A 576,716-nucleotide genomic window follows, 5' to 3' on the forward strand; every position below is an offset into this window, starting at 1 on the left:
TCCAGTGAAAACAATTGTCTTCAGAAGTCAATAAAGCCCTCCTGTGTGTAGCTACATACCAACAACGCAGTTCTGTCAAGACCACACAGGGTTTTCTTTTAGGGAACATTAGTTAATAAAAGGATTGACGATCAAGGATCACAGCAGACATCTCAGGGATGCAGTTGTGGAAAAACATAATCAAAATTGTAAAACATAGATTTGGAAGTATGATGCTGTGGGGATCATTTCCTAAATACCGGGCAGTTCTGTAATTAAAAGCGGTTAGAGACCGCAAAGTCCTGGAGACTGGGATGTTCGTGTGTTAGGATGGTACAGTCAAGGTACAGACCTAAGTATAATAGAGTTTCTGTGGAAAAGCTTTAAAACTGATGTTCTCTGCCAAAGGTCTTGAACATGAGCTATTTGCAAAGAGGAATGGGTAAAAATTTTCAGTCTCTACACGACCAGCGATAGTGATGTCATTTCCCCAAAAGACGAAGTGTTAACTCAAGGCCAAGACACCCCGTTTGCATCCAACTCTTCAAGCTCCGATCCAGTTTTTACCTCACATATGAACTCCACCGAAACAGCCCCTCTACGGACGACTGGACTTGCGAAATCAAGTATTCATGCAAGAGTACTAGAAATCCCACCAGCATAAACACAAGGCAGTCTGGCATTAAACTCAGAGCTGCTCAAACAAGCTCAGACAACACTGTTTTACGTTCTTATTCTTTTTTCTGTGCTTCTTAGGTAAGTACACTAGTTTTTTATGCGAGTAACGTGTTTTACTTTGCCACCATGTCTCACTTGCTGTCTCACTCATTAAATTTTCCATTAAATTACTGCACAGTTCCAACCACAGTGGACTCCAGGTCTGTCGCGGTCGGACAGTCGGAGATGAAGTTGCGGGGAATCGCTAGCAGTAGGCGAGAGAAGCCCTTAACTTTATCGTGTTTAAATGTTCGGAAACCGAATCAGACCTGATATGTCTTAGCACTTCAAAGTGGCTGAATACAAAGGTGCATCGCACTTTTTTAAAAAAGTTTTTGGGACACATTTTCAAAAACAGGTTTTATACAATATCCCCATCACTTCTCTTGTCCACCATTTTGTGTTGGTTTATCATGCACAATTTCCAAAAATTACATTGAAATTAGTGATTGAAACGTGTCAAAATGTGAAAAGCGGTATTGGTATTTCTGCACAGCAGTCCCACTATTGCAGAATAGTGGCATTCTGAACGACAATAGTGCAATCCCACTACACTATAGTGTGGACTTGAGTGCTCTGGCAGCAGTGATTCATTCATTTCCAGGTCATGTGTAGTATTCTCCCACCAAACTCTTTCCTTTAAAACATAATTGCCCAAAGCTAATTAATGTGTTTTATTAGGATTCATGCAAAACAGATGTACTTTGGCAAATACGTTATCTTTCAATGTAGCTCTTGTAGCGCTTGCAGTATGCACACACAGTGAGGGGCTAATGGACAGCTATTGTCAGTAAAACAAAGGCGAGCAGGGGCTCTTCATGCGGTGTCACATCTGCTGAGAGAAAGGGCCGCCAACCCCTCTATTCATAATTAATAAAAGTAGATTTCTTCTGGGTGCAGACACAGGGAATGTAATTACTTTCTATTGCCCACAAGTTGTCATTTCCTACAGTGCCATCAGGAAAACAAGACTCATTAAAACGTGCACTCAGGAAGGGGGGAAAAAAAGTAATAAAGGTGCAAGACACACACACACACTCACACACACTGCAAATCTCTTTGGGCAAGGACAGAGCAACAGTGGAGGTCCTTCACTTCATCTTTACATGAGTCAAATAGATGATGCATTACACAGCTCTGAGGGGCTTATTCACTGTGGCTATAAGTCAGCTATGAAGACATGTTAATGGAATTGATGAAATGAAACAACTTCCTGGATATCTAAGAGGTTTCACATATGAACCAAAAAAAAAAATACATCTCTTCTGAGATCCTTTTACTACAGAATTCTGTGACATTGACTTTGCCTTTTCTGAACCATAAATCATATGAAAATTGTTACAACTCATCGTATTAGCGTGCTCTCTGATGTGTTTCACTGCCTCGCTCCAACGTGTTCGAAATTAATTCACATCAAGAGGAAAGATTTGACTGAAGTAAAGCTGACAAGGCAGAACATTTAACTTAGTAGCAAAAGTACAGATGGATTCATTAGTCGGCCTAATGTGTGCGCTCATTATTAAGTCCATGTTTTGTCCTAAACTTGGTAATAACTGGGCTTCTTATTCCATCAGCGCCCTCTGGTGGAAAAAGGCTACAACTTGCAGTACCCAGGTCAAACAGACAGTGTCACCCTCAGGCCACGTTGAGGCTGAACATGATCTGATGGGAATCTTGGAACAGGAGTCAGAGCAAGCTCCTTCAGAATAAGAAACTACCGCAGGCTCTTTAAAAGCAATGAGCGGGGGGGAAAAAAATAGTTTGTTTCTGGAGAACATCAAGAGATGAACTGAGCCTGCAGAGAGATTTAACAAATTAGTAAGTTACAGATATTTCTGGTTTTGATTTGGCACTAAAAACCTTCTCACATTATAGTTACTTGCTTTTATTCATTTGAAAGTACACTCCTTTGATATTAATTAATGAATCAATATAAAAGCATAAAATGTATTTATGCTTTTAGATTGTAAAAGAAAAAATATTTCTAAGTAGTTATACAGGAGTCATACATAAACAGTAAACTAATATGGGATATTCTTAGATGTTTCAGATAAAAATAGTATTAACCCTCTGGGGTCCAGGTACATATGGTCGTTTTTGACCAATTTTGATTTTACCTTAATAGAAACCATTATATTATACATAATATTGCTTTAAGTGGTATAATGTTTTTCATCACAATCAGAACTTTATGAATTTACACTTAGTTTTTCCTTATGGACATACTGTGGCTGCATTTTGGCCCTTGAGTCACAGAAACACAAAATCAGATTAGGAAAAATGTTAATTTTCTCACTGTGAAAATGCCAAATATTCACAAAAAATGGTTTTTATAGTTTAGAATTACAATATATACTGTAAATTTCTTAAACCGATGTAAAAATATTGCAAACAACACAGTTTTACAACATTATTAGCATGAAAATGAAGGCAATTCCTCATTCGTTTGTATGCAATTTTTGAAAGAAAAACAAAAAACATCATAGGTCCAAACAAGATGACAAAAAAATTGTAATTGTTTGTAGGAACAAGGTAAAAAAGGTATTTTAGAGTAGACTATAGGAAAAACCTTGGCTCACGGAGTTAGCCGTGGCTGTAAGCTGTTTACTACTAGCTGCTGGGGGAGTGGCTCTGCCTCACCCCGTAGTGATCGACTCCTTGCAGCTGCGCAGAGCCGCCATTGCCCTGCTGGGGTCTCTGAGTAGCTGCCTCTCAGACTGCCAGGATCTCATCGTGCTCTCAGTCTCTGATACTCTTTGTCAGTTGCTAATAAGAATGATCGATCCGCCATCGTCATCATGACAATCCTCACTGCGCCCAGACTGCGGCTGCGGGTTTCCCCTCTTCGTCTTCCGGCTCAAAACAGAGACCAGCTGCCTGCTGCGCGTTCATTCCTCACATAATCCTTTATATACAGAACAGAAACCACTAAGCTAAAAACAAATTACGAAGTGGATGCCACCGATCGCCCCGATATCCAAACTTCGCATCAATTTCGCAAACTCACTGCCTTTGCCGCTGCTCCGTTCGCGCCGCTACTCCGTTTCCGCTTCTCCTTCACCGTAACTTGAGCAACTTTACTTCGTTTCTTAGCAACAAAATACAGCCCATAATTATTTGTTGAAGATGTGAGATTTCCAATAACAAAGGGATCTAATGTTGCGTTTCGTTTTTTGCGTTTGAAGCTCATTTCCTGTCACATTCCCAGAAAAGCCGGTTTTAACGTTTCTCTGACATTCGGGAAAATATGGTTTACTTATTTTAGCACAACTCCGGTTTTACTTGGCCTATTAACACAATTTAAAAAACTGGTGTGTAATTTAAAATGTGCCCTTTAAGCACAAGTTGAAAGTGAGACTGGGGGAGGCGGAGTCTTGCTGCTACATCACCCCAAACCAGACATGTAAAAAAGATGTAAGATTTTGGTATAAAATATATCGTCACATGTATTTTGATATAAGGGTATTTTGAAGAATAGTATAAAAGAATGAAAATTTTAAAAAGTGTAAACTTTTTTTTCCCACTCCTTTTGTGACTACATATTTTATTGTGGCTACCAAAATTGTTCTGTGTTGGTGTCATGGAAATGTACATTTTTCAAGTCTTTCAGACACTGTCCAAATATGGAAGCTAAAATGACTCATTCTTATGTTTCAAAACCTTTTTAATGTATTTATATGTGTTCTTGTTTGTTTTTTGGGTTATTTTTTTTCCCAGACAAGGGAAGACAATCTGAGTAATCTTTGACAAATATAAATTCTGACAGTCACACAGAAACAATAGTTGTAAATAATCAAACGCCTCATTGTTTAATAACGAGAAACTTCCTCAAAAGCCGCTACTGACTCAAATTCAGCTAAACATGGCAAAACTAAACAGACATTTTAGTCTGTTTAGTTTAGTCTCAAGGCGAAATAGTCTTCAAGTGGAAGACAATCAAACTACTCATCCAGTTCTGGCCATCCGAGCAAGTTTATCCTTAAAGCAAACTGCAAGATGCTACTACAAGTCTACAGAAACACTAAAATGTCACATACAGCAGGCCCTTGACAGACTTCCATGGAGGGTGTGCAAGGAGAAAACATTTGTTCTCTATATTAAAAAAAAAACAAAACACAAAGTCCAGACTTTATGTTTCTCTGTTCTCTCTGAAGTTTTTTCAGAGAGAACAGAGACAAAGACCATGACTACTAGAATAATGTTCTTTGGATAGATTCTACCATCTAAAATTGAATTATTTGAGTATGAGAACACGGAACTTGTTTGACATCGATAATGTGCAGCGTTCCTGGTGAAGAACGACATACTGTCATGGTTTGGAGATGCTTGGCAGTTTTTGACCAAAACCTTATTAGTAAAAGGACAGGAAGTTAGGAAATTGGAGGGAAAAAGATGGACGGACGGATGAATGCCAACTAGTTGCGTCAAATTGTAATTTTTGCTACGACTCGTCCACGTTAGTTTTAGTTTTTTTATATTAAAAGCAACTGAATTGGAGGCACTGAGTCTTTCCGTGGAGATCAGATTGAATGTAACCATCCCAATGTGGACGTACTCTTAATCAAAGCATGCCTGAACGTATGGTGAGCTCTACTGGCCTACGCATGGCAGGGCAGTTGCTCCACACAGTCACTCCCATTCCCCCCCTGGATGCCATTGTGAATGTGTGCAGTGAGCTGGCTCATTGGGCCCTCACGATGAATAGCCTGCACCCATTCACTCAGCGCACAGAAGCTCATTAGAACTCTATAGACGCACAATTGTGAGCCTCACATTAGAAACTTCCTCCTGTGGGACACAGACACCACACACAAAGTGCCAGTTTGCTGCTATGCTAAGAGCATTGTCCGCCTGATTCATAGAACCTGGCCCTCCATTCACAATATTAAGTTCGAGTGGTGGAATATCAATTGCGTGTGCAATGGCCCGGTATCTTTTTAAGAGCTTTTCTGGGGTTGAAAAAGAGAGAGAAAAGGGACGTTAGCCGGTCTGCAGAGTGCTAGCTTTCAACAGATCCATTGTGAGCTGCTTGAATGCAGGGACCCCTGTTTTTTTTTTTTCCCCCTCCATTCTGGACGAGAGGTGGGCATCAAATAAATTCACATGAACTTGCTTCAGGGTGTTTCTAAAGCCGACTGTTTGGGAATAGCCTAATTATACCTCCCCTGTTCTGGAGAGTTTTATTGGAATCTGGTTAATTACACAGTGGTGATGGTTAATAATGATACGCTCTCAGCTTTGCCTTTTAGCAAAAGGCAAGGAGTTCTATGAGCTGAAATCTAACTAAAATGTTAGGTAGGATGGAGAAGCATGCACGTTAAACATTGACAATGAATACTAGGACGACTGACATCTGTACAACATTCAGAATTTTACTGTGAAACGTGACAGGGAGGATTGTCAGGGTAGCTGTTGCCAGTTTGCTCGCAAAGTAAAAAGTTGAATCCGAGGACGAAGCCTTAAAAATATCTTCACTGGCAGGTTTTCTTTTCCTCTTTTCTCCTCATATGACCAAATGACTCATCGCTCACACAAAAGGCTTATGGAGGGCCATCACAGCCGCCGCTCTATTTGTGGAACATGTTAACACACACACACACACCCACACACACACACACATTCTCCACACAAAAGTGGATGGAGCATGGAGTCTCCTAACACTCACGGTGTAAGGAGGCACAGAGCGCCGTGGTTTCTCCACCAGTCTGAGGAATAAAAACCTCAAATTTGATTACAAGCAACCTTTGGCTCCCCGGCCATTATACAATAGGCCGAGCTGTCTGGGCCAATTTCCATGCTCAGCATGAGGCATCTACACGCGTGGACTGGATCTATCACACACCCGCCTCCAGACACACATCCACACACACACACACGCACACACACCAAGGATCATTAGTTGCAGTGTGAAAGGTTGCACAAGCCTCTCACTGGATGTGTTTATTGCAAAACCTGACAAACCTGTGTGTGTGCGTGTGTCTGTGTGTGTATGTGCGTTCTGAAATAACCAATTTATTTTCAAGTTGCAGTGCATTTAAAGGTTAAAGCTACTAGCCAGCCATGTCCATAAAATCAAACTCACTTTGGATATAGTTACCCAAACTATACTATGTTTTTGTGACTCATTTAATAAAAAAAATAAAGTATAAACACAGAAAAAAGGCTTCCATCACAAAAGGCAAATTATCTGAATTTTTGGTACATTTCTATGTCTTTCCTACTCATTTGCATGCGTTAATTAAAGCACCTCCCTGACATGTATTTACTTATTTATTTATTTTGCTGCAGGACCATGTTAGACCTGTATATGAGACGACACCACGGAAGCACGGATCGCCCGGAAAATTTGGCAACAATAAAACACAACAAAGTGGTTTGTGAAGAGGATCAGGGCAAACTTTCAATAAAAGAAAATCCTCAGCAACAGTTTCAAGACAGGTTCTTAAACTTTTCTTCAGAAACACTGCCTCAACCTGCTAGATCAGCTGAAAGTTACAACCAGGCAGACACACTTGTAAAGAGGCGAGTTCTGTCAGCTACCACCATGGTACCTACCTACACATGCAACACAACCTGCACATCCTGACACCTGGAGCCTCAAATTCATGTATCTAAAACTAAGGCCTAAAACTATCTTCATTTCATTCTTAAAAAGTACGTTGGCCTTAAAAACGTTAATCACAGGTCTTAAATTTTGCCGAGACTATTATATCTTTTCTCATGGGACTTTTTCTGTCAGTCAAAAGTTTGAGTCACATGCAGACATCTTCACTGTGTGAGTCAAGGTGGTTGTGGCTACTGGGAACCAGTTGCTAATATACCCTTACTAGCTAGCTTCTTAGCAAGATTAAAGCTAGCTAGCTTTTTTTCTGTCCTCCATGGGTACGTGAAGTTTATTGCCAGTTGGATGGAAGTTTTCCGTCTTAGCCATTGGTTCACTTTTGGTGCCAACTCATCTCTTGTACATTTCTACTGCAATACAGGCCTGAAACTACATTCATAATGGTTTTTAAAAGTCTTAAATTTGAGTTGGTGAAATACTCCAACAATGAATGGAAAATATTTCTTAAAAATCCAATCGCTTTGCAAATAACATGATGATATTTAAGGTACAAGGATAGCATAACATTTACTCAATTAACAAGTGGTGAATACAGCGGTGATACACTAAGCAGGTGGAAACATTGAATAAACATTAACATAAGCACAAGTTCAAGTTCTGTAGATGATTACATTCATCATCAGTGTTGATGGATATTCAACACTGATGATGTTGAATATCCATCAACACAGCATTCACAAGTACAACAATCTAAATGTATCAAAAGTTCACCATAATCGTTACTAATAGCTAAACAGCGCTAGGGTTTCCTGGGAAGTCATCAACAAAAATACTCACAAAAACATCTTTTGAATTTTGAGGAATCCTGCACTGGAAATTAACAGTGAGTCCAAAAAGTTTCCACACCTCAAACCCCTGTTGATTGTCTTGTGTTTGGCAAGCGCAATAATGAGAGCACACCAAATCAACATGTGGGATCTATATTATCCATTTAGAGAAATAAGTATCCATCTATCCACCTTTTCATCCATTGTCTACACCATGGACAATTCACTGATTGAATACAAATAAGGTTCAGCTATCACTGTGGATTTTTTTCTAACTTTTGCTCATTTGCATCCTTCACAGAAGACCACAGTTTCAAGAAAGATAAAAAGTCAAAATTGGACTGAAACATAAAGGTAAAAATCAGGAGAAGGGTACAAAAAAACCCAATGCATTGTATATAAATCATACCGCAGAGAAGGCAAATCATTGATAACTTGAGAAAACATGGGACAACAGGGACATTCGAAAGAAAAAAAAAACGAACGTTTTGCCAAAATTTATTTCAGATTTGAAACTAGGAAGCGAGGCTGACAGGATCACTAATGAAGCTGTGGGAATTTCTACCATGCACTGGTTGTGTCCTACATGTGACAATATTCTCCTGTGTTTTCTATATGTCTAGAATATTCATAAGACTTGATTCATCCAAAGAAAACATGAAAGCATGACCAGTTCAAAATACCAGACAATTTTGAAGAAACATTTTAATTTAGGCTAAAAAGCTAAACACAGGGAGGAACTTTTCAGCGTCTGAGTGGCTTAATGAGAAGAATGTCAATGTCTGTCTTCAGATTTCAGACTGACTCTATGTGATACATTAATAAGCAGGTATGTTTTTATTGTCAGTAGGCATTTGTTATTGAAAGAAATAAACTACTGGTTATTTTCCTGTGAAAGGGAAAAACTAAACAGAAGCCTAAACTGAAAACAAAAATCTATAATCAGAAAATAAAATAAAATTTCACAGATATGCTTATATCTTAAATAGCAACTCAAACATACACATTGAAAAAATTAAATTCCTAAACCAAATGCTGTGACTGAGAAAAAACTAACAATCACAGAATTTGTCAGGCTTTATATAATCACAAACATTTCACCCATTTCAGATACATTTCTCAACCAAAAAAAGCCCCACAAAGCAAAGTGTCTGAAATTACGTTGAAAAAGGACACAAAGTGCATTTCCAATGAACTGCTGAGAAGCTTCAGGCACAATGGAGCTCTGAGGGAGGCTGGAGAATAGAGAAAACTATTTACTACTGCATAGGACTGTTTGGTTCATGTTAAACTTCGGCCAGCACCTCATTGTCTCCGGTGTCTATCATTTAATAGGCTATTTGACATAATGAATGAGGCAGACCCACCTTCTGCCACTCCAGAAAGGCCCCAGCCTTATCTGAATTGAGAAACACATTAGAGCCTCTCAGCCAATCACGTCACAGCCCTGAAGCAAAGTACAGGCCCGAAAGAAGAAGACCAGAGAACTTTTGTCTTCCTCAGAGTTTAATGAAGTTGGCCCGGGTCACCCAGGAAAGGATTAAAATGGAATCTAGAGTCACCGAACTGTGACTGCTGAAGAGGGAACTGGAGTGAAGGATGGTCTTGGTTCAGAGCTGCAGCAGAAGGAATATGGCTGCAAATTTACCAGGGTTCGGAAGCTCCGGAAAGAGCTTTCTGATCGACAATCTTTTGAAATCACAAAGTCCTCCTGTCCATCCGGAGGGAACAGCATGTGGACACCTCAGACAAGTTGCATGTGAACGCCCCAGGAGACCCTGGGGCCAGGAGCGTGGAGCCCATCACAGCCTGAGTCCTCCACAGGGAAAAATCAATGGCTGTCCACTTCTATCTTGCTCAGGTATTATTATTTCTGACTGATTTAAGCAACATATGTTTGGTTCAAGTCTTTTTACATAAAGATTTTTTTTTTTGAAAAATCATTGTTGGCGAAAGGTGTGCAATCATTATCTATTCTAAATATTACTTTTAGAAATAGGGAATGTTGGACAACTCAAATATTTGCATTTAAACTAATTTCCAAAAGAGACGGATGAATAGTGGTGCATTAGAAACAGCCACGACTCTGAGTTGGACCTGAACAGCCACACTGGCTCAAGAGTTTTTCTGAACTGCTAATAAGAATGGCAGCATATCGATGTACTCACAAATATAATTAATATTCTACTTAAAAAAAAGGACAAACAAAAAAAAAGCACGTTCTGATCCATGTTGGGTGAGACGTTAATTCACGACAGACTGAATGGCAAAGAAAAACTAATCTGTGGTTTAATTTTTCATCATTTAAAACCACAGATTAATTTCAGGCAACAAATCCTTCATATAAATGTGTGCCTTTGCCTAGTTTCATATTAGTTTGCTGTTCAAAACGATAGCATGAAGATGTCAGGGCATGGTTGGTTTTCATGTATGTGATGGCACCTGCAAACACAGAACTCTTACGGTTATTGCTAGTTCTGGTAAAGATGTGTGAAAATCCTTAAAAAGTCTTCTATTGCAGTGGAATAACTTGACAGTGAATGTTTTATTGAAAAAAGAAAATTATTTGAGCACATTTGTTTGTGGGGGTAAAAAATAATCCCATCTTAAAAATAATTGTTGTTGCCAACATTGCAGGTTTTTTTGTTTTTTCTTTTACAAACTTTTACTCTTAGCTGATTGGAATGACAAAGAACCAATGTTTTCTTTATGCAAAAAATAAAAGAAAACCGACCTTTTACATTCTAGCAATCCTTTGGAGGAACACTTTACAAAAAGGAGAACATAAGGAACCAATAATAATGATTAAGTTTGACGAATGACTTTCAGGAAGCCACTCTTTGCCACAACTTTGCTGAAGACTTTTTAAAATGAAACTAATTTGATATTTGGTGCCACAAAACGAGACCGTAAACGTCCTTTCCTGTGTTTTTCCATCCAGAAATAATCCATCCATCCTTTATCTTACATGCTAATCCCCAGTGGGGTAGCGAGGGGTGCTGGTGCGTATCTCCAGCGGTAAACGGGTGAGAGGCGGGTTACACCCCGGACAGGTCGCCAGTCCATCGCAGTCCAGAAATAATATATTATTAAAAATTGTAAAACTCAACCTATAGATTAAGTTTTGCTAGTGTTTAGGTTTATATAATGTTCAAATGTTATGTACCATTATTATGCTTTCATCGTCACAATTTAACAATTCAAAGCTTCATTTTGGCTGCAGTAGCATGACAATCAGGGTATCACCGTTCTCTGCAGGCAATACTCCTGTCTCCACAAATTTCTTTCATTTTCGTAGTTTGTCCTTAACTGATCTCAAACCTTGTGATTTTGTTAAGGCAAAATACCACTGTTCTACACATTTTGGTTGTTTTTCAAATGTGAAAAAATGAAAGATTAAAGGGACTGATTTTTTTTTTTTTTTTTTTTAGCTTACTTTTGGTCATTTAGTTGTCTGGACAGCAATGCCCTAAACTTTTTGTAAAATTTTAGAGCACTTCCTTTGGGGTAATTAAAACAAACTTGCTTTATTTCAGCGATATTGTTCAGTGTTTTTCAATTAAATAAGATTAGAACATTGAAGGTGGGTTATGACCTTATAACAATTTCAGTTATTTAAAAATAAATTTATCCGTTAAAATCGGAATTGGCAGGTCAGGTTTTTCAAAGATGATCAGCAAGAATTTGTGCAACCCTATAATCAGTTTATATATGGGCCGCATTGAAACAAAACTAAATTCATTTTTATAAATAAAGAGGAGTACAGATGCCTTCAATAAATATAACTATTGGACTCCTTGAAATGATGTTGCTGTTTTGTGTGCAAACTGAGAATCAGTTTAGATTTTCTTTACCGCATCTTCGTCATTGTGTGCAGCATCCAGATAAACTCCTTTTAAAACTTTTTAAATCCTGCTAAGACTGAATGAGGGATAGTTTAGACTAAGCTCTTAAGCTTTTCTTGCAGCTTAAGAAGATCAACAGACATCTACCTTAGCTAGTTGAATGCTAATGAAAAGCTGTTTAAAGAGTGATGTGAGGAAAAATGGTTACTTTGTCACATTATGTTCATACCAAAAGCAAACATGCCTAGGATGGCCTTTATGTCTTAAGATATAAAAATAAGACATAATCTTGAATTTTTTTTTTGGTGGGTTTTCTTTTTCATTTTTGGAGGGATGAGGGATTTTTTTTATTTATTTGAACATAATATTTTACATAATTTGTAAAATATTCAGGAAAGGTAAACGTTTATGCCATTGTCTATGATGTAGCAGCATCACATTAATGTGATAATTAATTAATGTCCAACATCCACATTAACCCCTTATTAAGAGCTAAAGCAGTTGGTCTTTCTCAATTCTCAGTTTCTTTCTAAGTACAACTATTTTAGATTTGTAAGATTGAAATAATTCAAACACAAGAAATGTGTGTCTACTGACATTTAACACAACAAAACTTTTAAAAACTTAAATAGATCACACATCGCATATGGCTCATGATTGCATCTATCTTCGCAGATGTACTGAGCAGCGTTTTCCTGCAGAGCCCGCCGTATCTGCTGGCATGCTGCGGTGGGTCCAGCCCCGCTCCCGTCTTCTCCAGTGAGTTTTCTATGCCTCAGCTGCTCTCTAAACATTAAGCAGTGAGGTCTTCCATACTTTCCACAGCTAATTACTGATGCAATGCCAGAGAGCTAATTCTCTGTTCATCTCTGCACCGCTCTATTCATAAGCATTCACGGCTATTTGGAACGGATTTGAGAGGGTGGGGTTTAAGAGTCCCAAAGGGTCAGTGTTTTGTAGATACAAATACACTTGTTTACCACTGCATACATACAGAAATAGTGAACATATTGTCTCTGTATATCCTCCTGAGACCCAGAAAAAAAAAAGTTTTTGAATTTTTTTTTTTTTTCACTACATGACTCTTTGGAGTGAAAAAACATCACTACAATTGAAAAAGTTTCAAAACATGTTTTTATTTGTTTATTACAGTATGTCCTTTGGAGAGGACATCGGGACTCTCTTGTGGCAAATATGAACACATTTTGAGGCCCAGGATGTCCTCTCTAAGGACCAACAGGATTTAACACAGTGGCATGTATGGTTTCAGAGTTATGAACAAAAAAACCTATGTCCTCCACAGAGGACAAAAATGTATTGCTGGGTCTCAGGAGGATATTTAGACAATAATGTGACAGAAATTCTTTTTGCTAGATAAGACATACAATGTCTTTTTTTTTTTTTACTTCTAATGAGACTTCACCTTTAGGATCAATTAAATTTGATAGGTACAAGTACAAATCAAATGTTGCCATTTCCTCTAGGTAGAAAATGCAATTTTGTGCTTCAGCTGCTACTATCCCGTGCCTCCCATAAATTGAAACAGATCTGATTAAGTCAAACGCTCGTCCTCTTTAGGCATTGTTCCTCGGCAATTGGAAGTTATTAGTTGCAGCGATTCATGATGGCTGTCAGGTGTTGTGGAGAAAAGCACAAATCAGGGAGCCTTCATCCCACAAGTCGCTGGAGTCTTCTTAGTAGGGTGACACTTTCCCACAGTGCCCGGCAACAAAACAATGCCAATGGCGGCCGTGACCAATCTGCACTTTCACTCCACCATCCACACGCGACCTCACTGCAATTTTTCACTGCCGCAATGAACTCCGCTGAGCGTGAAGAAAAAACTCGGCCATTCCTCTGCAGGAGAGGGCCGGACGAGGAACATCCCCCGCCCATTGTATGGCTAAAGAGCTTGACTCGCAGACCCCCCCTGTTTTCTCCTGTCCTTCAATGCTCATTCCGGCCCATTGGAGACCACTTGACTGGGCCATAAAGCACTCAATGAAAGTGACTTTTATAGACTTATTCGAGCTCATCTTCACATACAAACTGGCTTCGAACCTACGAGAGAAAAGATTTAGTGTTGGGCCACTGAGCCATCGAGTAATGGCATTTCCATTGTACGGATGCATTGTTGGTGTCCCACAGGGCTCAATGGTTAGCCCACTAGAAAAGACACACATTACCCAGGAATGACCCTGTAATCAGCCATTTAAGTAAAAGCTATTGAGGTCCAATTGAGAAGTGAGAAGCATATCCAAATGCGTTTTGTGCTCCCTGGAGGTGGTCTATGTGCAGATTTGTCGTACAGATTAAAAAGGCAATGCTGAATGTATCAGATAAATTGTTTCACTTGACTTTTGTTGTGCGTGAACCTGTGAGTGAGGCACTGTGGGACTGGTTCTTACAGGTCAACAAATCTCTTTTTTTCTTTGTAGAAGCAATGCTCTACTCAGTTTACTCAACCCAAGTTTGTTAAAGCGGACAGTCAGAAAGAGGGGAGTCAAAATGAATGATGGCAAAAACCGTTTTTAACTTGGTTTAAAGACAAAGGGACAACAAGGCTGGCATGAATTTGTATTGAGCCCCCTTTGCTCTCATAACTAAAAATAAAAACCAGAACAACCAAAATCCTTTAGAAGTAATCTAATTGATAAGTAGTATTCACTTATCAATCAATGATAAATAGCAGTATGTAATTTCAATTTGGTATCAATATACAGCCTGTCTTTCATACAAAACAATAGTTAAAAACCAAGGCTTCAAACTGGTGAGGGATAAATTTGTTGATAAAGAGTTATTAAACAATATAATGAGCTTTCAATATCTCATGAAGTCCAGTCCAGTTAATTATCCAGTGAAAGACTATGAGTAAACTGTAAACCTAACCAAGACCAGTATCCACATACTGTACTGGTCCATCCACCAGTATGTTTTGGTGGATAGTATGTGGTCTATCCACATACTGGTGGATAGACCACATACTATCCACCAAAACATACTGGTCAAGCAAGGAGAATATTAATGTTAATCAGAGCCACAGTTTAGTTAGAGAATCTGTTGATAGTACAAATATTAGTTGTCCACTATGAATATGGACTTTACAGATTGCTGGCAAGATTGTTACATTTTTAAAGAGCATGACGGGAAGCCCTGTTTCCAATTTACCATAAGCCATGTTGGGGGCCAGAAAATATGAAAAAGAAGGTGCTCTGATGAGGGCAAAATGTAACTTTTCAAAGACCAAAATTAAAAATTCTTTGTGTGGAAAACATGACCATAAACCCCCTCTTCATGATGAAACATGGTGGTGGCAAAATCATACTGTGGGATTGCTTGTCTTAATAGGGTACAGGCTAGAGTTAATAGGATGACTGTCAGAGATACGAACAGAAAAAAATCTTATCATAAAACCTTTTAGAGTTTCACCCATTCACCCACAACATAAGGCATGAGCTAACCTGGAATGGTCAAAGCATATTCATGTGTGAGAAAGGCCTAGTCAAAGACCAGACCAGAATCCAGTTAAGAATCTGAGGTAAAATGTGAAAATTGATGTTTACTGAGTTCGTGCTATTTCGTAGGCAGGAATTACAATATAATGCTTCAGTTCGTCTTGCTCAGTCACTAAACTTTCCGTTGAAACAAATTGAAGTGTGTGGTGAGACAGGATGGAAAAGTTCAAAAGGCAGAAATGCTATTGCAAGTTTCAAACAACATACATCTATTAATTTTCAGAAGGAGGAAATGTTCAAATGTGGTCGTCGAATTCAAACCCTAAATCCCGCAGAGGGATCCTCAGGAGGGCTGTTTTCTCCGAAGAACAAAGAAAGGAACTGGAGAAAACTTTTCGGAGGCAAAAGTACATCAGCAAAATGGACAGGAACAAACTGGCAGCTGATCTTAGCCTGAAGGAATCACAGGTAATAGAGTTGAGGTAATCTGGGTTTTTTATTCTACAATACCAAAAAAGGCAAGAGTTAAAGGAGAATATGACATGGAACCTTATCTTCTTCTAGCTTGGGGTTACTTAATTAATAACCCCATCATAAGGCAAACTGAAATGTTTTCCGCTTTCTCACTCCCTTAGGTGAAGATCTGGTTCCAGAACCGTCGTATGAAATGGAGAAACCACAAGGAGAAAGAGGTTCATAGCATTCGCTCACCGATGGATGAGCTATTGGCCAGAAGTCGTCCTCAAGACGAAGTCCAAACGTCCCACAACCATGCTGACATGAAAACAGACAGCTCAGCGCCACAGAAGAGCACCAGAGACGCATGAATGAGCTGATACTGAGAAAGTGACTTTCTCATGTCTGCAACATTCTCTACAAGGACTTGAATACTGACGGTACACACAAAGTTGTACAGGCTAACACTGAAAATGCATCTAGAGGTCAAATGAGCTACATACTGTATATAATTACATAAAATTGTGAAAATCCATTCTAGAAACATTCTTCTAATTCTTTTTTTTAAGCCAGTTACATGTAGATAATATGTTCCTCAATGTCTTGAATGGATGGATAAGTTGTAAATTAAATGTTTTATTAAATCGTCACATTGTAAATAACATGATATACTTTTCTACTATACCATATAATTAGGGACTAATGTTAACTGTAGTATACAGGTATTGGTGAGTCCTCCACCTCGCTTACAATGTTAGTATTTTCCTCAAAAACTACCTGTATTTTATCATAAAATATTATGAATGCATGGAAAAATTTGGTGTAAATTGCTGTTTAAGTGTGCGCTGTGTTTTATAAAAGACACAAAATGTATATTCACAAGTGTATATTCATATTCACAAGAGCCTAATGTATCAATTATGATACAAAAATAATAATACGTGAGAAAACTAAGGGAATGTTTGAAAAAATGCTTAAGTAAAAAGCTTACAAAACAGTTTAATATTTAAAAATCAGGACATTTCTTCCATCAGGGTTCAAATAATTCATAAATCACCCATGTTATTGTTATTAAAATTTGTTGTATTGTTTGCAGTAATGCTGCTGGCACTACCACCCCCAACATTTGAATTTAAGTAGATGATTTAGGCTAATAACGTGAAGTGCAAACTAATTAAAAATAAATGAATAAACATACAGATATATTGTGAGATTTGCTATTTTAACTTCAGCTAATATTTAGACTATGAAGGGCAATTAAGTGGATGTTTTCTAAGAGAATAAAGGAAAAGATTCCCAACTCTTAAAGCTGAAGTATGTAACTTGTATTAAAAAAAAAAACAGTTTTTAAATGTTTGCTAAAATTATCATTATGTCATCACAGTAGAAGACAGATAAACTGAAAAAAATTCAAGTTCTTCTGACTTGTCCCAGTGCTCCTTTTATCAAGACGGAGCACTTTCATGCAAATGTCTTCTTTCTATATGTAAAGCCATAAACTTATGCTTAAACATTTAACATGAGCATTTTGGCTTAGGTGTGCTTGTATCTAGTGCTATTATCCCCAATGTGTGGCACTGTTGCACCGACAGACTAACTGCTCCTCTGCAGAGAGAAAAATCCAAAGGCGTCTCAGCCCCGTCTGGAAAACAGTCGACTCCAACATGGGTGATTGATGATGAAGGAATTTCTGACAAAGCTGTTTATGTGGTGATGGATGATACTATGTCCAGCCTGACAAAATGCTCAAATTCAGAATGCAAATGCCATAAATTACTTTAGGTTGCTTTAAAACTTAATTTTTTTTAAGACTTAATCTTTCAAAGAGGTTTGGAGTGGAACTTTCCCCACCTATGCTACTGCTAAAACATCAATCTCCCCAAATCCATAATTATACTTAGGAAGCATACCTTTGGTCATGTTTCTTTAGTTGGAAAGGCAAAAAAGGTGAGAACAGTGCTCTTCAAATGAAAACACACACACACACATATGTAGGTGCGCGCGTGTGTGTGTGCACACTAATAAAAAAAAAAGTTGAAATAGGAATTGTAAAATGTTTGATAGACTCTTAAAGTGACAAACGTTTCCCTCGAATGCAGGCAGATTTTATCCTCAGTGCCGTCTGCCGTTTATACTAACCGTACAGTACAGTTTTGGGCTAATTACTGCTCTGTCGTTCTTTCAGCAAATGTCCTTTTTTTTTAGAGTCTGTACACTCCTGTTAAGATACTAAATTAGTTGACGATTATTTCAATAATCAATTAATCGTTTCAGCCCAACTTTCTACCACTTGTTTGATAAACAAAACAATCTGACTTCTGTCTTTTTTTCATTTTTACCACTCTTCCACAAACGCCAGGTTTGTTGTGAGCACAACTAAAACCCACCTGTCCTGTCAGACTCGCCTACCTGAGCTGTGGTTTCTGCAGCTCCTGAGGCTTCAGCGTTATCACGCACCTTTTTGGCTGCTTTAACGCTCTCCTTGCTCGTCAGTTAAGATGGATGGGCTGGTCTTGGAAGTTTGCAGCGCTATCTCATGACTACAATTTTCAGATGATGGATTGAACAGTGTTCTGTGAGATCTGCAAAGCCTGGGATATTATTTTAAAACCTCACCAAAAGTCATTCTGCTGTATGGCACTCCTGACAAATTCTGGGAGTATGAATGCTTCATGCTCCGTTCCCGACCTGCTGCACAGCCTGGATATTAGTGCTGTTTTCAACTACTTCTACGAAGAGAAACTTGTCATACTACATAATTTAAATTTGAAATCACAGAGATTTATTATATTTAATCTTAGATTTAACAATCTAGAGTGTACAAATTGTTGTTTATGTTGTATATGGCTATTACAAAAAAAATACAAGTAGAATGGAAGACAACATATGCCTTTGTGACTAAGAGTGGTTACAAAGGCATCCAACAACACACTGTTATTGGCAGTGTGTTGATCTCACTGCCAATAACAAACGTCACCATATTTCAGTATTAAAAACTACCATAAAAGTAAATATCTTTATAAAGTAAATGTTACTTTGGAAAAAAGCTGACAAAAATCTTAAAACTGCTAAGAGTGAATCAGTAAATAATGAGAATAGACTTCTTCAACCTTATTTTGAAATGAAAACATCACACATTTGAGACAATTGGTGCGTAACGGGGAGCTTAATCTACTCAAAAATCAATCTGTTTTCATTGTTGAGTTAAATTATCATCCCATTTTGAACTGTGCAACATAAAACTGAATAGGTCTTCTTTAAAAATATATTTTTTAAAAAGGCACTGAGCAGAGTCCTTGTTCAATAATGCCAGATAGACCCACTCAGTCTTGTAGAGAAAATGAAGCAAATTGAGATGCAAAATGGGTGATTTATCTTCTCATTAGTGCCACACTGGACAGAATGTCCTCTGCTAGCAGTCATGACTCATCCACAACAGATGGATATTTTCTTCAGTCACTTTTGTGACAAATGAGAAGTTTAAATGCGTTTTGAATTTACAAACTACAGTTGGAACAAACCACAACAGGCCTGTGGTTTGTTCCAACTGTGCCACCTTGTGGTTATAAAGTATATAGAGTGAAAATGTTGTCATTTTTACATAAACCCATCATAGGCATTAATGTCAGATTCATCTTAGAGCTTTTAATAATCTCCAATACCAATGTCTTAGACCATACTTTCCATGGAGAAGAAAAAAATTAATCTAGAAATTACACTGCTGTTGCTCTAAATATTTGCATTATTTTAAATCATTACATTTCATAACATGAGGACTTAGAAATTTTGTATGAGAATAATCTTTCATGATGTGACTTGTTTACAATTAGCAATTGTAAACAAGTTGTGTTAATGACTGGTTTACAGTTGGAGCCTTTAGAATTTGTGAGCAGAACCCTGTCCCCAATATTTTATATTTTAACAAATCCATGAATTTATATAGCAATACTTTGACGTTCCCTTTCATATAGTCAATATGCGGTTTCCAGGATTATATCATTAAAATCCTAGAAGCCAGAAAAAAAACTTTTTGCACAAAAAGTGATTTTTAGAAGCTTTTACAATAGCAAACTAAATTACTCTCATCTGCAAATATATATTTAATTATATCTGTAGTAACACTGGAAATGTTATTTGTATAATGCAAGAAATAATTCTGGACCAATCACCCCTCCTTGTGGTACACCAAAGTAAGCCACAATAAATCATAACCTCTAAACCTCTTTACTTTGCACACTCTCTATGTACATTGCAAGTAACTGTCTAGCCATAAAAATACTATACTTGTTTGTTTTTTTTTGCAGTGAATTTTTTGTGTTTAGAATTATAAATGTTAAAAATGACATTCATGCTGATGAGTGTATGCAAACTTATGACCAGAACAGTATTTGCTGACGCTCACAAACCGTTTAAAATATTACGCATCATGCAAGATATAAAATATTTTACTTGTCATGTTTGCACAAAACACAAAAAATGTGATAAATACATCAATATCCTCCAAGAAAATAAAATATATGAATTTACACTTAATACTATTTACAGGTCTTAGTGCATAATATTATAGCATACTGATAGAAAAAGCTGAAATGTAACAAATTAGTAAAGAGAGTAATGCAGTTTGACCTGGATCTAGCAGTAATGTGAAAGAAAAGTCTCATGACTTTCTCCACCTGTCCTGAAGTGATCACACGTTTCCAATTTGATCTTCAGCTCCTGACTTTCCATGCACTTCAACATCTGTGATGTTTCCATTTGCGAGTGGCCAGTGCGATGCCTGCATCTTTTTTGTGCCAGGGGAAGAGACGAACGAGAGCGATGTTGCCGTCAGGCTGCACGGAACCGGTCAGCACGTAGAGCTGTGAGCGGCCCGGACGAACCAGGGCGCTGGCGCAGCTCAGGTTGATGAGGAGCCAATCCCGGAGGAGATGCTGAGTGTCATAAGGCAACAGAGGGCCTTGACGGATAAACTCCACTCGGCCCTCGACCTGGAACTCCGGCTCCCGCGTGGGGTGACGAAGACGGTGGAGTTTAGCGGTGACGGCTGCGGAGGACAGAAGGATTTTAACATCTGGAAAAACTGAGGATCTGATATAAAAAAAATAATGTGCATTTTGAGTTCTTAGAAAGAATCTGGAATCCTACCAAAGTCATGATGACATAAAGCACTCATTACTGTTTTCGTTGCAGGAGCCACTTCCACTGAAGGACAGTTCTGGCAAACAGCTTTTGGCAAATCTGCCAATTCAGAGAGAAAGAAAAAAAAAAGTATTTTTACTAATTGTTGACAGGATTGGGAGGCATTAGAAGGAGCATTAAAATGAAGGAATAAAATTGTCATTTTATGCTCGTCACCTTTCATAAAGTGGCTAAATTTTGCAAGGGGGGTTAGACACATGTCTTCCTCAGCAGGAAAGCGGTCACAGTTGAGAGCCTCGGGCCATGGATGTCCCTGGCAGGCAAGCACTGGGGCACAGCTGTCCCTCACTGCCACACACAGACTATGACAAGGCTGGATGAAGCTGAGGAAGAGAGAAAAAAAAATTATTTACTCTAATCACAGAAAAAAATACAACTGGAAATGTTTTAAAAAGCTAAAACAAAAAAAGCCAAAAAACGTACGTGTCGAGACAGACAGGTGCAATGATGGAGCAGAGGAAGGCTTGGGCTTGAGGATGGCAGCCGGTCTGCAGCAGGGGCCTCCAGTCCTCAGAGCGTGGCACCACCTCTCCTTCAAGGTTGCTGTGTCCTAAAAAGTTTGGCAGCCTCATCTCAGAGTAGCCAACATCTTTGCAGACTTTCATCTGGTTGGGGATGGTAACGCACCGAGTGGACTGGCCCAGGTCGAATGCCAGTAAAGGAGACGCAAAAAGAGCTACAGCCAAGAGAGCAGCCATAAGGAAAAGGTGACAAAGTCCCGGAAGAGCACACAGGAGGAAGAGAGGAGTCGCTTGCTTGCCCCTCTCATGAGCTTCTCCTCTTATATACAGCACGGTGAGCCAGCTCAATCAGCCAGCGAGTCTGTTATCAACTACCTATCAAAAGACATAGAGACGATGTGTTTGGAGACAACGGCTTGTTTTGTGATCACTGCAGACAGAAAGGAGGCAGCGAGCAGATGGAGGGTGTGTGAGACGGGGGTGGGTGGGTGTGTGGAGGTAGGAGGAGAGTGACAATGGGCAATCACACCCCAGTTTTCACTGACTGAAGAGGAGCCACAACAATCCATTTCACTGGCTTCTAAAGTTTGAAGAGGATGACAAAAAAAACAGAGCATTGCACTATTGAACCAACATGTGCTACACACTGTTTTATACCCCAAGAGGCTTACATTTTTGGAATGAATCAGAGATTTTCAGAATTTAAAAAATGATTTTTTTGTTTATGACTTTTTGGTTTCAAAATGACAGGGTTTCATTACAAGGGATTAAAATAGTCATTTACAACCCCAATCATTTGCCCAACTATTTGCTGTATATTTAACCTAAAATATGTTTTTGTTACCGACTCAACGGCAGTTACGGATGTAAAATTTTATGCGTAGGCACGGTGAAATAAATCTTTTCATAGAATGCCTCACTATGTACAGTGAGGCATTGTTTACAGTTTTAAAGACTTAAGTCTTCAAAACTTTCACAGTTCTGTATGTCAAAACCACAAACCTTTAATGTGTTTAAATTGAATTTTGTGTGACAGACCAACACAGGGGCCTCTCACTTCAACCTACAACAGAATCCTGAGGAATGACATAGCCTAGCAGCTTCCCTGCTAAAAAATAAATTAATTATCACAAGGATGTTGTAATCAGATTTTGGTCTCATTTGAACAGACCATACATGGTTGAGGTGGCTTGAGCCCAAACTGTGAGATTATCCCACCTCTGCAGCTCCTCCAGAGTTACTAAAGGGCTTTTTTTCTGACTGGTACTCTCTTTGACTGGTCTGCCAGCTTTGGGGGACAGTCATGAATAGGTTTGGAGTTGTGGCATAGTATTCAACTCTAATTTTTGATTATGGATTGAACAGCGCTTTGTGAATTGTCTAGCATCTTTATTTTGTAACCTCCAAGTTTCCATAACCATCCATGGCCTTTCTTGTGTTTCTTGCTCAATGTAATGCTGTTTTTCATTATTGTTTCGTAACAAAGCTGTACTTATTACCCTGTGGTGAACTCTAATAAGGTGACTATACAATAAGCTGTTAAGCTGGCAGGAGATGTGACTCAAAGTCTGAGAAAAAAAAAAAAAAGTTAAAAGAGCTTGAAAATAAACCACTGAGCAAGAGCACAAAAGCCAATTCTGAAGCCCTCAATTGCATAATTCAACGTTTACTTTTAGTGATTCTACATATACACCATATTTTCAACGTTTTCCTCAAAACAGCCACATCTGGATGCTGTTAACCTGATTAATATGCCAAGAGTTACACCCCATTCTCTTTAAAACCTTTATTCAAACCGCTTAATGCAACTTGATTCAACTACACTACATTTCAGTGTTTTTGTTTAGAGGTCGTCTGTCTCCAGATTTAGATGTATATCTAAATCGTGGCCAGCTCCTTCAGGCCTTTTTTTTGTTTATGAACCAGAGGTATCTATAGAACCCAGTCTGTTTGGAGTTGCCCAAGTAGAGTCAGCTCTCGAGACTACTCCCATGTATGTGACTTTACAACAGGTCTGTCTGGAAAAGGGACAATGAATATGTAACCGGCCACAACTGAGCCACGTTTTACGACATGATCCGAAGGCTGGTTCCAGATTGGGTAGACGGGTTCAGCCCATTAGAGGGGACTAACTGGGCAATTAGAGTCACAGGCCAATTTGGCCAAACAATAGGTCCACACATTTAACAAGCTCCCCCTGCCAGGAGCTCCACAGGGGTCTGTTGTCGGGTCTAATGGCCGTTGTGTAGACAGTGTGTCTGTCTTGGTAATGGGCTGCTTGCCCCAAACTCAGTGAATGAGAAGGTCAAGTAGGAGTCAACCAAGTGGTTCAACACCCGACTAATTTTTCCAACCCACAAAATGTTCATCATTTGTGGGTTGGAAATCAAACTTCTGGAGTTTGATTCCAGAAGTTTGGAATCAAACTTGAAACCTAAAACATATGCTGATCAAATCAGTCTCGAATTTATTTTGCTTTGTGACTGACATCATTGCATCAGGAACATAATTTGGATAGAAAAATGATGGAATCCATTCGGTCGTTAATGCTTGGGTACATTTTAATATGCAACAAAGTGTGATCTTATAGCACTTCATCAGATAGAGCAATAGCCTTTCAGAAATTTTCAGTATTGGGCAGGTCTGTGGTAATGACCCAAGGACAGCCTTCACTCAACACCAGCATCAGAAAGCTTTCTCTGACCTTTTTCTTTTGTCTGCCAAAGGTATATATTAAAATGTAAATTTAACACTTATTGTCCTAAGTTAATGACCAAATAAGTCTGTTATTAAACAGAATATTTTCAGATTTGCAACTCTGTTTTGCATCTTCACCCCCTTTTTTGCTATAGGCCTACTTACAATTTGTTTAATCTGTAACTTTTAATGCATAAAGAAAACATGAATAGTAATTTTGAAGCGATTTCCTTTCAAAGGAACAAAAAAGCCATCCAAACCTGGCCAAATTGTCCTAATAACTAGTTGGGCCACACTTAGCAGCAGGTGTTCACGCTAACTGGCAATGAGAAATTCACATCACCACTCAGGAATTTTGGCCCACTGTTCAGCAACACTAAGAGGGTTTTTGAGCATTTGCATGTTTAAAATCATATCTAAATTGCATTTAAGTCCAGATTTCAGAGAGGCCACCTCCAAAACGTCTTTTTTATTTCCTTCAGTTGTTTTTCTTTTGCATTAGTCCTTAAGAGGTGGCCATGCGATTGTATTTTTATCATCAGTTTGGTGCTGAACCAAAATGTGATTGGGCTTAAAGTCCTGTACTGACAGCTAGACATTATGCAGCATCCCCTTCTAGAGCAAAATTCATGATTCTATCAATTAAGGTCAAGTCAATCAGGTCTTGAGGAAGCAGAGCAGTTTTAGGTCAGACACCCCACCCAAAAAGTTTCACATTTGTCTCGTCAGTCCCCAGAATATTACCACTGAAGTTTTGGGGATCACTGAGATATTTGTTGGTGAATGTGATGAACTGATTTTTTCCCCCCACAGGTTATCTTTATCCAACATTAAATTCTACTGGTGACAAGAAATACTGAAGTGTGACAGAAAAGCAAAAAAGAAAGAAATCTGTAAGGAGGCAAATGGATTTTCACACAACTAAATATTTCAACATTTCTTTCAAAAACCATTAATTGCCCGTCTCATGTCAGCCAACTATCACAATGTAATGTTACGCAGCTGCTTTCTGGCCACGTGTTGGAGCAAAATGAGTCCTTGCAGCACATCAAAGACTAAGGTGTGTTTAGGAAGACAGGGAGGAGAACTGGGTGTCAGTTCTGCAAACTCAGATAAAAGTCGTCTCCTCTTGTACACAGGAGACTCATACATTGAACTCCCATTTGTCCCTCACTACCCCGCCCCCGTCCTTTCACCCTCCTGCTGGGCTCCAGCAGGACTGACAGTCCCTGCACAGACTGTCAATAGCACTCAATTGTCACATCCAGTCTCCAAGCCTTATGGGCAGACACAGTCAGGCTGATATGAGCAGACTGTTTGCTCCCCCAACCTTAGAATCTGCAGACAAATCCAAAAACTACCGCACGTCAGATTAAACTGTCCTGCTTCTGTCTTTGTTTACTGCAATATAAAAATAAAATATTACATCAAGCACAAAAATAACTGTTGAGTACAGACATAATCTTTAATTTTTTAACTGCAGGCATCTTTCTCTTACAAAATCTAAAGGTTTTCCCTCAATCAGTTATGAGGTAATCCCAACTTTAAGAACAGTCAAAACAGAAAAAGCCAAAAGTATATAAAGGAAATGAAAACAACAATGTGTAACAGAATCAGTGACACCATGTTCTTCTTACGCACTTCACTGGTTTTCTGAAATGCTGTGGAAGTTAAAAGAAAGAGACAAAGATGATTAATTTACAGGAGAACTACAGAGATAAAACTTAATTTAGCATAAAATAATCAGAGATTTATTCATAAGTACTTCTAATTGGAAATGTGAAACAAAACTATGCAACAAGTTTCCTTTTATAAAAATAAATCTCCACAAGGTTAACTCTAATGATGTTAGTTTACAAACATTTGGGAAGTCCTAAGGGCCTGCGGAGGGTCGCAGCCCAGATATGCCCCATTGCTGAAACAGTACTGCAGCAGAGCCCTGAAGCAGGGATCCTACAAGGAAACCAAAACATTTGGAGTGTATTTTAATGGTGAACATACTGCAGTAGATGGCAGTGAGACAAAAACAAATGCACACACGTAACAAAAAAGACAAATCACAGATTTACGGAGATTTTTTTCCCACTCACCCTGATGAGAATGTGGGGGTTTCCAACAATTATGAGCAGAGCTTTGGGACGGGTGATGGCCACGTTGAAGCGTTTTGGATTGGCCAGAAAACCAAGCGAACTCTGCAAATCCTCGCTTTCCAGTGATTCATTAGAGCGCACCTGGATAATTAGATTATCAAATCAATCAACTGCAATTTGGGCTATTTGTACAATCAGAAGTACCTTTATAAAACAATGACATGATCGTAGTAAACCATAGTAATACCGTTGATTAGAAATACTGAAGTTACAAATTGAATTATATCATATTGTAACAAAGACTAGTTATTCTTAAATATAGCATCCGAGTGCAAATTTACTAAATATTGACCTCTTATCCAGGTCTTTGTAAAAAATTAGCATTCAGTTAAACTACTTTGAGTTTAAGGTTGCTTTAACATGGCAAAAATCTGTTCATTGGCTCTACACCAACTCATCACTAGCTGGAAAACTAAGCACTGTTTCTTTAAGGGAAGAAGCAAATAAGACATTTAACATAAAACAATAAATCTACAAAGAAAAGGCTCGCTTTAGCCTAAATTATTTAAACATTTTTCAAGGCAAGCAAAAGGACATTACAAAAGTTTTCCAAACAGTGAAACTGTTTCCCTAGCCCTTAAAAAATCTTGGTAAATCTAACTAAATGTAGGTTGTAATTAAATTTAATAACTTATTTTGACCTACCGTTGACAAGATGATGACCAGAAACTCTTGTCCCTGGAACTCCTCCACTGAGCCCACTTTGATGTCAGACAAGCCCACCTTACACAGCAGCACTCGAATCTTCTCACACTGGACAGCAATATGAAAGCTCACCTTAAAATCTACAGTATGTTGACCTGCGAGAATGATTTCAAACAAGGCTTTTAATAACCTCAGAGAAAGAGCGAAACATACTTGCTTCCTGTAGGGGGCAATGATGCCGATGTCAGAGGGGTGCACAGGGTTGTAGAGCTTCTTTGCCAGCTGGCAGCAGTAGAGCATCACCTGCACAGCCTCTACTGGGTTGAACCATGACGGGTTTTTTCCTTCCCTCATTTCTGTGCCCTGGGACAGAAAAACCAAAAACATGGGAACTTGGACTACTGCTGAAAGCAAGTAAATAAACAGGACTCAGATGCACTAATGCTTTTTTTCTTTTAAGAGCAAACATTGTGATTTTATTTGTGCGTTACCCTAACACCATGGAAAAAGAGGGGGAAGTCTTTTTTGGGCAGGTCTTTCCACTGGCAGAGGGAGTCCACGATCTCCCTCTGAGCCTTGAAGCACAGCTCCCCCAGGTAGAAGAGCTTGGAGGGCAGCATAAGCAGGGCCTCGTGGGAACGGTAGTTGTAGATTAACTTGGTCACCTGTTAGAGAAAAGCATGCTTGTATAAACAAAGGGGCATTCAAACAATTATTTATGTGAAGAAAAAGAGAAATATAAATTGTTCTTATGTGAAGATTTGTGAAAAATTTTGACATTGTTCCTCTTTACATTTTGTCTCTGGACAAACATTTCAAATAGATTTTTGGACATTATTGTGATGCAAGTTAGCAGGAGAAAAAAAAAAAAAAAACACCACAAATTGTTTATGACTTCATAAATGTTTCCCAATCAGAGAACTAACCAGTTTAGGATTATATCCCCAGTCCTGTTTGGTGTATAGTGGGTTGGCCATCAGTCTCTCCAGTAAAGACATGCCCAACCCAAAGGCCATGGCAAGGTTGGACTTCACTATGGGACCCAGTTGGCAGGGGTCTCCAGCCAGCACTATCTGAGGAGGAAAACAGGAAGCATCTCAACAACAAAACTAAGTAATAAATATATAGTGGTAACTCCAATCCAATACATTACTATTTCCAAACAATTTGAGAATGTCTTTGGTTTGGTTATTTTACATGAATCACATTGGATTAAATGAATAAGCACTTTTGGATGCATTTTCGGACAACACCTTAAACGCATCACTGCTTCCTTGGTGCTCAAACCTTAAGAAACTGACTGAAACTGGTAAAATGTTACTATTCACAGTAAAACCAGTCCTGTATTGGCCACTCAGTGAGTAAAAAGCCACCAATTCAAAACTATGTACAAAAAAAAAAAAAAAAAAAAGGATCAATAATCAGATGAAAATGCAATAATGGACAAACCTTCGGTTTTAATTCATTCTGACTTACAAAAATTAAGTGTTTGGCCAAACAGCGTTTCTGCAGGTTTCACCAATTCAATTTAAAGCTTGTTAAGACCACTATGAATGGAATTTAAGACCTTTATCTCCACAGAATGTGTGGATAAATTTGAACCATGATAGGTGCAAACCTATCATTGCAAGGATACGTTAGTAGTGAGGTACCAGTAGACTGAACCATCTAAAGTCAGAAAACGAAATAAAGACGTCGGAGTTCAGTACGACTTCAACTTTTGTCAGACAGAAAACTCCAGCAGGGAAAAAAAATACACAGAATATGAGATTTAATGGTTCTGCCAAGACTAAATTTAATATCTGTGATTAACACATTAAAGGCCAACCTACTTTTGAAAATTAAAGACATTTCACAGCCTTAATTTTAGATACAAGAACTTAAGACTTCTTAAGGCTGTGCAGACACGCTGTTATATTTAGAGAAAAGGGCAAAAATTTGCCAACATAAAACATTATTGTTATGGGGTGTTTCGCTGTAAGAGGGACTGGTGCACTTCACAAAATAGATGGCATCATAAGGAGAGAGTTTGATGAAGGAAAAAATGTGTAAGGCAAGGCAGCCTACAAACCTGGCTCAGCTACATCTAAATAACTGGTTAAGCTGAAGCCTTTGTGTGTTTCATCTTGGGGAAAAAACTCCAGTTCAAACGCATCCTAATGAGGTCAAAATTAATACGACGTTTATGCTGATAAGAGCATTTCCGACCGGTGTTGAAGTAAACCCATTTGCTCTAACCTGTCCATCTCTCTCTGAAATGAAGCTGATGGGGATCAGAGACTCGGGCTCTGTGGCTTGACCAGCTTCATCCAGAAACACATGAGTAAAATGTCCCTCTCTGAAAAACACAGAAATTAATATTCTACTAAGACAGTATATGATGTGTATATATATTCACTTTAATCATATCTAAAACATTGATCTTACTGTATTCCAATATTATGGAACATGCCAGCACTGGAGCAGGTGCTGACGACAATCCTGTGGAAAGCAGCATGACGGATGTCTTCTCCAGCCCGTGAGTACGGCTGCAACACTTCGGTAATAGACTAAAAAAAAGTAACTGGTAAAATAATCCGCCATCTTCGCAACACTGTAGATATACAGGGTTCATATAGCAAAAGTTACACACATCCCTTGAACTTTTTCCACATGTTGTGAATTTTAATTTTTTCATAAAGAAAAATCCAAAAGGTATGTTATGGATTTATATTCAGCCTCCTTTTTGCACCTTTATGCACCAAAATTTTTGCTCAGTGCTCTTTGCGAATTAGCTGGAGCTCAGATCAAGAATCAACTTCCAAAGTCCTGTCACAGATTCTCAACTGGATTTAAAATGGGACTTTGATTGAAAAATTATAGCACATAAATACACTACGATCTAAACCATAATACTGTATATTTGGCTGTATGTTTAGGGTTATGACCTGTTTGAAAGTGAAACTCTGGACCGGTTAAGTCTTTTGCACAATTTAGGTAATTTCTAAAGGCAGTTTAGCGTCACTTGATTTTATTTACAGGAATCGGAGAAGAATGGGCTGAATACAAATTTGTAAAGAAATAATAAAAAAATTTAAATGATTAATACCATCTATAAATTCCCTCCCGTAAGGTTTACAAATCTTTTTGTGTACGCCTACAACATGAAATCCCCAAAATACATTGCAGTTTGTAATTGGATGGGGCCGTAATCATGAATTATGAAAGCAGTTGATGAGCAGACCATTAATGCTGCAGCTCAGTACCTCAGTCTCTCTAGAGGAGGCGTTAACACGGGCCAGGCTAGCGGTATGCAGAAAGCCACTGTGATGCAGACGCACGCAGATGAGGTCAGCGGCGCTGTTGGATGGAGTACAGACGAGCACCCGACTGCTGGGCAGAAAGTGGTAGACCTGGAGGTCGAGAGGCTTCATAGGATTATCCAGGTAAAGGAAAATAATCTGAACCAAACTTAACATGCAGGAGGAGTTGAAGAATCTAGACAGATAATTAGTGAATGCACCTGCAGTATGATTTCAATAAGAGTGATGGTTTTCCCGGTTCCTGGAGGTCCAAACAGCACATAAGGAAGAGGGCGACATTCTGCCTCCAGGATCCTCTTCACTGCCTCCTTCTGACAAGGGTTAAGGTCTGGGTTAAAAAACTGCCCTTTGCTGGGCATTGGTTTGGAGGTTTGTTTTCCTTTGAGAAGAAATGTTACAATTGTTATGTTAACTTTTGATATAAAAAAACAAAAACAAGCAGATTCTGTACAGATCTAAAAATTGGACACCTTTGCCTTTACTCTGTGTGGCCTTCGACTTCATATTGACACACGCGCTCGAAGCGTCTCCATTTTCCGTTGGTGGATTCTGGTGATTATAAAGGCTTCTGAAGTTATTCTCTTTTTAGATTTGTTTTCATTTGAAGTCTGTTAGTTACAGCCTACCTCGTCCATCCATTCTCCAGTCCACAAGTGGGTTTGAGGCCTCACTCTGGTGGGGAAGAGAACTAAACAAGAAATTAACACCAGTCAGACTAGGAGGCCTCTTTTATTAGCTAAGAGGGGTGGACTAAATTAAAAACCTCATTTTTTCTGTAAAAGTGATTCAAAGCGCCAGTAAAAGAAAAAGAGGGAAGAATGATGAATTCATTTCGAAGGCTATTACTTTTTTTTCCTTGTTTGTGCATCTTAGAGAAGGTTAAATGATGGTGGGTAATGTAGTGATGTGCCACTACAATGTGCTCTCCCACGAAAAAAAAATCCAGACTGTTACACATATGAAGATTTTTGGTGATTTGGTTAAAAAAAAAAGAAAAATGAAAAGCAACACCTATTGTCTACGTCTGCTAATCCTTACAGTGAGTGTTTGGGGATGGAGAGGGACTTTGGGGACATGACATTTGGATTCCCAAAGAAAAGAGATGATCTTTCAGAAATATTTCTTACAAATAAAAGTTTCAGACTGTAAAAGTAAGAAAAATACCGACGCCAAAAAATATGAAAATGACCTTTTTGAAACACAAAAGGAGTCATCATTACTACATGTTTGATATTTTATTCAACACCTAAAAATAAAATTGATTAAGCAACGGAAGTTTTCTGTAAAGAACAGTTTGTAATTATTCAAACATGTATAAAAAAATAAAGTTAAGCATTTTTCCCCAGACAATAAATTCTGTGAAATTAATCGTTTACAGAGTGGTCACAATTGACAATTTCTGATGAAAATTTTTAAAGTAGCAAATTTACCAGAAAAAAATTGCTAAAAAAAGTAAATGATAAAATGTATATAAAACCGCAAGAAAGCTTCAAAATTGACCACAGACTTAGCGAGCTCACATATATTCACTTTTCCATCATTAATAGAGTCCTGTCTAGAAATATGAAAAACAAAAACAACTCACTCTCCCCAAAATGATTTGTCAGCTCAAGAGCATTGTGACATCGCCTTGTGGTTAACCTAAAAGAAAAAACAAAAAAAAAAACAACCCACTATCACTTATACGTCAACATAAAAATAAGGTGAAACTCGAACCCAGAAACATTCCGAACAATCGCTAGTGTATTCCTTCTTACCTGTTGTACGTGAACTCGACATCAAGAGGTTCGCCCAGGTAACTGTGGTGAAAGTTTGAATTCACTCTCAAACTCACATTCTCCTCGTTGATCTGTACAGGACCATTATGGCATTAGACTCAAACAGGAAGTGTGTACAGAGATGCTCCAGAGCCAAACAAGCAGGTTACCTCAGTGACGTAGCTGATGTACTCCATCTCCAAACCGTCGCTCTGTAGCTTCTTCAGTAAAACTCTGTCCCCTGTGGAGAAAGCTCGTCAACAGAAACCTACACAACATTTAACGGCCGTGCTGAAGGTCACATCACCTATATTGAGACAAGGTCTGCCTTCAGCCAGCCCAAGCACATCGAGGTGCAGGTGGGTGCCTCCTTTGCGGAGGAGCGCTCCATTGATGGAGAACTCCCTTAATTCTCTTTCTGCGTTCAGCTCTTCAAGCCACAGGAGGGTCGAGAATCTTGAATACATGTTGGATGGTGAGAGAGCCTGAATGTAGGAGGGCAGCATGACACTTTACTTGATCTGCAATCTACTTTTTCTCTTTGCATATTTCTTGTGCGATCATAAAATCTCACTAATATAGGTTTGAATTAAACACCAAACCATCTAAAAATAAATAAATAAAAAAAAAGGATTCGAGAGACATCGTGTTCTCTAGCGTTAATAGCTATTTTGCAAAACCCTGAACTCTGAAGCCAAATCCGTTTGGCGAGCTTGAAGCCCTGTTGTTGTAATTTATGACTCGGAAAGTAAAGCCTGGCTCAAAAATGATCTGGACAGGAGAGGCGTAGCTACAGATTCATGTCAATTAATGAAAAGTGAATATTTCAGTAATTCGGTTTAAAAAGTGAAACATCTTTCACACTTTTATTTCTAGTTATATTCCATATTCAAAAATACTTTATAGATTCCAAAGAAAAGTTAAATGTTAAAATAAAAATTTTTTAATTCATTTTCCCGGGATAGCACATATAATACAACACTTCTCGTTACAGAAGTGTTGATTTGTCTTGGAAAAACTATGGGGAGGAGTTCGACTGGACTCTCTTCAAAAACATGTGCCGTGTTGACAAAGTTTATTCAATGGCTTCTCATTCGAGTCTGTTTTTGAGTTACAGTTACAAGATGTTTGTGGCCATATCTACAATAACATTCAATTTAAAGCAAAAACTGTTGATTAAAGAAATATGTTGTGCTTTGACCAATATTTTCTATTTGAAAAAGTTTTTTGTCAGAAAAAAACGAAAAATAAAAGCTGAGTCCATATCAACCGCTGGGGCTGTCAAACCAAATTTATTTTTACTACTCTCCCATTGCAGTCAAAGGGTTAATAGTTAATCAATCTTTATCTAAATAATTTTATGAATCAGACCTAATGATTACTATGCTCACCTCTCCTAAGCATGGCTGAACAGCCAGCACGTCCTTCTGTGACTCCAAGCAGTCTCTCAGAACCTTCGGCACCGGAAAGCTTGGCAGGAAGTTTGGCAACCGTCGCTTACTGAGCCTGGAGTGTGGGCGAGTCGAACAAGAATCAGCATGGATATTCTTGATGTAAACGACCTAATCTCTCAGAGGATGGAAAATAACACCAGCCACTGAGGTCAGCAATACTAGGATTAAATATGGATGCCAGAAACAGCAGCAGAAATAAAATAAATTAAGAAAAAGAGCACACCTAAAATATTTTGTACTTTTATCCAACTAGTATATCTAGCAATTTGAAAATAAACCCAAGTCTAATTACTAACTAATAACTCCTTGAAAACAAATTACAAACTGTAAAGGAGCAGGTATAACTTCAGATCTACATCAGGTTAACAAAAAATTAAATAATAAAAAAACAACACACAATTATACATCTTTCTTCAAATATTTTCTAGCATTTAAAGAAGAAATACAACAATCTTGAAACTTGCGTTCATTTCCCAAACCTTTATTACTTGTTGATTAGTAACAGGTTTAATGAGCTCTTTAGTTACCTCGGCACATTTTTTGGAGCTGAGACGGTGACAACATGGCAGGAGGCTTTAGAGAGCACCTTGGCATTACTGGGACAATAAACCTCAGAGGGCTTCAGCAGGTTTTCATCCTCACTGCCCACTGTGACCAGAAGACGCCTCCCGATGGTGAAAGAAGAGAAGTGCAGCAACAGTAGCTCAGTACAGCATCCAAGGCTCCTGGGGGAATCCCAACATAGACAAAAATATAGAATGTGCCACAAATAAGTATTCATGCAAAATGTTTTTTTTAATCTAAATTTTGATGCAATAAAAATGTGTTCTTTATGAGTGAGCAAAAGAAATCATGGCTGAAATAAAGCTACAACACATTTTATTGGAAAAAAAAAAGCAATGTCTCCTTGCATTAGGCATACAGCCAGACGTACAATGGGTAGCACAGGTGCACCGATTGCAGTTTTCTGGTCGATCACTGATTACCAATCTTTAAAAAGCTTGACCAGCCGATTCCGATTTTAGCTGATACCAATTTTTTTTTTTGTTTGAAATGTCACTAAATACCCCCTATATAAATACCCCTAATGGGTAGGTTACAGCAAAGCATATTCATGTGTTAAATTGGCTTAGTCAAAGCCCAGACCTTAATTCAAATGAAAATCTAAGCCAAGACTATTATTTTTCATGGAACCAATTCATTCAATGTCACCTTTCCAGATTTTTTCTTATATGACAAATAAAAAAAAGAAGGCAAAAACATTTCAGCCTATAAATCTGGGAGAAACATCACAATATCTGTAACTGCAGACACAATGTGGCTCTAGAAAGTATGCCTTACCACAGATGGTTACAAACACATGTCACACTTTTCTGATTCTTATTTGCATAAAAATAATTAAAAACCATGTATCCCTCCTCCATCCATGTTACAGCTATGCACTACTTAGTGCTGGACAATCACATAAAATCCCAACAAAACAAAGTTTGTGGTTGTTACCCAGGAGTGAAATGTTACAAGGAATATGAATCATTTTGCAAGAAAAGATGCATACTTATACGCACTTTTAGGGACACCTTACTTTGCTTTGCAGGCTATAACAACAGACACTCTTTCTCCTGGGGATATTTCCACCTCTCTCTCCTTTCTTGCGTCGTGAGGTAGGACTGTGTCTGTCTGCATTGCACCATTTTCTCTTTCTACTTCCTTTGCATCTCCGACTTGTTTCTCTGAGGACTCTTTTAAATTTTTGTGAACAGGTTTCTGTCTCTGGTTGGGTGATGTACTGACAGTAACCACGGTAAACTGCTCTTCAGAGTCCCACCCAGCAAAGTCACAGCACTTCAGTCTTTGAGACTCGGAGCCCTTATTTCTGTTGCAGAAAAGAGAGAGATGAACAAGCATTCTCTCTGTCTTAAAAATGTTGTCATTTATACCAAAAAGGCAAAACCAGCTCACTGTATCCACAGCACCAGCTCACATCTCTCCCCCAGCATCAAGTCCCCAAACTGTCCGTAGTCTGATACGTCGAGCCCGCCTTTGTTTTCCAAGAGGTGATTCAACTCAGCCTCCAGGAGAGGCTCAGCAGCAAAATTCATACTGCAACCAGAAAAATAAAACCACACTAAGATCAGCAAGACAGAAAGAGACAAATTTTAAAAAGTTAATTTGGTTATTTATCAGTCTTTTAAGGCTAAAACAATTAATCTGATTAACCGTGATCAATCAATTGTTGCAATAATTGTCAGCTAATACATTACTCATCAACTGGAGTACAGGTAAAAAAGGCCATTTGCTGAGAGAACGCTCTCAGAGCAGCAATTAAAGTGAAACTGTACAAAAACACACACATTCTGCATTTAACATCAAATAAAAAAAACTTTTGTACCTTCAGTGTTCTACCCGAAACTCAAGGTACATAGTTTTAGCTTCACCTGGTTCAAATTCTGTAGGAAGTCTTCTATTAATCACCGTTTGCTGTACAACTACTAATTGGTTAATCAAAAAATAAATCAACAGATCAGCTTCACACTGTATTAATGTTAAGTCAAGCAGCATCCTTTGCTACAAATGATCAGGCATTCACTAAAGCAATGCATTATGGGAAATAAAATGTTTCTTATTAAAAAAAGATTTTTTTTTCATATTTTAATGTATTTTTAATATCACATAAGAGGCTTAAATGAAAAATCTGCAAAATGTGACCATTTCTTAAATCTGATTAGCCAAACATCACAATAATCAATAGCAGTAATCTCTTTACCACTTGAGTGGCATATATGTAAACAACCTGATCTATATTTTCAGTGGTACCTCTGACAGCAGGGCGCAATGCAAAGGGCTCTCCAAGAGTAGAAGGACTGACAGCTTTCCACCATTACCAAGTTGACCAGATCCCCTGGTGAAGGCTTGTATTGGGTTGGCAGGAGCAGAGAGTCCAAGCTAAAGAAAACACTGTCCTCCACCACTCCGCTGTTTCCATACACACTAGTCACTCGCACCTGGAAACAGAGAGCCGCTCAGATGAGGCCACAAAACTCAACTAAAGGGAATGATCCAGGTTCAACACCACAGCTTTATTTAGCTTAATTAGTCATATCTAAACTAGATTTTTCAACATCAGTGAATATACTATAAAAAAAAATAAAAATAAGCACCTGGTTTAGGCGACTATAGCGTAATGGAGCCACAGAATGAGCTTGGGTGGACCATTGGGTGGGGTTGATATAAAACTTAGCTTGAATCCAGTCACCTTTCATTGGTTCATAACCTGTCAGAGAGAAAAGAAGCAAATCCCTGTAGATAAACACAGTTAGCATAACAAGCTTTTATCAGATTTTTAAATATTCTATGTTTTTAATCAATGACATCACTTCTTACTTGAGCTGGATGATATGGCTTAAAAATACAGTCTCATTTGTTTTTTTATCCCGTCTTTTCTTAAAAGGGACCGTATCGTGCAAAATCCACTTTTTAGCACTCAAATACATTTTGTTGTGTGCTCTGAGTCTTATGGAGAGCATTGTAGTTTCACTTAGTGTATTTAAAATGAATTGTAGAAAAAAATGGAGAACTTAAGTTCACACAACATAGTCTATACTATACAATACAATTTTGTGCAGTGATAAAATGGGAGAAAGTACAAGTAGAATGAAAGGTTTTGCTCAGCAAACAACTTTGGTAACTCAATTTAACTTGGGCAACGTAAGCAAGATATCCAAGGGCTGTGAAGTTCAAAGTCTTATTAAATTAAAAGTTTATCTCGCTACCTTCTGAAAGGCTGTAACGTGTGAAGTATGTGGTCTGATTGATGTAGCCACTATCGCCGTCAAACGACGTGACGGTTCCTATGAGAGGGCGCAGCTGCATGCTGTCGGCTTCTAAGGAGGTCCTCCCTCCGTCTTCCCAGGCATCTGCACTTTTCTCCACCTGAAAAAAAATGCTGAATTGTGCAAGCCTGACAAACCAAAACCTCATCGCAAACTTGATCTGTAGTTTCCGAAAGGAGCCGATGGCCAACCAGGACTCAGAAGGTGAAGGTAATGGCTACTTCATATGATGGATGACGGGGTCCTCACCCTCAGAGCTTTCCATCCTTTCTCAGCACCATCTCTGACTGCGATGCAGTTCACCTGGTCTCCCTCTTCTAGTGGAATTCCGCCCAAAACCTCATTGCTTGTGAAGTATATGGCATCGTCTATCATCCCGTAGTCCAAACACAGCTGCGTCACCACACTGCCCCGCAGGTGGCGGATGTCCTCTGTGCCTGAGCAGCAAAAAAACAAAACAAACACACCAAAAATAAGTAAATAAATAGAAAAACAAACAAACACGACATGCTACTGTCCGAATGTGTCGCAAACTAGAGGAAGACTAACCGCGCTTACCAGCGCTTTCCGTGCAGATGTTGTCTCCACCTGCGTCAGCAGTTCTCCAAATCGAAGAAACTAGCTTGGTTAGCACGCAGCGCACAGAAGTGAGCATATCTGCGGGAAATGGGAGCAGCGTAGCTAGCTATCCCAGCTACGAAAACAAAATGTACATTAAATATGCGCCAGTATTGATACAGTTTATTGAATGCACAATTTGTAGTATATTTCGGTGTGAAAATAAGCAACGAATGCAAGAGGACACCTTACTGGAATAAGAAAATAAGCTTTTCAGCGTACTCCAAAGACACGGTAGCTAATGTCGAGACAAAGCCAGTCTCGGCGTTAGCTACCGCTTGAAACTCTGTAGATAAATCTTATAAAAAGAAATAAATAAAAATCTCCAGCGGAAGTAGTGAAAATATGAGCGGCTTACCGCGTTTCATACAAGTTATTAGATATTATACAACACTTCAGGCGTTGTGGTCGAGATTCTGGCGGCAGGTGTGCGTGAGTGACGAGCGCTGATGAGGGTGAGGTCATCAGACATGCGGCCACGTTACCAAAAGGGGGCGCTAGAGCAACCAAGGTGACGATGAACGTGTGAGGTAAAAAGTGGAGCAGCATGCTCTCATTTTTAAAGAACTACCATTTTATATATATATTTGGGTTTTATAATAGAGATAGAATACATTTTCTTCTATCTGGGTTTAATTTGTAGAAAGTTATGTAAAAAAAAACCAACAACACATCTAAAAACTTGCCATTCTGTTGTGCAAATTTAATTCAATCATTAATGTAATGTATATATAATATTATTAATCTACATCATTAATCTATTTTTATTTACTGAGTAATCCTGAGTACAATATTTAGGTCATAGATAGCACAGACAGCTCCCCTCCCTTGAATAGATCGGCTTCCATTGTATGTCAAAAAAATATTTACTTCCACCACAAGAGGGCAGTGGTGGCACTCTTTGAGCACAGGACAGAGCCAGTCTCGACAACACAGAGCGGATGAGGCCAAGCGAAGGAAATAGATCAGATACTCATCTCAGTCTGTTGCTATAAGTAGAAACTCAACTCATATTGTTTATCAAAGACATATAACATGTAAAAAAAAAAGCTATTTTATGTAATAACCAGAGGAAATTGCTCACTATATATTTAGCTGTTGGATCAGATAATGTTGAACAGGTATTTTTCCTGTAATAGCTGAATTTCACAATATATAAGGACACTCCAAAGGCATGTTGTCACTTGAAAAAAAAAAATCTAAGCAAAGTTAAAACAAATTAATTGTAATTTTTACAACATTACCTCTAACAATTCCCTTAAAATAAATGGAACTTAAGCATTTGTTTAATGTACACACAACCTTTTTTCTTTTTTTAAGTTGAGTACTCCATAATTTCATGTTTTCTTAGAGCATAAATAACACATTACACAGACGTCCATTTTCACTTCACCACTGATCGCTCGGGTGATCGCTCACTATCGCTCATGTTTATTTTGCACCAAGCAAAGTGAGAAGAATGGTACTGTATGAGAGGGATAAAAATTCTAGGAAGTAGCAGTAAAGAATGGCATCTACCGAGGCTCGTGTTGCCAAAACAACTGTTAGATGCTGCCTACATGCCAACTGGTTGTTTAGGAGGCATGCCAGGAAAAAGGCTTTTCTGTTCTACCATCCCATATGTAAACATGTGGAGTTTGATCAACTAACTGGACTTTGCAGGTCAGACTAAGCTTGAGCTGTTTCTTACAAAACACTGCTGGTAGGGTTGGTGTGAAAAACAGGATGGGAATCTGGAAAAGCATCTCAGACCAACTGGGGAGTGTGGTAGAAGATCTGTTGCTGTAATTTGTAACACAGCTCAGATACCTTCTAAACAACACCAGAAATAAATTCACATTAAGTTGGATCAAGTTACTTAAACACAGATGTTGAAGACGATAAGATGATTAGTTGTGTCTCTCTGTACTGTAAATGTAATACGACTGATTGACAACTGTTATTGCCTTCATGAAACACAATTTAAATTAAATTACTGCAGCCCTGATGGCGTTGAGTTGTTGTTTTCCAGACTTTCTTATGTCTCTTAATGATTTTCTTTGAACCTTGGCTATTTTATCACATCATTTCTGTCCAGTTTCTGACAGTTTGGTAGTTTGATGTCTGACGCGTGCTAAAACTTAGCTTCATGACAAAGAAAGAAAGAGAGAAAGAAAAACACTCTAGATGGGCTTGGCATGAAACAAAAGACGGACATGGAGAAAAGCACCTCAATACAAAATATGGTGTAAAACCTGTAACGCCGTGGACCTTTTTCTTTCCTTTGGCCCTGGAAACCTTGTTTGGCCTGATTTATACCTCCCTGACAGCTGTATTGTCCACTCGATCGCAAAGCCTGTGTAAACATAAGTTTTACCATTTGTACATGTACACAGAGGTCTGCCTGGATTCTCTGAGGACATTCGCATTTGAGACTGTATGGACTCAGCAACAATAAGACTCCCATTCAAATGGGGGCACCAAATACACAACACAGTTATGTTTAATAATTAAGGCCCCGCCCACACAGAGACAAGATGTGGCAATGTCTGTAGCGACTATGTAGCAAAGTTTTTTTTGGTTTTTTTATTGTTTAGCTTTTACGTCCGCATCAATATAGAAAAACAGTAGTGTTTGAAAAACCAGAGTGGGAAAATTTCAAAACGGCAGTTTCATGTTTCGGTATCTACTGTACATGCACAAGCCATGTCTTTTTTACCGTTCTGTGTTGTTTGGTGTTTTTGTGCCATTCTGAGGCGCCACTGATTGGTCTGGTCCATCCTGTTGTGTGGATGCACACTTTATCTCGTTTGCAAAAAAATTGACCATGCCCATACGCCTGTGGGCGGGGCCTTGTTACAAGATGTCCGATGAGGTTTGTTTGTTTGTCATTTTTACACAGGTATTAAATACCATTCTCATCAGGTCCAAGTCTGTATTAAAAACATTTGTTTTATTGATCTGATGTTATCTTCCAAGAAAAACATCAAGGGGAAAAACGTCTATTTAATAGGAATTGTTCTGTGTGTAAAGTATATAATATTTCATTTAGTGATTGGAGTTACTAAAATGAATGATGTTTTCAATAGTATTCCAAGTTACTAAATATTGGTAGTAAATATTTAGTAAATTGGAATTTACTAAATCTGATCTGACTACCGTGGCCAGTCAGATCATAGGTAGAAAAATAAAAACTAAACAGTGGTGCTTGCGTTTTTAAAGGTGCAGTATGTAACTTTTATATATATACACATATATATATATAAAGTTGTTTTTTTTTTTTTTTTACATATTTATAAAACTGTCACCATATTGTGACAGTATGTCTTGAGACAAATAATCTGTAAAGAGTTTGATCTCCTCCACCTCCTCCCTGAGCTTTTATTGCCATCTGAAAAAATGCACCAAAAACAACCAATCAGAGCCAGGAGGAGGGCCTTAACACTGTCAATCAATGTCAAGTACTCGCTGCTAAATGTGCTAATAGCAAAAAAACCCACTAATTGTTACAGGAAAACCGTTTACCTGCTGTCATCAGTGTCCATGCTAACTAGCCTAGCATTCACAACAGGAAAAAGGTGTAGCAGAGGAGCTGAATTTTTCACAGACTGTCTGCCTCATGCCACACTGTAATGGCATAGTGACAGTTTCAGCAAATGTCAAAAAGTACTTTTTGTAAGTTATATACTGCAGCTTTAAGAACATCAGCATTGTCCACCTCCTTTAAATGAATATTACCTCCTAAAGTTTTCAGATTAAGATTGCGCCACTGCAATGGGAGATAAATGGGCAATTACTGTAGCCAGCAACACTGTAATACCTGGCTACGCCCCTGCGTGGTCATGTCAGAAGAGAGCGAGCAGTGTATGTGGGACAAGACCGCTGGAAGGAGAGGCAGGAGAGAGTAGGAGGAGGTCTGCCTAAAAACTCCGCCTCCGATCTCGGATCATCTCGCATTCCTTCTTCGCGGCCCCTCACGCCGTGGATAGAGAGAGAAAGGGAAGGAGAAACACAAGAAGGGCACACGAAGAAGGAGAGGGGGAAAAACAAGAAGGGGCGCAGCGAAACGACCATGGCAGTATCCACAGCGCGTCAGCGTGAGACAGAGTCCGAGCACAGCGCACTCCCACCGCCGCCGAGCAGAGCCCGGAGCAAGCAGACGCACAATAGACAGCCTCTTCATGAATGAAAGGAGCTGTGTACCTGGGCCGTGGACACAATGAGGGTCATCTTCACCCTAAACGCCGGTTTCGTCGCAGCTTTTTCGCCTTTCTTGTGATGTTGGCAAAGTGTAGGACGACAGATGACGTGAACAACATAGAATTGACCACAGTTAGATCGTGCCAGTTTATTTATGTTTTATTTTTTTTATTTTTATTTTCTTCAGCATGCAGAGATAATATAGCCAGTATTTGTCAAAAGAAAGAACGAAAGCGTGGTCAGATTGCGACATGCAGCCTTGCTGTCGATATCTGAACACAGACTAGTCTATGTTTTATTAGCTACGTTGGCATTATAATTTAATTTGTATGCCTATTAGTTATTATAAAGTGACCATTTTAGATCAGCGCGCCTCATTAGTAGTCGATTATAACGCGATTATAACATAAAATAGCTAAGAGAAGAAATGTTTGTTTACTTCGATCAAAGACAATCAGTAAATATTAGATTCCATATGTGATAATATCATTTGCTTTATGACTTGTAATTTATTTATTTATTATTACTATTATTAGGTCTTTTAGGTATTATCGTATTGATTAGTTTAAGTTAGTAGTTTAAATATATTTAACAGTTGAGAAGATTGTTTAAAACGTCTCCCTAGTGAAATGGAGACCGCTTATTTATCACCCCGCCGGGGTGCCGCCCGTCCCGAGTCCCTGAGGGGTCAAAGCGCGGCGGGCAGACCGGCGGCGGGTGTCCCCTCCCCTCCTACTCCACCTCCGGCCTCACCTGCCGGCGCCTCACCCGAGGATACCCCGGCACAAGGCGACGGTCGGCGGAACTCGGGCGTGAAGAAGCACCACCACAAGCACAACCTCAAACACCGCTACGAGCTCCTGGAGACGCTGGGAAGAGGCACCTACGGCAAAGTCAAGAAGGCTATTGAGCGGCACTCCGGCAGAGAGGTGAGCCCCCTTAACAAGCCGCCCCTCAGCAGCTGTAAATAACCTCTCGCTGTGGGTTTTAGTGCGCCCCCAGACGCCCGTTTTAAACGCATACTGTCAGAAGTCTCTGCAAACGACACCGGTCTCGGAGGAAGTGCAGCGTTGCAGTCAGAGGCGTGTGCTTGTCCCGTTGCTACCCCGTCGGGAATTCCCCCTACGCTCAAAAATAAGACCCGTGGGGCCGGGAAGCTGTGCAGCACACGCCTTGTCCTGTGCGCGGCCTCCCGACCGGATGTTGGGGTTCAAATCCGGCTACTGACAGACTGATGCGACTGCTCTGAAGTTGCCCTCAGAATGATACCTCAGAGGTCATTTTCCTTTGTTCCAACGTGGTTACGTTCAGCACAGGGGCGTTGCTACACACAAAGTAGTACTGGGGCACAAGAGATGAATATGAATTCCAGACCCGTACTTAAAATTTATATGCAAACATTCTGGTTCTGTTGTCAGTGCGCTCCAAGGCAGTAAACAACAATATGACTAATAAAAACCAAAGGAGGGAAACACTTAAAAAATAGAAGAAGAAAGGATTAATTTTCTACTACATTTGTGATCTAAATGAGTAAAACCACACTCCCACTTAGAAACTGAAGGAGATATTTTGTTAAACTTTACTTCCAGATTCACATATGCAACATTTCTGTCTTTTTTATTTATTTATTTTTTTTACCAACTTCACAATGCTACCTAACAATGCAATGTATTACTCATTAGTTGTTGTGTTTTTTTTACATTTTTTATTTTCCTTTATATTTTTACTCCATGAATCAGACTTCTTTGTAACCTTTTCAAGTGGATCTTTATAGGCTCTTTAAACAGTGGCAACCTTTGGTGGAAATTGCATTTGGGAGTTTTATTAGGCCACAGAAGATATGTTCAAGGGCAACCATGCCAGTGAAATGGGTCTGGTAACGCCCACGGTCTGATGGTTCTCAAGACAACACTGTAAATATCAAGTTTCCCAAGTTTGTCCACACTGTTGTTCCAAAGTACTACAACAGAACTTGGGCTTGTTGTGTTAGGCCATAAAAAAGAAACAAGAACACCGCTGTGGTGGCGCATGTTCCATTTCTACTTAGAAATGAAAATGTTCCCGGTTTCATGTTGGTCAATTGAACAGAAAGTTCCTCTGACGTCAAATTCCAAATGGGAAAGTTGCAGGTTTCCGACCAACCCTGACGCCAAATCCAAGATGGCTGCCTTGGATGTCAAGCTTAGTGATAATCTCAGTTAACTAAGTTTATTTGCAGTTTTGAAGATTTATCCCATTATAAATTTTACACCAACCTCCTTCAGTGAACATGTGCCTACTGTCATGCAGCGAAATACATTGGTATTAACATATATAACAACTCTTACCAATTAGCAAATCCCACTGGTTTTTGAACTCTTTTGAGTCATTAATCTTTTTGGCTATTGGTGCTTTTTAGCTTACTTGTTTCAGATATCTACTTGAAGACCTATTGTTGCTCCCCAGGTATTAATAGTGTTACTTGTACCACAGCTTGACAACCATAGGTTTAGACAATGTCCAAAATACGGCAGAAACTAATGCCGCTGTCTGTGTTGGAGATTATACAAGATGCTGGAAACCAGTATGTGTTTATTTTTAAGTCAGCAGGCCACTTTCTGTTTCTTTTTTAAGCCTGATAAGCTGTATGCATCATATCAAACCCGCCCATCGCTGATATATCCTTACAGGCTTAAGCATCATGGCAAAATATGACCCCGTCCCCACTCTGGCAGGACATGTGGAACTTTCCGTGAAACCTTGCATGCAAGGTCGTTACCTTCATCCCACCTCCCTCCCAGCAGAGGGAGGTGAGATGATGAACATCTTTTGACATGCGTTTGTCTTTGTCGGCCATTCAACTGTGAGAAACTTGGGTAGTAGGTTTTGAATGTTTCTTTCCGCAAAACAAAAATGTTATTTCTTCATTAAAAGCATACCTGGAGTGTTGCTTTGATTCTCTCATGCATTTTTGAGAAATCCTTTAACAAGAGGGCTGAGGGGGAGTGTTCTCACTCGGACACACTTTCTAGCATGTGAACCATAAACTGTAGAAGTTTATTTTTATCAGAAAATTATCACAGTTTTAACTTCTTAAGACTTTAATATACCTTACCACCTTCTGATGTGGACATTCCCTCCCCTCATGGAACACAGCACTAACAGAGCATGACTTCCTCACCACGCTCGTCTGACGTTACACGATTAGAGCTTACTCGACCTTTAACCCAGAGGAAGTCCCTCGTGTCCATATGGTAGATAACAACAGTCAGTTCAAACTCGACTCATTCCTCAAATTCAATCACAGGAGCTGACAGACGAGATAAATGGAGGAAGCTGTGATTCTATGTGTGTCTGTGCGATGGAATTAACCGTATGGCTTTGGATGAAGATTGATTAGATGCAGGGCATTTAGTGTGTCAGTGAAAGTAGAACGGCTCGTCTGCTTTAATCAGGACAGCCATATGTGACGTACGAGTTGGAATCCAGCAACTGTATGAAGTTGAACTCTTTCATCGTGTGAAAATGCGACAACCTTGTTTGAGTTAGCATGCCTGGAGAAGATTGGCTTAGCCCCTATGTATTAAATGACATCTGTAGTAAAAAAGACGTGGTGACAGGCAAACCTGAAATGAACACCGACAGATGAAAGGCCATCCTCAGCAGGAAATGAGATGGGAGGGAAGGTTAATATCCTGCATAGAGGAATCATCAGAGGCAGGAGGAGGTGAGCTGTTAGCACAAGGAATAAAGGGAACCCCAGCACAATAACAAGAGACGGGCTGCCTAAGTTGAAGGGAATACAGAGTCATATAAAAGTGATCTTAAAGCACCAGATTACATCATTCTCCAATAATGGCTTCAATGGGGAGGTGCACAGAAGGGGAAAGAAATTTTGACATTCCTCTGCTATATGTGGTGCCGCTGATGAGGTATTATGACTCCTGGCTGTGTTTGAGGATAAAGTTCTCTGGAAAAGTGACGGGCCTCTTCCTCCCACTCTCGCTTTCTCTGCTCAGTGACTCAGACGTGCAGTCAACACAGCAGATGATCAAGACCTTCAGACAAAACGCGGACGGGTCAGTTTGTGATGAATACTTTATCTGCTTTAATAGCCTGAGAAAGCACTGGAAGATGTCAGGCTCTACTGAAGCGAGGCACAGATTTTCACTTCAAACAAGCTCCTTTTAGAGCATAGGTCGGGTTTTGGGGGTTGGAGGGGAGGGTGGAGGTCTCCCCAAATCTTGGCATGGGGCAACATGGGCAGCAGTGCCGAGGACTGTTTACTGCGACTGATGGTAATAGGGGATCCACTTAAGAACAAGCGTAGCTGTGTCAGCCAGCCTGGCAAGGAGTTGATCCACAATCCTGTTAAATGATCCACGTCGAGTTCTGGGCATGGGAACATGAGGAGCTCCAGGATGGTAATACCTGGCATTGTCTCAAGTCCAGTGAGGGAGAACAGGGTCATTCAATAAGTTAGAATAAAATTGCAGTTGAAGATTGATTATTGCCATTCTAGTAGGAAAACGCACTGTGCTGTGAAAATGTAGTTTCCTCCTTACAGATTTCTTCTTTTCATTTTTGCCACTCTTAAATATTTCAGACTGTCCGACAAAAATAGTGAATACAAAATATGTTTAGAACTGATGATGCAAACAAATCTAGGTTAATGTGTATATAATATTTATCTCTTAAACCTAACAACTGGTACAATTGGCATGAAGCTTTTGTAATGTATGCCACTTTTGTGGCCTACTGGATGAATTAAGATAAGGATTAAATTGATATGTCAGCCATTGCTAGAAAGTAGTACTGAACAATTTCAGGAAAATATTGAATCCCATACTATTACTCAAAATTGTGATTACAATATTGACTGACATTAACCCTTCCTTTCCTGATTCATTTTATTTCTTTACCATCACCCCACTTTCCAAGCATCTCACCCGCTACAGAATATGATTTATGTGGCATTAAGGGAAATGTATTGATCAAATGATCATTGGTCAAATGTTTTAGATATATATATATAGACATGCACTAAAAATTCATTGATTGAGATTGAGGGTCTGCGTATTATGCAGCTCTACACTACTGTTGTGTGAAAGACTCTTCCTGAAGTCTCAAAGCTTTAGAAATGGGTTTATAATCCTTTCCGGACTAATAGATGTCAGCGATGTTGTTTTTCCTCTTTAGATGTGTTGCTTATTTTTATAGTTGAGTCTACTTCAAGTTTTCAGGCAGGTTCTGTTTAAGAGATTTTTTGATTTTACAGGTGTGGTAGTAATCAGGCCACAGTACAGCTCGTGAAAGTTACATGAAAGAAATCCTGTTATTTATTTTTAATGACAGCATTCATGATTTAACAAGGTAGGAAATTACCTTTTCACCATATATCCATCCATCTATTTTCTGTACACCCTTGTCCCTTAGAGGGGTCGGGAGGGGTGTTGGTGCCTATCTCCAGCTAACGTTCGAAGTGCCGCTGCCCAAACCTTTTCACATTTTTGCAAATTAGTTTGGAGAGTTTTTTTTTTTATCATTTATTCAATGATAGCACATTATAGACTGTTTGCCATTTTCTCAAGTTGTCTCTGTCCCATTTGAACTTTTTTTAATGATCTGAAACATTTTAGTGCAAATAAAAAAGCAATAGCAGTAAAAAATCTGCAAGGAGTCGAAAACCTATTTGTCACAACATAGCATGCCTAACTTTTTGTAATATCAAATAATGGAAGGAAAAAATTGTTACCACCACTGCGTGTAAGAAATGTTGCTCATGTTCTAGAAGTCAGTGACTTCTGGGGTATAATTAAGCCTAATTTAACAACAACAAAACAAAACAACTCAAAGCAACAAATTAGGAACACAGCATGTAAATCCGCTGCTACATTTGTTATAGTTTAATGTCTTTAAATTCTGTGTAATCAAGGCATGGTCTGGGAGGGAGTTATTCCGGATTGGGGTTATTTTTATTGATGTACATGGTAATTAGCTTGGCACTCGCTACCGCTTGTGGTTTCCCCTGCATGGGCTCCTTCGAAGGCAGCCACTTTGCAAGGAGAGGACAAAAGTTTAAACTAACAGTATTTAGAGTGAACAGACTCTATACAGGCATGATCAAAGAAAACCCAGGACTTGATCCAGGATGTTTAGGCTGCAATTAGCATGATGTGCTAGCCTGTGCACTCTCAATTGGTTTATTTGAAGAGTGCCGCTAAGTTGTCATTTATGAAGAGCATAGGTTAGTGGTTTTGATGCCTACAGTTGTGGCTATTGGCAGGCCAGCGGCATTGAAGGATCATCAAATCAAGTGTTGTTTGTAGCAGCTGGATTTCCGATTTCAGGCCCATTTAGCAAGCCAAGTAAAATGAATCACTTTCTCAACGTCTGCTCATTCTTCTGATTCCTGCTTGAAACTCCCAGCAGGACAGCTTTAGCAGCTGCTTTGAATTAAGGTTCTTTATTAGAATGACTAAAAGTGGGTTGCCAGGTTGTGATTAGTGTCCTCTCAATGACTTTTTGAATAGCAACACTTTGTCTTTTGGAGGAGTCCCCTTACTTCTAGTACATTGACATGATGGCCTCTCCTGTTATGAATTCACTTGATTTTGTAGGTCTTCCAAGCATATGCAAAACCTGACAAGACTGTTGGATGTTGAACATCATCCTTTATTGTCATACTAGAAAAGTTTGTTGTAGGGGTGGACCGATTGCAGTTTTCTGGCTGATCGCCAAATACCAATCTTTTAAAAAGCCTAACTTATCGATTCCGATTTTAGCCGATACCATTTTTTGTCTGAAATGTTGCTCAATATATCAAGAAAATTGCTGAATTGGCAACAATGGGGTGACTATTGTTAACTGTAAGTGTGCAGACATGACCTGGTCGGCCGGTTTGTCAGTCAAACCTCTCTCACAGGAGAAAAGAAAAGCACAGTGGTTGATTTTTAGACTGTTGCCAAGGTTGATAACATCGGTGGATAAGATCGGCTTCACATGTAAAAATCACAGATCTCCCAAAATTTAGGACATCGGCACCAATAAGTCGGCTGGCCGACAAATCGGTGCACCCCTAGTTTGTTGCCTATTTCTGATATTTGTTTGTAAAGTGCTGTCTTTCCATTGTTTCCATTGTTTCAGAAGCTGAGGCAAGAGTGTGAAAAAATATCTCCGTAAAGCAAGAGTTGTGCAGTTCAAAAGAGAGAAAATGATCAAATAGCTGATAATTTAAACTTTCTCCAAGATCTTGTAATAGTAATTAGCATGGTTAGCATTATCAACATTAAAAAGCACCCTGAAACATCAAAAGGACAAATACCTTGATCTTATTTTCTGAAATCAACTAAGTGTAAATTCAGCTGACCAGAAGTTAGACGGAAAATGTCCCAACATCAGACGAATCCTTTTACTTTGGGCATGAAACGGCCAAAACTGCAAAAGTGCAACATACGTAGCAAAGGTGCATCTTGAAAGGATCAGTTCTCTTCAGGTTTTAGCTAACTGTTGTAAACATCGCAACTTATTATGATCTGGAAGAATGATGATCTGCTGACGTTAAATTTAAGGAGGGTGCTGGGATTATGATGATAAATTCCATTTAGCACCAAGCATTACTTTGTGCCAGAGTGGCTGTAAAACTGCATCTAGAATCAGTCAGCAGTGCTGTGAGTGAACTGCTCAGTGTTTATTGGTATAAATGGAGCAGTAGATAAGTAAAGTAAGTGAGTTTTTTTTCTGCAGCTTATTACCCAAGGCTCCCATGTAGATTGCTGATAAGGAACCCAGTGTGTCTTTGCCTGTGAATGTTTTCGCTAAAAATGAATTGGGGTACTTATCATAGCTTAATTTGTATTGTTGATTGATATCTGCTTAAACATACAAGACAAGGTTCCATTATGTGTTTTATACATATAGACTTATATGACCTATCTTTTTCTGGGGCACATATTTTGACTAAGACTGATTGATTTTACACAGCGCGCCGTATGTGTTGTGAAATGACTGCGTGCAAGTTAAAGGTCACTGATAAGATAATGCGCGTGACTTTAATTTGTTCCTATTTAACAATTTCCTGCTAAAATTAAGCTTATTTACTAGGTTTAGAAGGGGAAAAACAGGAAATCTGACTTACTGTGCTGTAGCCAAAAATATCTATTTTAAACTTCTTCAAGTTATCCAATGAAAGTGTTTGGTTTTTTTCTTTCTTTTTTTGTCTCTTTTCAGGTGGCGATCAAATCAATTCGGAAGGAGAAGATCAAGGATGAGCAGGACATGGTGCACATCCGCAGAGAGATCGAAATCATGTCATCCCTCCGCCACCCACACATCATCTCTATATACGAAGGTGAGAAGCGAGCGCAGCGTCTGGAAAGAAAAAAAAAAAAAAAAAATATATATATATATATATATATATATTTAAAAAAATCAGACATTTGTACATCCTGAAGACACATGAGAAAAAACACACAAATCCAAAATGCATATTTCCTCCAACACATGTAGCACTTGTGGCCAAGCTGCAGGACTGTCATTATTTTGACATGCATATGTCATAATAAGTCCCAGGCTACAGATCTGGGATGTTATTCATCTCCTCTGTCTGGCTGCCTGGACCAGTAAAAGCTATGAAGGTTTTTGGCAGTGTGTGTCTGGATTTCTCTTAATGTGTGTGCGCGTGTGTGTGTGTGTGTGTGTGGGGTGATATTCTAAGGGATCTCCTTTCCCACATCCAAGCAGTCTCATCCCTTGTCTTCTCTGGTCTTGATCTCAGAGCCAGACATCTGCTGATACTTAGAGACAACTGCAGCTGGGAGCCAGACTGTACTCGGCATGCGTGTGCGTGTGTGTCCCGGTGTAATTGTGTCAGTTTAAGAGGTTTTGTTACTTGTGTGTGAGTGCCTTTGTGTGTAAAAGTGTGTGTAACTTATGTGTAGTTAGATTGACCTCTATGACCTAGGCATGCTCCCAGTTTGACTCTGGTCCAGTGCTATGCAGTGGGAGGAAAATCCTTAAGTCTTCCCTGGAGCAATGGCAACCAGAAGCGTACTTCAGTAAGCAACTCTGTAAATATCAAAGCTTTCACATCAGGCCCAGACAGCACGGATATTTATTTTTGTGGAACTTCCGATTTTTGAGCCCTTTCGAATTACCTTAGCCTCAAAGAAGGAAAACAGAGATTAGAATTAATGGTGACTCCACTGAACAATTTGCATTGAGTGCTTGAAGTACTGCTCGCAGTTAATCATTGCTTAGTCTGGCCAATGTGCAGTTAGTTAAAGTCACAGGGCAGGGGCAGTTTAAGTTACTTGTTGTGACTTTTCCTTTGACTGTATCAACTCTATTTGGGACAGAAGCCCCAGAACGAAAAGGTTAGGAGTCATTGCCCAATCAGACTTACCCTCTGTCCCGTTGTCCAAGTACAAAGTCCCCAGATCATTATCACTAATGTGTTCATAAACAAACACAATTTGTCATGGGAACGTGTCAGTAATCACCTGCTAAATAGCAGCAGAGTTTTATGTGTCTTTTGAGGGAATGATTAAAAGAACACGCAGCTTTGTAAACTCTGAGGAGCCCATATCAGGCTTTTTGTTAGTCTCGTCCTCGTTTATAAGCAACCAGCTCTGCTAGCAGTCTCGACCAGACTCGTTGCTTTCACTCTTTGGTGTTTCTCCCCAAAGCCAGCGTTTACTGTTGTGGCCTGGCCTCCACCCAGGCCTCGCTCGCTTGCAGCACATACATAGGAGGCCCAGAGATTTGTGTACCCGGCAACACCCTCTTACAACAGCCCCTGCTAACTGCCTTGTGTGAAGCAAAGCTGAACCAGATGTGTGCGTGAAGATGGATTTTTACCACTCCCTTATATTTTGCATTCGTCAGCATGCTGAGTGGGGCATTTAGAAGCGAACGATACTCCGCTGCGCGTTTGTGCCCTCCTTTTTACACAAAGTGTCAGCTTTATAGATGGGTGTAATTGAACAAACTAACACAGTCTGAAACAAAGTGAGATTAGAAAAATCTTTGCTTACACATCTTCTTCCAAGCTGTATATGTTTAAAGTGAGTCATTTTTACACTAACTATGAATAATGTGACATTTAAGAGAACGGTTTTGGGCAGGGATGACCTACTTCAGGCTAAGATATGCAAAGCTATTGCTGAGTACATGCAGTGATGCTGGTTTGGCTTACTGGTTTGCAAAAAGTACACAGATATGAGCATCAACATATGCATATGCATATGCAACATCAAATTTTGGTGTGACTCAGTAGTAAAATTTGTGACTCACCAGTCAGTATTTTCAGATCAATTTCCATTTTTCTGGACAGTACCAGTTTCAGCCAATTTTGATTTCTCTTTAAGAATAACAATATAAGAAGATATGTGTCGGAGAACAGTTTCGGTATCGGATTCAAAATTAAGAGAAAATGATTAAGAAGATGGCGCTTTAAATTGTCTTTAGAATTGTTAGCACTGCTACATGCAAACACCAGTTTATTTCTCCTTCACTAAGCAGATCTTTAAAAGAGCTGACATTTCCAAAAATCTTGACCACATTTCTAAAAAAAAAAAAAAAAAAAACTAAGTGGAAACCCCAAAAGAATAAACAGGCCAATTGTTTAGCCTTCCTGTTATTTGCTATAGGTCTTGCTCTCTCTTTTATGAACTGCAGATAGGTCTTCATCTCTCTGCTTCTTCCGTCCTCCTTTTTCCTGAGTATAGTTTGCTAACTGAATTATGAACTTCCAACTGCACAGTCAGCATGCGGGAATGATCATGTTACGAATGGTTCAGTTGCAGTCACAAGCTAATTTCTCTGTACACCTTTGTACTTTAGTCTTTGACACAAAAATAGACTAACAAGACAATGAGATTTTGATTGAGGAACTGTTTAATCACGCTCAGGTTGAACAGCCAAGTCCAACAAGTTGAGCTGCCCTAAATAATTATGAACCTTACACACATCAAATATTTTGTTTCTGTTACTTCCTATGTTGCCTCAGCTACTTCTAAAGTAGTCCACCAAAGTAGGCCAATAAGTCAAAGTGCAAAAAAGTACATTAGGAATGATGTAATAGCAGAAACAACAAAATAGCAGAAATGTTAATATTAACAACCTTGACCTAAGATCTGTGTACTTTCTTTTGAAATGAAAAACAAATATTTTTATCTGAAATGTTTTCTTTTCGCATTGTAATCATTGAAATCCTGCATTACATTGTGACTAAACATGTCCAATGCTTGTTTGTCATTTTATTGTAATATATTTATAGCTTTGAAAGTTTGCGACAGAAGCCTTCCATCAACACAGGCAAATGAACAATAGCTGCAAATTAGTCAGATGTGAAGGTTTGACATATGAACAAAGCTCAGTGAGTGATTAAGAAACCGTCTGGCATTCCCAGCAGACCGTAAAAAACCTGACTTATGTAAGCTAGGTAATTACTTCGCCACCAGAGGTTAAAGGTAAATGGGAGTGCAAGCTGAGAATTGGCTCACCAAGCACAAGCCCATCAAGGATCAGTGTGAATGTCACCCCAGGTCCCCACTCTGTCCGCCAATCAGATGGCTGGATCTTCTTTGCCCTGTGGAATGCAATGGCTTACAACCGTCTTGCTGTTTCCCAAGCAGCCAGACAGTCACAATCAGGGAGCATTAACATCACTCAACAACCGTGTGTTTTTATAGAGGATTATATCTTTAAAAGGACCCTGGGAGAGGAAAAAAAAATTAAGACGGGGACAGACTATGAAGGTGTTCACTCAAGGGTGTAGAAAGTAGAGGTCTTCACCCTCAGTAACCCTGCTGTGTGGGAAAATCAACACCCACAATACACAGCAACATGACTGACTGTGCTGTTGTCACGTACTCATTTTTTCCCCCCTCCGTTCTCTCTTTACCTAACCACTGTCATTCCTCATAGACCAGCTATATTTCCAAAGCTGAAATCTTACACTGATAAGCCAAAAATATGACACACAATTATGTGTTTAATGATTTGCAGTGGGGTAGTAATATGCTGCGTTGTCACAATTTTACTTTTGTATCATAAACGGTATGGTTTTGGAATTTAAACTCTCAACTTAAGCTACATCGGTTCTCTTTTTGTGAATTGCTTCAGGCTACTCAGTCAATAAGGAAAAGGCCTAGCGTCGCTTTGGGAATATGAAGCTAAAGATGCAATATAAGCATGTGAATTTGTCTGGTGAAAACAGACTAAGCAGATATTATGAGCCGCTAACATGAAGATTTGTGACTTAAACCTTATGCCTTGTTATGTTTGAGTACTTCTTAAATCGCCACATTGTGGCGACGGAGTCAACTAAAACAAATTTCTCACAGGTACTTTGCAACTGGCTAACCGTTAGCCGCTAACAGTGCTAATGACTCTTTTTAGCTTTCTACCTACACACTGTGCTAAAGAGGTTGTTACAGTTGTCAAGTCTGGACTGTTTTCATACGTCCTCAGTCCAAAACCTAAAAGTCTGTATTTGAATCTTCAAAATAAAAACTACTTTTAAGGCTAGCTGTAAAGAAGCTTTCACCACTTTTGAATCTTTTGTGCATCAGCATTTTTAGATGCGTTGTTGCAGTTGTGTGTCACTAACTGCAACAAAGTGACACACAACTTACAAACAATTTGACAACACTGTGAGAATGCAGTGTGAATAAACATTAGCCGCTAATAAGCCTGAAGTGATAACCTCCTGTCAGAGCCAAGTAAAAGAGTTGTTCTCTTAGGGTGTTTAGAATCTGGACTGCAATTCATCATAGACATTTTAAAGTCCAAAATACATTAAATTGGTTGAAGCTGAACAACATAACAGTGTTATTATAAAAAGGAACATTTAGAGAGAGATCACAAATTGACATTTTTTTTTACATGCTGTAAAGTGGGTGCCTTTAATCCACTAACTCATGTCATGCTTACTCTTACCTCATTCATTTGTTTTCCTTTAGCTTTTTCTTTTCTTTTCTCCACCTGTTTTCTTCTGTGAATATGGAGCTTGATTAAATTAACAGCCTCCTTCTGCAATGTTGTATAGAAACCAGGCACATGAGGTGGGGTTTGGATGATGTAACTTTGGGAAAACTATCAAGATAATGTGCAGCTCTGTAATTTTGAGTTCTGCTCCAAAGCTAAAATGGGGCTCACAGGATTGGTCACTGTTTTTTTTTTCTTTTGTCATTTAATTGCTTTTAGCCTAAATTCAACCTGTTCGAACCCTAAAAGTTTGTCTCTGCTCGATTTACTTTTCAGTGTTTGAGAACAAGGACAAGATTGTGATTGTCATGGAGTATGCCAGTAAGGGGGAGCTGTACGACTACATCAGCGAGCGTAGGCGCCTTAGTGAGCGGGAGACACGACACTTCTTCAGACAAATAGTCTCTGCTGTGCACCACTGCCACAAGGTGAGGAAAGCATATTTAACCAGCATTTTATGAAGATAAACACATACAGGTGAAACTCTTTACCTCTCACACCCTGTACAGGCTTTGGTTTCCAGGGTAATTGGAACAGGAAGCATTCTGCACAAAGTTAGCTGTGTAGTCAGATAATCTGCCGGCACTGCACTGCGTGCTTTTCTTGGCACATTGGGGTTAAAGAGTCATCTGTTTTAGTTAAGTGAAGAAAGAACGTAGGCCAGCTTAATTCAGGCTTACACTCTGTTCATAGACCACACATTCATTCTGTGCTCACACTCTGATAGATGCTCCAGGCTCTCCCCTGAGCTTCCCCCCCAGGAGATTTAGTGACACCCATTTCAACCCATGCTCTACACCGAGCAGTATGGAACCCATTGTGAAAAACCCCCTTAGGTCACACAGCTTGTTTGGATGCCGACCCCCCCCCGCCCCAAAGTTGTCATGCTTGTCGCAGCTCGAGATGGGAGCTGACATCATTGTCCTCAGATAGGAGAGTCCCAGACAACCATAAATGATGACTCATCACCAGTGAGTGCAGCCTCCTGCCGGGTGGGATGGCGTGAGTCACTGACGCGACAAGCAAGCAATCACTCCTTCCCTCACATCCACCAATCAGAGTCATGTGAACACGAGCGGCGTGCTAGACAACAACCAATGCGAGATGCCTCGCAGATCATCAGCACAAGCTGGTGGGGGGTTGACGAATGAAGTCATTCCTCCACATCTGAGCGGGGCTCTGCGTACCACATGTTAATTCCTAGATGTTTGCTTAAACCCAGCCATTATCAGGATTGTTATTTTAATACCATGTTCTCTAAGTGCTGTGAGAACATCATTTGCACAGGCCCCGTAATTACAGGCTTATGTTTATGTGACACATGTGACTTGATTTAAAATGAAAATCGCAGCAGATGTCAACAGAAGGACCCCAGAGGGCACAGGAGCAATTAAAATTGAGCTAGACCAACAGGATGCCTTGATTTCCCCAGAGAGTCACAAGCTATGCCAGTCAGAGTAAATCATTACGCAACAACAATGGGAGGATGACGGATAAATAAATTTGTTGATGCATCACTCGGATTGCTTTCTTTAATTTTTCAGAATGGAGTGGTGCACAGGGATCTGAAACTGGAAAACGTGCTACTGGATGAAAACTGCAATATTAAGGTGAGTTGCTTTCCTGTACGTATGTCAAAGGATCTATAAAGTTTTATCAGTTACACAAGAATCACTTAATCGTATGTCCACAGATCGCTGATTTTGGATTGTCCAACCTCTACCATAAGGACAAGCTGCTGCAAACTTTCTGTGGAAGCCCCCTTTATGCTTCACCAGAGATTGTCAATGGAAGACCATACCGTGGCCCGGAGGTGAGGCTCAGTGAAGCAAGCAATGATTCAGACTGTTCTGATGTATGTGCAGTCATAGTCACACACTTAATTATAGGTTTTGGTTTGAAGCTTTCACAAACAGTGCCTTGTAGAAGTATTTACAATCCATTTTGCATTGCATTGAAATCTTTCCATTGCATAATTAAAGTGATAGTTTAAAAATTTGTGTCCACTTTATGCGTCTGTATTCAGTTTCTCTTGGTCAAACCAGTGGCTTTACCAATTATGAGTTTTCTTCTTCTGTGATAAATGCTTGTCTTGTGCAGCTTATCAGTTTAGACAATGTCTTCACCATGTCCTCTGAAGAAGTCACATACTTCCACTTCACAAATATATGCTATTTTGTGTTGATTTATCTCATAGATTCTCAATAACACAAAGTTTGTCGCTGCAAGGTGACAAAATGTGAAAAATCTCAGGGGTATGAAAACCTTTGCAAGGGGACTGCATAGTTCCACACAAAAAATGATTTTGGCTTAAAGCTGAAATTCTGGATCTCTCGTATATCTTGCTTTTTGTAAAAAAGAAAAAAAAAAAACAAGACTCCAAAAAGTTCTATAAACTATAACTCCACTTGTGTCTCAGTTGTAAAATCTGTTTAAATCTGTTCACTATCCAGATTAGCGTGAGTCACTATAATTTACTTAGGGATGTGAAAACCCATTTGCTGTCGAAATTACAGAACCACACTCGGGGTGAGGCCGCAAATCAGAACAAACACCAGCATCAAAAATAGAACACAAGAAAAGTATGCACCCAGTCTCGCCTTCAACACAATTGAGCAATGGTGACCGAAGAGTGGAGCATTCTTGATGCAGGTCCAAAACCTATCAGGAAGTACACCAGCTCTTTTACTGGTCTTATCTGATTTCCTCTTCCTCGTCTACTTCTTAAAACCTTAGCTACCCCCAGAGGAAAGCAAATAACCTTGTGAGTGTTCCCTGCAATCTAACGTCAACGCACAGAATCTGTCGGTTCCTGTCATGGATACAGAATCCTAGAAACAGGTCATAATCTTTTCTCCAGTAAGCTGCTAGGAATTCAAAATATCCCAATATAGGTATCTCCTCTGGTCTTATTATTCTTCCGCTCCCACCACTTTACTCCGTGCCCCCATACCTCTTAACGTCACAAAACATAAACTCTTATGTAACATCTTAGAATGTCATAATGCATTAGGCTGGCGCTTCGAACATTTTTGCTCCTGCCTGACATGGCAGGAGAGAGAGGGGGCGACTAATCTTTGAGGAAGCAATTATTTTCCCACCATATCACCATCATTTGCCATCATTTCATCTGACAAATGTGTCAAAAGCTTTTAAACAGTAATGTTGTTGTAGGATAGTGTGAGAAAAAAAAAGTGAACGTAGTGTTTATTTGGTTCACTGCAAACATCTAGAGGGTTTCTCGGAGCTCCAATCTGATGTTGAGTAGAGCTGAGCTCATTCCACATTTCCATGCCATGAATCACTAATCAAAGCAAGGTTTGGACGACTGCATTTAGCTTGCATAACACACCTCAACTTCTTTGTGTATTTTTTGCTGACATCCACCATATATACAGCATGTCAGATTGTTTATAACCAAATGGATAAGTCTGTAACCAGGTTTTTGTCTTCACCAGGTGGACAGCTGGGCTCTCGGAGTGCTGCTGTATACCCTGGTCTATGGAACCATGCCTTTTGATGGGGGAGACCACAAGAAGCTCATTCGTCAGATTAGCAATGGTGAATACAAAGAGCCCACTCAGTCTTCAGGTATGACTTTCTACCTAAGAAGTTTGTTTTGTATATTTCAGGGCAAGAAGTCGGTGTGGGTCATAGACATAAGCTAGTTATTATGATGTTAACTCACGGTTCAAAACGTTACATCAGCTATTGCTGGAGAATATAAATCCTAACCTTTTCTCTGACATTTCCAAAAGGATGTCAACATTTACAAACACACCATGTTCCACGACACAGAGAGATTGAAAGATCAAAGACATAAAACAGGGCATAGAGCAGCCTTCCTGGTATCTGCTTTACATGCTACTCTCTCCTGCTTTCTCTAACCCTAACCCAGACTGAATGACATGTCTGGACATGTTGCTGAATCTTTATACCTTTCAAAAATGCTCTTGAATATCTCTTGCATCCTTGAATTTTTTAAAAACATTTCACTGATACTGAAAATAGCTGACTTTGAGTCTTCTTCCCCCAGTAACTGCATCCGAATTGAATCATGTTGTTGTTACTATGACCTGGTGCAGTTTATGGTGCATTCTCAGATAGGAAAAATGCTGTCACTGTTTGGGGACGGTGAAAATGATAATGGGCTGATTCTGGTTATCTGCCAAAATCTTGGTGCATCTCTTATTGAAATACATTCAGTAAGCTGGACATTCCAATATGTTTTTGAAATTATAAAGCTTCACTTCACATTTTATATTTGCCCGTAATTTCAACATTTGATACAATCTAACACAATATTGCGTTGCTTATAGATGCCCGTGGACTGATCCGCTGGATGCTGATGGTGAACCCCGAGCGGCGAGCCACAGTAGAGGACATAGCCAATCACTGGTGGGTAAACTGGGGCTGGAAAAACAGCGTCTGTGACTGTGAGGCCCAACGCGACCACGGTGGCTCGCCCATGCTTGCCCGTTTCATCGACTGGCAGAATCGCACTGAGCCACGTAGTACCGGAGCCAAAGCTGCTGCCATGCCCCAGATCCTGCGACAGAGGCCCAAGAAATCAAAGAAGGAAAACGTTGAAGCTGGCCAGTCCCAAGAGGGCGCAGAGGATAAGCCAGGTTTGAAGAGACCCAAGGGCATTTTGAAGACAAGGGTCACTAAGGAGCAAAGATCTGCCAGTCCTGAAGAAGTGGAGCTGAGTCGAGGGGCACTGCCTCAACAAGCTGACGGTGGAGAGGAGGCTTCAAGCCCTGACAGAGAGGAAAACGAGCCAGTGTTGGGAGGTGGCTCACCAGCCAAGATGGTACCGTCTCTACCAAAGAAAGGCATCTTGAAAAACAACCAACAACGGGAATCAGGGTACTACTCTTCCCCGGAGCGCAGTGAATCCTCTGAGCTTTTAGGAGGTGCCAGCATGTCTCTGGTAGCTACCTCCCCTCCTAAGCGAATGATGGGAAGGAAGGGCATTCTGAAGCGAAACGGCAAATACTCCACCTACAGCGGGCTGCCCTCTTCGGCAGCAGTAGCAGGGGCCCTAGGCGAGCCTCCTCCCACGACCGACTCGGGCCTGTCCCGCAGTCAGAGTCGGCCCTCCAGCATCGTGGGGGAGGACAGCTCTGTTCTGTCGCTATCGCCGAGTTCCCTCGGTGGAGCCGAGTGGCATCCCTCCACCCCACACCTCCGCACCAACATCAGGGCTTGCGTCTCAGCCGAAAACCTGCTTCAGCTCGCCAACTTCAAAGGTCTTCAGACCGCGCCGCCCATCCAAGGTTCGAAGTTTAGTCGCGGCTCCAAAATGAAAGGCTCACCGGGGGACAATGGCAGCTTCTCCCTGCTTGGGGATCTGGAAGACATGACTCAGGTGTACCAGCAAGCCCTGGACATCAGCAACAATCTCACCTAACAAGCGGGTGGCAGAGCATGAGGAAGCAGAGGGATTCGATTGTGACTCTGTGTGCGCAATGAAGGGTGTGCGCAGCATTAACGACCAGTGTGTTACTGGGATACACCTTTAGGAGGCTGGGGCTGAAAGATGCAAAAGATATGCCTGCGCTCACACACTTGCACACACAGATGCACACATGTAGGTGTACTTCTCTGGTCAGTGGGAATTATGTTCCAGGCTTTGTGAACAAGAGAGAGACTCTAAGATGGCACATGAGAGAGAGAAAGAGAATGCCACCCAGTCTGCTGTCCTGGCCCGCCGTAGACTCTGCTACGTTGAACATGTTTACATATTTAGCAAGAAGGCAAGTTAGAATCACAAACGCAGCAACCAGAAACTGGTTGGCTCTCCTTCTTGTACACCACCCATGTCTGAGTCTGAGTTTACAAAAGCACCTTAAAACTCACACAGAGCACATGCTTTTGTGATCTTTACTTCCTTGTAAAAGAAGAAACAAACCAGGGTCTTGTTCTGAATTAAAAAAAAAAAACTAAAACCAAAAAAAACAACAACAAAAAAAAAAACAATGATTATTTATTATTAATATTTTTAAGCTTTAGTTGTAGGTGCCAAACTGGTGGGTGGCTGGTTGATACTGGAATCTCCTTGTCTCCAACTCTTTAGGTGAAACTGACATATATAAAGATGTTACTCGGTGATAAACATATTATTAACCAACATATATAACCATGCTTGTGTCTGTAACACGCAGGCAAGTATACCTTCTTAAAAGTGTATGTCCTATATATGTGTATGATATGAGGAATATGTAGGAAGTGCCTTTTTTGATTCATAATAAGAATTATGTATGTTGTTTCCTTAAAGGAGAAGGAAAAGCCAGGCCACCCAGAAGCCAGTTTTATTTTTCATATGTTTGTGATTGTGGAGAAACCCAGGGCCTTCAGAGCATACCTGACTGACTTTCCTTATTCTATGGGTTTAAAGGTTGAACTCTTAGGTAGTAGAGATCAAATACTTCTGGTTTTCTGCTTTTCTTTCCTTCTACTTGTAAAATCATATGCAGCTCAGATTCAAAAAGGGAAAAAAAGCCGCCTCCTTGTTCTTTTTCAGTGTATAAGGCCACAGTCAGTCGCTGCATAGGCTCTACTGAACACACATTTTGCTGGAAGCACAAAGAATTCAAAGGTCCTCATGTAGTGGGGCTATTCCTTGATTGGAGGTGGCAAATCCTGGATAGAGGAGCACCGATCAGAATTCTGGGGATGATATCCGATACTTAACAATAGCTAATAATGTCTTCTTCCCTCAGTAACAGCAACAGCACTGAAGAGTGTTGAGGTTAGTGGAATCACAGCACTTTGACTAACTGAAAAAAGATTGGATTTCTGACCGGTCGGTCACTGGTCAGGTCCCATCCAGCTGAAATTCTCAGTTTCTGATCTTAGTCGTCCTCTAGTCCCGAAACGTCCCTGTATGTCTTAGGATCGCTGTTTGACCGATGTGGTTTTACTTTATTTCATGTTTTACCAAAGACATTTCAGGTGTTTTCCATTGGGAGACTGGTTAATATTTCACCCGCAGCTTTTTCAAAGAGCTAAGTCAAGTTCTTTTTTTTTTTTTTTTTTTTTTGCTGATGACACAGCAAATTCCTCAGACAAAATGCTGGAGATGTGTTGATTCTAGAGATCCCTTATTACCCCCCTTACCCCCAAACCCGACTCAGCACAGGTGGAATCTGCGGTCTGTGCTCAGCCTCCCAGCTGTGTATACTTTCTTCATTGTGTCCACTGAGCACAATTAGCCCGTCGTTGTTTTTATTAGAGCGTGAGAGGGGAGGCAGTGCGTAGAGAGTTATAGCTGCAGGCAGAAGAAAAGTGTGAGAAAGAGAGAGATGTGGTGCAGAAGATAGGAGTGGACGTTCCTGCGGAAAGCAGGAAGGGTCAGAGTTCTAGAGGTATTTCTTTTTGACGGATTTGCAACGTAGAATAGCAGGAACAAAGAAAGTGAGTAGAAAGAGTAGATGGAAAGTATTTTTTATTTTATTTTGTACCAAAGATCTGATGAGGCTTTGACAGGATTCAATGGGCTTTAATGAGTTGCTTTGACTTGGGGAATCCCCCATTGGTGAATAAATCCATCCCCACAATGGCTGAACCCCACGTATGTTTTATTTGTGTTCATTTATGGTTGGTTGGGATGCTAGAGGCTGTTGATACAGCTTGTCTGGAGGCTCCTTGCATGACACAATTCTTCTGTATAACCTTAGAAAATATGATACTTTTTGAAAACAGCAACAAAATTACTGGAGAATTCACAGCGTCGGATGATGCGGAGGGAAAAACACGCAGTCGGTGACCCCAAATAAAAAAAAAACACATGTTGAATGTTTTCAGTGGTCAGCTCGCGTGAAGGAAAGATCCCGGGGTGCTGAGTTTAACGAACGACCCACTGCTTATTATATTGTACTTTATTGCCTTTTGTATTGCATTTTAATGTCAACTGGATTTACAGTGAAAAACTTATACTATGTTAGTATTTTTGGTTTATTACGCTTCTGTTTTTGATTTTCCAAAATGTAAGGAATGTTATATTGCTTTATGTACGGCAGAAGAACAAATACTTCCTTCCTCGAAGTATTAGAATTTCTCTGAAGTGGACGCACTAATCCGACGTGAAATTGGTGTTGTAATTTCATTTTCCGCTGTTTTGGCACACCAAAATGTCAGAGTGGCAATAAACTTTATATATATATATATATATATATAAAAAAAAAACTATTTGAAAAAAGGTGGGGGAAGAAAAATCTAACTTCTTTAATTTGCCAAAGTGTGGGAGATCCAAAATAAAGCAAGAACATAAAGCAATAAAAATGATTTGATAATAAAAGCTTAACTCTGCCAAACTGGAAATAACTGGTGCATATTAGTTAGTTTGAAAATCTAATCATAGGAAAACTTGACTGGATATTGTTATGACAATAATAATAAATTTAGTATTATTATGTTATTTAAGTATTATTTTTGTTACTGCTCATTACTTTTTTTATGTTTTAATGATTTTGTTTGTGGGTAATCCTGGACTGCCGAGGTTTATTTTATGATTTTTCTTTCTTTTCTTTTTTTTGTTTGATGATAAAAACGATTGTCTTTTTGTACTTATATTTATTGATCAAGCCATTTTAGACAGTGTGTTAAGATTTAGACATACTGCATTCAAAGAGAGTAGTTTCATCTCAATCGGAGAATAAATTGTTTCTGGAAATCTGGAAACGTCTTAATTCATTATTCAGGTCAACACAATGCCCCTGAAGTACTGTATCAATCCAAATAAAAGGATCTCAACATTTCTGTGTTTTTTGTTGAATTTTTTTTTGGGGGGGGACAAATGGGGATTTAGTCTGTTTAGTTCTTTTTATATCCACTCAGCGACACAGGTAGGTATGATACAAAGGCTGTTATGAAATTATCACAGCTTTGAAATAGATACAACAAAAAGAGCTCTCCAATCTCAAATATTAGTGATGCGCTGACCTCCAAATACACAGTTTAGTTTCTAATGATTTCTAGTTAGGAATTATAGATTAGTACCATTGAAATAAATTACTTTATGGTTAAATTAAAATAGGTATATCTTCATAATTCCTTCCTACAGTCATTAAACATGGCTGACAGATTGTAGTAATAGATATTAAATGTGTGCTTTACCCATCTAGAGAAAACTATGTCTATTCCTCAAACCGGTACGACACAACATTAGTACATTTTAATACCTTGCAACTGGAAACTATTGCATCCCTACTGGAACAGGAATGAAGAATGTTTTAAACCTACTGTGGACATACAGTATATTGGTGCTGTAAATGGCTCTCTAGCTCACACCTAGCCTAGTCAGTCCTGTGCAACGCTGTTCAAAAAAAAAAAAAAAATCTTGCTTAAAGCTCAAACTGAACTTTCTCTGGACACTCAAATGTCTCTGGTCGATTTTTGACCAGGCCAATCAGCGAACAGAAAGAGAAGTTGTGAACAATGTTTTCGATTTTCTGCACTGTTTTAGAATTGCAGTCTGCCTGTAGTTTTAGCAACGGCAGCGGAAGGAAGTGAACAACGCTTCTTGGCATCAAAGTGGCGCATTACATGCGTCACGGACAAACTTTAGCGACTGGGCAAAATTTAAAACCTCAACACAGCCCACGCCTTCAGGAAGCAATCATTTTTCAACAGCCGGCAGCCCAGACCCAGTACGAAGCAAATATTGTCGGAGAGAGGGGCTGGTTTTTACAAGGTTAGCTCGAAACTGATTATTCTGGATAACACTCTGAGTTCTTTGAAACTTATTTAGAAATAAATATTTGGTTTTATCCAGTGGTGGATGTGTGTTAAGCAGACCCAGAAGTTCGACCACATATGGGTAAGCCATAGTTAGAAAAATGCCCTGGTTTCCTTTCTATATTAAGAGCAAGTGACCCAGAAGCTCACTAAAACTTAGAGGAGGTCCACTGTGGTGGAGTGGTGTCCTCGTTTCATCCTTAATTCGAAGTGTAAAATTTGCATTCTAGGGGCAAAAGGGTTTCCATACGAGTGCATGTCGGTTTGATGCATTTTAAAAATTTATTTTGAATGTCTGGGTTTGTTTAAAAGCAGACTGCCAGCTTGTCCAAAAAGGACCAACCAATGAAAACGGGTCTGCTTTTGGGGCTGAAATAGTCAGTTTTTCCACGCAGCTTTAGCCAATGTAGTTAAAGTGAAATTAACTTGATGGATGTTAAAGTGATACTCCACCCACATTCTGTTTTATTTAAGTATTTACAAGTCAGTCAATGTGGCCTTGAAAGGTGGCTGTGAAATAGCTCAGTGGTTATGGTCAGCATCAATTTACAGTGAATTCCAGTTATAACCGATTTATACAGAGGAAACATGAATCAAAACAACTCAAGCGGGGGACGAGGGGATCAAAACACGCTAGTAAGACAGTATTTTTTGCTTATCTTAAAAACATGTTACAGAAATTATTTTCCACATTCTTACAATGTTCTGTTTACTCATTAATCCAATGTTTGTATTTTACAAGGCATTTCTCCCGGTTTTTCACCAGTTAAGAAATAAATATTGTAAAAATATTGTTTTTTAATTATTGGAGCTGTAATTTAATAATACTAATAATAAAAAGAGTTAACTCCATTGTGAACAAGTGAAAACGGGGGATGAACAATAAATATTTTTTAAACATATGTGCAGAATGTATTACGCCCTTTCATAACTGCACTGTTTCTGTGGTATATCAAGGTACGCAGGTGTAAAATAGAAATATGTAAACATAATCACTCCCTACATTTATCCAACAGAGTCTAACATACATAAACTTGAAACCAGACACTGAGTATAAGCATTTTCTTTTTTTTGGTAGTGAATCTGACCAAACGTTTGCTGTTTAGATCAGATAATGGTAGCAAAAATTTTATCTATTTGCTAAAAAACATTAAAAAGTGCATGAGGAGTTGTATTACTTTCATTGAGGTCCCATATTTTTTGCTACTACTTCCATAAAGGTCAGCTGAGTCGTACAAATCTTAAGTGATCCCTTATTTGTTGATACTTAGAGTAGAATAACGTTCTGTAATCTACATGAAGAGGTCTTGATCAGTCATTTCTCAGGCTTTCCAAACATGTTTAGCACATTACTGTTGATTACAGCACACTGTTTTCCTATTGCATGCAGAATAGGAATGTGTCACTTGAAGCCATTTACCGTGTTTGGAACACTTGGCAGCGGATTATGACAAATGAAAAATAAGTATAATTTAGGTTTGTGTATCAATTATATGTGTCTATTTGCACAGCAGGATTTTTTTTGTTTTTTACTTTATATTTATTTAACCAATTCTCATTCAACAATCTATCAAGCTTTGGTTCGTACAATGACCCCCATGACTGGTTCTGGTTCTGCAACCCCAGAACCAGACATGGAGAAGCAGCATTCTGCTTATATTCACCACAAATCTGGAACAAACTTCCAGAAAACTGCAAAACAGCTGAAACACAGAGTTCATTTAAATCAAGACTTAAAACTCATATCTTCAGAGTCGGCTTTGATTCGCAGTAACTGGAACATTGATCAACATATTTGAAGTTTATCGATTATTTTGACGCTGGCACTTGACTAAACGTAATGTCTATTGCTTCTTTCATAACTGATGACTGTATGATGTTTCTGCACGTCACAAAAACATCATATATCAGCACCTTGAACTGCCTAGTTGCTGAAATGTGCTACAGAAATAAACTTGACTTGACTCCCATTTGAAACTGGATTCTATGGGCAAGAAATGTGAAAATCGTGACACTGACTCTAAAAGTAGGTCGATTTTTTTTTTCTTTTAAATTGTACTTATCCCACCTGCTGGTAATTACCTGAAAGCAAAACAAGCACACTGTATGAGTATTTTCTGTTCTCCGGAGAAATGCAATTTAGTGGTAATTAGAAAATGGACAGACTCAAACAAACAGCAGCAGACAACATGAACGTCTGGCTCCGGGAAGAAACAAGAGTGTCTGTTTTTAGGAGTTTGGAGAGTCCACTGATTGTCGAGGGAGAACATTGCCGCTGCCGGGTTAATTTGATCCACATTTGTGCAGGAGGGGGAGGAGGGGAGCAGCGGGCTGGAAGGTCTGTGAGTTTTTCAAGATTTTGGTTTTGATGAGTGGGGAAAGCATCCACAGCCCGAGCAGACCAGACATGAGCAAAACCTATCTCAAGAACCAATAAGTCTTCAAAGCAAACACAGAGAAACGTTGTGGGTAGGTTTGCTGGGACTCGGATGCGACACAATCGTCTTCAAGAATCATTCACAAATCATTTCTTTTGATTTGAGTGAAAATTCAGGTTACCCAAGAAAGGTTGATGTGATGCATCGAGCGGGAGATGAACAACTGCATAGCAATTATGCAAACGCTTTGATGCTTATAGTAATTAACTTTAATTGCAAAAGCTAAAATGGAATGCCATAAAAAGGAAGAATATATATATATAAAAGCCTATTTTGACATTTCAGCTGCTGCACCCTTGATACTGATATGATCTTGGTTTCAAAGGAATTTTTAATGCCTTCGGAACAATTTCTGCTACACTTTTTGACCCTTAAATAAAGTCCAGCTGCTAGACCCTCTGAACTATTCCCCTCCCTCGCTCTCCTTCCTCCCGTCTCCAGAAGGTGAGCACGTTTGCCCCTGGAGGCGAGGGCCGAGCATGCTCAGTAACACGGCCCCGATCCGCCAAATATTCTGTCCCCCTGTTTTGGTGTGACCCTTTCTCCATCCCCTCCAGACATGGAAGTCCAAATAATGTCGAAGGATATAACCTATTCTTTGCTTTTGGCCTGAAGGAGTGACTTCAAAAGAGGCCTCTTTCTCTCTCTCTCCCTTTCTCTACAGCTTCCCTCCAGCTTCAAAAAGACAAAACGAAAAGAAAAGAAAAAAAAAGACAGAGGGATTTGGAACTTGAACGCTGAAGTACTTACATGCACTCTAAATAAGTTTACAAGTCCTTTTCTCTCTTCATGGTTGCAAACGAAGGGGGAAAAAAATAGAAAAGAATGTTGTGAAGGATTTGGCAAGACCTGCGCTGTTCTTTTCGTGTCTGAGCGCCGCTGCTGGCAGGATGTTTCATGGTGAAGGTTTAGAGTGTCTATTGCAAGCGGAGTTGCACTTTCATTGCAGAGAAAAACAAACGGCGGCCACGAAGAAAGTCCTGAGTACAGTAAAAGCGTGTGTTCAGTCTGTTATAGCTGACGCACCGCTTTGGGAAAAGCAGCCTGAGAGGCCGCTTTCTTTCCGTGCGTTACACGCCTTTCGCGTACACACGCGCTTACGTGTGCGCCTATTTTATTTCAGTTTTATGTGCTTTCATTCTTTCTGACTCACGCAGAATTTTTCATTATTATTATTATTTAACTGTCGAGCCTGCAGGACTCCTTCTCCTCTCCTCTGCGCCGTTGTGATAACATTGTGACTGGATGTGGGATGGAGGAAACTGGCTCCTTTCCTGCCCAGCTTCCCACTCCCTCTATCATTCGACCTCCATCCAGTGGACCCCTCCGCTCGCCCGGCTCTCCAGCCCTCTCCTGTCCAGATGACTATTTTTAGCGGCGGCACTGCTATTCTGGAATTTGTTGCTGACTGGCTGCTGCTGCTGCTGCTGCTGGGTGTCTGGGCGGCGATCTCTTCAGGAATGTCTGGCCTAGTCTCAAAACCACTCCAGAGTCCCAGAGCAGGGAGGATGGCTCAGGGCTCTGATTACAGCTTTAAGCTCACTGTGGCTGAAGCTCATTCTTCCTCGGAAAGCTGAAACAGGAGAAGACATTGTTTTACTTCCGTGCCAATAAAACAGAGAGATGCGTCGCACAGGTATAAGGAATTCGTGGCCGGTTTTCAATAATTGATTAATGTAAAAGTTTTGACCCACTGATGCCAGCTCCCCCTGTAAAATTTGCTATACAAGAAGAGCATTCAAAATGGGGTTTATGTGATCTTTAAAGCTGCAATTTGTAGCTTTTATAAAAATAGATTTTTTTTTCCACATATTTGTTCAAATTGTCACTATGTTGTGACAGTTTGGTATGAGACAGAAAACCCGTGAAAGGATGGCGCTCCTCTGCCTTCTCCCAGTTCTGCCAGAGCTAATTAGAAACAACCAGAGAAAGGCAGAGGGGTCTTAGCGCTGTCAATCATGCTTATGCACAGGCTTTCGTTCTTACTTAAAGAACGAAAGTTAAAATTGATGTGTTTTTATTAATAATTTTAATCAAAGATGACATAATTTTGGAGTTTAAGGACCTTGAACTCTCCGTACGTATCCTCAGCTAAGCATTAATCTTCAACTTCAAGTTGGGGTATGCAGCTTTTAGATGTCTTTTGCATATTTGTTAAAACTGTCACAATGTTGTGACAGTGTAATATGAGACAAATAATATGCTTTAAAAAAATCAAACTCCTGCCAGTGCTGCTATTGTGGTCACAAAAATGAAATTTCTGACTGGTCACTAGATTATTTATATACTTGTAAAATATATACATCATCATCCCTTATCATCAAATACTGTTAGCCACCCTTATAAACATGTGTACAACTTTAGGGATATTGGTGTTTACCGTAACAAAAACTGAATCATGGTACTCAAGAGCTTAGGTGATGTCTGACATTATTTATTGACTTCTTTATTATAAAGTTAGTCTGGTCCAGATTGACTTGCTCCCCTTATTTTTATGTTGCCATGCTAAGAAAAGCTGGCTGGTTTCAGAAACCTCAAATTTAATGGACTGAAACAGAAATCCTAGCCACAATAGGGGGGAAAAAAACGGTCCTCCCAAATTGTTGAGCTTTTCTCTCTTCCTTTAAGGTTAAGTCGGTTAGTTGCTTAAAGTCTGGTTGAATCTCCAGGGATTGAGGGAAAACTAGGCAACGCTGCCTGACTTAGACATTTGTGTGTGTGCGCTTGTGTGTGTGGTCCAAGAAGAGAAAATAAGCAGGACTAATGGGAAGTTTTTCCTGTCTTGAATCAGGCTTACGGGGGTTTCTAAGCAAAATTGTTCTCAGTGAAGGGACTCCAATCCAAACCCACCTGTTGTTCATGATTGCAGAGATCTGTCGGAGCCTGGGCCTTGTCGAGTGACAGGCCGCCTTGTGCCACTTGGAGGCATCAATGAAGTAAACTAGTCTATTCATTCCTCAAGGCTACCCAAGTAGAGACAATGACCTACACTGATATATACACATTTCAGGCATGCCTAACCCGTCAAGCAGTGGAAGCTAAACAATTAGCAGTCATGTACACCCTTCTTTATCATCCAAACATGACAGAAATATGTAGAAGTCCACTGCTGCCTGTCAGTGCAGCAAATCCCAGATGCTTAGGCGGGTTTTTTACCCTTAGGTCAAAATTTTAATCCAAAGGATTTTTAGTTAAACACTTAACAAAAAACAAAATACCACGTCGTTCCAAATGGCAACGAGGGCTTCCTTGAGTGGAAGAGATTAGTGCTTGGACAGGAATTTTAGGCCCTTTGGTGGTACCAGATAGAGGAACTGACTTAACGGTATGCAAATATTTTATTGTAAATCAGTGAGGACAGTGCTAAACACTAAGGTACCGATAAGAACTTCCTTGACCTCGTTTCTTCTAAGTGCAGGCTGTACACAAGCATGTAAAACTGAGGTATTATCTGTGTGATCGTGAACATATCTTACTGCTCTGACTTCTAAATAAGGGGATGTGGGTTTAGGTCGAATTTGGTGGGGACACAGTCAAGGCTGTGCAGGGGCAAAAAAAACAACAAAAAAACAAACCCTGAAACCATAAGAAACCATAACCGAGCTGTCCCGTTCGTCGGCCACTCAAGCAATTAAAAGACTGCATGAGAACTCTGTCTTTGCTAAAGGCTGAGGCCAAAGCTGGAGAGCAAAGTCATTCTTGGCTGATGCTCAGAGATGTGCGGCCTGGCTGCTCCAGGACTCAGTTCCACTGGTTTAGCACTGCTGGTTTAATGCAGCCTTCAATTTGGCTTTTGTCTGAGAGATATTTTATTTTACCCCCTCCACCCGAATACAATTCTCCCAAAACTTTAAGTAGAAATGCAGCAGAAAGGGCCGCATGGATGGATGGATGTATCCTCCAGCTGGCCTACATTCCTCTGGTTTCCACTTGTGTCTGCTTCTTTTACTTTGTGGGGTCAGTGTTTCTGTGATTAAATCCCACCCGCCCCCGCCCCTCCTTTCGACGTTAAGCCGTCTTTCCATTCATAGTCGTTTCCTCTTAAACATTTTTGCCTATGTGATTTTTATGTGAATTTAAATTGCCCCAGAATTTTTACCAGGGAAACTCCCTTCCAGTTTTGGCCTACAGTCACATGTACGAGTGTGCTGTATTTTCTTGCAATTCTTCTCCGACACGTCTTTAACAATATTGTGGTGTGGGGTGTGGCGATCTTGCACCAGTACAATGTTGTGACTTTAAACTTTCTCACAGTCTGCTGCCTTTTAACTCTTCCCATGGCTTTATCATCATCCCAGCTGACTGGCCATCCTCAAAGTGACTTAACAGTGATTGATATGAGCGCGGTTGGTGTGTCCTTATCCTGCTTCCTCTTGCTTTGATGCACTCCAGAAGTAGCTGTTTCACATGAAGCTGGAGCTTCACGAGATTCCCATGTGAAATTGACTTTTCAAAGATGTGCCAAAAAATGTTTTTATGATTTTTAAATCACTTTAGGCTTTTGATGAACATTTGTCATCATCATCATCTTCTCATGTTCGTCCTTCACAATTCTGTACATCAGTATACAACATAATAAGATGTGGTAAGTATAAAATGACTGCAATTTTATTTTGCCAATAATAATAATAAAAAGATTTATAAGAAAATTTGGGTATTTTACTTTCATGATGTTGTTCCAATTTCTATATGTATGTAAATATGTTATTTATGTAGTAGTGAAGTCCCTGACTAAACTCAGCCATCAATGCATGATGATGCACGCTGTGGTTTTAAGTCTTGATTTTAAGCTAATTGTATTAGTCAGTGCATTGACTGCAATTTGTGAAACTTTTTTTTTCCTTTTATGGTCCTCTTGGAGGTATATTATTAAGATGAACTAAAAAAAATCTGTTATTTCTTATCTTTAATTTTTTTGTGTTTCTGATGTTCACAATAGAACTGTATTGGTTGCTGCTGTTTTCTGTATGTGAACTGGTCTGTGCTCAGGTATTTTCAGGTATCTAGGGGGAAAAAAGCTGCGATGCTAATAACTACATTAATATTCAAAGCAAAATAAGTTATCAAAGCAGGAGAATATTCTTTATGTTTAGTCTGAACGCAATTAACTGGAACCACAGAGGCATATGGTACAAGATGAAGAACTCATTTCAAACCAGAAATTACCAGGAGAATACTAGTGTTAGCAAGCTAGCATTAGCATGCCAGCGTTAGCATACCCACTTAGCATATTGCTAACTATTGTTGGAAGAGCTGTATGTCAGATGCTTACCAAACTTTTTTTTCCTCTTTGTCTGAAGCACTTTGCAAAACAGATGAAAGATTACATTTAAATGTTCAAGAAACAAAGTAACAAATACTTTGCCACCATCTGGTCCAGTATCATTTTTGAGCCCAATTATCCCTATTATTATTCATTTGCATTCTAAATACATACATTTATATATTGCACGTGCTGTATTTATCTGAATGACATCTACCTATTTCAAAATTAGTTTGACAGCAAAAACAAGTTATCTTTTTACTGCCTGTAAATATTTCCAAGCAGTAGAGGAACTTTCTTAATCTAACCAACATTATGTCAGATCAATATTACAGCTGTACTGCTGAGACAAAATGTCTGTATGTCTAGAAAAATGTAAGACTGAAGTTCCAAACTGGAATTTAGTAATCTTTACTGACTGAGAGCCATATAAGAGATGAAAAATATAGACTAAAACACGACACAAAAAATATGTTCCTCTTTACCTTTTTGTGTAAGTTATGGTACTACCTTTACTTTTCAGCGCAACTATTAATTAGTTAATGTAATTTCTAAGAAGTATTTTATGTATCCTTCGTTGTTTATGCTGTTCCTCTTGGATTGGTCCGTGAGACTGAAGGACTCTGTTACCATCAGTTTGTTCTTTGGTTTCCCTCCACAGATTCTTCATGAGGTTCAAGAAAATTGAATCTTAAACAGAGCCAAGTTATTGTGTAGACTGTAGATCGTCTTCCAGCAATCCTAATCCTATCGTCTTATTTTCTTCAGATAGCATACACACTGGCACTACTCAAAAGTCCTTAATTGGTTGGAAAGTTTACCAAGGCACTAAATTCACACTAGGATGTTAAAGACTGTGGATTATATTCAAAGGGTTGAAAAGTTTTCCATTTGCCAAATGAAAGCCTCAGCCCAACCCACAACAACCCAACCACAGAGAGATCAACAGTTTCTTCAACTTGCTTAGGTTACCTTTTGCAAAGCACACGGAAGCCGTTAATTATTTTCTATTTTAACCCTTAGTTAACAATGAAACTGAATTGAAATATAAGTCAGCAGTTCATTGCAATGGCACTTTAACACAGTCAAATATTGCACAAATACATAAGTTCACCTTTATATAAGTACTAAAAAAAGAGAATAATAAAACATTGTAGTACTTCTGTGTTGTGTTGTATATTATTGAAAAGTAAATTCTTCAATTTACTGACATATATGGATTAAATACATACAGAATGCTGTTTTGAAGCATTTATTTTTGTTAATTATGACAATTAGTATATTCATTAACCACTGACATCTGCTGAAGTGTATGCCTCGATGTTAGCAGCTTGTATGGGTTTCCTGACCTTGGCCTATTACATTCTTTCATTGTCTTTCTGATATTTTAGGAGTTTCACTATGTGAAATGTGCCCTTTGTACGTGTTTTCTATTTTTTTTTGTCCTTTTGTCTCTCGCTTTCAAAGTTAGTTGGGTGAACTTGTTGTATTGAGATTTTTAACTTTTTAACTAACTAAAGAAAAATACCTGAAATGGTAAGTTTACCAGTGGCGACTGAACCGCTTTTGTGCGGCGTATCAAAGTCGTTCACGAATGTGTATACGTTAGCAACACTGGTTAGGATATTTTATGGCAACAACTTGATTTCGTACTCTGACCAGAGGTTGCGTGCAGTCAGCTCTTCCAGTGTCAGTCATCAATTGGCACATATGATACATGAGATTGGATCAAAACTCTAGCATGAAAAATAAAAAGGTATCATTATGACCTGACGTGTCTAGCACATCTTTTCCCAGTTGTTTATGCTGTTTCCAATTGAAAGAAAAGTTGTGGTCAAATAAATAGTGTCTACAAATCCAACCTCCCATCATGGCTGTGAACAAGTTAGAGTTTTATGTTGTCATTTTAAGCTTGCTTATCTAGACAGTAACTCAACCCGGTGGCGTGTTTGGAAAGATAAATTTACATTTGATCTTAGACCGTTTGTGATCTTTTTCTGAGCTGACCTTCACAACACTTGCCTAAATTGGTAATTAAACCAAAGAACTTCCAGTACTACAACAACTTCATCAGGGTGGTCTTTCTACCGTTGTCCTTTTTGTAACAGGAAGGAGGAAGGAAAAACTTCCCAGAAGTATGTGTGGCCTGACATTTGCTATCCCATTACAGCCCACCTAAGACATGGCAGTGCACATAAAACAACACGAGACAGAAGGTAATGAAGTGCTAAGCACTGAGGTAATCATTCTTGAAGCAGTGACCTTTTCCCCTTTCCCTTCTCATCCTGACACCACGGTTCCTTCTTGTTCGTTCCGCTCTCCCCGACTGCTTTTGCAAGAATGACAAGAGATTCCAGCAGACAAATGAAAGCGCCTTTTCATCCCCGGTGTGCTTGCAAGATTGAAGACAATTATATGAGGCGATTTTGTGGTTCTCTTCTCATGATAAAGGGATTAAAAGCTCCCTCTGGGGAGAATGAATGAATTGGATTGGTTTAGGAAAAGAGGAACAACCCAGGCAGATATTAGCGCCTGTGCTGCCTGCCAAGATGCCGGCGAGGAAATTCTTTTGGGAAGGAGTTGAGTTTCAAGTAAAACCAAGTGTTTTGTAGCTACAGGTGAGTTCTGTTTGATGCTCACTTAAGGTGACATTTGGACGGCTCTGTGCTTTTTCTCTCAGGCAGAGATACTAATCTCCCTTTGGCAGCTGCGGTTTAGTTGGGTGGGGGTTTGCTGAGGGTGTCTTTCATTGAAGTTAGACCGAAGAGTCATCTCCCAAAGATTCTTTTTATGAGCGGTGACCATCTGGGACATTCCTTTCCGTGTGAAATTATGTGTATACTTTCCCTTCTTTCTTCTTTTTTTTTCTCTCCCCACTCTTTTAACCTCAAATAGCAATGATATGAAAAAGGAAAACAAATGAAAAGATAGTGCTTTGAAAATGGATCTGTCCCAGCAGTGTTCTGCCACCTCCCTTTTTTACTTTTGACCCTCTTCTTCCATCCACATGTGCAGGCTTGACCAGAAAAGAAACCGTCCCACTTTTTGTTGCGCGCATTGAGGATTCGAGTGCGACTGCTAAAAATGCCGAGGGGGGAAAAAAACAAAGGGAGGATGAGTAAATAACGCGAGAAGAAAGTGATGGTTTAAAGAACATTTATCTGTGGAGCCTGCTGATAGAAAATGTAGAACAGCTGGGAAGCAGATAGCAAGACTGAACTGAGTGAGTGAATGCAGAAGTTATATGAAGCGAAGAACAACAAGGAGAAAGGGCGAGAGTTCTTGTTTCAGACAGATGGTTTAAAACGGGGGGGTTCAAAAGACCGGACTTTCATGCAAGAGGAAATGGGTGGAGGAGCTTTGAAGAGCAATGCAGTGGTTTACCACAACACTAAATGGAAAGGGGAAAAAAGTGTCTAGTGGTCAAAAAGAGTAAAATAATGAGAAGGACGGAACAATCTGTCTGAAGAGCAAGTCAACGAACACACATGAGTGCAAAGGAATATATAAAAACACTTGAAACAAATTACAAACTAAAACTTAGGGAAATATGTAAACTATGTTAAAACTACAAATTTAAGACAAACAAAAAAAGCCCAACATTTCCTTCCATCAGAGCTCTAGACATTTGGTGATTTTACTCTTTCTGATCATCTTGGTCATCAGACTGATGAGTCAAAAAAAAGTTGTTTTCTTTGGATAAAGCCTCTACATTTTTTTTTTTTTACCTGGCAGCACCTTTGGTGTACTGTAGAAAAACAGTATGACAAAGTGACAGACAAGATAAAAATGATTTTTAAAGTACTTTTAAACTGCTTCTCGCGGGCTAACCACATTCCTTGATTGGTCTTGGAATCAAGACCAATCTGACCGGCAGATAATTTTACTGCCGGACAGTGCAAACTCCAAACAATAACTTTTCAAATGTCACAACCACAAGTGTGCCATCTCCATCTCATCTTCTGGTGGCTGCTGCCAGCAGGATAATGCACCAGGTCACCTTTAAAATGTAGCGGAACAGCAGTTTTTATCACAAACATATCTGAAATATAAAAGAAATATACATTTTACATCCTCCTATGTATGGAAACTTATGGCCCACCCTGTAGAAAACAATTACATTCATTCATTTGTGCAATTCTGCACTGTTTTTTTTCCCATGGCAATAATGGAGCGTTTTTTTTTAGCTTCAGATAAGTAAAAAAAAAAAAAAAAAAACAATTTATGCAGTGTTTCTTATTCTCCTATGCACTTATAGAAAGCTTCATCTTGCATTGTTTCATTCACACCATAATAAATCAGCACAGCCTAGCTACTAAAGAAGCGATTTTGTGTCGCAAAAAAATTCACCAATAAAATCTTTGATGCACCGATTGAAAAAAAGCAATCGTCCAGAATGTAAATAGCTTTAAAATATGATGCCCGATCGGCTCTAATATATCCTTTTATGTGTGTAAAACTCCCTCACATGCTATGCAACAAACGCAAGCAAAGCGTTTTTAAGCAGATAATTTTACATGGCGCTTTAATGCCAATACTATTTCAAAGTAAGTATTTTTGTGTTTATGAGGGAGCTGCCAACAATTGTTCCAGTGATCAATGAAACCATTTTCCTCTGAAAAACTCAGCACTTTAAAACATCAAAGACAGCATAAAGGCATTCACCCTCCCCAAAGCCCTCTTCTCACAACACACATCTTCTACACTCAGATGACCCACACTCCAACAGCGGGCCAACCACCGAGCCACGGTGAGAAAGATCAGTGAACTGATAGACATTCCTCACATCTTATGTCATCTCACAATGACAAAACATTCTCAAAGAGATGATAAAAGCCAAAATAAGGAGTCCTTGGACAACGTGAGAGACGATATGTTTGGACAAGGGTGGTCCCCAACTGGTTGACCCCTGGGGTCAGAATCATAACTCCTGAGGTAGAAATTTCTCAGGGCCGGCTCAAGCGGGATCTCTCAGAGGTGAGAGGCGCACTTGGATGCCTTTGTCACCGATTCTAAAAGTAAACTAGCCAAAATAACTGGTTTACGGACTTGCTGACCATAAGGGCACATTCCAAGCGTTCCTCCGGTAGAGAGGGATGTCCTGCTGAGATTACAGAGGACAGATGTCTCTCGCACAACCTGTGTGGTAAAGAAAAAAAGAAAGAAAAAAAGAAGAGTGAGCAAAGTACATTCTTAGACAATAGTCTTTAAATCACTGTTCTTTATCCCAGATTTACTGGGATTTGAACTCTTGTGAGTCACACAGTGTGATTCCCTGAGAAGCTCATCTGTCTAAATGCAAAAGTTTATTTAGAGTCCAGTGTTAAGACCAAGGGGAAAAAAAAAAAGAAAAAAAAAACTCTTCCCCTCACAGGGTTTGCTGCTTTTGGTTTTGGGGTCAAGTTGGCTGAACTAAAGACCAGAGCTCAAACTCATAAAGTAAAAAAAATATATATATAAAAAATTAAAATAAAATAATAGCCTTCGTTCAGCAACTTAAATCCAGTTATGCTAATTGGCGGAGTCTTCAAAAATTCTGAATGTTGATATGGGATTTTTGCCTCCAAATACAGCTACAAATGTAAGACAATAAATTTTCATCAGCAGCAAAATTATTGGTACGCGTTTACTTAAAAGTCACAAATAGTTCAATTGAATTGCTAACACTGTAGAAATTAAACCAAAATGTCATCATATTTCATAGAGTAAGAAAGTAAAAAAAACAACTAAAATCCAAGTGATAATAATAAATGTATCTGCTAAGGCTTTTGAGTTGTTTCCAAATTGTATTTAATCCAAATTTCTTGAAAATGAACATCTTGATCAGATTCCTAGAATTGTAACACTCATGGTGGGAACATGTTGAAGTAGCTCACATTACTTCTGATTTTGTTCTGTTTGCAAACTTTGTTCATCATTTTTTGGAGGCGTTGCATGTTCGGTTAGTTATTGCCTCCAGGTTTTCTATGCTGTGCAGCTTTAAGGATCTTTGCTCTTGCTTTTCTACCTTTGGACGATTGTTATGATGCGTAGCCGTGGCAACGAGATATTGTTTTTACAACTCGGAGCAGCCGATTGGCATCTCGAAAGCTCGAATAATACCTGAACTACAACCCCAAATCCCAGAGGAGTTCAAAAGGAAACTTCATGGATGCAGATCAGAGAGAGAAGGAGGAAGTTCAAACCATCTCTTCCATTCATCATAATGGGCGAGGATCAAATCCCCGACTCGGATTCTATGCCTGGCTTAAAGCATAAACATGACAAACAATACTGCATTTTAAAGAGCTAATTCGAACAGAAAAATCCCATTTTGATGCTAAGTGATGACTATTGCATGCTTTCTTGGGGATAACAATGGAGGATTTTATGTGCTACTCCCTTTTAAAACAGCTTATCAGATTCAGTCACAGTCAGAGTGATCACTGCTGTCCTTTCTTTGTTAATACTTTGACCCCGAGCTGCAAAACTACAAGTCAGTGCAATGAAAGTGAATTTAACTCTAGATACTTCCGCACACCAAGAAAATTTGGACGGGTTCACGTTCCTGACTATGGGAACAACAAAAGATCCCCCTTCACTGCACATGACACAAAACTAAGGTCCAAGTTTGATGTGGAATAATTTGACTAACTTGCATGGCGTCCTGTCTGACAGATAGGACAGGATGAATTAGAACGGAGAATGCGAGTCAGACCTTCTCACCCCACATCAGTGTCTGACCTCACAAATGATCTTCTTAAGAAGGTTACATGCCTTCACTGTACATTGTACCTTTGACAATACAGTGTAACTATTTGCCCAATTGTAAAATTTTACCATTACAAAATATGTGACTGTTGTGTCATATGAAAACATTTAAGAAGTAAAATCGTTAATTTTCATGCACTCTTTAGTGCTTCTGTAATGCTGAAATGTTACTGAAATGTTACTAATGAAAAACTTCATTAGTCTTGTCAGGGGTTATGAAAGTACAGTCACACTTGATTACATAACGACTGTTGAATTGCATAAACAAAGAAACTGCAAAAACTAAAATAATAATTTTAAAAAAATCAAAATCCTGTTGTACTCCAGGTAAAATGTTAAGATGTGACAGTCAGAACCTACAAGTTCATCAGCAGACTTTGCTCCTGCTGTTTACTCACCACACAGTCGGTAATCAAGCGTGGAGATGAGGGAACAGTCAGTCAGCTCTTTCAGGTATTCATAACAGCTCTGATTCGGCCTCATGGGTCATGAGTCACAGTAAACCTGACATCAGGCCATTCAAGAGAAAGGCTCTAAACATCAACAAGCCTTCAATAATTGTAATTATTGTCCCAATATGTGGCTCGGATGCAGTTGTCTGGGTGGAGCAGAGGGCAGTGTGAGCAAATTTTACTGAAATATTTCGACAATTCTGCTCCAACATCTTTTTCATTTGATGCAGACAGATTTGTTTTAGTGTTAACTAAAATCTGTTTGCTTGTTTTTTTTTTTAATATACTGTGTCACAGAGCTCTTCAAACTTGTTTACGTTTTCATATTTTACTCTGTTAAAGACAGAAGACTCTTCCAGTGTTCCTGGGATTAGAGGTTAACGACTAACTGCAAGGTGGTAGAAAGATAGAAAATTAATTTTCATATTTGTGCACACAAAAACATCAATTATAGCATGCAATTTTGTATTAATTATTGTCTTGATATTCCAAAATAAAGTACAATATGCTGTATACCTTTTCTACACTAGTGAGAGAAGAAGTTGTTGGTTAAAATTTTAAAAGGTTTTTAATTGAAATTACAGACATATGCTTCATACAGCTGCCACGCTTGGGCTTCACTTGTTCAGTCATTCCTGTTTTCTACAAATTGAAGCTTTTGAGAAAATGACTGTTTAAATGGCTTACTCTGTGTTGTACTTTATTGAAATAAAGACCCAGGTGTGCCAACAAACACAGATGTAGTTCCTCCATGAACAAATCGGAGTCTGCATTTGAAACCCTCATCCAAGTCTGGTTTCAGCACCAATTTACTGGTTGTACTTATGCTGTGTGTTCACAGCTGTACATGAGACTGTGAAAATAAAGGCCGCCTTATCGTAACTCAGTAAGGTCACTGCGACATTATATTAGTATTTGGTAATGATGTTTAATTTTTTTTAAATGTTTTTTACTTTAATTTCTTTTAATCAAATATGATGATGTTTAGTGGTTATTAAGTCTGAAATATACTAAAGCCTAAACTTCTTGATGCTTCTTCTAAATATCATTAAAGTGAGATTAGCTTACTTTCTCTGAACCTTTTAACACTGTCCTGAAATTCATCTTGAATCGTCGCGGTGTCGTAATAATAAAAAGTTGTTGCAAATTTAGTAGCTTTTGCGATTAGGTTAGAAAAGCTTCTATTTCTCTGTAGCAAACAATATTGCAACTCTGACAAGTCAATAAGTAGCTCCTCTATCTCATTTTCTTATGTTTTTTTTTTTAACATGCCACCCCTCCCATCCCTTCTTGACATTTGTGCCACAGGTTTGGCCCTCACAGGACTTTGACTGAGCTCCACCAGGTGCAAGTACAGTGTTTAGCCTTGGTATTTTCCTTCATTTAATTTACATCCTGAGAAGGCTGATTTATCTGGATTTTTTTTCTCTGAATAAAGCAGCTGTATAAACAGGAAAAGTAATTTGTGTGCATGCAACGCTGAGTGCCGCAGCTTCCTTCGACACATTTGGCTCTGAGGGAAATGTCAGCGACAGGTTAGCGTTCTATTCTTGCCTCAGCTGCCCTTTCCTGAAAGGAGAGTTGTTTAATTCGAGGCTTTCTATAAAAAGACAAGCTTAAGCTAATTCGTCTGTCGATGCAGATTGCAGCTTTTGGTCGGTGAGTGTGGCAACACAAAAACCTGCTGAAGATGGAAAACCCATGAGGTTTGTGGCACACAGGCTTTTGTGATGAAAGATAGAATGATTTTAAAGTAAATGTATTCAACCTCTTGTGCTTTTTCCCATTTTTGCATTCTGCCTCCTTTAGTCTGAGACTCTGAAGTAAAATCTAGCAACTACCTTCAGAAATTATGTTAGTGAATAGAGTAAACTTGTGATGAATAGCATAAATCGAGTGATTCTCTGTAGACTTCAAAGGTATGTTAGGGAACATTAGTAAAGAAGCACTATCATGAAGACAAAGGAACACAACAGAAAAGTCAAAGCAGGGCAAGGTTATCAAACAACATCTAAAGTTTTCACATTTTCAAATCTCTGTCCAGTCTATCCACTGAAAAAGAAGAACTATATGGCACAACTGTTAATCCGCCAAAAAGGCAATTGTTGAAAGAAAGCCAACCTCCGAAGAAGACGAGTGCAACTTAATTCTCCACAAAATGTAAGGAAAAATAGAGGCATCAAGTTTTAGCGGTTGTAAGATTTCTCCTTTGTCTTTGGTAAAAGACCACGACCTATTTCTCCCTCTAGCGTTAGACTCTTGCGTTTGTTTTGGTTCTATTTACCCAGAATGCTCTGCACTAGAGTTTGCTTCCTGCTTTCGGAGTGGTCTCTATAAGTATTTATGCTTATGCGAATGTGGTGGTTAGGTTCACTTCCACCTAACCGAAGCCCAGGTTTGACTTTGCTCCTTCGGTATGCATCAGAGTTTGATTGCGCATTCACACATCCCCAAACTAACCAGACTTTCTATCTAGGCAAACAAACTAGAGTTTGATTAAATGGGACCGAGCAGGGGCTGGTGTGAATGCACCCTAACTGTGTTGTAACTGTAGCAAATATACACCAGAGTTTTCAGATTTAACACAATGTGTCCTTTCAGTCGGGGCTCAACCTCAAGTTGAACAAACTCTTCTGCAGAAGTAGTTAAACTGAAGGGTTAAACGGTAGAACAGTGAACCGCATAAACAGGCACTCTCATTCATGGCCTCTGTTACTCCCTCATTGCTAAAGTCTGACTCACAAAACATCTAAACAGTTCTGTTTAGACGCCCCCTCCGTCCCCCTCACCCTCTTCTTCGCCTCCCCAAAATATTTTCCTACAGCCGTTGTGGCTGCAAACTCTTTTCCTTCTATGAAACAACTCGCCCGCTGCAGAAAAGGTCCGTCTGCTTTTATAATCACCGTCCATGGCCCCGTGCACTTCTCACGCACGAGTCCCACTGTACTGAAACCGTGCGCGAGCGCAGACGTGCCTTCAACTCACGCACGCGCAGTCAGTCTTCCCCCCCTGCGCCCGGAGACGGAGCGGAGGGTCAACCCTACTCCTCGCTCGAGAATGATAAAACGGGACCGGTGTGTTGCCATTGGAAACGGGACGGAGTCATCTTCTGTGAGCTCAGATGAGCAATTATCCTTTTCAGCTCGCAGGAGGTGGGGAGAAAAAAAACAAAAAGGCCCTTTTTCTGGGAACGTGCCTCCCTCAAATATTTCTCCTTGCGGTCATAGGAGTACAGCGGCAACATTCGAGCAGAATAGGCAAATGTCAATCTGTCACAGAGTAGGAATGTGTTATTTTTACCTTGGCTATTTTTACCTCCATTTATTTCCATGGCGCCAAGTAACAACATTATGTTTGAACACGTAACAGCTCGACCACAGGAGCCTCTTGAGGCATTGGTTTATACTGTAGATGGTTGCCGCACTTTCCGTGCAACCTACAAAACGTTTATGGAGGGCTGAGGATGTCGAGTTATGAGAGCTGCTGCTCATTTTGGTTTACGATCCGAGCTTGCTAAGATGTGGCGATCAAATAATTTTACGATATTGTAAATAAACAGTAAAGAAGATACGCGAGGCCATACGAATAAAAAAAAGAAACCCAACCGAAGCATCCCAGTAACACTTACTAATTGTAACAGATTTGCATAAAAGACAGAGTGCAGATTTATATGTGTTGAAAGCACAATTATTTGTAGATTAACTTTTCGTTTAATTGCTACCTAGCCTCCACATTCTCACAGAGATTTTTAAAATTATGCTCCCAGTTTGTCACATTGTGAGCTTTCGCTTGTGTGTTTGGAAGTTGATGTAGTGCGCAGCTGTGAAGTGGGAGAAATGAAGCATGCTTTGCAGCATCTTTTACAGATAAAGTATTTTGCCCATTTTTCTTTTCAGAATATGCCAAGCAGCAGCATTTGGATAGAAAGCGTCTGTGAACATCAATTCTTCAACGTCTCGCCACAGACTATGGCTGAACTTTTTACTAGGCAATTCCAACACATTAATATGCTTCGACCTATGCTATTGCATTATGGTTAGGATGGTTGTCCTGCTGCAAGGAGACCTTTGAATCCGCTAATTGGTTTAGATCCAAGTCTGCTTTACATTTGTCTCCGCCCATCTTACCACCAAACTTTCACAGCTTCCCAGCTGCTGCTAACGATAGATAGCATTCCTACTGCCTGATGCTGCCACCACCAATTCTCACCATGGGGATTCTGTGCTCGAAATGATAATGGAGTTAGTTTTTCATAAGCTTTGGTCTCGTCTGACTACAACAACTTTTTTCCTACAGATTATCCCACCAGAGCTGTGGACCTCTGCAGCTCCTCCACAGTTACCTACCACTCAGTTTTTCCTCATCAATGCTCTTGGAGGTGCTGAAGTTGTTCCATAAGCTGTTCCCTTTTATTTATTTTACTAAACACAATAGAAATATTCTTTATTCTTTATGTTCAAAGTTTGGTCTTATTAACCAACCCTTTAACGCTTTAGTATTACCCACAACTTTGTCTCTGCCTTGTCTGCTGTGGTTCTTGGTCTTCACAATAGTGTTTGTTCACTATTGTTATTGTTCTAGAAAACTGTCTTGTTGAAGCTTGCGAGGCTGAGTGGAGGCAGTGTAACGCAAGAGTCCAGCAATACTGGGGCAGAGGCCTCTCAGCCCACGTTCTCGCCCGTATTTGCGCCCACACAGTGAGGAACACACTCCCAATGGAAACATACACAACTTGGCAAGGACATTGACCGTGTAGAGTGAGACTTAATGGAGAAAAGGGCTTAATTAATGCAAAAGGCATTGAAGTAAGACTTAAAAGGAACAACAAACCAAGAAGAAACCTCTGACACGGATCTAAGAGCTACTAGTCACCAAGAAATGAGCTGATATGGTAACATATTTATAGCAATGATAGAGAAAATAAAAGAACTGAATACAATCAAAACAAGAAAACCAAAACACTAACAGCCAAGGATTGTGACACAAAATGCGAAAAAGTTCAAGGTTGTGAATATTTTTGTAAGGCACTGTACGTACAGTAAATACTGCTTGCCTGCACCCACTTGTTGATCCTTCATGTGTTTCTGCTGAATGACAGTTTATGACTGGTTTCCCACAGCTTGTGATGCTGGTACAGCTATTTGTGCGACGGACTTGTCTGCATGTACGGGTGGCTTTTAATGCCACTACTTTGTTTATATCTTTGAACCTGTCTCTCCTGTCCTTATGTGTGTGTGTGTGGTGGTGGTGGTGGTGGTGGGGGGGCGGGGGGGCGTGTGTGTTTTCATCCCATACAACTCACAGTTATCCTGTAGTTTGCCAAGGAACTATTTTCTGTTGCCGTTTTCTGGCTTTCATGCTCAAAATAGAAAATTACTCTGAAGAATTTAGGTATTTAAAGTCAATTTATTCAGCTTGCAACTGAAACTGTCCTAACAATCTCAATAAAGGAAGAAAAGGGGGAACAAATAAGGCATAAAATGTTGTTGCATGTCTCAACAATAAAAGAAAGGGTTTATTTTTACTCGAGAGTTGTTATCATCCGTTTCCATTCTTGATTTTTTTTGTGCGAGAAAAAAAGCTAGCACAAATAACTTTAGTAAACAGTGCAGATGAAAATAATTACTTCTTGACATGGAATAAATATTTCCAGATGAAACCTAAGTAGGACCTTTTCCCAATATTCAACCTTTTCCAAAATAAAAGACGGAAATATTCCTAAGCACCATGGGGATACTACCTGTTTGACTTGTGTTCACTCTTAAGCCCTCCTCTTTCTTTCCCTCTGTCCATGTTTTAATGACCGTTGGCAGACACGGCCTAGTGTAGAAAGAGACATAACCCCTGCAGACAGGATGGGAGCCCTTATTTACTTTGCAGATAAGGTTTATGGGTAGTGGATGGAGAGGAATGTACTGGAATGCTGGATTGTTTTGGGGAAGCTTCTTGGATGTCTACGATAACAAAACAATGCAGAGAAGTGTGGAGGGAGGGGGGGCACTTTTGGTGGGGTGGGGGTTCAAAAACAATTAAGACTACTTATAGTACCAGCAGTTGTCCCAGAGGGTCCGTTTGGGCCTAATGCTTTCAGGAGTATGCACAGGACCCAAGAACTTCCTTTCAAAGTCATTCTTACCCTTTGTCATTGCTTTCTTCTGAGCGGATTATTAACCTTCTCACGTTGAATGAAATGTAAAGTTAATATTTCTTTCAGAAGCTTCCTCATTGAGGTGTCTTTGGTTTTGATTATGTCCACCTTTCTCACTGTCCCACCACAGTGGATGCTGGTCCTCTCACCCTTTTGGTAGTTTATACTTTTGGAGTTTTGGTTGTTTAGTTTCAAACCTTTCTGAGTTCAAACAGGAGTCGCCTGGGCCGCCGCGTGGCTCAGTGGTAGAGCCCTAACCCTACGATCCAAAAGACTTTTACATTACATGCCAGATATGCTTATAGTGAGACTATTAAGCAAATAAACAAATTAGGAGCAACGCAGGGTTAAGGAAAGGCCAGGGTTGAGCTGCCAACTACAGACGGTTTCTCTTTGGCAACTTTACTGAGTGTTTTCCACTTGTGGATAATTTCCTTTTACTTGGATATTGTATCATAGCACTGTCTACATAACGATTGCAGTGAAACCTTGCCGGTTCTCTTTGACCTTGTGCTTAATTTACTGAATGTTAAAGACCAGCACACTGTTACAGCTTCTGCTTTTATGGTCAGACTCACTGATGATCAGTTAATGAAGTGCATCTGATAAGATGTACCTGACTGATATTTGCCCCTTTGCACCTGATGAAAACATCAGATTCTTGCTTCAAAAAAATCAGACCATGATGTGGAGAAATGATCCAAGATCAAAAGAGCTGAAAAAAAGTTCATAATAATAATGTATGGTCGCATTTACAGCCTGACTTGATCATATTGAATGTTTATTTGACGTTACTCTCCCACGTAGGCTTGGATATTTGCACTATGTCCTGACTAATTAAAAATGAGAAAGGACTGTGAATCAATTCCAGGTTTTCCCGTCTGCCTTGTTTTAATTCAGTCTCTGGGCCTGATATTTAGAGCTACTCCTTAACATTTCACTGACCTTTACAGAGTATGTTCTGTAGAGCATTAGCTCATGCTATTATGTGTTCAACAATCACAAATACCTGAAGGACTACTCAGCCATCAGAGAGTAAATACACCACACCTCAAAAAACATGCATTCACATGTAATTCCTTCAAAAAAATCATAGAACAATAAATGCTTTTAGGAAATGCAATCATCATTCCTATCTACTAAGTTAAGTACAAAACTTTGTAAACCTAAATTAAGTCAAACAGCTTATCCTCAATTGATAGATGCTAAACGTATTCAGAAACAGACCTCTTAGCAGGTAGTGACATTTCTGGTAAAAAATGTGTAAAAAGGCCTAAAATTCATCTTGTATTTTGGTGCGATAGTCCCTTCCTAAAATATTCAGAAAAAAAAAAATCAAACCTTCAGTTTGAGTTGAGTTAACTATGTGTGGTTCAGTATTCATAGATTCACATATTCACAGATTATTTTGTGGAACGGGACTCAGTTATTTACAGATTTTTTATAAAAATATTCAAAAAGAAATGAAGTTTGGGAAGTAGAACTACTAAGGTGCAATGCTACTTGACAATTGTTGTTGCCTGGTGTTTGCAAAGCATTTAGTCCAGGAGCATGTGTTCAATTTCCTTCATGCTAAATATTCAAAACAGTCAAATGCTAAAGGTATTATCTTAACTCAGCAAGGCGGCATTGGAAAAATCTTGCTTAGGGGCACAGTGTGCTGAAGTCACCAACGTTATGCGAGGAATAGCTACAGACCTCTCAACATAAGGTGGCCTTCTCATCCCACATCAGAGTCTGACCTTATGAATGTGCTTCTGAATCAATTGATCCACACTTTGTATTAACACACCAAAACCTTGTGGAAAAGCCGTCAGAGAAAAAAAAAAAAAAAAGAAGCTGTTAAAGCTAATGGGCTGATATCACTTTAAAGTCTTTTTATTAAAAATTTCGTGTCACTGAAGTTCAAGTGTTTGTAAAGGCAAGCAATACAAATGACTGTGTTAGTTTGGAAATATAGGTTTTGATGAATGGATGGATTTTCAGCAGATGCTGATCCTTTACGCAGTTTCAGACAAATCACCATCTAGTGTTGTCATTAACTGGCAAGAAGAAGTTAAGGGATGACAACGTATGAGAGGCATTACACAGTACAGCTGTTTTTCTGTTGCTCCGATATGTTCGGTCATATGTTTTGTGAAAAAGCTCAGGGTGATTTTGAATCTTGTCTTTCTACTTCTTCATGCCACTTGGTATTTGGTGTTAGCGTCACTAAATTTGGCACTTTGTCAGCAAATATCACTCAGAGACTTCTCTTCTGAAGATTTTACTGTAGAAAAATAGCAAATGCTGTTGAAAGCAGACACTTTCAAGTCATCCTAAGAGTAATTAATGCATTAAACTCTGCCTTAATCTTTGCACGCTTAAGAGAAGGAATGCACTTTTATTGGCGTGGCGTGTCCGTGCCAGTCGGCGAGACTGAGAAGTGTTAAAGTTAGTGTGTTAAGTGAGAATTACAGCCACGTGTGATAACTGTAATTATAAAGCTCAGGGGGTGGGGGAGGATCTTGCACGGTATTTATCATCACTTAGATGTGGGGTCACATCGTTGCGTCTCGAATTGGAGGATGAGTGCGTGTGTCAGAGGGTGTGAGACTTGGTGAAGTGTTTAATCCGGTGCAATTTTCATACTTAAAGATTCTCTTTAATCTTTATTTTATTATCCCCATCTTGGGTGCGATGATGCACATCATGGGGCTCTATTTTATTTTGAGGAATGACGCTCGCAGGGGCACCGCAACATGTGGGAGTTTGAGGTTTCAAATGAGGCATATGACAATTCGAGTTCAAATACGCGTGGCTGACTCCTGTGGGGGTTTAACTCCAGTCACTGTCTTCGCTCGCAGCCGTCGTTCCCGCTCATGCTTTACTCCCTCTGCTTGAGTGACGGTCGGCGTATCCATCACCAAGACGCATGCAGGGCCTCAAATGGATGCGGGACGAAAACAAGGCCCTGTGGCATTCCCAAACATCCTGGGCAAGTCCAATGAAAGGTCACTCACCAAATCAGCGATTCATCTGACAGATTAGATGGCCGGGGAATATTGATGGGAACACCTGCGAGGGGAGGAACGCAAGGCATGACTATCTTCACACCAAGTTGGTTGTGTGTAGGAGGGGGAAGAAATTCCAAACATTCTCACTTTTCCCCAAACAGCATGAAATTATGAAGGTGTGTGTGTGCAAAGTGGAGAGGGCAAAGGACAAGGATAGTGAAATGTCTGCTAATCTTTGCTCACTTTGATCGTCTAAAAGAAGAAGAAGAAAAAAAACAACAACATCCTCTTTTCATTTTATAACCGGGCTGCTGTGCCCCTTTTGTGGAAAAGAACCGAGTTACCCAGCAGAATCTCATTAACATCAAAGAGGTAAGTCAGGTGCAATGCAGTTTTAACTTTTGTTGTAACACAAATCAGCAATTAGCTCATTCCTTTGCTTTGGCATCATCTTCCTCCTGGTTTAATTTAACTTACGTAAGGGTCAACCCCCCCACCATCCCGCCACAGCAGACCTTCTTTGTTTGCATGTTTTAGCCATGATAATGTGGGTGAAACTGACCTTGTGAGTGTTCATGCCCTGCAGTGTTTACATGTTTACAAGTGTGTGTTTGCGAGATAGTGGCTGTGATCACTCATCGGATTAAAACTACATGACGGCAGAGAGTTTTTCCTTTTCCTTTTCTGCGAACAGACACACACACACACACCCCCCCACGCACACACACACACACACGGAGTATGTTTTCCATCTGCAACAAACTGAGCCAGAGTTACATTAAAGTGCATGTATGATTTTTGTTACAACCTTCTCCCTTCCAATTGCTATATCCAATCACATGTCAAAGGTTAAGAAAGACAGTAGAAAAGAAAGAAGGAAAGAAAGAAACAAACAAAGATGCAAAGAAAGAAACACTTTTCAGCCAAAAGTTGCTGAAAAGGTGATGATAATCCAGAACTCTGACATGAATTGCGGTGCTGAAGGTGGCAGCACGTTGGAGTAGCTCAGTGCTTTCAGTGAGATTTAATTTAATTTCCCTTTGAGATTAATAAAGTATTTTCGAATTTTGAATTTGAATAAGTCCCCAACATACGTGAATTTGAAGTTTATAAGGCAAACCTATATCTGGCAATGTGTCTTGTAAGAAATGGAAAGCAGCAACTTTAACATCTAAAAAAAAACAACAACCAAAACATTGATCTTTTTTTAATTATTTAAAGAATTTTTTATGGTTGTTACATACATTTACAGTTCGTCTTCCATGTGAATTTCGGAACATGAAGATTGTTTTCTGTTTTATTTGTTATTAGATAAGTTATATCCTCCGTAAAGTAGCCAAATTCAGGAAATTCACCAGAATCCAACAACAAACGCAACACTCTACAGAGATACACCAGTGTGACACCCAAAAATAGAAGCAAGGAAATATAAAATAAAGATTTTACTCTGGTATCATCCTTCCATGTTTTCTACACCTACTTACTTTCTGTAGGTTCTGCAAGGAAAAAGGTAGAACAATTCAAAGCAACAAAACGCAAGTTAGAACGATCACAATGTAATGCCCGGTTCACATGGCAAGATTTTTATGCCCATTTTTTACCTGATCTTTAGTTTCTGATAATCTCATGGATTGTCGTAAAAATAATCACTTCTTTGTGCTGATTGATGTTGCGACCCTCTGACCTCAAATTGTGGAGATTCAACATTTGGATAGTCGTGGCCCGATATTTCAGCGTGTGGGTGTTCCTCAAAGAACAGGCACCTGTTGGATGTGATGTGTAGCCAATCAGAAAGCGAGGAGACTGGGAGCCAGAGGAGATTCCAAGACAATAATGCCTGAGCTAAAAAAAAGAAAAGTCAAGTAAAAAGTAAGCAGAGCCTTTGCTCGCGTGTCTCCTCTCCTTAAACCACTTTGACCGACTCTGTTCAAAGCTCAGTTAGCTTCTTCTCTCCAGTTTGTGGAATCACTGGCGCCTTAGTTTATATGGCAGTGGATGTTCATGTGATTTTTATTGTCTCTTCTTGTTGTTGTTGTTCTGCTTGTTTTGGTTTGTTATGGGTCTTGTGTGTGTCTGGATAAAAAGGTTTCATTTAACCAACGCCTCTACTTTATGTATTGTTTTTTTTTTTCTCCGTTAAAAGTAGACCACAATGATCGCCGTCGGTTTGTCCTCGTCTGTCGTGTTTATTTACTTCGAAGTGACTTTTGATCTCGCAAGGTTTTACAAGATTCGCCATCTGACTTTTAAATGCTCGTGAGCAAAATCTGTTCATCTGTGGTCCGACCACACATGACTCACAGTGGTCGCCGAGCGGCAAAACTGAGGCGAGGGCCTATTGTAATTGCAAGATTTCTTATTATTATCCTGCCACTTTACGCAGCGCATTGGAGGCCTTAATTGTTTTCATAAACTCGTCAAACTTCACCAAAAACTGACTACCACACGAAATTATCGGCCAAAGTGGGAACACTGTAACTAAAAGCGTTCGGTATATCTGTTTTATGGCATTCTTGCTGTCTGGGGCAAGTATGTCCACATTAAAGGAGAAAATGTAGCTTTTGAGGATGCTCATTGGTTGAGACAGAAATCTGTGCTTATTTACTGTGGTAGGTAGTGCAAGATTTAACAATGTAAAAACGTGGCCGTCACGGTGCCGTTTTGTTGGTGCGACAAGCGGCAGGATTTGGACCATAAACATCAAATTCGCTGCCTGTAATCAAAGAAGCACATTCATTACAGAAACTTCACTCGTGTCAAGCTCCGCTTTCCTCTGAAAGCTTTACCTTTCTTTTCCAAACACTGGCGCCGAGTGCCCGGGAAATAAAAACAAGTTTCAACCATTAACAATTTTTCACACATGCCTTTCACACGTTGCAGGTGTAACTATTACTTTAACTGTTTCCATTTAGGCAACAGTACAGTATGAAGTCTTGGCACTGGAATATCTGAATCGAATCCTAAGTCCTGGGATTAGTTACACCTGTGTTTGGTGTTGGAAAGAATATGGCAGCAGCATATTTTTTTGGCTGGAAAAGTTAATATTATCTTGGCAAAGCATCACAGCCCCACCGTCCACAAGCTTTGATGGGTTTTGCTGTGAGTCAGTGGAAGAGAATCCACAGTCCCCAGATGTGAGCTTTTGCAATTGGACCCCATCTAGGAGCACATTTATTGGCATATTCTCTATTTACTGAACCGAATCAGAAGCCTCCACAACCAAAGTTATTTATGCGCACATAAAATGTTACATATGTAATGAGTACCCAAATGCAGGACTTGGCAGCAAAGACAAGAAAGGAACAAATTTAGCTTTATTTTGAAACTAACCAAACGCACCGCCGCGGCATGTTATTCTAAATTACAAACCCAGAAAAGAAAGGAGGGTAAGGAGGGAGGGAGGGGGAGAGAGGGTAAACAAAACTTAGCTTGGCACAACTGAAGCGATCAGTGGCAAGGCTCTCACACTAAACAGAAGAAAACTAGGACAGTATTCTGTATATGGATGGAAGTAAAGACTTAATGTAAAGCAGGTGTAACAATCTGAGACACAAATCAGGTGCGACTCAGTGGCAGGATGTGAAATGGAATGAATGTATTCTTTACAGAAACCAGGACAAAGTTATCTAGAACAGGGACAAACTAAGGAAAGACGTAGACAAGCGGTAATGAATCTAATCCAATCAAATAAAACTAAAGTATAACAGTACATATGAGAACAGTAATTATATCCTAACAAGACACAATGAGTGTCTTGTTGCTGAACGCCGTTAGGTCCAGCCACAGGGGGAAACAAGCACATGGGCATAAACATCTCGATATCCCTGGCCAAATAAAAGACATTCATCTTTGCAGAAACCTCAAATCCAAAGTAAAGTATAACCTGTTGTGACACTACCCCAGCTGAAAAAAAAAAAAAAAGATTAGCCATGTAGTGTCTTAAACAAGGATGTTGACCCAAAATGAAGACCCTGGAGAATAGTTTGTCTTCACAAACATATGGTGAAAACTGAAATGATGGAAAATACACTCTGTCACAACACATGGAGAGATGTTTACATAAATAAAGTCCATCATGCTCAGTAACACAAAAAATAAGCAATACTATCCAAAGCCGTCAGTATAAACTGTCAAATAATTCCACTAACGGCCTTCCTGTTTGTTAATTCAGCCTGGATAGCATCCGATTACATTCCCATACTTGGTTCCTTGCAGAAACCGGAAGTGCGCGGCCAAAACCGGAAGCACAATTTACGGGTGATATTTTCAAGCAAAACTTACATAAAGCATGAACTGATCATCTAAACAACTTGCAATAATTTTAATTACATAGAAATATTTTTAGATACTTAAACCTATGAACTTATTTATTTAGAGAAATGTCTTAAGGGCAGCACAAGCTGCCTGAAACTCACTTAACTCCTGCACAAAGAATCAGATTATAGATTCCTCAAGAAGAGATGGCGTCTCTGATTTTGTTGACAAGGCAGTTTTCCCTCCTGCCTAAAGAAGGAGGCGTTGAAGCTGCAGCTCTGAACAAGTGTACTAGTGCTAGCCAGCTCCAGCCGCTGTTCCCAGAAGAAACCGCCACCCAACTCTCTGGCTCGTTGGATGTGCTGAACCCCAGACTGTTTATTAGAATGGTTCACAGTAGGAGGTTGTGTCTGGGCAGAGATACTTACTTCATCAATTAGCTTAAAACAATCTTATTTCTGCGTGTTTTGCTTTGTTTTGTTGTGCTTTAATTATTTTTTTTAGTCAGGCCTTTAATTTTAAGGCATTTAATTATTCAGGCCCTTAGGCAAACTGCCCAACGCTATCAGAGCTGCAGGTTGTTTTGGGAAGTTGATTTGCAAAGAGCCATTTTACTCCAGTAACGTAAGCTGGTGCCATTTTATATGTTTTCCCTTCCTCTCATGTTACTACCCCGCAAAATAATATGTCTTCATAATGTTAATAAACATTTAAAATGTTGTTTCTGGTATCCCAGCTGCTAATGCTAACATGATTGCCACCATTAGCTCTGCCGTGTTTGCGGTGTAGTCGGTTTTGTTTTAAAGGGGTTGCTAAACAGCATCTCAGCCACGGTTTTACATTGGTAACTAAAATGCTTATTCACCATGTAACATCATCTGTCACCATGATGGCTAATTAACACAACGTTAAGAATCAATTCCCCAATTGATTCATTCCTAATTTAGTAAATTGTTTAGGAGACATTATTTTAAAAATAAGGTTGAATTTTCCCTTCTGCCTTGCATTGTGGACTGATTATTAGGGTTTGAGTGTTACTTAATAAATGCTTGTATTTAGGAGAGAACTTGTTAATGTTTATTTTCTACATGGTTATAGTGTTTTCTGGTCAAAAAACGCCAACATACAAAGTCTCTCCATCATATTGTTTTATAATAAAGATTTTTAGACTGACGAAGACGTGGTTTTTATGTACATTAGTTAAGTTTAAAGTAACATACCAACTGTTACATCTTTAAATAAAAGAAATTTAGATCTTTGCTCATGGCAGCGGACCTTTACGGCCAGCCTTCATATCAGCAGTTAAAAAGAAATTATGAGTGTAAATTCAGCATAACACGTGTAGATAAGACATGCACATGTTTCTTTAGCTCAGTGGTTTCCAGAGATTTTCTTCTGGGCCCCACCATGGATTACAATAAAATCCCCCATAAAAAAGAAAAAAAACAATCAACTGGGCACAGACATTGTTTCACACTTCAGGTTGCAACAAAACACACTACAAATCATCTTTACAGTGAAACACTTTTGTGTAACTGTTTTATTTTTTTTTTCATTCATCCATACCGCTTCCCGCGCCTCTCCCCCACCCTTTGGGAACCACTGCTTTAGTTCATAAAGTGGGGGGATAAATATACACTTGAGTTCTGGCACAACTGGATAAAAACCAGCCTCCTGTGTGTATGAGCAAGTTAATCTGTGCATGTGCATAAGACACATAACCGGCAAAAATTTCAAGCCAAACCAGAAGGGATCCGACAGGATTCCAGGCCATCTGTCTCTGCCAGAAGAAACGATAGAGGGAGCAGTGATAAATTATTTCTCAGCTTGTGATCTTCGTGGCTGCATTCTTCCCTCTCCACAAGCATATGTGACCCTTGTCATTTTTCTTTTTTTGTAGTGATATACTGCCTTCCTTTTCCTACATGTTTTATCCTCTTCCAAATGCACGAGTTCCTCACCCATGTTCATCTGCGGTCGGATCTGCGCGTTGTGTCGTGTGGCCTTTTCTTTTTTCAGATGCCTCCCAAAGTCCTCCATAAGTAGCAGACGGGTATAGCAGTGTTCCGCGTCTCACATTCAATAACGTATGATGATGCGACACCCCAGGGAGAACAAAAGGAAAGAGTGATCTCATATCTTTTTCCACACAAATCCGCTCCCTTGTTTAGGCTGTGTAAGAGTGGGAAAAGAAAACAGATGCCGAAGCAATTTAATGTGGAGTTAGTTAAGAGTTCGGAATGAGAGTGCTCTGCGGTGGCTGCACCATTAAGTCAGACCCACACTGGTCTCACATTAACAGACTTGTCTCCATAATGCAAATGTAGTGTGCCAGTACAAGAGAAGAAACGGGCCAAACCAACTCTGAAGAGGAAACAAAATGTGTTTTCTTGGAAGTAAGATGACAAATTTAACTAGTCAATCTTCTTAACTTTTACCGGAATATGTGCAAGTGAGCCTAACAGAGCTGAGTAACATTAGGTTTTCTGAATAAAATAAAAGAAAGAGACGAATCATCAGTAAGAGAAAAAATTGTACGCAGAACTGAAAATTATTTCTTACAATCAGAAACACAAGTGTGAAAGGAGAAAGCAGAAAGAAGTGAAAATGTACTAACAATCTACACATTCCTGTTTCTTATTGCGTGGCAAAGGGACCTGAAGTGCACACAGCTCTGTAAAAATGCTAGGTTTCTGCTAAGTAAATAAATGAGGTGATAAATAATTTCAAAACATGCCACACATATTTGTTTTGTAAAAATTAAACTTAAAAAGCAAACAAACCAGAGAAAAGTTTCAATCATTTTTGTTCACGTGTTCTTTCTTATGTTTTATTATTTATGCAGGAGGTGGTGGGCTTTCTCATCAGTCTCTCAAAGAACAAGTTTAAATCATGTCCATGGTCCATTTCCTCCCACTAACCAAAAACAGGAATGCTGGGTTAGTGGCGATTTTAAAACTAACTTAAACACTCGTCACAAAATTAAGTATCCGTGTTTTGCATTTTAATGCAGATTTGAGCAATTAGCCCTGCCGCATCCCATTTCCAAGCCTCCGATATTTACATTTCTAAGGTGACCTCCATCTAAGTGAAGCTGCTATTCATTTTTGTTTTCTTTTTTCAAAGTAATCAGCGACATAAATGGTGAAAATTAAGCCGAATTCATACCTCATCGTCAGCTTTACTGAGTCAGAGATTTGAATTTTCATGACTCAGCTACACTGTTATCCTTTGCTGTATTTTCTACAGTTAAATACCACAAAATGCCCAGTAAAACTACCATAAGACATCTTTACAAGTAGTTACTGTAATTTGCATTGCATTATGGGTATAGTACATAGTATTACAGTAACTTACTGTATGTTTTGAATTTGCAGTAATTTACTGTTTACACATTACAGTAGTGGTACTGTACTTATAATATACAGTAAGAATTATATTTGATTCCCAACGGTCATCATACACTGTTAGCCTTTGCTGTATTTTTTACAGTTAAATACCACAAAATGCCCAGTAAAACTACCATAAATAGGGTGACCATATTTTCAGTTGGGAAAACCAGGACACGTTGTAGCGAGGGGGGTGGGGGGGTCTGAAAGCGGGGAAACTCTTTTGTAAATAGTAGGTAAACATACATTTGCGCTTTCGTATGTTGTTTTCGTACTGACAGCCACGCTATCTATCTTCTGATTAAGAACAGGGCTGCCCGCACTGACGCGGCTCAGGGATTACGTCACACGCAGGGCCGTGCGCAGTGTCCTAGTGCCTGTAAATATAATGGTCCAATGAAGGTAATTTAAAAAACAGGACATTTCCTCACTTTCTAAAAAAAACCCGGGACGCCCGGGACAGGACGTGAAATACGGACATGTCCCGGGAAATACGGACGTTTGGTCACCCTACCATAAGACATCTTTACAAGTAGTTACTGTAGTTTGCATTGCATTATGGGTATAGTACATAGTATTACAGTAATTTACTGTATGTTTTGAATTTGCAGTAATTTACTGTTTACACATTACAGTAGTGGTACTGTACTTATAATATACAGTAAGAATTATATTTGATTTCCAACGGTCATCATAGCTGCTTCATCGTGGTTCCCTGTTTCTGTATTTTTACTCCTTTAGTGGTTAACATATTTTTAAGGCAGAAAGAGAGCATGTACTTTTGTTTTTTTCACATCCTAGCTAACATTAATATGCAGTTTATCTAGCTACGTCATCAAGCGTGGCTTCGCTTACAACTGTTTTCTGATGACGTTTGTTTTAAACTCCGAAGCTTTTTCTCTCCAAGTGCAAGTGCAGCTCTGTCTCCGTGCTGTGGGCTCACACTGCTTCAGCTCTTCAAGACAGGTAAAAAACCACTTCTTAGAAAACTGATTGAAGCCAAAGCCTAGTCTGGAAATGTACATTTTAGATGGAGTTAACGTAGCTTATAGCATCATGCTATAATGCTAAGTTATAGAGCTCGTTTGTGCTGGTTAGCCTGGTAACATAACGTTACCTTTACGTTACTAACTCTGGTGTTTTATATATCAGGCATATTGCAACCTTATAAGTTACGTGTCTGTAAATGAGGTGAAATATAGGAAAATATGATGTTGTTATTTTTTGAGCTGGTTCGGAATTAACGTTAGCAAAGGTGCTAATTTTACCGCTGAAGGTTTTAGCTTGACTTTTACCGCTTAATCTTCCTCGGGCGGCTTTGGGTTGAGATGAGCTCAGTGCTGAGTGTCTGTTAGCATTGTTGTTGCATCCTTTGTCGAACACTATAACCTTAACTGATAATTGATCCCCCCCCTTCTCTTTTTTTTTTTTTTTTACATCTAATGACTGTTCATTTGTTTAAACCCATGATCTTGCAAATGTTAAAAGTGCAGATTAGCTACGTAGGTCAGCAAGGATGAATTTCTAACTTTGTTCTTTTTTTCTTTTCTTCAGATGACCTTTCTTTTTAACTAGAAAAAGAAAGGTTACATACATTGCTTTTGTAGCAATGTATGTAATTGTTATGGTAGTCTGTACTTTTACTCACTAGCGTTAGCCTGACAAGGGTTTGTCTATTTTAGGAAATAGCTTGATGTCTGCAACCCGGTGGATGGTCAGTATGGAGGAGAAGGTATTTTTCCAGCCTGAGCAACTACATGACTTTGCCAGCGTCCTTGCTGTCTTTTTTGGGTCATATTCTGTCTTCAATCTGGAGTATCAGGAGTCAGCATCCACCACGCTGGAGATGATACAACGGTAAGTACTCTATACCAAGCCATTTATGAATTAAATTTAATGACAGTTTGACTGATGATGAAGAACCATAGCTGATTGCTGTATTGTACGTCTTCATTAACAAATACAATTAATATATTTTATTTCTGTTAAAAGATTCTTTGTGAGGATCAATCCAGATGTTGGTACCAAATGCACAGCCAAAGTCGGTACAAGCCGCAAGACGGGAAGTCTTGTCAAGAGGAAAGTAGTCAGTGTCAACTCCCAGATCACCACCTTCTTCCAACAACTTGCTGAATTTGAATGGAGGACTTCCAACTAGGTAAGTATTTTACCAAATGTAAATGTTTATTATTTTGTTGTCTTTTCCTCCTATCTTGCATGCTCTGACTTTACTTTAGCCTTTTTAATATGATTTTAATGATTATTTATAAATGGCATGTGATTCCTACACAATAGCCCTTTAGAGTAGCCTACATCTTTTCTGTGTCCGTGGTAAAAAGTGGATGTCGCTGCATCTCTTAATAAATCACAGAAATGTATAAGTGTGTAGTCGTTTAAGTGTGGTGTATTTTTATACTATGCAGTTTTCAGTTTATTAGGCACACCTTTGCAGTAATCCATCAGCACCAACAAAATGACTAAAATCTTTTGAATTACTGAAGACTGACTGACTGCTTTTGCCATAAACAATCCAAAAACCTGAAGTGAAGCCAGTCCTGCTCATTCTTTATGCAGCTTCTATTATCACTTCAGTCCAATTGATTTTTTTTTTAAACAAATTATCAACTTAATGCTGCTTTATGACAAAGATTTTATGCATGTGAACATTGTCACTTCAGCTTAATTTGTCAACTTCCTGTCGATTTGAAAATGTAGATAACTTCCTGACCATCTCATGACCTCCCACATTGTCTGTCTTATTCTTTACAGTTCAGCTTCCACAAGATGGATCCCACTGCTTTTGTTTGACGAATGGAATAAAAGTTCTTCTGATGTAGGAAATGTGTTCTATGGTTTTGTTGTTTTACAGCACATTATATTGTATTGTGACATTGTTTTTTATGACATTGCGAATATGTAAATGGATTTTATTTCTACAAATCTGCTGAAAATAAATACCTGTTATTCACAGTACTTGGACTAAAATTTCTTTTATGAAATTTTTCGGTTTATGGTAAAATATTCTTATCTTAAAGAAATGTAAACTTTAATTTGCAGTAAAACTCTGACATTATGTTGTGAAACAAGTTTACAGTAGACCAGCTTTACTATAAAATACAATTACTGTATTATACTATAAACTACATTTACAGTAATGCAGTTATAACTGTAAAGCACACTCACAGTAAAAATTAACTGTGAAATATCATAACAGTAAAGGTACTGTAGAATGGTAATTACAGTAACTTACTGGCAAGTTGCCAGTAAGTTACTGTAATTACCATTCTACAGTACCCTTACTGGCAACAGTGTTGCCAGTAAGAGTACTGTAGAATGGTAATTACAGTAACTTACTGGCAACACTGTTGCCAGTAAGAGTACTGTGGAATGGTAAATACAGTAACTTGCTGGCAACAGTGTTGCCAGTAAGAGTACTGTAGAATGGTAATTGCAGTAACTTACTGGCAACACTGTTGCCAGTAAGGGTACTGTGGAATGGTAAATACAGTAACTTGCTGGCAACAGTGTTGCCAGTAAGTTACTGTAAAATTACAATAAAAGGTCTAACAGTGTAACATCAAAGCATATTCATTAGTTTGAATGCCCTAGTCAAAGTCTAGATCCATTTGAAATGCAGTTATTTTGTGCGTTTTTAAATGGATATCTGATAGACAAGAACTAATGTACAAGGATGTTCTTTGTTCAATTTTGCAAATAAAAACACATGTATACATTTGATGGGCTTTATATGGAACAATGTTCATTTCCTCGGTCTGCTTCATGTAGGCGGGTGTGAAAGCTCATCTGAACTCAGGGTTTTAGTCTGCTTGTAAGTGAAACCCTGGTGGAGTTTATGGTGGGAACGCAACTAGACCATCCAGTGAATGAAATTGAGCAAGTGAACAACAGGCAGAAAATAACATTTCTTAAATCTGTTCACACACACAGGCCACGTTAGAGAGAGGGGCGAATGAGCATCTGATATGAACATTTACACCTTGAACACGTTTTCTATTGCTTTTATGCATGTGTAGTCAATGGCGACATGCCAACCTTTGTGTGCTACTGAGAACAGGGGGACTATTTTATGTGCTTTGTAAAGGATTGCACAGCATTTCATCCTGCCCAGAACTTAGAAGATTTCCTGCTTCAAGATTGACTGGAGGGCAGGAGGAGGGGCTCGGACAGTCCGTCTTTAATGCTGTCTTGCCTGCTGATACTGAGCAGCTTGAAAAAGTAGCTTCTTTTTTTTTTATCATTCCCTGCTTCGTCTAACTAGGGCACCTGGACTATCTAGGAGATTGTAAGCCTCTGAACTGGTAGAGACACTATTAACAAAACCACTCTGGAAACCACACTGAGATTTAAAAAAAAAAAATTTATGCACTACTCTGTGTTGGTCGATTGCATAAAATCCTAGTGAAATACGCTGCAGCTTACACTAATGTGAAAGTTTAAGAGCCAAGAAGACTCTGCAGAGGCAGTATGTGTCAGGACACGAGTTCTGTGTGAATCACCTGTTTTTCTCCGTAACTGTGCAGAGCTCTGTCACTCACTGCCTATAACATGTGGTTTGTGTTTGTCTGTGTTTATGTATGACCGTGGTATATATTTGGATTTACGTTTTCATTCACACACACTAAAGGGGCTCACGTAATGACATATAGCTTTTGCATATACATGGCCACTTTTTGTGGCTTGTTACGGCACATTAAGGTTCCCCTCGTCAGTCAGCATGTATGTTTTTCTATTTTTTTTTTTTTTTCTTAAACACGGGTAAGCCTTTGTGTAAAAAGAAAGTCACTATGCCCACATGCACACTCTTCAGACCCTCCTCTCCCCCCCTCATGTGTGCTCTCTGGCTTTATTAATTTTCCAAGTCAAGCTGCTTATCTGTGGGAACAAACCATTTCAACACTGGTATGATCGCAGGGTTTTACCATCATATTTCAGTGGCGAAAGACAGAGAGCGAAGGCATGTGGACTTGACAGCGTACAGCAGACTGAGTAGTTCAGTGAAAGCTATGCGAGGTTACTGTTGTGATTTACCTGTCAGAGACGCCAAACGTCAAGTGTCGGCGTTAAGGAGGGAATTTCGAGGGAGGGCGGGGGAGGCGCTGCCAGTGATTCGAAGGAGGCGGGGCCTGGCTGCAGACGTCTACTGCATTAACGCCACTCCATCACTTACATCAAGGGTGCGATCAAAGGCTGCAATCGTAGCTCCTACGTTGGAGAGGCAATGCCAGACGGCTTCACATCAAAGATCAAATGACCTTATGTGGGTGCCTGACCGGTAGCCAAATCAGGGAGGAGAGAACAAGCCAAGGCACCAAGGACACAGAGGAGAGGAGGCAGAGGGTTAAAGTTGGAAGATGAGAGACAGTGCCCAGATCAAATATTACCACTAATTGATTACGATCTTTTTATTTAATATTTTTTCTGTTATTTTTAGAGTGAGTAAAGCACACTATCAACAAACAAATCAGTAACTTTTTAAATTCTGTTCAGCATTGACATGGAAAAAAGTATGCAACAGAGTTACGTAATTCTGTACAAAACAACTGAGCAAATATAACAGAAGTATCCCTGACTTGCATTAAATGTGAAATGGAGAAATGTAGACTCTGTCTGTGTGTTTGGCAGTGCATTGAGTCAGTGGTGAGATTATGTATTTAAAATATTTTTAAAATTCAGTTACCTTTAACCCCAAGCTTAATTATGTTTGGCTTTATCCTGAGAAATATTGAGTAAAAAGATCAATAAATATTTATTTACTTAGGCATACTATTGTCAAAAAAAATTATACATATATATATATATATATATATATATATATATATATATATATATATATATATACTGTATATATAAAAGACCAAAGGTGAGTAGATGACTTCTTTAGAAAAATAACTTTAAAAACATACATTTGGTCAGATTTGGGAGCATTTTATTGTTTATACAAAAAGGGCTGATTTATTATATATGATGGAGGTGCCTGCTGATGGGTCGTAGCCATTTGAAATATTATAGGGGGAAAAAATATTTTATAAATTTAAATTAAAGCTATACTGTGAATCCCAACTTGGGAATTTCGGTTCTGTTCTAAGTTATAACGTGAAGAACTTAAAGTGATAGGAACTTCTGTAAATAAATAGTCAAATTTTGAATACCGCCAAGAAATGTCGGTATACCTACCTTCAACAATCAATTCAGATTTTTATTCTGTATAATCTCTAATTATTCGAACTGTCAAACAGGCAGTTAGAAATATGTTTCTCTTCTTTCTTTCTTCCTTTAATCTCCAGGTAGCCATCTTTTTCTCTTTTTTTTCCCTTCCTCAAACAGGTTAGGACAACAAGCTGTGAAGTCAATATGTAAATAACACGAGAACAAAATGACCAGAGGAGAGCGGTCCTCTGCATGATCTACACAGCACCTGTTTTACTGCTGGCTCTGTATTGGAATGGAACAGCATGGTCAGAGTAGGTGCAGGCGACTCAGTGAGTCAGTAGGAGTCTATTAAATAAAATCTTTTCACATTTAAAAAGTTATGGCAGGGAATACTTTTGCCAATCAGTTTGACATAATGAACTCACTGGGAACGAGCGGCTTTGACAGGCTTTCACTGACTTCCTTAGTTCTTTCTGACTTGGGCCTATAATTGTGTCCGAAACATTCCTCTGAGATCTTCTGCCCATAATAACATGATGGGACTTTCCTTATTTCTGAGCCACGTCAAGCATGGCAATTTGAGTGAATCTTCATCAGTGCAGACAGAGTGTCTGCATGGGATTAAGTAATCATTGTCAGGTCATTGCTTTGACATGTCAGTAGCTCTTGGGTAGACTCTGTGACAGTGATGCATAAGTGTGGTATGACCTCTCTAACGTGCTTAAAATAACCTCTCTGTATGCATGGGTCGCTCGGACCTCTGACAAGCATGTGGCTCTAGTCATGCTATTGTTAGCCTACACTGTTAGACCTTTTATTGTAATTTTACAGTAACTTACTGGCAACACTGTTGCCAGCAAGTTACTGTATTTACCATTCCACAGTACCCTTACTGGCAACAGTGTTGCCAGTAAGTTACTGCAATTACCATTCTACAGTACTCTTACTGGCAACACTGTTGCCAGCAAGTTACTGTATTTACCATTCCACAGTACTCTTACTGGCAACAGTGTTGCCAGTAAGTTACTGTAATTACCATTCTACAGTACTCTTACTGGCAACACTGTTGCCAGTAAGGCAACAGTACCCTTACTGGCAACACTGTTGCCAGTAAGGGTACTGTAGAATGGTAATTACAGTAACTTACTGGCAACTTGCCAGTAAGTTACTGTAATTACCATTCTACAGTACCTTTACTGTTATGATATTTCACAGTTAATTTTTACTGTGAGTGTGCTTTACAGTTATAACTGCATTACTGTAAATGTAGTTTATAGTATAATACAGTAATTGTATTTTATAGTAAAGCTGGTCTACTGTAAACTTGTTTCACAACATAATGTCAGAGTTTTACTGCAAATTAAAGTTTACATTTCTTTAAGATAAGAATATTTTACCATAAACCGAAAAATTTCATAAAAGAAATTTTAGTCCAAGTACTGTGAATAACAGGTATTTATTTTCAGCAGATTTGTAGAAATAAAATCCATTTACATATTCGCAATGTCATAAAAAACAATGTCACAATACAATATAATGTGCTGTAAAACAACAAAACCATAGAACACATTTCCTACATCAGAAGAACTTTTATTCCATTCGTCAAACAAAAGCAGTGGGATCCATCTTGTGGAAGCTGAACTGTAAAGAATAAGACAGACAATGTGGGAGGTCATGAGATGGTCAGGAAGTTATCTACATTTTCAAATCGACAGGAAGTTGACAAATTAAGCTGAAGTGACAATGTTCACATGCATAAAATCTTTGTCATAAAGCAGCATTAAGTTGATAATTTGTTTAAAAAAAAAATCAATTGGACTGAAGTGATAATAGAAGCTGCATAAAGAATGAGCAGGACTGGCTTCACTTCAGGTTTTTGGATTGTTTATGGCAAAAGCAGTCAGTCAGTCTTCAGTAATTCAAAAGATTTTAGTCATTTTGTTGGTGCTGATGGATTACTGCAAAGGTGTGCCTAATAAACTGAAAACTGCATAGTATAAAAATACACCACACTTAAACGACTACACACTTATACATTTCTGTGATTTATTAAGAGATGCAGCGACATCCACTTTTTACCACGGACACAGAAAAGATGTAGGCTACTCTAAAGGGCTATTGTGTAGGAATCACATGCCATTTATAAATAATCATTAAAATCATATTAAAAAGGCTAAAGTAAAGTCAGAGCATGCAAGATAGGAGGAAAAGACAACAAAATAATAAACATTTACATTTGGTAAAATACTTACCTAGTTGGAAGTCCTCCATTCAAATTCAGCAAGTTGTTGGAAGAAGGTGGTGATCTGGGAGTTGACACTGACTACTTTCCTCTTGACAAGACTTCCCGTCTTGCGGCTTGTACCGACTTTGGCTGTGCATTTGGTACCAACATCTGGATTGATCCTCACAAAGAATCTTTTAACAGAAATAAAATATATTAATTGTATTTGTTAATGAAGACGTACAATACAGCAATCAGCTATGGTTCTTCATCATCAGTCAAACTGTCATTAAATTTAATTCATAAATGGCTTGGTATAGAGTACTTACCGTTGTATCATCTCCAGCGTGGTGGATGCTGACTCCTGATACTCCAGATTGAAGACAGAATATGACCCAAAAAAGACAGCAAGGACGCTGGCAAAGTCATGTAGTTGCTCAGGCTGGAAAAATACCTTCTCCTCCATACTGACCATCCACCGGGTTGCAGACATCAAGCTATTTCCTAAAATAGACAAACCCTTGTCAGGCTAACGCTAGTGAGTAAAAGTACAGACTACCATAACAATTACATACATTGCTACAAAAGCAATGTATGTAACCTTTCTTTTTCTAGTTAAAAAGAAAGGTCATCTGAAGAAAAGAAAAAAAGAACAAAGTTAGAAATTCATCCTTGCTGACCTACGTAGCTAATCTGCACTTTTAACATTTGCAAGATCATGGGTTTAAACAAATGAACAGTCATTAGATGTAAAAAAAAAAAAAAAAGAGAAGGGGGGGGATCAATTATCAGTTAAGGTTATAGTGTTCGACAAAGGATGCAACAACAATGCTAACAGACACTCAGCACTGAGCTCATCTCAACCCAAAGCCGCCCGAGGAAGATTAAGCGGTAAAAGTCAAGCTAAAACCTTCAGCGGTAAAATTAGCACCTTAGCTAACGTTAATTCCGAACCAGCTCAAAAAATAACAACATCATATTTTCCTATATTTCACCTCATTTACAGACACGTAACTTATAAGGTTGCAATATGCCTGATATATAAAACACCAGAGTTAGTAACGTAAAGGTAACGTTATGTTACCAGGCTAACCAGCACAAACGAGCTCTATAACTTAGCATTATAGCATGATGCTATAAGCTACGTTAACTCCATCTAAAATGTACATTTCCAGACTAGGCTTTGGCTTCAATCAGTTTTCTAAGAAGTGGTTTTTTACCTGTCTTGAAGAGCTGAAGCAGTGTGAGCCCACAGCACGGAGACAGAGCTGCACTTGCACTTGGAGAGAAAAAGCTTCGGAGTTTAAAACAAACGTCATCAGAAAACAGTTGTAAGCGAAGCCACGCTTGATGACGTAGCTAGATAAACTGCATATTAATGTTAGCTAGGATGTGAAAAAAACAAAAGTACATGCTCTCTTTCTGCCTTAAAAATATGTTAACCACTAAAGGAGTAAAAATACAGAAACAGGGAACCACGATGAAGCAGCTATGATGACCGTTGGAAATCAAATATAATTCTTACTGTATATTATAAGTACAGTACCACTACTGTAATGTGTAAACAGTAAATTACTGCAAATTCAAAACATACAGTAAATTACTGTAATACTATGTACTATACCCATAATGCAATGCAAACTACAGTAACTACTTGTAAAGATGTCTTATGGTAGGGTGACCAAACGTCCGTATTTCCCGGGACATGTCCGTATTTCACGTCCTGTCCCGGGCGTCCCGGGTTTTTTTTAGAAAGTGAGGAAATGTCCTGTTTTTTAAATTACCTTCATTGGACCATTATATTTACAGGCACTAGGACACTGCGCACGGCCCTGCGTGTGACGTAATCCCTGAGCCGCGTCAGTGCGGGCAGCCCTGTTCTTAATCAGAAGATAGATAGCGTGGCTGTCAGTACGAAAACAACATACGAAAGCGCAAATGTATGTTTACCTACTATTTACAAAAGAGTTTCCCCGCTTTCAGACCCCCCCACCCCCCTCGCTACAACGTGTCCTGGTTTTCCCAACTGAAAATATGGTCACCCTATTTATGGTAGTTTTACTGGGCATTTTGTGGTATTTAACTGTAAAAAATACAGCAAAGGCTAACAGTGTATGATGACCGTTGGGAATCAAATATAATTCTTACTGTATATTATAAGTACAGTACCACTACTGTAATGTGTAAACAGTAAATTACTGCAAATTCAAAACATACAGTAAGTTACTGTAATACTATGTACTATACCCATAATGCAATGCAAATTACAGTAACTACTTGTAAAGATGTCTTATGGTAGTTTTACTGGGCATTTTGTGGTATTTAACTGTAGAAAATACAGCAAAGGATAACAGTGTACTATTTTTAATAGGTGGTTTCTAGGACGCCTAGAAAACGCTCCAACCATCTTCTCCTATGCCACAACACAGCTCCTCTTTCTCCGCTGAAGAAAAGCATCCACACTGCTGATGTCACTGTCACACTTCAAGTTGAGTATTCAGCGTCAAGCAGTTTTAGTTTGCTTTCATATAAACTATTTATTTTAAAACACATATGCCATCCCGTCTTTTAAGAGATCTATTTGAAAACCTAAGTAAAAACAATGTACTGTCACCGTTTCATTTCACAATTATGGTATGCCTAGGTTATCCTATCACAAAAAGTCCCCCCAAAAATACATTGAGGTAGGGCTCATAAGTTCATGGGGTTTGAAAAGTTTTTAACATGTCAGCTGGTCAAACCATGCGACTGCTTTTTGAGTTAATGGACCTGAGATACCCCAAGTGTTCATGTGTTGCGGTGAAGACTCAATCAAGACTTTGTTCTTCACTGAACATGGCATTTGAGCAGGTCTGTGCATACAACACCTCCATTAGTCAATGTCTGTTGGGTTGTGTTGCCTGGATGAAGCCTGAGAAGCATTCAGATGCAACACTGACTCTCATAAAAGAGGGTCTCAACTCAGAAAGAGCTCTTAAAAAAACACTACCGCACTTAGTGTGCGGTAAATTAGTCACTTTAGGTAAAATAAAACCTCAGATGACTAATATTGGACTTTGTAACTATGACCGAAGCAGATGAGGAGTTCTGGCAGAGTTGTCTTGTAAACACACAAAGAAGAGACATTGATAGACAAAAGCGTGTTGTTATTTTGCTAGTATTGTTACACTGTTAGACCTTTTATTGTAATTTTACAGTAACTTACTGGCAACACTGTTGCCAGCAAGTTACTGTAATTACCATTCTACAGTACCTTTACTGGCAACAGTGTTGCCAGTAAGTTACTGTAATTACCATTCTACAGTACTCTTACTGGCAACACTGTTGCCAGTAAGTTACTGTAATTACCATTCTACAGTACTCTTACTGGCAACACTGTTGCCAGTAAGGCAACAGTACCCTTACTGGCAACAGTGTTGCCAGTAAGTTACTGTAATTACCATTCTACAGTACCTTTACTGTTATGATATTTCACAGTTAATTTTTACTGTGAGTGTGCTTTACAGTTATAACTGCATTACTGTAAATGTAGTTTCTAGTATAATACAGTAATTGTATTTTATAGTAAAGCTGGTCTACTGTAAACTTGTTTCACAACATAATGTCAGAGTTTTACTGTAAATTAAAGTTTACATTTCTTTAAGATAAGAATATTTTACCATAAACCGAAAAATTTCATAAAAGAAATTTTAGTCCAAGTACTGTGAATAACAGGTATTTATTTTCAGCAGATTTGTAGAAATAAAATCCATTTACATATTCGCAATGTCATAAAAAACAATGTCACAATACAATATAATGTGCTGTAAAACAACAAAACCATAGAACACATTTCCTACATCAGAAGAACTTTTATTCCATTCGTCAAACAAAATCAGTGGGATCCATCTTGTGGAAGCTGAACTGTAAAGAATAAGACAGACAATGTGGGAGGTCATGAGATGGTCAGGAAGTTATCTACATTTTCAAATCGACAGGAAGTTGACAAATTAAGCTGAAGTGACAATGTTCACATGCATAAAATCTTTGTCATAAAGCAGCATTAAGTTGATAATTTGTTTTAAAAAAAAATCAATTGGACTGAAGTGATAATAGAAGCTGCATAAAGAATGAGCAGGACTGGCTTCACTTCAGGTTTTTGGATTGTTTATGGCAAAAGCAGTCAGTCAGTCAGTCTTCAGTAATTCAAAAGATTGCGTACTACAAATGTCCCCAAGGGGACGATGAAGTACAACAATCTTTTTAGTCATTTTGTTGGTGCTGACGGATTACTGCAAAGGTGTGCCTAATAAACTGAAAACTGCATAGTATAAAAATACACCACACTTAAACGACTACACACTTATACATTTCTGTGATTTATTAAGAGATGGAGCGACATCCACTTTTTACCACGGACACAGAAAAGATGCTGGCTACTCTAAAGGGCTATTGTGTAGGAATCACATGGCATTTATAAATAATCATTAAAATCATATTAAAAAGGCTAAAGTAAAGTCAGAGCATGCAAGATAGGAGGAAAAGACAACAAAATAATAAACATTTACATTTGGTAAAATACTTACCTAGTTGGAAGTCCTCCATTCAAATTCAGCAAGTTGTTGGAAGAAGGTGGTGATCTGGGAGTTGACACTGACTACTTTCTTCTTGACAAGACTTCCCGTCTTGCGGCTTGTACCGACTTTGGCTGTGCATTTGGTACCAACATCTGGATTGATCCTCACAAAGAATCTTTTAACAGAAATAAAATATATTAATTGTAATTTTTAATGAAGACGTACAATACAGCAATCAGCTATGATTCTTCATCATCAGTCAAACTGTCATTAAATTTAATTCATAAATGGCTTGGTGTAGAGTACTTGCCATTGTATCATCTCCAGCGTGGTGGATGCTGACTCCTGATACTCCAGATTGAAGACAGAATATGACCCAAAAAAGACAGCAAGGACGCTGGCAAAGTCATGTAGTTGCTCAGGCTGGAAAAATACCTTCTCCTCCATACTGACCATCCACCGGGTTGCAGACATCAAGCTATTTCCTAAAATAGACAAACCCTTGTCAGGCTAACGCTAGTGAGTAAAAGTACAGACTACCATAACAATTACATACATTGCTACGAAAAAATTATAGTGATAGAAAATATTCCTCTTACCAAGCATGATTACCCTTGGTGTAGTGGGTAAGGTCATTTCCATTTCAACAGACATCTTGGTGGAAGATACCTTTAAAACATAAAAGGAAAACTCTCTTAAATATGAATTACTGGTAGTAATTTATATTTAAATTTCACTCAGATTACAACAGGTTTTTGAGAACCTCATCCCGGAGACTAGACTAGATTTTACTCCTACATCCTGCTACCACTCTGAAACAGCGGATGTGAATGACAGTTTGTGGGGCTAAATGCATTTTTTAAAGCATTACATTCCACAAGTGTTCAGTCTGACTTCTACAATGGCGGTGACTCCTGTGCATGTGGGACCTGAATGCAGAAAATGTTCTGAAGGAAGCAGGACATTGCTCTATTCCACATGCAAACCGATAATTAGCTGTGTGTTGATGTTTCTTCACATGACTACAAAATTCTGTAAATTCTGAAGTACAAATGCTGCAGAATTTACACCTGTACATAGTTGCACCTGTTAGTACTGACTTAACTTTAAATTTACAGGAGCATGGTTTAAACATGTGAACAGTCCTTAGGTGTAACCAGGGTTGGAAATTAACTTTTTTGTCCACCTGCCACTGTGGCTGAACCAACTCAAAAAATAACAGAAACTACTTTAATGTTTTTCACCTTTGTCCTCATTTACAGACTCTTATACACTATGTTGGAGATGTAATGGTACTTTAGCAGGCTAACCAGCTGTAGCAAGTTCAAAGTTATAGATTAGGTTAGCTGCTCCTCTACATTTCCAGACTATTTTGTGGCTTCAAATATGTTTGAAGAGCTGTCTTTTTACCTGTTGTCTTGTCTTTTGAAGAGTTGAAGCTATGTTAGCAGTCAGCAGGACAGAACTGCACAGCCACTTGGAGGGAAAAAGCTTAGGAGTTAAAAAAAAAGGTCATCTGAAGAAAAGAAAAAAAAGAACAAAGTTAGAAATTCATCCTTGCTGACCTACATAGCTAATCTGCACTTTTAACATCTGCAAGATCATGGTTTAAACAAATGAACAGTCATTAGATGTAAAAAAAAAAAAAAAAGAGAAGGGGGGGGATCAATTATCAGTTAAGGTTATATTGTTCGACAAAGGATGTAACAACAATGCTAACAGACACTCAGCACTGAGCTAATCTCAACCCAAAGCCGCCCGAGGAAGATTAAGCGGTAAAAGTCAAGCTAAAACCTTCAGCGGTAAAATTAGCACCTTTGCTAACGTTAATTCCGAACCAGCTCAAAAAGTAACACCATCATATTTTCCTATCTTTCACCTCATTTACAGACACGTAACTTATAAGGTTGCAATATGCCAGTTATATAAAACACCAGAGTTAGTAAAGGTAACGTTATTTTACCAGGCTAACCAGCACAAACGAGCTCTATAACTTAGCATTATAGCATGATGCTATAAGCTACGTTAACTCCATCTAAAATGTACATTTCCAGACTAGGCTTTGGCTTCAAACAGTTTTCTAAGAAGTGGTTTTTTACCTGTCTTGAAGAGCTGAAGCAGTGTGAGCCCACAGCACGGAGACAGAGCTGCACTTGCACTTGGAGAGAAAAAGCTTCGGAGTTTAAAACAAACGTCATCAGAAAACAGTTGTAAGCGAAGCCACGCTTGATGACGTAGCTAGATAAACTGCATATTAATGTTAGCTAGGATGTGAAAAAAACAAAAGTACATGCTCTCTTTCTGCCTTAAAAATATGTTAACCACTAAAGGAGTAAAAATACAGAAACAGGGAACCACGATGAAGCAGCTATGATGACCGTTGGAAATCAAATATAATTCTTACTGTATATGATAAGTACAGTACCACTACTGTAATGTGTAAACAGTAAATTACTGCAAATTCAAAACATACAGTAAATTACTGTAATACTATGTACTATACCCATAATGCAATGCAAACTACAGTAACTACTTGTAAAGATGTCTTATGGTATGGTGACCAAACGTCCGTATTTCCCGGGACATGTCCGTATTTCACGTCCTGTCCCGGGCGTCCCGGGGTTTTTTTAGAAAGTGAGGAAATGTCCTGTTTTTTAAATTACCTTCATTGGACCATTATATTTACAGGGACTAGGGCACTGCGCACGGCCCTGCGTGTGACGTAATCCCTGAGCCGCGTCAGTGCGGGCAGCCCTGTTCTTAATCAGAAGATAGATAGCGTGGCTGTCAGTACGCCAACAACATACGAAAGCGCAAATGTATGTTTACCTACTATTTACAAAAGAGTTTCCCCGCTTTCAGACCCCCCCTCGCTACAACGTGTCCTGGTTTTCCCAACTGAAAATATGGTCACCCTATTTATGGTAGTTTTACTGGGCATTTTGTGGTATTTAACTGTAATAAATACAGCAAAGGCTAACAGTGTATGATGACCGTTGGGAATCAAATATAATTCTTACTGTATATTATAAGTACAGTACCACTACTGTAATGTGTAAACAGTAAATTACTGCAAATTCAAAACATACAGTAAGTTACTGTAATACTATGTACTATACCCATAATGCAATGCAAATTACAGTAACTACTTGTAAAGATGTCTTATGGTAGTTTTACTGGGCATTTTGTGGTATTTAACTGTAGAAAATACAGCAAAGGATAACAGTGTAGCTGAACTATAAGTGTGACTGTTTTAGGGCTGCGGTGATCGGAAAAAGGACAATGTCAACATTGATATTAGATGAACGTACAGTTGCCTGAGAGAAATACCAAGGTAAAAACATTGAAAGTGTCCACAAAGGGGCGTAGGGGATAGCATGACCCACATTTGGAGGCCTTGAGTCCTTGACGCAGCTGTCGCGAGTTCGATTCCTGGACCCGGCGACATTTACCGCATGTCTTCCCCCCTCTCCATTCCTGTCAGCCTACTTTCATTTAAGGGACACTAGAGCCCCTATATTTTTCCTCCCCTCTGGAGGGGAGGAAAAAAAAAAGTGTCCACAAAAAGCTTTCCATTTTGGATAGATGTAATAAGAAAAGTTAGAAAGGTATCACTTCACAGTTTTAACATGGCTAAGATCTGTTCTTCATAATGAGCACATTTTATAAAACCTAACTCTCACAAAATTTCCAAAGGAAAAAAAAAATTTGTGGATTTGAAAATTTTTCGTCATTAGTTTTACTACAAAGATTAGACCTTTTTGAATCCAGTCAGAAAAGTTTAGTTGTTATTTTCAAAACCAATCAGCAGCAGAAAATACAAGTTAGAGGATCATGATGGAAATAAGCTCTTGACTTTCTCGTCTTGATTGCGAACATGAATGACAGTGGGCCATTGCTGCCAGAAGTACTTGTGCATCACAAAAGGACGGCAGAACAAGAACATAGTTCAAACGGAAAACGATCCCATATGGTATAGATAGAGCATGCTTAGATCAAGCTTCTGGAATGACCTTGCAACCTTCTGAAATTTTTTACAAGCTACCCTAAAAAGCAAAGTCTTTACTGGGAAACCAACCAGTTAAAATTAGCTTTACCTATTCTGAGAAGAGGAGTAATCACCAATACCAGAGATGGCAACTTGAATTCAGGATTCCGACTCGAGTCGAGCTTAAACCACAAAAATAAAAGACTTCAGATTTTACTTGGACCCTAAAGACTTGAGACTTGACTTGGACTTGAAAACATGACTTGTGAACATCCCTGACATAGACAGAAACTTGATAGTGGCAACAAAAACAAGTGCAAGCGTTTGAGAGAAATTAAACCAAATTTTAGTGGGGGTGTTCATTTAGACTAAGAAAATTCTACAATAGAGTCAAACATGCTCTCCCCATTCTTATTGAAATTATACATTGCAACCTCATTTAAAACTGATATAGGAATACTTAACATGGTTTACTAAAAGGCCAAACATAATCAAGTTCATTCAGATGGTGAGTGTATATACATTTCTGACCAGAACAGTAGCTATAGCTAGCAAACACATGACATGACATAGAAACATATACCAATTAATCAAAGAGATGTCTTGTCAAGGTCCACTGTGTCTGGGTCAACATAGTAAACCACTCTGTCAAAAACCTTATCAAGGAGCTCTAGGGAGGATCGTATTCATTTTAAGATGAACCAAGCAATCTTTGCTTCATAGAGGGCATTCAAGTACACATAAAAGAAACAACTAAGATCAGAGAAATAGTATCCTTGGTAAGACTGAAAATATCTGTCCTAGTTCTTAGTTAGACCTTTCTCAACTGGAACATTTCACTGGGGGACAGCTGGCCTTGATATTTACTGGTTGTGTTTGTTCAAGAGTGTGTGCATGCAGCCTGGGAGTTCTCAGAAACAGATATTAGATGGATCGTTTGCTTCTTCCCAATTCAATTTTGAAATGAAGGAAGTTGCAGCCAGGCAGCCGGTAATGGAGAAAAATGCTCGAGTCAAATTTAATTATCTTAAGGGGATCAAATCCGAGACGAAAGAGCGTGTTTCACGTTGGACCGCTGTCAACGTGAAAAACCCTCTGTGCTAAACTCCTGTGTAATGTGAGCACAGGAGCAGCGGGAGAGGAAGGCCTCTGCAGACAGAAGAAGCTATCAGCAGTGTGGATAACTCGCCAGAGAAAAGACACTGCATATGGCAAATAATCACCAACTGTCGATGGCCCAATTTCTGGGTGCAGGACCTGCGTTTCACTTTGAACTCATATACATTACCCCTCTTTGACAGACGATTTAGGAAAACCGGCCTTTCAGTTTGAGTCAGATCTTTCAATATCCATTAGATGAAATTACTTCCTGTAGGAGCTGAAAGAAGTAAAGACAGCCATGTGCCAAACAGAGCAGTTAGAGGTAATATCCCCCTTTCCCAACACCAAGGTTTATCTGAAATGAGAAACCTCTTCCAAACGCAAACACATACTGTATCTCAGCATGGCCGTTTTTCATTACCCTAATCTCCCCGTGGATCACTCACACTTTCTGCGGAGGGAAGATCTAACCTTTACTGAGCCTGTGCAAGTACAAGAGGTAAATTACATAATGAGATCAAGGGCTGGAGTGTTTGTGTGACCCGGCTTGACGAGTTGTAAGCAGACATGATCTAAAAGCCATTATGCAGCCTGACAGGTCCAAATGAATGGAGCGTTTCTCTAATGTGAAACAGGGATGGAGGGCCTCAGTTACTTTAAATGTTTCAGATTCAGCAAATACAGTGTTCTCCCTCTGGAGGGTTGTGAAAATAAATCCCCAGTCACACAAAAAAGGAGAAAAATGGGGCCCGTCCTCACATCCCACTCACGCTCCCTCGTGCCAGGAAGTCAGACGAAGAGGGAAAGTTTGTGGCATGTTTTGGGTTTCATCTGCATTTTTTCAGTCCATTCAGCTATAATTAAAACATTCATGCCATGTTTTATGTCTTGATGAAAGTGACTCAGATAAACCGAGCAACAACTTGTAGTGCCGTTTTATGTGCTTGAGTTGCATGGAGTGTCTTTTCTCTCTCTCTCTCTCTGTCTCTCTCTCATTTTCCATTTAGCCCCCTCCTCATCCTTGACTCCACTGGTTCTTCACATCGTCTCCCATTGTCAGTCTGCCCACTAGGCCAGTGTTTCTGGACTTCAGCCATGGAGAGGCCATTTTCTGGCTCCAGTGGTGTGAGCTGAAAAATCCCCGCTTGAACTCAACTGACCCAGAGACCCAATAAGTATCCAGCTTCTGGCTGGTGGTTGCAGGATTGATTCCCTGCACTGATTGATTGAGGTCTTTTTAAAAATTGGCCCTAATCACAGACACATATTAGACACATATGGTCTTTTCAGTCTTCAGTCATACCTCATTTCTTTATGTTTTTGCTTCCATGGAGCCAGACTTTGTTATCGTTTAAAGTCGTCTTGATCAAAAGCACTCCAGGCCATCTGAAGGTCCTTCCAAGGTTTTCTTAAGGTTTGGCCGATCATGTTCAGTCAAAGCATTTTTGGCCCATTCTTATTGGTTGTTTGGGGAGCCACAGATATGGGAATAAAAAAATTAAAAAAATTTTTTTTTTTCTTTTCAAATTTAAATCACGTCACTGACATTTAGACAGGGATGTTTTTTAACCACTTGTCTATTCCAAGTCAGTGGCGCACCCAAGAGGAAGAACCAGAGGGGCCATGGCCTCCCCCGCAAAATGCTGGCCATACCTTCTCCTACCAGAAAATCACATTCAGTTCATTCAATGGTATATGGAGTTATATACAATCAAGACACATATGAATAAGCAAAATATTAAAATGCATTTTTACAAACACGAGTCAATCAATCTGAATGACCTTGATCTTTATTTTAAAATGGGGAAAACTAAATGTACTAAATGCGCTGTGGGATGAACAAATAAATCGGCCCCGATTTCTTTAATTTTGGGAGTTTGATGATTGGCCAATTCTTACATGTGAAGCTGATCCTAAACACCAATCTTATCTAACTCGGCAAAGGACTAAAAATCAACCACTGCCCTCTTTTTCTCTGCTGTGAGAGGTTTTAACTGACAGATCGGCCCACCAGGTCATTTCAGCACATTTGCAGTTAACAATTGTCACCCCACTGTTACCAACCCAGCCACTTTCTTGCTATATTTAGCAACATTTCAGATAAAAAAAAAAAAAAAATCAATATCTGTGAAAATCAAAATCGGCAGGTTAGAATTTTTAAAGATTGATAATCAGCATTTGGCCGGAAAGCTCTGCAATCGATCCCTCCCTAATAAAATTGCATCATTGATGCTCTTCTTTGATTGGTACAGTTCATCAATACAGCTTCAGAGGAAGGCCATGACTCAAATGCAAAAAGATTTTTTAGTAACATATAGAAGACGTTGACGATTCTGAAGCATTAATGCAGCTGAGATTTTAGAGGACCAATGGCAAACTTTTCCCTGGAACGTCAAAGATTTAAAAAGTCCGCAGAGTAAAGTTCAACCTCATAACTCTTGTCCAGACCGGTCACGCCACTTAGCCTGTTTCGCTCAGACTGTACGAGTGCCTGCAGAGACAAGGAAACCATGAAACCATAAAGGGCTTTCTCTTCCTTTCCTCCGACAAATTTCTCTATAAGCTGTGCTTTTTTTTTTTTTTTTTTCCCAGCACTCTGAGGATGCAGCAGCACTCTGATGGAAAGGGCCACCTGAATAAACCCAGTGTGGAACCAGGCAACCAGGACAAGCAAAGCCCGGTCAGATTTATGAGCCTCCACCAGTCTTTTCCCACAGAGAGGCCCCTCTCCGGAGCTTCTGGATGTATTATATCTAGTCCAGTACTTTTTTTGTCACCTCGGCCTACCTCTCCCTTCTCCCCCTTTTTCCTGTTTCACATTCCTTCTTCTACTTTTCGTGCCTATTTATCATCCACCTTTCTCCTTTTCTCAGTCTTGGACTTTCTTCCTGCCCCTCCTTTTTCTCTCAGACATCTTGGCCAGCTGCTCATCCAGACAGGGTGTCTGCAGCTGTCGGTGCAAAAGCCGAGTTGCAGCTCCAGAGGTGGGTCACGTACCCTGCAGCACAGACCTCTTTCCCAACACCTCTGTCTCCTTTTCTTCGCAGCATCCATCATGACCTGAGCGTGACACCAATAGCATAACTACATGTTTTCTGTCGAGCCACCCACATGCATACCACATTTGTGCTGGGTAGGTTCAAGCACATTAAAATGTGCAGAATAGAAACACACAATACACACACACGCGCCAAAATGCATTCTGCACTTTTGGAGTGCTATAAAATTAGAAATAGCTTTAAGTGTGTAATGTTTACAGGCAAATAAACACTCCCCCCCCCCCTCTTTTTTTCTCATCCATATAGCAAAAGTGTAGCTTTGGCAGCATCTCCATAACTCCACAAATAAATCAGTAAAACAAAAATGTGGCAAGAGTAAGGTAAACTTCATTTACAGCCCATGAGAAAAGCGGTAGTAAATAAATGAAGTGTGTAAAAACTGAGCACTGCTTTCCTGTAGCTATTCCAAAGATTAATCCACCGCTTACATATTTTTCTGCTGTTGTATTCTGGCTTTTTGTCCACGTGGATTCCAAACAAGAGACTTGAACAACCTTCAGCTCCATTTTATATGCATGAAATGGGTTCATCGTGAGTATGGGTTCGTGGTATTTTACATTGCATTATAAACCGAGTCATTATTTTTGAAAGAATTATCTGAAAGGTTTACATAGCTGTGTTTTTCCTAAGTTCCAGGATAATTACACAGATGCTGCAACTCAGAAATAATATAAGTAGTTTGAATGAATAACAGCAACTCATGAAGCAAAGTCGTGCAAAACCTTTTTTTTTTGTCCGTCATTGCTGGTCTCACACATTCAGGTTAGTGGGCAAAAAACTAGGTCAAGACGTAGTCTTGTGTTGTAAATTTGCATGTCGTTTCTGCTGGACATGAAGACTCTTTGTTACCGGACCCAAAACCCATGAGTTTTCCAAACATTTAAGCAAATGACAAAAAAAAACTCCCAGCAAATATCCCACCAATATGTTATGAATGAAATGCTTCACGCAGAATTGTTGAAAGCAACTCATGTCACTGCTTTATGAAATAATCAACTCTGATGATGCAATTCTTGCTTGCTACAGGTGCTTCCAAAAGATTGCCAGAACAGTCACAGCATAATATGTGCTGTCAGATCCTTTGTCCATCCATCCATCCACTTATCTTATACCAGGTTGCGATGGTAACTGGTCCAAGATCAAAATCAAGAAGCAGCTTTACTCCGTGATAGGGTTCCTCTCCTTATCTATACGGCTAAGTCCACTCACTCAACAGAGGAACCTCACTTCAGTTTGTGTTCAGGATCTTGTTCTTTTAATCACTTCGATACATCTTATTTAAGGGATGGTTGAAACAGAGATAGACCTGTAAATTGACAACATTGGGTTTTGGCCCAGCTCGTTCTTACCTGCCACAGACCAAATAGCACTCCACTCTACTACACTTTGAGATACTGTCCATGAACACTATAGCCTGGGTCCAGGATAAGGAGCATACTTGGCAGAATACAGCCCACCCTGGAAACAAGCTTTACCTTTTGCTCAGAATGCAGACACAGCTCTTGCTTTTGCTATTCAGGGACCAAATAGCCCTCAAAAGCAACCCGGCTACCCCACGTCCACAAAACCCAAACTCCCAAGACCCTCTCAGCAGATCTGCAGAAGAAAAGCTCTGGCCTACTATTTAATAGCCAGGATGAAAGTTATACTGTTCATCCTGAATTAAAATGTACTCAGTCTTCCTTAAGCATCTAAATTGCCATTTACTGTCTAGATTTACTTGCAATTTTATGTGCATGTGCTAAGATAATATCCTAAATCAGTCAATTTAGCCCTTTGAAATACACACACACAATATATATCCACTAGTCTCGGAATGCCAACTTCAGGTCTATAAAAGAACTATCAATGGGCTTAGCCAAAGTACCGGCCTGGAAACTTTAACAGTAAAAGAGACCATCTCGATACAAACAGAGCAGACACAGACCTCCTATGTAATCTTGACTGTCACATCTATTCTGCCTTAAGAATTCCTGATTTCTTACTCTGGTTTATGATCATTGCAGAAAATTATAAAAGGTTTATTTTTATCACTTTGACCCAGTTTCAACGTTTTACAGAAACACAGGAACTTGGCATTGTCCAGAAAAATAACAAAAAATATTATTGCATTGTACCTGCCATGTGTGGTTATTACTGCTTTCTCGAAAGGAATGAACATCAAGTTAGCTTAATAAACCAGCGACCTGTCCTGGGTGCATCCAGTGGCTGCTGGAGTTAGGCATCAGTACTCCCATTATCCTGCAATGATAAGCAGGAATAAACAATGGATGGATGGAAGACAATATCCTATTAAAAACCCACTAACTATTGAAACCACATAAATGTGTCGAGAACTCCAATACATAGCTACAGAGTCCACATGAGCAGGGGCGGCTACTGCTCAGTGCAAAGAGTAGTTGTCTTGCAATCTGAAAGCTGTGGTATTGATTCCTACTCATCTAACCTTAAGCTGCCAACCAATCACTTAGCTCCAATATGTTTGGGTGAATGTAGCTCTGTTGTAGAGCTTCTCAAGTGGTCAGTGTGACTAGAAAAGTAGTATACAAATTCAGTCCATTTAACCATTACAACTCTACTTATACAAGGAGGTCTGCATGGTGACACAGCTGGTAGCACTGTTGCCTTGCAGTAAGAAGGTCATGGGTTTGAATCCCAGTCTAGTGTCTTTCTGAATGCAGTTTGCATGTTCTACCCATAAAATGACTAGCGCTTTCCCATCATACTTTCCCACAGTTCAAAAACTTGATTGTTAGGTTAATTGATTAAATTGCCCTTTGGTGTGTGTGTGGGAGGTGTGCAGGGTGTGTGCGTATGTGCATGGTTGTCTGTCTTCTGAGCATATATGCTGCCCTGTAATGACTTAGTGACCTCTCCAATCTCCCTCTGGCCACTGGCGATATGCATCAGTTCACCTCTGACTCTGAAAGAACAAGCAGGTATAGACAACGGTTGGATGTTTGGCTTATACAGCTGGATTGTTCGTAAATTTAGGACTGAACGTTACGATTAAGAAGAAATTAAGAATGGCAAAAGGATTAAACTGAGAATGATGACTACAAATACCTAGTGACAAATCAATCTATAAGCTTTGTTTCCCCCCCCCCCCCAACTAAAATATTAGAAAAACTGCCTTGCTATCACCACATGTTGAACTTGAGGGAGAAACTTACAAACACAGTGGCAAAATGAAATCCCAATGGCCTTATGCACTTGAAGAACTATGTAGGTCCAGCAAGACCCAGCAGCGTCTGGTCTAAATGTAAAATGCATAATTTGTCAGGCATTTCCACGTAATGTCTAGAGCGTTTTTGTGGTGAGCTGTATGTGTCAAAGCAGTTACAGGTTTGTCACTCATGGGGGACCTCCAATGCTTCTTGGTTGGTAGTTAAAGGAAGCTGGGATGGCCTCCGTACTGCACAGCGGAGACCTGAGACCTTGGAGATGGACGTGTTTACTCTGCCGTTAATCACCATGTCTGCGGCCTCTCTGGATGTGTGATGGGGGAAATGCCAGCTAAATGCAGTCGCCGCAATCTAATGAGGTGGTTTAGCTGCAGCAGCATGCCTTCAAATGTACTCTGTAATTCAGAGACATCAACTCCATGGCTCTCCAGGCCAGCCTGCGTCACTAGTACGTCCGTCTGAGTTCCCCACATCGCCCGCAGCTCTGTGAAACACGCTGAAAAGCTGCGGGAGGAGACTGGGGTCCTGCAGGCTGTCGATCAATGTGAACTGTGTGGTTTTGAAATGCTGGAGGATTGGGAGAGTGAGAAATAGTTACGGGGGAAACAAAAAACAAGAAAAAACGCAGTTTGACTGTTTTTTTTTTTTTGTGAGGCAACCATAAAAATTCCCAAAATCAAAAAACAATGAGTATAAAATCAGTTCTCACACAAACTCACACAGCAGAACTCTCTCAAATACAAAAGCGTCTGCAGAAATCTTCTCTCCTCCCTTCTGCCCTCGTGGCATAGCAGTGCTGTTCTTGGAAGAGCCTGATGCTGGAACTGCACTCCTCACTAATGGTTAAAAAGCATGCCCATGCCATGCTCGCTAATGACAGGCTAGGCTTATTCCACTGAAGTGGCGCTTTTCAGAGTCAACGGCACATAAAGAGCACTGCGAGCACCTCCCAAAACAACTGAGGTTCTGTGAGGACACTGTCTGCATGCACAGGAATGCAGACATGTATTAACAAACAGTCACATAAAGCTGTAAGACAAACACATCTTCTGCTTACATGGATTTACAAGGTGACTAATGAGTCTGGGCTGAAAGCTCTGTTAATGCCGTTACCTTAAAGTCATTTGTCAAAGAACCTTTAGATTACGCTCTCAAGTGCTATCAGCTTCCTGCCTGGATTACATTTTACCTCATCAGCATGTATTATCATTAGTGCTTGTATTTTTGCCATTTCACGTTTGCAAGCATTAATCTGTGTTCTCTTTAGATTATTCACAACATTATTTTTCAGTGAATTCCAGGTGGCTTGAGACGCAGTCGTCCACATGCAGAAGTTGCAGAAGTATTCATAACGCTTGGACTTTTTATATCATTCTCTGATATTAGAAGAATAAACTTTTTTTTTTTCTCTCCCCTCCAGGGGGTCTTTTGTGGGCTCTAGTGTCACTTATATGAAAGTAGGCTGACAGGAAAGGGGGAATTAGAGGGGGAAGACATGCGGCAAATATCGCCGGGTCCGGGAATCGAACCCGCGACGAGGACTCAAGGCCTCCAAACGTGGGTCGCGCTATCCCCTACACCACCACAGCACGCCCAACTTTAACTTATTTTAATGGAGTTTTATATGATATACCAGCACAAAATACATACAGTATTATTGTACAGTAGAATAAATATGATGCATTGTTTTCTTTTTTTTTAACAAATAATTTTTGTTACTATGTTTCACTGAGATAGTAGTATGTAGGCCAATGTGCAAGGGACAGCTTACAATGAACTTTCCTAAGAGACTGAGAGTAAATAATAGCTGAATAAATATGTGCATCACACTTGTTATATCTGTTATTTGTAAAATAATTTTTAAAACCCAAGTATTATTTGACTTTTTGTCTGTCTGTCACACCAAATTCCCCCTAAAACACATCGATGTTTGTGGTCGTAATGTGAAAAAATGTGGAAAAGTTCAAATCACGTGAAATACTTTAAGAAGCAGTGCAGCCTTTAACATGCTACATCCGGCAGCTATTCTGAGTTTTACACTGTTTATTCTCTGTTCACGGAACAATAAGAACAAAACAGCATGTGTGCGACTTTTGTTTGTCTTTCAAACCAGAGGCTTTTGTTTTAGTTGGCATGTGTGAAGTTATATCATTAAGACAGTAAACTTCCAAAAGGAGTCATTATGTACACCACATGTAGGACCTTTTTTTTTTCTTCTTCCCCCTTTACATTTCCCGTGGGACAACTAAAATGTAAGAGGACCTTTAAGCATTCCCACTGAGGGAGAAAAGGATGTAGGAGAGGTAAGGTTCAGCAAAGTGGTGCGAAATTTAATGCTCATCATCCATCATTTTCTAGCAAATAAAGCATGACTAGGAGTGTATGAGTGCCTTTGTTTCCATCTTAAGAATCTATCCATTCTCTCTCTCGCTCCCTTTTGGATATCTGACTCTGAGTTCCTTACTCACTAACAGCACCTCGATTTGCCCTCTTTAACATTTCCTGAGTGAGAAGAAATGTGTCTTTTGATCAAGAATGGCGCTGCATGCATATTTCAAAGCGGCAACATGATTCCTCTGTGCCACCCGACACAAAAGAAAAGTCCCTGGGTGAGTTCAGGAGTGGGGTGACCGGAGGTGAAATTGCAAACTGTATAGCTTGAAGGCAGCACCTGGTCAACGGGACGGATATGCAGATGAGGCCCCGGAGCCGGGGATGTGTCTTGGGGTTTTGGGTTTAACCATGTCTGATTTTTATCCATGCCAGAATTGCCAGTAGAGGATGCTTTGCTGTGGAAAACCATAAGTACAAGCCCAGGCATGCCTTCGCATTGTCTGTTTGTGTGTGCGTGTGCGTGTGTGTGTGTGTGCGTGTGTAGGGGTGCGCATGTGTGTGTGGATGAAGAGGACGGGTGTGCCTGTGGACATACCAGGCATTCCAGGTCCACAATAAAGCCAAACTGAAGGTGCAGGATGAAGGAATGTGTGAAGGAAAGCTGGGCAGATGTGAATCACAATGTGGCAAATACAGTAGGTTTAAGGTGGTTAGGATGTGGTTGCACTGCTTTTAGTAATAACTAGTGAGAGATTATGCCTGAGTGAGAGATTTTGACATGCAGTGCCTCTGAAAAGTCTTGATACTTTTAGAACATTATCACACTTTATATCAAGTTTTTAAAGGGGCAGCATTATATGTTTCCTAGACATTTCATAACACAATCAAGTAACTATGTTCCTCTTAGCTGCTGTAAAAATATTGTCTATACAGGTGCTGTGGTGGTGCAGGGGTTAAGCACAACCCACATAAGGAGGCCTTAGTCCTCAATGCAACTGGCACAGGTTTGTTCCCGGCCTGGTGACCTTTGTCACGTCTTCCCCCTTCTCTCATTACCCACTTTCCTGTCAATTCACTATCAAATAAAGGCCACTTAAAAAATTAATTAAAATACTGTCTATATAAAACATAACTTTGGAATTTAACACCTTAAATTTAGGCTGCTGTCTGTTTAAGAAGCTCCGGAAAGAGCAGGAGCTCATGTCATCACAGCAACATTCCTCTACTTCTACTGACCCTTTAACAATGTTTTTAACCAGAATTTCACTGAGAAGTAGTTTGCAAGATGAGCACAGCAGACTTGCAGTTCCACCAGGTGTTTGCTAATTGCTGCTGGCTAGTCTGTAGGAGCTGAGTTGTGCTATGAGGTGGAAGCTGGGTGGAGGAGCTTCATGAAAAAGGCAGCGCATAGTGAGACCAAGCGTTTCTGAAACAGAATGGCTACCAGGAGAGAGTAAAGGATTTCTCAAACATGCATGAAAGAAACAAAGCAGCACTCCAAGGATGTTTTTAATGAGGAAATAACATTATCACATGATGTAAAGCTCAAAATAGTCGATTTTACATAAACTGCCCCTTTAAGATTTTGTCACATTATAGCCTAATTTTGATATGTTTTATTGTTATGTTGGGTAATAAACCAAAAATAAAGCAACACATACCACTCAAGTTAAACCAGTGGTGCCCAAAGTCGGTCCTTGAGGGCCGGATTCCTACATGTTTTAGTTCTCTCCCTGGTTTAGTGTACCTGGATCAAATGATGTTTCACTGGAAGGCCTAAGAAGAACATTGACATGCTGGAAAGGTTGTTATTGCCACCATGGAGAGAACTAAAACATGCAGGATGTCGGCCCTCGAGGACCGACTTTGGGAACCCCTGAGTTAAACGAACAGCATGCACGGCTTCAAAAATTACTTACTGAAATCGATTTTTTACATAATACCGCCCCCTCTTTATACGATGTGAATCATTTTGAAAGGAACTGTGTTTTCTTCTCTAGTCAATTCTTGTGCAGCAACTTTGGTCCCAAAAACAGCTCAGCTGCTCTAATCACATGTGAGCGGTAGGTTTCAGTGTTCCTCTGACTGAAAGTCAGCTTCGCATGTTTGCCAAATACGTCTTATTCTTGCTCTGTATTACTGCCAACATGCTGTCATTTTGTTATTGTGTATGTTCATGGTGGTGACCCTGGATGTCACATTGGTATTATATCTCCTCATGTGTTTGGGTTTAGAAACTTTTCCAGGGTGTTGGTTAACACACTACCTAAACACAGGTTCTACAGACCCAACGCTGATAGAAGTTCACATATCTTTCAAACAGATGGAACAAAATGTTCTTGCTGTCATGATGAAATGTTTAAGGTGTGTGAGTCCAACTCTGGTTTCAGCTCTTATGTACAATAATGACTCATATGTTGTCAGTTTTACTGCTCAGGCAGACGAGTGATTTATATAGATTGTTTTTGTATTTCCACAAAGCTAAAGCTATAAAGATTTGCATGTACAGGAAAACAAATGGTTTCAAGATCCTCCATTAAACATTTACCATTAATAAATATCCATTGCTGTAATCATTTGTTGTTTTACACGTGTGTGAGCAAAACATAGGATAGTTGTAAGGAGGAAATGATAACATTCAGGGGGCTAGTGTGAGTGAGTGGTCAACTATTGTTGAAACACACCATAAAAGTATCACAGAATTATCAGATATTGACAGAGTGAAGCTGTGGATCGTTCCTCCCAGCAGCTGCTAGGCTGTGATACTAACACTTCCCCCAACACACCACATCATAAGCAATAAATAAATAACAAAAACAAAATATCCGTACATGCATCATTTGTATTTATTTTGTGTATTATATTTTGTATAATATAAAAAATTATATGATTGCTAATTGCTTTCATACTGTACAAAGTAGGGTATATGTTTTTTCAATAGGGTGTCACATGTTCCAGTTTTTATTTGCTTTTCTTCCTTACTGTTTAGTGTTTATATTTTTGTTTATTCCAGTTTTATTCTTTTTAACGCTTTGATGATTCTTGTGAGAGTGCGGAGGCAGTTCGCTGTTCGTCGCTATGGCCACTTCCTATAATCCATATTTATCATATATTATTTTTCATCTCAGCTCCTTTTCGCCACAACAAACTGAAGACACACTGGATATTTGAATTTAAAATGAACCCAAAACATGATCAGTGCTGGTCACCTGAAACCTAAAATACAAACATACTGTACGTTCATGGTACCAAACACTGATTTCACCAAAGCTTTTTTTGAGTGGCAAGGTAATCTTGATTGAGGAGTTTCACTTTACATCTGACTAAACTCCAAAGCTTCTCAACTGGCTATACAACTGAAGCAAAGCTATCATCAGGCCTTGAACTTTCACGTGTGCGGTCTCTAGAGGAAAGTGTCTTGAATAATAAATAAGCTGGATTCCGTCCCACAGCTCTCTGTTGCACAGTCGAGATAAAAAATGTAAAAAAACAACGAATCCATAGGTTCGCTGAACCAGTGAGCCAGTTAAGAAACTGTAAGAGAAACCAACAAATAGAGGTCCTGCAACAAGTCACAGAGGGAAAATGGTGTAGATCAGCAAAAGGACTGCAACATTTAAGGTCAAAAGACAGCGAATGAGCACACAGTTTTGCTACTGAAATGAAGCCAAACTTCTATTAAATGTTCATATTCAGTATGTCTTTATGATCACCAAGCATCTTCACATGTTTACCTATTGATATAATAAACTCTGAGGACCCCTTGCCCTTCATTTGATGACCCTAACCCACACCACCCTGCACTCTCTCCTCCGTTGTTTCAAAGACAAAGAGCTCTGGTGAAGCCCCAAAATAAGCCAGCAGCTTTAATAACGGGGCAATTTCCAAAGCTGCGTAATAACTCTCCACATGCAATGCCCCACTTGATGGCAGCCTGCTCCGACTTGAGCCTGCGGACATCTGGTTGCTCTTCAAATAGTCTCCCTAACATGGCCCATGGTCAATCCCAAAAGGGGGCTGCCTTTCAAGAGACAACAGAAAAGGGCCTTTGTCTTTTGTTTGACAGCCTTCCAGCCAACATGTGGACGAAGCAGACATATTACTTCTAAGGTATGTCCCTCTAAATATTACCCCGGGACAGGCTAACGCAAGCCAGATTGTCGGGGCTCTGGAGGGAAAACGTAGATCTCATGATTACCAACAACTGATGAATTCATTTGAGAGCTTCTCCGACGAGGCAAATATATAATTGCATAAAAACATTAGTCATAGCGTGTCTGTGTTTGTAAGGGAGGTGAGTGGGGTGTATTTGGGCTTAATCACGCACTATCAAATAAAAAGAAGATGGTTGTCTTTAGATCATGTTGGGCCTCACATTTTCGGATAGACTGGGATGCAGCATGAGCATTGACTAAGCTGCTAAGAGGGTGTTTGGATTAGAACAAGCCTATACGTTACCCCAATGGGATTTGAACGTATGTGATCCAGCAAAGTCCGATCCTTACGGTACAGCAACACTGGACACACGCCATGTGTTAGGCAGCATGTGCAAATGGTAGAATTAGAGCCATTGGCTCAAGTGCTCAACTGTAATCATCGGCCTTTGATGAGAGAAAGCCTCAGAGGTCTTCAATGAAATTCATATAGAAAGGCAAGCAATGGTAAACGTGTGACTTTAACGGCTTTGGATAAAATGCTTGTGTACGGGGAATCCAGAAATGCAACAGGAGGTGAAGATTGGCCTCATTAAGGTGGTTTTGTCAGTAACGTTTGTGCAGTTTCCACTCAGCTGCTTGTTTTTTCTAGACGTGAGGGTGGGCACCACAAGATAAAAGTATCATGTTTGGAATGCAACTCATCATCTGTCCACAAATAACTAATGCAATGTTATGCAACATTTTCCAAAGAGGCAACTCAGTCTGCAAACATGTGGTTCATACAGGAGAAACAAAACAAGTATTTTTACCACTTTATTACAGCAACAACCTGTGGTGTCACAAAGTAAGAAGGAAGATTTGAGGATATTAATAGAGTATACAAATACAAAACACATTTAGCATCTTATTAGTGATTAGCATGATTAGTAAATGTAGCATCAACCCTCCCACGGTCTTAAGAGATTTGATCATTTAGACCAAGGGCCCTACTCCAGTTGGAGTAACTCTTTGAAGTATGATGATTATTAAAAAAATAAACTACTGATCAATACTGTACAAACTGCTGAAAAGAGTCTTAATCTCCATATGGAGTCCAACAAGTACTTGAGAAAATAAACTTACAGAAACGGCAATGGGTCTTACATGAATGGTACTTTGGGCAAACCTCTTCTTCTGCTGCCCCCTACCAGTCAAAATGCATAAAATCTTCTAAATTTGGGGGCTGAATATTAAGCACTGCAGTTCTGTGTGAAACAGGTAAAATTGTCTCTGCATCATCAGCAGCAAGCTGCAGGCACCAACTTCCCTTTGACTGCAAATGCACCAAAGCAATAGAAAATTTGTTCAAGGAATACCAAAACAAATACAATGTATCTTTTTGTAACTGGTGTTTATATGGCCCTTACTAACTCAGCCCTGGGAAACTGTGTGTCTGGCCCATATCAAAAAGCACCACTCAACAGAACACACACATTGTAATCAATCCACTCTCTGCTTGTGAATGGCCTGGAATCAGTTATCACTTATCACGAGTCAGGTCTGTTTAATAGCAGCACCAAGTCGGTTTGTCACTAACATAAAATCAGAAAATAAACCTTGTAATGATGTTATCATTTAACCATTTTGTCTAATAAATCCAAACCTTTGTGAATTGACAACAACTGACCACCTCGATCATATTTTGGGTAAAATTTTAACATTACCCAACTTTCGTTTTCAAGTGAATTGAGTTATTTGATGCCAAAAACTGTATTGTTTTGGTTTAAACATTTGACCTTTTAAATTGTTCATTTGTTCAACCTTTCACATGAGCTCATGTGAGAGTGAAACCCAAACGCGTTTATTCCACTGTCCGTTAGCGTGCGATTCCCTGATCCTTCTGTAACATGAAGCCTGTGTAGCGACTTGGACCACATGGGGAGCGCGATGTTGAGAGGTGAGGTATTTTTTCGACTGGGAGAGGGATATGTAATGCATTCCAGACACTCTGGCTGCACAAGCCGCTCCCTTGCTACCTATAGGCATCAATCCTCTCCGCTTTCGTTGCAACAACAAACTCACGGCAGTGAGGAAGAGCTCGTTTCAGATCCGGAAAACACGGCTGCCTCCTCTGCTTCCTGGTGCCCAGAGAGAGAGAGATCCCACAGTTGGTTTTTGGCTCGGAGTTGGCCTCCAAACACTAAGCATCGTCTCTGGCTTGTAAACATGCACTTTTTCAGCAGATAAATGAGATCTTTCTCCAGGCATTTCATTCCATAGACGTTTAAAAGCCAGGCACAGAAAAGTCAAGGAGAAAACCTGGATTCTTAAACTTTACTTATCCTCAAAACCTTCCCAGCTATTGTCTTAAGCAGGATCAATTCATATAAAGACATTACTGTTTAACTGTGTTGCATAACAGAGATGATACTCGGGTTCTTGAGCTGAATGAGACCCAGATGCTAGGTGTTTTTAAAACATAAAATCCACTGGGACGCCCTTTTCTCCTTCAACCTCCTTTCCTCCATACTTCTTCTTGCTTTTGTTATATCCTCCATTAGTGAGCATGTATAAGGTTTGCCGCAGACAGCTTGGCCTTCGTTCTTCAAACATTTCTCTTTCAAACATGCCAGATGCATTTTTAACTGAACACTGTTCACACAAAGGTCACCATTAATTGATCTTACTTTTTTTTAAAATAATTTTAACTTTAAATGTGCTTCTCATTAAACGTACCCCTTATTCTGAAATGACATTTTTCGAAGTTCAGCAACAACTTTTTTTTTGGTCTATTTTTCTCACTTTCTGACTTTATTAGATCAGTTCAACTAAATGCTATTACGGTCGGGCATGACTTACTAAACAGACCCAGGAGCAAACAGGGGTGGCAGAGTAACTTGATATATTTCCTGTTCTAGTAAAAGCAGATCCATCGACTTGTGCTTTTTTAAACCTGCGCCAAAGAACAACAGACAGACAGACAGCGTGATCCGAGCTCTCATGCTTGGCCTTCATTTAACAGGAATTCATGGGTGGAAGCGCATATGAATGTCTGAAGCCAACATGCGTCTCAGCCTCACCTTCTAATGTTCTTCTTTCCTTTCATCCCCTAATTTTTTGTTTTGATTCCCGTCTTCCGAGGCATCTGACCCTGTGCATCTTGACATGTGAGAGCTTATGGTGCATTCCTCTGAGGCTGGGAGGCTTTGAAAGAAGTTCACAGTTAGCAGAGCCAAATGGAGACTTGTAGGGTTAAATCAAACAAGTTGAATCCCTGAACTCTGAAAGGTCAATTTCTTAAAGATACATTAAAACTTTTCTTAAAAAAACAACAAAACTGTAGTGTGTTTTAATTGGATTAATTTGGGTCAGAAACCCAGTGTAACTTGTATTGAAATGATCATTTTGGCTAAAGGTATCATTTCATTTTCAGATTTAGTTTTTTCTTTAAATTATATTTTATCCAGGGTTAAAATTATTTTTACATTGGTCAGTCTGATTAGTCTTGAAATCACAATTTTATTTTCTCAGAGGCATAAAGAGTCTAAATTTTGAACACAGACTCATATTTACATAAATTAATCAAAAATCTTTTAATAAGTGGACCTGAAGAGTCTGATGCCTGAACACAACATGGCTAAGGTCAATTAGCTTCCTTTTGGTGACCATTATGATTGCTGTTGACACACTATCCTGGTTCTCATCAGCAAAATAAATAAGCAAATAAAAATGTTTATCTGCATTCTTTGAACTGACTTATATTTGGGTTCAGTGATGATCTAAGAAAAATATGTATTGAATTTACAGAATTCGGAAACTGCAACAAACTGGAAACTGATCAAAAATCAGGGTCATTGTGAATTTTATGGACTAAGAAGGTCCCAGCCTGTACACAGTGGCTGCCTCAAAATCAACACCTTGGAGCCGCAAGGTTTTTGGAAGAAGAAGAAAGGTTTCACAATAAGGCAGAAATAAAATCAAGCCATTTATGTTTGGAAGAGTCATGTTGCATTTCAAGAAGTGAATCTAAAAACAAATGTAACTGTAAATCCGTCAACTTTGCCTCTAACCAACCGCCAATCAACAGACAGACAATTGAAAAACCAAAAACATATTAGAACATGTTAGTAGAAGTAAGTTTAAATTAAGTATATCAAATTTCATAAGAAAAGTAATAAAATATCTAAGTGGAATTATGCCATAAGCATGTAAATTGCTACAAAGATTGTGTGATGAACACACGTTAGTGTAGATTACAATAATAATAACACACAAAGTCAAGTAAATGCACCCAATTTTCATTTGTCAAATCCATTACATCAGACATGGATTTGATGACATGGATTGGATTTGGAGCAGAACTGATCGCCAAAAACCCAAACGTTGTCTTAGAGCACTTGTAAACTTCTGATCAAAACTGAAGGAAAGAGTTATGTTATGTACAGCAGTTCCAAGGAAATAGTATGGTTTATGTTTACTCGTGTTCACGTTGTTCCCCCTTGGTGGTTCTTCGTCTTCCTTTTGCTGCGTTCCCACATCCGCTGGAGCTCTGAAATTTTCCAGATATGCTCTGCAAGGTTGGCAGGTGTGACTGAAAAAGTCAGAAGCAAAAATCTGCCTACCCTGTCAACAGTAATGTCTTCATAGCGGCTTTTCTGAAAAATTACAGTAGCGCACAGACTACATATACCAGTTGTCCTCTGTTCTAAAAGATATTGTCAGTACTACTACTTTTTATAATAATTGTATTGTTGTTTCCTTATTTTGTATTACTGTTTGGACTGATTGCATTTATTAACAAAATTGGTGTAGTCAAGTCGTAAACCGTGTTTGTTTAACTTTTGCTTGTGTTTAGAAAGACAAACTACTTGTTGTCAAAGGACAGCATATCAAAAATAAGATTTTGGCCAATCAGGGCACATTTAGAAAAATGTTAGTGCATTGTCCCCACCAAATAAATAAAATTACAGTTAATCCCAGAGTGTATTTCTTCTTTAGCGTCCTGGGAATTTTCCATTTTTTGGCTACAGCTCTGCTAGTTTTTCCGGCTGCAAGACCAGCATCTCCAAAACATGATTCTCCTCAAAAACAATAATTAATTTAAGTCCCAGGTAGTAAAGAAGCACAGTAAGCAGGTTGGTAATGTTCAGCTGATGTGCAACGTTTTTTGAGCCCAAAAAGATGCAGTGGCAGAGTTTTTCCATGCTCTCTGTTTTGGCATGTAGTTTTACACTACACGTCTTGTAAACCGGTTCTCCGCTCACCAGATAGCACTAGGTGGGAAGCCAAGCTCTTGAGGGAGCTTGTAAGCTGCTGCAGCCTTTTGCATACCTTACAATTTGAGTCATAATGGAGGTAAACAGAAGGTAGTCCCCTGGAAACTGCAAACGAAACTGGATCTACCTTCTTGTCACTCTGTTAGATCGCTTAATGGCTGTGCACATACTAGCTTCTTTGTGTGAGCGTGTGGCTTGGTTGTCATCTTAGCGTGTGCATGCCAAAGAGGTGGCGGCAATTGAAGAAGCAATGTCTCTGAAACAAGGAGGGAGCAATCTGACAGTTTAGCCTAGCTACTGCATGTATATTTTTATATAAATTCATATTCATAATTCTGTGTTACTGTAGGCTATGGAAATCAGGTAGGGAAGAAGAATTAGAAGATCTTTTATCACTCATTGCCGTTAACAGAAACAAGAATGATGAAAAAGACAAACTTATATAATCTAGAATATGATCTGACTATAAAAGATAAAATAAGACTATTTCTCCAAGGCTACTTTATATCCATGCTCAGATCACTTTACATCAAGCAAGTCTCTGTTACCATTGCTGTAATATTTTCTAGAATACCAGTCTTTGTTATTATTACATTTCCAGGCCCAGTGTGTAGACAAGGCCGATTATTTCTTTACAGACACGAGGTGGGCGTCTATAAACTGATGGACAATATTGAACTGACCTCACCTTGCGCATGTATACATTTACTACCCCTAAACTGATCAAGAATATTGTCTTATCCCCTGCACGTTATTTGCCAATAAATCTCCACAACAACTGGCAACTTAGCTGCTTAAAGCTGTGGTAAACGGCCATTTTTATACCAATGGGCTCTAATGTTTTTCATAAAAGAGCTCCACTTTCTGCATTAACAAAATTTCTGCCCACCATAAGCCTTGAATGCATGTAGTAATACTTAAATGAGAACTTTGATAATTATTCATTTGTAATAGCGATATACTGTATATCTTTTTCAGGAAACTAACAGCCACCTTTTTGTTACATGTTTATGTTTCAGGATCAGATGTCTGGATTTAGCATCTTATAAATTTTGTGACAAGATGTTTTCTCCAGTCTTTTTTTTTTTGTTTGTTTGTTCATATCCTTCTGGAAAAACAGCAATAAAATATTAGTTGTCCCTTTTTTTTTTTATCTTTCACACCAACCTTCTTTAGTCCACTTTAATTAAACACGTTTATTTATCTCAAACTCAAGTTGGTTTGGGGAGGTATGAAGGCAAAACCGATCTCCTCCCCGTCTAAAAGGCTAGGTCTTGATTTGGTTGACGTGAACTCTGGTGCAGTTCTGATGCCTTTGTGAACGTCGAGCTGACTGGAGATCGCTCCAAAAGCAGGAAGCAAACTATAGCGCAGGGCATTTTGGTGAAAATACAAACAAAACAAACGCACAAGTCCGCTGCTAGTGCAGGAAATGACTTGTGATCTTTTATCAAAGACAAAAGAGAAGTCCTACAACCGCTAAAATCTGACGCTACTTCATTTTTGTTTACATTTCATGAAGAAGGAAGTTGCGCTCATGTCTTCTTCAGAGGTTTTCATGTTTCCTTCAGTGGTTCTTGGTGCAGCACCACCACAGGCGAAGGGGGTGAACAGGGTTTGATTTGTTTGACACTGTGCAGTGTGAAGGAGAACCGCACCAGCTGAAAATGTCGCAAATGTTGAACTGAGTCTACTGGACTATCATGTGTGAAAACACCCTAAGAGTATCTTTATTTTGAATATGTTTTGAAAAAGTTGACATTGGCTTATAACATACGTATATATGTTTAAAAGAAATACAAATACATCTATGCAAAAGTTTGTTTTGTGTGTTTTAAAGAGAGTAGTATAAGGTTTGTGTTCCCACTCCTATTTTCCAGAGTATTATGAAAACAAATATAAATAAGCTTATATGGAAATTATATCCACAAAGATATACACAGTGTTTAATCAGTAATATTTCTCTAATTTACATACAGATATTGTTTTAACCCCTCAGCTAAATTGGCAATAAAGTGAAATGCTTGTGTGAAGAAATTTGTGGGTATACCCATAAAAATTAAAAGTGTGTCCATTTGAATCAAGAAGTTATATTTCCTTATTTGTTCATGCAAAGGCTGTCCTGGAAAAATGATTACTGCGGGAAACCCAATCATTCTCACCGGTACATTACATCCTCTGCTACTGCTGAGACTTTGTCCTGTTTTACTTTCTGAAAACCGCAGTCAAAACTTTCTTTTGCTGACCTACTTTTTGCAGTGCTGCACAGATGATATGTGGAGCGAGCATTTTGGGAGTTCAGGACTGACCCAATGGTGGGGGCAAAACGGGGTCTCCGACATCACACACCTCTGTGAACGTACACGACACGAGCCATTCACCTCTTCTCCATGCTGTTGTTGTCTTTGTGGAAAAGAAGATAAAAATCAATATGGCCTTTCTGCAAAAACAAGGCCAATCAAAACTCCAGAAAAAAACGGAGAAAATTGGAATCGTGGTTATCGTTGGAATTCCCGCTTGAGTGGGAGTATGTTGAAGATATAAAATATTCAGCTCACGAGTCCGGAAGGCAGCGAGAATATGGAGGCCTTGATGAATCCACGGGGAAAATTAAGAAAACATTTAAAATATCATAAGCCGGACTAATCAGCTCTGCAGAAGAAAAAACAAAAATAGGGGTCATCTGGGGGGGGGGAAAGTTATGTATTTGACCATTCAACAGTGCCTCAGGGATCATCTACTGTTTAGTCACACTGAAGTGTAGACTTGAAGGTTTTCCTCTTGTGGTATTCACCTTTAACCTTTTCAATCATATGTCAAAAGCAACAGATGTGTACTTGTTTCAGATGACAGCTGACAACGGAACAGGACTGCCATTTGATTTTCACACAAATCAGAAATGAAGTCTGATGTAATTTAAAACTAGATTTACTCTGGAGGCACATCGGTCGGCAATAATGTTTGTGTCGGCACTGGTTTGTGTTTATACTCCTGTACATTGTGTGTGTACTTGACGCTTTAAATGATCCAACCTCTTATCCAATGAAGCAATAATTATAATGTGGCAACAGTGACTGTTGTTTCCTTCACGTCAGTTTTAAGCACCATCAGATTAAAGGCTCTATTCCTGAATTTTCAAGCTCAGCAAATGCCATGCTATTTCACTCGGTCAATTTGACCAGCTGGGCTACACCTCATCAGTCGCCTTCAGATGTCCATCATCCTCTATACAACATCGAAGATCAACCATATCTTAGTCTAACATTGGAAGCAGAAGCCTCCATTGTAGCACACAGAGTCAAAAATATAGTTTTTTAGGAGGAAGACAATATTATAGAAAGTACTAATTTTGATAGAAGGGAATAGAGCCTTTCCATTAAAGAAAATGGAAAGCTCAGTCCATCAGGCAGGTTAAATGTGCTGAGAAAATGTGAAGACATTCATCTGGTGACATTTTCAGCCAAGTTTTTTTTTTTTTTTACCCCTCCAGGGGGTCTTTTGTGGGCTCTAGTGTCCCTTATATGATAGTAGGCTGACAGGAAACGGGGAAGGAGAGGGGGGAAGACATGCGGCAAATGTCGTCGGGTCCGGGAGTTCAACCCGCGACGGCTGCGTCGAGGACTCAAGGCCTCCAAATATGGGTCGCGCTAACAGCTACGCCACCACGGCACGCCCCCAGCCAAGTTTTTAACTGTGGCATAACACTTCTAGACCAGCAAATGTGTGTGTTCACAAGCTGGACATTAAAAACCTTTTTGGCTATGAAGCTGCTAATTAGAACAGCTAACATTGCCATGTTAGCACTAATGTTAACATGCCATCATCTATTATAAACTTTTCCATATGCAATGAAAGGCATCAGAAAGGTTGCTTTATATGCCTAAACGTTATCAAGAATTGACACGTTATCACCCAACTTAGATTGAACAATGCCTTAGATGTAATGCTAGCTACCTTTGACAAACATCTGTGCATGCAAATACACTCAACGCAACATGTTGGAGCCGGTGTAGTTTGTGTGGGAGGTAATACAAGCTGTCCTGGCATTACATAAGAGCCATCCGACTAGGCCAGAACATTCTTACATGTTGATTTACAAGTTTAAAAAAAACATTATAAAAACATGGAAATGAGTAGTGTGCTGAATGCGACTTGGACAGGGGATCGAAAACAGGCCCTTACAGCAATTCTTAACCTGAGGAGGGCTGGGACAGGTGTGAGCTTCCCAGGTGCACTTCCACAGGCCATGTACTTCCAGTAATCAGCGACGAAGAGTGGTAATGACAGGGTGCTGCTGTCAGAAAACTCTACACACATTCACTCACACTCACACAGAAACATATGCAGTCATAACTCAAAGGCACACGCTTGCACGCAAAGAGTCAAACTGAAGACTTAGTCACAGCATTTTGTCTTTCAGCCTTTTTGCATGGCCTCCATCTGTGTGTCTGTCACTGTTGACCCCTAAGCTATTTCCACACCTCTGCTTGGATCTTTCAGCCACTTTGACTCACAGGTCAGCGCATTCACAAGAAGTTCAGAAAAACAGCTGTTACAACAGTAGTGCTTCACCTGTCTGCAGATCGAGCACACGATAAACATGGAGATCAAGTTAAAGGTCAGTCAGGAGTTCAGAAGAGAGTATAGAAACCAATACATTACTGTTTAAGTTGAGAAACTAACTAACATGATCATAGTTTTACTGAATTTCTTTGTCTGAAGTCATCTTAGCAGGTTAAATACATATACAGTAAGTATAAAAGTACATACAAATACCACCCTATTTATATAGACTTAATAGGTTAAAGGGGCATGTTACCTCTCTGACCACAGCGTGTTTGCTATGATAAACACTGTCAATATTGTCGGAGGTCAGTTCCTCTAGAGGAGACGAGTGTACTTGCGATGACGATTGGTCAGTTGCTGACAAATGGCTTGGACTGATTGGAGGCTGTCTGTCTTTACGATCATCCCCGGCATCATGTCAATTGGGTCTCTGTCTCTTTAAGAAGTTTCTGCCCTTTGCCACACTTCACCTTCAGCCCGTCATCACATCAACATTCCTCTATGAAGCGCTTACAAACATTCAGAGCACTGGACTGAGAAATAGTTCATATAATAAGTTCAACGGATGCATCAGGTGTTTGCTCATTTTGATGAGGATATAAAATCATGACGTGATGTGAAGCTCAAAAAAGTTAATATTATATAATACTGTCCCTTTAAGACAAAAGAAAATCTTGCATGCACCCTGTATTTTACCTCCTCTTTAAAAGCCCTCATAAAAAAGATGGATTATGAAAAATGGATGGATAAATTAACATAATAAAACATCAAAATAATTATATCGCTATGAGAAACTATTTATACACAAACACATGGAACTTTTTAAAACCTTCTTCTTTTTTTTCCCTATCAAGCATTTCTCATTGTGATGTTGTGAGTTCTGTGAAACTATCCATGCACAAGTCCTGGGCCAAGATGTCATCAAAAAAACCTTCATCACTGGATTCTACATTAAGCGCTGTCATTTCCCATTTGGAGCAAAGTTTAAACCAGCTACGTGATATGTCTGTGTGACCCCAGGTCAGGACAAGCACACCCGAGGGGGTCAAACCATGTAGCTCCTGGTCTCACTCACATTTCACAAATGGCTCCTGATTATAGACCCTGTCACAGTTTATTTAGCGGTGTGTCAGTGAAAGGTTTGAGATGTTGAACTTACAGAGGCCTTTGTGTGAGGGTACGACTGTAGGACCCGTCCTTTCTTGTCCCTGACGACCATCAGCGCTCTCCTTCAGGTTCTGACAGGAAACAGGACCATGACATAAAAGTTGGTGTTGAAACAATGTTTGATCATAGTTGACAAACCATGTGACTTTTATCATGAAAAGCCACCTGATTCCAGTCAAATTAGCGTTCCTCGGCTCTTTCGCGTTTCATTTTATTTCTTTCCGGTAGCACTTGTGTTTTCAGTCATTCCAGTCTTTCAAAAAATAAGAATAAAAAAGATTTTGGAGTTGTTGCCGAGCTAGTAACTAACAAAATACACCAAAAATTACCTGACATAAGTGAAATGAATAAGCAGTTAGCATCTCAACTATCTCTGCATCTTCATTTAGAATAATTCCAGATGTGGCGTATTTCCACAATGTTAAAGCAACTCTAATCTCAAGAAGTTCATATGAGCCACTGTAACTTTAAGCCATTGCATGTTTGCAGGAGACGATGACACATCAAAAAGGAAGATGGGAGGTGGTGCGCCATCACCAATCTTCCTGTATGAAACATGTACCGATTCATTACCAAAGTGGTGTAAAAAGAAGTAGTGAATGATGTCTTTGTGATTTGCACAATTCCTAAGTTAAAGTGATATACGAGTTACTTTGTGGACAAACATGTTCCATTTTACCTCAACTTTAATGTTTAAATAATGACTATTTATACACTAGCTATGCAAATGTGATTATATGTTAATGTAGCATAAACGACTATGATGTCTTTGAAAGTAGAGAAGATTTAGGAAGGTTGAAGTCCACTTTGGTTTTGCTCCTCTCAAATTTGTCATTAGTTTTAGCTTCCATGACTAACAAGTTAGTATTGGTGATATACCAGTCATTTGCTATGAATTCCTTTTATTTATATTATAATATAGATGTTTATGAAGCCTAAATGAAGTATAACACAAGGGAGAACAGTCAGTTGTTTACAGACAGTTCTGTAAGAACTTTTCTATGGTAGCTGCACCTTTCTCGTTTGTTTTCAGTCATATCATCGGGATGTTCGGCATTTAGCTAAAAGGTGCCGACAATATTTAGGCATTTTCATTATTAGTGGCTGGTAACATAGCCTTATAATTTGTTGGCAAAATGTTTGAAGCTTTTTCTCTTTTATGCACCAATTATTAATACGTAAAGTCAGTAAGTCAGAGGAAGTTCAAAAGTTTAAAGCAACTTTTTAGATGACTAGCAAAGCCATATTTTTAAAAGAGTGGGCGCGTGATGGCCTGCTAGTACTGTTTTGTTTTGGGTTTTTTTCCTTTCCTGCAGCCCAGAGTTAGGTCATTAAAGAGCTAGCTGCACCTGAGAGGTGGGAGTGACAGGAGTCTATAAAGCAAGCTCGTGCAAAACGCCTCTCTCTCTAGAAGGCTGCTTGCCAACATTGGAAATATTTTTGCGTCATACATCTTTTTACAACATATTTAATAAACCTTGTGAGTATCGTTACTCACTTTGCATATTTTTAATGTCTTTGTTAAATAAACTAATTTAGCAAGCTAAGCTTTGTCTGTGCAGCCTCTTCTCTTATTTTGAGCCAAGTTGGTAACAACAGGCAGTTGTCTTTGTGTCGACTTGCTCTAAGGAAGTTATGGGTGGTAAAAGGAGGTGGAGGAAGCTGAGAGGATGTGGGGAGGACAGTAGTGGCTTGGCACAAAAACTGTGTGCGAGGGTTGATCATTGCTGGCTGGATAATGGAGAACTTTGTGCCATTTAGCAAAACACTGGAGGGTTTTTATAGAGTGAAAGTGAAGAGAGGACAGAGTGATCATTATAGCTCCTGGAATAGCATATTTAGAAAGAAAATTAGAGAGAAAGGCTTATTGTATGTGCGCGTGCGTGTGTGTGTGGCCTTGAGTTTGATGCATTGTAAGGACAATTTTCCCAATAAATGGTACATTGTGAAAACCGACGAGGAAGAAGTGATGTTTTTGGGTTGTTTGTTTTGGTTTAGGAGTACGGAGTGAACTAAATTTAGATTTAAATTTAAGACTTGAATTTTCCTGTCATTGAGTCAGGTTTTGAGTGATTTTGTTTGGACTGTGATGAGGAAAAAAATTAAATCCCTCCTCATCTTCAACTCTCTTGTAAAAATCTGAATAATGTGGGTTATTCACATTATTATACAAAACCTATTATAATAAAACCTGCTGTTATTAAGAAGTTTTCATTATGTTCATCTCTCTTGACAAAAAGCCAAGTTTGACCAGAGAATAATGCTGCCGCCACCGTGCTTTGCTGTGGTGGTGTTCTTTTGGTAATGTTCAATGTTGTGTGTGTGTTAATTGTACCTTTTGGAATTGTGCTCCAAGTTAAGATGTGGTTTTATAAAACTTGTTTAGAAGATTTTATTCTAGCCTACAAGGCAACTGTTAGGGCTAAGGTTAACCCCCTAACCCTACAGGCCAACACATTGCAAGATTTACAAAGAAAAAGTTAGATTTTCGTCACAAAATCACACAAAACGCCCCGTAGCTCCTTCAGTGTCTCTGTCGGCCTCCTTCTCACCTGCCTGACCAGATTTTGCCGTGCTTTTTATAGGTTTTGGAGAAGCTCCCGGTTTAAAATGTTTATTAGTTTCAGGAAAGACATGATATAGAGGAGCACTTCTCTGTCTGAATGCCTGATAAAGATATATTTAGACCTCCAACATTACCGTTTCTGATATTACAGATGCAGGAAGCATTTAATGAACAACTCCCAAACATTCTGATTAAAACTCATCCTTTAACTAAACAGCAGGGTTGTGCAGTAGCCTATCATCACATCTTAAAAATCAGCGAGTGGTTAAACGAGCACGCACACACATCAAGGCTGTGTTCAGGAACACAGCCTTGGAAGTGATCATTTACAATAATTAAGCTGTGAACAACATAATCACTTTCCACTCCGGGAAAAGAAAAAGCATCGTCACTTCAGATTTCTCCAGATTTACATCTGCTAACGAGGAGCAAATTTAACGCAAGCAGCTGAACGTACACACTTCCAAATCCACTTTTATACACTGTGAGTTAACTGGATCCATGGATCTGTGTGCTCATACCCACAACACTATTTTCCAACATCAGTCTGACTTGATTAACTGTTTATGTGTATAAGTGATGAAACAAACTGAGCTGCCTCAGTCACTGCAGCATGGCGGCTACAGGCAAAGGGGTTTACAGCAGTGGAGCCCTAAAGCTGGCCTTCATTATAAGGATTAAAAGCCTAAGGTGAAACAATGTGGATCACAAACCCCAAGCAACAACCCCGTCATAAAGATGGGGTCTGTAGAGGGAGAAGAACCTCATGTAATGGAGCAGCTGTGGAAGGATTTATTGGTAGGTTAATTGTTGGGGGAGAAGGAAATTGTCCCCACAGGCTGTTTGCTCCAGGTGTGATTACAGGTTCACCCACCATGCAATATTATGTGCAGTTAATTATCAGGTTAATGGGGCCTACGTCTCCTTCTGACCCTTTTCAAGGACAAGTAAGACAACCGAGAAAGCACTCGGGCTCCAGAAAATTAAGTATATAGTCCTATTTTTCCAACTAGCAGAGGTTTATTGTTTTCTTCCTGTGCTGGCCAGCTGCACAGTGGTTCTCCGTCATCAGCCTCTACGCGTATGCATGGAGGAACGTTCTCATATACATCAGGTATGTAGTCTACAGTTCTTAGTTCTATTCATAAATCCAGAGAGATAAGAAGATATTTAAGTTTTGGTGACTGAAGTTGGTTTTGTTTTTAAGTAACTTTTTAATTTTTGTCCCTTTCAGGTAACGTTTCACCATTTTTAGTTAGTATATGACATTTTTCATGCCTTCTGTTCAGAGTTAGTAAACAAATGGTCTTGGTAATATATGGCGTAAAGCTATTTATTCCGTCCGAGGCGGTTCTAATTAAATTAAGAGGCAGTTGTGAGAGATGACCAGTTTCTTTGGTATTTTTGTTATTTTTCCATGATTTTGTGTGGTGGTTTGGATCCCACTAGTTTGGTTTGTTGCACCTGTATTCTATTTTCTTGGTCTGCTCTCTGGTTTGTCTCAATTTGTTTTACCTTTTACTTCCATGCCTGCCATGTCCTGGATTCAAAATCACACCTGTCTTGTGTCAGAAATCATTTCCTCTCTCTGTTTACTCTTCATTGGTTTCTGTTGTGCTTTTTAAATCCTTGCATGTGTTGGTCTGGCTACCTGTGAGAGTTTTTTCTCATTACGTATTTTGCCCTTTATAGATGAAAGTTTAACAAGAACTAAGGTGCATTTGTCTCCAAAGTTCTTCACTCCCTTAATAATTGGACTGTTAAATGGAAGAAGAGTCATTCTCCCTATGTGAAACAAAACGTTCTTTTCCTTTTACCTGTTTTTGTCTGTCTGCAATGTTTGTTCATTCAGGGGGGACTTCTTTACTTTTCTCACTCTAGTTTTGTGAATAAAAATATTTCAGCAAAACAAAAAAGTGAATTTCTTTTCTACAAAAAGCTACAAACACAAATTGCATGTGATCAATAAAATCACGGCAAAGAAAAATCACAAAGCCAACCTTGCATAAGTATGTAGTGGGAACAATACATCAACAAGATAGGATTAGGGTTAAGGTTTCAAATAATACTCATAATAATGATGTACACAGCAGTTACTTTATAGATACCCAGTGTTTGGGGTTAGGGTTAAGTAATTATTTAGGTATCCCGTTTGTAAAAATCGGTATCTGGTATGTACCTTAAAAGGTATTCTGTAAGTACCTGGTTAGAACCCCAAAGTTACCTCAGAAGTTCATGAATATGTATCAAATAACTCCCAAATATGTACACAATAGTTACTCATTTGGTGACCAAAAGGTACCGTGCCGATACCCATTAAGAACTTGGTAGAAAACCAATAAGTACACCATAGTTAAGGAATAAGTGGCTAGCCCTGGAAAGTTTTTTAGGGAGCCAGTAAGTGTGCTTTGACTACCCAAGTTATCATACTGTAGATAACCAGTGAGTACAACATAGGTAGCCATTAAGTGTCTTGTTAATACCCAGTAACTATCCTGTAGTTAACCAGTAAGTACACCTTGAGTTGCTGAAAAAGTGCCATTATACTTATACTTACCCAGTATTTACCCAGCAAGGATAATAAGTAACTACACTAAAGGTGTCTTGCAAATATCCCAGAGCTGTACTCCTAAATAGCACAAAGCAAATCAATACCTCATCGATTTTGGAAAGTAGCGTATAAGAGCTTAGCAATTATCCTGTATACACTTGAAAGCAGCATGGTGATACTTGATGAACATCCCGTAAGCTCCACGTACATTTTTTCTATGTTAAGAAAAATAAATGCTTTAAAGCTGCTGTATTCTGTAAAAGTTGTTTCGTATCTAAGTGTACAAATTTAATTTGCCACTGTTTTGTATTCAAAGCCAATTCTTTGGATCTTGTCACAAAAAATGACATTTAAAAAAAATGTATTATCCGTTTAAAAAGAAAATTTATAAAAAAATTTCTGCCAACATTCAAACAGAGTAGGCTAAACAGAACATGAGAGTTTTTGTCGAACCAAAATCAAGTTGAATAAAAAGAGTATTAGCTGACAGGAATCAGCTTTAGGGAGCTGAATGAATAATGGCATAACAATCAAGTGGGTCAAAGCTAATAGACTGAAATCTTCGGTTTCCTGATATTAGCTGCAATCAGCAATCAACCTACACAGCAATCTGTTGCCTTATGAAAACACATTTCAGAACAGAAACAGTTATGTGCTTCCTATTTTAAAATTGTGAATCTTTTATTTCCATTAAACTAAGATGTTGGCTTTGTGGGTAAGAAAAAAAATAGCATTCATACTATTAGCCTACAATGAAATTGGAAACAGAAATAAATGCCAGCTTTAATATTTGCTTTTAACACACAAAATTATTGACCAGCCTATGAAATCTCAATGTTGATTTGAGTCGTTTCTCTGCTGCCAAAGTATTTCGTCTGTGACTCCATGGTCAGTTCTATACCTTTACTATTTCCCATAATATTGGCACTGGCGGAAGCAAATAGCAAAAGGTATCCCTTTGAAACTTTAAGCTGTGAAGTCATCCCCAAAAAACGTCCTTGTTAACTCAGTGTCTAGTTGAAACTTTCTGGGCTTCTATCCAGTGTAAAAATATGCCTCCTTTACTTTCATCTTTCCTCCCTCATTCTGCATGTCTGAGCTTTACTGGGTGCTGCTGGTCCATGGCCCAACACAAGGCCTAGACTCCCCCCTCTGGTAAAATAGTGCGACGCCAAACATCCTCTGATTTACAGCTCAAAGCACACGCTCTGCTCTCTCTCCTATGGTCTGTAAATGCCAAACGAGAGCATGATGTCCAGATCCCACTTGCTATATTAACCTACATTCTTTCCAGTAGAGTAAAGTGGCTACATGAACCCAATATAACCACATGCTGAAAAGAGACAAACCTGCCAAACCCCAACAGAGCACTCACGTGAAGGCCAAATGAAGGAAAGGTTCTGATAAAATCAGCTGCTGACCTTCTCCTGCATACTGTAGAGAGCAGCCTTCTCTCATACACCACACTGCATCCACAGTACCGTCTGGACTTAAATGCTTTTGCATTTCCAGTCAGCTTGACCAAAAGAGGTTGTTTTGTTTTTTTTGTTTCAATCATATAATCTCGAGTACCTGTTCATGACCAAATACAGACATCTGCTTAACCCAAATGCTGGGTTTATGCTGTATGGAAACTGAAGCTTGGGATGTTTCAGCCAAGCAACTCCATTTGGGTTTGGAGAGCCTAAAATAGCGTCTCCTCAGTCATCACAAATGCCCAATTTAAGAAAAACAACAAAATGATCAGACTTCACTGAAACTCCTGTGCCAGATTTAATAAGTATGGGGAAAATGTCAGCATTATGGTAATGTCGATGGGTTGTGTTAATGCTGTCAACTATCGGAGAAAAAGTCTTTTCACATAACATAACATTAGCCTTTCAACTGCTGCCGCAAGTCAGTGCTTTGTTAATCATCCACACTTTGGCCAAATTTAACAGAATTTGTGTTGTTAAATGTTGATTATTATGTGATCCAGATTCAACTGTTTGTCTGCAAGTCCTTTTAGACAATGTGAAAACTTTGGGTTAATAAGACCCTTAGCACCTCCATGTTTAAACAAAATGTTGCCACTCCCTTGGTACTTAAATTTTATACTTGTAACCAAACCCAAAACACTCAATAGCAACATACTTTAATCATGGGGAGCCACTTTTTAAATGTAGTTAGATGTTTTAATGAATTACGGAGATATATTTTTATTAAAAATACCCAAATTTCACAACTTTATTCTATTGTACATTATTTTCTGAAAACTTGCTATTACATTGTGTAGCCATGTATTTGGCTTGCTATTCCTATTTAGATCAGTTGACACGGACTATGAAGCCCTATCAAACATGCTGTGTAGTTTGATGCATGTCAACGAACCATTATTTTACATTTCAGTTCAAAATATCTGCCTGCAAGAACAAAGACAAAAAAAAATAAATACTGAAATGTCTAATGTGATGTATGCTGAGGCATTGCCCTAATGTAAATGCATTTAGTATGTTAAATGTGTATAAACCAAGTAGGGTAGTTTGTTGTTATTATATTGGAAATACATTATCAAAAATATATACACATGATAAATACATCAAAGTAGTTCTGGTTTTTACTAGGTACATGTCCTTTTCCTTAAAGACAAATAATGCTGCTGCAGAACTGATATCAGCATACAGGCATATTAAATCATGGAACCAGAGGATGTATCAGTTTTTTGAAAGAGTGTATAATTTTCCAGTGGAATATTTTAACAATTTGGTGCCAGGACACGGGGGAGCGCACGGGGAAGCCCTGGGAAATGGGATCTGGTCATATTTGACTACCAACAATTCAGGGTTATGCTATAAATTATACCCCCCCCCCCACAGAAAAAAAAAAGTTTGTCTTCCAGGCAAGCCATGTAACCGAGCGGTTAGAACGGTTCAATGTAGGTCAAAGTTTCTCCCTGCTTGAAAACAACGTCCAAGGCAATACTAGAGGTCTTAAATGTAGGAGAAGAGTGATGGCGTTGGAAGTAGAAGTCTAAAGCATAACAAAAGGTAAAGGGGAAGGTGATACTCCTATCAGCTTCCCATAATCCTTTGAAATGCTGTATACTTTGCCCCGGGGTTTCAGGCCCCTGATGAGGAAGCCTCCAGGACCCTCGGCCACCTTTTACCCTACCAGTTCTCCTCCGGATTAACTCTGCTGTGATTTAGAGCTGCTTCTCACTGGCCCCTGGAATGCGACGGAAGACGGATCTACTTTCCTACATTGTTTCACCTGCTCTAAACGGAACCACATGTTGGACGGGACTGCCTCTCTTTTGTCTGTAATTGGAAGAGCATGCACGGCAAAGGCAAAAGCAGGCCGAGGCCGGCACAACTGACAGGCCTCCCGCCCTCCCCGCTTTCCTCTAACCGCCCCAGACTCGGGGTGCCACATTCTGGTCCGGGCCAAGTCGAAGGCCACAGTGCAGAACCTGAGATCATTTATTGATCAGGCACAACATGTCAAATTCAGTTCAATAGCATGACTGTATCATGTGTCCCGCAGCTCTTTCAAGTGCTTGCAGCTAAATGAGAATGACAATCTGGAGTTCGCTGTGGAAGGAGGCCTTGACAATGAGTTTGACATGGTTTGAGAACACAGGCTGAAGTGAGCTTTTCATTCTGTGTCGTCTGTGATGTCCGAGCACAGAGACAGGCCAGGGAGAGAGGAGAGGAATCACCTAATCTCACCTCCCTGCTTTGTTACACAGACACACGGATTGCATGAGAAAAGAGCGGATGGTAATTATTAAGCTCATCAGTCATCTTAATGTACCATGTTGCTCAGTTATGCAAGGGAGAAATCATTGTGTTGAATACACGTCATTAAGATACTGCTGCTCTATTTTTTTAAGGACAACCCAAATTATACCTGCACTGTTTAGATAAAAGGAAAGTGCATTGACATATTCAGCCTCGTCGTCATTATATAAACTCAGATGCAGAGACAGAAAACCACATGATTCAGTAAATCATAGAACTAACAGGATGTGTTACTTAACACCATTATTATTAGAGGATTATCCGACAACTTCTCACAACATGTCAGGAATTTATTTATGTGCCGGTCTCTTCAGTTTCCCCCACAGTATTTTGCCCAGGTACATGTCTGAAAGTCTACAGAGCCTCGTCTTTGTTTTGATTAGCCTGGCCATTGCCTTCCTATGCAATTCTGCTCTATCACCCTTCACTGCTCCGTCTGGGGTTTCTCCCATTGATGTGGATTTTTCTGCTAGAATTTTAACCGGGCCAGTCAGTGAACAGAAGGAGAAGTTGTGAACAATAATGCTGATTTTCTACGCTATTTTAGAATTGTAGTATACCAGTAGTTTTAGCAATTGCAGCAAAGAAAGTGAACAAAGCAGTTCAGTCCGTGTTGGCCATGTTTCCAAATACTGAATTGTTGTTCATCTCGGTTTCTCTCTTCACAGAGGAGGATGACTGTTGCAAGCAATTTTCGATGAGCTTCATAATGTTGAAGTAGCTCATTACACAGTTTTGCTTCACACTGAGGGTGTGGACCCTTGGTTATTGAGAAATGATGGACGACTCTGTCGAAGTTTGAAATGATACCCAGTGACTGAAGTTTAGCCATTTATTTGAATTGCTATCCCTATTTAGATCAGTTGACACAGACTATGAATCCCAATCAAATCTTGGTCCAGATTTGACCCAGTGCCAAGTAGCTGAAGGGGTGGACTCTGGCTGAAGTTACCCAGTGGCTAAACTTCAGCCACTAGGTAACATTTCAAACTTCGACAGAGTCCACACCTCCAGCAAGCAATTGTTTCTCAATAACCAAGGGTCGAGACCTTTAGTTCATTTCATCCCAGCGCTGCGTGTCCCGAGGCCGAAACATCGTCAGTGACCCCTCACATCCCCACCATGGACTGTTCTCCCTGCTGCCCTCTGGAAAGAGGTTCCGCAGCATCCGGTGCAGGTCCACCAGGTTCCGAAACAGCTTTTTCCCACTTGCCATCAGACTGCTGACCTCTTAACTGGACTGCACTCAAAAACTGGTCTCCACTTCATACCTTGTACATGTACAGAGCTAAATAACTTCTATTTTACTGTCATTCCTGCACTTTATATTTTATATTTATATTTGTATTTTATATTGCATTTTATTTTATTCTGGAGTAACCTCATAACATTGGAACCTCAAAACATTGTTCTGAGCCGTATGCAACGAAATTTCGTTCTGTATACACCCTGTGCATGCAAAATGATAATAAAGTCAGTCTAAGTCTAAGTCTAAGTCTAGTATTAAACAAAGCGTAAAACAAGTGGATGGTTTCTACCAGACTAGCGTTTTGGAGTACTAATAAAAAAGTGACCAGCAATAGTGGTTCTCTGCATTTCAGTCATGTCCATGCATCCATCCACTCATCCATCCATCCAAGCATTCAGTCAAGCAAAGGTGTCAAATCATGACAGTGTTTAGTGTATTTTTGCTTTATGTGAAAGTACAGTAAAGATTATTGCAATCTGATACATGAAATGTTAAACTGAAAAAAGCTGACCTTTTCGTCATCTTTGACCAAACACGTAAAATGTGTGTTATATGTTCATCCAGTTTTAGAAGGATTGCATAACCTGTGCATTTCTCACATTAAATGTTATGAAAACACACTTTAATGTTGAGATTGTCTATAAAGAATAATCCAGCCAGAATAACATCAATCTCCAGTGTCTGCCATTCTTTTTGTTTCCACTATATGCTATAATAAGCTTCCTGTGTGAGTGGAAAGAAAAGAAATATAATATCTTGACTGCAAAAATCTCAGTGGTGAAGCTAAACACGAGTGGTTCACACTGTCTGGGTCAGACACAAGTCAAGCATGAAAGAAATACTAGTATTTCTTTCATGCATTTTATCAATAGCATTTTATTTTTATTTACTTTAGAACATTTGTCAAGAAACATCATTTTTATTTTATTTTTCATTCCATCTCAATTTCAGAAAGAAATCTCTTGGGTGCTTAGCTTTAAATATTATCCTCTGCACATTCTGACTTTCTTCACCACAGCTCCACCTTGTGGCATTAGCTTGTTAATACATCGACTTTAAGACGATCTCATGGAAGATCTTTATTTGCTCATCTGCTCAGAGACCCTCCCTTAACCCTGCTGCTCCTTATCCTGCTCTGCACTCATTCAGAGTGAGATTATCCATTTAACCTTTCCTGTGGTGTGGTTTGAGTTTTGGATCGGATATGTGCTTGAACCTTTAGAGACTCACCTGATTTGCCGGCAAGTTGCAGTTGCTGGGCAGCAGCTTGGACGTCCACTCCTGAAAAAGACAAGAGTGGAGGTTCACCTTGCAGCAGGAGAAGAAGAACAAGTCTGAACACCCCAGAGTTATGATGGAATGGTTTAGATGAAAGCACATGCATGTGTTAGAATGGCCCAGTCAAAGCACAGGTCTAAATCAAAAGAAGAATATCAGGCAAAAAGAATTAAAACTGACATTCATAGATGCTACCATTCTAATCTAACTCAGCTGTAACTATTGTGCAAAGAAGAATGAGCAAAACTTTCAGTCTCTAGATGATGGAGCGGATGGAGATACAAAAAAAAAACCTTAAAGCTGTAAATACAGCAAAACTTGTTTCTATAAAAAGCTGACTCAGGGGAGCTCAAAGAAATTGCTTTATTATTTATGAAAAGTATCCTTTTTCTTTGTGTTAGCATGATACATGGAATCATAAAAAGATGAACTGAAATCTTTGGTTGTAAGATGACAAATATCGCAAAATGTCATGGGTGGTGTTTCTACAAATAGATTTGTTAAAAATAGTTTGGAAAAGGAAACATTTTTGAATTCGTCTTGAGTTTTTTGATGAGGAAATTAACCTATTTACGTGAGAAGTAGCACATGTAAAATTATTTTTGATCTTCTTATCACTTTGAGACATATCTCATCCAAAAGAAGAGAAGACATACATTTTGAATATACAGTTAGGTCTGCGATATAACTTTTTCTGACTTTTTAAATGCAGGAAAGCTTTTCTAAACAATTCCCCACAGCTCTGATTGAAAATCAGGCTTTAACTAAACACCCGGGTCATTTAGGAGCCCCAGAATCAGAATGTGGTTAAACCTACAAACACATCAAGGCCGTGTTCAGGAAGCAGGAAATTAACATTTACAATAATTAGGCCGCGAATGACAAAATCATTTTCCACTTGAAACGAAAATCATTCCGTCTCCAGATTTAGTGCGCTACGGTTTGTTTGCTAAGAGCAGATTAAACACATGCAGCTGAACATGCACGCTTCCCAACTCACTTCTGCACACTGCGGGCTAATTGCGTTCGAGAATGTGTGTGTTTATACACGCGGCACGATTTTCCACCATCGGTTGGACTTGATTAACAACTGTTTGTGTGTGTAACTGCTGCGCTGATGAAAGAAAGGGAGCTGGTTCGGTCACCGCCGCACGGGCATTAAAAGCACGAGAGTTTACACAACAGTGGAGCCCCGAAGTTGGCCTTCATTAGAGGGATTAGAAGCCTAATGTAAAACAATGTGCAAGTCTCTCAACCCAAACCCCAAACAACCTCTCAAGAGGGTCCCTAAGCATTACCTCTCAGACTTCAAACGCTCCAGCTGCAGCCCCATGCCTTCTTTCATCGACCCCTATCACAGAGTGAGGGCCTGCAGAGGATAATGGGCCGCATGTAACGGTGCAGCTGTGAAATGATTTATTGCTGGGTTAATTGTGAGGTGAGAAGAGAATTGTACCTGCACGATTCCAGGCCGGCTTTGGGTTCCAGGAGGAAGTGCTGCTCTTTCGTCGTTACCGTCGGTGTGCATGTTTTCTTCTTGTGACGATCAGCTGCGTGGCGTCTGCATAACGGGAAGCCGTGAGGGAAACTGGGATGCATAAAGGCTTTAAACAAAAATGAAATTGACAACGAGGGCTGCAATAATTTCCCACGATTTGCAAAAACACAAAATCTTTGCTAAGTATTTTTGGTCCAGTTTGTGCTGCAAATGTCTTAGTACATGTGAAAAAACTTGTAAGTGACTTTTTAGCAAGATATAGGAGTAATTATCAATACAGTTACTTAATGCTGAAAATCCTGCAAATAATTTTTAACTTATAACAATACATTTTCTTCATGTTATGAGTGAAATCATCTGAAAGCGGAACTAGCACTTTTTCATCACTATTAAGGAATTGAGTTAAAACAATCCCCTATGTCTTGCTGAAAAGTTACTTGTAAGTTAGTTCCGTCTTAATCCAAGTGCAAAGGAAAAGGACCAAAAGTATTGGCTTTGCAGTGTGTGAAAGAAATCATGTAAACAGTTTTTTGAGCTTGACATGGATTTTCTTTTATTGTTTTTATGTAAGAAAATAATTTGCCATTTGGTACTCAGATTTAGCGCACTGTAGAAAGAATGAAATGTTAATACAAGTTTCCAAACGTTTCTGCCTTACAGTTCTAAGGTGAAGAATCACATATTTAAAAAAATTCTCTGAGTTGCATATATGTTGGTCTTCTGCCTTTTCATACATATAAACTTGAATAGCATTTCAGTCTTTCTTCCCACGTTTCATGGTACGTATGTAGTGTTCAGGGCGTTGTGCAGTGTTAGATGACTTGTGACAGGCGTTATTTAACCCACCCGCTTCACCCTGGATTAACGATTATGTTTTTCAGTGGCCCCTGGAATGCAACAGAAGATGGATCTACTTTCCAACATTGCTTCACCTGCTCTAAATGGATCCACATGTTAAACAGGACACTGTAAAGCAGAACAGGCATTCTCTCCTCTTCCCGCTCTTTTTTTTGTTTGTTTTTTGTCCCCTCTGAGATTCGGGGAGCCACGTTTAGGTCGGGGACACAATGCAGAACCTTATATCATTTATCGACCTGGCGCAACATGTCAAATTGAGTTTGGTGGGATGACTGTGCTGTGTTCCTGTGAATCTTTTAGGTCCTCGCAGTTAAATGTGAGAGACAGACTGGAGTCAACTAAGGAAAAAGGCTTGGACAAAGAGCCTGACATGATTTAAGTATGCAAGCTGTACTGTATGCCTAATTATCTGCAGTCTGTGACGTCTGAACACAGAGAAAACAGTCACTTCTGAATTTGTATTTTACATAGACAGAATTACATGAGGAAGGAATGCATGGTATTTCTTAAGCCAGGGGTGTCAAACTCCAGCCTTCAAGGGCCACTGTCCTGCAGTTTTTAGATGTGCCATAAGTTTGACACCCTGTGTCTTAAGCTAATCAGTCATTTTCATTTACCATGTCTCTTAAGGACACAGGGAAATCTGTGTTTTAAGCCAGGAAAAGGGAAGCAACATTTAAACAGATGGAATAAGCAAATAGCAAAAAGTGATTTATTGTTCAGTTTCTCTTTGCAGTGTCAGACAGATGTCAGGTAAAGTGAACTGAATTGCAAAATCCCAAACAAGCCAAAACAAAACCAATTCAAACTTAAACTCGATGTTGTAAAGGGCGCAGCTGTCATTCTGACTGCTTTTCCTTTTAAATTGTGTTCAGGCTTGTAGCTCGCATAAGTTGCACTCTATGTCCAAGACTGCGAAGTGCGTCCAAACAGGAATGAAAGGATACGTCAAGCACAAGTTGCTGAAGAGTGATAAATATTTATGAACTTCAATAAATAACACAAACGTCACCCACAAGGAGAAATTCTGCAGCTCACATGTGGCTTCATATGGCAAGAAAAATCTGATAAAGCACCACAAGTCTATTTGACACATAGGGTCATTTTTTAAGAAAACAAATTCTTGATATTGCATCACCTTTGATGGATTTCAAAAACAACTCTGCAAATTCGTCTGTATGAGAAATAAATTGTAAGACAATTATGTTTTACTCTTTCGAAATTGTTCAGAAAATGAATGCAACAATTCATAGCAACACAAAACCACATATTAAAATAAAGAGCAAATTTCATGTTCCCACTGTTTTCCACATGTTTTATTTCGGTAGATGTTTATTTGCATATTGCAGATTAGAGGTGTTTTATCTGTATTGTGCGATGTAATTTAGATTCACTGAAAATGGTGGATTCCACTTTGAACAAGACTGAGTTAATGATTTTACACCATGTGCTCCTCAACTCACACGGTAACATTTGCCAGCAGATAAAGCTCTCTTTATAGAAGTGTTTGTTTTCTCTAAAACTAGACAAAATGTACATTTTGTTTTGGTTTGTATTTTTTCTTCCAGTCTGCAGTTTATTTATCCTCGGCGGAAGACTAAAAGCTGAGCTAATCACTGGGAATTTTTTGCTTTCGAAACAATTATCAGACTTCAGACGCATTAGTCTAAAAATCACTAAGCATTATCCTTGATTGCGCTTAACAAGCAGCTGCACATTTCTCAAAAACGACTCACGAGGGCCTGTTGGCCAATCAGCAAAAGCTAATCACTCAGTCTTCTCCAAAATATTAATGAACAGACAGTTACAATTATTGAACTAGAAAACCAGCTGCAGTGTTGAAGATTAGGCCATCTCTCCCGTCTCACAAACAACAACTAGAAAGTTCTTGGGACTTTTTTTTATGTATTGTTGGCTTGTCTGGTTTTTGTTTGGCTGACTTTGATCCGTTTACTGTCCTACGGTCCTCAAAAGCAGCAAAAAAAAAAAAAAAAAAAAGCCATGCAGGACTTAATAGAGTTGGAGTTTGGCCGTTACTGCAGTGCCACCTGCTGGTAGAAAGTGGCTTTACACATACAGCTATATGAAAGCAGCAAATTTGACTGCTTTCATATAGCATGCACCGATAAACAGTGATGTTTTATAAAATGAAGGACTGTTTTATGTTTCTGACTCTATGTATAATATTGCTGATTAAGTGCTTTAATTATGGGCAATAGTCATGACATGGATAACAACTAAATATAAATTTAAAAATAGTTTATAATAAAACAGTTGGCATTTTATTTTGCTCAACACAATCTGGCAGTACAGTTGCAGTTTGGAGTGAATTAAGCAGAGACAACAACAGCGAGGAGCAGATCAGGGGACACGCCGGTGTTTACCAAATTTCAGCCGGAGAAAGAACAGTCCTAATGGGCCAGATGCACCGATGATGCGATTAAGGACGTGTTCTCCATCACGTAGCGCCAGCAGTTCACACATTCTGAGATCTCTATCTGACGTAAAACACACAGTACATGTGTGAGAGGAGGTATATGTTATCGAAACTCTGCTCTGTATAAGCTGAGGTCAAAAGGTCTGCATTGAGACAAGAGGCACGCCGCTAAAGTGGGCGCTCACTCTGCAAAGCATTGCTGCCTGGAACTTCTAAAGCGAAAACATGGATAATGACAGTAAAAGCTTGCGCTGGACTATTAAACATGTCTATCCTCCTGTGTAGGCTGACGTTGTAGAGAGCGTTGACTTAATTTGATGGTTCTACTATCTAAAATCCCAGTTTCAGCTTGATTTCAGTAAGGATTTTGTGGAAAAGATGTGCAATAAGATGCAATCAGCCTTTTAAAAGTTTCCATCTTACAGCACTTCTTTTAAATAGCGCTGCTCCTTATTTAGCGCAGTATACAATGCCGTGCAAAAGTATCCATGCCTTGTGCGCCTTCTCAGATTTTGCCTCGTTTCAACTACAAACTTTTTATTTGATTTGATTTGATGTGAAGGTTTAAGACAAATCGGTATAAATCTGTAAAATCTTTAAAATATCTTTAAAACAGAGGAAAGATTGATTGGATAGATGATTTTCAAAACTTTTGCAAATAAATACTTGAAAAGTGGGTTTTGCAATTGTATTCACTATGTTACCCCAAAATAAATTACAACAGAACAAGACGCCTTCAAAATTCACCTAATTAGTGAGTCCGAGTTAGTCTGTGTGTCATTTGAATATGTATATAAATATGGCTGTTCTGTTCAGTTCTGTTAAAGAACATCAGAGAACAATGCTGAAATACAAAATCTTAATCTTTTTTGGTCCAGTTTCTAGTGCAAACATCTTAGTACACTTGAATTAAGATTAAACTAACTTAAATGACTTTTCAGCAAGATATAAGGGCTCGTTTTAAGTCAATATCGATTTAAAAAGTAGCATTTGACTCCTAAAACATTTTTACCGTTTTATAAGTAAAATAATCTGCCAGTGGAGCTAGTGCTGGTTTTCATCAACAAAAAAATTCGCCATTGTTAGATGTGGATGAGATTTTTGTTGCTTGTGAAAATGACACCAAAAGTAAAGATGCCTTATTTACCTTCAGATGACATATTTGTTGCTGACTTACAACTCCATGCATACAAAGGGAATGTGACATAAACCTGATCTAACAGTAAACTTTTGTTACACTGCACTGAATATGAAAACCTCAAGTGATTTCTTGCAGCACACTTCCAGTTTCTGTGCAATGAAAAGCTGACCCGACTTCCCCTTTCCCTCAACCCACAACCGACACAGCCAATTGCAAAGATGGAGCTGCGATTGATCGCTCTGTACAAGGACTGCACAAAGGTTTTTGGTTCAATAATGACAAATGTTCTCTCTATTCGGCAACCCTCGCTTCATTTCGTCAGGCTGTTTGTCTGCGGCAACTCAGAGGAACGAGTTCAATCCCACGAGTCGGATACTAGCGGTACTAGAAGGCAGATATGTTTCAGCAAAGACCACAATCAATACCCACAGCTGCGCGCATTAAATAATTCGACGGTCTTTCATCATGAACGGCTGTACTTAATCAATCTTATGTTTTTTCCTTGTCAATAATTGCTCGTAGGTGTTTTAAAAGACATAAACATCAGTGATTAACGTAGAATGTGTTCATTTTTCTGTCACTCATTTATTTTCACCTATTCAGTTCTCACACTGACTCCCCTTCTTTCTGTCGTGCTTCTTGACCGCTGAGTGAGTGTCTGTGCATAAACCCCTGCCGACGAACGCTATACAGCTTGGCCAATTGCCTGCCGTTTCCACAAAAAAAGTGGAGATAAACTTTTTTTTCAGTGTTTTCCCGCCACATTATTAATTGAAACTATGTGTGATTGGTCAGATGTGTGGAGCACACGCTTGACATGAGGGCAGTGGACCGACCGAGGGAAAAAAAACTCTCCGCTCTAGCACTGGCAGAAGAGCAAAACGCGCAAGGAGAGGGAGAAGGGGCGGAGAGACAGCGAGGCACCGCAGGACAAAAAAAAACGATGTGGGGAAAAACTATCGGCTCTGGCACTTGCAGAGCACAAGCATAACGACAGGGAGGCGGAGAGACAGCGATATACTGTAGAAAAAAGCCCGGCTCCCAAATAGGATCCTAAAACGGCTCCCATTGTGGAGCCGGTTCCAATCGTTCACTTCAAAGAGCCGGCTCTTAGAGCCGGATCGTTAGTGACCGACACATCACTATTTTGGACCAATGATGATGTCACGGTTGCCTAGAGACGTACACTAAGCCCCTTTTGCACTGCACCGCTGGACCCGGGTCGACCCGGGTCCATTTAATAATGGCGTATTAAGTTTTGTTGTGCTGCTTTTGACCAAAAAAGGTCTGAGCTAACTCCCGCTCTCTGGGTAAACTCAACCGACGCTCGCCACAGTTGTTCTTATCTTCCCAAACTTCAGCAGTTTTCTAGTTGTTCTGCTGAGATAGTGACATCAACTTGTGACATCACCATAGTGATGTCACAAAGAGCTAGTCACAAAAAGCTGCACACTTGAATTCTGCAGTCATAAGCATTGCAGAAGAGAGAGAGAGAGCAAGAAGAAGGATTGTGTCCTAACAAGAGTTTGAAAAGGAAAGTTTTTCAAGATTAAAAGGAATTCCTCCCAAACAAATAAAGGAAAACATGGGGCAGATTTTGGATTCATTCAGACAAAAAGGACCAAAAGTGAGTCAGCGCAATAAGGCTTCATCTTCTGATTCTGGGAATGAAGAAATACAGCAGATCTTGGCAAGAGAGACAGAGAAGCTAAATGGCATCTTGGAAGAAGTGAACATGATGTCCATTGAGAGACAGTCACTCATCAAAGTAAACGAGGAGCTGAAGAATAAAGTTATAGACACAGAAAAAGCGGCACTTGCAAAAGACAAGGAATTAATAAAGCTCTTTGATGTAAACAAAACTTTACAGGACGATAATACCGCATTGAAGCAGGAAAACACTGCACTGGGGCAAAAAAACACCATCTTGGAAGAGGAAAACACCGTCTTCAAGCAGAATAATAAGGTCCTGGAAAAAGAAAAGACTGCCTTGGTGCAGAAATACACCACTCAAATCAGTACCCTGGAGCAGAGAATTTCCACATTAGACCAGGAAAACACCTCTCAGAGGGAGAGAATTTCCACATTAGACCGGGAAAACACCATTCAGAGGGAGAGATTATCTCATACATTGCGGACAAATGCCTACCTGGAGCAAAGAACAAGGCATTTGGAACGGCAAAACTTTGGTTATGAGGTCGATAACAGAGACCTGCATCACAAACTCAATTTAAGAAGAAGGCAACATGAGCAGGAAAAAAACTCCCTGATGCTAACGATCACTGCTCTGGAGGTGAAATGCACTGCCCTCGAGGAAGAAAAGACCGCTCTGGAGGAAGAAAAGAATGCTCTGGAGGAAGAAAAGACTGCTCTGGAGGAAGAAAAGACCGCTCTGGAGGAAGAAAAGACTGCTCTGGAGGAAGAAAAGACCGCTCTGGAGGAAGAAAAGAACACTCTGGAAGAGAAAAACACCGCTCTGGAGCAAAAAAGTACCGCCCTGGAGCAGAGAATAAAGTACTTGCAGCAGAAAAACAAGACCTTGGAGCTGATAAATGCCACCCAGGAGCAAGTGAAGAGCTCTCTGGAGAAGGAGAACACCACCTTGGAGCAGGAAAACAATAACCTGCAGCTTGAAGTGGGACAGCTGAGGGACAGAATAGAACAGGTGGTGTCAGACCAGCCACAGAATCAGCCAACTGTATTCAGAAGAGTGATCAGAGGCATCTCCAATATATTTCTGAAAATGTACCTAACAGGCACTCTCAGGTACTGGATCGAAAGATGGTACTTCTAAATAAAGAAGTGCCATGAGGGCTCCAAGCTTCATGCTTGATTATCGGTGGTCTCCATGCTGACTTCCAGGGCTTCGTAGCAAGTCCCGTTGGTCTCCTGGCGGACCTCCAGGGCTTTGCATTGAGTCCTGTCGGTCGCCCGGCCTGCATCCAGGGCTTCGTAGCGAGTCCCGTTGGTCTCCGTGCTGGCCTTCATGGCTTTGTAGTGAGTCCTGTTGGTCTCCGGGCTGACCTTCAGGCCTTTGTAGCGAGTCTTGTTTGTATCCGGGCTGACTTCCAGGACTTCATAGCAAGTCCCGTTGGTCTCCGGGCTGACCTCCAGCGCTTTGTAACGAGTCGTGTCAGTCTCCCGGCCTGCCCCAGGACTTCGTAGCAAGTCCCGTTGGTCTCCGGGGTGGCCTCCATGGCTTTGTAGCGAGTCCCGTTGGTCTCCGTGCTGGCCTCCATGGCTTTGTAACGAGTCCTGTTGGTCTCCGGGCTGACCTTCTGGCCTTTGTAGTGAGTCTTGTTTGTATCCGGGCTGACTTCCAGGGTTTCGTAGCAAGTCCCGTTGGTCTCCTGGCAGACCTCCAGGGCTTTGTATTGAGTCCTGTCGGTCTCCCGGGCTGACCTCCAGGGCTTTGCAGCAAGTCCCGTTGGTCTCCGGGCTGACCTCCAGGGCTTTGTAGCAAGTCGTGTCAGTCTCCCGGCCAGCCCCAGGGCTTTGTAGCAAGTCCCGTTGGTCTCCGGGCCTACCTCCAAGGCTTAGTCGCGAGTACCGTTGGTCTCCGGGCCTACCTTCAGGCCTTTGTAGCGAGTCTTGTTGGTCTCTGGGCTGACTTCCAGGACTTCGTAGCAAGTCCCGTTGGTCTCCTCTCGGACCTCCAGGGCTTCGTATTGAGTCCTGTCGGTCTCCCGGGCTGCCTCCAGGGCTTCATAGCGAGTCCTGTTGGTCTCCGGGCCGACCTCCAGGCCTTTGTTGCGGGTCCTATTACCCTCCTGGTTCCTGCTCTGCCGCGGGCGGGTACTTGCTCCGCTGCCCTTGTCACAGGTCCCATCGACCTCCTGGCGAGGCTCAGGAGGTTGGCTGGAAGGTCAACAGGACCTGCCACAAGGCTTAGGAGGTCAGCCAGGATTGGACACATCTCGGCGAACAGCCGACTATTACATGTGTTACTGGTTTGGGTGATAAAGCTGGAGTTACAGTAAATTTACCATGTGTGAAATGCAAAAAATAATTATGTAGAATAGATTTCACATATATTTGGAATATGAATCTAAGTTTTTGACTTGTCTGTTTTTCTCGGTTAGCTTGGAGCAGCGGTGTTTACACCGTAATTATACTTTGTAATTAGGAGAGCAACGTTAGTTTAGAGAGGAGCTAACGAGGAACACTGACCAAGGACTAATTGCAGAATTAGCATTTACTTACATCTGACACAATATTAGATACAAATCCTAATGGTAAATACCACTTCTTAAGTAATGAATAGTCGTTTTTCAGGGAGTGCATTTACATGCATTTTTTTTGGTGTTTAAAATAAAAGAGAAACAGTTATTTTTTTTGGTGTTTTGGTTAAAAAACTAACGATTATTATTTCACACCGTACAAAGAGATTATGCAGAGAATGCCCTTCAAACAATTACGCTATGTGTGCTAACCGCTGCAGACTCTGGACCTGTCCATCTTCTCATCCTCTTGAGCTCTCTGCTGGATTTGACACCATAATCCCTGTTCCTTTTCTCTTCCTCTTTCTCTGTAAGGCCCCAGAGGGAGCTGGGTCATCCCAGCGAGCTGTGACTGATTCATGACGAGCTTTTGTGGAACTGGTACAATCCAGGCTGTAAAATTATTGCTCGACCATCTGCAGGAGTACTCTTGGCTCGAGAAGAGCCTGGCTAACCCAACTACTTAAAGACTTGGAGAGGAAGAAAAATGGAACCTCTGAATAATAGTTTAACTACTGATGGCTTTGTAATGTCTCGTTCTCCTCTGCTTGTCTGTTTGGTTGGAAAAGTGTATTCCTGTGGTTAAGATTTATCATCGACAATTCCAATGAAATCTTTTTTTTTTTTTAAGTTGTAGTGAGGCAGACAATTTCAGTAGAATAAATTGGTCTTTTTTTTTTTATCAATGCTTTTCAATAGCTTTTAATTATTTAGGCATTCATATCATTAATAAAGTAAAAGACCACACTTCAAAATAAAATATTAAGTTTAAAAGGGGCATTGATAATGGCTAAATATTGATACAACAACTAAGCGATATGAAACAGTAGTTCAGCCTCGCATCTGCTCACATAAACTAGCTAATGAGTATTGTACCATAAATAATTTAAGAGTAGTTATTAATATTGCAGTGGTTGAAGGTCAATTTTCAAACTGTGCATTATTCATTATTAATGTGTACTTTACTTAAATGACCAATAACTAGTTTTTATAAATAGGGCACCTGATCAAATTTGTTGAAAAGTAACATAGTGGCTCATGGAAATTGGTTCCCATCTAAGCACATTCTGTTCTCCTTATAATGATGACTTTTCAGAAGGGAAACATTTGCACTACCCATTTAAAAAAAAAAAAAAAATCTCATTTCTAAAGCAAGAGATTTATTTATTTATTTTTCCATCTAATTGTAGGAGTATTTCAGTAAGATTTTTTACATGCATGGTTTACAAAATAAAATTTTTTAACCTTTCTGGGATAGGGCGTGCCGTGGTGGCGGAGGGGTTAACGCGACCCACATTCAGGCAAACGTAGCCTCGACGTGGCTGTCGCGGGTTCGACTCCTGGACCCGACGACGTTTACCGCATGTCTTCCCCCCTTTCCTGTCAGCCTACTTTGAAAAAAAGGGACATTAAAAAAAAAAAAAAACCTTTCTGGGATAAAGAAGCTGTAGCGCATCGCAATACAACAGTCCCCATTTCTATCTGATCGTGAGGGAGCTGCAAATTACGGTCATGGCATGGAGGGCTTCCAACCTCAAAGACTGAGAGCTCATCACTAAAGACTAATCATCAAAAACCCCTAAAAAAAACATTCAAAAAGCTGCTCATCAATTACAAGAAAGTTTTTTGCTGTAGTGCCAATAATGAATTTTCCACTGATCATTGAGGAGGATGTGAATTAGAAAATGTCATTGCAGATGCAAGCTTCTCGGTTCACTGAAAATATCAATAAATCCAAATTTTTCAGGAATACTTTTGGGTTTTTAGGAATTATTAATATAGACAAATACGTGAATCACATCAATTTGCTTTCAGAAAATGTCCTTCCACGTGCGCAAATGACATGAAAGATGTCCAAATGTCAATAGGGACTATTTCTGTCCCCACATGCAAAGAAATCCAACCGCAGATATCCATAAATCATTTTTAAATTAAAAGCTGTATCGTCTCTGCAGTTGGGTCCTGCAGAGACAATACAAGCACTTTGTATTGCCTTGTGGATGAAAATGTGCTATATAAATAAAATTACCTTTACCTCCACAATATCAAATGACAATTAGCACTTTATGCAACAATAAGGCTTAGAAGTTCTTGAGATGTTCTTCGTGCGACACTTTGCTAATGAGAAACCTTTTTATGGGCCGTCAGTTGGGACTGAACCAGCCGGTATTAATTTGCATTAAGTAGCAGCGTTGCTTTCCAATTACTGATAGATTTAAGCTGATGTCATGGCTTTCCACTCCTCCAAGCACCTCCCTTTGTTATGTGTGCAATACTTTTCCCCCCATTAAATTTTATTGCACGTAATTTATGGACAGCGGTGTTTTCTTTGCACATCTGGACTGGATAGGTTGTTATCAACATCTCCTGAGAATTTCACATCAGTAGCGCCTTTAAAAATAGACTTATTCAAAAAAATTGGTGATGTGTTCACCTCGTTTTCCCCACTGTATCTTTTCCTACCTTCACAGTTAGTTTATTTTTGTCAGCGATTTGGACAGCTTTTTGCACAGGTGTGAAGCAGGGAGAGAGGAGGTGCTTGAATTTTAATTTGAACTCAGATTTAGAAAGAGCGACTGCTGACGTGTAAATGACTTAAGCGAGTGTGGTACCATCATTTTCTGTAAAATCATAATAGATTTCAGCCCAAAATGGTTTAGAGCTGAGGTGTCTGAGATAAAAAAATGTCTAAAAATGACAGATTTGGACAAAAATCGAGCAGTCACTGTAAAACTGCACAATTTTTGTAAGTTTATCTGAAGAAAAATTAATCTGATGGAGGAATTCTCCTTCAAAATATTTAAAAAGAATTGAGGAGATATTTTAGTAAATATTTAAAATATTTTAGTTACGCTTACCACAACAAAAATATTTTATTTATCAGTTAACAACACTAAAAATAAGACTATGTTTACTGTCAATCACATTATTTCCAACTGCCATGAATCCCAGACTATTTAACACTTGTAGTCCAGAAATTATGGTACCATGAAAACTCTAGGGGAAAAAAACAACATCACAAGCTGATTAGGCCACCAGGGGAGCATTTAGGGCATTTTGTTAACAAGAAAAAAAAAAATACACACTTTGAATATTTTTTCCCAACTCAATCTTTAAATCAAAGGTGTACAACATTTAAAACTATTTCCAGACTTTTGTTCCTCCTCTATGGCTTCAGAAATGCAATCATTCTGAGGAATAAAAAGTCTCACTTTCAAAATTTAACAAATGAATCATTATTTAAAGGGAAATTCAAGCTATTGTGAAATTTCAAGTCATAAAATCATTTGTAATTAAATGACTCTTGATGGTACAGACAGACATCCAGGTTAACAGATTTCAATCATGGCACCTCAGACACATAAAATATATGTGTCTGAGACTCACATGTGTTGGCCTGGAGTAAGAGGCTTTTGACTAACCGCCTAGCAGGGGCAATTTCAACATACTTGTAGGAACAGGTAAATGTGTGTGAAAGGTTAAATCTGGCATCTGTGGTGCGTCTGGTCAGTGCATCAAAATAAAAGGAAAATTTTGGTCTCTAAAGATAAATCCGTTTTTTCAAAAGAAACAGTTAAATCTGTCCTAGTCCTGTCTGCCATTCCCTTTCTATCAGTAAATTTAACACCTGCTCCTACCTTAATGTGACACTGGGAAATTTGAAAGACTGTGTGCTGGTAGCACTGTAAATGACTGAAAAAATATAATACATTTCATGGCTTTTGTCACCACTGTTACCAAATCCAGATGGTTTGTAAGCTAAATTGTGGAAAAAAAGGATCTGCCCAAAAGAAAGCATCTGAGCCCATCATTAGCATCAGTCCTACATTACACCTTATCAACATGCTACCTCTCAGCTACGCCTACGCCTCCTACATTAACGCAGCATGCTGTACCGCAGCATCTGGATGGGATTTCTACAGTAAATTACATCAGACCATTTCAGTCTTCCACGTTCTACATCCTGCAGCCTGGTAACTAAGCAGATAGGGCAAAGGAAGTGAAATTCATCACATACAGGAGGAGCAACTGTAAAGGGCATCATGAGACTGATAAAAGAGGGACAGACAGGCAGCACAACATGCTGGAAACGCCACAGCCTGGCCTCTGGTCGGTACAGGGGGAGGCCAGCTGAAGAGGGAATGGAATACAAAAGGGCTAAACAGAGAAATGCTTATATTATCCATGTCTCCTACACATTATGCACATTTATTTGTTATAATTTGTGTGAAACTAGTTCATGAAACCTAAGACTTTATGCAGTTTTGCAGCAGTGTAATTGATTAAAAAAAAAAAAAAAAAAGCAGCAGTGTCTAATTCTTATTTCCTGCCTGCATCAGATATTCCCCTCCTTCGTCCTGATTGGCCACCCGACTGGACAAGCAACTGTTTGTTTACAGAAAACATTAAATATCCTTAACGGGAGTGTGACCATTTATCTGTGTCAAGAAAACTGGCATGGGGTTGTGAGATCTTTCCAGGTACACGCAGAAAAGGTGTATGAAGGCCTGAGAGAAATAAAGCAATCCTGTGATTTGATTAAAGTAATGATTAAGTTGAACACATATGAATGTAATTGGTAACATGGGTATAAGTAATCACAAAATAACTTTCTGAAATGTACTTCTGAATAATGATCTGTAACAATTAAAATAATGTAATAATTATGCTAATGATTATAATAAGTAAGGACTGAGATTAATTCTTAATGACTATCAAAGCTATGATGATTTGGAAAAGTGATTCAAATGGTTTTAATAATGTTCTTAATACATGTTGAATGGGTTTGGTGATTTATAACAGATGGTTATGAGTTATAGAAAAAAGAGGAAGTTACAATGTTAAAGTCAGCAGGATGGGTGTAGCCCTGTTGGCAGGCGATGTCGCAAGTAGGGGAGAGATGGGACTTTCCACTACAGTCAGCAAAAACAGGTTGGGAAACGTTGGGACTTTTTCACGAGACACAGCAGATGTTCAGGAAGTCACGTAGACCAAAAACTCCCCATACACACACATGGTGGAGAAGTGTATAAAAACGGGCTGAAAAGAGGAACCAACTGTTCCTAGTCCGGCGGCGCTGAAGAAGAGACAACACGAAGAAGCAGATTGAGCAACGGACCGCGCTTCGGAACCACGGGGAAGCTCGGACTTCACACCGCTAAGAAAGGACTGGATCCCACCGCCTCAGCTCTGGTTCTTTATTCGACCGTCGGTCCCGTCTCAACCCAACAATTTCAAAATCTGCAACAGGACTTGGAGGAAGGACAAAGACTCCTAAGGGATAAGGAACTGGGTTTCGCAAAAGGATTTGGACCCGTTCTGCTTTGTTTCCTTTCTAAGGAGGATTTTTCCACACAAGACAAAGACTTCGACCAAGGATGCTAGAAACTCCTGTTGCTAAAAGATCCACCATCGTCTGGGTATGAGTTGAATCTGCTCCCTAAAATTCCATCTTATAACTTGCGGCATAGGTGAGGGAAAAAAGGCAGGGTAGTATGATTGTACATGTGAATTTTATTACGCTGTTTTTCAATTATACACAATTGATTATTGATTTGTATGTCGCATATCCCTGCTTAAGCCTGCTTAATAAATTTATACTATAAAATTCTAATGAGGTTGGTGGACATTGGAATTAATTGAGTCATTTAATTGCTTATCAGTTCTTTTAATTAAGGTAAAACTAATGTACATGATTCCAGTAAATAGGTGGCTTCATAATTTCCTTTGGTGAGTGTAAATAATGACCCTGGGACTTACATCCAAGTCACTAAATTTAATCTAGCCGGTTCCAAGAGCGAGTTATATGACAGGAAGCGAGCTACCGTTAACAGAAGTGGTTATTGGAATTATGCGGCTGCGAGGGCTACTCAGCTGATTGTTTCTTAACTGTAAAGGGTCGTAGCTTCTGGATTGAAGGTAGTTAGAGCTAGACGAATCGCTTTCGCCACCAGTTTGAACAGATTATCTCTTATAGATCTCTTTTAGGGTAAAACCCAGGTCTTAGAGATTTTCCGGACCTGTTAGACAGAGAACTGGTCAGTAGTCAGCCCAGGAGAGTTGTGAGGAAAGGGCGGGGCTGGCTATTGCGTAATAACAGACATCTGGGAAAAACAACTTAGTTCCAAAACAAGAGAGCTGAACAACAAGGCTTTTTACTTGTTGGTGGTGTGATACCAAAAGCTGATTGACTACAAAAAAAAAGTAACTAAAATATTGGGGTACCTTATTTTAGTCCACTTTTATTTCTTGCTCCCTCCTAAATTACAGTGAGTGTCAGAAACTGCTTTACATTTTACTTATTCACCATTTGTCCCTTTAACATTTCCATGATTTATTGCATCTTGTTTTATTGCTTTTCATGATGCTTTAGTTTAACGTTGCTTTTTTGACTTCATATACTGTCTTGTGTTTGCTAGTGATAGCATTATGTTACAATTTACATCCAAGCCAGTGATTGAGAAGTAAGCTCTTCTGAATCATTAGTTAATTTGAATTTTCATTCTGTTAAGAGGTAAATTTATGATAAATGTTTTCTTTTGCAGCAGGATGAAGCCTTCCCCAGGAATGAGGATACCTGGCACCTAATTAATTACCTCATAATTTGTGTGGAGCATAAGGGGAGACTCTCTCACCCGTTTTCTTTATGCCTGCATTTGGTTTTGGTTTATTTGGTCGCACTTCAGTAGGAAGGTCGCTTGGTTAGCTTGCAGTGGTCAAAACGCTAACATCAGTAATGTTTCTCCTCCTGTATAAGATCTGCGATTTCAGTTGGTTAACTCAAACTGTTTAAATTTAGAAACTGCCTGAAGTCTCCTGTTTGGTACTGGGGTGTGGCTGTAATTTACCCTCCCCAGTTTAGCTTGGCAACATAAAACGGGTATGTATTTTTTTTATTGCACCTATGCAGTTCAATAGCGCAAAAATGACAACTATTTACATATAGAAAGTACTGGCAAATGGATCCTCCTGCTGTTGGGCCGGAAGGGCCTCTCTGGTCGGGGTGGAGTCATCCAGCTCTGCTAGGTGACAATGGCTTCCTCTGCCTTCTATCATTTTCTAAAATCACTTATTAATCTGTAACTTCATTTCAGACATAAAGCTGCTGCAGCTCGCTCGGAGACCCTGCTGCTTTGTTTCTTTTATTTCCTGCTGGTAGGCCTCAGTACTGTGCACTTACCTTCCCATTGTGGTTCTTTAAATTTGAATTGTCTTTTTAAAACGTGGAACAATAAAATGTAACTTTTTTTTTCCCGGTGGAATAAAGTCTTGTTCTCATTGGTTACGAACCTTAAGTACTTTACTGGCGATCTATTTCCTTGGGCGCAATTTCCAAGGTGGCGTTGTTGACATTCAGGAGAGGCGTATGACAGTGGCCAACTTAGCGCTGCTTCTTCTTCTTCTTCTTCTTCTTCTTCTTTACTATGGCGGCTGGCAAGCGAGTTTCAGGTGCATACCGCCACCTACATGCGTGTGTAGCAACACTACTTTACATCCATTACTACGCAGCACTTCCTGTTTCTATAAGATTACGATGGGATCAGTTGCATCTTTGGATACAAGCAAATTAAGTATTTTTTTGTTTTTTATAGTATTTTATATTTCTCTAAAGCACATGTGTCAAACTCGCGGCCCGTGGGCCAAATCTGGCCCACCATAGCTTTTTATGTTGCCCTCTAGATTCTAGCCTAGACACTACGTGTGCTTAAATATTGTTTTCAATCAAATCAGTGCAGTTTTTATCTGCTTACTGCCAAATTACACCAGTCAGTCTCTCCAGTTTCTGGCGAATTACTGTGGAAATTCTCTCAAAATCAACAAATTCCTGCACTTTTTTGCGTTAATACATGACAGCATTCATGATTCTTGATTTGGCCCAAAACGAGAATGAGTTTGACACCGCTGCTCTAAAGGAACCATTTAAGCTGCACTGTGTGTTTTTTGTTTTTGACCCACTATCAAATGGTTCAGACTAATGAGGTTTCAGGGCTGCTTAAAACCAACCAAGATTTCTGTGAGAGACTAGAATGTTTTACTTGTTCTTGTTAATAAAACAGACTAAAAATCAACACCAATCCACATGTTGACATTTTGAGAAGAAACTCAAAATGTCTGCCGATTCATTCTAAATACTACCTTCCTTGACACTTATGTACAATATCTCACAGTGAGGTTATAATCTTAAATTATGTCATGAAATTATTATTTATAAAGAGAACATCTATCTTAGATTCTTAAAATTTAATAATAATATATAACCGTTGCACTGATAAGTTGCTTGTTGTATTTTTCTTTAGTCCATTTTAAGGAATTAGAATTGGTAGTAAATGTAATTTATAGTTTTTGCTTAATGATGTAAATATTTTCCATCTTGATTTTATTTTATTTTTTCCCCCTTTAAATACATTAAGTTTCCTATTCTTATTAAATTTATATTGTGATTGATTATGTTAAACTAAATCAAAGTAAATAATTTACCAGTGCTACTTTGTTCATAACTATGTTCTAGTATGGACTTCAGGATCAAACCAGAAAATATATCAGTATTTATTAATCTGTCATTTTAAGGAGTTAATGCCTTTAACTGCTTGAGTGTAAAATTATTATGTTGACTTTGGCAGTAAAACCAAATGCATTTATTTGTAGCTTTTGGTTATTTCAAAAGCTACAAGATGTCTGCAAAAAATTAATTCTTGACTTGATATTCAGCTAGGGATACTGTCCTAAAGCCACAGAGAAGCATTAAAAATTCATTCAGTTTATTCCTTTTCAATGTTCTTTTATCCTTGTTCAGGGTTTGCAGAGGTGTTGGAGAAAATCCCATTAGGCAAAGAGCGGAGTACAAAGAACCCGTACAGACTGTAAGTACATCGCAGAAGTCCAAACTAGATGGATTTCCATCTTTCCTCATTGGAAATCTTTACTCATTTGTGCTGTTAGCAAGTCCAAATAGATTTTCTTTAGATTCTTCTTGAGTTCATTTCCAGATTCTTTTTTTTTTTAACCCCCATACTGATCAAACATTTTTGCACATTTTCGACATGCTGCTTAGCAGAACGAAACATGACTTGATTCAGTAGTCAGTAATTTGCAAATATAAAGGGTACAAAGAGTTTAAAAAGCTTTGATAAAGTATTCCTGTCTCTTGAACGTTCCCACATTTTCTCATGATGTAACCACAAAATTTGATGTGTTTTATTAGGATTTTATGTGATGGATCAACATCATTTTCCAGTTTTAATCTATAAAAGAACTTGAAAAGCATGCATGATTTTTTTTTTTTTTTTCGTAACAGTGCACCACTTTGTGTTGGATAATCACAGAAAATCTCAATAAAATCCACTGGTGTTTGTGGCTACGTGACAAAATGTGGAGAAGTGTAAGGGGTGGGAACGTCTCCGCAAGGCACAGTAAATATCACAATATAAGCTGTACTTCAATGAAAACTTAATTTTCATCTTCTCTTGTGGTGTTTGTTGACAGACAGAAAATTGCACAATTCAACACACATTTTCTTTCAAAGATTACACACTGACACAAACAACATGGAGTTCAGCTATATAGCATGTGGGGAGGATTGAAGACCGATTCACCGTTTCTATGTTTCTTTTTAAGCTGCTTCCTTTCAATCTCTTCCAAGATTAAGCTGTTTTTGCAAATCTACATTTATGCTGTGATGTGAGAAAAGAAGTTGACAGTTCAGCTTATGAAAACCTTAAGAAAATCTCCCATTTGTGGCTTTAAAGGTACTATATTCTGAGCTTTTTTTTGAGCAAAAAAAAAAAATGCTGAAGGGAGAATAAGCACGACAAATACATAAAATTGTTGCCTGGAATGGGTCAGGTGACCACATCTGGAACATCATGTAAAACAAGCTTCATTTCAGCTCTCAGAGTGATTATTGAGAATAATATCTCTCTTTCCTGATGCAACAGCAGGTCCTTGATTGCAATAAATTCTATTTTCATCACCAGTGACACGTTCAGTCTACTTGCAGTTAAACATTTATGCACTATAGTGATATTATTAGCAGAAAGTATTATTGCCAAGGGAGTTTAGGGAGATTGTGTGATTCCCACTCATTCAGTTGTGAAGTTGGCTGTATCCTCCATCATTTCCTGAGAGGGAGAGAGGGGTGGGGGGGGTCCATTGATACCACCTTCAGCTGCTACTCGTAGCGTGGGGCGCCTGTCTGGGATTCCTCTTTCTTCGTCTTTTGTTCTCAAGGATAAAGGGCGGTGACTGATGCCGTACGCATCCAAACATCACTTCATCTTCTGCCGCTCTGCTAGTTCCTGTCTTTTGCTCAGTGTGACTCTGAAGATCCTTATTTAGTCCATTTTCTACCAGAATCAGAGCGGCGAGATGCTCTCTGCTTGTAACGTGACAGTCTCTGGGTGACTCAACTGTAGGGTCCTGTTGAGACCAAACAATTTAAAAGTCAACAGTTTTTGAGTTAGTTTTTTTTTTATTATTATTTAGAGCAAAAATGAACACAATCCATTGAAATAATTTGGTAACACTTTATTTGACAGGGTGTGCATAAGACTGACGTGACACTGTGATAAACATGACGTGTCATGAACATGAAGGAGTCTTTATGAACGTCTGACTGTTGTCATGAAGACTCATTCTGTAAATACCGATACTTTTAATGCAAAGTTGCATTGAAAGTCCTTTGAAATTGCCAACTTTGAAATGTTTGGTAAATAATGACACTTTTAATGCAAAGTTGGCACTTTTAATTCAACTCATTAAAGTGTCATAATTTTCCGAATGACACTTCATGACAACAGTCATAGACATTCATAAGGACTCCTTCATTGTTCAGAACAGATGTTATGTCATGTTTATGACAGTGTCATGTCAGTCTGTCAAATAAAGTGTTACCAAATAACTTTTTATATATGTGATTAAACTGTCATGATTGCATTAAATACAATACCTGGTAGATAATTAATTGAATAAATAACTAAATATTTAAATCTGTGATTAAGACTTCAGTTAGTCACATGAAATGACAAATAATTGTTCTAGCATTATTTACTTGTTTCAGTTGTCATTGTGGCTCATCAGACACGGTGATATCTGATTGGTTAACCGGCACAACAAGTCCCTTCAGACCCTTCATGTTGTTGCCCCGCCCACTGAATTATGGGTAAGGCCGAGCTACAAAACAAATTCAAGCTGTACTGCAACACATGGCCATGAAGTGGTTTCATGAAATAAATTTCAGATAATGAATATACATTCTTATTAATTACTCTTACAATTTAACATCATTTTATGTAAACGTATTATTCAAACATTGAAGTAATTATAACAAAATACATATTTTTCTTTAGCATATGCATTTCTAATCTTAATTTAAATGGTCACTTCTTGAACTTGTCCTTACCAGGAAATGCTTTTCTGTAAGTTTATTCAGTGCTCATTCCAATAAATCCATAACCAGATTGTTTCCATAGTTGTTGTTTTTTGTTGGGAGGGGGGGTTTATGGTCAACATCTGGTATAAATATTGTCAGTGGTCCCATTAGAAATATTTAAACAGAGAAAATGTTGAGGTAATGAACATTTTTGGTTCTGGGTCATTTTGGGGAAAAAAAAGAAACAGCCAAATAAGCTGCATTATTGTTTTTTCAGGTACCTGTTTTGAACTCCATTCTGTAGCTGCTAGTCTGTAAGAAGAAGAAGAAAAATACACAGCAACAAGTTATTTGTAGGGACATTGACATTTTGAATCTTTTACCATCTTTGATCTTTCTTCATCTCTGTCAAAACTGATAGAGATCAGTTAAAATAGGAAATGATACGTCTCAAATTACAATCGGTTTTATTAAACTTCAGCAAGGACAAGTAAAATGGCACAAAAAACATAAATTAAAGAAGAAAAATACCCGCATTAAATCCTGCATTATGATTTACCAGTACATTGCTGCTTCTTGAATTGAATCAGTTTCACTGTCCACTTTGCAAACAGAGCTAATAAATAGCATGAACATTTTCAAGGTTGGCATATTTTTCTTTTAACGGATCCAATTTTGGACCCTGACAATGAGGTGAGTGGCTGCTTTGCATGTTGCTGTAGCTCATCTGATGGAGATTATCAAGCATCCGTGTTCAGATGTGCCTCAAAAATACACTTCAATGTCAAAGTTGTTTAAAATTAGAACGTCTGCAGCAGATGTTCACCTTTCCGTGTGGATTTAGACTGACTAGCAGCTACTGTGGTCAGGTCCGCAGGCAGACCCACATACACACCGCCATAATTCCTGAGAGGACAGGAGAAGAAATTATGTTAGTGCAACATAATTTGTCAGTTATTTGTGAGTAGAAACAATAAGATTAAATTTGGCTAATAATAATATGTTCGTAGAATTTATTTTCTTTGAGTTTCAACTCTTAAGAAATTTCAGTCCCTTGCAAAATTCTCTCGACCTTTTTCAGATTTGGTTTTAGAATCAAAAGACTGGAAAAAAATGGAAGAAAAATGTTACATTTCAACAATCCTGAGAATATTACACACTTTTGTCTTCAGCTTATTTTATAATCAGAGAAGGTGTCATTGAGCCGTTCAAAGCACAGTTGGGTTACAAAACCCTTTTCTGAGCTTTAAACATTTTACAGAGCTCTGTTCAATCCGTCATATGGAAGTAGAAAAAGTATAACATAATGGCAAACCTACCAAGAAATGATTGTCCACTTAAAGTGAAAAATGTAGCAAGGAGAGCATGAATTAAATCTCTACTATGTTCATTTAAATGAGGTTATGTGAAACAGATTGACTTCAAAATCCCTGAATCTATAATCAGAGTGGGGAGAAGAAGTCCTGTTTGCAATTTGCAAGAAGCCATGGAGGAGACATGGCAAACATGTCGAAGAATATGCTCTGTTCACATGGAAAACTTAAATTCAACTTTCTTGCCTACATGTTGTTGGCATTATTTTGAACACCAAAATACACGCTGAACCCACCACACACCCACTGTGAAACATAGTGGTGATAGTATCATGCTTTTAATGAGCAAAAACAAAGGCATTGGTCAAAGTTAACTGGTTGAAATGAGACAAAATAAAAGGAAGTTCAAGGAATATCAATACTTTTTCTTTAATATAGTATCTACCTTACTGGCAGATGTTGGTTACTGTTCTTGCAAAATACTGACTGTTTTACAAAAAGCAACATGGCAACCGAAAACCTCAGAAGCGTCAACAGAATACCTTCTTTTCTCATCGTCTGCTAAGGGATCTTCTGTCCTGATTGAGAGAAGAATCACAGGTTAGGTCAGCATTCAGAGCCCAGCACAGAAACATCTGAAGCTCTGAGAAGAAGCAGCCACTGGACTCCAGGGTGTGTTTTGTTTCAGCTGCGCTGCGGAGCATTTACGGCGAGCTGCAGGGAATACGGATCATTCCCCGGTGGCAGCAGCTGAAGATGATGCGGCACATGGAATTGGCAATTATCGTTTCAGCTGAGGTTATTGAACAATCAGCTGCTTGCAGCATGTTGTTGTTGCAGAGCTCACATGAAGCTGCGCCGCAGACAAAACAGCAAAAATACTCAGCTTGGAGGCTGTTCTGTTTGCAGATTCTTTTCTTTTGAACATAAAATGCGAGTGTGCGCATGTTTTGTTTGTTTCATCTTGGAAGGAACTCAGTAGGCACTAAAGTAGACCACTGGGATTCGACCCTGTGGGTCCCTAAAGACTTGACCTAGCATGCTTACTCTGCTTGATTGGTAAAGTAAAGGATGAAATCAAGGTAAGGAGAAATGGGTTAGGAAATTCTTTTGATGGGTATTGTGGTAGATAGATAAAGAGTTTGTCTGTATGTGACAAAATGAGTGTGGTCTACACAGGGGTGCCTCCAGGAATCTTGGGCCCCATGACAAACAATTTAATTGGGCCCCCCCCCCACGCAGCTGCTGTTACAATTTTTTGAGTCTATCTGACCCATGAAAAGTGTCACAATTTTAAAGGCTTGCAATTGAATGCTTTCTTTGGTCCAATACTGATAACTAGCACAATATTTACTGCTCATGAATTTTACATTAAGCAGTCCGCATACAGTATGCAAGTAGGTTGCTTAAATTTTTCTATTAGTTTTAGATTACTGAAATGTCTCTCCCCACGAGCAACAGTCAAAAGCAACGTGCAAAATATACATAAAACAATCCAGACTTCTCAAAAAATGCTATGTAGTTGCATCAAGCTGCAGTATAGAACTTTAATAAAAAATTGTTTTCTCCATTTCCATTAAAGCTGTCACCATGTTGTGACAGTTTGTTATGAGACAGATAATCTGAGAAAACAATCAATCTCCTCCACCTGCTCCCTGAACTACTATGACTGGATAAAGTAATGCAACATTCTGACCAAAACAACCAATCAGAACCAGTAGGAGGGTCTTAGGGCTGTCAATCAACCTCATTCACTCACTGTTAAATGTGATAATGGTGGCGACACAACATATCATTACAGGAAAAATGTTTATCTGCCATCATTGGTAGCTATGCTAACTAAACTAAATATTTACAACAGGCTATGCTAGCTACAGAATAGGGATGAGCAGCAACATGAGATTGTGATTGACAGCGCTAAAACTCTCCTACCACTGACTGGTTGTTTCTAGCACTTTGAGAAAGCAGAGGAAATAGATTTTTCACAGATTATCTCTCGTACCATAATGTCACAACATAATGACAGTTTTAACAAATAAGTGAAAAAAAAATTTTCTTTAGAAAGGTTGCATACTGCAGCTTTAATTTCACTTAGCAGAGGACGAGTCAGGAGGGACGTGGGTTAGAGCTGCTGCTGACTGACTCACCTGTTAAGTGGTAAAAGGTACAGGGACAAGTTCAGTATGAATATCCTGGTAATTTATTTCCTTAATTCATTAAATGCTAGTGAAATGAAGGCAAACAGTCTGTAGCTAAGCTAACTATGCTAAATAGTTGATAATCTCACACAGTCTCTTGGAGAAAAACTGGGTTATAAATTAACACTCTTGCCTTTTTCTCTCTCCCTCGCTCTCTATTTCTTTCTTTTTTTTGAAAACCTGATTTTATCATTTTTTCTTAGAAGCATAGTAACAGCCACAGTCCTTCTTGTCTTGTACTGACTGCTGCTGAACACCGTCACCGTCAAGCTCCAAGCAGGAACGAACCATTTCATGCAGAGCCAGGGGGGTTCAGAGCAAATATGGACGTCTGCTTTTTGGTCTGGAAGGGGCAACATTTGATTTTTACTGCTAAAAACAATCCTCAAAAATGCAATATGATTAATTTTGTAATTGACAGGGCCCCAATTTTTTTACATTTCTATGAACAGAAAATAAATAAATAAATTGTGGAGGGCCCCCTGTTGGTCAGGAGCCCTTAGAATTGTCATAACTTTTCCCTTTTCCTATATGGCGCCCCTGGGTCTACATATGTTTGTGATATTTTGATGCGTTCAGTTTTAGGACGCTCTGATTAGTTAACACTCTTCAGTCAGCTCTCAAGGGCTTAACCTGGCTGCTCAAATGGCTACCAGGAAACATGCATGCTGATTTAGGGTACAAAGTAGACACACATGCTTGTAAATGTATCCCTGTTGTAGTGAATTAATCTATTTTTTACTCAAAATCTTAATCCTGACCAGGTCAATAGTAGCAGTCATGTATTCCTATGGTTATTCTTATGGTTGAGTCTTACATGTTTGATTCTCAGTTTAACACTGACAAGAAAATTGATGGATAAATAGCTTTCTGGGAGCCACCAAGGCTGTTTTCTGAGAAGTACTACTAAAATCATCCTAATTAATAGAAATAGAGGTTTGCAAGCAGTTTGCAGACTATATAATATGTTTCACTTTGTAAAATGAGTTACCGAAATAAACTTTTCAATAATATTCTAATTTATTGAAATGCACCTGTGTTTTGCATCAGACTTTGAATGAAACTAGTTATGCCTTTCTTTCAACAGAAACCTTCTTTTTGAAAACCATGCATAATTTATGTTCTGTTTCACAATTATTGCACTTCTTGGTGTTGCTGTATCACGTATCAACTTTTAGCATCCAATAAAACACTAAAAGTTGACATTTGTAATGAGACAAAATGTTAAAAACTTGAAGGCAACTATTTTAATTATTAACTATTTTACCAGAAACTTCATTTTAGCTTTGACTTATGTCTTGCAAAGCTTTATGAATTTCTCAAATTCTTAAAAATGACTGATGTACTTACACATCTTTGGAGGCTTCTGCTGGCCCTGAGAACAGAAAACAAACGAACAAGATTTAACCCATGGAGGAAGGATGTTTTATTACTAACTTTTAATTTCTGTGTTTAGAATCACTGAATCAAGGACAGACAATAATAGGATGCTGGCAGTAGACTCACTTCATTAAGGGTGCATGTAAACCTTTTTATTTCTGCTGTGAAAACCTTTGGGTTGTGAAGGTTCATTGAAATACAGACAATAACTACACAGAGCTGGACAAGCCTTTTATTCTAGGTGGTGTCCGGATTGTAGTAATCTGCAGAAATCCTTGTCACTCTCATGAATAAAGAAATAACCAATAAAAATCATCAAATGTCTCCGTTGAGCATCTTCACTGACCATCCCCAGCTCTTTACTGCCACACTATACGCCATCTCCTAAAAGTTACATCAAGCATGATGACGATGCGCCGTCACTGAGCAAAAGTCATCACGACCTCAATCATTGAGACAGCTTCATGCGAAATCTGTCGAAATGAAGCGAGTCCTGTCGAATTAGGACTTTGATTAGATCATGTGACGGTGAGTCTTAAGGCTGCAGTTATTAAAGCATTCAAGATGGCTGCTGAAGGTAATGAGTTGTTGTGCAATAAATTTTTGCTCAGTATTTCAGCAGACACAAAGAAACACAGCAACTCTGCTCAGAGCGGCTGTTCTTGTTTTATTTTATTTTTTACAGAAACAAGTATATTACATTCTAATGACATTCAGGACAAAAAAAACTGTTTTGGTTGGAGCCACATACAGACGTATTGTTTCTCTTAAGAATGTGTGTTCTCTGTGTTTTTCTTCCATGTAGAAAGTACTCCCAGCTCAGTCCTTCAGCTTAGCTGTGCCTCTCTCCCACGCAGTGTATTTGAAAGAAATCTTGCAAACATTAAATATGTGCACTCTCTTCTTTCTTCTGCATAGAAAATATGTTCTGGTGGTATTTTAGTTTTACCTGTCTCTTCTTTCTGAGTGGACCGAGTGAAGAAGACAATGCTGTCATTTGTACTTGCTTTGTTTTCCTTTTAAAAGTACTTGTATTTCAGTGCTTTTAGCATCTCTGTATAGTGGAAAGCAACTTTAAAAAATTGATTAAATTAAATATATTTGCTCATTTTGTTTGTTTTTCTTCTATAGAAATAATTCTGTCATAGTGCCTCTTAGTTCAGCTGCATTTCTTTCCTGGAGAGTGCCACTGATATTGCAACTATAAACCACATCTTCTCTCTCTTTTTTCTCTTTTCCCTAGAAAGAACTCCTGACTCAGTGTTTTATGTGCTTCATTTTTACCGCGTGTGTCTCCTTCCAGTCTTCTGGTCAGCACAGAGAACAGCTAATGATGCGCTGCTAGAGGTGTCTTCATAATATTACCAATTAAATAATTAACCTTTTATGACTGTATTGCATAAGTATTGCATTTCAACTGAACTGTATCCAATTGGATCCAAATGACTGGATATGAACTGGACGTATTTGTCTCATTAAGTGGCTTTTGATGATTTTGTTGCTAATAAGTAAACATTGAATTGAACAGTGTGATCATTCTTTTTTTTTTTTTTTTGTCTTTGGCCTTGAAACCGTTGAAACTTTTACTCAATTCAGTTTAGAGTCCTGATGTTGCTTATGTAGCTTAAAATTGCTTTTGGTTTTCAGCTCCACTGTCAAAGAACCTACAGTATATGGAGAGCAGCACAAGAAGCCTCAGTTCCAGTGACACAGGTGGAAAGCTCAAGGCTGTTTAACTCCTAGATGAGCCAATTAGCATTTCTTCATTCCTGATGCACAGGCTCTACAGTGATGAAGTTAAGCTGGAGGATAATTTGACCCCCTTCCCTTCGTACTGTACGCATAGCTCCATCCAACAGTGTAGAAAGACATGCATAGGATTCTCCTTCAACCAATTTTTATCTGTACTTGTGCGAAACTAATCCTGGAAGCATCAAACTAATGTGAAATCATAGAAAACGAAGCAGAAAAACATGGGAAATATTTCGATCTATGTAGAGATCTGCAAAGGTTTCTAGTCCGCTAACGTGACAAAGAGGCCTTTTCAGTGCCCTCGACAAAAGCTCATTCATATCCGAGGCTGCGCATCTGCGCACACAAGGCTTGGGTTGAACAATGTGACATATAGTGCGGTCATTTGAGTGAACTCGATGAGGGCCAGGCTTGAATTCATGATGACCTTGTCCAACTTGATTTTCACGGCTTCTTCAATGACCTCAACAGTGGTTAGGATTTGGATTTTTATTATCAAAAAATGGGAATATTTACCTCTGGGTTGCACATAAATATTACGTTAATGTGCTGATTTTAATTTTTAAAGACGAAGGTAAATGTACACCGAGAATTTAAAAAAAAAAAAAAACACAGGTAGGTCATGAAGCGTGACTTTCCACAGCAGAATTTCACAAATTTTAAAAATGTTTAAATGTGAATAGTCCTTCTAATTCTGCCAGGTGAGTATTAAGGGTGATGACATCACAAAAGGCACGAGGAGAAGCAGGAAGCATCATGGTAGGCAAAAGCTTTTGACAAAATGGTCCTATAGTATTACTTTAGTTCTAGGAATACTGTTAGCGATCCAGCTCAAAATTGAAATGATCATAGGATTTGTTACACAGAGTTGTGTAATTTAAGAGTTTATTTTCTCCTAATTTTGATGATTATGAGTGAACAAAATTGCCAAAGAAGTGGCGTATCCAAGCTTATTTTTGGAAAGGTGAGTAGAAGAAACAAATGTGGAAGAGAAAAGTACAGAAGCAACCTGATAACCTGTGAGCCACTGGAGGATAATGATACAAAGTCCTTTAAAGAATTTGAGAGATTCATAAGGTGAATCTGGTGACACAGATTTAAGTGCCTCCAAACACAGGATATGGACTACAAGGGTTACCTGTAATATTTGACTTTACCCAACATCTTCAGACTGAATAATCTGGGTTAAAGATTAGGGAGATGCCAAGAAGGCCCAGAGATTCAACAATTGCAAAAATACTTGTGGAAACAACCCAAAAGCTGGTCAGCAATTATGAGGAGCATATATTTGCTGTCATGCATATGAATATTTTTCCACTTATTCTTAGAGTTTAGGAGTGTAAACAACTCTCCACATGCAGTTTTTCAATATATAAAAATAAATACTTTTTTCAAAACTGACATTTTTTAAGTTGCTTTGTTATCTTTTGTGAAATTATTGACTGAATGAAAATAGTTTGAAATGAATGAGCTTCACTTTTTGAAATAAATTCCAGAAATAATGTTTTTTTGTTGTTGGTATTGTAATTTGTGAGATGCTTTTGAATGTTTTCTTAGGACAACTTGACTCAAAGTGATTGCTGATAATGAAATCTGGCCATTCCAGCCTTCCCTGGTCTTCCTCACAAACTGCTTCAGTGTTTTATTATTTTGCGAAAAGCATGGAGGGTTTTTAAATGAAGCGCAGACATATTGCTGCAGCTGTGCTGAAAACAAAACTGAAGGACGAATTTCATCAATAGCCTGCACTGAGACAAACAGCAAGAAAATGTAATCAAAAGAGCTCTGATTGTTTACGAAGTGCCTCAGTACCGCCCAAAACCAAACCAAAAGTTACGTTTTGTATGGGTGTTTTTTTTTTCTTGATTATGCAACAATCTACAATAATAATGCCAATATCTATAAATATACAGTACAGACCAAAAGTTTGGACAGACCTTTTAATTCAATGAGTTTCCTTTATTTTCATGACTATTGACATTGTAGATTCACACTGAAGGCATCAAAACTATGAATAACACATGTGGAAATATGCACTAAACAAAAAAGTGTAAACCAACTGAAAATAGCCCTTATATTCTAGTTTCTTCAGAGTAGCAACCTTTTGCTGTGATTACTGCTTTGCACACACTCTGCATTTTCTTGATGAGCTTCAAAAGGTAGTCACCTGAAATGGTTTTCACTTCATAGGTGAGCCCTGTCAGGTTAATAAGTGGGATTTCTTGCCTTATAAATAGTCATGAAAATAAAGAAAACCCATTTTAATTGGAAGGTGTGTCCAAACATTTGGTCTGTACTGTATATAACATGAGTTTGACAGAAATATCCGGCTAGTTGCTTTAATTTTGTCCTGGCGTCAGCTGGCGTGGACAAATGAGAGCCGCTGCAATTCCCAATTTGTCAGAGTGACAGGATGACACACACGTCCTTGACACTCTTCTGATCGCTGACCTCTGAGACCAAGTCAATAAAAAATGGATGAGGCTGACCGAAGTCGTCCGCCTGTCACTGACAAACAAGGTCCAGCCCAGAGGGAGGTACTTATTTGTTGTTTACAGGCCATGGAACCTCAGCGTGGATCACATTTGGACCAGGCTGCTACGTCAACACGCCTGGCAAGCACTGATTAGGTACCTGCAAGCACACGCACGTTTGCACAAGCACAAACACACCCATTACGCTGCTTTAATGGGCAGTGGTGCTGGTGAGGTAATTCTGCAGACACTTCAAACTAATTATTACCGAGACAATATTGCTGGTGTGTGTGCTGGTACGCACACACACCGTGTGTGACCCTGGAGATTTTCTCAGGTGTAATTTAAAACAGTCTGAGCCAAGTGAGTGAGATGTGCCAGGGGGAGATAAGATGGGTGAGGGTTAGAAAAACTATTTGATAAGAGAATATCCTCCGTTCACACCGTGTCGTTCAGGTTTTACGACTCAAAGTCAGGAGTTGATTTAGTATTTCAGAGGTGCCTGCGTTCAGGACACCCTTGGTATCCGTCAAGTGGGAAGACAAGGATGAGTGAATGTCAGTATTTCCTTGGAAAGCAAGACGGCGACGGAAGAAAACAGACAAACTAAAAAGGAATGCCCAGATGTTGCAACTGTGTGAAAGTCAAGATGTTTTTAGAGATGCAGTCGAGTCTTAGATTAGGGATTTTGCCAAACTGGACTCGGCATCTGCGTCTTTAGGGTATTAACTCTTAAATGTGAACATTATTGTAAAATGCAAGAAGGATTCTGTAAATTTCTTTTAATTTCTTGTCATTAATATGGAGCAAGAAAGATTTTTAGATAGGGCAGAAGATGTTTTCATGAATGAAGTCAAGTAACCAGCATGCACCCACAAAGATGCGCTCCTGAGCGCAAGCGTTACCCCGACAGACTTCATCTACCCCCAAAACACCTTCTCCTCCTTTTCACAGAGACGGTGACAGCCTCTCGCTCACCAATCAGCCATCACACCCCTGACTGACACATCTACACAGAGATTCCTGAAACACTCACCCCCTCCTGAGGTGCTGGTGGCTGAGGAATTGCCACAACCCATTTTGCATCGATGCAGCCACCGTCTAGGCAGAGCGAAGACGTTCAGTGAGAGGAAGGGTGAGGAGGAGAGGGGGGAAACCCGCGACACGTCGGAGGAAGAGAAGGAACTGGGGGGCGGCGGGGAAAACAGAGAGGGAAGGTCAAAGAAATGGCTCAGAGGGATGCCCTTTGGTGGCGTGCCTGAGTCCTGCGCCCGCCTGCCCCGCAAAGCCACAGAGAGCTCAGACTGAGGTGAAAGCTCCGAGACGCTTTTATACGTACGCACACTGAGACGGAGAGAATGACAGTAAGAGAGAGAGAGGAAGAGAGAGACAGAGGGGGGGAGATGGAGAGAAAGATGCTTTGCCCTCACATGATTTGCTCTTTTTCTCCACCCTGACATGGTTGCCCAGGAAACCAGGGTAAAGAAGGCGGAGAGTGGAGTGTGACTTTAACCAATGGGGAGCTTCCGTTTTACATGAAGGTGTAAAAAATTTACTGTACTAAAGGGCATCGATACAGCCGCCTGTGGGAGAGAGATGCTCACAGTGAAATTCCCAATTTGCTTTTTGTGTGATGAAAACAGAGGACCTTTGTGAGGTTTCTCTACGGCCGAGGTTCGCAGCAAAAAGTCGGCTCCTCTGGGTTCTGACTAAAAACAATCCAGCTACAGACAAACACCCGGCATAGGAAACCGCAAGTGCCACACAAGGGTCATGTCTTGGCCCCCGGCTGTTCTCAGGGCATTTTGATTTGTCATGCTTTTTGGAGCTCTCGCAGGACAGACACAGTTTGTTGTTGTTTCGTTCTATGGTAATCCTTACATTAATTGATAATGACAACCTCATTCAGGATTTATTTCAACATTTCATTAAACTGTTGAGCTTTTATTAAACTTCCAAAGGCGTCTTTGACATCTGGAGCCCTCAAAATCCCGGTTAACCAAAAATATGTCCCTGTTTATTGAGAATGACAGCACTATTAAGTTTTAAATCGCTTAAAATTTGTCTTAAGAATTAGAGAAATAAGCAAAGAATAATCCTTATTAGTAATAATCTGATACTATTACCATAGTTTTGTGATGTTTGTTCTACACAAATTTAATTGTTTCTTTGTGTTTGAGCTTGACTTGTTCAGAAATACATCTTTGTCTCTGATTTTCAGCCGATCAAACATGGCCCATCCATTCAGATTCCTCCTGGTCTGGAATAAAACTGTTGTTTTGAAGTTGCTAATAGTAAGAGGGGACCTAAATCAAATTCTGCTAGATTTTCTTTGCGATTCCTCGACTCCCTCTCTGCTTCTAGCATGTGGCTACTTGTTCAGCATCTCATTGAGCTTAATCTCAACCATCTTCATGATCCCCAAGGAGGAAAACTGCATCAGCATTATTGTCATTCCTAAAATGTGCCCCATGTTTTCCTTTTTTCTTGTTCAGCTGGCTCTCCCTTCTATGCAGGGTGTACTGAGAAAGAGCACCTACATTTAAAAGCAGACTTATTGGTGCCTTCAAGTTTAACAAGTTAATATAGCGAGAGTGGAAATGCACCTTCTAAGTTGGACAATAAAGCAACACAAGACCATTGGGAAGAAGAAAGGAAGTGTTCTGCTCTGCCTGGGAGCGTTTTGACCTGCTTGTTTAGTCTATCCATACGCAGCACAATGAGCCGCCTTGATCAGTTAGACTGTTATTCAGATCTTCAAAAAGCTTTAATGAGCTTTTTCTCACTTGATAGCCAAAAGCCAAGAGTAGGTCTTTGATGTTTTCCAAAAAACAGACACAAGGAGGACTGTTTATTTTGGGTTCAGCTGCTGCAGAGCATCAGATCAAATAATTAAGATAAGAGTGGAATGTAGGTAGGTGCACTGAAGGGTCAACGTTTTGCTTGCTTCATGTGAAAAGCTTCTAAGCTTCCGCATGAGGTAATTCTGAAAGCTAAGGGAAACCTGCTGTGCTAGACTTTGACTGGGTCAGTCCAGTCCATGCTTGACTCAAGATAAAGCATGGATAAGTCTATTTTTATTTATCTGTGCCTGCTGACGAAAAGTTTCTCCACAACATGATGCTGCCACCGCCATGTTTCACCCTGTGTGTTTGGTGTGCTGGTCAGTGTTGGCTTTCTGTCACACAGTGTTTTGTATGTATGCCAAAATATTCAATATTGCTCTTCTCTGACCAGAGCACATTCTTACCTTTAGAAAATAAGACATTAAATATTTAAGGGCTGATTATTCAAATTTTAATTCAGAAAAGAAAAAAATTTTTTTTAACTTGTACACCAAATATTTTTTTATGAAACTGAGGCTTTTATCTCATAAAGACTTCGAGGGTCACCCACACACCATACAGGCTCCAACTCTCAATGTTTTTGACCATCATCACAAAACATATTCACTCATTGGCTTTTAATACAGAGACTTTAAAATGTTTTACTGTTTTAATGTTTTATATAGTAGTGTATTTCTGTTTAATAGTGTTTTTGTGTTTTATTTTTTATTTTTATTTTGTTGAGACCAGTTGCTTTTCTAAAAAATCGGTTGCATTTGACTTGAACTTCCACATGTTTACAGTATCTCTCTTATGCTTGTGACAAACTTTAGATGGGACTTCTTGGCTTACTTAAAAGCAATGTAATGTAGTGACGTTTGTGGTTGCAAAGTCAGTATTATAAGTGATTAGATCTATTTTTTGATAAAATGTGTTTAAACACTTTGTCTGCAGAGTGTCCATGTGTTCTTCTCTCACATTTTTATCAATCTGCCACAGTAACTGGGTTGATTTTATTTATTACTGAGGGAAATAACATTTAAACGTTCTTCCTAAATTAAGTATTATGTCAAGCTGCTGTAAATCCTGTTGGTAACACAAGGGGGCACTATTAACACTTGTTCCTTGTTCATTTCTAAGCTAGCTCATATTTAGCTAGCTTACACTTGGCCTGAGCTAGGCTTACACTTTAAATCACAATAAATATGAAGCTTCAAAGAATAACATCAAAATCCTAAAAACTATCCTCTCAAAGATTGAGTGCGGCAGTTTTTATTTGTCTATTTCCAGTGAACCTGTGTGGGTAGGTGAGACGCCATCAGAGTACTGCCCCGCAATTTTACGTTGTCACGCTGAGGCATCTGGGAAACCGAGTTCTCATTCTTAGTATTTCCAGCCCCTCATTCCCGTCTCCTGGTACAGCTAACAAGATGCCGGCCGTACATCACAAACTGCTCCTTGAGGACGCCTTGCAAGACAGTCCTCAGGTACGCCTGCGTGTTTTGTTTTTTTTTCCTCGTGTGCGGAGACACAGTTATCCCTTTTAGTGCGTTACGAGCGCAGCGGTTAGCTTTACTTTAGCCTAGCCAGTATCCAGGACCCACTGTAGGCGGTTTCCACTGGTCGATGATGAAAGCGTCCAGTTGACACATTGTTATTAGAATGTAATCCCCCGGTGATTTTAGAAACACTTCTCTACCGCGAACACAACCTCCTATGTAAATATCACACCTTTTGTGGCGTGTATTATATTTACAACGCTACCTCTCGTCATTGGGTTGTCTTCATGTGTATAGTGTACATCCTAAGGCTTCTGTCTCAAACATATAGCTCAGTGTGAATACTACTCTCTGTACAGTTTTATTTTTCCTCTGCGATACGTAGAGTTGGGTTGTAGCCTGCAGCAGAGCCAGTGTTGGCCTGATTCTCAGGGTGTGGGAAAGGTTTCCATCACAGTCTGCAGCAGGGCTGCGTCCCTGACTAATATCGCTACGTTTGCAGGGTTGCAGTGCATAGCAAAAGAGTTAAATCAGCTCTGGAGACCCTTGACTTGCTCCCCGGGCTGTTTTCTCTCGTTTGTTGCATCAGTCTTGCTTCAGACAGTGTTGTCATCTCTAATGGGTTCTACTTTTAAGTGCAACTCATGCAAGAAGACATATACATGTACATCCCCCCCCCCCCCTTTTCAGGAAGTTTCCTTCACTAGAATTAGGCCTAAATTTAAAAAATTTTAAAAAGCCAAGACTGACAATGCTGCTAATAATTTCTTTTTAATGTAAGAAGTCTTATCTTTCTTTGAGTGCCAAAAGTCAACTGCTGAGAAATGTAAACAGACCTAACCCTTATGGGCGTGTACCTTTCTGCTCTCTTGCTGCACCTGTTTGCTACAATGACTTGGCTCCGTCTTGATTTTTCTTAGTTTGCATAGACGTAGTAAAATCTTCATGTCTTTGTTTTCACCTTAACTCAGCTTGTCAGTACCTAATGAAATACCCTCAGTTCGGTCTCTTATCCCCTCTTTAAACTTGCAAGCATATTAATATCATACTTTTCCCACATTTTTACGGATGAAATCTAAAAAGTCTGGTATTCATTTCTACTTTCCCCTCTCTTTTATATGATATTCCTAAATACAATTCTGACCAGCAAAGTACATCTAATTAGCAACTTCATCGTTAAGTGTCGTGTTCTGCGTGCACGTCACACTGACCACATTATAAGACACGGTAGTGGTCACATCATGCTGAGGGGATGATATACAGTTTTCAAACGGACTAGATTAGATTAAGGCACATTCATGTGTTAGAAGGACTGCAGTAAGACTTGGAAAATTGCTGTTCACATACGCTCTCCATCCATAAACTACAATTTTTGGATTTTTTTTATGTACTGGATAAAAATTTAAACCACAGATTTTTGTTCTTCTCTTGTAAAGTTTAACCTTTCAAGTTTTTCTAGTGTATATTTTTACAAAATAAATCTGATTTACGTTGAGTTATTTAAAAAAACAACAACATATGATCACTGGTTGGATTTCTTTTGAAAATACATCCTGAAATTTCTTAAGTTCAGATCTTGAAACTAATCCTCTCCCTTACTGCGAGTCAGGTGGTAAAGAGATGCAGGGAATTGTTCCACGTTGGCCCTCTTGACGTTCTCCGTGTTGTCCCACAGACCCGCTCCTTGCTGAGTGTGTTTGAGGAAGATGCAGGGAATCTGACGGAGTACACCAACCAGCTGCTGCAGGCCATGCAGAGGGTGTTTGGAGCGCAGGTACCAAAGCGCATACACCGTGTTTAAAAAACTAAGTACAATGTTGTTTGGAATGTATTTTGATGACACTTAACATGGCAAGCTCAGATATTCTGTATAAATTATTAACTTTACAGTTCAACAGCTTAGAATGACGTCTCGCTGCCACAGTCGGACTTGCTTTAACCTGTCGTCCTTTTGTGTCTTCAAATTAAATCTCATGTGAACTTTGATTCATCCCTTATCTCTTCATTTTGTTCATTCCTTTACGATACACAAGGGGAAGCTACATGCTGATCTCTTGTAATTAACCTTTCATAATAAGCAGTGCTTCGTCCTCCTCCTGTCTTTGCAGAGTGAAATGGGACTGGCCACAGAGCAGCTTTCAAAGCAGCTTCTCGACTATGAAAAGAAAGTAAGTTTGCAGACACCGAAGCATAAACATCAAAAAGTTCATCTACGAAGTAACGCTAATTAGTCGACCAAGGCAAAGCTGGACAGAAACAAACAACCTAGGTTTAATTAAAAGTTTCTAAAACTGGGGACAGGCTACAGGACTTTGACAGCACAGGTTTTGAAAAAGACAAACGTGTTCACACAGACGGGCTGGGTGTGGTTTGGTTTGGACGAGTGAAAGACTGAGGTTCACACGCTTAACCACTGGGCCTGCTGCTGCTTCACAGAAGACAGGATTCTTTTGGACCAATTGGGTGCATTAAAGTCTCGTGGAAACTCTTGTGAGGGTGGAACCAGCAGGTGGCGATAATAGAAAATGTTCTTCTTCAGGCTTCAACTGGGTTATATTTCTGTGGCACTCCCCTGTAAAAGGGAAGAGTTGCGATTTCAAATATGCTGCAAGTGAGACACGGACAAGTAAATATGAATAAGTTGGGTTTGAAGTGACTTTAAATGTCGGCTGTGATGTAAAACAATGTTATTTGTTTCTGAACAAACAACTGAAAACTCTTTTCAAATAAACCCTAAATATTTATGATAGTTTATTTCATTCAGAAATGCAAATTTGTCAAAACTAAGTTTAATATGCAAATTGTTCAGTTTGTTTCAAAAAGGCCCTTTATGATTTATTGTGTTTTGAATAACAGAGTATCTGTTGTTTGTTTTTTTTTAACACGTGATTGAAATCAGTTATGTGATAGTTTGGATGATGCCCGTTGCTGTTGTGAAGGTTAAAGGTTACAGGCTAAATTCTCACTGGGTAGCTGAACGTGGAACTCCCCTGTCACCAGGGCCGAATTTACAAAGATGTGGGCCCCTGGGCTGGAAACTGTTTGGTGCCCTATCCACAAAATAAAAGTTATTTCACTAATACAACTTACATCATTTACATAAACCAGGTATGAACTGATGACACCAACTGAAGATGCTAGATATTTTTGGTACATCCCTTTGCAAAAAAAAGAGAGAAAAAAATCAAATACTTTAGTTGTTTATATTCACAAAAATCCCAAAATATTAATACAACTCACCGGATATGGGCCTTTGACGCCTATCTAAAGTACAATATTTGCAAAACAGGCATTCATTAAAATAAATAAAAGGAATAAAAATCTGTGGGGCCTCCCCAAAAATTGGCGCCCTGGGCTGTTGCCCCTGTAAGCCCTTATTAAAGTCTGGTCCAGAATATTGTAGAAATGGTGTAAACAGCGTCTCTATATTCCAGACAGAAGCCCAGTATTGTGACCAGGCTATCATCTAGTGTGGGTGTGAAATGAGAAGTGAAATATGTTTCTATTATCACTATTCTAACATAAAAACAACAAAACAAAACAGAAAGCTGTCTTGTCTCCATGAATTTCCTCATTTTGTAGATTCAAAAGAGAAAAACTAGAGATTCAATTCGAGGTATTCTGACAGGAACTAACGCCCAACTTCTCTACACTTTAGGTTTTCAGAGTTAAACAACTCAAACCGCTTCTCCTTCTGTCTAGAATTTTGCCCTCGGGAAAGGTGACGAAGAGGTCATAACTACACTACAGAGCTTTGCAAAAACCGTTGGAGAGGTAAGGCCCCGTCCTTCTTAGTGTCATTCTGTGGCGGTTCTCCGTAAATCCGTGCACTCACTGAGCAATGATCAACTGCTCCAAACTTATTAGTTGGGCTCTTTATCCCAACCTTATCTCACTATGGGAGATTTTGCACCTGTGCTCCCCTCAGCATCCTGCAGGGAAGGAAAAAAAAAAAAGAGCTTAATAAAAAGACGGACAGATTATCAGTCCTGTGAGACCGGAACTGAGTGGCTAAGCGGGGAGCCGGATGTGATGTGTGTCAGGCTGGATGGATGAACAGAGCGGAGCAGAGCTGCGGGTCGATGGATGGATGCGTAGCTGACTCAGGAGTGTGTGTGCAGGCAGAGCAGATGGACTCGTCCCCGTCAGCCGTAGGGGTTCAGGAACCTGCCAAGGACTCGCGTCGTCAAAGATACAAGGTGTTGACCTTCTACTCCATCGTCCACACCGAGGAAACGAGGCTCAGTTCTGAATCTAATCCAGCCGATCCGCTCCCATCAAGTCAAACCAAATCCACCAGCTTCATCCTTCAAACTTGTTAGCCGTTGGCGTGGAGCTTGTTGATAAGCGCAGAGAATAAAAGAAGGATTTGCTCATCTGTGAGATCCTCTTTCCTTTTTCAGGGTAAACAGAAGGATTTTTTTATTATTATCCTTCACATAACCCTCTGTTCCACAGAGTGAAGGCTTTTCTCTGCAGTGAAACCCACTTTGTGATTGAAAATGATCTTTCCTAGCTTGAAAATGTAACCTTCAATAAAAAAAGTAAATGGGAATCCTCCAAGATGTCTGTTGAGGCCTCACTTCCTGTCCTTCTGCTGAGCTTTAATGTGTAATAATTTTTTTCTTTTTTCCAGCTAAACTCGCTCCACTCCGAGCTGGCCAACCAGATGGCTGACAGCATGGTGTTCCCCCTGATCCAGTTCAGAGAGAAAGACCTCACAGGTGGCCAAATATAAAACAGAAAAAAAAAAGAAAAGTTTTCCCACATTTATCTTGGATTATTTAACTAAACTTTTAAACTTTGCAGAGATAAGCACTCTGAAGGAAATATTCGGTATCGCCACTGACGGTAAGCGTCAACTTTTGGTGCTTTCAGAAGCAAATTGCAGGCCTTATTTGCAGATCTAATGTCCCCACCCCTCTTTTCTCTCTTTCTCTCTTTCCTGCTGATCAGAGCATGAGGCGGCTATGGTCAAGTACAGCCGACTGCCCAAGAAGAAGGAGAACGAAAAGGTAGAGTAACCGCAGAGTGCTGATTTAACAAGCCGCAAAAAGCCTAACAGCAGCAGTAGCGCGGCTGTTAATGCAGTGCAAGTGTTCGATGACCATTTGAAACGGTGTGATATGAACAAAAAGCGACCTGCTGCAGAGCTAAATGTGCTCTAAAACTGCAACACTTCACGTTGAAGAGCAGACGCTGCAGCTGTTAAACATGAGAGCGTGTCGTTTTGAATGGACAAGGAAATGGGAGATCGCTCATTTGCATTTTTAAGAGCGTGACGGGTGTTTGCATACAATATGTACAGGAGTGCAAATCTCTATAGCTATACATGTGCAAGGGGTACATTTGCATGCTCAGGTCGATTCTGTTTGGACAGCTGAAGACAGACATGGTGAAGGAGGTGGCCTACACCAGGAGGAAGCAGCACCAGGCCTCGCTGCAGTACTACTGCGCCCTCAACGCCCTGCAGTACCGCAAGAGAGTCGCAATGCTCGAGCCCATGCTGGGGTACACTCAGGCGCAGGTACTGACCTTCGAACTGTATCCGAGGACATTTTGGTGATCGTGCATGTATTCGCAATAAGAGGCAGAAATGTCACTTTCTAAGTTCCTAAGTTTATTTGCATCGCACATTTCAGCGAGTGCCAAGAAAAACATAATACAGTGTCCAATTACGAAGCAAGCATTTAAACGTTACATTTACATTTTTATGAATCAAAAGCAGCTCTGAACAGGTGAGCTTGTTGCATTGATTTAAAGGAAGTCAGTGTTTCAGCAGTTTTGTGGAAGTTTGTTCCAAATTAGTGGAGCATAGAAACTGAATGCTGCATCTCCATGTTTGGTTCTGGAGATGAAGAGTAGACTAGAGAAAGCATGTTTTTATGTCTTTCCCACTTGGGAAGCAGAAAGTCAGTTCTTTGTCCCTCTGATTAACCTAAAATGTTTGCTATAAATTTAACCTTTAACATTAATGTTGAAGTTTTCTCTGCCACCCCAGATAGCAGATTTAATCTACTTAAATTAAAGTGATCAATGATGATTTCACAATTTTTACAGCACTAGAGCAATAAATGATTTATTTATTCAAGGGTTTTTGCACTAGGATGTGCTAATAAATATGAAGGGTCCTGCAGCTAGCAACTGTGTCTTATTGGCAAGAAGAAAAAATGAGTATAAAGACATTTTAATTGCAGAGCCACACAGGAAATGTGTCGTAATAGCTAACTATGACTCTGTTATGTGTTCACTCACAGATCAGCTTTTTCAAGAAGGGCCTTGAGCTTGTGTCAAAGAAGATGGAAAGCTTTCTCTCCTCAGTGTCCAACATGGCCCAAAAGTAATTAACTTTAACATTCAATGTGTGCAACTGATGAAGCACAACTTTGGCTCTTAATATCTTGCAAATATTTGAAAAATCATTGAATCTTTCCACTTATCGTCACATCACAACCACAAACCTTTATCGTATTTATTAGAATTTAAGAGAGTAAATGTACGCAAACGGCTGCTGCCGTTTGCGTCTCTAGTGTACTTTTCAGACTTTCATTTGAAAAACATTTTGAAAACCACGTAAATCAGTCTCACTTCCTCACAACGATACACTTCTATTTTAGTCCTCCCCCCAAAAAAATCCAGGAAAGCTTATAGTTGCAATGTGACACCGTGTGGAAAAATTCAGGAGGGTGAACATTTTGGATTTAGAATTAAGTTGAGATGTCTTCCCTTTAAAAATGTAATTTTTCTGTCCAGTATCCAGAAGCAGCTGGACGCTGAGGCTGAGACCATGCGCATGGCGCAGAAGGAGTTTCTGTCTGTGGAAGACACCGTGTATATGCCAGATAAGGAAACTGAAACCGTCAATCGCACTCTTATCCAGAAGGCTGGCTACCTCAACATTAGGAAGTAAGACAGGTTGTATCTAAAATGAAGGTCTTCAAATGTCTTAGACTCATAAAAAATGCAAGTTGGTCTTGAATACATTAACCGCAGGTCTTAAATTTTTAGCGTGGCAAGACTATTTAATCTCAAATGTACGTTTTTGTCAGGAAAAAGTTTGAGTCGCACGTAAACATCTTCATTGTGCTCTGTGACTGCAGGCGGTTGAGGCTACTGCTAACTAGCTGCTAATATACCCTGTTTAGCTAGCTGTTTATTATGGGTAAGTGCAAATGTATTTCCAGTTGGCAGGACGTTTGTTTTTGCCACAGGCTTATTTCTGTAACCAACCAATATAAAGCCAGGTGCGTTATGTGCAAAAAAATGTAATTCAAGGTGGCATTCTGTGTTCTTATAAATGTGACTTGCTGAAACCTGCAGATACCCTGTAAGATTAATTACCATAATTTTGACCCTATCTGAGCTCCAGGGATGTTTCCTGGTTATTAGTGACTGATGGTATTCTGTTGGCTAGGCTATAAAGGCAGCCTTTCTTTTTTTCCCCCCATTAATATGCAGAAAACATAAAGGAGAGAAACAATAAGTGTCAAAGAAGACGAGGTGGGTCAGATAATATGGTGACGGCGTGCTTTGCCAGCTTATTGTAGAGCAGATGTATGAGAAGGGAAACTTCCTTAACGGCCAGAGGAGATAAAACCGCGGCGTGGCGCGCGTTGTGATTTAGTGAAATGCCAGCGCTGTCAAACCCCGTCGCTCCCTCGTATACATCAAAGCACTCTGATAAATGTCTGTGTCCCCAAAGGAAAAAGGTTTCCCAGAACACCAGTCACTCTGTACATCAAGTGCAACCTCAAATTCTTTGATGGAACTGAGGGCAAATGAGCTCCGCCGTTTGCAATGGTTTCTTAGTATTTAGTGTTTGAGTCACAGAGTCCACCGGGAGCCACGCACCTCAGCATTTATCCAAGATTATCTAAGCATTTCTGGTTATTTTGCAACCAGGACGTGGAAGGAGAAAAAAGGAACACCGATGACTAATTCATGTGAATCACACACCTGTAGTTTAGAAATCCATAGATTAATGGATTTCATAAACATGTAGATGACAATCCATTTAATAAATTACAGTATTAATGAAAAGTTAAGCTGAGTAATTCAAGTCACTCAGTTCTCTGCAACAAGGGGGAGAGTATTATGTAAAAATGACCTTTTGTTGTGTGTTCCCTCATCAAAACTATACCTGGGGTTCCTCCAGACTAGCGGCAGCAGCAATCAGCAAACACCTGATGGAACTGTGCGTCTGCTTAGCTCTTCATACGAACTACTTCTCAGTGTAAAGCTCCTAAGAACATCTGTAAACGAGACGATGGAGGAGAGATTATGTGTTTAAGGCCGAGTGTCGGAAAAAGTTGGCGCTTCTTAAAGACACAGAGGCCAATTTCCTGGCATCAAATTGTGAAGTCATGTTTGAGATATGCAACATTTTTATAACTGAAGGTAACAGTTACTTGATTGTGCTACAAAGTGGCAATATCTGCCTAGAAAATATATAATCAATCAAGTTCAATCAAAAACATCATGAAACATATACTGCAATTCTATAAAAAAAAAAAGGGTAAAAAATATTAAATAGCTGAATTAATTAACAGCCCAGAGTGGTATGGCTTGGTGAAAGCTTAAGTTGTTTTTCTAAGTGAGACTAGAAAGAAGTAGTCAGTATTCAAGGAGCATAACGTATTTGAAATCTGTAGGCTCTGCAAGAACACAGGGCCCACAGGAAAAAAACTGAAGTGGAAAAACTCAATTTAAGAATCTTAATGGGGCAAATACCTTTTAGCATTCAGAATTTTTTTAATACCCCGGAAAATTTCTTTACACAAAGTTATAAGCATTCCTGAGTCAGTTGTGCATCAGAACTGAGATTAGCGCTGAGCTAATCATAATTTATATTGCTGAAATTTATCAGGCATTCACTGCGATTAATATTTCAGTTTCCATGCGGAAATTGCTGACAGGTAAATGATCAGGACAAATGACTTTTGCATCAGAGGTGTCTCAAACTTAGTTTTAGAAAGCCAAACAGGTGTTATTATCCTGCGTGACGGATCTTAATGACTTCCTGTTAGTCATGGCTGAAGCTTTATTGCTGAACGCTCCGTTCATGTCCAATAAGGCTCTTTATAATGACAAAACACATCATTAGTTGTGTTCGCGAAACAAATATTAACCAGACTGGGTGAATCACTGCTGGAAACTTGCACTAATGTTAGTTTTCATGCAAATGCAAATTAAGATATTTTCTATATGTGATTTAAAAAAAATATTATTTCATTCTTCCTCACTTCCAAATGTCCAAATCGTACTTCATATTTGTCAGAATCCAAAAGGTTTTAGTCAGTATTAAGCCACTGCTGAAATGTAAATAAAAGAAATGGATGGATGATGTGATTATAGCCATTCTGTAGATCCTCCTGTTTGTATAGGTTATCACAATAACAATAAAATGTTGATATACATACTCATACTGTGGTCGTTCTTCCCGTTTCCCAGTAAAACAGGCCTGGTGACCACAGCCTGGGATCGACTCTTCTTCTTCACCCAGGGAGGAAACCTCATGTGCCAGCCTCGAGGGGCCGTGGCGGGGGGCATGGTGCTGGACCTGGACAACAGCTCCGTCATGGCGGTGGAGTGCGAGGACAGACGTTACTGTTTCCAGATAACCTCCCCTTCAGGAAAGACGTACGCGTACCCCTCCCTTCTGACAATTACAAGCAAGCCAAAAATACGATCAAACTTGGTTTTAATTGCCTCCGTTATTGTTCACGCCCCCCAGGTCGATGATTCTACAAGCTGAGAGCAAAAAGGAGTACGAGGAGGTCAGTGTGAAAGAGGAGGCAGCTTAAACGTCGGTTTGTTTGATCTTCATCACAGAGAGATGTGCTGCTACGGGTATCCGTCACGGGACAATGGAGATGCTGTCAGGCGTCGTTTGTGTGGTTTTCATCATTGTTTTTGCTCGGACACATCTGAGTGGTCTCTGACAGCTGGTATCAGTCGAGTTATTTTAGGGGAAGTCGTGACGGAACTAGAGGGAGGTCTAATGTGTGTGTGTGTGTGTGTGTGTGTGTGTGTGTGTGTTTGTTTCTTAGTGGATTTGCACTGTGAACAACATCTCCAGGCAGATCTACCTGACGGATAACCCAGAGGTAAATGCACAATTTGAATTTTAAAAATGTTAAACAGAGCAGCAATTATCCCGCCATCCCTGTTTGTAGAGCACAATGCTGAGATTTTACACTTTTCACTTTTTTAAATTCAATAACGGCATGTAATTTTCTTCCTGCTTTACAGTTGTGCTCCTTTGTGTTAGTCCATCACATATAATATCTGTAAAATACATCAAAGTTTCTAAAAGAATACTTTGGTAAGGTCCTGTATTACAGATTTTAGACTCTATCAGTGTGTCACTAATAACAGTAGTCCTGCATTTCTCAGAATCAAATCTCACCAGCCCAATTTCCAGCACATATTGGTAGCAAAATGTTCAGATTGAGAGCAATAAATAGAAATGAGACAGTTTGGAGGAGCTTAAACATGGTGAGCTAAGCAGCAGATGGAGAACAAATTTAGAATTAACTAATTTAATAAAACCTCACAGCTTCAGCCTCTCAACACAGCCCGTTTTGTCTCATTTATCTTCTGTATTTTGCTCTCTACAGTCTAATCCTGATTTATGCTAATCATTGAAAGGCTTTGCTCCTCTTTAGGCCGTCGCTATCAGATTGAACCAAACCGCCATACAGGCAGTCACTCCGATCACCAGCTTTGAGAAGAGACAAGAAGGTTCACCCAACCCCGACAGGTCAGTACCACACTGTAAAACACACTGCTATATTTAGAGAACTGCTTAGTACAGCTTGTTGTTATTATTGCCAAATTGTTGCAAACTGACATAGTTCTCCTATAAGACGTTTTTCTGTTGAACAGGATGAAGTCGGTATTGGCCAAAAGACCTTTTTGACATTGCTTCGTTGAACATTTCAGTCAACACAAAGATGTGCTTGCTGGAAGTCCGAGAAATAAAAGTGAGCTTACTTTTAGTGAGTTCATTCCCCGACGCTCAGTCGTCCTTTGTCCTGTCCCTTCAGAGCCAAGCCGGGAGGTGCTCAACCTGCTGGAAGCGATTCCCAGAAAACAGGGGCCGCTCCAGAACCAGAGGACCTGATCGCTCCTGGGACGCCCATTCAGTTCGACATCATGCTGCCGGCGTCTGAGTTCCAGGACCAGAACAGAGCCGGGGGGAGGTGAGGGCAGGACAATCGCATGATTATGCTTGTTTATCCATATGCAGGCAGGGGGTGAGGCACTGCTAATTTTCCCCAAACACTGGCCCCACTGAGTTGATTACATCATTTCGAGGAAACTGAGATCTTCATAATGACCTTTGCAGGGGGTTAACTGCTTCTTTGTTTTGCTGATGCATGTGCTTGCATCGTTACAGGCGGACGAACCCTTTTGGGGAAACAGAAGAGTGTACAGCAGAGAGTGATGGTAACCTTAGTCTTGTTCCACGTGCCCCATTAAGACACTGTTAATGTTAAACTGTTGTAAATGATGTCTGTTTACCTCTGCAGACTCCCTCCTGCAGCAGGTGTTCGCCGTGCGCTTCCTGGGCTCCATGGCGGTTCGGTGCGGAAACAACCAGGAGGTGATCTACGAGGCCATGAGGCAGGTGCTGGCGGCCCGCGCCATCCACAACATCTTCAGGACCACCGAGGCCCACCTCATGGTCACCAGCAGCAGCCTCAGGTATTTCTGTTTGTTCTTTTTGTTTGTTTTTTGAGAGAGAGTTACATCATAAATGCATTAAAAAAAAAACACACAAACAAAACAAGCTCCTTTATCCAGTGAGGAAATAAACTCTTTATCCTCTGTTTTTGACATACATTATTAAAAAGCATCAATTAGGCAGTTTTTCATTTTAAGAACCATTCAAAATGCAGAAAATCAAAACAGGCAAAAATGTTGGGAAAAAAATACTGGGCATATGAATATTCTTTAATTTTATAAAATAAAGTACAAACTAGAATGTAAGCAACTGATGAGATTTTCCTCTTTTTTTTTCCGAAGCGCTCTTGCCACCCCCGATATAATTCTTCCCTGAGTGGTGAACCATAATCATCCATGTGACACATTTGCCTTAATAATCACATTTCTAGCATTAAAGCTTAGGTGGATACAGTTTTTGTCTGGTTTTGACAAAAACTATATAGCTGAACAGCATTAAGGTAGCACAAGCCGCATCATTCATATTTTCTCTTTTTGTAACACGGAGTTTTGTAAAACTTTGACTTATCAAGCCATTTTTCTCTTGATGCCTCTACAAAGTATTTGTATCATTCTTAAAAATGACAGATAAAAACATGGTCACAATTGAAAGTGGGGGGAAAAAAAGGCAAAAACTTCCTAAAAGAAAAGCATTTTATTTTCTCCTTCACAGGTTGATTGACCCACAAACTCAAGTAACAAGAATAAGCGTAAGCATGCCCTAAAAATCGGGTCATTGCTTTTAATTAAAGGCTCCCGTCATGCTGTCTGCACCACGTTAATACCTTTTATTTCCTCAGTTCCAGCTAGAAGAGGTGTGCCAGTTCGCAGCCCATCAGGAGAACGGGAGGCTGATGGGGTTTGTGGTCGAGGGGAGAGACTGGAGCGACGGGAACGAGGAGGGAGAGCCGTCGTTCAGCGCCTTTGTCTTTGAGAGCAACACAGAGGGCGAAAAGGTTTGGCTCCTCTCTTCCCCCCAAAATACGTGTTTTTGTTTTTCTGCTCGAGTTCAGTCTCATGCTCACCGATGCTGAAAGTGTGTAATTAGTTCTGCTCTCTTCTTTTCATTCACAGATATGTTACACCATAAACTTGGCAAAGGAGATTACAGAAGCAAAGAAGGTAAATGTGTTATGGGAAACAGAAGGCAAATCGAAATCCAGGATGTCATGCTTGATTCTTTTGATTAATTCTATTTTTTTTTTATGTAAAAGCATAAAGGGAGGCGACAGTTTTATATCCATGTCAGGACTGAGATGACTCCATTATGTTTAGATTTTCAGCATTGAAAATAATTTAGTTTGAAGTGAATGATGATTTGAATACAGAGAAGACTAAATGTCTCCACTAGAGGGAGCACCTGGAACGTAAACTAGAGTGAAAGAAAATTTCCCTGGAACCTTTTCACATTTTCAGAACCAAACTCATTTGCAGTGCATAGTTGTGACATGAAAATAAATGTAATCAGCTCCTCTAAGCCAATATCATGTAGCACCCTCTAACCGTGCGTTAACATTTGTCTCTACTAGTGTTGGACACCTACAGACTCAGATTTCCGTCCACTACTTCACCATACTCTTTCAGTTTTCTGATGAACCAAGCAGTGCTATTTGAGATGCTCCAAGGTTGGAGATATAGTCTTATAACCTGCTTTTAACGTCTCCACATACTTTCTCCCCGACCTGTGTCCCTTGGTCTTCATGATTCTGTTTGTTCACTAAGAAACTTCCTACCTAGACAACTTCCAATGCCAGAGCTGGTTGCATTGGATTTTATTTATGGATGTCAGAATAAAGGAGGCGAAAAATAAAAGCAAACAAAAAAAATATGTTGACATCTGACTGACAAAATGTGAAAACTTGCGTTTTGTAAGTCAGTGGACTTACACTGACACATTGTATGATTCTGATTCTGTTAAAGGATCCAGAGGCCCTGGCCGAGCTGATGAAGAACATGCCTCTGACCAACGACGGCAAGTTCCTTCTTCTGGAACCCGAGACGGGCGACTCGAACAGCGGAGAGAACCAAGAAGACCTGGAGTCTGAGGCCTAGTCGTCATTAGAACATTCCCTTTTCTCCAGAAAACAAACAAAACAAAAACCAGGTTTCATTACGACCTCCCCGCCCCTAACTCTAGTACTGTAACACCATCCCAAGAGCGCAGGGTTCATTCCCAGCCTGTGCAGCCACATCTCCACATTAAGACATGGAGACATGGCGTTTGACCAGAAACAAAAGTCAAATCCATTTCTTTGGTGTTCAGTATCATCTGTTCCATGCTTACATTAGTATGGATCTTTGAAGTTCTTAATTTCCTTGTGCACTATTTTAAACAGCATGCATGTCCTAAGGTCCTGCGCCCTGATTGGTCCTGGTGGTGATTCATTCACTTCAGCTTAGGTTTACATTTGTTTCAGCTTCTCATAGTGTGAGGGTGTTTGTGTATGGAAAGACTTGTAAACCTGCAAGTAATTAATCTCTTTTGGCATTTTTTTTTCTTTCCTGAACGAAAAAATATTGCACTTTTAAGGTTAAGCACTAATTCATACAGCAAAAAAAGCTAAATGCGTGGAAAAAAAGAAAGTTTAGACAATGTTGGTTGCTTTTGCTCGCAGTGACTATAGCGGTTTATTGTAATCAGCCATAAAATATGGGGCAGGAGAGAAAATGTTTTGCTCTCTCTCCACAAACTTGAACGCATCTTAAGCATTTCTGGTGAGCTATATTAACGTCATGCTCGAAGTAGTTTCCCACTACCTGCATAAAAACAAATCTGAGGATAATCTGTCTGCAACATCCTCATTGAGAACCCCCTCCCAAAAAAAAACAACAACTCTACGCTCCATTCCTCTGAGTCGTGTGTAAATATGATTTGTCAGTGTCTATTTGCCATTTGATCTGTGTGTGTGTGTGTGCAGGGACTGTTGCGGTTCATGAATAAATGACACCGTCTCCACTTGTAGAAGATAAAAGCCTCTGTTCTGAGTACCGAACAGTAATACAAGAGGAAACTCCACTCAAAGTTTCTCCATTAATGCATGAAAGAAGACCCAGAAACGGCCGCTTCGCATGTTTCAAAGCACAAGAGCTGAAAGCTTAGTTATCTGTGGGAATGTTGGACATTTTTTGCTGTTTGATCTTATTTCAGGAGATAAACCGTAAACAATGAAGACTTTGATAAGATAAGAACAGAACCTGACCTTGAATGTTACATTAAATGGTTTTGTTTAGCTTATGTTACCAACAATGTAAGAGGATTAGAGGCACTATTTGATTTAGGACTGGTTTTCCTACTATACCAGTTAGCGTAAAAGTGAAAGGTTAGCATAGACTCACTTCACGGATGAATTTAACAGGTTTTGGCCTTAAGTGATGCATTTGAGCTGTTCTTTTTCATCAGTTCATTTTAAAACTAGAACCATTCCAGGCCTTTTTTTGTCCAGCCTAGTCATAAAACCTTAATTCAAATAAATATTTACCTTGTTGATGTGGGAAGCGGCATATACTTGGACCAGGTGCTTTTTTCTCCTCCCAAAATAAAGATGATCAAATACAAGTATCCAAAAGGGTTAATATTTCATCCTCTATGTATAGTTTTAACCCTTTGAGGTATAAAGAAATTGAAGACACAATCTTGTTTTTCAAATAAAATTTGCAAATCCTTCAACCCTGAGATGAAGAACCACCCAAATGCGTCCTTAAAGGTTCCAAATTAACCAGACATTTATGTCCAGTGTGAGCGTACATGATCTTTTCCACCGGAGCTAGACATAGTTAAGACAAAGTTCATTTTGGAAAATGTGCATATCAGCTTTCACAAGGCCTATTGAAGTTTAGCTCTTATCAGGTGATGCACAGACAAATGCAAGGCAAGGAGAAATTAAAGCGAATCAGCCAACAGGGATTGCAAAAAAACAAAAATTCTGACTTTGAGGAATGTAGAGTTTGGTGAAGTTGGGGGAAATTTATTTAGTTACATGTACAACTGCAAAAAAAAAGAAAGTAGGAGGTAATGCCTGATCTGGTACTAGTTTGTGTAAATGAATTCACAATATCAGTGGAAGGTGAAAAGGTAGAGAAAATCGACATCTACAGATGAAACTCTATGAAGACGCCTCCTTTAAGAATGGCCTGCTTCTCAAGACTCCAGAAACCACAAGCCACTAACTGAACCTTCTCAAATATCAGGCGCTCCCTTTTTCTGTTGCCGGATCTTCATTTGCAGTGTCTGATGTTGTAAAGCAAACTTTCGCTCCTCCAGAGTCCCGAGTAATGCAAACTAATGTGATTACCGTTTCCCATCAAGAGGGGTTTTTTTTGTGTGTGTGTAAAGACAAAGCTGCTGTTTGTGTTTTCTCTTTAGCAAATTACTGGCTTGAAGAAATTAGTTTAAACTTTTAATATTCCATCCGGAAACTAAAACTTTCCTTCTGTATGCGACCTGCTGCAGAGCTACAGCCTTGATATATTTTTTTGCTTTGCAAGTCATTTATAATTAGAAAAATTCTTGGTACTCACAGTGAAGGAGGTACATTACCATAATATTAGCAGGAACGTGTTTCTTCACTCTGTCTTTTTTATAAACGGCTACATTTATTACCTGAAATGCTTTGCACTTAATTAAACCCGGTTTTCTAAAACCACTAATGTTAACATTCAGTCTTTAATAAATATGTAATTTCTTAACAGAGTTATTGCTTGGAGTTTTTTTTTCTTTTTTTTTTAATCACATTACTTTAGAAATTTTACATAAAAACAGACTCGGAAAACATGTCAACTTTGAATTCACACATGAACACTTCACTTATATTAGCTTTAAATATACATCGATGAACGCCCACATGTACACGAGATGCATCACAACAGTCATGAGCTTCAGCTCACGCATGTCGCCTTGATTGTTTAAGTGCATGGAAACCATTAAGGGCTCAACATTCATTACTGTTTGGTTCCTAAATGGAGGACTGCAGAGGTGGGATTTCAAGGACGTTTGAACACCATCATAAATCCAACATATCTTCTCAAAGCGGCCCACAGGGAGGGTTCAGCCAATTAAACGATGTACAACAGGAAACCAGAGAGCACCTTAAGAGTCCTTGTAGTAGTTGTTGAAGTTGATGCGAAGCAGGAAATCCTCTAAATGGGGCTGATAGCCTCGGTTCACCAGTTTAGTCACCACTGGAGCGGGAGGGAGGGGGGGGAAGAGAAATAAATTTTAGTCCATCAATCTTGCAACTTAAGCCAGAAGCTTACATACACTAATGTGCATGAATATTATGTTGATATTTAGTTTTTTTTCCCTGAAATATTAAAGTTTCATGAGGTAAAATAAAATAGAATTTACTACTTATATAACTGATAAATATAAACACTGTTTACTAATTATTTCTAAGTATGAGAGACACATGGGGTCAGAATTCTACACAGAGACTCAATTCAACTGAGCTGAATTGATGTTCATTTCCTAAACCTATGAATTGAGGTTTAAGAATCCTCAATTTAATTCAACAAACATTCTTAGAGGCTGCACAGAATAACTTTACACTCTGCTTTCCTCTGAACAGTGACTCTGGTGTACAAGCAATTTCCAGACTGGATTAGTACTGATCATTCACTCCAGTTTCATTTCATCTGAGCGCAGCAATTTGGGTCAGATGACTGGAACTTTAGCACAACCTTTTGATAAACTACTAACATCAAATTTGCTTAAGGAAACCAACCATATTAAGCTACAATAAAATCTCAGCTATACACTAAACTGATTAGAAAGCTGTTTAAAATCTATCAGGAAGATCAGAAACTGTTACTATGATTTGTAAAAGTCCACTAGTCATTTTTCTCTGAACGTAAAAAACTTTTTTTCAATCTTTCCTGTCTTGCCTCGACTGTAACTACAGAGGCCAAATTACATTCAGCCAGAGGTGAAACAATATTCTCCGGTCTTACCTTTGAAAAGGAAGTGGGAGTAATACTTAAAAGTGTTGTACGACTGCTGCATAGCAATGAAGTTCGGGTGCACTGCCTCCCCCTGCTGGCTGTCCCAGGGTTGCGCGATGAGCTGAGCCCGAAATTTGAGGATCAGGGTGAAAATGCTGTGGATGATGTTCATGACCGGAGCTGCTTTCTCCGTCAGCAGACCCCTGGAGAGGGTGAAAGGAGAGAAAGGTCACAGAAAGAATAAAGTTAACTTTTTAATGACCTTCGAAGGCGAGACACAACCACGAAACACCTCGGTGTGATAGTAACAACCTCTCCTGAATTATTCATATGCAGATTAAATCATTCATCGGGTTCGCAAGTTAGCCTCGTCATTCAACAGGAATGTGAATGAGCGTGTTATGAGGAGAATAAAATGAGCTAATACAAGATAACCAAAAAGTAGGACTTAACTTACTGTGCCTAAATAAAATAAAAATTAAATAATTAAACATCCCAGGATAAACTACTGCCTCTGCACGTCTAGAACAAACTTCAAATATCAAATATAGCCTCATTTCTGCAGAGACAACAATTACAACCAGCAGCGCTGTGATGTTGTGGATTATACATTTGCAGTTCCAGGTGTCACCTAAAGATGGCTCTGTTGAGGTAGTCAGCGTGTGTGCGGTGGATGCCGTCCAGGTCACCGGCGGTGGCCAGCTTCGCCGTGAACTCAGTCCAGGACACCTGCAGGATCTGGTTGGCGATGTAACCCTGAATGACTTTGACAAAATGCTGCATCTCGTGCCTGTAGAGCTGCAGCTGACGGAACTGCACCGAGCGGCCCGCGCCTTTCACCAGTGCTGCAAGACACGACAGGGTTTCTGCAGGCTTCTCCAACTCAAATTTAACAACTTTTAAGGACCTTTTTAAGACCATTGTGAATTAAATTTAACACCAGTATCACAACTGTGACATTTCCAGGGTCTGTTTGTGGTTCTTGGCAGCAGCTTTATGCTTCTCACACTGCATATGGCTCTCTACAACCTAGCTAGCGAGGCTACATTAGCAGCTCAGCCTCAAGTCAAACAATGTAATAAAGATGTGCGACTCAAACTTTTGCCTGACAGAAAAGTCATGCCAGAAAAAATAGCAACATAGAATATACAAAATTAGTCCTGCCACAACCAAATTTAAGATGTGATTAATGTATTTAAGATATTTTAAGGTTTTAATTTATTAGTTACATGGATTTAAGACATTTTAAGGAGGCGCAGACACCCTGCATGAGCGTGGAAACAACTGACAAGGGTGAAGAAACATGATAGTCATAGGTTGGAAACCTTTTGGACCAATAAACGCAAATTCAGTGCCTTGGAAAGTTATTAATGCTCTTTGACTTTACTCATTGGCTATGCTTTAAGTTACATCTTTGTGCACACAAATCTGCTTTTAGTTGCTGTATTACAACCTACGGTGGCCGACAGGTGCAAATGCGCAGCAAAAGAGAAACATGCAAACAAAAACAAAAACACGCGCACAAATTAAATGCGGCAAGCAAAAAGCGAATAAAATGCAGCAAACAAAAAGAGAGACGCAAACACCCCCGAATGAAATGCAGCAAACAAAAAGAGAGACGCAAACACCCCCGAATGAAATGCAGCAAACAAAAAGAGAGACGCAAACACCCCCGAATGAAATGCAGCAAACAAAAAGTGTTGAAAACGGAAGTGCTCCAGACCACTAGGGGGAGTCAAAGAAAATAGTATTCATTTCTATGGGACCAGATGCAAGATTCAGAGAAAGAAATTTGAAAGAAAGTAAAGGTATCTCTCTGAATCTTGCATCTGGAAAGTGTGATTATTGTGAGAAGTCTGAAACAATAGAGCATGTTATTTTAGAGTGTTGTAAGTATGAAGAAGAGAGAAGATGCATGCTGAGAGAGTGTGTAGGTATTAAAGAAAGGTTTAATTTAATAGAATTTTTGAGGAGAGATTTCGGGAGTAGACATATTCAAATAATTATTCGGTATCTTAAAAAAACAAAGCTATTTCATAGGATATGAGTAGAGCAAGTTGGGTGTGAGTGTGTAAAGAATATCAAAGAGGGGTATATAAAGCTATAAGCAAGTTGGATAATATAAGCAGGTGTGTATGTGTGGGGGTATGTTTAATCAGGAGTTAATGGAGGGAAAAGGTAGAAAGTGAAAGTTTATAGACCATCTCGAACCACACTCCATACTGGTAAGTGGCGGTAATGCTACTGTAAGTTTGTTGCCAACCGCCAATAAATACCAAGAAGAAGAAGAAGAAGAATCTTGCATCTGGTCCCATAGAAATGAATACTATTTTCTTTGACTCCCCCTAGTGGTCTGGAGCACTTCCGTTTTCAACACTTTTTGTTTGCTGCATTTCATTCGGGGGTGTTTGCGTATCTCTTTTTGTTTGCTGCATTTCATTCGGGGGTGTTTGCGTCTCTCTTTTTGTTTGCTGCATTTCATTCGGGGGTGTTTGCGTCTCTCTTTTTGCTTGCCGCATTTAATTTGTGCGCGTGTTTTTTTTTTTGTTTGCATGTTTCTCTTTTGCTGCGCATTTGCACCTGTCGGCCACCGTAACAACCTGGCTAACTGCAGCAAGTGTTTTCAATGTAGAGTGACCTAGATGCTGTTTTTATTGCTGAGAAAGGACTAAATATTTTTTAGTTTTCTTCAATCGAGTCCAGATTAATAAGCAAACTGGATGGCTTCAGTTTTATAAGGGAAGCATGCAAAAACCAATTCAAGTTTTGGATGGACAATCACAAATCACATCATTTGTTTAATTAAAATAGTTCATGATTAGTTTATAGTTTTGAACGTAGGAAAAAAAACCCCAGCATCTTTGGTGATGTTAGGTTTGAAGAATTATATTTTTTGGCTTGCAAGCACTTTCCAGCATATTTATATGCTAGAAATCCAGTTGAGAATCTGTAGTAAGTCTTGAAATTGATGTTCACAGATGTTCTCTATCCAGTCTGATGGATGAATGCATCCTTTTCCTTCCACTCGATAAATATACAGTACTTTGTGTCGCTCTGTCATAAAATCCTAGTAAAATACACAAGAGTTTGTGGTTGGAATGGGATAAAATGTGAAAAGCTTCAAAAGTTGCAAAAATTAGCGTTAAATTGACCTCTGCTTTGAATAAATAAATCATACAAAAAACTTCAACAATTCTTTCTATAAACATTGGAGATCCTGGTATAAAGCAGGATCTTATCCCTCCTTTCTGCGAGGTGAAGTTTGAACTAGAGCTGCATCAGCAGCTGCCTTTCCCTCACCTGTCCTCTTGAGGTGAAACCAGACATCCCTGAGGCTCCACACCATGTGTTTGAGCTGCAGCAGGAACGAAAACAAGCGGTTGTACTTGTTCATGCAGCTGTCGGTGATGATGATGTTCAGCGGCCAGTCCACCTGGAGGAGATAGATCTATGTCAGACAGAAAAGCTAAGAGAGGTTGAGAGAGGGGAAGGAAATAACAAGGAGGTGAATTGAGAGTTGAGGAAAAAAAAAAAACAGGTAAAGGCAGAGTGATGGATGACAGGAGAGAAAGGTGTGAATATGAAGCCGCTGATAAAGTAGGTGAGAGGATTGTGAAGGGGGTGAGAGAAACACGGCAACATAAAGAGGCAGAACATGTGAAGAAAGAGGTAAAGATAAGCAGGAGGAGGAACAAGATGGAGTCAGCAGCTTCAGGAAACATGAGAGAGGAGAGCTGGGGCCCATATGTGCACCATTAGTTTCTGAGCATGACATGAATCTAATTCCTCTATGATGAGAGATAAAGCTCGTTTTCTACACTCTGAGCCGTTTGTCAAAACATGACAGGCTGTCACATTCACGCCGGGACGAACACGCCCATGTCAGGGTCGCCGCCGCGGTACCCGCTCCATCAAGGCAGCTCACCTTGTAGCGCAGCTCCAAGCAGTTGAGGGAGTCCGGGGCGTGGGGGTGGAAGGTTTCGGGCAGGAAGCGCAGGGCGAAGGTGAAATTAGGAGCTAAGGGAGTGTCTCCGTGGAGGCTGTACTGCAGGGCCTTACTGAGGATGGAATTCAGGACCAGCGGGGTCAGCAGCTCGCCCGGAGTCTGGCCGCTGGCCATCTGGAAGGACACAAAGCAAACATTTGGCAACTTAAATACTCCTAATCTTTAGATAAACATACTTTTAGAACAAGTTCTTGTTTTACAAACACACAACTGATTAAAGGCTCCACTTCCTGTGTGGTTGAAGGTGTGCCAATCAGTAGAATTAGAGCTTTGGCTGGATAAACAACACCTTCTGTCTGATGGGCCTCAGGAGACAGATGTACATGAATGTTCCTGTAGAACAGCCCTGAGGTGTGAGCGACGGCTGCGCTTGTTATCTCACGACAGGAAGCTTAAAAGCCAGCAGTGGAATCAGACAGACAGGGTTACCGCACCTTTTTCATGGAGAAATTCTTCACTTTTCCAGATGGAAACAGTGTTTCTCAGGGGTTGTTTTAAAATCCAAAGTTCACTACGAGTTTCTGCTAGAGATTTCAACAGAGGTCAGGCTTTAAATGTGGAGAAACAAGAGACCGGGAACAAAGGGAAAACAAAAACAGTGGGTGGCAAGAAGGAAAGACAGCAAGAAGAAAAAAAGAAAAGAGAAAACAAAAAAAGAAAAGGCAAGGAAGGAATCCATCCATTTTATTTGGTTATTGTTGTTATTTTTTTGGAAAAAAGTGAAATTGAATTGCAGGAACCCTGGTTAGACAGACAGCACTGACAGAACAAACTACAGAACATGTTATGACAGTGACAGATTTAACAAAAAAGTAAAAAGCATATTTTCTTTATAAAAGCTACAGGCTGCTGCTCTAAATGCTGTTTTCTTCTACATAGTAATCTGTGAAACTAGCCAAACAGCTTTTAATTATAGTTAGCGGGAGAAAATTAAAACCATTACCTAAAGTGCTCCCAGGGTGAGAATGTTGGACAAAAACGGTCCTTAAACCTGTGAGTCCACATTTTTAAACATGGCAAACCTACGCTCCCAAATCACCTCCAGAGAGGCTAACAGTAGTAACGGCTCCTTCAAGTCTGACCGTAGGAAAGGTGGAGAAAAAAAAATAAAATCTTGCGACACAGAAATAATTACAGGCAAAAGAGCATCACCTTTTCAAAGATCAGATCGCTGAGAGACTGGGCGAACTCGCCATCCTCCATCAGCAGGAAGTGGCGCAGCGCCTCAAAGTGTCTTTCCACCCCCAGCTCCACAAAGAAGTAGTCCACTATAGCCTTATTCACCAAGGAGACACTGGGAACAGAGTTGACACATCATGGAGAGAAGCATTTGCATTGCAGAATACGAATACAGAAAATTCGACCAAGCATGAAGTAGGCTAATACCACAGTGAACTACATTAGTGTTTATATGTAGTTTATAGAAATATGTCCTCTTTCTCATCACTTTTAGAAATCTGCATTCATACAGCTGTGTTATTCTGGAATGACAAGCATCTCTGCCATTCCTGCAGGGGCAATTATGCTCTTAACTGCAACGTAACTGGCTTAAATTAAATAAGACTGGATTCAGTTAAAACTGATGTCAACATGACACCAGACCTTTCATGCATAATGATATACCTTTAATCTGAACCATTAATTTGTTTCAAAATAAGCCATTACTTCTCGCCTAACACAAAGAGAGCCTCTCCTCGACGCGCTCTTCCAAAAGGGAAACTTACTGCGTGATGAGCGGGGCGGTGACAGAGTGCTTTATCAGCACCGGCAGGGAAACCATCTCGCTGAGCTGGACAGCTGTGGTGTCTGTGGCTCTGCGGAGCGTCGGGTCCACGGGAAGGCCCCAGGGCCCCCGCGTTACCTGCTTCAGCAGCTGGGACTCAGGGGACGAAGCTGTGAAGGGGAGAAGACAGGCGTGCTGGTGAAGAAACGTCTTTCTCACAGCTGCAGGTTACATAACTGAAACAAGATGTCTGGATTTTTTTCATTTGTATTTTTTTAATCGAGGCTGTAGTTAGGCGAGTTTCAGACTGATTGCAGCAGTAATCACCCAGAAGCAAGTTGCTTCACCTGCTCAGCTGATTCCATCCCTGCATTTATGGAAACCCGGCCCTAATAATTATGTCTGCTGGCTTCGATCGGCGATGTGGAAGAGGAATCCGCTGGAGATGATGCTGATTGATTTTGGCGCGAATGCTTGCAGCGTGAATAAACAACAGACAGAGTGAAAAGGAGAGGACATGACTTAAACAAGCCACGATCCTCCCCCAAAGCTAAACATGAGCCTCGTTTTCAGAAATGACCGTCATTTCAGCAAGTCAAATGTATGCTTAACACAAAGACGATATGCGACAATTGATCCTAGAAATTTAAAATCAATTTCACCCCGTTGAAAACACAACACCTTGTTGGCACAGTTTCACATCATAAAAAGAAAGTGAGCAAAAAATCCTTTCAGCAGCACATCATCCAAACCCAGAGGGAATAGCTGTCCAAGCACGCAATGCCTCAACCAAAAGAAATATGAACTTTATTTTCAGCCGTGTTCTGCACTAACCTAGTAAGTTGTAGCAGTCCTCGTAGTGTTCCACCTGGTACTGAGCGGACAGGGCCATGAGGTATTCCTGCTGGGACTTCTCTCCAGGGGATAACCACAAACCAGACGTCCAACACACCATCCTGTCATCGGTGGGGCTGCCTGAAGGAGAAACTGAGAAGAAATTTAGAGATCATTCTCCAAAGAACAAGTAAACATTTTGCTGCAAAAAAAAAAAGTGTTTTAATTTGGCCTTCACAGGAAAAGGCAGTAACAGTTTGAAATCTATGATTATATTTAGCTTTGTATGAAAGTGATCAACTAAAAAGCCCCATTTTATGACATCCAAACAATTTGGATTTAAGAAAAGAAACTCATAGCTGCTCACCTGAAATGTATTACTTTAAAATGGACCCTTACAGCAGATCAGACTTTAAAGTATTTTTTCTTTTTCTCCATCTAGTTAGAAGTCTCATTTAACACACATGCGATCTTTAAAAATAGATGGGTAGTTACTGCAACCAAAAATAAATGTTTCCAGTGAAAAGCTGCACAATGGTTATTTAATGATTCATCGATGCTTTCTCTATTTTTATCTGTTGAATTTATCTGAGAATGCTGAGACATGAACAGCATGTGCTGGATTTAAAAGTGACAAATGAAAAACAAAGGTGTGATAGCTCTAATTTTATACTTAATTATTCTGTTATTAATTCATAGAAATAAAAACTCAACTGTAACAATCCAATACCTACATAGATACCTCCATGTTTTAGTACCTTTATCTTCCTTGTCCTTTGTCTTTTGCAGGTTTTGATCTTCTTTTCCTTTCACTACACATCCAGCCCCTAGAGCAGAGTCTGATGAGTGACCATATGAGCTGCCTGGAAGTGCAGTGGGCGGCGGCTCTGACCCCTGGACCACGCAGCCGATGCCCAGTGTTGAATCAGAGGAGTGACCGTAGGCGCTGCCTGGTAGTGGCGATGGAAGCGGGTCGGATTTTGAGACGACGCATCCGATGCCCAAAGAAGAGTCTGACGAATGTCCGTGGGCGCTGCCAGGTAACGCTGCTCGTTTGGGCTCCTCTCCCTGGACCACACACCCGATACCCAAAGCTGAGTCCGAGGAGTGACCGTAAGAGCTGCCAGGCAGAGGGGCTGATGGGAGTTCTTCTCCAGAGACCACACAACCCGGCTGGAGGACACAATCCGAGGCGTGCCCGTGTTTACTCCAACGAGGTCTTCCTTCTGCTACATCAGACACAAACTCCCCCACTCTTATATTGGCGTCAGAGGAATGTCCGTGAACACTGGGTGCAGGCCGCGGCGCCACAACATCTGAAACATTTTCCCCAACCTTTATATGAGCGTCAGAGCTGTGGCCGTGAACGCTACGCGCAGGCAGCGGCGCCACAACATCTGAAACATTTTCCCCGACCTTTATATGAGCGTCAGAGCTGTGGCCGTGAATGCTCGGCGACGGTAACGGCGCCTCTATTTCGGAAACATATTCGCCAACCTTGATGTGGGCATGCGAGACATGACCGTGGATGTTACGGACAGGAAGAGGAAGGACACACTCAGGAACATATTCCCCGATTTTGATGTGAGCGTCAGAGGAGTGGCCGTGAGCACCGGAGGACGGTGTGGGAGCGTCGACGTCAGACACGTGTTCTCCCACCTTGATGTGCGAGTCTGAAGCATGGCCGTGAATGTTGGGGGAGGGGATGTGAGCAGTTACCTCAGAGACATTCTGTCCAACCTTTATATGAGCATCAGATGAATGGCCATGAGAGCCTCTGTCTGGAACCTTTATGTTAGCAATGGAGAGAGAACGCTGAGGGCCTGGGAGAGAAACACCTCCACCAGGTGTATCTCCACTCTCTAAGTCTTGGTCTTTAGTGTCTGCCTCAACTCCCTCAGTCTTAGTTTGATCTTTTTTCTGCTCATCACTTGCCTCTTGTTCAGGTACAGCCTCATTCTGACCCTGGTCTGTACCCGAGCTGGAAGCTTCCGAGTGCTGCATCAAGTCAGGCTGGACCGCAGGTCCCCACCGAGGCCTGGACTGAGAAGAAGACTGGCCGGCGATACCCTCGAGTGGGCTAAAGGGGGCACTAAAGTCATAGTCAACGAGTTGCAGAGCAGGACGGGCATCAGGTAGGTCAGAGCCAATCTCCTCCAAGGCGTTATCCACTTGCTGACTGTCAGGCTTCAGCGATTTAGTGAGAAGGTCACTGATGTCGGAGTCCTCCGAGATGGGAGGAGGGACTGCTGCCGACGGATTAAGTGGCGGGGATGCAGCTTCTGATCTTCGAATGTCTGCCAACTGCTCCTCCTGAGTGGGAAATTCCTGTAAGCAAGGATGCTAAGTAAATTTCTAACAAAGCAGAGGCTACGGAAAAATGATTGCCGTGATGAGGGAGCCATTACGTGAGTTTGTTGTGGCGTTAATGAAGGACCAGATGGCAATGCAGCCACAGGAGGGCTCTCCTGGCCAAAGGGGTATTTATCCAGCAATACCTGAAAGGTGGGCACAAAACCTTTGAATTAAAAAAATGTAATAAAACGGTGAAAACCTTGAGAAACTGTTGCATATTTTTTATCTGCCTCCTTAGAAATCCATGTTTTTCATTCTTCTGTGCATTTGTTTGTCACCAACCTGAATTTTCTGCCCGTCGAGCATGAGGAACTGTTCCCTGGCTTCGTGGAGTCTCATTCGCTGCACTCTCCACATGGCCCGTCTCTCTCTGAGAGCCGCTTCCTCCGACAGACGGCTGTACTGAGCAATCAGCTCCTTTCTATAACATGCGATTGAGGGACATCCTTTCAGATACAAGGTTTATCCAGAGCAGCAACAGCTGCGTCAAGAAACTGTGTTTAGCATGATGGGAAAATATTTAGAAAAAGAAGAAAAAACAGAGTTGAGCAATGTGAAAGACTAGCAGAGATGGCGCCAACATGCATGAAAGTTGTCCCTAGTGGTGGTTTTTGATATGGGCATCTGCCCGGGGTGGCACTAGCAGTAAGTCTAGCAGTAAGTAGCAGTTTACAGAATAAAAGCATATACATTTATTATATTTTAAATGATTTTTTTGTGAAGGTCAACTCGAGTTTGCAATATTTTATAGGACAGAAGGTAGAAATGGCTCTTTGACCTGGAGTCAGCAACATTTACAATCCACAGAAATAGAAATCTTTGCCTTTATAACACCCAAATGCTTTTCTTTATTGTCCATATCGCAAACATATTCGGTGTTTAAAATCTTGAATTTTACCAATCCTTCCTGAAGGATAGAGGAGTAGAAAGATGCAAACTGGCTGCTTAAAAGGCTGCAGATGGCAGGTGCTTCCTTCCTTCAGCTTTGGCACACTCTGATCTCCAACATGTCGTCGAGCTGAATGACAGCTCTGATAGCATTTGCTCACGCTGTGGCATTAGACAGTTATCCCAACTGTGCGGGAATGCTGCATAAGTCTAGCCGCTCGCATATGCAATACTCGTGAAGGTGACGTTTCAGCATGGTAAACATACAGTGTTTATGTTCGTGCCCAACATGGACGGATCGGTTAGCTGGAATAGGCAGAGCGGAAGCTGTCAAACCTGGCTCTCTGCTCCAGCTGCTCCTCCAGGGCTTGCAGTCTCTTTTCTCTGTCTCTCAGCTCTCTGGCAAAGCCAAAGTCGTCGTCCTCCTGCTTCTTCTTGGCTGCATTTCGCCACTGGTCGCAGAAACACAAACAAACGCATGCGTGCGTCGTTTCTTTAAGCTGCAAATGTTTATTTGTACGTTTTTGAGGCCATGTTTTAATCTCCTACGCTTCCCTTTAGAGGGTTATCTAAGATTTTTCTGACATTGTATGGAGAAAATCCACAGCCAGAGTCTCACCTCAGCTGTCAGCATGCTGTCAGTTTGGAAAGTATTTGCGACAAGAGATGAGCCAAGTTTACTGATCCCTACACTGGCCCCAAAAGAACAACAATGTGAAAAATAAAATAAATCACTGTAGTTTCAGTGAACACTGCAAAGTACTTTGTGTATTTTTAACAAAGAAAACATCTCTATTGCAAACAAAGCCCGGCAGTCTTAAAACCTATTGGAAGTCCTTACAAAGGTTTGAATAGTTAAATATTCCCCTTAGAAAGTACTATTCAAATTAACTTTTGCTTTTAAAATGAAAAGAATGTGTATTATGTTGTGGTACAAACTGAACAGAATCATTTAAGGTGCTATACTTCAAAGAACTAAGACAGTCATCTTACATGCGACACCATCACATTCTCCTTAATCTAACACCTTTTAGAAACTAGCTTCATTATTTCTATAAAGGACCGTACTTGAGGGTGCTGAAAGTTAGGTTCTGAGTATGAACCGTGAAGAAAAATACCTCAGATTAAGGTCTGCACATCTTGTGAAACTTTTCTCTGGAGTTGCGAACCAAGGCAGGGATCTTTTTTAGGCTTAAAAGGGACCACTGTGCGTGGGTGAACGGGGTCGTGTCCCTCCATTTTAGCAGAGCCGCGCGTAGCCAGGAGAGACGTGAAACATAATGCATGGTATTGTACAGAGGGTCAGAGGAGTGTCAATCTGTCAGATGGTACCAAAGAGGGCAACCAGCGGGTTAGATTCTATGTGGTGTTTGAGAAATAAAGATAGGGTCTGAAAAAAGGAAAAAAATTGTCTCTCCAGCATGTTTTAAGATGAGCAAATGTTGAGCTAATGTGGACGAGGGAAGCCGGCGCCATATTTATCACAGCAGGGACTTGAGTCTGGATAACTGATGGACTCGAAAGGAGGTATAATTAGCCTATTTGTGTATTTAATTTGTTTTATTTTCATCCTGACCAACAGAGCAACTGTATTGAAGAAAGTGTGTAAAGAATATTAGCTCTCCAACCTCAGACCAATGCAAATTTAACACGTTTTTTTTAGAGCCTTGTAAAAGTATTGATGTCGTGATGAGGTGAATGGAAAAGCATAGCCAGTTTTCAAATATTTTTACAAATATTTGGGTTCTGAGTCAACCACCTTTTACTGCAACTACAGCAGAGAGTCACTGGGAGCAATCTGCAACCAGCTTTGCACATCCAGATATTGAATGTTTGCCCAATATTCCCAGTAAAACAGGAAAGACCAGAAGAAGAATGTCTATGAGCACTAATTTGCATGATCTTTGATTCATGGTCTCCTTATTCACCTGCTTAAGAAGATGGTCAAGTCTCGGCTTTGCTCCACTCATTAGGAATGTTCTGCAATTTGTTCATTAATCTTCTATTTAAAAATTCCTGAAAGCCTTCAAGCAAAAGCTGAAATTATTATTATTCAGAATAAATTTCCCACAAGTAACGTTACCCGACTTCTGAAGGCACCTTGGTGAACAAAAATTTAGGATGTAGAGTGATAAAATGTGAAGAAAGTTCAAGGTGTGAAAACATTTCAAGCCACTGCAAAGACAGATGGTTGGAAACAGACTGCTGTGTTTGGGTAGTTTCAAACAGAGATATAGTTTTGTTTTTGAGATAATTTTCTGGCCTAACTAACAACATATCATGCTCAGAGAAGTGCAAGCAACACCCTGTTTGACCTATTACTAGTTTGCAGATTGTCACAAAAAAAAAACTATACAGATTTCATATTTCTTAGAATTTCTCTTGAACATTCGTTCAGATATAGAAACACAGTTCAAACTACTTTTTAAAAGAAAAAAAAAACATGCATTTCCACTTGAACTACCTCCTGCTCCTGTTCCAGGTGCTGCTTCAGCTCCTCAAAGCGTTCCCTTTTCTTGGCCTCCTCAGCTAGACGCTGCGACACCTGGCGCCCTGCAGGAGGTGGGGGAGATAACAGTGGGCTGTTTACCCCTCCCGGTCGAAAAGCAACTCAACATCCGCAACCCTCTAACTATGCGCCGCAGCACAAAACAACACCGCCATCTGCCTCGCACTCGAATAAGCCGAGACGTGCATAAAGCAAGTGAGCAGGCATTCCCCAAGCCAATCATCCTCCTTTGCCAACAATCCTTTACATTTTGTGGAGGAAAAGAAAAAATGGATATGAGGACTTTGGTGAACTCTGTGACTGATAGTTAAATTTCACACTCTTACGGTAATGGAAGATGCGTCGTCACACAGTGGCGAAGTGTGATTAGTATAATTTCACCTGGAGCGTATTTAATGTCACAGGTTGAAGGTATATTCAGCCGCTTCATGAACGGTAGAAGAAGCAGTGCTTCTCAGAGTTTAAGTGTGACGCTAACCTCGGATGCTCTCCAGGGTTTTAGCCGCCGACTCCCTGACCTGATTGATCAGCTCCTGGCGCGATCGCTCTGCTCGCAGGGCCTAACAATAGACAGGCAAGAAATCATCATTAACAAAGATTCATCCCCCTGCCCCGGAGCTCACCTCACCTCTCCTCCCCTCTCCCCCATCTCTGCCTGTCACAGGTGCCAGCTGCAGGCCATACAAACTAGCTCATTGCCTTTAAAAGCAAAACACGAGCATCAGATTGTGCAAAGAGAAACACTAAAGCTCTAAAAAACTAAAGCTCAAACGCATCCTTACCTGCTCCTCCCTGCTGACGGCGCTGTGTTTCGCGATCCTCTCCATGCGGCTGCGATACACCGCGCATTCCCGCTCAATCTCCTCCACCTCCTGCAGGGAGAAGGTGACGGCGATGCGAGGCACTGGCAGCTCCGACCAGCAGATGTAGTGCTGGTGGAGGAACAGATTTGGTGAGAAGTTATTGCTACCAAAAAAAAAAAAAGAAAAAAAGAAGGAGACACGCTGCTTCTAGTGTTAAATTAATGACTCATCATGTTGACATCATGTTTTATAACCTCAAAGTTCATTTCATAAACAAAATATGTTGCACCAGCTGTCGGAAAGTACAACTCCTTTTTCGCCGCTAGATCCAAAAGTAAACTAGCGGAGAATCTGGGATGACATACGGGAGGGATTTGGACACAAACAACTAGAGAATAACCTGCAGTTGCTTGGAAGTACAAAATATTCCCACCATTTGATTCTTTCCACATTTTGTTGTTTGGTTTTATGTAACAGGCCAACACAAAGTTAAAATGTGAATTTGCATTTTGCTGCTTTACTCTGCGATGCCTTTCTTTAGCAGGGACATGTTTATGGCTTACCAATGTGGAAAAGTTGAATGGGTGTGAATACTTTCATACGGTGTTGTTGGATTCCTTTGAATTAAAGAAATAATTTGACTCAATCAGATTTACAAGCAGATGTCCCATCTTTCTACTTTAAACGTGACTTGCATGAGGTCACATTGATGCATTTCATATTAATTTGCTGTCATTTATGTCTAAATAAGCAAAATGTCTAAGAAATTCTGAACATTATTGAAGGTTAACCTTTCAGAATGTATAGATTTGACAAAAAAATTCAACATTTTTTTTTAATCAACAACAGATTCATCAAGCGAATCATGCAGTATGATGTCATACGACACTTCTGTCTGAGTATCACTTCAAAAAACTAAAAACGTTTAATCATTTCTGATTTTTTTCTCTCAGCAAATATAATACCAATATCAACTCTTCATATATATGGAAGCACTTTTTGCTTTGATTGAAACTTCCTGATCCATGTTAAAATATTAACTTTGCGTTTCACTTTTTAAAGGGCCATTTTATAAGTATAAAATAAAACATAAACTCATAATTGCGACAGATGGACAAGTGCCTTAAGTAAGCAGAGCCAGTCTGTGAATTTATTAGCAAACACAAACAACTGAATCCTTGTTGGAAGCAAGAAAATAAACACAATCAGTAATAATAACAGTTCATTTAAATGCTTAATGAATTCATTGCAAACAGGAAAAGGAAATTCCTGTTTGCAGGAACAATTTATAAATACCAATTAAGCCAAGATTATTTTTACACAGAATTCAAGTGCATTAAGTTGTTCCTCCTCCACATTTGCACAGATGGCTATGAATGTGCAAAACAAACCTGTGGACAGCAGATTCGGAGAAGGTTTATGGTCTTCCCACAGACATAGACGTCGTTGGCAAATTGTCTCAGGAAGACTGGCACACAGTCCTCCACATCCATCGAGATCAGAGTGTAGCCTTGAACCCAGAAGTGTTTGTCTGCAGAAAATCAAACATACCAATTGATGTCTGCGTGTGCTAAAAAAAGAAAAAACAACAACAACCAAAAAGCTTTCCCTTGTTCAATGAAATACCTCCAACTACCAGTGGTGGAGTTATGCTTGGCCCTAAACTTTCTCCTTTTTACTATGACTTACAGGGCGTGACATAAGTGGCCGCTTCGATTAGCACCTGTTATAGTTAGCACTTAGCTCAGCGATCCAAAGCAAAAAGCATAAGAGAACATGAATGCACGAGCTTCCCGAGCGCTTTTCACGAAGCCTGCAGCTTGCCAAGAAAGCTTTGCTGCTGCTGCTGCTGCTGATCGCTTCCTGGGCCGGCAGAGTTTCGAAGAGAACAATGACATCTGCGTGTCCTTCAAACGGCAGGAGCGAGAACTGTGGAGGTTCGCGGCTGGAATTGATGAGGTGTAGCCGATGAGCAAATGAAACGGTTAGCCAGACAAAGCCAGCATGATGGTGTGACCTTGAATGGGATGGTGCGTTACATGCAATGTTTGGACAGGCTGTAATCACTCATACTTCACTGTATTTATTAGCCGGTGTCAACATTAAAAAGAAACAGCTTGTATATTTGTGGCTTGGAGTTTGAAGTTTATGAATATTAATGCTTGGTTTTCATCGACAGGTAAACATGCCGACGTCTCTTCTGTCTATAAATGATCAGGTAAACATTTAGGCCTGAATGGAAGAGAAGTATTTTAAATAAACATCTGTGGAAAATAGATGTTTTTTTTGTAAGAGCATAATCTTGCATTGAGCAAAGTGCAGTAGTTTCTTGGTTTGGAGAAGTCTTTTTTTTTTTTTTTTTTTAAACCTCCTTTACCATTCTTCTGACTGGAGGTTTAGGTAAGTGTAAGACGTATGTAGGGCTGAAACGATTGACCGGGTTAATCGTTTATATTCGATTACGGATATAATTGTTAACTAATTTAGTAATCGATTTAATCATTAAGTGAAGCATAGAGACTAAAAACTGTCATTTGGTGAGAAAAGTAAGATATTCAGAGCAATAATTAAGCCAAAACACCTGTACAGATGTAGACATATTTTAGCCAAGTGGTGCATTTTTACCTTTAACTGGTTCAGATTTATGAAAGGAATGCAATAGTTCTGTATCTCAGGTAATAAAATGTTTATTTTCTTAATTTAATAAGTTATTGAATTATTTGCTTTTTTTAATGCATTTCTAAGATTGTATAAAATAAGCTTAGGTGGTTGAATAAAAAATCTGTAGAATGTGAAAATTTGTTTCATCCGATTAATTAGTTAATTGTCAGAATAATTAATAGATAACAATCACTAAAATAATCATAAGTTGCTGCCCTAGAAAGAAGCTATATTTCATGACCATAAAAGGAGAGTCTGAATGAAGAAAACTCACTTTTGAGCAAGTGAAGCTCCAACCTACCTAACCGTCTCCTGCTCCTTCCTACCATCATTCACAACCAAGACGTCAAGATCCTTTAGTGTCTCTGCTTGCGGCAAAAACAGAACTTCAAAGCACGGTAAGGAATCCGCTATATACACCTTTTAATGCAGTAGCAGGCAGGGTCCCTTCATATTTTCCATGTCAGAACACTAAACTATTTCAGACTCTACTTTCCAGTCTTCTCAGTTCACTTCAGAATTTTTTTAAAAAAAGTCCAATTCTCCCGTTTGAACAAATGTCAGATTTCTATACGGTATTTAAATAAGGAATCTGCAAAAATCATTGACAGAATGACAGACGGAGTGATGGGTTACTGGACAAGCAGATGGGTGAGTACTGAACAGATGGACGGATGGACAGGCGGATATTAAATAGATGGATGGATAATGGACAAACAAATGAACAGACACAAGAATATTGGACAGATGGATTGTTGGATTCAACATCTAGTTAACTGGACAGATAATAAAGTCTGAAAATATTAATAGTTTCCCATTCTTTGTTTTCGGTTTCCAGACTTAAATCAGACTCAGAAAGGACTTCAACTAATTTCCAAATTTCTCCAGACTCCATAGAAATACCAGAGTTTTTTTTTATCCTAAAGTAGCATTCTGACTGAAGGGATGGAAAGAGTCAAAAAAAAATTTGTAACGAGTCATGAGGATCAAGACATATCGGTCTTACTTTACATTCTCTTGTCTTTCCTATTTTGAAAAATAGCTATCAAAAATGGGCCTCTGTGCAACATAGTCATACATTATTACATGGACTCCTAAATAGACGCTGCCAATCACTACAATCAACTTTTTTTTAAAAAAAAAGGTTTTATTATATTCATTATTAGAAGTGACTCTAGTTGAAGAGTCTGTCCTTGTGCGAAAAACAATTACCTGAACTTCGAATTTTTACTCTGCCGAATAAAATGTACTCAAAGCAAAGATTGGACTTTTCTTAATTGTTCAGTGTCGGATTTTGCAAAAGCAATAAGTTTTTATTTTGATGCATTTTACACAAACTAAAGCATAAATTAGAACAACAAGAACCCCCTTTCTTGATATTTAAATACTAAACACTTGAAAATTTCCCTTTTCAAGAAGAACAAATTACCACCATTTTCCTTAATTACAGAAAATCTCAGCTCCATTTCAGAATTCAGTCTCAGTGACTGCAATGTAAAAGACAAATAAAGACAGAGGACCTGGCATTGAAAAAAACAGCTTGAGTTGAGTGAGAGAATGGAGACCCACAAAGCTAAGAGTGGAAGTTTCTGCAGAGCACAGATGGGTTCATTCTTCCTTCCTCTCCTCCTGTCTTAACTCTGACGCTTTTCTCCTCATGGAACCCATTAATTAGACCAAATGAAAATACTTCAAGTCCAGCTTTCAAGAGTAAATCTGAGACAAATCCACTTACAAAGCGTCTCGTTTTTTTTTTTTCCTTCTCTCCAATCAGCATGGTGTGCTAAATAAAAAGAATAAAGCAATAATATTTATTAGTGTTTGTTCCTGCCGTTTTCTGAGCGGAGATGATTCCGGTCCCCACCGCAGCTGGGACTGATTCTGTTTCCTGCTTATTATTTTCCAATAACTTCATGGCATCCTTTACAGACACAAGGACAAATCCAACTAGGCAATAAAGGATCAAATTGAATCTCTGTTTTTCTGTTACTATAGACAGTCTGCCTTTCCGCTGTGTGTGTGCGTGTGTGGGGGTGTCTGTGTGTGCGTCTGTGAGACATCTCACCCCTGAAACTGAGGTAGTCCTCATTGACCTGGATCATGAATTCTCCACAAACGTCTCGAAACACGCCGCTGTACACCCAGTCGTACACGAACCTGAACGAAGCAGAGCCGAGACTCCGTTAGTTCAAACGACTCCTGCGCGTCTTTGGATGTGAGCGCGTCTCAGTCACGAACCGTGTGTAAGGTTCACAGCAGCTCTTCAACAGGGACAGCAGGATGGGATAGTTCTCGTTGCTGCAGTTACTCTGGGCTTCGTTGTAGAGGTAGGACAGCAGCTTAACACCCTGAGGAGAGCAACATGAAGTGAGCTGACATCTCATCTGGAAGGTTAAACACTCCCTGATGGATGACAAATTGCAGTGTGTACATAAAAGAGCCCTCACCACAGGGAAGGCAGCCTGGCCTGAGCCCGACAGTCCGTCCACACAGCACAGCTCCGACAGGTACCTTTGGACAAAAAGAGAGAGAGAGGGAAGGGAGTTTGTGATGTGATGACGTCTGTGGTGAGCTGCTTTCTGTCAGAACTGTCTGCCAGCGTGAGGTTGAGGTTAAAAGGAGTTTTTTTTTTTTTAAAAACCCAAAAGAAAACAAAGAAACCAGCAGAAGAAAACAGAACATCAAAAAAGGAGGTGTGGTCTGACCTGAGCTGGCGGCCCACTTTGCGGAAAAGGAAGCCGATGGTCAACAGGCTGAGAGTGGGGGGAGTGCTGAGAACGCACGCTCTGAAGTAATGCAGATACTTCCTCAGACCACCGGTGAACGCCTTGGGCGAGAAAAATTATTAGTCACATGCAGCGACTTCCAAAAGTAATTATACCCATGGATATCACTCTTCACATCACAAGAAATGCTGAAATATAGTATTGGGATTTTAAGTAATAAGTAGAATATGTTTGCAAAGTGGAGAGAAATAATCCTCTTTTTTTTAGGCCTGTTAATTGATTGGTAAAAATTAACTAATTAGTCACAATTAATCACTATTCAAGGAAACCTATATTCAAGACTTAATTGAAGACAGAATCCATCTTCATTATAAAACAGGGACGTTTATTGTTTTGTTCTTACAGACCATTTCTGCTTTGTTTTGAAACCAGATATAGAAGATAATGCAAAATTGATCATTCAATATTGTCTTTTTATCCATTGACTGAGCAAGTGGAAGTGAGGTACGGCAACACAGAGGGATGCTTTTCAAATTAGCCACTGTGTTAATTTATTTTATCGAGTTTTAGTAAAAAAAATAAATAAATAAATAATTAACATGGTAATGTAAACAGCCCTAGATTTTATTTTATTTTTTTACAAATAAAGAAATTTGGCAAGAATTGGTATTTAGCGTTTTAAGACAAAACTCTGTGGAACCCCCTTTTGCTTTTACAGCAACTAACAAGTTTTCTTCCGGGATTGCCTCCTGTCATTTTCCGAAGATAAACTTTCTAGAGAAAACCATCCACATAGCATGACGCTGCCAGCACCATGTTTCATGGTGGTGATGGTGAGTTCAGCTTGATGTGCATATCAGATTTCCGGTCCACATAGTGTTTTGCATGTCAGACAACTGGTTAAATGTAATTCTAATTTGATCAGAGGACATTTTGTTTGCCGAATCCCCAACATGGCAAGCTGCAAGCAGAACTTATTTTGCCTCTGTCAGCGATGGCTGTCTTCTTGAAATGTGAAACTATTTACCACTACGCACACTCTTGCTTGCTAACGCAAAGCAGATGAAATGATAAACCAACCTCGACTAATGATAAATGATAACACTTGAACTTTGGTGTATTTTTGTGCTTTTAATAAATTCTGTTGCTCCCCTGCTTTTCTCCTTTGCGTTTTTAGAGAGTTTTCTATTGTCATTAATAGACTGTGTCTATTTGTGCTCGGCTGTCCTAAATTGTCCCTTAAGGGACGATTAAAACTTTCCAAATTGATGAACACAACGGGGTGCAACACTGACATTAGTGCAAAATACGAGAGGAGGGAAACATGTGGCCCCAGAGGCATTAATTAATGGTGATTATACAAACATACCTGGAAGACTAGGCCCTTCTTGTCAGCACTCTGGAGACAAAAGCGACTCAGCCTCAGGTAGTGGGTGCCATACTGGGCCAACTCTCCCAGAAGACGAGACACGCTCTCTGGAGAAGCTCCCGACACGCACACGCCAGGCCTGACGTCAAACTGAACGCTCTGGTGTAGAAAGCACATATTTCGAAAAGGCCTTTAAAAGAGGAGGATAGTCTAATAAAAAAAATAAATCAGCCATACTTGTAGCACACAGAAAATTAAACTCAGGAGTGTAGGAGGAGTCACCTCCTGCATGACTTCTGAAGGAACAATCGGTGGAGTTCTTTTATTAGATTATATAAGGAGAAGTTTTATGAGAACTAGAAATCGCGTCTCTAAGCAGCAGTCTTCTGGGGACAACAAAATCAACACGGACAGTATTTTGCAATCACAAAGGCTACTGCTGTTATAAAAAACAAGTGGTCACCAAAGCAAAAAATAAATAAGAAAGCTTCAAGACCACACATTAACTCCAGAAATTAAAGTAAGGTCTAATATTACTGTTGGCCACACTGTGCCATGCTTTTGTTAGTTTTCTGAACAACGTACTTGAGTCGCATTTCATTTCTTGAAATTTTGTCTTAAAAAGCCAAACTTTAATGTAGACTTTTCAAACATTTAACTTTAAGAGTTAGCATCCCAGGTCTACAAAATCTTTGAACTTGAACAGGGATGCACAGCAGGAAAATATTTAATTATATCAAGTATAATGAAGCCATTTTACTGCTACTTTTCTTCGCTGATGTTAAAATCACGTATTAAAAAAATGTACTCTCTACTAGCGAATCCCAACCCAAAAGATGGACATTAATCCGTTTTTAATAGATCGCAGGCTTTCGTTATGTTAAAAATACACAAAATATGAAATAAATAAAAACTAAACAAATTAATAAAATAAACTCAATGTGCTCACATATAATAGACTGCAGCAGTGCCCTATGATTTTAGTTGTGTTGACCCATTTAAAGTGAAATTTGATTCTTTACTGCCAACAGCTGCTAGTTTGAATATTTTGTCAGTAAATCTAATTGACAGTGCAGAATGAATCATTTATGGTGCAGTAGAATGATACAGATTATGTAGAATATGACAGAATATTGATACAAATATGGTCATCAAAATGTGTGAGTTTAGCAGAAGAAAGATAACCCGTTACTGTTTCCAAATAAAGTAAAGTCATGTTATACATCTCTGCGTAAATACAGTAATTCTGTACAAATTTTATTTTTAATGATAATTTTTCTTGACGTCTCTTACTGCTTTAAAAGTTCACAAAGTACTTGACCTTATCAATGAAAAAAGCAATATCTAATGAAATGATTTAAAAACCTTGGGAACTATTGCTAACAACAACTTTACATTCTGAGTCTCTGATTCTTCTGAAGCCAAAAGTGAAATGCTTTAAGCCTTTTCACATCACTGTATGTCGGTGTCAAGCATCTCCTGCAGTAACGGGATAAGGACGGGGCCGGGGGAAATCAGGAGAATGGTGATGTAATTTATGTTGTAAGACAAGTCTACAACCCTCCTAAAACAGGAAAAAAAAAAAACTTAATGGGACACAATAAAGCAACTGCTGCTCTCTCCTGTGGTTTAGGTTTTAACACGAGGAACACTGCAATTTACTTCTTCATCATTTAATCAAGTTAATGGCTTGATACGATTTGGCTCGGTTCTCCGGAAGTCGCTGTAATGGGCTTCTTTTTTTTTTTTTTTTTAAAGGAACTGAGTTTGTTTATATCTCATAGACTAATTGCACATTGATTCTTTTTTGTGTGTGTGAGCTGTGCACTGGCAGCGCGTGAAAAAGGAAATGATTGCATTTAAGTGCATCTCCAAGAGACGAACAAATGATGATGAATTGCACCTGGTTGAGAGGGAAGGTAGTGGACGCCACTCCTATCAGAACGTTCAGGAGGTCGGACACTAATTGCGTCTGGGAGTCCAGGGGCAGGATGAGGATGGGAGAGGAGTCGCTGGAGCTCACGACCCTCATCTCTCCCTCCCACAGCCGATAGAGCTGGTCAAACGTCTCTCTGCCTCCCTCTGTCAGATAGAAGGACTCCCTGTTTCCTGGTGGACTAGTGGGACAAACATTACAAATTATTTTTTTAAAATTAAAGTGTTTTGTTCCTAACTAACTTTTTTTTTTTTTACAAAAACAAAACAGTTTACAGTGGATTAAAACCCAAATTTTCTTTTCTCAGAAAATAAGAATATAACTTTAGACAAGTAGTCCTGTCACAATAAACTTTGCCGGACGATAAATTGGCCCATAAATTATTGCGATAAATGATAATATTGTCTTTTTGAAGTCGTTGTAAACAAACTTGCCTTTCAAAATCTATTAATTATAGGGGTACACCAATTTATCAGTCAGCCAATTTATCCACAGTTATTGTGGACAGTCAGTAAGACAGAGACAGCCCATAGATAGTGGATTTGTTTTTCTTCCTCCAAGCTGGGAAACCTGCATCAGATGATATTAGGCTTTAGGTGCAGATGAATTTTTGTTGTTGTTGCAACTGTTTAACAACGAATGCGACATGCAGGTGATGTGGTCCACCACGGTCATTAGGTTTGAATCCAAATTGCTCCCAGACTGCAGCTGTCACTTTTGGCTTTTAAACCACTGTTCTCTGGCCCACTGATCCTCACGAGACGTTCATGCTACGCTCTTTGGTAGGAAACCACGAACCTGCCAAGCAACTGATGCGAGAGTTCACTTCTCCTTGAGTTCAACGCACAGGGAACGACAAACGACAGGCCAAAGCCACCACCACCCAGGGTTGTCATAGCGACGACAGTGACAAAAGTTGAACATTTTTCCACTTTCTTGTGTTGCGCCGCTAGTCGACGTTTGCATGTCTAGGTGTACAAACTCAATATTTCACATGCACAAATTGTGCTGGTCGCTCGGCTGCAGGAGGCCATGCGGTTGTCGCCTCAATTGTGATTATTGGTAAAGCAACCTGGGCTTCCTGAGCCCCTAAAGGCCACAGTACTTATGATGTACAGTACATAGACATATGTAGGCTCGCATTTTCATATTAAAAATCTGAAAAAATATATCGTTCTTATAACATATTCTAATATTTCCACAAACTCAATTTTGAGCTTTGTACTACCAGTAAACCACATCCATCAAACTTGACAGAAATGAATGTGTGAAGGAAGGGGAAAAAAAGAGAAATGAGAGAAATCCATCACTCCTTCAGAGTTTCGCTGCCTGAATTGCTGAAATACCTTACCTTTTCAAATAAGAATCTAATTTATTGAGATGTACTTGTATAATTAGTAAACAGATCATCTACCAGCCAACAGACTCCCAGCAGCGGCGTCTTCTGGGCTCAAACGTGCGGACAGCCTCCCAGATGTCAACATCTGGAACGGGGCTCGCCTCTGACTGAGAGTCTGGGGTCAGGTTGGAGGCTGACTGGAAGCCCTCGTCTTCAGACTGATCCAAGTAGTGAGGAACCTGCGCAGGACACACAACAGATAGTGAGTATAAAAACAGTCAAAAATGGAGATGCACCAACACCATTTTCACTTCAGGTACAGATATCTGAGGTTTGGCATCTGTAGGTAACAATGCAATACAGAAAAACATTACTGAAGTGACTACACAGATTTTTTTTGTTGTTGTTTTTAAACATAGACATAAACGTATTGAATTACTAATTTATTTGACAACTCTTCACCAGTACCACACATTTAAAACCACCAATAGTTTCACAAGCTTCGTCAAAAGGTAAAACCAACACAGTTCTAATTTGTTCAGTTAGTGTAATCAGGAGTATAACAGCAAATGTAAAAATGTAAAAAATTGATGTGGCTCAGAGCACAAATCATAAAATTAGACTGAATAGATCTGCCCTTATGGAGCGGGCTCATTGTCACAGAAAACTAAATTTTTTTTTCTACATAACATAATTCAGATATTAAAATCGGGTCAGTGCATCCCTAGTTAATAGTGTACAAATTTGAACCTGGTGACATTATAAAACATGTGTAAAGCTAGTGTGTTACATGGAAACTGCTCAAAAGTTGAGTTTAACTGTGAGTCACCCACCCTGATAGCCAGTCCAGTAACATCGATATTACTGGGAATAGGCGGGAGGTCCAGTCTGATGTCCATATCTGATGTTCGAGTGTGCTGAAGCGCCCCAAACAACGACAGCCGCGTCTCCTTCTCAAATCTCTCTTCTGCTTCCACTTTTGTGTTCAAAGCCAGCAACCCTGTCCTTGGCAGGGAGTCCATCAGCCTCTGAGTTCCACACAGAGTCTCCAGCGTCCCCCACTCCTCCGCACACACCAGACCCCACGCCCTGGCCTCCAGCCTCTGCAACTCCTCGCTCTGGTAGCTCCAGGGTTGCGGCTTCCGCAGCACGGCCCTCTCTCGTCTCATGTAGTCCCTGCTGAACGAGGTGGGAGGCGGCGGCGCGGAGCCTGCGAGGCACACTAGGAGTTCCAGGACGGAGTCTACTTCTTTCAGACCGGAGGACGCTCCTTCACACAGCCTCCCCAGCCGATCCTCCAGCGCCTCCGCTTCTTCCCGGCAGCCGGCCACTCGCAAGTCAAAGCACATCATCAGGACTTTGTTCCTGGGTGGGGTTCTGGCCGCGGCACTGGGTCTCGAGGCAGACCCTTTGGTGCCATCTTGAAAAAGCTTAGACAGCAAGGCGCCGTAGGCCCGCTTTTTAAGGGCTCGGTGGAAGCCCTCTCTGGAAACTCCTCCGAGGGCTCGACGCTTCCAAGAGACCCCAGAGAGGCTGCGGTCACACAGAGCGCTCAGGAGCTCTGTGATGCTGCTGCTGGAGTTGGCCTTTGTGGGATTGTTTGAGCTCGAATACATGATGGCACTGCTGTCTCAGACGCTTGGAGGGGGGAGGGGGGAACAAAACATATTTGTTATTTTGTGGAAAAAAAATCTCTGAAGTGCAAAGAGCAATAGATTGCTACCTATATTTGTCAAAGCATGCTCGTAAAAACTTCAACAAGTCGTTTTTGCACTTTAGACTAACAGTATGCTCACTTTCAGAAGCATAATTGAATTGTAACGTGTACAAAATGCAACAGGCCCAAATATTTCTAACATAAAGTTGCTGTATATACAAGTTCTACAGCGGGTAATGTCACCCACTGAAAGTTGACAGACTTGTCACATGTCACAATTTGGCTTGTAATGACGTATCTGAGCCATTGTTTGTATAAGAGTGACATGAAGTCTCTTTCACAGCCATCAACATGTATCTGTCCGAATATGTGACTACTCTTCTCAGAATTGGTAGGGCTTCTTTGAGGTGACATTAGGTCTTCAGTACTCCAACCACTTTGTACAATGTACCAATATCATTGGCAAGCGAAACATACCCACAGCATAATGCTGCCACCCTATGCTCAACACTGCTCTTAGATTGTAAAGCTTCATCTTAACTCTTCTTTGTGTGGCCACGCAGCTCTGACCATAACACTTTCCTCTCTGGTCCATGCGAGTACTTGTATATTTTTGGTCCAATTTTTAGTCAAGCCGAGCTTATTTTGTATAGCACATTTCAGGGACAAAGCAGTTCAAAGTGCTTTAAATCCTAAAAAAAAAAAAAAACATCAATTATTTAACAAGCAGGTGGCACTTCTGCAGCATCCGCTTCTTTGTTGGCTAGAGAATATTAGGAACTAAGCTTTAAAAAATGCATCTGTAGCAGAAAACAAACCGATTTATGCCGGAAGTTTCCTGATGTATAGTAATTCTACCAAGTGAATTATGACATAATATTCATATTCACAATTAGTAGACGTAAACATCTAAGAAACACTGTTTAATGCAGTGGGGTTTTTTTGTTTACCCTAGTGCTATAGGCACACTGCCCTCGGTGTTTCAGATGTTTATTCCTGGCTCACCACACCTGAATTCAATTGCTGACTGATTAACAGGCTTTTGCAGAGCTGGAATCATATCGACCAGGTGAGTTAAAGCATAGCAACATCTCAAACATGCTGCTCTGATGGTCAAAATGGAAAAAAAAAACAATTGTATAATGTATTGTTATTACCACGTTCAAACACAAGACAACCCAAAAATAGTCTTACATGTTCAACTTGCTCACAAAGAATACTGTAAATACATGAAAAGCTTCTTGGTAACGCAGGCTGCAGCTAGCCGCTGCTAGCTACGTGTTAGCAATGTCAACCGTCGCTCCCTGCAACAAACAGCATATTCATTTTTTTTTAAACCTCAGTTTCCTACCAAGATAAAATGACGCGTCTGGTTGTTGTTAGTCCTCCTCATATGGTCCGTTTACATCATTTTCCTGAGGATTTCAACCTCCCATCCAACCAAAGTAACTGTTTCCCCATCTTTGCTAATGTTTATTAGCAATAGGCTGGTGCGTTATTTTCCTTTCCCAGTGTCCTTTATTGCGGTAAATATGCAAAATCCAAAAAGGCAATTAATCCAGCTCAAAGTGTCTATATTAGCCGTTCTCACCGGTTTTTACTCAGCAAAAATCAGTTCATATTTGGCAAAGTTGCACCAAGTAGCGAAATTTCAAGCTCTCTATCTCATTCATATTCTGCCATCAAACGCGGGCTACAAGCAATTCTGTGGAACCCACCCACTTCAACGTGATTGGATGATTTTGGCTGAACTCCTCGCTATGCGCGATTGTCAGCCACGATGTTTGGCCGGACCTGTCTGTCAATCACTATGGTGCGTTCAGGTGGTGCTCGGTAAAAGGCAATAAGCATCTCGATACCGCTGTCACATTTAAGCTAATAGATTTCAGAGTTTCAAATCGGAATACAAATCTATAGCATATATAGGTAATCACCTTTTGATACATCTTTAGCATTCATTAAAAACAAACAACCAAAAGAAAAACAAACTTAAAATCCTTGTGCAATGTTTATTGTCACTTATTGCTCTAAGTAGCCACTAGCTCAGATTTCTCCAACGGGAAGGAAAGTCGCATTTCTTACTACAGTTTTCACAGTACTGTGCTTTGGGGCGTTATTCTTAAATAGGGTCAAGGAAGATAGATATTTTTTCTCTTTTTCTTGCCATTTCTTCCTCCTCACAACTATGGTAAGCTCTGTATTGGTTTGTCATTTAAAATGCCAATCTGAAGTTGCACTGGTAACATTTCAGAATGTGACAAAGTTTAAGGGGTATGAATATTTTTTACAAACTAGTCCAGGTAGTACAATGTTATAGTTACATGGTCTGTCCACTGATGAGATAAATCACAAAGAAGTCTTTCCCATAGTGCTTTACATAATGTAGAATATGGATTAATATACTCACCTGCTTCTACAATATAATTGTCTTTTTGCCCTGATAAAATCTGAGCACTAAGACACTACAACCGTGCACAGAGCATCATAAAGCATTGGGGACACACTTGTGAAGAGCCCACCCCATTTATTTTATAATGGGTTTTCTGCCCCTCCCTGGACATTTAATCTCCAGTTACAAAGAATTTATAGTTGGCTACATGTTTTTGCCTGTTGGCTGTAATATATATCTTTAAAGTCATTTGCATTTCTTTTTATAGTCTGCTCTATTTTCCGAATATATCTACGTTTATTTTCATTTTGCCTCGGCCCTGGTTTTGCCTCCATTTGCAGTTCCCTTTGTCTCTGTTTAGCAGTTTAAATCTCTTTATTGTTGATCTGCACCTCTTTGATGGCATTTTGGGTTTTGGTTAGCTCTGTCCCCATGTGGATTTTGTTTTCTTTGGAGCCGGCTCACATCTATTTTCTTTTCAAAATGTATTCTTTAAAAAAAAAAAAGAAAAAAGCTTTTTTTGTGGTAGTCAATTTTTCATAACTCAGCCAAAGAAATTGTAATGTCAAGCAGAAGCTCAAAACAGAGAGCATATAATCCCACGGCTCTGTGGGACTGCACAAGAGAAAACAGAAACCCAGTAAAAACAGCCCACGATTGTTCATTTTGGGTATTCATCCTCACGAAAAAATTATTTGATTTTAATTTGAAAGCAACATGGGTGATAAAGAACAGGGGTTGTAAATCTTTTTCAGTGTAGGAGGGCATCGCAATGAATAATTGAAGCTATGTATTTTAAAGAAGTCAAGAAAGAATTATCTTTGTGCATTTTATCATCCAATTTTTAAAAAAAATGGATTTGTCTTATGAACAAAGGGAAAAGAGGAATTGGATGTTACCTTGGCAGGTAAACGAAGATTCCAGTTCCAGTAAGGATAAAGGATTCAATACAGCTTTTTACAAATTTTTAAATATATATATTTTTTAAATGTTGTTTTTTTGCATGCTGGGGTGAATCTAAATACATACCTGCTAAATAAGTAGCCATCATATCTTGTCATCCATATATCTTCAGAGTCATTGTGTTTGGTGATGCAGTGAGTAGGAAGGTTCCCTGGTAGCAGTCAGACTTGCAGCGAATCTGAAAAGGCCTCTGAATGAAGACTCTTGCTGAATGACAGTCCTACAACAGCTAAATTTCTAAATATACCACAGTATGTCTTGGATGACATCAATCCACTGCTAATCCATTTCATTTGCTTTTGCTGCAATTGAGATGGGCTAGAAAGCTAGCCAGAGATGTGTTGGTATCAGAAATATGTTATAATTAATTTTTTTTTATTTTTGGAGGACCTAGTTTGAACTTTCTCAATCTCTTCTGCATCCATGAAGTCTCCTTTTTTAACTCCTCTGGCATTTGGGGTTGTAGTTCATGTAATGTTTGAACTTTTGAGACGCTAATTAGCTACATCAAGTTATAAAAGCAATACCTCGTTGCCTCGGTTACACATAACTGTTCGAAAGTAAAAAAAAAAAAACAAGTAGGAACAAAACTCCTTCTAGCTGCACAAAACCAGAGGGAATCGTTAATACGTAATGTTGCTAAAAAAAAAATCCATAAAAAGAACAAATCAGAAATATCACAAAGTTACTCCAACATGAGCGACAAAACTCTGCATTACTTTTGCATATCAGCTAGAATTATCAGTTTTGATCGCATCTGAGCAAAGCACCTTTTCTTAATGTTTGTCTTGACAGATTGTCCCACCTGAGCTGTGGTTTTCTGTGTCTCCTCAAAGACTGTGGTAGGAGAGCGACAAAATTGAGAAAAAGTTCAATTTATGAGTACTTACAGTTCTATTAAAGAAATCAGAAGCAGAAATGTTTCCCCTCCCCGCCTCCCATTTTCAGTACAAGTTATTTGCGATTTACTTCTTAAATATGTTGACATACATTTAGAAGAGGGATTATTCTTGGAGTTTTAAGGAATTTACAAAATAATTTTGACTTAAAAGTCTTGTCAGCCCTTAGCTGGACCACTCTAGATCACCTCGACTTTATAACAGCCTTGCGTTTAAGAAAAAGGCACGATAGCATCTTCTAGTATAATGCTGTTGGATAAATGTGTTTACACAGTTGTAGAATCACTCTCAGTGGTTTTCAATTATTCATGAGCAGTGTTCAAAAAATGATACCGCGCAATAATTGTTTATATTTTTCCGAGTTCTCTCCCTCCTTCTCCTCCCTTAAGGAGGTGTGAATCAAAGCCAAATCTCATTAGGAACTTTGAAATGTGGAGGTGAAAAGCAACCTATTGGGAAATACAAAGATCTCCTGCTGTAGGAGAGGCTGGCAGCTGTGTGCAGGGAAGCGTCCTGGGAAGGAGAACAGAAGCCAGCAACATGCAGATTTTAACCCATTTTCTTTGAGCATTTCCAGCACAGATGCCGACTTTAAATAATAATTGTCAGCGAGCAGTATTGATTTCTACGGCGTGAAGGACACGGGTTATTTATTTTTTCTTCCAAGTTTAATCTTACAAGTGCAAATAATGTTGATTTAAGCAGCATGTCCTGGTAGAGGTATAAAGAGCTCCATCTTTGATTTACGGCAAGTGGATCGGGGCTGTCGTGCTTGATGCTGTACTTGCAATAATCAAGTTTACTCAGAAAACCCCGGAAGTTACTTTATCTCTTGCTGAATCAGTGATTTGCTCACTTTCAACAAAGCCCAAGTAAACGCAGGCCTGCGATCCGTCTCGTGTGCATCAACTCCAGCAACTCATTTTGTTCCTTCAATTTCTTTCATAGCTGTCGGTAGCACTGAATGTTTTCAGCACAATTTTATTCACTTCAGCGCTTCTGACAGAGATCCTGCACTGCCATTTACAAGTCATTTCATGGCAGAACTTTGAGTTTGTATTCAGGGCGGTGTGATAGGATCCCGATGTGGGAATTAGATAAAGACCTTCATAGGGTGAGCCACATATGGAGTCTGATTTTCGAAGCTTTTCGAATCATAACATGACAGGATATTTGTGTTGGAAAAATGTAACTTGGGTTAGAGCACTTCTTTTTATGAAGTAACTGGATTTACTTTTCATAATTCTTAAACTTCTACGCTCAAATCCCAACTCAAGAAAGAAATGGAGAAATAAAAGTTTCCAGACACCTACGTCTTTATTAAAAACCACTTGAACCTTTAAAGGTTGCTCACAAAAACCTTCATATAAGCTAGCACTGCATGATTAAGTTTAGAAGTCCAAATTTCTATATTTAAAAGTTGAAAGGATCTTTAAAGTGAAAATTATGAGTGGAAATGTCTGGTTTCCCAACAGCCCTGGCCTGAAAATTACATATGGCTGACTTGAAATGAAGCCTAATGATTTTCAAATGGAAGAAAAATGTCCACTTCTGATTTATATCTAAATGAATTAGTGACGTACAGTACTATGCAACCTCCTTTAATAGTGCAGTTTACAAAATGAAAAGAAATACATTAATATTAGCTTGTATTGCCTGGTCATAAAGCACTCCAACTCAAATACCACTGGTTTGCAGACTTACATCTGGAACATATTGGGTTTAATGTCACTTATTGTCAGAGGTTAAAGGTAATTTCAAAAATATCCATTAGCCCTTGCTCCCTATTGTTTAACACAAAACAGCTAATATGTTCATATTCAAGTTGAAAAGCATATTCATATAGTACTATCTTTACATCTTATGATTTTGCAGTACTGTGTTACTTTGTCACATAAAATCCCATTAAAACGCACCGACGTCCGTGGTTGTAACAGGACAGAACGTGGAAAGGTTCAAAGTGTCTGAATACTTATGCAAGGTGCTGTAAGTGTCAGAGATTTTGAAGAACACACAATTCACTCCAATGAGAAAAATCGGCTGCCTGTGGCAACTCCATCACCCAAGGTGATTGTTACTCCTGATGAATAAAGCATGAGAGCGGTTTCAGTCAAAGCAAATCAATATTGTCCAAGTGAAAGAAACGCAGCCAATATGAAGGGTATATATGTCTCTGAGTTTATTCACGGAGGAGTACATGATGAAACATGTGGGTAACCGCTCCGTCCACACATACAACTTTTTAAAATTATGTTCATCCAGCACGACCGGATCAGGTACAAGATCAAGAATATTCGAAGCTGCCTCGTACGGGGAGGAAAAAAAAACATTGGCTTCCATTACTGGTCCTGTACCGAAAGTGGAGTGTCCCAGTTTCTTTTGTCAATACAGCACATTCACAAGTTTCAAAATGGGGAGTGAGGGACAAAAAAAAAAAAAGACAACAAAAAAAAACAAACGGGTCTCGACAACAGCACAATTTTTTTCGCTCTTTTGTTGTTTTCGTCATAGGAACCAATGCATAGGGGTATACAGATAGAATACAGTATTTCAACTTGTTTTACAAAGATTCATATGTATAGGAAACGAGAAATAAAAATAACTGCACAGCAGTAAGAAAAGTCAATTGTCGAGTATAGATAGTCATTTGTCGTACACACTGTAGGATAGCTTAGAAACACAGGTCAAAAGAATCAACACCATTGGAACAGTTTTTGCACGATGTTCAATTGTACACATGGATACCCTTTTTGTCTAATTTTGGAATGTGAGACATTTTCAAGGGAAACCCAACTGGTCATTCTTCAACATTTAGTCTTTGACTTTTTTTCTTCTTTTTTTCTTTATTTTTTTGCTGTTTTTGCCACCAAAATCCTAGTAAGCACACACCAAAGACATCCAAATGAAATGCACACGTCGAAGCTGCAGCCGGGAAAAAGAAATCGTACTGAAATGTCCTCAGTCTAACGGCACGCCAATGGCTGCAGCGGCGCATCTAGCGTTTTTAGACACCACACATAAGATCACAAGTCCAAGTACATTGCTGTGTCTATAGTACTATCATCATATTCCTATGTTACCAACAGAATAATTTAGAAACAATATATAGGTGTCATCCTATCCGATAAGGCACATTTTTGGTTAAAGAAAGGCTCTGAAAGAAGAAGCTTCTTGCATCGACTCTAGTCAGCGAGAACGGAGTCACCAGTAAACAACAGCGGAGACGAGGATGGAGAGTCTGCAGTCGGCATGCAATTAAGATCAAAAGCCTCCCCTGCTGATTTCATTACACAGAGTGCCACTCCGCATCGCATTGAGTGGGCAGTGCCAAATGCTGTTAGTCAGGAAGCCGGAGCGCCATGCTGAGACGGCAGGCGGGCAGGCTTGAGGTCTGTGCAAACGTCACTCTAGCCAAGGCAGGAATCGTTAACATTCTGGGGTCTCTGGAGCTCGTTGCCACGTGTCGGCCAAACGCGTCCACCCGTCAGACACGAAGGGAGGACAATTAAAAAGATCTGCCGACGGCCAGACCTACAATTTGGGGACGGTGTTTAATGGACAAAGAAATATCACGCCCTCGTTGCGACTCAGGCCACATTCTGACATTGATTTCAGTTATCATAAGCAATTATATACACGACTGAACCCAAGCACCCTGACATCATTAAAGAAACAACAACAACAAAAAGAAAATGTAAAAGAACAACAATTTGTTCGCAACAAGCCGCTGCAGTACCAACTGCGTCTCTGACAGATCGTTACCATCAGCATTAGGCTATTTTATAGCAAAAGAGGCAGAGTTATTAATGATTATTTGGAACATTATTATGTAGAGAAATGGCACAACAATAAGAAAGACGAACAAAAAAAATGCATAAATCAATTTTGAATTGTTTTTTAACATATTGCTCAACTGCTACGATATGGCAAATACATTTAATAAGAAAAAGCAGGAGTCTACTGTATTGTAGCTCGTAGTATACCGACGTTATTGCAGGGCTAATATGAGCTGCATGGTTCCATGGCATAATGCAACTGCTTCTCTTTGCTGACAGCTAAAGAAAAAAAAAAGTAATACACCAAAGAAGAAGAAAAAGAAATGAATCAACTGAAATGTCTTAAAGAAAACTCAGAAATGTCCCTCTGTGCTTTAGTTGAAGTGGAATGTTTCATGGCACTGTACAATAAAGGGAGACAGGCTGTGCTGTTATCGATTTCCATGAGCACGAGTTGGCAATCAAGCTTAAAACAAAACAAAACAAAAAACATCTGTGTGTGTGTGTATATATATATATATAATTTTTTTTTTAAAAAAGCAAAAGGAAATGTTTGTGAAACCTCTGGTAAGCCGTCAGTCACACAAAGCCGGCGTCCCTGTCCGGACCCTTTGGTCGCTGTCGTAAAGCTCGGCGAGAGCACAGGCTCCGGTGGGGTGGGGACTTAAGAACGAGAGAACGCAGGCGTCGCTTCGCCCTCACGCCTAGGCATCCTGTGTGCGCACGCATGTTCCCCACACAACCCCCACGCTCGCTCACAACGGGCACGCTACCATTCACACAGCTACGCACACAGGCTGATAAAAACACTCTCCGCACCACAAAGTGATTCCAATTAAAAAGTTTTTTTTTTTTGTTTCTTATAAAGCTTTCTGCATAAAGACTGCACAATAAAAAAAATATATAATACAACTCTTTAACCCTTTTTTTTCCACACATACAGAGAGAGAGAAATTCAAACATCTGATTATCTGCGGTACCAGTGCTCCACAGTGGGGCTTAATTCTCACAGAGACTTTTCTCATACTGCATCCTGGGAGCAATATTCAGTGGAGCAGGAGTAAGGGCTCAGACCTCTAAGGTTTGGCAAGTGAGATTTAAGGCGTACCTATGACAGCGGAACCCATCATTTTTCCCCAATCTTTTTACTTTTCTTTTTTGATGTCTGTGTGCAATTAATTAGTCTTGGTTTACGCCACAGAACCAGAAAAAAAATAAAAAATACACGCTCCGGGGAAGCACACATCAAAATGAGCCCCCTCCCCTCTCAGATTTTTGCATTTCCATACTTTATGCTCTGAAAAAAAAGCGGAGAAAAAGAAATAAGCCCCTGTAGTCACTGGCGATCTCCCTCTATGTCTTGACTTTTGTCCCTCCTCTCGGTGGGTTAGAGATCAGTCATTTTATTTTCCAGGGCAGCCGCAATCTGCTGCAGCCGCAGGGTCAGCTGTTTACTCTGAGCGGCCGGGTCCTCATCCAGGGATGCGATGATCTGAAAGGGACGACGGAAGGACGGTCATTGAAATGATCGACAGAGCAGTCGCAAATATCAAGAGAAGAGGGAGGGGAGGATTTGGATCAAGGACAGCAGAAGGGTAGCGCTGGAATAGTAAAAAACAACAACAACAACAAAAAAAACAATAGGAAAGGGGTGACGAGTGTGGACGGGTGTTATTCCCCATCAACAGTCACTTCATATTAGTCGTTATTGTTTGTGAGCCCCTCTTAGGGGAGACTGACAGCCCCATTTGTTTATCCCCATTTGTTCATTAGGTTTTGTTTATCTGCTCCTTTTTGTGACCTCAAGTGGCGACACGCAGTGGACTTTAAAAAAAAAAAAAAATCAATTCCCAAAGCAATTTTCCAATTCACATCCCACAGAAATGCTTTCAATTAAAATTTCACACAATCTCTTTTCTGGCATATCAAGAGTGAAGGAGGAGAAAAAGAAATACAGTGGGTAGCAGTGCATGCAGTGGAATAGCCCTCCGTGGGTGCGATAGGAGAGCAGGGAGGTTCTTACCCCGTCGTAGTATTTGCTGGCGTACTGGTAAAGCTGATGGAGAGCCACTTGGGTGTTCAGTTTGTCGGTGTGAGACTGCAGAACATAAAAAGACAGTTTAAAAGCAAGAGATTCGACGAAATGAAAGGACTAAATTGCGCACAAAAAGTGCCCTTCCCTCATCTCCCCCCGGTGTAGATAATGACTCTACCTGTAGAGGCAACTTAAAAAGTGGTCTGTGCAAAAAAATATCACCCAAGACCCCACATACTTTAACCACTGCAATTTGAAATAATTGGTTCTATTTAACAATCAGACATAAATTGGCTCATATTTGCTCAAAAATTCTTTTTCTTATTTAAAGTGAGGACTCAAACAGTTCCAGTCAAAATATTAAAATAAACGTGACATAAAAACCACGTTTTCAGATTCTAATATGTTTTTCTTGCTTTCATGTTTCCTGCAATCAGCAGGAAACATGTTTCAAAAAAGAAAAAAAAACAAGCTCTGTGCCTGTTGTAGTTTGTAACACCAACAATTTAAATTCAGATCAAATGTGTACCAGCTCAAGTCCTGGAGACATTAATGAGACCCCACTTAAAATGCCACCAGATTTTGATTTAAACTTTACAAAAAACCCCCAAACATAAATCATAATACCATGCAAAGCAAAGTCTCTATGCTCATTGGACAAGAGGATGAGACAGGAGAGAACAGTCCAGAGCAACACAGGCTGCCATACTAATAATTAGGCACAATGCTTTTATACAGAATAATCTTTTACTTCAGACCAGACCTACATAAAGTAATTATTTTTTTTTTGCTTAAAATTAATCGCAAAACTCTTTAAGATTTGTTCTTAAACTAACATAGAATATGACCAATATTACACCATGACTTTTCTCTGGAAGCAGTCATAAAATCTGATGGTCTGTCTAAACTACCCCAAACTACTTGCTTGTGATTTTTGCAACAAATGCACCATCTGCATAAACACAAACTCAGGCCTCAACAGCAAAAAAATATTTTTTGTTTTGTAATTATTTTTGGAAGTTAAATCAAATGAAAAACTTCATAGAAACTGATCAGCTTAAGTAAAAAAAAACAACAAAAAAAAACACTTCAGTAATATTTATTACAAAGTTATTGTTAGTGGCACCAACCAGTCACTGAAGAAACTCACTCAAATTTAAAGGTGAACTTATCAATATAAATCACTGTAAGTCTATGCAGTAAGTCTTTTTACACATCCTTTCAAGGGGTGCCAAGAAATTTGCCTGCATTAGTAATTTTGAAAATAACTTGAGGGATGTGGATGTGAATACATCACAACGGGATTAAACAAAACTGCCAGGGCGCATTTTGCAAGAAAATTGCATGCTTTGAAATAAGGCAACAACCGTTGCTGGAAAAAAACAAAAACAAACTCTGAAGATTAAATTGATAGAGAAATGTAATGCCTCCCCTCATAATATTTATGTACCGCGTAACATGTTCTCTTTTACACATAGTGGAAACCCATTGGGCTTGCCGCCTGGTTCTGGGCTTAAAACATTTAAAGCAAGGTCGACTACAAGCCAAAGATAATGACAGCTGCGTCTCTCACCCGTGACACTTCCGCCAAATGAGTGTTCATGTCCTGATCACTGACAGGGACCATCTGCCTGATGCCCTTGTAGTAGCTGCACACACATAAAGAACAGACAAGAGGGTGTAATCACTCCGTTATGCAACTGTTATTTTTTTTTAAAAATGGTCTCGGGGAAATCTGGAGGATTTTAAACTTGACATAAAAACAGATGGGAGAGTAAAGAGCACCACACTTACTCATCCACCATCTTCTTATAGGTGGAGATCTCCTTTGCATAGAGTAGTTTGTTACTTGGAGAGTCCTGTAAACGAAAAAAAAATAAAATAAATGAAAGCATGAGTAAAAGGACATACATCTACATCTCAAATTAGAATAGTTGAAAATATAATTTATTTCAGTAGGCATCAGTTTTAACTATGAATCAGTTTTTAGTACTATTGCATGCAATGAAACAAAATGAGAATATTGCAAAATACCAATTTTAAAGGGTTTTCAGTGCAGATGTGCAACATTACGGCCTCAATAATCATAGGGAAGTTTGGTGACTTAACAGTTGTCCAACTGAGAATCACTGACGCTTTCTATAGATCGGGGAAGTCACAAACAACAACTCCTAAAGAAAGTCGAAGCGAATTAATGGAAAGCTCAGTGAAAGGACAAAGTGTGGTGAAAGAGGGCGCACAAGTAGGGACAAGTGCAGCCTTCTGAGGACTGAACAGAAACCCATTTACGAGTTTGGGAAAAATGTGTGAAGTCAAGATGGAGTCGATGTTTGAAGAGCTACAACACATACACATATCCCAAGTTTGACTCTTCCAGCTGACAGAAAAACTAAATCAAAAACAAAATAGCTCAAATATTCCTCTTGGTGTAATGAGTCTATATCAGACTTTCACATTTTGATTTACAACCACTGACATACTTGAACCGACCGATGATATTCTATTTCATTGACATGCTCCTGTATATTCCTTCACCTTCTCTTGCACCACATTCCCACTCCTTTGATTTGGGTCCACTCACCCGGCTGAGTTTGTGCTCGCTCTTGGTGCAAGCATCCATGAACGTCTGGGCTATGACTGACAGAGACGCGTCCACCACTTCAGACACGTGGACGTCGAAGGTGAAGTGGGGATTCTTGAGGATGTTCACCCAGAATCTCAGCGGCAGGCTGGACAAGTGAAGGAGGCAAAAAAAATAAATAAATCACTGTGATTATCACCATTAACGCTTTAAAACTTGAGGGAAATCTCAGCGGTAAACTGATGTAAGTCGAGGAGGCGTGCCATGGGAAAGAGCACTTGTCTGTGGTTTGAACTGACTACAATAGGAGGTAATAACAGGGGTGGAGGGAAGCCTGCTTTGTATGTGTCAGTGTTATTCAGAACAATAGCCTTTACTGTCTGTTTATTTTAGCGTTTTGCTCAATGCTGACCTCCTTGTAAGTCCACACTGCGTCCACACTAACAAACAGAGATTAAGAAAGCCGAAGTAGCTGCAGCACGTTGACCTTTTCAGCTCCTGCGCAGCTTAATGTAAAGACCAGACTACATAATGTAACGCCCCGGCGCTTGTGCTAATTTCCCTCCTGAAAAGGAAAAAACACAAGCTCAGTGCTCTTCTTTCTGCTCTCCCTCTCAAGCTTATGAATTCATGAAAAACGCCCCAAAATACAGCAGTTTCCTCAGCCCCTCCGCCCCCTCTCCTCCCAGATCACCGCGAACATCCCCGACATCTGGGAGAGGAGACGTGCGGCGTGTAAAATTCATCCTGATTTGGTAATATCTTCTGGGAAGGCTTCGGTTAGAATACAATAGGAGCATAAAAATAGCTGTTACTATAATCACAGAATTAATTTAGCTTGGGAAATAATTACCATGTTTGTTTGTTTGTTATGCTTCATACACACATTCATATTAAATACATGGCCCTCGGTTGATTTGATAAACAGAACGGGTGGATGCAGAATTGGGCGTAGAGTATAGTAAGTAATTAAATCGCTCATCTCGTGTCCTTGTGCGGCTGCTCTCCAGCCAGCAGCGCGTCAATCACGGCCATCTACATGCAACACGTCGTCTTGTGCGCTTGAGCCTCAGCCGACGCGACACTAATTTATGCACTTAAATGGCACATGGGAGCGCAGAGATTGCAAATGCAAACCAAGTACCGCTGAAATCGTGCATTTGCATTCAGCGCTTCCCGGAACAAGTAAGTTTTATTTCTTTGAGAGTTATTGTATCAGAGAGAGAGAGAGAGAGGAAGAAAAAAATAATAATAATCTGACCGCTGCTGACTGGGCAGACTTCCAGCTGCGTTTTTGTTAGTCAAAGAAGGTCTGAAATGTGGGGAAATGCCTGTACTGTACTGTGTTTTATTAGGTGATGCTGCAAGTTAATATTTTATTACTGAGAAACAACATGCACACCTAAAGAAACATTAAAAGATACACATTAATCCGAGTACATCTTTTTGTAACGCAATCAGCAGCGGTACAACCTTTGACACCTCTGAGGTGAACTCCACCTGGAGTGATTGTTGACAGAAGCATGATCCAGGTCCGCTCCACATGTTTATGTTTGTGACGGTCAGAGAGGAATGGCACAAGTTCCAAACACCATGTCGTCATGTAGGTATTGTCTAGTGGTTGCTATGGAAACTTGGTCCACCCTGAGGTCAGTGGCTTAATGAAATAGGCCTCTGTGTCACGCCATATTATTACTCCAGGGAAACCGAATGTCGTGTGTGAAAAACTTTGCAATAAATCTTTTCACAAGGAGTCCCGATATGAGACCAAGCAGGTCCGGGCAGAAATGGACAGTGATCCGAGATAAGTGGGAGAAAGTGGCTACAGTGGTTTACAAGGTAAAGTTACATTTCTGAAGCAATCTCACAGAATGGAGCTGGATCCTCTTCTACTGTCAAGTGGACAATGTTCCGCAAACTTCAAGGATGATACATGAGCCAAGTAAAAGCTTGAAAGGTCTTTGTGATTTATACACCAGCTTCTTTTCTGTGAAACAGAATCTAATTATAACAAGCGTTTGGTTTAGAAGATGCAGTTTTGGGGATATGCTGTTAGTGTGCGACTGAGTGGAAAACTACAAAAATAAGTATTTGATGAAACAGTAAAATCTAGGCAACAAGTGTTAGGTGGATCTCATTGTTCGTTTGCGCTTTAATCTTCAGTTGCAGGAAATGTGGGGAAAATATGATTTTTGATATTGCAAGTCAGTCTGCCTCTAGTCCGGGTAAGTATGGAGCAATAAAGCAAGCACGGGCTTTTATTGGAAAAGAATATCTGTGGGGGAAAAAAGCCTGACTGACATGTTTTCTTTTAGCAATCAAATGTAATCTGACAATGTTAAGGCTTTCTTAACCATTAGCACAATAATTAAGACTTATAAGCCAAATGTATCTGCTACATTTGAAGCATCAAAAATGTCAATGCTGCATGCCAGTAACAGTTTTATTAAAAACTAGAAAAATTATGTATCGTTTCTTTTTAGTTGATGTTATTTTACCTGATCAGAAAAGAACAGCAGCATTGAATCTGGTTGAAGTACAGTGTGTTTACCGTTTCCCATCTTTTTACCTATTAGTCTTCCAGATGTGGATGGTCTCCTCATCAACATTGTTGTGTTTTAGCGCTTGTTCATCCAGGAAGTCAAAAAAATATTTGACAGCTGGCGGGACCACTGCCCCGGAGCACAGCACGCTGCGGAAAAAGTCGTCCACAAACTGCTGCAGTGTTCCCTGAAAGCGAACAGACAGAATGTGAAACTATTTAGCTGACGGTTATTCATATTAAAGCTCTGAGATGGACCTGGGAGAAAAAAACATTGGGTTTAAGCTTAGAGCATTTCTGTTCTTTCCTGATCATCTGAGGCGTCACCTAATACCGTTTGGACCCCCGAAATGCTCCAATGTCAGGAGGTACATACAGTTTTGTGTTTGTGTTTTTACCTTTACAGACAAAAGTCGGGTCAGGTAGATCTCTGTAATGGCTTTGGTCATCGACTTGTCCTTTATGCTCCCTCGTTTGGATTTGATCTCATCCAGCTCGTCCTGCGGCCTCACCAGATGGAAAACTTTATCGTCGTCCAACAGAGCATTTCCTAATGCAGGAAGACAAAAAAGTTCAAGCTTTACTTTAGATCAGTTTCATTACCCATGTGCATTTCTGATGAGTAAACAAACATGAGGGGGGAATTTTCAGACAGATTTGAAAGAAAGCAAACAGTAGATAAACAGCTCTCATGAAATGTGTCCCAAAAAAAGAATAAAATAAAAATGCATACAGTTTCAGCATAATATAAAAGAGTGGAATACATAGAACATATATTAGCATTTTTAATGAGAGTGGGGATATTTTTGAGGAGCTAAACAAAAAAAACAAGACAAAGAAATGTATTATAATCTGAATGCCATGTTACGTTTGATCTTTTGAATTGTACTTGTATCTGTTCATTATGTGTGCTGACGGATACTTACGTTCTTCATGGTTTTCCTGGTTCTGGTCATAGTTCTGCTGTGTGTGAAGCACTCTGGATAAAACCAACGTGGCATTATCTCGTACCTACAATGCACAGATGTCAGAAAATATAACTTTTGATTTTGATAAATGCATTGGCTTGTAACAACACTCAAACACAGCCAACAGCAGCACTTTACTGTGATTCAATTTCATAGACAAGACATTTTTATCAAGCATAAAAAGTATGATTCATATTTATGTTCAGCCCCATTAAGTCCATGTCCATGCAAACGAAAAAGCCCCCCACTGTGTCCCTACATGGCTTGTTGCGAAATGCTAACAGGAACACAGCTTCCTTTTCTTGACACATTTCCAGAAATTTTTTTTTTTTAATTTGTAGAATTCAAGACTAATAGTTGTACTGATTCTTCTGCTTGAGCTCCAGTTACTTGGCCAGTTCTCTGAATTACAGTTTAGGTAAACAGCTACGTCTATGCATATTTTTGAAAAATAACTATCATTTTATTTCTTTTAGAAAACGCATGAACTACTTTATGCTGGTCTGCCACATAAAATCCCAATAAGACACATTGCATTTGGTAGTTGTAACAAGGCCCTGTGCTGTATTTCAACTGTGTTTCTCCATCCCATTTGTTTGCCCCAGAATTTATGTCCAATCAATGCGACTGAGCAGACATGAACAGTGGGTCTTAACTGTGATATTTAGAGGCCAGTTTCTGCGGCACACCCTGTTATTGACCGCACATACACTGTGATTAGCGGCACTCTGACACGGGCGATGAATCCATGGCAGTTAGGCTGAGGTCTAAGAACAACGGAGAGGCAGGTAGGCTCAAAGGAGGCCAAGCCGCTCTGAAAGATCAGGATTTAAGTAGCCGAAAAGCACGGCAAGTAGGGGATATTACCGCGTGACCTTTATTGTCTCACAATCGATACAGTGGCAAGAAGATTTAGTGACATTCAGTTGGGAACCAAAACTGGCAAGCAGGGAGGGTCTGGGAAAAAACCCAACACAAGTCTAAAGAAAAGTGGTGACTTGAGAATGAGTTTGATTCTCATTCTATCCTAGAATGAGATATCCTAGCTAGCTAGCTAGTTAGCCAGGTAGCTACATGGAGAAAAACTCCAAGCTTCTTGATGATGCACACATTTTCTCAACCATTAATCATATCCACTGACTGCTATCTTGTTATATATGGGACAAAAGTCCCTGCATATTTGTCTGAATACATGTGTAGGATATTCATGGTGGCAGAATTTTTACATTAAATTTACAACACAATGCTCTGTGGGGGTCATAAGCAGGAGTGAAGAGAAATGTCCTTGTCATGAATTCCCCCTCATTATGGTAATTCTATCCCCCCAATAAGTGACTTGACAGACATAAAATATGGCAAAGAGTCACAGAGACTGTGTTGTGTGTCATAAGTCAACTTTGTACGTAGATTTTGAAGCTATTTAGCTAACAGGTAGAGAGATTTATTTTGCCCTAAATACTTCATATTAGAGATGACAGATTGTGAATTGAAGAACAGATGTATTTTTCTTCGTTTTTTTCTTTATTTCCACTCGTACACGCAATAGCAAGAAATGGTGTAAAATTCAAACCTTTGGCAGTTTTGTGATAAGAACAAACAATAACTCAATATGTGCTAATGTATTCAGGTCAGAAAATCTACTGCAGACAGATTTCATGCAAATTGCTCCAATGTGCAACTCAGACTGACTGACTGAGATGAAGTGAAAATATTAGGCTCCATTCGCTTCTGCACACCCACGTTTATCTACTCATCTCCCTACATTCTTACCAAATCCAAAGCTTTTCTTTTTTTGCAGCAGTTGATTGTTAAGATACTGCATTTAAAGTTAGGATTAAATATGTTGCCGGTACTCACGTTGTAGTGTGCCAGAGTGTTGATGCGCTTCCATCTGCCTTCTTTCTGGGAGGTCAGGTCCAGATCGGATAAAATCTGTCCTGTTGAGCCGGGACGCCACTCTGTAAATGGGAAGAGGATGGAAGGTATACTGAAAAACTTTGGAAAATGTCCACAAATGTATTGTTTTTTTTAGGTAAGTATACAGGTTTAAATTAGTTATGTTATTCATGGCAGGCACCCAGCTTTCTGCAGGGGCTTTAAGAGCACACATGAGGAAGTTGGGAGTGAAGAAAATACATCAATCTTATGAATAATTTAGATTTAATTAAAATCTGTGTTTTGCACCCTAACATTTTCTGCATCGCTGCAGACTTGACAACACACGTGATGTTCTGGATGATTCCCTTACGAGTTCAGCAAATATACGGGAGCCATCTTTTTATTAATCGTGAACAAAGATGGCTCTCTATTTAAAACGTCTAGAGAAATTAGATCTACAGCGTGATGCGAGTGGCTTTGAGGTTATGGCGTATCTGTGGAGCTTTAGCCTTTCAAGTCGGTCCCAACGGTTTCTGTCTACACTGGAGAGAAAAACTCTGTTAAAGGATGAAGGGTTGCTTCATGTTGCTGAAATACAGTTACATCTTCACCAAAATGAGGCTTTATTTAATCTTAATGAAAATATTTCTGATTTTTATAATTTTACAACCACTTATCTGAAGTGCCTGGTAAAAGTGTTCATACTTTGAAACATTTGCAATGGCTGTCACATCGCAGTTTCAGAGTAGATCACACTTCACTGGGATCTTACTGGCAGAAAGCACAAAGCAGCACACGACTGAAGTGGATACAAAAGCATAGATGGCTTTTCAAGCTTGTTCTTTCTTTTTTTTTTTTTTACAAAATTATCTTTAAAATGTGGCATGCATTTCTATGTGGCTTCACTCAACACTTTGTTTTCTTCACAAACTTTGTACTTCCAGAGGCTGTTGTTTCTGCTCATTTTTTGTGAATTAGTCTACATTTTACCAAATTTAACAAAGACGTCCTGAATTGCAATATTCAAATCTTGTCACAATTCTCAATCGAATTAAGCTTTGGGCTTTGACTGGACCATTCTACCAAATTTGATTTGATCTAAAAAGACAAAATTGTTGCTCTGGCTTTCAGGTTGTTGAACCTCCTCCCCTGTCTCAATCTTAATTTTTGTTTTTATATATATTTCCTGGATTATTCTGCATTTACCCAAATAGTGCTAACGAGTTGTTCAAAGCTTTATAACCAAACCTGCTTTAAATTTCTCCACAACTGTGACCTGTCTGCCGTGGCTTTGGTCTGCATGATAAAGTTTGTTCACTAATGTTCTCTAATAAACATCAGGTGGACGTTATTGACTCTTTAGACGACTCACTACGGTAAGTTGTAATTTTCTTTATGGGGCTGAATATAAATGTCTGAAACACTTGAGATTTTTATTTCTACAAGAAAAAAAAAATTCAGAACCATTTTCTTTTTCACGACTCTGAGCTACTGTGTGTTGGTCAAGGTTTGTGGTTGTGACATGACCAATGTGCATAAGCTCAAGAGGGCACCGTGTTACAGGACTCATTAGTGCCTCTTCTCTACTTACCCAGAGTGACGCTGTCAACCTTGGGTCTCTGGGAGTAAGGCAGGTTCCTGTATACTTGCTCTATGATCTTCTCCTTCACCTGCGAGACGGTGTCACAGCTCAGCACCTTGACGGGTGTCACATCTGGACCCTCACCTTGAACCAGCACCTGCAGGGTCTGACAGGTAAACACACAGATATATACACATCATTACCGAGTCGGAGACAGCATGTGTACCACCATGGAGTACTGAGAATTAAAAGCATGCAGACAAATGTCCACATCTGCAGCCAATTGGGATGCTACCATTATGGCAACTGGGCATTTCAACACACATACACACATGCTGCACTGACACCTGACATGACTTTTGTCACCTTGGCTGGCTAATGACCAGGACTCAGCTGGAGAAAACCTTGACCCACGTCACCTACTATACTCTGCCAGCTATTAGAGATAACTGACCAATCAGTGGACAGGGAGCAAAGAAATTCACAGCTGAAAGCTCATAAAACTGATCTGTATTTGACGTGAACACGCTGCGGACTGAAGGCAGAGGTAAAGATTTCGCAGGCAGATAGTGGGGCATCTGCCTGCAAAATCCAACTGGTTTAGTCTTTTTTTCACCCTGTGCCTCTCCCTTCCCCGTGAAATTTAATCACAGAAGGCGATCCATCACAACGGGAGACGTGTAATTCAGCCTAATTTGATAATTGTCCTCGACGACGCCATTACCCATGGGTCTTTTTGTTTGTGCTGACTTTAACAGAAAACAGCTGTGCTCAGATTAGAGTCCATTATTGAAACACAATACTAAAATGAAAGGTGCAGGCCTCCCCCCCCCCCACTCCTGAAAGCTGCCCAAACGAATGCAGAGCACGCGTAGGTGGCAAGGTCGAGGAAAGGTCGCCGAAGGGGCTTGTACTCCATTCTTGTTCTGACTTGTTCAGTGCTCACCTAAACCACACATTTTACCGCTATACTGGAATGAGTCGCCAGGGATGGGTTTTTTTCTCTCTCTTTTAAGAATGAGAACACTGGCAACTGGAAATGGATGTCACATGAAAGCAGGCTTGTCACCTTAAGATTTGTTCCTGTGTATGGCTACCATGGCAACACCACAGAGCATGTGTTGTGAGCATGTTTCTGTAGCCCATCACGCATGAAACACTGTGTATTCAGAAAGCAGTGTGTGTGCAGTCTTTGTGACAGGGTTTCCGAATATGTATGCGGAAATGTGTGTGTGAGTTTATCTCACCAGGACAGAATACTCGACATCGTCGCCCAACAGGCCGGTGTCGTTGAGGGTGTACTTGGCTTTCTTAACTCTGGCGTCCACAGGCCCCTTTTCAATCTGGTGCTTGATGGCTCGGAACAGTTTGTATAAGGGCTCGCCTGCGGTGTCCTAGTACACACACACACACACAATTGCACAGGAACAAAACGACACTTAGGGGAGGTTTTCTCTGTTGTTATTATTAGGAAGTTAATCGTTGTCAGACGACTCACAAGATAAACTCACACCATTCACACAAACATCAAACCAGAGAATGCCTGGTTGTTTTCTTTAAAAAGCTCATTATTAATCTGGACTTTACCCTGGTAATAACTCAAGCCTGAAAAAGCATGACTTTTATTTTGAAAAGTATCGGGGGACTTTAATTTGAAAGGTTAATAATCACTTTTTCAAGAATGGCTTGGATCCATTAGTAATGTGGGGCCTAGCTTTACAATCAATAAAAAATTGAGGATTTCATTTTGAAGCTTCGGCATGAGTTTTATTTTGAAAGAATCCCGTTTTACATCACTGCTTTAGTTCAATTAGTAGTGCAGAACATACTTGTATAATAACTATCTATAAAATATTGAGGCTTATCTTTTATAGCGCACAATCTTGAAAGAATGACATGCTCTGGTTTAAAAAACAAGTAAGGTAAAAACCAACATTTGCAACTTTTTATCCTATGAAATACTAAAAATTTACTGAGTATGTATGAGCTCCATTTTAAAATGGCTAAATTTCAATTACTAATATAGAACCCACTTCAGCAATGTAACTTATGAATTATTTAGGTTTTATTTTGAAACGTTAGTAATCCCATTTTTATCGCTGGTATTATGCCGTTAGTAACGTAGAACCTACAATTGCAATACAACATGACAGATATGGAAATCTATATTTAACATTATTTATAAGCTTTATTTTTAAAGGCTAACAAGCCTGTTTTTACCAGTGGTTTAATTTTGTTTGTCAAACATCACTGATGATTGCAATGTTCTCATCAAAACAATATTTTCCCTTTTATTGTTAAGAGTATCCATAAGCTTTATTTCAAATGTCAAAGTGCATATCTTTTCTGTTTAGTAAGAATGTAAAAGTTCATCACCAACATGGGTTTTTATTTAGATAAAAACAGAGCAAAACACCATGTAAGTTGATCAAAAAGGAACATATTTCATTTTGAACCAAAATCACTAAGTTACTGCTCCTCAGGTATTAATTACATCCCCAGAATGATCCCATGTTAATCATAGCTGCTGATGTTGGTTAACATTTATAACAAAAATCTTCACTATGTCTTGAAAAAGATGTAACCTCAGATCTATGCCTCGTTTAATAAGCACACATATGAAAAATTGTTGGAACTTATCCTCCATCCCTCCTGCTCATATAGCAGCAGGCGATGCTAATTTATTGCTGTTTTTGCTCCTGTCGTGCTGCAGAGGAGTGACTGAAAGTTGATTTTTAATACTGTGTTGTTTTTTTTTCCTTTTCCTGATGATGCGAAGACCAATTAATATGCCTTCACCTCCTCAGTCATCAAAACCGATTTAATGGATTCCAAGGTGCCAAACATAAATCCTGCTACCTTCAAAAACTGGTAAAGGCAGATGGACATCCAGTTACAAAGCATCCTTTCCACCACCGTCTCTGATCTGAAAAACAGATGAGATGAAAACATCAAAGTTGCAAATAGTATCAGTTTTAATTTGAAATGCACGCGCGGACAAATGAACGTATGCATTGGGATGGATGGCAGATCAGAGTGAAAATTTCATGGACAGATTCAATTATTTACATGAGGGTCATTCTGCATGTTATGCGAGTTCCAGATCGATCAACTAACTCTTTAAAAAATAAATAAATAAATCACCACCACTGAAAGCAACATCAAGGATAAATAAAACGGAACAGCACACATCTCCATTATGTGCTCCTGAAAATGCCGAAACCCTTCAGCGTTTTCTGAACAGCTAATCAGCGTCAAGATATTTTAATCAAAATCTCGTGTCGGCGGTCACTTGACGGGCGGGTGACACCCATTGTTAACTTGTGGCATACCTAATTAGATGCCTCGCGTATAAGAAGGGCCTGTGTTTGTACAATGGCCTAATCAACATAACGAGCTTCTCCACTGGGGAATAATTAGGATGTGTGCTTGCAGCTCGTCGCTGCCTGCCTCAGCACAGCAGATAGTTCGGATCACATAACCCCGTCTCAGAGGCGATGAGCGACTGTTGTGTAATCAGGAGACGATTTGACACTGATGGCATCGTTACACCAAACAAACAAACAGCCTGGACTGCACCGAGGATGATGCATTTCAAAGAAATCTGTTAGGTCACCTTTTTTTTGTTTGTTTTTTAAACAGCAGAAGAATTTTAAAAGTCTAAGCTAGTTAGCAAAGTCAAAAAAAGGGGAAAACATTAAGATTTTAAAGTCAAAATTATTAAATAAAAGCAGTATTTGAGAATGTTTTAATGAAAATCAGATAGTTCTGGTCACAGGTTTACGTCATATCATCACAGGCGTGTGCGTCACATTACTTTTTATTTGAGCATTTTAATATGATCCTTTTGCAAAGGTGGGATGATTTTACAACTCGCAATTTAAGTGAAATTCAGAAATAAGAATAACAGTTTGTATTTACTGCAGATTTTCTCTCCAATATATACATATACAGTATATATGGTTGGGTTGGAGAAAAAGTCCCAAATTCGCTCTTGCGAAGCTTATTATTGTTTGCAAAGTTTATTGTAATTGACATGACATTTATGTTAAATGTGTGGTGTAGATACTCAGTCATCCCTGACATTCTTAAGTGCTCCAGTACAAGGCAACCTGACATCTTTTTATCCTTTAAGATGTTTCGCCTCTCATCCAAAAGGTTTCTTCTGTTCTGAATATTCTGGAAGTAACAAGATAATAAATTGTAGTGTGAACAATAACATTGATAGTGCCTTTTAAGTCATTAATGGGGCAATTAGGACATGCAAGTCACTGCTGGTCCAACCCTTCATTCATCACAATATTCACATTATTGTTCAACAGTCGGAACATATCCCGAACGATGCGAGTTGTTTTGGTCACAGGTGAAAAATTGCTAAAGAAAAAACCCCCACCTAGATGAAGACTCAGAGTTGCAGAGTAGGTGTTAGAAAGATTAAATCTGACTTAATCTTTTCAGATCGTTAAACAACAACATAAACTTTGAGCGAGTGATTTACATGTTCAAATTGCTACTTTGTTGTTTAATTGTTCTGAATAATATTCATAAGCCATGTTCAAACCAAGTTGGAGAACTGAAGAAACTTTTTGGATGACAGCTGAAACATCTTCAAAAAAAGAAAAAAAGAAAAAATAGAAGCAATTCTACTGACTTAGGATTGTCCTGTCCTTAATGAGTGAGAATCTACACTAGATATTTCTATCAATGACGACTAAAGTAAGTTTCTGGCCAGAACTGTGTGTATTCTTACCTTCAAACTGTTTCAATTATATATAATTCATTTTCTAATTAAATATTTTAAAGCACAACTCTTGGTAAAAGATGAATGTTATTTGTAGATTTATTGTGAGTTTTAAGAGTGATAATCTGGTCAGAAATAACATTTTAGACCTTATCAAAGATGCTAAAAATGAACAACAGTCATCTGTGGGGACTGCGGTGGGCTCCAAGGACGAAAAAGAAAAACAGAAGGAAGAACAGAAGGAGGAGGACTGGAATAGACTGAGCTGCAGTCTGGCTCGTTCAAAGAGGACTACAGTAGTGAGTGCAAAATTCAACCGAAAATATGGCACCAGAATGAAACAGTCCCATGCATCTTGAGCCGATTCCCAGTCCGCCTCAACTGTCCGATGAGATCAGTGCCAAAGTCTAGAAATGGAGAGACGCCTTATAGAGCTTCAGCACGAAGACCTTTAATGACCTGTGAAAAAGTTTGACTAAGCAGGAGAACAGCTAACATCGACCTATTCGCTGTTCTCCTGACCCTACAGGGGGGAAAAAAGGAGAATACTACTAAAAAATATTGAATAAATGTGGTGGAAAGCAATCTTGTCAAACGAAAGATACTTTACTTGTGTAAAATTTGAGCTGCTGAAAGCACAAGTTAAAAGGTCAGCTTCGAAATTTGATGAAAAGCAGCGCGTGAAGTTGGTTCTCACTCACCTGCGCAGCATCAGCTTGGGGTTCTTACTGTTGACGTACTCCTCCATCAGCTCCAGCAGCAATGTCCTCATGATATCCGTGTAGTATTCCAGCTTCCCATGCAGGGCCACGGTAAGCAAGGAGGCAAAGTACACCTTGGCCCTGGCGTTGAAATCGTGACTGCGCTCTAAGGTGCGGATAAACTGCAACACGCAGACACAGGCGGAGGATGACGTGAATTAGTGATCGCAATGAGGGTTACTCACGCTCAAGCAAATCCTGCATGATGTGCTTTTAAATTATCAGATGACTAATGCCAGTGAAAATTATAATCATCAAGGTAATTTTAGTTTTGCCCTGTAAAAACATTGTGGCTTAGAAATGATCCCACTTAGTGGGAGAAGAATCCCCCTACACACACACACCCACACCCACACGCACACCCACGCACACCCACACACACACACACACACGCACACACACCCACACACACCCACACCAACCATTAACACCTCGGAGGTTGTTTCTGTGCCAGCAATATTGGATTAATAGGAAGCTTCACACGTATCTCCCAGCTCAGTCTTCTGCTATTCTGATGCCGCATCACCATGTAGAACATGACAGCCTTCAATTTAAAGGCCAGCAGTCTGACTTTAAATTAGACTCTATATTCACTCTCAACACAGTGAAAGGAGTTAAGCTGGATTTTCAAAAGCAATATAGATAGAAGGTGCCAAACTGAATCAAAGTTTAATATGAATATTAACTTCATGGCACAAAAAATATAGTGAAAAGTGATGCTTAAATGATTTAGGCTTATAAATAGCAATATATATAACATTGACCAAAAAGCTTTTTAATTAGTTTTTGGTGCCAGAGGAAATTCACCACTGTGATGAAATACATGGAGACTGGGGGTTAAACTCCAAACTACAATCCTGATTTCTTCCTCTCTGATGTCACCATCCACCTATTGACACTGCCAATAATCATTTTGTCATCGTCGTATGCGTAGATACCCAAAGTTCAGCGTTCTGCCGGCGACGTAACTCCTTTAATTTTACACTCTTTTTCATATATCATAAATTCAAACGTGGACCTGAAAATGTTCAGGCGCTTCAAGCGAGAACACAACTGAAAAGAAAAAGTTGCAGATATTATCCAACACGCCCGTAAAATAACACCAGAGATAAATGCGGGTAAGAGATCTTCCAAATGAAAACTGTCACAGGAACAAATGGTGAGTGTTTCTGCAGCTGTCTGCGCATAAACAACTGCATTATAAATGCACGACTTCAGCTGTGCTTGCTGCAAGTTTGTACTGCCACAGAGGTGGCATAACCACTGTCTGTCCTTTGAAATTAAATTTATGAAAATGAGCAAGAGATGCAGATTTAAATGCAGACTGTAGATTTTTATCCTTTTTGATGAACACAACGAGTCAAATGGTGCTGTAACATTATAAAGTGTGCAGTGCAGAGAGTGTGTGTTGATAGAACGACTGAAAAACAACAAATAGAGTTAGTCCTAAATTTCACAAACGCTAAAACACTTAATATTCAATATAGTAAAACATTATCAGGAGTAAGAACTTAGTTTGAGATTATAATGTTGGAATAATCCAAGGTAATAAGTCTAATTTTCCTAGTCTTGATCCATCTAACATGTCCGTTCCTCGCCAAGTTTATAGAAGTATAAAAATATCAAGCAAAAATCCTAGCAGCTCCTTTCAATGTTTATAGCAAACCACTTGGAATAAAAAGTAGAGCCAACTCCTAGCATCTGGGTTAAAGTGGTAAACTAACCACTCTAGTCTGTTGGAAAGTAATTTTTGGTATAATTACATTAATCAGAAACGTTTTGGAGTTCAAAAGGTTGGAGAACTGGTTGAGCGCCTGCGAGACGGTCGCCCTCCGGGCCTGCGGGATATCCAGCTTCCCTGTGATCATCACGTCATTGGCTCCATCTTTAGACGGCAGGAAGAAGACCCTGTCGGTGTAGGTCTTATAGTCCAGGAAGGGGATTCGTCCCTCGCTCAACTCGTTCGTGTGGTCTTCCATTTCAATCATCAGGTCTGCAAAATGCAACAACAAAATGAAAATGACTGTATTTTTACCTAATAAGCAGTGGGGTTTGTTTTCTGTTTCCTTTGTACACTGCTGATCTGTCTAAATTATGTTGTTAGAGACATAGAAAAAAAAAACCCTCCAGGAAAAATCAATTCCCCATTAAAAGACCGCTTTTTATAACCGTTTTTGCTAAACTGCTTCTCATATTGATGACAGAACAATACTAAGAGGGAGAGCTGAATTAATTGCAGTGGAAAAGATATATAATCACAGCAATGAAGCACAGTACTCTTCATCAGACATTAATCACATTGCTGGGAATTAGCAGCTGGTTTCGTATTACCTGTGAACTCCTTCTTGCAGCGGTCTCTAACGCTCTCCTCCAGGTTCTCCAGCTGATGCTTGACTTTCTCATATTCTCTTTCGGCCTGTTGACTCTTTCTCCTAAACGCATACAAAGAGGAGAGGTAAGATGTAAATGCATTGAACATTAGGTCCAATAAAACATTTCAACTGCGCTGTACGATGGCGTTAAAACAGTCTCGCCATGTGTATTTCTGATGCAAACACAAGCAGCGTTGGCGGCCCTCGTAGCTCAACGTTGTTACAAACTTGTGGCGACCGTGGGAGCCCCGGCACTGCCACCTTGTCGTTAACGCCAACGTACAATTTTTACTCCAATGCTCGCACCAATGTTCACATCTTCCTGTTTTTTAGAGGGGGGCACATATTTTGGCAGGCAGCATGTTCAGCCTTGTAGGATAAGTAAAATAATCACTTTGTGTTTATGAAAAGTGTTTTAAATGAATTATTACCTTGCTCTAATAAGTGATCATATAAAGACCAGAACTTTAAAACCAACGCTATTATTATCTTGGGGCTGAGGAAAGCTCTAGGGTCAGTAATTTTACAAAATCCCAAGCTGCTACCTCGGTTTGGCTTCATTACAAGAAATTCAACTTTGTGGTTAGCACAGCTTGGTAGTGCAGCCCCTCTTACATAGCTTGTTAGCTTGCACAATTATACTAATTAACATTCATAATTAAAAACTTCTCATAACATGTGGATAAATAGCTAAATATGTTGCTGCTTCACTGTTGCTGCCTTAAGCCATGTTGAGTTGTGAACTGTCTGTACTTCAATATGGCTACAGCGCTGTTGAAATGGGTTAATATGATTGGCTCATGCACAAGTTACACCCTCCACGTGAGGTGTGTTCTTATGATTGGCTGAAATAAGGAAGATATCTGATTCCCTGTTAAAAAGATGACATTTGTGGGTTGAGTCAAGTCAGGGGAGTCTCTTAACTCGCACACGAATGAAGCAAAATTCACAGACCAGAAGCAGAAGGTAACTCAAGATACATTTGCGTTTCCATCAAAAGTACAAGTGTGGAATCTTGCATTGCATTTGTGAATCGTTCTGTGCACGTGTGAACATTGAGTCCGTTTTAGCTCCGTACTATACGGCAACATTTCTGAAATTCTGATTTATAATTAAATAAGCAATAGTCTGAATCCCGGCTACTGCATTTTACCACATGGGAGTGAGAATGATTCACCTGTAGCAGTAGACTGAAATGATGATGATGAGCAGCATGGGCACAATAACTGCAGGGATGATTATGTAGAGAGACAAATCGTTCTTCTTTTCATACTGCACCGAGCCGATTACCCACTCTCCCTTTCCAAACTTGATCTGTGGATAAACACAGTGGAAAACTCTTACAATGTATAGAATGAAGCACATTTTACCCAGAAACAGTCGGTGGCAGAGAGCGTGCAAAGCAACACGCAAATACACAAATGTGATTCTGCTCCTATTTCAGCTGAAATCCATTTTATTGGTGAGAAAATGAACAAGATCGGTTTCACACCGGCAGAAAGACAGTGTGTTCTACATATTGACCTTCAACAAAATATATGTAACTAAATATATCACGTAAATTAATACATTTTATTTTAATAATTGAAGGTGACACTTCCAAAATCTAATTGCAATTACACAAAACTGCTGTGACCAATCCGTAAAACGCCTGCGGTACAAACTGGGAGGAAACAATTATTGCTTTGCTAATTACAATGTAGAAACAAAAAATATTATTAAACTGAAAAACCCTACATTAAACCCCAAAAACTGACAGGACAGTTGGGATTGTTAAAGTGACTTTCTTTACAGTTGGTACAATAAGATCATCAACAAATATCAATATATCTGAATAGGTGATTAAACATAATTATTGTGTGGTGTTTGGTGGTTCTAAAGTAAATGGCCTTTTCAATAATGTAAGTTTTACTTTTAGAGAAGTAGGGGGTGCTTATGATGGTAAACAGTGAAATATATTTCCATAAGAAGACTTTATTGTAGTTTTTATCACTAAAAAATGCCACAAAACATGAGAACATTTTAAGTCCATATTGCCCATTCTTTGTACAATCAGCAACAGACATACAAAGTGCATGCAAAACTGCTGCTGTGAAGTGGCCACTGTTTCCTTTTAAAAGCAGACAAATGTTTACACGTAAAATTGTTCAGGATAACATTATGATCTCCATTTGCTGCCAAAACAGCAGCACTATAAACTGGGATGCACAGTATCTTCTGACACCTTCTTATCAGAACAAAACTAATACTTACTCTTGTCCATTTTCCTCTTCATAACAGAACTTGGAGGATAAAATGTTCACTCGCAGCTCAACATGTCCCACTCGGTAACTGGTACCACTATGAACAAGTGATCATCGGTGCAGCTTAACCTGTCAGTGATCATAATGTTATGCCTGATCCCAGTGTACTCTCCTTTCTTTACTGCGCGCATCTTGTACTATTGATAGTCCAGTCATGTTCCTTAACTATGCCGCACAGAACAGCCGCAGAAATGAAACAATAGCTCACTTTTAGGTACTACCCATGGGAGAGATTACTCTATTCATCACAATTGTGGGTTGGATATAATTAAATGTAATTATAGGGGCCTGTAGCTACAGAGAAATTCTTTAGCTGGAGAAAAGGAAAAAAGAAAAAGTCTCAAGACGCATAGAGGACATGCCTAGAGAACCACAGCCGATACTCATAATGAATAGCTATTTTCTTCTATACCTCTGCATAAAGGTCTGGAGTTTTGCAACGAACATTTACTCAAGTAATAATGTTTCTTAGTGCAGATTTGAGGGACATGTACTTTTTGATTTTCTTCTCATTTACACTTTTTAAAGCTGTGGCGCCTCGCCTCTGGAATGAGCTACCTTGTACCATTCGATCTCTGGATTGTATAGACACTTTTAGGAAACAACTTAAGACCCACTTTTTTAAACTTGCTTTTTAGCTTAATACTGTGTTTTATTGTTTTGTATGTTGCTTTTAATTTATTTTATTTTTTACACTTTGTGCAGCACTTTGTGACCCTGGTCTGTGAAAAGCGCTATAGAAATAAAGTTTACTTACTTACTTACTTCCACTCCACTGCCAAGAACATTCTCTGTTTTATAGTTTGTAGCTACAAAGACTGCACAGAGAGCCTGTGTCAAGTTCATACAGGAAATATCCTCATACAATGTGGACAAAGAGTGTACATTTATTTATTAAAATGCACGTTGCTTTCAATTTGTTTTCAAATAATTGTCAGGTTCAAATATTAAACCTCTACAGTAAGTGAAAAGGTGTCATTTTGTACGAGTTAGGGTGAATTTGTGCACAACAAAATGGCAAAATGGCCGGTTTTAAACTTCTCCATAACTTTATCCCTGACCTGTCTGCTTCGTGATGCTGTTTGTTGCATAATGTTTTCTTCAACCTGTGAGGTCGTCACAGAGCAGCTGTATTTCTACTGAGATTACAGTACATACAGTTCGACTCTCAGTTTCAGTTTTTTATTTGTCAAATGTAGAAAGAAAAAGTAATTTTCTTTCTACTTCACAATTGTACAACCACTGTGTGTTGGTCTTTTATGCAGAAATATATTTATGTTTGTGGTTGTGATGTGCAAAAACATGGAAAAGTTCAAGTGGTATGAATAATTTTGCAAGCCACTTCATGCTTGTTATGTAGTAACTATCAGTATAATCACACCAAACAGTTGAGGGCATTTTTGCTTATTTGACCTCCTAACAAGATTTTGGATAGTTATATTCATGTATTAACTCATTATTTCCTTCAAATAATTTAAGTCCAAAAAATAAGCACTTCAGACCATATTTAACTCTCAAACCAACAATTTGAATTTGTCCCGTTTATTTATTTTAATATTTGCCTGCAAATCAAAATACTGCACAGTAGTTTTACATTATGCTGGACTTTTCCTCCATGCTTTCAGCTCTTGGTCTTTATCTGTTCTTACCATCAGGTCCAGCAGCTCAGGGCGGGTGTCTCGGCGCTGCCGTCTGGAGCGGGCCCGGGGCTTACTGGAAGGTGGGTCCAGGAACAGCTTGTCGTCCTGAAGCGTGTTGACTTGACACTGAACGTCCCCCACAAATGCTTGGGCTTCCTTGGCGGTCATCGCCCTGGAGAACCCTCGACCCTGCAAGAGAAGAGCAACAGAAACGCTCACCGTGTTGAGACCGAACAGGTTGGGAGAGAGAAAAAAAAAAAATTACCAATATTAGATAAATGATGTAAAGAGCAGAGCGAGCATTATTCTAGGCTTTTTAATTAGAAAGGGGTGAAAAGAGAAACTCTAACAGTCCCTTTCTGTTTAAGGGTTGAAAAGTAATTAGAAGTCATTTAAATTCTTAAGATTATAGTTGCTGGAGCCATAATTACAAGCAGTTGTTCACTTAAGAAAATCAACCTTACAGTTCTGTCAAATCAAATCACTTAGAAGTCAACAAGTCAAACTTCCTATAATTTTAATACAAGGGAGGTTTACGTAAACTGCAACAAAATAATTGAAAAGCTCTCATGTTTATTCTGATCTTAGCTCAAAACATTAACTCAAGGACTGTTAGCTTTATCATGATTTCTTGGAGTAAGAAAAGGTAAACTGAACAATGTGTATAATCACTATAACAATGACAACTCAGTTTTTTTCTGTTTTAAACTTTCTAGTTAAGAGTTTAAAATAAAACATTTTAAAATTGGAATAAGATATGCGAAAATATTCAACTAGGAGGTCCAAAGTGTCTTTGTAATTATGAGGAAAAAATCTGAAGACATGAACATTTGTGTATATTTAAAGAATGACTTGAATCTCGTTCTTAATCTAAACCACATAAAACATTCATTTTTATTTAAATACTGTAATCCCTAACAGTATACCACAAAGAGGCCAAAACCTTTTTTTTCCCTAAGCTATTCTCTTATATTTCTATAAGGTCTGCTAACTGTAACACTAATTTGCATTCATCCTTTCCAACCAACACTTACAGATAACAAGTGCTCTGTTATTTGCATAGCTTTTATACGCAACAGAGCCGAGAAGGCTAGTAGCTGCCAAGTAATGTTAATGTGTCACATTGTGTTAACTCAGCAATTTTTTTCCCCCCTTTTCATTTTAATTCTCATGTCAGATAACAAAGCAATTTCTCTTAATTGTTTCAAGCAAACGAAACAGGGAGGGAGTCGGTGCAGCGAGTGCTCACCTTGACGATGATGATGCTGGTCTCGGTAATGACCTTCTTCGTCACGTTCTCGAAGACGGGGTTGGCGTAGTACTTGAAGGGCTTGAGCTCCATCACCCAGTTGTCCAGCTGGATGTAGGTTCTGAAGTCCTGGCTCTGAGAGCCGCTCACCGTCGGAGACCGAAACTGGATGACCGTGTCGTTCTTCTCGTGGGCTTCCTGAGTTGTTTTAGCGTGGTAGTTTTTGAAAAAAAGACATGAACAAAATTAATGAGGAAGAAAAGACACAAATGAAAACACATCAGTATGAGAACAGAAAGCTATTGACTGGGATTAGAGAATCAAAAAGCAAATAGTAGCTGTTGAAAGGCCTTTGTTTTATTGTTGGGTTTTTTTGCAGTTTTTTGTACAGTAAAGAGGATAAAATTATGCACGTCTTTGAAATCATTCAGACTCCAATCTGCCACAGAGAGCAGCATCTGCCTCTGATGAGGCACAAATCACAGTCACAACGGCATTTCAGCGCTTTATTAAACTTCTTTTAGTTAGATTTTTTTTATACTCTGTCACTCACTGATTGTTTTGATAACGGACTGAAAAAAACCACAGCAATCTCCGTCACAGTTTACCTTTACAAGGTAAAGGTGTGCCATAATTCACATAAATTCAAACACTTAAATTCTTCTTCAGGCTCATTTGTATGACTTATAAGTCATATATAAAACTTAAAGTGTTCATTTGTCTAACTAATGTCCTAAAAACAAGTACATTTGCAGCTTTTTTTAAAAAAAACAAACAAACTCAGAGCATCTTTTATTCACAGTGTAACTTTCATGTACGTTTTAATTCATGACACAAGTCTGTGTATTTTATATTCAGGTCTAGTTTGATATGAAATAAAATGTAGAGAATATGTTTAGTTCAAGAATGCTAATCAGGTATGTCCTTTTGCTTTAAAGCTGACATGACATAAGCTGTTGTTTAAAATAAGAGCAGTCCTGCGTAGCTAAGCAGACACGACAAATAACTTTTAAAAAAACAGATCCAGCAGAAAGGACATGCATGCTGCTGATTATTATTATCATTTACAAATTGAAAGGAGCCTCGTTTAAAATAATTCAGCAAATGTTGGCTTTAGTGCATTCCAATATGATAACCTGAACGGAATATGTTGCTCCTCATACTTTTTAAAGCAGAAGCATGTTTTGATTAAGAAACTAACTGGAAAGAGGAAAACAAAGTGGTAGAAACGCTGCTTAGCTAAAATAACCTCAAATACTTTCAAAGGGAAAGCCAAACTAGAACGACATGCAAGAATATTTAAATCTATCTTTATAAGTTACATGAGGGCCACAGAAGAACAAACCAAGGATTCAAACTGAAGACGCTAAAGTTGACCAAAAAACACATTTCCTCGTCTAAAGAGAAATGGTGCAACATTTTGTGGACTGATGACAGCGAGGTTGTTCTTTTTACAGGTTTTTAGGGGCTGCAGACAGTTTGTCAGACAGCAACAGTAACAACAGCCATGACTTTTCTGAGGCAAAACCAAGAAATGCAAAGAAATCGTTAAATTCCTAAAGCAGTTCTAAATCTAGATTTAGAACTGGAAGCTAAATCTTCCAAGCATATTTCAGTTTATATAGTAAATTAGTTTGTAAAGATAAATGCAGACAATATTTTGTAAGTTTTATTTCTGTATATAGGGAGAATGTAATGTAGTTTTAAAAATCACTTTGATTTAGAAAACAGAAATAAAGGCTTTTACATGAAATTCAAGCTTCGCTTACATTTCTTGGTAACGCTTCATTTGACGGGGTGTGCATAAGACCGACATGACACTGTCGTAAACATGACACAGCACCTGTCATGAACATGAAGGAGTCTTCATGAATGTCTATGTCTGCTGTCATGACGTGTCATTCGGTAAATAATGACACCCTTATAAAATAAAATTGTCAACTTGGTGAATTATTATTTGGTGAATAACTGCACTTTTAATGTAAAGTTGATGGACGTTTACTGGACTTTTAATGCACGTTTCAATGAAACTTTGCTTTAAAAGTGTCATTATTTACCGAAAGACAATTCATGACCAGATTCATAAAGACTCCTTCATGTTCATGACCGGTGTTATGTCAATCTTATGCACACGATTTCAAATGAAGTGGGTTTTTTTTAACCACACTGTTATTATTATAAATAGGACTATATGCAATGTTTATATTTTACCAATAAAAACATTACACATTAAACGATTTTACATGTTATAGTTTAGCTAAATCTAGCATAAGGTTATCTGGAAATATACAACAGTACAACATTGCCCTCATATTTAACATGGTAATATAAACATTTTCAATAAAGCTTCTCATAGCCAACCACAAGAACCATCTACTCTCTATTATATTAAGGAAATTGGCTCTTAAAGTATGTCTGCTTATGATAACTGATATGCAGACTTCAGAGGGCTGTGTTTCAAAATGAAAAGTACAGAGTGTCTTTCAAAAACAGAAAACCACTTGATGGCTAACCACCAACCTGACCTACATGTAAACATTGGTTTACCACATGCCAGCAGCAATAATGTGTGTGCATATTTGGGCTTAGTTGGATGGAGTTGAACCAAGAGGAATTTATCAAATAGAGCAGCTTAAGCCTCTGAGATGACACTCTACATCCCGTTCTAGGCTGTGCTGGCCAGAAGTATTTTCCAATCTCTGCCCAGAACCTTGGCCCAAGAACAAAGTGGTAAGGTTTTAGCACCGTTGTGAAACTTTAAATCTGCTATTACATTGAGGTCTTTAAATAAAATGCACTGAATCTCTCCAGAAAAGCGCTGCCCAGGACACAGATTGGTAAATAGCAGCAAGCTGCGCGAAAACCTTCTGGCTCGGATCAACCTAATGAAGCCGGTCAAGGATTAGTTGCTTTATGGTGAGATTGAAACCATATGTCTTTTACCTTGAGCGCAACAGGTTTTATAGATTTAAAGAGTGTTCCTAATTGGTGGGGAGAAAAAGAAGGGATGGGAATCTGCAGTTAATTTAACAACAGCAAAGCTAATTTTGAATGAATTGTCAACGAAGGAGCAGAGCAGAGCAGCGCTGCCAAAGACAAGTGATTGGGAAAAGACAAACACTCGATGACAGATCAGATCAAAGAAGAGAAACGGTGATGAAGAAACGTAGTAGAGACCTCGACAGATGATGAGTTGTCTCCCTGGACCCTCATCACAGCGGTCTGGATTATATCAAAACCGGAGCCTGTGACCACAATGTTCCTCCCACCACTAAAACACAAATCAAACAGAAATTAGGCATGTGAATTCCCAGACGCGCAGAGTTCAGATTAAACTTAAAGAAAAAGAGTGACTTGTAAGAAAACAGGCATTTTAAATAGAAGCTAAAGCAATTTTACAGCGAATTGTTTCAGTACATAATGGATCAAAGACAGATACTGGAGAAAAAAAACCACCAACTGGTTAAGAAATGATCAAACACTTTATTTCACGGTACATTTTCAAGTCTTTCTTATTCCATTTTAAACTCTGTTTTACTTCTTAGAGTTCAAAAGGTGCAATCAGTCCCGAGTCCTGTTCTCTCATTTTTTTTCCTAATTTCTAATGGTCTTTGTGACATTTTCTACACAGCTTCCATTGCAGAGATTTAGACATCAGCAGCTCTGGCAGGACGATGACTGTTGGGGCCAGAAAATTGCATCTCCTAAGGCCTTCAAAACAAGACAACACTTTACAGAAAGGCTGTCAGTTGTTGCAGAAAAGCGCTGGGAGCGGAGCGCTAACATATTGATTTCGCTTAGAAGATAATGTAGATGATATTCACCATTTGACAAAAGCAGCCATTTGTTAAAGTGCATGTATTTATTCATAAAAATGTGCTTTGCCATCCAGCACATATACAGATGTACCTTACAGGCTAAGTGAGCACAAATGTTGTTATCGTTTGTGGTCGTCTTCATGATTCATCACCTGGGGATCACAAAGCCGTTAAGCAGCAGTTTATCTTTTGCAAAACAGCAAAGTGCTAGCAAAATAGGTGTGTTTACCTCTTAGACAAACAAAATCAATTGTAAAATGTATAACTTAAAACCAGTTCCAGAACAATTTGTTTCCATACAAAAATATGAGCAGCCTCAGGTCTCTATGCCTTTCGAGGAAAGCGATGTCAGGGGTGATGTCTGTAATAGCCTGTTTATAGTTACAAGGTGCTCAAGGCTTTCTCCGACAGGTACAGAGCGCTGAATGCAACTTGTGTGTGTTTTGCCAGTCTGAGTATGGCAGTGTGTCCTTTAATTATCTAAAATGTTAGTACGTGTTGTCCTGGGTTTATTCCTTCAGCTCGAAGACAAGGCTGGAAATGTAGGAGTCTGACTCTTGTGATTCCTTAGCTGTTTTTTTTCCCATGTGACTTTCAGGGTTATGCTCCAGTTTGATGTTTGATTTCAGATGTTTCTAGGGGAGGTGCAACTGTTGCAGCTAACTGTAGCCTTTTTAAAACATAATTTATAGCAAGTTTATGTGATTTTCATTCTTTTTCCTCAAATTCTGTAAAGCAAAATCATTGGATCAAAATCCATTGCCTTTGGACTTTTCCCCCCAATTTACAACTTCAATGTACTTGACAGACTTTTAGAAAAAAAAATCGGTGGAGCTTTTTTATTAATAAAAAAGCAAGCAATGTGTTCTTGCCCTATTTCACAAATGTTCTACTACTTAGTCAATCGCATAAAATCTCCATAAAAGACAGTGAAGATGGTGATTATAATGTGAAAAAAGGTGGAGACACGTTTTTTCCCCCCCATTTTAATGTAAATTGAAAACATTTGAAAATTGAAAACTTGGGACAACTATTTGTGATATTTGGCCCACAGTCAGGCTGTGGCCAAAGGTGGATGCTTTAGTTATACTGACCAGACAAAGCTTTCTCTGGGATGATGGTTCGTCACTGTTGGGTTTTCCACATACTGGAAGGCACCTTGGACGGATGTTGTGGTTGACTTTCCGTAGTGAATTGTGACGGGGAGCTTCTCCAGAGGCAACTTCTCCTGTTGATATTCACCTGTCTTGCAGACAATAGCTTCCCCAAATTCCTTCCTGCCAAGACAAGGACAAAGCTCAGAACAGGCTGTCTGTACTGCGCCTGTACAAAAGGTCGCTGTGCGGTTCAAGCCAACATGGCAGCCACCCGACAGTCCTGGCTCAACCACTTCTCTTGGTTGTTATTTTTAAATATCGCTACGGATTTTGAAGGAACTTTGGCAGCCACAAGAGTTGAACAGAGGGGAAAATACATTTCTACAGCTAAGATCAATTAAAGTTTTACATTTTTTGAAAAATCTAAAGGCTTTAGGTCTGGACAGCAGCTGGCTATTTCATCAGAGAGATTAATGGCATCAATACAAATCTAAATGCAATCCTTACACAGCACAGTTCACGTCTCCAACTTTAACCTGGACATCCTCCTTGCTGCTGGTCTTCAGAAACTGCCCAGTTATTGTAATGTTCGTGCCCCCTGCTTTAGGCCCTCTAGCAGGGTGCACACCTTGTGGCACTGGGTCCTAGCAAAAGAGAAAAAAAAAGGAGTAGGAAAAAAAAAGCAGTCAGGTTGTTTGTCACCAAGTACTGCTTGAATAAGTGCACATATCTATCTTGCAAGGACTCAAACACACAAGCGTCAACCCTCAGGCTCATACAACCAGAGGAGCTACACACACAGAGATAACAGTGTTGTGCCATAAACATGCACGCTTTCTCTCGGACTCCTTTAACAACTCCCACTCGCTCTATCAGAAGCATTCTGCCACAAACCCATACAAGTTCCACATCTGCCTCAAAATGCCGCGTAAACAGTGAGGCGGAAGCAATTCCCTTGTGGGGAGAAAAGGCGGCGATATAAAAGGCCAGTTAAAAAAAAAAAAGCTGTGATCTTATAAAGCATTTAAAAAGTGACTACTGAAGTTAAACTGCTGTTTAGCACTTCAATAATGAAAATTAAACTCTACCCCTACTTGGAGCATTTTAACAAAGAAATGCATATCTAGAAATGAAATTTATGGCCTAGTTTAAGTTTTAAGGAGAGTATAGTGGCTTGCAAAAGTTTTCATACGGCTTTTTCTCATTTATCAAATTTCAACCACAAAAATTCTCTGCTTTTTGGGGAAAAACCAACACACACAAAAATGCTAAATTATGAAGATAAGGAAAAGTACGTAGTTTTCAAATCTTTTTATATATTTTGTTTGACAAGGATTAATAATCCCCTTGATTTTCATACCCCTGACACAGGGTTGTAGCAGTGACATACTTTATGGATGCTTATCCTTCAGTGGGCAAATTAAACATATACTTGATGGGAGCCCTTAGCTGCATACAAAACAATTATGCATTATGTGCATCTTATGTGTTAAAATGACCCAGTCAAAGTCCAGACTTAAAACCACAATATGTAAGAAGTCTTCAAAGCTGATTTTTCTCAAGTGCTCAGCGTCCAGTTTAGTTTGAAATATATGGCAAATAAAATTTAAAAAAACACACTTTTGAATTACCACATTTAACCACTACTTTCACAGACAAAAATCCCCAACAAACTATATTGAGGTTTGTGGATAACTTTACAAAATATGGGAATTAAAACTTTTGTACGGCACTGTTTTGAGGTGAACGTTTAAGTACTTAAACATACAAGCATGATCTCCAAAATATTAATCAAGATAAAAATCTTAAGTTTTTATCTCCTTTCCTTAAAACATTTAAGACTTACTTCTAGTCAGAGTATGTGTCAGAGTAAAGTTTGGTACTTACCCTGTAGGTGAAGTTGATGCGGGACTTTCCTCTCTTTCCCCCATACACCCATATCTCCACTGGACCCGAGAGGCTTTTATTAGGGCCTATACGTCCAATCTCACACACGACACTGGACAAATATAATAAGAAAAGTTCAGATGTGAGAAAGTATTTCAGGCCTGGACCTTATGTGATATATATATATATATATATATATATATATATATATATATACACACACTTTTTTTCTACACTTTTTAGGTAATCCTCATTATCAGTCTTGCAAGTCACAAGCCTACTTTTACAGCTACTGGCACAGTTTGTAAAAAAAAGCGTAAAGACTCCATCACATGGTGAGAAAAACTGTAAATTAAACAACGAAAAGCAAAAGGAAAGTGACTGTTTCAACACAACAAGTTAATATTTCAGTAACGCTGAATAATTACAAAACGTATTTCAGTATCTTTAGTTGGACCAGCCAACTTTTGATGTGTGGCTGCTTATTATGTCGGCATCTGGACTCTAGTAGAAAACCATGTCCACATCTTCAGCAGATTGTAGGGAAAGTGTGTTGCAGCTGATTAAAGTTAAAACAGCAAGGCTCATTCAGGCAAATGAGTGGGCCCCAATATCAGAATGAAGAGCTCAAGCCAAGCACACTTCAACCTGAAAAACAAACAACAACAAAAAACGCGTGGCAGCTAGCAACAAGAGGAGAGGAGCGCGGTCGTCGGAACACAAGTGAATGATTTAAGACCGGGAGACTTCCATCTGGTCACATAAATCCCGGTTTATGCCTCATCATGCAGATGGTGGGGCGAGGATTTGTCGTAAATGTAGCTCCATCCTGCCAGGTGTCAACTTCTCTGGCAAGAGGCTGTTTTCTGTTTTATAGACCATTTGTATGGAGTGAGCACTTTTAGACCCAGCTGTGACTGAAGTGAATCTGGTAGACTTGGTTAATGCAATTATCTTCCTAACTGTGCCCTGCCAAATAAAATGCCTGCAAGACGAAGGGAATAAACCATTAAAAATCTGTCCAGAACATGCAAGATCTTATCACGACTGAAATAATGTCATATTTAAGACTGGCCTGGGAACACTTGCCCTGTCTGAGGAAGGTTATAAAAAGCAAAGGTCAGAATTAAAAATGTTTTCTGTTGATTATTTCCGCTTCTTGTTAAATGTCTTTACATTATTTGACAAAGATAATTTCTTCCTCAGACTTTTCCAACCACATGTTTACATGCAGATAAAAAAGATCAACTTGTACTAAAAATGACACAACGTCATAATTTGACCAGATTACTTAACCATACTACAAAGGACAAAACTAAATACTTTCCTTCTGCTCATTTTTAAGCATCTTAAATTCCTGCCACTCTCAGTAAGAACAGTCTGGGGTTCACTACATGTGAAAATATGTTACTGTGTAAGTAAAAAAAAAAATTTAAGTTAAGTCAGAGACCTAGCTGCATGCTGTCCATATTGAAAGCAGAAAAATCAAAGGGTTTAATCCTTTCTAGGTATCTGTATCAGAATAAACCACTATTAAATCTTTTTTAAGTTGGAAACATTGCTTCAGGTTGTGCTACTTTTTGGCTTAAAAATGGAGCAATTAAGAGCTACAACATTTATATTCTACTACCTTTATTCTCTACAATAACAATCAGTGGGGAGTTTAAAGCCTTCCCTAAAGACTCAACAATCAACATCCAGCCAAAAATGCTCAACCAGATTTTAAACTTTAAGTCAGTGAAGGCATCATTAAAAATATCAGGAGAATGCAGAGTAAACAAAAAAAAAAGGAACATGGTGATCAATTTATTTGTAGCAGTTTGCTGAATATTGTTGGACTTTTGTGTTTGCAGGTGTGGCAGTACTTTATGAAAACAAACGTCTGCACAAATATACATGGACAGCTAAGTGCTTCCACAAACACTTATTCAGGGAAAAACGTAGCAGATGGACAACATGGCGGACTTCGTTGAGTGCGTTCAGCAGATTAAAAATAATATTACGGTAACTTTGTCTTTACTGTCTTCTTATGAGCAGAAACTGAGTGTTGTTTCTGCAGCTGCAACTTTGACATTATTTTATAACTTTGAATTAATTTTATCCTGTTTAATTTGAGAAAAAAACTGTGAAATTTCAGAAAATTAGTTCAATCTATTAAACTTTATATTTTCACAAAAACAGCAATGTTGACATCATTGATTGGGTAAATTAGCTAAGGACATCCCCAATTTGCACATAAAACACAATTACAAAAAAAAAGCAGAAGTGTCGGCATACCTCCTACACAATCATAACAGTTTTGTAATTTGTTTATATATAAGCCGTACATTTGCCTGTTAAATCAAATGTATTTTCAGACTCTTATGGTTTGGGTTGTATGGACTTTTGTCCAACAAAATGTTTAAAAGAAAAAGTTAAATAAGAGTCAGTGATTCATTATAGTTTTAAGTTGAAATGGGTTTTTAGAGGTGCCTACATGCTATTCTGACTGCATTCTCCTTTATATGCATTTCAGTCGTAGTTTTATAAAAATATTTAACCTAGGACTCCAGACACCTTGGACAGGTCTAACAGTTCACCTGAGAGGAATTTTAACGAAGGAGCTGAATGTGATCTGTTGTTTTAGATTTACTCAAAAAAACAATATGCAGTGTCTGTGTCCTTTAAGAAGACTTTTTACTAAGCCCGCCTGTGTCTGGAGACCATCAGATCAATACGGTTGTATAATAAGCTTTCCAACACATGCAGGCACGACACAGTGAGGAGAGGGAAAAGCCTCCGAATGAAGAGATACTTCAAAAACACAATTAGGAAAATGACAATGAAATGTGTGTTTGTAGTGTAGCTCACACCAAGCATACTTTACCTGGTGGAGACAGAATACTTTTCCGCCTGATGTATGCAGGGCTCCCCGGCTACTGTGATGTTTTTAATGTCCTCCTTGTAAATACCAAGGTTGGATCCATGGACGGTAATGGAGATGCCTCCTTTCATGGGCCCAAAAAGAGGGACAATCTGGAGGGAGAAAGTTTGGAGAGATCAATCAATTGAGCTTATTTGTGTGGCTCATTTCAGCATCAAGGCAGTTCAAAGTGCTTTACATCATAAAGCACTTTGAATCTGTGACAGATCAACACACAGTGCATAACTTTGAAATCTATTTTTTCTCTTTCAAAGTGCAGTGCCTCTTTGAAACCCACCTCCCTGTATCAATACTTTGTACACATACCTTCATTTGCAATTACAGCTGCAAGACTCACAGCTTTACACATGGAGCTTATTGGTTATTCTTTCAAGAAAAATAAAACTTGTACGTTTCCGGCTTCCAGCAGGAACCTTTTGATAGATTTTTTAAAAATCTACATAATCAATTCATCAGAATTAATGCTTTAAAGTAGTAAAAACACCTGGATTTATACTTTGATTAAGTTGACTGCAAAGCGATGTGTGAAGTCATGGTGCTGCGCAGGACTTTATTCAGGGGTATCAATGTAAATATAAATGTTAACATGTCAAAAACGTTTTTGTTGACCAGTCACATAAAATCCAAATTCATTACATTAAGATTTTTGGTTCTAGTTTATGAAAAGATGGTGGAGATTTAGGAGTCTGTCTGTTTTTGTGAACAAGTAGAATAAAGGTTTAGCAGACAAACTGAATTCAACCTCTGGGATCCTTGAAAGCTCAATGATTGGTGGGGGGAAAAAAAATAGAAAATCAACCCACTGACACCATAAACAATCCTGCCAATGCCATTTATCCGCGTTTCCATCAACCAATATATCTGTTTGTCGGTGTTGTGGCTGCTGACAACCTCTGTCTGAATTACATCAACACAATTACTGGTCGGCGTTTCTTTTGTCAATGACAAAAAGACACCAACAACCCAGTAAGCAAACAAAATATTGATCCAATCTAGACATAATGGAGGAACATTGCACCATGCTCACAAGGAGACTTCCAAATCTTCTGTCAACACACAGATGAGACAGACAATACACAGCCAATACACTGGTCTAATCAATAATCCAATCCCAAAGATCAATGTGTTCTCCGCTCAAACGTCCTAGAGGCGGACACAGTTTCACATTTTAAACGTAAATGTGAGGTTTGCCAGTACTTACGTTGGTGATCTCAGGGTTGGGGCACTCTGTGTTTTGGGTATCACCACAGAGCTTATTGAACACACACGCCTTCTGCTTGCTGCACCACACACAGTCGTACTTTGAGTCGGCGTACTTGCAGAGACTACAGTCCTCCCTCCCCACGGAGCAGTTGTACAGGGTGACTGGATCGCAAGAGATGTCAGAAGAACAGTTAGAGTATTAGTCAGATTCCCATCCATTTTGTTTCAGGTTGGAAATTAAAGGTAGCTTAAGAAATGCACCGTTTAGAGTGCTGTCCATCTTGTTCCCAGTCCTCTTGTCCTTCATGTAAAACAGGACGCTGGTCTCCGGTGACTTATCGTAGGAGAACTAAGGAATTGAAAACAGAATGAATAAATACTGTGAAATCCAGTGATTTATTACATTTAAACTCTTCTCTACAAACAGTGTGGGCTGCTGCTGCCACCCTGTGCCAAGGGGAGAAAAAAAAAAAAAGAAAAAGAAAAACTATACCCAGTCTGGCAGATTTTCAGCAGAGGAAATCAATGTAGGAGAAAGAACATAGCTGGGGGCAAGATACGGTTCGAGTTTCTCAATCAGAGAATTCAAAATGTGGAGAGACGCAGCTAAAATAACTCAAACGAGTGGAGCCTGTCCATTAGAGGGAGCTAGAGAATATCAAAGGATTATGAAAAAACTGCTAAAGGGGAAATTCATTTATAATTACGCAACATACAGAACATGCTTGGCAATAAAAAGGATGTGCTGCAAAAAGAACTGAGGCTGTTCTATGGTATATGCTGTTACTTATGTAGCACTATAAACTGAACAACCCCACACCTTAGCTGTAGTTTAGAAGCTGCAGTTCAGTGGAGGATAATGTCTGCTAACACTGAGGAAAGAAACTAAAGTCTAGTGCAGTGTTTACAGTTATGGTGTACTCACACTGAAGCCGTTAAAGCTGTAGAAACGACCGCTCTCTTTTCTGACCACTTCCTCCATGTTTTTCATCAGTTCGGTGCCGATGGTGAAAACATGATCCTGCATGACAACAAGGAAGGAAACAGGTAAACTGATACAGAAGGCAATGGCTATTATTAGAACAAAGACAAGACTCACTAAGTGATATCTTGACATATTTCAAGTTTTTCGCTACATTAAAACTGATCACCAAATGAAAGCAGCAAATGAAAACCTAAAATTCAGTTTCTCATTAAATTTGAATATAATATTAGACCAAAAACCACTTTTATTTCCAGAAGTGTCTGTGCAACACAGGCACGAGCCAAAAAATTAAAAGCCGCAAATACCTGAAACTCCCTCCAAAAAATGTAGAATTGCCTATTTTAATATTTTAACCAATAAATCTGTCTTTAAGCTCTCACTACAGCTACAGACGATGCCTGCAAACTCTTGAATGGACTTTGATTCATAATCCTCTCAAGGATGCTTTCTTCCCTGTTGATTGTGTATCTTTTTCCTAATATACTTTTTCCTTCCACTTAACTATCCAATGATATGCTTGGATGCAGAACTCGGAACCACCAGCAACTCTGTATGAAAACTTAAAAGAAACAAAAGCACTGTGTTTAATCTACAGAATGAGTTTTTATTATGGAAATAAACTTCATAATAAAATGACAATTTCTTTTCAGACTCACATGTAGGTACATACTATTTTCATCCATGTTCGCCTAGTCCATTAGCATGGCAAAAAATATACCTGCAGACTGTTCCAGCCTTCCCACACTGAGATGATTATACGTTAGTAAATTACAGGTAGCTTTATAGATCCTTCAGCCTCACACAGTGTCTTAAGAAGGCACACAAAAGTGGCAAGTTTAGTCTCAAAACTTGGATTAAGACTTGCTTCAACACTCAAAGTCTCGATCAGAAGTGATGGCTAAAGAGGCAGAGGGTAGGTGCTTCATCCCCGGCCAGTCTAGTCCACATGTCGACGTGTTCTTAGCAACACTGGTAAATCTCCCAGTTTCCCCTGATGTATAAGTGCGTCTGTGATAGAAGAAGTGCTTTATGTAAGACAGGAAGAAAAAAATAAATAAAAAACACGGCATAAATGTGTATGAATGTGGCTTGTGTTTTAAAGCACTTTGCGTGGTCAATAATACTATCAGAGTGCTACATAAATACAGTGCATTTCCCATTTCGCTTCGCTGTAATGACTTCCTGTTGTGATTTAGGTGATTAATGGAATTTAGCACGTCCAACGTCTGCTTCCTCTTTTTGCTTTCTTATAAGGTGGAGTTTTTCTTCTTCTTTTTAATCAAGAAAAAACTGTATATTTATTCTTTTACAACTTGTGTACCGCATCTGTTTGTTTGCTAACAAACCACTGAATGTTTTGGGTGCGTAGACAGTCGCCTTTACCTCGTAGTTACCCAAATTGATCCCTTCAAAACTGATACTGGTCTCGTAGCCCACTGGGATCAGAACTGGATCTGGATTCTCAAACTGAGGACACGCCGATCCCTGAAAACATATCAGAGCAAGTCAGACACACCCACTTTTAATGATCTGCATTTCAAACATGCAAGCCACTTAACAGATGCCCTCATCTGCAGCAACAGATAAGTTTATCGCTGGAACATCTGCCGACTTGTAAATTGATATCTTCCACACTCAGTGTTTGTCATGGACGATGTTGGCGGCTGATTGAAGGATTTGCGTTTTTTATTAATTTTCAGGAAGGCTCTGAACAGTCAGTTGCTGCGTCACAATTGATGAATAGATACACGGTCTTACAAAAGTGTTCATGCCCCCTGCACCTCTCACGTTTCATCAAATCTTAATGCATTTTAGTGGAATTGCATTTTACAGAAATACAAGATAGGGGACAAATATAAAGTGGAAAGAAAATGATGCATAATTTTACATTTTTGATTCTAAAAGGTAATTTCAAAATTGTCTTATCCCTCTGAATAAATATCCTTTTGATGCAATGGCAAGTCTATTAGAGTGTGGCTCTGTCTGCTTTGCATCTACAGACTGATGTTTTACCCATTCGTCTTTGCAACAGAGTTCAGGTTCGGTCCAATTAAAGGGAAATAATAACAGCAAATTTCAACTCCCATGTTGATTTTGTCTGGACTTTGGAGTCATTCCAACACATTAAAATGTTTCATCCAAACCATTCCATTGCAGATCTGGTTGTATGTCCTGGGTTGCACCACAAATTTGGCCAATCACAAATCTTTTTCAAAAAATAACTTGACCTGTCGATTCCAATTTTGGCCAGTATCAATTTTTTTTTTCTGAAAGTTCACTAAACATAGTGACGGAAACCCTACGTTTGCAACAGTTGGGTGACTATTATTAACTGCATGCGTGCAAACATAGCCTAAATCAAATGCACACCACACTTTTCAGGGGAAAAAAATGCAGAAAAAAACCTCTCTTTAGTGTAGATATGTGGCATAAGATCCTAATAAAATGCATTGACGTCTGTGGTTCTATTGTGGCAAAATGTAAAACAGACACAAGATCTCTTCGCTTAACATACCAACACACTGTTAGTGACAGAAAACATCGACTCATCTCTTTACTGAGACTGACCTTACGGTGTCCAATGATACCTGGGCCCAGTGTGCTGTCATCTTTGTCACTACATGTGTGATGACGCGTATTCCACTGGCAGCCCCACGGACTTGTCACGCATGCCATGCACCTAAAAGACATGGCAATATCAAATGTCAGAGAATTCTGACAAGCATATGCACAAACAAAAGGCTGTAAAGAACAAATTTTTTTTTAAAAAACATGCAAACTCATCAGAGGCCGTCCGGCACAGAAATCTATGCAGCTGACATTGAAATGGATTTCTGCAACTTCACATAAGCAAAGCTCGTTCATCACAAATGCCTCCGTGTGAAAGAAATGAAGAAAAAATATGGGTGGGGGTGTGAGGAGGTGCTGTGGGGGGGACTGGTGTGATCGACTTACATTTTTTGATTAATGAAAAGGGAACACAGGCAATTTCCTCGGTTTGGTAATAAAGGCACAGAAAAATGCGAGAGGTGCATTCAAAGCCGCCATGCATCACAATTTACAAACAGAGCCTTGATCTCTCATCTATTCATGCGTGGTGATAAATTTACATCAAGGTTGTCAAGGCGATGCTGTGTTCAGTGTCACTGTGCATTTTGGTGAGTGACAGAGCAGAACTGATAGGTAACAATCTCACTCACGGCGTGTTTTCTGATTTCCTCACAGTGGCTGCACAGTTGTAGAACTTGAACTCCCTCTCAGCCAGCTCCACGGTCTCGTTGACGAAAATCCTCACTGAGACGGCCACAAAATCTAAGGAGAGTGCAAAACTGTTAAGTATTTTGTAAAGATAAGCCAGGCAGGGAAAGCACAAATGCTATGTGTGCTCATCAAGACCAGAGAAACGATTCATTCAGTAAATATCTGTTCAATGATTCCAAAACTGTTTACAAATCATGACCCAATCTATAACTTTTTGCGCTGATTTTCTTGGCTGGCAACTTTTTATCTCTTTTGAAAGTGACCACAAATAAGATAATGCCAACATTTTGCAGGTAATGGTTATATCATAAAAGCCAAATTACAGAATTAAACAAACACTGACGGAACAGAATTAGCTGAAGTGGAGAGGTAAATTGTTTGGCCCAAGTGTTCGCACACTTTACACTTTTATATTACAGATCAATGCAAAGCAGCTCATTAATTATTTCAACAATTTTAGAAAGACGAGTGGAAATAAAACAACCCAAAGACGCCTCATTTGCATCTAAACAGAAGCCGTCTAACAGACACAAAACACACACATGAAATAGGAATTTGTGATCAGATGAGACTAAAATTTAGCCTTCAAGCCTATTTTCAAAACTCTCTCCATCTAAAACTAACATCCACACATGGTGGTGGCAGCATCACGCTGGAGGAAGATGGAAAACCTGCTGGAGGCTGCAAAATACTGCAGACTGAGGTAGAGGTTAGGCTGCAGCATGACAACATGCCTTATGGGCGATATTAATTTATTATCATGATAATTTGTGGTACTATTGTGATAACAACAAGAGCTATTTATTACTTCTTTTTTAGGCAGCTGTAGGGCCGCGACTGCATGACAACAGTCATAGCTCCACAAACACAAACGCTGCTCTTGAAAAACATTTCTATTTATAAAAGACACTATTCACTAGAAAAGTGTGATTTCTATCACTAAGCTCCGCGCAGTCACTGAATTTATTCATATTTATTTATTGTCTCATTGAACAGGCAGTTTGGGGAGGAGAGTTAAACAGCATTATTTAGAATTTATCGCAAAAGCGATAAGAAATTTACCAAAATAAATGATAAACATGTCCATTACTAATCAAATTAAACAAACCTTGAACAATTTTACAAAAAAAAAGAGCAAAGGTGTCATTCTCTTCAATGCTAATGAAGTCATGAACCTGCCTTTCTAAACGTGGAGCTTTAATTATTATGAAATGTGGTACTTCAAAGTATTTACTCTGGTACAATAAATAGAGATGAATATAAATGCATGCCAAATTTTCTGGATACATATTTAAAAAGCCATGTCACTTCAATATTGGGTGTTTTTTTTTTACATTTGCTCACCATATGGGATATCAATACTATATATTGAAAATTACAGCAACAATGTGGAAAAACTTGAAAGCTTTTTGCGAGGCACCTTAAGGAAATCGGATTGGTCATGAAAAGGAAGGGCCAGACCTTGATTCTCGGGAGTTTTGGGGATGTCCGAAGGCTGCGGCAGATCACAGGAAACCTGGCTGGAGTCCAGCATGATGCCTTCACTCTGGAACGATCCAACATTACACTTCAGACGGTCAGAGGGTCCGATAGAAGGGAGTGAGGGGATGTTGATCTGGATCTGGTTGGGAAAAAAAGAAAAAAAAAATACACACACAGAGAACATAAAACCAATTGATTCTTGCTAAAATCAATGTTGTTCATCACATGCTTTGATTAAAAAAAAGAGGAAAGACTTGAGTTAATTTCTCTGCTCTGTTAATGATACAAACACCTCTGAAACAGAAGTCAGAAAACAAGAAACAATTTCCTTTTGAAAGACAGGAGATTGATTGAGAGCAAGAAAGGAGGAGACAAGCTTTTGATGGAAATTCCAGTGAGTCAGAAAGGGAGGGACAGAAAAATAGAAAGCAAAAGGAATGAGAAAAAACATTTTAGAAGCAAAGCACATAAGAGGGGCTCTCAATCTTCACAGTGAAAGGCCCAATCAGCCAGCCTGGTTATTAATAAGAAAGTTTGGAGCTTTCTGGATGGATCAATACAGAACAGGAAGACCCAGAGTCTATGGTCGCTGACTCAGAGTAAACGGTTTATAGCTCAGATCATAGACATTAGTTTAGCATGCTCTGGAAGCCAGCAAGAGAGAAAAAACACAAAACAAGACCAGAGCAAATTAGAGGAACTGTGTGTACCTTGTCGGTTTTTTTGTTGGAAAGGTTCGGCGGGTAGAAGGATAAAATCTTGAGACATTGCTGCCCGGGGCTCCACAGCCAGCCGTTCCTCTCCTCTGCCCGGCGGCACTCGGACCTCCTGGTGCACCTACAAATGAAGGATGAACAACCGCCATCAGCATCTGCTCCACATCCCGTAAACATTCCCAACGCCACAGACTCCCGCAGAATCTCAATGGGCTTTGTGAATAACAGTTCGACACCAAAGTGACCTAAAAAAAACAACATGTTCTTAAAACAAACTTTCATAAGCACAAAGTCAGAATCTTGGCAGTGGAAAAATACACTTTAATTTTAAAGGTAAATTATTTCAGGGATAATGAACTTAAGTACTTTTTGAGGGAAAACAACTTTAAGCAAAATAAGTAATTTTATTTTCTGACTCAACTAGCTAGACTTTTTCTAAAATAAACAACTGTTTATCTCTTCAACTAATGACCAAAATACACATTTGATAATAAAGGTAATACTAACTTCCTAAAGAAAGTTCCCTACCATATCCCTGTGAAACATGACACATTCACACCTTTTTTTTTTTTTTTTACTTTTCAGACCTTGATAAATATAGTCTGATCAGAGTAAATTGCAGTCTGGCTTCGCTGCATGAAGCTGACAAACAGCTTTAATTTCTTACGGTTCCATGGACAACACAAGACTGAATATAAACACTAAGGGGTAATAAATGTGTCTGCAATAAAACACACCGAACAAATACCCCACTGTGTTATACAGATGGAATAGCATTCGCGGGTGTTTGCATTCGTGTGTTTTTGTGCATACGCGCATGTCTCTGCGACAGAGATTCTCACCTGCCCTCCAGGACACACCAGCCACAGTAAGGATCCCTCAGCTCCACGCATGATTTGCAGTCTGTCTTTTGGAGGCACGTCTGCACCGGCACCTTGGTGATCTTGAGAATTACAAAACAGAGTACGATCAAACAGTGCCGAACGAGGCGTTCGGCTAGAAGCGCCTAACTGGTTTTCTGGAGGAGTGCTCCTGTCACAGCACATGGTCATGTACAATTACTGAAACAATTTACTCGGCGCATTCAGTAAATGTTTACTGTATCGGGCTAATAGAAAGTAACTACCTATGTAATTACCCTATGCACTTCCATTAGACGCCACGTTCTGCTGTCAGTATTCTTCAAACAAAGTGCCTGCACGAGTCCCTAAATGTATCTGAAATAGCCTCTCTGGTTTTAGGGGAAAGCTGCACAGATTTTTTCTTTCTTTATCCCAGCCCTGATACAATTATTTAGCACTATGAGCGTCTTCCAGGAGAAACGGTCTAAAAATATTTTTCATGTTTTGAAAGGATTCACATCTCGCCTATCTGTAAGAAAGTTGGCACTCAACTCTGCTTTTGACTGAGCTTGGCAGAGATGCGAACGCTCGCCGCTTCCAACGCAGCTGAACATCGTGTCATTCAAACCTGTTTTGATCAAGTACAAGTCACCCTTTTAACCCTGCGTCTCTCTGCTGTTAGACTGGCTCAAAACAACAGAACGAAGGGAAAAATCAAAGTTGGGTTCAGTTTTCAGTCTTCTGTCTACATATGGCGCAGTTGTTTTTGTCAAAATACAAAAGCGTTTGAGATTTAAATTCAGCTGTATGCCAACTAAGAACATATCTGTATATATTCACTTATATACAAAGTGGGTTTGTATTCAACCTGGGGCTCTCGCATCAGGATTTTTAAAATTTTGTTTAGTAGTAAAAATTATCTGTGTATAAAATCAGTGTAATGTTACTAATAGATTAACAGTCGATTCTGACTTAAAAAACAAAATGTAATTGGTGAGATTTACAACTGAACAAGTTATATTTGTATTAAAACACACGGTTGAGACAAAAAGCTGCAAAAAAGGAAAAAAAATCAATGTCTGGGTGAGATTTTCTATCAAAATAAAAGAAAAATGTCTCTTCAATAACCAGATTATTCCATTTGTACTGCAACAATAGAACCTTAGCAAGTATTTTTGGTCTAATTTTTAGTGGAAATATATTTGTACACTTGAAATAAGACAAAACTAACTTGCAGGTGACTTTTCAGCAAGATATAGGAGCTTGTTTTAAGTTAATAATTCCTTAACATTGGTGAAAAGGTATTTGTTATAAAAGTACTAGTGATAAGTGAAACAATCTGCCAGTGGAACAAGACATTTTAACTTACAATATGGGAAAAAGTCTTGATCCACTGACAGATTATTTCACTTATAAATAGTGAAACTTGCATAATAAAAATTTACTTTTTATTATGCAATATTCAAAATGGAATTGTATTTGGCTTTAAGCGCTGCCTTGAAGCAACACACTTCCTCTCTGCTGCTCACCTGCATGAATACGTTGCGCTCCACCTGCCTGACGTACCTTTTTCTCTGTGGTGATGTAGAGGTGGCTGTGAGGGAGGTCAAAGAAGAGGTTCTTGTTGACCTTCTCCCCGAGGTTGTCACCAGGAACCTTACCGTACTCATCCGCTGCCGCTGTGAGATGTACCTGGACAAATAAGAAAAAATAAATAAATAGAGAGCAACGCTGTCAGACATGAGCTTCGTCATTAACCTGACAGAAGCTCCCTCTGGGCAAAAGGTTAAAGAAAATGAAAAGCTGAGAGAAGAAACAGATGAAATAACAGCACCTTGAAGACCTCTCCCTTGTTGTTGCCCAAGAAAGCAATGGTGTGATCGTTCTCCACGGCAACAGCCACAGCGGTCAGAAGGCTTTTAGAGGTCCACGCTGCACTGGCCGTTAAGGCAAATTTTGGCCTGCTCGCCAGAGGGGATGGCAAAAAGTCTGCACCACACTTGAAGGTTTCCAACAAGTCTTTCTGTGAAAGGTAAACAATTGTACAAAGATGACTTATTATTTTTTCTTTTTTCCCCCTCAACATTATGAAATTATATAACTGACTGCAAATAAAACCACTTGTTGATACTAATTACACTGCTCACATGTGTAAAGGGATTACTTTTTATAGTCACAACCTACTTTTTCAATTTGAAATGCAGTTTTAACTTGTTACATTATATGCTTCATCCAAAAAGACACATTATTCTGCTTGGGTTGCTTATGTGTCAAATTTAGACTTTTAAAGACAAACTCATTCTTTCTCATCCATTCTTTGCACAATAGGCCCGACATTTCAAGTAGTTTATAAGACAGCAGAATTAATTCAGCATGACAGAAAAAATGAACTGACACACTAAAGAAAAAAATAGAACATTAATTTAAATGTAGAAAACTTTGCATTTGATTGGGAACAACTTCTGATGTGATTTTGATCCTCTTTGACAAATAAGAAAAAAAAAGGAGTGTTTTCAGTTGTACATTTTAAAATCCTTTCAGCCTCCAGCACCCTGAAAGGAGAAACACTTATAGATTATGGATGAATGGATGGACATTTTAAATTAGTAAGGATGCTTAAATGTGCAATTTGTGCTGAATATTGAGCATTTTGCTTACAGGTGACTAATTCATGTAATATGCACTTTGTTGTTTTCAGGGTTTCCGGAGGTTTCACCAACTCAAATTTAAGACCCTTATGAATTTAACTTAAGACCTACAGTATAACTCCACAAAAATGCACAAACTTCATCCAGCCAGCATGTGATAAATTTGCATTGGCCCATGATAGATACAAAAAAGCTAGCCAGCTAGCCAGGAAGTAGCAGTGGCTAGTTAGCGGTAGCTTCAACCGTCTCTAGTCACAGAACGTAATGAAGATGTATGAGTGAGACTCAAACTTTTGGTCTCAGAAAAATTCCACCAGAAAAACAAAAGAAAAAAAATAATATGAGGTTAAATAGTCCTGTCTCGACAAAATTTAAGACCTGGGAATAACAGAAAGGCCAACTTACTTTAAAAAACAAGAAATTTAAGATATTTTAAGGCCTTAATTTTATGCCTGGGCCATATTTTGGAATGACTCGGGTCTAATGGAGTTATGTCAAAGCAGCTAGAGATCAGAGGACAGATGAGGAACCTCAAAGACCTGGAACTAAGACTTGTATAGTCAAATATATCAGTGGAGACATGCAAAATTTTGCCAATGATTATCAGCTGGGTTTGATTGCTCAAATAAAAATAAAGGCTTTTCCACTATACCAAGGCTATGTGAGAATGTTAATTTTCTATGTAACATTATTTGCTAAATGTCACATGGGAGGTGAATGTGTCATTTTTTGTCAAAAACAAAATTTTTTTGGTCACTGAAAGTTACTAAAATGGCCTGTACTTGTGAAGCGCCTTATCAAATCCAGAGGAGCCCACAGCACCTCACACTACATTCAGTCATTCACACACATATTCACACTAATCTAAACCTGTTAGGGCTATAAATATCTCTGGCCGTATCGTCTACCTGACACAAGTTTTATTAATGTTAATGTACAGTATCTGACTAGGAAAGCTTTTCAAATGCCTACCATCGATAGAATGTGTGCAGAGAATTTTTTTTTTTAAAGTATTCAAAAGTTGTTTTTACTGATAAAATATGCATTTTATATATAGAAGACAGAGATCTATTAAATATGTTGCGCTTATAGAGAACTCACCCCAATGTTAGATGTGCAAAATTCTCCAGCTTTTGAAGAGTAGGGGATGTAAACAGCAGGTACCCCTGAAATCTTCCCGTTGTCACTGTAACAAGCGCTGATTATGTCCACCAGCCTCTCATTGATGGAGTTCATGGGATACATGCACAGCGCTGATTCACCGTCGAGGTCATCCGAACTTGCCACCATGAAGAGGACTTTATGCCACGGGCTTACCTTCCCGTACACAGTGGACTCAGTCATGGCCCGCGCCAGTTCTTTTCCAGGAGAAGCCACAAAAGCCGCCTGGACTTTGTTGTATTGATTTTCTGCTCCACATTTCAGCTGAAGCTCTGTGTAGGAGTAGTAATGCTGGTCGTCTTCGCAGAGACGGGACACGAAGGTCAGGTTTTTGGTATCCACACCATCAGTTCGAGACAAGAGAAAATATATGTGACCGTCCTCTCTGAAGGCGTGCCTGAAATCATGAGAGTACTTTATATTAAATGGCGGCTGTATCGTAGAAGCCTCAATGATGGTCTCAAACACGACCCATTCCTTGTATTCATCGAGGATTCGCGTGCTGATGAGTTTTGAACTGTCAGAGTTTCTGTAGTCCTTCCCCACAACAAACACGTTGAAAGTTTTGTCATCTTTTTTGTAGTAAGACATGACTCCCACCACGTTGACATTATCCTCTACGTTAGCAACGTAAGTCCTCTCTCCTTTACTGTCACAGTAGTAAATCTCCTGCTCCACGTTGGACAGGTTGAGGAGGGAGCAGATGCCTCGATAGCGACTGCCACAGGCTATAAGTGACTGATTAGATGGATGGATTAGCAGAAGCTTGTTGAGATTGGGCATTGGCTTCGTGTTCTGGCAGGCTGACGCTGGCGGTGTGCAGGTAGGCGAGTCATCTTTGGGGCCCGTCTCGGCACGGGCCTGCAGCTTGAGGGAAGGGCCGAGCTGGTAGATGGAGTTGTTAGCTCCCAGATAAATACGGCCCGTCTGGGGGTCTTGAACCACATTATTAATGGTGGTCTCGGAGTTGAAAACCGGGTGGGGGGCGTTGCTGCTCTCCTCCTGGGCTTGTGATATTGATCGGCATAAGAGGACGAGAAGAAGGGAGACCCAGCTTGCCATCTCTGTTGGGAACAGGAAAGGAGAAAATGCTTCATTATTAATGAAGTTAAATGCATACAGCAGTGCACTCTAAAGGCCACAAACACTGGAGCTCAACAGAATTTGAGTGGTTAACATGACCCCGACACAATAGTGCATATAAACCAAGAATTTATGTTAAGGTCAGGAACGTTTCTAATCACATTTTAACTCTCTATGTCATGACTTTTTTATTTTTGGAAAGAAAAAATGTCTTTGGGAGCTTGGTGGTCCTTGACTACATACCAATCATAAAATCGGACCCACCCAGCTCCCAGAACCACATCTGGGTTTGTTGCCTCAGGGCCTGTAGGGAGTCTAAAGGTTTTCTACAGTGATTATGAAAAGTGGTATAAAAATCGAACGTATGCAAGAAAAAAAATTTTTTTTTGACAAATAATAAATCAGACATGGTTCCAACTTACCAACTAACATTCAAAAATGAATGTTAGATTTGAACATTTATACACTTGAACAAATCACTAAGAGGAGCAGCACCCTTTAAACACCGTTAAAGCATTTCAAGACGATGCCAACAGACATTTATAATGTAGCGTAAAAAGTGCCATGACAAATTGTACCCAGGTTTTCAGATTTTCCACTCTGCCATCTCAGTTTTGACAGCGATATCAACTATTTATCCAATGTGATTCCATGATTACGCCAAAAGAATTGGTATGGGAGCCTCTGGTATTAAAAATGCCCACACACAATCATATCCAGTGGCTACATTAGCATTGCTTCATCTGGTGAAGCAATTTTTGAACTATGACCCCATGACATGAAAGCGCTGTAAGCTTGGCAACCATGTCTACGTCTTAGGGTCTTTATTTTGGTGTGAACTATTAAGCCTGAGCTGACCTGTGGTGATGATGCAAATTTTATCCAAGTTCACTTTATCCAGGTTTTAATGGATGGAGACAATGGGGCAGAAAATAAAATATTTTTTTTTTGTTTGTTTTACTTATCCACTCAGAACATTCTTACATTTTAGGCTTTTTGACCATTTTCCGGTCAAAATCTAACATAATAACCCTGAACTGGCTAATTAAACACTGAAAAATGTTTGAAACACAGTTTGATATTTATTAAGCTTTTATTCTAGTTATGAATACAATGGCATTGAGCATCTCTGCTGCATTTGGGTCTGAAAACAAACTGGAATTCAAGGGGTGAAACAAATCTATAAACACACTAATCAAATCTGGTAAAAAAAAAAATATATATTTAAAGCATATCTTTTTATTTGAGAAATGTTTAACAAAAAATTGAGAACCTGTCCATCTTTTCATCTTGTGAGCTGCATGTATCACTACTCCTCCAGGTTATGCACAAAATTGGCTATTGCATCAGCAACACTAACAGTGAATTGTGACTCATAATTTCAAACATATCAAGGTATTTCTGGAGTTCAGCTATTGGGGTAAAACCTTTTTTTTTTTTTAAACTGCCTCCAGCTAAGACCATGTGCAGTGTAGGTGTTTGTGTGTGACTCAGATCTGTGTTCCAGTTATAAAAAGGCCATTCTATTTTGGATTTAACTGACTTAATATCAAAAACGATCACTGTTCTGCTCAGATGGGGGGTAAATAAAGACTGAGGCCAAGAACAAGGTTTATTTAAAGTTCTTGGCTTTCACCCAGTTTGATTTGCACTTTGTCCCCCCTCAACACACAAACACCTCCGAAAACAATGTGCTGAGGAAGAACGGCGTTTTGTCTCAGGAAAACATGATCACACAATATCATCGCGGCGTACAGACAGCATCATGTACCAGGACACAGCAGGTGCCTGCGGAGCCTTCGCTCACTGCTGTTTGCCCAAGCTGTGGCAAATATGGAACTGCAGGTGGTTTTGCAGCAGCTATTGCCCACACAACAAATGTGTGTCTGCGACTGAATGCAGTTTCGAGCTTTCACACTCTGTAGTAGCCTCCTTTCTTATTTCACCTTGCCAGTCAAATCCACAGGCACACCCAGTCAAATGAAAGCCCCCCGATGAAACTTGCCAGAGCTGTGTTTTATTGCCTTAACCTGCCGTTGTTTACTCCACTAAGTGGGGAGACCACTGATTAGAAACTTGACTGAAGAGGGGCGGGGGAAGCACGTTCATTTCACCAGAAACACTCATTTGCATTTAAGTGCCCACAAATCGATTCAATGATTTTATTTTACTTTGGAGTTACTGCCACAATCTTTCTTCCCACCTTGGCCAATCTCACTGCATAAATGCAGTTCATTTCGCAGATTAAAATATTTCCATTAAAATTGAAATGGTGCAGTAAAATCCCTGTCTTTGTTTATTCGGGACAGGTCGAGAAAAGTGTGTGGTTGTTTGTTTCTTACAGCTTTAATTAAAAAGAAAGGGGCAGTCGGTGTTCTGTCAAAGAGCTTTCTTGAGGTTACACGCATGCTGCAGTGGGAGGAAAAAGAAGAAAAAAACAAGTGAACAATAATTTCATTTCAAAGTAACAAAAATTCAATTTCAAAGACATTTCTAGTAGCAATTATGAGCCTGTCTCAGTTTGAAGAGATGCCAAGAAAACTTTAATGTTCAGGTTTTCAAGGAAACACCACAAAAACTGCAAGAGCTGCAAAACAGCCTTGCTGCCACAAATTGTCGGGGGGAAAAATAAGCAAAACGTAGCCACATAGTACCGACAAGGAGATGTGTCATATAGGAAATTATTAAAAACAGAGATCTTAAAAAAATAACCTTAAAATGCCTGCAGAATTAAATGAAAATGTCTGTAAGCTGCTCTTAGCGTAATAACGTTTGCTTTTAAAGGCAAGTAAGTGCAGATTCAAATCACATTTGGCAATGCTTTCGGTTATTTTAATGCATTTTCTTACAACCCACCGGTCTTCCACAACAAGCTGATATTTAAGCTGCTTTCATAAGAGCAATGCATGTATCCTGCCGTGCCATAAGACATTTAATAGAGTAGACCTCAACATGCAATGTGCAACAAGTTTTGTTTAAAACTGGAAAGCACTCATTAGCGATCGAAATAGACATAAACCTGACAGTTAAATTTAGCTTCTTGAAAAATTGATTGGTACACGTGGCTACAAACTAAAATTTTTATAATTTTTCTGATTAGTGAGCACAACACAAGTACGGGCAAATACTTCATGCCAAGAACATGTTCCAGTGAGGAATTTCTTGCTTTGGGAATGCTCGCATCTCTCAACTCTAAGAGAAGCTAAAATATTTAAGATCTGACCTCTAATCATTTTGTCCGTTCTGAAAAAGCTTTTAGAGTCAGATTCCTCACACGCGCAGTGTGATATCGCCTCTTCTTCTACTACAAATAATTAACTGTACACAGCAGAAAGTACAGAAACAATGCTGCTGGTTATGTCATCTTCATCGCCATTCTTGTACAGAAATCTGAATCACCCTCGACCAGTTATTGGAGAGATTGTCAAAGATTGAAAGAAAAATAGATTGAAACTTGAAAGAGATCGACCAATATTAAACTGGCCTTTATAAGACAACAAAATGTTTGCCAAATAATTTTGACTGGAAATCAATAAGGAGGAAAAGGCATCGGGCAAAACCACCAACCTTGGACCAATGAATTTAAATTGTTGTGAAAATCTATAGGACAAAGACACAGAGCCACATAAAAATACTCCAGACGACAAAAGGGAAGACAAATGAAGGAAAATTGACTACAATAAGAAAGAAAATCAGGACTGAGACAAATTAATTAGCAGGATACCATACTGAAAAGTCCAGACTTTGAGAATGTTTGTGTCTAATAAAACTTCAGCTACAAAAAACAAATTAAAAGTTAATCTGAACTAACTGTTATAAACAGAAAAAAATTAGGTTGTTCAAAGCCACTAATTATTTTTTGTCCATGAACAAACCACCCAGGTGTCCCTGTTGCTCAACCTGGTCACTATTCATCCACACACGCACACCCCCACACACACAGAAAACCACACACACATTTCCATAAACCCACTTGTGTTTTCATCAGCTTAATTCTGAATATGAGATTTATAGAGGGTTTAAAGAGCCGAGGACAGACCGCTGCGTAATAGGGGTGGTGCAGGTGAATTAGGACCCATTTCTCTTCAGACTAGCCCACGTCTCTTTTCTCCACATATTTGAAAGCTTTGATGAGGGAGCGTGGCAACTGGGCATATCATTCAACACGTGGCCATTCAAGATAAATAAATAGCTGTTAAATTTAGCAGGGCCTTGTGCCACATCAGCCTCCTGCTAATGGTGTCTTCAAATGGTCTGGAATAAATATAATGAAACACATCAGGCGCTAATAAAGGTGGCACATATGAAAAATGTCATCTTATGAAAAAAAAAGAAGTTGTTGCTGAATCCTGCAAACCTCACGGGGGTGTTCAACTGACCCTGAATAAGGCATCTGATCCAATTTATCTTTGCATTACACAACATTCAAAAGAACATATTGAATAGGCAAAACTCTTAATTAAAAAGACAGTTATCTTCCAACTAAATGGGTATTTAACAATGGATCATCCCCCAGATTAGGTTCAGAGTAAATGGATCCTGTCCTCTTAAAACATGCAAACCCAAATTAAGGAGAATTGGTCAGTTTAATGATGCACAATGTAGTTAAAGAACCTCAAGAATAAGTTGCTAATTTCATTATGTTTGGGTTTTTGAATCCATACATTCCTACTAGACCTCCTTAATGTCTTTGCAGTTATCTTTGTCTTGCCTTACGAATACCTAAACAAACACTAAAGATGCATCAACAAAAAGGTTTTGGTCAGAATTGGACGATTTTCAGCTTGACCTACAAATGAAGAGCAGCTGAACTAAAACAAATGAACACATCAGAGGTCTCACTTAAAAAGGTGGCGTACACACACGAAATGTGACCTGAAAGTGAAGTATGTCACTTTCCAAGAAAAGTTGTGAATTTATAAAAAACAAACTTGATGGGAGAATATGTAGTTTCTTACCGAAACTCTGGCCAAAATTAATTCTAGCTTTTGGAGTCAAGAAAAACTGGTGACGGAAAAACTGAAGCAGCCCGGTTCCTGAGATATTTAATTTCACTCCTTAATCAAAACCACAACTGTAGAAAAATAGCTGCCAAATTAAATATTATATTAAAGTCCATGCAACATTTCAAAGTTTTCTCACAATCACATTCCACTGGGCTTGTGTTTGTTTCTTTTTTTTTTGTCACACCACTACTGTTGGAAAAAATTATATTTTTTCAACTCCACTGCGCTCACATCGATTTCTGCCTCGGTGAAATTCTGTTTCTCGACTTTTTTCTCCATGGGTGCCATCGTTGACCATAAAACAGAACTGATCCGCTCGTGTAAATACGTTGCGGTTTTTGCCATGTGCCATATAAAACATAATCAATCAAGTAATTCAAACTACTTGTTGTTAAATGCAACCTTATTGTGAAAGTTTAGTGAAGAAATGCTTTAACCTCCTTGAGATCATTAATGCATCAGGGAATATGGCGGAGCTCCCTTCTCCGAAGCAAGATTTAAAAACACATTTTTATGAATGTCGGCTTAATTGCTGCACAGCAGGCTAGATGTACAATTTAGGTACTGCCACATAATCTCCATAGTCTGGGTGTTAATACCACCATTTTGTCAAATGGGCTCAGACACCATGCGCCAGCTGTTCCTGTGTGTGAGCTGTGGTGTACCAGCTGTGGTAATATTTGATGGAAAGAGCGTTACGAAAGTGGGACAACTACAACACCACGTAGACTCGCATCTTAAGTAGCAGTTTCTGTTGACTTCCTGCTCACTGGTAAATCATTGCAGGCACAGTGCCTTTTTGACCTCAACGGGGTTCCATAGTTTGTTCTTTGAAACAGCCACACAATCCCACGGTTTTTTATTATGTATTTACATCATATACAGTCCTGTAAGTTCACTCGTACACCGATAAGCATATTCGGATGCAACCTGGGGCTGCAGAGGTTGCCCAAGGACACTAAGACATGACTACTTTACCAATGAGCTACAGTTGCCTAAGGCAACAAAATTCCTTGGTTGGGCAAAGGATATAATGATGGTTTGTGTTAAAATATGCAATTTCTTAGGGTTAATGTAGCATACACAACAGGATATCCAATGATTTACAAAGCAGCAGATCATGTCTGGACAAACAGACTGTGTGCAATAACCAGAGATGCACAGAAAAATCGGCTCAGACTGACTGACGCTTTACAGAGTGTTGGGAACTCAAAAGTTCAATATTTTCTCTTCAGTGAATGCAGCATGCACAAGTGCTATCATGCTGCAATAAAATCTGTAGTGTGAGAGCTGTTACAATGGGAAGAAAACTATGCTTGTCATTTTTAATACTGAGTTAAACAGCCAAGTTAGAGAAAGAACCATTTGCTGCTGACGCATATTATTGGTTGCTCTTTTGCAGCTGCATCAGAAAGCGAAGCTAATGCTGGTAATCTTGCTTGCAATTTTATACTTTAGCAGTTTTGCCACAGGAAGTTAATTTGTTCCAACAGTGAGGCAGTTTTGAGTACTGACTCCAGCAAATAATAAGACTGAACATAAGGCAGAAAAAGTTTGGCTGTTTTACTCTTGAACTGCTAGAGGTAGTGTAAAATGTTTAATTTCGACTGACTGAGGCCCAGTTAGACAGCGACTTCTCTCTCACGCACATGATGTAAAGTCACCTCTGCTCCAATACTATGATTAGTTTTCACAGGAAACGAGCTAGAACTCTTTTAGAAATGGGGTTGTTAGAATGGCCAAATACTAAAGATCAAAAATCCACCACTAATGTCTCTGGTATGCCTCTGCTTGTAACTGTTCCAATCCTTTGGACTGATTTCTGATGGATCCAGGAAAATTTCGTAATACATGTAGCCGTGAGCAGAGCTTTTTAAGTCTGAACTTGCCAGGCCAACTGAGCAGCCAACAAAAAAATGCATGACTTAAGGTGGTGTATAAATAAAATTTGTAAGACTTAAAATCTTACAAATGACCTCAATAGACTTAGGTCATTTGGTTGTACCTCAAGCTTATTAATTTGGATACAAGGAAGATAAGTCTTGCAAGAAGGGAACTACCTTACTACTACTACTTTAGGAAACTACTTACAGACTTGCACAAGGCTTATGAAAGTATGTCGCTTTGTTGGCTTGCCAAGTTCTACACACACCTTTTGTTGACATACATAGCACAATTTCTTTTAGTCACTTGCCACAAGTTGAGGCTAGTCTAGACAAGAGAGGCAGCTCTCAGCAGAGGAAATGACAGATAATTGAAAAATTGTAGGTGTATACGCAACACGCACACAACCTCACACAGGCTTTGAACCGCATGTTCACACATCCATCCGTGCACCGTCTCAGGCTGAAGTGCTGACGAAGTAATCCCCCTCTGACCACACAGAGACACTCTTCTCCTCAAACTGCCATGCTGCGTTTCTTTGACACAGTGGCACTAAAACCCAACATGGAAGCCCTCATGCCTGTCGTCCAATCCTCTCGCCATGAAGCAAACATGCCAACGTTGGCTGGGAGAGTGAGCCAAAGATCATAAAGGATAAAGCTTCGAAGGGGGAGACTCAGTTGTGACTCCATCATCTGCACAAACTGCTTTAGACTGCTGACCTGGCAAGTATTAGCCTGACACGAGTGCTGCTCTTGCGCGCTAAAACAGATACGGAAAGGAAACGGATGTAATGGCTAAATAACAGACGCGCCACACTGAAAACATAATAGGATATATCATTCCATGATGGGATCATTCATATTCAGCACTTATAAAGATGAGCTGGTTTCAACAGATTCCAGCTCCGACAGGGATGTGCTGGGTATCTTTATAATCAAAGCGCTTTCACTGATGTAAAAAGAGAAAAGAGGGAGTGCAATTAAATTACTGGCCGGTCCCCAGAGGTTTCCGTTTTGTGCAGAGAGGGATGAACAGGGAGGTCTCCGAGGATTTAGACATTATGCCTTGGAAAAATATTAATAGTCCTTCAACTTCAACATGTTGGCATGCAACATTATAAAGTTTCAGTGCATTTAATGTGATTTGATGTGCAAAAATTCAACAATCCAGAAAGAAAACCTGCTGAAGGGAGCAACATCCGGGTGTTGCCTTCCAACAGGGCAACATATCTTAAAATACAGCCACAGATACACAGTCATCTACTAGAACAACCAAGTCAAAGTTCAGATCTAGATCTAATTGAGAGTTTGGGCAAAAACCTAACAATACATGTTCTCAAAAACTCTTCATCTAACCTGACTGAGCTAAAGATATTTTGCAAAGAATGGGTAAAACCTGCAATGTCCAAATGTGCCAAGCTAGTTGAGATGTGGGTTGCATCATATTAGAAAATCACGCAATAGTTATGTCATTAGTAAACAGACTTTTTCATGTGCATCTCTGTGACCTTAATGGTGTAATTGATGTCATCCATAGGCACTGACTGCAGCCAGACTGTCCAACAAGCAGAACATCTTATTGGCCTGCAATAATATAGCCTGGTAAAAACCAGCCCCTTGTTCTACACTTTGCGCCGTGCAGAGGGTTTGGACCCTCGTCTTTTGAGAAATGACTGATTCCTCAAGGCGTGGACTCTGTGGAAGTTTTAACTTTAACTGCACAAACATTTGTCCGTGGTGTGTGCCTGTGCTGTAAACAACCATCCTCCACCGTGAAGAGAGAAGTGCCGAACCGAATGAGGCCGCTGTTAGTGTTAATTCAATATTTGGAAGAGCGGCCAACATGGACTGAATGGCTTTGTTCACTTCCTTCGCTGCCATTGCTAAAACTATAGCCAGACTGAAATTTTAAAACAGCGCAAGAAATTGACGTCATCATTCAAAACATCTCCTGTTCGCCAATCGACTCAGTTGAAATTCTACAGGAGAAATCCAGCTCAATGGGAGAAAGTCCAGCAGAGCCGTGAAAGAAATTAGAATCTAGCGGAAGTGTAGGAAGGCAATGGTGAGGCTAAAAATAATATAGAAGAAATTAGAAAACAATTGCTGCATAGAAACAGTCTTTTGCCACACCAATATTGTGAAAAGGGTATGTTCATGAGATACTGCACAGCAGCAGCAAGAGAGATGCACCAATTTTTTTTATTTAATTTGGTTTTGACAGAATTATAAATACTTTTCCAAAGCAATGTATGATGGCACTTTTTTGCAAACCAGCTTTTCCCATTTTTCCTACACAGTGTAAGTTTATGAACAAGGTAGACAGAGCTCAAGAGGGGTCTGGAGCTATGACAACAAACTGGGAAAATGGGCGTGTCCGTCTTTTATTTCCCTGCCACTACCAGTAGGACGGGCAGAACAAGACGCATTGTTAAAGACGAGACACACGAAAAGGGAGACTATGGAGAGCATTTTCTTTATCTGCACGTCTTTTATTCGCCCTTTTAAAAAAAAAAAAAGAAAAATTTTGACATGCAGACACTCTTGTCCAATCCTTACAGCGATGTTTCACAAGTTGCAACAGGGAGGCTGGCGTGACGATGGCAATCCAATTTCCATATGAACAATTACCCTGCCGTCAGGGCTGGCAGTTCATTTATTTCAATTTGACTGACTGGGAGAAGCTCGCTCACTAAAGCAGGCAGCCAGGCCATTGTATTCAGGGCACCAAGCAGAGGCGGGGGTTTGATGAGCCCGGTCCATTTCAGAGGGATCCAGCTGCTCTGGCCTAAATATGCTAACATCTTTAAAGTTGGCCCGTGACCCAAAGAGTGTGTGGATCGCGCCACGTTACTTTTTTTAGCCTGTGTGTCCCAAATTTACTGAGTATTTACTTTGTCTCTGTGTCCTCTTATGTGTGTTGTGTCTGCTGTGATGTATGACCACGAGTCAGGAAGGTGTGAGCCCAACATGTGCACACACGCACACCATCCGTTTAGGCACAGCACTTTTCCTCATTAAGGCTGATAGACTGTTTGTGTGTCTGTTTACTGCTCCGTCACCATTTTTAAGGCTCGTGCTATCTCCCCTCTGCCAGCTGGACACTTGAGCAGCAAAAGCACAAAACCACAGGCTCAGACACACAAACCACTCGAGCCACACATGCATTTAAAATGCGCTTTGTGTGCACCGCTGCGCACGCACGCAGAAATTTCGGTGCCTGAATTTTTCCAGCCACATAGTTTTCTCAGCAGTCTCTTGTAATCTTTTCAATCTCTGTTTGTCTTTCAGACAAACACGCGAATGCAACCTCTGTCTGTCTGGGCAGATTCGGTTAATCTCCCGTCGCTAAACCACCTGCACCCCTCCTCCCTCCGACGGCGTCTCCCCAGCTGGATGCTGCAGCTCTCCAGTGGTGTAGAGTGGCTGTTCGCTGTGTGGACACAGCTGGCCGACGTGGGGAACCTGATTAAATGGCCCAGCCTGGCAGAGGAGAGCTACTTTCAGGAGCCAATACATCCTCGGCCCGACATAGCCGCCGCGTCCAGACGGTTGCCGTAATACACACAAACAGTTGTCGGAGGCGGCCATGCATGCACAAGCTCATTTCCTTGACTCACTCAGTGATCTCCATGTGGAAAAACCAACTCTGGAGCAGCATATGAAAACTGTCACTCATGCCAAGACTCCGGTTAGACATATTTTCACTATCAATCAACCCCTTCATTTATTTTTTTTTTGATGCATGCATTAATTTTTTTTTAGTTCACAAAATGTCAAGCTTGCAATGTTTTGTTTGATGAATGACTTAAACCTCTGATTAGCAAAATACATGTCTATTAATTCTCTGTCTATCCACTAATCAAATCGTCAACTAATGCTTTCACCCTGAGCTCAATTTGACACAAGACTGATGGCTACAGGCTATTTCGTTTTCCACTTCCTCATATTAGAGTTTAAAAAAAAAGGAAAAGGGGGAAAACAGGTAATAACTCAGTGTCTTGCTAAAGGGCATTTCAGCAAGTTGGAAGTTCCCTCTCGCACACAGAAACTGAAACTGTGAGCTTCAACCGGCCGGAAGGCAGCTCCCTTAATCCACACACCAGCCTGAGGTGAAGCCCTGCTCATCACCCTGCTCTTACACACTGCACACTCATGTTCCAACTCTCATGCAGTGACAATTAAGAAGTCAAGCCGGCAGACTGACTGCTGGGAAGGAATCCATTACACACCTTATTGGTTATAATGATTTCACTTCACGAGCATAAACGCCAATGAGCCATGAAGGTATCTTGTAATGTGGTTTAGTCTCAGTGGCCAGCTTTCCTTTGGTTCCAAGGGGAATACTGATCTCATGGTGACGGATTGCTCGCCTCCTCTCCAGCAGATATTTACATGAAGCCTATGCAACGCTCGGCATTAAGATACAACTGCTCTGTCTTTTTAGTGGCTCTGACTTGAAGGGGATTCGGTAATACGGCTGTTTGCTTTCCTTCCAAGCATAGCATGAGATGAGCAAAATGAATCTTGTGTCAGCACACAGCTGGAGTCACTGTGTGTAATGTAAGAGAATATATACAGTAATCTGGCAAATGCTTTCAAATGGGTCGCAAACAAATCCTCTGCCACTACCAGTATTATAAATACTTTTCCAAAGTATTTATAATACTGGCAGTATTATATCGGCTGTCTCCTCCACTGGCTGTGTTTTTTTTTTGTTTTTTTTTGTTTTTTATTGAATTTTCTCTTTTTTGACATAACAAATTTACACACAACAAACTTAACATTATAACATGTACTTATACACTCTTGCATTCACTCCCACACTCACCCTTCAAACCTGCATTTGTTTGGTTCCAAAAATATCAAAAATCTTTTAGATTAACTTAGAGAAAAAAGAAAGAAAAATAACAGAACAATATATGAATAGAAACTGTAGACAAGACAGCCATTAATAAGTTCCACCTTCAGTCCCTATGGTCTTCATATATGGCTCCCAGAGAGTCTCAAAATCCCGTTGTTTACCCTTGGCGATGTATGTTAGCTTTTCCAGTCCGAGCGAATTTGCAATTTCCTTCTTCCAGAGTCCCAGGGAGGGTGCATCCATGCCTCTCCAGCAAAATGCTATAGATCTTCTGGCTTGAAGAAGTCCATAGTCTATCAATTTAGTTTTCCTCTGTGATTGTTTAAATTCCACTGGGTATATTCCTAGCACACAGATTTTAACCTCTAATGGGACTTTTACCTTAATCACTGGCTGTGTTTTGAAGTTTTGACGATAAGCTTGATTAAAAACAATGCAAAACCTCTAAATATAAACTTGGGCTTTATCATATGTGGAAAATCTTCAATAGCCACATTGCTGCTGAAGATGGTGATACGTTTACGCGAATGCATGTTCGTACATTGAGGGTGGGCATAAAGAAGCATTTTACAAATGGTGCGATTCTCAAGAGCAGTATTTTGTTTGTATGGCTATGAATGCTGCGTCATGCAGTCATAGCCAGGCAGTTTTGTAAAACAGTAGTCATAAATAGATCTTATTGTCACTTTTATTGTTACCACAATACTAGCACAGAATATTGCGATAATACTTTAAGTATATATCGCCCACCCATATCATACATACAGACATCAATGTTACTTACAAACCATCATTATCACATGCATATCCAAAGACGTACAGTAAATAAACAGTATGAAAAGTGCATAAAATATCTATAAATCAATTGCAATGCTGATAATTCACTCACATTTTCCAGGCATTTTTTTTTTTTTTACCATAATGCAATGCTCCCACCGCTTTCTGTGAGCCTTTAGCACCAAACCATTAAAGATAGAGGGCAGTTAGAGTCCATCTATCTGACCAAATCAATATGCAGAGCGTGAACGTCTGACACTTGAAATATAATACCCCCACCAAATGCTGCACACAAGCAGTCTGTTGCAAATGAAATACTGCACACACTGATATTGCAATGAGCATTGCAATTCGATAAATTGTGCAGCTCTAATATAAACACATTTGAATGCATTTTATTCTCTACACATAGGAGCTTGAACAATAGGGAGAAACTTTGTGTAGCAAAAGAATCTGAGTCTTATAAATTTATAAATGTTGTTCATTTATATATTATCATTTTTGCCCCCTCTCTCCTTTGTTACAGATACTGCGATCCAACTCACAGAACACATGCTGAGTTACCCATATTGCATTTCTCCTTGCTTTTCCTCTGTACGCCATGATGCAATCTGGCGGCGGTGGAGATGGGTTGATGTTCAGAGCCATCAAAATCGCGTCTGCAGTGAGGGGCCCGGGGGATGCAAACTCTTTATGCAGCATTCCCCAAAACAAAGATGCTGTCTCATGCTCCACAACTCTGCAAAATAATCTTATGGCACTTCTCCAAACATTCTGAAGCACAGACACATCCGGGTGTCTTTACATTTATATTTAATTGCAAGCCTGGAAATTTTGCTGTGAGGGCTAGACGAACATGTGGCATGCAAGTGCCACCAAAAATTGGTACGCATTGCTTTCTGTCATGAAACAAGAGGAAAATGCCTACCTTAAGTCCTAAATGAGGTGATAAAAACACAACATCAAAATGTCTCCAATAATGTAGAGCAGGATTGTTTTTAAAAACAATCATTCATAAGACATTACTTTAGTAAGAGTTACAGGTGGTGTTCCTTTAGTTTCTAAACATACATCATCTAAGACTAAAATATCTCCAAACAATGAACTTGTCTTCCTATAACAGAGCAAAACTTTGCTTTCTTTTAGCCTGCTGACCTCCACTGTGGCACAACAGGTGGAGAAGGAGCAGCATTGCATTAAACTGCTTTATTTAACTGGAAGTAACTGAAAACCCACAACTCTGACATTTTGTGGCATTTTACTGTAAGTACTTTAAAGCACAGGGAAGATAACACTGAAAATGTGAGCAGTTTGGAAACTTTAATGCCTTAAAACCTTAGTATGTGTATTTGGAGACTTTTCTGGTAGAGGACGCATGCCGACTGGTCAGCTGTCTCCATTTTGCCCTGTGGTGTTTAATGTCCCTGAATTTGACAGTCGCATGATGGGCTGTGAAAACGGATTGCTTTTGTTTTATAGAAAGTAGCTGGTATTTTAAATTCAGGCAGATTTCAGATGGAGCCATTTAAAATTACCCTATGAAATGATCTGTGTTTTATTAGGGATCTGCTGCTTCCCCTCTCTGAGGTTTGTGACTGTTGTAAAAGGCTGATTAACATAATGTAGTAAATTTCAGCTAGAGAAACCCAATCCGATAACTAATTCCAATAAATGCCATTATCGAAAAACTGTTTCCTAGTTCCCAACTCACACACACACACAGGTTTCAATCTGAACATAATAATTATGTAGAGTTTGACAAAACATAAAGTTCCAAGACTGAGCCGCATATAAGGAGACTTTGCTCTGCCAACAACAGTAGGCTATAATCCAAACAATTACCACTTCCAACTCTCTTCTGCATGCAACCATGCTGCTTGTAACTTTTATGGAGGCAAGTTCAGATACAGGCAGCACTGATATCATAACTGAAAAATCATTATGAGTCAATCATTCCCAGTATGCTACTAGAAGAAAAAAAAGAAGATTTTAATAGCTAATTAATTTTTTTCCCTCTATCAGGTCCAGCTTCTCGTGACAGACTGGCACATGGAAAACTTCCAGTAATGAGTTGCTGTCTAACAAAGATAAACTCCTGTTGTGTGCGAAAGGCAACTTCGGACAATGGCCGAACCTGATAGTGCGGACGTCGTATGTGGGAAAGCAGCTTATGACAACAAAACAATGGAGAAAGTTGGCTGTGTATGGTCACTTCCATTTGCCAAGAAATATTTCTATCAGGCAAGCCTTCCTGGTCGTGTCTTGGTTTTGGTGTATGCAGTATAGTCAAGTATTTGTGTACTTAAAGGAGTACTGGAGCTTTAGCAGGGTGCTCTGTTGCCTCCCTGGGCATGTTTGTAATACTCTGGTCATCTTTAAAAAAAGGATTAAAACCAAATATTCACATATATCCAAACCAATGTCTACAGGTTTTGTAAATCGTGAACTTTTTCGAGTTTTGTCCCTCTACGACCTCCAACTTCATGTGTTGTATTTAGATTTATGCGATAGAAAAACAACAGTGCATAGTTATCAACTAAAATGATGCCAGGTTTACAATTTTATAAATATATATACGTATATATATATACTGTATATATAGACACACTTCCATAGATGTCTTAATCCCCCTTTAATCATCTGCAACAAAATAAAATCTAGTGTATGAATTGAGATGTTCTAAGAAAGCCTCAAAGGTTTGCGAGAGAACATTACTTAAAGACTAAGGTACATACAGACAGATTGAGGATAAAATTGTGGATCAGTTAAAGGAAAGTTAGGTAAGGTTATGATTATCTGAGCCATTTTTAATCTCTTATCTGAAAATGTACAGAGTATGCCAAAGCACCAAGACATGGCTGTCCATGTAAACCGACAAGCCAGATAATGAGAACATTAATCAGAGAACCAGCCAAGATTTCCATGGTACCTCTGGGAAAGCTGTGGAGATAAACAGCTCAGGTGGGAAACCTGTCAGGAGGACTGGCAGACACGGATCCCACACATGTTGCCTCAAGCTAATTATAGGGGACAGCAAACATGTGAGAGAAGGCACCCTGGTAAAATACCAGCAATGAACGTTTTTGTTCATAGGCAAAATGAAACTGTATACGCAGTGAAAAACCAACTGGGCACATCTACCTCAATAAATTGCCCTAACTGTGAAAAGTATTGGGGACAGAAATACCAAACAATGTCACTGAGCAATCAGATCAAAACATATTCACGTGTGACAATGACAGTCATAGTCTAATATTTATTATTGAGAATCTTTTGAATGTTTTGAAAATTGATTGTCAGATGTCATCAATGTGCGATAGCTTGAGTTATTTTGCAAAGAAGAATGGGGAGAAAAAGTAATACTAGAGTATTACCAAGCAAAGGGACACCAACATACACCAAGACTTGTCACTGAAACTACAGCAAAAGATGCTTCAGCAAAATATTCACTCAGGAGAGTCAAATACCATTTTCCAGATTTCCGGTGATTTCCGGCTTGTAAAACTTAAATAACCTTTTCTTTTCACCTCACAATTATGCACCAGTCTGTATCGGTCTATCATAAAATGAAACACATTTTCAAGGTGTATGAATACTTTCGCAAAACATCAAAGGAACAGGTGGGACGGAGCAGAGAAGGAGGGAGGACAGAAGCAGAGGGCGGGCCTTTCACACTTTACTGACTGAAATTCAATAACTTTATTGTGCGAGCTGGCAGCTGCCTGTCACTTGTCAACATGAGTCAGAGTGTGGTTGGTGACAGCGTATCGTCGTGATGGGTATATTAACTGATGCCCAGTAAGACTCCAGCTGCTGGTAATGACTAACAGCTATCAGTAATGGCTCTAAAATGAGCCAGCTCTCATCAGCATATGGAGAAAAGGTCACATTCAGAACTTAGAAGGTAATCTCTAATAGCTGCAAAAATACCTCGCAGAATTAAACTTGAAGTGCCTTCCACCGCTGCAGCAGAAGGAAATGGACTGGACTTCTTTTTAATTAGTTGGACGAAGAAAACTAATCACAGGATGGGAGGACTGTGATAAACGTCTGCATGCCTCAATGCAAAACTCATAACACAAGAGCGCCTTCTAACTTTCACCCACTCTAAAATATTAATGAAAAACCACATTTGCTTAGACTACCTGCTTCTTAATTGAGGGCAATAAAAAAGATTAAAAAAAAACAAAAATGCTCCGTGGGTTGGTGAAATCCCTGCACAGCTCTCATCCCTCAGTCTGCCGATCCTTGCAATCTTCATCCATCATCTATCAGCGCTGCTGTAGCCAGAGGGGAGAGAGCTGCTAAGCAGGGCCTGACTAATGGCTAAACAAATACCATTATCAGGCCTTGGTGGCCAAGCGCTGAGCTACAGGAGCCCCAGAGCAGCTGAGGCTCTTTAATACTTAATCCCTGCCACCCTGCTTTGCTACGGCTGTTCAAAGCTGTGGGCAGCGCGGAAGGTCCCCTAATGAGGAAATAGCCACGAAAACGCGAGGAAGGATAAGGTGGGAATAAAAAGGAAGGGTCGCATATTTAGGCTCACGCAGGCACAATCACTTAGTGTAAAAACTAAGGCGTGAAAAGGCCGTGTTAAGGATGCGTGTGGCCCACTCATCTCAGCCAATATCCCTCTCTCTATATATATATAAAAAAAAATATTCAGGGAGAAGTTAATGAGCCTGTTACAGCCCCACACCTCCCCTGACGGGGTGGCTGATTGCACCGCGCGTCTGGAAACAGGAGAGCCGGTGTGTACGTTAGAATGCACATTTCCAGAGGGGACGCCACCTGACCTAAAGCGGTCATTTGCTAATTGTATGTTCCCCAACTCAGGAATGCACATTTACTGATGAACACGCTTTCACCCACAAATCAGCGCTCTCGGGCTTGCAATCTATCCCACTCGCACTCGACGTCACCTCCCTGCATAAACCCATCACACCCGCCGTAATGTTTCACATGCACACCCCCACAAGCGCAGACAAACACACTCAATCAAGTGTGACTGAGCGGGCGAGCCACTCAATGAGAGTGGGTGATTAGGCCCTCGGAGAGTAGGCCTGACCTTTCCTTCCACATCCAGTCCTCCATGCACATGTGTTTTTATGAGTCAGTGACTGTAAGCTCTCGGGCTCGCGCCACTTCACATCAAATGTCACAGACTTAAATGAGACGCCCAGACAGACAGGATGATGATGGAGGAGGGAGGGGCAGAGAAGGGAAAGAAACAATTGAGGATAAGTAAAATAAGGAAATGTAAGAACGACAGGATTTATTATATTTTTTTTGGATGGGAGGGGGTTTACAGAAGCATTACAGTAGGAGGGAAGGAAAGAAACCCTTCACCAATCAATCTGCTGTCAGACTCCTCTCTCTTCCTCTCTGCATGAGAAACAGCAAAAGATATTTTTACAAGTCCTTGTTGAGTTGAGGGAATTTTGCACAGCCTTCGTGTGTACACCGACCTCCCCATCTGACACCAGAGATAGTCGAGTCTGCAACTTCCACATTCCCGGATTTCAAGATGGACAGAATGGCAGACAGTCTGAGTCAGGACTCAGGGGAAAGGGGTGAGCAAAGGACAAAGTTTTGCTCTGAAGGTTTACTGGACCACCAACCATTAAGGGCAATGTTTCCCCCATTATATAAATCCTTGAAATTATTCAAAATACTCCAGAATTAATAGCCTCCAGAGGACTCCTGTATGTGTCCGAGGCTTGTTGTTAACTGAACACACACCACTCTGTATATCATCAACTCCTTGAAGAACAGATCGCTAATGACCTTACCTGGTTAAAAAAAAAAAAAAAAACACCTGAGGATCCAGCAGAGATGGCACTTCATGAGGAGACTGAAGCAAACACCTCAGAGAGACTGCCAGAGAGTTTCACTGTACATAAACAGAAGTTTTACATAATATGATCTAACTGACTTAATGCAAAGACAAAAATGATCTCAAAATCAAAATATATTTAAACTATAGCAATAATTAACACTTTGTAAAAATTATGATTTTGATACATGAGCCATGTTTCTTCTGCTTTCTTTAGTTTTCACATTGGTGTCTTTAGCAACTGTGATTTATTTGTAAAGGCAATAAAAAGGCTAAACCATACCAGTAGGTGACCTTTTTCCACAGGTGCTTTACATATGTAACCATTTAACTTATTTTGATTAATTAGTTATTAGTAAAAATGTCCTGCTTAGTTAGTTAGTCTTGAGCAAATTCAATCTCTTGAGAGGAGACAAACTACACGATGTTCTGGTACAGTCATAATGACTAGTTTAGAAACTTAGAAAATAACTGCTGGATTAATCAAGGATGGAAATCGGCAATTTACATGACCTACAAATATCACCACAGCCCTTCATCAATTAACATTTAGTGAAGCAGGAGCACTCAGATAATCAGAGGTTAGTCAGAGCAGTCTGGGGGAGAAAACAACAAGAAACTGTAAAACGATGGTACCAAACTGCAGATGTTTCTTCAAAATTTACGGTCAGGTTTATAAGTAGGCGAGTGAAAATAGCACACTTTTCCTCAGTCCTGGGGTTGAGGGGGCTGGATTATAACTCATTATTACACTCCTTGCCTTCATTTTAACCTCCATGTGAAGAGTTTTGTGTCAATGTTTCCAACCCTCACCCCCTTTCAGTGGTTAATTGGGCAAATGCAATGTTGCTAAATGCAGAAAAAATGATTTCTAAAAGGTATATATTAAAAAAAAACTAAATTCACACTGAGGCAAACAGGAATGACTTGATAATAGCAGGCTATGGTGTGTGTTGGTAGTGGTGCGGCAAGTTTCCATCTGTCTCATCTCGCCCTTATCCTTCCTTTTTTTTTCTTTCCCCACCGCCATCGCAACAGATCTCAGAGGAGATCGGCACTCGCTACTGACGGGCCGGAGGACGTGTGGCGTGATGCCCAGGTTAATTAAGTTTGAAATCGTGGAGATGATCACTGGTGCTGCCACTTGGGCTGCCATCCTCCCTCTCTGTTAATACCAGGGTGTTCAGCTTGTCTGACAGGTACAGGGGGTGTTTGTTTGCATAAGTTTGAATGAGATAAAAAGGTTATTATATGTGAAGAAGAAAAAAGAAATGGGAAAGTGTTGGTTCAAATTTAGGCAACCAATCAATTAGGGATTTGTTTTTCCCACCTAAAGGTTGGAGTTGTTGCACATTTCTAATAGACTTCAAAGAAAAAGGCAATACATGAGCCCGACTTTCATCCAAGAATTCAATGCATACATACCGGCCATGCAAAAGTAATTGAGTAGCACATTATAAAGTGCTTTGGGGAGTACAGATAAGCTTTAGAAGGCACTAATAGGAGCAGACCATTTACCATTTAATTTATATGTAAAGGTAGTGAGCTGCTGGTGGAAGTAAGGGATCTGTACACCTCATAAAGCACAGGTGAAGTTCAACCACAATGCCATGCATATGTATACACTCCCCTGCTGATAAATGGCTATGATTAGGTTTTATTTTCTGTACACTCCTCTGATTAATTGCCCAATCCATTTCTAATCAAATGCAGATGCACAAAGGTCAGAGGGCGTCTCACCGTCTAAAAATAAGCTGCTCTAATCAGGTTGCAGATGGCCTGAGTGATAAGCGGCATTGTGGCAGTTGGGACCAGTTTGTGCGGCACACCAAGAAGTGTCAGCGATAGCATCTGTACCTCATCTCTGAAGGGGTCACTGTGCCTTTCATGTCATTTGAACGTCTTGACATTTTGTCACATAGACCCTCAGGTGAGGAGGGAAGAAGAGGACTGTTGCTGGCAGAGGTCAGGCATCTGCTCAAACCAGAAGATAAATCATCATGGGCAAGATTGTCATTAATCTGGGGATTTTAATGATGCATTGGAATCAGTCGAGTTTTCAGGGGGATACAACAAAAATCAAGAGCTTGATGCACAAGTTAGAAGGTGTTGTGGATTTTCTCTAATATAGGCAGATTGAAAATCACACATATATGATTCAACCTCCTCTTGCCAGTATTGCTATCCATTCCCAAAATCTATTACAAAGCGTGTTTAGGATCACTGTCTATTTGGACCACCCAGATGCCTCCAAATGTAAAGCTTCTGACCCAAAATGTGATGGAAGATGAAAGAAAATTCATTAGGATGTTTAGTACCAACACAGGAACCACCAAGGCTGAAGCCCAGTATAAACTGGAAGATGCCGGAACACCAGTGTCAATGTCCACAGTGAATCCAGCTTCAAAATCAACACCTTTAAACACATCTGGAACTCACAGCTGTTCACGTGGACAACTCAAATATCGTCTAAAGAAAAGTTTTACTGTCAGACAAAGCAAAGAGAGCTGTTTGGTCACCATGACAATAAGCAAGAGCTGAGACACAGTACTAAATGCCAAGAATGGTGGTGGTAGGATCATAGTTAGGGTTGGTTTGGTAGCCAGCGGAGCTATGTCAACATAATGAAGAAAAATTAAATCACTAAATAGATGATTAAAACTTTCACATTTTCAGGTGTTTAGAAGGCAAGTGATAGATTCAGAAAATTCACATCAAAATCCAATTATTAATTGTACAATTCATCATGTTTATGTTTAATCAACCCATCCCGAGAAGCAAGGAATCACGAATAATGCCCAGGATGGTTCTATGTAAATGTCTGACCGGCAGTGTAGGTGAACATGCCAAACACACTGACCGAGGCGGGGACAGAAATTTAAGTCTGATGTCTGCAGCTGAAGCCAAGATTTCCGTCTATGCCTCCTGAAACTCTCAATTAATAAAACCTGTCTCTTCTTTTGGACTCTGTCACCACAAAGCATTCGGCCCGTGAATGCTTTTGAGCCAGGGGGGAATTATCAGCTCCGGCCATCGCAAAACGGAGCATCTCAAGGTCAGGGCCTCTGTTCAATTACATTTCTGATTCCAGTCCACCTTTCTTTCTCCTCTACCACTTATCCACTCCTCTCTCTGAGTCTGCCCACGCCGTCACCACTGAATTTCACTCCAGGGCTAACCCCTTATTTCCAGGACAACCACCGCTTTGACACTCATTCATTTCCAATCTTGCAGAGTGGTGGGCTCAATAGAAATTGACGATTCAATTTTTGGAATGAAACTCAAGAAGCCTTTTGGAATCAACTCCCCTTCCCCCTGCACCATCCTGGGTGTTTTTTTTTTTTCCTTTTGCTTGGGTGCCTGCTCTTCTGCCCCCCGCCAGTCGCTATCTTCGTCCTGGTCTGCTGAGTACAGCCAATTTCTCGGCTTGTATGGAGACGTGGGCGAGATGGCTACCTCAAAGCCCAGTCTAGGAAAGAAAAAAAAAAAGCCCTGCAGCTCCCACACAGTTCTCTCAGACACCTTTTCTCCATGCATGTTCCTTCCGATCAACGAGACTCCCATCAAACGCTTTAAAAGCAAAAGGTTTATTCTCAGCATTGCTCCCAGCAGGATGCTGTGTGGCAATTTAAAAATGATCTATGCAAATGTAATTTCTCTGTGTGTCATCCAACACAGCCAATTAATGAGTAAGCTTCCCCAACCCTACCATAAATTAACGAGGCTAGATATAACAGCTAGATTAATGTGTTTTTCTGGCACTTGCCTAATTGCTGGAAGACTCCGGTGGGGCAGGAGTAAGAAGCCTCGTCTCTATATGTGACAGAGCGGCTGGAGACGGTGAGGGATAAACCGCCGGATTATTTATGTGAACTCTGTTGTCTCATCCTCTGGTTTGCAGTGAGGAAAATCCAAGTGTCAAAAGCTTGGCTAAGATACCCTGTCGCCAAGGAGCTTGTGTTTAACCCATCAGAAATTATGGGTAACAGTTGCTAGATTGAGTCCATCCTCCAAAACGAGGACATTGGCTTTGGTCAGAATTAGCTACTGGAAAACAAATGCATAAACAGTCGTCGAGGCACATGTGCGCCGACGGCGAAAGTATTAATGAGAAATGGAAGCTCAAGGCAGAGGGGAAAGAGGTAAAGGAAATGGAGAGGATGAGTAACCCTCAGTCTAAGTCATGGGAAGGATAAAAAAAAAAAGAGAGAGTGGGAAAAAGGGAAAACAAGCTCAAGGAGCCAAAACAGCACATCAGCAACAACTCCTTGTTTTGCTTCTTTCAACTGATTGTTGGCTTCACAGAGGGTGAGACGGCTAATCCGCTGTGGAAACTAGAGCTGGGAGGATTTGCTCTAAGTATCCTTATTAGTAGGGACGTACAGATATGAGGGGAGCTGGGGTGGATGCTGGGGTAAAGGTTGAGTGGATAAAGCGGAGAGTAGAATAAGTAAGGAGGAAGCAAGCAGCAGGGGAGTGGTGTATTCTGAATACAGTGTAGGTGCCATATGAATCTTTAATATGGAGCCTAATGGTTTGGGAGGGAAGATGGGAGGGGAGGAGAATATGGGGAGCGATATAAAAAAGAAGAATCTCAGAGGAAGTTACTGAACTCCCTGTATATCAATAGACATTAAAGGGATAGTTCTGAACTTTTGCAGTAGATAATTCTCTTGGCTTCTTTCAGTTCATTTAGTATTTAGTCCTGGAGGCTCAGATAAATGGTTAGCCTGAGAGGGGCCAAGACTAAAGTGGACTTCTTCCATTTTAAAACGGCTCCAATCTCTAAATTGTTGTTGCGTTGAATGAGAGTACCAATTCATGAACTTTTAAATTAGAGGTTGGCAAAGATTTTTCCCACATGGTCAGATAAACAGCTGTTACTGTTGTACTCGATCGGCAAAACAAGTTTCATCCACTTCTGGCTATAGTAGACAAATTAACTGGCCAATAAAATGTGAGGCATTATGCTAAAAACTAGAGATTTTTATTTATTTCATGTATTTATTTTAGTGTGGGAACATAAATTCGAGTTGTAATTCTTCAGAATAAAGTGTGCCTAACCTTCACACAACCTTTTGGCTTCTGTAAATAAATATTTAGATCCATGTCATACAATATTTCAACAAAACTGCCCTTCAAAAATCCTGAACTGTCCCTTTATGGCAATCAAGCCTAACTCTCCACACCGCTACTGTTACAGCAGAGTCTCGATTAGCAGCAGAGGATTGTCACAAAGGACAGGCTTTCCTTTGTTGTCCAAAAAGAGAGAGAGAGAGAGATGGGCCCGATATGCAGATAAAAATAGATGAAGGATCTTTCCAGGTGATAAATTCCCTAATTGTTTTTATAGAGCACACACCCTGCTGGAAGCCTGGCCATGGAAGACTCTTTTAATTACACACACAAGAGCCTAATTAGTTGTATCTGTTATACCAGAGGCTAACATGCATGCAATTAGACCCAAATCAAAAGGACGGTACTTTCAGACGAAGGAATCTGTGCCTCTTTGTTCCTGCCCAGAATTCATCAAACAACAGAGGAAAGTAAAGACAGCACTCCGTTTCCCTAAGCTGCTGGTGCCGGGATCAGCCGGCCATCTTTAAACTAATTAAATATATTTCCTTGTGTGAGTGCTTGAGTGAGTGGCTGCTTGACTTGTCAGTGTCTCCATCTCTCTGGCTCGCTAGCTGATGATGATTGCTTGAAAAATGTTGATGCAATCACAACAGCTCAACAACACTGCCAATAACTGTGGCCTTCGTGAAACAGTTTGTGGATTAAAGCTGGCAAAGTATGGCCTATGGAGCCTGATCCACCAGCTGTCTCTTAAAGGAAGAGAAAGAGATGAGGGGAAAGCAGCAGCCTGGAGTCTGAAGAGTTTCAACGACACCATGAGTTTGCTCTTTTGGTTGCAGCTATATTAATAAACTGATAAAGTGTTGCCCAAGGGAGTCAAGATACCAGATTTTTAAAAAAGCATATGACAGGAGTTCAAGTGATTTAAAAAAATTTTTTTTTTGAGGAAATGATTGAACATTAAACTCAGTGGGTGAAACAGAATCACCAGGTCTACAGCAAAAACCATAGCATGAAAACCATTTCTCAAACCCGAAGGTACTTATGCCTCGGGATAAAAGATTAAAAAAACCAAAAAACTTTGGCATATGACCCATAAAAAGTCTTAAGCATTTATGCTGTGATTATCCCTGTCTACTGTGCGAACTTGAAACATTTTAGTGAGCACATGAATATCTCCGGGGAGGTTCTACAGGTGAGTGAGAAGAGAGCACGCATCTTTTGCTTCATCTCAGAGTGTTTCTCTGTTAGTCGTTAACTGCAGGTCTACTGTTCTCCACAATCACTCCATCAGTATAAAAGAAAGTAAGTCGAGTGAATCACTGAATTAGCTGCCACTAAATGGAGTCCTGCAGTGCTTTTCGCCGTCTGATATTAATGTTAGCGCCCGTCCCTCTATTTGCACCTGCACACCAAATCAGCTACAGTTTTATTGCTTTGCCGTGATTGCTTTTAATGGTATGTGTTTAGCATGTAGTGTGTGAGCCAAATACTCAGCAATCATTCTCCTGTCGTCTGGTCCAAAGCGAACTTCAGGTCACAGCTGATTCCTTCAGGCGGTGATTGGCTCCAGGCGTGGATGCAAACCAAACTAATTGTGCCCCTCTTAAATTAGTCACATTCGTGTTACTTCCGATACATTAACCACACCGAATTTGTCATTTACTCATTAATTTTCACTTTTAAAAACAATAATGATCACATAAGCAAGGTTTGTAGTGAACATAGGATTGAGTTGAAAGGAAAAATCTAAATTTACCACTTATGTCAATTTAGATTCTAATTAGATTGATTTTGAATCAACAGTACTAAGTTTGTAAAAGCACAAAAAAGAAGATTTTTTAATGTATTTGTAGATAAATAAAAAAAAGAGATTTATGAACAAGTCAAACTTGAAATTATATATTGTAAGCTGATTAGAGAACCTTTAAGAAATACATTGTGATTTGGTAACAATCACAGTAAAATAAATAAATAAATAAATAAAAGATATAAAGTTCTCCCAAGACTGTAGCAAAAAGCATAAAACATTTGAATGTAGAAGTGTAAAGGAATGTAAATGAAACCGATAGTTTAATGACTGCGTCAGGCAAGAAGGACTTGTTCGGTGTAATATATGCAAACTAAAGAAATATTGTGGTAAGAACGCTGAGCCCTGCTGGATGTCAAATCAACTTGCACAACTTTGTCACCACATTGGTGGTTCAGGACAATAACCTCTTCTTGTAAGATTTTGCTGACACAACATGAAAACCTGTGTAAAATCTGAGGAAGAAGAAAAAAAAAGAGAGAAAGAGACGCTGACTTGTCAAATCCACAAAAAGTTCTTCAGGATAATCTAAAAAGAGAACTTAAATGATCTGCTCTTCCTGTCTCGCAGAACATCACAACATTTTACAGAACATAAAGAAGAGACTCATCATCAATCATCAAATCCATAGGAAGAACTACAATGTTGGGCATCTTACTCGATAAAAACGAGACTTGCGCACCGATGACAACAGGTACAAATAAATAAGTAGCTCTACAGATGAACATGAGAGTGCGCAAACGGGGTAATGTTCATAAGTGGCACCTGGTCGAGCCGGTCCATTTCCTTGATTGGTTCTATTCTAGCTCTGCAGAGGACCTGCTGGGCTTGTGGCCTGGCAATCCACATCCTGAATAGCACCCGACAAGTCACATCTGATTGGAGCGAGGGATGGGGCAGCAGCGGTGGTGGCTGGGTGGCGGAAAAACTGATTGTTACCATGGCAATTGCAGACCAAGGATCAGGAGGTTAGATTGCATGGCGGGCAGCCCTCGATAGCTACATGAGGGCGTGCATCAGAGTTATTTTCTGCAGTTTATAATCACCGTCGACCAGCAGCTCAAGTGGTCTGCGCACACATGGGTATTTACATGCAAGTATTCACAAGCAAGCAAGTGTGCGCTCAGAAGAATTTTCTCCAATCTGTCTCGGAAACTCATCTGGCCTAAGCTTCCAACTGGCAGTGAAATCCTAAAATCCTTCCCGCATCTTTGCCATGAGTGACAATCTTCTTTCACTACATCCTGTGGATTCCTACTTTCAGCAGAAGAAGGAGAAAAACAGAAGAGAGAAACTTATAGAAAGCAGCTTGTGTGAATCTAACAAGAGAATCTTTACAACCCGCTACGCAGTTAATCCGACATTGCTTATGTTTTCATTTTTCCCGATCAATAACCGGTACGTACACTGGCAGTAGTTGTCAGAGTTATGTAAACATGTATTTGGGATGAAATCAATGCCAGTCAGCTTTAAAATAAAGTCTCATTTCTCTGCGATGTGCCCATTTTGCCTCTTCCCTCATCAACTTTTCAGAGTGAATTCTGATACAAATAGAGTCAGGTGTGTCTGGAGGCCACAACAAACAATTGGTTATTCTACCAAAGATGATTAATCAATTAAAAAAAATTGGCACATTCTGCAGATTTTATTACTTAACCACTTATACCTTTTTTCACAATATTAAAAATAAATTAGAAGATGGAAATAAGTAAATAATTCAAATACTTTTTTGAATAAGGATATAAAAAAGCAATAATAGCATTCCTTTAGAGTATGCTTCATCATTTGTAGCAAAGGACGCATCTGCATCTTCACTAACAAGTTCATTATGTTTTTTGGATAACAAAAGGTGCTTAATAGAAGTTTTTTTTGTTTGTTTTTTTCAGTATTTGATCTGCCACTTGAGGATTCCTGATAGAGCAGATTTTAAGAAAGCGTTTTCATCTTCAATGCAAAATGTATGCATTTCTTCTGCACAGTTTTGGCTTAGTTATTAGTTGTGTTGTTCTTTCAGCAAGTGCCCATTTTTAAAGCCTGTTTACTCCAGTCAACGATTAATCATTGACTAAATTAGCTGATTATTTTAATAGCGGATTAATCACGATTAACTCAATCGCTTCAGCCCCAATTTGTTTAGAGTTTCTTTCTGGGTGGGTGGGTTGTGTCGATTAAGCTTGGTTAATCCCTAGTACAATAACTATCGACAATTACGAGCGCTAGAGGAAGAGTGTTGAACTTAAAGTGCAAAGGGAGGATAGGGTCGACAGGTGACAAGAGTGCATGAAATCAGTTATTGCAGATTGGCTGGGATTTATTTATATGTAAGAGACAGCCTGAGAGAGATTGTCTCTGAGTAAATGTGTGTGAGGGATGCAGGGGTGTAGACAGAGTAGCTGAGGCCAATCCTTAAAGGGTATCAGATTCTCAGAGAGTCAGAGTGGCAGAGCGCTAACAGACAACATAGCGCTCCTCTGGGGAGACGGATGCACAGCGAGCCTTTAAGATTACAGAGAGAAGCGAGGCAGCAGGTCACGTTTCCCGGGCCGAGGGGAAACATTAACAAAACAAAATCAAACCCAACTTGCGACGAATTTGCTGCCGCTGAAAATAATCTCCGCTGTTCACTTGTTGTGAGGAAGCAGTTTTTTAAAGCTGACACAGTTCACCCGAGGGTCACATTAGCAGAGAGAGGAATTGTTTTCTGCTAAATCTAGTTCCGCGCTGCTACAATGACTCCCCGACATCAGGGAAAATACCAGGCTTACACTTTCACTCTGCACAAATTAGACATTTTGTTTTCGCTTCAAATCGATAACTGGAGGAAAAAGTGCCCTCTTATCAAATTTAGCTTCTCATGCTGAACCAAATTACTTTTCCATTTAGATCACTTGCTAAGTAAATGAAAGGTTAGCCTTTACAAGAGGGAGCAAGAACCACAGAGCTGTGAAGTAGTAGCTTCCCCTCAAGCAAATTATAATATCAGACCAAGGTAGCCTCACTAATTATGAAATAAAGTTTTCAAATGATAATGTGAATTTGCACAGCACAATCTGAGAAAATAATTACCCCTCTGTCAAATTATGAATTTACTGTGATTAACGTTGGGAAAAGCTGAACTCAACTTCATTAGACAAATCAGTGCTTGGTTACTGTCAGACATGTGAAGAAAGTTTCAAAAATAAATCATGAAATCATTTAGGGTAAAAGATCTCAAAAGCAACTAATCACACCTCAGTGTAGCAACGCTCTTTCTCAGGCTTTGAGACTCCAGTGAACCAAAGGAGTCACAAAACATGCTGGTGAGCCTTGCCTTGATTAGCCCAGCTACCAAAGTTATTACAAGAGTGTGCATCACTGGTTCATGTAAGAGTCTCAAAAACCTTGTTATTCAACAACAAGAAACACAGGGTAAAAATGATAATTATGTCAGAATTACAAGGTGAAAACCTCCGCTGAATAAAAAGAAAACGCGTCCATTTCAGGGTGAAAAACGAACAGAAGCACACCAGTAAGTCCACTTCTAAACAACAAAAGTTTTGTAATTGGTCTACATTTCAGAACTTCTCTTAAACAGACAGTTCATGTTTGAATACCTTCCTAAATTTAAATAGCTCAACAACGAAAAAAGAAAAAAAAAAACTCCACAGCAATTAAAAGACTAAAGGGAGTCATTTCTGTAGCTCGATAGCAGCTGCTGCCATCAGCACAGTCAGTCAGTAGGTCAAGAGAGCAAATAAACGGTGAGGCTGGTTTGGACAATAGTTTTATCCCAGAGTAAATACAATCATCTGAAGTAAGTTTTGGTATCAGAGATATAAAATAAGACAAAAACTGGTGTGACTTCTACTACTAAAAATGCAAAAACAGACACAATTTCTGAAGTGTCAAGAACTTCGATACTACGCACAACGTTTTGTGAAGGGCCATGACCTTGCACAACTCAAGAGATCGTTTAAGATTTACCTCGGTGTGTCACTCGAGATCTCTTTACAGCCTTGCATGCTCAACATCCCAAACCAGGGATTGAGAGGAAAATTCAAGGGATTACAGATCTGGTTCTTTGGTTCTCATTAAAGCGAAAACTGAAACAAAAGACAAATAGCCAAAACCGAAAACCGAAACAAAAGACAAATAGCCAAAACCTTCACATCCACCTTTTAGATGTTAAAGATTTGGTAAACAGGACACATACAAGTACGGTAATTCCTCATGAATAAACAAATGATCTGACAGACTGATATGACAGAGATGCATGAGCTTTTATGTGTTTGCTGAGAGTCGCACTGACAACGTATCGGGAAAGCATAAATCAAGAGGCAGCTTATGACTGCAGGGTGGACATCACAGAGGGCGCTTTTTATCGCAGAAATATGGTTAATATATAAGCTCTTTATCCTATACAAGGCTGCAGTGTGATTTTTTGCCTGACACTGCGGAGCACTGAAATCCTCTTACTTTCATCTGGATGAGGTCAGCAGCAGAAACGGACAGAGTTCAGACAGATGAGGTCTGAGGGACCGAGGCAGAGGGGACACAAAAATAACGAGAGAAACATCACAAAATGCAAGAGATAAAGATAATGGGTGAAAAGAAGGAAATCTGCCCTTATATAAAATGTCAATAAAATTGTAATTCTGAGAGAAAACATTGGAAAAGGACCAGAGAGATCAAAATCTTAAGTATGGCTAAGTAGATCGTATAATGTTAAGAGTAATACATGATATATTATCGCGCACTTTATGTTTTTAAAGCCATCGGACCTAAAAAAAAAAAATAATGTTCATCTGATTACTTTTTTACTCTGAGTAGAGTCGGGTTTGCTGACACTTAGTCTACAGGCCAAGAGGATATTTCCCAATCGATACCGAAACTGTCACAAGATGCATTATGATAGCAGCCACTGCAATTGCTGAATAAGGTTTTTATAATGAAATTATTTACTTTAAGATATTCATGATGTTTTCCAAGTTTCAGTGTTGGATTTTAAAAAAAGTATTTTTAAAAAGCACTACGAAATGGATTTATTTATAGCCATTTGAAGATTCAGCTGCATGTTGAATTTGCACACACAGGCCAATATAAGACGATACCACATAAAATAGAAAAAAATATTTAAGTATTTCAAAATATTGCCATACATATGGTCAATAGTACATCCCGTAAAGTTCATCTAATTTATGACAATAGGAACAGTGCATTTAAGTACATGCTGTTTAAAGCGTTTTTGAAGGTAAACGGTGGGAAATTTTAGTCTTTGTGGTTTTAATGCAAGGACAAAATTGGCAAAGTTAGATTTTTTTTCTCCATTGCTGATCAGCAAGTCGAATCCTGTCTGGTTTTTCAGCAATATTGTCAAGAATGTGATTGATAGAACTACAACCATCAATTTATGGAGAAAAAAACGTTTGAAAAAACACCTGTAGGTTCATTTTAATTCCTAAAATTAACCACAAATCAGTAGTATATATATAATAAGATTAGAAAAAATGGAAGGTTGTTTTTATTGTTAAAGATATCCTTTAAGGGGCGTGCTGTGGTGGCGCAGGGGGTTAGCACGCCCCACGTTTGGAGGCCTTAGTCCTCGACGCGGACGTCGCAGGTTCGACTCCCGGTCCCGGCGACCTTTGCCGCATGTCTTCCCCCCTCTCCTCACCCTCATTCCTGTCTGCCTACTGTCGAAAAAATACGAGCCACTAGCGCCGCAAAAACTCTTCGGAGAAAAAAAAATGGAAAAAAAAATATATATATCCTTTAAAACTCCTCCTTGTCCACAACATAAACCAACAATCTCCTGAAGACTGTATTCACTCTGGATAAAACATGTCAGTGTCTTCTGTTACTAAACTCAGATGAAACTAGTCTATTTATGCAGCAAATATCTGTAGTATGATGAAGCAGTTCAAGACCTTTAATGTTTCTCCTTAGAATCCCTGAGTACATGTGTAGTCCAGTCATTTAAGGGCAATTTTCTCTAAAAATACTGAAACAATCCTTAGCAAAAGCATGCTTCCACTGACAGATTGTAAAATTAGATTTTCGAAACCATTTCATGTCCACTCTAAACTCTACTTAAATATGCTACATCAAAAAATGCATTCAGTATTTAGACAAAAAAACTGCCCTCTGCATTAATTGAATAAAGAAACTTGCTTCCTTTGGCCAAATTAGAGCAAGGGTTCTGCTCGGATGCACCTGCACACACAGACATCTTCTAAAGAGCTGATAGACTCTACTTTGTCCCGTTTCCCCACCGGGGTGGTTAACTCTGCTGCCCCTGAACACTGATGGCGCCTCTTTTTCCCCTTGCTGGGGCCACAGGGTCTTCTGTAGAACCGACAGGTCACCAAGCAGCGTTTGAAGTCAAGCTTTGATAAAACGAGTCCCTCTTTTTTTCCACTTCACTGCTCAGATCTTCAGGAACCAGTCTGCTCCAGTATCTCCCACTACCCCAATCCTCCTCCTCTAACATCTACCCTCTAAGCTCCTGCTATCTTGCTCTTAGAAATGAGGCAGGCAGGCGGAAGGGGCCCCTGCTACTCTCCATTTTGGGAGCGCGCTCGCACGGCCCTGACAACTATCTCCTCCCTGCGACAGGCAATCCTTCTCCGCAGGGCTGCCCAAAGAAAAGTGTTGATGCTAACAAAATGCATGACAGCCACTCACTTATGTTAACAGCCAGCGCACACAGCGGAGCAGCATCCCTCCGCTTGCGTTTGGTTTTATTTTCAGTCACCCCGTCTAACATCTGAACTCTGCATTCCCGTGGGGGGAAGACGACAGTTGACAGTGAGCCAGACGACTCCGCTCTGCCAGAGATTTCAACTTTTTGTCCCGCGGGGAGCGATGGGTGTGTCAGCTGGGATATAGCATAGAGAGAGAGGGGTGGGGGGGGGTTGCAGTTTAGCAAAGGGTGGGAAATTGAAGAGACGCAAGAGAAGAGACCCATCAATATTCTGTCATGGCTGCCTGGGAGAGCTACTGCTGTAGAAATGCTGAGATAACACAAGACAGACACATTCATTTCCTTGATTTTTAAATCAGACAGGAAAACAACGGGGGGGCAAGGGGAAGTTCACTGAAAGTGATTGGTAAAAAAAAAGAATAATCAGATAAATGGAGTTCTAGATGTTTAATTTATTCATCGTTGTGATATTTATCCAACCTTACAGACACAATGAGAAATCAGATGATGACAAGACTCTAGTCTCGTCGTCTGGTTTAGGTTTCATGAGCAAGAACACTCTTCAGTGGGGAAACTGCCTCAGTTGGCCATTTGTCAGGAGAAAATGTTGATCCAATTAAACACCAGCCACAACATATTGATCTCAAGTGTATGAAATAAATGGCTTAAGAATACCGTAAGCAAGTAAAGAGCAGTGAAAGTCATCTCAAACTGCTGCCATAAAAATAACTGAGGAGAAAACTCAAAGTAGAACAAGGATCTGACAGGACAAAAGAAACACAGTATCTTTATTTGATTATTTTTACATTTTTCTCTATTTAAGGTATTAAGGATTTGTAATCGCTGGCTGCCAACAAAAATTTGACCCCAGCAGGAATGTTTACGCAAAGATACTTGAAGCTAAGTTTGTGTTGTTAACTTAGCTAAATGTGCTAATCACAAATTAAAAGCATTGAAAACAACGTTTTGTCATCAGCATCATCTGTACTTGGCATCATTTGATTACAATAGAAAATCACTTTTTTATTGAACTGCTTGTTTCAACCTAAGCAACACTAAGAAAGAAACAATTTTAAAAAAGAAATACGCAAAAAAAACTCACATTGTCATAAAAAAAAAATTATTGTTCTTGGAGAGAAAAATACATGAAAAATAAAAAACTAATGTCTCAAATAAGCCTGAAGTAGAATTGATATTAGTGGCCTGAATTTCTCTTAAATTAATCACTGCAGACAGAAGCACCTTAAAGGATGCTTAGCTTTTTGCCTTTTTTTAAAAGAAGAAATGTTTTTGTACTTTCCTGTTATTTATAATGAATGTAGTGGCTCTCAATGACCTATCAGTGCAGCCAGCGTGGGAGACATTTGCTTGTGAGAAAATAAATTATCCAGTTTCAGCAGTATGAAAGGAGGAATGACAGTTTCCATGGACCATTTATCATCAGCACTTACAATGCAGGTTCAGAAGATAGGACTGGGAAAATAAAATCCATATAAATTACCCTCTTTTCAAAAGTAGAGCTTTAAAAGTAAACTATAACTGCTTAAATATAGCCCACTCCTATTAAAATGCATTACAGCGGCATTCTGAAAAAGCGTGAACCTTAAAAGTTTGTTCTTCTGACTCATTCTGTTAGCATTCTGATTTGCACATTCGCTCCAGCACCAAACATTGGACTGGATTTCTGCTTCAAAGCAAGAGCTCAAATCATAGCAGACTGAAAGTGAACCAGTGCTGCTGTTATTCGACTGTAAAGCAACATCCAATTATCTTCTTGCTCTGTGGTTGCTTTACTTGGCTCTATCAGCAAAATTGTAGGCGTATGGGTTTCTAATCAGGAGGAGATTGTGATCATTTTGCTATTTTAGTCGTGGCTTAGCAATCCAGAGGTTATGTTGATAAACCAGATAGCTCTGCTGCAGTGCACTGAGAATTAGAGGCGGGTGAAGCTGTGCTATAAAAATCATTAAAAGAAACATGTCAAAGGTCGAACCTTAACATGCAATCGTTGCAATTTCAGCACAAAATTACTTGAGAAATTGATTTGAGAAATAGTACAAACAAGGTAGTGTTTTAATGCACTTCATTTCTCTTTAGCAATCGCTGAAGTTTAAGTTATGACTGGGATTTTTCGCTTTTAGTCTACACCACAGCTTTAACAAGTCATGTTTCAAAACCACCAACGTTTTTTGTCGTACAGTTCCTATTGCACACAGTAGTGCTGGGTTTTAGATGTGCATGTCATAAAGCTTTATGGTATGCACTCACCACCTTCTGCTGGAAGCTGGCAGCCAGTTCTGTTTGTGAAAGAGGGAAAAGCCCCTGAATGTGTCCCTGTTTTTGAACAAACACAAGGTTTGCTGAGGATTGTTATGCACTGCTCATTTTAAAGGTAATTTATTTTTCTCTAAAAGGCAATGATTATGACAGTTGGCAAGTTTAGCACCAGTGAAATAAAAGAAATACCCCGGGCTAGCTGCTACGACATATTGCTGGGAAAAGCAAAAATAAGCTCTCAGTTTTTCAGCCTTCCGACATAACATTACAAAAGGGAAAACAGCAGAAAGGAACGTGCCATCTCTTTCCTCTTCAATTGTTTGCCAACACAAACATTGACAGCTAAATACATGGAAGCAAGTGAACGCGTTTAGGCGAGACGAGCTGCTGAAGCTCAAACCGAGCATCAGGGTGGAGGGGGAATAAAGGAGAATTACCTTGTTGTTTCCAGTGTCAGTATTCCCAAAACTGCTCATCTACTGAGATTTTTACACAGCCATCATTCATTCTGGTTTAGATAATGTGGTGAAAAGAAATTAATGTCGATACAGTTGTAAAAACAGGAACACCTTGTTGATGTCAGAAGAGTGGGCAGACTGGTTTGACAAGACAGAACGTTAACAATAGCTTAAATAAACCATTTGTTATAAGCGACACACGAACGCTACCTCAGCACGCACGACATTGAAGCAGATGGGCTACAGCAGCAGAAGACCACTCTGGCCGGCACTACGATCATGAAACATGAAGGCAACAATCAATCCTCCTTTGGATCAACGATTCAAGATGCTGGCTAGAGATATATCACATTATTCAATATGCTAAACTTAGGCAAAAATGAAAAACAAAGAATCCAAACTACTTGTAGTAGTTGGTGATACAGGGTTCTTGTGGGTTCTACCACAGTTTAGATTGGTTAAAAAAGGATCTTATGAACCATCCAGCTGGCTCTACAGTCTTTTTGCCAACAAGTCCATTTTGAAGCTAAAATGCTAATAAACTTGTTTTTACTTGGCACACTTATGAGTTTTTAATCAATCAAAACAACTAGAAAGAGCCATTACTAAATTTAAAAATTGCAACAATATATGATGTGTTTTCAGCAGTAACAATTGCAGAAGTTTTGTTTTCGATTGTGGGATAGCTTTTTATTTATTCTGTTATTTTGCTGCATTTCAGCCCATCAGGACTAAAAAAAACACACCATTATTTTCCACACAAATATTGACAAAATGTGTGATGCAACAGCAGTAATATATGTCATGTTTTTGTTTTAAAATAAACAGCTTTGTCTAGTAACAGTAGCTAATATATTTCTCAAAGTCACATCATACTTTGATGTGTTATCAAGCAAGAATTCAGCTTCAGTCTGCATGTCATTTTCTCATCAAAATATAATAGAAATGCTCTACGACCAGCACAAAGGTCCTGTGGCACAATCCAAATGCGGTTTGATATCTTAACAGGTGGTGCAGGCAATTTCTGATATAATTTCCTAAAAATGAAGACTTGAAAAAAGTCCAATCCTGACACAAAAGGCTTTTTTACTAAATTAGAAAAGAATTTCAGCTTCCTCGCTCAGAAAATGGCCTTTCATATCTTAAAAGAATTTAATAGCAAAGGTCAACCAGATCGAACATTTCAACATCTCAGTTTCTCCACTTTATCTGTCCAGAAATGTACTGACATCTTTTTTTTTTTTTTGGAGGAGGGGATGGAGGGGAAATCATTCACCCAGCTTCAACACAGCAACAGCTCTACGTCTCCTATCACACATAAGATAGCATATCACAATAAGAGGGCTTCTCGGGCCCACTCTCATCCACAACAGATCCTACTGTTGTGGATTTATCTTTTTTTCTCTCGCCCCCTTTCTGGCACAGACGGAGAAGCACATTCCAGTTTTGAAATAAGCAAGACTGGGCTTCTCGAGAACGCCGATTGCAACACAGCGCCTTCTGTTTGCTAAGCTGAGAGACTGAACTCACTGACTAAAACATCACAGAAATAATGAACATGTCAATTGTTTTGATCAGTACAAGCAGATGGTAGGCCAACTAACAACATATCACACTTCAAAAAGGCTGGGTTTGTTTCATTTTCGTTGGACGTAATTTTTTATATTTTTTTTGGCTTTGTTACCACATTTGGAGAAAGAACTCAAACAGATTTCTGTGTTCAGCCTTAATTAATCTCTGTAATTAATTTTTAACAGCTGCGATGGAAGAAGTACTCAGAACTTTTAAGTTTAGGAGATGTGCTAAAACAAAACTACAATTTACAAATGTCCCATAACAAGTCATCTTGAAATATGTTAACAACCCAATTGAAACAAGCTTATAAAGCCATTTAAACGATCTGAATTTATACTTACATCTACATACTTGAGTTGACAACTTTAGATTCTCACCACTTGACTACAATCATCAGAACTTCCTGTAGCTTAATGCAGAAAAGTTTGAGATCAGCTCCTATCTTGACAGCTAAAGACAGCAGCGTGTGCAAGAAACTTAGGCATACTTATGGACTATGACCATTTGATCAAATAACATTTATCACTGAGTTAGCCTAACACCATCGCAGATGGATTGAAAAAAATAGCATGCTTCTTTGAAGAGCAAAACACTGATTGATTAGAAATCTTTTAATTGGTCAGGCTGCTGTAATGGTATATCTTCAGAGATCATTAAAGGGAAAATGAATTAAGAAGCTGGATCTTATCCACAGTGTTGTTTCCAGAGACTTACAATGTATAGAAGTATGGATAGAAATTGCATCCCTCTTGGTTGTGGTTGCTTCTGGTCGACAGAACACTGAATGGTCTCAGGTTTAACATTTTAAGATTTATTTGTGAATTATGAGCCAGCTAGACCCCCCAGGTCATTAGAGACCTGTTTAGTTGGAGAACTAAACAAAGGGAGGAAGCATTTACTTTCTATGCTTTTTAGCTCTGGAACCAACTGCCTGAAAACAGCTGACTCCTTCAAATCAGAAGTAAAACATTAGAGCTTACCCTTATAGGTCAATAATTACTTAAGCCTTGCATGTAGACAGAATAGACAGTGATAGCCTGTCTATTCGAGGCCCAGCTTTTACACATCTATAGATGCAAAAATAACCATGAAAAACAAGAAGTTATGAGACTTGAATTAGCAACAGTAATTTTTGATACTCATAGTGCAAGTATAAAAGATATTTGCGCAATTAAAAATATCATCGGTTTCCACCTCACTCTTACAGCTAAGCATTTCAGGTTACTACAGCAGTCAGTTGAAGGCACAGACAAGCCGTCTACCACACAAAATATGTTTCCAGTCACATTTTCAGACTCCCTCAGAATGCAATCAGACAAGGGAAGGGTGAACTACATATTTGAAAGATTCTACACCGGAGCTGTGACACTAAGAAAAAAAAAGGTGGGAAGGAAAACTAAGCTTAAGTCAGAGCTATCTGGCTTCCTTTGATCAGAAGGAATGGTGGATTAGAAAGGATTCTGAAGAAGTTTCTAGTTAATCCCCAAAACGTTTTTATAAAACCCGCCAGTAAACGTTACAGCAAACTGAAGCCCCGTGCCAAGGTCAGATTAGACTTCGGCAGTGCTAAGGCCCCTCACTACATCAAGCAGAAGCTTTTCTACCCAAGACCAAATCACTTCACACCATTAGGTCACTGAACACTGGACAGAATGGTCGTCTCTTCTGAAAAACACAGAAATAAACCATTTATCTTTAACTTCGCTTTCATTGTTTCTCCTGTGATGGATACTCTCACAGTGAACCGAGCAGGTCAACTTTTCTTCTGCATGTTAGTGCGACTTTGAGAGAGACGAGTGAAACGTTTCACTGGGGGTGTTAACTGTTGAGAAGTGAGATGCTCTCTGCAAGCAAAACCCCTCTGGCCTCCTTTGAACTTTAAGTTTCGCATCTCTGGACACAATCAGAGATTGTGTCTGTGACATGTTTGCATGTGCCTTTGTCCTCAGAGAGAGTATTATGTCTGTGGGGGTGAACTAAGGCATAGCCTCCTTTTGAGTCGTCAATCACCTTCATGTACAGTAAATGATTTTTCAACAAGCTCCGGGGTGATGGATAATCAAAACGAAAAGGTGGGCTGAGTGCTCCCGATTTTCCAGTGGATGACAAAGGAAAGAGATGGCCCCAACATCATAGCACGCTTGTCGTGCAATACACGTTTTTCCATTTGGGCGCCAACGTTAAATGTAGCGCCCTGGGCCAAACACAATGATGGATTCCCTATTCCGGTAGCTTCCCTTGTTTTCAAAAGAACAGTCAGGATGAGAAACAGTGCGAGGGAGAGTCTGGGGACAGAAACCCCCATCTCGAATGAGAAGCTGCCAAATAGAGCTTCTCCATCAGGGCTGGGGGTCCTGAAGGGTTGGACGCTCCAGGCAAATGCTAAAAAAAAGCTGTGAGCCAGGTAACACATCTGTGCAGCTGGGCTCTCTCTGTGGCATCATGCAGAGAAACCCCTCAGTGAAGAGGAGATCGTAAGTTTGGAGGCCGATAGACAAGCTCAGAGAAATAAAATGACTGAGGGAACTAGTTAGAGAAAGATGAAACAGAGGAATGTTTGTGGGGGCAACTGCGGCTTCTGACTCTATATTTGGAAACCCAAACTTTCTCTTGCCCTCAGCGTCAACGACAATGATCTGAAACCAAATACGCTGAATTCACCAAAGGAATTCGAGGCAAATCTCTGTGGTAATCCTCCTCTTTTGTTTCTCCAGCTGTAACGATGGATGTGCTCTATTCATTTTCATTCAGGCGTAATTAAAGCCCTCTACTTTTTGATGGTGATCATAAATTGAGACAAGTCAACGTCTGGTGAGATGACTTTTTATTGCTCGATGGCTCTGTTGTGTCAGCTCAGGCTGGAGGAATTTATTCGGCACTGACGCAGCAGTCTGCGCTGACATTTACTTAAAGTATGATGCTGTTTTCTTCTCTTCTGCTCCATATATCTCTGCTTCTCAACGACACTTCCATTCTGTAGCAATCAGCACACTTTAAAGATTTAGCACAATGCGACGAGACTTTATTGAAAAAGTTGCAATAAAAGAAAGGTTCAAGTTTCTCTTTATGCTGGTGATTAATTGCTTTTTGCTTTGCATAGTAATTACTCAGTTTGGATAAATATGAACATATTAAGTGAATTAAACGAAGTCAGACAAAAGGTCATTTTGTATAAACGCATTCAAACTTAGCTTCCCTTTACAAACTAGTTCAGTGTCATGTGTAGAACATGACGTCTGTCAGTTGTGGTTCATATTATTTCGCCAAATTGAATTTATCTATTTCTCCTGTTACGAATTAAATTTGCATTAACGTTGCATTTTTCTTTTCAATGAGGCTCCTAAATTGGACCCGTCAGACGTTTCTTTCAAAACAGAGCACTTATGCATCTGTAAATCCCAAGCAGTCTAAGCATTTCCTGACAAAAAAAACCTATAAATTACAAAAAGCTGTTGTGCATGACTTATGGTTTATTGACTTTGACATTTCCATTAAAGTCCATCTCACAAGACCTTCCTTGTGGTAGCAATCGTATCTCTGCAAGTGTAGCTCAATAAATCAAAGAGAAACATTTCATTATTGAGCACATAAATTATACATTTAAAGCTTTTATATTAAGATGATTACGGCAAATAAAAACCCGAAATAATTTTCTCTATTATTTTTACATAAGATCAGAAGTGTTCTGACATGCATTTAATATTAGCATGGATTATTGCATCTACAAAAGGCTGAGTTATGAAATACCGACTGACCCCAAGCTGTTAAGTTAGCTTTGCTCAACACTTCTCTAAAGTTCTCTGCTATCCCTGTTGTTTGTGCCACCATTTCAAACTTCTTCTTTTCCTTCCACTTAATTTTACATGCTCTGAACAGCCAGTACTTTGGTATTGATCTTTTGTTTTTATCTTTCATATGGAGGATATGAGTGACTGCTGGAAAGCTGTCAAGTCAGTAATCTTCCCAATAAATGTGTAAGTCAGGAATACATTTCTGTATTAGAAAATGTTGTAATGCTAACAGTAGTGATCAAAATGAACAAAAATAAACAGTTCAAATCAAAATACTACATTACATTTTCGACGATAGTCATATTTATTGAGCTCTACTTTTAGTAAACATAACAGTTGCTGACATCAGGTTTTAGAAAAACAATTGAAAACCCAGTTTCAGGCCAAGCATCAAGAAATACACACTTCCTCATCATTAAGCAGCTGGAAGTAGCCTAAGAACATCATTTTGATTTAAATTGGCAAAACATGCAGTAAAACACTTTCATTGCATGTTTGAGGGAAAGAGGATGTACAGGAATGCATTTTATTTTAACCAAGCTTATTGTGTAACGCATCATGAAGTCTGTAGTTTTGTCAGAATGTAATGACACCCAAATTCCTCAGCCAGAACTACAAAATACAGAATAAATGAATACAAAAAAAACATTTAAGTGGTAATGAATAAATAAAAATACAAATTAATCCCCAACTAAATGAAAAATTCTGATCTACTACAGAAAATCTGTATTTAATACTTTTTAGAGTCTAAAATTAAGATGATTTATTCTTTAAAATTGTGTTTATCAAGATTTTCCATATGGTTGCTTCTTCTTGTGTTCAGCTCAGTGCACAAACACAGCTTGTATGTTGACTGTGCATCATCTGACTTATTTGTTGCCCATATTTCAAAAGTAACACCCAGACACTGCCAGACATTGTGATGACCAAATTTGCATGACCATTTTTAATACACTCTCGTCCGACGTATTTGCGGATCTCTGATTTATTGGTAATTACTCAGTGTCAGAGTTTGTGACATTGCACCATAACAAACAATCTCAGCTTGCTTTTTAACAAGCAAAGAAAATAATATGAGAAGACATGATTACAATATGGTCTCCATTGCAATATCAGCCCCTACTTATTGCGCATACATGCACAGCAGCCTTGCACAATGTGAAGTGTGACCTTAAGCTTTATCACTGCAATCATGACCCTGTCGAGGATTTCCATTAAAGAATATCTGTCTCATTAGATTATGGAATGCAATCTGTGCAGAGCGCGATAAAGCGGTACCGGGTCACACAGTCAATATCTTATCATTATGTAACAACAGGGAGTGCAGCCACTGCTCTCCACACTCGCACAAAAAACTATTTCTGTGCCAGATTACAGTCAAAACTGACAGCCCTCATCAATTTACGGAATGGGCATCGTCAAAGAATATTGAAGCCACGTCTGAGAAGTTGGTGTTTTGGAAACCGTACAATAAAAATGATCTGCAAATCCTCAAAACGGCTCTCATGCAAACCATAAATTCAACCACTTCGATCTCATCATCGTACACTTTGAATACAAATGGGGAATGTTAGCGCAGGCATGCTACATTAGCAGCAATAATAATTGAATAAACTAAAATAGCAGCAAGGCAAATGGGTCTTGTAGGTGTGTTCCTGAAACATTCTTGGGCAAATGGTAACTGCTGTGTCATCCCAAAACATCTACTCAATATTTACCAGTTTTACATCGCTGTGTTGAGGGAAATAGCCGTTACCCTCCCTTTTGAGAGGCAAAATGCCATGCAAATGGATGATTGCTCCTCAAACACTGCCCAGCAAATCACTTAATGCCGTGGGGAAAATGGGCGGTTTTGTCTGGTCTAACGGCTCTTTAGCGATGGAGTAGAAGATTGTCAGGGTGTAATTCCAGTTTTGCTCTCTGCCAGCACAGCCCTCCCTTGAAACATCTCCGCCATGATTTAGGGATTAGAAAAAAACAAAAAACACCAGTCACTTCCCAATTCTATCTTTTCACCCATTTGCGCTGCTTTTATTTTTAGATTTAGAAATGCTAAATGAGGAACTGAAAGACAGAGAAAGATGTCTTTTGCAATGGCAGTGGATTATTGGTGATTTGCTAAATCCCATCATGAATGATGGGGTTAAGACATGCTACTCTGCACTGCATAACGTATAAGAGCTGCTGCACATTCTATAGTTGAGAGCGACCCACTGCTGAGCCCTCACTGCACTTCTTCTCATCTCTTCCCCCTGAGTGCTAGACGCTCCTGGGGAATTAACCTCGCAGTCATTATGCTGGTAAGGGTCAGTGAATCTATGGCATGTGTAGAAACACCAGCAGTTCTCTGACTTTAGTTGTCAGCTTCAGGCATCCTGTCTGCATGCCTTTACTCAGGCACAAGTTCAGATTTCAGCCCATATAAGGACTTTGTGCCAACACATATTTACCCCATTCCTAACCAAAACTTAATACCCACCATACGTTTAAATCCCTAACCCCTAAAAAGGGAGTCCACCACATTAGGACCAGGCTTTATTCCCCCATAAGGCCCATCAGTCCTTAGAAGGTTAGTGAAAATACCGGAGAAGGTCTTAAATAGGCCACATAACACACACAGCAACCTAGTCAGTAAATATATTTATAATCAAGCTATTAACATGAAATTCATATTGGTAACAATGCAACTTCATTATACATACAAAGAAACCTCCGTAAAGTAGTCCATAAATTATCATGTGTAATAAAGTAGGATGACATACGACAAAAGGTTTATCACAGTTGCTTTTGGATTGGATTAAGGACTGATTAGGAGCAGACATTTCAGCAACTTCATTTTGCTTTTCTAAAACTAAACGTGATTTGTTTTTTGTCTGTGTTCGAGATCATTGTCATTTACCAAGATTCTCAAGAAATTTCTCCAATCATATGAGATCTGTCATATGCTGTTGGTATGGTGTTTTAAGAGTCACTTTCTCCTCTAAAAATTGTGCAAAACAAATTCAATAGTCAAACTTTTGTCCCATATGACCAAATTCTTTTCCAGTATATTGTAGTCTAGCCCAAAATCTGCTGCAATCAGTAGTAAGAGCTTCTTTAACTTCTACAAGGCGTCTTGAAGCTTTAGTAACAGGCTTCAAGATGCCTTTTAGTCATCCTCTGGCAGCGGGTGTGAACTGAGGTCATGATGGATGAGAGCATTACTTGTTGCTTCCAAGGAAAATCTGTCCCTGCTAACACCAAGACTCTTGGCTAGGGCCTTGGATCGCTTCTCTAATCATTGTTTTGAACTCTCCTTTAGAAATCCTGTAAGGAGCTCCCAAGTATGACCCCATTAAATAAATGCCCTGACGGTTCTCAGTGGGATCATAGAAGTTTTAAAATGCATCTACGCCCAAAGTCATTTTCAGCTTTTTGCTTTTACCCTTAATGAGATTTTTCTTGTAGGATACCTTGGTATTGAGAAACTTTTCAATATGTAATGAGTTGGGACTGAAATAGTGGGTTATATTTATACTGATCATCTGTAATTTGTCAGTATTTAGAAAGGAATCCTCCAAACTACATTCTGGGCTTCTTCTGACTTCCTTAATGTGTCCAATACTTGCCCCCTCTTCAAGACAGATAACATATTTATGGCTTTTATTGTTCTGATGTCTTTCGCATGTCTGGATTACTTCGGTCGTTATCGACAGCTGGTGTGAATTTCATAGCCATAGCCCCTTTAGAAATACATTTACAGAGAAAAACGTTGACATTTTTGATAACTTACTTTGCCTGCAGTAAATACATGCACATCCCTAAGTGAACATTGTCATGAACATTGTGGAAGCCCACACACTCAGGCTCGCTGCCCAGTCACCAATCAGACTGCTTAATAAGGACTGCAAATGGTCCCTTCAGCACCAACGGCACAATAACACGAGCCATGATATTCTCCCTGTAGACAAGAGTTTAACTGTCTCTGTGTCCAAGTGCAGGGCTGCAGTTTCAGACAGCTTAATGCAAACGCTTCACTCAAGTCAGAGCTGGATTCGTGAGGGGAAGGGACTTGTTTTCAGACGTAGCCGCTGGGGAGAACCAGTCTGGCCATCTCCTAAACCAGCACCACTGTGACTTTCCACAGGTAAAATGCCCCTCGAGATAATGAGCCTGATCAGAGTCAGCAGGGCAAACAATAGCTTCAGGCAACGATTGTAAACTCTGGCATCAATTTCTAATTGCCATTGTTCTCTTGGTTGATGGGGATGCAGCAGTGCTTACTGTTTGCCTTAAAAAAGGAGACATACAGACCTTCAAGTGGAAGAATCAAACAAATGGAACTATAAACCCACTTCAGCTTCCCACATGAAAAGCTTTTCAATATACCGCCCCCCCATAGTAATTTTCCTCCCTCCTTCGTCGAGTAAGGTGGCAAGATGAGCAAACAGACATTCAAGCACGCACTCACCCCCCAGGGTATCATTATCCCAGACACAAGAGTTGCCGCCAAAAGTAATGGAGCTCTGGGTCCACCTGGCTCATGGCAGCTTTTACTTTCTTAAATTGAAATGGAAGGAATGGGAGAGCCCTGAACACTGTTTATAAAAAAAATGCTGCCAGCGGCTTTACTGTGGGATTATGAGAATTGGCCCAGAGTCAGGAAAAGGAGGGAGGGGTGAAGGGGATCAGTCGTGCCATTTCTCCCCCCCCCCCCCCCCCCCCGTGTTGGCTGGTTCTGTACTGTACTGAGCTGGGTTGGGTCAGGCTTTTTTTTTTTTGCTCTCGTTTCCCAGAACACAAGAGCCCTTTTTTCTCCTGCCAATCACAACCAGATGTGCCCAGACTGGTTTTAAGAATTTTGACTCCTCACTCCGTCCTGTTTTCAGCTGCAAGAGAGCCACATGAGTTACAACAGATGCACAACAAATTTAGTAGGCCGAGGAAACGCACGAGCATACACACACATAACGACGCACAAAAACATACTTTCACCGAAGCCCTGTAATCACAAGGGTCTAAAAGGAATGCCGCAGCCGGTCTGGGTTTCAATAACATGCTTTTCAACAGTGGACGCTTGTTTCATTCGCCCTTTCCCACAGGATGTCTCTGCAGTTCTAGGAGATTCGACATGACAGGACAGATTTACAAGAAGAAGGTAGAGGTCTTCTCCATAGATATCTGGTCCTATCAGTTATGCAAAGACAGAACCTTCCATACCCACAAAATCTCCAGCAGGTAACGTTGCAGCCCTAAAAAGCAGAAATACAGCACAGAACTGTGCCATGTGGGTGCATATTAATATTTGACTTCCTCTGGAATGTTTTTGCCTGCAAAAGACAGTGGGAATGCAACTTTGTACCCTGCGGCTATATGAAGCGCTGATGTTAATGACAACATTCGAGAAGTACAGACATCAGTTCAACTGTGCTGCTGCTGTTTGAGCGTAAATGAATCTACGAGGGGGTCATATGTTGTGTACACAACCAGTAGGAGATGATGTGAAATTAACTATTCATTACAGAAAACTGATTAGGGAATCATTCTTCCACACAGGTTACAAGTTTACGTTTCAACATAGCACCGTAACCTCTCGCCTCCCACCCTTTTCCCCAGTGCTCCGGAGGATCTATTCTCTCCTCACTCTATCTCTCCCTCTGCAGCTCCTCCGCCACAGATCCACCTCCAGCAAACACTATCAGCGAGTACCATCTGTTCCCTGCCGCAAGTGTAAAATTGAGCTGCTTGAAAGTCATCCGATATCGATCGCAGCCACATTAATTTCATAATGTCACATGCAGTGGGTCACCGTTCACAATCGCATCACGGAATCTGTGCAGCCGCTTGTGCCACCGCTCATGACTTGCAATCAGTGTGACTGACTTCCTATTGGCTTGTGATGTTTGGGCGTCTGATTTGAGAGTCGCACGCAACATATTTGGTGATTTTTGTGTGTCGCAGTTGCTAATTGGGAGGATAGCAGCGTCCTCAAAGATCAAAATATAGCAGAGTGTGTTGTTCACACCTGACAAGTAAATTAGTTTAACTTTTTATTTCAGCAATCTAACCCAGCAAGTCTGATGTGGAGGTGTGATATCCTCTTGGAACTGTTAATGGTTTGAGTAACAGTTTTTTGTTATTATAAATGAAACTAGGGCCGGCAACACAACACTTAAAAGAGAAAAGGTGTTTCATATCTCTTGATGGAGGTAGTAGTCTTAAATAAAAGGTACATTTATTTAATGAATGGGGAAAAACAAACAATAACCGATCACTGATCAGAGCTAATAAAGCAAAAAATAGCCAATTTGATTGGAGTATGTTTACTCTGAGTCAGATTTTTAAAACTTCTAGTCATTTTACAACCAACACTTACAGTCCCATAGCAAGTGAGTCATTATTAAAGGTTAAAAAAAATTGAGAATGAAGTAATGCCATTAGGCATGTCTTGATGGAAGCCAAATAACCCTGATCACAATTTTTTTAATGATCAATACATTGATTAGCTGCATCCATTGTGGGGACAATTTGCATGGCCAGTCTCAAAAACAAACTGTATGAAAACTGAAATTAAACTTCAGATGGAGATACAATGTGTACGTTTATTGAAGCCTTTAGCTGTGTGAGCCACATAAACAAACATAAAGATGTCCTACAAAAACTCTTTCAGGGACAAAACATCTGCTAAGAAAAATGAATACTGTAGGACTCAGAAAGTCACTATTGAGTTTGTTCAATAGGAAACAATAACAGTAATGGACACCATGTAATGCTGATGGAAAATGTGTTATTTTGGAAAAGGAAAAGAAGTCTCAATCAAGACATCTCTACATTTGAATGAAAGACAGGCCAAGAAGCTTTAATTCAGCAAATCTCTGAGCACACACTCAAACAACAAATAAAAAAAAAAAAAACAATAAGCCAGACTGGAATACCAAAATAAATTCTATACAATAAACTTTATATCCTTGCCAGCAGGCAGTACAACATGACTGGTATTTCGTAAATCATTCTTTTTTAACAGCATAAAAAACTTAATAGAAATTGCCTGAAGCTGTCACGGGCTTGCGGGCACACTGACCAACAAGGCTCGTCGTCCTTAAGCGGATCGGCGGCGAGAAAAAAATAAACCCACAAAAGCACTGGCAGAAATGTATTAAACACGGGAGAGTCATTTAGTGGAGTCTTGCAAATCCCAGAGGATCTCACCCATGACAACCTCGACAACTGAAGTCACACTCAAAGGTGCCACAGTGCAAACAAGACACGGAGCAGGAGCCAATCAGACGTGTTGCTGGTGTGCAACTAGTTTCTTCCCAATTGTTAGCTTACACCAAGTTAGCTTGCGTACACACCAGGCGCTCTATGAAAAGGATCCCTTCAACCTGTCAAGGTGATGATATTTATTGCATGTTTCCAACCATCTGCAAGTAAAACTGGTTTCAAACGCTGACAAACTGGGCTGTATTCAAAGGCCACCTCCATCTTCTAACTTGTTATCTTTAAAGCAAACTAGATATGCAGCTGACAAAGTGTTTTGCCGTTTCTTTGAATCCCTATAATTACGCAAGGTTACAGATACACCTTGTAGGATTTTATTCAATGACTGCAAACTTGGCTATAGTAAGTAATTGGAAGAAAAAGGATGCATGATTTTTAAAAGTGTGGCGTTTAAATGTATTTATATCCATTTTTATTTGGTTTCTTTCTGTATTCAATTGTATCGACTTCCTTCCTTTCTCCCATCAACTGTGTGCAATTTTCCTACATCTGCTGAAAAAAAATAAGCCTCACAACAGCATGAATCTACCACTACTATGTTTTAGCATGGATTATGGTTGTATTTAGGCTGAGTTACAATGTCAGTTTTCAATCCACACCAAAAACTTTGAGAATCCCTTCTTCCACATGCCTATAAACGAGCAAAGAACTGATGTCACAGGATTTCACTTAGGTGAATCATATTGAATGCAATTGAATGTCACACTTTCCAGATTTCTATGTGATGAAATTCTGTAAAATACTTTGTGTATTATACGTTGCATTCTGTATTGATACTATACATCAATATAGTACATTACCTTGTGTCTCACAAAATCTCTCAAGCACAAATAGTACAGAGCTGGCAGCTATTTGAGCCAACAGATCCACAGTCACGTGAGAAACTGCACTGGTTGCAGAGCCGAAATATGTAAACCACTTTACAGCCTCGTGCTTAAAGCACATTAAGACCTAATCTCTATGGAGCGACACAGTGAACGCAGGGTGGTGTAGATTGCTAGCAGAGGAGGTGGGAGGGTGTGAGTTGAGTGGAGGCAGGCCAGAGAGGAGTTCGTGCCCTACAGGCTCCTCTTCAGTAGATGGTCCATTGTGGTTGACTGTACAGATCAATAGAGCAGGTCAATAGATCATTAAGCTATCCCTATGCTCCTGAAATAACACAGGGATCAGAGTGGAGATAAGAGGTTGGATCGATGCCGTTTGGATGCGATGCTGGAACAAGAATGGGGGGCTATGGAGCATGTGAGTGTGGTGAACTCACAGCAGCATCTAAGAAATTAAACAAAGTTTCACATATCATGAAATTCACCTTTTTATCTTTTAAATAGATGTAGTTGTACATCTACGATATCCTCGCAGAAGCAGGTTAAAGGTTTGAGACATCTGGCTCATGCTGGATGATGGTCAGTGCAGGAGAACCTGAGGAGCAAATTGCTGCAATCCAAAACGACTCCAACCTTCACAAATTTCAGAGCAGTTTGAGCAAACGAAACCGTGGGGATTTTTCCACCCCATTACTTTTGTATCAGAAAGTTAATTACGCAGAAAAATGTATGTGTTGCAATACAATCTCTGTGCAAAATCGCATGAAGACGTGAACCATGATTTGTAAACTTGACCCATGCGACTGCATGATGCAAAGCTGGCACAGTGGAAAAAGCCACACTACAGTGTTTGCTCTAACCACAATGTGGCTTAAATTCTTTTTTTTATTTAAAATCACACGTTTGATATGTCGTACACATCCTGTAAATTAGTCCACGTGTCAAGAAAACACTCAAAGCTTCTCCAAACAGAGTACAAACACTGTCTACTGCAGGTTAAAGCTGACCAGGAATAATTTACATGTTCCTAATGGGAAAATGAACTATTCAATTTCAATTAATTGTGGTGTTGAAAGCCTCCATGAGGCCACTTTGGTAAGGACAGTTAAGTAGAACCGTGGGTGATAAAAAAATAAAAGAAAGGAAGAAAGTCCCCACTCTCTCCTCAACTAAGAGCTACAGCTCCAGACAGTATTTACGCAAATGGTAAATTAATGAGGGTAGGTAATGACAAGCTGCAGGAAATGATGCGACCAAAAGCCGTTGTTTCAGTTCAGTCATTAAATATTTTGATTACATTTTTGAAAGTGAAAATATGAAATTAAACAAGCAGCCTTCCCGACACTCCCCCACATTCCTGTTGTGGCGTAACAATGAGCTGGTTACCAGGATCAAAGTATGCCAAGGTGTCGGATCGCGTTCTTCACTTTAAAGTTGTTTTAATTGGATGCCAGACAAAGTGTTGGAGTGACCACTTTTCCCACATTTTGTGTGGAGCAAAGGATGGAGCCCAAAAAAGACATATCTGAGCAAAGCTGTACAATCTTCAGATTTAACAGACTCCATGTTTGACATTTTTAGTGCAGTAATGCAATACCTTAGATGTACTAGGATTGGAGTAGTAGTATTGAGATCTATCATTTCTCATAACATGAATGAATTAATGTCTTTTGTGGATGTTTTCTCACATCTCTACTGTGAGATAATTTTTTATTCAAGGTTGTATTACAAATCTTACACTAAGTGTATTTTGGAGTGCCTGACAGAGCATTTTGCTAAAGTAACTATGTGTTTGGTGGATTGTGGGTAGGGAGTCTTCATGGCACAGGACTGCTTTCCAGATGTGCAGTTGGATTTTTTCTGATTTGAATACTGCTATATAAAAAATAACATATTTGTCATAACATTATGACCAGTAGCAAACATGTCATTGGTCATATTACAGTTAACCACCTCAAGTTTGAACGGTCAAAATACTTTGGACTTTGAACAAGAGATGATCCAATGCAGTCCAGATTCCTGAAGAAAAAGAACTTAAGGTCCTTTAGTAAAGAGTTTAATCAAACACAGATTCAAATGCCAATTTAGCTAAAAGTGGTACCACAATATTTTCTCACAGTGCTTATAATTTGACAAAGTTGTTTTTTGTCACTTAGTCACTGCTTCTTTTGCCAACCAGCTAACCAAAAAGTCACACTGACATCAGCTGGATTGTGCTTTGGGAGGTGAACTTGACTTTGTGATGAGGACGATCATCAAATTTAAATATCACAAAATCTTGTGCCAAGATTGCTACGCCCTGAGTGAAAAGGTCAGCAGAGTTATTATGTTTCCTCAGCTAACCTGATGTACAAAAACCTGATGAAACTCATTAACAGCAAAGGCAGCACTACCCAAGGAAACTTTACTCCACGTTCAAATTCTTTCTCTGGAAAGAATTTAAATTATGAGAGAATCGCTTGTTCTGTAATCTTTTCTCAGATGGGGGCAGAACAGAAATATCACAGACATATACTGTAGATTCCAGACTGGATTAAATCAAAACCCGACTCTGGCAATTCTGAAATTATGCTACCTGTCACCTGAGATATGAATCTTCCCCAGGAATGCTGAAATATAGGACTCACTTTTATAATGGAAAGTACAAGCAGTAAGTGTATAAAGTGAAATCTGTGGATTTGACACAGTATCCCTGAAAAGTCAGAGACCTGTTAAAATCCTGGGTTTGTGATTTTTAAAAGAAAAATAAGCTTGTGATTAATCTTGAAGGTATTTTTTGGGCACTAGAGACCTTTATTGAAAAGTGATTAGTAAAGAGAGGAGAGACAAGGGGAAGACATGAAGCAAATGCCCCAAGATCGGAAATCGAACCCAGGACAGTCACACTGAGGACTACAGTCCCTGCACAATGTGCTCCTGTTTTTACAACTGAGCCTCCCAGTGCACCAAAGATTAATCTTTGAAGGGAAAAAAAAAGAAAACATAACATTTGTCCTGTACAATTCAACTGAAAAATCTGTTAGCAAAGAAAGGTGGAATAACCTGCCTGTAAATGTGTTTTAACCTTTAAACTAAAACTTTGTGGAAGCGTCTTGAAATCCCTTCCCAAAACTGTAAGACATTCTTCCATAAATTTGTGAGAGCTTTAAGCCAGGCCTGGCTCTTCAGAGCAAACAACTTCAATCTTGTAAGCCTACTCCTTATTCCAGACACATGAACAATACTGGAGCTTGTTATCACATGGAGAACACAACCAGTCTTTCTTGGAAATTCCTCCAGCTCACTTAGTTGTACCTCTGGCCTCTTAGCACCCTCCCTGATCAATGTCTATCTTATTTTTATATATATAATTTTGGAAAAACGTCCAGCTTTTATAATGTCAGAAATCCCAAATTTTTCTACCAGCATTAATGACCTTCAGTGTACCAGGGTATATAAATAAGGATGTGGAATTTCATCTTTCTCCTGACTGGTACTTTTATATGATAAGATAGGTTTTTTTATCTATATGCAAACAACTTTTTTACATAAATGTTAAAAATGTAAAAAATTAGGAAAATACAACAATGACAGTTAAACATAATTTCAGATTAGATATAATTTGCACGAGGTGAAATTTCCACAAGACTGAATGCTAAAAACTAGTCAGAAGGTGTTTTAGCAACATATTAGTTAAGAGGATTCATATGTGCAACCAAGTTATTGTAGCTTTTTTGTTTACATCTCTAAATAGCTTTCTCTGTCGTAGTTTCATAGTGGTCAGTGTAAAATGAATGTCAGAATATATGTGGCAAAGGTTTTGAAATGATTTATAGCAAATCCTGGCATTTTAAACAGAATGAGAGCCACCGTATGTTCAGAAGCTGCAATGTCAATTAGCAGTGAAAGAAATCCTCTTCACTTTTGGTGCGTTGTCATAGCAGTGACGTTAAAAAGGTTGGCATTTCAAAATGCAAACATTTTACCAACAGGGCTAAAAACCAATAAATTGAAACTTAAACTGCCGTATTTACGCAATATGGATGAAGTAGCCGCTTAAAGCATTAGCTCAGATGTGCATGGGCAGCTTCTCTGTGGGTCGAGTGCACGAGAGGAGCACCTGAATAAAGTGAAGCTCAGCCAGGAGGATTTGACAGCAGAAAAATGGATTGAGGTTTCAGCAAAGGAAAACAGCCAAAGCTTTTGGTGGATAGAAATCACATAATCTTTTTTTTTTTTTTTTACCATGGCTAACATTGAGTTTATTGCCTCTTTAGAATTCACTAATATAAACTACTCAGCAGTAACTCATTAACATCAGTAGCTATCTGGCAAACCAAATTAAGAGCATACATTATTCGAAACAGCCCTGGGCAACAGTAGTGCTGTGTGGCTCTGGCATTAAAAGATGCCTTCTATCAGATAAGGATTTAATTATACAAAGCTAAATATTGTATTGACTGCTGGAGAGTTAAACAGCTTAAATGAAAGGAGGTATTAGCATGCTCTTGCTAATGTCTTTCTATATGTAAACCCGCAATTATGGAAAATCTTTTCATAAATCAGCCAGATTCATTTCTAAAAGGTCAATGTCTGATGTTTGTTCATTTTTCTCATAAAAAAGAGGCTGAAACATTGATTTTGGATTACAGCGGCATCAAAATTCTCAAAATTTGATTTTGCATTACATCAATACGTCTGCCCTGTTGGTAAACAGAGAAAGTCTCCGGCTTTGGATCAGATCCTCATTATCGACTTTGAGCAGGACTCGTGATAAGAGCCTGAGGACTGGGGTTTCCTGTTCCCCGCCTGATGCCGCTGTGGCATCTTCCTGTCTGGGTATTTTGGATCCAGACCAGCTCATTGCAAACCTGAGAAAATCTGTGCACAGAAGCGTGCAGGGGAGGAGGACGAGTGGCTCGGAGCCACACGCAGACGCTCCACCTAAAGAGGAACAGCACGCCAGCCCCGGTGGACATCTGTTTTCACAGGTGTGCTCGCCCAGTGTGATTAAGATTGGCGCTACACACCCACCGAGTGACGCCGCGCTGGTACGGCAACACCATGGGTGCTGGGGCATGACTGCGAGGCACTGGGAACAGTTGCGTTGTTAAGGGGCAGATGGAAACGATGATGAGAGTTTGAGTGAAAGAGGACGGAGCAAATGGAGGAGAAAGCGGGAGGCGAGTGATGAGAACGATCACAAAGCCTATTTGCTGCAAACAATTGTTTAGAGAAACATCATGTAAGAAAAGTGGAATTATTTCAAACGCATGCAGATTATCCTCTCCCATTTCATTCTTGCAGTGAGAGGAAGAGATCACATGAAAAGACTAACGGAAGCCGCACATGGGAGCAGCAAATACAAGCAGCCTCCAAATGTTTTTCAGAAAGAACACTTCATGGTCTGAAAGGAAACCCATTCACTTCCTGGAAAAGCCTATGTGATATAGGTGGGCAGCAGTTTTTGGCAGAACCAGCATGCCTGGTACCAAATCCTACAGCGCACCTGCTTCCATGGCAACCAGAAGACGGATTGCTTTCCCCTTACACCAGCAGGCCGCTTCATGCTTTAATGTAAAGCGACAACATGCCCGAATTAATTTGTGCGTTGTCAATAAAATAAAAATAAAAAAAATAGAGAGATCCCCTGAACAGATTCAATTCTAAAAAAAAGAGAAAGAACAGAAAGCAATTTTCCTATTCATGTGGGCTTCCACACCCACGCTCCCCACCCAAACACACACCCCTACTACCACACCATATTTTTCCAGGGGGTTTTGGAGAACTTCAGCCACTTCAAGTGATCTTACTCCTGAAGTAGTATGAGGCAGCGACAAGAAAATCTTTAACGAACGAGAAAGCAATTCCATTTCACAGCAGCGAGGAACCGAGGAGGAGGGGCGGAGGAGTCAGTCACTGGCTTCTAAAGAGAAATAGAAGCCATGGATAAAAGCTGCTCACCCTAAGATATCTCCAGAAACAGGAAAAAAAGAAAGCAAAAAAAAAAAAAAGGAAAAGCAGAAGACAGACTTAACACCGAATCATCCTGCTGTACGTCTCTGAGGCTTACCTCGCTGACAGTCAACACCGAGAGCTTCACACTGTATGTAGCTTATTAGCATTCGTGAATACTACTTTGCTTGTGCCCCAACTAAACCTTTCTTAAACCTCTATCTGCAACCAACAGAGCAACACCATATTTTTGGTGCAACAATCTTACAAACAAGGGATGAATCAAAATAAAAACCATTATTATGCACGCTCACGCTGGGTAATAAAGTCTTTGTTTTTACAAGAGAGCTTAAGTGGTGGAGGATAAAACCTGTTGCTAATCCTTGGTTTAGGGGACCAACAGCAAAGGCGTAAGACTGATATCCATGCAGGCAGTGTTAGGATGGACTGTTGCATGATGTGATAAGCTACAGGAAACAAAACATACAGTACCTTCCTAAAGCACTTAAACCATTCAACTTTTCAAAAGAGGTTTACTAGAGAACATTGGGGAACAAACAGCAATGTGAAGAACATGAAACACAACAGATTAGGCATGAAGCTTTGGAGAGGTAAAGTTGGGTTAATGACATCATCATCATCTCAACAAGGACTGTTCAATTCATTTGAAAATGTGGAAAAAATTATCTTCCAGACCTACCAAGCAATGGCTGAGCAATCAGAGAAGCAGCTAGACAACCCCATGTTTTCTCTGGATGAACTGAAGAGATCGACGGGTCAGAGGTCACCATTATTTGCCACCAGCCATGTAACACCACAAACATATGGAAGAAAGTGCTGTTAATTTATGAGACCAAAACTGAATGTTTAGGCCCAAATAAATGGTAAAAATCACCAAAGTTAGTGCGTTTCAGGTCACGCTGAACACCCAAGACCTTTTACACCAAGGCACAGTCACATTGGCAGACGTGGAGTAGTAGACAATTTATGATTAAGGGCTTTGTCCAATTGCACATCAACATGTGGCCAGACAGATTGAACTTGAAATTTGCACCCTTCATGTCAGAAAACCTTGTTTCTCACTAACCTACAGCAACCAAAAAAATACTATGCAAGACAAAAAACTGACACACGTCATCCGAACATGACAAAATTAATATAGACAAATAATAGGGCAGAGGACCAATTACTACTTTAATGATTCATCCTCTAAGGCCCTAATTATAAAGTCAGAGCTACAATGGAACAGCATAAAATGGAGCACATTAATGTGTTAGACTTTATCTAGACCAATTACTATCATTTACCTTCCACTATGGGAAGAGGTTGATGGTTGCAACATAGCAAATATGAAAAAGGTCAAGAGTTATGAATTTTCTGCATCCCTCCATTGAGTCTGGGGTTTATAACAAGCTAGCCTCTGTTCTTGTTTGCATCCCCAACCATTTACAGACTTCTCACCTCTGCTATCAACGAGGCAACGACAGGCATCATCCCAAGACCTCTTTTCAGCTTCAGTCTGCTGTTCCTATTCATAAGCCTCTCTCAGCAAGCAGTGCAACTTCTGTCAAACTCTAGATGTGAGAAATGTACATGTTTGCGAGTGTTAATGTGTTGGGTCAGCACCACACAGAAGGTTCCGAAAGAGTCAGAAGATCAGAGACGGTCTCCCTCCCACTAGCTCTGTCCTTGTTCCACTATTTTTCTGAGAGAAAGCCATATCACAGTACTGCACAGCAGCACCAGGGGAGTTTAAGGGTACAAAAGCAGGCCTAATTCCCCCAACAGTGGAATTGGTTTACTTTAGCAAGGGTATCAAAGTACTTCATCAGTGAGAGAATTTTAAAATGCAATATCTCAAAAGCCCAAACGAACCGTGTGTGGAATACAGCGGAAAGCTCTCTGTGCGTGGAAGGACGGATAATGGAGAAACAGACAGACAAAATAAAAAGATAAAACAACAAAGATGAATAGAAGTGGTTTTGTAGAAAACTGATTTGGAAGGAGGTTACTTCAAACAAAGAAGTTCTTATTTAAAGGCGTAATTAGCATCGTCCAGTGTGTCCTTTAAAAAGACAGCCAACAGATTATTCGAAACAATCACAGACGAAAAGAGCTTTATTTACAAAGCTAAAGTACTCAGGAGCAAATGCTGTGTGAGCGATGTGTGTTTGTGGATGGAGAAGACATGGCTTCAGTTCCACAAGAGGGTGGGTTTTATGTCTTTATTTGGAATAGATGTAGGCTAAAATTGGCTCACGACACCACTTCATAAGGAGTCCAGGGTCAAACAAAGTGCAGCGCTTCACAGCATGGCAGACTGGGATTCTCAACAACTAAAGCACAAACATTTAAATAAATCGAATCCCTTTCGCCCTCAAACACACCAAAATTTCCACAGACAGTCGAGCTCAAAGTCTCTAGACAAACAGAAGACCCTACTTTCCTTTAACTGAATGAAGCTGGTCTGTGTGAGCGACAAATGCACACTTTCATAAGTCACGTGTATAATAGTGGACGGGCTCACCTCCTGCTTCTGTCTCTGATTCTCTCACTCCGTCTAAAACTCAGGAATGAAATTTGCTACAATTCACCCATGGAGCAAAGAATTCAATCAGGGATGAAGACACAGTGGAAGAAGCGTTTGCAAGGAGAAAATGACCTGCTGGGAAGAGAGGAAGGTCATGAAGAGAAGCAGCAAGCTTATTGGGAATCTCATTGTCCTGATCGAATATACACTCTCATGGGGCAGTTTACTAGCTACGTCTTCTTTTACCTTCAGAACTGCATTAATTCTTTGTGACAAATGCAACTAGGTGTCTGAAACATTCCTCAGAGATTTAGATTCATATTTACATGATGGCATCTCATAGTTGCTGCTGATTTGTCAGCTGCACATCCACAATGAGAATCTCCAGGTCCATCACATCGCAACGCTGCTCTATTGGACTAAAGTCTGGTGACTATGTAGGGCCATTGGGAGTAAAATGAACCTGTCTTGTTTGGGACACCAGTTTTGTATTAGCTTAACTCTATGACATGAAATAAATAAGGTACTTCTATCCACACATCAGCCCCTCCTGGATCTTTCACACAACATTCTCTGTAAACCTGGAAGATGGTGGTGCTAGAATATCCCAGTAGATAGGAAGCCTCTAAGGATGTTTTCATACCTAATAGTCTGGTAGACTTGGTTCGACTGGCGACCAAAATTGCAACATTTGTTACATTTTCAGCTACTGTGGTTCACTTTCACACTGCACTGCATCAGATCGACTGCGTCAAACGCAGTCGATCTGAAGCGTCAAACGCTTCAGATCAATTGGAAAACCTGTTCAATCCCTTGTCTATGGTGGTGCTGCACCAAGAACCACTGAAGTAAACAGCACACAAACCTCTGAAGAAGACATGTGTGCAACTTCTTTCTTAAACAAAAATGGAGTGACATCAGATTTTTTTCCATTGTAGGAATTTCTCTTTTGTCTTTGATGAAAGGTCACGAGCCATTTCTCCCTCTAGAGTTAGACTCTTGGGTTTGTTTTGGTTGTATTTACCCAGAATGACAAAGAGTTGAGTTACTTTCATGTGATTGGTTGATTTGTATAAACATTAATAAAGGCATATCTGTAAACAAAAATGACAGGTCAGTGTAAAAGCCCTGGTTGTCGTTTTGAGCCATCTTGAAAATTGATGCTGTAGATAGCCAACAGCACTGGGGTGTGAATGAAATTGAGTCTATTTTGCTCTCAACACACGGCTCACAGATTGCATAGCCGGCGTGCAGACAGTCTGCCGACCTGATTGACCTCTGGCCTACCCGACCTTTTTAGAGCTAAACAAATGTGCCGTGAGAGCTCCACAAAAACCCTTTCCCCCCAAGGTGATGCAGAAAAATTCAAAAATGAACGGAAGAGAAAAGAGTTTATTAACAGCTACACAACGGAAGGTAGTGAGGAAAAACGGAATGAGAAATGGGAATAAACGAACAACTGACAGCAAACGGTAGACACCAAAAGAAGTTGGCACTCGTCCATGAAAAGACAGCTGGCAGCGACATCCTTCACAAACCTGGAGGCGCAAGCGGCATGATGGTAGCAACCTCGAGAGACGCTCAGAGAGAGGGAGAGAGGAAGTGAGGAACGGGAGGTATGAAGAAGGGGGGTAGTGGCAGTAGATAACGTGGCTTCCGTCTCCAGACTGCTGTGCTAATTAACACAATTCCACATACAAGGCCCCCTGCTGGCCTCACAGGCTGGCCCCTGCCTTGTGCTCCTACAAGAAGGGACAGAGTCAAGGCTGTGTTGTCGTGCGAGGGGGGAAGCGTTGGGGGAGTGAGAGAAATGAAAAGAGTTGAAAGGTGAGGTAAGGTCTGGTGGCCTTGTCTGAAGGTGAGTCAGCTCAGCTCCCCTGCCAGCCTTCATCCCGGCTCATCTGGCGTAAAGATGTGGAGGGAATGAAGATGAATGGGCTGGCGAATGGGGATGCTGATCAACAGCACAGTCACTCATCGCCTATCTCCCTCTGTTTCTCTCAACACCTAGAGGGAGCAGGAAAGAAAAAAAAGAAGAGAGACGAAGAGGGACAGAGCAAAGCAAGGAGGCCAATGAGCCGGCACCAGCCCAGTCACAACACCACGGACACAAATCCTGGTTCTGTGCCATTAGCTCCAGACTGTCATAAATCAGACACAGCCAGCCGGCAGGACGAGCGAGAAGGCCAAACAGAGAAGTCAAAAAACAACAGACGCCCAGCACTGATGTGGCAGGGAGGAGAAACAAACAGCAACCTCTGGACAGATGAAGCATTAGTAATGAGCATCAGCAAACTTAGACAGCTCAAAACATTAAAGCTGGATATTAAACCTATAATCCATTACAGCCTTAACTGTTTATATTTGGTTTGTATTTCTTATGCAAACCAAACATCCTCCAAGTCAGAGGGTGGTGTTTATTTTAGTATGTTCACTTACGTTTGTGTTGATCACACACATACAAGTTTAAATGTGTACCATTTGTTTTTGTATACAAAGAGTACTTCTTGTTTATTCTTTTTTTTCCTGCAATTGATGTTGTGCAGTTGCGTCATTTTCTCAACAGCGACACCTTGTGTTTAATAGAGTGCCTACAGACTGTGTGATTTACTAAAATATGTTGATGCTACAATTTAGTTGCTTCAATTTATTAATCTGTTTATTTTTAAATAGTCAAAGACTTGGTTATTGATTTTTTTGTTTTAAATACAAACAAAAAAATGTTTTGTTTGTAAACAAAACATTTTTGTTTGGTAGTATTGGTGAAATACTACCAAACTGGTGAGAAAAAGTCACTTCACATCATTGTTTGTCTTAATACCTAAAACTGCTGCTGCGCAAGTTGCTCAACATGTTGTTGCTACGTAACCAACGAGTGAGTTAGTTGGTTGGTTGATGCCACTAACACACTGAGCTGGCAGCCTTTTTATTTGCCTACATCCCCCAGAATGCCATGCTGTTCTGGATTGAAGTCCAGTAAAATGATCAAACATTCTATTGTTAAGTATTTTCTATTGATATTGATCATGTTATTGATTTTGTGGCTCTTCCCTACTTGGTGGTAACTGGCTGGTTAGTTACATAAAAATCTATATTAAATTGTATGCCTTAAATGGACGTTTGGGACACAAATTAAGAAGATTTCAAGGAAGAAATGCTTTGTAAGCTCCTAAACACAGATTAAAGCCCATGGTTTTCGTTTTGCTTCCTAATTAAAAAGCCTCCATTATCAAACAATCTAGATTACACTGATATTAGCAGATTAGTTATTTTGTCATTATGACTGTCACTCTAATGTACGATGTACATTCAGAAGACGAAGGCTAGCGTTTTCATTAACGCGGATGTTGGTGGAACAATTACCATTTCTGCATGTAATAATCTCAACGGGGGATTTCCTGACCCAGATTTCAACCACACCCAACACAGGCATGATGCCTTGGCATACACTCTGCTGGCAGAGTAACATCTCCTTCTCTGCTCTCAAAGTTGTACACACAACTTCTATAAGACACTGCTAAAAGGCATCTGCTATATAGGAACAAGGGAAAGAGAGTTTCTGGAGGGGTGTCATGCAAAACCGTTTTTGCATGACACCCCAGTCCACGCAAGATTGTGTGTAGGAAGCAAGGCTTCGGATTGGCACAAAGCGGCAGCAGAGCAGGCTTTTGCAGAAGGATCTAGTATGAGTGTGCCAATCCTGCCTCACACAGCAGCACACCATGGGGAAGCTGAACATTTTTACGGTTGGATCCAATTAATTTCATCTCCACACACCACACATTTCAACATGCTAGGAGCGTTAAGGAGAGGAGGAGGAGGTTTCAATAAGGTGGAGGTGTGCAGTGAGGCAAGTGGGAATGCAAAATAAAGAGGAAGAGGAAAGGATGAGCCAAGGTTGGGGAATCTTAGAATTCCCCGTTTCTTGCAAGAGGTGAAGAAAATGCAATTACACATGCCCTCTCATGCTTTTCAGGCAAGTATGGTGTGTAGAAGTAAGAGGTTAGTGGTGAGGTTTGTGCCCGGTGGCAACCTGCATTGCCATTTTCTATGCTAATAGACGCTTGTTCTGCATTTTAACAGACATTTGGTGGCACCGCTCGGAGCGTGGAACAGCGGAGGGGTGAGCGCACAGCGTATCTGTGGGTTGAGGAGGAGGAGGAAGAATCTGTCGCTTCGTGTCTCTGGAGATAGCGGGAATAATGAAAAACTCTCTGCTGGGACTTCAAAGCAAACGGCTGGTCATTTCCTGTGGTGATGGCTGATACGGGCCCGCATGTTCAGGCAACGTGCACGCACACACTTAGTCACACATTCCTGTTAGCAAATCCTCAGACGGTGAACACCACTTCCTTTGATGGTACAGTTGGGCCAAAAGAGGAGGAGGAACAAGGCTTTCGGACAATGAATAAATTTGAAAAGCCTTTGTGTGGCCCTGGCAGGATCATCCAAGTCTTTCAGTCGTCGCCTTGGGGTCAGCACTTATGCAATGTGGGTGTAATGCCAGAAACAAGCCTGACGTTTTACACTGCAAAGAACAGTTTCTACTCAAAAGGCATTAGAAGACAAACATATCCTCAGCTTTTGTTATTCCATCTGCCAAACTTCAGACATTTTCTTGGCAGACAAAAACAGCAGCACTAAATCTCAGGTATAATTAATCATGTTTCATTAAGTTATTCTAATTTCAGAACTCTTGGCACAGAAGAGTTTACCATAGCCTCAAGAACTGAAGTTTAAAAAGTCTGATTTATTAATAAAATAAGCAGAGTCCTTCTGGCAGAACTTCTCTTAGGCTGTCAAAATCAACGCAAAGAGAGATTTAGAAGATTTGGCAACCGAAAGTGTGGAAAACTGTGGAGATATGCATGTTGCTCATCTCATCTTCGCAGTCTGAATGGTAATCTACTGGTAATCTATGTCAGGACAGAGGGCGGCTTGGCCAGCATGCTTACGCAGCAGCCATTTCTGGCTTATCAACATTTCTTATCGCATCATCTCGTTCCGTTATGAAAGTCAAAATTTCCTGCAGGTTTTTTCATGGTATGTACTGCATGTGTGCGAGTTTTCATTTAGAAACAAATTCATGCAGGTCCTTTTTGCCTTACATGCTGGTTAAAAAAAATGTAAGGGCTCACATTGTGTGGCTCAGTGAGAACAAAAACACAGAAACATCTGGTTCTGTTCAAAATGCCAGGAATTCTTCAGCTGCTTGGTTCATATTACTTCCTGAGCTCGAATGCTAGCTGTGCAGGTCAACAGATAAACTATGCCCCCCAAACACAATGCCTTGGCTTTTCAACGTGTAACCGAGGAGGTGTAATCTGACAAGTGATAGCGGTTTACACAGAGTTTACACTCAGTGTGGATGAGCCTTAAGCAGGAAGCTGCTCTGATTTATGCCTTCATACCTGCCGCAGTGAGCAGATCCCCAAGAAAGGCCAAGTTTGAGATTTTGCCAGGGCAAAAACCTTCACCCCTCCCACTTATTTCCACTAAGGAAATCCCCACCAGCAGAGGGGCAGCAACGAGAAGACTGAGACCAGCAAGATTGAAATACTCAAGTCAAAGGACAAAGAACCTGGAAGGCATCAAGTGACTAAAAAGAGAGTATTCAGTTTTTAAAATGAGGTTCTCTGTAGTTCTTTTACCAGTAGAAAGATGTTATGTCACAGTGGATTTGTAGAAAAGTAAAAAGAAAAAAAAAGAGAAATATTAGAGCTGTAAAGAACCAACAGCCAGTAAGTTAGTTGATCCCAGAAATTCAAATAGACTCAAACAAAAAAATCTGTGGGATGTAATTGTATGTTAGAAGGTAATTAACCTCTACATTATGGCAAGAGACATTATTTTATCAACCAATGAACGCCCATCTGACTATTTAAAAATTAATTTGTCCGAGTCTTCCGGCTGTATGACTCTTGTCATGATACTTTCAAAATAAAAGACCTGAAAGACTACAAGAATGTAGCATCTTTAATGCTACTGCACAAACGATCACTTGATTCAAAATGAAAAACTTTACTCAGTTTCTGGCGACTGTGCAGCCTTCTAGATGTCTCTCAAGTCAGACCTGGGATTTGGTGAACAGACACACATTAAAATAGAGAGAAACAGCTGATGGATATTGTACACTGCAGTGTTTACAACTGGTTTTATGACTTACAAGCTGTGAGCGGTACTAATAAATTTATATTTACAACTTTCACCATATTTTATAGACATGGGAGCCATATTGAATACTAAATTTGGCACTGGTCAACAACTTTTACTGCTCAAATTTCAATTTGGAGGGCGTTTTTCTTGCATTTACAACTAGCTATTAGGGAAAACAACTACTTCCAAATATTAAAAGGTATTCTTACTAGAGCTGCAATTGATGAAGTGAAATTACACAGCGTCACCCTTAGTCACCGTAATTCCATCACAGTTATTCGGCTGAGATAACAGAGCTGCACTTAACTAGATCTGCTTAATACAAGTAACAAAGCAGCTACTGATAGCTTCACAAAACCTCACTTAAAACAATAAAGTATCCCTTTCAGGTAGGAGAGCAGAACAGTACTCAAGGGGCAGAGTCCTCCCTGTTTTAGATCTGTCCAACACAGCTCATTGAAATGGCTGAATTATTTTCACAGCATCTCACCAAGGTCTGTAATAATGAACCATTTATTTTTTGAAGTTGTGTTGAACTAGGAAAAGAAACTAACAGGCAGAACAGCCATTAGGGACAACTGGCACTGGACACCACTGCTGCTTTTAGTTGTACCGCAGGACAAAAAAAACGAAGCCCAACGTAGTAGTTGGAAGATGTGCTTTTTATTTTTCAACCGCAGTAAACCCTGCTGTGTTCTGCACTTTGTTGTGAGAGCTCAGAGAAAGCTGCTTTTGATTTCAAAACAAACCGATCTACACACTTTTAGGTCAGCTCTTTTTGCACACCAAGCTGGTTATAAACCCCATATGTCATGCTTCCTTTACATTTCAGGTTGTGCTCGTTCCAATTCCCCCACCCTATTCTCTTATCTCCCATGTTTGACAGAGTGATGTCTTCAGCCAAAATCACCCTGTCTACTGCGGTTCCCCAGGAGATGGAGTGCCAGTGATGTAGACGATTCAATCAGAGAGAAGTGAAAGAGCAGATCACAGACAATACGCCGCGGCCCCATTACCCCCAATACCCGCTTACTGCTAGCGACGCTTAGCCCGGGCCCCCACCTAATGGGCCATAATATCATTTTACGGCATGTTCCTGCTCCTTATGCCAGATCTAAACATAACTGTGTCGCCAAGGCACAATAAAAACAGATATATTTCTTTATTACTCCTCACAAAGCATATCACCAGACCTGAGCACCCCTTCAAAGGAAACTAATATCTACAGGAAGCTGCTCTTTTCCTTGGCTCATTTAGAGCAGACGCGCTGTTGTTATTACTCTGAGCTGCACTCTGCCGGCCTCACACTCCCCATGCCGTTCACTCAAAAAGTAATGGATGTTTTCGTATAATAAAATGAATACAATATCTTCGCCATAAATAGCGTACTTAAAAAGGCATTTTCTCTGCCTCCCAATATGTCTGGATGTCCATCATGCCTCAGGCTATCAGGCGCTACATGTTTAATTCAGAGTCACAGCTAGTTGCGGCTTGTGTGTCACTGTATAGATGAAAACAGTAACACGTCCAACCTTTGCTCACCTTTGACTTTCCGTTCTATTCACCCAATAATAACACGGTGCACCTTCTAACAAGAGGTCACAGAGACTCATTACTTCGGTTGAAAGCAGAGGAAAGGATTATCGCCTGGGTTTTCTGCCCATTCATTTTCTTCATCTTCTGGGTTAGATATAGACATGTGATGAGAAATCAGCTGGTGAGCAAATTCAGGCAATTTTACATTTAAGCAGCAGCCAGTCAGAGACTGTGTACAATAGTTTAATATGTCTGCAGTTCATTACGGCTGCAGGAGAGTGAGAGAAAGCAAGGCGTACAGATAACAGGAACGCTTGACCGAGTACAACCGAATAGCAAAGTCCTTTTGAGCTTTCAGCCTCCGGCTTGGACATATGCTGGATTTGGAATTTGTTGGCAGCTTTTTGGGAACCAGAATTAAAGTAAAGATCTACTTTCTTTAGCCAATATACACAGGAAGGGAGGTTTACATTTAGTAAAGTAATATAGAATACTAAAGTTAGTTTAGATGGAAACTCCAAATTAAATCTTTTAAAAGTAGCAGAAAATAAATGTTTAAAACGACTACCGTATTTTCCGGACTATAGAGCGCACCTTACTATAAGCCGCACCTTCAAAGGTTTTTTTTTTTTTTTTTAAATGGAAACGTACATATATAAGCCGCTGGTATCTCCACCGCTCTCGGTTTTCCACAAGGACGAAGCAGAGGGCTGCGTTCTTAATAAATCTGCTGGATTTATTAAGCCCTCCATCTCCAACGCCGAACCACAGATTCGTTCACGCCGAGCATACATGCAGCGGCTCCATTTCCCTCCTGTACTGCCAGATCGATAGGTTTGAAAACATTTCTCCGCCATGCCTGCTGCTAGCATGTGCTTGTTCTAAATAAAAATCAGCACTTTCTTCTTTGATTTCAAATTTTGACTTCCAATGATTCACTTTCTGCTGAAGAGCCCCCTGGTGGTTGAGGAAAAATCCACAGAAAAGCCGCACCGGGCCATAAGCTGCATGGTTCAAAGCGTAGGAAAAAAGTAGCAGCTTATAGTCCGAAAAATACGGTACCTAGATGTTGTAACATTGCCTTGCCATCCTATACAAATAAATATTGACTGCTAAAACCCCTTGAAGTCCAGCAAAAATGTTCTAATCTGCAAATGCAGGAAGCATAAGCACAAACAGGCTGCACCAATATTGTCACTCTTCAGTGATGAAGTTGTTACTGTGTGCAAACAACTATTATTTTTATTATCAAAGGTTTGTTGAAAGCTGAAACTAGAGAAACAGAAAGAGCTTTTAGCAGCTTCAAGAAAGAAAACAGTTCTCTGATGTTCAGTCAAGCTGTTACAACAAGGAATGAGGCATCAGCAGATAACAGGAAGCCGAACGTCTTACAGCAGAGTTGCTCTGTTTTTGTACATTTTGACAGTCTGACTCCACCTGCTAGGAAGCATAGGAAAAACATTTCCAGCACGCTGGAAAGATTGAGATTTCCAGAAGGAAATCTCAATAAAAGTAAAGGACCACCAACTCCATAGAAAATATATAAAGAAAAGGCAGTTTTATTTATGTTAAATGTGCCAATAGTGCAAAAATAGATATAGCAAACAGATATATCGCATTTTTAAAAAGGTCAACTATCATTTTGTCTTTATTTGACATATCGGTGAAATCATATCCAAGTCTATACATGAAGTGGCATCTCCCCTGGTCTGTAGCAGCAATAGTATTGCTGATTTTGTGATAATTACAACTGATCTACATTATCCTGAGTCCTCTCTTTATTTTTCATCGTTGCAATGTCCTCATATTTTCTGCAAGCTTCTCATCCAGTAAGATATGCATCTGACGAGGGCATAAAGGGCAGCAAGTATCCCTGCGACTTTTCAAATATATTATTGGTATGCAGAGTTTGAATGCTTGTCGGTCGATATATAACACCCCATCAATAACTGCATCCAAGCATTCTTTCTACAATAATAGTTTTGCAGACACCATTACTGAGATTATGATTGAAGTTCAGTATATTGAGAAACTCTAGTCTTTTAAAAATGGAATTGTGCAACAATAAAAGGCTACCCAAGATGCCTGTGTAGTTACCATAAAGTAATGATTTAACAATCTGATGTAGCCATCAACAATGATATTGATTTTAAATGTCTTGTTGGGGAAAAATCTGGCTTTATTTATAAATGCCAATGCCCTAGAACATGGAGGATTTTACTTCATTTGTGGATTTTTTGGGATACGGAAAAAGCTCAACAACTTTGAACTTTTTGAATATTCATTGTCATATTAGGTCATTTACATGTCTAATTTATGAGAAAAGCAGAAAGCAGGAAAACTGCAGCTTGCATCAACTAAAATCTGTCCAATAAAAATACAACAAAATCTCAATTTAGAGAAGAACTTATACCATCAACAACAAATAATCCTGAACTACACACAAGGACTGTAGCACCATCATCCCATACATGTAAATTTTTATTTATATTTATATATACACACATATATCCTAAGGTCAGATCAGGCTATTTACACTATGAGGCGGACGAGACGAGCAAAATCCTAGGGGTGATGGGATGTGTGTGGGGGTGTGCGTGCAGGGGTGTGTGTGTAGATGTATAGAGATGGAGGCAGATGAGAAGTTGGGGGAATCCAATCTCTCACACTGAGGAGCAGAGACAGGTGGGCAGATATGCCCCAAACCGAGGATAACCCCTGCAGTATCCAAGAGTGAAATGACAGGATTACAGGGGCATTAAGAACCTGCTGAAATGGTTGATAATGCTGTTTATGGTTGGAAGTCACGCTGGCAAAAGAGAAAAATAAATAAAAAATGTTTTACTAATGAAAATATGGACAAGCTTCTTCTCAGTTATTGAGTGGAAAATTCAAGGACAGCAGCCTCTTGCTCCATTTACAGCAGAGAGTTGATGTTGCCCACTTTACAGATTCTTAGAGCAAATGTATATATATATAAAAAAGATGCGTCTTTATCACAGTTTTCTGCGAAAAACTTTTAACACTTGCGACAGTAAACATAAGCCCCACTATCCTGGTTGAGAACGGGATTATTGTTGTGTCAACAAACCCCCATAGATAATAGTAATTACTGCCCTGGCTGCTGCGCCATCAGACTGAGGCAACTTCACTAGCTGACAGCTTGGTCCTAATTACTGAGAACCACCAATTACGAGCTTCATTTCATTATTTATATTCCACGGAGCAACCAAATAAAAGAGACTTCAGTTACTCCGAGCGCTCACATCTCTGGCAGCTGCAGAGGAGCGTCCAGAGACCTGCTGAATCACTCTCACTGTTTTTTTTTTTCTTCCTGATGATAAGCTAGTAACTAGGCGAACAGAGAACTGATGGTGCACATATATGCAAAAAACAGTGACTTTGTTTTTGTCAGCCACAGGAAGTAATTTAGCTACATAGGAAGTGTGTTATCTACTCCTCCACTAGCAGTTAAAATTTCAATCATTCCACAACTTGATATGCGCAGAAATTAAATGACAAAACTGCTTCAATTTTGAAGAAGTCTCCAAAAATATTGAAATAAACACCAGCTTCTTATCGGTTAAGTGTATTCAACCACACTGATTTGCACAGATGTTCCCCATCACCCCCGACTGCCAAGCGCCGTCCAGTGATGGCTGACAGGAGGGAGGCAAGGAGAGGGATCGGGGCGGGGGTGTGAAATTCGGCTATTCCTGCTCCAGTGATTTCTCCGGAAACTTGGCAGATCATTGTGGAGATTTGTATGTCTGTGGATTTGACATGAAACTGTTTGAGAGGCTCGTCTGGGATCCGTCTTTCAACGAGCCATCCCTTCACCCTCCTCTCGTTGCTCATGTTATGTTCCTGTAATTCCTGAAGGCCACAGTTCCCAGCCTAACAAAAGCTGCAGATGTGGTGATTATCTTGGGGTATTTTATGGCTCGTACGATCCACTGAAAGACGACCGTTATTACACCTGCTGATTCAAAAAGGACAAACACGTGTGTGTAGAAGCTGCAAAATAGGCAGAGTAAACAAAAAGAAGAAAAAAAAGCATCTGCACAATCTATTCAGAAATATGCAATTGCACACCTTGTTGATCTCTATGATTCAGTGCAAATTCAGTGATTCACAGAATGAGCTGAAAACGGAAACTCGCGCTCAGAAAGCTGTAAAGCATGCAGAGCTAACACGTTCCAAAGAGATTACCCATCACAAAAAAAAAAAAAATGGAAACATAATTACAAAAAAGGAACGCACTGTAGAAATCCAAAGCTCTTAGCATGTAAATGACAGCTGCGCAGGGCAGGCCTTGTTTGCACGGCCTGGAGAGGAGCAGTATATGTGGCCTGGAGGCCAGATCCGTTCCAACTGTGCCCTGGCACGAAAACGATCAGCCCGGTCCGACTCGACAGCTTGGATATTTGCAGGGGGCGATGGAAAACTGGAACGTTGCAGCACCGTGTTGGAGGTGGGGGAGGTGGGCCCGCGGGCGGAGGGGCAGTGATGAGTCAGGAACAAGGTGCTTTCTATTATTTTAGGTCCGCAAGGACGTGACATTTCCAAAGTGTGATGAGCAAGACCGAACTGCGGTGGGTGAAGGAGGTGCCATTTCTGTGGGGGCCTGAGGCAGCCAAGTTTATCCACCAGCACATGTGTCTGGAGGACATATGAGCATTTTTAACCATTTCCCGACATTTATTAGGCGTCTATATAAGCTTCAACAGTCAAAACCTGCAGGGTGATGATGCATCTATAAAGCCTGGAGTTAGTTTATGTAATTATCATTGAGACAAAAAAAATAAACAGGTCTGAGGTCATGTAGCTCATGGGAGGAAAAGCAAAACTAAGAATAAAAGTCAAAAGACATGACGGGTAGCCTTGCAAGAAAAACAATAAGTTTTTTAGCATGACAAATTTATTTAATCTTATCTTGTTACCATCATCATCATCCATCATCACTTACAAAGAGTCAGAGTTTGGGATTTTCCTTAAAACTGAAGAAATGCAGGAGGTTTCTTAAAAAGTGATGCAATGAGAAACCTGCTGGTTATGGGAATATTTTCAGTTTAGCCTGCTTTGACCACTAACAAGAAAATTACAAATCTTATCAGTGTGGCTGATGTTACTGACTGAAGGCTCAAAGCTCAGTGTTTTTAAGATAAATGACAAAATAGAAACAAAAAAAAGTGGCCAAAGAGACGCCAAGAGATATTTAAAAGCAAACCATTTTGTAGGACATACAGACACGTCTGAAGTTTGTTAAGCAGATAACAGAAAAGGTGAACGGAGAACAGAAAAGGCGCTTTGTTCCATCTCTTCAAACTATAAACCTGTCCGTCAACCTGGCAGCCTTTGATAAATCTCAGTGTTAAGGTAAGGCTCTTCCTTTGAGGATCAGACGGAGTGTCGTTTTAGCTCTATGTGCAACACTAACTTGAAACAGAAGTTTCAAAGGTCAAATCAAAAATCATTAATACAGTAAATTCCTATTTTACACGGGTTGGACTCTCAAACACACACTGCTCTTAAAATAAATAGATTTTTTTTCTATTACTAAAGTTACCATGGCTAAAGAGAAAGCAAAAGCAGTTAAACTCAGCATCATGCCAAGTCAAAGAAACAAAAAGATCCAGCAATCGGAAAATTTGACAAAAAATTTTTGATCTGTGCAGCTTGATGTGAAGTTTCACAAGACAACATGAACAGCTTTGATTACCATTTGCTATACAGAATAACGGGGAAAATGTGATTTTTTAAATAAAAAAAAAATAAAAATCAATCTAAAATTTACAACATTCTGTTGCACAAGAGAATAGAAAGCTACAGGCCCCACCCTGTCCCCAGGGTTAAAAAACATTTGTTTGATATAGTGCATGCTAATTCATTCATCCCCAATGTAGCACTTTGCTCTGGGGTAGCGCCGTTGCAAAGCCTCCTGGGAAAAATGATTGACACTTCTTAATCCTCATGGATAGCAAAAAGCATGTCATTACCATGACATTTATACCATCTTCTGGGACATGAGATGAAGAGTGTAAACAACAAAAGGGATAAACAGAGAAAACTCCATAAATAAGGAGTGTGAATGTTTAATGGGATGCATTTTTGGGTCACACGTGTAGTTTAAATATTTCACTCTGGCTGCGCTCACTTAATAGAACGGGGATGGAGAGATGCCTGCGCTCTGGCACCTGGGGTAGCCAAGATTTCAAATTATCCAACATTTTATTTATCTGTAACAACAGAGGGCTGGCTGGTGGGCACCGAGGACTGCAGGAAATGTGATGGAAAGTGGAGAACAGTAATGACCAAAGCAAACAGCTGATAATGAGGAAGATGCGGGGGGGGGGGGGGGGGGGGGGGGGGGGGGGGAAGGAGTCATCTGTCAAGATAAGCACTACACAGATGAGTAAGAGGCATCCAGAGAAATCAGCAACTCCTCAAGCTTTCTGACAGCTTTGGGACTTAAACACCACAGAAACTGTTAGTGACAGAGTGAGAAATATCAGACAAGCCTTGATACATCAGTCACAATTATGTTGCGACGTTCTTCACCTTAATTCATCTCTTTGACTGGATGAGCGGAGCAGCATTTCTCCTCTTCAATTAAACGCGTAAAGAAAAAGTTTTAACAGCTTCTCCATAAAAACCGTTACAGCAGCAGTTAATTACTGGGGATCTTCAGCTAATGAGCATCGGAGCAGATTTAATTACTCATATCCCTTAATAAACAAACAGATCTTAATAGAGCCCACATAAAGTTTCACCAGAACGGACCGAGTTAATACTTTGAGAACTTGCCTCAACTTGTAGGACAAGGCTTGGCTTGTAATTGGGGCATAGTTTCCTGAAACGGAGCGCTGACCATTTATTGTCCAGCAATGCTCCACATCCATAACAAAACAAACAAACAAATAGAAACACCTGCTGGTATTTTGGAGGTAGCTACTGCCAGCATATCTCCCAGGTGAGCTGAGCTGCTATCTGCTGGGTTACAGAACTACTTCCTCTCCTCGACGCTGTTCAGTTTCTTTCCTCCAGAACTTTTAATACGGATAAACAACAGGGAGCAAAATGGTTAACAAGTGAAAAGAGGAGGCTCAACTGATTACTGGGTTCCTATGCACATTTCAAGTGAAAATACCATACTTCTGTACATTATTTTTTTGAAATCTCCAACAGTTCTGTCTGTTAAACTCATTTTTCAAAGAAACGAAGGAATGTATGCGCCTTAGCTTGAGAATTGCATGAAAAGGGATAAAGGTAACTAAAACGTATTAGTTTAATAGTCACCATTTTCAAGTTGTATTGATGTAGAATTATAATTTAATTTCTAAAGCTGGGGAACTTTTTCCCCTGAAACGGTGGGATATAAAATGAAGTACTGAAAGTGCTATTTTTTTAATACAGTTTTCTTTCTCTGTCCTTATTCAGACCTGAAAAAACACCATTTCAAATTCAATACCTTTTCAGACAGCATAGGAACCCAGTAATTATGCCACCTCCACACCATTAGCTCCACACCCTGCTGTTTACTCAAAGCAGTTTGATACACTGAGGCCTGGCCTGAAACTGACTCACCCATCAGGACAAAAACAGGAGCTGAAATGCTTTTTTATTTCTTCCCCCTCCCACCTTGGCTGCAGCCCAATGGGAGACCATAAAAAATTACTTAAATCCAACTGTGTTTAGTGAGGACAAAGGGTGTGAGCCAGAGAAAGTGAGGAAATGCAGGGACCGAGTCTACAGAGTCTAGCAGCAAAAATACAGCTCAGGAAAGAGTACAGAAATTGTGTCAAGTTTTTATTAACAAAAAAAAAAAGAAAAGTGTGACGGGCAGAGCTGGTGGTCCAGAAAATAGCTAGACCCCGATGAATTTTTCTTTGTACAGAAAAAAAAAAAGTAAAAGAACATAGCAAAGTGGTGCAAGTAAATGAGAGGATAAGTGAAAATAAAATGACCTTGAGTTGCTACTCACTAGAGAGAGGCCGACAGGGGTGCAGGGTGCGTCTTGGCTGCTGGAGTGGAACAGAGTAGGGTGCAGTGGCGGCTGCACAGTTTGTGCTCACTGAACACTTCAATCACAGGTAGCCCCAGCCCCGGGCGAACTTGGCCAATTAGCCACACGCTGCCGCTGACCCCCGGCTTCATTAAGGGCTCGGGCTCTGGAGGGGGAAGAAAGACGGGAGGATTGGAAGGTGAGAGGGGAGGCTGTCATTACTGGCGACGGTTTGAGAAGATGCGTCTACACCTTATGCTTAAGGTAGGACTGAAGGTTACAGATGAACACAATCCAGTGTGGAAACAGACTCAACTCCGCAGGTACCCACTGCCTCCAAAAATCACACTCTCCACGTCCCTGAGGGTTTACCTGCGGCAAAGGTGGTGGAGGTGAGAGTTGGAGCTGCAGAGGCCAGAGGGCAGCGCCACACCCCCACCCTAAAACACAGCTGCAGTGACAGCAACAGGTGTGGTGGCCGGCAGACATGCAATTATCAGGCTGAGATTCTGCTCTTTGTGACAGAGACAACAGCAGATCAGAGGGAAGATTAGAGCTACAGGGGGAGAGGAGAGAAGCAGGACGGGAGGAGACAGAGATGAGAGGGAAGAGAGGAGGAAGCACTACTACGAATCTCTAAGGGATGGAAGGAAAAAGACTTTCTGTTCTGCTCTTTTGATCGGCAAGTCCTCAGAAACTGAAGAAAATGCAGATCAAAAGCCAGCCCCACGCTGTCAATCACAAGTTCACTTTCACACATCAGCATGAAGGTGATTAGTTTAAACCTTAGAGGACTTTAAATTATTTTTTCCTTGATTATAAAAAACTAAAATAAAATGCACCTCACTGATATTTAGTTGGGTTTTGGCAAAATTCTCGTTTTTTAGTTTTTCTTCGAAAGAGTAGAGCTCAATCAAACCAGTTGGATTCCTGCCAGAGATTTAGCTTTTAATCGTAGGTCATGCATTTTCAGAACAGTTACAGTTGAGGCCAACATGGAGCAGGCCTCGGGATCATCGTCTTGTACAAACGCCAACTTGGATCAATCCGTTTGTTGATTTTAGATGCCTTCAACTCCTCCACTTCACTATTGCAATTCACTACTACCCCTGGAGGTAAACAGCAGCACAGTATGATGCTACCACCACCACCATGTTTGAGAGTTGCTACAATGAGCTCATGTTTTACAGCTTCACTCTGATCTTCAAAGACTCTTATTATGGTCAAATTGGTCACTATTTTCTCTTGTCTGGCCTTTTAGAGTAAGTTTTAGAGTACTGGTCAGCAACCTCTCAAGTCTATGATGATTTAAATGTCACTTTCCTGTGGATCGACCAGACAGATGCATCTTGAAGATTATTATAGAGCTCAGATATGTACCATCAGGACAACAATCCCAAACACACATTAAAACTGATTTTGGATTAGATAAAGCAGACTAACATTAAACTCCTGGAATGGCTCCAGCCTCAACTGTGTTGACAATTTATGGACTTTGCTTAAAAGCTTAGTCCCAGGACATGAACCAAATATAAATGTGCTCCACCAATTATGATTAAAAGAGTAGTCATATATGCAGCCAGATTTATATCAGTAGCTTGCTTATGGCTATAGAAATCCACAAGCAATCTCTTATGTTTACTATGGGATACTTATCGGAAATGTAATCTGTGTGTATATATTTATTAAAGGGCAGTATTATGTATTTTCCAGACACATAGTGCCATTTAAGTTATAAAATATTCTGCATTACCAAATAGGACTTTTAATAATTTTACGCCTTGAAATTGGGCCCTGTCCTTTTAAGAAACTCCTGCTTTTTCCGACACTCCGTTTTCAGGACGTCATCACAACACGGCTCCTTCATTAACCCTTTAACAACGTTTTTACCAGCATTGCACTGAGATGTAGCTCATATATTGATCTCTGCTGATGCACAGTTCCACCAGCTGTGTGCTAATTGCTTCTGGTTAGTCTGAAGGAGCTGAGCGAGGGAGCAGCGGGGGGAATGCTGCTCTGTGAGGTGGAAGCTGCAGCACCAAGGAGGAGCTTCGTCCTCGAAAGGCAGCGTTCTGTTCCACCAAGCGTTTTGCACATCTGAATGGTTGCCACGGGAGATTAAAGGATTTATCAAATATGTATTAAAGAATCAAGGCAAGACTCCAGCTATGTTTTTAAGGAGGTAATAACACAGCCCGATTTAAAGTTCAAAAACATTTATTTCACATATTATTGCCCCTTTTTGTGAGATTTCAAACCTGTGTTGGAACAGAGAACACACATAATATGGTCCAAGTCATAAGATTTCTCCATCACCAAAACAGGTAAAATGCATCATTAAAAGCACATTAATATCCCATTTAAATCAATAATAATAAGTGCATGCACTCATTTACCAGCATTGTATACTTTGGCCTTCTGCAGCAGGAATCAGTTTACTCAGGGTAGTGGTCTGAGGAGACCTCATACACATGTTTGCACGACACTTATAAAAAGCCAAAACATCTTGTGTCATTTCAGAGTAGGTGGAGCAGTTTGTGGCTGTATGGGACATGCAAGGCTCGGCAACAGTTAGTCATATACAAATGTTTTTCTCCCTTACAAAAGCAGAAATCCACATGGGACTTGTGCCTGCGTCACATTTACTGTGGAAACCTCAGAGCTGCCGTAGAGGAGTGGGGTGCTTCATACCAGTGTTCCTTCTGATTACAGGGCTTTGACCTAGCTAAGGAAAAATGTTTATAAGGTGGGCTACCAGAATAGTAATAACTACTGTCAGAACGTTTTTATGCTCGGGAGAAGGAGATACCAGGCCTTTATTTAAAACAAGCCAAGGATAAAAGATCAATGGCCCAAGTCAGAACAAGAATTGGAGGGAAAAGTTCACAAACATGGTGGGAGATTATGAGGGGGGATGTATGAGTAGATGAGGTGGGGGAGTGGAGGGAGCGCCAACGAAGAGGGATCTAGCTCATCTGGGTGCTAGTGGCTTATTGATCGGAGAAGACACACAGCTCCGAGCCATTCATCACAGGCCACTCTCAGGTCCTTAGATAAGTCCTGTGATAGTGCCTGCTTGCTGAGCAGCTGCAACTGGCCACATCCATTATCGCTCAAACGAAGCCCACTACCCTGGGAATAGGCATGGAAAGGGCTGCCGGGTGACATGGCAGAAGGAAGGCTGGATTCAAAATAGAAAAGAAGCCTGTGGTTAAGGGCCTGTGGCTGAGGCTAATGCCTACAAAGGCAAAAGCTGCAGTTGAAGGGCTGGAGTTTGATGAAAAATCGTGCCCTAACAGCCACAAACGAAATGAAAAACTCTCTGTTTGCACCAGCAGGAGGTGGGAACTTTTTTATGGCCCTATTGTTTCCATTTCTCGGCCAAACACTATTAGCAAAGCTGTTTTGTAGCAGATAGTACACAAACCATCCGAGCGACAGGCAGCTCTGAAAACCGCTGAGTGGTTCTGACTGTATGTATGACTGAACGCGAGTGTGTATGTGCATAAAGGAGAATTCCCCAACTGGGCAGGTGGGGATCAGCCATAATGAGCCATGCAGGGAAAGAAGACAGAAAGGGAGGGCAGGAAAAAAAAGATGACAGGAGGAGTGATGGCGACAGGCTCAGAGCCAGAGTCAGGGCCCCAAAAGAGCAATTACAGGAGCTCCAGAGAAGGTGTGGGCCTCGTCCCAAGGCATGGTTTCAAACAGCACAAAGCCCTGCCAGACATGTACTCACAGGCAAACACACACAAACACATGTATACTGGCTTTATATACCGTTCTTATGTCAAAATCCTATAGTTTATATACAGAAGTTTACTATGACACCAAGGTGTCCTTCTCTACAAAGGCCAGAGTTTAAATAAGGGTATTGAGGAAAAAAACCAGAAAGGATGGATAGATGGTGATCAAGTGCTTTAAACCCAGACCATTAGATGGATGAATGGATGGATGGACAAACAATTTAAAAGACGAACGGACAGACAGACAAGAATTGATTTACGACTGAAATTGATGGTAGGATCCATGGATAAACAAATAGTTGGATGTGTGAATGTAGGCCTGTCACAAGAAACAATAAATCAATTAATTACATGATAGATTAAAACAAACGCAACAATTTCCATTTGCTTGACTGATTGTTTTTCTCTTTTTACCAAAAACTGCATGATAAAAGTTGTCACTCTGGTGCTCTGGTCTCAACAATCCCTTTTTTGAAAGATAATTTTGTTTACAGACACTTCATAATTAATTTTATTTGTTGTTTTTTATTCATTTTGGATATTTCAAATGAACTCTGTAAACAAAATTATTATTATTTATGTTTTGTTTACAATTGTCGTTTTGTGCAACTTAGGAAGAGATGCACCAATCAATCGCATGATAAATAAAAAGAAACTACATTTTTATTTGTCTTCCAGTTCCAGTGTTTAAATGTTTGTTAAAATTTAAAGTTTATTGATCTCTGAGAATGTGTTCTTGCCATTATTACTATTACTTGAAAATGGTCTCAAAAACAATGCTATTGTTTATCGCAATAAGCTCTAGGACAATTTATCGTCCAGCAAAAATTGTTATCGTGACGAAAAGAATGGGCAGAAAAGTGGTCTTAAAATACAAATCAAATAAAAAAGCTGTTAGAAAAAGTAGGAGCAACAGAGACGGGGTGAAAACGCAAAATGGGAAGGAAAGAAGGAAGGAAGGAATCAAGGAAGCAGGAGGGAATATATTCAAGTGTAAAACATCAGCATGCTACATGCTGCACATGTTTGTACCCGCACATTCTGTGCTGCTCTGAAGCTGCTTCCTGACACCACGGGCTGAAACAAAAGCCCAAACTCCAAGGCTCTGGTCCGCATGCCGAAAACTTTCAAGTGAATTCTGCTGTGACTGGTGGGCGCTAAACAACAGTGAACGGTCTGGACAGCTTCTCTCCATGGTGCCCGTCACAAACAGGGCTCTGAAATAGCTTCTGAAGGCAACCATTTTTGGCCTTCTCCACTCCACCACTTAGAGAATGACAAGATGGGGAGAGCAGACATAAATGACGGGAGAACGAGAGAAGATATGCAAACAGATATGTGGGGGAGGAGAAATTAAATTAAGAGAAAAGTTCTTGCGCACCGGTACGGACCATTGATTTCCCATTCTCTTGGAAAGATTTAATGAGCTTAAATAGGAGGCTGGTTTGACACTGCCACAATGACTCTGAGAAAGCTCCCTGTGAGAGGAAATCGTTCAGAGGCTGTGACGGCTACCAGCAAGAGGGGAGGGAGCGAGGAGGGAGATGAGATGCAGGGAGGGAGGGAATGTTTTCATGCCAAAGTAGGAGACATGAGGAAGACAGATGTTGGATTATGCTTGGGAAATGGTCCACGGCTAGCTTTACTTGTCTAGTTCTCAATGAGCAGGAGAGACGGGGGGGGGGAGGGTGGTGAGGATGAAGGATGAAAGGGATTAGAGCAAGAGAGGCAGATGCTGAAAGAGGCTAAAAGGTGGTCTACATTCAACTGAGCTGCCAAGTTATGTAGGTGCTTACTCACAACAGGCGCTCATTATAACCCAACGATCTCCGAGGTGATTGACAGTTCCTGCTCGACTGCGGCGCTTCACCTCATTACTTCCTGGATGACCTCCCTACGAGCCATTGAAGAGATGCAATTGCTTAGCAGCCATCTTGTTTTCCAACCCTCCCCTCTCACTATCGCACCTCCGTAGGCAGGAGCACTGTAGTGACTTCCGAGAGCAGAGTCCTCGGGCGCTTCACTGCGCTCTGCCGCTGATGAGGGCCCCACTGGGAATCATCAGTAGCCGTTTTATGAAGCTGTCTGGCAGAGTGAATGCGCTCAGCGTCCCGCCACTTTTTTTTTTATTTTATTTTATTTTTTGCAGGCAATCACGGTAATAGGAAAGTGGACTCAGGCATAGCTGTGAGCCGGTACCAAAGGGATGAGGGCTTCCCTTCGCCAACTGTTGGATGCCACAGTGTGTTCAATGACTTCCTTCATGCAAACTTAGATTAAGAGCCGTTTTACCCTGGAGATGCACTTGCTCCAGATGATAAATATGGGAACACATCTGATGGAAGTAAGTAATTGGGTCACTCTGTTAGAGCATTGCAAAAGTATTTATCCCAAGATCAATTTACAGATTCCCTCTTCACTAATTAGATTACAGACATTTTTAAGGGCATCAGAGTAGAGGTGGCTGACTATATATATATACTTAAAAAAATAGTTCTAAATCTATGTACCCTCCTTTTTCTCCTTCAGAGTTGAGCTCCACATTGTGTTTGTCCAAAACGCAAACCCCCAGTAAAAAGCACGCTGAAGTTTGTGTTTGGAACATGACAATTTGAAAATGCTCAATGGGAGAAAGGTTTCCCCCAGAAAACTTGCCAAGCCTGGTGGCTGTCATTCATCCAGCGGCCCGTCATGTTTTTGAGTTAATTTTTTTTTTAAAGTTGACCAGAAATTTGAAAACATAACTTGATGATTATGTGTTATTGGACGATTGGAATATTAATATCTGAACACCAAATAGAAAGTCTTACAAAATGCAAACATTTAAATACTTAAATAAGCAATGCTAAGCCTGGTGGGGGCACAAGTAAAGCCTGGTGGCCCGCCAGGCTTATAATACACTGTGGGAAACTCTGGGGAGTAAACACTTTTGCAACTCTTGGTATAAAATTGCCAGCCTACAGCTTACTATGTTTCAGTTACACAATTCTGTAACTTTGTAATTGAAACATATTTGCTTTGTGTAAAAAACCAACTAGGAAAAGAAAGAAAAGTTATCATGGGACAGAATGGGACCCGGTACTTAATACAACAGGTTTCTGTGAAATGACTCGGAAAAGGCCTTATTTCCGCAAAGATAGCCAATAAAATGTGAGTTGGCAATTAAAGCATTGATTTATAACAAAATTATTCAGGGCAATTTGATGCTAGCTATATTCAGATTTAATGATGCAAGATTTGCAGAGTTTGCATGTGCAGTGAGGCAAAGAAGAGTTCCACCGTACTTTACACAAATTTAGATTGATTGCTTATAACTGGATTTCTGCTGGATACAGAACATTTCCAAAAATCATGTAATAAATTGTGGTTTAGATGTCTAGTCATATATACCCACATATGAAATAGATGTCAAGTGATTCCCCATAAATACAACATTTTGCAAAATAACATTTGAACCTTTTTGTCCTTTAGTTTATCCAATAACTACAAACTTAATATGATCGTCTGATTTTACAAAATGTGCATATTTGTGTAGTGAAAACAGTAAGTTTTCTTATTTTTTAATTAATGCAAGTTACAAAAAAGCCCATCTAGAGTGCATTTCTACCCTGCTCCCTTAAATCCGATACCCTTAAATAAAATCACAAGCCTATTAACATCAAAACTCCTATAATTAGTAAACAAAAACTAGATGGCATCAACTTGATTAAAAAAAACAACACTCTTACCAAACTATCATTTCATAATTACCGATTACTTTCTATGATAGAAACCAAACCTAATGAAATATTTTAAACATTGATAGTGAAAAAACAAAACAAAAAAAAAAGACAGAAAAAACTTAGCCAGTAAGATGGATATATATATATATATATATATATATATATTATTTTTGCCAAAAGTTGTATTTCAGAAGCCTGTGTTTGCATTTAGCTCCAGGACGTTTCAAAGTTTAGAGGTGTTTTTCTTCCAACAAAAATCTGTTTCCCAAATCAAGAGCGCAAAGACAGAGTTCATCAGTTTCTGACCTTGTGTTTTTACTTCACCTCAAACTTTTGCTCCAGAGCTGATAACACAGCTGGCTGGCAACGTGTCTCAGAGTGTTTACCCAGACGGATGCATAGTAAGCAGTACAGCAGTGACTGTGGGTGTTGTAGTGTAAAGCGCTTTGAGTGGTCAAAAATGACTGGAAAAGCGCTATATAAGTTCAGTCCATTTACCATTTTACCATTTTTGTACACAACTGGCAGCAGTGCTGAGGCCATGTTTCGCAGGGCATTCGTCTGTGACTCGCAGCAAATGTTATGCTGAGGGGGGGACATATTTCTAAAGAAAATGCATCTTAAGCTGAAACAATCATGTGGTTCTCTGGTGATTAATTATAGAAAGAGGAAAACAGCCCGTATGAGAGTTCCCCCATTTGCTTCTGAAGAACTGGAGCGGAGTCACACAGGCGTGCACTCCCACACAAACTGGAAATGGCTAACAGGAGCAAAAACAACTCGAAGACGACGTGTTTTACTGTTTCAGATATCCAGAAACAACATTTTCTGAGCCAGCAAGACACAAACTTTCACAGTGGAGATCTTTCGGTAGGACTCCACGGGTTCAGATTTATGCTGGACACCGGACCAGTAACCAGACCATTTATACTGGTTTTATATATATATGGACTGTGGATAGAAGGTTATTATAGGAACAAAAAGCTGTATTTCATAATTGCACCACCCTGCTTGTGTCCCCTCAGTGAAATTGGCTCTCCAGAATATATTCCCTCTCTCTTTATCTCTCTCTTGTCTGGCAGAGAGGGTGATTTTGACAGGCTGACTGTCTCTGCTCATGCAATAACCACCCTCCATTTGTATCTGAGGAGGGTGCATTAACTGGACAGCGTAATCAGCCCGCACAGGAAAAGCAGCGAGCCTCAACGACCGACTGCTTTTTACCACTCTGGGCTATAACAGCTCGCCATTAGGCCACAATTAGTGCAGCTCATTTGGGGGGAAAGCAGCCCCTCCAAAGCCCCTTGGGCTGCAGAGTGGAAGCGAGAAGCAAGACTTTTCGTCAAAGTCTATTGTTGAGACAAACATTCAAGAGAGATAATCTGATTTGTTAACATTCCTGATGGTAAATGCAGAGGGACTAAAAAGCCTCACACGGTGCCACGGGACATTGCTCCAATCCAATTTGAGGGTATTGACACTGCAAACAGCTAATCACCAGATAATGCAGATAAGAGAATATCCTACAATGCAAAAAGAGCGGGGATGATTTTCCAATGTAGGAGGGAGAATTAGACATAAATAGTCCTGTAGTAATAGTAAACTCCATGTGAAGGATGCACTTCCACAAAGTTTAGCAGACACAAAGATGTTCCCTTCCCTTCCCCAGGGGATTTGTAACAATGACGTGAAAATGCACGTTCCTGTGGTCATTTGTGGCATGCTGGCAGTGGGCAGACACAGATAAGAGTTTGGATCGGTGGCGGCTGACACGCTGTGATTATCTCTGGCTGCTGGAATTGACCGTCCATCAATCCAGGCGACCAAGACAACTAGGGCTGGGCGACTTGATTGTTATCTGAGGCACAATTTTTATGATTTACTGACCTGAGACAAAAGAAAACAAGTATAAGTAGAGGTGTTTCTGATAATTTGTATGATTTCAATGCCAGCATTTGCAACTTATAAGAATAAATCAGAGTCTAAACATATAAGCTGACATCTCACAGGTTATAATGCCACAATTTTCAGATTTTTATTTATAAAAATTTTAATATTTATCTTTTTTTGTCCCTCTTTCCACATAAAACTTATCAAAAATAAATACACAGAGAATTGTGATTGTGATGGGACAAAAAGTGAAAAAGGTCAAGGGGTGTGAATACATTTGTAAGATACTAAACAAATGCTGCAATTTTATAGGGGAATATTAGATGGATTGTATTTTTTTCCCCCCCACCAACTTTTTCCAAACAATCAGAAAGTGCCACCTGACTTTCAAGGGCTCCCCTCTCACGTTCCAATCTGCCTTCTTGGCTCCCTTTGCCTCGCCTCGTGCTGCACATTCTGGACCTGAAAGCAGATCCGCAGACCAGAGAGAACCACAGGAGAGATGGAGAAAGGGATGGGTGGATGGAGGAAAGCGAGAGATAAAGACGGCGCTTGTCAAGAAGCACATTCTTTCTGCTGAGTGCCATCTGGAAGTGGAAAGGTAGATAAACAATGACGTGAGCTGCATTCCACCTCTCTCCTGAAGCCAGAACAGACACGCGGGTTGCACAATGCTCGAGCGCCGCAGCCACTGATCCCGTGCCGTGTGCCAGGCATTGTCAGGGATTGGGTCTTATCAATCGTTGGCCAGATCCTGAGCAGAAGCGCGAGGCAAACAAAGGGAAGGGGAGAGAACAAAAATGGAGGAGAGTTGCGACCGACAATGAGAAACACAAATGAGAAGATGGCTGGGAGCCACCCGTCCACCCGGCTTGGACCGGCTCCATTTAATCTGGTCAAGTTTGCACAACCCCCCCCAAAAAAAAAAAAAAAAAGGAATCAAAGGACCCTCTTCCCTGCTGAGTAGAATTAGACAACTCCAAGCTAAGAGGAACTTAGCTGGTGAGCTGAGTGAGACAATTTGGGGTAATACAGCATTATTTAAAAAATAAAAATGTGCACAGTATTACAACTGGGAAACTCAAGACAACTTCATCTCAACAGGCTAAAAGAATTTGAAACCAAACTGAGCCTTACTTCAGATTCTTTCTAACTTCACATTTTTAGGTGCCCTCAGGTATCCAGTACATGAAAGTGATGGCGGACATTTTTATCATTCCATTTTTATCAGAACTGTTCTTTGTACAAAATAAGAAAAAAATAAAACATTTGAAATGTGACTCATGCAATGCAGAGGGAAAGATTGAGGCTACTCAATATCAGCACCCGGTATATGAGCATGAGGTGGTTATTGCTGTTAAAGTGTACTAGGAGCTTAAAACGTTGACCTTTTAAACTTTTATCACATCATTACATATGTATTTTTTCCCCCACTTTTACACTTACTCTTACTTGCATTTAGTAACGGAGTCCTGTTTCCTCGCTCACCTATTGCTGAACTCCGCTGGTCAGCTGTTGAAAGGAAAAGACATAATTTTCTCTTGCTTACAAAACAGAGAGAGCAAAATTAGATGTTCTATTTCTGGTGAAATCTAAAGCCATTCCATAAAAAGTAAAAGGTCAGCACACTGGTGGCATACGACTATAAAAATGTGGTCATATTTCCTCTGAAATAGACGCCACTGGATCCATGTGGTGGATGCTCCAACCTCGGTTGACAATTATGAAATATTCACATTTTCATTACTCTTTTTATGCAAACATCTCAGGTCAAACTATTTGAAAAGCTGTGCACGAGTACCAGAGGAAAAAAGTTTCAGACTGATCAATATCAAGATCTGGGGAATGAGTTTGGGCCAGTTAACTGAGGCATGCTAGGGTTTTAAATAGTGAATAGTTTCAAATAACTAAAAATGTTCATAATGCATTTGCTAATGTGTCCTTATAAACTACTGAGAATGTACAAGTGTAAAACTGCCCTTCCCCCACCTACTGCGGTGGACTGCCAGCAAAATAAGAAGGCTCCAACACCTAGCAGAAGTACTGATAAATCCTAAATCACATATAAACCTTTGGTTAGGCAGCAGTGTCGTTGCTCTGTAGTACAAAGAAACTGCAATAGAGGGACAGACAACATGCAAATCATTTCTGAAAACTCAGAATGCCAGTCGTTAGCAGCTACTGATGCTAAAATTAGCATTACTAGAGTTAGCATCAATTCTCTAAAACACTGATTTGTGAACTTTCCCAAGAAATTTGTGGAAATAAAGTAGATTGATATTTTCAGGTTCACTTGAAATATTGTTAAAATGTCAGCTAGATACCGCGCTTTATTTGTTGCTTTATTTTAGAAGCAGCAAATAAATGTTGTTTTCCTGTTTTAAATACAACAGATGATGCTACATATTTTGGTTTTATTTTTGTGTGTTGACAAAGTGATACTGTGGTGTTCTGACTCCAGGTTATTCTCCAGTGAGAATCTCACTCAAGCCCCTGCCGCGTCCTCCTTCTCTTTCTTCAGGCAGCCTGTCGGGATGTTTCCTGCAGGGACTGTGGCTCTTGGGACCACCCTGTCCTCAAAGTGTACCAACCAAGACCAGAGCTAGATTTCAGGGGAAAAGAAGCCATGGCCCTTAGTGGGTAAAACTACTAAGAGAGAAGGACGAAATGAAGAGACTTTGACAGATTTCCCTTAGGCAGCGAGAGGAGCTGCACCTGTGTGCCCTTCATCTCTGCTCAGTTTAGTTTCCATCTCCTCCGACTCTCAGAAGCAATAGCCTGTTCGGCTCTGTTGGCGCTGGCGGAACAACAGGAGGGAGGGATCAGGTGGCTCAGGCAAGCAGACGAAAGAGAAGACCTGGGAGGAGGGCTGACAAATGAGTCCCGTCAGGTAAGATTCACAGATGTGAAGGGATGGGAGGGGAGGAAGAGGCAGGAGGCGGGTAGGGTGAGAGGAGACTGTGTGTCAGCTTACATCGGTTCATCAACAAACATCCCTAACCCTGATTAAAAATCACTGTTTTCAGTAGACAGAAGCCAATGAGTGCTGCCCACTGATTTAGACTGAGAAATAACAAAACAAGGCCTTCATTTCACGCTCACTGTGACCAGTATCTGCAGAAATAATGACTCCTATCACAGGAGTAAGCAAGGCCAAGGAGAACGCGGGAAGAACTCCAGAGCCTTTTTTAATTGGGTCAGATGCATAACGCATTAATAAAAATGACTGATGAGAGGGGGGAAAAAAGTGAGAAGAGAGGATTGAAAGACGGCCAAAACACGAACAGCACAGATGAACTCGCATGGAGGCGAGAAGACAGGAACCTCTTTTGCAACGGACTCGAGAAAATAAAGAGAGCTCGATTAGTTTAAAGCGATTTTACCAAATGAACACGCAACCCCTCAGCTGGATTCAGACCTTGATAAATGCCCACTGTCTTGGCTGTTATTAAACACAAGAGAGACTGGTGGGTGCTTGTGCCAGCCAAAACTAATTAAAGCCAAGCAGATGCGTCTGGACAGTGGTACACTGCACACTCACTATGTTACACAATTGTTCCCTTTTTATGCATGCTTGCACACACATTCTCACAAAAGGAGCCTTTAGATGGGCTGTTAACCCCGTCCACAAAGTAATCACTGCAACCTGATGAGACATCACCCAGGTAACTAGAGGAGGAGAGCCTAAAATCAACAGGATCTCAGCCTCCGTTTCCAACGTTGCAGTATTTGACTTCAGAAACTTGGCGCAGTGGCTTTTTTCCCCTCCCCAATTACTTATCCCACTAAAACCAGCAGACGTTTTTGATTCCCGACCTTCCATCCTGCAGGTGATGAGGTAGAGCTAACAGCAGCCAAGTAATCTTTCAAGATGCACGTGTTGTTGCTTTTTGTTAGGGGAGTGCGTCGTGTACTGAGCGGCACTGCAGCCTACAATGGAGGGCTCGTGACGCTTTCATCAACCTCCTCTCTTTCCTTTTCCTACTTGTCAGCCTCATACTTTGTGAGCAAACACCTGTGCTTTTTTTTTTTGCAAAAGCTATCATTACACCAGCCTACAGGCACGAGAGCTGAACTCAAAATTGCTGATGGAAGCCCCCCTAGCGGAGTCAAAGCTGGAGATGAGATTGCACTGGGGATACGTTTTGGGAAGGGTGGGGGAAAGTGATGGTGCTTTTAGGTGATGCACACAAACAAGTACAGAGATGCAGAGCAGAAAAAAAAAACGCAAACCTCTATGTTCCATCTTCATTTCGGCTGCTGGCTGCATCCAGCCATAATCAAACCTATGTAGGGTCACATCAACCACGGTTCTTTCATGGTTTCATAAGGTGCATAAGCAAAAAGTAGTGGAAAAAAAACCAAATCACTAATTTGGTGCAGCTAGTCCCATCTGTGGATAAAAAAAAGGAGCTGTGCCTACAAATGTAGGCTAATTCCCTTCTCAACCAAAGGCTCAGGCTGCATTACAACCAAACAGACAAGTCTACGGTTGGGGAGGGGAGGGCGATTACGACCTGGATCAGACAAGCATGGACAGGGGAGGGAAAAAAGTGCCAACACGTGGCACCACGGATAAAAGTGATGTGCCAGATATTGCAGGTAGTAGTTGCATGGTGCTGACAACTTTGTACGTGCTCTTGGTTTCAATAGCAGCCCCCAGAATCAAGGGCGATAAGAGGGCATGACCAAAAACAACAGGCGAAACCATCTCAATATAAGTGGGCTTGTTTGTGAAGTGAAAAATTCACTGTGGCTCCCCCAAAGGGCTTTGCTAACACCCTTCTGTCGCAAAATATTAGAGTGTTGGCAGAGTCGGGTGCTGGCCGTTCGCTCCGAGAGGAGACGGTGGGTTAGAGTTTATGCTCAAAACGTCTCCACCGCTGCGGAAAGACATTTCCCAGGTAAGTCTTCTAGCCGTCAGAGCCTAGGCCCCGATGCAAAAGCTAAGACCGTGTTCTGGGTGAGAATGCGGGATACGGTTGGATAAGAGCCAGAAATCATTAGCAAGCAATGTGTCCGACACAACAGGCAGAACATGGCATTTTCAAAAGCATAAAAGAGCCTCAAGTGTACGGCGGTGAGCAGTGCTAGGCAGCTGTTTCATTCAGGTCTTCTGATAACAACCCCCTGTCCAGACTGGCTAATGCAAGGCAGCACGAATACAAATCTCTTCTTTGATGGTCCACACTGAGCTAAGCAAAAACTGGTGAACTGGCACACTCTTGCTCATTTCTTAGCTGATCAAACCTCTTGTGGATCAATGTGTGGAAAGAATTTCAATGTAGTAGTCTGCATTTAGATTAATGTGCATCCTTACAAAAGAGCTTATGATAGTATGGTTAATAAGAGAAACACTTCAGCTATCAGGAAGAGCCAGCAGGATGAAAAGACAAAGATCTAGCTAATGGCCTTGGCCATATCATTAACCACGCAGGCCTTTGCAGATACAGGATCACGCTGCGGCTCCAACGACGGGGATGAAGCAACACTTTCATTATTCACAAGATAACATCCTAGGGATACCTTAAATGGGATGAGTTTTTGCGTTAAACTACCTTTCTGAATAAGCACACAATTGGCACATTGATTATGACTTTAAGCAATAAAGATTTAGGCAATTTAATTCTCCTTCTCTACTTAAAGAGAAAGGTTAGGTTTGTTAAAGGAAGGTTCTGTGAAGTTATCAGTTCTAGTTCTCTTCACCTGTAGTCAGCAGATGCCATATCACAGCAAGCTTGTAGAAATGTTATTATTAGAGTTAGATAGCAAACAGCTTTTTAGATATGGGACACTATTTTAGCACAAATTAAATATGATCATATCCAAGGAATAAGGAAAGCTATATTACATGTTTATACGTCAGCAAGTTTGTTAACATTTTCTCAGGCAAACAATGTCTGTTACTATGCCAAATTATGCTGCCTGAGGGTTCAACAATCAGCCATCTTAGCAGCGCATATATTATAAAATGTGACAAATTAACTGAGATTAGAGTTTTTTTAGAAAGCTGAACTCAACTTCAGAAAACAAATCCATTATTAAACTGACCTGTATATAAAAAACTATTTAAATAGAACCTCTCTGACAGCTGAATTTATTCACCTTCATTCATTCAGACACATTGTGATGTTTTAACACCGCAAGAAGTTCTACGAGATGATCTTGTTACACCTCACCAAAACTGAAAAACTTCATGCTGGTCCTTCACTGCTCAACAAAAACTACCAAGCGCAGGCTAAAAGTAAAGATTATGAACAGATGGTAGGAACAACCACATGACCCCAGCATCACAGGACTTTTGTTCCATTTTTAGTTTTTGCAAGATTTCTTGGCAAGTTGAGTCACATTTCAATTAAAAATTAGTGGAACAAACAAGTAAAATACCGCTGAGAAACCATCTGGCTTTGAGAGCTGTTTGAGCCCAACAATCAGTCACAGTTTCAAGTGGGGTGTGTGGCGCTGTGCTGGCTCACCTATCGCACACTGACCATTGCAATCACCAAAAACAACAAGCCCTTACATCTGTGACTCTGGCCCAGTCCCATTAAAAACCCATCACAACCACTACAACCATGCTACGCTTACTGCTCACAAAACCCATTGCTATAATTGGTTCCACTGCACCCTGTACCGACTCCAAACAGCCCAGGCTGCAAATGCAAACTATTCCACAGAAACTGGAGAAGAACCATATCCCAGTCATGTCTCAGAGTCAATCAAGCATGGCAAATTATTTCCAAACAAAGAAATGAAAACAGACGCTTTGTTTTCAATCAGACAACAGGAATAAGGTATGAAACAAACAAAAAAAAAAAGACAACATGAGGTGAAACCAAAACAATGTTTATCTGTTATGGAAGGCTGGAGGTGATGACAGCTTGACTGTGGACCAATGGAAAGCTTTGCGATAAGAACACACACTTCATCAAGCCACACAAGCGGACAGAGGTGCAACAGTGAAGCAGATCTGTTGTTTCAACACCACCACAGTGAGACCCGCAACCATGTCATTACCTCAGCCAGAGGCAAAGAGCAACCTGGGCTTAGTATGCTCAGAAAACATGACAGAAGAGTGTTTTTGTGACGTGACAGAAAGTCAAACAGAGAGAACGGGGGGAAAATAGATTTGAATGTGTATGGGAGTAGAGGTGAATCTGTTCTACTGAGGATCAATTCTGCGTTGAGCTAGTATCTTGGCAATCTTTGTAATACCAGAGGAAGAGAGCGTGTCTGGACCTGGATGAGACGGAGAGAACGCTGGTAAATCCCTTGGGCTTCTAGAGTAACACCAATGTTTCTTCATCCGCACGACTGGAACGTGTGTATGAAGAGGAGAAAAAAGTTATTTATGAGCAAAAAAAATGACCAATTATCACCAGCGAGAGACAATGGAAACTCGCAAGCAGTCATAATTGCTTGTTGGTGTGACAAGACTGCAGATAAAGTAATGCTATAATTGATATTCTGAACTGACTTTTGTTAATTAAGGCACTGATTATTCTGCTTAACAGACATCGACAACCAGAAGAGCAGCACTGCCCTTTAGAGAAGATGCTTTGCACGGTGATGAACTAAATTTCTTCACGGACACTGTGTAGGGAGCCAGCTGTTGTCCAGGGAATTCTCTGACATGTAAACAGAAAACAAAAACACGACAGGGGATTTCATCCAATGCCAAAAATAGGCACTTCAATTTGGTACGTGCAACAACTATCCAATTTTATTAACCGGCTTAGACCAGGAGTTTGACAAAGGTAGACAAGTGTAGACTATTCACTCTTCCTTCACTTTAGGGTGAGGCTGACCATTCACAAACATATATATATATATATACACATAGAAATATAGATATAGATATATAGATATAAGGGTGTGCTACAAAAATATTCATACCTCATATTTTTTGTGTTAAAACAATTACCTTTTTACCCATCATTCTTAAAATATTCAGTCAGATTGAGAGCATCTGTGAACATTGACTTGTTAAAGTATTGCCACAGATTCTATATTAGATTTAGGTCTGAACTTTAACTGAGTCATTCTAAAACATAAAATAGGTTTTGATCTAAACCAGAGGTCTCTAACTAATTTTTTTTCATGATTGTCCTGTATTTCACTCCCCCGACATTCCTATCAACTTTGACCACCTTCCCTGTCCTTTATTCAAGTTCAGCATAGCAGCATGATGATGGTACCACTATGTTTGGCTGTACAGACGTTGTGTTAAGGTAAAATTCAGTGCTGGCTTTGCTAGTTGTACAGGTCAGGCAGAACAAGTCAAGACTTGTTATTGCTTTCTGTTGATAGTGGCTTAGGCAAAATATGTAGAATGCACAATTAGATTTAGACCTGCCGACATATTCTCCCATCTAACCATTACATTTTATTTAGGGGCAACAGAGTACTAGGGCTGAATCCTGATGATTTTTTTAATGCTATTTGACAGAAAAAAATAAGTGATTTGAAAGAAAAAGAAGCATTTATAGAAACTTTTGGCCAAGCTGGTGACCGTACGCACACACCATATGGGACTATCCATTATTAACAAGTTACAGGCGAGATGCATTTACTGATGTTAAGAAATATCTGTTTTTTAAGGTTCCACTGGACCCTACTGGCTAGAACCACGAGATAATCCAGAAAAAAAAAAAGATGATAGCAAGCAAATAGTATTTCTTAAGAGTCCTGCTCTTCTAGCCAAAAAGGCAATAACTGTTTTATGGCTTTGTGGCACCTCCAACAGATTTTGCAATAACAAAATTAAATCTTGAAAGTGACTTAAATCCTTATGTATGAAAGTTTTAGGTTGAAGGGTTTGTGAATTAGCGAGGCTGGACAGCGAACAAAAGGCGCACTCCGAGACGGGGTTCTGGGCATATGAGGGAGGCAGTCGGGGACAGCGCACTTAATGGAAGTGACAGTCAGCAGATACGCACCAGTCCGCTCAATCCGCAATTGCTCCCACCACCTTCTCCGGCAGCCAGGAAAAGAAAAGAAAAAAAAAATACCCCCATCCCATCTACTGATTACATACAATGCATCCCACCATACTGAGAGAGAGAATAGGGAGGTGGAGCAGGGGGAGTGAATAGACAGAATGTTGCCCGGACCTTCTCTCAGATAGTGTGGTTATCAGTAAGTGAAAGAGGGAGGGAAACAAAAAGGAAGTTTACTGGCGTTGTTTTATCTGGTAGGGCATTAAACCGAGAGGCACACAGGGGACGTGACTGCCAGAGTAAAGAAAAAGACCATTCAGAGGAAAGGAAAGAGAAACTGTCCAAAGTCAGAGAGCCTTTAGATGTATCCTATCTCACCAAGTCAGTGACACACATGCACCAGCATACATGCACAGTTTACCCTTGGCTCAAAGTCATCCCTGGTTCATGGTCACTGGCTTTGATAGGAGTCTGAGCCCTGGAACAAGCTGCTAACGACCCAGAAAGCTCCTCATCAGGCGACGGGTGCAGCTTGATATGCAGCAGGAGAACGGAAACTCGTAGTGGCCTCAGATAAAACACTCAAAGAGGGATAAAAACAGAACTGTAAGTAAGAGAACTATTAAGACTGAAGCAAAAATTAGAAGAGATGGAAGGGGAGGCCGCATGGCACCTCTGTGTGTCGTCCTTGACCCCGTCAGAAGAGACAGAGGCATGCAGTGAAAAAGATTGTTGGCCGCAACACCCACCAGGTGTGGGTTGGAGAGGGATGACAGGCATGTTGATGAGGGTACCCCTCCCAGCCCCAACGAAGCAAGCACAGCAGCCTGATACCCTGCTGGATCCGGCTAAATCAGAGAACTTAGCCAGTGACCTCTCCACAGGCTCTATACCTTTTAATGAGTTCCCTGTCTTTGATTTGTCTTAGCGCTTGCAGCGGGAGACAGTTCATCCATAAGGCTCGTCACACACACATCAGAATTACTTCAAAGCTACATGTGTCCATCCACGGCTTTCAAAGTTGGAGTCATAAAAAAAAAAAAGCGGGACATATGCAGTCGAAATAATGAACACACCGAAATCCAGAGTGACCAAGAACTCTCATGCGTGCACACACAGGCACAGGGAAAGTGTACCGACAGCAATGGATTTGGCCACAACTGCCTGCGAACTAGCTGAAGTCAACTAATCAGTCCACACAAGGACAGAAAAACCCACACTGGCATAAGCCGAGCAGAGCTCAAGGAGACAACACCCACCTTGTTAAGAGAAGGCCAGAGTAGGTGCAGGTGAGAATGGATCCAGACATGCTTGCTCACAGATAGAATTGAATTATTGATCAGCCAACAGATTGTGTTATGAGAAATTCATGGATCCACGTCTTGACCGCCCTGTTCCCCCAGGCTCCGAGGCTGTGTCTGGAATCTCTATCCATGTATATATTCTGTGTTTGTCCACATGGCTGTAGCCAGGGGAAGCAGTCTGCCCCGGTCAATGTCCGAATTATTTCCAGAGGCCAGAATGAGCTCACACTTAGACGACTTGGAGTAAACCATGAATTGATCAGGCCAACCGAGGTGATTCATTCAGAAGGAAGGCCTCAGTCTCACTCAACTGTAACGGAGGAGCTTTAACTACTCACAAATAGTTCCTTCTTCCTGAGCACTCAGGCAACAGCACAACCTTCAGCTCCTAATTCCACCAACAGAAATGGAAGAAGCATGATTTTGGAGCTGCATTTGAGTCTGCTGCTGCTGATAATGCAAAAACACACACACACAAAAAAAAAAGTCTGCTAAGCGAGTACTCTGGTGTTCACAGCATCACCAGACTGAAGTAGGGCTGTGTTTCTCACAGGGGTCCTGCATCTAAAACCTGGCACTCCTTCCTAGCCTTTCAACAGTTACTAAATCCTGAACAGGACAGTGTGACCAATTCTTTCCTGAATTGTGTCATGTGGGCCTTTGAACCCACAAACATGTGATTAATATTGGCTTCTCAATACCAGCACTCAAACAAGTTTGTGCACTTAAACTCAAAAACACACACTGGTTTCACAAAATTCACACAAATTTTAGCACAAAAATAAATATAATGATAAAATTTATTTTAAAATAAGAAAATAATTATTTTTAATTCAGTAGGATGTTGATTATTGCAAATTAATAAGGTGCTCTGTAGTTTTTATTTTAGTCTTAATGCATAAAGCAAAGCGCAAATATAATAACTGCTAAATGTAGTCATCAAGTGTATTCAAGTATAACAAACTCATATAGCAGAAGATGGGGGAGCAATGTGCTTCTCAGCTAACAAACATTTTTGCTACACTGCCACATTACTTCATATAAAACAAAGACATTAAATCTTATTGTTCTTAAAAACCTAAACAGACTAATGCTTACTGACCACAGTATAAAAATCTTGGTTAGAGAAAAAAATTAAATCACCCTGCCCCATTGAAGCATGGATTGCTCATCACTTTAAGGAGGATCTCCTTAAAGTGCTGTAAAGTTTGAGGTGGCGCTATTGCGTCACATGTTTGTCTAGGATATCCAATAGAAGCTCGCCGGATTGATCTCAGGGAATTCTGGATAACAAGTCAACACCTCAAACCACTCCAGAACCATTTCTGGCACATGGCAGGGTCATTATCCCACTCAAAGAGACCAAAACCATGTGGGGCAGATGATAAGCAAACTGAAATGCGCTGTGTTGCTGCAATTTTCTCTCAGAACCTACCAGACCAACAGTCGCCCATCAATTGGATCAGAACAACATGGGCCAGCCTTCACTCATTTGCATATTCCTCAAACACTTTTGAAAAGATCAATCTCGGCTGTATGATGTTTTTATGAAGTGAGCACTTTGGACAACCTTATTGCTGAAATGTGCGACACAAATTAACTTGACTTGCAGACTATAGAATACTTGTGGGTTAGCCATTCCTCCTTCTAACCACATTCATTTTAATTACAAAATGTTCACCTGCTGCTGCCAAACGAAACCCCACCCACTAACAGGTACCATGATGCTGCGCTTCACTCCACCTGTCATAATGTTGTGCTGATCAGTGCATGACCAGGTCTTAGCAAAAGTGCACTGCTTTAATCTAGTCTAGTCAGATTTCCTACAGAGGAAGAAAATGCACTTTATGCACGGAATAAGACTATATTTAATAATCCCACCGGTTTTCAGTAATTAGGATTTGCTTTGTTTACATCTTCTGTGGAGAACAGATGTGTGGTTTTAGCACACTGCTCAAGGGGGATAATGTTTTGTTTTCAAGTCGGAAGGTGGAGAGACGCATAAAAACCTATTGGGAACAAAATGTGACTTAGTTTTTTTCCATTACCCAAAAGAGGCAAGCGACTCTGTATTACTAATTAAACAACAGACACAGAGGAATGTGTGATGAATTCCTGACAGCAGACAAAGACAGGGACTTGAGATGAAGTAGAGCAGAACCTGGTTAAACATAAAAAAAAAAAAGCTGGCTAAGGGAGAAGCACAGACACGTTAGTGTAAGTGTACTGTTGATCTCAACAAGAACAACAACAAAAAGACCTTAATGGAGGTCCAGAGTGCAGGATAAATGGCTATCGAGATCTGGTTGGAACACCAATTGGCACCAGTCAACAAGTAAACAAGCTAAAGTGAACATGCTGTCTAACATCCCTGGGTTTGCTACAGTCTGTTATTAAGCTGCTGCACACTGCACACTTGTCCATATCCATTTGAAAGAGGATGAGGGTAGATGGGGGGGGGAAATGTCTCCTGGTGAGACTTGTGCGTGATTTGGGGATGCAATTGGCAGAATGTATTCCGTAAACAATGTAACAGCAACTTGTTTTCAAAGGAGCCACTAGAGAGAAGGCATCAGGCTATTTGCTGTGTGGCACAAAAAAAAAGAGAGAGAGAACAAGACAAAGTCTTGGTAATAAGGTTCTGTAACCCCAGCAGCACATCCACTATGGCTAATGACTGTAATTAAAGAGTTGGGCTTCAAAGAAGGACGTGACGTGGGTTCGGCTCAGACGAGAAGCAGGATAGACGTAGTCGCACCAGATTGAAGTGACCACAAGGCTCAGTTTTAAAACTAACAGGCGGAACATATCCAAGACTGAGTGGTTGGCTAGCATGTGTTATGAGAGCTTGTAAATATTTAGGCATTCCTACAAGGGCATGTGGCTGCAACTCTGATGTCATTTCTCCCAAGACTACCATTTGCTTTAGTTGGAGACTGAACAGCCACGGCAGTGCAACTGTAAACAGATCTGTGAAAAAGGGGAACAGTTGGAAACAATGTGCTGCAGGTTAGAAATAATGTACACTAAACAAGTCTGAATAATAACCTTTGCAAATCAGACTATTTAGAAGAAAAGCAGAAGAAAAAAACAGATTCTTTGTCTAGATAATATGCAGACAGCACCGGAAACACCGAATGAGCTTCCTTTTTCTAGCTAAAAGAAGTTGAGAGGGGGAAACAAACCTTGGTAGCTTTAAGGCTGCCCAGATGAGTCAGTGAGGAATAATGCATGTCGTTATGGCTGCATGAATAGAGTAGTGAGGCTACGGGGCAAGCGCGGACACCTAAGACATAGAGCAATGATGACACCGCCACAGATCTACATTTCAGTAGACAGCCTCACACTCCAGGCAGGTTCAAAACGCCAGGAAAGATGTCCACCTAGAGCACAGACACACTGAGTAAGAAGAATAGTTTAGAAAAAAAAAATTAATGGAGCAAAAGAGGAAAGTCTCAAAGAAACACTAGGTGAATTCTGCATTGGCGATGTTACGGGGAAGTTCTAGACATGAATTTGTTTGGATACTTCCACAAGGCTCATGGTTGGCTGATAACACCAGCAGTACTTTGAATTTTTTCCCTTTTTTGATGAGCTACAACTACCAGTAGCATGCTTTTTTAAATAGACCAACAAAAAAAAAGAGCATGACAAAAACAGAATGAAAAGGAAAACATTTTCCCCCATGTTTACAAATTCTTTAACCTCAAAAAAATCAGGCAGACATTTCTACTAAGCCCTTTTTACTCTGCTACTCCTGAATAAAATTCAGTAGAACTCACAGAAAGACTTGTGATAAATCTGGGGGAATCATGTGTTGACATCAGCTCCTCTAATCTGCCTGTGATGGCAAAGTGGCAAAAAGAAAGCAAGACAAAGTCCCATCTGCAGTTTGCCACAAGCAGTGCATTATCTAATGGACATGTTTTCTTCAGCAGGGACATAAAACAGATAATGGAACGATAGACCGAATACATGGAAGTCATGCAAGGGGCTGCAAAGGACCTCAGACTGGAGCAGATATTCAGGTCAGTGACCTTAAACAAACAGAACTATTACAGAATAGTTTTTTTAAAGTATGTTCATGTAGAATGGCACTCTCGCCATCCACTCTGCTTAACTTTCTGGAGTAACTTTGCAAAGAAGAAGCGCTAAAGTTTGAACTGTGAGGCTTGAAGACTTGTAGCTGTAGTTGCAGTTGTGGTTTTAAAAGGTTTTGATTCCAGAGAACTGAACATAGATGAAAGCCATATATATATATTTGTTAACATTTTAAAAACCTGTATCCTTCCTCTTCCATTGAGAATGATGCACTACCATGTCCTGGTTTAAAAAGATCTCAATGTAAACAATGAAATGTGTAGTTCTATTATGACAAGGAGTACCAGTTCTTTTGCATGCCATTGCAAATAATGCTGCTCTTTATTATCATTAAACTACAACTATATACACTCCAACAGCGCTCTTAACCCACAGGCATTATGTCAAGGTCAACGCAGAGGTAAAATACCTGACTCACTCTAATACCTGCTATAAATCTGCACAGCAAAATGAAATGCGCAATGAAATATGACAAAGCTGGCCTCCGCACAGGCCACTTTTCGCTGTTTTGGTGCATTTTTATTTATATTTATGCTTGCATTGTACTCGACTCTTTTCTGCTGAATCACTCTCCGGCTGCTCCCAGGAGCCAATTTCTCCACGGGGATCAATAAAAAGAGATTCCCTTAAAAAATTATTGCAAAGTCTAGTTAATTTTTTGCGACCGATGGGTCACCGGCAAAATGTCAGTCTCTGAGGTTGAGGCTATTTCTTAGGCAGTATTATTACTGCTGCTGAGACTGCAGCCACAGTAAAACGGTCTGTCAGTTTACAGATGAGAAGCAACAGAGCCAGTGGCATTTAACTAGATTCTCAGCAACTTTAACAATGGCTGTATGAACAGATTTTAATGGGTCCCTCTTGGATCATAGGCTAGCGAAAGGCCACTATACCCACCTCATTTAACAGAGACAAGGACATGATACTGGAAAAAAAAATCCTCATACTATTTCATTATAAAATGTAATAAAGCATAACCTTGTCTATATACTCTATTATCCCAGCTTGATAATAAAAGGATGTAGATTTATTTCAGGGAAAGACGAGATTTACCAAACAGCCTGGATTTGTGTAAAGCGCTGCTAACCGTGCTATGCTTAGAAACCCTGTGTTATCTTGTCTATATTAGTATTCATTATTAGATCCTATTGAGATGCACGGCAGAAAGGTCTGGAGACTTCATGTTTTACACAAATAAGCACAAGTAAGGAACAAAACATCTTTCTGCAGCCTTAGCAAACTTCACAATTTGACTGAAATGACTAAGGGACAGACATCCAACCTGCAGCAGTGCTGCCCGCCTCTCTCATGACCACTTTCACCTGCCAGCAGGTTTCAATGCATGCCAGAAATAATAAGGACAGCATATGGTCTCATGATCCAATGCTGCTGATGCTTTTCTACACCTCGGGTCAGTAAAATTACTGTTTTACCCAGTTTTATTTCAAATCAATTACTACCGTTGTATATTTAATTTTGATTGTGGGAAAGTTTTACAAATTCAAAAAATAAAAATACTTTTAAAAATCCAGATTTTTGCCAAAAAAGAAATAGCTACGTGGTTCCAATATTAGTTTTATGTTTAAATATTGAAAACATAAAAATTCCAAAACGTATAGATTTTAAAGCTACAATTTCTCTCTCTTCCATGCAGAAAATGCATGGCAAGGAAAAAGCACACAATATGAATCGTTCGTGCTAAGGACCACACAAAGGATTGCACTGCACAGTGTAATATCCATGCCGTTAATACCATCAGTCAATAAAATTGAATACTAGCAATCTAAAAAAATTCTAATTTAGTCAGAATGTGGACAATTACAAACTGAAGTTCTGAACTGATCATCCAAACCTGTCAAAAATAACATGACGTCTACAGCTATACATGGAGTATGAATAAACTGAAACTAAATATAAAATTCTGTTTCGGGTGTATCTTTTTTATTTGAAATTAAAACCTTAGACAGTCATGACATGAGGACAAACGAAGTGTCTCAATTCTATAAGATAATATTGATTTGTATTGGTTAATTTCATATATGCCAATCACTTAGCCAAAACCTACAAATAGCTTTTTTTTCTCTTTACCAGCTCTGCCTGGTGAAAGGAAGGTCAAATAATAAAATAATATTAATAAAGAAGCTGTTATAATGTATTAAAAGCATTAAAACTAAGATTCAGTGTATATGACAACATAGTCGGTCTATATGAAAGATCTGAGTCAATAGAAAGTACCTTGATGCATTTTTAATACAAAACACAAGGAAAACAAACAAAAAAATGCTTTGATGCATAAATGAAGATGGTAATAACTCATTCTCTGTCAGATTTTAAACATTCTGCAACATCTTTCTTCTCTTTTATGCGTTTCAATCCTTAGAAACCAGAATCTGAATTGGAGAAAACTAAAAATCGACAGCAGTCACTAATTTGCAGCACCACTAATTTTATTGTGCAAGCCTGCTCTCAAAATCTCACTTGCACAAGACATCCCCGTCTCTCTTCCGCAGTTTGTCATGTTATCGTATCTCCTTGCTTTCTGACATTGTGACCTTCGTCTCCAGCTGCTGCCACTCAATTGACCCCTTCATGCATCTGTCACTTACCATTTCTGGCTGAGCCTAATTTTCAGTGGTTCATAATTAATCACCAAGTGTACATGAAAAAAAAAAAATGGGAGAGAGAGAAAAAGCAACAGAGGGCCAACAGTCGACAGCCACTAGCCTATTAACATCAACCAGCTGGACATCATATTAGCTGTAAAGCAGAGGTGATAATTAAAAATGATCTTGGCGGGAGTAAATTGGTCAGTTTGGAGGATTAACTGTGAAATGACTCACATGAATGAAAATGAATTGCATCCTCTGGTGCCATTGCTGGGATTAAATGCCACTCAGTGTGGAGAAACCCTTAGTCGAAGACTTAAAAAGTGCGGTGATAAAGCATTACAGGTGGAATAAGTAGCTCTACACAGTTTCCATTATTCTGCAGCGAGTGTAAGCCTAAGACCATGTCAGCCCCAAAGCCTTCTGAGGCAGATGTATCAGGAAGCGGCCAAATCCTTCACAGGCACCCTCAATTTGCACAGAAATGAAGCGTCAACTCATTTTCAGTATGTTTCAGTTTGAGAGATCTGAACCGTCTTCTCCTCCTAAGCAAAGACAGAGTGACTAAACATCGCCTGCCACATTAGACTAGATGAAGCAACCGACTTTCCTCTAAAGTGTTTAAGCAGGTAGTGTTTTGATAGTGAATCACACTAGGCTTAATTATAAAAGCAGCAGATAAATTAACTTTCTGCTCTCGTCTTTTCTGGAATCGAAACAAGAAACCGTCTCCGTATAGGGGAAACGAGGTGATCTGAACAGGGTTGTATTTGCAGAGGAGTTTTCATTTAAACCTATCTGTGGCAGCAGGCAAAGTGGCTTACTGTGTGTGAAATGTTGCTTATGGCCTGAGTTGGTGGGCTGGATGACATGCCTCCAGTAAACAGGCACCATCAAAAGCCAGTGTCTGTTTCAGCCAAAGGAAAGTGGCTCAGAGGAGGCGGACTGAGGCAAATGTTTGTTTACTGTTTCCATCATTGGGTTCCAGTCTTCACTGCTGGCGACGGTCCATACTGCTGTTTACAAAGAGCCCTTCTCACATCAGTCAGTGACAATGACTGATGCACCAAACAACTGGCCAGAGATCCGAATCGGACAATTTTCCTTTCAATGATTTGTGATTGAGCCAGGTCAGACGTCAAGAAAGGGAAAACTCTGCATCAGCCACAAACAGCCTAACTGGAAAATCTCTAAGATCATTTTGTCATAAACACACCAAACAAATGCTCCTGTTCAGTCTTTCGTTTTAAAGAAGTTTGTTTCCCCCCTAACAAAACTCCTGTAAAACATCCTGACCCACGGCTCTTCAACTAACCAATTAAGGAAGCTCTTGCCCCAGGTGATTCATTTGGCTTTTTCAGAAAGGTATTTTCAAGATTCATTATGTTTCTCTTACTCATGCTCCAGTAGAGGAAGGGGAAGTAAGTATAGCTCAAAGGTGGGGGAAGGGGAAGCAAGAAAAACCACCGTGAGTTCACAACTATGATGGGTTGACTGAGCGGTGCGGTTGCTGGTGGACATGGGAATAAAAAAAGCTTGATTTGTTAAAGTGGCAAGGTCTTTTTAGCAGCAAAAGTAAAACACGTTGAGCTGCGTTTGACCCTTCAGCTGGAAAGGCTACTGGACCTTAAAGGGAACATCATCTGCTGCTGATGTTTGACGGTGCAAAGAAAAATGCCAGGCTCCTCTGTCACAAAGCCAAATTCACAGCCTGGCGCTAGGGGACTTGAGATGAGAATTAACACAATCACAACTCCTAGATCTGTTGTACATCTGCTTTGTTTACTCTGATCTCAAGTGCATGAGAGGACAGGAAACGTGCTGAGTGGAAAGGGTAGCGGGTGTTTAGTTGTGTGAAGTGCATACATCACATCAGAAAGAGAGGCAGCTGTAAAAAAAAAAAAAACACACTCTAAAGGGCCGGTTCAGGGCAAGGCCTTCATTTCCAAGGGCAAGGGTGGCAGCATTAATACCCAGTGGAGATAAGATCAAAAATCCACCTCAGTGTGGCGCCTCCTTCACCACTGGATAATCCTTAGACATGAAAAGACAGGTCTATCTCCAATTTAAATAAAATCTTAATTCCCCCCCCATCTTTCAGCAGCCTAATGTCAGGCTGACACACCCTTCAAGCATCTGCCCACACTCCCCTGAAAGCAATGTGTACATAAGGAAAGCAAAAGGAACAAAGTGGCACACATGAACATCCAGTTTGCACCACACCTGTTTTATGCTCAGTAAATGTAGAAAGTCTACTCTACGGAGGGGAGAATTACCAAACAATATCGTGAATTAGATCTAAGAAGGAAAGGAATGCAGTAATAATTTTGATTATAATGACTAGAAAGGCCCATAAAGGGAGGCTTATTTAGCAGTTGAAAAAGAACCAGTGGCCCTCAACAATGATGGAAACGCTTGTCATGTCTCTGCTTGTCCGGTGCTTTGTTCCTGCCTGTGTGCAATGGACAGGAGGGAAGGGATTGCTTGTTGTTTATGAGGATTAAGGCTTTATTTTCCAAATGAAAATGACAGGAGTCTGTAATCCGTGGCAAAGGAAACAAAAGAGACAGTGGATGAGTATGAATTCATCTGACCTCAAAAAATGCTACCAAGTCCCAGAATAGGTCACATGCATTCAGGAGACAGTTTACACTCTGTGGGAAAAAAACAGAGACCAAAGAATTTAAAACTTTAGCCCACTCCAAAACCGGTAAGAAAAGACAGCGTCTAAGCAACCTTTGATGTATAGTAAAGAAATAAAATAAAATACATCCGTTCATAAATAGTCCAAAGGCAGTTACAGTGCCTTGGGAAAAAAGTCTTTATACCCCCTGGAACATTTTACATTTTGCTCATATTACAACCACAATATTCAACACAGAGTAGCGTTTAATAATCAAGTGCAAGGAATATTATACATGGCTTCCAAATTATTCACAATAAAACTTGAACAGTCTGATGTGATTTGCACTGAGCCCTCTTTACTCAGACACCCTAAACAAAGTTGAACATAATTTTTTTTTTTAAATCACCTATGTCATAAGTACAGTCCAGTTTAAGAATCTAGTCCAGTGTCTCACATAATCAGTAGAAATACAGCTGTTCTGTGAATCCGAAGAGTTTTGTAACAGAATTTTGGTTCGCAAACAGTATCATCTGAAATAAAAGAGGAGTGTGGCAAAAATGCAAACCTTCCTAGACCTGACCTCTCTCTCTCTCTAGCATACTGATAGGCCAAACAAGGAGGCCCTTGGTAACTCTGGAGGAGCTGCAGAGATCCAATGCTAAAGCAGGACAATCTGTTGATATGACAACTATTAGTTCTGCTCTCCACAAATCTGGGCTTTTTTAAAGAGTGGCAATACAATTGCAATTTGCAGACCTTATTTGACTGACCATGAGATGCTTTGCAAGGAGAAATGGGCAAAAGACACAATGTTGCTTCAAAATAAAGCAACATTTTCCTTTGATCTTTAACATTACATCCCACTAAAATACAAAAATACAGCAAATCTGAAAATGTACACCTGGCATGAGAACTTTTGCAAGCTACTCCATGCTACATTTCACCTGAAAGTTTCATTCCAGATCCAGCAGCCTTTTACCCAAAGGGAGGGAGGTTGAAGGCGAAGAAAACTCAGAAATGCTCGATTTGTTTTCCCGTTTCCCTTGCATTAAAAGGGTATGAGTCTGTGCATTGGGAATTGTTTTGCAGACTCCTGAAACCCCTTGCATGACCTGAATGAGAAACGTCTCCCATTCCCCTGTCCTGAAAAGAGCATCTATGATGAAGCAGTGTGGTACGCCCGTCTTCTTCACCCTTGTGGGGAAGCAGGAGAAAACATTTATCACACTCTCCTCTGCACAGATAAGGTGTCTCTATTTATTCAGAGCAGAAGAGATAAACACTGAATGAAGCATTGTGGGGCACGGAGAAAGAGAAAGACACACTAAACAGAGGCGGGGAGGAGGGAGAGGGGGTTACTTTTTAAAACTGCTTGCGTTCATCTCTGTGTGACCAGATGGCATCTCTCCCGGTGCGGGGAAGAAACTGGAGGCTGACCCCCTGCTCGAACCCCCTTCCAGACACTAGCAGCCACCTTTCCGGCTTCCACACAACCCCTTCCTGCGCTAATCCATTCCCACTATGAGACTGTTTGCATGAAGTTATTTAATTGGAATAATCTCCAGGAGGTAGATCATCCCACGTACAGTAGGCATGTCTAGAGGAACAGGGGTGTAGACGATCATTAAAAAAAAGATGATTTAAACAGGGCAACAAGGCAGTACAGTGGTTTTCTGCGGGCTGCGCCAGGGACTGAGAGATACAGACTGGCAAGAACAGCATTTGAGATTCAACAGGGACATCAATAGTGCCTCTGTTCCCTTGTACTTCACAAAAGAGACAAGACAGAGCGGATACAGAGTAAGGAGAAAAAGCAAACATGAGGTATGGCTCTCTACTACGTCTGTGCTCTCGGATGCTGATGTACGGCTCGCCTGTCCAGAGGTGAGGAACGCGGCTCACGTGCTCATTTCTCACCAAAATTGCCGATCGCGCAGGGACAGATGGCCCCTTGTGAGGTGACTGGGCAGATGCCGTGGCTGTAGTGCATCTGACGTCAAATGAATGGTTTTAGGGAAGCACATGTCTTCTGGGACCTTTATTCCCTCTCCTTGTACCATCAATCAGCTGTTGAGTCTGAGAACAGTCGAACAAGTTTTCACTCAGACAGTCATGAGTGCAACTGTGAAGAACTACAATGACACAGCTCATTACTTGTGCACAAAAGGACTTTTTTTAAAAAAACATTTAGATATGTCGCACAGCGTTACTGGTGCATTTCATGGTAAGGATGCCATTCTGGTTGGGAACAAGGCATATTTGTTTTCACAAGGTTTTTTGCCTTCATCAAACAGACTACTGCCTGTAGGACTTGAGCCTTGACGGGATGATAGTCAATATTGCCCATTTAGATGTTTCACACTTACAGTTTTTTTCTTTTCATACCTCAGTTTTCGACAGTATGTGGGTATATCAAATTTGTAAGACCCGAGGACTGTTTTATACACTCTTTGGCAACTGGTGATTGCTCGTAAATCTCTACAATCTGTTTATAATCAATAGGACAGAACTGTAGTTGTTTGACTATGATGGATACTATACATCAGCAGGGGGTCATTTTAGTTTGCTCAGGGGTCGTAATCTCGTATTTCATAAGGTCTAAGACGGAGCTGGAAGCACAACCAGTGACCTGATCAAAGACCTCCCTGATGTAAGCAGTAGACTGGAAAACAGTTTTGAAAATGTTTTATTGGCTTTCTATATTCTATTTTGTCTGCAAATTCATCCGAACAACATTCACTAAACTTATTTAACCCTGGGTACATTACACAATATAGTCCTGTCTGCAGACGCTTGATGCAGCATGTGTCCTCAGAGAGCTATTGGCGACTTCCACCTTTTTGTCAAGAAGTTTCTGATCTGAGGGCTGGAATTTATCCTCTGAATGTATCTGTGTCTGCACCTTTTTGTTTTGTAAACCCTTACCCACAGCTGCCTGTCTTCATCAAAACAGTCATTTTTGGCTGACCAGAGCTGGCAAAGAATCCACAAGACTCAATAAGCAAACTTACTTTTAAAACTTTTGCAACACTGACCAAAGCTGTCAATTGCAAGAGAGCATTTGGGGTAGACTCTGGGGACTGACAGCGAAGATGACAATGGATGCAATATAGTTGTAGAAATGCATTGATGTTATTATAGCCAGTAATAATGGTCCTCGAGAAAGGTTTTAAATTATGTTGAGATAGTTAACATCTTCAGAAACTAACATGCACTTAATTTCACTATAGGAGACAGTTGAGTACTTGTAAATATTTATTTCCACAAAAAAAAAAAAATTTAAACAACACTACCAATAATAAGAAGTAATTGATACGCAATGATCAAGAACATGGTTTGTACACTGGTACGAAACAGCAAAGGGGCGAACTGATCCGAAGCCACTTTTGAGGCAGCACTAAAACGGAGTAGAAGGGGTCGTTGAAGTGCACCGACATTCCTGGGTTTCCCTGTCTCCTAACGCTAACTGGCATTAAATGTGTGTTCAGGCTCTCACTTAACAGAGACAGAAATTCATACAAAGTCAAAAGGGGATGAAAACAACAGCACTGACGAGCTTTTCTCACAACTCACCTTGAAGGTGAAAGAGCGGAGTAGTTCCACAAACGCAAAACAGTCCAGAGAGCCAAGCGAAGAATCCCTCTAACGAAATCTGGGGACTTTTATTTAGAGAAATGTCCGTAAGGAAGTTTTACATCTCGCCTCGCGTCCTGTGAGTGGGTCTGGGGGGGAAAAAGGCACTATTCCGCTGGAAGGGAGGAAAAAAGGAGCAGCCAAAACCCGGGTCACGCTGTTTGACCGAACAGTCGCTGCTGTTTGGAGACGGCGCGGTCAACTCCTCAACAAAAGAGTCTCCGGTTGGAATAAGAGGACTTTCTCCACGCCCAGGTGCCGAGTCACATGGTAATTTCCAGGTATGCGCGCGCGCGTGCCTCTGACCAGAGCCTGGAGGCACCGTTCGCAGTGGCGGCAACACACCTGTGGGATGTGACTCTCACGCGCTCGCCCTGACCCTCATCGCGAGCCCCGGAGGTCTGCGTACAAAGCGGAGGGAGGATGAGGAGGAAGCCAAGCGGACAGGCTGGTTGGGAGGCTTGGAGAGACGAGCGCGCAGGGGGAGAACAGACGACAGCGACAACGGGAAAGAAGTATCCCCCCCTCTCCCTTACTCCAATGCACGCTGAAGGCGAAGCCGCTGTGTGCGGAGGAAACGAGGAGAAGGCTACAAGTTGTGTCTCCTGCTCGCCGACACGCACGCACATAGGAAATACTTCCGCGGGTAGGGAAAGGCAGCGGTACGGAGGCAGGCAAGCAAGCCCCGCGCTGTGGCTCCCAAAGTGTTGCACCGGATTCAGCTTTCTGCGGGGGCGTTTCCAGGTCACTTCAAGCAATAAAGCCTAATATTCGTTATGAAAAGTAATAGCTTTTGCTTAATTCGGCTGGCGGTGCCAGTGTCCGGTACGCTGTTGTATAATTTTTTTTTTTCTCAATCCAGTGTGAAAGCTTTATGAAGTTAGGAAAAAAAAAAAAAAAAAAAAACGAATAAAAAATGCGAACGATATTCAAGACAAATAAATATCTGGTGTGACAAATTAAAACTGTTTGAGAGATCGCGTTAATCTATATGTTTTGGACAAACCTTGTTTGAATCCGATAGAAAGTGAACTTTAACCCTTTACTGTGTGTACAGTGGATGAGCAAGCTAAATTTACAATCTATGTTATACTGGGTGTTGTCCTTTTGGTTCTTTCCTGACCAGAAGCTCCCTTGTACACGTTCAGAAGTCTTGTCTGTTCGGAAAAGATTATTTTAGGTTATTTAGAGTCAGAGTGGCAAATTTGGGTACATCTAGAGTCCTTTCCTGTCATCTTTTTTTGGTATCTCCTCAAATAATCCTACATATTTTTTCATTGTGATCTAAGCAACTTCAAACGCGCTTGGTTACATGTCTTTTTTTTCCAGTACGCTATGATTGTGCATCTATTTCATATCTATGTTCAGCTCAAGAGTGATTGGCTCCAGCTGGATAAACAGTCTGTACGTCACAGTGGGAGTGTGAATGCTACATCAAGCAGCAGGCTTTATATTCGTAAGTTTGCTGAGAAGTCAGTGTAAACATTAACTTGAGTTCAGGTTAACGTCATCTCAAAACATTTCACAAGACTAAAAGTCTACACAAAAAACTCGGTGTTATGTACGCACTGCATTAGAAATTGTTTTATTTATGCACTATATGTATGCGTATAGGGGTGAGTGTTTGTGTGTATTTTGTATTCTGAGCTGAACAACCCAATGTTTGAGAAAATTAAAGGTTTACAAGTGCTGCCCTGCAGGTAGTTTAATTTCATTTGAGTAGATAAATCAGAGCTTTACTTATTACTAACCCTTTCATTACACGACTTTGTCCCCCGTTCAGAGTGTCTCCAATGAAGTCTTATCAAGTACAGGGAAACTTGAAAGTTATGTTGATGTTGCTAAATATATACAGACCACACAGATTTAAGCATAGCAGTAAATTTTACAATTAGCAGTGTGCATAAACACAAGGCTTTGCAACGTAAATCTACAGAGGCTGATTGGAATTGAGCTCTCATAACTGTAATTATCCTACATATGTTTTTTATTCTCATGTCAAAATGTTGGATGCAAAAACAAAAAGGTTAATGCATTGTGCTTATGAAATACTGTTCCTTTGACTTATATTTATTTCCACTCCTCATATTTTGCCTGCAGACGAAGCTTTTTGAATAAGCCAAGATTTTATTGACAGCCCGATGACCATTATGCATTTTTGTTCCCATTAGAATACAACAGATTGGTCAAGATTATTACTGGATTGCGGAGTAACAGATAAAAAGTCCCATGTCAGGTCCTTGAGCTACTTTCTCCACTCGCAAGATTGAGGTCATGACCTCGGGTATTTTGCTGCACGTGCTTACAGCCTCTAATAACTAGCGTAGAAAAACACACTCCAGAGACGGTCTGTGTCTACCCAGTAACAATCTCATGGTACTCTGGGATAATCAACAGGAATCACTCTGGACAGCTTTCTAGTGTGCATTGCTTTGGATGGATATAAACCAGTTGCCAGTGGAGGCTGCTGACAGCGAGGTCTTTCAGCTTTGCAAGGGAAGACATAACGGTTGTCACATGGTGATCTTGTCTGAATCATCCAGCAAGTTTCCATTTTGTTGTTGTGGCAGCAACAGAAGCCTTGGCGCCAGCTCGCTTTAAAGCAAACTGACAGTAATGGGAAATTAGCTGTCACTATAAACTATACACATATGTTGTGTTTTAGGTGACTGGATGTAATGATGTTAATTGCACTTTTCTTGGTACGCAAACAAGGAAGCATATGCACACGCCGCTCTTATTCCAAATAAATCAGTGCTGATTGATGCCGTTCTGGGGGAAACTGTTTGGTTTAAAAATACTTTTCCAAACCAACCCTCTTCATTTATTTACATTTCACATAGCCCCATGTGCCTGTGTCCTCACAAGAGAAGGTTTAGCAGTCTGAATAACGCAAATTATTTGTGTGTGCTCTGTACCTCGACTGCTGAATCGTTAATCAGAAGGAGTAGCTATAATTTTGGAGCTCTTCACTTTTTATAAGCTGTGAACACTCAACGGGCTTTGAATGAGCCATATGTTCACGTCATTTTTAGTCTGATTTTTCAGAGATTTGTGGCAAACTCAAGCTGCAAAGAACAAAAAGTAGGATTATAAATTGTGTGCTGATGACCACATTTTGATTGTTGCTACTGCTAAAAAAAAACAAACAAAAAAAACGAGGTTCCTTGGTACAAGCACCACTGGTGGGACTAGGTAACCTTAGAGTAAATTCTGATACTAACCACTTCTAATGGAAAATCAGAACTAAAAAACAACCAAAATGATTAGTTGTTGAAACACACCATTGTTTATTTTAAACGGGAACTAGAAAAAAACACAAGCGCCAGTAAAATGTTGACAACAATAAACAAGGAAGCAGAGCTGGTGGCTCATCACTTTACCTCATGTGTTCAAACATGGATTTATGAATGAAGCCAAACTTGAATTTAACTATATTCCACTTGCAAGTAGAAAATCAACGTGAGATGTCAGTATCTTGGATTACTGACAAGTTAAGTGCTATTAGCAATGATAGGTAATAAAAGTGAATTTCTTACACATTTTATGTACTAAAGCAACATTTTCATTACAAAGCTTGTATTGTACTATTTGTAGAAAAAAAAATATTTATCCAAACCATTAAAAAAAAAATTAAATAACAGCTAAGAACTGCAGCTAGTCCTATATTTAAACCCACAGTGGCCATATTGGATTTTATCTCTGGCGTCCATTTAACTTCGACAGCTGAATTTGGAGAAAATCCTATTTAATGTTTCAACTTGGAACTTGACAGCTGTCATTTCTGAGCGAAAATATAATACAGATAAGCCTTTCAAAAAATAATTGAACATTTTTAAGTTGTGCTATGATAAAGTACAGTGGCAGATATTTCAACCATTTGCTATAACACCACCATAAACTGTGGTAATGTATCACTGTGGTGGAACATGTTACAAAGGATTTGAAAACAACAGGATTAAAGCACAGTGACTCTGTAGGATCATATGAATGATTTTCCCCAATTAAAGTACTTTTTTTTTTCATAATAGTAAAAACTGGCACCGTGAGTTTTCAAACTGTGACGTGTCTTAGTGCAGGACTCAGTGCCAGATTTTTGAGTGATTTATTGGCGTGTAAATGGGTAATAAAAAGCTTGAGGACGGAGGGGACGTGCTAATTACTGGGCTCAGTGACAAGCTAACTTCTATCACCAGTAATAGCTAAAAACTGTTATTTCTTTTTAATGTATGTGTTCAAACACTAACATAGGCTGTGTGTTGAAAATGACTTTAGCAGCCAGGCTACTGACAGTTTACCACTGCTGTGGCTTACGGGTGCAGCGGCCATATTGCAGCTTGATTTTGGGATTGATGAGAAACCAAAACACCTGGGATTTTTACTTAACAGGACTTCCTGTCCAGTGTTTTACCTTGAAAGACAAAAAAAAGTGTAAGTTCTAAGTAGAAATTAAACCCATACCCAGCGACACAAGGAATGGGAAAAATGACAAGTCATGCCGTGTTTCCAGTTTAACATGCCTGCCTGAATCTTAGTGTAATCATGAAACCTTTGCATTTAGCGATGTAGTACTTGCAGAAAAGGCTTGAGAATAACTGACATGAAGGGTACCCGCTCTGTAGGATTATCTGAATGATTTTCCTTGATTGGAGTACTTTTCTCATAATGTAAAGAAAAAAAAAAATGGTTCTTTGAGTTTTCCGACTGTGGCAAGTCTTTGTGCGTGGCTCAGTGTCAGATTTTCTGAGTGATTTATGAGCATGCAAACGAGCCTGTCTGCTGAATTGAAGAAGTGCTGCCTTTGCCTAGTGGGCCCTGGAGCAAACACTAGCGACTGCGTGGGTTTTTGAGTCAGTCCCTAACTGCTGACACAGGCACTGAGCTGGCGGGGATTCACAGAGCAAGATGGGGAAGATGGCCTTCGCAGGTCTTCACACTGACTGATGAGATCAAGACGAAAGTAGGCCAAGCCAGACAAGTGTCAGGCAAACAGACAGCCAGAGACAGAGCGAGAGAGACAAACACCCTCCTATCACACATAGAGCCTGGAGAGTGGAAAGTGGCGGCACACAGCCGGGTTGTTTTGGGTCTGAGTTCAATATGTCCAAATCTGTTTGTCTAAAGAGTAATGAGGCTGCTGGATCTCTGAGCATGTTAGCCCAGGGGAGTCTGGGTAGCAACGAAAGGCCAAGTGGAGGCTCTTTAAATTCACTGGAGTGGAACAGAGTTTTACTTTGTTCTATTAGATATCCTGATGACACTTTGATCAATGCGCCTACACCTACCTGCAGCGTCCCTTTATGTTGCTCGAATCGTGATGATCTGCTATTATGCAGGTGTCAAACACGGCCATTATTCACACAGTGTCCCTCAGCTGGTCCACGCACTAAAATATTAGACTATCATCACATTATATGACCTCATTTACGATGCAGTCTTCCAGGTGTCCGTGATGATGTAGTGGTCATAACACATTCAAGGCTCATAGTTCACAATGTTTGCCATAAGGACAGACTGCCCCCTGTTGGTCAAACCCAGTATTGCATTCTTTTAAAAAAAGAAAACGCAGGTAAATAAAGTCATCCTTTTATGATCCTTTGTTTTGTTTATTCACTCTGCATGTAAAAAGATAAAATACTATATCCTTATAGAACAGTATTTCTATATTTACAAAGTTTGACATCAAACGTAGCTCTTGGAGGCAAGTACAAGTTCATAACAATTTGCAAACACGTGTCAATAAAATCAAATAATTTGTGGTAGAACTTCCCATAAACTGTACAAGACAAACTACAAATGTTGTTGCACTTAAATGTACCTTCTTTTTTTTTTGCATTCTTTGGAAACTTATGCAATACCATAAAATGGATTACATGACGATCAAAGTGTGTCAAATAGCTTGCATGTTAACAAAGCTTAGTCTTTTACACAAATATGTCTATAGAAGAACCAGGGAAGCAGCCAAGCGTGATCATAAACTCAAATGGGAGAAACTTTTAACTTCCTAAATTTTAGTCAGCTACTCAAATCTCTACAAATAGCCTACAATCTTTCTGGTTGAGAGACCAAAAAAAAAAAAAAAAGCTGGCTGTAAGAAATCCTGCTTAAAGTGTGGGAAAAAAGGCATTTAGGAGGCAGCAAGAATGTGGAAATTGATGACCCAGACAGAAACAGACGAATCAAAGCCCAGACATAAATCCAGCTGTGAATCTGGATTGGGAGGATTTAAAATTGATGTTCACGTGAGATCTCTGTCCAGTCCGGCTCAGCTCGAACTATTTTGCAAGTAACACACAAAAATGTCCATATCTAGGTGTCGAAAGTCAATTGGCATACACTGAAAGACAAGCAAAGGATATCCATACAAATTGTTGACAAAATGGGGGTGAACATAAACACACATTTCAGACTTTTATTTGGAAAACAAGGTTTAAAAGTGTGTCCTTGTCCTCTGCTACTATGTGCGCCCTTATCACATAAAATCCCAACTGGATGCTCTTGGGTTTGTGGCTGCAAAGTGACAAAATGCGAAACGGCTCGAGAGAGTGACGCAACTTCTGCGCGAGTGCATTATCGGTTCGGCTAATTTTGTGGTATCGAGCTGGAGGCGGCCAGATATGCGATGGAGGCAGATCGTGAAAACGCGAGGTCAACAGATGGAGCAGTTCACAGACACGGGGACTTGTTGTGGGGTGGGTGCTGATGAAGGCGCGGAGACAGACTGACGAGGGAGTGAGGGGGTGTTATTCGAGGCGGAGGCAACACCCTTACATGACCTGCTTTCTAACCGAGCGGAGAGCACCTCCAGCTGGACGACTTAGAAGCTATTTGAGATGCGTGGAAATGGAGAGAGGGACTTTAATCTAGCTGTGGAATGCGTAAAAGGCTTACGTACTTGGCAAAGGCCACGTGCGGCAAGGAGACATCAGGTTTGGCATAAAACGGACAGACAGGCTTATGGTGTCACTCTTGACTCAGTCTGGAAAAAAAAAAAACTACAGCTGGGAATAGCAGGGTGGCAGCAGTGTGTGGGTTGTTGTGAACAGTCTGCACGCGTTGGACAGACAGAGTGACATTTGAACGAGGAGAATGACGTCTGGAGATGTACCGCAATAAATATGGGGCTGGTATAAGCCGGGCGGTAAATTTCGCGGATCAGTAAAACACACACACACACACACACACAAAAGTGTGTCGTTTTGACCCCAGGGTTTTAGGCAGAAACCACGAAGGCGCAGCGAGCCACGTTGGTCCCTCTCATATCAGATGTTCGCTCACACTCGCTCGGCTGTCATTTTCACCCAAGCCAAAAAAAAAAAAACCCACAAAAACGTCATTGTTTTCCTCCTCCTGCTCTTAACACAATCTAATCACAGCTCAATCGTCTCCAGGTGGCCCCAGTCTAGAGAGACAAAGAGACTTTTAACATAGCTAACCGTCTTTAACGCGGCCTTGACCCGAAGCAGACCAGATTATAAAATGACCCTCTTCGCGTCCGTCCGGCTAAAAGCCCAAACACGCCTGCTTTCACTCACACGCTCTTAGCGAGCATCTATTTCGTCCAGCCGATCCGAGATAAGACGGAGATACCGCTTCCATGACGAGGTCTGTCAGTGTGTGATTACAGGATGGCCAGATCACTGGATTTAGCAGATGTCTTTCTTGTTACCCTCAACCCCCCTGCCCAAAACAGACCCTACTTACGAAGCTTTTAAACATGGACTAGACAATGACAAAAGTGTGACACATTAGCTTTCTATGTGTTTGATAGTTCAGGGGGGGGGACAGCTTTCAGCATGTTAAAATCTTCAGGCTCTCCACTGAGCCTCTTTTGGATGGCATGGTAGCCACCAGTCTGTGCTGAACGGCGGAAACGGCCATCTGTTCAGCTCTATTTTCATCCCCCACGCATGGCATCAGGAAAAGCCGCAGGCTGGAGGAACTTAAACCACTCCTAAAAAGTCCTAATTGTTCAACAGGTCCATTTTAAGCTTTATAGAACAGCACCACCAAATGGGAAGGCCCAGATTATTACGAAACCTGCACAGAGTGGGCAGAGCTGCTGATAAAAAAGAAATTGAATGTGGCTGAAAAGCAATTATGGCTCTAGGAAAATAGGAGATTATTACAGTCAAGGTTATTAAATGACCATAACGCAAAAATGCCCTCAAATGCACTTCAAGGGCGAATAAAAGGCTGGTTTTCATGAATTAAACTTTGCTGATGCGGCGCGCTTCTTGGGTTGAGAAAAGAGAAATTTGTGCGTTCCAGATTGAGGATGAAACAGAAGCTGGCGGGATTCATTTGAGATTACTCGGCGCAAACATAGTGTAATCCCCTTATCTGCGTACTTACCTGTCCCTGACAGTGATCCAAGCCTACCTCTATGAGCCTCATTGGCCTGACATTCTGGCACGGGCAAATCCCTGTCTAATGTGTCAGCTCAGGCAGCTTTAACACCTGGCACAGCAACACTTATCTGCCGAGCACCCAAAAGCACCTACATTATACCACTGAAGCTTCACAACAAGTGAATAGGTTTCTAATATCCACAGAGTGAAATTACTGCTTATGTCGAACACGCTGCGTGTAAAAAGCTCAGTCCGTTACCAAGGGCTTAAGACCGGATTTCAGTACATGTGCAGAATGACTCCTGCAGCCGCAGCCAGCATGTGGATGCTTATCATTCGCATTTCAATCATCTTCAACAGTTTTTTCTGTATGCATTTTGCCTATTTCTTTATACATTTCTGCAAATTTCATGCAATTGACTTCGATTTACTCTGCGATCGGTTTTCACCAAAAACATTCAGCCTACAGCATCCGCACTGCATTTTCACAGGAAACGCAAGTCTGCAGCAGGGCCAGCGGTAGCTAATCAGACCGTCACCATGATGGTGTCGCCACCGTGCTTGACAGTTGAAAGTTGTTGAATCCTTTTCACAGCAATTTGGAAAAGCTGCTTGATCTTTATCTTGCCTCAGTCTTTGGTATGCAGAAGGTTGTGTGCAATCAAAAAAAAAAAAGCTTGTGGTGAAAGTGCAATTTGCCGAGAAACATTCATCTAAATATTAGTGCACAGGGGACATATTTCTTTGAACATGAGTGTGCAATTATTGCCTTTATGTATTAAGCACTCTGTCTAGTACAATTAAAAATGCACGGGAAAATATGTAATAATTTATCTCTGGTTCGTCTAGGGAGAGGTCAACAGGTGTGCATCACTGAAGGGCCTGTAAAAGTGCGATTAAAAATCATATGAAGACCGTAAGTGGACGTATCTATAATGTTTTTGGATAAAAAAAAACCATAATTTGGTTTTCCATTCAGAATTCACATGTATTAGATTCAGAGACAGTTAAACATCTTGAAAAAAGGCGAGAAGGGCGCTTCTCTGAGGGAAGTTTAGCGGAATGACATTACGTCATTTTTAAAATTTTATTTTATTTTTTTACATTTATAGCTGTTTTATGATATTTTCGAGCTTATTGAGGAGCTAGGCGAGCTTTATTCTCATTCCAGTCTGCCATCTGGTGTCAGTGCACCAACACTGCATTTTGGAAGCCGTTTTTAAGTGAGCCTGGTCAGCTCTGCTCTTGTCTACGCTGCCATCTGGTGGTCATGCCATAACATTGTCTTTTTGAGAACATTGATATGTGAGAATTTGTGTGCGGGGACAATTTCAAAGCTTTTGAATTATAAACACAACGCTTAGCTCTCTTGTTAAGCTAAGTGGGAGTCAATTGGTGTTTTGATGGTGAGATGAAAAAATGTCGAATCAGTTAAACACGTAAGTTATATACTTTTGGACCCAGAATGCACCGCGCCAAAATCCACAGTTTTAAAATACGTTTATTCGTAAAACAAAGAAATGCGGTTAATTTTTATCCGCTGGAACCCTAAAATGGTGAATGTTTTGGAGCAAGGAGGCAAATACGAGAGTACTTTGAACTGGTCACGAAACCGTGAGTTAAAATGGTATGTAGCAACTTGACTACCCCTCCGCTCACGTCCGTACGTCAGCTTTGCGCAGTGGCAGTATCGTAGCCTATGAGGTTTATCCGAGGCGCGATTATTGCTAGTTGAAAACTTTACCCAATACCCCGCCTTGACGACTTGAAATATAGTCGGCAATGGCAATTTTTGACGGTCTCTACGGAGGCTGATTTCCTTGTTCAATAAATAAGTTTAAAACATAGGAAACCCACAGTCACAGGGATCCTGAGCACGTAACCGATTATTTCGAAGAACACCAACTCTAAATCCTTTCGACACAGTTAGTTGTTGGGAACTCTCTCTGATTGGTTCCGAGTCTGTCGAGCCTTAAATGTTGTAACACCGGATGTGACGTCACTGCTGTTTGGACCTTCTTTTCGGTAACTTTTCTACACTGGCTTTGAATTAACTAAAAGACTTTTTTCCCACGTTTATCCTATTCTTAGATCCGACACTGCGCCACGCTTTTTCCAACGCGTCTTAACACCAACTGCGTTAACGAAGCGATCGGCCGCTTTCGACCACTTCCTGTTTTACAACAGACGCAATTTAACCTCTGTTCTTAATATCTGTAGAGATTAAATTTTTGCCATTTGTTTGAGAAATAGAAGAATATGATTACTAACAGATATTTATAATAATTTGATCTACTTGCATTTATTGAAACCACGCCCTTGGTTAAACCGTGAACGAAAGAGATAGAGCCCAGACTAAAGAGTCTCTGCGGACGATTATGACGTCAGCTTTGCGCAGTGGCAGTATCGTAGCCTATGAGGTTTATCCGAGGCGCGATTATTGCTAGTTGAAAACTTTACCCAATACCCCGCCTTGACGACTTGAAATATAGTCGGCAATGGCAATTTTTGACGGTCTCTACGGAGACTGATTCTGATGTTAAAACAATAATAAAGTAAGTTTTTTCAAGTCAGTAATATTCTTAAAGCTTGTGAGGTCTGAAGTGTAGGCATTGGTCTGTAATCTACAGGAAATCAGTTTCAGAAACTATATTCTTTAACCAATCAGTTCACATTAAGCTCCGCTAATCGTGACCTGTAAATAACATATTTTGCTTAAACTTCTCAAAACTAAAATTTTATGCGTTTTAATACCCATGGTGTTGGGGAAAATATTTAGGTTTTAAATGTATTTAGAAAACGCGATTACCTCTAAAACAAGGCAGGTGACAACAAATAACCTCTTGCTTGTTGTTTTGGTTTTATAACTCAAAGGTACAATCATTTGTGCATGCACTAAATTTAACATTTATTTAGCTCTGTAATGTGCAGATAAATGGACCTTAAACGTCACTGCTTATTTGTTCCATTTGTATGACTTGTAACATTTGCTCATTTTTGCCATTAACGTCTGTTTTGTACCAATTTTGCACAACTGCACTGTGGCACACTTGCTGTACACATATTTACATATACATATCTGCATTTTTTGAATCTTTGCAAGGACTGCTCTTAAGTTGCTTTTTATATTAACAGCATTTTATATTTTTACAATTTATAGCATTTTATATTTTATTTTTTTATTTTATCTACAACTACTACTCAGTGGTAGTTGTTATTGTGTCTTGTTTCTATGCTGTAACTGCAAAGTAATTTCCCTGCTGGGATGAATAAAGTACTTCTATTCTATTATATTCTATTCTATTCTATATTCTTAACCAAATCTCATTGTCTCTCAAGGTAATGACTGTGATGTTTTGAATTGCGTTTCTCAATCATCAAAGTCTTAGTGAAAGACGAAGCAATGTTTTCAACCATGGGTTAACATGATAGGGGGGGAATAGAGTTCCCATCCGCTGAGGGCAGGCTGCCATCTTTGCGCAGTGGCAGTATCGTAGCCTATGAGGTTTAACCGAGGCGCGATTATTGCTAGTTGAAAACTTTACCCAATACCCCGCCTTGACGACTTGAAATATAGTCGGCAATGGCAATTTTTGACGGTCTCTACGGAGGCTGATTTACTTGTAAATATAATTAAGTATGTTTTTTTGTTTTGTCTGATTAACTTTCAAGCATTCTGGAAGTAGAGGGACGTGAGCTACATGCATTTGTGAAAGCAGTCAGGATGTCTATGAAGGCTTGCAGTTTGTGTATGTCCACCTATAGCGTTTCTGAATCATTTATTTCTTGAGTTGCACATTTGAAAACCAATGATCTTCTTTGAATCAGTTTACATTGTATCTTTTCAGACATTCTTATTATATTTGTATGACCTATAAATATTTTTTCGTTTAAACTCTTCAAAACAAGACAATTCTAGGTGTTTTAAAATTCCTGGTATTGGTTAAAAATAACCCCCCAATGTTTCAAAACACAGACAATATAAGATGTTAAAATGAGAAATGTGAGGTGTGGGAATGTAAAAGTTTTGATTTAAGTCGTAAAAGTGAACAGTTTTACTAAAATTCAGATTTAACCATTCCCATCTCAAACTTTTCAAAATAAAGCAAGAGTGAGTTAAAAAGACAAAAAATGTAGAAAAATACGATCAGCCTGAAGAAATAGCATACCGTTTGTTGTTATTTTTTTAATCTTAGCAAACCTGCAAATATATATATTTTTGTTTTAAATCTACAATAATATATAAAAAGCTAAATTATGTGACTGCTTTCATGTTTAGTTTCAGGTTAAAAATGAAAACATAACATCATTTTTGCAAACTCAAAAGTACTAAAATGTTTGTGGCCCCTGGAGTTGTTTCAGCTTGACATTTTTGGCCCCCATGCCAGAAAGTTATCACACCCATGGTCTTATATGAAATGTGCTCTTATTTTTTCAGTGTAAAGACTGAAAAAGAAGGTTTGGACATTATACTGAGAGTTGTCAAAACTTTCAGGGTACAGTAATATGCAAACCTACCTGCATAATACATTAAATACTGAGTGGTATTGGCAGCCATTTTGGATGCCACGTAAGATTGTAGTGTAGTCACACAAGCATTTTTTAATCATTGTGGGGAAAAAATGGATAAGTTGCTTAATTCTGTGGCCTTCATCAAAATTGTCTGGAAAAATTTGACGAATTTTTGTATTTTATAAAGTGAATGTGGAATTTGATTAGTTTGGCTGCTGTCAGATTATTCTTTTTAGGTTTAAATTGCATTTCTCAATTTTAAGCAAACATTGGTTTTAGTCACTTTGACACCACGCCCCTCATCTTAAGAAGAAAGTTAGATAAAAAAAAAAAATGCCTGTGGCCACATAGCATTTTGTCTTTACAATAATTCATCCCAGGCTACGTTTTATTATGTGTTTTCTTGTAATTGGTGCCTAATATTGTCAAGTTATTTTTAGATGTGATTATGATGTTATTATTGTTTCTTTTTCAGAGATGCTAAGTAAGGATGAAGCAATGTTTTCAACCATGGGTTAACATGATAGGGAGTGAATAGAGTTCCCATCCGCTGAGGTCAGGCTGCCATCTTTGCGCAGTGGCAGTATCGTAGCCTATGAGGTTTAACCGAGGCGCGATTATTGCTAGTTGAAAACTTTACCCAATACCCCGCCTTGACGACTTGAAATATAGTCGGCAATGGCAATTTTTGACGGTCTCTACTGAGGCTGATTTCGTTGTAAATGGAACAAAATTTTGATCTGAGAAGTATTAAGAAAGTAATCTGTATTCATTGGTATGTATTTCCGAATGGTGATGGGCCCGATGGCACAGAAACCTCGGCGCATGCGTCGAGCAAACAAAACGAAACCTCGTGTCGGTGCGCGTATCGCTTTAAGGAAAACCACGTGGCCAAATACAGTTCCTGTGTCGTTTGGTTGCGAAAACGCGCCAAATTGTATTTGTGAAGGAGAAACAGCGTCGACACGTTTGTGGGGTTTGTTGAATGGAGATACTTTGCGTTGGTCTTTGGCTCGTATTTGAACACCGGCATGAATCAACCGAGGAAGAGGATTTTTCCTCCCGCGTGGGATCAATCTTTATCTGGTCGCGGAGAATAAGGTAAATTATTATTCGGCTCTCATTTCACACTTTTTACAATTGTTCTTTCGACTTATTCAAATTCCTTCCTATGGGATATTTGTATTAGTTTATAGGGGATTAACTTTTATTTATATTGCAGGTGAAACATAGGATTTGCTCCCAGGTGTGGTCTTACTGTAACTGGAGCTCTTCCACAATGCTGAGGCATCATCGCGCCCGGCATGAGGGGGATGATCCGGTTAACACTCCGTGATAAACCCTGGTGCTTCCAGAAAGCAGGCGACTGAACTGGACCTTCAACTCAACCGCCTGCTCCCAGTTCAGGTTTGTCATGATTGTTAACTGTGTTTATATGTATTTTAATGCTCTTGCAAATCACTCCCTGTAATTACAATAAATTAGTAACACAGACGCATTTGTCTTTCCTCCTATGACAACCTGTGGCAGCAGCTGAACATGGAAATCGAAGAGAGCAAGGCCAATTCAAATGTCTCCACAGATGCCGTCATCCGAGGTACAAAGATTCATCTCGGAGGCGAACGCACCAAGATCACAAGATCCGCTACAATACTGGGGAATGGAAAGACTACAATTACCCTACGTTATACAAACAATGATTAAATTTCTATGTATGCCGTCATCATCGGTGTTCTCAAAAGCAGGAGAAGTGGTTTGTAGACGGAGCAATCGCCTCGACCCAAGGCTGTTACAGCAGCTGATGTTTCTAAATAAAAACATGTGGATGAACCTGGTCCAGTCTGTTTCCAGTCACTTGCTGTGACATGAACTGCAACAGCAACACATTGTCAGCACTGTGTCGACACAGTTTGAGATATATGCCAACGAGGCATCATCTGACCGTCACTATTTCTGAAAGCGGTCAGGATGTGTCTAGTCAATGAAGACTTGTAGTTTCTGTATAACAGAATTCATAAGTGATTTTTCTCTTCCGTTCCACGTTTGTAAACCAATTAACTGTTTTGAGCCAGTTCGCCTTGTCTCGTGAAAGCAAAGAAGACAATGTCTTTTCATCAACATATAAATATTTGGATGACCCATAAGTACCCAAATATTTCTGTCTAAAGTCTTCAAGAAGAAATAGGCTCTTATTTTTTCAGTGTCATAACTACGCTGAGGTTTGGACATTGCATATCAATTTACAGCAATGGGCTGTGCAAACCTACCTGCACAACACATTGACTGCTGGGTGATATTATTAGCCATTTGGGACGCCATTTAAGATTTTCACCAGCTGAAGATGAAGTGTATAGTCACTTTAGCATTTTTTAGCAATTGTGAATAAAATCGACAGAATGCAAATTGTTGAATTTTTTAGGCTTCCCACTTCTTCGTGTAAGTTATCTAAAAAAAAAAAAACCTTGATGAATTATTGTATTTTATAAAGTGAATGTGGAATCTGATTAGTTTGGCAGCTGTCAGTTAAATTTGATTAAAGTCTACATTGCAGTTCTCGAATTGAAGCAAACATTGGTTTCAATCAGTTGATGCTCAATATTGTCAAGTTATTTTTAAATGTGATTATAATGTTATTACTGTTTACTCTGCAGAGCTGCTGAATGAAGACGAAGCAATGTTTTCAACCATGGGTTAACATGATAGGGGGGGAATAGAGTTCCCATCCGCTGAGGTCAGGCTGCCATCTTTGCGCAGTGGCAGTATCGTAGCCTATGAGGTTTAACCGAGGCGCGATTATTGCTAGTTGAAAACTTTACCCAATACCCCGCCTTGACGACTTGAAATATAGTCGGCAGTGGCAATTTTTGACGGTCTCTACGGAGGCTGATTCTCCTGTAAAAGTTATCACATATGGGACTTATGCATGGCCAGACATAAATCTTACAAACTTAAAAAGTAGACCAATGTTAGCTATGTGTGTTTATGAAAGCAGACTGAATGTGTCTAAAGAAAGTTTAGTAATTGTTGTATTTTACTGTGAAAATGTTTGTATCACATTTGAAATGTTATGTTTTACTTATAATCATTTCCCACTCCATCATCAAAAGAGTAATATTACAGCATTGGTCTAACTTCTTTTATGCTGTGATTTATTATATGAGAAAACTTGCTTATTTTTCTTATTATTGCTAGTATATCATCAACATCTCAGTGTTGATTCTCATATCCATTTTCTGTGGGTTCAAGTGGTTTTAGAAAACACATTTACTAATGTCTCCAAACCACTTCCTTATTTAAATATGTGACATTTAGAAACGTTGGAAAAATCGTCATCGCAGCAGCACAACTAAGATTTTAGCATTTGCAGACCAGATCAGTAACTTACTCTAAAAAGCTGGATGTATATTTGTAGTTTGTCTGATTCAGCTTTATGTGTTTTGAAGATTCAGAAAACATACATTCCAACCTTGCTTTCCAAAGTGAGAAAGCTAAAGAGAAATCTAAAACTAAGCAGTGAGTCATGTCGTATCAGTATCGACAACGCTGTCTTTGGTTGATATTTGTGTTTAACGTCATGTTCCCACAACTAATTCAAGTCAAATCAAATCAAATTTGATTTGTGTAAAACACAAAATCAACTATTGGAACATTGCTTTTTTACTTTTTCATCAAAATGTTGGCTAGTATTTCATTAAACATGGTACAAAATCAACTCTAACAAGGTTTAGTCTAGATTTAAAGGAACTCAGCGTTTCGGCTGTTTTACAATTTTCTGGAAGTTTGTACCAGATTTGTGGTGCATAAGAAGCTGAATGCTGCTTCTCCATGTTTGGTTCTTGTTCTGGTGAATGCAGAGTGGTTAATTAGTAAATAGTTTTTTTTTTCTCCCTTGCTACAGTTAAAAGTAGATACATTTTGGCAAGTTTTAATACCTGAAACCAGAATAAAACACATATTGTGATGCACTGTGCTTCTTAGAACACACGGGGGCGCTCTAGATCCACGATAAAGGGGAAGAGACGAGCAGAGGAACATCGAGTTGGTTATGCTGAGGGTTAATCGTTACTTGAAATTCAGTTTCTTTATAAATGTTCTAAAACCTAAAATAATATTATTGTTGTCATGTTTTAGCATCTTACAGAGACATAATTGCTTTGCTATTTAATTAGAAAGAGATTTGCTGTAGTCAAAGGCTGGTAAGCCTTGACTTAATCAAGGCTTACCAGCTGAACTCATAAGACTCTTGTCTCACCCCGATAAGGCTCTCTAACTTTGATGTTTTTATAAACAGTCTTAATTTCCTCTTTATTTTCACTCTTTGCTGTTTATGAAAGTGAAAATGAGGGATTTAATGTTATGGTATGAAACCAGTTTGCCTTGCTAAACACAAATATATATACTGTACGCTAACCTGCTATCTTCCAGTTTCCTAGTAGTGGTCTTTCGATGTGCTACTTTGCTAAATGTATTTAGCGTGCTGTCGTTTGTACACCATTCATAATGAGTCATTGTTTCAGATGTTGGAGTGCGGTTACAGAAAGCCATCTGTTGGTTGTTACTCCCCAACTTCAGCACTGACACTGTGAAAATGAAATTGGAGCAACTGGTCATCTTCAACCAAAGTCAAATAAAGCTTTGAAGAGGAGAGATTTATATTTCCCTAAATTACTCAGAAAGATTTTTGCATTGAACCTTGTGGCAATCTGGGAAGCATTTCCTTTGGCTTGTCCTGTAGACCCACAGAGCAGTGATCAGTAAATCTTTTACACTTTATATTTTCTGTGTGTGGTCCTCTTGACTCGATTATGACCCGGCGGTCGCTCCACGTCAGGATGTAATTACGGTTTCAGTAACGTGAGGTGAAAATAGACGGCTCTTTTTATCGGGTCAGTGTCTGGTCTTTTGCTGAGAATTCCTCAGCCGTCCAGAGCGATATGAAAGATATGGCTCTCCTCTGCGTCAACAGGAGCCTAATAAATGCCAAAACGTAAACAAATACACAGCACAACACGACAGGACTAGTTCCTAGGTAACCATGTGACAGTGCTCAGGATTGCTATGGAAACCAGTGTATCCTCCCCTCCATCCCCACCGCTTTCTAAATCTGTGTCTCTCTCTTCCTCTCTAATGTCTGTTTGGAAATATGTGACAAGCTATTACCTTTAATGTGTCTTAGGTTTCGCGTTTCACTATTGATTACTCTTAAAGTTTATTTTTCTAAGACGCAAAATCATTCCCACAAAGTCTAGAGGCAGCAGTACTCGCTTGAGGAATTCACAAATGAAAACCTGCTTTTCATTACAAAGAATAATATCTTATCATGACGTCGAACTCCGTGACAAAACCGAAACCGTTTATTACAGGAGACAAAACTATTTAGTTTTTTTTTTTCTTCACATGTCTGCTCAGTAAGCTAATCTACAGTCTGCTTTTAAAGCTGGTGTTGTATTGTTTGTTTGTTTTATTGTCACAGTGGGTGTTGCATTTCCATTTTCTAACTAGAAAACCACACTTGTCTTCAAAGACCAAAAAAGATCACAGCCGATCCTATTTAAAACGCAGGTGCAAATCCTGAAAGGGACGCTTTGATTTGTGGCCAATTACGGACACCCTTGTTGCTTCACCTGTCGTAGCAGGTCTTCTCATTTTTGTTCTCGCTGCCGTTTCTTTCGTGGGGGCGGGAGGTATTTTAGGGAGACGGCTAATACATTTAGAGATCACATGAGTGAACAGAAATCTCAAAAGTTCTTTAACAAACCCAATTAAAGTTGTTGCAGTCTTCCAAAGCTATCTGCCTTTTTAATCTCTGCATGGTGTACAAGGGATTGCCCCCAATTAGTTGCCTTCTGTGACACCATGACATGGAAAGCATCTATCCTGATTGTATTTCAGCCTCAATTACTCTGTAAACCTTACAGGCAAGCCAAGGAAAACTGGTCTCTTCCACTCTTTGTCACTTTTTTTTGTTGGAATGATTTGTTTTCCTTTTTAAGTTGTCTATGAAGTGTGGTGTTTGGTTTTTGGGGCACAGGTGCTCCAGTTGTATTACATTTGGCACAAAAGGCCTGGCTGTCTTAGTGGTGAAAGCAATCTAGTGTAACCTTCCTGTTCCCTGGACAAAGCCTTTTGTTTTAAACTCTTCAGCAAAATTTGCTTGCATTAGGAGGGGGGGGAAAACATACTCCAGACTATTAAGAAAAGAAGCTAACTGGGCTTAGCATCAATGCTAAACAGATGGCTAAATATAAAACTATAACTTGTAAACATTCTGGACTGAACTTCAATGTGTTTTTACTTTTGACTTATTTTTATATCAGGGATGTATCTTAATTGGTTTTTTTTTTGCTGAGTGGTGACAGATGAGGTAAAGACGGGGTCCTGCAGGCTAGATAACTCTGGTGTTTGACACATCTGTCAATGAAATGAACACTTCCTTTCTTTTGTGGGATTAAGTCCCCCAAAAATTCAAACTTCCTGCCCTTCCAGTGATTCACTGTCGGCAGACAATGGTATACAATCAATAACTAAAGTGTTATTTTTATTTCCTTACAGCTACATTTGTGCCTGTGGTCTACAGTGACGGTGCTCAGTGTGAAGCATTTTCCACGATTAGATGCTCTTTTGTTGAAATTAGTTTCTTTGCGACACATTGGTTTCAGAAAATAAAAGGAATAAAATGACTTTGGAATAAACAAAAGCGGATTTTATTAAGGAACAGTCTTTTAGCATGGATGGCCAAGTTTTTTTTAACGAATGCTAGCATACATTCTGAACGACAGCATCAACCTGTGACTTTCGTAAACCATTACAACGTGTTGTGTTTGTTTGGACGGTTGAGTTTAAGTGTAAGTAGCTGAAATGTGCAAAGTCTGTCTACACAGTTTGCAAACTGCATCATGATTCAAGACACTGGTTTAGCTTGTTGGTCTAGTAAAGGTCGATTTTCCACAGTCTGTGGGAAATGCTGTTTCGATCAGAAATGCATTGATCTACTCCTTGTGTTGCGCTCATACGGTTGGCTAATGTGGCTTAGCAGTAAAGTCTACTGACTTGTCTTTAGCATCATCCCTAATGATTGACATCGTTCTCAGATTTTCTCCCTAATATTCTGTCTCTCTCCATGCCATGTAGCAACAGACCTGCATGTAGTCCAATGGGTTATATGAAGCATTCAAAAAATAAACGTTTTCGTAACTTAGTTACTGAGTAAATATCTCATTAGTGCCACGCAGAAGACGCGTGCCGTCTCAAAAGACAATACATGTGAGTCATTGCATATTTATGTTCAGAAATATCGAAACCCAACATCATGATGATGACACACTCTGTTGGTAAGAGTCATTGTTTATGCGAACAAACTAAAGTCGGTGAGAAAAACAACTGGCATGCAGAGCCATCCTCTAGACTCTAATAAAATCTTGTGACTGATCAAAGCAAAAGCAGTGCTGCGGATCAACAGCCCGGCATTAGATAAAAAGCCTGGTAGCTTTGCCCGATGCCGTTGCTGATTATGCTGCTGCATATTGTTACAAATGAGTCGGCGATTCCTAGAAGAAACCTGTAACTTAAACGGCATCGTCTCCGAGGGAGAATCCATGCAGAGTCATCTCCTTCAGTTAAGCATAAATGTTAAGGAAAATAAAGCATCAGTCTATAGTTGGCTGTGGTTCTTTGATCAAGAAGACGGTGAAGTGAAGATTATTGACTGTGTATTTGTGCTAGCTCTTGAGGAAAATAAAATTGCCCCTACTGGGCAATAAAGGTCGTCAGTCAGTCTATCTTGAATCATTCAGACCCTTTAGGAATAAAAGTCCTTTGAAAGTGCTTTGAAATAATCCTTGTCATTCTTTCTTCTAAGTGAATCTATCTTGTGAACCTACTTTGTTTTAATGAACATTGTGTTTTTCTAATGTAAGCTAAACCCCGAGGGACAATTGCTCCCTATGTTTAAATACAGAAGACGTATGTTGTGAGTCTGATTGAAGGAGCAATCTGTAATCATGTTACTGAACGAAGGACAAATCCATGCAGTTCTTTAATCTTATTTATTCTGCAAGAGCAGAAGGTCAAGAGATCTCTAATAGAAAGCAGATGTCCTCCATTTTGCAACGTCAAATTAAATGCATCGTCTTCTCTTTTCGTCTGACTCTTTCGCTGAGCGTATGTGACGCATTTTAGAATGAACAAATGTTTGATGTCGTTTAATGCAATCTGAGGCTGCAGCATATTTTGAAGGCCCTTACATTGATGCTTAAAAATACACTTGCACAACAAACTCTAAGCTAAGCTAAGCTCTGTTGTACTCTCGGTGCACCCTCAGATGTGCCAACATGTTTTTCTGCCAAACATCTTTTGTCAGCAAGAAATCACTAATTGGCTTTTCAGTGCAACAAATTAGTTAATGAAGTGGTGGCAGTGATGACAAAAAGGAAACCAAAATTTGGTCTACCACAGTTTCTTCTCATTTTTTTTAAAATCTTCATTTCTCCAAAAGAATAAATACTAAGAACCAACCGAAAACAAAGACCGCCCGCTAGCTGCAATCAAAGACAAGCTTAGTGTGATCCTTCTGACAAACAAACACTGCAGACTTACTTTGGTTTTTATTTTGCAGCCTTTTTGTTCCATGTGCTCTGAAAAATGTGCTAACCTCTTTCTGAGGAGCAGGTTACGTCTGCTTGTGTGGATGTTAACGATGCGTTGAAGCTACAATACACGGGGTCTGGTTTTAGAGCAAGCGTTTGTTTTTTTTAATTGCTGGGCTTTGTGCGTTGGAACAATGCAGACCTGCGGTCCGTGAATTTAGTCAATGGAGACGACGCACCGTGAGGCTCTGCATGCTTACTTAGCAACTTTAGCAACTGCTTTTTAGACTCCTATTCTTCCAGAAGAGAATAAACCAGAAAAGGAATTAGACCAGAGGATACTTACTTATACTCATCTACCAACCCTGAATAGGAGTATCTAGTCTATTTACTTTGGATCAACATTATTAGCTTTTTCTACTTTTGCTCTTTCTTCCAGTTTGTTATTTTGTTTGTATTTCTTTTTATATCCTGTAAAGCACTTTGTATTGCCTTGTTGGTGAAAATGTGCTATATAAATGAAATTACCTTTACCTTTACTTTAAGAGCACTCACAATTCCTCTGCAAAATTTTACAGAGGTTTTACCTGACCAATCCCGTTGACGTTTCTAAGCTCCAGAATAATTGCATCTTCCCCACATTGGCAACTTTTAACATGCTAAATGTTAATATATGTAGAGAACAGACCTCAAGGTCTGAATAACTTTTAATAAACAATGTTGCTGTGTTTTGACTAAACTGCTCATAAACCTAGTAATTACTGCAGATAGACTTTTCTTGCATATTTTTTCCTGTTGTTCCTGTTACTCCAGACTGTGCTGAAATTAATTATGCAAAGAAAGATTCGTCATAAAATGAAAAACATTACAGACCGCCCTGTGCATCCTCCTCATTTAACTGTAATGCAACAGTGTCTTCAGTCAGAGGCTTCTTCAGATGTACTGTAATACTGACTGCTACTGTATATTAAGTTTTTTCTGCCCACAGCCTCCAGCATCTACAACACTCTGCAGAAAATGGTATATTCTGGTTCACAGCAAACATTTAATTTCCCTTTGGGATGAATTAAGTATTTTTGAATTGAATAATTTCATTAATTATTGTCAAAGTTGTTTATCTAACTGAAGTTTCGGCAGATGTCACACAATCTGTATGTACTTTAGTTTTCCTGCTTTTCAATGAAAATAAGTTGCCATAACAGGAAGTGTTGAGTCATTAAGGGTGAGTCGCAGTTAAAAGCTAGACCAGTCTATGTATATCAGTTAAAGAAATACAGTAAATCCATTTAAAACTATAAAAACATTAAAGCATAAAAACAATTAAAAACACGCAGATTCAAATTTTTAACGAGAGTCAAAGTGCATCTTTAAGAGTTTCTTAAAATATTTAATATTCTGAACAGATCAAATGTGAAAAAGGCAGATTGTCCCAGATACACAATCACCTCTGCTTAAATACCTACCTAAAACGTTCAAGCCTTTCTCGTTCCCTCTGCTTTTAATTGGATTTCGTCGACAGGAGTTTTGCCTGTAACAAGTACTACACTTCAATCATAAGTAAAGTTGATTTAATGGGGAATTACAGTGTGACCAAACGATGACCCTCCACCCTCTCTTTTCACTAATAGTGCAACTCCATGCAATCCTCTGAAAAACGTAGTGTACATTTTTCACTACATTGTATTAAGTTCAGTTTGGATATGTGCTATACAGAGAGAGAGAGAGAGAAAAAGGACTCAGCGTGTCTGAACTTTTCCAAAGTCCTTTCATGCAACTTCTTCTGCCAGGAGACAAAATCCTCTGAAAGTATTTCTTCCACAGATTTAGACCTTCGGAGGTATTCTGACCCTCTTAAATGAGACTGAAATTTAGGAAGAGCATTTACTGAAAGCAGTGAGCTATGTCCCGTAATCCCTTAGAAAATGGTTGATTTAAAATCCTTTATCTGTTTTTTTTTTTCTTTTCTCCAGAAGAAAAGCTCGACTCTGGCCACAGCAGTCAGTCTGTGGAAGTCGGTACGCTCTCAGCTCACACACAAATAAGAGAAATTCAGAGAATAATTTCTTACAAGTACTAATATGTTATTAAATATCAGTCTAGGTTATTGCGCTACTTAATATGAGCTAAAATGAAAGGGGGAAATAAAACCTACCACCTAGAGAGAGGTTATCCCAACCCACGTTGAATTGTCCTTACTGGAAGTTACTGAATACTGCTGCTGCTTTAAAAATGGGAATATATGTGAATGTTAGGTCATATATAAGTGTTTAGAGTGGCTGCTAATACTAGAAAAACACTATATATATGCTTCTAAATATGCATTACATATTACACGGTCTGCTGGTTTTCTTCATAAACCGCTCAACTCTGTCGGGAGTTTATTACTTTTTTTAAAGAACGTAACCTGAACACTGTTTTAAATCAGAAAGAACTGAAGCAAAACAAGAGCTCAGCCCCGGTTAACGAACACCACGGTTGTCGTTGTTATTTCTTTTGGCCGTTCCCTGCGTGTCTTGACCAGTGGCTCTGCTCGACACCATTATCTGTGTGCAGTCGTTTTTCTTTCAGCTGCATGCTTTCCTGGCCGCAAAACACAACCGCTTTTTTTCACAAAGACGCAGGCATGTGAAACGGAAGAAGATGGTAGAGGTAATAGAGACGAGACTGTCAAAACTGAGCTGAGCAACGAAGGATTCACTCCATATTTAAAACGGTTTAGTCAGAATTGTTTCCTAATAATGCCTAATTTGATATTGTTCAATAAAGTTTGTGCTGAAATAAGCAGTGTGTCGGCGGCCGAAAACATTATGGCACGTTCAGGTTTCATTTGTCTTTCTGTTTTCATCATTGTTTTTTTTATGGTCGATTCACATTTGAGTTTATTTCTTTGTATTTATTTTTTTATCATTCATCTATCTGGATTATGTTCTCTCACATTTTACTTGGTTCCTCTGTGTTCCTTCTCTGTTTATGTTGCCTTCCCTCAGCCTGCCCCGCTGCTTCTCAGCGCAGCTGTTATGCATCACCTCGTTGTCCTCTGCCTGCGCTCTCCCTCAGCTGTTCTCACTTCTCTCTCCGGTCCCCCTCGTCCCCCTTCATCCTCCTCGTCTTCCTCAGTATATATGTAACATTTTGGTTTTGACTCCTTCCATGACTACTGATGATATCTCCTTTACTTGCCCGTTCCCTGTTCTTCGCTCCAAGTCCGGTTGTTTTCTCTGATTTGTTGCCTTTTTATGTAAGTTCTGAGTTATTCTCATTTAAGAACACTGTGTTCTTTACAGGATCCCTCCAGTTTTGCTTGCACTTGGGCCAGACGATTTACTCCAACGTTATGGCAGAAAATGTTTCACCTTTTACGTCACACTGTCTTTTGAAGAAGAAGAAGGGGAACTTCTTTCAAAATACACTTGTCTTTTGACAAGTGTATTTTGTCAAAAGGCTGCAAAGCTGCTGTGCGTTTCATTTGTCAATCTAAAATGTGGTTTTCCATAAAAATTACATTTTTTCACACTTTACAATGAAGTTAACAGTGAACAGCAAATTTTTATGTTTCGCTGCTCCACCTTTATGCGCTGTTTTGCTCTGAAACTGTGTGCTCTGACGGCGAGTTTGGGTTTTGGACGCAGTTAGAATATCTATTGAGTCACTTATTTTGTGTTGCGTATTTTTGTTTAATCATAATTATTTTGTGGTAGCAGTTTTTACTTTGGCACTAAAGGGTTTTCTCTCATTTTCGTCTGTCAAAGAAGCCAAACTCTGCTGATCATGCTTGATTTGTACAAACAGCAAAAAGGGAAATCATCCAAGTGGGTGAATACGTTTAATAGACCCTATATATAATGTTACAAAAAAACAATAGAATACAACAGAAGCAATTTTATGATAAAAAAAAAAAAGTCAGATTTTGAACAAAATATAAACCCCTTCGAGTTAAAGTGACCATCTCTTGCCCTCATGAAATTATTTCAAAATAGCCATCCTTGTAAATCATCTGATGGATCTGCCAGTGAAGCCCTGCTGACTGACTCAGCATCCCACCATCTTTTGTTAAAGAAAGAGTCACTCTTATTGGTGTCAACTTTATCTGAGGGGGGTAGCGGGGCGGTCAATGAAACTACTTGGCTTTGACATTTGCTTTCCAAAGCTCCTTTGTGTCGACATCAGCAAGTCAGCTCTATCAAAAGGTGGATCTATCGAGTGTGTGGGGGGGGAAACGTCGATGAAGAAAGCATAATGCAGGAACAGGGTCTTAGCCAGCCCTGGTATTGGTTTCTACTGCAAACCTTTTTCCTTGCTCTTGTGCATGTGTCAATTATTTCCCAGGGAGCGGGCTGATCTGCGTCTGGCTCCAGGTCTGTCTGGTAGGTCACGTTCGCCCACACAGAAAACCCGGGAGGTATAAAGGCATTAGTTCAAGATCGGCATCCGTAGCAAATCTCCTGCCAGACTCGGTCGTGTTCCTGCAGACCAGATGCATGAATTATATTATTTTGAGTGCAGAACCCCTGCGTTGCAAAATAAATTCAGACTGCATAGGAGGAATTTTTTTCTTAAAATGCTGCTGTTTTGATTAAGCCAGTTGTCTCATCTGTTGGTTGTTATAAATATCAAATCGCTCTTAAATTCACGTGTTGTGAAAATGACCAAAACAAGGTGGTTTAAACCAGCTCAGACAGTTTAGGAAGGGAAGGTTGGTAGCAATCAGACCGGCTTCACAGCCTGGAACGCTTTTGCTTCCAGGCAAAAGTGGTTGGATGGAGGTAAAAAGTGAAAAAAAATTAAAAATTACCTTGAGAAATAACTTCTCTCTCTTTCTCTCTCTCTCAGACTCACATGCAGAAATGTATTTTGACTTGGAGCATTTTGAGATTTCTTTTATCAGTCTGAGGACTTTGTATTGACTTTCATTCTGTTTGGTCCCAAAAAGGCCTGTTGGTCCTCAGAAGGTCAGTAGATGTTGCACATGAGGTCCTATGTAGATAAGGAAAGGCAGTTGTATTCGTATAGTACATTTCAGCAGCAGGGTGATTCAGTTTAATTGAGTAACAAGAAGATAAGGCAACAAACATTGCATTCAAACATAAACGAGTATCCAGAACTATGACAATTTCTCAATACCTTAGATGCAATGCCGTGTGGACATTTAATCTCATTGGTCAGTTTTCACATTTGTGCCATTTTTAATCAGATTTTCCACATTTATTTGAATGCTTATTTCTCCGAAGCAGCTAATGTATAATTTTTTGGTCAACATTGCACAACCCTCCAAAGAGCTAGCATTTATCTTCAGTTTATTCTTGCAGCTCAAACGCTGGCACTAATTAAGAAACTGGAGTTGTGTGTTTAATCCCCTCTAAACTAAAATGAAATCCATTAATCAGTCAGTGTGAAAGAGGACAAGGTGTGAAAACTGTTTTTTTTGTGTGTGTTTTTTTCTTTGGGGAGTTAATGTGAATTTACTAAAAAAGGTGTCAGTCAGTTCTTTGTATTACTGGGTCTGTTTTGACTACTGTAAAATATTTTGCCAGCAGTAATATATTAGTTTGTTTGTTTTTTTTTAAATATTGACCTTTCTTTATAGCCACAGAGAAAGTGTTTGTAACTAGAGCAGTGTTAAAACTTTGTCACAAAGTACAACAAGCATCAGTAATTTGGAAGCCAAGTTAATGTATAAAATATACAGTTACTGTTAAAACTTATTTGTTTAATTAGTAATTTAATAAGTGCATTTGTTGAGGTGGCATTAATATATTGCATGTAGGTAATTTCATAATGTTTTATTGTGAATAACTGTTTTATTTGAGGTTTGTATGTTTTATAGCTGCGACAGACTGGCGACCTGTCCAGGGTGACCTCTGCCTCTCGCCCGGAACGTTAGCTGGAGATAAACACCAGCAGCCCTCCTGACCCCACTAGGGAAAAGGGTGTGAGAAAATGGATGGATGGACGTTTTATTGCTTAATTGGCCACTTTGCAATTTATGCAAATGAGGTGTGCTTTAACAAAGGATAGAGAATAGAGGAGGCGCTAAAAGTAAGATCGACAGAGCCGCACGGGTTTTCAACCGTAGTTTGTTTGTGGAAGTTAGCTAAGAACCAATTGCTCTCATAAAAGAATTACTCAAACACTGTGGAATAAATTTTTGTTTTGCACCTTTTCATCGGAGCGCTGTGGAAGTTTTTATTTTCCTCTTCAAACACACGAGTAAAATCCATGAAAATCAACCTTGTGGCAACACAAGTAAAAACTGTCTAAAGGCTGCTGAGTTTTACCTCTGAAGTGTTTTTTTTTTTTTGGTGGCAACAGGCTTACAGTATTCTTCCTACTAACCCAATTATCAGCTTAGCATAATGTCGCAGAAAAGCAAATGAAGGAAGATAAACGCTTCATAATCACTCTTCCAGGGGTCTCAAACTCCAGGCCTCGAGGGCCGCAGTCCTGCAGTTTTTAGATGTGCCACAGGTACAAAAACGCTGGAATGAAATGACTTAATGACCTCCTCCTTGTGTAGATTGGTTCTCCAGAGCCTTAATGACCTAATTATTCTGTTCAGGTGTGGTGCAGCAGAGACACATCTAAAAGTTGCAGGACTGCAGCCCTCGAGGACTGGAGTTTGAGACCCCTGCGTCTAGCGTTTCAGAGATTGCCACGAGGGTCAAAGACGCCATATTAAGAGCCCAGAGTGTCGGCTTTACTGTCTGAAGTGAAAAGGAAATCAAGAGCAGGAGCAGCAGATTGGCTGATGTTTCAGCTGAGTTGTCAGCTCTGGTTTGACTGGTGTCTCCAAATAGCAGCCTGTTTCCTGACTATAGAAAGAGACTGAGGGAGTTTGCCCCCTGCTTTTTCCCCCCCACAATCTGTACTTCGGTCTAACACGGGTCCAGGCTACGACAAGTCACTGGGTGAGATAAATGGGCTCCTCCAGGGACAGATTGCTGTTAATTTTAGAACCCATTGCTGCCCAATCACCGTCTCCCTGTTGGGCAGCCAGAAGCTATGTTGTAATGTGTGATTACTTTGACCTTACGGGAGGCACATGGGGGGAAAAAAAGTGGGAGTAGATAGGGTTTGGCATAGCTAGTACTTAAAGGCAGGCTTGTTAAGATATGACTGAAAATCGCAACACTGTAGACTCCGAGCCAAACGGCGACGTATCGGCAACGCAGCAACGCTATCAGTAAGGAGCCAGATGGGGAGCAGGGAGCTCATCAAAAAGCTGGTTATGCTCAAATATCCAGAGACCCATTTCATGTTCAGCATCTCTGCAGTTTTAATTAGGAAATACAGCTGGGTAATAATTTTGGAAGTGGAAGATTTTGTAATAAAAAACAAAAAACAAAAACATGTGTCTTAAAAAAAAAAAAAGCCAGGTATTATTGCTGCATAGCGAGGACCGGGCTGTCACAGGTGGTGGGGAGGCTTGACAGGGAACACTGAGAATAATAGTAAGCAGCAACTGGGAATAAAACAAAAAGTCAAGCTCTGTGCTTGAATTCCATGTTCTTTCACTCACTACGATCCACCTCAGTATCCAGTCGTGCATCAGTCCTAACCTGGTTGCTGTCAGAGAACAGTATGTGCATCTTGGGGATCTTGCTGTTGCTGAGTGTATTTAATTTCTGATATGTGGATAATGTTGTTTTCTTTCTGTATCCTTAGGAGTCTTTCCAGAAATGGAGCTTGACTTGGTAAAGTTGGCAAGAAGACTCTTGAAATAGCTTTCTGTTGTTTTTCCAGGAAGTTATTTGCTTTTATCTTGTAAGTGCTTCGTAGGTCCTGCTGCAGAGCTTCCTGTTGTTTCTGAGAAGTAATTATTTTTGCTCTGGTTACCGGCTGTGTGGAGTTTCACTGTGTATCTTGTCTGTTGTCAGGAGGAGCTTCTCTTCTTCTTCTTTTATTACTGAGAGATATCGCTGTCTTTCTTTTTTGATTTTGAATTAACAAGTCATCTTTATTGTAAAGGTTTCTCATAATGGGTAGGCAGTTGTTTGTTTTAGATGATTTCCATTATATGTTTTCATTATAAGTTTAAAAATCAACCAAATGGAAGGGAATTTGTTGGGCAATCTTCCCCGATTCGCTCACATTCTCATATATCTATTGCAGCCTCTATAGCTTCCAGCTTTGCGATTCTTTGCCAAACACATATTACAACTTTTGCATTGCAATGAGAAAAACAATTTGTGTACCAAACTTCAATTTCCTCAGCAGTCTTTCTAAGACGACAACCCGATTGCACAGAACTGGAAAGTTCTGGCTCATGCTTGAGCTCCGATGAGTTTAATTTAAGCAAATGAAAAGAATGAAGATTAGAGGTTTTGTTTTGTTTTTTTCCAAATACCAGCTCATTGATTCGAAACGTTCCTAAACGAGGCCATAGCTATATCTGTGCTCCAGTCCCTTCTGTTTGCTTGGCTGCCACTCACGCAGCCATCTGAGCCACCGGCTCAGCGATGAAGGCCGAGGCTGACTCCCTCAGCTCGCTGCCTGGGGTTGTCGTCTGCCATCCATGCTGACACGCGGAGCTCAGGCCAGCTCCAAAAGGGTGGATGAGTAATGACCAAAGGCAAGCCAGAAGTTTCCATTTCTCTCTTTTGGTGTGCACAGAGCTGTCTTTCCACAACTCCAGAAGGAAGCGGATAATCTCAAAGACGCTTCCGCTTCACCTCAACGTAGGAGAAATCAATACCGCCTGTTGAAACAGAAGTAAAGCAGCGCATATTTATGTTGATTTTAGATGCAAACCGATCAGAGAGTGGAGACGATGCTCCCCTCCCCGACGCCCAGCTGGCAAAGAGGCCGGCATCGGAGCTGTCCTCCAACTCAACCATCGGAACGGAGAAGAGGGGAAGATCCTGGATCCGGATGGTTCATCCGAGGAGGATGAACCGGCTCGCCCAGTGAGGTCTCTTGTTTGAACATAGCTCACATTTCAACACTGAAAGGACTAAATGAAGGATTCAGATAAGATAAAATATATTTGAAGGTTTTTATTTTGACAACATAGGCTATTTGCTCATGTACTGCTGCTATTTGCGTCCAGTTGTTCCTTTCAGGCTAAAGGAAACCCAATCCAAAGCTGACTAATGCGATCCTCATTTGAACTTTAAAAATGAATGCAGTTTTTTTTACAACCTGGAGGGGGTTTTTTTTCTTGCCAGAAGTCTGGCCGCGTCTATTCCATTTTTTTTTTTCCTGTTTAGTATTTTACGGTTTGCTTTTGACTCCAGATTCCCTACTAACAAAACATAAAATTTAATAACTGACTGCGCACTCCCACCATTGTGTTATGTAGGTGACATCATTTTTATTCAGAGGGTTTACGACGTGCATTTATTTATATAAGAATCTTTTCACCGTCAACTTGCGCCCTGTAAGCAGTGAGTCCAGTTTCAGTCAGATCAGAAATACATCCGGTGGGGACGCTGGAAATGAGCTTGTAGCTGTTGCTAAGGAACTGCTACGCTTACATGTGTTTGACAGAAGTAATTATACTACTGGAATGTATTCAGCATGTGACGAGGCGAAGAGTGCACTGAATGTTGCCTCCTTCATATTTGGCAGAACCAAAGTAAACACAGTGATGAGGAGCCAGCAGTTGTGGCAGGGGCTCAAATTTAAAAAAAAAGGCACATTCAACAAAATCTCTGTACAACAACATAGCAACAACCCATATTAATCAAGAATGTAATTGGATCCTACTATATCATTGCCATCATGTGGGGAAATGCAAAGCAAATATAATCTATATTTTCCCCAACAGGTATAAAGTTTCTGTTTCTGCTGCTGACAGTCCTGGAGATCTGAGCTGATCTGAGACTGTAGCTGTTAAACAGGCCAGAGGAGAGAAGGTCAAAAGTCATGAAGTTATGAAATAAGCTAATTTGCTGCCATTTTACTAATGAAGCCCTAATAATATTTATTTAGCCTCTAGAACAACTTGGCTGCAGACTGATTTATAGATCAAAAAAACTCAAAGGGGTTAGCTCTATATAATAATTTGATATTAAACCTCTAGATCTAGAAATATAAGACTGAGATATCAAGGCAAAGAAAACTCAGTAGCTGCTGGTAGGGGCCATGCAGGGGCCCCTAGAAATGGTTTAATTGTAACACAGATCATAGATCTAAACCTGTAGCATCATTTATACAGAATGTTATTACATTTTATTTAATGCATTCAGCTGAGAAAAATAAATAGTACATTTAGGATTTAATTAGAAAGTTTACTTTGTAAAAGTTTAAAGAACCTACAGGCAGTAGGACCGACTCGCCTGTAGGACTTCTGCCTACTGCCTGTAGCAGTGGACAGCCTGATTAGCTAAAGTGAATCAGGCTGCTAAAGTTAAAGCAGCCTGATTAGCTGAAGTGAATCAGGCTGCTAAAGTTAAAGCAGCCTGATTAGCTAAAGTGAATCAGGCTGCTAAAGTTAAAGCAGCCTGATTAGCTAAAGTGAATCAGGCTGCTTTAACTTTAGCAGCCTGATTAAGTTAAAGTCAGAAGTTTTCTCTGCAGCCGAAGCGTTTCTGTGTTTAGGGGCGAGGCGGGTTTTGTACCGCTATTGCAAGGACAATTATGAAAATATATATAGAAACATCAGACCTACGTTTTTATTCACAAACCAGTGTATAAAAAAATATCCTTGCCCATAATTTGATAGTTAGAGGGCACAGATCCGGCCCCCTCCTCCTCACCTCTCTGCCTCCATGTTGTCTGAACAACATGGAGGCAGAGAGACTGAGAGTCATTACTGGACTGAGGGCAGCCAGACTAGTTTATTTTGCTAAATTATTATATTTAGCTAAATATAATTGCTAAGGGGCACAAGCAGGCCTTCTGACATACAGATAAAAAAAAATAAAAAATGAAAATTTCTTTTGTTGAAAAAAACAAAAAACAAAAACACAAAAACTCAAAAAGGGCACTAGGGGCATCAAGGATAAAAGGGGCAGAAGTTCAAGCCCCCTTCGCCCTGCACCAGCCTGCTAGTTTCACTAGGTGACACATTCCTGAGCTTTAAGCAAAGAGTTCTTGGTGCTTTTTTGTAAAATCCGTACTAACACACTCTGTTCAATCATAAAATTGCAGCTCTTTTCATAGCAGTTTTTTTAAAAAACAGCGAAATAGCTTCATGTCAGTTTATTAGAGCAGACAAAACGCTGCCTTTAAACAAACTGAGTGAACGACGAGGCAAAGAAAAACTGCTAATGCAAGTAAACAAGCACAAATAAACAGCAAATGTCATGTCTTGTAGTTTAAACGTAAAATAATCTGATGTTCTTCAGTTGGAAGATTTTGTAGATCCATATTCAGATCCATCGAAGTGGACATGTTTGTTTGGGTTTGTTAGCTTTGTTTGAGAAAAAGATAGTTCAGGCCTAAGATTCATAAAAAATAAAAAAATAAAATAAAAACAAAAACGTTGGTCATTCAGCGTAAATCAATTACGGTGGAATCAATTTCTTTTCTTTGGATTTTTAATAAATGAGAACCGTCTAATTGGGTAATATTGACAGTTTGAACACCGAGTCTGAGTTTTTCAAAAGCGTCTATCAGGGGGTGAGTGGAAATAACCCCCAGGTGGAACAGAGTGGGCTTTCAAAGACCAGGCTATTTCATTCACCACAAGAGGAAATAGATCCGGAATGATCAAAAACAGCAGAAGCATGGCGGGGGAGCAAATGATCATGGCCAGAAGGGGTAATAATGTTCTCCCTGATATCTGCCATCTCTGAAAGGTAATGCATATTGTTGATAGATTGAAAATGCTGCACAAGGCATGTCAGCAAGACCTGAGTCGTCACTGATGCAGTTATTTAGAAGATGTGAGCAAAAAATAAATAAAAATCTTCACTGATTAACGTAAAAGTCAACTTAGATTCAATTAGAATAAATAATTTGCATTGTTTAATGGAAGGGGGCCATTCACATCTCATCATTGTGACATCTTTTTAAGCTTTGTCTACATTTTGAAGCTGCAACAGAGAAGCACAAAGCAAGACGAAAAGTTGTTGTTTTTTGTAACCACTTCCAAATATAGCACAATATATAGAAATGGAACCAGCATTGCAATCAGTGAGAACTGCTTAGTTGCATTGCTTTGATAGGATACAGTATTTCAAGTGTCATGCAATCAAGCTCAGCATGTGAATAAAGCCCACCTGATTTAGATCTTTAGTGGCTCAAGTGCTAAGTGGTGTGGATATTGTGTAACAGTAAAGAACAAAATGTCTCAAAAACTATTCTAATTCTATTAGAATCAATATTCTTGTCACATTTTTCACCAATGGTGGAGCGGTTTGATGTTTTCTGAACGCGTCAGCATCCTGAGTTGCTTTTCAGGTTTGTTTATTTCTTAGTTTCTGTTTTGTTAAATAAGCTTGTTTCTGTTTTGCTTTAGTTCAGTCCATCCTTAGTGATTCTAGTTTACTTCTTGTGTCTAATTATTGTTTGTTGCTCGAGTTTAATTGTGTTTCTTAGGTCTAGTTATTCTTTATTGTTAGATGTATTTCCTAGTCCCCTGTGTAGTCTGCCTCACCCACTGTGCCACTTTCTCTTTCCCTGTTGATTCCCTGACTGATTTTGCTGCTGGATCCCTCTTTTTGTTCTGCTCTGGCTCCCTGTGTTTTTGTTTGTAAGTTTTTTTTTTGTCCTTTTTTTTTTTTTTTCTTCCATTAAAACATTTAACATGATCCATCCTCCTAGCTCCAATCTGCATTTTGGTCTATCTATAAACTCACAACTCACGACAGAGTCACCCTGCTTCTGAAGTGCTTTGAGTAAAGCGTGACTTAATGTCGAACAGATTATAAACACGATGGTGCAAGAATGATCTCCATGCGAGAGGCAGCAAATTACATAATTCAATAATTTCCTTCCAGTATTTCAAGCAATTTGAGACAGACTAATCAAGTAATTACCAGCTTACTCTCCAATCAGCAACCTATAGTTATTGCCTTTTGATTGGTTCATCAGACAAAGTCCAGATTAAGAAAAACATCAACGTTTGGACCAGTTATTTTTCCCAGCAGGGTTTATGTTGCATGCAGTCTGTGGACCCTGGAAGGAGTTAAACGGTTCCCTGCAATTTATTTTTGCCATTTGGGTCCTTAGCAAGATCACGCAGCCATGAAAAGCAGTCCCTGCATTTGGCTTATTAAAGTAACATCGCTGGCAGAAAAGTGGCACTTAAAAGTTGCAAATTATTATTAGCGGCAGACTAAAAGTGCTTGAAGCAAAATATTATATCCACAAGCAAACTTCTGGCAAATTAGTGTTTTTTCCCACACTAGCATGTTTCTATATGACCGAGTTAACTCCTCAAAATTGTATTTATTTCTTTCCAAAAACAGACCCTCAAACACTGAGCCTTATTAAATATGAATCTGTCTGGACAGCGTGTTCTCTGGTGTTCTGAACTCGAGCTCAGCAATGCACTACAGTGTGAATCCAAATGAATGCTGCAGCCTTCTGCCTTCGGCTGTGAATAAAACTTGGAAATGTTTTAACGGGTTGTTTGTATTCTTTATGAGAGAATTCAGATGGAGGCTGGCTAATTACACTATTGAGGAAATGGGGAACCACAAGGTCATGACCTTATTTCAGATGTGCAGGCTCACCTGTTCTCTCCTGTCAGTTCGAGCAGAGGGATATTTCATGATGCTTCCCCGCTAGCTGCCGATTTATTCCTGCTTGTGATCTCTGCCTCAGTCCTCTATGACTCCTAAGCCAATCAAAACAGGGCAAATAGGATTTACTTGCAAAAGTGATGGTGTCCGAGGGGCAGCCTCTTCAGACATGAACAAGAAGCAAACCAAATAATCTTCCATAATGAATAGAGCAGAATCAGTGTTTTCTACCTCGGCTTCTCGTCAGAGCAATATGATTTCTATTTTTTTTAAAAGGAATGTGGATTGAATTTAAAATTTGTACCCCTGCGGTTGTTCTTTCAAACTGCAAAACCCTGTCTACAAAACTTCATGAACGTACTTGAGGACTGCAATGAAAATCTCCTGGACCTGGCTGATGTTACTTCTTGGAGGACTAAAATAACAGCGTTTGATATTTTGTAGTGTACAATGTATTAAATGGCGTAGATTACGTACTGAAGAGAATTGTGTAAGCGCTTCTATAAGAGCAAAAGTTGAGAAATCCAGATATGTTACTGGAAACTCTACAACAGGATGGACTTTCTTTGAATCTTCATCCCGTTCTCAAGAATTTAACTTTTAACGAATAATTACAAGATATTGGTTTCAAATTTCTATACCGCTTGAACTTTTTCAGATTCTGCTTTGTTAAAGCTACAAACTCTACTCAACTTTATTGGCAACTGAAGCGATGAACCGACACAGAGCAGTGGAAGTGGGAGGAAAATATAATTTTGGAAGACACTGCAGCTCAAGAATGACAAAAAATTGTCACCAAGCTGTATGTCAGATTACTCAAATATTCAGCGTCAAAAATCTTGGAACATGGCATGTCCGTCTGGCGAGTGTTTTTGTGGACTGTTTGGGAAAGGGCTTTGCAAGTGTTTGAATTACTGTCATATGGAAACTTCAGATCAGAAGGAGATCAAGGAGCGACTCGAGCTTCTTCTGTTGAGTGTTATAACTACAAAACCTCATCTTTACTAGCCTGTTGCTTCTTTTTTCTCAAAGAGGAAAAGTGAAGCTTATCTAACATTGACATTTTTTAGCTTAATATCATGCTATAATGTTATTCCCTCATTGAAAACATGATTCTTTTTTTTTTTTTTCATGTATGTTTGAAGAATCTCCCGTGGCAGCCATTCTGGGGAGTCTAAAGGCCACCATCTACACACAAATCTGGGAGCACCGGAGGCATGAAATGAGTCTCAAAAATACTCGTGCACTCGTAACCGGATTTGTGCGTAAATGCAGTTTTGTGTGTGTGTGTGTGTACCAGGTGACTTGTGCGTACGTTTTCAACATTTGCAGGCGTAGGAGGTTTTTTTTTGTTTTTTTTTACGGTTTACAAATCATGTTTCACAGACACAACTATCCAAAATTACACACAAAGATGCTTACACGAGTTACAAATCCAGTATTACACGCGCACAGATATTTTGAGGCTATTTTCACTCCATAGACAGAGGCCAATTTCAAAACGTCAAAATGGCAAATTCCAATTTCTTTTAAGTCACGTTTGATATATACATCAATTTTAAAACAACTGGAGGTAACGGAAGTACTTGATTGTGCTATGAAGTGGCACAAAGTGAAAATACTTTAAAAAATACGTTACAAAATCTGAAAAGAACCAATCTGTCACTCAGTGATGCTAAAAAGTGCAGTGGAGAACGTACATCTGTGCGTAATGTTTTATTTGCAAGTCTGAAGCAACACATGGTGTTTGAATTTTTTTTCTTTTTTAAGATTTTCTTTTTTGTAGGTTAATAAAAAGTCAACTTGGAGGAAAAGAAATCAGCTTTTCTTTTTCCTACCTTACATCTGCTTGAGAAGATGCTGATGTAAACCAATTTTTTTTTTCTCCAATAAACTGCTCTGTAATTCTGAACACTTATTCGTATTGTTGCTTTTTTTCATAATAAATCCAGCAATAAACATGCTTAGTCAGAATTATCATTATATCATCAAGAAAATAACTTGAACAGAGCACTGAATGGAGCCAATGAATTGGCAGCGTAACAATGGCAGGCTGGAGTTTGTTTCCTGGACTTGCTCTTTAGACAAAGTGTTTCTTGGCAGCTCAGAACGTGGAATACTTTATGAAACTGCAGTACATTTGAGTTTAGTTCAAAAATATAAAATAAACCATTGAGACATTTGTTTGAAATTACGATCAGTTCCTTTTCTTATATAAGGTAATCATGCCATTGTGCTCTAGAAAATATGTAACTCAGCAAATCTTGTGGAGCAAATGGACTATGATTCAAGTATTTAAACCCATAAAACTTTGAATTCTTTTTAAAATGTATTTATTTTGAGCCTTGGAGGTAAGCATCTGATCATCACTTGATTTATGCAGCAGGATGATCTGAAGCAAACCAGCAAGACAAAATGGATGTTTTATGTAAAGGTTTTGTGAGGCCAAATGACAGACCAGAAATGATAGCTTAAACAATTTGTCAACAAAGAAGAAGAAGAAAAAACTTCTTCTGGGATCAGGTGGAAAATCCAGGACGCCTACTTCAGGACGTTTATGATAGGAGCGGTATCAAAATGATGAAGGCCAGCACCTCTGAGGCTGTTTGTCAAGCCAGTCGTGACAATGAATTCAATGAATATTGAGGCAACAAAGATAAAAAATAAAGAATTTGTGAAGGTTTAGAGAGAGTCTTCAGGTCTTCAAAAACACAGGGCAACACCTGATACTCTCAGCTCCTCTTTGTTCCAGGGAGTCATGTGAACGATTTCCAGACGGTCCCACTTCTCGTTCATTTCGAAACAGTCGATGCCTTCCTCTGCAATGTCAGGTTGCTTTCCTAGTGCAGGAGATGTGCAGCGAGAAACTGATTAAAGTAGTTCACTGATAACTGATAATGAGCGTATGACTTATTGATGCCACAACTTTAAAAGTCAGAGTCAGACTCACCTACGCTCGTGCATAAATCCAGCATATAATGGGTGAATCACTCCTCACCCATCTTCATCACACAGGCATACTCAACAACTAGCAAAAAAAAGCAGGCGCACCGATATACCGTTGTAATTTTCAGACCACTGTTACATAGTTTTTCCTTATCTTTTTTGGCATTATCTTTGCTTTATCCTTTGTATTTTTTAGCCAGGATTTTGTTGCATTCTGTTCTACTTTGCATGATAAAAAAAAGGACTTTGACAAAATGGTGACACCAAAGTTAAGCTGGTCTTGTGCATGGATTTGTGAACCAGACGGGATGTAAATTAAAACATCCCATCTGTAATCTGTTTTAGGTTCTGTGGAAAAGCACTTTTCTCTCTTGCAGAAGGTTTTGCTGTTCTGTGACACTTAATGTTTCAGATAAATACATTTTTATAGCAGATAAAGCAAGTTACTGAGTTCATTTATTAAGCAGAAAAATCTATCCAAACCAACCTGGCCTTATCTCCCATAAGTCATTAATTAACTTATTTTTGGAAAACGTAGTTTGGTTTTGCAAGCCACAACCAGGTCTGATTTATGCCAAAAATGTAGATTCAAGAAATCGAGCAGAGCCTGTCTGTATGATAATAAATCCCAAAATTTAACAGAGTAAGATAAGAGCTAAAGAAATTTCAGGAAAGATGAGAAATGAAACCATTGACTTCCTTTCTTGAAGACAAGCTTAATACACTTGAGAAAAAGCCGCTATGTGCCTAATTAATTTCTTTCATCGCAATTTCAAACTATAAAATAATTTTAAAAAAAACATTGGATCAGATTTATTCAAGTCATTCTGGCTGCACGTGTATGTGAACTGCTTTTTGTATTGAAGAAAGTTGTGTAACCAGCCAAAAAGTTTGTAGAGATTTACTAATCTAATCTATAGCCATTATCTGTCCATTAATTCAAACATCTGCTTAAGTTTGTCAATTTGTTGGCAATTCTTTGGATCCTATCTATGTGTAGCCCTGTGGTAAACTGAGGTTACTGTAATGACGTATGTTGAGGTTAATAGAAATCTTACATAGTTCAAGACAAGACCCAAATCTATTAAAAATGAACGTTTATTTACTAATGCATAACATGGGTGATAACTATGGATTTCATATTCTTGTCTCTGGAAGAAATACAGCAGTATTTTCCTTTACTTTAATATTTCAATAATTTAAAGGGTAAAGGTAGCTATTAAGTAATTTGCTTACTTAGTAATTAAAACTGTTTTATTTGTAAATCAACTAAGAGCATTATTTTATGTAAATATTGCAATTGAAAGAAGTATTAGTGTGATGTAAGATGCACTGTGTTTTATTTGGCTTTGCCATTTGATTGGTCACTGAGACAGTCCGTCCGGTACGTGACTTGTGATTGGTGGAGAGAAGAGGAGGCGGGGAGAAGGACAGGAGAACCGTGATGGAGGAGAACGGAGGGTGAGACGAGCGGACAAGAAGTGAAGAAAACACACCCAGAGAGAAAAACTGGACAAAAGCACGGAAGAGGACGAAATTCGAGAGAAGTTAGAAGAGCTTGGTCGCCGCGAGAAGGACGGGACCAGAGGAGGTAGACGCAAGTAGTCCTGACGAGTTTTGAGCTAAGCTAAGTGAGCTAAGCTACGTGAGCTTAGCTAAGTGAGCTAAGCTACGTGAGCTTAGCTAAGTGAGCTAAGCTAAGTGAGCTAAGCTAAGTGAGCTAGCCGCTCCAGTACCACGTGTTCAGCTGCGTTCAGCGGAAGTCGAGGTGAGGACGAGTGAACTGCAACGCTCTCAATGTTTTGTAAGTGAATTTCGACTCATTGTTTTTCTAACAGGCCTGCAACGTTTTCACACTTTCCTGGAGGTCGTGAGTAAAAAAACTGACTGGGTTATATTTTGTCTAGAACTGTATATTGATATAATTGGACATTTCTTGTTCTGTCCTGGTGCTGTGAAAAAACAAAAAGGGTGGCCGTTAATATTTTATTTATCCTGCCTTATGTAAAGAGGTTTATGTTTGTTTAAATCCTATTGAAGGGTCTTTCAACTACAAAGCTACGGTGGTGACTAAATAATAGGTTTTCTGTCATTTCAGTTTAATAAAGTTAGGCTGAATCATTTTGCCTAAAGTTTCAATATTTCTCTGGGTCGTATTTGTCATAAGGTAGGTCATTGGTGCCGCACACCGATTGGGGTACCGGACTGATGTCGAACCCAAGCACCCTCCATTTTTCTCGAATAGAATGGACCAAGGTGCTACATGTGTAAGACTTTCTCAATCGGGAAAAAAGAAGACAGCAAATTTAATTGATTAAAAAGTTATTGCAAGGTTAGCTTTTAGTCAGAGCTGTTCATTTGGTCTTCAGGTAAACATGATAAAGATTAACGTAAACATTTATTTTTTTTTACACTGAGTGATACTCAGTGGAAACACAAAGACAATTTCTCTTTCAGCCAATAGAAATAATTAGCTACATGCAGGCTACTTGTTGCACTCTCTCCGTTTTCCAACCTGTTCAGAGCACACTCCCGTAAGAACAGGTGATATCAGTGTGTTCAGACAACCCTTAAGATGAAAGCTGAAAGCAAGATCTGTAAGGGTCGCATTCTTCGGAGGGTTATAAATTTCCCCTCTGGCCATTTTCCTCCGAGGGTGAAATCAGAGCAACCTTTCGAGCCGCTCAACAATACGCGGGGCTTATAAAAGTCTATTTTTATTTTCCAAGAAATCCCAAAGCAGCTTAATAGAGAGAGTCTCACAGTGTCCTCTGGTACTTGAAGCTCCTCCAACTACTCCTATAATTTCATGGTTGCAGTCCTCGCAGCTTCAGAAGCTTCAAGCAGATTTAATCGGTGCTTGCATTTAAAGTAACGAGGTTAGATGGAGATGTTTAACAAATGAGAAGTTTTTTTTTTTTACTCATTGAAATGTTCTCAGTTTCAAATATGTTATCCTAAACATAATAGTTTGTTTTCTTTTCTTTAACTTCCAACAATAAACTATCAAAAGTTGCAGTCTTATCCTGATATCCACACATGACCTTTGTGCTTTTATATTTTTTTCAGCAGATTAACATTTACACCCCAGCACAAAGCAGCGATTCCACGCTCTGACCTTGTAGCTGTATGTTAAATATGACAGCAGATCGTCAGCATGTAGTGGCCAGCTGTTGTTTAACGGCTTTGTCATTGTTCTGGTGGCTCACTCCCGATAATTAGCTGAGGGAAAGCAGAGCGTCTTGTCCCTTCCAAGGCTGTTTGTTGATCAAAGGCATGTGACGGACTCACTAATCTCCTCTGACCGGCTCGAGAGGAGCTGTTACATCAGGGTGCAGAGTGGCAGCTGACACACACAAGGACTTTTAGCAAGGCCAGTATGTTTTATATCACTCTCACTCAGATTTCTGACTGCGAACGAGAGAACATATTGCACTTGTGCTTGTTTGGGGATAAGACCTGTAACTTTTGTTAGAAGTACCTGCCGACTGTCAAGGACAGAAACACTTCTTCTTGTGTCTGCACTGTGGGTTGCTGGACTTTGGCAGCTTTGGTGGTTTCGATCCTTCGGTCACGGGACGTGTCGTGGAGGATGGGTCATTTAGTGCCCACCAAAGGAGTCTTGAAATGTATCCATTCATTGTCTATACTCCCTCATCGTTGCAGGGTTGCAGAAAGGCTGGTATTTATCTGCAGCAGTCATTGGGCGAGAGACGGTATACACCTGGACAGGTTGCCAGTCCATCACAGGGACACACAGGAGAAAAAAACCACACACACGCACACACACATACTACACTACACATGTACAGGGAGACTCAATACAAAAAGAGCCCAGGCTGGGCTTCGAACCTAAGACAACAGTGGCACCAGCTGCTGGGTGTGCAGCCTAGAAAATATCATGAATTTAAATTACATCAAGTTATACAGGAGATTTGAACCTTTTGTTATTATTAATGAAATTACCAATTGATATACAGTTGATCTAAGTACAGAGTGGTTGGGCTATGAATTGGAAGTGGGGGTGGTGAGGACGGTATAAATTGACCTGAAGTAGTAGCAGATTCTAAACATTTAAACATAAATATTATAACAATAGATAAAATTTATTTGATTTTTGGAAGTAGTCATGACTAAAAAAAAATCCTTTCCAGAAAACAATTAGGAAACTTCAGCAGGCGTGCGCAATACTTGTCTGTGTGCATCTGACTCCTGGTGTCAACAGAAAAAAATTTGATGGTTTCAATAGTTATTTCATCCAGTGTTCAACAATTTTGAAAAAAGGAGAAAAAACCCCCAAATGTCCCACTTTTACATATAATCACAAACACTGCTTTAAAATATCACCCAGAAAAATTCACTCCAGGTGTGATCACTCTATGTATTTTTACTGTCCACCTTTATCTTAATCTAAAGTAGCCCTAAACATCCATCCCCAAATCACTGGACAGTTGGATCAGAGACAAATAATTAAAGCAAAAACAAACAAATGGCCCTTTTTTTAGAGTCGTGCCATGCCATGCTAAAAAATAACCCATATTACCCATAAAAATCACTGGATGTTTATATTGGTACAGGCCTCCTTAGAGCAAAACTCCAACTCGAGAGAAAACAAAAATAGCTAAACTTGTTTCAGACATGGATAGGGTTGCCTGAACATTAACTCCATTGCACAATGTAAACAACACGGTGGAAAGAAATTGCCTGAGTTTGTGGAACATTGTTCACGCTCCATATCTGCTAAGGTACACATGCGAGATTATTAAAAGTGGGAAGAGATTAAATCCCATTTACCTTTTCAGTCACATGTTGGTTTGCTGGATTTGCTCCTATCTCTATTTATTGTTCTTTCTAAATAAGGGTTGCAGCAAATATTTGCTTTTACACAATTAGATTGCCGGCTGACCCGCCGTCTTTATGGTACGTTTGCTGTGAAATGCCCTTCCATCCAGTTTTATTCAGTGTCTAATGGACTCAAATAAGCTGGTATTTCAATAACATTTCTGTTCCCATTGAAGTAAGTTGATTCAAAATCTCCTGTTTAATGTCAGATAATCCCTGAAAGAGAAGACAGGAGTAGAATGTGTAAATGGGATCATTAAAAATTTCTGGTTCATACGCTTCTTGGCTGACATGAAGTCGTAACGGTACCTTCCAAGGAAAACGTCCGCACTCCTCATTAATACAGCCGTCTGAACGCGGTCAACTGTTCTAGGCTTCGTGAGCGTAAGCCGTAACTCGTCTGCTGGAATAAATGTACTTCGCACGTGGAAGCCGACCGTTGAGTGAGTCACATCGTTTGTGCAGACGCCGACTTTTTGCAGGACGACCAACTTTTAATGCAGCAAATGTTTAAATCACAAGCCTCGAAAAGTACCTTTAAAGCATCAGTTTGACTTAACGCTGCATTCAAGTCCCGACGATACGATATGAAACGATACGATCATATCGTTTGCAAATAATTTTCCGTTACATACCGTTTTTGTGAAATGTAGCATCTTGGCTACTAAGACTAAGATTAAGTCAACGTCCATCCTCCCTCTGGAAGTGATATTGCTGGCTTTGATTTTGAGGATTGGGAAACAACACAATCTAGCTTCCTCAGCCTCCACGATCTACAGGTGGTGGTATTTTATATCCATGCTGCGAGGCAGGTATGCATCGTATTTTTTCTGTACAAATGGCTTTTTTAATCACTTAAATCTCTTCAAAGTTTTGTGGGAGCCGACATAGACAATTGGGCTTGGCAGGGCTGGTACGGTTGCCCATAAAATCTTCTTTAAGTCTTTCACCAGGAACAGTGTGTGAATTTCTCCTCCCCCCCAGTGAAACCCAAATAATCTCCTGCTCTGTAAGGTCTGGCAAGAAGTCTGTTTTCTATTGTTTCTCTCTCCGGCAGCGTGTCAAAGCAAAAGGAATCCTGACATTTCCCCACAGATCTGAGCTATGCAAACACCTTTCTACTTTGTCAGTGTTGTCACAATGCAGCACAATGATGAGGGACCTGTCAACAATTCGCCAACCGCTGAATACCAATGCGGTGCTACCAAATGGCTCCTCTAAATCCACACCCACCAGTATGTTAAAAAAGCACGGCTGCCGAGCCAAGGCTGTAGGAGTTGGGAGGAGACGCTGAAGGGGCAAACACCTCGTCATCCTCACACCCGAAGATGCAACAGGTCAGGGGGTTTTGTGAGAAGAGCGCCGCTGCTTTCATGTGGATCAAATCAGGAAGGGCTATCTGGTGTCTTGATTGACTGCCGCTGTTTTTAAGTGTCTGCTTCTGGTGTCTACGTGTTTGCAGGTGACAATGAAATGAGAGAGATTTTGTTCTCAGTTTGACATCATGGCAATAAAATATTTTCCTATAATTCAGTTATTCTATTTGAACTCGTTTAATTAATGTGAAGAAATTGAGATCTGTTTTTTTGGAGGGGCATCACTAACAAAGAGACAAGTGTGCTGTCATAGTGGCGTTTTTTCATGCACCGTTCATCTAAAATAACTGAGTGAAGTCTCTCCCAGAAATAGGATTTCGCATTCCCGCTCAATGAAACGACTGATTGGATGATGAGTCATCTTGATGCCGCCTCAGGCAGCTGCCAGAAAACCGTGGCAGGTGCGGACAAATGTCACTTCGGCTCGTTTTTCTTTAAATCCTCCTTCACCCACCTTCAGTCAATTAGTAAGACAGGAGGAAAACCTACTAAAGGCTGCTAGGTCGATCTAACTCAACCACATTGTATTGTATCCATCTGAACTTAAAAGTGGGGCCGCACTTGGTGTGCAGGTGTTAGATATGTGCTTCGTAAGGAAGGAGGTCCTGGGATCACATCCCAGTTCAGCTTCCAAGATCCAATTAGACGTTGCTGACCTTAAAATACTCTCCCCTCTGGTGTTTCTGTTACCTCTCTTGACCCATGAAACTTTCATTGTTTTGGATGGACCTCTACATAGAGCGTCAAAATCAGTAATTATAGCTATTTCCATTCACCCATCCATCCAATACGTACCTTAGATTCAAATCTGAGCTATGGTCTTCCTGTGTGGCTGCAAAGACTCTACTTTGTAAACATTTAAAGCATAAAAACAAAAAAAGCCTTTTTCTGTTGTTACTATTAACTGTTTCCGAGATGATTTTCATCTCACTAAACCAGGGTTGGGTTGCGACACATTTTGCACCTGTTGCAAGCGCCGACTGTGTTCGGCTTCCTTCTTCCTGCCGTTGTTTCGCGGAGGAGTCTTCCCTCGTGGTAACACTGCTGCTTCTCAGGCGGGCTCGTTGTAATTCAGATTCATCCACTCAGTCCCTTGGTTTGCATATCTGCTTGTGCTTAGAGCCGCTATGATTATTCATGTTTGGTGTCTGCTCGAAAAGAATAAATGTTAAATAGGAGAGCTTTGATGTTGACCTCAGAGCGCCGCTTCTTTATTGAAAGAAATGAGTTTCTCAGTGATTCTCTTTTTTTTTTTTTTATCTTGTAGTGGAAAAACACGTTCATAACAGAAAGCGCCTCAAAACTATTTTGGAGTGTTTTTATCGACTAAATGAAGCTGGTGTTCTAAAATAAAAGTTCTAAAATTAATTGAATCTCACCTTAAGTTTGCAAAACTGCAAAGATTTTATCATAGTAAATATTACAGTTGAGATAAATTTATATACAGTATATATATTAATTAGACACAATCCTTAGAGACATACAAAATAGGTAAAGTTGTAAAATGTAAATGTGCAACTTTGAGAAATTGATCAAACCCTAGAGTTTAGAGTTGAACAGTGTTAAAGTAAACAAATTACTTCAGTTAATGTCCAATATTTAGGCATGTTACTATATGATAAAGAGATAATCATTGTTATTCACTTTACATCAGCGCTTCTGATGTTATGCTTGGTACATATTACTGTACTATCACAAAGTAATAATGAACTGCATGCTAAATTATCTTTTTTTATTCCTATTTTAGTTCAGTTAATTTTTTCTGCAGATTGGCTGCATTTTTTGTGATTGATCGGTTGTCTCAGCTGAAGATGGGGGAAATCCCCAGTGATAGAGAAAGTGTTGCACTGTGAAACGTTTGACCCACAACTAGTTGTTCCTACTGTCTTTTACTCTTTAAGTCAAATAAATGTAGCCAGTTCTAGATTTTGAACCTAAATGTGTGAGTTTGTGAAAGATAAACTTACAGTAATAAGCTGTGTTAACGTTTTATTCATTTTGTCAAGTTGAATAAGTGAGAATTTTTAGATTAGCACTTAAAAAAAACTGAAAGAAGAAAAAGACAGGAGTGGGAACTATTTCCCAGAAAGCTTAGCGGCATGTTTTTGTTTCCTGAGATGGAAATGACTTACATTGATCTGACTCTTGTGTGTTAAGGCAAATGTTTATTTTAAAGCTTGTTAACGCAATTTGAAGCAAGAATTTAAATTATTCTAAAGAATTTTTTAAAAATTATTTTAACTTACCAACAATAGTTGGTAAACGAGGTGATGGCAGTAGTTTCTTTTTCTTGCATATTGCGAAATCATTATTTGCCTTTTATTACAGCATTAAGTTGAAACTCACAATTCAAGATTAATCAACTTGTTGCTTAGACAACTTGTCTCTTTATAAATCAACTTCATGATCTTTTAATTTCTGAGTTTAAGCCAAAAATAATAACATTATTTTGGCTTAAAATGCATTTTCAAGGCAGCAGATAGACTTTCATTTTCAAGTTAAACAACCTTCAAATATTTTACAGCACAGGCGTCGAGCGCAAGGCCCGTGGGCCAAATCTAGCCCGCCGTAGCTTTTTATGTGGTCCTCTAGATTCTAGACTAAACACTAAGTGTCTTAAATATTATGTTATCAATCAAGTCTGTATCTGTTTACTGCCAAATTATCAGTCCCTCCAGTTTCTTAAGAATTATCTAGGAAATTCAGTCAAAATCAACAAATTGCGCTAAAAATTGGGAGTCTATTGCCGATTTTCCTCAAAAATTGTCAAAAACTTACTTACTTGTACTAAACAGCTGCGTCAGCGATAATTGATGTCAGATTATAGTCCATGACCTATATAGCGCGTAATAAAAACTCACATTTATCTTCATAAATAAGCACAAATATTTCCAAATTAGTACCACAAACACTTGGATTTTTATTGGGGGAAAAAATCAGAAAAAGTATCAAAATCCTGGAGGGAGAGAAAAGATGTTCAATAATGTTTAATTTTAAGAATTCATTTATATTTTAACAGTTTGTGAACAAGTTTTATCAATACATTCTGGCACAAAGTTCCCTTTAAGAGCATTCAAGATCTTGATTTGGCCCAAAACGAAATGAGTTTGACACCCCTGTTTTACAGTGTAATGATGTCTGAATGAGGCACTGAACATATTAGATGTATTAATTTGCATCTGACAACTCTAGGTTTTTGGTCCCACATCCTGGTCCTACATCAAAACTAAATATTCTTCCATTATTGTAAAATCGGCCCCTCCAGCAAATTAATGATTTAATATTGTTTTATATGTTAGCAGTTCTCTTTAGAGGCCTGTGTTCAGTAACCTTATTGTGGCTGATTTTTCACACCACAGGTATACCGGTCACTCTACTTGCATGTGAATTTTTCTGCCACTCTGGAGCAAAGGGCAATTGTCGTTTAACAACTCTGAAATCAGGTCAGTCGGGATTTGTCGGCCGAGGTTCAAGATATTCATTTTCCTAAACGTGGAGCAGGGAAGCTTTGACTTGGTATTACCATTTTAATGATGTGCTCCTCTCCACATGAACAGTCTGGGTGCAAAGCTTAATTCTCCGACCAGTTAAAGGTCAGTCACTGGAGAACTTGTTTCAAAACACAAAGAATAGACAAAAAGGTGAAGAAATTCAGTTTCCCTGCATGCTGGACCGCGTCCGTTTCCTCTTCCTTTTGGAAAATTCCTGATGGTCAGAAAAACAATAACGTGTCACGCATGTCGTCAAGTACCTCAGTGATTGCTTAATGTCCTTTAAATAACGCTCGAGCTACCTCAAGTGTCATTTATTTACATGCTTCAAGCACATTCACAGGTCTGAGTGGTATTTCATGGCCCGCTTCCACCGAAGCCCAAGCATGAAATAAATTTTACATGAGCTGAAGCTAATCCGCAGAGGGCTGATTAGGTGCTAAAAAGGGAGTAATTCACCAGATAATGAACACAGCTCGATAAAAATGTTCCGCAAATGTCAGCGATGACGCATAATCCTTCAATAACTGTCACGTTTCATTTTTTCCTTCTCTTTATTCTCTTTTTTCTTTACTGTTTTCATGCAATCCTCCCTATCCCCTTTCTACTCTGTAATTCAAAAAAAAAATAGATGAGGTGCCAATCAAACACACAGATGAATACAAAAAAAAAAAAATAAAAATACACACATCATGCATCAAACAGTCTTTAGACATCGGCAGCAATCAGGGCGAAAAGCTCCGAAAGAAAAGAGTGACAGAAGGGTTTTACAATCAACCCGGGTTTATATTTTCACGCCTCAGCACGCACAAATATCTTGACATCTAGCGCTGATGGAAAAAAAATCGGCAACCTGCAGGTTTCTGCGTTGGCCTATAATACAAGAAAAAAAATAAATAAGTGAGAAAGCAAGCCACTCTGAATGGAAAAAAAAAAGGTAGTTTTTTTTTCTCTTTTACATCATTTCAAACAGACAGAGTGGCACAGTTGGTAGCTTGGAGAAGGAAGATAATGATTGGCTGTGAAAAGGTCCAGGTTGCACTCTGCTATCTTCCCAAGCACAATAGGAGACGCACTCCCATCCAGGCTACGGTGGCGAGAGCCCATTGTCTGCTGGAGGCGAGGCACTCGGCTGACAGTATGACAGTAGCTATTGTGTGCCAGTCCTGAGATGGGTACTTTCTAATGTACTGGCAGGGCAGTAGCAGCCTGTGGTACCACTGGCCTGTCAGCACGGTTCTTGGGCTTGCCCTCACAGGGCAGATGTGACATTTAGCTGACTGTTTCCCTGCTGGTCCTTCCTTTGGGAGCTGGAGGAGGAGACAATGACACGGCTCACTCTCTCAGTTAGAGAAGTGCACCGTGTGCGCAGTGTCACTCGTGACCTTTCCACATTTATGTCACAATATTTGTCACCTTCATTTGTCACCAGCTCACTTTGATGAGTTCTCCCGCTCCCTCGCGAGTCACAATACTTCGGCTCCTTCCTGACGTTAGAAATCAATATTGAAATGTCAGCTTTTGTATCCCCGTCTCTGTGTGCGTGTGCGGGCGGCGTGCGTGTGTGAGAGCCGTAATGCACCTTTGTGCCATGATGAAGGTAAAACAAAATGTGGAAATTTTCATCTGTGGTTGATGATTAAACAAGGATGACAATAAAACAGCTAATTATTTTTTTGCGTTGTTGTAGAACAAAGAAATTTCCAACAAACTTTTGGGTTTTTAAAAAAAATAAAAAATTATCAAGTTACTCCCACAAACCTCAGTGTATTTTATTGAAATTTTATCTGATAAGCCAAACCAAAGGAATTAGCATGTGGCCTACAAACCCGTTTGTGAGCTGAGCTCAGATTTTCGAGAACTTTGAACTGAATGATGAAGTTTCTCCTCTTAGCTCCCTTGTGCCACCTTCTCTTTGTATTAGTAATATGACATGTAGAAAAGTTCAAGTGAGATGGACAGTTTTTCAAAAACTTGGCAATTTGGTTATGTTAAATACAAATGTGTGTTCCTGCTTTGCAAACGACTATATACAACATGGTTTAGTTAGCTTGCAAAAGCAAAGTTTAGTAAAAGGAGGCAATAAAAAGGAGAGACACGAGGGGTTGCTTCCAATCAGATTCAAGCCGGGAAGTCAAGGAGCTCATTATTACATGATATGCATATTAAACGGAGATTATGAATGTGAAAGTGGGCTCAAATGCTAATCCTCTTCAGTAGGTGCACAAGTGTTGATTACCAGAGGAGTGTGTGGTGACTGTTTCTTCCACCCGTGCCTTGATAAGGATAAACAAGACAAAAGGATAAAGTTGAAATCAAAAGCTGCATTTGAAGACACGAGAAAATATAAAAAATGCCAAAAGAAAAAACTGAAGCCCTTTCTGTCCAAGTAGAAAAGAAAACCATGTTAGCATTTTTGTATTTCCAGACAGATCTTTTAAAAAGTATTACTTAAATGTCAAAATGGATGATGTTTTTTAATTAAAGGCGTTACACCGTATTTTCTTATTAGTTTAACATATATTTAAGAGTCATTTTTACATTATTGTCTGTTACATAAAGGTTATACTTGTGAAAATGTTTATGGCACGTAGCTCTTTTTATTATTATTTAGTATTTTGTGTAAATGTAGGAATCTTGTGATTTAATTTTGTATTATAGACCACAGATGAACAGATTTATATTTTTGTCCGAAGCAGTATTGTTATTTTCACTCAAAAACCAATAAGATAAAGACACCTAGAGGTTATGTCAGGATAACTCCAGAAAAGCAGGGAAACCTTTCCAGCACCGAACCGCTCAGGCTCAACATGGGCAATCCTTTCTGCTCTCTGGTTGTCATGGTAACTCATGAAAAACTGAGGGTGCTTCTGATGTGCAGATGTATATTTTCCCTCCACATTTAATGGCTTTTTTTTTGAAGAAGAAGAATTGCGTGAAATGCCTCAAACGTTTTTTTTTGTTGTTTTTTTTCAGACGTTCATTCATTATTTCTACACTCAGACTCTTCTCTAGTCATCGGTACGGAAACCGTGTAAAGAAACACGCCAGTAAAAGTCCAGGGGAATATGAGACTTGAGCTGGACTTTCCTCCAAAGGAACTGCATGTGAACTGGTCTCGCAGTGGATTTTCAGGTTTTATTGACGCTGGGAGAGCAAATATTTCATAAATTGTCTCAGGATAAAACGTGGTAGTACAATATTTTAGTATTTTTTTTATTTTTTGCTAAAATGACATAAAATGTGAAAATATTCTTTTATTTTGTGATTCTTAAAGGGCATATTTTACTCAATAAATTCTGTACAGTAAAAATGTTACTATAACTTAAGCAGCTCCTTTACATTCAGTGAATTTCAGGAATGATCAAATGAAGAATAACCAAAACTACTTAAAATGAGTCATTTTCCAAACAAATAAGTTAGCTTTGATTACAAGTGCTGTGATTTATCAGCTTGCTACACAGAACTGCACTTACAGTACATTCACCAGGCTGTTTTAATATTGTCACTTTGTTCATAAATTTGACTTTAAACTTTGGGTATGACTCAAAGAACGCCACCTGATCTTTAAAACACAATTTATGGATTAAACTAGCAGTAGTAATATTTGTAGTAGTGTAAGATAATACAACAGCTCTTGCAGGAAAAACCTTCCAGTTTCAGTGCAGTCATGTACAAAAACTCAGAAGATAGCCGAGGAAGCGTCAGATATTTTCTGAAAAGACTCGTCTAGTGGCTCCCTGGTACTTATGTTTTTTTTTTTTTAATCAACGACACTTGCTTCCTCACATCAGTGCCATACCGTCGGAGTAACAGCTCAATCGCATTAAATAAGAAAAATGGAAAATATTGAGTTGCATGGTTGAATAATAAAAAAAAAAGAAATATTATACTTTTCAGTTTGGCTGATCAGTGAACGTGAATCCTGAAGATTTGTAAAGGAAGTAAACGAAGCATTAAGCATTAATCAAACTTTGCACATTAGAAGAGAATGTAATAGATGTGCTTATACTAGATCTACAAATGGGTTACAATTAATGAACTCAATCACGTTCTTGTGAAAAACAAGTTGTGTGTATGTGTGACTGGTAGTTTTTGTTGTGTAGTTTTCCAATGGAGTTGCATTATCCCATGCATATGGAAAACATTGGGCAATTACTCTAAAGTAGTAGTTGTGAACTATAAGTACTGTGCATCCAGGTTTCTATGTTTTGATGATGATCACTAAAATTAGGAAAATATAACAACACATTCTCAAAATGTTCAACATTTCCATGTAAATCTGGACCTGCCCAGTGTCTGGAGCCTGTTGAATATTATAAACCGGTCTTAAGGTGATGTGAGTTGGGCAAATACACACCAGATTTGCCTAACCTGTGTGATCATAGTGGGACTTTACCGACGTCTCTCTGCTTTCTTGTTGTTTCAGTTTGGACAGCTGGCTAACGGTAGCGTAGTTGCCATGGGAACATGCTCAATTTGTAACAGAAAGAAGTAAGACAGAACATTTTCTCCATACAATAACTCTGAGATAGAGGAGGCGAGGGGGGGATACGGCAGGAAGATCCTCTGACGCAGGCATGAAGATGCAGTACACCTTGGCGACGCCAACATCTGCCGCTTGTGCTTGAGGACGGAGCGGAGCGGGGCCGAGGGTTTATGAATGAGAGGCGATTTTAGACTTTAGAGAGAGCTTTATGCTCTATTGTCCACGTGATCATTGACTAATAACTGCATTGTTCCTGTGCCAGTGACCTCTGGGAACTCTGCTGCTAAGAATAGCTGCCATGCTTGCTGCCAAGTTATTGGAAATGGGAATATTCAAAACATTCTTGTGAGCAGTTCAGGTTCATCCATAATTTCTGCTGCCTTTGAACTCCAATAACTAAACCGGCTTTCTGGATTCTTATTGCATTTATTTTCACTTTCTTTCTGAACTGTGGCTTTTTGGTAACTACTGGCAATATGCAGCCTGAGTCACTCACTCACTCACTCACAGACTGTCAGGTACAAACCCTTCTTACGTTGCAGAGTGGGTAAAGTACTAATGTATAACCACGGCACATTGATGTATTCTGTATGCACAAGATGGAGCGAGTACTTTATCTACTCTGAAAAATCATTTCAGACTATAGAATAAAACATTTCTTTAAGTTGCCATGAAGTTAGTGATGTAAGAAAAGAGGGAAAGCAACGGCAGGCAAAGCAAATTCTTCTACTTGTAGGTTTTTGTGAAATAATTCTCTCATTTTTAACTTTTATATAATTTGTCATGTTCAAAACAAACTATTTTATTGATATTTCTTGAGGTGCATCAACCCAAAGTCACTCAAAAGCGGTTTTAATAAATCATCTCAGCTCATCTTTGAGTCAGTTTTCTGATGACGCAAATGTTAACTATTAGCTATAAACAGCTTAGCTTTAGCGAGATAACGCTTCACATTTTAAATGGGCGTTGGCTTTTGTTAAAGCTCCATTTATGACGAAATGCTTTGACAGTGAAAACCACAATCTAAATACTCTGCCGACCCTCACACAGAGCTTTTCAGCTGCAGCCGACGCTGAAAAAGTGCGTTTTCTGCTTCAAAATATTACACCTTTCTGCACACACACACCCCCGAGGAGAAAATAATCATGTCGACCTTTAGAGTTTCCCTGTTAAAGCTGAGGGAAGATGACAAAGTAATGAAATGTCCAGATGCAGAGCTGCTATCCAACCTGCCGAGCGCATGGAGCCCCAGCACTTATACTGGGGCCGGAGTACGGATCCGAAAACGTTCTGATTTATCACAATTTCCCTCACAAGCAAGGTTGCCTATTTATTTTGTTGTTTGTGATGAATTCATAGCCATCTTCTGGTCAACTAACCAGTGCAGTGAGGATAAACAAGCATGACTGTCATGTCTCTACCTTGAAATAATCAGCTGTGAGAAAAGTGACATGGGCTAGTCAAACTCTGTGACGGGCGACACGAAGACAAACTGTAGTGTTTTGATCAGATGCTAATCGTTTGTTTTTTATTTAAGGCTTGTGTTTAGACTGTTTCATCTTTTATGTTGTTGTAGCTTTAAATTTGACGTTTCAGAAATCAAACTGTGTTTTGACTGACCCTGCCTCCCACTCCTAATGAAAGCTGTTTCTGTTTCCCTTTCTTTCTTTTGCCATGTTGATTTTGATTATTTAAAAAAAAAAGAAACAATTTATAAAATACTTTAAATGTATGTTATATGCACAATGGAAGGTTCATGGAGTATGCAAGGAACCCTACTGAGAAAACAAAAGGTTTCATTGGCTCTGGTGGCCTTTATTAGATGGTAAATTGACAGGAAAGTGGGTAATGAGAGAAGGGGGAAGACACATCAAAGGTTGTCAGGCAGGGAATCGAACCTGTGACAGGCGCATAGAGAACTAAGGTCTCCATATGTGGGTTGTGGTTAACCCTTGCGCCACCACAGCAACCCCTGGATGCTATTTTTTATGTATATAAAAATTTTACTTGAAATAATGGCTAATTTCTTTTTTACTATATAGATTAGGACTCTAACCCACAAAGCCAGTTTTGAATCTAATCGAAACACCTGAACACACAATATTTTGTCTCAGCGAGGGCGATTTTGAAACTACAAAGACAAAATGTACTTCATGAATTAATATTGAAATATAACATCTGAGTAAATATGCTATGTGCTCCAGTTCCTCGCTGCTCTTCTTGCATATGAATGTTTTATGGATGCTGAGAGCTGCTCATCTTTAATCAGACATTTACACAGACGTCTGATGTTACCCGCTCGGCTCTTTGTTATCAAAGCTTTTTCGGCACCCCACCCCCCCGCCCCCGCGAGCTGCAGGACCGGTAGCGTGTCAACAAAACCCATGATGTCACGTAACCTTGGAGACCAAGTGAATGGATCATATCCAAAACAAACTTTAATAACTGGCTGTCATCATGACGGAGTTTCATCTCCGAAACTAAACAAGAAACTTATGTCATAACTATGAACTTTTCTCTAAATGTTACCATACTATCCTTCATAAATAACTAATATATATACAGTACAGACCAAAAGTTTGGACAAACCTTTTAATTCAATGAGTTTCCTTTATTTTCATGACTGTTGACATTGTAGATTCACACTGAAGGCATCAAAACTATGAATAACGCATGTGGAAATATGCACTAAACAAAAAAGTGTAAAACAACTGAAAATACCCCTTATATTCTAGTTTCTTCAAAGTAGCAACCTTTAGCTGTGATTACTGCTTTGCACACACTCTGCATTTTCTTGATGAGCTTCAAGAGGTAGTCACCTGAAATGGTTTTCACTTCATAGGTGTGCCCTGTCAGGTTAATAAGTGGGATTTCTTGCCTTATAAATAGTCATGAAAATAAAGAAAACCCATTGAATTAGAAGGTGTGTCCAAACTTTTGGTCTGTACTGTATATATCCAAAACTTTAAAATATCACTTACTAAAAGGAGATCCTGTTTAGAAAAGCCTGCGACTGAGCTGAGAATGTAACCTTGGCTGTAATTCTTCACGGCGAGGGAGCCGCCCTGGAGACACATTACTGCATCACTTTAATGCTTCTTCATCCTGAATATCTGTGCAGGACTGCAGCGCAGAAATAGAAACGCACTTCACTGTACATATTTCATTCTCAGTTAAGAAATACCAGTGGGCATGAATCAGATTAGTGTGTTACGGAGCAAAAGCAAACATCTTTCTTCCTCTCTGCGAATGACCTTTGACCGTGATTTCGTGTCGGCCCACAGGGCCCTTGTGCCTGTTCCTGAAGTTTTGACTCGAAACTTTTGAGCTTCAATTTTAGCATCTCCTTTAACACCAGGCCGTCATGTGTGGGGCAGCATGGATAAACTTGGAGATTAAACAGTTTGTGGCATATTTTGTAGGCAGGCAAAACAATCGTGGGGTGGAAGTGGGGCGGTTGCACAGATTGTGGGCCAGCAGGGGGAAGTAGCATCTCAGTAGGCTGTGTTCTGCGTTAGCATGAGGGTAATTAGGTTATCACCTGAATATGTGCAATATTTTATAATTTATTTGATGATTTATTTAAGTATCATAAGAGAGTATTTTTTTTCTTTCTTACAGTCTGTGTTTTTATTTATTATCCCAGTTTGGATTTTAAATGTAATAGTTTAGTGGCTTTATTAGCTCCTGTTCTGGTGTTTAAACTAAAATAAAAAAAAAAAACTGTGCTACTTTCCATATGCACTAAATGTTTATGGGTTCGATGATTTTCAGAAAATAGAAACATGGAGAAAAGAGAAATCAGATTTTATTTTTAACAACTTTGCATTTGAAGAGACAGGAGAATGATATTTTTCTAAATTAACTTCACTGTCATTGACAGCATTAACAACTCAATATAAAGTTTGCTGCAATATGCCTGATCTTAATGGCGTTTATTTTTATCAGAACAAGAACAAAAAAATTAACACAACTATGGAAATCTTGAAAAGCAGTCGCCTGGCAGTGAGAGAGAAAAGAAAGAAACAGAAACCCGCTGCCTCTCATAAGCTTTCACATGCTATACTCTGTGACTTTACCCAGGTGAGCAGGACAGCTGCCTGAGATTATTCAATATAAATAGCCAGGCACAGGTGTCTGTCTCCTTTCAGAATCAGGCTGGTAATAATCTCCGCCTTCCTGCTGCTTCCAGAACTAATTGATGTCTGAAAAGCAAATCCGAGCAGGTCCAAATATAGATTTGGAATCTGGCTTTTCACATTGCGAGGAATCCAGACTACCTGGCAGTTGTAGAGACCGGACGGCATCACGACTGCATGACGCAGTCGTGATGTCGCTGCCATACTCGTGATGCATCATGCATCACGAGTATGGCAGCGGGTATGGCTTGCCTCTGACGCTCTGTCCTACATTCAGAACTGCAAAAATAATGTCAGAGGAAATCAAAGGTTTAGTCTGACCACTCAGGATCTTGAATTAGGTCGACTTCAGGTCTACCACTAACATCAACGCTGCTTCTAATGCTGTGGAAATGCTTTTCAGATGAGAAATAAACGGATCCGGTAAGGTAAGGCAATGAGGGTTTTCTCCTAGAAAGCCGTTCACTCGCCTAGATAACAAGAATCTCACGTGACCCCGCTGCCGGGACTTGTTGGGGTTATGTTCCCACCTTCCTCTCACCTGTTCACCTTTCTGCTGCTGAGCATTTGTCTCTGTCTGAACCACTGCAAAATGGAGCGCTCTCATTAAAGCCAGTAGTAAACCTCAAAATAGCCACCAGCTCTCTGTGTGTTGCTCGTGGTTTTTGCGTCAGCCCTGCCATGACAACCGGGCTTTGCTTGCGAGCCATCGCCTTCCTTCATCAAATGCTCCTGTTCATTAAGATCAAAGGCTTTGTCCACACCAATACAGCTAATTACATTCTGTTTGTGGCGCGTTACATAATTATTAAGCTTCCTAACAAGCAGTTTGAAGAAGTGGGCCTGCGCCGACTCTGTACACAGGGGACGGCGAAGAGTGACAGAAGAATCACACGCAAGCTTGAGTCAGTACATGTGTAAGGCGTGCAGCATCTCTTCATTTTGCAAGCCACACCTGGTTGTTCTTGAGATTTTTTTTGAGTATGTGCTGTGAAACGCAAAGTTCTGTTTTAAATCAGGTTGTTGATACGATCCAGCTGAGAGAGTCAAGCATCCGACTTTCACTTATGACAGCATAATGAGAAATGTTACTTTGAAGCCGTGGCACGCTGATAGAATGCAGCTGAAGTGTGTCAGGTCAATTTTCTGTTGAGTGTTAAGATGTCTGCAGATGAATTTCTGCCTCATCAGCCTGAGAACTATTTGTGTGTCACAGACGAAATCGTGAGTCTGGAGTTGTTTGCGCCTCGCGTAGAGTTGATGAAATCCTCGTTCTTTGCTGCTTCCTTTTGTAAATACCAACCAGGAACAAACACGTTTTTAGGAGCTTGAACAAGATGTGACAATTACTTGTTTGGTTTTATTTAAGAAAAAAAAAGTTTAGTTTTTTACTTCATCCATGCAAAAAATGATGTAAAATCCCTCGCCCTGAGCGCCGGGCCACGAATGGAGGGGAAAAAATTCACTCTAGCTGCTGAACGCTTCAGGCTGTTCTCTTTGTAAATGCTTTCTCCACTGGTGGCTGTAGAGAGAGAAAATATGCTTTCCATCAAAGTTAAGCGCATATTGTGGCAGATGAACCTGTTCGGTGTTGCCGCTCAAATATTAAAGGTTTGCGATCACAGATTTCCACAGGGATGTTCATGGAAATTCATCAAGAGTCGGCGAGAACTAATTACACCGCAGCACATAGAGCCCTTTTAAAGTGATGAACAACATGAGAAAATGATGAAATAAAACACTTTGACAGGATTCGGTGATTAGATGACTGTGTTTTATATCCAGGAGGACGGAGGTCAGATTCACAATGTCCCATGAATTACACTTCTTGCCAATCTTTAAGTCTCTCAGGAGGAGAAAGTGAGATGCTGACACTAATCCTGGCTGCCCCCACTGACAGATTTCTTCAGCTGCTGCCAGACTTCAGATGAGCGTGAAGCTTCCTTTTATAGAACTTAATGTTCTACCAGAACCAGCTTTACCGGTTCAAGGTGCAGGCAGAGATTATTATGCGAGGATGTACCGAAATTAATCCAGTCTTTAGTTTTAGTCAATTTATCTGCAGAACGATTATTAGCAACTCTGGTTCTCTTTGTTCAGCCACCAATAGGACCTCACCTAGTGTTTTCTGTAAATCTCGAGAGAAGGTTTCTTTTGTCCAGTGAACCATTTCTGTGTTGATTTGGGTCCAATTTTTAAAATTATATTCTTGATGAAATCCCCAATTATGATTTCTAGTTTTTTAGGTTTTTATATCTGGCATTTCATCAGAGCTTATGAGGCCATGCAGTTCAGAAAGGCCCACAGCATCACAGATCCTCCACCATAATTAATTGGCCTGAGGAGCTTTTACATGGGTTGCTTTCTAAAGTATTGCCAGATCTGAAGTGTTTACTTCCAGACAGCATGATTTCAGATGACCTAGCTTTTGTTTTGTGATGATTCTTTTTGCCTTAAAGGTTTGAGCACAAAGCCAATAACTGAACCTGAACCAATAACTGATCGGTGGTTTGTGTGTTTAATGTGGAATAATCTAAAAGTAGCCTTAAAATCTTTTGACCAAAATACACATTTATAGGTATAGTGGAAGTAGCATTTTATAAACTCCATAAGTTCATGTTTGTGATTTTTGTTAGCTATTTCTTGGTTGCTCAAACAATTGGTGCACATGTAGATAGCATTTAATGGTTGCTATGGAGACTGGTGAATCCTTTTATTTCATTATTCTAATGATCAGGTCAGCTCTGGAGACCTTTTGACCTCTTTCACCATACTGATCACTCTCCTTTGATGGCGAAATAAACTCAAGTCCTTGTCTAGTCTATTGAATAGCGGCTAAAAGAAATGTTCCTCTGTGTCACCTTATATTTATTCCCCTGAGAAACAAGAAGCAAAGGGTATTTAGTTCCTAGAAACTTTGAAAACCTAAAATTTAAGGCATTAACCAAGTAAAAGAGATAATGATTTGTTTCACTGTTACACTTTTCTACTGCAAAAAAATCATTGGTTCATTTTAAGCTTATTAATTGTCTTTATCGCAGATTTCAGTAAACAGAGGGGGCTTTTTCGCTTTCCGATTGACCCCATCCAGATGTTTACATCTCTCCTTTTTTGTCTGTATCATTTTTATGCATGATACGGGAAGTAACAAATAATTGACTTGTAGAGAAAATGAACTCAGTGTGGATGGATTCGCCCCGTGGCGCTACAGGTATCGTCCGCTTTAGCACGCCTAACGAGCGCGTTCGAGACTCAACGATCTTTTCCTGCAACAGCAACGCGTTTCTCACCGTGTTAACCGCTTTCAACGCTCATCTCGTTGCTATTCTGACTCCACAAGGCTGCATGTTTGCTTTGAAGCTGAAGACGGCAGCTTTTCTTTACCTGCACGCCGTCAGCGCTCTGCCACCCACCGTGAATAATGAAGCTTCACCGGGCGTCTCTTCCGCCGATCAGGCGCATCAGTGCATGTATTGGGGAGGAAGGACATTGCCAAATCTTCATCCGCCTTCACTGATCTGTAGACGCCCCGCTGTTGATGTTTGTCAGGTTTGGTGAACGTAGGAAGTGAGAGGCATTCAAACGAAACACTCCACACATTTGAAGAAAGCGAGAGAAATCAATTAGATTGCCGTATTTGTTGTTATTAAATGTCAGAAGTCAAAGTGACGGTATCAACATGTGATGACATTTGTTTGGATGAGGAAATTTCTACTTTATTTATTTTGCTGGAGACCAATGAGAAGTCCAGACAAGAAATAAACACATTTATGACTTGCTATGATTTGCTGTATATATTAAAACATTCTGTCTCACACAGTTTGAACAAATTATAATTGGGTCAGCTGCATAAAATCAGTTTATTGTTTTTCCCCCTCTTTCAATTTCCATTCTGCAGCTGAATAAGACCCAAATCCCAGTGTTTTCCTTCATTACCATTTGTTCACCAGTTTAATACTTTTTGAAAAACGTGGTCATTTTTAGAGGCTGCATTAAAAGCCATTAAAAAAAACAAAATTATAATTTTTTTTTAAAGTCTGCCGGGTAAACCTGCTACTTTTTTTTCTAAATCTGATCCATGTTGCTTCAAACATTCCCAGCAGCAGCAGCGGTCACTGCAGAGACCAGCAGCAGGTCAGAAACTCTGATCTATCATTTGACCCACAGTTACTGAGGAAAAGTCTGACCCATTTTCACAACCTACTTGCTCTCTCAACGTTTAGACTCTACGCAAGGCCTCTTTGCCACTTACACTGTGTTAGACAGAGTTAAAATTAATCATGATGTGTCTGTCGATGCTCCTGAATTTATTTATTTAAACTGTAAGTTATTTTTACAGTGAGCTATTGTTTACAGCAAGAATAAATAAAAGTGTAAAAATATCATTATTGGTGCATTTTGCTGTTGCTGGTGTTGATATTCCTGTTTACGGTCACATAAATGGTAATGAAAAAAAAAATTATATTTCTGTTCATATATATAGAAATTACTGATATATATACAGTACATGTAAATGTATATGTGAGGTGATTAAAAACTGACGTCATGATGTTGCTCAATACACGTGTGCAACTCCTACCTTGTGTCGTGTGGATTTAATATTTTGTGATTTATGACAAATCAAATTGAAATCACCTTGTTTGTTATTTGCGAGGTTACAAGAGGCCAGGATTTGTCTCATTCAGCGAGACGCTCACGCTGAGGCAGACAAAATGCAGGCCCAGAGGTAGATTAGGTCTGAAGAATTGACAAATGGAATCAAAGAGTGAAAACAGATAAAAGACAAGACACAATCTATCTGGTGGCGTGTCTCTCTCTGTGTCTTTATATGTGTGTGTGTGTGTGTGTGTGTGTGTGTCAGATCAAAGTTAATCTCCAGGCGATCCTGAAAAACAGTGTCACAGTTCACTCAGCAGAGGTTTGAGTCTGAACACTTTTCTGGGATTAAAACTGCAGATTTTTTTTTCTTCTTCCTTTTTTTCAGTTTCCTTTTGGATGTAGGAGGAAAGAATACAGCACCGCAATACTAATTCGAACATGTAAAGCGCCGATCAGATTGACCAGACAGGACGTGACGAGCAAAGTGAAGCGCATTCCTCTTGCTTCATTTTAATAAACAGCGTGGAAGCAACTGTGTTTTTGAATCGTATTCAAGCCATCAGAGGAAGCTGCTGGGCTGGAAAATTTCATCATTTGATGCACTTATTACATTTACAATGAGTAGCGTAGTGGATTTGCAAATCTGATTTTTGTACAACACCTTCTCTGCATTTTGGGAGAAATCTTGACACCTTGCTGGTGATTCAGGACAGAGACAGAGGCTTGTATCATATCTCCATTTATGATATATATGAATTATTTTATTAATGTCCATTTCTGTGGTATATGGTGCATTTCCACTATAGGAACCTTTTTCCAGTAACCAGGGTAACTTTCTGAGACCATTTTTCTAAACCCCAATTGTAATTCTGAAACCAGAACAACCTCAAAATACCAGGTTAGAAATGTAGCCCAGAAACAGCTATCAGGATCTGAGATTACAGCTGTGTTATTGGTCTGATTTCACAGTTTCTGATGGGTGAAAGCTATAAAAAAAAATAATAATTCTGCAGTCAGGGTGACCTTCTCAGCTCCGGAGGATGTAATAATATAAACAGCACAGTTTTGGACGGTACAGTGGAAACTCACGCAAATGACAGCCAGAAATAAAATTAAAAGCTCATGGAAAATGTGCCATATTATGTGGAAAACATGTTCATGATGGACAACAAATGAGAGAAATGACAACAACAGGTCTTAAAGTAAACCTCTTTTTATTCTGGATTCTGTCCAAGTCAAGTCATTCTGGCTTAGAAGAAGAAATATTTTTCAGGTCTGGATTGGTATGGACTTGTCTTCCTTGTCCCAGTACCTAAACGATTCACCAATACACGCATCCAACAGGTTGTCCTCTCAGCCATTCTTCCATCAGTCATCATCTGTCCATTTGGACATCTGCTTTGGATTTTTATGCCACCCATTTCCATACATTTATATGTCGAGCTTGGGACGCTGATAATTTGAGCCTTGAAGCATCTGGAACATGAGAAACGTGCTGGAACCCTGTTTCTAAGACCGACACAGTAAGCAAGTTACCGTAGGGCTGCATTTGATTGAACACGAACTGGAAATGATTAGAAATTTTTTGAAAAACTCCAATTGAAATCTTTGCCAGTACATAGAATTAATTTCTTGTAGATCTTGGAGAGGTGCCCTTCTGATACACAGTTATCATCAGGCTCTTTAAAATTTAATTGCCTCCTTCTGCACTCTATGTTCCCTGTTCTTTCCCTTAAGCTGTTAAAATTTAAGCTGTTAAAATTATATTGTTGGTTTCACAATGATCTTGGAGTTGATGATTTGCTCTTGGAGGACTTGAGAGCCTTGTCCTATGAAGCCAAACCTGAGCACTGCACAGCATCACAGAGGGTTGAAAGGAGCACGCGCCTTTTTATTCCGTAATTTTTGGCCGAGCTCCAAGGACACCCGTCTACTGTAATCACCGTTCGAGTGTCGAGACAGATTCAGTAAATCTGAGCAGGAACTTGCCTCCCTCCATCTCATTTATGGTTAATCCTGATGTTATGCACCGATTCTGGATTACAGATGTATTATTTTTAGTGTTGCAGAAATGATGGACTGAGGTGTTTCTTTCCCCCCCAAGGGATGTCTGGTGGTTGTGGAACATGACACATTATTCACAGTGGTCACACTCAGGAGCAAGTCAATCCGCCAAGATGACTGTAGTGGGTGTAAGTGAGCCAGCATGCTTTATGTGTCTCCTTCCTAATTCATCCAGGTTAACAGAAGCTTTTAAATCAAGCCCCACTGGTGTTATCAATCAATCAATCAATCAAATTTTATTTGTATAGCACATTTCAGCAGCAAGGCATTTCAAAGTGCTTTACATCATATCAAACACAAACACAATGCAACATAGAATCAACAATCAAAACACAACATGTTATCCTGCTCTGTAGTTTAAGGATCAGCTCTTTTGTACAACAAAGGGATTTCCTTGCGTAAATGTTAGTTTTGCAATCTACATTTTCGGCACATCTTTCCATGTGCTGCTACCCAGAGGTATCCTGACTGCCATGGCGTACCAGGATGAGACCCATAGTGAGACCATATGCTGGTGCAGTGGGGCCCTTTGTTCCTTCTGATGCATGACGATGCTGGGCCTCATGTGGCTGAAGTGCGTCACAACTTCCTGGTCGATGTTGGGCTGGTCTGCGCGTTCCCCAAACCTGAATCCAACAGAGCACACATCTGGAAATCATGTCTCGTTCCATCCACCGCTGCCGCCACGTCGCACTCGTCCCGGAGATGACTGATGTTTTAATCCAGATCTGGGAGGGAAAACGCTCAGGAGAACATTGGGATCATCAGGGTCATTCGCAGCAGTCATAGGGAGGTCAAACATGGAGGCCACACACACTGAGCCCCGTTGAGACTTATCTTGAGGTGTTTTCACTGACGTTAACGTGATTTGATTTTTCCACTTTTATTCTGAGTATAATTGTAAATCCAGATTTCCGTGGGATAAGCCTGACTTACATTGATCATTTTTATGTTATTTTGTTCTCAATGCATTCTGCTATGTAATGAATAAAGATTTCCTACTGAAATATTTCATTCATTAGCAAGTTACACAGAAAGCACTTGGTTATCAAGAACATTCTAGCTGGATATATTTTTTTTTATTTGTGTACTTTATCAACCAAGATCTGGAAAGGCCATTTGGCCTGGATGCCCACCGATGCAAAGTTGACACATAGCAAGGATTGTATAAATTTAAAAGGCCTGCAGCATCAACATACTTATCTACATATTTGCAAAACACATAGGATGCAATATGTGTTTTGTTCTATTATATACTATGACACTTATTAGTGTCATAATTGAATATTCATCAATCGTATATACAATAATTAAATTAACCAGCCCTACTTAATTTAATCATCTCAACAGGAAAATCACAAAGAATACACTTTTTAAAGTTGTAAATGAAACACATTTACAATACAACAATAAATCCAAACACAACTTAATGTGTGTTTGGATTTATTGTTGTATTGAAAAACTCAACTTTGTCCAAATTTCATCCTAACCGGTGAACTGAGGCAAAGTCACACAATATCTCTGCAGTGGTTTGAGTTCATTATATTTGCATTATAACAAGCATCTCATGTTATGATCTGATGATGTAAAATTTGCTTAAGTTTGTTTGGTATTTTGTACGCAGATGAACAGTGAGCATCACTTACCAGCAGTAATCAAATATTAATCAACGGTAGAGCAGCAGACGTGTTGTTGTGTAACGTACAGCTGAAAATCCTTCCTGCATGAGTTTGAGCTGAGGTTAAATTGTTGATTTGAGTGGTGATGTTTATTGTTTTAGGAAATGTCTCCTGTTCGAACAAAAGTCTTCACTGTTTCTCTGTTGCTGCCATGACATTAGTTCTGCATGGCTAAATCACAGAGCTACTCAGGATGCTTAGCATGTTTTAAATTTGATGAATTATCCCATTGTGAGAAACTTGTTCAAGTACTTGTGCGTGTGTGTGTACTTTAGGACAGTTTTGATTGGTTTAATTAGGAAGTAGAAATGTTTTCAATGCTCTAGAGGTTTTCACGATGACTCTGTGAGTCTATATTTCATTTGCCAGAGGTCTCGTCAGCATCAGCCACACGTGACCTTCCATGAGTCGCTCAGCAAATGTCCTGTGACTCTAATCAGCCGGCTCCCCACCGACAATCGTGCTGGAGCAAACACAGGTCATCGCTCATCCACACGGCGCACGCCTGGTCAAACAGACCCGAAGAGACGAGGCACAAACATGATATCATCAGACAGATGTGCAGCGTGCACAACAGATATGTCAATATCCTAGTTCAGGTGAATCAATATCTGAAATATTCATGTCATTGGAAATGACGTGCAGCGTTTCAGCACATAAATCCCACATGCTGGGTTGAATTCCTGTCCACCACGTCCAGCTTTTAACACTTTAAAGGGTTAAAGAGCCTTTAATGTAGAGCAGCCACGCAAAAGAATCAGATTTTTGTTTCAAGGAATCTGTAAATATTCTAAATTCAAAACATGAAAAGGGGTTAGATTATTTTTTTGATTTTGTCTGTCTGTAAATAAAATTTTGTGAATTTTCAGTAGCAAGGTATAAAATATAGTTTTAATCTTCCAATCTATACTTCTGGATTGATTGTTTATTTTGTTTGTTTAGAAAGGAAATTTAGTGCTTTTTAGGTAGCAAGGCATGGAATATCAGTAATTTTAATTTTAAATTAAATTGCATAAATTGTTGCTTTTTAGTGAAGGTCACTGGATGTTTTCAGTTTTATTTACTGCAAAATGAAAGCAGAAAATGTGGTTAACAAAACATAAATACTTGGAATTGTAAGTAATTTTTTTTAATTTTAAGTAGATTATTCTGTGAGAAAAGCAAAAATTATTACCCTCTGGTCTAACTTCCTTAAATAAAACATTTTGCTCATTTTAAGAAACTCACTTATGGACATATGCTAATTTATCAACTTTTATCAGAGCTGCTATAAAATGCCTCAGTTTAGCTTTTCATTCACATCTGATTGGAGCTAAGGAAGTACAATACGGATTAAGAAAAGGGCAAAATATTATCAGCCACTTTGTGCCATGATGCATTTCCGTTACCTAAACCAGATTTAGCTGTTTTGTGTCAAAGATTTTTCCATGGATGCTCAAAAGCACCAGGTCAGAGGTGAAGTCTTCGCCCCCGTTGCTCGTGCTCCGCAGGTCTACTGATCTCATTCGGCAGGGTAAGCTCTCACGCGCTGTCGGGCTCTTGAAGAGGCCCGGGCAGCTTTTAAGGGCCCTTATGCAATCACATGAAAAGCCTCATGAGCTGATTGACAATTTAAGTGCTAATAATTATTCCCTCTCCAATCAAAAACAATTTCGGCATAGAGGGCTTTGTCCCAGATGTAAAAGGCCTCTGTTCCTCTAAATAGGTTTCCTCTGATGATTTGAGGATTTGTGTGTGTGTGCGGGCGTGTGTGTTTGTAGCAAACGACAAAGACAGAAAAGCAGACTTTAAATTGACATCATTTCAAAAGTGATAAACAGACTTTGCCTGCAGAGCAGATGTCTGAGGATTTTGTCAGCTACAGTAATTTGAGTTTTTCTTGGCTTCTCCGTCAGTTTAGAATATGAACTATTTTCTTTTTGATTGCAGAGGCAGCACTTTAACTCTAACGGCTGCATGAATTATCTGCGTATTTTGTAGTGAGGTCGCAATGTTCTTGCAGACATCTTTTTGTACGAAAAGAGCCAGCTCCTCCGCAGAAATTTGCCAGGAGTAGCCAGGGCCCAGAGAAATTCGCAGTCTTTGTAAATTTGTGCCTTTTTTTTTTTTCATGATGATTACCAAGTGAGATTATCACGTAATTATTTTCGCCTTCATTTCAGTCTTTGGCAGCCTGACAGAGTTGTCATCCTGAATCTGCATCTTTACGAAAGCATCAACAACACCTTCAGATGCTACAGGTCCAATATTTATATTTCTAGTAAACAGATGGAAGAGTTCTTAACGTTAAATGTTACATTAACTCTGCTTTTTTTTTTTTTTAATGTATCATTTTGCAAAATGTAGGGAGCTTACTATACATGTCGAACACGTAAAATAAATCAAAAATATTTATTGAGTTATTTAAATTGTGTCACTTTTCCTTTCAAAAGTAGGAACTGTTCACATTTTGTCACATTACAAGCATAAACTTCAAACTATTTTGTTAGGATTTGATGTGATAAAGAAGTAACTTTATTCAACTTTTGTGATAAATAAACACAAGGTAGGATTTTATTGTAAATTGGAAAGAGAACGATGCACAGGTTTCAAGTTATTTCACAAATAAAAATAAAGTGTAGCACAAATTTACAATCGAAAAGCAGATTTTGCCCATAGAATAATGTAAGCACAAAGCTCTGAGTGGTTCACAAAGCATTGGACAATTCATCATTTGACTGAACTACACACAGAGGAGAGAAAGGAGACTCTGAATCCCAGAATGCACAGCATCAACCCATTTTCAGAGGACCACCCGCCACCATTGGATTCCCTGTGACGTCACAGAGTATGAAATAAAGAGGAAAGATGTTCTTCCTCTTTCCTCGCCACAGACTGCATGTGGAGAACATTAAAATGGGCAGCAGCAGACTGATAAAGGCTCTTCTAGCAATGAATCCAAAGCTAACAGTGCTGGCTGATTTTTTGATCAGCCAGTTTATTGCAATAATGTTTATTGCTTTTGCATAATTAGTTACTGCATCATGTTTTTATGGTGCAAAGCACTTTGGACTGCCTTGTTACTGAAATGTGCCGAACAAATAAACTTGACTTCGCTTGCAGTCCTGACAATTTTAGCAACCTCACCCTGTTATTGGCGCTGAGGACATACACAAATGATATGAATCTTCTTCCATATTAATTTTTTGTTTAGGTGCGAAGAGTCCCCTTCACAGTAACTCCGCCGTCTTGTAAAGTGCGTACATTGCTAGCTGCCTCAGGAGAGCAGGTCAGACGTCTCAGGGTTTTTACGTGGTACTATTCTATTCAAAACCGGTCTCAAGTCTTTCTAGCAAACGCTTTTGTTCTGATCGTAGCTGCTGAGAGAGACAGAGACATCGTCCCCACACAGCTATTGACAACAGTGCGGCCGTGTCCCAGAGCTATTAAGTCATTTGTAGTCCCCCTGGATACGTCCGTCTCTAAAAGCCTCACATGTAAACACAATATAAAGGTTCCTGAACGCTGCTGGGTGCATTTATCCTAAAAGCCCCTCATGACAGACATCGGCCCAAAGCCTCACTGGACGTCTCAGATTGTCAGCTGCTTCTTTGCTCTTAAACAAAGCCATAAAATGCTGGGCTCTACTTTTAGATGAAAGAAACATATATTAAATTTAGGACCTCCGTTTAACCGATGTCTACGCATGCACATTTGACTCAGTGGCTTAGCAGGTGAATTAAACGTGTCAAGACTTCAAAGTGTGGCTGCAAATGTCTGTAATGGCTGAGCTTGATGAGACGTAGAGGTCTCTCCTGATAAGAAAGGTAGTGAGGCTCGGAGCAGGTAGAAACGGGGGAGAGAGCATTTTAAAGTTTGGCAACAGCTAATTGGATTTCTGGAAAGCGAAGGGGGTGAGAAGGTCAGTTTGTGTCTCATAACTTCCCAACTCACATAAAGCACAAGTGCAGGAATCAGCGTGAGAGCTGCTTGTTATATAATACTCATTTTATGAAATAAGACATGAGTAAGGATCTCAGTGACTGGAAGCTCCTTGTTGCTGCCGGTCAGTCTGGAATGCAGCTTTCTGTGTGGTCCGAACCTGAAACATGAACGCAGATCATTTAGAGTAAGATCTATATCTATTCTCTGGTTGACAACAGGTTTTAACAAACAGTCTGAGGCAAATGCAGTCAGAGCTTCTGGTGTTTCCTGCTAGTCAGACACAACAAAACCACAGAGATTTGCAAGTTAAAGTTGCTATTAAACATGTCTGGGATGATGCCAGAATGAGCTTTGGTTTTAATTGGAAGCTTAATATTTTGCTTAGCTATGTTGCCATGGTACCATCAAAATGATCTCCTCCTCTTTTTCAAAATATAGCTTTGATGAAAGATTTGCCTTAAAAAGAAAAGCAGATCATAATTCACCTTTGGTGTTTATCAGTCAAATTTCAATCCTCAGTCAAGCTTCCATGTTTACAGCCTGATGTCCTGAATTGCTTTGGTAATTTATTATTGATGCCACAAAGACAAAAAATCTTTAGCAGCCCGTGGGTCTGACACAGAGTCGAATTGATCTCATGGCTGGCAATCCCCGCGCCGTTTTCTCACTAATTATCCAGAAGCAAATCGACAGCGAAGGCGTCAATCACCGCAAATGACACGAGTCGTTTCGAGGTGAAGAACCATAAAACTTTTGCACGAAGAAACAGCCTAATCCCAGAGGGGGAATGATTGCTGCAATCACGTTTAATCCCCATTCACAAACACAAAAGTAATTCTGGTGCTTTATGACGGCAATAACAACGTCTCATCCGTGTCGGTGACTGCGAGCAAAGCTTTGTTGTTTTGGGTTTAGCCCAAAGTGGATTTTCACATAAATTCCTCCTGAAAGCTTTGCCCCCACAAGAAAAAAAGCTCATGCAAAATTTAGCTGGACCCGGAGTGGACCAGTTTGACTGACAGATATTCTCCGCACTGAGGCTTCAAAGCAACATATGATGACAGGTGATGATGCTTTGAGCGTTTTCCATGCAGACGGGAATGGAAGAAGCAAATATGCAATTGACAGATGCTGAATATTTTATGGAGGGTTTCTCTGTCTTCTGACATGCTTTTTCACCTCTTTATTTTTTGAGTCTGTTAAAAAAAAAAAATAAACAAAAGTGAGAATTAAAAAAAATAATTTAATTTCAAGGTACATATTTGCAAAAATAATTAATTACAAATGAACATAACATTATTTGGCTAAATAACCTGACCTTGGATTTTTGGCAAGACTTTTTGTGATGTATCTATATAGATTGGATATCTGGAGAGAATTTGAAACAATAACGCAACCACTTTATGTTCTAGAAAATGCAACAGTGCTGCGTTTGTGCTGGTTTTTCACTTCTATCTTGTCCAAGCTGTTTCTATAAAACTTCAAGTGTAAACTAAATAACTATGAGAAGAAAGGCTAAAAACATTTAATGTTCAAGAATCTTTTAAGCTTTTTTAGCCTGGCACTGCTTTAGCAATGCCCAGGATCTTCTTCGTATGCAAATGTTGTCAGTGCTGCCACCTACATGTGTGGAAGAGTTATTACAGCATTTTTCATTGGCGTTCCAGAGCCTGTGTCGATACACATTTATAACATTATTAATCTTACCCTAGCAGCTGTTTCTTGATGGGTAGTGCACCTGCTACCCATCAAGTAATCACTTCTCACAAGATATGTTCCTCTTGATTTCAAGGAGTGCTTGTCAGGTCGTTTACTGCCTCCTAGTAATGCCATGTCTCTGAATTACCCGTGGCTGACATTAAGTCATGGTTTTCTTAAGCTAAGTGCCTGACTCACATACTCTCAAGATACCAGGAAAAAGGTGAAGTGGTCTGTGTGGTTGTCACTGGAGGATGCGATGACGAACCGGAGAGTTTGGACGGCGGACAGGTTGAACTGATAGGACAATCGAAAGGAAGTTCTGGCAGAGAACTCTAACAGACCTGAGTAGCTCTGCCCCGCAGCAGCAGGTCTCCTTCACTGCCGCACAGGCGTAAACCCAGTGCAAACCTCGTAGCGCTCAGGTGTGCAGGTGCACCTGGTCGGCACCGCCCTCCAGGAAGCCAACAGTTCTGACTCCCCAGCGACCTCTGGTGGAAAACTGGGGTAAAAGCAGAAAACTATCCACACAAAACACAAAGTCACCCAAAATCTGACAGTTACATCAGTAGTAAGTTTTGTGAGTGTTGGTTATTTATCAGCACATTTAAAATGTATTTTTTTTATTTTTGCATCAATGAAATAACCAATAATTGGTGTTCGCAAAAGTTTAAGAGCTGTTTTTTTGTTTGTTTGTTTGTTTTGCTTGTTTGACTAAAAACTTGACACAAGTTGAGTTTACCACGTTGATTTTTTTTTCCTTTTTGTGTTCTAACGGCAGAAAATAAGTTGTGACATGATGAGAGCTGTAAAAAAATAATAATAAAAAAAAATACATAGCTGACCTGACGCATTGCAACACAATGACAGTTCTGAGAGTTCAGTGTTCAGACAGAATAACTTCGAGACAGCAAAGCTATTTTAGTGCGATGCCAGAACCAGTTTGTCACTTCACCTGCTGCGGGAGACGACTTGAACTAGACACGAGGCTGATTCACACGAGAAACATTTTGGAAAGGACGTCCACCGTTTGTGTGTGGATTTAGGAAAGCATAACAAAAAGTGACTTGGAGATTTAATTTATTCAGAATCTCATTAACTCTACACAAAATGTTATTTATGGAAATGTATTTTTAGGAGCTGTGCCTGGTGAAAACATGCGTTATCCACTTGGCTTTCAGTTTTAATTCCAGCTGAGAAATGGAGCAAACACAAATGGGTAATTTTGCAACCAAATCAAAAGCAAAACAAAAAACTAGTTTACTCAGAGCTGGAAATAATATATATAAAAAAATGTAAAAAAAAAAAAAAAAAGATGCCTTAGTTTTCCACTTTAGAGTAAAAAAATTATTATTTTTTTTTGCAAATTAAACATTTTTTGAGCTCAGGTAACTTTAACACGTGACACGCCTGAAGGATTTTTGCCTGAAATGAGAATCGCTACAGTCTGGGCTCAAACTGCAGAGAGGGCAAATTAAATGGTTATTAAATGCTTATAGCAACTTCTCCTGATTTGACATTCATAGATTTATAATACTGAATGTAATCTTTATAGTGAGGGAAATGAAGCCAAATGTTGAAGCACACCCTGAACTAAAAAAAACAAAACAAAACAAAAAAAAACAAAACTCTAAAATGGGAATTTAAGAGTCTGATTTTAGAGTTCAGATCATTTTCGTGATCCAGTTTTGTTAACTACAGGGTTAGAAAATGTCACCTTGCTAAAATAAAACTTCTATCAGACACATCTCATATGTTCTCCAATATTTTCGGCCGTCTTCTGCCTCTTTTGTGCTGCTTGCTGGTTTTTGTTTTCAAAATTAGTGACGGGGAAACCAACAGCTCTTGAGCTCTAACCTTCCTCTCTAATCTCTGACTGTGATTAAAAGACTTGCTGTTTCTTTCCTGAATAGTTTCACAGATTGTTTGTGTGGTAAGACGGATTTTTGCTCCACAAAAGCAAAAAACGCTTTCCCCCTTAAAATCTATATCTTGTCCAAATATCTAGGATATTGGATGCTGATATGCAGGGACATCCTTGGGTAAAACCTTGACTTAGAATCAACTTAAACTGTAAATAAATACCGATAAATGAAGTTGTGAGCATAGGCGTCAGTGTGTGTGTGTGTGTTTCAAACCTAGTCCAAATGTTTAAATGAAGCAATGACATATGGTGTGGTGCACTGGCCAACCTTTCCGAGGCACGCTGAGGTTTGTTTGGTCTGGTCTGGCAATCTTAGAGCGTTTCAAATGACTAAACGACTTGTGATTGAATCTAGCAGTTGGCGATTAAAGGTGACACCCCATTGCTTTTAAAATGAGGTTTACAGCTTTCAGGCAATGAGGAAAACACACTCCACTAAATTAGGAAAAGTGCAACCAGCGTGTCAGAAGATTTTCGAACAGAGAGGTTTATTTAACCGATTTTTGGTCCACATTAACATGTCTAAATCGCATTGCTGCAGGCCGGGGGAGGAGGAGTTTTATATAAGACTGCAATAACTTCAGCCAGAATAGCTACACATTAACTCTGATAAGTAAACGGAAAACTTTGATGTCTTATTCACTTTTATTCTTAATAAAAACGTAGCTTCGCGGCGCACTTTCCTATTAACCGTTTTCATCCAAATGCCAGAGGTCACGCAATGACTTGTGGGGATTTGTACAATTCCCCGTTCCATCTTTGACCTCTGTCTGTGCCACCAGGAGGCCCCCAGAGAAAGACTTATCAACATTCTGTCTTATAAATACCGCAGCACTTTGTAGCATCAGCTGCAAGATGCTAAGTCATAGCCCTGCTAAATTTTACATCAATCTCTTAAACCCGCCGTCTTAAGGTTTCTAAATGGAGAATATAATCCATGTCTTCTGCCTGAGGCGTTAATGATGGAAAAAATATTACAGAGATTGAAAAAATAGTCATATTTCCATATAAGTGCTATTTACTTCTTCCTTTTGAAAGACTATGAATCATATTTGTGTAAAAGGCTGCCTTTAGAAACACCACTTTTAATTCTCTTGAACATCCCCAAAGAACAAAAACAAAAACTCAAACTGTCTGAGTGTCTTAGAGGAGATAATGCTTAGATGAAACGTAGACCACCCATGTAACAGTGCACACACACACTGACACAAAAATGATTTACCGATTCTATAAAAACACTGGATATGAAAAGCAGTGAAGAGCAACTAAAAAAAGACTCTCTGTTGTCACAATGAAACTCTACGTTGCCTCAAAGCTGGACGAGTCGTTGCAGCCAAACATCCGTCTGGTTTTGGCCAAAACTGTCAGGTGTTTGAAGGGATGCAGAAAATTATTGTCATGAGGCTTACTTACTTTGCAACATTTCAATTATGTTAAGCAGGCATCCAAATTAACAAGGAATAAGGCTTCGAACTAAATCTATATCTTGTCCAAATATCTAGGATATTGGATGCTGACAGACTTCAACCAACAGCAACAACAGCAACAACAACAAACTGAATGCAGTAAAGTAAACCATATCGTCACCTTCCTAAAACAACGGCCTAACTCAACCCAGCCTTGGGATTTATTTATTTTTTTTGCCTTTTTGCCAAAAACAGTGACCTAGGCCATTATTTTAGGGTGACAATATTCACTTCAATACGCAGCTATATTCTCTATTTGAAAAGTTCTCCCAAGAACAGATGGGTTTTAAGTTGATTTCTGCAATAAATTCATCCTTTCGTCCGAGTGCAGCATTACTTCAGAAGAACACACACTTCAAAACGCAGCGCCCAGACTCAGTCGTGTCGTTACCGACCCCAGCTGTTTGGAAGATGGTCGAAACAAGGAGCCTGTCATAAACATGACCCCACACCTGAGAGTGGGCTTTTTCCTCTCCGTAGCGAACGCTCCCACCTGCAGGGGGAACATCGGGGGCTGAATGACTCATCTAACTTCACGAGATGCGAAACAAGTCATCACAGGGATTATCTTGAGACGGATGAACAAGCCACGCAGCTTCCCCGGCTCCGCATTCGTACTTCATGAGCTGATTTTCCGTGCACATTTCAAGCTACTCAATATTTCATGAGGATTTGAAGGAAGTGTGTAATGTTCACTTTATGTCGCCGTGGGTGGAGGGCTCCGTATAAATCCCTGCAAGAATTTCATCATCGGAGACAGATAGAATGATACTGTGCGGTCGCACAATAGCCTCCTGCTTGTTTTTCGCTCACAAGAAGGAAATTGCAGAGTAAACAAAGGTCTGATTCAACACTGGTCATGCCACTCATTAATTAAGCAGCTGGAGATGCACTAAATCTTGTAGGAACAGGACTGGGCTTGCGGATGAAAGTTCTAAAAATGGACTGCGGCGTTCAGGTGCACACGCAGAGACACAAAAGCACGCTCAAAGGATGCATTATATCTCTCCCCTGCATATTTCCTCCTGGCTGAACATCATACAGGCCGGTCGCCACACAGACGGGCTTCAGGCAGCCCTGCCGGCTCATCTTCCCTTGGACAGAACCCGGCCCTCCACAATGCCCCCTCCTCCTCCTGCATGTTGCTGTGTGTGCGGGAGCAGCACCCACCGTGCTCCACGGGGGCGTCGCTCGCTCAAGACGATGCGGCCATATGTCCCCTACCCTCCGCTTTCCCAACCTCTGAGAAATTCACTCTTCATCCGCGTGGGGTCATCGTCACCTTGGCTCTGGCGTGCACGTTCGACTCTCAGAGACATTTTGACACTTTATCAAGCGAGTGGAAGAAACTGTTATCGTGACCCTTTGATCACCTTTGGGTAATGGGTGGGACCTCATTGATCTGTCGCTCTATGTGCATGCTGACCCAGAATTCACCACGCTCAGGGGACGCGCTTAGGCTTTTCAACTGCAGTGACACACCAGAAACCAGCGAAGCATTGCGAGACGGGCACTTAGCAGTTCTTAGCAATGGGCTAAGAACACGTCACGGCCATTATTAGTAGCTTAATATCAATAAAAAAAGCAGCACCTTCTAATGACTGCGTTTCATTTTACATTATTCTGAATCAACTGGTAAGTGAATTGCCATAAATTATCCTTATAATTACTTATTTATTTAACTCCAGACAGCGAGTTTTTTTATTTGGTGTATTTAAACTTCTGGTTTTGACTGTACATGTAGAAATGTAATATTACTACTGCTGTAAAAAATTTTGTGGCCGTTTTTTTTTTAAGATGAAATGTGATCGTTTTCTTCTCTTCTGGTCCCATGAATTGTATCTGTCGTCATTTAAATGATTTAAATTGTATTCCAGTAAGTTTCATTTGCAGCTTACTTTGTTTTTTAATATCTTTGTATTTTGTCCAAGTTTTGTGTTTATTATTCATTTCTCAAAAGCAAATCCAGAGGTTGTAAATCAGCTTCAACAATAAACTTGTATTCATAACTTCCAGTTACACATACGATGCAATGTTAACCGCAGTTATCTCTGTAGAAGAAAAAGATACATTTGATATTGCACAAGAACAAATAGTGATAGATTATTAGCAATTAAAAGATTAAAAGAAAAAATATTTTAGGTATTTAATTAAAACTTCAGACAAACACTAAAGTGTGTTTAAATGTAGCATGTTGCCAGTATGAAAACGAGGATTTAGCTGAGAGTAAAATTACAGAAATCAGTTCTTAGTTGCCATTTTTAACATGTAGCTCTGATAGACAGTGGACAGAAACCTTTCTTGAATCTGCAGATCTATATTCTGCCGGATGTGTCTGCCCTGCTTTCCTAATGGGAGGGCTTGGAGACGACCTTTGTCTGCAGCGTCGTCTATAGAGGTCCTGGATGGCTGCCAGTTTGGTCCAGCTAATGCAGTTTGTCGATCTGATCGTTCCCTTTTGAGCTTCGAGGCCAATGCAGCTACCAGACTGCATTGCAACCTGCTAGAACGTTCTCAACAGCGAAACCCAAAGCCATGCTGAATCTCCTGAAGTTGTTCCTCAAAGAATTCCTTATTTTTTCCGACTGTTGCCCACGGTGTCACCCTGTCATGCAGCAGCACTTTAAAAATGATGTCATCTGTAAATTTAATGAGGGTGTTTGATTTATGTTTGTCGGTACGATTATGGGCGAGCAGGAGGGGGTTTGGGAGGCGTGCTGTGAGGCACCAGTGTTGAGGTGCATTAGGAATGAAGTGGCATTTCTGATCCGTACCACCTGTTGTCTGGCTGTCAGGGGAACCAGGACTCAGTTGCGTATTGAAACTACAATGTTCAGATTCAGAAGCCTCCTCAGCAGAGAGCTGCTATTGTGAAAGCAGTAACAATAGCTGCTTTTCTATTCACTGCATAATTGTGCAAAATGGAATTACAAAAATAAATTAGCTTAATGGAAACAGGCCAATAAAAAAAACAAAACATATTTTTTGATTAAAAATCTGTTTTTGCACGAGAATGAGGGAGTTTTTCAGGTTTGTCAAAATTAGTGTATTCTGCGGACGTTTAACGCATCACGCCAGTCATGTGATCAACATCCGGACGTAAGAAGATGGCAGCAAGCGGTAGAAGGAGGATGTTTTTCAATGACTTATCGCCTGAGCAAGCTTGTTCATGTGTGATTTTAGTTGATTTAATCACTACTGAATGTTGCAGCTCAAATTGAGACTCATCAGAAAAGTCACATAAATCCTCCTCTATTCCTCATGCTAATGTTTGGTTTAAATTTCAGCAAATTGCCTTTACTAGACGACTAAATGCTTTGAGTGATTGGTGTTAAACAACTGAACAGGTGTACCTAATAAAGTGGCCAGAGTGTGTACTCTCTCTGGCAATTGAAAGTCAAAGAATTTTCAGTACATTTGTGAAGTTTCTATATTGAACTCAAATATAAATAATAATAAAAAAGACTAACTAGTGAACATGTAAACTGTTGTGTCACAGAGGGGGCATTTAAATTACAAAATCACAGCAGATGCCTCGTAAGAAGCGTGGCCACTGCATGGGCTGCGTTCGGAAAGGAGGAAATTACATCGAGGCTGGCTGGGATGCTCACGAGTCTCAACTGGAGACTACTGAGCAGGAATATGATTGCATGAGAGAGGGGAATTATTATTAAAAAACGAGAAGACCACCAAACTAAGACCGCCTTCACGCCGTGAGGAAAGTTGAGGAGAGAGCGAACAGGAAGTCTTTTTTCCCTCAGGAGGAAGCCAAGTCTGGTTGCTGCAAAAGCAGCCGACCCCGTGGCTTCTGTCGGGAAGGAATGCGCGCGCCGGAGACAGACAGACGGAGAGCGTACTGTACAGAGGATCACCCTCCACTCTCTCACACCCTCTCACTCACCCATTGAGTATCATTTCCTCCTCCCTCTCTCTCGTTCTCTCTCTCGTACACACACAACACACGCACACACACTTTCAGTTGCTGCGCTCTGACGGATGGGAAAACACTGCCAAGGAGGAGTAAGGGGTGAGAAGAGTGTGTTTCTTCTCCTCTTCTCCACTCTGGTGTGTTTTCTGGCGTTCTCTTATGAGCTGTTAATTTCAGCCCCACACCCGAGGATGAGGAGGATCTATTTGTGAGGAAGACACAGCAAAAGAAGAGGAAACAAGAAGCAACAGGGTGGCCAATTCTGCGAGTGGCTGAGGATCTTTTTTTTTCTCTCTCCAGGATCGAGCAAGGTATGTAAAGAAAGCCGAAAGCATCAAACGTTGATGACTGTAATTTCCTTCTCTTTTTTTTTTCTTACCTCTGCTCCTGAAAAACTTATCTCCCTCACAAGCTCGCATTGTTTCCTCCTGCTTTCACTTATTCATCCTCACATAGTAGTTTTGTAAACGAGAACATGTTGTTTGTTTTTGTTTTGCTTTGTTTTTGTGCATTTTGGTGATATTCCTCCAGTTTCCATGTTGGTTGTTGAAGTTTCCCTCCAGGCCAGCATTACTGTTCATTCCCCAAAGGGGAAAAGACTAATTTCTCAGGTGGAGTCTATCCCCTGGAAAGGCAGCAGAGGCTAGAAGAAGAGGCGAGGACAGCTCCCTCTCATTGCTCGCTCATCAGCTGTCACTTTACACAGGAGGCAATTAAGCTGGATTGGCAGACGACGCTGCCGGTAGCTTAGAAACAGGCGTGTGGGAAGACGCACGGTGCCATACGATAGGATCCAGGGTAAGAGGGAGAGAAGCAGCTGAAGAAGGAAATTCCCTTTGTTCATTCAACACAAAAGCTTTTTTTCCTTCTGTGAAAAAAAATTTAAATCCTGCCCTTGCCTGTGCAAAAACTGGCCCCGGGGCAGCAGTTGTGAAGCTTTTATGATTTTGCACAGAGGTGAGCGCTGTTTAAGTGGGCTGACTGCAAGTGGCTGTACAGGGAGTGTTTGTTGCTCTTACCTTTAAAGAGAGCATATGAAATTAATTGCGCTACAATCATATCAAGCAAACTGTACATAATTTCCCTTCCCTTTAGGAGATGCACCTCCTCTATTGCTTGTTGGCACAAAGAGCAAAAGATCCAATCATATGTTAGCCCAGCCCACGTTTCAATGCATCTCAACATGTTGGAGATGACTGCTGAGGTTAAACTTGAACATCAGTAAACAGGAAGGAAGGACATTTCCTGACGTCGAATGCAGTCTGATTGTTGCAAAGCAAATAGATCTACAATGTGAATTTCATTTTGAACCATGTAAGATTTATGGAAAATGGTCTAAAGAAAGAGGAAGTCCTATGAATGTGGACAAAAATGACTTGGCGATGTCAGAAGTCAGAGAAGAATGATCAGAGTATTTTTTGTATGTGATTTTAAAAAAAAGGTAAAAGCAGTTTATATAGCAACTTACTGCAACCAATGTTTCCAGAATACAATCTACTAACACACAACAATACGAACCTATAAGTGGATGTGCTACAGCAGCAGATGCCCACACTGGGTGTAACCCCATTGGCTAAAAACAGCCAATGGGAGGTCAACAAAATCTCAACACAAAAACATTGCATGATCTAATGAGTCTTAATACCTGCAGTATTAAGATGTTGAAAATGAATTCATCCTTCCTGGTATTAGCAATTCAGGCTGGTTGTCATGGTGCCACGGTGTAAAGGATATTTTCTTGGCACACTTCTGCCTGATTTCCACTGAACAGCACAACAAGGAACAATGTGCTTTGGTAAGCTATTTTATGTTTCCATTGTGAGAGCAGCCATGCAACCGACCCGTACCACACAAATCCTGGAACCCCTTCAGTTGTGGGTTCACTGGATAGTGGTACAGTACTGTTAGGGTGGAGCTAGTGGTGTCACAGTCCATTGATCAGTGGACAGAAAGACATCATACTAATTCAGCTAGGATTTTACCTTACCGAACTGCACCAACCTGTTCCATACCACTCAGTGGAAACTGCAGATCAGGGTCTTTTAGTACCGACTGATCGTCCATTAAATGACACAACCCATTTGACTAGCACTCCGGACAATATCCATCAGTTTCTTACCACACTTTACCCATCTTCAGATGGTTGCTTCCTGCAGGATAACTCACCCTGTAACAAGACTAAAATCACCAAACACATCTTGAATTTGACAAAATGTTATCTGTACTCCTCTAGCCTCCAATCACCAGATCTCAACCCAACAGAGAGCCTTTGGGATGTAATGGGACTGACATTTTGTGTCAAAGATGTGCAGTCAACAAATCTTGAGCGATGCTGTCATATCAGTATGGATCAGTACTCTGAGGAATACTTCAGATACCTTGTTAACGCTATATAAGAGGTTCAGTGTGGTCTTAGTAAGGTGTCCCTAATAGTCCGTCCGTCCGTCCGTCCATCCATCCATCCATTTTCTAACACCCTTGTCCCCTAGTGGGGTCAATAATTGTTATTTTATGAAAACTTTGGATCAGACTGTTCTGATGTCCATTTATTCTCATTAAACATGACAGACTGCCTGCTGATTAAACCATAATAACCTTCACCAGGTAGATGTTACTTACTGCATTTCAATACAGTATCCTATGAAGAAATGATAGAAAAATAAATTAAAATCATGGGAACAAAATGTCCCTCTGGTAGGAACAAATTAATGCATGATCAGTAAAAGCTTCAAAGGACCAAAAGGTCCAGCCCTCTCTGTGGCCTTCAATGTGGCTATCGCAGCAACCAGAGAGAAGTTCAAGTTTTTCACTTCACATGCCTTAAAAAAAACTCACATTGTTCAGGTTTTGTTTACTTCTGTGACTGAGTAAATCTCCTTGAAACCAACAAAGGCCCTCCATGCTCAGTTTTTATCACAAACCCTTCCTGCAGCCATTTTTCGGCATGGATAAGATAAGAGCCGATGCAAAAGTCGGCCCAGGCGCCGGCGGCGAAGAAGGCCTTTTGATAACGACTCGAGTGTGGCAATGAGCTGTGAACTCCTTTAAATATTCGTTGTTGGGTGGTAAGGCAGTTATTCTGTGTTCGGAGTGTTTGGACAAGAAAGGAGAGATATTGCATAAGCCTCCAGTCTATTCATTTTAGTGACAGGAAAGTGCTGGTGTATGCTCAGTGGGATGTGTTTATGCAGAGACCCCTGAAGTGAAAAGCGAGCATTTAAAACAGCCTTGTTCCGCTGCAGGATTGTTCGCGCTCGCTTTGTGCTTAGTCTGTATTCACACAGTCACAATCTGCTCCGTCTGAGGGACTGAAGACATGTGAGGTCAGGAATGTGAAGTTCAACCATCAGTCAATAGTTGACGGCCACTTTCCGTCACCTCGCCTTAAATACGCAGACAACGATGTGCTGCCTCGCGGAGATGGTTATAGCAAGTCCTTCATGGCTCACTGACCTTTCCTGACTAGGAGGAGTCAGTGAACTGAAAAAGCAATAATGTGCACCCATACTTACTCTCATGCACAATAGAAATGTCCTAATTCACCTCTAGTACACGCCCCATGGTTCCAGAAAGGGACTTACACTAGTCGGTGTACATCTACACCGACTGGACGAGGCAGAGCTGACAGAGCAGTTGTGACAGGTTGTTTGGCAGGAGCCCCCCAAGGTGAAATTTTAAAGTGTGGAGAATTTCAAATTCAGAACAGATGATCAAACCCCTGTTGAAACAGTAGAGCAGCTGGAGGGCATCAGATCCAAACAATCACAAGGGAAACCTTGTGATGCCCGAATCGTGCCAGAACGACCAGGAGGACGGAGTTAAAAAGTGAAATCTAATGTGGTGGTCACGGTCAGCTTGGAGGTCCTTATCATGGCTCCGCAAAGAAATCTAAACCTTTTAATTTCCTGAGAGGTACTCTGTGTGCCGCGATGATCCCAGCACACCGAATCCTGTCATACATCAGATCAGAGAGCAGACAGAGGAGGGTGTGTCTGAGTGAAGACGAGCCAGGAGTCTGTCACTTTATCTCACGGTGAGCAGACGTGAGCATTATGCCAGCAGTATAACTGCCTACAGGAAGCCAAATATAACCCCAGTGCTCTGAAGCTTATTAACTAATAGACACTACCTTTGTACTTAGCCTTCCTAAGCCGTGAACCTACTTGGCACTTTCTTTATCGCTTGTACACAGCATTACACGATTAACCAGTGTGTCAAGGATTAGGTGCTACATTCAAATTTTTTATTCCTCTGAATTTCGAAACACCAAGATACACTTGAAATTGGTTCGGAAATTGCACAGAAAATTGAAAACTGAACAGGTTTGGGTGAACTATGTGGTCGTAGTCTATTTTGTAGACAGATCCACGATGCCGGAGTGAATTGTCAGATCTGCTGCAAAAGTGTGAAGACGTGCATCTCCACATGTCAGAACCGTTATATTTATTTGTCTCTTTTTTTTGGTATCACCCTCCTCATCAAAGAGTGTTGTCAGCGTGACTTGAGGAGCGAATGTTTCATTCTGCAGCATCGAAGCGCCCTCCGTTATGGGACATTTTTAAGCTTTAATTTTCTTTTCAGGTCACATGTGCTGTCAGCTGTAATCCTGGTGTGAAAGAGGCAGATATCCTACCCTTCATGGCGCAAACAGCTGACTGAGTGTTTCTGCTAATACAAATAGAGATGGAGACAGATTGCTTCCATCAATTTCTAGGATTACTCTTACATGCACATGCTGGCCTGCAATGGATTATGAGTATTATGCTTGGAGACATTTTGAATATTGATACGGTTACTTATATGTGTGTTTAAAGCCAGTAGAGAATTTTTCCGAGGTCTTGTGTGAGAATATTTTCTAAATAATCCTTTCACATCACATCATTCTCCATGTCTCCATTTGGGCCCACCATGTTGGATCTGGCAGCAACATCTGGTAGTGAGATGGAGAGTACTTAGCCACCTTAATACCACAGAAGAAGAAGTGAGATGTGGAAATTTTTGAGTCAAGAACTACAAGCAGTCCAGTCTGATCAGCTGTTCCTGGTGTGACTGAAGATGCTTGTTTTTGTTTTGTTTTTTAATAATACAGTTATTTGTCTGCCTGACACACTCCTGTGAGATTTCTTCTTTACAGACATTCCTAAGAAGAGTTTTTTCTCCTCTGTGTAATCCCGAAGAGCCCCCTGTTCCCTTATCATTCACTGGGAAACCTCCCTTTACTCAACCTAAGCAGCCCAGGCTGTCTGTAAAGGCAGAAACTTCTTAAGCGGAGCTGGAGATAAGGAGCTGGATGTTTATGCCTGCCTGCTGGCTGGATGTCTAATATCCAGAAATCAAGGCAGAGCTTTTCCAGTCAGAATCAGGAGGAAGTTGTGTTCTACTCTGCTGAGCTGGAACTGCATAAAAAAACAAAACAACAGACAAACAAAAAAAAAAAAAACGTGCATTCTTTTTTTCTCTTTATCTGGGATTAGATCAAATAAAATCAGATTACAGCAGATATCTTTTTCACTCAGGGTTTTTCAATGAAGTCTGGGAAATTATGACTGTCCCGCAAACGTTTTGAAATATTCCTGATCTGGCACGGCCGAATCAAATAGCTGAATCACCTCCTCAGCATGCAGTCAGGTTGTACAGAGAAAAGCTAATGATCCAATTTATTGATCAAGCTCTGATGAACGAGAGACTCTCCAGAAGTTGCGGGACACTGGCCCTACAGGACTGGACTCTGAGAGCCCTGGATTAGAGATAAATCCAATGAATAGTATAATTATTCATCAGCAGAAGTAGATCGGCTGCTTTTCCATTTGTTCATTGTTATATTTTCTGTTAGTTCAATTTATCGCTCATGTTCCAAATCAGTAACTATTAATCGTCAATTAATTTGTTCAATGGCAGATTTACACTGTGATTCAGTTTGAAACTTTAAAAAAAAATAAGCCAGAAGATCTGAATCGTTAAAAAATTATAATTAAAGAGCCGTAAAGCACATTTCTGATCAAATCTCACTTGCGCATTTTAATAGAAACAGCTGCGTTTATCAGGTTTGCTAAGAGTCCTCTAATCCATCCGTCACCAGTCCCTCCAAGAAAAACACACCAAAAAAAATCCCATTGAACCATTTCCAACTGAGAGTATAACCGATTAATAAACACCAGCAGCAGTCAAATAATTACATTCTCCAGACCCCCGAAATAAACAGCAGCCGCTCGGAGAGGACGGAGGTGTCTTGTTTTTCTGAAAACTCTTCTTTTATTTGGTTTATTTGCTCTGACTTCCAGACGTTGCTCTCCAGAGGGTTCACACCGGGTTCCCCTGTCCTCAGCCTAACTCTCTGAGGGAGAGAAAATTGCAATTTCAATGGATCCTTTAAGCTGAATTACCTCCAAATAGATGAGTGCGTCTTTGTTAGACAAAACAAAGTTGGAAAAAGGGATGCCTGTAGTTTCATGTGCGCATTAATGAGATACTGTATGGAGGCCAACAGAGGCAAATAGCATCGCCTATGATGGCAACTTTCCCTCCATACCAGACTCCAGATAATCTAGCAGAGCTTTCAGAGCGTTACGCCTCCCCTGCTCGTCAATCCTAAGGATTCTCAGCAGAAAGCCGTGGTGATACTTTTATAACGTCAGAGCTAATATCAGCTATCCTCGTCAAGTGGCATCGTTGGGCATCCAGCATCATCCAACACCTTTCTTTACATGCGTACAATGTCGCAGCTCCAGTGAAACAGCTCTGAAGTTTTAAATCCCTCTATCTCAATAGTGTCTCAATCACAAGGTGAATTTCATTACATCACAATCCTCATCTGTATGTCTGCGGGTTGCTTTGAGCTTCCTCACTGTAGATTTATTTATTTAATTATTTTTTCTTATCGAGCGGGCGTGGGCGTTTGGGGGATCAGAGAGGCATTTCCTCTGTTTGTGCAGCTCCAGAAATGAATAATCAAGTGACAGACGAGCTGCGGCAACTCTGACGAAGGATTGCCCAGTGGCTTTTTTGAATATTAATGCAGTGTTTGCTCTGTGTTTCACTGCTTCTGTGTCTCGGGTGAAGCGCAGAGCAGGAGAAAAATGGCCCTGGCTCCTCTGAGCATTAACTCAGTCGAAACGGTTAAATCATACTAGAACGATCTGCCACAGGAGGACAGATGGGTATTTATGAAAATATGGAGTTCTGCAGAAGAAAATCTATGATATTAGGCACCCTAATTTGCTACTTTGGATTGTTTTTAAACCATAAACAAGTACACCAAAGTATACTTTAAAAAACAAAAAAAAAAACATGAGAGCTTTATGTCAGTGGAACTTGATTTTCTTATTTGCAGATTGTAAAAGTATTCTTCCCCGTTAAATTCTTTAATGTTACAACCCCAAACGGCAGTGGGGTTTTATTGAGATTTTCTGTGATATGCCAAGTAAAGAGGATAAAAAAAATGACACCTAACTGCTGAAATTTGAAATTTGAAAAGGGTTGTGCATTTGTGTCTATGCCCTTGGGTCAATTCTTCAGACAGCTACATGTTCTTTAAGGAATGTCTACCAGTTTCTGAAAACTTTGTCTTAAACTCAGTCAGATCTAAACGGAGAGCTTCTACAAACATTAACTGGTATATGTTTGTAGACCCAAATTGATTTGAGTCTGGAGGCTGACTGGGTCGTTTGAGCAGAGGGACATGTTTTAATCTGATCATTTAATTCCCCACAGTGTCATGCTGCCACCACCGTGTTTTTCACTGTGGGAGTGATCAGGCAATTTGCTAGTTTTCCATCATTGGAAAATGATGTTTTCCATCTGTATGCCTCTGTCAAAGGCCAGGTCACCCTTTTCCATGTGTTTGCAGTTTCCCCAACATGACTTGTGACAAACTGGACAACAGGCATGTTAGCTGTAATAGCTGTACTGTCAACATGTTCGCCTACCTGAGGTGAAAATCTCTGCAGCTGTTCCAGACTTATTTATCTGCGCAAGTTTTCAGCTGTCGCATCGTACTGTTTGCATTTTTAGGTGGTGGTGTGAACAGTATGTTACTTGTAACGCTTCATTTCTTTCATATAATTTAATCCTCCGTTAAACTTTTCTAGAACCGGATCTCTGACCCGTCCGCTGTGTTCTTTGTTCACAGCGGACATGATGATGCTGTTTGTTCACAAAGGTGTTCTAACAAACCTGAGTCCTTCACAGAACAGCGATATTAATGCTGAGAATAAACACAGGAGTGTGAATGCTTCTGCATGGCACTGTGTGAGTTTTTTATCACGCAGCTGTAAATATTTACTGTTGGTAATTATTAAAATATGTGCCAAGGTTTTACTGTTCAGATTTTAAAATCTAGCTTTAAAAAAGTGCTAAGACGTTGCACATTCACTTCCAAATGCAAGCAGTGGATTTAAAGCCACCAAATGTCAGATGCGAGATGAGAGACCCTCTATGCACTTTCAGACTGTCATAAGAAAGACAGTCGCCGCTCTTGGACATTTGATTTCAAACTGGCTTGTCTTCAGCTGTTTGCAATGAGCAGCAGGGAGACATGTACTTTAGACCCACACAAAACAAAACTGTGCATACAAACGGTGATGTAGGAGCCGATTTGTTAGAAGCAAGGTTTTCTCTGCATCTTCAAACACAGAGCTTTTCATTTCGTCATTTCATCATGAAAGTTGCAGTTTTTATTTTGTAAGGGAAAATGCCAGCTTTCATTTTTGGTGGGAAATTGCATTTGTCTCTCCTTAAAATCCCATCAACAATCTTTTTCAAAGTAGTGGGAGGACATTCCCACTGCTGTACTCCTGAAAAAAGAAAAAACAAACTCTACTGTGACGTGCTTGATCTGAACAAAGGGTTAAACACTGATGTTACTTAGTTGCAGCTGATTACATAACCTCCTACTGTAGACACGCTGAATAATATATGTATGTTGAAGTATGTAGTTCGGAATAAAATGTATACTAATCTGACTTATGAAAAGAACAAAAGATTGTACAACCTTCAAAAATGACACATGTAATATTTAAGATAGAGATGACATATTCCACTCCAACTATGGGTTGAAGGCATTTTGAAATGATCAGTGTTGAAGTCTGGGATTTAAAGTCTGGATGTTTTATTTATTTTTTTTTTTATGACTTTTTATGTTTTTATTATAGCCTGGGATTTTTTCCCCCAGAATGCCATGCAGCCATATTTTGCTGAAACACTTTTTGAACTCGTAACCTTCATTCTTGTGTCGCGTATCGCAGGCGGTAAACAATATTTTATGGTTCTATAACCAGTCGCTGTTTTCCACTGTGTCGTCTGCTGGTGTTTTCCGCTGATCTGTGTCGTGTGACCCAGACAGTGGTCCATGTGGGGCAAAAAAGGAGCTAAAATACAGCAACAACTTTTGCTGTAAGCTTTGTCTGCCTACAAATATGTGACATTGAAAAAAATACTTAATAGTCAAATTATCAACGGTTTATGTCGGAAGAGAGAGCTAACAAAATGAATTTAGTGCCTTAGAAAGCTGATCAGTGCGGAAAACATCCTTTGCAGGAGCAAGAGAGGTAATAAAAATATTCATTTTCAGCGAGATAAGTCAGACAAAAGCTGGTGTATGAGAGCTTGTGTCTGCACCCCTGTTGACAGTGAGCGCTGGAGGGTGGGGTTAGTGCAAAATGAAGAGTTTTTGTTAACACAGACAGGTTGTTCATCAGTGTTTGAAACTTTTGAGAGTCGTTTTCTCAGGAATCTGGTTTCCCGAGTGCCAACTTTCATTTGGCCACATCATCTTCCACGTTTTTATTTAAATGTATTTGACATCATTAGAAAGCTTAGAATGCACACTTTCAGGACCTATACATAACTCCAAACGCTTCAGAGGACACTTGGTCATGGTTTTGTCGCGGCCTGGCACATAATGTGTGACTGACATGAAATACAAACAATACAAATAATAATGACGTCTGCTGTGTGTGAGTTTGTCGGGAGGAGTTCATAATACTGAAGCGCTGATAAGTGGTGTTGCTTTACTGCATCTTTCTGCAGCAGATCAATGGAGATTTGTTCTAGTAAATGGTTAATATTTAAATCAATCAATCAATCAAATTTTATTTGTATAGCACATTTCAGCAGCAAGGCATTTCAAAGTGCTTTACATCATAACAAACAAAAACACAAAGTTATGCAACATAGAATCAACAATCAAAACATGACATTAAGTCAAGTTCCATCATTAAATTTGTAATTGATTACATTTCGAATACAATCCTAACCAGGTGGGTTTTTAGTTGAGATTTAAAGGCATTCAGTGTTTCAGCTGTTTCACAGTTTTCTGGAAGTTTGTTCCAAACTGGTGGTGCATAGATGCTGAAAGCTGCTTCTCCTCGTTTGGTTCTGGTTCTGGGGATGCAGAGCAGAACCAAAACCAGAAGACCTGAGAGGTCTGGAAGGTTGATACAATAAAAGCAGATCTTTAATGTATTGTGGTGCTAAGCCATTCAGTGATTTGTAAACTAACAACAGTATTTTAAAGTCTATTCTTTGAGCTACAGGGAGCCAGTGGAGGGACTTTAAAACTGGTGTTATGTGCTCTATCTTCCTGGTTTTAGTGAGGACGAGAGCAGCAGCATTCTGGATCAGCCGCAGCTGGTCCAGAATGCTGCCACATCGGCTGAAAACCCCTAATTGGGCTGTTCCTAATTAAGTATTGCTTTAGAGTCTTCCTGTCCCTCTCAAAGCCAATCCCTACTTATCTTCAGTTGCTTTACAGACCTTTTCCCACAATTTATTGAACCTGTTTTTCTCTCTACTGGTGAAGCATTCCCTGGACTAATAGCTAACCCAGGTTATAATCAATCAGTCTGTGGGGTTTTGTGTCGCAGAGGTGTTTCTGGCGTAAGATCTGAGCCAAAATCTATTTTCTATTCTCAGGATTTGTTTTTACAACGACTCAGATCTGCTAATGTTCGATATTCTGCTAATACCTTCATAATGGCTCTGTGGAGGTTGTTGTAGGGGTGTGTATTCTCCCTATATGCTGTTGGACTTAGAGCATTGGCATAAAAGCAGAAAAGCAGAGACGCTCGGGACGCTGAAGGTTGTACTCCTGTGTGTTGAGATAAACCACTGGCACATGTAAACGCAAAATCAAATGTCTGCCACAGCTGCTGCAAAGCTTTTTATATTTTTCTGTTGTGTCACCCCCCCCCCCAAACACACACACACACACACGCCACGCAAACAGGGATGATATGCTAAATAAAGCCTCACTATAATCCATGAGTCATTATGGGCTCAAATGACTCTAATTTCACATTCAACGTGTAATATAACAGCTCGCTCTAATCCGTTTCTACTATAATTACTTAGAATTTAAACAGGCACCAAAATCACATTGGCGTGTTATTGGTGAATAACAATAGGTGACTCTATTGTTCATTATGATAATGGGGGGGAAAAAAAACAAACGATTCCACAGTCTGTTCGGTTTAGGGCAGCCTTTCTGCAGAAACGTATGAGCTAAGAGTTTGAACTTCCAGGCATTTGGGGGCCATTTGAGGACGTAACAGGAAGTTATTATTGACGACTCACCAAAGTGAGGTGGGTCAAAACCAGAACAGCCTCGTTAATGAGGTGCGATCCCACTGCGATGGCCAGCCAACCAACACCTCCGGTAATAATCTCTGGATCAGAACACAAACAGTTCCTCAACTTCTAGGATATTTTTATTTATTTTTATTTTTTTATTGGCTGTTTAAGCCGACTGCCAAAACACCATTAGCATTTGGATGAGGAGGAGTGGGGAGCTTTGTCCTTTCACATCCAAGGTATTTTTGGCTGCGTGGTACGGACTTGTGTGTGACCTCTGACCCCTAGAGATGACCTACGCTGACTCTACTGTGGCTATTTTCAGGCCCGAGGAGTATGTAAGCCTTCTCTTAACGTGATGATGTTTTCTGTCCAATATGGTCGTAAAAGTCACTGCTGATTAAAAGTTTAGTTTTTTTTTAAGCGATTGGCTGCAGTGTTGAATCGGATCCTCAAAGCACTTGTAAAGTAGCTCTTCAGTGTTCCTAATGGATTATGCAAATGTGTTCTCAGGCAATTTTTTAATCATCTATATATCGATCGCACCCTATCGTTAAGTGCACTAAAAGCTCCAGTCCTCTTGTTCCTGCTTCTGTTCAGAAATATCTCTGTTCCATCTTCGTTTTCAAAAAGACTTTCCTCCGTCTCGCTTTTGTCTCGGATAATACGTAGATTTAATGTGACAAAAACATTTTTCTCCCAATCTCCAGCTAAAGACAAAATAAATCTATATTTCTGTTGCATCTTTCTTTTAAGCTGCCTCCACTGCTTTTATTTTGTCCCCAAGGATCCCATTAACTAACCAATTCAATTTCTGAATCACAAAAGAGAGGATCTCTTGTCACTGAATTCTGTGAAGGGCAATGAGAAACTCTTGCTCTGAATGAAAAGCAAACCCCAGATTAGTGCGTTTGGGCTTAATTTTATTTATTTATTTTAAACCCTCCCTACTTCTGGGTCATGCACAGATTTTTTTTTTTCTAAATGCCAACTTTTAGGCAAATGTTTCCTCTTTGCTTTGGTGGAAGATGTTAAAACATGAATATTTATGCAGCCAGTAACAGTACAACAAAGGCCTGACTATTGTAGCGGTTTTCTTTTGCGTTGCCATGTCTCGCTTTGTTTTGTTTTGGGGTTTTTTTTCTGCCATTTTTGAAATTCCCCAAGGACTACTTGTCTTTGGGTAGGAGCTATTTTAAATCCCGGGGTCAGCCGATGATGACGGGGAACATTTCCAAGAGAAACCAGATGAGCTCTGCGTGTGGTTGAAGCAAAGTCAGACAAACAATGCCGGCTTTTTTTATTTTGTCCGGGGACGTGCCGCCGTGTCCTCTCTGCATCGCAGACACAGAACGTCTGCAGGACACGTCTCCTTAACTTCGGGGCTAAAATAGGTCCAGTTGTTCTGCTGCATGAGTCACAGTCTGTGAGCTGCCAGAGACCCAGATGAGGCCTCGGCTGCCTGCAGAACGCTCAGAACCGTGATGGAAGTGCAAGTGCTGGAAGATGCTTCAGAACAAACGCTGGAACCTTTTCTGTGGCTTTGGATGCTGCAGAACTGTGGAAACTACCCGGCGATACAAAAAGTTTTACACACACACTGTTTGAGATGCCAGGTTTGTGTGACGGTGGAAGAAAAGAAACTATAAGTCATTTTCCAGCTTTAATCTAAGATACTTAAAAAAAATCAATTTATTCAACTAATAAATCTGTAAAGAAGAAAATAAATAAACCTGTACCAACTTGGCTGCAGAAGTACGAACAACTGAAGCAACTTTTCAGTCAGTTTCCCCATTCAGTCTTTGATGTGAGTCTATGAGTGTCCTGAATCTGGATTTGATTGATTTTTTTCTGCAAATCAATCAGATTGTGTGGACATATTTTTATCAACAGCCTTCAGACTTTGATTGTCTTCCATTAACTCATCATTTTGTTTATTTGGAAGCATCCTTGGATTCAAAGTAATACTCTTTATAGTCACCTTTCTATCAAACATCTGGAAGTTTTGGACCAAACGTAACTACCAGGGATGCACGATGTTGAATTTTTGGTCAATATCCGATATGCCGATATACTAAAACTCATTTGGCCGATAACAGATACCAATACCAAAATTTTTCTTTCTTATACCTACTTTACTGAAACTATATAGCTTTCTATTTAAAATCCATAATTTTCTTTGTCAAGTTAGCCTGTTAGCAAATGATAAAAAGGAGGCTGATGTAGCATGTTCAACTTGCATTATGTTTAATGTCAGATTTGTTCACGGCATTTGCTCTTTCTAACACAATGACACTCAAACAGTGCAAATTTGACTTCTGTGCTGCCGGCATTATTGTCACTGATTTGTCATATAAAAACGCCTTTCATATCGGTGAGTTACTTTGACAGAATGGCCGTTGTCCGATATTAAATTTCTCAATTTCATCCATTTTGACTTCTGAAACTGAGCTTCAGTCTTCCAAAGCGACTCTTTTGTTCATCCATATGGGTGAACTTTTATGAGTTGTGAACAAACATTTAGTGTTTATAATGTCATTGCTGTTCCAAAACCTTTCCGCTTACTGACCAACTCTGTACCATTTTAATCTTTTCTTAACTGACATGTTTGTAAAATTAGATCGTTTAAATCCTCTGTAGCCTCCTGAACAACTATGGTTTTGCCTACAGAAGGCAAAGTACGCACCCGTACATTCATAGTTAATCAGATTCTCTACAGTTGATGAAAGTTTTTGAGCCAGAACTGTGAATACTGGAGGTAAGCATTCAGATTCAAAACTCTGAATGCTTATGCAGCAAGACTATGCAGCTGCTTCTTCTATTTCCCCCCCAGATTCTCCCTTCAACAAGTCTGTTTATTTTTCAGCTGACTAATGCAGGAGCTGCGTCACGCTGAAGGTATAAAAAAGTCTGAAATGATTTATCATGGTCTCATTTTTTTATATTAAGATCTTGGCATTCACACTTTTTATTGTCTTCACGTGAAAGATGCTGCTGCAGCGTGGGGCACGAATCATTACCGCCGATTGAGCAGACCCAAGTAGACTCAAAGTTCAATAAATTCTCGTTCCAGTGAGTCTCATTAAGCAGGGTACGATGCACAGCAAGATTCACCTTGTTAGGTTGAGAGAAACGGAAATAAAACGTTTGAAATGTGACATTAAAATGCTAAAAAAAAAAATGGTTTCATCAACAGTTTTAGCACAAAGGAAGACATCCATGTAAAGTATTGTTAAGAATCCAATCTCTTGCAAAGGTAGCATTTGGTGCTGAAGTGTTCTGCACCACATGAAAATGAAGTTTTTATAGATTTGCATCATTTCAGTTTGGCTTCCAAGAACCTCCATTCCCCAGCTGACTTCCAGACCTTGATTGTGTAATGAGTTCAACTTATTAAACTCCAGTAGCTGTCTCCTTAACTGCCTCTCTCAGTCTGCATGCATACATCTATCACCTTGGAAAAAGTACAGATAAAAGAACGGCCCAGTGGTAATCTGGACGCAGATGGACGTTTTTCCTGTTTTGTCACGTTGCAACCTTTATTGGGATTCAATTCTCGGGGATTTTATATGACAGCTGTGCATACGCTTCAAGCGGAAGGGAAATTATTATTATTAATATTACTTTTTGTCTTCCACCAGTCTGAGAAAATATTCCCTCCATGTCTGATACACCTAAATAAAGCTACAGTGAATCCAGTTTCCTCCGGAAGTAATTCGTCAGTAGATTCCATCTCTGAGTAGTTTAGTCTCAGTATATCTGCAGCTGTAGCTGAATCTACTTATGGAGTCGGGACAATGGAAAGCAAAAGTGGCCTAAGAGTAGCCTATGTTTTACCTGATGGGTCACAATGTTGCTGTTTTGGGGTTGCTGCTGCTGCTGCTGGTAGAGCGTGTTCATCTGAGACTGTAGACATTAAGAAAACATAGGAGAGACGGTGGTTGATTGAGCAAATGTTTTGAAGTAAATTGTGAAAACATTTAAATTGCTGCAGTATCTGTCTAAATCTTAATATCTGAGTGGTTAATCTCCATGGCAACTCAGCTGCAGAATGCTTTAAAGATCAAAAATAACTCAGAGGGACTAAGTTTACGAATCTAACGGGATGTTGGCATCTCTGAGAGATTTAAGGTGGAGAGAAAAAATAATTTCATAATATATTCACCACATAGTAATGAAGTAAAAACCTTAATGAAATCCCAAATAAGCCAAATGAAAAATGGGTATTTTAATATTTTATGAAGGTAAAGATTGATTGATTTATTTGACAAATACATCTCAAGTTTTAATATAATTTTCATATTTTTCAATTTTGGGACATTTTTATTTACCGAATTGTGACATTTCTGGCTTTCCGTTAGCCTGGCCATTGCCTTTCTACACAAATCCACCTGATTCTCATCTCTCTTCAGGACTACATCTAGGTTTTCTCCTATTGAGCTGGATTTCTCAGGTTGAATTTGGATGGAGGAATAAAAACTGGGTAAAACGCCTCCAGCAAGCAATCATCTTTCAATAGCTGATGGTCTGGACTCTGTACAAATCAAAATGTTGAAAACGGGCAGTTTTTTTTTTTTCATACTAGCTTTCAATACGTGCTACGGTCTGAATTGTTGCCACTGGGCTTTAGTCTGCTATTTGTGACATATTTAGATGTGAGGTTCCTCATTCTGTTCACGGCCGCTCACCTCCAGCCCAGATCCTGTGTGCAGTGGTGAGGTCTGGTGGATCAGAGAGCAAACCTGAAGAAGGCTGTACCTGCTCTGTAGGTCGTGTTCCTCAGGTGACAGTCGCGGTACGGTTGATTTATGTCAAAGTGATAGAGGGTGCCTGACCCAGAGCAGAGGGAGCCACTGAGGATCTGTCTTTGTCTTTTCTACCCTGCCTGCAACGCAGCGGGCATTTTGAATAGCTCTGGGCCAGCCTAATGAACCCTGAGTCCAAAGTTGTGTCTGCATCCAAAACATTTCTGTGTTTGGGAAGTGGAGTGAAGGAGTTCTTCTTGATTTCTGTGTAGCTTTCATTTAAGGCCTGCGTTTTTCTCCCCAAACGGGTGTCTGTTGAAAAAGAAAATATTCCTGCCCATAAGAATCTCTGCACAATCCACACACAGCATGCTCATTTCACTTCGTCAGTTGCTTAATAACATATAATAGCTTAATACTCGTGTAGTTTAGTCTACTCCGTACTGGCATAGCAAAGCACCTGAGAAGATGGAGCATGAGCTTTGGTTAATGGTCTCCATGTGGCTGATGGAAGCCAGACAATTTTATTTAGCTAAATTGTTTTTAATAAGTAAAAATTATTGTTGAGGGTCACAGGCAGGCCTCCACACACACAAAGAGAGAAACACACACATAAAAAAGAACATTGAGAATGAGAAACAACATTCGTTCAAGCCACCTCCCCCCTGCCTGGCCCTGATCTTGGGTCGCACAAATCAAACTATGATTGCAATACTTTTTGTTGATCTATCACATAAAATCATAATAAAGGACATTTGCGAGGTATTATACACTAAGTATCTAATGTGCGTAAGACTGGAAGTTTAACCCTTTTCACTGTTTAAGGTTTCACATTGAATATTTAAAATCACTTTGGATTTTGAGTTTTATAAATATTTGCGATGCATCGTATTGCTGATAACCTTGAAATTGAAGAGATCAAGTCCTTTAGATCAGAGTTACCTTCTGATAGATGCTAACAGAAATGTTTCAAACGGCTTTAATAGAAAAATCTTTATGTGAAAAACGTGAGCTATTATTCTGCCTGGCTTTTTGGGGGGTCGTGGGAGAATAAGCCACATTTTCCATTCTGGCATGTAGAGCTAAATTAACACCAAGCAGGATGGTTTCCATCATGTTTCAGGTAGTGACAGAGCAGACCTCCTGCAGGTTAGAGATGGACTACACATCTTCTTCCTCTTCTGTTAGTCTAACAGACCACATCAGAAACAACAACAACAATAAAAAAAAAGACCACACATGCAGTTTAGCAGAAGCGCTGCACACTAGTTGAACTCGTCACGCTGCCAAACTGGTCAAAGTCTGCCCAACAGGCGCTATGGCAACCCTGTTGTTTCTCTCCTTCAGCTTCCACCCCCCTTAAAGATGGACTATATTAATTTCCTGTATTATACATTGTGGTAGCTAATTATAAGGTGGTACATGCTTCCCTGTGTCTTCTGTGACGTCGACGTCTCCCAGGCGACATCAATCCACTCGACCAAAACATGCTGCTGCTGCCTCTGGGCTTAATTTAGCAGATTTGATCTGGAAAATGTATTCAGCATCATATATACCAAAAACTACTTCTGTTTGATTCTGTGTTTTCTATTAAATTTATGTCGATTCCTGCAGCTGGAACTCTGTGGGGTCGGCTATTACTCCAGCCCTGCTTCGTCAGTTCATAACAAAGAGACAGCATGTTAAAAACAGCTGAGTTTTTTTTTTTGCCTAGCGTCTCTAAATGATTCACTCAGTTCATTGCCTTGTTATGTTAACTGAATAATTCAATTATGTGCATGTTTATCTGTATTTAAACACTGTTGAGATTCATATTAAGTACTGTAGCTAAAACGTATTTCTTTTGGACATTAGTGCTTTAGATTATTATTATTATTATTATTATTATTATTGTGTGTCCTCGGGTTCATTGGGGCCTGCCATGCAAAGCAATGGCAGGAACCTATTACTCTACACCCAACAAGTGTCTCTTTAATATTCTTTATTTTTCTTCCATAACCGTTAATGCGGCTCATACCGCTGCGTGCACACCTACAAATGAGGTATCAAAACGTGCAGAAATACCTGAGAGAAAAAGATAATGCAAGGTAATATTATTGCATCACCTATGGCGGTGCACTAGTGGAGGGCAGTGAAGTGCTAATGTTTGTGCTAATGTTAATGTACTGCCTTGCTATGAAAGGCAGCGCACTAACCTAAGAGAGAAAGATAATACAGGCTAAAATTATTGCACCGCCTACGGCCGTGCACTAACCAGAGGGGAGTATTAAGGCTTTTATTTTGAAATTTTAAATATACTTCATTTTAAATGTCCAAACTAATCCCATGAGTAACAGCGATTGGGTGGGATCTTAGAACTACGGGAGGTTCAAACTCCACTCATCATTTTTAGCTCACAGAAAAAGCAAACTGACCAATAAGATTTAGGCTTTGGGTGCCCTTTGACCCCCACAGACTCACACTGACGTGCGCTACATACAAGATGTTTTGGGACAAAAGAACTTTTTCTTCTCCATAATTTTGTTAATAGTAAACAGGGTTGGATAATAGAAATACAATAACTTTTCTTTTTTTAATTTAAAGGAAAATCTCTCAGTGCGTCCAGCTGTACAGCTGCTGCTGCAACAATCCAAACTCTCAGTCACTTGTGGGCAATTTAGAATCACACAGAAAATCTCCAAAAGGGAATCAAACTCAAAACTCTGAACTAAGAACTTCTGATCATATAATAGCAATTAACCATAGCTACCATGGTAAATTATTACTGATAACTACTGTCAGTAGTCCCTAACATTAACATGATCAGGCAGCATGTAATCATAAAAAAAAAAAAAATTCCCTTCTCACCCACAGCGAGTGGTTCTTATCCTCTGAGCTCGGGTCCTCTACCAGAAGCCTGGGAGCTTAAGGGTTCTGCGCAGTATCTTGGCTGTGCCAAGGACTGCACATTTTTGGACTGAGATGTCTGATGTTGTTCCTGGGATCTGTTGTAGCCATTGGTCCAGTTTGGGGGTGACTGCCCTGAGGGCCCCGATGACCACAGGCACCACTGTGGTCTTCACCTTCCAGGCCCTCTCCAGTTCCTCCCTGAGGCCCTGGTATTTCTCTAGTTTCTCGTGCTCCTTTTTCCTGATGTTGCAGTCGCTTGGTATTGCTACATCTACCACAACGGCTTTCCTCTGTTGTTTATCCACTACGACAATGTCTGGTTGGTTCGCCATTACCATTTTGTCTGTCTGGATCTGGAAGTCCCACAAGATCTTAGCTCTGGCGTTCTCCGCCACCTTTGGGGGTGTTTCCCACTTTGATCTCGGGATTCCAGTCCATATTCTGCACAGAATATCATATATATATATATATATATATAAGAAAATTTATGTCTGTATCACACAAGTAGCCCTTCGTGTTACTCTGGACCCGTGAAGTAGCTCCCAGTCTCTAAAAGGTTGGTGACCCCTGATCTAAGAAATCTGGGTGAATGAGAAAGACAACGGTATACTTTAAACTTCTACTTTAATAATTCTGTCTTTTCCACTTTTCCTTCTCTAATGTCTCCTCCCACTTAGTTAATTAAGAAAACAGAGAAATAAATATATGGTAAATATGGCATCCAGAAGAGCTTAGAAAGTTCTCAATTAACTATTGTTCTATTGTCTTTTCTGCAAAGAAAATATCATAAAGCATAACTTATTTTAAATACTTCATGTGAATAGCTGCACATTTAATATGCATGTCTTAAAAGTCTTAACTGTGACATTTGTAAAGCATTTCTTGAGGAAACAATGATAGTTCCCCTCTCTGCTATAGCTATCCCCAAACATCCTGGTACCAGCAACCCCCAAGCTTCCCTCTCTGCTGTCGCTATCCCCAAACATCCTGGTACCAGCAACCCCCCAAGCTCCCCTCTCTGCTGTCGCTATCCCCAAACATCCTGGTACCAGCAACCCCCCAAGCTCCCCTCTCTGCTGTCGCTATCCCCAAACATCCTGGTACCAGCAACCCCCCAAGCTCCCCTCTCTGCTGTCGCTATCCCCAAACATCCTGGTACCAGCAACCCCCCAAGCTCCCCTCTCTGCTGGCGCTATCCCCAAACATCCTGGTACCAGCAACCCCCCAAGCTCCCCTCTCTGCTGGCGCTATCCCCAAACATCCTGGTACCAGCAACCCCCCAAGCTCCCCTCTCTGCTGGCGCTATCCCCAAACATCCTGGTACCAGCAACCCCCCAAGCTCCCCTCTCTGCTGGCGCTATCCCCAAACATCCTGGTACCAGCAACCCCCCAAGCTCCCCTCTCTGCTGTCGCTATCCCCAAACATCCTGGTACCAGCAACCCCCCAAGCTCCCCTCTCTGCTGGCGCTATCCCCAAACATCCTGGTACCAGCAACCCCCCAAGCTCCCCTCTCTGCTGTCGCTATCCCCAAACATTCTGGTACCAGCAACCCCCCAAGCTCCCCTCTCTGCTGTCGCTATCCCCAAACATTCTGGTACCAGCAACCCCCCAAGCTCCCCTCTCTGCTCTTTTTTTCATTAATTAAAAAATCCAGGGTGGCACCCAGTACCCCAGCGGTCCCGAATTATACATGCCAAGAAGAACAAGCCCAACTCTCTGGAATACGTTCAGTTTTGGGGTTTCTTCCTCCTGAATTTGTGGCTCAATCTTGTGTTTTTCCACCCTGGATTCCATTCTGTCTATCTTGATTTTTAAAGACACGATCTCCTTATTCAATTCGTCGTTCTCCCTAGTAAGCCACAGCAGTCTTTCAGTCTTTTCTTTCAAAGATTTTTCTGCATCAATTTTTGCTGTGGCCCGCTTCCGTTCTAGTTTTATTGTTACTTGTTGCATGTTGCAATAATCACTTTGCATTTCTTTAATTGTCGTCCTTTTTTCGTCCAATTCCAAATTAATTTTAACAATTTGTTTTTCATAAAACTCATTCGAATTTCTGAGTAGGTTATTCTCTACATGCCAATTTGTTGGGTCGTTGGTCCTGTTCAGTCTCTCTAGTTTCCTCTTCAGAAGCTGTTCTGTTTTCTGAAGCTGTTCGTTTTCCCTTTTCAGCTTCATCTGGTTATTCTGGAGAATCTCTAACTTTCTTAATATGAAATCTTTCTCCGCCATTGTTTCTTTCTCGTTCGAACCTTTAACTGCAAATGAATTTCTCTGTGGAATCTGGGAATACAAAGACAGTCACCAGTGATGTCACAAACAGGATGTGTGACATCACAGTTCAACATCATAGCCACAAGAAGTCTGTTGGGTGTGGGGGCTGAGGAGCCCAAGTGTGAATAAAACACCAAGAGACAGGTAGTAAGTTTAAGTTATTGTATTCAAGCTTACAGTTTTGCATAAATTTATGGACTAGTTCGGCAAACATCAAAGAAGCTCATAAACCGACGACCCACCAGAACCGCACACGGTAAAAAGCTCTGCCGGGATCCAAACGACCGCTCTTAGAACTACGGGAGGTTCAAACTCCTGTCATTCATTTTTATGTCGTGTCTCCCAGTCCTCCCTCATCGCCCCCTGGTGGTCCCAGTGCTCCCTTGTCCCTTCGCAAGTCAGTTACTGCTCTCCTTATGCATTGCTATGGGCAGGCCCCAATTATCTTGAGACATTTTTTTTATTCGTCATCTTGCCCTAAAGAACTACTGTTGTAAGTGAATCAGATCTCTCTTTTGGTTTCTGATTGAGTCACAGAGTGCATATTAAACATAAATGCAGCAGGCAAAACTCTAGTGTCTTGTAATATTCACAGCTCTGCCTCTGATAATTGCTACGCTTCACATTCATGAGTGTTCTTTTAAAGATTATAGTACAAATTAATTGGGGGAGGGGGGCTCACCCTCTAAAATTTGAATTTCTAACACTTAAATAATCCATCCGCTTCAGGACGAGCAGCCAGCTAAAGAAGGCGAGGTGGTGTAGTCTAACGGTACAAAATAGACCATCACTTACATTTAAAAAAAAAGAAATCAGTTATATAATGCCCGAAAGAGCAATTACCTGATGTAAAAACTGTCAAGGCTTTTATTTTGACATTTTTATTAAGATTAATTTAAAATTGAAACACTAACCATGTGTAACAATGGTTGGGTAAAATCAATTATAAAATGCCCAAAACACAAGTAATTCTAAAGGCCAGCTCAGTCCTCCTCTGTAGTAACTGACAGTTCCGCCATGTTGTAGTTCTAACCTGCATGTTCTGCCATAGTTAGAACTACAGTGATGCGTTTTTGTAGTCCTAATCAGCTGCTCTGCTCTGTCCTGTTCTTTGTTCTGTTGCTATGGTAATGAAGCTTGTCTGTCAGACACTCAGGGCTGACAGAATTCTATTTCTTTGAGTCAGCCAGTTTGACTGAAAAAAGCAGTCCTAACAACTCCTTCCCGTTCGCGAACCGTGATACGTACTTGAAAACCGTTTGAAGCATCTGAGAGGGCTATTTGTCGTCTCCGATAGTACCACGATTCATATTCTCTACCTCACTCACAGTAATAACAGCGATGAGAGAAAGATGGTGTGCGCTGAGCTCAGAAATTTTTCAGAAATGCATTGAAGTCAATCTGTGACTATCCTCAGAGGGATATTGAGGCTTTTATCTTGAAATTTTCAGTAAGCTTCATATAGAATTGTTGTTTGGGTTAAATGAGTTATTTACTGGCAAAACAGCCAGTAGTTCTAAATGGCAGCTCAGCCCTCTGTTTTAACTGAGTGTTAGTTAGAACTACAGATATGGCGTTTTTGTAGTCCTATCTATTAGCATTAGGTCAAAGGCTAAAGCTAATAGATAGGCATTATCTGCGCAAGCCAGTGCCTTAACCTGACATAACAAGATAATGCAGGCTAATATTAGGGCCCAATAAAGAGACGTTCTATTGGGTGTGGAACAATAGGTGCTTTCCATGCAATGCATGGAGGCAGTGACTGACTTGCTTTGCAAGTCAGTGTTTTCAAGAAGGTTAGGGATGCAAATTTTCTAACCTTGAAAAGTTGAAGATTTTAGAAATTTGGAATGAAGATGATGTCATGGAAAAGAGAACTTCCAACTACAAACACTTGTTTGGATTCTTGTTGGAAAGAAAGAAAATGGTTAAAATACCAGTGGAAACCATTTTTAAAAAAAAATAGTACTTAACAGTTGATTTCTTTTTACATAAAATCATGGTAAGTCTGGCTATTTTTAGACCAGGGGTCACAACCTTTTTGAGACTGGGAGCTACTTCACAGGTTCAGAGTAACACGAAGGGCTACTTGTTTGATACAGACATAAATTTTCTTTACAACAAAAATTCATTTAAGTAAATATGATTACATGCTGCCTGATCATATTAATGTTAGGGACTATGCACAATAGTTATCAGTAAGGACAGCTATGGTTAATTGCTATATTGTGGTCAGACGTTCTTAGTTCAGAGTTTTAAGTTGGTGAGGTGGGGAACGCCGAAGCCTAAATCTTATAGGTCAGTTTTCTTTTTCTGTGAGCTAAAAATGATGACTGGAGTTTGAACCACTCATCATTTGAACCTCAGGTTCTGCTTGAGCTTTTTACAGTGCGCGGTTCTGGCAGGTTGTCGGTTTATTAGCTTTTTTGTGATTTTGCGAACTGAACAGCTGACGGGTCACCTGCGGGCTGACACAAGCAGATGTCGAAAAAAAAATGTCTGACAGACTGGAAGGTACAAAACTATCACTGCACCTGACCTGCAGGAGCACAACCACCTCTCCAACGTCGGCACAAAACTAAACCACTAAAGCAGCGCACCCTTTTTTTTCTTGTTTTTTACACAAACGATGCTAAATAATAAAGACATTGAAGCGAAGCAGTGAGATCCACGGAAAGAGGAGGATTGGCGGGATCTTAGAACTACGGGAGGTTCAAACTCCACTCATCATTTTTAGCTCACAGAAAAAGCAAACTGACCAATAAGATTTAGGCTTTGGGTGCCCTTTGACCCCCACAGACTCACACTGACGTGCGCTACATACAAGATGTTTTGGCACAAAAGAACTTTTTCTTCTCCATAATTTTGTTATTAGTAAACAGGGTTGGATAATAGAAATACAATAACTTTTCTTTTTTTAATTTAAAGGAAAATCTCTCAGTGCGTCCAGCTGTACAGCTGCTGCTGCAACAATCCAAACTCTCAGTCACTTGTGGGCAATTTAGAATCACACAGAAAATCTCCAAAAGGGAATCAAACTCAAAACTCTGAACTAAGAACTTCTGATCATATAATAGCAATTAACCATAGCTGCCATGGTAAATTATTACTGATAACTACTGTCAGTAGTCCCTAACATTAACATGATCAGGCAGCATGTAATCATAAAAAAAAAAAAAATTCCCTTCTCACCCACCGCGGGTGGTTCTTATCCTCTGAGCTCGGGTCCTCTACCAGAGGCCTGGGAGCTTAAGGGTTCTGCGCAGTATCTTGGCTGTGCCAAGGACTGCACATTTTTGGACTGAGATGTCTGATGTTGTTCCTGGGATCTGTTGTAGCCATTGGTCCAGTTTGGGGGTGACTGCCCTGAGGGCCCCGATGACCACAGGCACCACTGTGGTCTTCACCTTCCAGGCCCTCTCCAGTTCCTCCCTGAGGCCCTGGTATTTCTCTAGTTTCTCGTGCTCCTTTTTCCTGATGTTGCAGTCGCTTGGTATTGCTACATCTACCACAACGGCTTTCCTCTGTTGTTTATCCACTACGACAATGTCTGGTTGGTTCGCCATTACCATTTTGTCTGTCTGGATCTGGAAGTCCCACAAGATCTTAGCTCTGGCGTTCTCCGCCACCTTTGGGGGTGTTTCCCACTTTGATCTCGGGATTCCAGTCCATATTCTGCACAGAATATCATATATATATATATATATAAGAAAATTTATGTCTGTATCACACAAGTAGCCCTCCGTGTTACTCTGGACCCGTGAAGTAGCTCCCAGTCTCTAAAAGGTTGGTGACCCCTGATCTAAGAAATCTGGGTGAATGAGAAAGACAACGGTATACTTTAAACTTCTACTTTAATAATTCTGTCTTTTCCACTTTTCCTTCTCTAATGTCTCCTCCCACTTAGTTAATTAAGAAAACAGAGAAATAAATATATGGTAAATATGGCATCCAGAAGAGCTTAGAAAGTTCTCAATTAACTATTGTTCTATTGTCTTTTCTGCAAAGAAAATATCATAAAGCATAACTTATTTTAAATACTTCATGTGAATAGCTGCACATTTAATATGCATGTCTTAAAAGTCTTAACTGTGACATTTGTAAAGCATTTCTTGAGGAAACAATGATAGTTCCCCTCTCTGCTATAGCTATCCCCAAACATCCTGGTACCAGCAACCCCCAAGCTTCCCTCTCTGCTGTCGCTATCCCCAAACATCCTGGTACCAGCAACCCCCCAAGCTCCCCTCTCTGCTGTCGCTAACCCCAAACATCCTGGTACCAGCAACCCCCCAAGCTTCCCTCTCTGCTGTCGCTATCCCCAAACATCCTGGTACCAGCAACCCCCCAAGCTCCCCTCTCTGCTGTCGCTATCCCCAAACATCCTGGTACCAGCAACCCCCCAAGCTCCCCTCTCTGCTGGCGCTATCCCCAAACATCCTGGTACCAGCAACCCCCCAAGCTCCCCTCTCTGCTGGCGCTATCCCCAAACATCTTGGTACCAGCAACCCCCCAAGCTCCCCTCTCTGCTGGCGCTATCCCCAAACATCCTGGTACCAGCAACCCCCCAAGCTCCCCTCTCTGCTGGCGCTATCCCCAAACATCCTGGTACCAGCAACCCCCCAAGCTCCCCTCTCTGCTGGCGCTATCCCCAAACATCCTGGTACCAGCAACCCCCCAAGCTCCCCTCTCTGCTGTCGCTATCCCCAAACATCCTGGTACCAGCAACCCCCCAAGCTCCCCTCTCTGCTGGCGCTATCCCCAAACATCCTGGTACCAGCAACCCCCCAAGCTCCCCTCTCTGCTGTTGCTATCCCCAAACATTCTGGTACCAGCAACCCCCCAAGCTCCCCTCTCTGCTGTCGCTATCCCCAAACATTCTGGTACCAGCAACCCCCCAAGCTCCCCTCTCTGCTCTTTTTTTCATTAATTAAAAAATCCAGGGTGGCACCCAGTACCCCAGCGGTCCCGAATTATACATGCCAAGAAGAACAAGCCCAACTCTCTGGAATACGTTCAGTTTTGGGGTTTCTTCCTCCTGAATTTGTGGCTCAATCTTGTGTTTTTCCACCCTGGATTCCATTCTGTCTATCTTGATTTTTAAAGACACGATCTCCTTATTCAATTCGTCGTTCTCCCTAGTAAGCCACAGCAGTCTTTCAGTCTTTTCTTTCAAAGATTTTTCTGCATCAATTTTTGCTGTGGCCCGCTTCCGTTCTAGTTTTATTGTTACTTGTTGCATGTTGCAATAATCACTTTGCATTTCTTTAATTGTCGTCCTTTTTTCGTCCAATTCCAAATTAATTTTAACAATTTGTTTTTCATAAAACTCATTCGAATTTCTGAATAGGTTATTCTCTACATGCCAATTTGTTGGGTCGTTGGTCCTGTTCAGTCTCTCTAGTTTTCTCTTCAGAAGCTGTTCTGTTTTCTGAAGCTGTTCGTTTTCCCTTTTCAGCTTCATCTGGTTATTCTGGAGAATCTCTAACTTTCTTAATATGAAATCTTTCTCCGCCATTGTTTCTTTGTCGTTCGAACCTTTAACTGCAAATGAATTTCTCTGTGGAATCTGGGAATACAAAGACAGTCACCAGTGATGTCACAAACAGGATGTGTGACATCACAGTTCAACATCATAGCCACAAGAAGTCTGTTGGGTGTGGGGGCTGAGGAGCCCAAGTGTGAATAAAACACCAAGAGACAGGTAGTAAGTTTAAGTTATTGTATTCAAGCTTACAGTTTTGCATAAATTTATGGACTAGTTCAGCAAACATCAAAGAAGCTCATAAACCGACGACCCACCAGAACCGCACACGGTAAAAAGCTCTGCCGGGATCCAAACGACCGCTCTTAGAACTACGGGAGGTTCAAACTCCTGTCATTCATTTTTATGTCGTGTCTCCCAGTCCTCCCTCATCGCCCCCTGGTGGTCCCAGTGCTCCCTTGTCCCTCCGCAAGTCAGTTACTGCTCTCCTTATGCATTGCTATGGGCAGGCCCCAATTATCTTGAGACATTTTTTTTATTCGTCATCTTGCCCTAAAGAACTACTGTTGTAAGTGAATCAGATCTCTCTTTTGGTTTCTGATTGAGTCACAGAGTGCATATTAAACATAAATGCAGCAGGCAAAACTCTAGTGTCTTGTAATATTCACAGCTCTGCCTCTGATAATTGCTACGCTTCACATTCATGAGTGTTCTTTTAAAGATTATAGTACAAATTAATTGGGGGTGGGGGGCTCACCCTCTAAAATTTGAATTTCTAACACTTAAATAATCCATCCGCTTCAGGACGAGCAGCCAGCTAAAGAAGGCGAGGTGGTGTAGTCTAACGGTACAAAATAGACCATCACTTACATTTAAAAAAAAAGAAATAGAAATTTTAAAGAGACATGCAACAAATATAACATTTGGGGTGAAGAAATTTAGATATTTTTTTTTTCAGAGCAGGTATTTTATATTTTCCAAGAAGTCATTTTTCAGTGTGTTTGAGAAAGGCTGTGCACACTTTCACAGTGTTCTCGCTTTCTCCAGAAAGAGTAACCTTGTTGTTGTTGTTTTTTTAGCTCCATGCACTCCAATGAAGAGGTTTCCATGGAGATTAGGAGAACCTTCGATTACGTATTGACGAGAAACCTTCCTGACCGACTTCTAATGCGGCAGCCAGATGAAGAGGCCCGGGATACGGTGTGCTTGAAAATCTGGGCTGTTAGCTAGCAAATGCTAGAGCAGAAGTTCAGGAAACAACTAAAGCACAGTTTTCCCCCAATGGCTATTCATTAGATAACAGGTTGGATTATTTACAAATCCAAGTACACGCAGCATGAATACAAGTCTGCTGCGTTTATGTTTTGATCATAGCCACGTCTTTGAGTTCAGCTAGCTGTACTAGCTAGCAGACGGGCAGATATCAACTATCAGTTGGTCAACTGTGAAACATTTTGTCTTGAAGCTATGATTTAAATCCAAGTTAAAACCTAAAGCAGTGTTTCTCAAACAGCCTGAGGACCACTTAGCCCAATTTAGCAAACACTCACGCACAACCTAACTTGAAATTACAACCCAACATCTAAATATATGCAACCTGAAATTAAAGTATTAGTCTCTTAACTAAGGAGAAGTTTTATAAATGTGACTGGCCATGACAAAACCATAAACAAGTCAAGGGAGTTTTGAGTTATTTACAAATTCTGAAAATGTAGATTGTAAGCTTTCCAATAAAACGCACGGAAATAAAAAAAATTATTTGTTCTTAACTATAAGTGTTGTGTGCATAAAAATCATTTTAAGGCTATTTGTAATTTAGAAGCACAATAAAAGAAAAGTTATTTTGAGTTGCTTTGGCAGAAACAAAAATGCTCTTCTGCACAATTATTCACCCATTCCTATAAAATATGTTGTATTTATTTGCCGATAAATCGTTTTTAGTTAAATAAAAATTATAATAGATGTTGACATGACCTGGTTTTACGTCACGTACCCACTGTTATGTTTAACTATAATCCTTTGATAAGCTAACTTCACGTATCGCGCGGCAAATAAACGGTCGTTTACATGCAGTACCTTGCGGACCAGTAGGGGACGCCCGCGGACCACAGTTTGAGAAAAACTTACCTGAAGCACTAACAGAAGGAGTGGAGCCCCGCGAACGAGCTGGTTTCCATGGAGACAGAACGCAAGCTAGGCAGAACGCAAGCTAATGAAGAGCCACTGTTGACAAAGACGTCTTCTCAGGCCTCAAGAAATGCGACAAGTGTCGCTCTCAAGTGTTGTTGGATCTGCTGCATCTAAAGGAAGCCACTACGTCGCCGACGTCATCCAGACAAGATAAGTGCAAAGTTTCGTGCGCCGACAGCAAATCCCTATTCCTGACCGTCTTCGTTAGCTGCTCTCCGTACAGTTCGTCCGCTCTCTGTGCAACATTACAATAATTAGATCGCAGCACAGCCTCATGTCACGGCGAAACTCAGAAGGGCTTTTGAGAGAGGCTCTAATGGCACACAAAGTGAATGAAAGCCCATTTATTACGACGACAGTCGAAAGAAGCACTAATTAGGCGCAGGGCTTATTGCAGTTGATCAGCCCTTGGACACAAGCCCATCAGCAGAGCCACTCCCAGGCACTCATGTGAAAATGAAGCCCCATCTCTAACCGGCATCTGACTCCTAATGCTCTCAGGCTCACGAGTTTAGTGGTGATTGATTCTCCACATAAACATGTATTAAGACCACTGCAGCAGCATGGAGAACAATGTGGCACGTAAAATAAGAGGCTTTCATATTTTCTCTAATCTATTAATAAAAAGTTGTAATTTTAAAAGTTGCTTAGATAAAAAAAAAAAAAAAAGATTTAAGACCACACAGCTATCTTTTTTTCTTTGAAAGCATATTAACAAGTCACATACTTTGAAGTTTTTGGAAGTTTTCATCCAAACAAAACTAAAACTTGCAGCAGGACAGTCATGAGATATGGCCAGTGTATCACTGTGTCTAATCTCCAAATAGCCCAAAATATTCCACTGCACATTTCCTCATTACACCACTGACAGATCTGGGTCTCGTGCTGTGTTGTGATGAAAAGTGTGTTAGTTTCACAGTGGTTGTCGCAGTAATTGGTCACTTCACATTCATTTCTTCTCCTTGGCTACAGTGAGGAGCACGTAGATACATAAATTAACTCCTTGGGTTTTTGATTAATTATGAGTTCAAAGGTTTTATTTTTACATGTTTGTGTTCGGAACTTTTTAAAGAAGAAAAATAAAATGTTAATAGACAACGGCCATCTTCTTGATCTGCGTGTTGCACGAGCGTTGCTGCTCTACTTTCCCTCCCAGGAAGCGCTACACTTTTCTCCATGCTGTATTTGCCTCCCTGCATGTTTACAGTCCATGTTCTGCTTCACTACCGTCAGACTCTTTACACAAACCCATCAAACCCTCACTTCTTCTTTGCAAACAAGCGCGGCACTCTGAACCTTCACCCTTTTATGGCTGAACAGCGCAGGTAGCCGTGTAAATTTTGTGACTCCATGTGAAACAGATAAATCCTGGCGTACAAGTCATGTGAAAGACCACAGCAGACGTAAGAGTGTGTCTGTAAAAGACCGGGATTCCATGCCTAAGCTGACGTATTGTCATCTGACGCTGCGCTAAAGCCGGAGCGGAAATAAAAAGAGTGGGGAAATCTATAAGAAATGCCACTCTAACAAGGCTCTTGGGACCCTGGCAGCCTGCGTCTCTCCAGCAGGAAGAGAGCGTCACTGATCAAAGATGTGTTTAAAGAATCCAGCACACAAAGCCCGCTGTGCTCCACAAACACATTCTCCATATTACATCCATGGATTGGTTTGGTGATCATGTGCAGCCTTCAGTCGAAGGAAGCAAAACAACCAGCAGGAACTCTGGCAGGTACAGCGTTCCTCCAACATGTTTGTTTATCCACTCAGGCTCCATTAGGGTAGCGTAGGTTTTCTATAAAATGTGATTTCTGGTGGTGATAAGTCGCAATATAAAGGCAGCAGATGGTTTTGCATAAAACAGAACAAGGATGACTGGAAAAGGAGGCCTTCATAGGTCTCTGGGCTCATTCGCTTAATCGGATCAGGTCAGGAGAGAACTCGCTCTAATGCTGACGAACAGCTGTGGCTGCGGGTTTAGCAGCTCTGGTCACATGATGATATTTTTATTACATGAGACAATGCTATTTTTACAGGGCCCACTGCGCTTCTTGCCAACTGGTGGCATACCATGCTGGTGTTGTTTTTGGAGATCAGAACTTATTATTATTGTTAAACCTTTATTTATCCAGGATAAAGATGTAAATTCTCATCTTCAAAAGTGGCATGTATGACATAAAATCTTTGAAAGTTACATACAAAACAACAGTGCATTAAGAGGTACAATGTCAAAATGTGTAAAATAATAAGTACAAAGTCATGGTTAAAGTTGTAGCATGTAACTTTTATTAAAAAAAATTATGTCTTTTATATATTTGTTTAAACTCTCACCATGTTGTGACAGTTTGGTATGAGACAGATGTTCAGTGAAAAAACTCAGGCTCCTCCACATCCTCCCGGTGGCCATCAGCAGAAATGCACTGCTCCTGGTCAAAAGCAACCAATCAGAGTCAGGAGGGAGGTCTTGGCATTGTCAATCAACCTCATGTATGTGCTGCTGATTGTGCTAATGGATGAGAAACAACTTACTTTTACAGGAAAACTGCTTATCCGCCATCATTGATGGCCACGCTGACTAGCCTTAGCATTCATGGCAGGCTCTGGTGTGGGAAACCTATAGTAGAGTAGCAAAGAGCAGGGTGGTGTGCAGCGGGTGCACGAGCATGATGGACAGCTCAAAGATACTCCTCCTGATTTGTTGTTTCTGACCAAGCTGTATATTTCTGCAGATGGCAATAGGAGCTCGATTTGTTCACAGATTATCTGTCTCATGTCATACTGTCATGTCGTGACAGTTTTAACAAATGTAAAAAAAACAACATTATTTTAAAGTTGATTACTGCAACTCTAAGAACAAAACCCTGCTTTTTCGAGATCAGAAATTTGTCAAATTTCTTCTTTTTTTTTACATCTCTTTGCTTCCTTCTTCTTCTTTGTTAGCATCTCGGTAATGCTCCCTCTAGCTTGCTTTGCATCTTCTTCATTCAGTAACAGCATCCACACCACAGAATATTGGGACCTGGAGCTCTTACATCTGGAGCAATACCTGATCGAAAACCAGTTTTTATCAAGCTCAAAACTGGTTCAAACCAGCCGATTCCTCCATGCATCTCTAGCCTCACACATTTAAAGCAAAATGCTTCTTAACCTACATATAAGCATTTATAGATAATTGACATTCCCCCCAAATTACGGCAATTAATTAGATTTATAGCCGTTGAGTTGAGGGTCCTTTTAAAGGATCTCAGAAGTACTTATGCTGCGAAGGTCTGCTGGACCCAACTAATGCAACTTTCCCCACACAGCCTGCAGCCAGGAGGATTTCAGCTTTGGCAGCCAAGTTGTGCTGAAGTGTGAATAGTGTGAAAATTGCCATGAGCCTTTTCTGAACTCAAGTTGTTGGGGAAGAAAAAAATAAAAAAAAGTCTGTGCTTGCAGTGTTCTTTTAAAATAGCTGAAGAAAAGATCATAGGTATTTTCTGTGTGTTTTCCAGTTGGCTGTAAAAAAATAAAATAAAATGACATCAAGAAAGTAAAAAATATGTCTGTTTTAAAAAAAAAATAAATCAGGACTTAATTATGATGTTGTTACTTTCTGGTTCTTTTGAGTAACACTAGGACAAAATCTTCATTATTTCAACATGTTGTGTAAAAGTCTTTGCAAAAGCCAATTGTCTTTGCGGTCCTTGAATGACCTTGATTGATACTTCACATACTTTGGCTGGTATTTTTACTTATTTTCACTCCAGCACCTGAATATTTGTAAAAGAAATGCATGAGTTTCTCAAGCACCTTCAGTCTGATTTATGAACCAGATTTATCAGCTTAGAGATCTGCTCTGAGGCAGATATGATCTGTGCTTTATTACACTGCTGAGCGTCTCATACAGTGCTCTTAAAAATATTTCGCAAATATTTGCAGATGATGAATCCAGCCAAAGTGCTTATTGATTGCGCTGCTTATTGGCATATTTTGCACAAAGCCTGTTTGGTTTCCTCATCATTTCGATCACAGCATCACTGCACTTGAAAAGACGACTGCTGCTCCATAAATAATGTAAAATGTTGACTTTGTTATAACTTTGCTCTGTCTCTACATTTGTAAAAAAAAACAAAAAACTTTCACCTTTCTGATTGCTCCTTTCATCACTAAGGTCTTTTAAGTAGTCAAGATCTTCTTTACATCTTTGAAAATAGTACCCTCGTCTATAAAATATGCAGCAGAATAACAGCATTCTTCATTCTGCTATGGGAATAATCGCAGCAGTGTAAACGTGTGCGCTGCAGTCTCTGCTAGTCTCTTGTCTTTAAATATTTCACATGTAAGCACAGGGGACGATTCCCTGATTAGATTGGGGTTTTTTTGTTGTTTGTTTTAAATGACACGGAATGGAGCTGCAGTCTTTCCTCTCTGAACATTAAATTCAGACCATACCTTCAATAAAAATATTCACCAATTTCTCTCCAAATGGATATCCTGCACTCCGGGTTTGAACGGCGCAAGAAAAAAAATAAAAGAAAAAAAAACATTAAAAGATGGTGATGCAACAATGAACTGAATATGGGCCTCGATTACTTTTATTTTATTTATTTATTTTTTTTCACTGGTGGCCTTCTGCGCTCATATAAGTGGTTTCTTTTCTCCTGGCAGCCGCCATTCCCTTGTCAATAATTCAGTAGTCAATTTTTTTTTTTTTTGCTACGCTCTCTCCTTGCAACCCACGCTGGGAGGGAGGTGAGAGGGGGATTTCAAATTTTCCCCTACGTCACAGGTGTCAAACTCCAGTCCTCGAGGGCCACTGTCCTGCAGTTCTTAGATGTGCCACAGGTACAAAACGCTGGAATGAAATGGCTTAATTACCTCCTCTTTGTGTAGATCAGTTCTCAAGAGCCTTAATGACCTAATTATTCTATTCAGGTGGTGCAGCAGAGGCACATCTAAAAGTTGCAGGACACTGGCCCTCGAGGACTGGAGTTTGACACCTGCGCCTACGTGAACTTGCAGCTGTAAAGCGGTGAAAAGTTCAGAGGTCACTTTTGAAGGCACACTTCGGCAAAGCAGTGAAATTACTGTCGCATGAATATTTAAAGGAGCAGATCGGGTCCATTGTATCATAGTCTGAGAGCAGAGAGCGTGTTTACTTTAAGGTCGCAAATCGCTCACTCGATTGTTGACGTAATTAGTAAATTAGCGTTATCGAACTGAAGCTGTCGAAGTGTGCTTTCTTCTTTGCTCTTAAAGCAACGCGTTTGCAATGGAAAAGGAAGGTGCGTGTCTAAGCAGGTTGCACCAGCGTCTCATTTATCTTACTTACCATCAGTGGACAGAGAACTGTGACGAAGATCCGAACGCTAACTGGGAAGGGAAGCGGTGAAACGAGGGGGATGCATGACCTCCCACAATGCATCATTTATAAGCAACGTGCTACTCAGCAGCTTCACGATCCAAACTCTTGACGCTGTGCTGAAGGAGCGGATTCCCTGCAATTTATTAAATATTTGATACAAACATGCACTTTTTTTCTCATAACACTGCATTTTTATTGCATTACTTGCACAATTTCCATGTTCAAACGACGTCATAGAATCGCATTAGCTTTTGATTTATCTCTTCTCCCTCTGACATAAATAAAGGGGGGAGGGGGAAACAGATTAAAGTTTAATTTTAAGACATTGCCGACGAAACCACTCGTAATAAAAAATGTATTTGACACCTAATCTTCCTTCCTGTTTTCAGTGTTTTGCGGAGAGCAAAACATTTGTCAGCGTTAAGTAGTTTGAAATTAAAATCTGCTGAAGAAATAACAATTATGACCTACTGAAGTGAATTCCTAATAGAGATTTTAAACAAAAAACTTTCTACATTTCATCAGTTTTAACGACGAGCATTAATATGTTATATTTTGTGGGCGATTTACCCATATTTTTTAAAAACAATACTTTGCAGCATACACTTCTACTCTGGGCCCTTTACTCTGATTTTCATAAGTAACTTACTGCTTTGAGAAGTAATACATAGAAAATGGTGTCTTATGTGTTTAATTTAGCTATTGTTGAAGAATGGCAGCAAGAAGTGCATCCAGTACTGAGGAACTCTTCCTCTTGATCAGTTTTATGGTTCTGCTGGCTCTATTGTCCTTCCAGGTGGGGAGGCAGCTACCACTGGGAGATGGGGTTGTTGTTGTTCCTCCTACCTCCAAATAATAGTTTTGGAGGTAGGAGGAATGTGTCAAAATGACATCTGGATGGACGTCAGGATACAGATGATTCACTGCAGCAACCTGCTGAAGTAATCCAGCTGTCAGATTGTCGTCTTTGTGTCTGTTCCAGCTGATCGCTTGAAGTTGCCGATACTTATGAGTTGGACTGAGCGGCAAACACAGAACCCGGTTTAGCTGCCGTCGAATTTCTTCGTTACAATTAAGCCAAACGCGGAACTATTACTTTACGTGAGATTTTGGACACATTTAGGGAGCCGCCATCGCCAGCGTTCGCTGCCAGGCAAGCTGTCGGCCCAGTTTCAGTAGAACGTCCAGAAACCCGAATCAGAAATCTTAATCTTTTCTCTCCCTGCTTGTCTTGTTCCCATCAGGAGTCCTGTCTCCCAGCAGCAGCCATGTGAGAGGAGCTGTCAGCATGCAGAGGATGCCCACATCCAGCTAAAACAGAGCGGTCCTCCCCCTTCCCCATCCTCCCCACCTGCTCCCATCCTCCTTCCCACATGAGGACAAGAAGATGACTATCACCAGCCGGCAGTCCTTTAATGTCCTGACGGTCATCTTCCTCCTGCTGTCCACTGCAGGTATGTAAAAGTCAGGATTGTGTCCATCAGCGAGTCTGCCTTTCTGGTCCCCCTCAAAGGTTTGTCCCATTAGAGGGGTCTGCAGACACCCGTGTGAGACCTTCAGAGGACGTTCATCCCTGTGCTCTAAAAGATAGACCTCGTTTCAGGAAAAAAAAAAAGCCTGTAATTTCGAGACATAAATGCAGAGAAAACAACGAAATGTGCAAACGTTTTATCGGAAAAAGCTGGGAGATGTTGATTTCTGAGGGTCAGAAGAGTCAATGTGAGGACAAATGCTGCGTTTAGAGCATAAACATTGTCGTATTTGGTAGGAAGAGCCCAAAAAGGGGCTACGTTTGTTGAAAAAAAGGACAGCTGTAATCAACAAGCAACAGAGAATGCTTATATATATTAAACTGATTTTAAAACATTCTTCTGCTGCTTTTTTTTCCTCCCCTCCAGGGGTCTTTTTGTGGGCTCTACTGTCCCTTATATGAAAGTAGGCTGACAGGAAAGGGGGGAAGACATGCGGCAAATATTGTCCGGTCCGGGACTCGAACCCGCGACGGCCGCGTTGAGGACTCAAGGCCTCCAAACGTGGTTCGCGCTATCCCTTACGCCACCACAACACGCCCTTCTTTGGGTTATCTTTCACAGACGTCCTCCTGACAGAGCTGGTGGAGCTGAGTCAGGTTTGTAGGCCGCCTCGCTCACAGATGCCTTTTCAAATTCACCCTTTGTAGGACTGAGATCAGGGCTTTGTGACGGCCTCACCAAAACATTGACTTAGTTGTCCACTTTATAAGTTGTCAGCTTTCCAAACAGGGGAGTTAGTCAACGATAATGTCTTTTTGAGTGTGCAAGGATAATTTGCAGTCAAAAATGTAAAACGTCACGCCAAATCCACGTGAAATTCAAAGTAATTTACTGGTGAACTCTGAACATTAATCAGTTTGTTTTGACTCAGGTAGCTAAACCTGCAATCAGACATGTTGCTCATCGCTTTCCAACTCTATTTATAAATAAGTTTTATGGGGGGGTGTTCCTTTTGTTGCTACACCATAACCCACTGTGTGTGTAATTGGAAATATTTCAAAACTGAAGACTTTGTCTTTGTTGTAAGCGAGAGAAAGGCTGTGTAGCCATAAAGTTGATGGTCAGAGGTGATGACTTTGCCACCTTTGCTCGTAACTTCTCTGTTTTCATAACTGAAAGACAAATTAAGCCATTATTTCACATTCTGAGAAATAAGAAGTTACTTTAGTCAATTTCCTTTTCTTTTAAATGAGAGTCGAATAAAATAGATCATTAACTTTAATGCCTCAGAGCAAAAGAAACAAGAAACGTACAGATGTGAAAGCAGCGACAGATCAACAGGAGCGCCGTGTGAACACTTTCTGACGTTCAGAGGCTTTTTGTTCCGCTTGCAAACAGCCGTGGTGCTGTCCAGCCTGTAAACAAACTACGTCGGGGAGAGCCCAGCTGTTAATGGCGTCCTGAATCTCAGGAGGTGTTAATGAAATTAAGCAGGTGGGTGGGCTACTTACACCCGAAGTGACACGAGAGCACGTCACGTCAACAGGCGTCCTTTTATTCATGCTTTGTCTGATGGTTATGAGGCACCGAGAGAGCAACAAATCATATTAGCATATCCACAAACAAGTTGCAACAGTACATATAACAATTTATCTTTTTTTTTTTTTACATGTTTCATGGACTTTCATGGACTAACCCTAAGAAAAATCCTAGAATTTACTTACTACTTTACTAATTTGAGCAGATGAAGGAGCACAGCGGAGAGAGAAAGGTCAGGGAGGAAGTTGTGGAGAAGATAAACCAGAGTTGGGTTATATAACACTATATTCCAGGCTTTAGTTGTCTCTCTTCAAACCCAGAAAGTGGCCATTCAGTGACAGATTATGCAAAAAGAGAATTAATCTGGGAAAACTACAAAAAAAACCTTCACAATTACACACTATTTTGTGTTGGAATATCAGAGAGTCTTGATTAGAAACGCTGACGTTTGTGGTCGTAACATGACAGAATGGGGCATTAGTACGTTTGCAAGGTTACTTCCTTATTTCCCTGTCAGTCTTTGGAGCTACTTTACGGCTACTTGTCGACTCCTCTCTGCTCTTTCCTTCTGTTCAAACAAAGGTTGAAGATTATTAAAGAGATACACACGAAGGCAGCCTCAGCAGTTTTCTTCATGAGTATGCACAAGTCTAACGGAGAGCAAGTGCTTGAGCTCATTAAGTGTGTGAATAAATGTCCTCTGTGCAGTTTTTATACCGCCACGGCGCAGCACAGCTGTCTCACTGCGAGCTGCAATATGTTTTCCTGCACTTATTATTGGTAATAAAAATGAGACAACGCTAAGTAGCTAGCGCTGATTAATGAGGACAAAAGTGGAAGAATTGCACCATGTTTTAATGTCACATTCTTTGTTCTTATGGAGTTGTTCTGCTATCAGATGGAGTCTGAGCTCACGTTGAAGTCGATTCCCTAGATTTTAATGTCAACAAAAAGGTTATTTTCTGCCCGATTCCACTGCAGAAGCTACATTATTTTATTTTTTCCCAGTAAACAGCAAGAATGCAGATATTTATCTCGCTCTGACGCTGAAGGAACTTGACAGCACAGTTCTATAGGAATGCAAATAAGCAAGAATTACCATTTGCTCAGTCCGGTTTTCTTTTACTTTATAACGATCCTCCTTTTCTAACTTTGTCCCTTCAGATTCCACATAAAACAGAGGGAGTGTGTTTTTGTTCTTTTGTTTTATTAACAAATTGTAAGGTTTTGTCCTTCCAGCTTCTACCAGAACACAATCCAGGAATTTGTTGGTAATTATTTCAAATCATGTGAAATAATTACGCGCGCGAGGATTGCATTTGGTTTTGGTTCATATTTGGTTATTTTTCAAGTTAAACCCTGCTCGCTTCGCGTTCCTCTTATTATCACATGGAGTCTTTCTGTGTCCAGCAGCTTCCAAAGCAAACAGCCAAACAAAAAGAACAACATTAAGTATTCTGAGGTCTTCCAGTGCAGCAGCTGCAGGCTGCGAGACCTTTCCTTTAAGAGCAGTATTCCAATCTATAAATCTAATAAGGGGTTTCAGAGCCCGGAGATAAACACAATTTTCTGCCTCAAAGGTCATGAGTTACATTTGCTCTGAGTGGATGGATCTGAAAACAGCAACAATGACTTGTCGTGTTCTCCTCCGACGCTGCAGCTCTCTCGGCTCATTACCGGGTGTGCGAACCCTACTTCGACCATAAAGGGCGGTACCACTTTGGATTCCACTGCCCGCGCCTCTCAGACAACAAGACCTACATGTTCTGCTGTCACCACAACAACACGGCCTTCAAGTACTGCTGCAACGACACCGAGTTTCAGATGGTCATGCAGGTCAACCTCACCACCACCTCAGACGGTTACGCACACAAGTAAGTCCGCATTAAACTGCCTCGTTGCCTGTTTCCTTGTAAGGCTTTTTAAAAGATTCGTAAGTTTAATCAGGGTGAAATGTTGTAATAAATGTCTCTTATTATTTAAACCATCCTCAGCACTCTGTGCAGAAGGAAGCATAAAGGGATCTTCACATACTTTTGGTGATTGTGCAAAAACTCTATGGCACTTTTGAAAAGTCACACACCTTTGAAAAAGAAAGGTTAAAAATAAACCCAACATGAGGGTTGTATTTGCGAACATAGTCTTAGATCAAAGACAGACTGGGTTGATTTAATATCACAGGCTTGGATTATGGCTTTAGAGCAGCATACTGAGCAGAGTTGAGCCGATATTGTATCAGGTCCTTAGAAAAATTTAATTTGGACCCCGGTTTCCAAATATGCCCATTGGCATCCACCACAGTGTGCACGCACCATCAGCGTGAATGGAATATTTCTTTATTAAAATAAAGAAAATTATTTCTTTGTGAATTTCTTTAAGCAAGACTGTTTGTGTGTTGCAAATTCAAGAGCCCTAGTTTCATAATTTTCTACCAAAGCAAGATGAGATTGGATACATTCAGATATATGGAGCTGAGCTTTCAGCTCTAAAATGTGTTAAAAAGCCTAAGATGAACTTAGCCAGCGTTAGCTTCTGCTAGCTTCTTGTGTGCAAGACGCAAATAATATTCAGAGAACAAAGTCATTTTCCGTTGTGAACTAGAATCGCTATGACAACCCAGTGACATCTACATTGTTTCACCGCCTTACATTTCTTATTTCATCTTGTTAAAGAGATTCAGTGGAGTTTGATCAGGTCGTTGTACAACTTGTTAAAAATGAAGGACGACGAGAAACTTTCTGTTCTCTTCTCTAATAAAACAAACTGGGTCACCAGTGTTTGATTAAAGCGACCCAAATTGCGTCCAAACAACATCAACAGAGCATTCGGGCTAAAAAAAAAAAAAACTATCCACGCTGTTTTTTGTTTTCTTTTTAGTAAATATGTGTCACGGTCATGTCTCGGGAAAAATCGTGTCAGACCGAGCAAGCAAACACTGTTAGGCTATAAATGGATAAATCGTGTAGCGACATCATTCATTCATTTACTTATTCATTCTCCTTGCCATCTTGTTCGTGGTGACAGGAGGGGGGTTTGGCTCGTCCCAGCTGTTACTAAACATGGCACACACACGCACACCCACCCCCACACACACACACACAAAACAGAACATCAGTCAAGAAAAAACCAAATACCCTATCTTTTTTCTTCATTTTTCACCAAACTACATTACAATGTACAGGTTATGCCCGTGTTAGCTGACTGAAATGGGTGCTGCTCAGTTCATTCCTTTGTTATTTTGTACCTGTTCAAGTGAACAGATCATTCTGGACTTTTTATACCGACCAATTTGGCAATTAGAGTAATATTCTATTATCTATGGTCTAGGGCAGGGAAGTGTGGTTTTATGACTCTTCCAAAATGACAAGAAAAGGTGCGCGCTTTTGAGAAATTAATGTACATGTACAAATATGATCAATTGCTAAAATGATTTTTAAAAGTTTAAATATAGATAAAAAAGTAAACAATACGCAATGGTGTAAGTTGGGGCTTGCAAATGGTTTGTTTATTGATATGAAGTGTATGTAGGAAGGAGCCCAACCATGGATATAAAATGGAGGCATAAACAGGAGCTGTTAATTAAAGCGACTAGTGAGAAAAAGGTGGAGGCCGTGATTCTTCAGCGACTCTCCGCCTGCAGCTACGTTGGACCAAAAGGTTTTAAACCGCAACTTTTGCAAGAGGACCGACTTTCTCTTCGCCGTCCCGCTCGTTGACACGGTTCACCTTTTGCTGAAGAGGTTCGTCGACATTGAGCCGCAGCTTACAGAGAGGCATTCAAAAGCATGAAAGTGAAGAGCAGATGCTGAAAGCACTTGTGGCGATCGGCCCACCTGCCCGCAACACTGCTGCGCCGACGCTATGTCCTCTGTTATGTTATTTTTTTCTGTCTAGTTTCTATCAAAATACAGTTGTTGGATGGAAAGGATTAATAGTTAGGTCCGTACTGGCGAGCCGTGGTACGATGTGCCTGGAGGACGGGCTTTTCGCTAGCAGGCTGAGGTGATTTCTGCTGCATGAAGGACACAGAAAAACCGTGGCTCTCATTCTGTGGGAGCTCTCAGTGGGAGGTTTAGGTGGCAAAGCCACAGCCTTTTGTACTAATGCCCTCCCAGTATGCAGTCGATTCACGCTGCCCCTCTTTCCTCCCCCAGCAGGCCGTGGTATTTCGGTTTTAGCATTGGGAAGCCCAGTGAGCAATTCTTTCATCTTGGCTCGAAAGGTGATGGGCCTGCGGGTTTGATATTTACCACTGGCAAAGCTATATAAAAAAAAAAGAAGAGAAACTGGCCCCAACTCTGCTCTCTTCTCACACCACATGGTGGAAATGTTATTACAGGTTGGAGGTTTAGCGCTGCAGGTGTTGAACACCAAAGGGCATTTGACCTTTGAAGGAGTCGTCAGGGTATGTAGAGTAAAAACAGGAGCTGAAAGGAAACGCAAAAAATATTTACTCCCCTTCGACTTTATTAACTTTGAAAGTGGTTACGAATACAACTTTCGAAGTACTATGTGGTGCTCCAACACAAAATAGTACAGTTGAAACAGTGAAAAAAAAAACTCAGTAGTGTGGCATACACATCAGTAGAGATGTGTTCGTCTTTGCAAAATAGAGCAAGTTTAGTCAGACTGGACAGTGAGTGTCTGAGAACAATATTTTTCAAGCATCGCCTCAACTGGATATCAGTACAGACTTTGAATAGGCCCTTCAAACACAAGGATATGTTTTGATCTGAAAAGCCTTCTGTTTTAGCTTCGGTTGTGTGTTTGGAGATGTTGTCCTGCTGGAAAGTGAACCTCTGCCTTGAACTCAGGCTTCTTTTTTTTTTTTTACAGTCTCTACCTCCTAGCCTGCTGCATTCAGCTCTGAGCTAAAGAAAAGCAACCCAACATCTCAATTCCCATTTCATCTGGTCAGAGTACACGCTTGTTCTTTACTGTGTCCTTAAATGGATTAAGGTCATACGACATAAACTACTGCAGTCATGGCTTCTTATGACTTTATTCCAACAATGTGTGTTGTTTTTTTGACTCATAAAGATCAAAGTGATGGGCTGCACAACCAGTTTTCCTGTCAACCGATTCTCTCTTCTGAGTTCTGGATATTTCCAGCTCCTCTAGACTGCTGCAAGGCAAACTGGCGGAGTCACGTTAAAATGAATCCTGGAAAAAAACCAGGCAGGGAAGGTAGAGCTGTTGATAGCTGATGAATTGCATCATCTACCCTCGGAGGGATTTAAGTTTACGTATCTAATAACAAGTCGACAATTTCCTCCTAGCAATGAGCATCATTTCCTCCTAAACACATATAGCACCGTACTGTAAACATTTCTCCTCGACGCGTCCCACAAGATTTAATAAGTGTTTGTTTCTAACTCAGAAGTGGGAAAATGCAGGTGAGGTGAGCATGCATTGTCTCAGATCTGAGAGCAGAGGCAGCAGTCATCTACCCTAATGCACCTCCGGGCAGCTCAGCACATCCATTTGAAGCAGTTTCTTCAGATTCATATCTACAGGGCTCTGAGATTTCACAACGTAATAGGATTCACTTGATTTGCTAAATCTAGAAGCATTTTCACATCACGGTTTATCACGCCGTTAATCAGTGCGGTTACTATAATTGGATAGCGAGGCAAATAAAATTTGCTTCCCTCCAAATAAATCTCTATTTTCAAGTAATATTGAGTGTCAGCTCCTCATCTGAGTCAGAGTAGGTTTTTTTTTTTGCTTCTTCTTTCTTTTCATCCATTTGTGGGATATTCCCCCGACTAAATGCCCTCAGTGCCAACTCGAGCAGAAATGTCACACTCAGAGATAATTTAATATCCCCCGTTTGCACAACGGCCTGGTCTCCCACTTCTCAGGGAAGCTTATTTTCTGAAACTTTTTCTTCTTTTTTTGGGCTCGTTTCCCTTGTTAGACTTTATGGATGCTGGTAGACTAAAGTAGTTCAAATGTGACCCACATAAATCTAGCTGGATCATGTAACGCGTGGAAAAAGAAATTTGTAAGAGGTGAAACATAAGAGCTGAGATGTTTGTTGGTTTTTATTTATTTTATTTATTTTTTGTCGAAGCCAGAATGATGGGGGATTAAAAAGTCTCTTGCGCTAATTAAATTCTTTGTCCAATTTGTGCAGCTGATTTTAAGAAACTGCAAAGGGAACAGATGGAGGTTTATATTTATTTATCTGTTTTTGAATTTGTTTTTGTTTTTTTGTTTTTTTACCAAGGGAGAATTGGATGAACATCTTGGTCTTGCCAAGTGAATAGCGAACGTTCACACCTGGCAGCACCACCATAGCCTTCGGGATTTGGGAGCTTAGCTTTTAGAATATCAAAATGGAAGCTCTCGGCGTGTAAAGACTCTTAATCATCATCTTTTCCCAGATAAAGCCGGGCTGTTGCTCCCCGTCTCTCTCTCTCTCTTCTGGCAGTAATTACACAGCCCTGGTCGGCGTGTGGATCTACGGTTTCTTCGTCATGGTGCTGCTGGCCCTGGACTTCCTCTACTACTCAGCCATAAACTACGAGCTGTGCCGGATCTACCTGGAGAAGTGGGGTCTGGGCGGCCGCTGGCTGAAGAAGGCCCGGAACCAGTGGCACCGGTCCATGCCCGAGGAGAGCGAGGTCCAGGCCCAAGCCCAGCCCATGGTCCCCAGCAGCCACTACCAACCCAGACACAGCCTCAGAGGAGAGAGCCACAGCCCGACGCTCCTGCCCTACAACACGTCCACCGCATGGTGAGTCTCTTGACACGGCACATACAAAGGAGTAGGTGTAGTTCAATGATGTGATATATAGTGCTAGTGAGATACACTGATTACATTTTAGTTGATTTACAATCTTCAAAGTTGTACAAATTTTTAAAAATATCTGTTTGGGTGTTTGCCCTCTTTCGGATTCTGGTGATTCTTTCTTTCTTCAGATCATCAAACAAATTCAAATTTCGCACAAAGATTACCTGAGTAAATGCAAAAATGTTTTCCAAGATTTGCTTAATTTCTTAGAATTAAAAAAAAAGCTATCCCAACCAACCAGCGTTTGTTTTTTGAGACTCTTTTAGATGACCGCGGAGAAGGTTTGGTCCACTCTTCTTTGTAGGACTGTTTTAATTTAGCTGCACCACAACATGAATAGTGATAAACAAATTAATTAATGGTTTAAGGTCATGCCACAGTATGTGAAGCAGATTCGACTCCAGGTTTTGACTAGTCCACTTCAGAGTCTTTTACCAATCCAGAGGTGGATTTTTTTTAAAGCTCTGATTCCCAATCTGATCATCCTGCTTGCATAACCCATGTGACCTCATGTTTAAGATCACAAACTGATGTCAAGAGATGCTTCTTCAAGTTGTACGAGTAGAAATCAGAATTCCTGATCAATTATAGAAATAAAAGTCCAAAAGGTGAAGTACTCTGTTGCTTTTTCTCTTTTCAGAAAGTTCTCGTTTTATCTCATTAGTCCACAGAATATTTTGATGATCAAGACTTTTTTGTTTGAGATGGGTCTTTGGGCTCAAAATGTTTTACAACTTGCTTTGTAAGCCATTCCAAATGAACAGATGTTAATGTCTATTTCTTGTGCTCTTGAATGGGTTTAGGTCGGGTCATAATCTGTCGCCTTTTGATATCTTTCAGCCTACTTGTGAGACGGGTTTGTATGATTGTTCTTTTTTTTGGTCTCGCTTTAAATAGGCTAATGAAAATGAACTCAACCATCCCTAAGAAGTGTGGCACATCCCTTATTTATGGAGAATTTAACAAGGGGGTATTTATTTTAAATTTATTTCCCCACAACTAAATCTTTTAGCTGTATGGGACACTTAAGGAGCCTTTCTGTGGTGAACGGTGATTGATTATTAATGCTAGGAGCAGAGGCAACATTACAGCAAGTGTGTGAGAGGAGTCACTGTGACACAGGTTTTCGGAGTTAAGTGGGATTTTATGGCGTGTAGTCACCATGACTGCATAGGTCACATGTTAAAGTGCCTGTAGCATCTTGTAATTTAGCACAATTAGTCCTAATTACTGTCAGAATTCATATTATGCAGGGTTTTTTCAAAGAACTGGTAATGGCTGTGGATAGGAGGGATATCCTGTAGTGATCAGTGTTGCAGTGAACACAAAGAAGCCTCTGACTGAAGAGCAGCCTGATAAAGAGGATGTTCTATCTCTACAAAAGCATCGTGCTTTTACTGTTATCTAAAAATCACACTGAGATAAAAAAATGGCAGTCTTGGTAAACAGCAGACAGATGATCAGTTGAACAATGACAATCAGTTATTTATTTATTTATTTATTTATTATTTTGCCTAAACATTGTCAAATAGGCTCTTCTAGTCAGGTGCAAAAAATACCAAAATGAAAGCTAATCACCTTCTGATAGCATAAATAAACTATTAATCAAGAGCGCTGTGAAACGCTTCTGTAACCTCTGGCTGCTGAGAAATAATTAGGGCTTTAAAATCTTTCCAACACATCGCTTGCTACTGGGATTTTTTTTCTCTCCTAGCTTTTACCGCCACGCCCCCCCAAAAAAAAAAAAACCATTACAGCGTACTAGTTTGTCAGAGCCGAACATCTTCATGTTACTTGGCCTTTTTACCTTCGCAAGGCATCTGGTTAATGTCACCACGCAGTTCACTGCCACAAGATACTCCCCAGTGGGAGCTTTAGAGCAAGCATGCTCATGTTTTATCCAATAAAACAAGCTATGCAGCCCTTCCGTAATAAACATAATAAATATAGTTGCTATCCTTGGATATTCCTTCTGAGGCTACGGCGTCTCGGTAACAGCGGGCTGAATGCAGCGGAGGTTTCGTTACGGTTAATGGTCCAAATATCTGATTTACATGATTTCTGGGGGGGGAAAAAAAGCGGTCTGCTAAAAACCAATCGATGCTAACATATGGTTAATATTTGTTAATATTTGCTGCAAACAGACAGAAAAAAATCTCCACAGGTGTATTACGTAAATCTCTGTGGAGTACAGCGCAATGTGATTTGTTCTGCTCTGATAAGCACATTTCCAACATGGATACCGTGTTGCCATTTGGAAGAGAGCAGTGAAGGAAGCAGATGTTTGGATACCAGTGAGGTGACTGACTTCAGAAATGTTGTTTATCTCTGTTTTCAAAAGAACATATATATATATATACTTTATATATATATATATATATATGTTTTGTTTTCTTTGTAGTTTGTGCTTTATTATTTCAAGAGCAACATGGCGGGGAAGCCACGAGTCTAACAGCATAAATAACAGTGTTTTCAGAATATCTCCTGTGAAGTCAACAGGGGCTCCAGCATCCAGCTCAACATTTAGTTTAGTTTAGTTAAAGAGCAAACACGGAGATAAGCAGACTGCACACAAACTGTTACAGGCAACAGCAGATAAAATCAACACTTCTTCCAGGAACAGAGACTCCCATCCTTCTGTCCTAATAAATGTCTTCCTGCAGAGCATTTAGCCTCCATGTCTGTGAATGCCTGTTGGTTTGAGTTCATCCAGCGCCTGTTTTAGAAAAAAATGGTCTGGAAAAAAACTCCTTCAAGCTAAATGAAAGTATTCTGGGTCACATAAAAACCGCTTTTTTCTTTTTTGTGGTGTTTTCTTTGGAAAACACCATCCTTCATCCTTTCTGTGTTTATTTTTATTGCTTTTGAGAGCAGTCAGGAAGACTCAAGGTGCATCAGCCCCACAAGTGAACGGAGTTAAGACAAAATGAGATGATTTACGACACCCTGAGTGAACCGCGGAGCGCAGTGACTGGTGGGGGGGGGGAACATCTCCTCCTCTCTTGCCAGACATTGTTCAAACTTTGATGAAAAAGCTGCAGAATCGAGGGAGCGCGGCCCGAACAAACATCCACTTTTGCGCAGGCGATTTTTCATCCTGGTCTCCGTCTCGGATGCGGCGCGCCCATATCTCTCTGACCGGGGTTCGGTCTCTTCCTCGAGGTAGACGTGTCTCTTGGGCCGTGATAATTTAATGTTGCGACGGTTTGACAAATGGCTAGGAGAAGCGGTGTGGACTGCGTGGACCCAGAGACGGAGGAGTGGGGATGCTGGAGAGGGGATCTGGAGACCCCTCTGCTGATGGAAACGCGGTTAACTTAGACTCAACAGATCCGTAGAGCCTCCTCATTAGACACAAAGTCTGTTCGGGATGATGGGACTCATCAATCCTACACTGGCTTAGGCTCCTCTCTAATGCCTGTGTGCCAGCTTTTGGGTGGATTGTGTTACAGTGTTGAAATACAACAAATTAAAGGGGGACCTAAAATTGTTAACCACTTCACCTTGTAAAAGTATTTACATCCTCAGCTGTCACATTCAGCAATTTTAGCACGGTTTAATTAGCACACATCTACAATTACAAAGTAGTGTGTAATTATAAAATGGAAGGAAAATGATCAAAATGTTTTACAAATTGCATCTGAAAAGTGTGGCGTGTAATTGTATTTAGCTCTCGGAGTCAATTTGTGGAACTATACTTCATTATAAGTGCAGCTGCGGAGCTATTGGTGCGTCTCTACCAGCTTTAGTTCTTCTTATTAGAGACTCTGTGATTTTCCTCCAATCCACAGAGAGATTGCCATACTTTCTCCTTTGGGATGTTTGGGTTACAATCCCACTTCACGGTTCCACTAATTAAGAAAATTGTAAAGAGTTCCAACTGGATTTAGGTGTGAACTTTGACTGAATCATTTTAGCGTAGAAAAGTGCTTTAAATTAAATATTTTTCATTGTAACTCTGGCTTTATGTTTAGGGTTGTTGTCCTATTTATGTAATTTTAAAAAACCCCAACAGGTTACTTATTGGTCAGCGTTTAGCTAATCTTCCTATCAACTCTGATCATATTCTCTGAATCTCCTAAAAAATAAAAAAATAAAAAAAACACCCCCACACAGTATGATGCTGCCACCACTAAATCCTCTTTCACATAACATAAGTTCAATAACCCACAAATATGAGCCTGTTTTTGGCTGATAATACATCAAAGGTCAGGCTTCAATCAAGCTAGCTACATTGAACCGAAGTGAACTTGGACTGAAAATGAGCGTTACATATAAAACGAATGTCAGACATTCTGGAGCGTTACGCTGCAAGTATTTTTGTCTGGTTTCTTCTGCTAATATGAAAAACATTTTTCCTACTTTAAGTGGAGGGGGAAAAAAGTCTGTCAGTTTAACCAGTACTTTTTAAAATCTATATTCACAAATTATTGCAAAACAAACTTATGTATCTCGCTGAAAAGTTACTTTTAAGTTCTTTGTGTCTTATTTCAAGTGTACTGCGTAAAAACATCAATGGCATGTGTTGCATTTTAAGTTTTGTTCTACATCTTTGGTAATGAAGAAACTACCACTGGCTGAAACCCTGTGATCTGTGGCTAAACGCTGTTTGCTTTGGGTGTGTGTTAATTATTAACATTAAAACAGAAGAGAGGTTGATTTTCAGTGTGTTTGCCTTTTATCCACCAGCCAGATGGTTGGCCACTGTAAACATTACATCACGCTGGCTAGCCTTCTACATTTTAGCTGGACGTAATAAGTGAAGGAGTCTGTTAGGAGCACTACGTTAAAGATTTTATTTCACAAAAGCTTGTGAAAACCATGTACGCTACGTTGTGTTGGTATGTCAAGGAAAAAGCCAGTAAAGTACATTGAAGTTTGTTGTACTGTGATAAATCTGGAAAACTTTATGCTGTGTAAACACTTTTACAAGGCAGTGCCTGTTTAGTTTAACAAGGGAAGCCAACGTCAACGCTCTAAAAAAAAAAAGTCAAACACTAACTTGGTCGAGATTGATGTCATATCTTGTCCGAGATGTGTTGCTATAAAAAGAGTATCTGCTTTCTTTAAAAAAAAAAAAAAAAGAAAAAGAAGAGGAAAGAAAGCAGCAGGCCGGCTCTTACCAAAACCTAAAACAGTTCTTGAACAATCAGTAAAGCGACATGACAGATGCTTGGAGCTAAATGCAGTCACAGCCAGTTTCTCGGGACGAGATTAGAAGCGCGCGTTTGCAGTTTCACACGTTTAAGCTCTCCTCTGAATGCTGATAATGCTCACACTTCTTCTTAAAAGTGTTAAGCAACCAAAATGGGCGACAGCAGGCCGCAATGGATGATGCCCACGCAGTGCGTCATCAGGTGGCCCCTTGTTTTAACTGTGGGAATCTTTTCCCCCTCCACCGCCAGGGGAGACTGCAGGGAAACGGTTCAGAAGCTAACTGGGTCCACTTGGTTTAACATCAGCTGGGCCAAATGTAAATACACAGAGTGTGGGTCAAATCCCAAAACTGGCTGAGCGGCATCTAAAATCAAACCCCGGTCTCACGGAAACTTGGGCATCCTGCACCGTATGGCTGCCAGTGCGGCACGGCGATCCAGTCGAAGTATCCGCGGACGGAGAAAGTGCAGCTCGGCGTTCGGCAGAGGGAATACTGCTCTCTGTTTCGCTACGTGAGCCGGCTGGTTTACACTGCTGCAGATCTGCTGGGGGTTTCAGTGTAGGCGGCTTGAGAAAGCGCTTCTACTTTCTCTCCATGGATACCGTTTATTAAACTCCGCCATTCAACATATTCACTTCGGATTGAGCAAATATGGAAAACTTAATTCTCGCTCTTCAGCAAATTACGTTCAAGGGGAAAATATTGAGTCCACCCGATATTGTGGTTTATCTTGGTTTTATTGGAGCGGTGCACCGGTTCTTTGCATACAGGAAATTGCCTGCAGATGGAAGTTTACTCACAGGGTAAATGGGAAGCCTAATGGCAACGACATCCGAGATGGTGATTGATTTTTATTTTTTTTCCCCTAAAGCTTGTATCTGATTTTTCTTTCTGCATTAGCATACAGCGTGGCCTGTGAAACGGCTAACTCCTACAATCAGAGCAGCTAGTTTGATTGATCTATTCAGGTCTGTGAAGCAAGGCGTATCTCAGAAACTAAAGATTCTCAATCAAGGCAGTTTGTTCCTCTCAGAATGGAAAGACCGAAAGAAAAAAAACAACACAAACCTCAAGACAGAATTTGTTGAATAATTGTGGAATCGTTTCTCCACAGACTCACTTCATGTCCTTTTGCCAAAAGGAGCTAACGAAGAGACAACCCGGGACAGGATGTTACAAATCTAGTCAGATTTGAACATTTTCTTCTTTTTTTTCACAAAAACTCCAGTGTTTGGTGTGGTTTTATGTGATAGACTCATACAAAGTAATGCAAAATTGTTGTGAAGTGGAAGGAAATTGATTAATGACTTAAAATGTTGCCTTCATTTGTGTTCAGCCCACCTATGTCAGCGCTTCGCTAAGGCGCCTTTTACTGCTGTTACAGCGGTTTTTCTTACAGACTTAATTATATAGAGATTTTTACACATTATCATGTAAGTCTTGACTTCGACTAGGCATTTTTAACAAAGGAATACAAACTATTTAATCGTAGTCTGGCTGTTTTTGCTTGTTATCCTGCTTGAAGGTGAACTCCTGCTTCTCTGCCTCTGCTGAAGACATTTTGTTTTGTTTTTTTTCTCTCGTCACTCTTATTGTCCCTCATACTGTCAACATATTCTCCCACCTGAGCTGTGGATCTCTGCAGCTCCTCCATGCACCTCTTGGCTACTTTGCTGCAAGGTATTGTGTCAGAGTGGGTTGAGTGCTACGAGTATCCACAATAACTTTGAAACTTTCTTTCCTCGTCCTTACCACTTCATAATGTTGCACTGTTTTCTAATAGTTTATCAGATAAAATGCTTGGAAGTTTGTCGTTGCAGTCGGACAAAATGTGAAAAAGGTCAAGGCGTGGACAGTTTGTCCACTTCAAGTTCCAGGCGCTGGCGAAGCTCACCTCCGTCTGGGTTTCACAAAACCGAAATACTGTAAGGGAGCTCGCGCTGAGAATCGTCTGCACTCGTTCAAGACTCATCCTGTATTCTCTTTGTAGAACATCCACTCTAAGATTCTGCAAAAATGATCTGATCAGCTGCTGACATTTAAGTCCGACTGGATTTGGTTTGTGCTGCAGAAATATCTCGAGCGGTAAGATAAGACACATTAGAGGTTTCTTTCCTCGTGTTTGTTTTGCAGCAGATAAAAAAAAAAAAAAAATGCACGAGTCATTATTGGTTTCATGCAATCTGAGCATCTGCCAGGACAGTCATATATAAAAAAAATAATAATAATAATAAAACGGAAAGGAATAAGATGTTGGGCAACGTTAAGTGACACCGCTGCAAAATCAGCCAGAGCTCCATATTGAATCCCTTGGCGACTGATAAGTCACTCCGCACTGAGAAGCAGCAGTACGTCCGCCCACTCGATCTGGGCTCTGAGCTCAGTGGGCCAGCTGAGCTTCACCATGTGGAGACCGGTCCGCGCGAGATGACATCTGTGGCCACATTTGGCGCGCGCACCTGACTCACCAGGCGTCGCAAGCAGAGCTCCCTGTAGTGACTCAGCGTTACCATCCGTGTGTAGTAAATCTTATCACCGTCGCCATCATTTGCGTGGTGTTACATCACTTACTTTCCTAACACCTGCACTTCAACATCTGCTCCGCAGGAAGTGACGCCGAGCTGCCTCAGACTCTGGAAGCTAAAACAAAACATTTAACCTTCATTTTAAATTTTTTTCTGTTCTTTTCTTTTCCGCAGCGTGATCAAAGCCTCGCTCTGCCTGCTGCACATTGGCGTCCATCTTTGAACCCACCGGTTGGTTTTCTGTGATAATAATGGAACGGTGCATTATAATATTATCCCTGGCCTGTCTGTCCACGGAGCAGCACGCCAAGACCTTGTCCAATTAATGCAGCCCTCCATGTGGTTTGAGTTAATTAACATCATAGATGCTACAAAGACAGACGGACACAGAGCTCTGTTGAAGGCAGAGAGTGGGCGAGCAGGTTTAGGTCTTTGAAAATGCTACATTTAGCTTTTGCAGTAATGAAAACACGTGGGATATCTGCAGTATTTAAAATTTTACTTTGGTCTGTACAGATTTGCAGGTCAGTAAATTAGAAATAATTTAAAATGAGGCTCATTTCGTTAAGTGAAACACCAGGTGTTGGTTCGGAATTGCACATTTGAAAGGCTGTTCAGGTGTAGAGGAATTAAGGCTGCAGTGTAGGTGTCAGAAAAGTGAAACCTGATGTTGGTTGTTTCTTCATGTTTAATGTAGATGGCTTCTTTTCCTCCTTTTGTCAAACCACCTGTCTTCTTTACGCAAAATATGGAAATTTGGAAATTAAATCCCAGTGTAAAATGAATCTGTATGCGGGTTTCCAATTTTTGAATTCCTGAAATAAATTGCCTTTTCGACGATCTTCTGATTTATTTATATATCTACATTCACCAGTTTGTAACTGCTTAAACTGAATTCCCCTAAAACAATAAAATAGCTTTTACACAAAGCCCAATTCTCGGAAAAGTGGACAGCTCATTGTTCCCAACTGCGGCGTGCACGTGGCTCCGCCCATTTAAGCAGAAGAGATCGGTGGATGTGATTCATAGGACGGAGGTGGGCTTGGAGTCCTGACGAGACTTACAGACTCCTAAAATATTCCTGTAAATTTAATTGCTTTTTGAAAAGCAGAGCAGCCCTGTTTTATTGGCTCTTCTGTTCGCTGACTGTGAGCTGAATTTAAAAACCAATAAGCTTTTTCTTTTTTTTCCCCCATATAAAGAACAATGTTGACCAAAAGGCTCAAAGAGCACCAGCTCTTAATCGTAGACGGTGTCAACCGTAAAGCGAAAGCCTCTCTGTGTTGTTCGGTAGGAACCAAACCGTCTCCGTATCGACGGAGGGATTTAATGATGCAGACCCGTGCCCTCTGAGTAATAAAACGGCTTTTAGGAGAGTATAAAGCACCGTTGGTTATCTGCTTGTTATCTGCCTGCAGTCTGTTTGAAATTACCTTCACTGCATATCCAGAAAAGTCTTATCTGTTTTTTTTAAAGAGTCTTCCTGACTGTGAGGACTCTGCTTGTTCTCTGACACGCAGCTGAGTTGTTGTCATGGTCATTTAGTCATGCACATAAACTGAGATAGTAATATTTATTAAATATTACCTACTGAATGAAATATGTTTCCTCTAAAATTGTTCCAGATTTGCTAAGACACTTCAGATAAATTTATTAGATGTCTTAAACAGAAGGTAAACTTTTAACTGAATGTTAATTTAAGACTTACACCATATTTTGTTGAAAGTCAAAAGCAGCAGCAGCTGCTGGCTTTTCCTTGTTTGAAATCGGCACTTTTAGCTTCGGTTTCATTTCCTTCAAAAATAAGCAAACTCTCCAAGTGTTTTCACATTTTGTTGAAATTCAACCACACATTTGATTTACTTAATAAACGACTACACAGGGATTTTACATGATCTGAACAGTGTGGTGGACATTTGCTTTCAGGCTACTGAACTAACACTTCAACCAAATTGCATTTCACTGCTGGGCTTTGAGCAGTTTTCTATAAAATCTCAAGAAGTTTGTGTTTGTAATTTGTCTAAATGCAAAAAGAACCAGAGGTATCAATACTTTTTTACAGCGCTGCATCTGATCCTCTGTGTCCCTCAGCATTATGGTTTACCCTCATAATGCTGAGGCATTATGTGTCCTTACAGGTTCCATTTTCAGGTCAACGATATTTATCTCAGACGTTAATCTGCTTTTAGATACTGGCGAAATCAAATTTCTGGGTTCTTATTAATTTAATTTCTTTATATTTTCCATCAAGTTTCCCTGTTTTCCCATCAGGCCTCGGTCCTGGAGAGTACATTTTTGAGGCGCTCAATGATGACCACTGCTTTTGAGCAAAACATGAACGGACACCTGTTTATAAAAACCCACCGGCCAGTTTCTGTTGTTCATAGATCTGAAATTTCTGTTTTATTTTATTTCGCTTAACCTTCATTTTACCAGGAAAGTTGGTCGAGAAGAACTTTATGATTGACAACGTGATTGCTGAGTTATCTTTAAGAATTCAGAAACATTGGATAAGTTATTTGTGCTGCGATGTTACAAGACAAAACATATATACATACATACTGTCTGCTCTACTAACATAAACTGATTTGTTATCATTGCTCACATAGTGACTGTGAACTGAAGGCTGAAGCCAATTCTCCAACCCAAAACCTGAGGAAACGCTGCCACCATTTAAAAAAATCTCTAACTTGGGCAGATTTTCACCACATTATTCAATAAAATTCATTTGCATTTAAATGAGCAATTTAATTTGAAAATGTTAATTAAATGTTTTATCATCAGCCATCCCATATGATTACTTTAACTGATTAGTCATCCTGGGGAAGACTAGCGAGGGCAGCAACATGTAATCATCTTGTCAGCTGCTCTGGTACATCTCTACATCCGAATGCTTTGTTTTTCTTTGTGGAGAAAATGTAAAACGGGGCTGTCCGCCTTTCACTGGCGAGGACAGCATGTCAGACCTGAGAAGGCCTCAGAGTCAAAGGCAGCAGGGTGCTGCTTATTTGTCTCCCTTTGTTGTGATGACAGTCTGAATGTGCACTAAAAGGAGAAAAGGATGTAAAGAGGGGAGATAATTTATTCACCTCCTGCTGACTTTGTAGGTTTTTTCACAAAGGAGTTATCAGCATTAATTTTTTTTGTGGTAACTTTATTTTAAAAATCTGAAAAGAAAAAGTAAAAAACTGACTTCCGCTCCATTGAGTGAAATAACATTTTTGTCCGCTTTCGAACCACAGCTTGGTTCTTATTGCAGGAGCATTTGTTGGTAAGCACAGCAGTAAGAGTTTGTTAACAGCTGCTTGGCAGCTTACAGCTCCAGATCCCTCCTACAGGTTTTTATTTTCTTTTGTTGGACTGAGATCTAGAGACTGGCTCAGCCACGCCACAATGTTGATCTTCCTTTGTCGATGATACGATTTGGGTTGGTTTCATGCTGGACGACTGCATCCGCCGTGATGATGAGGAAAGAAGGTTCACAGACACCGAGCTCGTCCTGCGACCCCGCAACGCCGTGAAGCCGGACACACACCGATTCAGTTCGGATTCGTTTTTCACGGATCCGAACTTAGTTTTTTGTTTTACCAATGTAAAACAAACCCATAATCATTACTTCTTCCAAATCATGGCCAGTTGAGCTCATGCCTAAGAACTTGAACTAAGTCTGCGTTCACACTGCAGCCTGAAGTGACCCAATTCTGATTTTTTTTTTTTTGACGTAATGCGACCTGCATCCGATCTTCTCATGACAGTCTGAACAACGCAGGTCGGATATATTTTTTTAAATGCCACTTGGGTATCCGATTCAAATGTGACCTAACGTCCAGGTCTCATTCTGAACGTCACTGATACTCAACAGTTCCCACTATTCTGTGCGACAGGAAGAAAAACAACAACCATGGTGAACTATAACGAGGATTAAGTTGTTAATATGCTGCTCCGGTTGGACGACAACTTCAAATGTGTAAGCTGTGCTCCACTGTTATCATCCATGTTTAACACAGAGCACTAATTCTTTTTGATGGCGGTTGGCCAAACACTGAGAATGCTGACGTTATTGCGCCCTCTACTGCGCATGCGGGACACTTTCAGATCGTTTGCCGTTCACATTGCAGAACACATACAAGGTCGCATATGTTTGGCAGTGTGAACGGCCACAGCAGAAAAAATCCGATTTGACCAAAAAGTCAGAACTGGGTCACTTCAGGCTGCAGAGGGAACCTAGTCTTTGTCTCATCTGATCACAGTATATTTCCCCCCCCCGTCTTTTCTGAGTCACTGTCAAACTTTTGATTTTACAATGACTGTTTTCCCAACGGTGTTCTCGGTGACTGCGACTACAACTGCCTTCAGATCAATAACAGGCTCTTCCCGTGCAGCTGTGAGCTAATCTCCGCCTTTTCCATGATCATTCAAAGCGCAACAAAAAAAAGTGAGGGATCATAAATCTCTGCATGAAGCAAGAACTGTCGCCTAACTTCAAACTGATGGATGACGGCGATGGATGTTCATTTTACGTTTCAACTATTTCAGAAACTTTGGATAAGTTATTTGCAAATATTACACCAAGTGTGATCACCTTTGCACAAAGCTGTTGCAAATGTCTGATAACTTGTATCTGATGTCGTTTGGCAGCTGCTTACACACAACATACATTTAGAGGACTGAATCCTGTCGGATAACAACCGAGCACAAGTCAGACGTCTGGTTTGTTTGTAAGAAATAAAACCCGTCATTCAGTTGGTTGCTAATAATTTCACCCTTTTGTCATATTTTTCTTTATTTTTGCAGTTTCGGTATCCATTATGCCCAATATTTTTGGTTATATAATTGTGCCTCCTTTTAAAGCAAGACATCCTCTATGGCTCAATTCATACTCATCAATGGGACGTCTCAGATTTACTATGGCAACCAATCATGGAAATATGGTTTTATGGCTCCAGTAACTCTTATCTCTATCATAAGTAACTCTTATAAGAGATAAGAGTTAACTCCAGTAACTCTTATCAACAAGAGGGCACATAAATGTTTTGGTTGGATGGGTTTTTATATTTTAAAAATGAAAGAGGCACAAACACTGATCAAAGCTACACAGAAAACACAGTTTTCAGGAAATAAAGAGCCATTTTATTACGTTACGCAAGAGATTTTTATAATTAATTCCCTTGATTCATATAATAACAATTCCATTAAATTGGAAAAAAAGGAAAGGAAACTAAATGTTGTGACTCATATTATCCCAGTCTCTTCAAAGATTTGTTGTAGGTGCTGGTTGCTGCGGGCAGAAGGATCTCCTGCAGCAGTCTGTGTTACACCAAATAAGAAGAAGCCTCTGACTGAAGACGCTCTGTTGTTGGCAGTCTCATTAAGAGGATGGTTACAGTTGTCCATGATGTTTTTCAGTTTATAAAGAACGACTTACTTTAACATAATATAAAAATGCATGTAGTTAAATTAGATGAGCATGAATTGATTTGCTTACAGACGGGAAATGGCAAGTAAGGTGGGACAAAATGGCAATTTGTGATACAAATTGACAAATTAACCTGGAACACATTGTGACAAGGAAATGAATATTACGTTTTGTGTATCGTGTCGATTCTTGTTTGGTAAGTCATCTTTTCACGTCACAATAAGACCACTGGAACTGGCCAATAAATTATAAACCGCTCATTGTTTTTATGCAAGAAAACTCGATTTAGCTCTTTAATTAGCAGATGATCAAACAACTAGTTCCCCAACTGTGTCATATTTTAATCTGAGATGAATTCGGTTTATTTTGACCTCATTGCTGTTGTTGTTGTTGTTGTTTTCTCCTTTTGAACAGAATAATGCTGCGTGCTGAGTGGACAAACGGAAGAGTAGCAACACCTGGTTTCCTTATACAGAACAGAGGAGATGTCCCAGAACCCCTTCTGCAGTGTGGACTGCAGATACGTCACCACCTTCGGCCTGGCCATACTGTAGTAGTTTGTAGTGACTACTGCCAATACGTAATGAGCACAAGCACCCGAGGACGGACAGAAGCAGGTTTTTGGTTTTTTTTTAATCTTTTTTTAGGAAGAGATGATCAAAGAGGACTCTTTGAGCTGCAGTCCCAGCAGAGGAGAGACGGGTTCATTTTACTGCTCAGAGGGTTTTTCGTGATCCTTTAAAAGCAGCCGGCGCGGCCCGGAGCGACGAACTGGAAACCCGAAACCCCGCCGGCCTACAGACACAGCTCCTCTTTCTACAGTAGATATAAGATGTTTATCACGCCGCTGTGTCACTTTGTGTTCAGTAGCAGTTAGACACAGTCGTGGATTATCTATTTGGTGAATTATTTATGTGAACTAGTAGAAGAATTTCTATGAGTGGCTAACTTTCTGAACATACAACAGCTTAGGTTGATGCTGAGCATCTCACTTAGAATGTCTTTTTGGTTTTTTTTTTTGTTAAAACCAGACAAACGTGTTCTCAGTGATGCTAAAAAAAAAAAAAAAAAAACATAAGAAAATGTTTTAACTCCTCCTTGACAAAGACACAGCATCACAGTTTATCCTCTGGTGGTTTCATGATCCTGACATGAAGTCCTCCAAAGGTTCTGTCTCTTCACCCAGAACATTATTGAAGATCAGGGACGGCTTCGCAGCAGCAGCAGGAAGCTTTATGCCAAGTTAAACACATCCACAATCCTTGGTGACAAGCCTTCAGACCAACAACAAAGCCAGGCCGATACTTTTAAGGTTAGTTTGTAATATTACGACTCGTCTGAAGCTGTACAAGCGGCAGCTTCGTTAGCAATATGATGCAATCGATTAACCGGAAGCTCCTTTATAAGGAGCACTCTGTATCCTGTACTGGTCATTGATAATTGTAAGAAATTAGCCATGACTTAAAGAAAAAAAAAAAAAAAAGAAAACCATCCGGGCCCCGTCAACACTGGCAGCAATAATGTACAGCAGCCTAATCAGAAAGATGAACTGGTGCCATGAATCCAGCAGGTTCTGACTGGGGAAAACCCCTCACCGCAGACCGCGTGTGCTTAGAGGAGAAGGAAGAGAAAAGAACATGTTTGTATTTCAGAGTAGAGGACTCGTAAGAAGGTCTCCAAAGATTTATGTGTCAGCTTGGTAGGAGCTAAATTATTACCGCTTTGTGGAAGAAAACTGTACAGGAGAGTTGCGTCCAGTCAGAGCTTTCAGACTTAAAGTTATTTACTGGAGAATATAAGTCAAAATGCCCTCCATTATTTCCAAGTCTCTTTGTGTTGGTTTTACAAAACAAAAGCCTAAAACCACAATACAGTGCCTTGTAAAAGTGTTCAAACCATGTTGACATTTTGAAAGGTTTTTTACATCACAACCACACCCTCCGATGTATATTTTTGGGGATTTTATGTTGTAGAAGAACCCTAAAGTTGTTTATAACTGTGACCCGGACGAAAGATATTTTGCCCACGCTTTGAAAAATAGCTCAAGGCCGAACTTGTGGATGCCGCCGCCATGTTTCTCTGTAGCGGATGGTACATTCAGAGTGATCTACTGTGTTTTCCTCCAAACGTAGTTTTTTTACATGTAGCCAAAAAATTGATCTTGGTCTCGTCTGATCGGAGAACCTTGTCGCTCATGTATGCATAACCCCCTAAACACAAAATACGGCAAACAAAAAATAGGAATTCCTATAGCTTTCTTTCAATAATAATCCCTTTCTGTCTTCATGCCACATAAAGAGCAGCTTCTCCCACCTGAGGCCTTCGTCAAACATTTGGATTTACACTGAGCTTAAGCCGAAAGGCAGCTGGTTGCCCTGGATTTTATTTTAAATTCTCAGAAAATACGTCGAGGTTCGTGGTTGTGACGTGGCAAAGTGTGAGAAAAACCTCGAGGGGTGTGAATGCCTTTGCACAGCACTGTAAATGTATTGATTTATTTTGGATTGACGAGTGATTATAAACTAGTTAAATATAACAACCTACTATTGCGATTTCACAGTGATTTTAGTACCTGTTAGTCCACTGCCTGTTTTGCCCCGTTAATGAATGAACTGCTTCGCTCGAGTTTTATCTTAAACTATCAGACACGTCTTCAGCTGTTTTGTCCTTTTGTTGATTTATTCACCCAGTCATGTCCCATTTAGACACACTTAACGATCTGCCACAGTGGACAAAGTCATAAAAACTAAGTATTCACATTTAAATGGCTTAAAGGGACATTGGAGTCACTTTTGCCTAGAATATTAATTACAGAAACACCAAAGTGATTCCTAATTGACTGACTAAAAGATATAAAGACGATATTCAGCTCTACTATCATCTGAAGGTTAACACTTTGGGCCGACTCTGAATCAGCTGCTGAATCCAGAAAAGAAAAAAAAATCCTCTTTTGGTGGAAAAGTCATACAAAGCATCTTGTGGTCATTAGACCACTGACTCCAAACAATTTGGTGGAGCAAAAACCAACCAGATGGAGGATTTGATTCTTTAATCTCAGCGCTCCATGAAGTCGGCCAGCGTCATCCTTTACCCGTTATCTCCAGTGATATTCAAATTTGCTGAACCGCTAGAGCAACTTAATTCCCACTTTCAGTAGCTGAAGTTTAATTGCGCGCTTGCCCCAGAAGACTTGTGCCATCAACTTCTAGGGGGCAGAGAAGAGGCGGGATGTGTCCAAGCGAAATAATTGGCCCACAGCTCAGTTCTGGCTTTAAATTACTCTCTCTCGCTCAGAGTGTGACGAACAGCAGCAGCAAACAGGAAGGTGAGAGCTTTAACAGGGTGCGGCAGGAGAATAGTCCCCAAATCTGGATCAATTTAGAATTACATTCATGTATTTTTTAGCACTGTATGATTTTTTTTTTTTCTTTTTACATATCACTGGTTATAAAATGCATTAGTCTTACCCAGGAAATTTAAATCGAAAAGTAGTAGCAGGGTCTTGGATGGAGTTCATCATCCAGAGACGTTTTTAGGAATCCTAACTTGTTTTCAATGTTCTGACCTGGTTTCCTGTGATGTTTTCTGTTTCGTCCTTATTCTGGCCTGACGTGATGTGGTACTGTTAATCGTATCAGCTCAAGCCTTTCTCCTGTACTGAAAAAAATAAATAAATAAACAGATGTGGGGGGGGGGGGGGGGGCGGGCAAAGGAAGCACACAGCTGTTTCCGTCTCTCCAGGTTGTCATGGTAACAGTTGCCTTACAGTTAAATCCCCCACCTGTACACAGAAGCTTTGTAGTGGTCGATACCTCACTTTTCTCTGGGTGTGGTGATGAAGACGATGGTGTGCACCGCGTTCTGTCTATGTACCTCCTACTAGATAGAGCGTAACTTTTTCAGTGAGATTGTAATTGCACTCGTTGACTTTGTATTGTCACAAAAGGGAGAAATAATAAAGTTTTATCTTTTCCAGTGTGTTTAAATCCCTCTGTGTGAAGTTAGTCTCTTTGACAAAAGGAAGGAAAATCATCAACAGGACAATGAGTGAAGCGCCACACTTTCCGAGCCTTTAAAATTGGGCTTTAAATGTGCTATGTTAGTTCGTCGTGCGAAGGCAAAGACGCCAGGTGATGGCAGACTGACGGGAAGCGGGAAGGAGAGGGGCGGGGCCAGGGCATACCTTTTTTTTGGGTCGGGCTTGGAACCCATTGCAGCTCTAGTTTTGTTTACATTTCTACAGCAGAGCAGCAAAATTATTGAAATACAATATGTCATAAAACAAAAAAACATCAGGAAAGAATCAGAGGCAGTATTGCCAGATCTATTTATTGCTACTAATTTATGTTTATTACCTTGGAAAAAGTATTTTACACCTTTAAAACTTTTAGAACCATTGTCATGGTATAACCACAAACTTCAGTGGAACTTGTGCTACAAAACGTAGCGTAAAAAATGAGAGGTCACAATTTGGAGCTGCAGTGTGTCGTTCATTTCTATTTAGCCTCCTTTTTTTTATTCTCAGGCTCCTAACAAGCACCATATTCTTTCATAAAATGAAAGGATTTGTCTGTCGGTGGTGATCTGAACAGGGTTTTCACACCGAGCTGAAGTTGAGGGAGGTTCAAGTTACAAAGTGTCTAAGCGCTACCTCTTACTTTGCACAACAGGAAATGTGAAGAAATTATGTTTTCATAAATTGGGCCATCGTAGGAGCTGTGTGGCGGCAAAAGCAGAGGTTTGCCCAGGGCGGCCATTCATCTAAGAACCGCCATTGAGCCGGTAAATAGAGTTCACCCGTGAGTAATTTATCCTCTGTGTAACTCCAGCTGTTCTGACGGCCTTTAAAGTTTGGTAGCAAACATTAGTGAAGAAACAGCACCATCAGTCGAGGAAGCACGGGAGACGGATCGGGGTTGGAGATGTGGAGAATTTTAACCATCAGTCAGACTCTGAAACATTATTCCACTATCAATGTGTAAAACCTTACATCATTTCTTCCATAAAATGTGGTGGCACCATCCTGAGGAAATGCTTTTCTTCAGCAGAAGGGAAGCTAGTCAGAGTTGATGAGATTAATTAATACCGGACAATCCAGGAGGAAAATGTTTAAGAGGCTGTAAATGTCTTAAAACGGAGGAGGTTCATTTTTCAGGAGGACAACTCAGGAAATACAGCCGAAGCTACTATCTAATGGTTTCAATCAAAGCATATTATGTTGCCGTGCAGCTGTAGTTGCAGCGAACATTGGTTACAGTGAGTAAATACTACATGCGATGCATACTTTTCTTTGTCAAACTTTTAAAAACAAATTTGTTTTAGTCGCCCTGACAATTATGCATTTCTTTGTGTCGGCCTATTACATACAATCCAATACCATGTATCTAAGTCTATCTAAAGGAAGCCTCAAGGTCTCAGTTTGCCCCTCTGTTGTAGAGTTTGGCCTTTCTCTAAATAGCAAACACACGAGTATCATTACTGCAGTGAGACAAATGACCGAATCAATCAAAACGCTTCTGTAACAACTTTCTAAACAATCGTAAAAAAAGAGCAGCTGAGATGAAATGCAACAAAAAGCTGGATTCAGGTGGATGTTTCTTACAGCAGGAAGAGGATTTATTTTAATAGACTGGGTAGATGAGCAGCATTTGTCTTCTGAGGACAATTTTTAAAAAATATTCTTGCTTCAAACAGGTCATACCTTAATGGAGTCTGGCAAATCGGTTTCTAACAACAGTTTTCTACAGAATCTTTTTTTTTTATGCATGGATGCTTTACTGATGTACCAAAGGTTCCTAAAGTATGAAATAATGTTCTTTTTCCCCCTTGTTTTGTTTAGCAACTCAATACTATTTGGGGGGGGGGAACTTGTATAATAGCCCTTCTAAGCTAAAAAGGAGGAATCAGCCACTTTGACTCTAGCAGCCTGTCACAAAGGCATCCTTTGTACCAGCTTCTTTTGTGGCATAATGTATATTTAAAATGAATGTAACTGCTTAACAGAGAGAAAATAGTGACAAGTACCACAGTAAGGGTAGAAGATGTTAACTTTGGAGATAGAAACTAGATTAAAACAAAAACAAAGATAGTGTATGCTTAAATTCATTATTTCTGTCACATTTCTTGAAGACGCAGCTTTCAAATTCTCTTTTCTTCAGGACACGGTTTGAAGTTTAACTTCTCGTTCTTTTCTCCTTCCCTTGTCCAGTTTCCAGAGATTTACTAAGGGATATCAAAGGTTTAGGATATACAGTACTTCCCACCAAAACATTATGGTAAGGTAGTATTTCTTCGTAAATGGCCCACATAAATTCCACAATGCCTTCGCCAAGATTGCATTCGGTTCTTTGGACTTTCTTCAAAGAGTGATTTAGAGAATCCAGCCTTCGGCCCCCACTGCGAACAGTCAGAGCCAGAGGGAAGGGGGCATTAGATGTCATGAGCACGTTGGTCTAAAAACAAACAATCATGAATGTGAGGGAACAAACACCTGTGTTGTGAAAGAACAAGAGTTTGCAACCATCCACCAGGTAGCGGCATTCTTAGCAGCTTGTTTGACTGCTGTATTTGAGCGCTAAAAGGACAAGTGGCCCTGGCTCATCAGTTCTGGTGTCACTAATTGACATTAATTCTGTCAGCAGCCCGCTGCCAGACCACATTGCACCTTGTGTGCTGTCGTGTCCGAGTGCTTTCTGCAAGCTGGCGTCTTGCACCGAGCCAAAAGCTTGCGAGACAAGAAGTGCCAGTTACAGCAAGCCTTTTTTCCTCCATGGGAAATGCTAAGGATTGATCTAATAGCAGATCTAGACTTTCATCTAATCAGGAAGATAAAGCAGGAAGTCACGTTCCTAAGTGGAGCACTCATGCCAACTAAATCATAAGAAGAACAGCAGAGCTGTGACAAAGTATTCACCCTTTTGCATAGTTCTTCTTTTTTTGTCACAATTACACTGCAGATCATCAAGCAATTGTTAAAATCAGAGCGTACTTGATTAAATACAAAAACAGAGCAGATGAATAAATTTTCTTTTATGATATATGTAGAAATGTTTAATTTAAAAAAGCACATATTTTCCTAACTAAAAGATCTAAACTAATTTCGCTGATACTTTTGTCATTGTGCTATAATTTAATGCAAATTATACTATTAAAACACCATTGAAAACTTTTTCATACCTTTCACCCAAACGCTGCTAACCTTTTAATTTCATTGCCTTTTGTTAGGTTTTGGTTTTACAGCTTAATTTACCCCAAAATTAATTTATCTTCAATGGCTCGTCGTTAATCACCACATTACGCAATGATGCATCTATCACTGAGACAGCGGTCCTCGGTCGGGGACAGAGCCTCAGAGCTCGCCAACATGGCAACATCATTAAAGCAATGAGCTGAGGGTGAAAAAGTCAGCAGACAGACAGCGACACGCCACATGAGCACTCAACACCTCGCTTCAAACCAGACACCTGCTGCCACAAACTGCAACCCAACCAATAAAGCTTTCTCCATCATCGCCAGAACAAAGTCCCGTGGAGGATTTCCTAATAAGCTCTGACTTTTACCAACTCTGCCAGAGATGAAGACCCAGGTTCAGGTGGTGAGGCTGTTTTCTTCCTGCTGCCATCTTTACCACCACGCCAATCCATCTGAGTCCTTTAACTTCCCGCTTGCCCGGTTATGAGCACTCTTCCTATTCCTGCTCATGAAACAAATTGCTCCCATCCATCACCATTTAAAAGCCATTGTCTGGATTTCCACATCCTGTTGTTATTGCAGAGCCACAGATACATCCTTCCAACATTTATCTATTAAAACTCCATTAGACCTCGGCTCCGTAACACCCCGCCTACTTTAGCCGGAGCTTCAGTAACACTGACACCACATTAAGATCCATCTGATGCAGCACACAGCCTTACCCCGAACCGGACTTATTATACACAGATAAACTACTGTACTTCTAACACTTGGAAAGTATATCTGGAGATTAAGTTATGATCTTCAATCAGCAGCATTATGGACTTTTGATGTTCAAATTAGAGATGTGGAGTAATTGGTAAAGTCGCCATAGTGGTGGAGTCATGTAATGACACCACAAAAAAATGTGAGGAGGTATTTCTATTGAGTTTATACAATTCATTTTAACAATTCATCGTGTTTAAAAAATATAGATTCAGTTGAAAACACTAAGGCAGTCTAGAATATGATATTTAAACTGAATGAGATGGATTTAATAAAATCCCACTCCCTTTTTTTAAACTGGAATTGATGGATTATATTTTGCATACATGTTATGTAACCGAAGATAAAATTTATCTGATTATTCTGATGGTCTCATGTAGTGCTTGTTTATTGTTTATTGCTCATTTATATAAATAAACAATTCCATTTGTTCATTTTTTGGTTCTGAAGCGATATCCTTTTTTTTTTTTCTATGAAGTTACAACCTCAAATCCCAACGTGTTTTATAAAGTCGAAGGAAGCTAATCCATGCCCTTCAACATTTTATTCAAATAAAAACGCAGCAGCTCTAGTCACATGTCCCAAAACAAACAAATAAATCAAGTTGATCCAAGGCGATGGAGACATGGATGAAGGTAATATAAATCTGAAAACTTGTTAGAAAAAAACAACTTTTCTAAGGCTAGAGGCCAACCAGCACTACAACAGGTTTGAAGAAACAGTCCAAGCTAAAATGAATCAACATAAAAATATCTTAGAATAGCCTAGTCCAAGTCCAGATCTAAATACACTTGAGTATCTGTGACAAGACTTCTACATGTAATGACAAATAAATTAATAAAAATAACAGAAAACAATGCAGCACCGACAATAAAATCAAAGACTATTTAATGGACAGGAAACATGGCAATATATTTCATCACTGAATCACAAATATTAAACCTATACTTAGTGCAGCTCACCAAGACATTTTTCTGTTATCCGGCAATAAGAAGTTGCAAGTTACCATCTAATAGTGTTTGTTACAGGCCTGAGTAGGAGTGAGTTTACACTGAAACAGAAACATCTCTAAGAAGATGTATTAATATATTCATATGGGGTAAGAAATCACAATGTTACAGTAGGCAGCTGTACCTGCATCTGAACACATAAAGCAACTTTATTTTAGATAAACTAATTGTCATTGAGCTTTAATATTAATTTAAGTTATCAATGAGGAGTTACACATGGACTCACTTAAAATGTTTGAATTAATTTTTACATCCCTTCCTTACGCACACAACCCAAGTTTAAAAAGAAAATGTATTTCCACTGTGACATTTTCCCAGATTTCTCCTCATTCTTCAGGAGTGGCGCCGCTGGTTACGTAACGCCTTGTGTATGTTTGCTGACCAGACGTCACACAGGAATCACACACAGCGGATCTTATGAAGAGACGGCCAGAACAAACCGAGTCAGTTTTCCTTTATTTATTGACTTTAAAACTGTTGCAGAATATCCACGTAGAGTCGGGGATAAAGTACTGAAGAGAAAGGGAATTAAACATAATCCCACATTTTTATGCCTCTGGTTGTCTGCAGATGTGTGGATGGAATAAAGTTGATTTCAAAATCTACTTAAACGGGTTAGACTACTGCAGAGAGAAACACTGATGATGATGATGATGATTGCAGCAGCGGTTCTTATGTTGCATCACCACCTTTTAGTACTGGAGTCTGTCTAAAGTAAAGGTCTCCTACTTTACAGGTAATTCAGCGGCCCAGTGCTGCTTCTACCTGATGGTTTAGCCTAAAACCCAAACAGGTGAAAAGTCCATGTCTTTGAGTTGGGATTGTATGTGCAGACTAGACAATTTCTGAAGAAATTTAAACGGGGCCCGTAAACGTGTGCCCGTCGGTTGGAAACAGGTGTTCTGATGCTACAAATTAGCATCAATGCTAAGCTTAGCTAGCATTTACTAAATAACGTGGAGAATCACAAGCAAGTTGACTAGCGTGGACTTCTCTATTCAGTATCTTAAAATTAGTGTATAAACTAAAATTAGCCAAAATGCTAATGTCAGCATCAATGGTATCAGTGGTATGTGGGGAATCAATCATAAAACAAACCTTTGTATTTAAACAATATCAGTATAAAAAGGCAATAGAAACAAATAAACAAGTAAATCTGCCATTCCCCTAAGAAAAAAAATAAGAATACATTGTTAGATCCCCCTACCATTGTTAGAACAATGGTTCAGTCCAAAGTGTAGCAGCTGAACGGTACCGGCTCTCAGAGCCGCTGAAGTGAGGAGCTAGCTCACTAGCTAGCTCCTAGTGCTCTGCAGCACAGCTAACAACCCTCCACTAAATAAATACTTAAAGCAAAAAACATATAACACATTTTATTTACTTTCATTGCTCAATAGGAAGAAACACATTAGCAATAAAAATCAGACTGCAGTTTATTTCATTACTTTGGCTGAATCTGCCTCGTTAGGCCTTGGAAATCAAAACTACCAAAACTGCTACATTGCTTTCATAGACTTAGCTCCTTTTTCTGTCGAAGGTAGCCAATATTTTAGTTATATTTAACTCTCTAATTCTTACTTTAATAAGAAGAGTTTGAAACAGGACGGAGCGGCTGAGCGTTAGCATTAGCCCACAGCTCTGTATGGGAGCCCAGAGCAAAGGGGCTCTTGCAGCAGACAAAAAAAAAAAAAAAAAAGCCTTTATTTCTTATCAGCTTCAATGTAGAGCCTTTAAAGCCACAAAATAAAATCTGAATATTTTTCTAGAAAACTCTGAAGCTGACCCTTAACTTTAACTTATGATACTTCCCAGATACACGATTTCTACATATTTATAGGTTCTCAGCCGTCCAGGACATGGAAAAACAAAACAAAAACAAAAAATAAATAAAGTTTAAAGCAACTTAAGTTATAATTTAAATTAAACATAACTTGTATTGAGAACCACTGCAATAAATAAATATTTATGAGGAATTTTATTAAGTGGAGTCACTCATTAAAACTTGTTTTTACTCAGAGCCTTACAGTTTTGTAAAGGTGAACCAGAGGTTAGATCTGTGACGCTGACCCGAACTCATATCTAAGCGACATTTGAATCTTAGTTTTCCTCACTGCAAACTTCCAGGACTGGATTCGTTTATTTCTTGGGAACACTGTAAGAATCGTTCCCAAGGACTGTGATTTCAGCTTGAGTACCGTTTTGTGATGTTATCTTTGTAAAAGAAATGGCTGTGATTTCACAAGTCTACTTTCTTTTCCTCAAGGCAAACTTCCCGGTCTGGGTTAGTTTTTTCCATCGGGAACATCGGAAGAATCTTCCCAAAAGACTCTGCTCTGATCTTGAGAGCTAGCTTTGACCAATTCCTTTTCAGGAAGGAACCCGTCAAAAGAGGTTTCTCGTTCCTGAGGTAACTGAAAATCCAAGACCAAAACTGTTAAAAAGAGACACGGTGACTGGATATTAATCTTAACAACACCAAAAATACCTGCGTGACGCAACGTTGAGATTAAACAAACTGTTTGGAGCTCACTGTGGGCGAGGTCTTGCTTCTGGTCGTTGCTGTGGAAACAATAGATCAGCTCTCTCAAAGCTCTCTTCTGCGCATGTCGCCTTCACAACGCAGGAAAGAAAACATTATCCTAACTATTTTAAAGAATTTACAATAAGGTTAATAAAATCATTTACAACTCGCCGCCAACGCCGATCACCTCTGTTCGCTCGGCGCAAGCGAGTTACCAGTTATCTGCAGTTACCAGAGGTTTTATATTTAGCACAGCGGCTCTGTACCTCACACTGAACCCGCCTCATTTTTAATTTCTGAATGCTTAGTTCATCACCTGCCTTGATGGATGCAGCTGCACCTTCATTTTCCCTCTAAAAAACGAGGAAGAAAGGATTTTACTTGTCCTTTGCACTTTGCCCTTTGATTCAGCTATATTTATCATACTGAATAGATTAAGTCAATTATGTAGATCAACATGGTGGTGATATGACACATGTTACAGACTGCATTTAAGCTAACCTTAGCATTTTGGCTAATTTTAGCTTATACACTAATGTCTGTAAGTCCATGATAATATTAATGGTATAGATTCTCCACATGCTATTGACTGCATTTTAGTTTACCTTTGCATTGTTGCTAATTTTCACCATCAGAATGCTGGTTTCCAGCTGACACACACGCTTTAGGCCCCTTTTACATTTCTTCTGAAAACGTCTAGTTGTGGTTTTAGGTTTAAATGTTTTCATTAAATAAGTTGTAACTCAGATTTTTTTTTAACATGTCTAAAACTTATATAAAACAGCCACATGTGTTTAGTATCTGTTTATGTGAACTACTCTCTTCTGCAAAGGCACCTTTTTCTCTTTATTTTTCCTTCTGTCTTTCACTTTTTCTTTTTTTCTGTCTGTCTGACTATCTAGAGCTTTTAGGCCTACTTTAACACAAATCTGTAAACACTTTTTTGAAACCTCAGGTGTCTGGTATTTAATGAATCAACGCAGCAGTTAATTGCTGTTCAAACACACCTCCTTCAACGCCTCCAGCTCTGAAATGATTGTATGTAAAATATAACCATCACCTCCCAAATGACTCCTGAGAGCAGCAACAGAAAGAAAACGGATGATATTCTTTAATAATTTTATACAGCGATGCTTAGCATGCAGCATGAATGCCTAATGAATAAGATTTAAATCATATTCATTAGGTAGAATTACCCATTTGATCTCCAGACCTAAATCAAGTTGAGAATATGTGGCAAGTTTTGGAGATTTAAATTCATACACACAGCCTCCGTTCAATCTGTCTGAGCTTGAGCTACGCTGGAAAGTCAGAAGCCAGCAGAGACATACACAAAAGAACTTGCAGCGGTTCTTGAAGAAGCATTTCTACAAAGTATCCGCTGCCCTGTGATGGGCCATCAAATAAAACACCAACAAAATAACGTTATCAATGAGAAAAAGCACATAAAGTTGTCTTTCGCAACTCACTGTAAGCCAACAGAAATAGTTGAATTGACTGGACAGAAGCAAAGAGGATTAGAATAAAAGATTTGGTCATTCTTCAGGACAAAACGGCATGAAATGACATGCAGAGAGAGAAAAAAAAAGGTCGCACGACTTCACACCAAGGACTCTCTCTGCTTTTTGCACCAACTGCTTCCAAGTCTGGATTTTGTTATACACTCGGTTGCCCTTCTCTAATCCCAGTCATTGTGTCTTCAAATTGAAAAATTGTAATCGCATACGAATATAAAAGATAAGACTTGTGCACTTGTTACCAAAAGCAGACAACGAGACCAGCAGTGGCTGTGGAAGGTTTTTTTTTTGGTGTGCCTCGTGAAGATGTCGCTGCAGAAAGTCACAACGTTGGAAACACCAGAGCAGCAGAGCACTCCTCTGTTAAAAGAGCAAAGTAGAGCAACGAGTGATTTTCTCAAGAGAACAACATGTTTTCACTCTTTTCCCAGGGGGCAAGAGTTTAATAATAATTACAGTCAGTTTTTCTTTCTTTTTTTGTTGTTGATCCTCTTCTGTTGGCTCTGTTCCTCTTTTTGTCCATGAAGAAATGCATCTGCTTGCTGCGACATGAGACAGATATTATTACTCATGTATCCCGTCGACATTTTTGGATGGGCTCCAGCTACCATGTATCCAGAGGTTTATTTTTGTTTGCCTTCCTACAAATTGCTTGACAATCGGTTTCAAACGCTGAGAAATCCGGTGAACCTCGCAGTAGTTAAGAGTTCAGCGTTTATCTGAAAATGATCATTACTCCTCCCGATGGATTAGAAGCTGTTGTCAGGCTGCATTTGTGACCTTTTTGCTGATTTTCATGCAGAGTTGAAAGACATTAATCTTCTCTGACTTTCACACTATGGCGTGTCACATAACTCCCCCAAATAGCACATCAAACATCATTTCTGTAGCTCTGTAATCCCCAAACAACGGCACGTCAAATACCTGGGAACTTGTCCGTATGTGTTAGTGTCATACAAAACGTTTGGATAGGAAAGAAAACTGCTATTAATTAGACCCGAGCAGCTAAGCGCTGCGAAGGCCTATTGTAGTCGTACTGTTTCTTCTTTTTATTAATCTGAAACCCTTGAACTTTGTTATTTATGGCTGTCATAGGGTTGAATTAACCGCTAAATATTGCGTCCTTTTTTCAGATTCTTTGCGTGATTGTGGTATTTCCCTGACCACCGATATTTTTGACTTAATGGACAGCAATGGTGCATGTATGGTTTACGATAAATCACGTAATGTCTAACCCAGTAATATGTATTCATCCATATACAGGGGCGCCATATTGGGGGTAAAAGTTAAGACAATTCCAAGGGCCCCTGACCGACAGGCTACACAGCATTTTTTGAGAAGTCAGGACTGGTTCATATATATTTTGCACGTTGCCTGTGACTGTTGCTCGTGGGGAGAGACATTTCAGTAAACTAAAACTAATTTTTTTTAAATTAAGCAACCTATTTGCATACTGTATGTGGACTTTTGCATGTTAAATTCGCAAGCAGTAAATACTGCTCAAGATGCTGTAACAGCAGGTGTGAAGGGGGGCCCAATTAAATTTTTTGTCATGGGGCCCAAGACTCCTGGCGGCAACCCTGGGTGTGAAAATGATTTTTATAGAGATTACATTAGCAGAAACACAGGAGGAAGCATTAATATCATTAATATCACGGCATGCAACAATTATAAACAATTTCTTCAGGTTGAATTTGAAATATAAGAGGAGACAGATGAAAACTATGAATTGTTTTACCAGGAAGTGAAGCTTTATTGAACTACTAACCCAACCAAGGACACATATGGCCTAATATTTATGCAGTCAATTACGTTACAGTTAATTACATCCACATGTCGTACCTTGAATATTTCTTTATCTACAGCAAGTCTTGTTAGTCGTCCATCTGCGGTTAAGATTTAAAACTCTAATCGCTGATGTTGATGATACTGTCACTGTCAGAGAAATTTATTATTCACAATAACATTCCTAAATATAAAAATAGACAAAACTTTGCGAAGGTTTTAGTGGCAACAGTAAAAAATATTTCATTTTCGGCACATCACTGATACGTTTCAGCACGGAAAACCTGTAAAACAAAATCTGGTCTAAACTGTGAATGACTGTTTCCTACTTTCTTTCCTTTTTTACTTTTCTGCTGCCGGCCATTTTTTTTTCTGTGATGCCAGTCAGATGTTAGCAGTTTTCTGGATGCTAAGCTTTATTTGCATAAACTGACTCCAATCAGCTGCTTCAGTCATGCTTCTCTACCTGGGGCTCCGTCAGGTGTGCAGTCTTAAAGAAATATCAGTTTCCTGCTGCCACCAACACTGAAGTATTTGCTGTCCTCCAATTTAATAAAAGTAAAATTTAATACTTTTTTTTAAATCAAGAGAAGATTTACTTTTCAACCTGAGTTCTCAATATATTTACAAAATATATATTTAAAAAAAAACAAAAACGCACATTTAGCCTATACTACATAAAATGCCCCTATTCATAAAAGCTAAAAATGTTCCCAAATAGACCCCACTGTTTTTGTCTAAATCTGTATGACCCAAAATAAAAAATACAGCAATAAATTATACAGTGAACACTTTCCTCTCCCGTCTTCTTGTTGATTTTTCAGCAGCTCGGCTCGTCTTCGTCCAGCGTCTTCCTCCCTCAGTTCCTTTTGTGCTTCCTGAACAGGGCGTAAAGGACCCTCAAGGTGGCGGCGACGTCCTGAGAGACGATATCTGTCACAATATTCACGGGACAAACGTTACCTAAACAGCCAGGCCAAGTCGAAGCAGTGTGACTGCGACGACACTTTGTGGACTTTAGCTAATAGCTCCTCTCACAATCCACTCAGGCAGGTCAACAGATCAGGAGGACAAGAAAAAGCCATTAGGCAGAAATTTGATCTCTCTTTCCTTGGTGGGACTCAATAAGTGAATGAACGAGACATTAAGATTGACTCCATCGCCTGCTCATCTAATTAACGCGCACGGCATGCTGCTGTTTAAAGGCCTTTACTCCTGGAATTCCTCCTTTCATTACAGCAATTATGGCGTTATTTAAAAAGACTGCAAAAATGAATTAAATTAACTGCTACCTCTGGGCTTAGATTAATCGTCCCGCTCTTTACATGATCAGTTATAGTGCCGGGAATTTGTTTTAAAACTGAAAAGGCGCCGTGCGTGTCCGGTGGAGAAGCGCATGGGCGAGTTTGAGTGCCTGTAAGAGGGAAGCTGAAACTCAGCCAGAAGATAATCCAGTCGGTAACGGATCTACAGAGAGGAAAGGTTACTGATGGATTTGTATCCATCGATACCAAATGCTGGATCAATACCAAATCAATCTGTTTGGTATTGATGGACTCAGGTCCCGATACATCGGTTGTTTTCCTTACTCCATTGTTCTCCTATTTGCAGTGAAAAAAGTTACACAGCAACTGATTATATTTAACGCATGAGAGCAACCAGTGGTTTATATTGTCATGCAAGATCTTTATGTTAATAAACACCCAGTACTACAAAAATATCATGAATATTTCTCTAATATTCTAATGGTATTCTCTACAATATTATTTGCTGCAGTGTTTTACTGTGCGACTACATTCAATGCAATAAAAAGTCATAAGGTGGTTAAATACTACACTGCACAGGACGATGAAGAGGTCAAATTTTAGTAGATTCATTACGTTGCTGTATTATACAATATTATGTGATGCCATCCAAAGCCATGCAAATCGATTTAGTGTAATTTTTCTGTATCCTTCCCGAAGTTTCTCGCAATAGCTGGCAGGAATTTTGGCTGATTCCTCCAGACCGGTAACAACTGAATTGTTCACACACACCTTTTCAGATCTGCTTAAAAATCTTCAGTGGGGCTAAGATCTGAGTTTTGAAATGGCTACTCCAAAGTAGATATTTATTCAACATTTCCAAATGAGTGCCTCTGCAAACTGTAACTCTGATTTTTGTGTTTCCTTTAGAACAATGGCTTCTTCCACTCGGAGCGGCAACGTGTGTCAACGTGGATAATGAGGTTCACTGAACAGCTTCAGCCTGCAGTTCGAGCTGCATTTTACACAACAACACATTTATTTGTGAGACACAATAATTACCGACTGGTTTTTAATACTTTAAAGGATGAAAATTGTCCCCAACAATGAACCGGAGTTATCGAGGTCCATAATTCCCTCTCTGATCTTTGGCCTGATATTTTTAAGATTTGCTCCATGATGTCACAAAGTGGAGTTTGAAATCCTCAGGTGCACTACCATTTCATTCAAATGTTGCATTCATCAACCTTAATCGGAAACTTATTAAGTTATAAAATTGCTTTCTGTGTGTTCCCAAATTATTTTCAGGCATATTTCTCCTCAATTTGGAAAAAAAGTACAAAATAATTCTCTAAAAATCTCAAATTCTTCTCCCATTTTGCTAATAGAAATTATTCTGATAACCCAGTTTGACCAAAAACAGGAAATATTTCGTCCAATGTACTATATTGTCCAGTTTTGTCTTTTTATGCATTGCATGCTGTAAATTGGTTGAAAGCATCAAAAGGAGAAATATCTTTTTTTTGCTTGATGAAAAACTCATATTCGGAGGTTTTATAATTGTATCATTAGTATATATTAGCTGCACAGTGGCGCAGTTGGTAGCACTGTTGCCTGCAGCAAGAAGGCCCTGGGTTCGATTCCCGGCCCGAGGTCTTTCTGCATGGAGTTTGCATGTTTTCCCTGTTCATGCGTGGGTTCTCTCCGGCTTCCTCCCACAGTCCAAAAACATGACTGTCAGGTTAATTTTTCTTTCTAAATTCTCCCTAGGTGTGAGTGTGTGTGTGCATGGTTGTGTATCCTGTCTGTCTTTGTGTTGCCCTGCGACAGACTGGCGACCTGTCCAGGGTGAACCCCGCCTCTCGCCCGGAACGTAGCTGGAGATAGACACCAGCAACCCTCCCGACCCCATTAGGGACAAGGGTGTTAGGAAATGGATGGATAGTATATATTATCTACAGTAATTTTCAAATTGGAGTTAAGAGACACTAATTTTTTTTGTAGTACATGGATACAATCAACATTTTGAGCCTGATAACTGAGTTATATCCAGGATAGCACGGCTCATGAATATAGATTCCTCCTCTCAGGCAAACGCTCCTACAGCGCAGGAGTCGGGTTAAATCCCTTTTCCTATCAGAGGACATCAAGACAACATTGTCCTTTTCTGCTGCTCCTCTCTAAAGGAATGACGGTGGCCTGAGACAGAGAAAATAATCTTCAGGTATAAATACTGAGACACAAGCCACGCTCATTTATATTCCCTGAACAATTTCATCTTTTCCCTGTGAAACAGCGTCAATCCCTCCCTCCACTCCAGCGATTAAATCCACCGTGGACAAAGCGTCCCGCCTGACACACAAACACACAAATGTTTAGCTTTTCCCATTTCAGCCAGATAAATGCTGCTGATAGAGGAGATAATATGAATTAGTTTGACACTGCTGTCTTGAAGCGGGGGCGCTTTCAGCTATCTGACTCGGTTTGCAGTAATTTTACAGACAGTAAATTTTTCTGCCACCAGGCCAGAATGTGTTGTGATTGTGCTTTTTGCTCCTCTGGAAAGTGGCGTCATTTTCCTCACCTTGCGGCTCAATATTGGGCAGCTGCAGGCCAATATCCTCCAGGAGATCCAGGGCTAGCGTCACATTATGAAGCTGCAGTCCAAAACAAAGCACAAAAAAATATGACATATTAATCAAAGTGAGTTTAAATAATGGTCATTTACATTTAATGTGGTTTAAAACTTGTCTTATCTCCTTAATTACAAATTATGTTCCGATATAACATCAATATTTAATTTTGCAGTTCCAGCCACGCCTTGTGTTTTTGATATTAACTGTTAAAAATCCTCTAACTCTTGGTAATAGGTGTGTTTAACATATAACTACTAAACATCAGGCACAAAGATATATTCTGGATTGTTTTTAAATGATTTTTAAAATCATTTTACGGTCTATATGTCTGAGAGGAAAGATGTTGAATTATTCATGAACCCGTCATATTTCAGATAGAAGAGGTTTTACCTTCACAGGCCGCATCCTGTTGGCCCAATGTAAATTAAGATCAAAGATATTGGCACGGCATGAGTGCTTTATGATGTTAATTGCATAAATACATTTGATCAAAACATGCATCATAACAGGCACTTGTGCCCGGTTTTGAGTGGAGAGATAAGAAATTAGATACATAAAAGCAAAGGTATTTAGAAATCCTAGTAGAGTGAAGGACTTTATCGCACAATTGTTTATTTTAAATATATAAAAAAAAGATGTTAAGATGTTGAAATTTAATGAAAAGAAGACTTCAAACTTTAAAAATCACATATCCCCCACCATCTCAGTGTCGTTAACAGGGGTCAGGTGGAAGTCAACCAGCGGGATGAAGAAGCCCTCCAGTTGACCAATCAGCAGCAGCAATATCACTCCATCAGCAAACTGGAACAGAAACACGGGGCTTTGGATCTCGCCCATATGCACAGCGATAAAATCTCAGGAAAGCTAAGCGTCGGGTCTATTTTTATAACTCGGCAGCCTGTAATAAACAAACCTGTTTGTCCATATCAGCCACCTGCAGACCCAGGGTTGCCATGTTCTGGTTGACGAAGTGTAAGATGGCCTGAAAGTGGAAGTTGAGAAGAAAGTGAGTAAGTAAAGGTGCTATCACCAAAGAAATCCACTGTAGTGTGAGTGACAGTAGGGGATTATGTAATCAGGCTCATAATAAAGCAGCATCTGTTATTGTGTGCAGCCATTACTAAAAGTCACCCAATAAATTGATCAAACAGCTGAAAATTAACCAGAGAAGGAAAAGAGACACTTGGCTAATAAGTCACTAAAGTTCACAAAGTTTAATTGTAGTACGTTGAATGGCAGCAAAATAAACAGCCAATAAAAACTAAGGCAACAGGCACAGTGTGATTTTCCTCTGCCGATAAAACCACCAAGTCCATATTCTTTGCCTTTTATCTGCGTTGTATTCTTAGAAGTAAAACCTGTGAAGGATCAAAATGCCGGTCATCGCTGGCATCCTGAAGACACCTCTAATTAGTTCACTTTTAATGGCTTCTATTTGTACTGAAATGTACATATGATTAGATTAGAGAATGTTAATGAAAGTAGTCCTTTGAAAGTTGGACTCAGAGATACCTGGAGATTTGAAGGCAATCCTGTTGAGAAAGCCCAGCGAAACTCATTTGAGCACACTAAGCTCATCTAAAGTTGTCAATAGGGCATTGGTCTACAAGTAATGACAGCGTCGCCTCACAATATCGGCTGCTTGATACGACAAACAGGGTATTTCCTCTCTAGAGAGACAAAACTATGACAGTACATTGTATAAACATGTAGGTCAAGCAGTATGAGGATTATTGGCAAGGAGGATAACTTTAGAATGTTTTAAAGGACATAGTTTTGCATCAAATGCTTCTGTCTTTACTTTACTGGATCTCAGTGCTCATTTGCTGCAGTAAAATATTAGCAAACAGTACAGTTGATGGGTATTTGTGAAACTGCTAAACATCTAACTTAGCAAATCAAGACTTCATTACGTCATTTGGAAAAGCTGTGTCTGAGTGAACACCAGTCACATGCGGTGTTCCTCCAGGCGCCATCGTCTGGCCACGTTTATTTACAAATTCACTTGCTTAACATAACTATGCTGATGACACATTTTATTTTATAAGACCCTTATAGTCACTTAGTCTGCTTTTTTCCCCCTTTTTGGTATCCAAAATGAGATGTTTGAGATCAGCACTCAACTAGATCCAATTAAGCTAAAAATAACAAAACATGCAAGCAACTTTGGTGTGGTTTTAGACCCAGACCTACAAAGCCAAAGGTGTAAAGTGAAAAATTTGTTTCCCTAGGATATGTCATATTTATGGTGCCTTCACCGGCATATGTAAGAAAATTAATCAGAGCTTAACCCAAACCTGGTTGCCACAGTCCTGACCAGCACCAGGAAAATGGATCACACCACAGGATTGCACCCAGTCCCTGTTAGTAAAAGGATATATTTTTAAATGGTGTTATTGAACTACACAGAATGGTGCTGGACCTGAACGTCTCGTGGGAACCTTTTAGACACATCAGGTCTTCAGAGACTCGTTAACTCAGTGTTGCTAGGACCGGCGCGGGCAACATTTAGTTTCTACGCTCCCCGGCTCTGGAACAAACTCCCTGTAAGCCCGACGTCCAGAAACTATTGGATTCTTTAAATCGGGACTGGAAGCATTATTAGCTCTTACAAAAGACTTCAAGGCCGGATTAAGGCGCTTTTTTTGCTGCCTCCCTGTGTTTTGTGAAAGGATCGATGCACCAAAGTGGGCAAATGTCAGGCTGCTTTTATCACGGCCCTGACTCGCCGGGTGAGGAGGTCACCGGTCACCGTCATTGGCTGACATCAACAGGGTAAGCCAGCTTTGTGGGTCAAGGAAATTACACTCATCTTGTCTAAATGTGCATTTTACTGTTTATTTATTTTTATGTCATCTTTAAATGATTACAAGTATTGCTTTGTTTATCTTTTTCTTGAACAGTTTTTTGCACTTTGAACTATCTTGTGTATGGATCACGCTGTGCTAATAAACATGCCCAGCCTTGTCTCGCCTAATCAACTGAGTGTAAGTAAAGCTAACATACCTATGATCACTGATGCACATACTCACATGCATTGCTAATTGTGGAGCTAACTAAAGCATTCTGCTTTAATTAGATCATTTTACATTACGGATTAAAAAAATCAACGGTCAATTAATTTCTCGTTGGCCTATTTTTGTGAAGTGATATTAAATTGACTGGACTTTTTGCAGTTTAGATCTGCAACATGGTATAATCCCTAAACTAAATGTTACAGTGACAGGGCTGAGCAGACTTGTTCACTGTAGTGAAGGTTGAAGTGTGGACCACAAGCCCACACAGTATGAGATGCATTTTATGCATTATCTTTACAAATCTCTAAAGATGAACATCAACACCTTGAACAATGCCAGAATATCTCCTCCTGTCGTCTTTTTATTTTTATTTTTATACCTTCTTCACTGTGTTGACCTTGTTAGCCTCAAGCTTCAGCAGTTGCTCAATGGGATCTTCCCCTGGGTTGGTGAGACATAAAAAAAATCTGTTCGTAGGCTTTAATGGCGTTTGGATGACATTCAAGATGTCACATCAGCTCAACCTCTGACCACTTTCACTCACTTTCAGGATAGCCGGAGGAGTCTGAGCCTGCATTGCTACAGAAAAGGAAAATAAATGTGATATGACTTCTGTTTGTTTTGTTGTTGTTTTTTTAATGAAATCAAAGTAAGACACAAGCAAGATGCAGAAATCCACTCACCTGTCCTCTGTCAGGACTTCAGTCTGCACCTCAGATCTGATTCCGCTCTTGCTTACCTGGGTGAAAATGAAAAGTTAGCCAAAGCTGTGTGGGAATTTCACCAGGCAGGTCTGGGGCTGAAAAGACTTACTTCTACTGTGACAACGTCAATCTTCACATTCGGCGGCAGATTGAGCTCAGGTTGGAAAGCTTTTGCCATGGCAACCAGCAGATGAATGGTTGCTAGGAGATCTTTGTTGTGGATGACTGACAGACAAACAATGGAGAACAAAACAAAAAAAAACTTTCAGCTTGGACTGATGTGACAGATCTCAACAACATACTGTGTGGCAACTAAGATAAACCAAAAGGACCTCGGACAAACAAAACGGAAGCACAACTAAAAAGGGTAATTTAGGAGAACGAAATTCAGGGATGTTCTCAAAAACGGCTTCATGACTCAGGGAAACCAGGGACACATATTAAGCATATTATAATATTTTGATACCTGTATCCTTTCTATGCCCTGAAAACATGTCTGTTTGGTGTGTAAGTGCATAAAATACAAAGAAATAGCTGCATAGCTTTTAGCTTAACGGTAGTTAGCTTGTCAGTGAGCATAGCAGCTAGCATAACCGACTGGACTTTGGTGTTACTGCCAGAGTACTTTCTGAGGTAGGAGGCCAGCAATTAGCTAACTAACTAAAATTACTTAACTCACATCTGTTATGAGTATTAAAACCTCATCTTTCTTTCTGAGAATTATGCCTTTAGGAAAAAAATGAAACAAATAGACAGTAAACTGCACTTCACTTCTCTTGAAAAACGTAAACAACTGTTCTGTCTCCAGCTTTTGGGGGGTAAAAAATGGCTAAATAATGTTTGCTGAGGTATCAACATGCGCTGGCAGCCGAGAAACCAGTCTGAATTCAAGCAACACTCAAACTAAAAGAGATCTGTCGTTTTTAGGAGCTGCAATTTCCAAAACAGGTGTTACAGAAAAATCTGGTACGCATCATTTTCTGTGACTGCAGGGGGCGATAGAGTGCAAATACCGGGTAAATTCTGATCCAGCTGGGATTGTAAGATTCATGGCTCCTTTATAAGCCACTGACGGAGAAAATATAATGTAATTACTTTGTATTTGAGGGTCGGGTCAACACTGACCATCGCATTGAATCCCTATGTGCTGTCATTAAAATATGCAAACCAACTGTGGCCGTTTAATAAATCGGTAACAGATTAAGAAATGGCCAGATTATTCTGGTCAGAATAATCTGTGACCTTACTGCACAGGCCTGTAAATAATATCAGAGTTTAAAACAACAATTTTTCAGAGTTCTGCCACCTCATCACTACAATCTGGGTGTATTTATAATAATGTTTTACCCTCAAATAGCTAAAATCACACTGGTCACAGATTATTCTGGGCAGAATAATTGCACTACCGCCCCCTGCGGTCACAGAAATGATGGGTCACAGATTTTTCTGTAACACCTGGATTAAATTGAGAGTCACATCGCTCTGCATCATCAGAAGGTCACGTCATCATAAAAAGAACACGGCATAGAAATATGTGCGCACAAATTTCACATTGAGATAATCATTTGCTTATGAAATCTGGGAAAATTTCCCATGTTTTCTTGGTCTTATTTTTCTCAAACTAACTCGATCTCCCTTTTTAAATTTCTTCCAGCCGGTGTGAGCATAGATGGCACCCTCAAGCTAGCACCAAAGCCTGCTGTGAAATGAAGCTGAAGTCGGTGCCAGAAGGGGACATTTGTTCACTTGTTGCTTTTTGTTGCCGAATCCAAGTCGAGTTGCGTTGACTCACGTTTGACGTCCCATTTGATCGGGCAGCTGTCCTCCACGCCCAGCATCTTGTCCAGCTCTTTCATGATGGCTTCCAGTTTACGGAGCTGAGAGGAGCTGGTCAGCGATATCTCCTCCACGTCTAACTTCACGTTGCCTAATCTGGCTGCAGAAACCAGGAAGACATTATGTATGAGCTCGGGGTTAAGCTTCTGGGACTGCCCGCTTCATTTGTTCTCGATCCGGTTGTTGAAATCACGATTGAGTTATTTAACGGGACATCAAGCGTGTTATAGCTCACCCAGCAGGTGGTGAAGGACCAGTCCATCGTACAGATCCTCCTCCAGACTCTGAATCACGATGTGCTCTGCTTTCAAAGTCTTATTGATCCAGTCCACCAAGGCCTCTCAGGACACAATTAATCACACAGTCAGAAACATCAAACGCCTCATCTTCTCACAAACGTTTTTCTTTTACCAATGCAGCAAATGGAAAAAAAAAAGATAACAGCATGAGAGCCTAGCTGCTTTTTAAATGAGCTTTGTCTATTCTCAGAGACGACGTGAGAATGAAATGGACAGGTATGGAAAAATCTGCTGTTTCACTTGCATTTTTTCTTCTGATTTAAGGATTCATTATGTGCCTGAAATACTTAAGTTGCTATTTTTATCTGCGACAAAGGGTTTTAAACTGCGATCCGTCAGACTCCCCACTGAGACAGTCTGATCTGTCTCCTATCACCTCTTATAATTATGTTCATTAAACTTTCACTAAACCTTCCCCCTCTCCCTCTTATCAGGTATGATTGATGTTCGGTACCATATGCAAAAGTGCATATATTTATGTTCAGTTAAAACACTACAAAGCTCTGATCTAATGGTACCGTTGCAAACAATTCATAACCTTTAAACTTTGCCATATTTTGTCATGTTGCAACCACAAAACCCAATGCATGTTAATGAGATTTTATGAGATAGGTTAACAAGAAAATGTGACACGAAAAAAAAAAAAATTGTATGATTTTTTTTTTAACTTACAAAAAAATTCAGAAAAGTACGGCATCCATTTGCATTAGCTTATGTAGTTTCACATAGTTTTTAATCTCAAGTTAGAAAAGCGTTTTGATGACTTTTACTTCCAATTCACACGCTTCGCTCTGTCACATGAAATCTCAATGAAATAAAAATGTGCCAAAGTTTGAGGTTGTTATATAATGACATTACAAAAAGGCAAAGAAAATTCTTGTGCAAAGAAATACGTGTCGGAGATAAGTCTTTTCACCAACAGAAAAGAAAATAAATTATCTTCTACCTGCTTTAGGTTTTCAAGCTTGGGGTCTTTCAAGGATGTCGGCTGGATGAGCTTCCTCTTCTCTCCTGAACAGAAGTGAAGACGTTTTATTAAATGACTTTCAGTAATCTTTTTTTTTACATTGTCAGGAATCTTTTTTTGGCTGGAAAAATACACTTAAATGCTTTATGGATAAATGGGTGAAAAGGACCAAACGGACTGATTCCTGAAAATCATCTCTCGACTCTGCAGGGCTTTTATTTTCCCTTGTAGCCTTTTAATCTCGGCCAACTTTTACTATCAGCACCACTGTTTTCACATGCAGTCAGGAGATGTTGCGAGGGTCAAAACATCTCATAAAACCATTAAGGCCTGAAAAAGGAACAATATGGAAAATATATCATATAGGGAATCATATGTCAACCTCAGAAGGCTGTGGAAATGCTCTTATATTTGTACTTATTGAGACATAAAAATGTATGTATGCCACTATTTTCAGTTACTAGTACCCTTGACAAAGAAGTAGAAAAAAATTTTAATTAATTAACTTCTCAATTATGTGTCATTATCTCATACTGAGAAACATAGAAAAATTACACTTTTAGTTTCATCTATGTGAATTTTTCACTTGCCTGAATTTTTTTTATGTTTGGCTGAAAATGTTTCACTTTTATTCAACCTCAAGGCTGTTTGGGAAACTCCAGTTTGTGATTCTAAAGGAATAAAATATAATACCTACAGCATATTTCGAAATTATTTAATAATAATGTTTAAATTGTTAATTAGTATTGTTTTACTCAGAGTTTTTTTTTTAATGGCGTGTCTTCATTTAAGACACACATACCCTGAAAAGACTCCACCTCCAGGTCTTCCTCCTTCTTGTGGTACTCGAAAGCGGCGGCCTCCATCTCCCCTCCTCTGGACGGCTCGGTCACTTTGCTGAATCGTTGGCAAGAATCTGCAGAGGAGTCAGAGGCTCTCACACACCGTCTGAGGAAGAGCTGAACATGCAAACGGCAGCAGAATGAAGAAACACTTCTTATCGGGCGTGTTGGAAGAAAGTCCCTCTTTCAGAAATAGCTTAGTATGTGTTTGTAGCAAACTGACGCCTGTTTCTGCTGGGGATCGATTTGCTGGAACGGAGGATGCTGATTCTACTGACAGGCAGCTTATGGTTGAAATGTTTACAGCATCTTGCAAATGTGTTTTTTTTCTTTCACATTTTCTTACATTGCCACCACAAATTTCAGTGCATTTTATTTGCGCAGTGTTTCCCTCAGTGTTTTATAAGCCTGGTGGGCCACCAGACTTTACTTGTGCTCCCCTCAATGCTAAACATTACTTACTTATTTAAGCCTCTTTTTTTTTATGTTTAAATTTTTTAAGACTTTGGTGTTCAGGTATTAATATTCAATCTTTCAATAACACATAACTATCAAGTGATATTTAAAAATTTCCTGTTAACTTTAAACATTTACCAACACAATGGGCCGCTGGATGAATGATTGTGCTAGCACCCAACCACCAAGCTTAGCAAGTTTTCTGGGGAAAATCTTGTTGTGAATTTATGGAATATGGCAGTAGTGTATAATTGTTAAGTCTCCTATTTCAACCAACTCCCTTCAGATGTCACTCATGGTGTTTTCACACTTGATATTCCAGTAGATTCGATTGGGGACCAGAACTGCAACATTTGTTACATTTTCAGAGGCTGCTGTTCGTTTTCACCTCACTTTGTCAAACAAAACAAACCCTTTGAAAAAACAGTTCTCCTCCTTGCCTGTGGTGGCGCTGCACTAAGAACACTGAGAATCACTAAAAGAAATGACACGAAACCCTCAAAACAAGACATTGTTCAGAGAATTTTTTTTTTCTTAAACAAAGATGGTTGTAGGAGTTCTCTTTTGACATTGGTAAAAGACCGCGAGCCATTTCTCCCACTAGTGTTTGCTTTGGTTGTATTTACCCAGAATACCCTGTGCTGTAGTTCGCTTCCTGCTTTCAGAGCGGTCTCCGGTCCGCTCTGCATTCACATATGGATTCGTACCACGCCAGAGTTCTCTCCAGCCGAGACGAGACCGAGGTTTGTAGGAGAACCAGAGTTTGCCGTTTTGTTCTGTCCGCGTCAGAGTTTGATTGTGCATTCACACCTCCGCAAATGAACCGAACTGTCTAGACTCCAGACAAACGAACGGTCTGTGAAGGACCTATCAGTGCATTATGCAATAACGCAAAGAGTATTGCAAAACTACAACTCTGTGAGGATTTTTTTTTTTCTGTATGTCAATTAGTGTCTGTGTTGTCATGTCTGCCCTGATTGCTCCCAGCTGTGGCTCACGTTTCCTGATTACCTCTTGTGTATTTAATCCCACCTGTGTCTTTGTCCCCCCCGTTGTATCCTCGTCTTAGCCGTCGCACATCTTGTTGTTGTTTTGCTAAAATTTGCCAGTGATTGAGCTCCTAGCCTTTTGCTCACCTGTGCTGCCTGGACTTTTGTACTTGCTAGAAATATTCATTCAAACTCAGTGGCTGCCTCACCTCTCTGCTTTTGGGTCCGAACCAACAACCGCAGATCATGACAAAATCAACCCTCTGCACACGAAGTGACAAGTAAGTTGAGCAAGCCATTTATCCTAAAAGACTTGCAAATGTTCTTGTAAAAGTTTTAGTTTCTTTCCATTCCCAATGCTCCTGTACTTGGTGTTGGTCCGATGCAAAAGCCCTGATGAGACACGTTGAAGTTTATGAACGAGGGCTGTGAAAACATTTGAGAGTCACTCTAAAAGTTCCACTTATAAAAGTCTTTCGCTGACAACTTGTGGACTTCCACCAAAAGGTCTGAAACAGGTAGTGGTTTCTTAAAAAAACAACAAAATCTAATCAGAATCTCTTTACACCAAAATAGGAAATGTCAGGTTTGCTCACTTCCTTTTTGTCAGCAGCACACACAGCAGAGTTCTGGTACCACGAAGCCCTGCAGGGTCACATGGCTCTGCCTCTACCTCAGAATATTTTAAACCCCTACGGTTTCAGACACAAAGCACGGCGAACGCCCAAAGTCACACAACCTGACAAAACAGACATGACATGAAGCATGTCGAGCTGTAGTTTCCTGGATCCGGAACAAAGAGGAAACCCTCCGTGAGCAACTTTTCTTCACCCCCCCCCACCCTACATGTGTTTTATGTATGTGTGGCTTCTATTTCCTGAGGTTGACAGCAACTTTCAAACAAGGTCGTAAACATAAAGACTTTCTGAATAAGCTTACCTTCAGCTGGCTCCCTGAGAGCAACCACAACAAGACCGGGGGAGATTCTGCTGAAATAATCCCTCTACAAGAAGTTAACTCCAAAAAAGAAACGCGTTAAAACCCGGGGTGCAGGAAGTTGGAGGGCTGTGCTACGATCTGAAAAGAGACACTAATGAGATCTGCAAGATCAACAGGCCCAAGTGCAGATAACTGTCAAAGAAAAAAACTCATCTGAGGGTCAAAAAGGAAGACAAGCACAACTGAGAGGATGTGGCATGAAGGAAGGTAGCACTTCCTCTTCTTTCTTTTTTTTTTTTGATACAGGCTTTGCAGCAGAGCGTTTCCACATGAGACTGTTTGTGTTCAGTGACACGATCTGTATTTGGGATTATGATAAACTCAAGTGCGTGTGAGGTGAGAAATATATGCATTGTTTGGAAATCTTCGCCTGCAGAAGCCTGGGGGATATGTGACTTTGTTGAGGCCTGAAGCGTTCAAACTTCTCTCTTTGCGATTGGCTGGCTCCGTTTGCTGACATCTGGAGTCCAGCCTCGTCAATTCAACGTCAAAAACGGCTGAAAGAAAAAAAATCAGAGCAAATGAAAACCGGACTGAAGCGTACAAAAAATAAGTGGGAAAGAAAACCTGCGAGTGCTCGTTGCATTGTTGAGGGGAAAAGACGGGGGGAAATATAGACCACCCATAAGGGAGACGAAAGGGCAATTTGGGAGATGTGGAAGGTTACCATAGCAACAAAGGTATGAGACAAGAAAATAAAGGCCTAAAATAAATCCATAATATCTTTACTCTACCCAAATTGCAGGAATTGCCTGTTCCAAAGCCATTCTCTCTCAAAAAGCCAAAGCAAATCTAACCTATCACACACGTAAGGCATCAAATGAAATCCTCATTCAGTTTCATTCCAGGCTTTTATTTCCTCCTGATGGGTGAGATGAAGATGAGAGGAGGAGGGGGAAGAAAAAAAGAAAAAACTTGCAGCTGAGAGGTGCAGTAAGATCTCTGTCTAGATTGACTCATCTATTCTCTCAATTATTCAGTTTGGTTAGAAAATGCCTGAGCAGACGTGCTCTGTGCGTTTTCAGCAGGTCTCCAGGTAGCACCGCGCCGCCGCAGCCACTGGAGGATCGCAGGGAGAGCGGTCCAGACCTCCGCCGGGACCCATTTAAAAGCCCGACGATGCCCCAGACCAGGGCTCTCCTGAGACGCGGGGAAGACGCTGCACTTAAGGTACATTGCAACATCAGCTTTTACAGCTTAGATAACTGAATATATAGGCCAGGTCAGTATCCTTCACTTCAGAGATCCAAAGATTTACTTTTTTTTTACCAAAAAGTAAATCTTTAAAAAACAAAAAAAAACTTCATACATACATATGAATTTCACATGCGGTTTTGATCATGTGTAACTTATAAATCTGTTAGAAATGTAATAACAAAATTTGCCAATAGTTTGCTTAAGTAAGAGCTACGCTCTGGTTTTGATTCAGTTTTAAGGATTCGGTCATTTTGAGTTAAACCCCGGGATCAACTATCTGATGATTCAGAAATAAAGTTCAGGTAGGACTTCCTCGACATTTGCTTTGACTGCAGCCTTTAGCTAACGTCACAGTTTGCATAAAGGTTGTCAAAGATCAAAATAATGTCATTTTACAAAGGTATCAGTCTGGAGGAGGGTAGCAAAAAAAATAAAAAATATCCATAGCAACACAGAAGATGCTGCAGAAGTTTCCAACAAGTTCTGGTTGCGTTTCATGAGTTCGTATATTCTGCACATCCAGACTGAAGAATAAGGTCTTTTCTTCCTGAAGGAGCGTCCAGGCCTGGGTAATGTCATCTAAAACCTCTCTGAAAAATCACGTTACGGTCGATTTGATGCGAATCGGTGCTTAACATCTCAAGATGCTTACCCAAATATGGTTCTGGCAGTTTCCTGATCCAAGTGTACGTCCAAGTCAACAAAAGAGCGACTTCATGGGAGGCGAGCTAAAAATCTGAAATCTGTGGAGACACAGGAAATGTTCTCACAGTCCCTCAGGAGTTTGGGCAAATATTACCATGTTAGCCTGAGGGATGCAGACTGGAAATGGAAATTAAATCCCAAAGTGAGTGTTTTGAAGGTGCATATCTGTTGTCCTATTCAGTAGTGCGGGACAAATATTGAGTCATTTCTTTTAAAAGATTTTGAAAATAATTATCATTGCCTCATTTTTTTTCCTTCACAAAAACCTGAAATTTTAACAGGAATGAGTACAATTTTAAGAACCAAAGTACTTTTTGTAACTGAAGGTGCCTGTGGATTTTTTTTATTTGGCATTGTTGTATAAAGCCGAGGCGAATGTTAGGGTGATATCTGCCTTGGCAAGACAGATGCTAATGAACAGCTAGCGTCTAGGAGGTATAGATTATCTTAGCTTAGAGAGGATATCTGCAAAATTGAGGCACCATATTATGTTGTTTCTAGCTTTCTAGAAAAAGCCTGTAAAACTTCAAAAACTAGAACAGAAAACAGTATCCAGTCGTTTACAGCGTTTGTGCTCAGAGCTGCACAGATAAACAGCATTAGCTTGTCTGACAGCTAATGCTGCCAAGTCTAAATTGTTGTGGTTATGTTAGCATGACTAATTATTTAAGTAGAACATTTCAAACTGAGGCATTCCCATATCCTCTGATGGCAGAGAAACACATCTGTGTTGCATAAAGTCTCATCCTGACAAGTCTGTGGGTGCGAGAACTGTAAAGAAACGTAATTAGGTTTATTTTTTCTCTATATTTGTTGCTTTAACGTGTGTTTTTATTTCTTCGAGTCAACTATGGTTTAGATATGTATTGTGTTCATCTTTGGTATAATTTTGGAGTTGAGTTTTCAACTCTGCACGTGTCTGTCAAAGGTTTGTAGCTTTTTCTTTACATCAAAATTATCTTATTGCTTTTATTAATTTGTTAATTCACTTGAAATATTTTACATTTATCAGGTGAACCTTATTTTGCAGTGTTTAATCTGCTGTGTCGTACCGTTGCAGAAATAAACAAAGCCTTGCCTTAATGATTCTGCCTGTCGCAGCAAATGTTTCTGTATAAATTAGAGGTAATAAAGCCTTCGTAATAGTGTAAAATATTCAGCTTTACCTGGCAATCGGCTGTGAAGTTTGTGCTTAAAAAAAATCTGGGAGATCCCTCTCATTTTGTTCTTTGATTTTTTTTTTTATGTTTTTGATTCTTTCAGTCTCTTCTACAATCCGTATAGAGTCCAGAAACAGTGAGAAACATCTTAATCTTCTTTATGTGTTGGTGTTCAATAGTAGTAGTAGCCCTGCAATGTTTCGTAGATTATGCAAAAACTTTAACCGAAAATGATTACCAAGTCGTCGTCTTGAACAGATGAAGAGGTTTTTAACAGGAGAATCGTGTTTGTGTTCATTTCAGAGAATCCTGGTGTCTCAGTCTGTTTGATTTTAATATAAATGTTCATTTCTACACGTGTATCTTATCCCAAATACTTTCGGACCTAGGCAGTCATTTTGACCCCGTATGTTACCAAGTCGTAAAATTTTATCCAAAAGGAAAAAAAAACAAAACAGGGCAAAAAAACAAACAAACTGCTTTATAAGTTGATTTGCTTTGTTTGTACTATTTTTAATTAAATATGAGTTTTAAAGGACAGTTATTACATTCACGTACTTTTACAACATACTTATCGGTACAAGTTTTGAACAGACTGCTTTGTATCTCGTACATCTCAGAGTTAACGGCTTGAGTTTTGCATAGGCTAAGCAAATATAAGAAGAGCTAAAACACAACAAGCTTTCCTATTCTGATTATGGCTTCCTTTTTTTTTTTTTTGCAACAAAAAATAAAATGAAAAAACATTCTAATCTAAAATTTCAGTTCCATTTTCACGTCTTAAAAACTCCACGATCCAGCTGAATATTTTTGCCGAAAATGTCAGCAAAAATATTCAGCACTGAAGGCAATTAGTTCACTTCAGCACAAACATTCTCCAGCGTCGTCATTTCCCCATGACGGCTGTATTCAAATGCAGCGCCTAAAGGTCGCCGAGCTTCTTAAGTCGCAGACAACTTTCGAGGATGGAATAAATAAATACTGACATTTGGATTAAAGAAGATGATTAAAGAAGAACGCTCAGAGCCTTGTTCTGCCCTTTCCTCCGGGGGGTTTCGGATTGCAGATAATGATGATGTCTCTCAGTCCCAGGTGGCCGCCTCCAGTGTCCAGACCCTAACGACGTTCAGAGTTACTCTGGCCAGAGTACTGCCAGGGATATTCAGTCAGAGTTTTTGTAATTGGTGAACAGGTTGTAGAGGACTCTGAGGGTGGATTTCAGGTTCAGGTTGACCACATCTGCAGGAAACATAGGCAACAATTGAGATAATTACTTTTAGATTGCTCTTACACGAAGGTTCTTTTTCCACATTACGAGTCTGGTGCCCGATAAGCGTCGGACTGCTTTCCTTCGAGAAGCTATTTGCGATTTTTTTTTTTTATCACAGAGCCGCAGCCTAAAATAGATCCCCAAGAATTCGCAAATGATTATTGTATGATTGCATTACTCTCGGCAGCACAAAAGTAGGTTTCTGTTCTTTTTTGGAGGTGTCGCAGTGTACTACATAAGCGACTAAGCTGAATTAATCATTCAAACTGGGTCTGGGTTAACCGGGGGGCCAGTCAGCGTTTCTCTGTTCGGGATCTCACTTGTTGCCTATAATCAACCTTGCGATGAAAGATAATCACATCAGCTGGGATTGCAGGAGCTGGAAGGAGCTGAATTAGTGTAAACGTTGGGAACAGAGTTGATGAGTAGGGATTTATTTATAGAAGGAGAAAGGACATTTACACTGTGGCTGCACAGAGCGAAATAACATCAAAAGATCTTGTAAATAACTATAAGATTTATACTTATGACTATAAATTTAAATATTAAATCTACATGATAATAGTTTGTCATAGCTAAGTTTTGAGGTGCCATCTTATATATAAACAGAGGCAAGGGGAGAGAAACTGAGCAGGATACAAATCAAGTGATTACAGATTAGGCCGAGATCTCCACCTACTGGACGATCATGGTAATGACAGCTTCCTGCACACTAACTGACTTCCCTGGTAAAGAAGCATTAAAAACAAAAATCAACCTTAAAGTACATGAATCTTTTAATTCAGTGAAACCTTTTCCACATTTATTCAATGGGTAATAAAAAAGTTGACCCTTTAAGAACAAAAAAAAGTTTTTGTAAAGAGTCAAAGAGGCCATAAAATGTTGATCAAATTGCAGAAATAGGCCCACAGCATCACTGATTCTCCACCATACTTAAAAGTTGTGCTTTTCAATATAAACCGGGTTTCCACTAGAGGAGCATTTTCATGAACAGGTACAGGTTATGCTACTGCAGGATATTTTTTAAAGTTAAACTCATGCAATTCATGTTAATTGGCATTAAAATTGTGATTATTTTTCCTTTTCTTTAAGGAGAATTTACTCTTAATCTGCAGTAATATTAAGGCAGTGAAATGGTGGAATACCTTCTGGTCTTGCCTTTGGTTTCTTCAGGCCTCCGTCCTGCATCAGCTCAAAGGCAAATGCCACGTTGTGAACCTAAGTGGGAGCAAAACTGGCAATTAATATTTCTCATCTAAAATATATATATATATCTATATATATTTATATATAGATATATATAGATAGATAGATATATTCTAATTTCTAATTTTCTATAAGTGAGACAACCTTCTGCTCAAAGCTTTCAGGGGTGAGAAAAAAGTTGTAGAGAGGGACAAAATAGTCTTCCAGCAGCCCCATCAGCAAAATCAGGTACACTCCATCAGCAAACTAGAGAAACACAAACATTTTATAAATATGTACAGTACAGACCAAAAGTTTGGACACACCTTCTAATTCAATGGGTTTTCTTTATTTTCATGACTATTTATAAGGCAAGAAATCCCACTTATTAACCTGACAGGGCACACCTATGAAGTGAAAACCATTTCAGGTGACTACCTCTTGAAGCTCATCAAGAAAATGCAGAGTGTGTGCAAAGCAGTAATCACAGCAAAAGGTTGCTACTTTGAAGAAACTAGAATATAAGGGGTATTTTCAGTTGTTTTACACTTTTTTGTTTAGTGCATATTTCCACATGTGTTATTCAAAGTTTTGATGCCTTCAGTGTGAATCTACAATGTCAATAGTCATGAAAATAAAGGAAACTCATTGAATTAAAAGGTGTGTCCAAACTTTGGGTCTGTACTGTATATATACAGACACATTAAACATAACACATCATGAAGGGATTCACTTTAAAAATGTCATCCAGTCAAAAGAATAACAGAAAGAAATCAATTGAACTGTAATGCACGATATGTTTTTTATATATATTAGACAATATATAAATAACATGACTTTCTTGGATAGGATGTGATTTTAAGAATACATCCATAAGCTACCTGAGACTCCAGCTCAGTGACCTCCAAGTTCAGCTTGTTCAGGTGTTTGTTCACAAAGGTGATGAGGGACTGAAAGGAGAATCCAAAAACTGTTCAGCACTTTTACAAAATATTCTTTGATAAAAATAAAAACATAACTTTAGAAACAACATCTAATGTTCACTGTAAAGCTGAGATCCTATTACCGTTTTCACAACGTTGAGCTTGTCGGGCGCATGATCCAACAACGTGTCAAATGCATCCCGCTCTGCTGGAAAGGAAAACAACTTGAAGGAGGTACAAACACTGACCGATGGGGACTCGCGGGTTTTATTCTTATCTGATGAAAGATGTTTTGTTATTTTGTCGTTTTCTTATCTGTGACTGAAGTAGCACCTGTTCACTTCTAGTCTGACATGTAAGAAGAACCAAAACAATCTGAATTCAGATCGTTACCAAGGTAATCTAGTTCTTTGAGCTTTTTCACGCGATGTTTCGGATTTCTTTGACTTACCAAATCGCCCCAGCATCATTCTGCAACAAAAATCGAATGAGAGAAATTACACAATTAATTAGTTTGTTCCTCAGCTGCAGGCATGTAGCACTTCCAAAAAGACCCATAAACATGTCTTGGTAGGTCTTACTCTGTGGTGCTGGTCAGTTCTTTAGCCACGACAGCAGTCTGCAGGATTCCTTCTCTCTTCTGCATGAACAGAAATAAAAGTTGTGACTTCAGAGAGTAACTCACATTGCTTATAAACACAATATCAACCACAGTTTTAATTGCAGGTACGTTGATCCTGCTTCTGCTTCTAATGTCAACACCCCGGCCACACATATAGTTAGAATGTGAAGATATTTCTGGAATTGGCTCTGCAGGATCCCCTTTCTGGACATTTGATACCGTCGCGCACGTAATTCTTTTTTACACGTTAAAAAAAATAATAAAAATTCTGCACCAGAAATTATGCAAATGTCACAGCAGCAATGACTCAATAATGGCGTTACTTCATCTCATTTAATGCAGGTCTGTCAACTCATCATGCCCAACGCCTGAAGTGACCTGAGCAGAAAAACCACTTGGGGGCGCTCAAAGAGTATTAACGGCATCATTAAGATTTCCATTCTTACAGTGAGAAATGTACAAGTCTACACCTTCATCCCAGCAAACAAGCCATAAGGTACGTAACGCACAATTTAAAAGCAAAGGCATCTCAATAAACAGAATATAGCTAGAAGTTTAATTTGTTGCAATAATTTAATCCAAAAAATTTAAATTTTAATTCATTGTACATCAAGTCATTCACTGTATTTCTGTTTATATTAGCTATTACAGCTAAGCGCTATCAGAAACACACAATTCATACCTAACATTTCATATGGAAATGTCACCACAATCATCGAGAAGAGTTTGCAATGGTTGACAACCGTCAGTCGCAGCAATAGACAGAGTTAAATGGAGAAAGACATGAAGGTATTAGCAGCAGTAGCTTAGCTTAGACTCTATTGAGTCTATGTGAAACATGAATTTTACTAGCTGAACTGAAATACTGAAGACAAACTGAAAGAAAGCATTTAAATCAATAGTTTTACTACTCAAATTTATTCATATTCTTGCCTACAGTGTTTCCAATGACCCTACAGGCCGACTGGAGCCCTACCTTTACCACCACCACCTGCACAGTCACGTGTTCAGGGAGTCTGATGGGAGCCTGGAAGTGCATAGCGAGAGCAACCAGCAGGTAAACGATAGCCACCAGGTTCTTTGAATGGATCGCTGCAGAGACGACAATGAAAAAGAAAATCATGTTAATGTTAACAGGAATTTAATTAGGTAGAGCTGTGCAATATCAGAAAACATTTGCCAAATTCTGCTACAACAACATGGCTTGAGAGACATGACGTCTTCCCTCTTCAGCTTCACCATTTATTTGCTTCCAGTTAACACATCTCCCTGAAAAACTTGAATCTGGCAACAACTGTCTGTTTTGGCAACCACACAGCTTTGTTGCATGGCAACGCCGTGTTTTAATGACATCTTCTCTTGGTCATCTGCTCAGTTTCCTGTCATAATAGCAAATTTTGCTGGACAATAAATTGTCTCAGAACTCATTGCAATAAACGATAACATTGTTTTGACACGATTTTCAAGTAACATAACTGTAATAATGGCATACAAATGCAAGAACACATACCGTTGAGGCCATCGTGTATTCTTGTTTTCTCACACACCTCCACACTCTCTAGGGAAAGACTATGATGGAGCATGAAAGAGAGCATGAAAGTGTATGTAGAGGCAAGAATACATTATAGCTTAAATGGCCTCTCATAGCCACTGATCTCACAAATGGAAGGACAGTCAAACATTCATGAAAAATAAAAAGCTTTCCCAGAAAGACTGAAGCCGTTACGGACGATGAAATGGTGGGCAACGGGTAAGCAGGCATCAGAGTATACATTATAGATTAATAATGGGATGTTACTTGAGATCATCTGGTATGTGTTTGAAGACAGACAAGTGAATACTTTTGGCAGGAAGGTGTATCCATCTATCTAGGAAGTTCTTTGTGATACTGGTATTGCCCAACTATGTTTAGAAGGAAATACTCGTCATTTTAAAAATGAAGACACTCAGCTGTGTTTAACCAGTTTCACTAGGCCTGCCACAAGAATCACTAAATCAAATAATCGCGTCATAAATTAAAAGAAATTTATCGTTTTTCTCTTTCTTCCAAAAGTTGGATAGTAAAAGACTTCAGACTGGAGTTTTGGTCTCAACTAAACCTTTTCCTGAAGGTTAATTTTGTTTTTGGCGACTTCATAATTAATTTTATTAGTTGTTTCTGTTGTTTAGTTGATTTATTTGGATATTTAAAATGCCTTCCAGTTGCAGTGCTAAATGTTAATTAGAAAGTTTATTGAACTTTGAGAATGTGTTCTTGCATTATTGTGCCACTATTATTATTGTGTTACTGGCAAATTGTCTCAAAACAACAATATTATTGTTTATCGCGATAACTTCTGGGACGATTAATCGTCCAGAAACATTAGTTATTGTGACAGGACTAAGTGTCACACATTAAAATTGTACGTAAATGTTTTGTGTGTTTACTTCAAGAAGTCACGGACTGAAAAGGGTATCGAACTCACAGTCCACACTCCACTCCAGCGTCCAGCCGTGAGGCCTCAGCGTGTTGTTGACCGCCTCCAGAACCGTCTGAAGCTTCTGCTTCTGTCCGATCTCCGACTGGGTGACCTCCGCTACGTTCAGCTTCCGACCCGACAGTTTCTCTGGCACCGACGGAGAAAGGGAGAGGTTTAGGAGTCGGAGCTCATCTGTGTCGGTTCAAATATTATTGCACACAGAAAGTAGCCAGAAGCTGAACAAATGCAACAAAGGACTTTGACTGCAAGAATGATGGAGTTTGAAACGGGGCAAAAATCAAACAGAACGATCCAAAAGATGTCTTGGTAGAAGCTGAAGAACATTTGGCTTTAAATGTGAACTGTTTTGTTTCTAAGAAATACACCGGGTTCTTTTCATGCTTGGTGTTGACTAAAATAGACAGCTGGTCACAAGCCATTTGTTTTCTTGTAAATATCAGGGTGTTGCGCTATATATAAGCCAACTCTTTGGACTGGAGTGACAGGCCATACAAAGCCACCTGCTGGCCAACTTGTGTAAGTGCACAAAAAAAACAACTTCTTTTGAAAACCAGCATGGACAACCAGCCTATCAGAAATGCTGAGCGACTTTTTGAATTCGGATCTTTCTGCTTAAAAACCTGTTTTATAGCTTTGACTGAATATATGCAAGTCATTTATTTTTGAAACAGATATTTTAAAATCTATCCCCATGAATGAAAATGTAAAAACAACTTTTAGTGCTTTAAAGAAAAAAGAAAAAGTCTTCATGCTAAAAGATAACGTAAAATAATTACCAATATCTGATTTTCTTCTGAAACCTTTATTTTTATAATTAAACAAAAGACAAATATGGGGGTGCACCACCCTACCACGAGCATGGGGGCGTGGTGCTTTACATCCTAAATCAGCCAAAACAAATCACATTCAATCGAATAGAGCTGCTAACGCATTGATTTTACACAACACTAAATGAGAAGAACATTTATTTGGACTTCAGGTTTCCAGTTTTCCCAATTAAATGGTTTCTAGAAATACAGGAGCCATGACTTGTTAGTGCCCACCTGGCAAACAGAACAGCAAGAAATGAATCTAGTTTACATAGAACAGAAATGAAAACCAGCATGACTGAAACGAGCCTTAACGCTGTCTACCAAAGTGTTCCTCCTCTCAGGTTTTTTTGTAACTCTGTGTGACCGTTTCCTACCGAATAGCTTCTGTAGCACTTGTCCGTCGTAGCAGTCCTCCTCCAGGTCTTTCACTATGATCCTCTCCTCCTCCAACTCGCTGTTGATCCAGTCAATCAGCACCTGCATGACCCAGTTCGTACGATTGGGGTGTTTTTGTTTTGCTCCGAACATATTCAGCTTTTGTTTCGGTGCACAAAATCCCATTCAGTCTCATTTACCTTCACGAGATCTTTAAATTTAGGGTTTTCCCTCGACGTGGGGTCCAGCATCATCCTTTCAGCATTTTCTTCTGTGAGGAAAAACAATGTCAAAACAATAATCATGAAACATGAGTTGGATAATATGTCGCTTCTTACACCTTTTTATTCAAATTAGAAAGCATTTTCTTTTCTCACCAGTGAGATCATTGGTTTATAAATATGACAATGACAGGTTTTCCTTCAAAAATGACTTTACAGCCATCGATAAGGCAAGCTTTTCCTCCCAGATGAGTCAGAGATGATTTCACGGTGTACTAAGTTCAAGGGCATCCGCACTCCACCCACTTTCACTTCCTCCTTCTCCGCTGTCAAACTGTTTCAGCAGAGTCATTTTCTTGACCTTTGAGGCCTGAATACCCTCCTACACACTGCCTTCAGAAATGAGTCTGAAGAACTGGAAGCAGTAAACGTCCCAGCCATAACTCATAGTTAAATTTAACACAACTGGACGCATGTGTGAGGTGCTTCTCAGGTCCAAATGGTTCGTTTGCAGCTGCATGCGGAGTTTAAGCGTTCATACCCAGCAGAGTGTCCTCTGGATGGATTTCTGTTGCTGAAGGAAGCAGCGGTGCGTTGATGGCATTCTTCCCCTCCTCATGGAGATCGCTCACTGGTGGCACGGAAACAATGCGGAGAAATCAGGTCGATTTTTCAAGCAAGCATGCTTTAAAAATTAGCAAGAGAAATTAAAAATATAATTTAAAGCAGTGGTTCCCAAAGTGTGGGGCGCACCCCTAGGGGGGGGGCACAGTGCTATTGCAGGGGGGGCGCGGGAAGCGGTATGGATGAATGAAAAAAAAAAATAGTTACACAAAAGTGTTTCACTGTAAAGATGGTTTGTAGTTTGTTTTGTTGCAACCTGAAGTGTGAAATAAACTTCAGTGGAGTTTGAAAACAAAATATGTGTATAGGTTTAAGTCTGACTGAACGATACAGTTGATTTTTTTTTTTCTTCTTTGGGGGGGGATTTTATTGTAATCCATAGGGGAGCCCAGAAAATCTTTGGGAACCACTGATTTAAGATGAGAAGAAACTGAAATCGTAACGAGTACAGAACAAAAAATGTAACAACGTAGAAATAGAACTGGAGAAAAAAATGTATTGGCATCAAATATTGAACTTCTTTATTTAATAAAATATACAGCTACATTGAATGTTTTCTACAATATAAACGTGTAGAAAACAATTACGAATGCTATCCAAAGTAATTTACAGTAATTTGAGAAATAGCTTCTGCTGATACTGCTATTATCAATGTTATTACTATTTAATGAAGTTGTCAAATATTACTGTATTACGGTAAATTCACTTCAAATTTTTTTTTTAACATGTTAAAAAATAATGCTTACTTACACGGGGCATGCAGTTATGAATGCACTGCACCAGTTTCAGATATGGGTGTAGAAAACAATATTAAAGACGGTCAAAAACCAAGTTAACAGGAATAGTAATTTATCTGCTGATGCTACAAATGGAAGAGAGGTGGCTGTAAAAAATAAGTTCTACCCACTCCTTTGAATGTGTAAATATACTTTACGACTGTTCTTCTTTTGTTGTGTTTGTCTATTAACTTTGTTTATTCTTTTATTACACCACGTTCGATGAAGCCAAACCAAACCAAAATACTGTTTATGAAAATGAAGTTTAGAGTCTGTGACGCAATGGCTTAGAGAAAAGCATGTTAACATCTTAAAATGGTCCAGTCAAAGTTCAGATCCGAGTCCAAATGGGAATCTGTGGAAGGATTTGAAAACTGCTTTTCGCTGATGCTCTTTATTCAATGTGACTGAATATCAAACCGATTTTAGTTTCGAAATGTGCAAAGCTGGAGATTTACCCCCAAAAACTCGTAGCTGTAACTGCTTTGATGTAAAAGGCGGTTCTACAGCGTACTGACTCGGGGGGGGGGGGGGGGGGGGGGGGGGGGGGGGCAAACATTCATCTTTCTGCTTATAACATAACAAAATGTGAACTAAACAGCTCCAGTTTGTCACAATCAAACAGCTGAGTACTGGAGTTCAGCCTCCAGGTTGATTTCCTTTCCACTGAGGTTTGCTGCATTACACACACATCCAGAGGATTAAATTAATACGCAGCGTTTTACATTTAGAGAGGACTGGCGAGAAAAAAGGAACACATTGTAAATTATACCAAAACTTACACGTTGGCCATTTCAGCTCTTCTTGCACACTAATGAGCTAAGCACATAGCATGTATTTCCCTTTTATGTGATTAAGCATTAAACTCAAGCCCAATCATGTACTGTAAACGATTGCTCTGATTGGCTAAGATAGTGTCATTTTAAGCCTGCATGCTTAACTTACTAACAACCCAACATAGTCCCACTTTCCTCCACTCGCTGCCAAATAAAGGCCAGTTCACTTCAACCTAACCGAGACCAGAATTTACCTTTATTAACATCGGAGTTCGATTACGTATTCACACCTCCTCTCAACCAAACTTTCTGGGTAAACGAACTAGAGTTTGTAGTAGGCAACCCGCTGTGTTTAAACACCATGGTATACCTTATGTACCATAGTCTCTTATGACCACAGTGCACTCATCTGATGGCTACTTCCAGCAGGACAATGCTCTATGTCACAAATCTCAAATCAGCTCAAGCAGGTCTCTTGAACATGACAATGGATTTGATTCCTTGTCCTACAGTGGCCACTGCAGTCACCAGATCTCAGTCCAAAAAGGGATCTGTGTGATGTGTTGGAATGGGCGATTTATATCAGTGATGTGCAGCTGACAAATACAGTACATCCTGGCTGTTGAGCACTTAGCAAATGTGTATTCTGGTTTCGGCTCCGAGCTTCATTTAAAAAGTTTCTCATATTTCTTACTTCCTTTTTCAGAACGGATTGCTTCACATTTACTGTCCAATCTATAAACAACAACGACAACAAGAAGAAAACCTTCTCTGTAACCTTGGAGTTGTTCGGTAGTGAAAGCAGGGTAATAACTTCAAAATCTCTTCGTGAAAATCAAACTCTGACACTCGTGATCTTTAAGCAGAATATAATTCTGCTGGCATGTTTGGATGCGGACTGCGGCGATACTCCAGGAGATTTAAGGGCTTTCTGCTCCTAATGGCCATAATGCTTTTTATCCTCCTGCTTTTCAATTAGCACAACCTGCAACAGGCTAAACCGCAATCATTGCTTCCAAATCTATCGTTTCATTCAAGTCCTGGATTATTCCTAACGCCTGGAAGGGCAGAGGAGGAGAAGACGGACGTCAAAGGGAACAAACAGGAGTGTGTTTATAGCACAGCTAGAACAGTAACACGACCTCAAAGGGGTGAGTCATGAGAAGATAAACAGAATTAGCCTGAGGGTTCCCCAAAGATTTACTATCTGCTTCAACCCTCTCATCGAGCCTTTAATCGTACTATAGATCAGCAGTTATCTTAGTAATTACACATCAGACTGACTGAAATTCCTCATAATTGTTGCTTCCTGCCTGCATGTCCATCTCACTGCGTCACTGCTGCTTTTAACAGTGTGGGGTGCATCTGAATGATCATAATGTTTAAAAAAAAACAAAAAAAAAACTCATTTACTCAAGCAGTGCGCTGCTGATTCCTCTTAACAGCTGACATTTAACCAAGGCTGCACTGACGGCTCCCGCTTCCCCATTTCCACTTCCAAGTTCCTAATAGTCCAGCAATAAAAAAATCAAAAAAAAATCTGATTACCTTGCTTCTTCCTTTTAGTCCCACACAGCAGCCCGGCCATGTCCCCTCTTCTCCCCCCGCCCCCAAACAAACCACACACCGGATCCTCCTCGGAGCCGGCGAGCAAGCAAAGGAACCAGTCGCAGAATAAGAACGGTGTTAAATATTGAGAGTATTTGTGTGCAGGGTGTGTGTGTGTGTGAGTAAGTTGCGATCGGTGCAACTGAGCAGAGGCAGGGGTGTCATCACGTGTTTATTTCTGTCACAGCTCTCCACCCCACCTCTGCGGCGCAGCTACCAGGCAGGTTCATCAGAGGAGGGTGTGTGTGTGTGTGTGGGTGTGTGTGTGTGCGTGACAGGAAGGGGACGCCACGCTGGAGGCAATTAGGTCAGAGCGCACAGGTCAGCTCCGGGATGTGGAGACTTGGCGCACTTTGAGGAACAATCACAGGTGAATGTGAAAAACTGATGTCACTGCAGCCAGAGGCGCAACAACAAGTGGCTCTGCATAGGGGCGCCGCACCAGAGAGGGCGCCAAAACTATGGGAGAAAATTCTATTCCTAGAGGCATTTTCTGCATTCAGCAGCTATTTGTGCTTTGAAAGCGCACTATAATGTGTCTGCGTACTTGAATCACAAATTCAGCCCTGACCATGGGGTGTTCTCACACTCACAATACGTGGTATATCAGTGAATAATGACATATTTAATACACTTGCTGCAAATTTTATGGGATTGTTACCACAAATCCACTGTGCATGAGAATAGTGCCGTGAAGACCTTTTGCTGCGTCGTATAATCAGCTGGGCTGTGACCGTGTTCCTGTTAACCCACTTATTCTAATTTAATACACACAAAGCTTGCAGCCATGAGCATTAATCTTCTAGACCAGCAGAAGCCAAGAAAAGAGCTTCTATCTACACAGACGATTAGGTTAAATGGCACTGATTTATCAAAACCACTGCAGGGAGGTTCCCTTTGCATTAGAGACGGTCTACTTATAATCTGTGTGCATCATAAACAACACCGTTAAGCAGATTGAAATCGACCTCCTCCGGCTGGGAAAGAGCCACTTGACTGAGGCGCACAGGGCAGGATATAAATAAGTCCGTAGTATGGAGAAGACAGACAGACGGCCGCTTAAATTTAGCGCCGGTTATTTACATCCAGTCAGGAATCGGTGAGTAACAGCAGAAAGGAGAGGATGGTGTCCGAGTGGGTTGTACACTTCATACCCCACAGCTGGAATTCATTTAGCTTTTTTTCCCCCCGTTATCTGTGTGTGGGAGCCATGTTTTTCTCTTTTTTACTTTTTTTAAAAGTTTGATCTGTTAATTTTCTGCTCTTTATAAAAAGGGTTCATTTCTGTTTGAGCTGTCAAAGAGTTGAGGAAGTGAGACGATATTTCAACAACAACGAGTTTGATGTTTGTAATGAAGTCAGAAATCTAAATCTAACTCTGATCACGACTCAAACTGAATATGACAGGTTTATGTTTTGTAACAACTAGTACAATTAAACCTGCGATGTAATAGGTTTGCTCAGTTTAACAAAGTCCTGCTGTTGGGTGTGATTCCCTGCAAGTTATTTTTTTCCACATTTTATCATGTTACAGCTTCAAACTACAATATATCCCATCGGGTTTTTGATTGACAACAAGCAGAGGAGAAGTGTGAAGTGGAAGTATGAGACATGGTTTTCAACTTTTGGCATTACAATACAAAATCTGAGTAGCAAGATGTGAGTTTGTATACTACTGTAAAATAAACATCACCACAGCATGATACAGCCACTACTATGTTTTGTTAAGGTACAATTAGGTCAAAAACAGTTTACATTATCATGGCAATGTTTGCTTAAAGACACTAATGTATAACGTTCTCTAACAAACCTCAATATGTTTTAGAGAATGTCTTAATTTATCCTGAATGCAGATATTACACTTGAAATGATGCAACTTGTTTTTATTTAGGGGCACCAATATAGATGTACTACATTTTCCCTGAGGGAAAGTCCCAAAGTTCTTTTTTTATTATCGTAAAGAGGGCTGAATATGCACAAAACTATTTATGGATGTTTATTTGTAAACTTAAAAATTCTTATTTTCCTCCCACATGAAATTATAAAAATATACATTCAAATTTGTGGTTCTAATAAATTTGTGCAAGACACCGAACATTGCAATGCAAGCTCGGGAATTTGTAAATAAAACTGAACTAAATCCAGTAGAAATTAGGTACAACTTGAGTAAATTCCTCTTTTAATAAAATAATAATCGCATAACAATGAAATAGACTGCTACGTACTTTTCAAAACTTAATTTTCAAGTAAACAGTTAAATTAATCAAGAGCTACCGTACAGTGCATACCAAGTTATACTAAAATAAGCAAGCATGTTACATGTAGAGTGTAATGACTCACTGCTGTTGCCATCCATCCTCCAGTCTGGTTTTTTCTACTGTGTGTTGTATATTTAGGGTGTAACAAAAGTGTCAAAACAATCAGGATGCGAGAACAGCCTCATCGTTTTCCAGCGAACTGCACTGTCTGCCCACAAATTGATTCCAATCTTATCGCCGAAACGCAGACTTCCTTCCAGCTCATCGCTTCGCACAGAGAAAGTCGTACGCCATCGTCTCTGAAAGCCTCTGAAATAGTGACATCTTCCCTCCTGCTTCACAGTAAAAGCAGTATATAGCACTGAACCACATGTTGTGGTATCTAGTTAGTGATTATTCAGCAAATGTGAGGCAACTTTTCTAACAGTATAACTCATCTGCCGAGCGTCGGCTTTACACCACACCCAGGACGGCAACATGTCGTCTCCTGCCAGCAACATTGCCTTCAACAGCTACGATGCTACCGTCTCTTTAAACATGTTCCACTCAACCGATCTGAGATTAGTTGACCATTATTTGTGTGAGTTCGTCCCACGCAGATAATGAGAGGATCCATACATATGTCATAAATTTAAAAAAACATATTGCCTGGATTTATGTTCAATTATTTAAATAAAAACATTACTTGTGTTTTTGTTGTCAGCCATGCGTTAACTAAAGATTCTTAAATTGGATTGTTGGACCTGAAATTAGTGTACATTTGCGTACGATGCAAATTAGCGACAACAGGCACAAAGGGAATAAAATTTTATTTTCCGTTTGAACTATATAGATTATTTTGGCAAATATGACCGTGAAACTGAATTATAACCTGTTTTTAAAGTATGGGATTATTTACTCTAGGGCTGAAACGATTCCTCGAATGATTCAAGTACCTCGATTATTAAAATTCCTCGAAGAAAATTGATCTGCCTCAAAGCTTCATTATATTATGTAGCGCACCGTGTTCCGGCCAGATCATCATTTGTGGACGGCAGCGCTCTCACTTCTGCCTATGAGTTGTTGCGAAGTGCAAGCAGCATGGTGGTGAATTGTGCGGCGTTTGGGGGACAAGTAAGGATTGTAAAAGTTTGCGGTGCAATGGTTGGACTACGACAGCTTTTCTGGTGTTGGAATCGTGTCGGCTTTGGAGCGAACGTAGGAATGGCAGAGAGAGAGAGATATATCCGATTCCTTGGATAATTGTAAAAATATTCTATAGAGTACTCGATTACTAAAATATTCTTTTACAACAGCCCTTATTTATCTCAGTACATTTGTAGAAGATGTCATCGTTAAGCTGGTACATGTTTGTAGCTTTTCTGACTGCAGCATTTTATCAGCTAAAATTCAGGAGGTGTTCCAAGTAAGCACTTCTACTTTCATGAAGAAGATACAGATCCAGCTTGTGGTGGCAAGATACGTCTGATAGGATCCTGGGTATGAAGAAGGCAAACGTCAATCAGCATCAGTGGTACGCACGCAACAAGTTGGTCAAATGTAGATTGGAAGCAGATAGATTTAAATCAAAGAGGTTGGCAGAACGCACCCGGTGCTTTCACGGTGTAAACATCTACACTGGTGGGCAGAGGACTGCAGACACTCATCGTCCATTTTCATTTTTGACTTTTAACGATGCATTTGAATTGCTTTTTTTGGTATTATTATAGAAGAAATAACAAGTTAAGCGGTTAAAGTATAGCATTGATACATTTCCTTACTTCTGGCATACTCCAGGTTGGATATTGGACCTTGTCACAAAAGGAGGAGTTTATTTAAAAAGAAGGTTTTTTGGTTGTGACTTTTAAGCACAGACTATAAATTTTCCACAGCTTTAATGTCAAATTCATTTAAAGAAGCTTAATATTAGCCTGAGTTATCCCTTCCAAATTCAGTTGTTATATCTGCTTATAATCACTCTCCTGTTGGACTCCTTACTGGGGTTTTGCTAATCCATAGCTGCTGAACTAAAATGAAGCTCAAGACTTTTGAGACAACCATCCTTTCTGATCACCTGTACCACTAGACAGGGGCGCCGGATAGGGGGGTCGATCAGGGGCCCAATTCCAAGGGCCCCTGATCGACAGGGGACCCTCCACATTTTTTGTTTGTTTTTTTGTTCATAGAAATTTTAAAAACAAAATGGGGCCCTGTCAATTACAAAATTAATTATATTGTGTATTCTAAAATTGTTTTAGCAGTAAAAATTAAATGTTACCACTCCCAGTCCCAGATCAAAAAGCAGACATTTGCCCGGAGCCCCCCTGGATCTGCATGAAATGGTTCGTTCCTGCTTGGAGCTTGACGGTGACAGTGGTCAGCAGCAGTCAGTACAAGACAAGAACAACTGTTACTATACTGCCTAGAAAAATAATAAAGTTAGGTTTTCAAAAAATAGAGAAATAGAGAAAGAAAAGGGCAAAAGTGTCAATTTGTAACCCAGTTTTTCTCCAAGAGACTGTGTGAGATTATCAACTATTTAGCATAGTTAGCTTAGCTACAGACTGTTTGCCTCCATTTCACTAGCATTTAATGAATTAAGGAAAAAAATTACCAAGATATTCATATATTTAACTTGTCCCTGTACCTTTTACCACTTAACAGGTGAGTCAGTCAGCAGCAGCTCTAACCCACGTCCCTCCTGACTCGTCCTCTCCTAAGTGAAATTAAATCTGCAGTATGCAACTTTTATAAAAATATTTTTCACTTATTTGTTAAAACTGTCATTATGTTGTGACATTATGGTACGAGAGATAATCTGTGAAAAATCTATTTCCTCTGCTTTCTCAAAGTGCTAGAAACAACCAGTCAGTGGTAGGAGAGTTTTAGCGCTGTCAATCACAATCTCATGTTGCTGCTCATCCCTATTCTGTAGCTAGCATAGCCTGTTGTAAATATTTAGTTTAGTTAGCATAGCTACCAATGATGGCAGATAAACATTTTTCCTGTAATGATATGTTGTTTCTCCACCATTATCACATTTAGCAGTGAGTGAATGAGGTTGATTGACAGCACTAAGACCCTCCTACTGGTTCTGATTGGTTGTTTTTGCCAGAACGTTGCATCATTTTAGCCAGTAATAGTAGTTCAGGGACGAGGTGGAGGAGATTGATTGTTTTCACAGATTATCTGTCTCATAACAAACTGTCACAACATGGTGACAGCTTTAATGGAAATGGAGAAAACAATTTTTTATTAAAGTTCTATACTGCAGCTTGAATAAAATGCAACTACATAGCATTTTTTGAGAAGTCTGGATTGCTTTATGTGTATTTTGCACGTTGCTTTTGACTGATGCTCGTGGGGAGAGACATTTCAGTAATATAAGACTAAAAGAAAAAATTTAAGCAACCTACTTGCATACTGTATGCGGACTGTTGCATGTAAAATTCATTAGCAGTAAATATTGTGCTAGTTATCAGTATTGGACCAAAGACAGCAAGGCAGTTGCAAGCTTTTAAAATTGTGACGCTGTTGATGGGTCAGATAGACTCAAAAAATTGTAACAGCAGCTGCGTGGGGGGGCCCAATTTAACTTTTTGTCGGGGGCCCAAGATTCCTGGCGGCGCCCCTGCCACTAGAGATAAACATGATGCTCCCAACACTGTGCTGTAGCTACATCTATTACAGTACACATAGATTTGGAAATCCCATTCTTCTTGAGTGGGTGACAAGGTCCAAGTTTGTGTTAAAGTTGAAAAATTATCCCAAACATACATCAAAACTGCTTTTGAAACACAAGTCGGACTAGACAAAACTCTTTATTTTGAAATTCATTGAAGTTATTTGCTGTTTCACACAATTAAACTGCTGGCTGGATCTACCTAGAACATGTGAGATCACCTCTTAGTTATTTATATCAATTGTACAATTCTTCATAAATTAATATATATTTTCATTTTTGAAAGTCAGAAATGATCATAATGTGAGTTGTAACTATTAGCTACTATCTGAACTTAGGCAACGGTAATTTTATTTAAGGTGAAGAACAACCAGGAGCGTTTTTCTTTCTTTTGCCATCTCCTCAAAATTAGAAAGAAAATCTTACAATTTAGATATTTCAAAAACCTTTCAGCTTTACATCAAAACCTCTAAAGTCTTTCTGAAAAAGGTATTTAAAAAAAAACAAAAAAACATTAGGAATATATATTTTTAAATCCAACACTGTTAGCATCTTCGCAAAATTAAATGTGGGGAAAAAATTATTAAACTGCACAAAAGCGGTTTGAATTGCCTGATCCATAAAGAGTTAAGAGAAGTTCAAATGAAAAAACATTCTCCTTGAAAGGTGAAGCCTGGAATCCAGGGTTCCTCCTAAAACAATTAAAATGTCTCTGACCTCCTGCCGGTGGGTCTGCTTTAATGGAAATTGCAAACACATGGCTGTGAGAAAACACACGCACACACACCCCCCCCCCACACACACACACACAGAGAGAGAGAGAGAGAGACACACACACACACACACACACAGAGAGAAAGAGAGAGAGAGACACACACACACACACACAGAGAGAAAGAGAGAGAGAGACACACACACACAGCTTGAGGCTGATAAACTTTTGCAGCTGTCCTGTTGACCAAACTGCTCTGTGGATTAAGGACATAAAAACAGCTGCTTAAACTCACAGAATAATAGAACAAAAATAAAAACTGTTTCAAGTTAATAATCTTAATTTTCCTTTATCAAACGGCATTTCCTGTAACAGCTCACTGAGGATCTGATCTATTTATATATCTTTACCTCATGCTGAATGCCAGAGGAGTTGCAGTCTGTGAAGCCTTTGTTTATATAAATAGATGCCTTCCATTTTCCTCTCTAGAGAAGTGTTAACAGTGTTAGCAGCTTCACCACCATCAAAACCCGTCTGTGTTTGCGTTTTAAACAGCTCTACGATGTCAAATCATGCGATTGCAGCACCATGGACAGAAACACAAGAGGACTTATTACAACAACAACAACAAAAACGCCTTAAAGCAGGAAAAACTCTAAACCGACTCACCTTCTTTAGCCCGTTTCTTCCGGACCAGGGTTCCTCCTAATTTCCCCAGAAAGGATTCGTCTTTTTTCATCTTTGCTGGCTGCAGGCTGGCAGATGCGCTCGGAGTCAGAGACATGGTTCTTGTTGCGGCTCTTCTCTGTGGGCCAACCCTTTTTTAATTATTATTTTACCCCCGTCTCTCTTATTCTCTCTGTTATTCCGCTCACTCCTCCCAGATCTGCATTCAGATTATCCAATCACAGCCCAAACACACACACTGTCTCATTCTTTCTCTCACACACACACACACCCCATACACACACACGGCACAGTAATCAGGCTTCTTCCAGGAGGTAGCCACGGTGGTTTGGCTTTAACACAGATGATTCACATGGGAGGAAAAAGTCTCTATTAGCTGCGGCTAACCCACAGCGCCACCCACAGGCCTGCAGATGTCGTTCATGTTGTCGGTTAGCTAAAATTAGCCCACATGTGTGTTTTTATAGGTTTAGGTTACACACACACACACAAGAAAAAAAAATCTGGAAAAGTCTGCAATTTATTGAATAGTATGGAAAAATGAAAAGTGAGTTTGGAAAACGTTTTGGTTTCTTGCTCTTTTTCACTTATCTTCTAACATGCAGAAGTCTAATAATACCGTGGTTTTCTTGTTGATTTGTTGAATTGACATTCTTTATTATTGCTGTTTTAACATTTCACCCCTCCTTATTTTGTTGTTGACTCACCAACTGATTGCATGCTTTATATTGGAATTTTTTACAAAGTAAAAAAAAGGGTACCAATATGCAAAAAGTGCACTTTAAAGAGTTTATGGGACAGTCCCTTCTAACAGTTCTAGATTTCCTTATGCAAGTTACTCTAAAAGGCACAAAAGCAGTAAAATGGCCTCATTTGACACCACTCTCTGAAGCCATTTTTTAGCAGTGCGTGTTTTTCTATAATTTGTGCAACCTACAGTTTAGGCCCAACTTCAATTGAAGCAGATTCACTACGGTTTTGTACTCTAAAATCATAAAAACAAAAATAAAAGAGTTTGAAAAAATCTGGGAAAAGACAGGGTCTGATTTATCTGACTGGATGTTCTTCCTTTTTTCAGTGAGCTCCAACTTCAATGGATTTTAAAGACAAGGCTTTGAAATGCCATTTTGAAAATCTTCCGCAGTTTGTTTCTGCTCCATATTGTCTCAAATATATTCACCCCACCACGGTTTGGTTAAAAGTCCCTGTTGCATACTGTACTTTTATCTACCACAGGCTTTTTGTAGCTTCCAACAAGCTTACGGCCTAAAAAATGTCTGCATTTATGACCGTTCTTTCAATCAGAAATACTAAAGCGCATTTAAATTGGCTCCCTGGAAAAGATACTGCTTTTAAGCACAAATTTTATGACAGGCTTGTGGTCTGGATCAGTCCTGCAGCTTCATGTTAGTCTGTTTTATCCATCACAAGAAACAGTTTGTTGTGTGTTTGAGCTCATTTTTCCTGTTGGAGCATCCAACCGTGTCCAGGTTTCATCCGTCTAATCCAGACTGTTACCGTCAGATGAATGAAAATTGGAACTGGAAGTTACTGGGAACATCAGTTTCAGCGTCTACACTGGTAAATCAATTGTAACATCAACATGAACCGAGATTAAGACCTAGAAATTTGTGACGTTTACCACACTGACAATTAAGACAACTGTGTTAGAGAAATGTTTTATGCAGACAAAGACTCAGCTGTTTGCACCACAATGACAGAAAAGAGATTGGAGGAGTTGTAATGGGCCTGTTTGACAGAACGTCGTCATACAAAAACATCAGAGGAGAGGTTGTGGAGAGGAAACTCCTGAAGAACAAGATGGAGTTCCATCCACCTCCACCTCCGACGTCTGTCAAAGGAGGACTGCCAAGCATGATGTCATTTTTCACCACTCCAGTCTTCTTCTGGCGCCCGGTTGGTGTGATGCAAGCTAAGATCCGCTGCCCCAACTCCAACTGCCCCGCACCACCGGGCGAATTCCTGGAGAAGAAAGGCTTCGGCAGCTACGCCAGGCAGGTGTGTGGCATGACCAACAGCTACACCCTGTTGACGGAGAAGCTGAGGTGTCCGTACTGCGAAAAGGTGAGGCGGGTGGCGAGCGAGCCGCACGGTGACACCGAAGACGTGGGTGGTTGTCATGAGCAGCAGTACATCTGGCTGGCGCACAGTCCCAAGATCCTGATGAATCTGGCTCCGGCTGTCAGAAGCATGTTTCCCGCCATACTGTGTGGAAAGCGGGCTGTAGACAAGGGCGTGGTCACTCTCCTGAACGACCGGGTCAACAGCATCTCAATGAGCAAGGTGCAGAGGCTGCTGCAGCAGGGCCACGACGAGTGGTATGTGGAGCGACGCGACCTGTACCAGACGCTGCTGTATGAAGCCTATGTCGCTGGAGACTTGTCGTCTCAGAAGAGCATTCTGCCCTTCGCGAAGGCCGCTGGTACCTACACGCCTCCTCCGCCCCGCACCCCGCTGCCCTGCGCCCGTGTGCTGAGGCGAGCGCACATGATCATGGAGATGGAGAAGATGCCCGTGTACAGAGCCTCGATCCTCAGTGTGACAGGAGAAATCCTCTGCATTGACGGAACCAAAAAGGTTTGTGTGACGCATCACTTCATTAAGCATCAACCAGTTTTTTGTTTACAAAGAGGATTTTGGCCTCACTGTAAACATTCAAATGTGATGGATACATATACATGCTTAGGAGTTTACATAAATTATAAAGACAGACTTTTAAAAATTCATGTCCTGATTTTTTTTGTTTTCCAGGTCCTCAAGAAGATATATGGCGACGGCCAGGGCACCATGCAGTACGTCACCAGCGTGCTGAACCAGTGGGGCCAGTTCCTGACCACAGTGGTGGTAGCAGCAGAGTCTGAGGGCTGCTACAGGCGCATGGCCAAAGGTCTGATGGCCCGCTTTGACCGAGCTGGAGCTCCTGTCCTCGAATCCAACTTTGTTGCTCCGATGCCCTACCCTGCTGAGTACAAAGACCCAGACGAGGAAGAGCTTCTTGGGGTGGAGTACGCCATGTATCAGTCGACCAGCTT

The 576,716-nt window shown here is 40.0% G+C and overlaps 13 protein-coding genes, 4 long non-coding RNA genes and 5 other non-coding genes across 36 annotated transcripts in view; 12 read left to right on the top strand and 10 right to left on the bottom strand.

The window, feature by feature from the left end:
• The first annotated feature begins 9,594 nt into the window (after positions 1-9,594).
• On the top strand, positions 9,595-16,714 carry dbx2 (developing brain homeobox 2). Its single transcript, XM_032579284.1, has 4 exons — positions 9,595-9,946; positions 12,606-12,689; positions 15,669-15,853; positions 16,021-16,714. Exons 1-4 carry the CDS (start codon positions 9,685-9,687, stop codon positions 16,210-16,212), a joined length of 723 nt encoding a protein of 240 aa, XP_032435175.1. The 5' UTR covers positions 9,595-9,684; the 3' UTR covers positions 16,213-16,714.
• Positions 16,715-20,142: 3,428 nt separating this feature from the next.
• On the bottom strand, positions 20,143-25,516 carry szl (sizzled). The gene is given in 5 exon segments (XM_032579001.1): positions 20,143-20,885; positions 20,987-21,079; positions 21,197-21,363; positions 21,464-21,771; positions 21,774-25,516. Coding segments are annotated over 5 exon segments (915 nt in total). The 5' UTR covers positions 21,810-25,516; the 3' UTR covers positions 20,143-20,574.
• A 128-nt stretch (positions 25,517-25,644) lies between these two features.
• mov10l1 (Mov10 like RNA helicase 1) lies at positions 25,645-35,605 on the bottom strand. The gene is made up of 21 exons (XM_032549988.1): positions 35,466-35,605; positions 35,089-35,379; positions 34,034-34,231; positions 33,444-33,558; positions 32,360-32,537; positions 32,223-32,293; positions 32,053-32,144; positions 31,881-31,936; positions 30,922-30,983; positions 30,766-30,844; positions 30,496-30,674; positions 30,239-30,385; positions 29,421-29,542; positions 29,232-29,331; positions 27,920-28,066; positions 27,485-27,658; positions 27,207-27,356; positions 26,994-27,101; positions 26,289-26,429; positions 26,060-26,151; positions 25,645-25,859 (listed from the first exon to the last, which is right to left on the bottom strand). Exons 1-21 carry the CDS (start codon positions 35,603-35,605, stop codon positions 25,841-25,843), a joined length of 2,661 nt encoding a protein of 886 aa, XP_032405879.1. The 3' UTR covers positions 25,645-25,840.
• Positions 35,606-36,310: 705 nt separating this feature from the next.
• LOC116710767 (RNA helicase Mov10l1-like) lies at positions 36,311-37,991 on the bottom strand. The gene is made up of 5 exons (XM_032550000.1): positions 37,895-37,991; positions 37,586-37,773; positions 37,277-37,436; positions 36,665-36,777; positions 36,311-36,508 (listed from the first exon to the last, which is right to left on the bottom strand). The coding sequence occupies exons 1-5, from the start codon at positions 37,989-37,991 to the stop codon at positions 36,311-36,313; spliced, it is 756 nt and encodes a 251-aa protein (XP_032405891.1).
• A 3,844-nt stretch (positions 37,992-41,835) lies between these two features.
• nuak1b (NUAK family, SNF1-like kinase, 1b) lies at positions 41,836-63,861 on the top strand. Of its 2 annotated transcripts, none has more exons than XM_032588862.1 (7): positions 41,836-43,062; positions 50,342-50,462; positions 55,379-55,530; positions 56,647-56,712; positions 56,796-56,957; positions 58,561-58,693; positions 59,422-63,861. In XM_032588862.1, the coding sequence occupies exons 1-7, from the start codon at positions 42,763-42,765 to the stop codon at positions 60,513-60,515; spliced, it is 2,028 nt and encodes a 675-aa protein (XP_032444753.1). In that variant the 5' UTR covers positions 41,836-42,762; the 3' UTR covers positions 60,516-63,861. The 2 variants fall into 2 exon arrangements, with proteins under 2 accessions (XP_032444753.1, XP_032444762.1); XM_032588871.1 differs by having other exon boundaries at positions 41,838-43,062; positions 56,796-56,915.
• A 104,754-nt stretch (positions 63,862-168,615) lies between these two features.
• Positions 168,616-181,770, bottom strand: c25h12orf75 (chromosome 25 C12orf75 homolog). Its single transcript, XM_032588949.1, has 6 exons — positions 181,395-181,770; positions 176,103-176,127; positions 173,097-173,132; positions 172,068-172,147; positions 171,523-171,553; positions 168,616-170,289 (listed from the first exon to the last, which is right to left on the bottom strand). Exons 1-5 carry the CDS (start codon positions 181,435-181,437, stop codon positions 171,549-171,551), a joined length of 189 nt encoding a protein of 62 aa, XP_032444840.1. The 5' UTR covers positions 181,438-181,770; the 3' UTR covers positions 168,616-170,289; positions 171,523-171,548.
• A 2,763-nt stretch (positions 181,771-184,533) lies between these two features.
• appl2 (adaptor protein, phosphotyrosine interaction, PH domain and leucine zipper containing 2) lies at positions 184,534-200,407 on the top strand. The gene is made up of 21 exons (XM_032588982.1): positions 184,534-184,670; positions 186,358-186,456; positions 186,791-186,850; positions 188,385-188,456; positions 189,319-189,406; positions 189,492-189,533; positions 189,639-189,697; positions 190,063-190,209; positions 190,940-191,022; positions 191,436-191,588; positions 194,133-194,321; positions 194,416-194,458; positions 194,732-194,788; positions 195,350-195,444; positions 195,731-195,886; positions 196,084-196,133; positions 196,217-196,391; positions 197,083-197,119; positions 197,210-197,365; positions 197,484-197,531; positions 198,330-200,407. Exons 1-21 carry the CDS (start codon positions 184,614-184,616, stop codon positions 198,459-198,461), a joined length of 1,998 nt encoding a protein of 665 aa, XP_032444873.1. The 5' UTR covers positions 184,534-184,613; the 3' UTR covers positions 198,462-200,407.
• Positions 186,930-188,264, bottom strand: LOC116736505 (uncharacterized). Its single transcript, XR_004342590.1, has 2 exons — positions 187,773-188,264; positions 186,930-187,254 (listed from the first exon to the last, which is right to left on the bottom strand). It is a non-coding gene; the product is annotated as an uncharacterized LOC116736505 (long non-coding RNA).
• A 770-nt stretch (positions 200,408-201,177) lies between the features above and the next one.
• tubgcp6 (tubulin gamma complex component 6) lies at positions 201,178-228,847 on the bottom strand. Of its 2 annotated transcripts, none has more exons than XM_032588972.1 (25): positions 228,504-228,847; positions 226,329-227,133; positions 225,571-225,734; positions 224,124-224,337; positions 222,221-222,379; positions 220,831-220,952; positions 220,573-220,636; positions 220,364-220,473; positions 220,191-220,282; positions 216,856-216,995; positions 215,444-215,593; positions 215,140-215,221; positions 214,617-214,705; positions 212,489-212,604; positions 211,547-211,685; positions 211,318-211,407; positions 209,668-211,237; positions 208,910-209,050; positions 208,077-208,245; positions 207,505-207,646; positions 206,272-206,466; positions 205,647-205,779; positions 202,978-203,191; positions 202,356-202,549; positions 201,178-201,587 (listed from the first exon to the last, which is right to left on the bottom strand). In XM_032588972.1, the coding sequence occupies exons 2-25, from the start codon at positions 227,109-227,111 to the stop codon at positions 201,496-201,498; spliced, it is 5,364 nt and encodes a 1,787-aa protein (XP_032444863.1). In that variant the 5' UTR covers positions 227,112-227,133; positions 228,504-228,847; the 3' UTR covers positions 201,178-201,495. The 2 variants fall into 2 exon arrangements, with proteins under 2 accessions (XP_032444863.1, XP_032444855.1); XM_032588964.1 differs by having other exon boundaries at positions 208,910-209,062.
• On the bottom strand, positions 203,205-205,640 carry LOC116736494 (uncharacterized). The gene is made up of 2 exons (XR_004342581.1): positions 204,947-205,640; positions 203,205-203,799 (listed from the first exon to the last, which is right to left on the bottom strand). It is a non-coding gene; the product is annotated as an uncharacterized LOC116736494 (long non-coding RNA).
• Positions 228,848-233,558: 4,711 nt separating the features above from the next.
• Positions 233,559-388,716, bottom strand: plxnb2b (plexin b2b). 4 transcript variants are annotated; one of them, XM_032589010.1, is made up of 38 exons: positions 387,731-388,716; positions 384,126-384,185; positions 355,203-355,389; positions 281,795-282,918; positions 279,880-280,068; positions 279,612-279,737; positions 278,046-278,146; positions 277,198-277,324; positions 276,467-276,626; positions 274,945-275,056; positions 274,313-274,424; positions 273,128-273,229; positions 271,685-271,780; positions 271,021-271,108; positions 270,758-270,921; positions 269,500-269,648; positions 266,634-266,745; positions 265,254-265,390; positions 264,744-264,926; positions 263,009-263,102; positions 259,832-260,029; positions 258,592-258,771; positions 255,817-255,953; positions 254,599-254,699; positions 254,031-254,260; positions 252,208-252,389; positions 249,625-249,691; positions 248,013-248,159; positions 246,775-246,931; positions 245,163-245,263; positions 243,264-243,348; positions 242,736-242,887; positions 242,365-242,525; positions 239,796-239,943; positions 239,009-239,073; positions 238,788-238,863; positions 237,203-237,277; positions 233,559-236,671 (listed from the first exon to the last, which is right to left on the bottom strand). In XM_032589010.1, exons 4-38 carry the CDS (start codon positions 282,914-282,916, stop codon positions 236,567-236,569), a joined length of 5,541 nt encoding a protein of 1,846 aa, XP_032444901.1. In that variant the 5' UTR covers positions 282,917-282,918; positions 355,203-355,389; positions 384,126-384,185; positions 387,731-388,716; the 3' UTR covers positions 233,559-236,566. The 4 variants fall into 4 exon arrangements, with proteins under 4 accessions (XP_032444901.1, XP_032444893.1, XP_032444909.1 ...); XM_032589002.1 differs by lacking the exon at positions 384,126-384,185; XM_032589018.1 differs by lacking the exons at positions 355,203-355,389; positions 384,126-384,185.
• A 9,095-nt stretch (positions 388,717-397,811) lies between these two features.
• Positions 397,812-397,952, top strand: LOC116713146 (U4 spliceosomal RNA). Its single transcript, XR_004337800.1, has one exon. It is a non-coding gene; the product is annotated as a U4 spliceosomal RNA (small nuclear RNA).
• Positions 397,953-398,527: 575 nt separating this feature from the next.
• LOC116713131 (U4 spliceosomal RNA) lies at positions 398,528-398,668 on the top strand. The gene has a single exon (XR_004337797.1). It is a non-coding gene; the product is annotated as a U4 spliceosomal RNA (small nuclear RNA).
• Positions 398,669-399,397: 729 nt separating this feature from the next.
• Positions 399,398-403,212, top strand: LOC116729629 (uncharacterized). 2 transcript variants are annotated; one of them, XR_004341184.1, is made up of 3 exons: positions 399,398-401,754; positions 401,876-402,060; positions 402,184-403,212. It is a non-coding gene; the product is annotated as an uncharacterized LOC116729629 (long non-coding RNA). The 2 variants fall into 2 exon arrangements; XR_004341182.1 differs by having other exon boundaries at positions 399,400-401,754; positions 402,187-403,212.
• On the top strand, positions 399,613-399,753 carry LOC116713134 (U4 spliceosomal RNA). The gene has a single exon (XR_004337798.1). It is a non-coding gene; the product is annotated as a U4 spliceosomal RNA (small nuclear RNA).
• LOC116713128 (U4 spliceosomal RNA) lies at positions 401,220-401,360 on the top strand. The gene has a single exon (XR_004337794.1). It is a non-coding gene; the product is annotated as a U4 spliceosomal RNA (small nuclear RNA).
• Positions 403,213-403,395: 183 nt separating the features above from the next.
• Positions 403,396-403,536, top strand: LOC116713140 (U4 spliceosomal RNA). Its single transcript, XR_004337799.1, has one exon. It is a non-coding gene; the product is annotated as a U4 spliceosomal RNA (small nuclear RNA).
• A 61,568-nt stretch (positions 403,537-465,104) lies between these two features.
• shisal1b (shisa like 1b) lies at positions 465,105-526,819 on the top strand. Of its 3 annotated transcripts, none has more exons than XM_032589077.1 (5): positions 465,105-465,533; positions 465,612-465,745; positions 501,169-501,378; positions 504,596-504,809; positions 509,372-509,681. In XM_032589077.1, exons 3-5 carry the CDS (start codon positions 501,312-501,314, stop codon positions 509,679-509,681), a joined length of 591 nt encoding a protein of 196 aa, XP_032444968.1. In that variant the 5' UTR covers positions 465,105-465,533; positions 465,612-465,745; positions 501,169-501,311. The 3 variants fall into 3 exon arrangements, with proteins under 3 accessions (XP_032444968.1, XP_032444959.1, XP_032444978.1); XM_032589087.1 differs by adding an exon at positions 523,248-526,819 and having other exon boundaries at positions 465,114-465,745; positions 509,372-509,677; XM_032589068.1 differs by having other exon boundaries at positions 465,105-465,745.
• Positions 526,820-537,566: 10,747 nt separating this feature from the next.
• Positions 537,567-552,767, bottom strand: parvg (parvin, gamma). Of its 3 annotated transcripts, none has more exons than XM_032589159.1 (13): positions 551,552-552,767; positions 549,128-549,284; positions 548,305-548,369; positions 547,295-547,397; positions 547,016-547,159; positions 545,333-545,448; positions 545,203-545,258; positions 545,064-545,098; positions 544,899-544,960; positions 542,416-542,484; positions 542,202-542,303; positions 541,451-541,523; positions 537,567-538,555 (listed from the first exon to the last, which is right to left on the bottom strand). In XM_032589159.1, the coding sequence occupies exons 2-13, from the start codon at positions 549,189-549,191 to the stop codon at positions 538,482-538,484; spliced, it is 963 nt and encodes a 320-aa protein (XP_032445050.1). In that variant the 5' UTR covers positions 549,192-549,284; positions 551,552-552,767; the 3' UTR covers positions 537,567-538,481. The 3 variants fall into 3 exon arrangements, with proteins under 3 accessions (XP_032445050.1, XP_032445040.1, XP_032445032.1); XM_032589149.1 differs by having other exon boundaries at positions 549,128-549,241; positions 551,552-552,766; XM_032589141.1 differs by lacking the exon at positions 551,552-552,767 and adding an exon at positions 550,250-551,389 and having other exon boundaries at positions 549,128-549,241.
• Positions 542,916-544,469, top strand: LOC116736627 (uncharacterized). The gene is made up of 2 exons (XR_004342638.1): positions 542,916-544,277; positions 544,406-544,469. It is a non-coding gene; the product is annotated as an uncharacterized LOC116736627 (long non-coding RNA).
• A 2,394-nt stretch (positions 552,768-555,161) lies between the features above and the next one.
• Positions 555,162-574,005, bottom strand: parvb (parvin, beta). Of its 5 annotated transcripts, none has more exons than XM_032589181.1 (13): positions 573,646-574,005; positions 563,103-563,192; positions 562,541-562,611; positions 562,340-562,442; positions 561,139-561,279; positions 559,650-559,765; positions 558,633-558,691; positions 558,503-558,522; positions 558,195-558,256; positions 558,010-558,078; positions 557,294-557,395; positions 557,089-557,161; positions 555,162-555,912 (listed from the first exon to the last, which is right to left on the bottom strand). In XM_032589181.1, exons 1-13 carry the CDS (start codon positions 573,758-573,760, stop codon positions 555,836-555,838), a joined length of 1,098 nt encoding a protein of 365 aa, XP_032445072.1. In that variant the 5' UTR covers positions 573,761-574,005; the 3' UTR covers positions 555,162-555,835. The 5 variants fall into 5 exon arrangements, with proteins under 5 accessions (XP_032445072.1, XP_032445062.1, XP_032445092.1 ...); XM_032589171.1 differs by having other exon boundaries at positions 558,195-558,259; XM_032589201.1 differs by lacking the exon at positions 573,646-574,005 and adding an exon at positions 573,387-573,411 and having other exon boundaries at positions 558,195-558,259.
• Positions 574,006-574,938: 933 nt separating this feature from the next.
• LOC116710776 (uncharacterized) overlaps positions 574,939-576,716 on the top strand; it is a 9,082-nt gene continuing 7,304 nt past the window's right edge. The window contains exons 1-2 of the mRNA XM_032550012.1: positions 574,939-576,261; positions 576,436-576,716. The exon at positions 576,436-576,716 is cut by the window's right edge and continues 29 nt beyond it. Of these exons, the coding sequence (XP_032405903.1) occupies positions 575,407-576,261; positions 576,436-576,716 (1,136 nt within the window). The 5' untranslated portion in view covers positions 574,939-575,406. The remainder of the gene's footprint in view (positions 576,262-576,435) is intronic.

The sequence above is a fragment of the Xiphophorus hellerii genome, chromosome 2 (assembly GCF_003331165.1).
Source record: "Xiphophorus hellerii strain 12219 chromosome 2, Xiphophorus_hellerii-4.1, whole genome shotgun sequence".
NCBI lineage: Eukaryota > Metazoa > Chordata > Actinopteri > Cyprinodontiformes > Poeciliidae > Xiphophorus > Xiphophorus hellerii.

What these genes read in the sequence shown, in the direction of transcription:
- dbx2 (XM_032579284.1), top strand. Translation starts at nt 9,685, where the DNA reads ATGGTCTTGGTTCAGAGCTGCAGCAGAAGGAATATGGCTGCAAATTTA. An exon ending in CCCCGCTCCCGTCTTCTCCA is followed by an intron (nt 12,690 to 15,668) that starts GTGAGTTTTCTA and finishes ATTAATTTTCAG; the next exon opens with AAGGAGGAAATGTTCAAATG. An exon ending in TTAGCCTGAAGGAATCACAG is followed by an intron (nt 15,854 to 16,020) that starts GTAATAGAGTTG and finishes TCACTCCCTTAG; the next exon opens with GTGAAGATCTGGTTCCAGAA.
- mov10l1 (XM_032549988.1), bottom strand. Translation starts at nt 35,605, where the DNA reads ATGAATTTTGCTGCTGAGCCTCTCCTGGAGGCTGAGTTGAATCACCTC. An exon ending in TTTCAGAGAGAGATGGACAG is followed by an intron (nt 28,067 to 29,231) that starts GTTAGAGCAAAT and finishes TTTCCTCCTCAG; the next exon opens with ATAGTGCTGGCTGGAGACCC. An exon ending in TGGTCATCATCTTGTCAACG is followed by an intron (nt 26,430 to 26,993) that starts GTAGGTCAAAAT and finishes CTAATTATCCAG; the next exon opens with GTGCGCTCTAATGAATCACT.
- LOC116710767 (XM_032550000.1), bottom strand. Translation starts at nt 37,991, where the DNA reads ATGCTCACTTCTGTGCGCTGCGTGCTAACCAAGCTAGTTTCTTCGATT. An exon ending in CATCTGCACGGAAAGCGCTG is followed by an intron (nt 37,774 to 37,894) that starts GTAAGCGCGGTT and finishes TTTGCTGCTCAG; the next exon opens with GCACAGAGGACATCCGCCAC. An exon ending in AAGGATGGAAAGCTCTGAGG is followed by an intron (nt 37,437 to 37,585) that starts GTGAGGACCCCG and finishes ATTTTTTTTCAG; the next exon opens with GTGGAGAAAAGTGCAGATGC.
- nuak1b (XM_032588862.1), top strand. Translation starts at nt 42,763, where the DNA reads ATGGAGACCGCTTATTTATCACCCCGCCGGGGTGCCGCCCGTCCCGAG. An exon ending in AGCGGCACTCCGGCAGAGAG is followed by an intron (nt 43,063 to 50,341) that starts GTGAGCCCCCTT and finishes GTCTCTTTTCAG; the next exon opens with GTGGCGATCAAATCAATTCG. An exon ending in CATCATCTCTATATACGAAG is followed by an intron (nt 50,463 to 55,378) that starts GTGAGAAGCGAG and finishes TTTACTTTTCAG; the next exon opens with TGTTTGAGAACAAGGACAAG.
- c25h12orf75 (XM_032588949.1), bottom strand. Translation starts at nt 181,437, where the DNA reads ATGGGTTGTGGCAATTCCTCAGCCACCAGCACCTCAGGAGGGG. An exon ending in CACCAGCACCTCAGGAGGGG is followed by an intron (nt 176,128 to 181,394) that starts GTGAGTGTTTCA and finishes TTCTGTTCTCAG; the next exon opens with GGCCAGCAGAAGCCTCCAAA. An exon ending in GCAGACGATGAGAAAAGAAG is followed by an intron (nt 172,148 to 173,096) that starts GTATTCTGTTGA and finishes CTGTCCTCTCAG; the next exon opens with GAATTATGGCGGTGTGTATG.
- appl2 (XM_032588982.1), top strand. Translation starts at nt 184,614, where the DNA reads ATGCCGGCCGTACATCACAAACTGCTCCTTGAGGACGCCTTGCAAGAC. An exon ending in CCTTGCAAGACAGTCCTCAG is followed by an intron (nt 184,671 to 186,357) that starts GTACGCCTGCGT and finishes GTTGTCCCACAG; the next exon opens with ACCCGCTCCTTGCTGAGTGT. An exon ending in CAGAGAGAAAGACCTCACAG is followed by an intron (nt 189,407 to 189,491) that starts GTGGCCAAATAT and finishes TAAACTTTGCAG; the next exon opens with AGATAAGCACTCTGAAGGAA.
- tubgcp6 (XM_032588964.1), bottom strand. Translation starts at nt 227,111, where the DNA reads ATGTATTCGAGCTCAAACAATCCCACAAAGGCCAACTCCAGCAGCAGC. An exon ending in AACCCTGGAGAGCATCCGAG is followed by an intron (nt 214,706 to 215,139) that starts GTTAGCGTCACA and finishes CACCTCCTGCAG; the next exon opens with GGCGCCAGGTGTCGCAGCGT. An exon ending in TCGACGGGCAGAAAATTCAG is followed by an intron (nt 211,408 to 211,546) that starts GTTGGTGACAAA and finishes CCCACCTTTCAG; the next exon opens with GTATTGCTGGATAAATACCC.
- plxnb2b (XM_032588998.1), bottom strand. Translation starts at nt 314,940, where the DNA reads ATGTTAGACGGGGTGACTGAAAATAAAACCAAACGCAAGCGGAGGGAT. An exon ending in CAAAACTCCCGAGAATCAAG is followed by an intron (nt 275,057 to 276,466) that starts GTCTGGCCCTTC and finishes CACTCTCCTTAG; the next exon opens with ATTTTGTGGCCGTCTCAGTG. An exon ending in ACAACTCATCATCTGTCGAG is followed by an intron (nt 260,030 to 263,008) that starts GTCTCTACTACG and finishes AAAACAACTCAG; the next exon opens with GAAGCCCACGAGAAGAACGA.
- shisal1b (XM_032589068.1), top strand. Translation starts at nt 501,312, where the DNA reads ATGACTATCACCAGCCGGCAGTCCTTTAATGTCCTGACGGTCATCTTC. An exon ending in CCTCCTGCTGTCCACTGCAG is followed by an intron (nt 501,379 to 504,595) that starts GTATGTAAAAGT and finishes CCGACGCTGCAG; the next exon opens with CTCTCTCGGCTCATTACCGG. An exon ending in TCAGACGGTTACGCACACAA is followed by an intron (nt 504,810 to 509,371) that starts GTAAGTCCGCAT and finishes CTCTTCTGGCAG; the next exon opens with TAATTACACAGCCCTGGTCG.
- parvg (XM_032589141.1), bottom strand. Translation starts at nt 550,427, where the DNA reads ATGCACAATCAAACTCTGACGCGGACAGAACAAAACGGCAAACTCTGG. An exon ending in GATCAAATGGGACGTCAAAC is followed by an intron (nt 545,449 to 547,015) that starts GTGAGTCAACGC and finishes TTTGTCTGTCAG; the next exon opens with TCATCCACAACAAAGATCTC. An exon ending in TTGACGTTGTCACAGTAGAA is followed by an intron (nt 545,259 to 545,332) that starts GTAAGTCTTTTC and finishes ATTTTCACCCAG; the next exon opens with GTAAGCAAGAGCGGAATCAG.
- parvb (XM_032589171.1), bottom strand. Translation starts at nt 573,760, where the DNA reads ATGTCTCTGACTCCGAGCGCATCTGCCAGCCTGCAGCCAGCAAAGATG. An exon ending in AATGATGCTGGGGCGATTTG is followed by an intron (nt 558,260 to 558,502) that starts GTAAGTCAAAGA and finishes TTTCCTTTCCAG; the next exon opens with CAGAGCGGGATGCATTTGAC. An exon ending in ACCAAAGGCAAGACCAGAAG is followed by an intron (nt 555,913 to 557,088) that starts GTATTCCACCAT and finishes TGTTTCCTGCAG; the next exon opens with ATGTGGTCAACCTGAACCTG.